General features: G+C 40.4%; 9 protein-coding genes across 26 annotated transcripts; 3 read left to right on the top strand and 6 right to left on the bottom strand.

Moving 5' to 3' along the window:
* Nucleotides 1-39,230: 39,230 nt before the first annotated feature.
* Nucleotides 39,231-62,899, bottom strand: TMEM45A (transmembrane protein 45A). Of its 2 annotated transcripts, none has more exons than XM_085072010.1 (6): nt 62,701-62,899; nt 48,517-48,726; nt 46,454-46,666; nt 45,784-45,968; nt 43,528-43,673; nt 39,231-42,518 (listed from the first exon to the last, which is right to left on the bottom strand). In XM_085072010.1, exons 2-6 carry the CDS (start codon nt 48,704-48,706, stop codon nt 42,425-42,427), a joined length of 828 nt encoding a protein of 275 aa, XP_084928136.1. In that variant the 5' UTR covers nt 48,707-48,726; nt 62,701-62,899; the 3' UTR covers nt 39,231-42,424. The 2 variants fall into 2 exon arrangements, with proteins under 2 accessions (XP_084928136.1, XP_084928128.1); XM_085072002.1 differs by lacking the exon at nt 62,701-62,899 and adding an exon at nt 58,770-58,951.
* Nucleotides 62,900-71,472: 8,573 nt separating this feature from the next.
* On the bottom strand, nt 71,473-81,947 carry LNP1 (leukemia NUP98 fusion partner 1). Its single transcript, XM_085058430.1, has 3 exons — nt 81,667-81,947; nt 75,149-75,394; nt 71,473-73,100 (listed from the first exon to the last, which is right to left on the bottom strand). The coding sequence occupies exons 1-3, from the start codon at nt 81,814-81,816 to the stop codon at nt 72,900-72,902; spliced, it is 597 nt and encodes a 198-aa protein (XP_084914556.1). The 5' UTR covers nt 81,817-81,947; the 3' UTR covers nt 71,473-72,899.
* A 3,790-nt stretch (nt 81,948-85,737) lies between these two features.
* Nucleotides 85,738-110,073, top strand: TOMM70 (translocase of outer mitochondrial membrane 70). The gene is made up of 12 exons (XM_085071968.1): nt 85,738-86,025; nt 94,389-94,562; nt 95,661-95,787; nt 98,269-98,378; nt 99,703-99,851; nt 100,978-101,185; nt 101,762-101,896; nt 103,059-103,166; nt 104,238-104,354; nt 105,156-105,253; nt 105,782-105,904; nt 106,435-110,073. Exons 1-12 carry the CDS (start codon nt 85,777-85,779, stop codon nt 106,586-106,588), a joined length of 1,752 nt encoding a protein of 583 aa, XP_084928094.1. The 5' UTR covers nt 85,738-85,776; the 3' UTR covers nt 106,589-110,073.
* An 875-nt stretch (nt 110,074-110,948) lies between these two features.
* On the bottom strand, nt 110,949-121,858 carry NIT2 (nitrilase family member 2). Of its 2 annotated transcripts, none has more exons than XM_085071982.1 (10): nt 121,693-121,858; nt 119,592-119,710; nt 117,105-117,225; nt 116,896-116,984; nt 115,501-115,594; nt 114,454-114,528; nt 113,905-113,983; nt 113,160-113,258; nt 112,074-112,129; nt 110,949-111,669 (listed from the first exon to the last, which is right to left on the bottom strand). In XM_085071982.1, exons 1-10 carry the CDS (start codon nt 121,718-121,720, stop codon nt 111,581-111,583), a joined length of 849 nt encoding a protein of 282 aa, XP_084928108.1. In that variant the 5' UTR covers nt 121,721-121,858; the 3' UTR covers nt 110,949-111,580. The 2 variants fall into 2 exon arrangements, with proteins under 2 accessions (XP_084928108.1, XP_084928115.1); XM_085071989.1 differs by lacking the exon at nt 121,693-121,858 and adding an exon at nt 119,842-120,683.
* A 2,816-nt stretch (nt 121,859-124,674) lies between these two features.
* Nucleotides 124,675-157,604, bottom strand: TBC1D23 (TBC1 domain family member 23). 8 transcript variants are annotated; one of them, XM_085071913.1, is made up of 21 exons: nt 157,485-157,515; nt 156,934-156,981; nt 151,471-151,597; nt 150,671-150,782; nt 150,342-150,447; nt 148,194-148,422; nt 146,823-146,946; nt 144,519-144,643; nt 144,365-144,408; nt 143,355-143,458; nt 142,455-142,577; nt 141,426-141,518; nt 138,676-138,846; nt 138,417-138,459; nt 137,564-137,670; nt 136,773-136,915; nt 135,294-135,338; nt 132,179-132,267; nt 128,988-129,123; nt 127,622-127,816; nt 124,675-126,480 (listed from the first exon to the last, which is right to left on the bottom strand). In XM_085071913.1, the coding sequence occupies exons 3-21, from the start codon at nt 151,515-151,517 to the stop codon at nt 126,399-126,401; spliced, it is 2,118 nt and encodes a 705-aa protein (XP_084928039.1). In that variant the 5' UTR covers nt 151,518-151,597; nt 156,934-156,981; nt 157,485-157,515; the 3' UTR covers nt 124,675-126,398. The 8 variants fall into 8 exon arrangements, with proteins under 8 accessions (XP_084928039.1, XP_084928029.1, XP_084928063.1 ...); XM_085071903.1 differs by lacking the exon at nt 156,934-156,981 and having other exon boundaries at nt 157,485-157,549; XM_085071937.1 differs by lacking the exon at nt 156,934-156,981 and having other exon boundaries at nt 148,194-148,398; nt 157,485-157,549.
* Nucleotides 157,605-158,775: 1,171 nt separating this feature from the next.
* Nucleotides 158,776-379,018, top strand: CMSS1 (cms1 ribosomal small subunit homolog). Of its 5 annotated transcripts, none has more exons than XM_085071862.1 (10): nt 158,776-158,904; nt 358,988-359,088; nt 363,683-363,754; nt 366,325-366,454; nt 369,189-369,248; nt 369,947-370,049; nt 371,511-371,571; nt 372,412-372,499; nt 374,274-374,362; nt 378,345-379,018. In XM_085071862.1, exons 1-10 carry the CDS (start codon nt 158,802-158,804, stop codon nt 378,426-378,428), a joined length of 891 nt encoding a protein of 296 aa, XP_084927988.1. In that variant the 5' UTR covers nt 158,776-158,801; the 3' UTR covers nt 378,429-379,018. The 5 variants fall into 5 exon arrangements, with proteins under 5 accessions (XP_084927988.1, XP_084927995.1, XP_084928011.1 ...); XM_085071869.1 differs by lacking the exon at nt 158,776-158,904 and adding an exon at nt 272,886-272,961; XM_085071885.1 differs by lacking the exon at nt 158,776-158,904 and adding an exon at nt 272,965-273,012.
* On the bottom strand, nt 160,585-348,394 carry FILIP1L (filamin A interacting protein 1 like). 5 transcript variants are annotated; one of them, XM_085071815.1, is made up of 9 exons: nt 348,166-348,394; nt 306,811-306,956; nt 261,855-261,944; nt 239,285-239,571; nt 236,807-236,980; nt 229,487-229,665; nt 177,615-180,351; nt 164,235-164,419; nt 160,585-162,941 (listed from the first exon to the last, which is right to left on the bottom strand). In XM_085071815.1, exons 4-9 carry the CDS (start codon nt 239,552-239,554, stop codon nt 162,851-162,853), a joined length of 3,636 nt encoding a protein of 1,211 aa, XP_084927941.1. In that variant the 5' UTR covers nt 239,555-239,571; nt 261,855-261,944; nt 306,811-306,956; nt 348,166-348,394; the 3' UTR covers nt 160,585-162,850. The 5 variants fall into 5 exon arrangements, with proteins under 5 accessions (XP_084927941.1, XP_084927964.1, XP_084927956.1 ...); XM_085071838.1 differs by having other exon boundaries at nt 160,585-162,728; nt 348,166-348,393; XM_085071830.1 differs by lacking the exon at nt 261,855-261,944.
* Nucleotides 379,019-379,532: 514 nt separating the features above from the next.
* Nucleotides 379,533-388,459, top strand: LOC146445335 (cell cycle control protein 50C-like). The gene is made up of 7 exons (XM_085071848.1): nt 379,533-379,950; nt 380,739-380,849; nt 381,995-382,096; nt 383,441-383,531; nt 385,056-385,193; nt 386,157-386,366; nt 387,154-388,459. The coding sequence occupies exons 1-7, from the start codon at nt 379,738-379,740 to the stop codon at nt 387,342-387,344; spliced, it is 1,056 nt and encodes a 351-aa protein (XP_084927974.1). The 5' UTR covers nt 379,533-379,737; the 3' UTR covers nt 387,345-388,459.
* Nucleotides 388,460-404,448: 15,989 nt separating this feature from the next.
* Nucleotides 404,449-443,195, bottom strand: DCBLD2 (discoidin, CUB and LCCL domain containing 2). Its single transcript, XM_085071702.1, has 15 exons — nt 442,954-443,195; nt 426,516-426,743; nt 422,898-423,035; nt 421,657-421,708; nt 420,183-420,255; nt 417,793-417,926; nt 417,204-417,244; nt 414,439-414,654; nt 413,431-413,555; nt 409,383-409,530; nt 408,802-408,972; nt 407,789-407,882; nt 407,371-407,420; nt 406,357-406,494; nt 404,449-405,344 (listed from the first exon to the last, which is right to left on the bottom strand). The coding sequence occupies exons 1-15, from the start codon at nt 443,072-443,074 to the stop codon at nt 404,902-404,904; spliced, it is 2,172 nt and encodes a 723-aa protein (XP_084927828.1). The 5' UTR covers nt 443,075-443,195; the 3' UTR covers nt 404,449-404,901.
* Between the last annotated feature and the right edge of the window lie 75,182 nt (nt 443,196-518,377).

Below are 518,377 nucleotides of genomic sequence, written 5' to 3'. Positions count from 1 at the left end.
CTGCAGGAGACATAGCAGTCCCAGAAGGAAGCAGGTGAAGAGAAGGCTTTCTTCCAGTACCCCCCTCCGCAAGCAGCGTTCCCCGGCTGAAGTGAGCCCTTCGCGGCTATCTCGCCCTAAAGCGCGCTTTAGCTCCGGAGAAGCTCTGCTGCTCTCCGGCTGTGCGCAGAAAGCGAGCAAACCAGCGGCTAAGCACACTGCAGCAGGGTTCCTACAGAACTCCTTCCAATTTCACCAGAAATGCTGCTTTTAAGCCACGATGTGCTCAGAATGCTTGTTTCTGCTTCAGCAAGCTCCTGGCAGCATTTGCACTGAGGGGCATAAGGTGCAGCTAAAAGGAACGAAAAGGAGCTTGCCACGACTTCAGATAAGCATATCTGCAGGAGATATAGCAGTCCCAGAAGGAAGCAGGTGAAGAGAAGGCTTTCTTCCAGTACCCCCCTCCGCAAGCAGCGTTCCCCGGCTGAAGTGAGCCCTTCGCGGCTATCTCGCCCTAAAGCGCGCTTTAGCTCCGGAGAAGCTCTGCTGCTCTCCGGCTGTGCGCAGAAAGCGAGCAAACCAGCGGCTAAGCACACTGCAGCAGGGTTCCTACAGAACTCCTTCCAATTTCACCAGAAATGCTGCTTTTAAGCCACGATGTGCTCAGAATGCTTGTTTCTGCTTCAGCAAGCTCCTGGCAGCATTTGCACTGAGGGGCATAAGGTGCAGCTAAAAGGAACGAAAAGGAGCTTGCCACGACTTCAGATAAGCATATCTGCAGGAGATATAGCAGTCCCAGAAGGAAGCAGGTGAAGAGAAGGCTTTCTTCCAGTACCCCCCTCCGCAAGCAGCGTTCCCCGGCTGAAGTGAGCCCTTCGCGGCTATCTCGCCCTAAAGCGCGCTTTAGCTCCGGAGAAGCTCTGCTGCTCTCCGGCTGTGCGCAGAAAGCGAGCAAACCAGCGGCTAAGCACACTGCAGCAGGGTTCCTACAGAACTCCTTCCAATTTCACCAGAAATGCTGCTTTTAAGCCACGATGTGCTCAGAATGCTTGTTTCTGCTTCAGCAAGCTCCTGGCAGCATTTGCACTGAGGGGCATAAGGTGCAGCTAAAAGGAACGAAAAGGAGCTTGCCACGACTTCAGATAAGCATATCTGCAGGAGATATAGCAGTCCCAGAAGGAAGCAGGTGAAGAGAAGGCTTTCTTCCAGTACCCCCCTCCGCAAGCAGCGTTCCCCGGCTGAAGTGAGCCCTTCGCGGCTATCTCGCCCTAAAGCGCGCTTTAGCTCCGGAGAAGCTCTGCTGCTCTCCGGCTGTGCGCAGAAAGCGAGCAAACCAGCGGCTAAGCACACTGCAGCAGGGTTCCTACAGAACTCCTTCCAATTTCACCAGAAATGCTGCTTTTAAGCCACGATGTGCTCAGAATGCTTGTTTCTGCTTCAGCAAGCTCCTGGCAGCATTTGCACTGAGGGGCATAAGGTGCAGCTAAAAGGAACGAAAAGGAGCTTGCCACGACTTCAGATAAGCATATCTGCAGGAGATATAGCAGTCCCAGAAGGAAGCAGGTGAAGAGAAGGCTTTCTTCCAGTACCCCCCTCCGCAAGCAGCGTTCCCCGGCTGAAGTGAGCCCTTCGCGGCTATCTCGCCCTAAAGCGCGCTTTAGCTCCGGAGAAGCTCTGCTGCTCTCCGGCTGTGCGCAGAAAGCGAGCAAACCAGCGGCTAAGCACACTGCAGCAGGGTTCCTACAGAACTCCTTCCAATTTCACCAGAAATGCTGCTTTTAAGCCACGATGTGCTCAGAATGCTTGTTTCTGCTTCAGCAAGCTCCTGGCAGCATTTGCACTGAGGGGCATAAGGTGCAGCTAAAAGGAACGAAAAGGAGCTTGCCACGACTTCAGATAAGCATATCTGCAGGAGATATAGCAGTCCCAGAAGGAAGCAGGTGAAGAGAAGGCTTTCTTCCAGTACCCCCCTCCGCAAGCAGCGTTCCCCGGCTGAAGTGAGCCCTTCGCGGCTATCTCGCCCTAAAGCGCGCTTTAGCTCCGGAGAAGCTCTGCTGCTCTCCGGCTGTGCGCAGAAAGCGAGCAAACCAGCGGCTAAGCACACTGCAGCAGGGTTCCTACAGAACTCCTTCCAATTTCACCAGAAATGCTGCTTTTAAGCCACGATGTGCTCAGAATGCTTGTTTCTGCTTCAGCAAGCTCCTGGCAGCATTTGCACTGAGGGGCATAAGGTGCAGCTAAAAGGAACGAAAAGGAGCTTGCCACGACTTCAGATAAGCATATCTGCAGGAGATATAGCAGTCCCAGAAGGAAGCAGGTGAAGAGAAGGCTTTCTTCCAGTACCCCCCTCCGCAAGCAGCGTTCCCCGGCTGAAGTGAGCCCTTCGCGGCTATCTCGCCCTAAAGCGCGCTTTAGCTCCGGAGAAGCTCTGCTGCTCTCCGGCTGTGCGCAGAAAGCGAGCAAACCAGCGGCTAAGCACACTGCAGCAGGGTTCCTACAGAACTCCTTCCAATTTCACCAGAAATGCTGCTTTTAAGCCACGATGTGCTCAGAATGCTTGTTTCTGCTTCAGCAAGCTCCTGGCAGCATTTGCACTGAGGGGCATAAGGTGCAGCTAAAAGGAACGAAAAGGAGCTTGCCACGACTTCAGATAAGCATATCTGCAGGAGATATAGCAGTCCCAGAAGGAAGCAGGTGAAGAGAAGGCTTTCTTCCAGTACCCCCCTCCGCAAGCAGCGTTCCCCGGCTGAAGTGAGCCCTTCGCGGCTATCTCGCCCTAAAGCGCGCTTTAGCTCCGGAGAAGCTCTGCTGCTCTCCGGCTGTGCGCAGAAAGCGAGCAAACCAGCGGCTAAGCACACTGCAGCAGGGTTCCTACAGAACTCCTTCCAATTTCACCAGAAATGCTGCTTTTAAGCCACGATGTGCTCAGAATGCTTGTTTCTGCTTCAGCAAGCTCCTGGCAGCATTTGCACTGAGGGGCATAAGGTGCAGCTAAAAGGAACGAAAAGGAGCTTGCCACGACTTCAGATAAGCATATCTGCAGGAGATATAGCAGTCCCAGAAGGAAGCAGGTGAAGAGAAGGCTTTCTTCCAGTACCCCCCTCCGCAAGCAGCGTTCCCCGGCTGAAGTGAGCCCTTCGCGGCTATCTCGCCCTAAAGCGCGCTTTAGCTCCGGAGAAGCTCTGCTGCTCTCCGGCTGTGCGCAGAAAGCGAGCAAACCAGCGGCTAAGCACACTGCAGCAGGGTTCCTACAGAACTCCTTCCAATTTCACCAGAAATGCTGCTTTTAAGCCACGATGTGCTCAGAATGCTTGTTTCTGCTTCAGCAAGCTCCTGGCAGCATTTGCACTGAGGGGCATAAGGTGCAGCTAAAAGGAACGAAAAGGAGCTTGCCACGACTTCAGATAAGCATATCTGCAGGAGATATAGCAGTCCCAGAAGGAAGCAGGTGAAGAGAAGGCTTTCTTCCAGTACCCCCCTCCGCAAGCAGCGTTCCCCGGCTGAAGTGAGCCCTTCGCGGCTATCTCGCCCTAAAGCGCGCTTTAGCTCCGGAGAAAAGCGAGCAAACCAGCGGCTAAGCACACTGCAGCAGGGTTCCTACAGAACTCCTTCCAATTTCACCAGAAATGCTGCTTTTAAGCCACGATGTGCTCAGAATGCTTGTTTCTGCTTCAGCAAGCTCCTGGCAGCATTTGCACTGAGGGGCATAAGGTGCAGCTAAAAGGAACGAAAAGGAGCTTGCCACGACTTCAGATAAGCATATCTGCAGGAGATATAGCAGTCCCAGAAGGAAGCAGGTGAAGAGAAGGCTTTCTTCCAGTACCCCCCTCCGCAAGCAGCGTTCCCCGGCTGAAGTGAGCCCTTCGCGGCTATCTCGCCCTAAAGCGCGCTTTAGCTCCGGAGAAGCTCTGCTGCTCTCCGGCTGTGCGCAGAAAGCGAGCAAACCAGCGGCTAAGCACACTGCAGCAGGGTTCCTACAGAACTCCTTCCAATTTCACCAGAAATGCTGCTTTTAAGCCACGATGTGCTCAGAATGCTTGTTTCTGCTTCAGCAAGCTCCTGGCAGCATTTGCACTGAGGGGCATAAGGTGCAGCTAAAAGGAACGAAAAGGAGCTTGCCACGACTTCAGATAAGCATATCTGCAGGAGATATAGCAGTCCCAGAAGGAAGCAGGTGAAGAGAAGGCTTTCTTCCAGTACCCCCCTCCGCAAGCAGCGTTCCCCGGCTGAAGTGAGCCCTTCGCGGCTATCTCGCCCTAAAGCGCGCTTTAGCTCCGGAGAAGCTCTGCTGCTCTCCGGCTGTGCGCAGAAAGCGAGCAAACCAGCGGCTAAGCACACTGCAGCAGGGTTCCTACAGAACTCCTTCCAATTTCACCAGAAATGCTGCTTTTAAGCCACGATGTGCTCAGAATGCTTGTTTCTGCTTCAGCAAGCTCCTGGCAGCATTTGCACTGAGGGGCATAAGGTGCAGCTAAAAGGAACGAAAAGGAGCTTGCCACGACTTCAGATAAGCATATCTGCAGGAGATATAGCAGTCCCAGAAGGAAGCAGGTGAAGAGAAGGCTTTCTTCCAGTACCCCCCTCCGCAAGCAGCGTTCCCCGGCTGAAGTGAGCCCTTCGCGGCTATCTCGCCCTAAAGCGCGCTTTAGCTCCGGAGAAGCTCTGCTGCTCTCCGGCTGTGCGCAGAAAGCGAGCAAACCAGCGGCTAAGCACACTGCAGCAGGGTTCCTACAGAACTCCTTCCAATTTCACCAGAAATGCTGCTTTTAAGCCACGATGTGCTCAGAATGCTTGTTTCTGCTTCAGCAAGCTCCTGGCAGCATTTGCACTGAGGGGCATAAGGTGCAGCTAAAAGGAACGAAAAGGAGCTTGCCACGACTTCAGATAAGCATATCTGCAGGAGATATAGCAGTCCCAGAAGGAAGCAGGTGAAGAGAAGGCTTTCTTCCAGTACCCCCCTCCGCAAGCAGCGTTCCCCGGCTGAAGTGAGCCCTTCGCGGCTATCTCGCCCTAAAGCGCGCTTTAGCTCCGGAGAAGCTCTGCTGCTCTCCGGCTGTGCGCAGAAAGCGAGCAAACCAGCGGCTAAGCACACTGCAGCAGGGTTCCTACAGAACTCCTTCCAATTTCACCAGAAATGCTGCTTTTAAGCCACGATGTGCTCAGAATGCTTGTTTCTGCTTCAGCAAGCTCCTGGCAGCATTTGCACTGAGGGGCATAAGGTGCAGCTAAAAGGAACGAAAAGGAGCTTGCCACGACTTCAGATAAGCATATCTGCAGGAGATATAGCAGTCCCAGAAGGAAGCAGGTGAAGAGAAGGCTTTCTTCCAGTACCCCCCTCCGCAAGCAGCGTTCCCCGGCTGAAGTGAGCCCTTCGCGGCTATCTCGCCCTAAAGCGCGCTTTAGCTCCGGAGAAGCTCTGCTGCTCTCCGGCTGTGCGCAGAAAGCGAGCAAACCAGCGGCTAAGCACACTGCAGCAGGGTTCCTACAGAACTCCTTCCAATTTCACCAGAAATGCTGCTTTTAAGCCACGATGTGCTCAGAATGCTTGTTTCTGCTTCAGCAAGCTCCTGGCAGCATTTGCACTGAGGGGCATAAGGTGCAGCTAAAAGGAACGAAAAGGAGCTTGCCACGACTTCAGATAAGCATATCTGCAGGAGATATAGCAGTCCCAGAAGGAAGCAGGTGAAGAGAAGGCTTTCTTCCAGTACCCCCCTCCGCAAGCAGCGTTCCCCGGCTGAAGTGAGCCCTTCGCGGCTATCTCGCCCTAAAGCGCGCTTTAGCTCCGGAGAAGCTCTGCTGCTCTCCGGCTGTGCGCAGAAAGCGAGCAAACCAGCGGCTAAGCACACTGCAGCAGGGTTCCTACAGAACTCCTTCCAATTTCACCAGAAATGCTGCTTTTAAGCCACGATGTGCTCAGAATGCTTGTTTCTGCTTCAGCAAGCTCCTGGCAGCATTTGCACTGAGGGGCATAAGGTGCAGCTAAAAGGAACGAAAAGGAGCTTGCCACGACTTCAGATAAGCATATCTGCAGGAGATATAGCAGTCCCAGAAGGAAGCAGGTGAAGAGAAGGCTTTCTTCCAGTACCCCCCTCCGCAAGCAGCGTTCCCCGGCTGAAGTGAGCCCTTCGCGGCTATCTCGCCCTAAAGCGCGCTTTAGCTCCGGAGAAGCTCTGCTGCTCTCCGGCTGTGCGCAGAAAGCGAGCAAACCAGCGGCTAAGCACACTGCAGCAGGGTTCCTACAGAACTCCTTCCAATTTCACCAGAAATGCTGCTTTTAAGCCACGATGTGCTCAGAATGCTTGTTTCTGCTTCAGCAAGCTCCTGGCAGCATTTGCACTGAGGGGCATAAGGTGCAGCTAAAAGGAACGAAAAGGAGCTTGCCACGACTTCAGATAAGCATATCTGCAGGAGATATAGCAGTCCCAGAAGGAAGCAGGTGAAGAGAAGGCTTTCTTCCAGTACCCCCCTCCGCAAGCAGCGTTCCCCGGCTGAAGTGAGCCCTTCGCGGCTATCTCGCCCTAAAGCGCGCTTTAGCTCCGGAGAAGCTCTGCTGCTCTCCGGCTGTGCGCAGAAAGCGAGCAAACCAGCGGCTAAGCACACTGCAGCAGGGTTCCTACAGAACTCCTTCCAATTTCACCAGAAATGCTGCTTTTAAGCCACGATGTGCTCAGAATGCTTGTTTCTGCTTCAGCAAGCTCCTGGCAGCATTTGCACTGAGGGGCATAAGGTGCAGCTAAAAGGAACGAAAAGGAGCTTGCCACGACTTCAGATAAGCATATCTGCAGGAGATATAGCAGTCCCAGAAGGAAGCAGGTGAAGAGAAGGCTTTCTTCCAGTACCCCCCTCCGCAAGCAGCGTTCCCCGGCTGAAGTGAGCCCTTCGCGGCTATCTCGCCCTAAAGCGCGCTTTAGCTCCGGAGAAGCTCTGCTGCTCTCCGGCTGTGCGCAGAAAGCGAGCAAACCAGCGGCTAAGCACACTGCAGCAGGGTTCCTACAGAACTCCTTCCAATTTCACCAGAAATGCTGCTTTTAAGCCACGATGTGCTCAGAATGCTTGTTTCTGCTTCAGCAAGCTCCTGGCAGCATTTGCACTGAGGGGCATAAGGTGCAGCTAAAAGGAACGAAAAGGAGCTTGCCACGACTTCAGATAAGCATATCTGCAGGAGATATAGCAGTCCCAGAAGGAAGCAGGTGAAGAGAAGGCTTTCTTCCAGTACCCCCCTCCGCAAGCAGCGTTCCCCGGCTGAAGTGAGCCCTTCGCGGCTATCTCGCCCTAAAGCGCGCTTTAGCTCCGGAGAAGCTCTGCTGCTCTCCGGCTGTGCGCAGAAAGCGAGCAAACCAGCGGCTAAGCACACTGCAGCAGGGTTCCTACAGAACTCCTTCCAATTTCACCAGAAATGCTGCTTTTAAGCCACGATGTGATCAGAATGCTTGTTTCTGCTTCAGCAAGCTCCTGGCAGCATTTGCACTGAGGGGCATAAGGTGCAGCTAAAAGGAACGAAAAGGAGCTTGCCACGACTTCAGATAAGCATATCTGCAGGAGATATAGCAGTCCCAGAAGGAAGCAGGTGAAGAGAAGGCTTTCTTCCAGTACCCCCCTCCGCAAGCAGCGTTCCCCGGCTGAAGTGAGCCCTTCGCGGCTATCTCGCCCTAAAGCGCGCTTTAGCTCCGGAGAAGCTCTGCTGCTCTCCGGCTGTGCGCAGAAAGCGAGCAAACCAGCGGCTAAGCACACTGCAGCAGGGTTCCTACAGAACTCCTTCCAATTTCACCAGAAATGCTGCTTTTAAGCCACGATGTGCTCAGAATGCTTGTTTCTGCTTCAGCAAGCTCCTGGCAGCATTTGCACTGAGGGGCATAAGGTGCAGCTAAAAGGAACGAAAAGGAGCTTGCCACGACTTCAGATAAGCATATCTGCAGGAGATATAGCAGTCCCAGAAGGAAGCAGGTGAAGAGAAGGCTTTCTTCCAGTACCCCCCTCCGCAAGCAGCGTTCCCCGGCTGAAGTGAGCCCTTCGCGGCTATCTCGCCCTAAAGCGCGCTTTAGCTCCGGAGAAGCTCTGCTGCTCTCCGGCTGTGCGCAGAAAGCGAGCAAACCAGCGGCTAAGCACACTGCAGCAGGGTTCCTACAGAACTCCTTCCAATTTCACCAGAAATGCTGCTTTTAAGCCACGATGTGCTCAGAATGCTTGTTTCTGCTTCAGCAAGCTCCTGGCAGCATTTGCACTGAGGGGCATAAGGTGCAGCTAAAAGGAACGAAAAGGAGCTTGCCACGACTTCAGATAAGCATATCTGCAGGAGATATAGCAGTCCCAGAAGGAAGCAGGTGAAGAGAAGGCTTTCTTCCAGTACCCCCCTCCGCAAGCAGCGTTCCCCGGCTGAAGTGAGCCCTTCGCGGCTATCTCGCCCTAAAGCGCGCTTTAGCTCCGGAGAAGCTCTGCTGCTCTCCGGCTGTGCGCAGAAAGCGAGCAAACCAGCGGCTAAGCACACTGCAGCAGGGTTCCTACAGAACTCCTTCCAATTTCACCAGAAATGCTGCTTTTAAGCCACGATGTGCTCAGAATGCTTGTTTCTGCTTCAGCAAGCTCCTGGCAGCATTTGCACTGAGGGGCATAAGGTGCAGCTAAAAGGAACGAAAAGGAGCTTGCCACGACTTCAGATAAGCATATCTGCAGGAGATATAGCAGTCCCAGAAGGAAGCAGGTGAAGAGAAGGCTTTCTTCCAGTACCCCCCTCCGCAAGCAGCGTTCCCCGGCTGAAGTGAGCCCTTCGCGGCTATCTCGCCCTAAAGCGCGCTTTAGCTCCGGAGAAGCTCTGCTGCTCTCCGGCTGTGCGCAGAAAGCGAGCAAACCAGCGGCTAAGCACACTGCAGCAGGGTTCCTACAGAACTCCTTCCAATTTCACCAGAAATGCTGCTTTTAAGCCACGATGTGCTCAGAATGCTTGTTTCTGCTTCAGCAAGCTCCTGGCAGCATTTGCACTGAGGGGCATAAGGTGCAGCTAAAAGGAACGAAAAGGAGCTTGCCACGACTTCAGATAAGCATATCTGCAGGAGATATAGCAGTCCCAGAAGGAAGCAGGTGAAGAGAAGGCTTTCTTCCAGTACCCCCCTCCGCAAGCAGCGTTCCCCGGCTGAAGTGAGCCCTTCGCGGCTATCTCGCCCTAAAGCGCGCTTTAGCTCCGGAGAAGCTCTGCTGCTCTCCGGCTGTGCGCAGAAAGCGAGCAAACCAGCGGCTAAGCACACTGCAGCAGGGTTCCTACAGAACTCCTTCCAATTTCACCAGAAATGCTGCTTTTAAGCCACGATGTGCTCAGAATGCTTGTTTCTGCTTCAGCAAGCTCCTGGCAGCATTTGCACTCAGGGGCATAAGGTGCAGCTAAAAGGAACGAAAAGGAGCTTGCCACGACTTCAGATAAGCATATCTGCAGGAGATATAGCAGTCCCAGAAGGAAGCAGGTGAAGAGAAGGCTTTCTTCCAGTACCCCCCTCCGCAAGCAGCGTTCCCCGGCTGAAGTGAGCCCTTCGCGGCTATCTCGCCCTAAAGCGCGCTTTAGCTCCGGAGAAGCTCTGCTGCTCTCCGGCTGTGCGCAGAAAGCGAGCAAACCAGCGGCTAAGCACACTGCAGCAGGGTTCCTACAGAACTCCTTCCAATTTCACCAGAAATGCTGCTTTTAAGCCACGATGTGCTCAGAATGCTTGTTTCTGCTTCAGCAAGCTCCTGGCAGCATTTGCACTGAGGGGCATAAGGTGCAGCTAAAAGGAACGAAAAGGAGCTTGCCACGACTTCAGATAAGCATATCTGCAGGAGATATAGCAGTCCCAGAAGGAAGCAGGTGAAGAGAAGGCTTTCTTCCAGTACCCCCCTCCGCAAGCAGCGTTCCCCGGCTGAAGTGAGCCCTTCGCGGCTATCTCGCCCTAAAGCGCGCTTTAGCTCCGGAGAAGCTCTGCTGCTCTCCGGCTGTGCGCAGAAAGCGAGCAAACCAGCGGCTAAGCACACTGCAGCAGGGTTCCTACAGAACTCCTTCCAATTTCACCAGAAATGCTGCTTTTAAGCCACGATGTGCTCAGAATGCTTGTTTCTGCTTCAGCAAGCTCCTGGCAGCATTTGCACTGAGGGGCATAAGGTGCAGCTAAAAGGAACGAAAAGGAGCTTGCCACGACTTCAGATAAGCATATCTGCAGGAGATATAGCAGTCCCAGAAGGAAGCAGGTGAAGAGAAGGCTTTCTTCCAGTACCCCCCTCCGCAAGCAGCGTTCCCCGGCTGAAGTGAGCCCTTCGCGGCTATCTCGCCCTAAAGCGCGCTTTAGCTCCGGAGAAGCTCTGCTGCTCTCCGGCTGTGCGCAGAAAGCGAGCAAACCAGCGGCTAAGCACACTGCAGCAGGGTTCCTACAGAACTCCTTCCAATTTCACCAGAAATGCTGCTTTTAAGCCACGATGTGCTCAGAATGCTTGTTTCTGCTTCAGCAAGCTCCTGGCAGCATTTGCACTGAGGGGCATAAGGTGCAGCTAAAAGGAACGAAAAGGAGCTTGCCACGACTTCAGATAAGCATATCTGCAGGAGATATAGCAGTCCCAGAAGGAAGCAGGTGAAGAGAAGGCTTTCTTCCAGTACCCCCCTCCGCAAGCAGCGTTCCCCGGCTGAAGTGAGCCCTTCGCGGCTATCTCGCCCTAAAGCGCGCTTTAGCTCCGGAGAAGCTCTGCTGCTCTCCGGCTGTGCGCAGAAAGCGAGCAAACCAGCGGCTAAGCACACTGCAGCAGGGTTCCTACAGAACTCCTTCCAATTTCACCAGAAATGCTGCTTTTAAGCCACGATGTGATCAGAATGCTTGTTTCTGCTTCAGCAAGCTCCTGGCAGCATTTGCACTGAGGGGCATAAGGTGCAGCTAAAAGGAACGAAAAGGAGCTTGCCACGACTTCAGATAAGCATATCTGCAGGAGATATAGCAGTCCCAGAAGGAAGCAGGTGAAGAGAAGGCTTTCTTCCAGTACCCCCCTCCGCAAGCAGCGTTCCCCGGCTGAAGTGAGCCCTTCGCGGCTATCTCGCCCTAAAGCGCGCTTTAGCTCCGGAGAAGCTCTGCTGCTCTCCGGCTGTGCGCAGAAAGCGAGCAAACCAGCGGCTAAGCACACTGCAGCAGGGTTCCTACAGAACTCCTTCCAATTTCACCAGAAATGCTGCTTTTAAGCCACGATGTGCTCAGAATGCTTGTTTCTGCTTCAGCAAGCTCCTGGCAGCATTTGCACTGAGGGGCATAAGGTGCAGCTAAAAGGAACGAAAAGGAGCTTGCCACGACTTCAGATAAGCATATCTGCAGGAGATATAGCAGTCCCAGAAGGAAGCAGGTGAAGAGAAGGCTTTCTTCCAGTACCCCCCTCCGCAAGCAGCGTTCCCCGGCTGAAGTGAGCCCTTCGCGGCTATCTCGCCCTAAAGCGCGCTTTAGCTCCGGAGAAGCTCTGCTGCTCTCCGGCTGTGCGCAGAAAGCGAGCAAACCAGCGGCTAAGCACACTGCAGCAGGGTTCCTACAGAACTCCTTCCAATTTCACCAGAAATGCTGCTTTTAAGCCACGATGTGCTCAGAATGCTTGTTTCTGCTTCAGCAAGCTCCTGGCAGCATTTGCACTGAGGGGCATAAGGTGCAGCTAAAAGGAACGAAAAGGAGCTTGCCACGACTTCAGATAAGCATATCTGCAGGAGATATAGCAGTCCCAGAAGGAAGCAGGTGAAGAGAAGGCTTTCTTCCAGTACCCCCCTCCGCAAGCAGCGTTCCCCGGCTGAAGTGAGCCCTTCGCGGCTATCTCGCCCTAAAGCGCGCTTTAGCTCCGGAGAAGCTCTGCTGCTCTCCGGCTGTGCGCAGAAAGCGAGCAAACCAGCGGCTAAGCACACTGCAGCAGGGTTCCTACAGAACTCCTTCCAATTTCACCAGAAATGCTGCTTTTAAGCCACGATGTGCTCAGAATGCTTGTTTCTGCTTCAGCAAGCTCCTGGCAGCATTTGCACTGAGGGGCATAAGGTGCAGCTAAAAGGAACGAAAAGGAGCTTGCCACGACTTCAGATAAGCATATCTGCAGGAGATATAGCAGTCCCAGAAGGAAGCAGGTGAAGAGAAGGCTTTCTTCCAGTACCCCCCTCCGCAAGCAGCGTTCCCCGGCTGAAGTGAGCCCTTCGCGGCTATCTCGCCCTAAAGCGCGCTTTAGCTCCGGAGAAGCTCTGCTGCTCTCCGGCTGTGCGCAGAAAGCGAGCAAACCAGCGGCTAAGCACACTGCAGCAGGGTTCCTACAGAACTCCTTCCAATTTCACCAGAAATGCTGCTTTTAAGCCACGATGTGCTCAGAATGCTTGTTTCTGCTTCAGCAAGCTCCTGGCAGCATTTGCACTGAGGGGCATAAGGTGCAGCTAAAAGGAACGAAAAGGAGCTTGCCACGACTTCAGATAAGCATATCTGCAGGAGATATAGCAGTCCCAGAAGGAAGCAGGTGAAGAGAAGGCTTTCTTCCAGTACCCCCCTCCGCAAGCAGCGTTCCCCGGCTGAAGTGAGCCCTTCGCGGCTATCTCGCCCTAAAGCGCGCTTTAGCTCCGGAGAAGCTCTGCTGCTCTCCGGCTGTGCGCAGAAAGCGAGCAAACCAGCGGCTAAGCACACTGCAGCAGGGTTCCTACAGAACTCCTTCCAATTTCACCAGAAATGCTGCTTTTAAGCCACGATGTGCTCAGAATGCTTGTTTCTGCTTCAGCAAGCTCCTGGCAGCATTTGCACTGAGGGGCATAAGGTGCAGCTAAAAGGAACGAAAAGGAGCTTGCCACGACTTCAGATAAGCATATCTGCAGGAGATATAGCAGTCCCAGAAGGAAGCAGGTGAAGAGAAGGCTTTCTTCCAGTACCCCCCTCCGCAAGCAGCGTTCCCCGGCTGAAGTGAGCCCTTCGCGGCTATCTCGCCCTAAAGCGCGCTTTAGCTCCGGAGAAGCTCTGCTGCTCTCCGGCTGTGCGCAGAAAGCGAGCAAACCAGCGGCTAAGCACACTGCAGCAGGGTTCCTACAGAACTCCTTCCAATTTCACCAGAAATGCTGCTTTTAAGCCACGATGTGCTCAGAATGCTTGTTTCTGCTTCAGCAAGCTCCTGGCAGCATTTGCACTGAGGGGCATAAGGTGCAGCTAAAAGGAACGAAAAGGAGCTTGCCACGACTTCAGATAAGCATATCTGCAGGAGATATAGCAGTCCCAGAAGGAAGCAGGTGAAGAGAAGGCTTTCTTCCAGTACCCCCCTCCGCAAGCAGCGTTCCCCGGCTGAAGTGAGCCCTTCGCGGCTATCTCGCCCTAAAGCGCGCTTTAGCTCCGGAGAAGCTCTGCTGCTCTCCGGCTGTGCGCAGAAAGCGAGCAAACCAGCGGCTAAGCACACTGCAGCAGGGTTCCTACAGAACTCCTTCCAATTTCACCAGAAATGCTGCTTTTAAGCCACGATGTGCTCAGAATGCTTGTTTCTGCTTCAGCAAGCTCCTGGCAGCATTTGCACTGAGGGGCATAAGGTGCAGCTAAAAGGAACGAAAAGGAGCTTGCCACGACTTCAGATAAGCATATCTGCAGGAGATATAGCAGTCCCAGAAGGAAGCAGGTGAAGAGAAGGCTTTCTTCCAGTACCCCCCTCCGCAAGCAGCGTTCCCCGGCTGAAGTGAGCCCTTCGCGGCTATCTCGCCCTAAAGCGCGCTTTAGCTCCGGAGAAGCTCTGCTGCTCTCCGGCTGTGCGCAGAAAGCGAGCAAACCAGCGGCTAAGCACACTGCAGCAGGGTTCCTACAGAACTCCTTCCAATTTCACCAGAAATGCTGCTTTTAAGCCACGATGTGCTCAGAATGCTTGTTTCTGCTTCAGCAAGCTCCTGGCAGCATTTGCACTGAGGGGCATAAGGTGCAGCTAAAAGGAACGAAAAGGAGCTTGCCACGACTTCAGATAAGCATATCTGCAGGAGATATAGCAGTCCCAGAAGGAAGCAGGTGAAGAGAAGGCTTTCTTCCAGTACCCCCCTCCGCAAGCAGCGTTCCCCGGCTGAAGTGAGCCCTTCGCGGCTATCTCGCCCTAAAGCGCGCTTTAGCTCCGGAGAAGCTCTGCTGCTCTCCGGCTGTGCGCAGAAAGCGAGCAAACCAGCGGCTAAGCACACTGCAGCAGGGTTCCTACAGAACTCCTTCCAATTTCACCAGAAATGCTGCTTTTAAGCCACGATGTGCTCAGAATGCTTGTTTCTGCTTCAGCAAGCTCCTGGCAGCATTTGCACTGAGGGGCATAAGGTGCAGCTAAAAGGAACGAAAAGGAGCTTGCCACGACTTCAGATAAGCATATCTGCAGGAGATATAGCAGTCCCAGAAGGAAGCAGGTGAAGAGAAGGCTTTCTTCCAGTACCCCCCTCCGCAAGCAGCGTTCCCCGGCTGAAGTGAGCCCTTCGCGGCTATCTCGCCCTAAAGCGCGCTTTAGCTCCGGAGAAGCTCTGCTGCTCTCCGGCTGTGCGCAGAAAGCGAGCAAACCAGCGGCTAAGCACACTGCAGCAGGGTTCCTACAGAACTCCTTCCAATTTCACCAGAAATGCTGCTTTTAAGCCACGATGTGCTCAGAATGCTTGTTTCTGCTTCAGCAAGCTCCTGGCAGCATTTGCACTGAGGGGCATAAGGTGCAGCTAAAAGGAACGAAAAGGAGCTTGCCACGACTTCAGATAAGCATATCTGCAGGAGATATAGCAGTCCCAGAAGGAAGCAGGTGAAGAGAAGGCTTTCTTCCAGTACCCCCCTCCGCAAGCAGCGTTCCCCGGCTGAAGTGAGCCCTTCGCGGCTATCTCGCCCTAAAGCGCGCTTTAGCTCCGGAGAAGCTCTGCTGCTCTCCGGCTGTGCGCAGAAAGCGAGCAAACCAGCGGCTAAGCACACTGCAGCAGGGTTCCTACAGAACTCCTTCCAATTTCACCAAATGCTGCTTTTAAGCCACGATGTGCTCAGAATGCTTGTTTCTGCTTCAGCAAGCTCCTGGCAGCATTTGCACTGAGGGGCATAAGGTGCAGCTAAAAGGAACGAAAAGGAGCTTGCCACGACTTCAGATAAGCATATCTGCAGGAGATATAGCAGTCCCAGAAGGAAGCAGGTGAAGAGAAGGCTTTCTTCCAGTACCCCCCTCCGCAAGCAGCGTTCCCCGGCTGAAGTGAGCCCTTCGCGGCTATCTCGCCCTAAAGCGCGCTTTAGCTCCGGAGAAGCTCTGCTGCTCTCCGGCTGTGCGCAGAAAGCGAGCAAACCAGCGGCTAAGCACACTGCAGCAGGGTTCCTACAGAACTCCTTCCAATTTCACCAGAAATGCTGCTTTTAAGCCACGATGTGCTCAGAATGCTTGTTTCTGCTTCAGCAAGCTCCTGGCAGCATTTGCACTGAGGGGCATAAGGTGCAGCTAAAAGGAACGAAAAGGAGCTTGCCACGACTTCAGATAAGCATATCTGCAGGAGATATAGCAGTCCCAGAAGGAAGCAGGTGAAGAGAAGGCTTTCTTCCAGTACCCCCCTCCGCAAGCAGCGTTCCCCGGCTGAAGTGAGCCCTTCGCGGCTATCTCGCCCTAAAGCGCGCTTTAGCTCCGGAGAAGCTCTGCTGCTCTCCGGCTGTGCGCAGAAAGCGAGCAAACCAGCGGCTAAGCACACTGCAGCAGGGTTCCTACAGAACTCCTTCCAATTCCACCAGAAATGCTGCTTTTAAGCCACAATGTGATCAGAATGCTTGTTTCTGCTTCAGCAAGCTCCTGGCAGCATTTGCACTGAGGGGCATAAGGTGCAGCTAAAAGGAACGAAAAGGAGCTTGCCACGACTTCAGATAAGCATATCTGCAGGAGATATAGCAGTCCCAGAAGGAAGCAGGTGAAGAGAAGGCTTTCTTCCAGTACCCCCCTCCGCAAGCAGCGTTCCCCGGCTGAAGTGAGCCCTTCGCGGCTATCTCGCCCTAAAGCGCGCTTTAGCTCCGGAGAAGCTCTGCTGCTCTCCGGCTGTGCGCAGAAAGCGAGCAAACCAGCGGCTAAGCACACTGCAGCAGGGTTCCTACAGAACTCCTTCCAATTTCACCAGAAATGCTGCTTTTAAGCCACGATGTGCTCAGAATGCTTGTTTCTGCTTCAGCAAGCTCCTGGCAGCATTTGCACTGAGGGGCATAAGGTGCAGCTAAAAGGAACGAAAAGGAGCTTGCCACGACTTCAGATAAGCATATCTGCAGGAGATATAGCAGTCCCAGAAGGAAGCAGGTGAAGAGAAGGCTTTCTTCCAGTACCCCCCTCCGCAAGCAGCGTTCCCCGGCTGAAGTGAGCCCTTCGCGGCTATCTCGCCCTAAAGCGCGCTTTAGCTCCGGAGAAGCTCTGCTGCTCTCCGGCTGTGCGCAGAAAGCGAGCAAACCAGCGGCTAAGCACACTGCAGCAGGGTTCCTACAGAACTCCTTCCAATTTCACCAGAAATGCTGCTTTTAAGCCACGATGTGCTCAGAATGCTTGTTTCTGCTTCAGCAAGCTCCTGGCAGCATTTGCACTGAGGGGCATAAGGTGCAACTAAAAGGAACGAAAAGGAGCTTGCCACGACTTCAGATAAGCATATCTGCAGGAGATATAGCAGTCCCAGAAGGAAGCAGGTGAAGAGAAGGCTTTCTTCCAGTACCCCCCTCCGCAAGCAGCGTTCCCCGGCTGAAGTGAGCCCTTCGCGGCTATCTCGCCCTAAAGCGCGCTTTAGCTCCGGAGAAGCTCTGCTGCTCTCCGGCTGTGCGCAGAAAGCGAGCAAACCAGCGGCTAAGCACACTGCAGCAGGGTTCCTACAGAACTCCTTCCAATTTCACCAGAAATGCTGCTTTTAAGCCACGATGTGCTCAGAATGCTTGTTTCTGCTTCAGCAAGCTCCTGGCAGCATTTGCACTGAGGGGCATAAGGTGCAGCTAAAAGGAACGAAAAGGAGCTTGCCACGACTTCAGATAAGCATATCTGCAGGAGATATAGCAGTCCCAGAAGGAAGCAGGTGAAGAGAAGGCTTTCTTCCAGTACCCCCCTCCGCAAGCAGCGTTCCCCGGCTGAAGTGAGCCCTTCGCGGCTATCTCGCCCTAAAGCGCGCTTTAGCTCCGGAGAAGCTCTGCTGCTCTCCGGCTGTGCGCAGAAAGCGAGCAAACCAGCGGCTAAACACACTGCAGCAGGGTTCCTACAGAACTCCTTCCAATTTCACCAGAAATGCTGCTTTTAAGCCACGATGTGCTCAGAATGCTTGTTTCTGCTTCAGCAAGCTCCTGGCAGCATTTGCACTGAGGGGCATAAGGTGCAGCTAAAAGGAACGAAAAGGAGCTTGCCACGACTTCAGATAAGCATATCTGCAGGAGATATAGCAGTCCCAGAAGGAAGCAGGTGAAGAGAAGGCTTTCTTCCAGTACCCCCCTCCGCAAGCAGCGTTCCCCGGCTGAAGTGAGCCCTTCGCGGCTATCTCGCCCTAAAGCGCGCTTTAGCTCCGGAGAAGCTCTGCTGCTCTCCGGCTGTGCGCAGAAAGCGAGCAAACCAGCGGCTAAGCACACTGCAGCAGGGTTCCTACAGAACTCCTTCCAATTTCACCAGAAATGCTGCTTTTAAGCCACGATGTGCTCAGAATGCTTGTTTCTGCTTCAGCAAGCTCCTGGCAGCATTTGCACTGAGGGGCATAAGGTGCAGCTAAAAGGAACGAAAAGGAGCTTGCCACGACTTCAGATAAGCATATCTGCAGGAGATATAGCAGTCCCAGAAGGAAGCAGGTGAAGAGAAGGCTTTCTTCCAGTACCCCCCTCCGCAAGCAGCGTTCCCCGGCTGAAGTGAGCCCTTCGCGGCTATCTCGCCCTAAAGCGCGCTTAGCTCCGGAGAAGCTCTGCTGCTCTCCGGCTGTGCGCAGAAAGCGAGCAAACCAGCGGCTAAGCACACTGCAGCAGGGTTCCTACAGAACTCCTTCCAATTTCACCAGAAATGCTGCTTTTAAGCCACGATGTGCTCAGAATGCTTGTTTCTGCTTCAGCAAGCTCCTGGCAGCATTTGCACTGAGGGGCATAAGGTGCAGCTAAAAGGAACGAAAAGGAGCTTGCCACGACTTCAGATAAGCATATCTGCAGGAGATATAGCAGTCCCAGAAGGAAGCAGGTGAAGAGAAGGCTTTCTTCCAGTACCCCCCTCCGCAAGCAGCGTTCCCCGGCTGAAGTGAGCCCTTCGCGGCTATCTCGCCCTAAAGCGCGCTTTAGCTCCGGAGAAGCTCTGCTGCTCTCCGGCTGTGCGCAGAAAGCGAGCAAACCAGCGGCTAAGCACACTGCAGCAGGGTTCCTACAGAACTCCTTCCAATTTCACCAGAAATGCTGCTTTTAAGCCACGATGTGCTCAGAATGCTTGTTTCTGCTTCAGCAAGCTCCTGGCAGCATTTGCACTGAGGGGCATAAGGTGCAGCTAAAAGGAACGAAAAGGAGCTTGCCACGACTTCAGATAAGCATATCTGCAGGAGATATAGCAGTCCCAGAAGGAAGCAGGTGAAGAGAAGGCTTTCTTCCAGTACCCCCCTCCGCAAGCAGCGTTCCCCGGCTGAAGTGAGCCCTTCGCGGCTATCTCGCCCTAAAGCGCGCTTTAGCTCCGGAGAAGCTCTGCTGCTCTCCGGCTGTGCGCAGAAAGCGAGCAAACCAGCGGCTAAGCACACTGCAGCAGGGTTCCTACAGAACTCCTTCCAATTTCACCAGAAATGCTGCTTTTAAGCCACGATGTGCTCAGAATGCTTGTTTCTGCTTCAGCAAGCTCCTGGCAGCATTTGCACTGAGGGGCATAAGGTGCAGCTAAAAGGAACGAAAAGGAGCTTGCCACGACTTCAGATAAGCATATCTGCAGGAGATATAGCAGTCCCAGAAGGAAGCAGGTGAAGAGAAGGCTTTCTTCCAGTACCCCCCTCCGCAAGCAGCGTTCCCCGGCTGAAGTGAGCCCTTCGCGGCTATCTCGCCCTAAAGCGCGCTTTAGCTCCGGAGAAGCTCTGCTGCTCTCCGGCTGTGCGCAGAAAGCGAGCAAACCAGCGGCTAAGCACACTGCAGCAGGGTTCCTACAGAACTCCTTCCAATTTCACCAGAAATGCTGCTTTTAAGCCACGATGTGCTCAGAATGCTTGTTTCTGCTTCAGCAAGCTCCTGGCAGCATTTGCACTGAGGGGCATAAGGTGCAGCTAAAAGGAACGAAAAGGAGCTTGCCACGACTTCAGATAAGCATATCTGCAGGAGATATAGCAGTCCCAGAAGGAAGCAGGTGAAGAGAAGGCTTTCTTCCAGTACCCCCCTCCGCAAGCAGCGTTCCCCGGCTGAAGTGAGCCCTTCGCGGCTATCTCGCCCTAGCGCGCTTTAGCTCCGGAGAAGCTCTGCTGCTCTCCGGCTGTGCGCAGAAAGCGAGCAAACCAGCGGCTAAGCACACTGCAGCAGGGTTCCTACAGAACTCCTTCCAATTTCACCAGAAATGCTGCTTTTAAGCCACGATGTGCTCAGAATGCTTGTTTCTGCTTCAGCAAGCTCCTGGCAGCATTTGCACTGAGGGGCATAAGGTGCAGCTAAAAGGAACGAAAAGGAGCTTGCCACGACTTCAGATAAGCATATCTGCAGGAGATATAGCAGTCCCAGAAGGAAGCAGGTGAAGAGAAGGCTTTCTTCCAGTACCCCCCTCCGCAAGCAGCGTTCCCCGGCTGAAGTGAGCCCTTCGCGGCTATCTCGCCCTAAAGCGCGCTTTAGCTCCGGAGAAGCTCTGCTGCTCTCCGGCTGTGCGCAGAAAGCGAGCAAACCAGCGGCTAAGCACACTGCAGCAGGGTTCCTACAGAACTCCTTCCAATTTCACCAGAAATGCTGCTTTTAAGCCACGATGTGCTCAGAATGCTTGTTTCTGCTTCAGCAAGCTCCTGGCAGCATTTGCACTGAGGGGCATAAGGTGCAGCTAAAAGGAACGAAAAGGAGCTTGCCACGACTTCAGATAAGCATATCTGCAGGAGATATAGCAGTCCCAGAAGGAAGCAGGTGAAGAGAAGGCTTTCTTCCAGTACCCCCCTCCGCAAGCAGCGTTCCCCGGCTGAAGTGAGCCCTTCGCGGCTATCTCGCCCTAAAGCGCGCTTTAGCTCCGGAGAAGCTCTGCTGCTCTCCGGCTGTGCGCAGAAAGCGAGCAAACCAGCGGCTAAGCACACTGCAGCAGGGTTCCTACAGAACTCCTTCCAATTTCACCAGAAATGCTGCTTTTAAGCCACGATGTGCTCAGAATGCTTGTTTCTGCTTCAGCAAGCTCCTGGCAGCATTTGCACTGAGGGGCATAAGGTGCAGCTAAAAGGAACGAAAAGGAGCTTGCCACGACTTCAGATAAGCATATCTGCAGGAGATATAGCAGTCCCAGAAGGAAGCAGGTGAAGAGAAGGCTTTCTTCCAGTACCCCCCTCCGCAAGCAGCGTTCCCCGGCTGAAGTGAGCCCTTCGCGGCTATCTCGCCCTAAAGCGCGCTTTAGCTCCGGAGAAGCTCTGCTGCTCTCCGGCTGTGCGCAGAAAGCGAGCAAACCAGCGGCTAAGCACACTGCAGCAGGGTTCCTACAGAACTCCTTCCAATTTCACCAGAAATGCTGCTTTTAAGCCACGATGTGCTCAGAATGCTTGTTTCTGCTTCAGCAAGCTCCTGGCAGCATTTGCACTGAGGGGCATAAGGTGCAGCTAAAAGGAACGAAAAGGAGCTTGCCACGACTTCAGATAAGCATATCTGCAGGAGATATAGCAGTCCCAGAAGGAAGCAGGTGAAGAGAAGGCTTTCTTCCAGTACCCCCCTCCGCAAGCAGCGTTCCCCGGCTGAAGTGAGCCCTTCGCGGCTATCTCGCCCTAAAGCGCGCTTTAGCTCCGGAGAAGCTCTGCTGCTCTCCGGCTGTGCGCAGAAAGCGAGCAAACCAGCGGCTAAGCACACTGCACAGCAGGTTCCTACAGAACTCCTTCCAATTTCACCAGAAATGCTGCTTTTAAGCCACGATGTGCTCAGAATGCTTGTTTCTGCTTCAGCAAGCTCCTGGCAGCATTTGCACTGAGGGGCATAAGGTGCAGCTAAAAGGAACGAAAAGGAGCTTGCCACGACTTCAGATAAGCATATCTGCAGGAGATATAGCAGTCCCAGAAGGAAGCAGGTGAAGAGAAGGCTTTCTTCCAGTACCCCCCTCCGCAAGCAGCGTTCCCCGGCTGAAGTGAGCCCTTCGCGGCTATCTCGCCCTAAAGCGCGCTTTAGCTCCGGAGAAGCTCTGCTGCTCTCCGGCTGTGCGCAGAAAGCGAGCAAACCAGCGGCTAAGCACACTGCAGCAGGGTTCCTACAGAACTCCTTCCAATTTCACCAGAAATGCTGCTTTTAAGCCACGATGTGCTCAGAATGCTTGTTTCTGCTTCAGCAAGCTCCTGGCAGCATTTGCACTGAGGGGCATAAGGTGCAGCTAAAAGGAACGAAAAGGAGCTTGCCACGACTTCAGATAAGCATATCTGCAGGAGATATAGCAGTCCCAGAAGGAAGCAGGTGAAGAGAAGGCTTTCTTCCAGTACCCCCCTCCGCAAGCAGCGTTCCCCGGCTGAAGTGAGCCCTTCGCGGCTATCTCGCCCTAAAGCGCGCTTTAGCTCCGGAGAAGCTCTGCTGCTCTCCGGCTGTGCGCAGAAAGCGAGCAAACCAGCGGCTAAGCACACTGCAGCAGGGTTCCTACAGAACTCCTTCCAATTTCACCAGAAATGCTGCTTTTAAGCCACGATGTGCTCAGAATGCTTGTTTCTGCTTCAGCAAGCTCCTGGCAGCATTTGCACTGAGGGGCATAAGGTGCAGCTAAAAGGAACGAAAAGGAGCTTGCCACGACTTCAGATAAGCATATCTGCAGGAGATATAGCAGTCCCAGAAGGAAGCAGGTGAAGAGAAGGCTTTCTTCCAGTACCCCCCTCCGCAAGCAGCGTTCCCCGGCTGAAGTGAGCCCTTCGCGGCTATCTCGCCCTAAAGCGCGCTTTAGCTCCGGAGAAGCTCTGCTGCTCTCCGGCTGTGCGCAGAAAGCGAGCAAACCAGCGGCTAAGCACACTGCAGCAGGGTTCCTACAGAACTCCTTCCAATTTCACCAGAAATGCTGCTTTTAAGCCACGATGTGCTCAGAATGCTTGTTTCTGCTTCAGCAAGCCCCTGGCAGCATTTGCACTGAGGGGCATAAGGTGCAGCTAAAAGGAACGAAAAGGAGCTTGCCACGACTTCAGATAAGCATATCTGCAGGAGATATAGCAGTCCCAGAAGGAAGCAGGTGAAGAGAAGGCTTTCTTCCAGTACCCCCCTCCGCAAGCAGCGTTCCCCGGCTGAAGTGAGCCCTTCGCGGCTATCTCGCCCTAAAGCGCGCTTTAGCTCCGGAGAAGCTCTGCTGCTCTCCGGCTGTGCGCAGAAAGCGAGCAAACCAGCGGCTAAGCACACTGCAGCAGGGTTCCTACAGAACTCCTTCCAATTTCACCAGAAATGCTGCTTTTAAGCCACGATGTGCTCAGAATGCTTGTTTCTGCTTCAGCAAGCTCCTGGCAGCATTTGCACTGAGGGGCATAAGGTGCAGCTAAAAGGAACGAAAAGGAGCTTGCCACGACTTCAGATAAGCATATCTGCAGGAGATATAGCAGTCCCAGAAGGAAGCAGGTGAAGAGAAGGCTTTCTTCCAGTACCCCCCTCCGCAAGCAGCGTTCCCCGGCTGAAGTGAGCCCTTCGCGGCTATCTCGCCCTAAAGCGCGCTTTAGCTCCGGAGAAGCTCTGCTGCTCTCCGGCTGTGCGCAGAAAGCGAGCAAACCAGCGGCTAAGCACACTGCAGCAGGGTTCCTACAGAACTCCTTCCAATTTCACCAGAAATGCTGCTTTTAAGCCACGATGTGCCCAGAATGCTTGTTTCTGCTTCAGCAAGCTCCTGGCAGCATTTGCACTGAGGGGCATAAGGTGCAGCTAAAAGGAACGAAAAGGAGCTTGCCACGACTTCAGATAAGCATATCTGCAGGAGATATAGCAGTCCCAGAAGGAAGCAGGTGAAGAGAAGGCTTTCTTCCAGTACCCCCCTCCGCAAGCAGCGTTCCCCGGCTGAAGTGAGCCCTTCGCGGCTATCTCGCCCTAAAGCGCGCTTTAGCTCCGGAGAAGCTCTGCTGCTCTCCGGCTGTGCGCAGAAAGCGAGCAAACCAGCGGCTAAGCACACTGCAGCAGGGTTCCTACAGAACTCCTTCCAATTTCACCAGAAATGCTGCTTTTAAGCCACGATGTGCTCAGAATGCTTGTTTCTGCTTCAGCAAGCTCCTGGCAGCATTTGCACTGAGGGGCATAAGGTGCAGCTAAAAGGAACGAAAAGGAGCTTGCCACGACTTCAGATAAGCATATCTGCAGGAGATATAGCAGTCCCAGAAGGAAGCAGGTGAAGAGAAGGCTTTCTTCCAGTACCCCCCTCCGCAAGCAGCGTTCCCCGGCTGAAGTGAGCCCTTCGCGGCTATCTCGCCCTAAAGCGCGCTTTAGCTCCGGAGAAGCTCTGCTGCTCTCCGGCTGTGCGCAGAAAGCGAGCAAACCAGCGGCTAAGCACACTGCAGCAGGGTTCCTACAGAACTCCTTCCAATTTCACCAGAAATGCTGCTTTTAAGCCACGATGTGCTCAGAATGCTTGTTTCTGCTTCAGCAAGCTCCTGGCAGCATTTGCACTGAGGGGCATAAGGTGCAGCTAAAAGGAACGAAAAGGAGCTTGCCACGACTTCAGATAAGCATATCTGCAGGAGATATAGCAGTCCCAGAAGGAAGCAGGTGAAGAGAAGGCTTTCTTCCAGTACCCCCCTCCGCAAGCAGCGTTCCCCGGCTGAAGTGAGCCCTTCGCGGCTATCTCGCCCTAAAGCGCGCTTTAGCTCCGGAGAAGCTCTGCTGCTCTCCGGCTGTGCGCAGAAAGCGAGCAAACCAGCGGCTAAGCACACTGCAGCAGGGTTCCTACAGAACTCCTTCCAATTTCACCAGAAATGCTGCTTTTAAGCCACGATGTGCTCAGAATGCTTGTTTCTGCTTCAGCAAGCTCCTGGCAGCATTTGCACTGAGGGGCATAAGGTGCAGCTAAAAGGAACGAAAAGGAGCTTGCCACGACTTCAGATAAGCATATCTGCAGGAGATATAGCAGTCCCAGAAGGAAGCAGGTGAAGAGAAGGCTTTCTTCCAGTACCCCCCTCCGCAAGCAGCGTTCCCCGGCTGAAGTGAGCCCTTCGCGGCTATCTCGCCCTAAAGCGCGCTTTAGCTCCGGAGAAGCTCTGCTGCTCTCCGGCTGTGCGCAGAAAGCGAGCAAACCAGCGGCTAAGCACACTGCAGCAGGGTTCCTACAGAACTCCTTCCAATTTCACCAGAAATGCTGCTTTTAAGCCACGATGTGCTCAGAATGCTTGTTTCTGCTTCAGCAAGCTCCTGGCAGCATTTGCACTGAGGGGCATAAGGTGCAGCTAAAAGGAACGAAAAGGAGCTTGCCACGACTTCAGATAAGCATATCTGCAGGAGATATAGCAGTCCCAGAAGGAAGCAGGTGAAGAGAAGGCTTTCTTCCAGTACCCCCCTCCGCAAGCAGCGTTCCCCGGCTGAAGTGAGCCCTTCGCGGCTATCTCGCCCTAAAGCGCGCTTTAGCTCCGGAGAAGCTCTGCTGCTCTCCGGCTGTGCGCAGAAAGCGAGCAAACCAGCGGCTAAGCACACTGCAGCAGGGTTCCTACAGAACTCCTTCCAATTTCACCAGAAATGCTGCTTTTAAGCCACGATGTGCTCAGAATGCTTGTTTCTGCTTCAGCAAGCTCCTGGCAGCATTTGCACTGAGGGGCATAAGGTGCAGCTAAAAGGAACGAAAAGGAGCTTGCCACGACTTCAGATAAGCATATCTGCAGGAGATATAGCAGTCCCAGAAGGAAGCAGGTGAAGAGAAGGCTTTCTTCCAGTACCCCCCTCCGCAAGCAGCGTTCCCCGGCTGAAGTGAGCCCTTCGCGGCTATCTCGCCCTAAAGCGCGCTTTAGCTCCGGAGAAGCTCTGCTGCTCTCCGGCTGTGCGCAGAAAGCGAGCAAACCAGCGGCTAAGCACACTGCAGCAGGGTTCCTACAGAACTCCTTCCAATTTCACCAGAAATGCTGCTTTAAGCCACGATGTGCTCAGAATGCTTGTTTCTGCTTCAGCAAGCTCCTGGCAGCATTTGCACTGAGGGGCATAAGGTGCAGCTAAAAGGAACGAAAAGGAGCTTGCCACGACTTCAGATAAGCATATCTGCAGGAGATATAGCAGTCCCAGAAGGAAGCAGGTGAAGAGAAGGCTTTCTTCCAGTACCCCCTCCGCAAGCAGCGTTCCCCGGCTGAAGTGAGCCCTTCGCGGCTATCTCGCCCTAAAGCGCGCTTTAGCTCCGGAGAAGCTCTGCTGCTCTCCGGCTGTGCGCAGAAAGCGAGCAAACCAGCGGCTAAGCACACTGCAGCAGGGTTCCTACAGAACTCCTTCCAATTTCACCAGAAATGCTGCTTTTAAGCCACGATGTGCTCAGAATGCTTGTTTCTGCTTCAGCAAGCTCCTGGCAGCATTTGCACTGAGGGGCATAAGGTGCAGCTAAAAGGAACGAAAAGGAGCTTGCCACGACTTCAGATAAGCATATCTGCAGGAGATATAGCAGTCCCAGAAGGAAGCAGGTGAAGAGAAGGCTTTCTTCCAGTACCCCCTCCGCAAGCAGCGTTCCCCGGCTGAAGTGAGCCCTTCGCGGCTATCTCGCCCTAAAGCGCGCTTTAGCTCCGGAGAAGCTCTGCTGCTCTCCGGCTGTGCGCAGAAAGCGAGCAAACCAGCGGCTAAGCACACTGCAGCAGGGTTCCTACAGAACTCCTTCCAATTTCACCAGAAATGCTGCTTTTAAGCCACGATGTGCTCAGAATGCTTGTTTCTGCTTCAGCAAGCTCCTGGCAGCATTTGCACTGAGGGGCATAAGGTGCAGCTAAAAGGAACGAAAAGGAGCTTGCCACGACTTCAGATAAGCATATCTGCAGGAGATATAGCAGTCCCAGAAGGAAGCAGGTGAAGAGAAGGCTTTCTTCCAGTACCCCCCTCCGCAAGCAGCGTTCCCCGGCTGAAGTGAGCCCTTCGCGGCTATCTCGCCCTAAAGCGCGCTTTAGCTCCGGAGAAGCTCTGCTGCTCTCCGGCTGTGCGCAGAAAGCGAGCAAACCAGCGGCTAAGCACACTGCAGCAGGGTTCCTACAGAACTCCTTCCAATTTCACCAGAAATGCTGCTTTTAAGCCACGATGTGCTCAGAATGCTTGTTTCTGCTTCAGCAAGCTCCTGGCAGCATTTGCACTGAGGGGCATAAGGTGCAGCTAAAAGGAACGAAAAGGAGCTTGCCACGACTTCAGATAAGCATATCTGCAGGAGATATAGCAGTCCCAGAAGGAAGCAGGTGAAGAGAAGGCTTTCTTCCAGTACCCCCCTCCGCAAGCAGCGTTCCCCGGCTGAAGTGAGCCCTTCGCGGCTATCTCGCCCTAAAGCGCGCTTTAGCTCCGGAGAAGCTCTGCTGCTCTCCGGCTGTGCGCAGAAAGCGAGCAAACCAGCGGCTAAGCACACTGCAGCAGGGTTCCTACAGAACTCCTTCCAATTTCACCAGAAATGCTGCTTTTAAGCCACGATGTGCTCAGAATGCTTGTTTCTGCTTCAGCAAGCTCCTGGCAGCATTTGCACTGAGGGGCATAAGGTGCAGCTAAAAGGAACGAAAAGGAGCTTGCCACGACTTCAGATAAGCATATCTGCAGGAGATATAGCAGTCCCAGAAGGAAGCAGGTGAAGAGAAGGCTTTCTTCCAGTACCCCCCTCCGCAAGCAGCGTTCCCCGGCTGAAGTGAGCCCTTCGCGGCTATCTCGCCCTAAAGCGCGCTTTAGCTCCGGAGAAGCTCTGCTGCTCTCCGGCTGTGCGCAGAAAGCGAGCAAACCAGCGGCTAAGCACACTGCAGCAGGGTTCCTACAGAACTCCTTCCAATTTCACCAGAAATGCTGCTTTTAAGCCACGATGTGCTCAGAATGCTTGTTTCTGCTTCAGCAAGCTCCTGGCAGCATTTGCACTGAGGGGCATAAGGTGCAGCTAAAAGGAACGAAAAGGAGCTTGCCACGACTTCAGATAAGCATATCTGCAGGAGATATAGCAGTCCCAGAAGGAAGCAGGTGAAGAGAAGGCTTTCTTCCAGTACCCCCCTCCGCAAGCAGCGTTCCCCGGCTGAAGTGAGCCCTTCGCGGCTATCTCGCCCTAAAGCGCGCTTTAGCTCCGGAGAAGCTCTGCTGCTCTCCGGCTGTGCGCAGAAAGCGAGCAAACCAGCGGCTAAGCACACTGCAGCAGGGTTCCTACAGAACTCCTTCCAATTTCACCAGAAATGCTGCTTTTAAGCCACGATGTGCTCAGAATGCTTGTTTCTGCTTCAGCAAGCTCCTGGCAGCATTTGCACTGAGGGGCATAAGGTGCAGCTAAAAGGAACGAAAAGGAGCTTGCCACGACTTCAGATAAGCATATCTGCAGGAGATATAGCAGTCCCAGAAGGAAGCAGGTGAAGAGAAGGCTTTCTTCCAGTACCCCCCTCCGCAAGCAGCGTTCCCCGGCTGAAGTGAGCCCTTCGCGGCTATCTCGCCCTAAAGCGCGCTTTAGCTCCGGAGAAGCTCTGCTGCTCTCCGGCTGTGCGCAGAAAGCGAGCAAACCAGCGGCTAAGCACACTGCAGCAGGGTTCCTACAGAACTCCTTCCAATTTCACCAGAAATGCTGCTTTTAAGCCACGATGTGCTCAGAATGCTTGTTTCTGCTTCAGCAAGCTCCTGGCAGCATTTGCACTGAGGGGCATAAGGTGCAGCTAAAAGGAACGAAAAGGAGCTTGCCACGACTTCAGATAAGCATATCTGCAGGAGATATAGCAGTCCCAGGGCTAAGCACACTGCAGCAGGGTTCCTACAGAACTCCTTCCAATTTCACCAGAAATGCTGCTTTTAAGCCACGATGTGCTCAGAATGCTTGTTTCTGCTTCAGCAAGCTCCTGGCAGCATTTGCACTGAGGGGCATAAGGTGCAGCTAAAAGGAACGAAAAGGAGCTTGCCACGACTTCAGATAAGCATATCTGCAGGAGATATAGCAGTCCCAGAAGGAAGCAGGTGAAGAGAAGGCTTTCTTCCAGTACCCCCCTCCGCAAGCAGCGTTCCCCGGCTGAAGTGAGCCCTTCGCGGCTATCTCGCCCTAAAGCGCGCTTTAGCTCCGGAGAAGCTCTGCTGCTCTCCGGCTGTGCGCAGAAAGCGAGCAAACCAGCGGCTAAGCACACTGCAGCAGGGTTCCTACAGAACTCCTTCCAATTTCACCAGAAATGCTGCTTTTAAGCCACGATGTGCTCAGAATGCTTGTTTCTGCTTCAGCAAGCTCCTGGCAGCATTTGCACTGAGGGGCATAAGGTGCAGCTAAAAGGAACGAAAAGGAGCTTGCCACGACTTCAGATAAGCATATCTGCAGGAGATATAGCAGTCCCAGAAGGAAGCAGGTGAAGAGAAGGCTTTCTTCCAGTACCCCCCTCCGCAAGCAGCGTTCCCCGGCTGAAGTGAGCCCTTCGCGGCTATCTCGCCCTAAAGCGCGCTTTAGCTCCGGAGAAGCTCTGCTGCTCTCCGGCTGTGCGCAGAAAGCGAGCAAACCAGCGGCTAAGCACACTGCAGCAGGGTTCCTACAGAACTCCTTCCAATTTCACCAGAAATGCTGCTTTTAAGCCACGATGTGCTCAGAATGCTTGTTTCTGCTTCAGCAAGCTCCTGGCAGCATTTGCACTGAGGGGCATAAGGTGCAGCTAAAAGGAACGAAAAGGAGCTTGCCACGACTTCAGATAAGCATATCTGCAGGAGATATAGCAGTCCCAGAAGGAAGCAGGTGAAGAGAAGGCTTTCTTCCAGTACCCCCCTCCGCAAGCAGCGTTCCCCGGCTGAAGTGAGCCCTTCGCGGCTATCTCGCCCTAAAGCGCGCTTTAGCTCCGGAGAAGCTCTGCTGCTCTCCGGCTGTGCGCAGAAAGCGAGCAAACCAGCGGCTAAGCACACTGCAGCAGGGTTCCTACAGAACTCCTTCCAATTTCACCAGAAATGCTGCTTTTAAGCCACGATGTGCTCAGAATGCTTGTTTCTGCTTCAGCAAGCTCCTGGCAGCATTTGCACTGAGGGGCATAAGGTGCAGCTAAAAGGAACGAAAAGGAGCTTGCCACGACTTCAGATAAGCATATCTGCAGGAGATATAGCAGTCCCAGAAGGAAGCAGGTGAAGAGAAGGCTTTCTTCCAGTACCCCCCTCCGCAAGCAGCGTTCCCCGGCTGAAGTGAGCCCTTCGCGGCTATCTCGCCCTAAAGCGCGCTTTAGCTCCGGAGAAGCTCTGCTGCTCTCCGGCTGTGCGCAGAAAGCGAGCAAACCAGCGGCTAAGCACACTGCAGCAGGGTTCCTACAGAACTCCTTCCAATTTCACCAGAAATGCTGCTTTTAAGCCACGATGTGCTCAGAATGCTTGTTTCTGCTTCAGCAAGCTCCTGGCAGCATTTGCACTGAGGGGCATAAGGTGCAGCTAAAAGGAACGAAAAGGAGCTTGCCACGACTTCAGATAAGCATATCTGCAGGAGATATAGCAGTCCCAGAAGGAAGCAGGTGAAGAGAAGGCTTTCTTCCAGTACCCCCCTCCGCAAGCAGCGTTCCCCGGCTGAAGTGAGCCCTTCGCGGCTATCTCGCCCTAAAGCGCGCTTTAGCTCCGGAGAAGCTCTGCTGCTCTCCGGCTGTGCGCAGAAAGCGAGCAAACCAGCGGCTAAGCACACTGCAGCAGGGTTCCTACAGAACTCGTTCCAATTTCACCAGAAATGCTGCTTTTCAGCCACGATGTGCTCAGAATGCTTGTTTCGGCTTCAGCAAGCTCCTGGCAGCATTTGCACTGATTGGCATAAGGTGCAGCTACAAGGAACGAAAAGGAGCTTGCCACGACTTCAGATAAGCATATCTGCAGGAGATATAGCAGTCCCAGAAGGAAGCAGGTGAAGAGAAGGCTTTCTTCCAGTACCCCCCTCCGCAAGCAGCGTTCCCCGGCTGAAGTGAGCCCCCTGCAGGCCTGCTGCTCAGCTAGCATGTTCCTTGTCTGTACCAATGTCCCTGGCATGGAGTTTGCACTCATTCCTCTTGGACACTGTGAGGTTTCTGTTGGAATGATCTTCAGGTTTCTCAAGTCCTTCTGCATCGAAGCTCTGCCATGAGCTCTCAGCAGTGTCTGCCCCACTCCAGGTTCAGTAGTGTGGGCACACTGGCTCAGAGGAAATGCTGTGACATGACTCAGGTCTTTAATGAAGACTCTGAATGATTCTGCCCTATTATTAACCAGCAAGTTGCTCTACTTTTACAATATTCTGATCAAGTCACTGATTGCTGCCCTTTGAGCTTAGACGTTGAGTTAATTTTCATGCACCCAACCCATATGTCTTCACCTATCAAACAAGAATGCTGAGGTCTCTAAAATCAAAGTGTATATCATCTTGTTGCTCTTCTGTTGTCTGCATACAGTTATTTCATATGGCAGTCTTTTTTTTCTTTCTAGTTATTCAAGCCTTGATCTGAAAGTGGTTTAGGCTGGTTTATATAGTTACACTACTTGGTTTCAGACTTAAAAAAGAGAGTCCATCTGAAATAATATTTTCCCACTGATGCAAATCTGAAAATATTACAAATATTCTAACTTCATAAGAATCATTCCAGATTAAAACAAAATAAAAACAAAAAATTCAAACTAAAACATAACAAAAAAACCCAGAGCAAACCACAAGTAAGAACAAAACCAGACCCTTTGTTGTGGCTTGTGAAAGAAAATAACTGTGATGTAATGTACTAAAGCAGCAAATAATGAGCCAAGTGGAAATATTGCATAATTTTTGGAACAAAAGTAATTGGGTTACAGAAGTTGTTGACCCCATATGCCATGCTCTCTTTTCCTAGCAATAAACCGGATCACCTCCTCCATACTCCCAACACCTGACTGCACTCTCTTCCAGCGTCCTCAATGCCTTTAGCACTATGATCCCATGCTCTTTATGCCCCATCATGTCTCAGCCCCTCTCACCTCTTAGATCCATCTTTATATTCTCAGTACATAAAATATACATCTTCATTTTGTTAGCTGGAGAAGAGGAGAGAAATGCCATGGGTGGTTTATGCATCATAGTGAATCGACTGGATTGACTGGCCCTGTGGCCTCCACCTCCTCACTGATGGCATTAGTCTCCTTTCCTTTTCCTCTTTGAGATATATATATATATATATAGTATATCTTTATGTACCCAGCTAGTGATATGTGCAAAACTCATAAAATTTTGAGACTTTTATGATCTGTAACCATCTAGTAGATTTAGTCAAAACTGGTCAGCAAGTTAAAGAAGGTGCCAAGAAGGTGGAATAATAGACAGCTGAACAGTGTAAACATCCCTCAGGAACAAAGAGTAAAATTCAGGGTTTGCAATTTCAATAATGTTTGTTATGATTTCAAGTTAATTATGTCTGTCCAAACATTCTAACCTCATGTATTTTAATCACCATAGCTATTAAAATCTATTATTTAAGTCAATTCACAGCAAATCAAATACAGAATACTAGAGCAGTGAAGAAAGGAAGTTACAGAATCATCATAATGCTTTGTTTCCAGTGCTAAAATCCCAGCCATGATTATTTTACTTAAGCCAACTTCTCTGAAACATTTTTCCCAAATGTTCCAATCAATCATGAACTCATTCAATCTATCACTGTCTGCTGGATGTGCTACCCATCCTGTCATAAGGGAAATTACATGAACAACCTGAATTTCCATCTACCTAGCAGTGCTCCCCAAGCTTATTTTCCTGGATGAGCTGCCGATATTTTGACGTCCTTCCAACCAAACATGTCACATCATTTGACAAAAGCACAGCTGGCACATGGCAGTGAATCTGTGTGTCACACTGGCCCCATTGTGGGTTGTTGTCCTAGGAAGAAATGAGCTGGGGATTTTACCAGTTCTGGAGATCCTGCAGCTTGGTGAGCTGGCAGCCTCCCAGCACAGGGCAGTGCAGAGATGCCATGTTGTGGCAGAGGGGACTGAAATGGGAGTCAACCAGGACAGTGCTGTTCCAGCTGTAGGAAATTTGACTCACCAGTGGCAGCAGGAGCTGAAGGCAAGCATTGTTGTGCAGACTGCTGAGGTGGATGGTGTCCTCAAACCCAGGGCAAATCCGGACACAGCAGCACTGGTCATTGAGCTCTGAATCAGATTTTCAAGTCACTGTGGTCTTCAAACAGGGGAATTCAAACAAAGGCCAAACTGGCTACAAACAGGACACAGATTGTTGAAGGATATAATGTCTTCCACAGATATGTCATTCCTTTGAGGTGGGTGAAAAATACAGCTGCACCAAGCAAGAAGAGCCACAGCACCGCCTGTGGATCTGACCCTGCTGAGCAGCTCATAGCAGTGGGAGAGGTCAGGAATCTTCCAAAATGGAATGGTTGCTAGAAATGATGCCAGCTGCCCATGCTGCCTGGCTTGTCCTGACCTAAATGACAAAGAGATCCCACCCATTCCTCTGAGCACATGCAGGTTCTGTCCTGAGAGCTGCCACTGTTGAGAGAGAAGCATGGAGATTCCATGGGTTCTGTAGAGCCTGTGCAAGTAAAGAATATATATATACACATATGTATCTATATATTCATTAATGGGTATGTAAAACAATATGTCCATTTAATTTGATGAAGGAAAGAAACAAGCAAGATATATTTGAAGCCTCAGCTAAAAATACATGTGACCTATAATCTCACCCATATATTCAGTCACTTGCCGCTAAACCAGTGCCATGAATGTGGGGTCAAAGCTTCCAAACACGAATTTGTGTTCCTGAAACAATGTAGGTGGGAACAGTTTTGTGCAGATGCTGAATGAGCAGGAGTGTGGCCCTCCAGGCTACCAAAAGTTCAAGCTGTTGTGCCCATGAAAAACCCAAATTACTTCTGCAGGAATTCACGGGACCAAAAAGGCAAAACAGAGCCACAGATTCCCAGTGCTGAGGGCCTGGAACAATAACAAGCACGTAGATAGCCACACATCCAAGAATCAGATAAAGATGCTCTGAGTTAGGACAGGCATTATAGGATAAAACAGAAAAAACCCATGCCCCAACCTCAGCCATAACCTCCATACCCACCTCAGGACAGGTAACGATTTTTATTCTGTCTTTTGGCAGAAGTAGTGGGTTTTGTTCAAAATAGGCATTGAACTGATTGCCACAGCTGCAGGAAACAATAAGGCATGGTCTAAGCAATAGCACAGAAATTTCAGGTCAGAAATGTCTGCATATATTATGGTATTTCCTGTGAACAGCAAGCTCTGAAAATGTTAAGGTTTTTTTAAAAAGGAGACTGGCAAATCTTGAATGGCTAAAGGGTATTCTGCAGAAGAAATTGCAGCTGGGAAGGAGTTGGTGGACCTCAGTCTTAGAAATGTGAATCCAAGATCTGGAGGATCTCCACAGACCAAGGTTTCCTCACAGTCCATCTCACCAGGTCCCTAAGTGAAGGATGGAGGTGGAATCCTTTCCAATAAAATTGATAGTGGAAATAGCACACCTATACACTGGATGTAGTGTATGGCTTCAAATAATGCAGAAAACTGGAGTTGAGGACTGCCCTTTGCTCTGACATTTTAATGCCTGTGTTTTGAGACACTGACAAACCGAGTAAAGCCAGAACATCCAAAAGTAAACAGCACTGCCAGGAACACGTGTCATTGTATATTTCTAATGTTCACACTGAACTAAAAAGGTTGCTTAACTTCTTACTCTTTAATAGGATTCATATAACTGGAAGATTATTGCAAACTGTAAGGGCTGTGCCACGTGGCAGGGGTAATTCTGTTCCTGGCACTCTTTGCTGAGCTTTTGCTCATGTTTTTGCTATTTAGCAGTTGTGTTTCAGGCTGTCTCAGCTCCACTGCAGCCAGATGTCTCTGATGATAGCAGAATAACATCTAAGTGCCTAGCCATCAGCTTTTCAAAACACATCATCTTTCCATTGGAAATCTTACAGAAAGGAGCAGAAACCTCCTCCAGCAACTGAGATTTGTGTGGCCCAGTTAAGCAGCTGTGGAGAACATCTGTATCTGTGGGAGCTGGGTGATCACACAGCTGTTGGTCCCCTGCCCAGCAGCACTGTCTCACCAGCCAGGCACACCATGTGGCTCATGGGGCCATGTGGCAGAGGAGTGACCCTGGGGCTCAGCCCCCTGCTTTTGGGAGCCTGGGAACCCACAGAACACTGGGGAACCTGCAGCACAGCTCTGAGCATCTGCCTTGCTTGGTGAGCACTAACCCAAAGCAGCCAGGCCAGGCAGACTGCTGGGTCATCTGGCACAAAGGATCCCAAAACCAGGGAGGAGCAGGGCTGCCCTGCAAATGCCTGGGCCTGGGGCTGCCTGACAAGGAGCAGGGGCTGGGACAGCCTCAGGTGGGAGCAGTGCTGCAGCTGTTTCTGCAGCTGGCTGGGGCAATGTTGGTCACAGGCTGCAAAGGGGCGCAAGGAAAGGGAAAGGTGAAAAGGGAGTCTGGGCTGGCACTCCTTTGAAAGCAGCAAAACAGAAAAGCAGGCAGCTGCGGGGTAAAAAGTTCAGCATTTACCCCTGGAGGTGCAGACAGAGCTGCCATGTAGCCCATGAAGTAAAGGGAAGCGACAACAAAGGGCATCAGCCTTACCTTTGAGCTCCCCAAAAGAGTTCCTCTGTAACAACGTGACTCGTTGACCTGTTAATGCTGGGGAAAAGTGTAACTTTTCTTAGCCTGCTGTTCAAGGTCTCATGAAGCTTTTTTTTTTTTTCAGAGGGAAATCTGTGTCTTTCACAAGTGCAAATTCCTGAGCTGACTAATGCAGTCACGCCTGCTACACATGCAGTAACTCATCAGGCTCCAGTACTTGTGGCATTGGCTTTAAATCGTGGGGTTCTTCTGGTTTTATTTTAAGATTCAGGCAACATCTTCTTTGTCTTTTAAGTTTTGCAGACATGAATCACCTCAAGAACCCCACTGATTTTTTACCATATATATTTCTAAACTACAGCTATGTGGCTCTTGCATAATGCCATGACACCGTGACCTGCTGAGGGTGCATTAATCAAGCATCATGGCAACTGTTGATTCTAATACTTGTGGTTGAAGTCTGAATAAAGAAGAAACTGTTTATTCTACTACAGTACAGGAAGCAATTCATCAGGTATTTGCCATCCCTGAAGTGGCTGCAGTTTAAATGCATTTCTCAGCAGCTCTTTTGCCTGCAGCTGTGCAGATGTCAGGCAAAGCAGAGGTATCCCCATGCTGCACTGAGATTTAACTCCATCTCATCTGGGCTTAGCTCCATCAAGCCAAACAAAGCTCTGAACAGATACTCATATTAGCAAAGGTAGATTGTTACTAACATATGTTAAATAACTGCTGTTTACTTTTGTGTCCTTTCTTGGGCTCGGGTCTGTTCAATCCCTACAATTGTCTGATAAATCTCTTGAAGTAAATGTAACCTAACGAAACTTCATATAAAATTTTCTTCAGGCGTCTTGGTCTTAAATCATGTCTGACTCTCTACTGGACAAGCCAGGACATTTTATTCTTTCAATGAATTTTGAATATAGGTCTGTGCATAACCTTGTGTCACATCAATAGAGTGAGTATTTTGCTGAGAGAAAACACTGACCATATTTCTGCTCCAAGCTTGCACACGGAAATGTTTTACAAGAGTACATTGACCTCATTTTTGGACATAGAAAATGCAAATCTCTGATATGCTTTCAATAAATTTTTCTGCAATGCAAGTTGCAATGAAAACATGAACAGGTTCTATATAGTATGTTTTGCTTTTATGCATGTGAACATATAGACATATGCAAAGTAAATATTTTCTCTTTAAAGTACAATTTACAAGACTACCTAGAGGTTTGTTTTTGTCTTTTGAAAAATAAATCAAATTTCTACCAGAAGAGTGAGAAAATTTCAAGACATTTTTCAAAGTTTTATCAAAGGAGTCATGAGCAGTGTACCCATGTTACAATGAAAACACTCCAGAGATTGCTTGTCATCCTATTTTGTTTTACAGCAGCATGCAAAGCTTGGAGTTCTTCTTTAAATATTGTAAGAAGAAAAAGTTTTCCACCTGAGAAGCATGCAGCACAAATGTAGCAGTCATTGTCAGCAGTCATTTTTAAATATTTAAGGAAAGAAAAAAGAACCCAAAGAGTTCAAATGGGGTAGAATAATTTCTTGCCTGCTTTGAACCTGAGGAGCTGCCAAATACTCAGTGCCCAAAGGGTCACAGTCAGTACACAGCAGGTAACTCCAACCAAAACTCTGTCCCAGGGGAGTGAAGGCATGTTGTAGTGCAGGCTGTCTGCAATGCCATAAAATGGTTATTGTACATCCATGGATATGCCATTAACTATTTGCCTACTGATAAAACTTTAACTTTTTCTGTTCCACCTAGGAAAATAGAGTTTTGGTACACATGTATTTATTACCTCTTGGGAACTGACTCTGGTCCTCAAAATAGACCTGCACGTACCCTGGGGAGGAGTGCTGGCTGGCACAGGGTGAAAGTCAACACAGTCAAAGTGAAAAAGAAAATAGGTTTATTTTAGGAATTAGTTGGAATAAACATGTCTTTTTTGTCATCAGCATTCAGTGGAATAATTCCCTGTATGTGAGTAGGGACAGTACCTTCTTTTTACATGGTGTTTCTCACTAGTGAAGAAAGGAGATTTATTTGGCTTTTTTAATTACGAAAGCAATTCAGTTTAAAAAACAGGACTCAACAAGCTGATGTGATATGCCAAGGATGTACAGAAATAATGCAGTCCAAAAAAAGGGTTCTGCTCTCTTGGGATGTGGCCCAATGGTCTAGCCATTAGATACTACTGATACTGCTACTACGACAGACTGCAATTCCTTTAACACCTTACAGATTGTCATGATGTTTTTTCCTCTTATCAAGAATAAAGATGAGTAAGATAAGATACGTGTTTTATCTTCTTGGTGGCAATCTGCAAGGTATTTGTAATAATACTCATACTTGTATTCAAAATATTGATACAAAAAAAAAAAAAAATTAATATTACTTTTATAAATAGGAGCACCAAAATTGTTAATGTGCTTCTTCAGATAGCCAAATGTCTTAATAGTCTGCTCACAGAGGTTTTAGTTAAAACCAGGCTGTGCCACCTCACCAGTGACAGGTATTGGTACAAATATTCCCTCTAGGTGGGACTGGGCTGCAGGGGCTGTGGCACCCACGGGCCACCTGAGCCTTTTCATTCCAAATAGCTGATCACAGATATTTTTAAATTACAAAATAGGAAAGAAATCGTAATTCATTCTCATGGTTTGAATTATGGGCTGTTTCCATTGCCCTTCCTGTTCAATGGAAATAGCATCCCTCCTTCTCTCCATTACATAGCTAACATCATCATGGATGTCGTGGACCAGCATGTTGAGTTTAGGTGTGTGAAATATCATGAGTCCAAAACTTTGGGTTGCAAGCCCAGCTTTATGAATGAAAGACAGTTTGTCAACTCAGAAGTTGAAGTAGGATTGTGAGCAAAAGAGATTGTGAATTTCTAACCGTACATGAACATTTTATATAAAACAGAGAGGAAAAAAATTACTAAGGCACAAGATGGCAAAACCAACACAAATCAATTATCACCTCTTAAAAGATAGTACACTTTTATTTTTGAAAATATTAAACCATGTTTATATGATAGAATAATCAAACTGAAAGGAAACAACACTTGCAAATTTGTATCTGTGATGCAGCTGCAGGGAGATAATATCACTCTTGAGTGACTGGGTATGTTTCTTCTGCTTTCCTTAATTCCTTTTAAGCCTTGATTAGAGCCAGATGTTTTTTATTTGCTTTCTTTTTTTGTTTTCAAGTGTGCACAAAGTGTGATGCCAGCAGTAAACACCATCTTTGACATTTTTTTTATATATCAACTGCATCTGTCTGAGTCAGAGTCACAAACCAGTAAAATTCCAGCAAAGCAGTGCAAGTTTTCACTCCTACTGTCGTTCCCACTGGAAGCAGGAGATTGGCATTGCTGTTTCCTGCTGCACAGGAGTCATAAAAGTCCCACCATGTGTCTGAAAACCTTGCCCCTGCTAAATAACACTGGAGACAGGCTGGAATTCTATACACTTTGAACACAGCTGCCCCTCCCATGCTCTTAGGAGTGCTGGGAGTGATTTCTTATTGCTTAACTGCTAATCAGTTGTATGGATCTGCAGCCTGTTTTCCATTTCTTCTTTCTCCTCCTCAGGGAGGCAGTGGCTGGTAACTACAGCATGTAGACAAAACTATTTCTGCTCCAGTTTCATGCCCTCACTCTGACACTGACCTCTTAGGTGCCATCTCTTGGCAGTGTTTTGTCAGTAAATGGCAGAGGTCTATATGTGAGAGCTTGCTTTCCAAACCAAATTGCAAAGTTGTATTGCTGTTGTAATTATAATTGTGGTTTTCATCTACATTATTTAGTGTATTTTCATTGTAAATGTATCAAATATACAAATCCATGAACTGCAACAGTTGCCTTGCAAAGAGATGTCCAAATTGGTGTCCAAAAAGTCATCTGTGGAGAAGTTATGCCTTATTTGACAAATATTAGGTATTTTACTCCCACATACTTTGAGTAAGCACATATTGTACCTAGAATAGATTTTAAGGACAAATTTTCCAGCAGCTTTCCAGTTGTCTTTGTCCCTTTTAACAGATGTGCTGTTTGCTCCTTAGTCCTTGGGAGTCAGGCTTCCTTCCACAGCTGCACATGCTGAAGGGCTTTTTGGATAAAAAACTATTCTGTTTTCTTCCACCAACTTCTGTAACAGTAATTCCTACCCAACTGCTGTAGTTTGGAGGAACTGAAACATTTGGGGTATTGAGGGCATTAAGGTACCTGATACACTGAAGCTCTTTAGTGGAGGATTCAAATCCTTTGCTGTCATATTTGCTCTTAGTTTGTGCTGTGTTTAGCTACAAGGGAAAAGAGTATTTATTTACAGAATATAGAACAAATATCACAGTTTCTAATGACAAGCTAGTACTGACCTTTCTTGAATTCAAATGCAACTTGTTCAAATGTCTGGATGTGTTACGAGAGTAACCTGTTTATCCCACCCCATCCTGTCCCATAAATGGTTATATTTTTTCCCCTGAAAACATGACAGACATCTTACATGAATAAATCAATTTTATTTAAATAAAATTACAGGTATATTTCATCTAGTAAAAACTACCATATAGTTTTTCAAAGGCACCAATATTTAAAAATAATTTAAATTTTCTTGAGAGCAGCTTCCTTTTTCTGAGTGGTGTTTGTAAACCTGTTGGACTTCCCTCCTCTCATTCATCTCAGGCAATACCTGTTGCTCATGAAATCACGAAGGCTGTACCTTTTTCATTGTAATAGGTGCCCTACTGTTCCTAGGCATCTCTTTTGAACACAGATTGAGAGGGGTCAGGTGTTCATGTAGCAAAACCCCACTCTGGAATAGAGTGTTTCTTTCCCTTGTGGCACCATAAATAGGTCAAGCACAAACCCCCACTATGACACTTGTGTTGCTGTAAGAATTAAAAATTAAATTCAAGAGACAATTCTTTCTTTGAGACGTCAGGATCTGTTTCTCCTTACATTTGTCCAAGCTTGCTAATGCAATGCCACCTTTTCTAATGTGAGGAGAGAGCTTTTTGCACAAAGCCTGCTCTCCAGTTCTGTGTCCCAGTCTGCATCAGCCTCCAGTTTGGGCTTCTTTAGACAGGTCTTTGCTAATCATGGTTGCACTGAAACCAGCAGATGTGTGTGATGGGCTTATTCATCCAGTTCTGCCATCATTTCCAGGTGATTCACAGCAGGGACACAGAGGGAGGTACAGCTACCTCTCAGCAGGTCGAGTCCTGCTCAGGTTTTCTCCAAAGAAAACATGCAGCCCTACAGCCACTGCTGGATGTGGGAAAGGACAGAGCCAGAGTCACCAGGGAGAGGGGGGCACGGGAGGAATTGTGTCAGGCAGCCACTCTCAGGCCAATGAGCTCAAGTACTGACACTTTTTGCTTCTGTAAAAGCAGAGAGTTTTTTTGAAAGGAGATTTTGCTAAGCACCTTCCACATGCACAGCTCACCCATGAGGTTCACTTCATCACCTGATTTTGGCTTACTGCGACAGATTTTGTAATAATCCCCAAGTTCTCTTTGATGCATAACCATCATCTTCTCTGTCCAGCACTGCAGAAGCTTTGTACCCCAACTATTCTGACAGAAAAAAAATCTGTCCTTTAAAAAAATCCCCACAATTTAGAGACAACAGTGGTGTGGTAAAATGAAGGTAAGATTGTAACAGGGATACATTTGGCAAATCCCTGCTGCAATTAACTGGCAAGCTCCTCAGGGAAGCCATGGATCTTCCTTCTACAGAAAATCTGATTTTAATGGAACCAGAGTAATTAAACTCAAGACCTAGATTTGCAGAGTGGAGTAAATACAATTATTTCAGAGTTTGTAGTGAGACCACTGTAAAGCTGAGACACAGAGCTACAAATATACCATACCAATACCTATCCTGCAAGAATGTCCTGAGACAGGCTTTACTAAAGCTTGCCAAAATCTCCAAGACCCTTCAGGAAAACACGTTATAAAAAAAGCCAGCAATTGCTAAGAAAAGTGGTGATCTTTGGCTAGCAATGTGCTATTTCCTATTTGACATTTGTAAATGTAGAAATGTATGTGAGCCAACTACTCTTGCTTTCCCAAGAAGATTCATCTGTATCATCCGACACATGGTTACAGGTGTTACTTCACAATACTTGGCAAATATCTAAAACAATTTTAAAAATTAACACCTGATGTTTTCTAAGAAGACATATGAAAGCTCAGCAAGCTTATTGTGCTTTTCATCCTGGCTTAGGTTATCCCTTTAATTTAGAGATACAGCACCTTAATATTTGCACAGTATTAAATGCATTTATCAAGAAATGCAGTGCAGAAATTTGCATTGTTCCTGCCTGTGAGAAGCAAAGAACTTTTCTGACTATATCCTTCAGAATAAACAACATTTCTGATTTTGGAAAGGCACTGCCAAACCTGACACACTAAAATTCAGCATTAACAGCATGTGCAGCTAAGGAAGATGCTCTTTGGAAAAGGGGAGATGAAAGGTAGATCTTAAAAGTGAAGTGAATGTTTATGTTGCATTGAAGGGAAAGTAGTTTTAGGACAAACCTTTAAGAGTTTTTTGGGTCTTGGGATCCCTTTGGGGTACAAACTTTTTTATTACCTAGCTTTTTTAAGCAATCTGTTTATGCCGTTAGTCTTGGACACTGTGCTTTTCACTAGATAAGTTTGGATGGAGAAAATAAATTCAATTTAAAGCAGTATTATTTTTTTAATTCCCTCACTGGTGTTGGTAGCTGAGTATGGAGCTACCATGAAGGCAACATCTGTCCTCCCACTGGTCACTGTGCAGCACTGTGCAGGCTGCCTGGTGACCGAAGGGGTGACACAGGGAAAGGGATGCAAAACCATCTCATCCTGCCCACAGAGCAGAATTACCCACTCCTGACTCAGGTCATGTGTCTGCTAGGAATCCTACAGAAAACCACCAAATTCCACCAAAGCAAAGAAAATAGCTTTAGGAAAGAAAGGTTTTGCAGTTTGGTGCTGCCTGACTGGACACCCACCAGCCTTTCTGGAACATAATTTGTTCCAGGCACTAAGGGAAGGCAGAGACACTTCCACTGCCTTGCAAAGTGAAAGGATAGCAAAGAGACAGGACTGTGTAGGTGTGAGAATGAGCAACTGCACTGGCTTTTCATCATCATACACCTCTTTGGTGCTCCTGCCAGGCTTAGTGGAGTCTCTGGGGGTGAATACACTGCACGCTCTAAAGCAGAGACACAAAGCTATTATACAAGACAGCTGCAGGACTGTGGCTTCTCTATCTTGTTCTGCTCTTTTCCAGGTCTGCACAGTTGTTTATCCACAAGTACTTGCAGAGCAATCAACACACATATTTAGACACCCTGATTATGGAAACTTTATGTCCAGCAGTGGCTGAAAAACATTTTGCTTAGCTTTTCATAAGGCAAACATACAGACTTCATTGTGCCACCTCATCCACTCCAAGTCTGTCTAATACTAGTCTGATTTTCTCTGAAGCATGTGATAAGCAAGGTACAAGTGCAACCACCATGAATCAATATCAAGCTTACCCTCCACAAAAAAGTATAACTGTGCAGGTGTAGACATCATAGGGGAATGATATTTGCAAAGCAAGTTGTAGTAAAGAATTAATAAGATGGCAAAAAAATGTACAAATGAGGTATCAATTAGCCTAATGGTTGGAGTGGGAAAACTGGTCAAGTCGTACTCATACTAAATTTCTTCTTCTGACTCATGGTCTCGTTCAGCTGTTTTCAGTAAACCCATTTCCATGGGCTGGGACTGTTTAACCTTCGACCTCACTGCCCTGGAAACAACAAAAAAGAAGTTGTCAAGAGTAACTCAAAGGCTCACCTGACCATTTTTCACATGGTGAAAACCTGTTTAATGCTTGTGCCTCATCAGTGAGCTGGGGTGACTCATTCTAGGATTCTGTGGTTAGCAAGTGCTGCCTTTAACTGATAGCTCCTGACTGTACAGCTTGTAAGTTCTTGTTCCTAGGGATATATCACAGAGCACTTTAACCAAACCTCAGTGTACCCTCCAAAAGGTCAGTGCTGTGCAGGCACAAGGCCCATCACTGTTCACTTGGGAAGAGACTATAAAGCTGTGAGAAAGAGAGAGTCATGATTAAATTGACTTGATTAAATGGGGCTGTTAGGATGGTAGGAGTAAAGCAAGGGGTGAGAAGCATTTTTAGGACCCTGCAGGCAAAGTCCTGGTAAGGTCCCATGGGCAGAAGGGGATCACACATTCTGGTGACCTGATGGCAGAGGCATTTTTACAGCCAAATTAACACTTTGGTTGGAATTTTGTCAGATTTAGCACTGGGCAGCGAAAACAAGGCCTAAGTTCAGACATTCGGGGATGAAAGTGGATACTGAAAAAGAAATCAAGTCTGATCACAGGAAATTTCTAGCAAGGAATTCTGTGTAATAATCTCTAAAGTCATGAAGCCTGCTCACTAAGCCACTTAAAATTAGCAGACATGAGGAATGGGAGAAAAGATGCCGCAGGAAAAAAGTCTCTACTACTTCTGACTTTAAATGCACTTACAAATGTGGAAGACTATTAGAGCTCATTTTATGTGAGAAGAATTTTGCTATCAGAGCTGTATTTATGAATGCTTCCCCCTTTCTACTGAAGCAATGTCATGTGCTTTTCATTGATTACTACTAACTATTTTTATTTTACCTTGTAAGACAATTAATTACTTCATAGAAACATTTTCATTTGTCAGTGAAACTTTTCTAAAATAAAGCTCCTGCTAGACTAATAGACAAGTCACCAAAGTTTTAGTGTTATAAGTAACTTACCAGCTGACAATTGTGTAATTCACTGCAAGTATAAGAAAAGCAAAGGCATAATGCCAGCAATAGCACATGGTCAGGAACATCATGTTAGTGTGATCTGTCTGATTCCACTCTGGGCTCCCATTTGGAGGATAAAGCACAAAGCCAATCTGTAGAAAAATAAAAGATATTTAGTACATGCGTCCTCTGCCATACTGTGTTTTATGCTACTCATCAAAAGGCAGTCATTTGATTTTCTTATGGTGTTGCTACTTGTTGTGTTTATTATTAAAAACAATTTTGTAGTCTCTCTCAGACATGATGGATCACTTTACACAGCTCTGTGCAGAAATGCCTTTGAAGATGCAGAGCCAGCCCCAGAGCCCCACTGCTCTTGCTCAGAAAATTAAGGAGCCTGCCCAACAATCCAGCCCTGCAACAATCACAGTTATGCTCTGTGAGGGGAGGGGCTGGTGCTCAGCCCTGTGTGCTCTGAACTGACATCACCTCACGGATCAGAAAACCTGCCAGCCCATTTGCACTGCCCTGCACTCCCAGCAGCATCTGGGAATGTGTTATGTGGCTGAGAAGGTGAATATTCAATGGATAAATAAAGGGGAGCCACAAGTTTACTTCTTCTGGACCATCCAGGGAAAAGGTCAGGTTTTGAAATGGCATAAAAATGGAGCTTCCTCATCCAAGACTGTAAGCTGGTGAGAAGTACATAGCTGATTTGGTTTTTCAGAGCAGGGAAAAATCAAATTCATATTTGTGCATACGATGGGAAAACTGTTAATCCTGTGGCTACATGAGTTTGCATAACAAACACCAACCCCGTGTACTGCTTAATACTCTTCGAAGTCATCACTCAGCAGTTTAGCTGAGAATTTAGGAACTGGGAAAAGGAGAGGAAGAAGGAGGGGAGTGCATTTTGCATTTCCATGCAGAGAATTCAATGAATGAGGGTGCTGATGATGCAGAAAGAAAGTCCCTTTACCTTTTACAAATTTCCTGTTCTGCAGCCAGTGTGTGGTTTTCAGTCACACAGATGGTTGAAGTCTGATGTGGGTGTGAAAAAAGGCACACTTAAACTTCTTCTATTTTTAGTATTTCAATTTTTTACTTTGAAACAAAACCCACATTGTCTCTAGAGCTAAAGAAATAATCTGTTTTAAAATTAGACTAGGCAGACAACAATGAATAAGTGGTTGCATCAATTCCTCCCATGTAAAGCTTCTTAAATCACAAAATGGAAGTTTACAAACAAGAAAGTAAAGCAGCAAGTGCTGCAGCACCACATTCTTGAATTCACTTATAGAAAAATACAGCCAATTCTGAGGTCTGCCTTCATGCCAGAGCAAGCATTTAAATATTTGATTTGGTGTTGAGTGTCCAGCTCTCCTAAGAAACAGCAAACATTTTTATTCATCGTGTCTGGCCAGCATACAAAAAAGGGAAGCCAGTCTAGACATGCCGGAAAGAAAAATCAGTGGAGTGACCTCAATTCTCCACTATAAGATGAAACACACATCAGCACCAGTGCTCCTATTCCTGTTACAAACTCACAGCAACTCCGTAAACCTCTCCCTCGTTCTGACAGCAGAGAAAGGGTGGCTATCAAATATCTGTTATTGGATAGACTCACAGGTAAGTGAGGGCATGGAAGCTACATTTGAAGAGTCCCTTTGGGAGCCACATCCCCAAAATATCAAAGTTTTGGCTGTTCTTTTTTCTGCTCAGTTCCCAGAGCACTAGAAGAGTAGGAGGCTTTACATCACTCAGTCTCCTAATGCAAATCTGCAGCTTAAATACCTTTGAGCCTGGCAATGACAATGCTCTGCCTCACCTGTCCTCTGCTACACTGGGCATCTACTCACTGCTCCAGCAGCTGACAGTGGAGACTCTGTGAAGAACAATATATGTTTCCATGCTCTAAAATCACTGCCATTTGGCTGGTGAATTTGGAACAGGTTGCTACAGGGATCAGAGAGAATGGTCAATGACTGTAGTAATGGAGAGCTCAAGAAAAACACCTTCCTTTTTTAATTGACTCAGATAAAAGACACTAGAAGTAAAATGGCTGCTGCTTCTTCTGCATATGAGAAATGGATATGAGAAATACTTCTATCGCTTCAAAGGAACATTAACAGTGCATTATTTTCTGTAAGTCTTTTGAGGTCAGAGTTTAAAAGGCATACCTATCACCTGTGAAACATCTGCAAAGGGTTAAATGACTAATTTTGGTGAAGAAAGAATTCCTAAGGCAGAAAAGGCACCTACCTGCCAGAACCAGCTGCCTTGTAAAATGCAGAGGCTTGTACGGAGCATCTCTAGCACAATACTGCCACGGAAAAAAACTTCCAGAAAAATGCAGGCAGCAGCTCCAAAGATAGCAAAGAGCAGCAACTGATGAACATGAACATCCAGCATTGCTCTCCCATGAAGATGGTAGCAGAAGAGAAAACCTGGAATAAATTGTGATTATCAGTTTAAGATCTTCTCTTCCCTTGCAATTTCCCTGCATCTGCTTTTAGAAAACAGTGAAACATTTCTGGCATTTCTCTTCATGCCAGTATCACCCTCACTCACGCTGGCTTTAGCTGAATAGCTGTGTACCATGTCAGTACCTCCACCAAACACATGCCTGAGCTACTGAGCACTTACCCAAAACAGGCTTTTGCTGCTATTTTCATAACATTTCTGTTACTGTCTGAGCCAGGTAGGAAAACACAGATCCACCTCTGCAATGCATGGTCATGACCTGGGCTGCAGACAAAGCCTCAGCAGCTTAAAGAGGGCCAAGACTGACCCTTTTCTGATTTCCTTGAAGAGTTTCAGGGAGTGGAACACCCACCTCCCATAGGGTCATTCTCTGAGGCTGATTTGAGATTCCCAGACCAAAGACCAATACCCAGCTGATGCTCATGTCTGCAGGGAGAGGTAAACTGACCTTCAATAAAGACTGCTAAGGAAAGCATCATCCTGTCCATGGCTGCTGGCAGTGCATTGGTCCCATATGCCACGATGTCCACCAGCCCTGAAATGCCATAGAAGAGGTACATGGTGGCATGTTGCCAATTCATCAAGTGATCCCAGTGCTTCTTCTCATAGTTGTACAGCTTCAGATGAGGTCCATCGGGAACAAACTGCTCAGCCACCATTCCTGTGCACAAAACAAGGAGAATAACCATTTGTTCTGATGCTTAAGGTGTAAACTGATGACAGTCCTTTATACAAACAATATAGGCAGCAATATATCCCCATGCAGCATTATGCCAGTAAATCTGAGGTTTTAGCATCACATAATCTGGAGAGTGGAAAGCCAGAGGAAATCAGGCTTTAGCTCCACTCCTGATGGAACTATTTGCATCTTGCAGTTTCCAGCAGTGAGAATAAAAACAGCTATTCTGTGCTGGTTTTTCTTCTTTTAAACAATTGCTATTGTAGTAGTCCTCTGACCAAATTTTTCAGCTGCTTTTCCCAATGGTTCAAACATGAGCATAATACATGCTAAAGTCTCCAAAAGAAAGATTTGCCATTTCACTGCCACATGTAGGATGACAGAGTTCAGACTCTTAATTCAAGTGGGATTTTTCCTCTAAAGCCATAAAAGGAAACCCATCCACCATGCAGAGTTAATAAAGATCCCATAGGAATGTCCACTGAGTTTGTATTTGATCACTGCTCCACTCTCTCCCTTACCTTGGCCCCTCAGTGTCTGACTGACTGAGGTACTCCAGCAAGGGAAAACTGTTTTTAAATGCTTTGTATGATCAGTGAAGTTTGGGAAGAGTTAAGAAGTTATTATGCTTTTAAAATATTAGAGCTAATTACATTGCTCATAAAGCATAGGCCAGCATCCTGCTGTAAAAGTAGATATGCTGCAGAACAAATGTAGTGTTTTTCCAACTTTATTTCAACTTTTCCTAACATGGAAACAGCAGGTTTTACTCCTGCTGCCTCTACTGTCTGTCTTAGCCAAGTGTTCTTGTCCATACTTTTGATTGGAATATAAATTACCATATGTTAAAATAATATCTTTGTGTTTCAAAGTGAAAATTAAAACACTAAATTCATATTTTAGCTGCCAAACTACATCTAGACACAGACTGGGAGATTTGTAAGAAAGATGTCCACACTCACACCTCAAAATGAATGCTATTATTTGGATTTTTATCATTTTTAAGTCATATAAAAATGTATACTGTAGACACAACATCCCTTCAGTGCTGATGTGTCTTAACAGAGGGGAAGAAAAAGCAAGAACAAGACTTTGTCACAGTCTGCACCTTGATTAGAAACCAGGCAACTCTGAGCATCTAAAGAAGAGGAGACAGATAGAATCTAAAAGTGTAAGAATGCTTAAAATTTAGATATTTTTCAACTGCTGGAATGCAAACAAGAACTAGGCACCTCCAGTGAGCTGCACAGCTCTCAAAACCACCCCTGTGGGTTTGTACCCAGCCCTGGACACAACAGAGGAATAAACAGCTCCCCCACACCCCATCACCACAGTCCTGCAGCAATAAGATTTCAGGAGTTCAGCCTTTCTTTGTGAATATTTTCTCTTTTGACTGACATCAATCAAAAAACGGTCTCCATCATTAACATATTTTGTCAGTAAATCAGTGGAGGCTGCTGACATCTGGGATGGTTGGACTCAAAATAGAAAATCCCCACCTTCCCAGCCTGGTGCTCCCAGTGTGTACATGAGAGCTCCTTGCCTAAGTATCTTATCTCCCTCCCTGATGAGCAATACATGAACACTGAGATGTGGTCAGGAGTGGTCAAGTGGTCAAGAGTGGTCAGGAGACCTCAAAAAATCTCCAGAAGAGAGCTAGGGATGGAAACCATGTTACAGCCACAGCTGTGTCATTAACAGCAGCGCCCCACCACTTCTCACTGGTTAAAGGGCAAAATAGCAAAACACAAGGAAATCCATTTTATCAGAGAACAAAATTTAAAGAAAAAAGTGTTAGAAGGTACAGTCTGCCCTTCATCCACCCCACTTACCAATGAGGGCAAAGACAGCTTTGATGATGCCCTCCACAAACTCCAGGCGCTGGAATCCTGCCCTGGAGCCAAGGTAGCAAGCGTTCTTGTTCTTCCTGCAGGCATACTTCAGTGGATACTTCACTGACCACCACAAGCCAAAGAGAAGGAAAAAGCTCCCAGGGAGGGCATGCCCTTTGAAATTGCCCATGGTTTTCTGCTAGGCAATACCTGAAGGAGAAACAAATACAGACTGGTTATGGGAATAGTGGGAGAATTCTGTGGGTTATAATTTTAAAGTATCTCCTGGCATAGATCAAAAGGGTGTCACAAATTAGGTACTCACATTTTATTTAAAAATAAATTTGGATATTTGTCTTCCCAGGCTGTTCAAAACACCCAGCCAGTCTCCCCAGTTTCATAGCTTTGCAGAAGCACAATCAGAGACCCAACTGCAGAGCAGCTGATCTGAAATGCAGAGCTGGCAGTTGGCAAGGTAAGAGAAGGAAAAGCCATAGCACTCTATGTCTTGCTGTAGAAGTTGTGCTAGCACAAGAGAGAACATGAATATTCACTCTTTGGTGCTTTCACCTTTAGTGAGGGTTTTATATTCTTTTCCTCTACAAAGGGAAACCAATACAACACCTGACTGAAGGAAAAATGAATTGCATACATACTGGATGGGCTACTATTCACTTGTAAATTGTATTTTATGTTTAAATCCAGATGTCCTGTTATGATTTACAAACATCAAGTAATTCTCATTATTTGATGGGTGAATTATGCACATATTATTGATACATATTATCAAGTACATCACATGCACTGTGTGACAAGGTTATTAGTTGGTCAGGATTATACAGTCATTTAAAAGAAGTGCCATTCAAAAACCTAGTAATTCTGGTCATCATCCCAACATTTAGGATAGCTGACTTTGAGCCAGTGGCTTCTTCATTAACATGACAGTTCTAATATTGAATTGCAATTTGCCTTTAAGATATTATAAACTGAATTGTTGTGCATCCTGGCCCAAAGGTATGCAAAGTCTCTGCACAGGCAGCAATCAAGAATAACCACTTTAGAAGAACTGGCAGTCTGTACTTTCTGTTACTGCTGTTGACTTAGAAGTTCAATTGCCACACTGCACTGGAGGCATCTGGCTGTGAATGGAACATGGAGCTCTGGTATATTTTTCTTTTTCAAGAGTATTTCCTATGGTCAGCTCTGCATAAGAAGTTTCAAACTGTGGCTTCTGGGCTGTGGAGTACTTGCAGCTGGTTCACGTAAGGCTGTCTAGTCACGTAGTGTGAGACCTTTCCTATTTCTGGAGGCTAAACTCCACTGAAAGGTTTTTCTTTTAAGAAGAGAAACTTTTCCACATGCACAGGTCCAGGAGTTCTTATAAGACTGTTCCAACTGCATGAGGAAAGGTGACCTCTGTAGCTACAAAGGAGAAAAAAGAAAATACGACTTTTCATTCATGGCTCTGATTTAAACAGGATCCTGCCTGTCCCTTCCTCTTCCAGAGCTGAACTGTCCCACTGTAAGGGCTGCTGAGTGGGAGAGGCGAGCTCTGAAAGCTTTTCCTGGATAATACACTGCTCAGCTAATTTCCAGTGAAGCACAAGAACAGAGAAATGTGATGCTGGTTGCCCAAGCAAGCCCATTTCTGGATGTGTCCCTGCAGGTGTTGCCAGGTCTGGCACCTGTGTGTGGAATTTGGGAAGGAGAGAGTGTGGAGATGAGTGCACTGAGCTCAGGGGAGCAGCACCTGCCAGTCCTGGGGCAGCAAAAGGGGGCATGAGGGATGTGGTTATGAACAAAATATAAAGGAGTCCCACTTGGGATTTCCCCTGTGAGAGGACGGGCTCCTGCTGCTGAGGGTTCAAGGGTTGGGAGAGCCTTTCTCTGCCTCCTCTGCCTCCCCCATCACCCTTAGAGTTCAGCTGGGTTGACATCTGTGTGTTTTATTTGCAGGTGGGGGAAGCACTGCTCACTCTGCAGCAAACCACAGCACATTGGGACTCTCAGTGCTGAGGCTGGGGGGCTCAGCCCCGTAGGTTGGACCCAGCCCATGATATCTCACCAAAGAGATTCTTCATTTTGGGACATCTTTAGTTCAAAGAGTTTGACTGGCCTGCACATCAGTGCCAGTACTCACTGCACAGCTGTTTGCCTCAATAAAAGGCAGTACTAAGAGCTTTAGACAGTTGTCTAATCTTTGTTTTAACCTTTAAAATAGTTCTTTTGCTTTTCAGACCTTAATTTCTGGGCTTTTTTAAACATGCTGACCTGAAAGGCATTGCTGTCTTTTCAGACATTGGTTTTTTCCATTCTTGGAATGAAAGGAAGAGGGGAGGAGTGGGGAGTGGCCTTTCCTCACCATGTCTGATCTCACTGAACACTTGTTCATTGGAAAGACCTTATTCATTATTCATTATTATTCACCACAGATACAAAGCAGTCCAAATGGAACAATTTACCCTGTACTGCACATCAAAGCAAAACATGGGATTAGAAAGGTAAATTAAACCTATGAAAAACCTTCCCTTAGGAGAGCACAGCTGTGGTAGGAGTAAAATGAAGGACTGTGTTGACATCATTTGTAGTGCATGGTACACAAACTTCAAAAGTAATTCTTAATCTGTAAATTCACACCTGGGTTACCTAGAGCTCTAATCACTGGAGGATTTTTCTGCACTATATCTGGGCAAACTCCATCAATAAACTCTGTTCTAAACTATTTTTTGCCTTTCAAAACAAGCAAAACAAAGAAAAGACTGATATAGCAGCTACTGTTGCACATCCAATATAAACAAAATAGAACCAGAAAAACTGTGTGTTTGCTAAAAGAAATACAATCATGTATTATTAGCTTTAGAGAGTGTAAACTTCAGATTGAGTTCATCCAAAGGTGTTGGGGATTATTTGTAGGATTTCTCTAGAAAGACATGTGTCAGATCTGCCAGCCAGCTGTTGTGGCAGCCCTTTGGAATGCTGCATCTCAACACAGTTGGTTCCAGAAAGGAGTTACACCACTTACACTTTAAAATTTTAGTAAACTTGAAAACATCATGACAGAGCCTGCCTTGAACAGATTAAACTTCCCAGTTCATGAGCTTTCTCCTTTCAGGCCTGAGAGTTCATTTTGGTGAGTCTAAAAGTCACTGCCAACACCCACAGTTCTGATGTGACTGAGAAGTTTTGTCTGCAAATAAACTGGGGGCTATTGCACAATTTGGGGGCTTAGTCTGAAACTGAGGATATGGTGAGGCTAAGCAGAGACTCCTCAGTAGGAATGTCAGTGAGGGGTCAGGAGATGGACCTGGGAGAAGGGAAGCAGGGGTGCAATGGGAGGTGAAAGGAGAGGAGCACAGTATATCAGGCTGCTGCCTTTCCCTGTGGCACTTTGGCATCCCCTGTGCAGCCTGGGACAAAACAGCTCCTGCCAGCTCTTCTGCACAGCTCGAGAGCCAGACAGTTTGGGTACAGCAGGTGCTATTTATTGGATAAAGATGGCATCAGCATGCTATGACAGTACTTGATAAATCTGAGGGCTTATTTTTACAGAGCCTTATCAATCTGTATCTGCAACATCAGACTGATGTTGTAAGATGTGCACATCCAAGACCCTCTTTTTTACACTCCATGATTTCAGGGCCAATGGTGCTGGCAGAGCCACAGCCACATTCTCAGCAACAAACCTTCCTTGCTGCCCACAGCCTTCCCTAGACTGGCCATCAGAAGAAATTTCTTCACTGAAAGAATTGTCAAGCCCTGGAGCAGGCTGCCCAGGGAAGTGGCTGGATCATCATCTCTGGAGGTATTCAAAAGATGTGGAAATGTAGCACATGGGATGTGTTTCAATGGCTACCTGTGAATGTGAGATGCTTTCCTTTTCATGTGAGAATTCCAAGCATAGTTTTTCCTGCAATGACCACAGAAAGCACTGCCTGATTAAGGTTTTTCCAGCACTTAGAAAGCTGCATGGTACTGCAAAAGTGTTTTGCACCCAAACTTTGCCAAACCAACATAGGCTGTTCACAGCTGCCAAAAAATTCCTTATGTAGCTGTAATGCTTTGTGTACCTGGGCTGTTCCTCCCTCAGTTCAGGCTGCATCTCACTCCTTGGAGGCAGAAGGGAATATGAGATTCCACTGACAAAGGAAATTTCCAGGTGAGCACTCAAGAAAAGGTGTGCATTTTTGTGGGTGTTAAAAGCTACCTTTTTACCCTGAAAATTATCTCACACCATCAGAAGTGTGAAAGGCAGGCAAGAAATAGACCCAGATGGTTGATTTAAACATCTTCCAACATTTTTGGGAGGGATGCTTCATAATATTTACCAGTTTGATTTCTGATCTCCACTTTTGAGGGGACTAAGGCAAGACTTGCAAGTGGTATGGATAAACCATGTATACCACCTTCTGGTTGCTCAGAAGGCTTCTCAATTGCTTCTGGAAGAGCTAGATTAGTTTCTCTTTAATCCCCTTCTCCCTTTAAAGGACAGGCAGGGGTTTAGGCAGCACAACCTGTGCAGGACAGGGAATGAGCAGTAGCTGAGCCAGAGCCTGCCCTGCAGTAGGGAGTTTCCTTTCCCTGCACATTCTCCTGCCACAGCAGTATGCCCTGCAATTTCCTGTGTTTATCAAGCCCTGGGGGATGCTACAGAGGACAGTCCACCAGAAATGTGGATTTCTTTTCCAGAAAAGACAAGTTTTTATAAAGCCACAAACTCACTCTGCTGCAATGCTTTCATTTCTGGTACACAACCATATGACAAAAAAAGTTAAGCCCAAAGATTGTACATGAGCAATTTTTTCTTCCATATGCTAGATTAGAAAACACTGGTGTGGAGTTTATAATATTTGATGGGAAATGTTTATTTATCTGTAACAGCTGCAGGAATGGATTGTGATATCAGTGAGAATGATGCAGACAGATAAGAGGAGGAAATAACAATTGTAGGCATTTTCTAATCAGTGCACAAGCTGTGATCATAGAGCTTTTACAAAAAATGGAAACTAGCAAAGCTGAAATGCAAGACAAAGAAAATCACAGACAAGTTTAATTCAGTACCAAAATTTCCTACTTGCAGCTAAAGATCTATTCAGGAGGCAAGAACCTTTTGTCCTGCAGCCATTATGTTGTAAACACCACAGACAGCCAGGCTGATCTGAAAAACTGTCTGCTCCAAGTACTTTGTTCACTAAAAGCAGTCCTGATTTCATGTCATGACTGAAAGCATTTCAGCAGTTACAGCTCCATGTTTCCAGATGAGATCACTGCTCTGGTGTTCAGGAAGTACTCAGCTGGCACCTATAGCTGCTTTAGAATTACACTGGAACTAAGTGCTGTGTGTATTAATGAAAGCAGGACACAAGAATACTCAAAATGCTAAAAAGTGACAGAACAGCCTTGGGATCTTTGGCTTAGGGGTGTGGGAGATAAAGATTTTCAGGTTAAAAAAAAATAGGCATCTCTGAAATCTGTAGGAGAAGAATTCAAGCCTTGAGAGAATCTTCAGGCCTAGAAAACAGGGACAAAAACCAAAAATCCCAGAGGCAATGACCAGAAATCAATCTGCTGGCCCTAGAAAGGAGAGACTCTGGGACACAATGTCTCACAGTGCTGAATTTGGGCCCATAACTTACACCACTCTAGTTTTTTTCCAGTGCTTTGTATCTGTCAGATCCTTGTCCTTGTCAGCCCTCTGAGTGCTCCACACTGTGTTCTTCATCTCTTGTGACCCTCAGTTTTCTGGCTCTTTCCCTGTTCTCTGTGCATTTGCTGCCTCTTTCTACTCCCATAGATGAGCAGCCTATCTCCAGGGGTTATCCAGGGACAGCAAGCACTACATAATAATCTTACCATTGGCTCTTGATATCTGAGCAGCTGCTAGTCTGGGGATATGACATTTTTGAACTTCAGGAGTGCCAAATTGGAGCCTTTTTCAGAGCAACACAAGTTCAAAAACTTACACACACAAAAAATAAACTTTGTAAGTGCATGGGACACATAAGAGCCATTTTTTCCTATGAAAGATTCATCATTCCTTTACTGGCCATAAACCCTGGTGTTTCCTAGCACTGCCTGAAATAAAGGATGAAATAGCAGGGATATGTGAGTAAACTATTGCAGATATAACAGTGCTACCTCTGGTGGGACCATGTTTGGCTCCAGTCACCACAGCCACTTCCCTGCCCACAGTGGGGTGCCTCCTGTGGGGTGACCCTCCATCTGTATCCCATGCAGAGCAGTTTCCTTCCCCACAGAGGGTCACAGCAGACTGCTGCCCTCCAGCTGAGGTGCTGCTGCTGCTGCTGCAGGGCTCCTCCCAGCCTGGCAGAGCAAGTTTTTGATTGTGTGTGGCTGTGGCAGAGCACTGCCAGGCAGAGGGTGTGGGGAAGGACATGCTGTGACATCCCAGTGCTGTGCTGTGCTGTGCTGTGCTGTGGGAGCTTTTCACTAACATCTGAGACCATCTCTCCTTTCCAGTCCACCCAGAGCTGGGCTTAGCTGGAGCTCTTAGTGCAAGCTGTGCCAGCTAAGGAAATTCCTTAGTTTTAAATTAAAAGTTTTAAATTTAAAAGTCAATTCCTTTTACCACAGAATCACAAAATCATGAAATCACAGCATGGTTAGTGGCGAAAGGGGCCTCTGTCAGTTTTCTAGTCCAACCCCCTGTTACAGCAGGTTTATCTAGGGCAGGTTGCACAGGATCACATCCAGACAGTTCTTGAGTATTTCCAGTGAGGAAGGCTCCACAACCTCTCTGGGCAGCCTGTTCCAGTGCTCAGTCACCTGCACAGGAAAGATTTTCCTCATATTCAGATGGAACCTCCTGTGTTTCAGTTTGTGCCCTTTGTCTCTTGTCCTGTCACTGAAGACCACTGTAAAGAGTCTGTCACCTCCTCTTGATGCTGCCCCTTGAAATGTTTGTATGCATTGATGAGGTTCCCTCTCTGTTGTCTCCTCTCCAGGCAAAACAGGTCCCTCAGCTGTTCCTCAGAAGACAGATGTTCCAGTCTCCTAACATTCCTTGTAGCCTTCTGCTGGACCCTTTTCAGTAATTCCTTGTCTTGCTTGAACTCAGGAGCCCAGAACTGGATGCAGCAGCCCAGGTGTGACCTCACCAGGGCAGAGTGGTGGGGGAGGATTACCTATCATCTTTGAAACTTCAGAGTCACTTCAGGGAACAACCTCTGCAGGACCCAGCTATTCCTGAAGTTCCATGGTCCAGCAGAGGTCACAGTGCCATTAGGAAGATTGCTCCTTTGATCTGCCACAAAAACAGGTTCTGTAGGTTGTAATCCCTGGCTCCTCTTTGTCTTTCCAGTTGTGTTCACTTCCATATTTCTCTGCTTCCTAGGAGAGGAAAGGCATCCTAGGCTAGGAAAATGTCAAGAGAGCAAAAGTTTGATGTATCAACTGATGATTTAGAGGTCAGAGCCCTGCTCTGGAGAGGAAATGAAATAAAATATGGTATGGTGTCTGTTGGCATTTTTTTTCATAGACCTCCTCTTACAGCATCTTGAAATACAGTTGGGGTTTCAGTAGAATGATCTCCTAAAGCATGCCAAGCTGATAGGACCACTAGACTACGGAAAATATTTCTAATAAATCCTAAGGACCACTTAGGCTATAAAAGATCCAGCCGCTGTTTGTTGTTAAGTGATTCATAACTTTATGATAGAATTATAGAAGAGTTTGGGTTGGAAGAAACCCCTCTGAGCAACCTATGCCAGTGTCTCACCATCCTCATCATAAAAAATTTCTTTCATATCTAATCTAAATAGACCATATTTTATTTTAAAACCATTACTCCTTGTCCTATTCACAGCAAGCCTTGCTAAAAAATCTGTCCCCATCTTCAGCCACCCCATCTATCTGTGCAGTACAGGTAGGGAGTGTGAGCCCTCACTGGAAACAAAGTGATTCAAAATAAATGTTTAAATCTTTTGGATTTGGAGATTGTAACCAATTATACAAGTGCTTGGGGCTTACAGCATTGTCCTGTGATAAGAAAAAAATATATTAAAAGCTTTCTTATCATTAATTTCCACAAAGCTGTGCAACAGAGCAGGTGGGGTTTGCACCTAGAGCTTTGCCTTGACTAACTTGCCATTTTACCTTGAAGTTTTCTCTGCAGTCTTGTCAGTCAATCTCAGGGTACCAGTTATTACTGCTTCTCCCAGGGGGGCCAAATGCACTGCCTCTAGCAACTACAGCTTGGGGGAAACACAGTGAACAGCAGAAAGCTGTGTGGATCAGAACCAAAAAGAGAAACACTAATGAATAAATGGGGGCATTGGCAAGGCAGTCTGTAACACTGATGCAGGCTGGGAGAAATGGCTGGATGACTTAGCTCAGTTAGAAAAAACAAAATGCTTGAGAGAAACAGGTAGAGTTCCATTTTACAGGACCACCCCATATCCATTACATTGGCATCAACTTGTGCTAATACAACATTAGCAGAAACTGAAGAGTCCCCCATGAGACAAGGCTGCAGCAGCAGCTTCAGTTCCTGCCATGCCTCTAACACAATTAACAGAGGGAACAGATTCAGCAAGGGACTGTATCCTCTTCCAAAAGCACTGGCATTACAGATGCTACACAATTTGTCTTAGAAATGTCCCAAGTGCAAGGTCATGTGGGGCAAGAGTTTTAGGAGTGTTGCTTATGTAGCATTAAAGTGTTATAGCAGGCCCTGATCTAGGCATAAATTGAGATAAGGGATTAAATCTCCTTTTTATCTTCTGAAGCAAAAAGCAGTGCCAGGAGCCACAGTCTGGCTCATGCTGCACGATGGGACAGAAATGCCCCAGTAGAGAGACACTCACTCCACTAAGGCACTTTACTCCACTCAGACATTTCAAAACTAATGCTGAATTATTAATTCCTGGGTTTAGGAGCTTGTCTTGCTTGAACCTTGGAAGAGACCATCGAAATTACTACTCCTGCCAACTGCAAGTGAGCATGAGTGTGTTTGGTCACATGTAAGAAATGGAGTAGGAGCCAGTTGACAAGAGCTCCAACACTGAGAAATTCTGGTTTGTGTACCTCTTCAGACTGGAAACAAGGAGCCCATTTTTGTGCTGCTGCACTGGCCATTTGCAGTACTGACTAAAATGATCTTTCCTGGCAGATTTGTGTGCAAGAAGAGAGTAAACAGCAGTTTGCCTAAACACAGGCATAATTATTCCAGCCACTCCTCAAGGTTCATTTGAGTTTTCTTCTCCAGCAGTTATTTCTACCCACAGTCTCCACAACTGAGAGAAAACTGTTTGTTTTGCCCAGCTTCATTTGTAAGGAGAAAAGTACAGAGAATGCCACATAAGCAACCCTGAAAAGCAGCAAAAGACATTTGACCAAACTTCTGAAAGGTAACTCCAGAGTCAATGATGAATTTGCATCTAAAATGGATATTGAAAACATTCCTTTTACAAAGTACTTACAGTGACTTACAGTACAACTTATGCCATGATTAAAAGAGTTCCACAGAAACAGCAATATAAGGTGATGCAATCAAAGTTATACATACTGGAGAAATCCTCACTTCTAAGTATGCAAGTGCATAGTAATCATCAAACACTCAGTTTAAAAATGAAAAAGCAGAAATATTTTGGTCTCAAGTACTCCAGTTCCTAAACTCTTCAGAAAGCCCTTTATCAAAAAGATAATGAATTTTTGATACCATTTCTAGTTTTAGGTGTTGTTAGGAGAGTAGAGTATGACTTATTGCTGGAAATTGGAACAACACGGAACATATGCAGGGATGGAAAGTGTTTTTCTGAGAGTTATTATGTTTTGAAATAAAATAAGGAGGCCAAGATAATTTTAGGGTTTCTCTCATATAGTAAGAAGTCATGGCTACATTTAAATTCTTTTACTTTTGCCTGGAAATTCAAGTTTGAATGTACATCTCCATTTGAGACATCCGAGAGGGAGGGAAAGGAAAAAAATCATGTAGTAAACTTAAAACTTAGCCAAACACTTAATCTCCCTTTTGTTCAGAGATCCAGAACCTCGGCTGCAAAACCTCTCGCACAGGGGGTAAAATGCTCCGGATGCCCGCAAGGGCCACGCTCGCGTTTGAACACCAGCAGCCTCAGGGAGCTGCTGATTCAAAAGTCCCGTCCGCGCTTGTTACCTCAGAAGCGCCCCGCGGACCGAGCCCAGGCAAACATGGAGTGTGTGTCCTTTCCCCGGGAATATCCCACCTCCCCCGTCCTGCCTCACCCGGCCCTTGCTAGGGCTCCGGGCTCTCTTACCTGTGCCGCGCCGCTCCCTCGCAGCCCCTCTCCCCCTTCCTTCCCTCCTGCCCCTGCTCCGGGGGTCTCGCCGCGGCGCCGAGCCCTCCAGCTGTGCCCGCCGGGATGCGCCCGGCCGCTCCAGATGTTGGCGGCGCGGCAGGCCAGATGTTCCCCTGGCGGCCTCGCGGGGGGCGGGCGTTCTTCTCCCCGCCTGGCCGGGAAGGACCCGGAGCAGAGGCAAAGGAAAGGGGCTCGGGGAGAGCGAGGCTTCCGTGGGAGAAGAGGCTGCCCGCCCCCTGTGCTGCCCCGCTTTCCAGGAAAAGCGGCCGGGAGCGGGCAGGGCTGGCGGCCGGGGACAGCCGCTCCCGGTAGCACAGGCAGGCGGGGAAAAGTAGAAAAAGTAGAGAGACTTTCAGAGGTACAAACCTTCCTTTGATCGCTGCATATAACAGACCTTTTTTTAGTTTTACCCACAGGCACACACGGACACCCGTGGTTTTCTCCACGAAAATGAGCGCCCGCGGCTGTCCTTCCTGCAATTTCGCAGGAATGTATGGCACAGCCCTGAATCCAAAAGAAGAATGTCTAAAAATAAAATGTAAAGAACGAAACCACGGTTTTATTTGCAGATGTCATTCTGTAGTAAACAGTGTCAGTGACATTACTGGATCCCTCACAGGGCATCTTACACTGCAGCACCTCTGGTATGACAGCCAGGGGAGAGCACCAGTGAAAGCCTCAGAACTCTTCTTGTGGAAAAAGCCTCCTTTGAGCTGATAATCCTGGTTTGAAGCCCTGTTTAAACTGCACCAGAAGCCTCCCTGACCCTTTCCACCATCCAGGTCTTGTGTTGCCAGCTTCCCCTGTGGCTGCTGGAATAGCCAAGCCGAGGTACAGCTCTCCCACCAGCTCGTCACAACTTAGACTGAACTATGAGCCACCCCGCTCAAGTCCCCTAATCTAAAATTTCTGCTTTTCATGATCCAAAAGCTTTTTCCTTGGGAAATTTGTGGATGGAATTAACTCCATGTAAAGATCCAAATGTTTTCACTCTCACTTATCTTCTCAGACAGCTCCATCCTTGCCTGCACTTTAGCATAGAGTGACACTTTCACTCTCAGCTAAATAGTACTGCAGCAAATTCCCCTCAGCATCTGGCAGGCAGATGCCTTTGCAGGTTGGATGATGTCATGACTACAGAGCAAAGGGCAATAATATTTTCCAGAAGGACCACCTCTCTGTAAACAGTGCTCCAGAAATCCAGCCTCTATGAAAGCTGCTTCTCTTTCCTGGTCTGAGTGATTTCTTTTGCATTTTTTTCAGACAGCAGAATGCATCTCACATCACAGCATTAATCCCTACCTAATGGATATCCTTCTCTGGCAGGAGAAGTGACATCTATGCCTTGATCCAAATAATTCATGAGCACATTACAGACCAATTAGAGCTCTAGATGTTTTAGGATTATAGTAACATCTGCCTTGTGGCCCAGAAGGCAAGATAGCACCTGGGGGCAGATGAACTAGTTTCAGCCTGGGCACATGGGGAAACAGTACTTTACAAATCCATTACTTGTTTCTGGGTGAAAACTGAAGTGAAATGTTGATCTACTCCCCTGGACATTTCAAGTGCAAGGTTTGCTGTTTGTAGGTATCTTCATAGCACCACATCCAACTTATGGCTGAGGGAGTGAGGAGCCTCCCACTACAGGTGAAGAGCAGGTTCAGGACCATGGGATGAAGGTGAATGGCCACAAGTCTCTGGGACCTGAAGAGATGCATCCCAGGGTCCTGAGAGGGCTGGCTGATGTTGTCACCAAGCCACTCTCCCTCATGTTTGAAAAGTTCTTGGTGGTCATGCAAAGTCCCCAGTGACTGGAAAAAAGGAAAACTTTGCTCCCAATTTTAAAAAGGGGACGTAGGAAGATCTGAGGAGCTCTTTACTCAGAATTCTTTACTGTGAGGATGCTGAGGCCCTGGCACTGGTTGCCTGGAGAAGATGTGGATATCCCATCCCTGAGAGTGTTCAAGGCCAGGCTGGATGGGGCTCTGAGCAACCTGGTCTAGAGAAGGTGTTCCTGCCCATGGCAAGGGATGACTTGTAAGGTTCCTTCCAACCTAAACCATTCCATGATTTTATGAAGTGTATCATAGAAATGTGGCTGACACTGATAAAATAATAGCTCTCTGGATGGAGTGCCCAGAAAGTTAAACAAATAATTTTGGCCTTGCAAAGGTCATGCAACAATTGAATAAAGAGCAAATACATGCATTGGCTACGACTTGAGGAAAAACAAACATTGACATTCTGGTTTTCATACAACTTGTAATACCAAAATAAATAAAAAGTGGATTTGAATACAAAGAGACATCTTATGAAAGTCCATTTTTTGGAGTGTCTTTATGGATATTTGCTCTTGGATGGATTTTGGAGGTACAAGTTTAAATCCGTGCAGTCTAAAAATGCTTCTAGTAATCCTATCATCGGGAAGGGGGGAAAGTAGTTACATTATACATGAAACTTTAATTTTTTTAACAGTAAGTATTAACTGTGTTTATGTTGTCTGCTTTTTGATTTTTTTATGTGTAGCCTGTAAGACCTTTGCAAGAAACTTTCAGAAGGAGTACTTTTTCCAAGCTTATATCCTGTCCATGCAATTTGTCAAGCTGATTTCTAGCATATAAAAATGCACCTTCCTTTATGGAAGTCTGTCATCTAGAAGAACAAGTAAAAACAATCAAGGAGATAAAAAAAGTCAGGAGACAGCTCAGCTTAATGCTATCCACATGAACAGAGGAACTGCAGTGACTGCAGGAGCATTTCCTGAAACAGTCTATAATTCACAGGTAATTGGCTATGTTTCAAGTTGATCAGAGTCCTTTGAACTAGTCTAACAATTTGGCATGGAGAATCTAATGTAATAAAGCCAGAAACACCAGGAGTAGGAATGGTAAGAACTTTCTCCCCAGACTTTTTTATCCCTGTATTACAATGAAGAGCAGACAAATATGGGAAAAGCAGAAGCACCAGGGGAAAGTAGTTTGCAGATCCCAAATGTTTTTCTTCTCAGAGTTACAGTACTTGAAGTAAATATGTCTTGGCACTGAGAGCTGTGCAGGTGAGGCTGTCTGCAGTACTGTGCTGCTTTTGTGCACATGTTAAATCATGACACAAATGTAATAAAAGATTGATCCCTGTTCCCACATCCCAAAAAGCAAGAATCTTTGCTTTTTCTTGTCTCATCATGTATCAGCTGAATGAGAGCAAAAATTATTTTAAAGCTGCAGATATCGACACAGAGCTCTAAAAATAATCTCTGAGAATGTGCAATGGCATTTCTTTTTACTATATTTCAGTTTGTGATGCAAGTTTCATATTAGAAAGTGAGAGATTATTCATGCTGAGGAAAATGACCTGCACTAACCTGGCATTTTTTGATGAAGGACAGTCAGCAACAGAATAGTCAAACAAGTTTATAAGGTGTGACTTCTAAACAACATCAGGCAGTGGAGAGCTCGTGTGGTGTGACTCGGGGTCAAATATCAAGCCAAGTCCTCTTTTACCAGTAGTTCCAGAAACTGGGACATGGCAAAAAATGAGGCAGAGCACTGTGGGAAAACAGGGAATAATCTGCTAGCAGAGGAAACAAATGGCAGCTGAAAGAACTAGAAACTCCCTGCTTCCATCAAGTTCCTTAGTCACTTCTAGGTGACAAATCTGCATGTCTGACTTATGGTTTCTTGTTTTTAGACACCTGGCAGGATAAATTTAGGTTATAGATTTATAGAAGCACCAAGCACTCAGAAGAGCAAATGAAGTCTGATGGATCAGTTAGTTAAATCATAAAGTATTCTGAACAAATGCCAGAGCCAATGGAGTATTAAAAAAAAAAAAAAGCAACAGATCATAATAAAAAGTTCCCAGTTCCCTGTAAATAGTAGCTTCTCACCTTTAAGGCATACTGTGATGATAGTCAGAGGCTGAAGGGAAGCCACCTCAGAAAAATTCATGAAGAAGCTGGGATCTCCAAATTCAGCAGTGTCTGGATTAGGTGGTGATAAACGGAGCTCCTGGTCACACACTCAGTCCAGGAACTGCAGAGACCAACTTCATTCCCAGACACTGTCCTGCATTTACACTAAATGAGGCACAAGCCCTGTGGGAAAACTAGTATGCAGCCAAACAATTAAATCATGTCACATAATACACATTGTGTGGGGGAAGGGAAGAGGAGGCTGAACTCTCCTTCCAAAGTCAGCCTGTGGTCTGGATTTGTCCTGCTTTTGAGAGTTTCACTTTGTAAACCTAAGGGTGTTCTTTTCATATTTTTTTAATGTTGCAATTTTATCTTCCTCATTGTTTTGTTAATTTTTGTTCTCTCAGTCTCTCTGGCTCGCTGCAGTTCTGCACATACTTCGGGTGAGTCAGGAGAGTTAGCTGGGGGAAGACAGCAGGGTGAACAACTCTCTGGACAGAGACCCGAGGCAGAAAGGACAGGATGGGAAAATGGGCCAGTTAAGCAATGATATGAAAAACATCAGCTGTAGCCCAAACTAGGGATAAAAAGGAAAAAATGTTTTTTCAGAAGAGGGAAAGTGAGAGCAGGAGCACAGCTGTGGAAGGATGTGATGAGGAGGTTGGAAATCCAGTGTCCCTGCATAGGCATTGCCTCCTGTGACCCTTTGCCCCTGGCTCTTCTGCAGCACAGCAGGTAAATGTCCTCCTGCTTGCCATGCAGAGCAGGGACACGTGGTGGTTCACGTACTATTGGTCTTCATCCTGTGGGACACCAGGGCTATAAAATCTCTGGTGCACAAAAGCTCCCCCAATACATACATCTGTCACACACATGAAAGAGAAAGAGCAGTAATGAGGAATCCAAGTCACAAAAGTCTCTGTGACCAGGTGCAACATTCCCAGGAGATAAACACTTTCCCCTCAGTCACTGTCCTCCCAGCCAGCCCCTCACAGACATGGCCATGTGTCCCATTTCACTGGGAAATGGATCCTTTGGTCTCCTGCCCGGCTGCCAGTTAGCAAAACTTTGTCCTCCCAAAACACTTAAATGTACAGAGCCCCTACCTCAGGTCTTTGCCATCAACCCAAAACACATTTTACAGTCCATCTCTCTCCCAAAGGCTGCTCTGGGACCTCTCCACCACACTCCTCCCCAGGGATGCACTAATCAGACAGGCCCATGGAAAATCCAGCCTGAGCTCCTCGTCCCTGGTGTCACCAACCCTGCTGCTAGGCTAGGCACCAAGTCACAGCTGCAGAGGTGCTTCAGTGCTCGTTCACTTGGCTCCTCCTCTCCTTTGCTTTAATCCAGAAGTGCAAATGGCACTGCCAGGGTAGCCACTTCCACAGTGCTGATTCCCACTTGTTCCTGCCTTTTCACAAGGTTTCCCACAGCATGGGAATGTCCATCTGGCCACGGGTTACAATATATTGACACAGACCCCTTATCATCACAGCACACTTGAATGTGGGTTCGAGCTCACAGGACAATGTTGGATACCAATGAGGTCACAGGCAGTCAGCTAAGCAGCTCTGCAGGAAAAGGCAATTGTAGGGAAGCTGGGGAATGATGGGGAGAAGGCTGTTGCTGAGCAGGAAAGCTGAGGGAAAGCAGAGAAACTCAGGGTTAGCTTGAAAAGTAATAGTTTGTGGCCTGGCAGGGGGAGTGGTGGACAGAAACCCACAGCAGAGTACAGCACAGCTCTCCTAGGAGATACAGATGTACAAACATCTAACTGTCAGCACGTCTCTCTGTGGGTATACATATATGCATGTATGTATGTATGTATAGTGCATGTGTTATATAAATATACCTGAAATGTTACTTTGTACCCTGGTGAACAGGCATAACAAAAATGAAATGACCAACTAATTTAGTAAGCCATTGATTAGTGTAAAAAGGAAAGAAGGTCAATTCTGATTCTGTGTTGCCTGCTGAAGTTCCCAGCCAAATTATCCTCTTTGAATCACTATCAGCTTTGTTCTCACTTTCCTGTGACTTACTTTGTTTGTTTTATGAAATACAGTTGGTTTACCTCCTTTTTGTTTCTGAGCAAATATATGCATTTACTTGACAGGGCATGTGAACTGATGCTGCCAAAGTGTCCATTTGTGCTTCACTTCACAACCCTGCAACTTGCATACTTGTATGTGCTTGGACAATGAAACTCAGTATGGCTTTAAGTGTCCAGATTTCCTCTGCTTCTGTGAGAGGCCAAGGACTGTGTCGCTGTTGAGCAGCTAGCAGAGTAATGAATGCATCGGTTCTCGGTGGCAAGAAGGAATGACCTTTATTGTTTTGATTTCATCACATTTATAGAGTTCTCAAAAGTCACCCAGATTGGTCAGTCAGAAGCCTTCCCCCAGGCCTGATTGGCCAGGCCTGCACTGCCCAAGTTCTGGGACACTGTTCCAAAACATCCAAACTTTATCTTTATTTACAAAAACACAAGAAAACTTCCCATGGGAAAAACTGTGCTAGCCACAGCACTGTAACTCATGTTACTTGTGCAAAGAAGCTGAGTGGTTTAAGATTCCTGCTGCTCCCCAAGTGTTTATTTCTGTCTCGCTGTCAGACTACCCTCACAACAAAGCTGCCCAGCAGGAGAGGTTGCTGCCCTGCCTTTCACAATCAGAGTTTTCAGCCCAGCAAAGCAGCACAAACCTCCCCACACTCCAGACCCTGCACTGGACCAGCCAAAATTGGAGTGGACATGCCACTCATCTCACTTATCTGGTGTAGAGGAGAGGTTGCACTTGATGAACAGAGATGTTTTGAAATGTATTTTAAAATATGGCTAATTTTCAACTATGGTGCATATGGAAAGGGCTTGTGCTGCTTATAAGAATAAAAAGGCTGTCACTTTTTCTCACTAAGAAACTTTTGTCAGAATAAACCTGGGGCAAGAAATATATTATCTTTCCTGTAGTAAGGACAAGCAGAGAGCTTCCCAAAATATTTTCTGAATTTAACATTGAAAATATGGACAGCGAGAATGAGTGCTGGGGGCAGCAAATCCTTTAGTGATGATGTTGTGATTATAGGAAGAGCCTGAGGAAGGTTTCAGAGAGGTGTGGGCAGACAAACCACCTTGGTTTCTGGGTGCAGAGTGGAACGCTGAGCCCCAGGGTTGCCCCAGAGGTAAAGAGAAGCTGGGCTGGTGAGCTGTCTGTGATGTTGGTCACCTGCTGACCCCAAGGAAAGCAGCAGCCTCCATCCCTGTGCAGGGATTGGTGCTCATCCCTCCCTCCAGCCTGGGCATTCCATGTGCGTGGGGCTGGGGCATCCAGGGCTGCACCAGCAGCTCCCCAGCCAGCTAAAGGAGGGGAATTTGGGCTGTGCCCTGGAAATGGAGGGCAGACGAATTGCACAGTTTGGGAAACACCTGCAGCAATGAGCTGCCAACAAGTGATTCAGCAAAATGGGATCTCCAGAGCTGGATCAGGGTTTTCTGCTGCCCATGGGGTAAATACTGCAGTGGCTAATACCAGACTATACTCTGCCATGGGTTTCAGTGTATATTGATCTCCTTTATATAAAAAAAATGTCTTATATGAACAACACAGGGCAAAATTTGACCATATGGACCTGTGCTCTTGATGATGGTTGTCTTCTGCTAGCACCGTAACTATTTTAATCTCTAACTCGTGCTTGCAGTGGACTGCAATGCATGTTCTCACTTGGTAGGGACAGACTCCCTCTGCTGGAAAATGGCTATAAAGATTACCCGGTTGTTTAATGATGGTGAGTGAAAGAACTTGTAAACAATGTATTTTGACTTCTTCATCACAGATGACAAGAACCTGCCACTGATTTTACAGAAGCACCAGGACATGACATGTGGGACAAGTTGATTTCTTTAGCAGCCACTTTTGAATATACTGTTAAAAGCAAGTGGGAAAGATTGCAAACAGGATTTTAATTCAATAATTCCTGTTATTTCCCAGGATTTTTGAGAGCTGGAGCTGATATATCCCATTCAGAAATGAAGATCCCAAATCCAAAAATATTTACTGAATCGTTGATCATAAGGAAACGAGGTTTACTATTTTAATATGAAGTCCTCTTATCATCAGAATAACTTCAACAGGATCCTGGTCACACACAGGTTTTTTTTCCCTTGAAGAATGTGTTATCCAGTGCTTTTTATTTTTGCTTATTTGACACCAGACCAAAGAGTCCTGAGACAAGATTTGTGTTTTAAAGTACAGCCAGAATAGCAGTTATGCCTGTTTCTCTCACTCCACTCCAGCCCACCAATGGGTCTCAGGTGCCACATAGAGGAAGAACCTCCAAAGGCAGGAGTACTTGGTGCTTGGTGCCTTTCCTGAGGTTATCAGTGTAGGCAACAACTATACCATAAAATTTATCTCTATCATCACAGAATCCCAGAGTGGTTTGGGTTGGAAGGGACCTTAAAAGATTGTCTGGTTCCAAACACTCTGCCATGACCAAGGAAATTTCCAGTAGACCTGGTTACTCAGGGCCTCATCCAGCCTGGCCTTGAACACTTCCAGGGATGGGGAGTCCACAACCTCCATGCCCTTGTGAAAAGTTGCTATCCAGATTTCTTGTAGGTGTCCTTCAGGTACTGGTAGGGGCTCTAAAGTCTCCCTGGAGCCTTCTCTGCTCCAGGCTGAACAGTCCCAAGACTCTCAGCCTGTCATCATAGGAGAGGTTCTCCAGCCCTGCAATCAATTTAGTGGCTCACCACTGGACTCATTCCAACAGGTAAACCTCTTTCTCATCTTGGGGGCCCCAGAGCTGGGCACAGTACATCAATCAGCTGGGAGTTAGGAGAACAGGTTGTTTCCTGTTGAAATGCCAGCTCTGAACTGCAGACATTGAAACACCCAGCTGCTTGCAGCTCCTTTAGAGCACTGTGCTCCCCTTTTCCACTAATGCAGTTGTTAAAGGAATGACACACTCTGGCTGCAGCTTCAGTGAGGCTCACCATCTTCACCATTGGTCTTTCCATCAGTACAAAACTTTGTTAAAAATGGTTAAAGATAATACTGAGGGCTCTCCTGGTAGCATCTGGTAATATATAATTACTGCAGCAGCTTCAACACAGAGGTGTGTCACCTTGCAGTCACCAGCATTTAGGGTTTAGTCCAGATCTGTCCTTCCTCTACTCTCTATATTGCAAGTAACAGAAAATAAGGCTGAGAGTTTGCCATTATCCCTCTTTGTGAAGGCTGTGCATGCAGTGAAGTTCTGTGCTCCTGCTAGTCCCCAAGTCACCATGAGAAATGGCACATGTATCCAAATCTTCTTGCTTCAACTGATAAGAAATTTTTATCAGTTTTAAGCATTCTCAGCTCAGAATTTTTTTTTGATTAGGTAATCACATTGCAGTGAGTACTCTGAGTGAGTGATGGACACTATGGTTGATGCTTATTGAACAGTTGAGAGCCATATTGTCCTAATGTGAGAATCCTTTTGATCCATGCAAAAGGCATTGAAGGAATGGAAGATCTGTTGTCTGACGTGGCTTCATCTGCAACTGTGGGTATGTAGAACTTGGCACAACGGAGAAGGAATTCATGAATATATATATCACATATATCCCAAATGCTGGGCTAAATTGTGATTGCCACTCCTGCACAGGTGAGAAGAGCACAAAGTGACTTTGCTCTCCCTGAGGACCTTTTATTCCTGCTGGGACCACTAATGCAAAGAAATGCCCTAATCATTCCTCTCTAACAGGCATAAACTGGTGCTAATCTAAAATCACTGTAGCTGCTTTCTAAGAGACAAATTTCTCTGAATAGGAGTCCTGAGGGAATAGACCCACTGTATTGAAAATGCATACGAGAAACATTTAGAATGTATTTTCTGTAAATAGGAAGAGCAGTATACCAACTGAGAGCCATTGCATAACGGTCCAGGAAGGGTTGCTTTGCAAAGGACCAAACCTTAGCATTCATCTCATATAATGGGATATGGCTGCAGGAAACCATGTCCATGGCAAACTTTAGAGCAAAAAAAGAGTTCTATTTTGATACTTCATTATCAGGAATGGGACTAATTCTCCAGTCTGAGGACTCTCTGTAGGGGCCTTAATGGCTTTTTGATGAAAATTCATTACAACTGTCACAAGTTGGTTGGTCGTCTCAATACATCAAAACTCTACCGGTTTAGAAATTGTATGAACTGAAGCATTTTGACAAACATATAAGAAGGACAAAAATGCATCCTGTATGACAGAACATTGTTGCTCCTTTTATCACTTCTTTCTTTTATTTTATGCCTGACCTCAGGGACAAGACACATCTGAGAGAAGTAACCTTTTTCCAAAGAACTGCAGGTGCTGAGCTGGGATTCAGAGAGATCCTCCTAACAGGAGGAATAGCATCTGTCAAGCCAATCTGAAATAACAGTGAAAATGAAAATCAATGTGCTATGAGCAATGTTTTCTATGATGAGTGGGTTTATTTTCACATTTGTTCTCACACAGTTACCTAAAGCTCTGGCACAACAACTGCAAGCAGTGTATTCTTTATGACGTTTGTTTTATTTCAGTATTCAATTCTCTCATTGAATGACTAGATTTTGGCTGTAATATCCCTCTGGAAATATTTCAAGACCTGTTTGTTTACAACAGTTTTGGCAGAAGGCTGCGGTAAGCTCAAAGTCCCGTGATTATGATTCATTGCTGTGTGAATAATTTCGGTTATCAGGCTTGATTATCTCTATGTGGGTTTATACTATTCACATGTACACTGAATGCATTCAGAGCCAGGGCTGTGCTTACCCAAATACCAGGTTTCTGTGCTAAAGAACAAAAAACCGTAGATGAATATTTCAAATTTTTTGTATTTAATTTTTTGGTTTCATTTTTAATGGGAATTATATTCTTCTTCAGTTATACATTGTGGGGTTTTTCAGAGTTTTTTTAATGCCTTTAAATATTTCCTATTTTTCCCCAGAAAGATGTGTGAGCATGTACACAAATACAGCTGTTATATCTTTTTACCTATGTGGGGTGTGGCATTTAATACACCAATATATGATAAGTTAACAAGCACTCAAAATTTAATTCATCCTCCCAACCATGCTGCAATTAAACCATACTGAGAAGCAAGCATAAATATTTTGCTTTGGGAATGCCCACGTGACAGATGAGATAACCTCAACTGATGTTCTCTGCCCTCTCAGAAAACACTGGGGTATAACTCTTGAAAGGCTTGTATGTATCCACATCTTCCCTTCGCACAGGAGCACCTCCTAGTTAGCCTGAAGTGCTGGAAGAATCCACAGGGATGAGCATTTTATCAGACCGTGTCTTTCCACTTGTGATACACAGCAAGTTTAATATATCCTTCATGGGTCCCTTAATCCCACCAGTTTTCCTGCTTGCTCCCCTTTCTGTTCCATGTTTTCAGTATTTTTTATTAATGAGCATTTTGGTTTTCATCCCTTTGTCTTCACTTTCCACAGAAGCCTGACCTCCTTCATGTCCAAGGTTTGGACTCTGATACAATTTGCAGCCATCCCACTCTTGGAAAAGGCAGAAAGAGTACACAGTGTTTGCCCAGGAATGGGTTTGTGCAGAAACTGCCTGCAGCCAGCCCTATTGCTCTGGGAATTCAGGACGGGAATCAAGGCAGGGATCATTATGTATATCAGTCCCTACTGAATTAGTGACCTACTGTGACAATGAAAACCCCTGGAGTCTTTCTGACTACTTGTATATTCCACATCCAGTGGAAACAGAAATATCAGACATGCTGTTGCAATCAGATTCCTCTTTGGATTCTTACCTTCCTTTGTCCAGTTTGTTATGGAATACTTGTTAATTCCTGCGGAGAATGATTTCATTCTGTCAAGCAAGCTTCAGTCTTTCTAAGTATTACTGTTGCCTCAGACTGCATGGGACTGAGCTGGAAAGGGCTGTTGGTCTAATCAGGCATGATTCAAAGGAACAGAGAACACTTTTGAGTAAACAGAGGACATTATGGGAAAGCTTCTGTTTCCAGAATCACACCATGGGGCTGATGGGTCAATTCAAAAGCACATAAACCATTACAGACTCTTCCATCAGAAAGATGGGATTTGGTGGAACACAGGGGAGCTGATTGCAGGCAGAGCTGCCTGGCTGCCCTGGTGGCAGTGAGGCTTCTCTGTGCTCTTAGGGAGATGGTAACCAGCAAGTCAGAGCCAGCCACACATGACTCTCCTATTTTAGCTCTGTTTGGTGTTTTCTTTCCATCAGGTGTGGTGTGCAGCCAGCACGTTGGTCTGATGAACACAAGAGAATGCTGCTGGGGCCTGTTGAGTTACCCTGTCTGTAAAACAGGGGGAGGCAGCTGATGGCTGAAATCCAGGCAAAGCTGATGCAGCCACAGCATTCAGCTCTCACAAGATGTGAGGACAGGCTGCTGCCTGAAAGGATGTATGGGAGAGGTTTCATGTGAGCAGCTCAGACACTGCTGGCCATGTTCTTTTCTATCCAGGTCTATTGTAATGCAGTCTTCAATTTAGGGCTGTAAAGGAAAAGTCATCTGTATGTAGGTTTTGGCTGACAGAAGAACTTTGTAAAGGAACAATATTTTTCCATTATTAGATTTATTAGTTTATAATAAGAAGCAATTTTACAAGCATTGGTAAAGGTTCAATTGCTTTCTTATACATCCCGCAAAACCCTAGGGAAAAAAAAAAAACAATGAACAAAAAACAACCAACCAAACAAATAAAAACAAACAACAACAACAACAAACCCACAGTCCTTTAATGGAGGTAAGTGTTACAAAGTTTTAAGAATGCCCTAAGCTTTTAAAGGGCTGAATATTCAAAAGTAAGGCTCTAAGGTAAATTAGTAAGATCTTTGTTAATTACAGAAAATCACAGGAAGAATATCCATCCGACCTTGACTTTTGCTCATGACTTCATTAGTCTTCGCTCTTCTCTAACTGTATTAGCCAAATCAGGCTTTTTCCATATTAGGCCTGGGGAGATTATTCCCAAAGAAAGTAGGGCTCTATCTGCAGAGAGCACTGGCATGTTGAAGAAAGGGGGGCATAGGGGGATTGTGGGAATGTGTTTGTGTTTGTGAGCATGGGGGGATGAGATTTACACCTGTGCTCAGGAGATACTCTGCCAGAGGAACAGAGTTTTCCTAAGTCCTGCTTACCATAGACAGCCAGTTCCCATTCCCTTGGTTTGGCCCAAGTTCTGGAAAAGGGAAAAGGAAAAAGGAAATGGGGTTGCAATGCCTTAGCAACCAGTTGAAGAGATTATATGGAAGTAAGAGAGACAGAATATCCCTGGTTTTAATGGAGAATTTTCAGCAAAGCTCAAATTTTGATGAAGCAAAGGTAGAGATGCAGCAAAACAGGTTGGTAGCTACCATAAAAGCTACCAACTATAGGACTGTAGTAGTAAATAAAGGCAGGACTATAAAGTAGTAAATGGAGAGGGGGAAGGCCACAAAAGAAGCAAGGTGACAAGGGTAAAGCCGAGAGAAAGAACTAGCTGTGTGACTGGGGAAATGGGACTGAGGACATGGGAAAGAGTTGGGAGATGCCAAAGAAACAAGAGTCATACTGCAAAGTCATAGGAAAAGTGAGACATTGGGGTGGCATAGAACATAACATGGGCTTCTCTTCTCTCCTCTTACATAAATTTGGAGCTGAAAGATTGTCAAAGCAAAATATACCTGTTTTCAAGACAAATCTAAGTGAATGTCAGGGTCAGGAAGCAGTTGGCTGTTTATGTGTACTTTTTTCTTCCCAAACCTACCAATAACCCTATTTTCAATTTTAAAAGAAATCTAAAGCTTTGGATGACTTTGCACAGCTCTGTAATACAGAGATGATGGTCTCTTAAATGAACACATCCACCACTGTCCTGCTGCAATGCTAAATTTGCCTGAAACCCACTTATGGTGGTTAATTTCTAACTTGGATCTTGCTACCTATACACTCCTATGACAAAGGTCACTTTACTAATGACAAAAGTAAAGAAAGGAAGGTAGTAACATGGTGCCAGTGCTGCAGTTGAATTTTACTTTTATTTTACAGCTTAGGGGTTATTCTAGCTAATAGGCCTCTTCTAGTCAAAACAAGAACAAGAATGCTCCCTCTGCTCTTCAGGGGGAGCGTTGAGATTGATTATCTCAATGCATTCTAGCTGCCTGTGAATACATAACCTTTCTGAATGCTTGCTTGTGATGGCAACTGTTCATTGTGTTTTGCAGGTACTTCTGAACCTTCAGTGTCTTCACGCTCTCTCCTTGGCTCTGATTTCTCTCCCATTTTCTTATGAGACTTGCTTTTTCTCAAATGCAATTTTTCTCTTTCTCGTCTTTCCTTTGCACCTTCAGGTTGCTAAAAGGCAGGGAAAAAATAGCAGGGAATTAAATGTGACTCCTACAAGAACAAAAAAAAAAAAAAAAAGAAAAAAAAAGCAGCTCATTATTTTATTTCCTTACATAGCAAAATATTCCAGCAACTTGACTCACCAAGATCAGCATTACCATGATGGGCTCAAATTCAAGGCCCACACCAGTCACCCTAATGCTCAGCAAGAAGCAACACACATGCTTTGATTTTACTCTGTATATGATAGGATGGTCACAGGTCCAGTGGACTTGAAGAGCAGAGCAGACAGAAGGGAGAAAGGGAGGGGGTTTGAGATTTCAGCCCAGACTCCATGTTTCTGTCCTTTCATGTGATCCATCTTTACGTGCCTGAAGGCTCTTCAGAGCTAGCAGCAAAGACCTTGCTGAAAACAAGGTCATGAAGGGTTCTCAAAGACACATAAGAGAAAAGCAATGTGCAGGGAAGGAGATGAATTACCCTTCCCACAGTGTTCACCTGTCTGATCATGGTGGTTTGAATGGCACACACAGAGCTCTGAATGCAAAAAATTGGTCCATTTGGAGACACAGTTTTAAGCCCAAATTTCCTTTCAGATATCTGACCTATTGCTCAGTTCTTTGAGATTCTCAAGTCCTTCACATCTCCCAAACTGCAATGGTGGCTGAGGGAATGACAACAACTTGGTCTGCTTGAAAAACAGATTAAAATACAGCCCAGCACACCTCACTGCTGATTACAGAGGGGCACTGGAATCTGGCTTTGAACTGGAACTGGAGCCATATTTAATACAGTATTCACTGTAACTAATCATGTAGCAACTACACACTCACAGACTTTCTAGCCACACACATTTTTGGGAAATTATAAATGATAAACCAGACGACCACTGGTGAATGTTGGCACATGAGGCAATGTAAATTTCCAAATTAAATCAACTGAATAGTTCTTAAAGATGGAAAAGAAGATTGGAGAATGCACTTGAAATTTTGACAATGGTGTAAAAGTACTGTCATAACCACAATTCTGCATATTCTTAGAGGTCTGGTCATGCAAGGACTATAATTATGGGACTGATCATGTAATTATGCTGCTTATTGAAAAGGGATTTTTTTCCCCTCTTTTGCTGTTCAGAAGGTCTGCAAAGTTAGCTGAAAATTACTTTTCCATACAAACTGCCAGGGTCAAGAAACTGAAAAAAAGGTACTTCTTTCTGTGGCTATTTGATGCTAATGTCAAGTGTTATTCAAGCACAGCTTTTTGAATGGAGTCAAAATTTGATAGTGATCTTCTGATACTTAAAAGTGAGTTAGGATTTATTACCCTTTCTTCCATTGTATGACACAGCAGATGCTATGTATCATAATAAAAAATATATATTAAAGTGTCATAGACAAAAGATTGCTATTGGCTACTTCATCAACACACACCGGACGAAAAAATGCTCATGGCTCAGGACAGAATGATGGAGAGAAGGATGACATGAGGAGAGAATCCCCTGCTGCCTGCAAGCCCTTTCAGTGAAAATATGTTCAGCCACTTATAGCAATAGCTGTTGTTGCAGCTGTGTGGTGACACTGCAGAAAGCAGATGGATGGAGTCCTGAGGGGTAAAAGAGAAGCTTCTCAAACACTGCAGTGTCTGGCAGTATTACAGATAACACCATATAGGTTAAGTCAGGACAGCAGCAGTGACAAAGTTAGCTGGGTCTTGCAGCAAAAGTGAAGCAAACCTGGGTTTGTATTGTTGTGTTTTGTTGTCACAGACATAGAAACCTCTAAAAACATTGCCACATGAGCCAGAGTGGTGTCTCATTTTGAGGATAAATAAGCCTAGACAGTAATACCACAACAAGAATCCTCACATTAATGATACAACTTTAACCTTGTTTGTGCCACTGTAGTAATTTGAGAGCACATAATATGAAAAATTGTAATTGGAGCTTATTTCTGCACTTTCCTCAATAAAATCACAGTAATTACACAAAGGATAAAGCTGACTTTTTGGTTGGTTGGGCTTTTTTCTTCTGAAGTGATTTTAAGATGATTGTTACCTACCAAAGAAACTGAGCGTTTGCTTTTGAGATGCAACTGCCTTTCAAAGGACTCTGCAAATTCCTGAATGGAGTTTGACCTTGTCTCTGGGCATGAGCTGTCTGCTGAAGGTGTTCTGCTTGCCTTCCTGTGGCAGTGGCATTTGACATCTTGGTCTTCTTGAAATTCCCTGGAGCCCCTAAGGTGGCCTGAAGATGAGCCTTTGGCAGCAGCATGAAGTCGTGTTGTATGGAGGGAGGAAAGCTTGGCCTGAAAAACAAAAGGTCTTTGTTGAGTATTGAATATTAAAGCAGAGTACACAAGGCACATTTTCTTCTGCCACAGGCATTCTCCAAACAGTGGTGCAAAGTGAAGGACACTGCCCAGAATTGTGTGTCTTTCTTTTTATGTGCAGGAGAATCACACTGCCAAGAACTTGCTTTCTGAAGGCTGCAGTGGCAGAATTTCGTATTATTCCTGGGCTTGAGGATTTAAGTTTTGGAACACAAATGAACATTTCAAATGTAAAGTGCACTGGGTCCTCTTATTGTTCACTGACACTAAAAGTGACTGGGACTCTTCATAACCTCAAAAACTCAGGCCTTGCACATGGCTGCAGTTTCTAGGCAGGACTCAAAAAGCATTACCCAGCCTTTTGTGGCCAGATGAGTAAGATAAGAGGTTTGACTTAGAGTATGATAAGACTTAGAGTTTGACTATGAGTAAGATAAGAGGTGCTCCAGGTCTTATCAGATGTTTGAGTTTAGAGTGTGTCAGCAACCATTTCTCATGCAGTTCTGTCAAATTTTCAGCACGGCCTACATACGGACAAGATGCTTTATTGCCCAACTTTGAATTTTCTGCTGGTTTCTTGGGCACATTTGTCCTGAACTAATGAAGAAGCATTTTCAGGGTACTGAGGAACACACCCCTACCAGAGAAGTGGTAGGAAATAGACTTCTACAATTACATTTGCAGGACTGAAGTGGGGAAAAAGTAGATAGTTGTTTCATTTCTGTGTGATTCAATTTTCTCAGGCCTGGCATGCAGATAAAAGCTATTGATCTGCATCAGCTGTGTTTAATTGAATGTCTGTAGAGGAGATTAAACTGATACAGAAGTGCTGTGTCCCGTGGATTCATGTATTGGTGGTTTTAGAAACTGACAGAGCTGTAGAAGAGATGGGTGAGAAGGACACCACATAGAGCCGGGGATACCCCAAACCCTGCCAGCTGTTGGTACTTTTTCAGGGTGAGTAGGTGAACGCTAGTAAGATGCAGATGGTGAAAATTGTGAGAGATGGGAGACACTGAAAATTACACCCCTGCAGGTGTCAGATTAGGGCACTCCAGGCACCCAGCTGCTGCATACGTGTGTGAATGCATATGTTTTGGACATTATGAGGAATTTCTTCATAGAAAGGATGATTAGACATTGCAATGGACTGCCCAAGGAAATGGTGGAGTCACGGTCCCTGGAGGCATTTAAGGAAAGACTGAGTGTGGCACTCAGTGCCATGGTCTAGTTGACATGGTGGTGGTTTGGTCAAATGGACTTGATGATCTCAGGGGTCTTTTCTAACCTAATTGATCCTGTGATTCTCTGTTTTGTATAATCCTGGTGCTAAGCCTTCAGCTACTAAGTAACTCTGAAAAGTTCTGCTGGCTTAAAGGGAGTTGTGATTGTTTATAACAAATGAAGGTTTATCCTACAGGTTCTGAAATGCTTTCTAAGAAAACCCAGTGGAACGCCCAACACTTAGAGTTGGGTTTGTGGTGTGTGTATTGGCTGTTTTGTTATTTTAACAAACAGAGGGAAACTAAACCAACTTGGTATCGTGTTCACACGAATCTACAAACCTTGGACTGCAAGAGACCTGAAACATGTCCTGCACACAATTTCATTCACTCTGGCCCAGATGCTACTGGAAATGTAGCGACAGAGACCTATGCAGCCTTTCTCTGAATAGTGAGGCTGTGCATTCAAATGATTGTGGCTATATCACATTGAAAATCTCAATGAGAGACGCTAACAATAAATCTCATACCTGAAAGAAGTACCCGATATTGAAGAGTTTACAAAACATTCGGTACTGGTTCCATTTTTTTTTCCCAAACATAAGCTTACTATGTCCAGTATTACGGACTGCCTCTGAGAGTAGTGTTAATGATTTCTACCCTATTATTTTTACTTCGGTTTCAAACCAGTCAATACAGCTGCAAGTTCTGTAAGGTCATATTGTATTGTTACTTTAGAAAGCATCAAAGCAATTGCATTGTGCTCGAGGGACAGAAGCACACATGCCATGCCAGGCTCAACAAGCTAAATGTCTTCTCTGTCATTTTAATGGCATCAACATATATTCTTTCCTGGAAATAAAAATTGTCTCATGGTAAAAATCACTGGTATCTGTTCCTAGAGGGTTTGGCAGAAAAAACACACCACAAACACAAGAGGACAGCTGAAATGGGGAATTGTATTCTATCAAACCTGTTTTGCAATGTCTGTAAATGTTTTATTTTACTAAGACATTGCTTTTTAATTTCCCTTCACAGATAGAATCACAGTTAAGCCCTTAACTAAAAGACTGCAGTTCACCTATGGATTTGGCAGTAGTGGTCTAGAAAAGGGACAGACTCTGAAATGCCCATTTGCCTCAGTGGGCTAAGGGTAAAGCTACACAGACAGGTCTATGCAATCATGTTAACTGTGACTGTGCCTTCTCTCACAGTGCCTTTGCATGATACACACCACCAGAGCTGGGACTGGAGAAAAGGCATGGGAAGGAAGAATGTTAGATGCTCCACTATCAAAATAGGGATTTTTCACCAGTGCTGGGAAAGCCAGAAGCACCAAGGGATCTCAGGGACTGTTTCTCATTCCCCTTAGTACTCCTTTTTTCTGCATTGGGTAAAGGTCAGTCATGCTTAGTATATCCCTTTACAAAACAGCTAATCTTCTGCTAATTTCCCAGCTCAAATACACAAAAGTACACAAACAAAAATACTTCACACAACAAATATTGATGTCACTATAATTTGCCTTATCCCTGTCTCAGTTTCTGTTGTAGACAAGTTAATTGCTAACATCTTTTGGGGTTGATCTGAGAGCTTGCACAGCTGTCAGTAAGAAAATCAATCTTCAGTGTGTCAGCACAAGTGTTCATTGTTTGCTGAAGTTTACACAATGACCCGAGTATTTTAGGGATATTTAGGAACATCTGACATTCAGATGCTCTCCCATGGCTTCATTTCATTCTGAGAAGCTTATAGACAAGCATGTATTTCTTTAAAATGTTTTGGTCTGGGCTCCAGTTGATCTGTAGTAACAATATTGTGGAAGATGTTCAGTCTAAGTTTAGTTTAAATTAAATGTCAATAGCTTGAACAGCATTCAGTTGTTCCTCTCCCACTCTCAGCTGCTCTCAGCAATTTTCTCCTGTGAGTAACAATGTCTATTTGAAGGTGGATACATGTATAGGGTCATAAAACTCTTATCAGTTCTCCTTTGCTGCCAAACAAAATGTCTGGGAGGTAAGAACTGTTCTGAACCAAAATTATGTCAGATAACTAGATTGTGTCAAGGAAAGTCGTAGCTGGAGGCTTCAGAAAGGGTATCAAAGTTAATCTGTCTAAAGTTTGCCAGGGGAACGAGTTAAATAAAGGAGATGGAAACAGAGGACTTAATTCTCCCCAGGCAGTTTTCACATTCAATGTTGGCCCACAGCAACATATAAAACTCTGATGCTTTTCAGGAGAATGGAGTTACATATTTTAGCCTGACTTGTGAGTGACCCAGTGAAGGATGAATGTAATTTTGCATTCCCCTCTGCAAAATGTGAATGACAATAGCAAAGCTCCTCTCATGCAAAGCTCCTCTTATGCAAAGCTCCTCTCAGAAGTGTTTGTGAGATATACCAAGATATTGGGAAAACAAATAATGAAAAGTGTTAGTTTGGGACTTATTCTGCAAAGCTTTATCCATTTGGGATGTGGGCTGCACCATGATAGGATACCATGGGAGTTTACTACAGCACAGGAAAAACTACAGAGAGCAACACACCAGTTTGGAGCTGAAAGTGATTTTCCATCAGAACCACCTTTTGTGCAACACTGAGAGCACTTTGCTGTGTAGCACTAAAAGGCTAGGGGTGCAGAAGCAGTTCATGTGGGCAGGACTGCCCTATTGCTGAGGGCCTGTGTACCAGCCTTGGATACCAGCCTTGGGTATGGGACCAAGTGAGCTGGCAGTGCTGTTCTGGCAGTACCACTGTACCTGCACAAAGAGCTTTTGCCAACACCTGTGTCAGAACTTGCTGACTTGATTTTCATCTAGACGGTGGAGTTATCTCAATTTACAGTGTTGAGAGAGAAGAAAGGGTACACTGTGATTTACAGGAGAGATGCAGTCTAATCTCAGTTATTACTCCTTCTGATAATTAGCACTGCTCTGATGAAATGAAGACAATATTTAAATAACAGTACAAGTGTTTCGAATTTTACAGTAATTATAATTTGTAATAATGAATCTTATAGTAGTTATAATTTGTAGTAACTGTAAAACCCACACATCCAGGTGCAATAGCAAGTTATTGCTCTCAGTGAGGAGATACTCTTTCTGAAGGTATTTCTAAGGCATCAGTAGTGCCAATCTGTTTAACTTTGGTTAAAAACAACATGTACTAGTGCTCTTTACTACCAACTAGTCAACTTCCAAATCAAAAGATCGTCTCAAAATGTATCCCCAAATCATAAAATCCCCAAACAAATCTTCCTGTCTCATTCCTTTGGTCAACTTTTGGCACTGAGACATAAAGCATTTAAAATTTACATCTTCTATATAAAACTAGTGGAGCAAGATAAATTCATGTGAAGCATTAATGTAAAGGCCAGATAAATTTAAGTGTACACAATATCTTTAGCTTGTTAAACAGTAACATCGAAAAATCAGTATTTATGTCAGCTAACTTAATCTAAATTCTAGGTAGAGATTCAGGAATGCAAGTATAGCAAAGTATTTGAACAGCTATTAGCTAAATATTTAAATAACTAGTGAACAAATTGAATATAAAGACATGCTTTGAATGAAATATCTGTGCAATCACAAATACAAATGTACAAGATGATGCGTTCAGAACCTTAATGAATGGAAAGTGATTTAAAATACATTCTTACACTCCAGTTTTTATTGAGGCCTAAAGAAATCACATATGCATGATCTCTCAGTGAAAACAATAAAATACAGTAAAGATAATTAACCTCTTTCCCCGCCCATTAATAAATGTTATATATTCAGCATTCTGATGGAATATAGCAGCAAAGCTCTAGCTCAGAGTCTCTCTTGCAATCTGTGGCTGAGGTGAAATATATCAGTAAACAACAAACACGGCTGATCAAACCAGAAGTTATGAGTGAATGTTACCTCTCCAGCCTATCCACGAATTCAAAGAGGGAAGAAGTGGTTTTGGACTCTTGTTTTTCTTAGCCAATTTTTTTGGAAATGAAAAATCCCACAGCATAGAACATGTCAGCTGCAGTGGAGAAGAACTTGCAAGGTGGAAACATAGGATGGCACAAAAAAAAGTTTGGAAAATACTAGCTGTTTCTCCCCAATATATTAGCATTTGCTTCCTTGCAGCCATAATGATCTAAGGATATAAGTAAAAATGGTTTATAAGGAAACATAGTATCTTTGTTATGACAGCTGATGTAGTTGGAAAAAAAAAAAAAAAGATACAGGTTTGGACCTAAATGTCTTTTTAAAAGCTGAAATTAAAGCAACAATCTTTTAATAAAGTGAAGCCTGTGAATAGCTGTTTTCAGTTCAACCTAATTTCGATAATCACTTAGACAGTTGTGAGCTGCCTTCTGCACGTGAACATGCCCCTTTCGCAACCATTTTGTTAGCTTAAGAATAAAGAACGTACCTCTACCTTAAAATCTTACTTCATAGTTTCATAAGCTTTGGCATGTGTTGTATCATTGTTTTCAGAGTCAGATGTTTTAAACCAGGAGGGACTGCATCCTCTAGCTTAAAATAGAAGTTACACCTGAAAACAGGTAAGTCCCAAGGGGTAAAGGGTAAAACTACCTGGAGACAGAATAGTTGCAGAATTAGGTCCAAATCCTTTTAATATATATGGAGTTATACAGTTTTTCACATGAGAACAGACTCATTACAGACAGTCTTTATGTATGCCAGTTGCAAAATGTTTTGATCTCTGCCAGGTCGTGCTGAACAGCCAGAACAACATTGCAATACATAGTTAGGCAGCTATAACACACTTCTCCTTATATTTCTGGTCCTATCCTCACTTATCTTGAAGTTTGCCAGTTTTCCTGTATTCCAAGACCCCAGAGGCCTGACCCTTGCAGACAGCTAAGTTCAAAAAGCAACTAGCTGCTGCCAGCAGGAGCTGAACTTACTTGGCAAGGTGTCCCATACTCATCCTCCTACATCTCTAGGGCTGTGCCTCTGGGGATGGAACTTATATTGATACACAAACCACGTCACACACCGAGAAAGCTGCACACAGCTCTTACCGGGAGGGATGCTCTCCTTTCACTACAGAGTCGTGTATGACGTTTCTTGTGGCTTCTGCCCTCCTTTTCTTTCTCATCGATCAAGTTGTGGCCCCAGAAGCTGCTCATCCATTTTGCAAAGAAAATATCATCATCCTCATCATATTCCATGTACAGATGCTCCAAACTTGGGGGAGTCTCCCAGCCAGACAATGAAAAGCAAGGTCAAATTCCACCACCAGGCCAGTAGCTTCACACTGTTCTGCCAACAAGAGGAAGCAGAGACACAGTTTCAACCACTCTTTCTGCACTCCCTCCCCAAACTCTGTCCCACTGCAGCCCTGGGCACTGTCTAAACATAAAGTCAACCCTTTCTCATCTCTTTTCAGCAAGGTTTCGTTTAACCTTTCCATTGCAGTGATGTCCAATATGACACTGCCGCAGGGGGCGGGTGGCAGGGCTGTGGCTGCTCCCTGTGTTGCTGCTGAGTGCCCCAGCTGTCAATACCAATGCAGAATTGCCCACAGTAACATGCCTGCGGGGGGCAGACCCAAAGTAGGCTTGTGATTTTTGAGAAGCAGAATTGACATATCGATGTTGGTCAGAAACTGGCACAGCTGCTTGCAGAGACCTAGCTGGCTCTGTGGGAGGGAGCACAAATGGCTCACTCTCCCCCTGTTGCTCTCTCTTCTGACTTCTCTTGCCTCTGCTCTTCCTTCAGTATTTAGGAAACGTGGCCTGTCTAGGTAGGAGCCCTCCCTGAAGCAACTGCTCGTTCATTTTTGGGTTATGACAGGCAGTGTAAGCTTGCAGCTGCTGCTTTTCACCTGAGTAATCTCATCTGCCATATCAGGGTTATGGGAGGCCCTGCCTCACTTGAATGCATTCAGGGTAGAAATGTGCTGGTTCTTCCTCACCAGCATCAGGTGTAAAGCCATCTATGCCCTCCCTATACCACAGAACACAACTGGGCCAGGGATTGATTTCTGGCCCTCAGACCAAGACTGACCACACATATACTTCATGGTGCTTGTGATGTGGGTCTCCTCCAGACTCCATGTACTGCACTGTGGCTGTAATACTTTGTTGTCATTTTTGTGTTTCCTTGATGTCAAAATATCTGATATAACAAAAAAAGTTGTTGTAGCCTATAAAACTGTAGTTTGTAGGGTAAGAAACTGGAAGATGTGTTACATGGTTTGGGACCTGGCAGGAAGACAAGGGGAGCTCTAAGACTTTGGACCCTGTTGGGATGGTGCTGGAAAACTGCACAGGAGGAAGAACCCAAATCTAACCTTTTATTGGATGCACTCCTTGGTGTGTGCTAAGTGTTGTCCTGGTGCCCAGGCATTGCTGTGGAAATGCTGGTTGGTCTTGGCCAGAAATACGCCAAAAAGCTTACTGGTAATTTAGCACTAGAAAGAATCAGTAGTCCAGCATTAAACCTTCCCTTTTCCCCAGCCTGTTTAGAACTATAGATGTAGTTGCAAAACTCCAATTTCATCCATGTGGGTGCAGGTGTGAGGTTTCAGTACAACATAGGACTGTTCATTCTGATCAATATGGGTTAAGGGAACAATAGCCAGTGGTCATGGACAGCTGTTTGCCCAAGTTTTACCCTGTCCAGGGCAGGCAAGAATATGATTAGCAGAGGGACCTGAGTACAGGGGTGTGCAGATGGCATCACCTCACATGTTTTATATGAGAGCTTGGAGACACAACCAAGCCTGCAGCAGCCTGGATAGGAGCAAGAGGAATACCTAAAAAAGGGCACAGTAAAAACACACCTGAAGCAATAAAAAGGGGACATGTAGGCTGATTCTCTAGGTGGGGAAGGACACTCCTGGCCATATTCAAACAGCCTGGATGTGCTTTACATCCAGGAGGCCACCCATCTGTACAGGCAAGGCACATCTGAAGGCCTACAGAGAGCATCACGTGGGTGGAATTGAGGCTGTCCCAGCAGGAAGCTGTTGACCTGCCGGAGACATATTTTCTATTGTGTGGTTCAAGTTTCTTCTTTACTGATGTGCAAGACAGAACTGCAGGCTGATGTGGAATACAGAATGCTTGTGCCCTGCTGAGACAGTGACAGGGAGAACTGGGACAGAGGTTGTCCTACAGCTTTGTCAAAATATGCTGACATAGATAGTAATAATCCATAAATTAAAGGACATTTCTGAAGTTGTTTACTACCAGGCATGCAGATATACTAACTGAGAGTAGGGAAAATTTTAGTAGCAGGGCAAATTTTAGTTGGGATCCTGAAGTATTTGCTTTGCTATCTTATTGCTGTTTTATTTGCCATCCTTTTTTCTTCTGTGTAATGTGTGTCTCCTCGCATTACTCTCCCACCTACAATGCAATTTCCATGCATGAGATGACTGGAGTTATCTGATTGTAAAAACATATCAAAGACAACTCTTCCTCATCTTCAGCCAAGTGCTCCAGGGAAATAAGTGGAGACAGAAACATAAGCTTCCTCTGCCTACAGGTGAGGATGCTAACTAGGCATAGACGCACACATAAACAAAATTCCAGTATTGTATATTAAAATATTTTTATGACAGATTCAATTAGTAACTGAGAAAAAAAAATGAAAGCTGTAATTTGTAACAAGGACTGCTTCAAAACACTTCAGTACAAAGTCCTAGAAAGTCTGAATCAGCCACATTAGCTGAAGCTTCACAGAATCACAGAATGGGCAGGTTGGAAGGGACCACAGTGGATCATCTGGTCCAACCTCCCTGCTCAAGCAGGGTCATCCCAGGACACATGGCACAGGATTGTGTCCAAATGGGTATGGAATATCTCCAATGAGGGAGACACCACAGCCTCCCTGGGCAGCCTGTTCCAGTGCTCAGTCACCTGCACAGGAAAGAAGTTCCTCATGTTGAGGAGGAACTTCTGTGCATCAGTTCCTGCCCGCTGCTTCTTGTCCCATTGCTTGGCACCACCGAGAATGCCTGGATGCATCTTCCTGGAACCTGGAACCCCTTCTTTAGGTACTTGTAGACATTGACGAGGGCCTCTCTCAGCCGCCTCTTCTCGAGGCTGAACAGGCAGAGCTACCTCAGCCTTTCCTCCTGAGAGACGCTCCTGGCCCCTAATCACCTTCGCTGCCCTCTGCTTGTCCCACTCCAGCAGCTCCATGTCTCCCTGGTCTCCCTGGTACTGAGGAGCCCAAAACTGGACGCAGTTTGGAGTGCGCATCTGGAGTGTGAGCGGCTCAGAACTGCTTCCGCACGGATCACTGCGGCCCCTGGGTCACTCCAGAGCCGTTTGACTGGGAGCTCCCGCCAGCTGAGCCCAGCCCATCCCCGAGCCGCCCTGTCCCTCAGCCGCTCTGTCTGTCCCTCAGCCGCTCTGTCTGTCCCTCAGCCGCTCTGTCTGTCCCTCAGCCGCTCTGTCTGTCCCTCAGCCGCTCTGTCTGTCCCTCAGCCGCCCTGTCTGTCCCTGAGCCACCCTGTGTGTCCCTCAGCCGCCCTGTGTGTCCCTCAGCCGCCCTGTCTGCCCCTCAGCCGCCCTGTCTTTCCCTCAGCCACCCTGCCTATCCCTCAGCCGCCCTGTCCCTCAGCCGCCCTGTCTGCCCCTCAGCTGCCCTGTCCCTGAGTCGCCCTGTCTGTCCCTGAGTCGCCCTGTCTGCCCCTCAGCCGCCCTGTCTGCCCCTCAGCCGCCCTGTCTGTCCCTCAGCCGCCCTGCCTGCCCCTCAGCCGCCCTGTCTGCTCCTCAGCCGCCCTGTCTGTCCCTCAGCCGCCCTGTCCCTCAGCCGCCCTGCCTGCCCCTCAGCCGCCCTGTCCCTCAGCCGCCCTGCCTGCCCCTCAGCCGCCCTGTCCCTCAGCCGCCCTGTGTGTCCCTCAGCCGCCCTGTCCCTCAGCCGCCCTGTGTGTCCCTCAGCCGCCCTGTGTGTCCCTCAGCCGCCCCGTCTGTCCCTCAGCCGCCCTGTCTGCCCCTCAGCCGCCGCGTCCCCGCTCCCGGCGCGCCCCGCCCGGGCTCCCTCGCAGGGCTGCGGTTGCCCTCCGGGCGGGCAGGGGGCGCTGCGGGCGGGCGGAAGCGGCGGTTCTCCCCGCGCCCTCCCGGCGCGCCCCGCGTGTCCGCTGACCCTCCCTCCTCCTGCTGCTCCCGGGCGTCATGGCCGCCTCGAAGCCCGTGGAGGCGCCGGGCGGCGGCGGCACGGCGGGGCTGTCCCGCTGGCAGCTGGCGCTGGTGCTGGGCGCGCCCATCCTGCTGGGCGCCGGCGCGATCTACCTGTGGGGGCGGCGGGCGGCGCGACGCGGCAAGGGTGCGAGCGAGCGGAAGACCCCCGAGGGGCGGGCGAGCCCCGGGCCCGGCGGCGATGGCAGCTCCGGGCAGCCCGACGGGCCCGGACACGAGGAGATGGTGAGCGGGGAGCGGCGCAGCCTGCAGCGGCGGCAGGGCCGGGCTCACGGGGGCCGGGCCGGGGTCCCGCTGCCGGCGGAGCGGCGTGGCGATGCCCGGGCTGCGGTGTGCGGAGGCAGGGCCCGGCAGGCCGCTGGCCGGGCCGGAGAGCGGCTGTCACCGTGCCGGTGCCGAGCGCGGAGCAGGCTTGGGATGGGATGGAGCTCGGGCGGCATCCTGATCGCGCTCTGCGTGACAGTGCCGGCAGGTCACAGAGTCACACACTGGGCAGGGGGAAGGGACCACAGTGGGTCATCTGGTCCAGTCTCCCGGGTCGGATAGGGTACATTGCACAGGATTGTGTCCAGACGGGTCTGGAATATCTCCGGGGAGGGAAACTCCACAAGCTCTCTGAGCAGCCTGTTCCAGTGCTCGGTCACCTCCACAGTAAAGAGGTTCTTCCTCATACTCAGGTGGAACTTCTGTGCATCAGTTGCTGCTCACTGCCTCTTGTCCCATTTCTTGGCATCACTGAGCAGAGCCTGGCTTCATCCTCCTCACACCTTCCCACCAGATACTGATAGATATTGACGAGGTCCCATCTCAGCAATATCTTCTCAAGACTGACCAGGCCATGCTCCTTTAGGCTTTCCTCTTAAGAGAGATCCTCCAGTCCCTTAATCACCTTTGTCACCTTTGTCTGGACTTGCTCCTGGAGCTTCGTGTCTCTCTGTGGTCAGTCTGTGTGCCCCCAGTGCTCTTAGCCAGGCAGTCATGGTCACAGTTCTGCCTTTGCCACTCAGTGATCAGGAGTAGTTTGTTCTGAGTGTGTTTGTTCCAGTCCTGGCACTGGTACATGGAACAGGCATTGCTGAATGCATCTTCTCATCAAGTGGCTGAGCATGGATCTGTGCTGCTAAACAGGGAACATACCTCTGCCTCTGAGGTCTGGAATAGCCATGAGTTTCCTCCAGGAATAGTGTTTAGAACAGGAAACCTGTGATCTGTTGTGTGTGAGATGCTGGATACAGCAGAGTGGAAAGAAAACACAATCAAGATTGTTTTAAAATGGAGTATGTTCTGTGAAAATACAGAAGCCACACAGTTTATGCAGCAGAGACTTTAAGTGTAGAATTTGCCTAATTAGGCATGCTCTCAAAACTTGCACTTATCCTGTTGTAAATTAACATTCTGAGAATTTTCAGGTAAAATGGTCTGTGCAAAAACTGAAGGGCAACATGGGAGATTGGAGTCCAGATCAGATCCATGGTTTTCTCATATATCTGTATTTAGAAAAATGCCTCTAAGATGCACTTTTGGCACATCTGCAGTCACAGATGCACCTTGCCAGTCATGCTGTATTACTGAGGTGAGATTGCAGTTGACACAAATGTTTGAAGTGATGGATTTGACAAACTGGTTGGCTTTGATAAGAATATCCCATACTGCATTTTCTTCTTCCATCCTTGTGTATGACCCAAAATGCTTTAAACTATCAGGCAGTTTAAACTGCCCATCTGAAATGACTGGGAGAGAAAGAAATCACCTTCAGGAGGCTAGAAAAAGTCAGTTTTACCCTTGATGGTTTGCGGGAAGAAGATTGACTCGATTGGGCGGGCAGTGGCAGGAACACGTGGGAGTGGTGAGGAAGGTGGCAACTTGCCCAGCCAGTGAATCATAGGTACCCTCGGGCATTCCTGGAAGCACAGGAAGCTGTAAAACGTGTGCTGAACCTTGAAACAGCTGCTTGAATGCAGTGATTTGTTCCTTCCTGGGCACCAAACAGTACTGAGCAGGTCCTGTACAGAGGACAAATTCAGGCTTTGTTTACCGTGGTAACTTTGGCTCGTGGCTGCAAGCAGCACCTGGCATGTGCTGCTCACATGCAGCACACTTGGGAGTGTGCTTGCTGCATGTGAGCTCTGGTTTGCAGGCTGCTCGTGACCTTTGTCTTGCTGCAGTGACTTCCCTGTTAGTGTGTTCACTCTGGCTTTCTTGACTGTGTTTCGGAATTCCAGTAATATCCAGGGGTTTGAAGTGTTCTGCAGTTGTTGGGAGGAAGCACTTAAAACATTTAAAACACTTCTGTAGCATTTGTTTTAAAATATTGTGTGTTGCGCCACACATTGAATTACCGGAAGACTCTGTGCATTTAAGAATAAGTTGGGTGATATGACCTGATCCAAAGTTTCTTGAAGATTGTACAAGAAATCTCCTTTCCTTACACTCTAAAGAAGTGAGATATTGCGTAGGAACGCTGTAGAAGAAGTTATCACATTTGACTGATTACATGAGATAATTGTCTAGCTGGTCAAAATATAGTTGCAGCAGAAAAATAAATGTGGCTGCAAGTTCCCTTGGCTGCTATATGTGTGTGTGGAGATTGTCTTTCTGTATTTCATATCCAAAGCAATGATGCCATGTAGATTGTGTTTCCTCTCATATTTTATTAGCTATGGATATTATTGATAAGATGCATGATTGAAAATACAGCCACTGCAGGTGCTTCAGTTGTAAAACTGCCTGCCTTGTATTAGTCTGCCTTTCTAATGTAATGGGGTATTTTTTGAAACTCAATTGAATTTCACATACAAATCTTCACAGTGAATAAAAGCCAGTAATTCATTTCACAGTTTAAATACAAGAGGAAAATCTTTTGGAAGACACGTAGGTCAATAATGTATTCACTACCAACAGCTGTGTCAGCTGACTATTCTTTTACTTATAAATGTAACTTAGGACTCATACTTTTCTGTGCTTTTCATTAAATCAGCCCCTGTATCCATTTGATGTTCTGGTCAGTGTCTCTTAAGACATGACCTTGAATTTTTTTTCTTTTTTCTTTAAAACTATGTGAGGTCCACTATCTTTCCTGTTCTTTATTCAGACTTGTTACTATTTTGCATGCAGTTCAAGCTTTTCTTTTACCTGCTGCACAGGCCTCACATTTTTTCCCAGGCTGTGTCTGCACCAGAGGATTCTCCTGGCATCGATGCAGTGGCCAAGTGTGTGATCTGTGACTGATGTGTTGGCAGAAGCCCTTAGCACAGGTGCTAAATTGGGAAAAGCTGAACTACTTTTGAGATTCCTTCTCCTGAAAACACAGCTCCTCAACAGTACAGTAAACTGGTATTATTGGAGTTAAATGATGATGATAAAGCTTCATCTATGGATGACTCAAAGGTCGTAAAGTCAAATTGCATCTGTTAATGACAGTTGTGGTTGTTTCTTATAATTAAGATGGAATGTGTTTTACTTAGTAACAGTTGCTTTTTACATGCTCTCCTAGTTTGTAGGGAATATTGTGTAACTTAAACATGGAGTGCTTTGCATGTCCTGCTTATTTGGTGCCCGACTGATTAATTTTTTTTTTTTTTTACTTATTCCATGATAACTTCTTAGCAAGTTTTGGACCCTCTTCATCTGGCAGGAGTGAGTACTGGTTAGTCAGTGAGATAATGTGTTGGTTGCTTCAGTATTTTTTTCCCCTGAAGTTGGAATTAATTCCTTTTGCAGCTCTGTGATAACCCAAATCTCACCCCTCAACTCTTTCAGCAGGTTCCCAGGATAGCCCTGTGTTTGGTGTGAGAGGAGGTCAGCTGGGTGGCCTTGTGTGTTGCAGATGGAGCCATTTGGGTCCACAGCAGTTCCCTGTCACTGCACACTTTCCAGTGAGCTGGGGACAGTCCTTGAGTGCAGTGAGGGGTGAACGTGACAAACTCCTCGGCCTTTGTGGTGCCACATACTGGGATCAGCAGCCAACTAGCGTGGCTGCTTTCCAGTATCTCTTTTAGCAGCAATGCTGAATGTTGCCTCTCACTGCTGTGACATTAGATCAGGGTATGAACGAAGTAAACCCCTTTGCCTAGATACACTCATGGTGGTACTTACTCTGAATTGATCGAAGCAAAGTAACTAAAAAGTAATTTTTATTGTACTGTGCACCTATTGCTTAATAAATCTCACTCTCAACCTCCTGTAAGTCTTTTGTTTCATGCCAGCTGTAGTGGACAGGTGTAGAAAACTCTTAAATGTGTGTTCAATAGCAGTAGAACAATTGTTAGACTCTTGGCAGCTCATGTGCAGCTCCCTTATTCATGGAAGGTGTGGATGGCAAATTCATTTAACAGGAAGGTGAGTGACTGAGAACATTGTGAAATTGTCCTGTAAACTTCAGCTTCATTATTTCTGAGTATAATACGTCCTTATATGTTCTTTGAATTTACTTCTAAAGCTCATGAAAACATATTTTTTCTCATAGTGGTTTTAATGCTAAGGAGACTTTTAAAACCATTTATATTCAGTTAATGCCTTTGTTTGAAATAAGACTTGAAATGAACCTTAGCTAAAAAAAGAAATAGAGGAAAGATAGGTATTCAAAAAAGAACAGGATTTTTTTTTCTTGGCACCTCATCTCCTTAAGAGGGTTCTCTTACTTGGAAAGATGAAAAACAGGTTTAGAGCAAGGCTTTATTTTTTTGCAAGTTGAATTAAGATGGCTGAAACAGTAGTCCCCCTCCATGTCATCTGTCAGACAAGGGCTCATGCAAATCCTTTTCAACCAAAAGATAATGCTGAAACTCTCTGCTCGTGCTTCTGTTGTGAATCACTCTCATCATTGGCTGGCAGGAAATTTCTTGTTCTGCTTTGAATAACAGTCTCCCTTAAATATATAAAGTTCTGAACTGCTAGTTTAACAATATTACCATTGCTATGAGTTACTAAGCATTATTATTCTTACAGCTGGCAGTCTGTTGCTGTCAGGTTACTGTTTGCACAGTTTCTGAACATTTTGTGAGGAAAGCACATTTGCTGAGGCTAAAGTAGAAATTAAGAAAACTTTGTCAGTGTTGTCTAGTCTTTAGACAATTAGCACTCTGCTCATTCAGGTACCTGGAGAACTGAATATCACAAGTGTCCTTTGGCTTAAGCTCTGTTCTAAGGCTTGTTAATGAACAGTTGCTGAAAGGAGTTCTAAGTACTGAGATACTATTTTCTGTGTAGCTGCAAATAACTTATGAGTTATTTGTTTTGTTGAGCTATTATGAACTTACATTCATTTTATAGAGCTGGTTTGGTTGTTGCACAGTTTCTTTGACCAGAAGATAACAAACTGGAGAGTTTTCCTTGCTCTATATGGACCTTCATCTTGGGGATAAAAAATGTCCAGTGTGCCACATAGGATGGCAGTCGGTCAGGTGAGGAGGAGCAATGAAATTCAAAAATAATGTCTAGAATTATCACTTTGGCAAGAAAATGGAAGAAGTGAGGTTTTTTGATTACTTATGAGGTACATGAAGTTTGTTTGCATAATCAGTTTCTTATGTACATATCTTGTGTATGTGCATTGTAGCAATTGAGAAGGAATTTTTTTAAATGCGCTTAAAAATTTTGTCAGGATTGAATTTAAGGCTTGACAAACCTCAAAAACTGACCTTATGTCAAGAATTAATTTTCATATTCTTATTTGTGCTATCATGAATAGGAGTTGCAGCATATAATATGATGTGAGTTCTTTAATTCTTTTTTTTTTTTTTTTAATAAAAAGCCACCAAAAAACCTCCAAACCAGCAATAGCAGAAAAACTCCCCCAAAAACATACGCTGGATTTGGTGGTGTTTTGGGCACATACTGAGGGCTACAGCAGAGTAGTTTGTCTAAAGGTGCAGAGATAAAACATCTCAGAGCAAGCAGTCTAGTGTAAGGCTGCATAAACAAACAAAGAAGTTGATTTCTTCCTTGCCTGGGGCACTACTGCTGACTTTATTCCATGAGAGCATGTTGTGCTCTAAGCCCTGACTCCTTACCTCCACATTTCTTGCCTCATGCCGTGAGTGCAGCAGGGGGTAACCGTGGAGTCAGCAAATGTTCCGTGATTCATTTCCGTAGGATTGGTTGTGTGGTCTATGATGCTGCAACTGTTACTAAAAGTTTACTGAGATAACAGAGTTGCTAATTTCAATAACTTTGCCATACTGACCATAGTCTCTGAAGTTGTTGATCCCTGTTGTGTGCACTTTGTGGGCTTGTCTGAAGGCTTGATGCTTCCCAAAAACCGGCAGAGCTCCAGTGACAGCCCCAGACCTACATGTCTTGTTTCCAGTTACAATTCCCACACCTGGCACTGGAGCTGCCCTTGCACTTGGGTGTTATGCAGCAGTTCCCATCTGTAGCTTGTGTCTTCACTCAAGGGCTGTGGGGCAGGGCTCTCAGAGTGCATGGGATGCAGCACACGGACTGCTCAGCCTGGGCACATGCTGGGGTAGGAGATCCCTGGGCTGAAGCAATTGGCAGTGATCACAAAGTAATAATCTAGTTGCAGTTAGGCTTAATCTCTGCAGCATTAAATAATTTTCACACTTGGAACACATGAACGAATGGTCCATATCGTGTGTTTTTCTTTTTCGACCCAAGTTAATAGGAACAGCACTGAATTCTGTAAGATTATTACACAAAGGCATTTCTAATGGTGTTTGCTCTAGAAGTGCACAAGGAAAAATTCAAGCTGACTTGCATGCATTTAGGTTTGCAGCATATGCCTCACCCTTCCACTTGTTAAAAGAAAAGCATTGTTATATTTGGAGCTAAATTTAGGACCTACTTGAAATAAATTTAACCTTTTTAGACTTTTGTTAAACTTTAAAGAAACAGCTTATTAGATACACAGTTGCTTGGCTCTCAGTGAAAATATTTGCACTCTAATTCTGGCTTATGTATCTATAGAGTTACACACAGTGTATGTGGTGAAGTTAATAATCTTTTATCAAATTAAATTTAAAGCGTTACAGTAGAAAAATCCAAAAGCCTTGCAGATTGCCATGTTCTGTGAACAATAAAGATGGTGCAGATTGATTTCATGTGAGTCCAGTGATTAATGACTTGTGTGAGAAGAGCTTTTCTGGCAGTAGGGATATTTAAGAAATTCTCTCCCTTATATGGTTTCACTTGTAAGTCTCCCCTCAGGAGAGTGCCTCTAAGATACTTTTGTTCTATTTGGATGCCTGCTTTTATGTAGCAACTGAGGCTAGTGCCCATTATCTGATTCTCTCCTGCCAGGATTGGATCCTGGCCTTAAAAGATAGGTTGTAGAGCAATTCCTGTCTTCCCCTCAGGTTTTCAGTTTTAAAGTAAATCACTTAGATGCAAAAAATTATCAGGTTGGTATGAAATGAGCAGATGAAATGCAAAGTTGCTTTCAAATTTGTATTATGGCTGTCTGGTTGTAGTTTGGCCCTGGGAGTGGGGAGAGGAGGCAGAAGTATGGTCAAAGAGCAGCAGTGACAATTCCCAAGAAATCCTAAATGGTCAGAAGTGCAGGTGAGATGTAGTGAATCCTGCAGCTGTTGTTTAAGGCATTCCTGCCCCCAGTCTGTAGTTTTTCCCAGCTCAGAAAGGTTGGTAGAATGGCATGCATGCTCATGCATCTGTTCATTTGGGTCTGGCAGCTTAGCCAGAACTGCCCCAAAATGTTGGTCCTTGAAGCAAGGCTGTGAAAGAGGAGCAGAAGTTGAGAAGATCAGTGTTCATATATAAAATAAAGATCTTTTGCAGCTCTTTATTTCTTGACTGCGTCATACCCCTTTGATAAAGAGAGCATTTTTACATTTGATCTCTTACAAACCACAAGATTTGACAAGTGATGTGCATAGCTAGGGGTTGCAGGTAGCAATGTTAGTTTCTGCAGAAATACAGGTCATCAACATGTGGTGCAGAACATAAAGATGGATTTAGCAGGATCTCGGGCCAGTCAGCCAAGTTTCCCATCCACTGCTGAGATGGTGATAGTCCAGCACTTGTCATTGCATGAAGCAGAGTGTGTGAATCTGTAGAGAAGTCAGCTTTAAAGTTGATTTGTCTAGTGTATGAAAGTCAATCCAGTTTTATTTTCCTTATAGGTTTTATTTGTCTTGCTTGGTAGGTCTTGCCACAAGATGTTTTCTATGTTTAATTCCTAGTCTGATGAGTCACCTCTGGTCTTACAGGCTATATGTATTTCAGAAGGAAACTCTTCTGTTTGAATTGCTTTGAGGGCTTTGTTGTCTTTGCACATTTAGCCTTTGGAGCAACTTGCCTCATTGGTTCTTCTGATCACCAGCCACAGAAAAGATAACAATCTGTTTAGCTTTCCAAACAGAACTCACTGCATTGTTTATTACCATTGTAGTGAATCTTGTGAAAAGGTTGTCTCCTGTATGATACACTTGCCAAAAATAAAAATGGTTGTGTGTTTCCAGGAAATGAAATCAGTCAGATTTTTCAGAAGTCTGGGCTACAGTTTACAACTTTGATTCATTTTTATATCTTTGAAGATGAGCCTTAAAGTGCATAGCTTGTGTGCTGTGATGCCTTTTTAATTTGAACTGACCTATCACTTTCTTTTTCAGAGCCCTCTTGGTAGAGCCCAAGCAGCCAAGAACAAAGGAAACAAATACTTTAAAGCAGGAAAATATGAGCTAGCTATTCAGTGTTACACTGAGGCTATCAGCCTGTGCCCTCCTGAGAAAAACCTTGATCTTTCTACCTTCTATCAAAATAGAGCTGCTGCCTATGAACAACTGGTAAGAAATTAAAGATAATTATGTCTTTATTATAAAAAGGAGCATTATCGATGTTGTATTTTGTCATTTTCATCCACTGAAAGATCCCAGGTGATAGCATCTTCTGCCTTCACAGCAAGATGCTCTTGCAGCTTTTTTCAGCTCATCATACTTTTCTGCATATAAATAAAATAATTTTCTGTCAACTACTCTCAGTCTATCTTATGTATTTCTTATGCATCCTGTTCTTCTAAAACAAAGTTTTAATTTATATTCTCTGGAACAATTTTCGTGTATATAATTTAATTTTCCTTTTCTCTACTAGAGTGTGTTTCTGAAAGAAAGGTGAAAGGCCAAATATTTTGGAAGGGTGCTACTTCAAAATTTAAACAAAAAAATCACACAAATCCTAGTAAAGGCCAAGACCTAAATTTTGCACATGGAGAAGTAACATTTACTTGACAGCTGAGTATACTTGGTGTTATTTTAGAAGTCAACCAGTGTTGCTTATTATGGTATCTTAGATTTGCTTTTGAGGTCAAGTTGGTGAGCTGTATAAAGGAGTGGAAAAGTTGGCTTTGTACAGTCTGAAGTATCAAGTGAGAGACTGTGATTAGTTTTATAACACAAATTCATGCAGTAATGAATCCCAAATGTATGTGGTTCGTCTGTTGGAAAAGCTTGTTTTGATAAACTGAAATAACTTTTTTTTTTTAATAAAAAAGGTTGAGCACTTTGATAAACTTGTTTGCTTTCATTATATTTCCATCCTTTTTCTTCTGGTTGTTTTTCTGTTTGGGTCTGTCTGTCCCAATGTTACCTCCTGCAAGCATCTTTGAATGAACTCATTATATTCTCCCATGGGCTTTGTACACTGTCTGGTTTAATATTTCTGTAGGAATTCCATTTCTGTTCTGTGCCTTTTCAGGTGCAGGTGGTTTGCAGTGGTGCCCAGGCAGTTTCTCCCTGGGTAAACTTGCAGAAGTAGAGGCAAGCAGGGAGAACAAGCAGCGAGAACAAGCAGCCACTGTTGGGTGTGTGTGACCCCAGAGCTGGCTGTGGGAAGCCAACACAGGCAGCTGAGTGGAGTCTCTCTCACTGTATTTTTTCTGCCCACAGCAAAAATGGACAGAAGTGGCACAAGATTGCACAAAGGCTGTTGAGCTCAACCCTAAATATGTCAAAGCTCTCTTCAGACGTGCAAAGGCCCACGAGAAGCTAGACAATAAGAAGGAATGTTTAGAAGGTGAGTGGCTCATTCTGTGTATATTTAAAAGTGGAATTAGCTCTGCTGCTTTGGAGATGGCAACTGCTGGAATTGTTTTGGTTTTACTTCTGTAGCTACAGTAATACAGAATTATTTATTTAAAACCATTCATAGCTTCTGCAAATACATTTCTTCCCTTGTCAGAAAAAAACCTTTTCACATTTCTCAAGCTCTCATCTGCTTACATCTGAAATAACTGCTGAGAAATCGATGTTACTGTAGCAATTCAAGGTAATTTTTTTCCAGGAAACTCCTTCACTTTAGAAAAGAATTCATCTAACATGCTAAGGGGATAACCCAGACAACAGTCATTCTGTTTCCATGCAGTAAACAGACTTTCTTCTCTGTTTTAGAGACATTGTACTACTATAGAAATGAGGGTGTTTTTGGAGGTAGAGATACATGGTCAGAAATAAGAGTATTACAGTAATTTAAATTCATTGGACAGGTATTAGGGGGAAAACAGCTTCAGTAGCATTTTATTCTGGTGCATAGATGGAAATCACAACAGACTGATTTTTTTTTTTAATATCAATACTATGTATTTGGCAGAAATTACTGTGTCAAATCCTTCTAAGTGCTATTCCTAAAGAGAATACAGTTTGAACTCTCAGGAAAATGTAGCTGAGAAGCCATGGAAATTAGGAACAGCAAGTCAGATGTTTTGTCTCAGGGCACTTTTGAACTACAGTACACTGCTTGGAAATATCCATCTAAATTTCATCAAGTGAAATCATTCCTGCTGATGTAAAGTTAAAAGACAAATGAAATTTTCAGCTGTGCTCATTATGAAACAAGGACAGAAAATAAGGCAGTGCTTTGGCTGGCAAATCTAACTGTTAAATTAGTTTCATTATGTGTAATGGCTAAGAATTAGGTCTGTCAAATTAGAAGGTAAATTAGATGTGGAAATTTTATCTATCTGTTTATCTGCTGGCAGAATGCCTTTATGCCCTTTTGAGTCTATAGTGACTGGAAAAAGGACAACTTAGTTCATTTAGTGCACTCCTTTGCAACCTCTGTGCATCAGCAGCACTTCCAGAGTGCTGGAATAAAATCTAAGCCTTATGTAGCTGCCAGGTGATAAAAGCCCCAAGAAAGATCAAGTGTCTCTGTGACAGTAGGACAGTTTTAAATGTAACTTCTTTTTAGTGTTGATAGCAGCAATGTTAGTGACAGTTATTTTCAGCCTTGATTTGTATTTGATTTTTAGCTTGTGGTTTTTTCAGATCTGAAGCTTTCTTGCTTTTTTTGCACTACACTGTTTTTCTGTAACTCTGCTTTTACCTGCCAACCACATATGGCCAGTAAAATCCCAGGAAGTTGGGTATGCCCATGTAGTGGAGGAAATCAAAACCAAACAAACCTCAAAACCCTTGCCACTACCAGCAGAAAACCTTTCCAGTGATCCCTAGTGGTATAGTTTGGGAAGATGTTGCTGCTGCACCCGAGCCTGGAGTGCGCCAGTGGTTGGGCAGAGCATGCTGGGGTTGTATAACACTCTCTTTCTGGGGGTAACATGTTTTCCCATGGACTCTCACATGTGCTTCCTGACTATGCCAGAGTTGCAGGGAGTTTCTGTATAAATGATGGCTTAATAGTCCCTCTAGCAGTGTAGAATTACAGAAACTATACTAAAGCTCATGGGTAAGACATTTACTTTTCATGTATATTCAGACAATACACTGAATTTCAAGTCCAAACTCTGTTCATCTTCACTGATGTTTAAATGAAAGCTAAACAGAAAAAAACCCGTGGCAGCATTGCATTAAGTGGAGGATCCAGAACAGTGTGTGGTAAGAGTGCATTTCACACTGTGAAGCTTCACTCAGGCAGCAATGGGTTAACACTTGCAGAGGGTTCTCTGTGTGAATGAAAGCCATGTGATAGGGGCTGGCACTTTAAATAGGCCAGCAAGGTATTTCTCCTTGCTCCCTTCCAAAGTCACAGAGGTGAGCAGAAAAATTTGAGATAGAATATAGGAAGTTTTCTTAAACTGAGGGGTAAGTGTGATGTGATGGGACTGGATGTGAATTTTAGAAGTAGAAAATAAAGATCAGTACCAGAAGAAAAGATGTGTTAGCACTTTCAATGCAAACATAGTATGAGCATAATTACTCTTCTCTAAGTTTCAAAATGGTGGAAGTCCCTGGTGTAGGTATACATTTTCACTGTTCATCTAAGTGTGTTTGTCTCTAGATAAAAACATGAAGAGAAAAATAAAAGGAATTTCTTTTCATTCACTGTCGTGAAGTCTTTTTATCCTAGGAAGATTGTTTTGAACACAAATTTGTGTCTTGAAAAATATAGTAAATACAGCAAACTGGAAGCAGAGGATTTTGCCTGAGAACAGGACATGTATTAGCTTGGCAGTGCCTCATTGTACTCAGTGGGACATTTTAGTGCACTCCAGTGACTATTAGAATTTCTTTAATCTCACTTTTGTGCATTGTTTCCTAGATGTCACTGCAGTCTGCATTTTAGAAGCCTTCCAAAACCAGCAAAGTATGTTACTAGCTGATAAAGTTCTTAAACTCCTTGGAAAAGAAAAGGCCAAAGAGAAGTACAAGGTAGGACTTGTGCTATTGCTGAGTAATTTTTATTTCACCTGACTTGTTGTTGAAATGTTTGTTGTTGGCATTCTGTCAGTTGAAAAAAAAAAGTCACTGTCTTCATCTGCTGAAGTGTAAGAAGTGACATGAACTGGTTTCTACAAAGCTGCCATTGTACCAATATTATTTTCCTTGGGACCTCTCCAAAGTTTTTGGAACCTCATCAGGGCAGAGAGATCTACTTCTAGCGCTTGTTTCCCTTTAATAATGCAATTCATTGTGACATTCAGGAGACACCTGAATGTCACCTGTGTCATGCTGTGCTGCCCTTCAGGGCTTTTCTGAACTTGCAGCCTCATGGAAACTGGGTGTGTTGGAACAGACGTCTATGCATGAATGTTTGCAAACTGTGGAAGAGACAACTGTGGAAGCATAGGGGTAGCCAGCAGCAGTCATTTTGAGTGGCTGTAGGTTTACAGAAAGGTTGGGACAGGTATCAACATGTTCTTGCTTGTTATTAAAGTGTTCTGCTTGGTTTTTTGATGGTGGTTGAAGTACTGAAATCCATGTTGGTTTTGAGATGCTGAGGTTCTTTCCTATAGAAATTCATGTAAATGTGTGGTGTCAAGGTAACAAATTGTGTTATGAGTGTGGTGGAGGTAGCATCACAAAATACGTGTGCTTCAGAGGAGTGCATTCAGTGTTTTCTTGCAGGAGAGATTGAGTTGTAATTCTTGTGTGCAGTTTATTTTGAGCAAGAAATATTTTTTGACTGTAGAAAAGATTCGGTACCTGAGGTGTTGCTTCTGGGACTTCAGGTAAAGTGTTTTGTATCTGGGCCAAGTTCCACACAGAGCTAGGATACTGCCTCATTAGTCTCCATTGTAACAGTAACAGCAGCTTCTCTTGGACAAGTTAGAGAAAAGAGAAAACTGCTGTTCAGAATCTGCTTAAATTAGGCTCATGCTTAAACCACCAGCTTGCATTTTCAGCCAATTTATGTGCACACCCAGTGCTTAGTACATCTCCCCAGTGTCTCATGATATCCTAAGACTCCTCATTTCTAGCCGAATATGTGGAAAGATGCTATCTCCCTTCTCCCCTGAATATCTTCACTTTGTTTTCACTGGTGATGGGTATTGCACTGTGATCTGAAGTGTAAAGAAACCCCAGATATCAAACTGGCAAATCCAAAATGTCAGTCTGTCAGATGAGATAGTGAAAGTCATACATTGGTTCTTCCATCAGTTTTTTTGTTAATAATCAATGTTTGTTATCCATTTTCACCTTTACCATCTGATCTTACCACCTACTGACTTGGAATTCCCTTTCTCTGTTTCAGAATCGGGAACCTCTGATGCCCTCACCACAGTTCATTAAATCCTACTTCAGTTCTTTCACAGATGATATCATTTCCCAGCCTTTGCTTAAGGGTGAGAAATCAGATGAAGATAAGGATAAGGAGGGTGAGGCTTCCGAAGTAAAAGAAAAGTGAGTGTACAGTACAGTTGGGAATTGTTTGATATTGGAATCAGTGTAACATGCTGCTGTTTGTATAGTACCTGGCCTGGAGAATCCTTTGGTGTAAATGATATTGTAAGTGAAACCTTGGTGGAAGATGACTGGCTAGTTCCAAATTTGCACTAAACAGAGGAAGGACAATGAGATTGGGAAAATATGCCTAGTATTTACTACAGTATCACAGTAAATCTTAGGAGATGGCAGTACTGGAGAGGGCTTACTGATGCTTCTGGGGAAAGGAATATTTTATACTGAAGGAGTGTTTCCAATGAAGAGAGAAAGTTAGCCTTTAGACTGGAAGGGAGAGGATGAGCTAGGAAAAAGGTATTTTTAAATTAAAATACACATTTACAGCAACTGAGGCTGAAAGAGTGTTTTATCTTTCTGGAATCAAATTGCCTATAAATGAGAGGTTTATTCTGGCAGACAAAAACTTGGGTTTGTGGTTTTGGTTTTTTTTTCTGGAGCTTGAGCACCACATAATGGTTCTTTATACCATTAAAAGTGGTATAAATGGTTCTTTAACTTACTATGTTGCTTTCCAGATTATTTTTGAAAGGTAGTAGTGCTGCCCTTTGGAAACCATTGCAAACAGCATTATGATTTTTTTTTTAAGAGAGAATGTCTTGATCTACAGGATCAATGTCTTGATTCACTGGATCCAGGACAGAGCTGAGAACAAGGCAGTGCTGTAATTTTTTGATATTAAGTCCTTTTTTCCACATACAAGCTGCACATTGCTAGGTTTAATACTTCATTTTCCTGTCCTTGAATTCCACCCTCTTGTTTTAAAGCAGACATTATTGCTGTTCTTCCTGTGGAAAAAAATAACTTCAAGGGACAAATGAAGCTCACATTCAAAAGCTTTAAAACATTTTTCTTTTTTATTTCCAATGTAATTTAGCCAGGTTTTGTGCAAATTGTTTTCCATCTATGATTGCTCCATCCAGGAAAGGACGTCCCAATGGAACTATGCTTGTGTTGTAATAGTATAGTACCAGTTAGTATTTGTAATGATTTGATGAAAAATCTGAATGGAAATTGCAGTGTTCAGTGAATGCATGTGTATATACAACTGTTCTTACATCATTTACAGCTCTGGCTATTTGAGAGCAAAACAATATATGGAAGAAGAAAACTATGACAAAATTATCAGTGAAAGCACAAAAGAAATTGAAGCAAAGGGAAAATACATGGCAGAAGCTTTGCTTCTGCGAGCTACTTTCTACTTACTTATTGGCAATGCAAGTGCTGCCAAACCAGACCTAGATCAGGTCATCAGCATGGAAGATGCAAATGTGAAGGTAAGAATCTGTCACAGCTGGATTGTAGTTGGGATTGAAAAGTTAGATGATAAACTTGCAATATACTTTAAGAAGTTGTTTTTCCAAATTTTCAGATGTTTTAATGGGACTGTTCTGGTTTATTTACTGTTTTGTTCCTGACAAATCTTTTTTTTTCAAGGGATTGATGCTGCACTGAGTAGTGCAAACTAAAGGTGATAAGTAGTAGAAACAAAAGAACAAGGGAAGTTGAATGAATTGGAGCCTTATCCACTCTGGATAAATTAAAAACATTAATTGCACTTGCATATTCAGCTGCTTCAAAAAGCTTCATTGATGTATTTGTAAGCATAGGAATTGAAAAGGATTTTTGAGGGGGGTTGAAAATCCAGAGATGGAAGCATAGGCTGACATTTTTGAAACTAGGTCAGGGAGTCACTTTATTTAGGATCAATATGAAACTTACTCCAGCTTAGAACAATTGAAACATGTCAGTGGGAGAAATCAGTCAGATGAAAAAATAACTGTGATTGTAATGAAGCCTTAAATGTGGAGAAACACTGGAGTGGCTGATGATTCTGTGACCATCTTTTGCAGCTGCGAGCCAACGCTCTGATCAAGCGGGGCAGTATGTACATGCAGCAGCAGCAGCCTGTGCTGTCCACTCAGGACTTCAACATGGCTGCTGACATTGATCCCCAGAATGCTGATGTTTACCACCATCGAGGACAAGTAAGAAACCACAGAGATTTGGTCCCAACACTTGGCTGTTTCAGTATGTACTAGAAGGAAAAACAGTGTCTTTGGAGACACTTGATACTGTTTGTGGCAGAAAAACCTGAACTCCTAATTAGGAACTTTTGCAGAATAAACACAGTCTGCTTTGGAGGTTCAGGTCAGGCAGAAGCAGTTTATTTCTGTAGCTACAGAAAAGCCTTCTGTCAGTATGAACTCTGACTTGCAACTCCTGGGGCTTATGTACATTTACAGCAGATAAAAGCTGTTCTGTGAGGGGCCTGGATGGCAGAGCAGCATCTGCACAGCAGGAAGCTTTGTTACAGCAGAGGTAATGTGTCCCTGATAACACCTACAGCACTGTGGCCTGGACTTGAATCTGTTCAGCTCATCCCTCTCTGCCTTGTGATGCTGCTGTGCCCTTGACTAATTTCTAGACTTGGAGAGGTCTGCAGCCACAGACCTGTAATATGAATGGTGCTGGAAGTAAAAAAGGAACACTAGCGTATGCAGATAGGCTAAGTTGTATTTGTAAGGAAGAATTCCATGGATCAAGGATCTTACCCCTTGAATTTATTAGACCTCTTTAGTGCTCAGAAATTAAAATGGTGCTATGTGTTGACTGAAGGGAATGAAAGTTTTCTTCAGATGGAAAATTAGTGTTTTAAAGTAGCTTAACAGTAAAATAAAAGAATGATGAAGTGAACTCTGCTCCTTTGGAGGAGTGAGAATGTCAAAACAAAAGCAAAAAACCCCAGCCAAAAAAAAAGGTTGAAATGCAAGCAGGAAAAGCTGAAATGTTTCAATGTCCAAATAGTCCACAGACCCTGACTACAGAGAGGCAGAACAACTTGAGAAAATATGGCATCATTTTGGAGACTGGACATAATGCTGAAGCAGTGATGGCAGCAGTCTAAAATGCAAGCATTCTCAGCCCCTACACAGGGTCATTGCCTTCTGGTGTAGGTAGCCAAAGTTTCACTGGTGGCTTTGGTAATACATTGTGACAATGATTTTTAGTTATGGGTTTTGTAGGTTTCTAGACAGTTCTAAAAGTGAGTTGGAGATGATATGAGTAACTGATGCTAATTGAATTATCACATAAGTGTCTGAAGCACAGATGAAATAGAGAAATAGGATTTTCTTTCATTCTGGCTAGCTGAAAATCCTGCTTGACCAAATTGAGGAGGCTGTGGAAGACTTTGATGAATGTATCCGATTGCGACCCAATTCTGCCTTGGCGCAAGCACAGAAATGTTTCGCTCTGGTAGGTAATGTGCTGGGGTTTATCTGGGTGCTTTTTCTTTAAACAGTTCTGGAAAACAACGTGTTTCTCTGGTTTATTCCAATTTAACAGGAAAGTAGGGCAACAAACATCTCTGTCTTTTAATAATAAGGTAAAGAAAAAATGCAACAGTTCTTCAGTTGGAGTATGGATTTGCTGCTCTCCTTTTGAAACATTCATTGTTCAAACAGTAGAATATTTTTTCTGTTTTGGGGAGAGGAATAAAAATATTGATTCTAATTGGAGCACATAAAATTGATTTTAATAAAGCTTTATTATTGTGGAAACAGTCATCATCAAGAAATTGGAAACAAACTATTTCAAGCTAGTACAATGACTCAGTGTGCAAGAATCTTCTCAGGACAGCTTTGCATGGTGCGAACAAGGAGGAATGCCAAGTTTGGAATTTCTAAGCATTTGAAATAGAGGGAGGCTATCACAATTATGAGGCCTTATGACTTCCTTCTTTCACCTGTTTGCCTCTCCAAGTCCAGAGACTCGGACATGTGGTAGGTTCCCAAAACTAGATTTGGTAGGATGTACAGGCATGTCACCTTCTGGAACTTAGCACAAAATCATAGAATGGCCTGAGTTGGAAGGGATCTTGAGGATCATCTAGTTCCAACTTCCCTGTCATGAACAGGGACATCTTCCACTAGATCAGGTTGCTCAGAGCCCCATCCAACCTGGCCATGAACACTGCCATGTATGAGGCATCCACAGCTTCTCTGGGCACTGTTCCAATGTCTCACCACCTTTACAATAAAGAATTTTTTCATAATGTCTAATCTAAACCTGCTGCCTTTCAATTTGAATCCAGTCCCCCTTGTCCTGTCCCTCTCTGTCTTTACTATAGGCTCCCTTCAGGTATGTGAAGGCCACAATTAGGTCGTCTTCAGGCTGAACAATTCCAATTCTCTCAGCTTATGTAAAATAACTTTGAATTACTATGATGCAGGGAACTCCTGAGGAGGTGCATAGAGGCCTGATCAGCCTTTTCTTAGTCTGGTGATGGTGTAATTTTTTTTCTTTTCTTTTTCTTCCTTGGAATAGTATCGCCAAGCTTATACAGGAAGTAATGCTTTGACTGTGCAAGCAGCCATGAAAGGCTTTGAAGATGTCATTAAAAAATTTCCAAAGTGTGCTGAGGGCTATGCACTCTATGCTCAGGTATGCAAGAAAATGCTGTGTTCTCTAGTACTTTTGAATAATGTGACATTTCTTCAAATAATGATAACACATGCTGCCTTAAGTAAGCTACCTGCATTTATGGTTATGGATATTCTGGGGCAGAGGAAGTACAGGAGGAGTTGGTGGAGCAGGATATAAGTAATGAGGGTTGAGGGTGGTTATTAGGAGACAGAGGTCATTTCTGCATGATTCCCCCCTTCCTGCGTGTGTGAGGCATCTCACTTGATGAATGTCAGGGATTCTCTGGGTCATTTGAGAGTCAGATGTGTGGAATTAGGGTGACATTTTTGTTCTGCTGCCAGTGGCATGTAGTGGTTTAGAGCAGCTGTCCGGAGTACGCTTGTAACAGAGACTGTAATTTCTTCCCTAAGAAAACATACTGCTGGTTTTAGTAGGAAGCATGAGACATTCTGATTTTAAGTAGGTAGGCAGTATAGATGCATTTCCTTTTGAAATAAGTATATTTGAAAAAGGAAAAGTTGAAGCTTGCAGGTACAGCCTTTGAGAATGATTTTTTATTTATAGCACACAGCATGTTGCTTGTGGATCTCCCATTACAGGTGATAGTGTGGTCAGTAATTTGTGCACTTCAAGCACAGAAGTTTTCCAAAAAGCCTCAGTTTTGAGACTTAGCTCTGGTAACTGATGTGCCTGGCCTGCTCTACCATAAATGAACTACATCCAATCTCACATTGTCAATACAGTTTTAATTAGAATTAGCCAAGTGCAGAGTGCACGCTGTGGTTGCTTATTGACTAACAGGTTTCTCTTTTGATTCAGGCACTAACTGATCAACAGCAGTTTGGCAAGGCTGATGAAATGTATGATAAATGCATTGACCTTGAGCCAGACAATGCCACTACATATGTTCATAAAGGGTATGTATTGAGTTTGCAGTCCTTTTGCTCGAGAGCAGTCGGTGTATTTAGATTAATAACGCTGAATCGAATGTATATGTTTAGAAGTTTAGCCAGGAAAAATAGCTTCGTGAAAGCATCTTAGTGCTCTTAAATGAATTTCTGTATTTTCTTTTGACTGAACTGTAAGTTAGTTTCAGGAAAGTTTCATCAGTGTTCATTGCTAATTGACTATCTACTTGAAATATATCTGACTTTTCCTTTAGCCCTATTAGTTTCAGCTTTGTGTTGAAGTTTTTTCTTTCATAAAAAAACAACATGTACCAAGTCCTCTTGGGAAAAATTTGCCTTTCTTTAGAGTCATTAAAGCAGTAACCTGGCTTATTGAAAGTGACTTTCACATAGGTGTTTTTAAAAGCCATGAAGTTACTAAGTTATTGTCTACCTGCATTAAAAATACATTATACATTTGGAATGGTTTTGCTTATCATGATGAGGATTTTGGGAGGAGTATGTGAAGTCTTGTTTGAAATTTTCTTTCTCTTGTAGTTTACTTCAGCTCCAGTGGAAGCAAGATTTAGATAAAGGATTAGAACTCATAAGCAAGGCCATTGAAATTGATAACAAATGTGATTTTGCATATGAGACCATGGGAACGATTGAAGTGCAAAGGTAATGCTGAATTGCAGTGTTAAGAGTTCTTAGTTAATTCTGAAGTTACAGTAGTTCTTTAAATTTCCTCATAGATTATAAGTCTTGAGATCTTCTCCCTGGTGTTCTGCAAGGCCAGCTCTTACCCAAGGTCCTGATTTCTGTTCTGTAACTCTTAGGTAAAGCCCTCCATTCTCTGTGGCATAATTCTGATTTATAATCTGACAGCTTCTCATCACCAATTTCATACTTAATGGACAACATGCAGATGAGTCTGTGTATGTTTAAATACGTCCCTTCTGCATTTAAACTGACTTCCTTAATCATTACCTGGCTTTGTGTGTATCTAATGTTGTCCTTAGACTCCGTGGGCTCTTTATACTGAGGATCCTGTGCTGCTTTCTCCTGCAGCCAACAGGACTCCAGTTCCTCCCAAAGTCCTTCTAAGTTGTTAATGGTGGAGAGTGTAAGTCCTGAAAGGAAAAAGATGTTTTAGAGATGACAGGATTGCTTTGGCAGTTTTAACTGGGCTAAATTTTTGTTTATTTCAGAGGTAACCTGGATAAAGCCATTGAAATGTTCAACAAAGCTATCAACCTGGCCAAATCAGAAATGGAAATGGCCCACCTCTACTCACTCTGTGATGCTGCCTATGCCCAGACAGAAGTTGCAAAGAAGTATGGATTGAAACCACCAACACTGTAAAGAAACAAGGAGGAAATGACCTTCCAAAGTGAAGTTGCCCACTTCAGCCAGCCCTAAAGACGCTGTTGCAGACCATGCTGAATGGTGGAACTTAGTTTTTTCCCGTTCGTGGTGTTGTCATTTGCTACATCTGTTAAATGTTTAGGTGTTGTGGGAATGGTTGTTCAAGGAAGTATGCAGTGCTGCATCTTGTTCCTTCTGCAGCAAAAACCTTAGAGTGTGTTAAGGGAAATAAAGTTGCAGGGGAACCAAAGGAACATATTTTGGCCATGCAAATAAAAACTTCACACTGGTTCATTTTGGGTGATTATGTTGTGGGCGATTTTTGCTTTATCAAATAATATTACAGCATGTGGGGTTTTTTCCTGTTGATTTTAAAGGTAATACTAGTCAGTGCTGTAAAATAGGTTTCTTTTTTATATCCAGTTAATCCTTGAGGGTTGATTTTAATTTTGCAAAAATTAATTTTCAAACTTTAATAATAGAGGGTTTTTTAAAGTCAGTAGATGTGGAGAGGATCCCTGTAAATATATGCAAGCATGCACAATCTTCCCTTAAATCCCCTTCCACCCTCTGCATAACTTACTTAGAAATAGTCCTATGGCAGCTATTAGGGAATTAATTTGATAGTCCTTATTCTCACCCCAGAAAGCCCTAGAGTATTGCATAGGAGAGCTAGGGAAAAGGTTGGCTGGGGAAGGAGGTCAGGTAACACTGCTTCAGTGTAGAATTTACTGGAAGAAAGTTTGTATTCCTGTGTAGCAGTCCTTACTTGAATGTCACAGGAAATTGTTCTGGAGGGTTCAGAGGGACTTTCAAGAACAGAAATCACTGCTGGGAGTCAAGCTCTGAAAGGTAAGGTCATGCTTGCATATAATCTGTAATCTCTGATGCTTTTGCATATATGTAGCAGCTGATAGACTATCTAAATTCTCTTCAGTCCCCAGAGACTGCTGTTTTATGATCTCCTTTTAAGAGCCCCTTGGCAGGATTAAGTGAGATAAGGAACAAAGCATAGGCTAAAACTTACAATAATGGATTTGAAGTCTGCACTCATTTCCTTGTTCTGTAGACCCTGTCTTGTCCAAGATCATAAAACTGCAGAAAGGAAGCAATTGTGCTGCGAACAGCAGATGGGCAAATTATGAAATAGTTTTCCTCTCATTAGGAATTTCACAGAGGACCCTCTTGCTTTGGGTTGATTATTCTGTTGTGGAAGTCAATCCATCTTGCCTTTCCCTGGATTTATGTGGCTGGACAAACCTCATGCAAATGATGTAGCTTAATTTATGACACACTAGTTTTGGACTTCTTTCCATCCTGAAATCATAGATTTGTTCGTGGTGAATTGTCTAATGTATTTAATCTTTTAAAGAAATGAATGATGCTGTAGTCAAACTGTCTTGTTCTGTAGTTGTGCCACCATACAGCAGCAGCTTGCATTTTCAACTTGACCTTCCTTTCTCCCAGCAACTACAGCTGAGTATTCAAACGGTGGAGAGTAGACATAAAGATTTAATCATTATTTTAGTAGCTCACTAGGTGATCTGAAATCGTAGCACTGGTGTAGAATTGAAGATATGGGAAGGTACTGGCAGCTTCTAGGGGCACTGAACGTAACAAGTGTCAAATGTCTTCTCCAACTTCCAATCTCTGCGTCAATTACCTGAGAACAAAAATACGCCAGACTGACAAGTCCTGTTCTCCGAGGAGTTTTTATTCGCATGGCCTTATTTACATTGGCATTTTCTCCTCATCACCACATCTGTACTCCATTCCTTACCCCACCCAATCAATTAAGGGAAAAAAGCATGTGCTGTCAATTACTAGCATTCCAAATCATCACAGACTTTTGCCTGTTCTTGAACTAGTTTGAAACTGCACTGAAAGGATGCATTGTCTGTAATTTTTTTGTAAATGACATATCACCTGTAAACTGAAAAAATAAATACTACCTTCAAGTATCTCTCTCTGACATGCATAAGAACAGGTTTGGATGAAAGCGTTCTCTGCAGTGGTGAGCTCTGTGCTTAAGTTGTTCCAAATCTAGGAAGAACTGGTAATTGACTGACTCCTCGTCACCTTCTCTCACTTCAACAAAGTGATGTGGAATCAACAAATCTAATCTCTGCTTGCTTCCATCACCCACAGAGGTATGATCCTGAGAGCTGAAGATTACAGGGGAAAGGAAGTCGAGCCAGAAAGGCTGGGAAGCTGAGTAGCTGAGACCCTATTAATGTGTGTATGCAGGTGCATCCCAAAATGGCTGATACCGTTGAGGTTTTATTTTCAGCCAGGTGTGCATGTAAACTTCGAAATGAAACAAGTATTACTGCTATTAAAAAGAAAAAAAGGGTGAAATTATGTAGGAAGTTAGTACTGAAGACTTGGATAAACCCAGCATATCCTAGAGGGATACTCTGGGAAGTTGCTTCTACATACAATTGTCTAGCAACTCAATTCTCATCATATATGATCCCTGTTGTTCACAGGGACAATGCTCTCAGGCACATGGTGTGATTCTTGGGATGTCCTGCACAGGACCAGGAGTTGGACTCTGATCCTAATGGGTCCCTTCCAACTCAGCATATTCCGTGATTCTAAGCTGTAACTTGAATTACCAGGATCTTACTGGAGATTGAAAGGGAAGAGAGAACTAACACTGAAGAGCTGTACTGTAAATTACTCTAAAACCTAATCAAGAGCAGTTTCTATGCAGCTTTAACCAGCCTAGTGGTCCTAACACTGCCCACTTTTCTGCCATTTCTTTAAATTCTTGCAGGCTGAAATTCTGGAACTTTTCAGAGTTGTTAGTGGTTCGTTTCCTATACTCACAGAATACTGGTGCGTATGTGTCATATGGATCCTTAAAAGTGCCTGTTTTCTACCAACACAAAGGTTGAGTATTGGCTCCTTCAAGAATAATGGCTAAGAACTGACTCTACTTTTTTCAGTGAAACCCTCACATGCTCACAGTCCCATTTGTATCACTTTTGAGCACACTGGAGACCCTACTAAATACTCAAACAAGGTGCTTCAAAATTGTCCTGATGGACTGAAGAGAACTGAGCTCATGTCAGCTCTCCAGCTGAGTTCACCAAAGTAGCTTCTAACACATTTTCGTCCATCCTCTCCATTTGGGATTCCAGGGGAGGAGAGTCCAGACCACAGATTGTGTTACCTGTTGCAGACTGCACTTTGCATTTCTCAGATTTAAGTAGTCAGCCCAGGAGAGTCCTGCACTACTTTAATCCTCCAAAGGTAGTATTTAGTTACTGCTGCATGTTAAACTAGGAGGGAGGAGAGAGGGAAAGAGATGAAATAGTTATTATGATTTAGAAGTTGGAGCCCAGCAATGGCCATCATGGATATGGGTTGTGGAGTATGTGGGAAGCACTAATCTAATGCGGGAAACTCGACTCAAATGAGATATTGTTAATTTTTTAATATTTATTTTTCAACAAATAAACCTTCATTTCACCTTGTGCTCTGTGGCTTGTTCTTAAGAGTTCCAGTGCAGTATGTACACTAAAATGTAGTGAAAAGTGAAGACAAAAAATACCTGCTGGTGCAGATAATGCTACCAAAGGGAATGGTGGGACCTGGCTTTTGAGGGAAAGGATGCATCAGGGCATGGCTGAGTGTTAATTTTTGTTTATAAAATACACCAAGCTCATTGTAAAGAAGCCAAAATAATGTTAAAAAAACCACCCAACCAACAAAAAAACCCCAAAACCCAAAAAACACACCAAACCAAAAACCTGTGGGAAGAGGAGGATTGCTGGACATGAACAAAAGGTATGATGGTTTTGGGGGAAAACTTCTCCCTCTCATTTTTGTATTTTGAAATCTCCTTTAGCCTTACTGTTGTTTCATGCTGCTGGAAAACTTAAAAGTTTAGTGAAGGCTGGTGAGTTGCTTCTTTTTTCCTCCCAAGGAATAAAAAGCATAATTTGTACATTCTTTTTACATTAAAAGATGTCTTCCTTCTAAAAAGGAAAATAAACCTAAATTACAACATGCTTGTCTGGTTTTCAGTATTTTAAAGCCATCTTTCACAATCAGTTTTTTAGTCTCCAGCAAAAGCAGCACGGTGAGGAATTCGGTTTTCTTTGCAGTGGACAGGAGATGCCCAGGGTAGCAATAATGCATTTAAACATTGAGCAGACTTCTGGGAGACTGTGGGCAGAAGGACTTAGCAGTGCAGCAAGTTTTCCAACCTGAGTGCCCTCAGCCTTTTCCAGGCAGCAGAATTAACACCCACTCAGACATTTCATGAAGCAGTAAGGAGAGCACAAGTGTGGCAACATGAACTATTGTAACAACACAGTAACCCACATCACTTCAGCAACACACAGGATTTGCCATAAGGAGAATTTAATACACATATTCCAGGCAAAAACTGTTACAGATTCTTCTATAGTAGCAGCTCTGTCTGGCAGCTTCTTGTGTTGTCCCAAGTAGCACAGAGCAGAATTTGGCCCATTTTGCTCAGTGTGTTAAATTTTAAGTTTTCCAAGTTAGAAGTAGGGCATTCAAGGACCTTAGTTAAGGCATGTACATCTAAAAAGGACAGAGTGGAAAGAATCATGCTTCCAGATTTTCTGATAATTCACTGAAAAATTTGTAATACCAAAGCTGACTTGAGAGGCAGTTTCAGAGAACAAGATTTCCATTTCTGTGTTCTACAAAAAAGCCCTCGAAAGGTAACTAAAACATGATGCATAAAAATCAATGTTAATTACTGCTGTGTTGAACTGATTTAATCTCCATCTTTATCCTAGCTGTAAAATACTATGAAATACTTAAGTATGAGAGGAGATATAAAAATTCTATTTGAATCATTTTAGAATTGCACCACCAAGTTTTTTGTTATGTGGTGAGTTCTTAACTGGCACATTTGGCAGTAAATTGTGGAGCAACTATTAAGGAAATCATTCCAAAGATGAAGGCAACAGCCATGGTGGCAGCTGAACCTTCCTTCACCCAGCTTCACTTTTTCATCTCTACACCATAGAGATCACAACGCTTCTGGCTTAAAATAGGAATTTGTTGACGTATTTCTGCAAGTTTCTTTAGATCTGCAGGGGAGAAGAAAAGAGTTATGAGAACAGCAGCCAAAAAAGAAAAGCTCTGAGGTAAGACAAGGAAAATAGGAAGCAGCTTTGATGGAGAATGGGCTCACAGGGCACTGCAGGTGAGCAGCCAGGCTGAAGGAAGCCTCAACTCTGCTCTGTGCTAAGGTGGCACCTTCTTCCTAAGTGAACTAGAAGGATACAGCTATAGAGTACAGCATATAGAACAGTATAGCCAAGTGCTGCTTGCTCTTGCTTTAACCAAGCAAAGGTGGACAAGGCAGAGGAACATTGCATCATCTGTAGTTGCTGTGTAAGGCCGTAGAGTTAAAAAACTGTCTCTCCTTAGTGTCATGACCTGTACTGAAGAAAAAAAAGTGGGGAAAAAGCCAGAACAACTTTTCCCTTACCTATATCTGTGTACACAACTGTTTCCTCAGCCCCAGCTTTGGCTATGACTTCACCCCTGCAAAATTAAGCACATTTGTTCACAGGATTAACACACTGGTCTCAAGGCATCAGTCCAGTTGCTGCTGTTTGTACAAAAAGGAGTTTCTACCCTTGATGCCTACAGCTGTAAAGACATGGCTGTCCTAAAAATAGCACCATAATCCATAACTCTGGCATGACAGAAATGGCTTCCAGACTTTATATATGGCACATTTTATATGTGACATATACATACTTAATATAAGTGTCTTTCAAAGATCAAGAACCATGGTAAAAGCCACTTTGAGAACCAGTCCCTGTGAGTATGCAACATACCTCAAGAGGAATGGGGCAACAATATTGCTGAAGACAAACACTTTCTGCTTTGAAGATCCTACTGGCTTTCAACAGGAGTGTACTTTTACATGAATTACTGAACAGGTTTATCATGTCTCCTGCAAAGTGTTCTGTCACTGCTTTCAACACATAAAGTTAAAAGCTCAAGATATATTACTCTGCAGTTATCTGGAGGAGAACTATCAGTAGACTTATCTGCAAGTAGAACAACTGCCTGAAGATTTGGTCAGTTTTACCTCCTGTGCAACTGCATGACTTCTGCTCGAGTCAGAATCTCTCTTCTCTAGCTGAAGACATTCTTCTTGTTCTTTCTTATGTCAAAGCTGTGTTGCTCTTTGAGGAAATGAGATAGTTCTTTGTAAGCTGTTTAAGATGGTTTGGTTCTACACAGAATTACCATACGCATAGCATATAATGGACTGAACTTCAGGGACAAGCTGACAAGTCAGCAGTTCAACTAATGATAAATCCTAGTACTAAATAGCATCTTTACTACCAAAATGAACACATACTCAAACTAGTTCTATTTTATTTCTTGCTTTTCAGATTGCTTTAAATGATGATTTTGAGAATGTAGGCTCAAGTCTCATGACCTTTTCACCAAGAATGTGCACTTTTAAGAGTAGATGGAAATATAGGACTGAAGTGCAACTGTCAAGTAAAATATTTTTTAAATCAAAAAAGGTGGTTTTTTATTTTATTGAACTCACCATGGATTTACTACAGTGCTGTGTCCCCAGGCAACATAGGATGCTTTTTCATCTCTAGCAGGAGATACAGTAGCTACGTAGAGTTGATTATCAACAGCTCTGTGTTCACAGAAAGATGAAGGAACGGAGTGAAAAAGTGTGAAAATCTGTTTTTTATAATACTATTTAATTAAGAAGAGAAAGAATCCACTCTGAGGAATAAGCTATATATCCTCTAAATGACTAGCCAAAACTGTGAATGATACAAAGATCAGAGAAAGCAGAGCCTGGAAAGAAAAGTATCTAGCACCTAGCTCCAGAGTTAGTGCATAAAATATCATGTAATTCACATGTTCATTCAATATGTAGCAAAATTGATTGAAGCTGACCAAATGAATAAATAATACTGCACTCAGAAACCTCAGTCCTATTTCTACCTGCAATTAGAGCACTTCCCAAATGGTTACTGGCTCTTCTCTCAAGGAGTTGTGTGTGAAGGGTGCTTATAGAGCCATGGAAAAAAGGTCCTTGAATGGGCATAACAGGGGCTGGCAGGAATAAAGGCTGAGAATTTCTGGCTTTTCTCCTTAACAGTAAAATCATTTTGGTGTCCCATGCAAAGCTTGGGGGATGGTACAGCTCCAAAGGCAGAGTGTCCCTGCAGCACCACTTCTGATGCACAGTGTCATTTGGAACACAAGAAAGCTCAGTTCCATGCACCCAAACTCCTCTGGAGCAGGAGGATAAGCTGCTGCTGTGATCTTACCGTCCCCTTTGTAAGAGTTCCCAATGAGCTGGTCCTGTGGTCATGTTAAAAGCCCCTGGATATATCAGCAGCTGGCAACCTTTGTTAAGATACAATTAAAAACATCATTAAAAACATCATTAGGGGGAAGATGGTTTACCCTAGAGTGGCTCTTCACATTGAAATCCAAGGTGAGGTTTCTTCCAATACTTCCCAGCCTCTGCCCAAAATGGAGCCAAACAGAGCTTGTCCATGCATAACAGGTTACATCAGCCAAGAGCTGTGATACATTACCTGATGTGGGGATATCCCCAGCTCCATCACTCCACCACCAAATGTGGATCAGGAAGTGATGGTTACTTTACTCCATGAGAGGAGTCACTCATTTAGGTAAGCGTCTTGGCCACAGGATGCATTTTGAGTTAAAATAAACAAATAATTAAAATAATAAAATAATTAAAAATAAAGTAAGAATGCCTGATCACACAGATCACCCAGCATGTACCACCCAGAAACAGCCCTGTCTGGGCCTGGCCTTAGGGCTGCCCATGCCCCATGAGGTGACCTCACCTTTCTGGCCGTAGATTTGAGCCATCTCAGCAAATCTCATGTCGTAGCAGATGCCCAGGCCCACTTTGCAGTATGCTGTTCTCAAAACACAAGACAGCAGTCACATCACTATCACAAGTACACAAAAGCAATCACAAGACTCCTGTAGCCATCCTGCCAACTGTTATTTTACATAGCTCACAGCAACTAGAGGAACTATATTTAAATGTGTCTCCAGTAAGTACTGGCTATTGGTGGAGGAGAATTCATGCTTCATGATGAGAGACAGACTGTGAGATGCAGTCTTATCTACCCTTTAAAAACAACCATTTCCACAAAATCATGTTGTATCAGGTCTTTGTTTAACACATTCCTCTCTCATTTAGCTGCAATTTTTTCAATTATTTCCTTTAAAAAAAAGAAAGCACTACCTACTTTTCATGGAGTAAAAACACAGTCATGTACTTTCTTAGAGCATGCACATTGCAAGGATGAGAAAGTGACTGCGGCAGACAAGACTCTTTGGAGAGCTCAGTAAACAGACTGTATAAGTTTTGGAATAATGTGGGGTGGGAAGGAGTATTTTGCTTTTTTATCTGATGTGGTTGATTCAAGAAGGCTGGAATGGGATTTCTGATTTAGTGAATTGTCTCCATTATTATATCAACCTCACATGAAGCAATGTACCACTGTAGCTGTTACATATATTCTTTTCTAAGCCATGTTTTATAAGAACCATTTTCAAGCTGTAACTGCTACAAAAAATAGAGTCACTTCTAGCAAGTCAATAGAACCATTATTTAATTAAGGCAAGTGGGATGGTATGTGTTTCAACCCTTTCTACTCCACCGTCCTTTTGCAACCACATTGCCTTTTTAAAAGTTTCCCAAGTGACCCAAACACTTGAAACAAACTTAAACTGTATTTGCCATGGTTATCAAATGCCCAATATGAATCTGATAGTCTAAAAATCCACTGCTGGGAAGGAGGAGGGGGAAGAGAATTCCAGAATGACTGTAGTGTTCCTGTAGTAGAGCTCCTTAAAGAGAGGGCTTGTCTTATACTCACGCGTGTCAAACATGGAGAAACTATTCCCTGGACTCAGGGTTTCAGACTCTTTGAACTGGATCTTCCCAGGAACATTAATGTCAAACAAATGAACCTGCAATTATACTGTGATTAATAACAATTAATAACAATTTCTCTGCTTGGTATTTGAGCCTCTTTAGGCATGTGTTTTCTACTATTATCTAAACTACTCTTTTGTCAGGATCCAAAGTAAACATTGCTTAAGACTGCTAGATCCCCCGAAGATGATTTAAAGCATTTTTCTTCTTTACAGAAATATATGTGTTTGAAGTTGAAAAATACGAGCAAAACAGTGAGATGTCTTGATCTAATGATTTGTTTCTAACATTTGAGTCCCATTCCTGCAAAACTTTTCCATAAAGCCATAAAGTTCCCATGACTTCAGCTATGCAGATGCTTCTGAGGGCCTGCAGCAGCCTTTATCCCTCCCTTGCAATGGAAGGCGTTGTCCTGACTGGAGCTTCCTAACAACAGAGCTGGTTTTATTTTATTATTCACTCATCCTTAACATAGCACAAGCCTGTTCTACATTCTACAGAACAACCCAGCCCGGGTTTGCAGGCTGGTGTGCTATGACAGCTGCAAGGCAACACAGAACTGCAGAAGGTGATCTAGTAAGAGCAGCTAATGCAGAATCAGCAAACAGAATAAATGAATACCTGCACCACTGAGGTATTTTGCACCACCTCCTTTGTTCCAAGTAACCTTGCATTCCCTTTTTGGCTTATCCTTGACAGAAATAAGCAGCTGTTCACCCATGGAGTGATCCCTGTGTTCACAGTGCTTTTATCAGAAACTACCTCTGGAGTTACAAATAGGAGGCAGTTTTCCAGAAAGCACAATGTTCAGGTGGAAGATGACAGTAAGCAAACATCTACTACAAACAGCAGTGACAGCTCAGCTGTAGGACTGGGACTTTGCATGTCTGCACTAATCCCATACATAGCACAGAGCATGTAAAGAACAGTATTTATTATAACAGAAGGCATAAATCCATTGGGAAGCTGAGGGAAAATCCTGATCCCACTCAAGTGGCACTGTGCTTTAGACTTCGGCCAAGGTATAGACATATCTGAGTGGGATCAGGTTTTATTCTTTATCATGGTTTTCCCAGCATATGAGGAAAGCCTATTATACCTCTGAGTATTTTGTCATCCTTACCCAGAACAAATTTATGACCACCTTTTGAAGGCATCAAACACCTTTTGGTGTTTACATGTCCCAAATAAAAGTTACATGAAATTTCATGGGTGATGGTACACAACTTACTGTTAATGCAACATTCTACTAACTTGTATCACCTTTAAGTACAGATGAAATAATTTGTGCAACACTGCTGAGAAAACTTTTCACAACAATATTCTGCCATCTTACCTTCCTGTGTTTTGCCAACATAGCACCATCAGGCCCAAAGACAGTACATGTATTATAGAGCTTTCCACCATCCTCCTCTGGAATGGATCCTTTGTAAAGGAGAGAACAGATATTTCCCCCACTGTATTATTTATGTAATTGTGATCCAATGGCAGTAATAGACATTGCCCATTTTCCCCCCAGTGTGATGGTCACTAAGAGTAAACTACCTCCAATGAGATATACACTGCACTCCTTTGCAACTTCTGACAGCTTTTGTGTTGATTCCCCAGGGATCTTCTCTGCATACTCCTTAAAGTACTGGGTTCCATATGGAGAATTAAAGCATTCCTAGAATTAGATGGAGAAAAAAAAAAAAAAAAAGCTAAAATTCAGTAACACCATCAGGTACAAGGAGATGTACCTGACTTTTCAAACTCCTCCATAACAATGTTCTCAACCAACCTTTAGTTACATTTTAGTTTATAGGAGCTCAGTAACAAAATCAGAGAATGTCAGGAAGGCCAAGGAGACTTGAACACTGGTTGAAAATACAAAAGGTGTGTTTGTGCAATGCATGCCAAACAGAACATGAGCTAGGACTATCATGCAAGCTGTGAGGCTAGCACATTCATTGCCCTGGGCTTAGCAATAGCACAAGGGATGCTAACTTCATAACGAGGACCCAAGTTCCACCCAGCCCATTTGACAAGTTACATGCTCAGCAGATCCTCTCAAAACTGCAAAATGCTCATGCTCATCCACAGCCCACGATTTCTTAATTTTTAAAAGGATATTTGCAAAAGCATGCATTTCTCAAAATTACTTGTTGTTTTGCTAAAACAATCCTTTAAACACTATTTCCTTACAACTGAATGGGGTCTGTCATCTTATGCCCTAGTTAAAGATTTGCTATCCCTCAGAATCAGGCATGTAATCTTCACAGAGTCAGATTAGCAGAGAGTTTAGATGCCTAAACTAAGTGGCCCAGCGGTATTTGAGATGCCCAAGATATCGGGAATTCTCACTGTGCATTACACTTGCCAGCTCTGTGAGGACGTGAGACACCCCACCCAACACTTCTTTCTCCCCTGAAGGAGCACAGCTGGAGGCCTCAGATAGGCTATCAATCTGTGGCAGTAATTTCTCTGCCCTAAGAAAGGGACTCCCAGCCCAGACATCTGCCCCCATTGTTCCCTCTGCTCATCAGATGTGACAAACACACCCCCACCCCCGCAAAGAAAAAGGGAGAAAAAAAAAACAATCAAGCTGTGACTAGCACAATAAACATTTCTGCTTTATCTGCTCAAACTTCTTACAACTGAGGTAGGCTCTACCAAACTGCAAAAAATGAACCCAAGCTGGAAGGATATTTTTTCCCATATGCAGGCACTAGGCCAGCAAGTTACCAGCTAACCCACAGTACAATCTGAAGATGGAAGCAGCAGGAAGGGAAGTCTTTGCAGGCTGTCAAAATGAGCTTCCCAGGCTCTTGACATCTGGGCTGAACTTCAAAGAAGTGAAAGCAAAGCCAGCTGCCTCTACCTTCATATATTCAGTGTGAGTTACTTTTCTTTACATAAAGTTATTAAAACAAACAACAAACCCCAAAGAAACAAAACAGAGGGAAAAGAGTCTTTCATGCCCATGTCCTAATGCCAACACAAAATGTATCTCCCAAAAGTCTGTGAAATACCTTGCCCATGTTTGACAACTTGCATTCTAAATGAAAAATTATTGTTGGCAAAGTGAGTACCTCAACTAAGTAAGTTTGGAAGATCCAATGTTTGTGCACATGATGAAACCAGCAAAGAATAGATAGTCTTTACATAGGAGGCCCAGGGAGAACACTGAATGGTCACATTTGCAACACAAGAACCATGTAAGCACAGAGGAGCTGGGAAGGTTGCTCAATGCTTCCCCCATGACAACAGGAGAGAAAACATTCTATGTGTAAAACTGAGACCCAAAGTTCACCCAGAGATGAACTTTGCACTCCTGAGTCAGATGCTGCAGGGTACAGGAGTAACACAAGCACCCCCTGCAAGAGAGGAAAAAAGCTCAAAGCTGCACTGGGAAGGCTACCCTGTTGGCCAGCACATCCATCTGGGAGAAAATTCAGCAAAGTAATCATGGCTGAAGTTCAAAAATTAAATCAGAAGTGATAGACAATTTTAAGTGGCTGTTTATGTTTCCCCACATGGAAATCACATAAGAAATGTGTCTTAATAATAATTTAGCCACAAATGACCTGCTGGAAATATGTCTTAAGTCTATTTTGTTTCTCATGTATCTGGAATGCTTACATCAATCTAGAGAATTATTGTGTAACTGCCTTTCATGTTCACGTCAACATTCTTTAGCTGAAAATTGTCCTTTTCTACACTTCTTCCACAATGATTCAAACTAGAGTGTCACCTACAGGAACTCAGAATGTATCAATGATGAAACTGCCTAGGATTTAAAACAGAAAAACTTTACCAGAATCTTAAACTACTAAAAAGGTCAGCCTATCTTTTGCTTCCCTTTTTGTTCGCCCACCTCTTAGTGAGCTGCCAGATACAACCCCTGGGATTTTTAAATTTTTATTTTGAAGCTTCCTACAGCATCTAAGCTATCCAGGGAGAAAGAGGAATATGTAATGCATTGATAACACTAGAAAGATGTTATGAAGGGTTTGAGGCATAAGTGCTAAGTAGACCATGATCTTTACTCACAGGTAGAGCCACAAGTTTTGCTCCTTTTGCTGATGCTTCTCTCACCAGTCCACAGGCTCGTTGGAGATTATCTGATTTAACAGCAGATACATGAAGCTGGATAAGAGCAAGGCGGAAAGCTGATGGCAGAAAAGAAAATAATTATTCAGCAGAATTCTCCCAGGAAACTCTTCCAAATTTGAATTCAGCAATGAGCATTTAAGAAAACAAATGAGTTAATACACAAACATATACACAAGCCACTACCAACTCATTTTGTGGTGTATGACTCTGGAAACAGTCTCTCAAAACAGGGAGAGCACCAAAGCCCAGGACTGCTAGTGGGAACCATGCATGGCCATCGCCCAGCTCAGGGCAAAGATCACAGAGCTCATGTGCCAGCAACACCCAGCCCACGTTCATGGGGAAAGGGCCATGGTACAGAAAAGGACAGCACAGTTCTCCTGCCCCTCCTTCCCAGGCTGCTGCACACTGTGGAGTCCATCTTCTTGTTGCATATGTCATCTGCTGAGCGCTGCATGTCCTGCAATGTCACTAGCACACTAAAGGACTGGATAAACACAAAAGCACCAAATAAAGGAACTGTTTGCTTTTATCCCTCAATAGTCTGGGATATGGCTATAAAAACCAAGAAAGGTCAACATCTGTCCTGATAATTTCTTAGCAATCTGTTTTCTGGCCAAGTTGCAAGTGTTATCAACAGTTTCCACACCTGCTGAGCAGGATATACATTTGCAGGCTCTCCAAGTACCCAAGTTTTGGACTTCCTTCCATGAATTTCCAAGTACCCCAGGTTGTAGGAAAACACATCCTGATCAGGTAGAACTGTACTTTAACACAAACAAACAAACAAGCCAACAAACAAACCCTCTCTGGCTTTATAAAGAAAAGTATCCCAGGTTCATAGGACCTCTCCTGTCTGGGAAACTCCCCCATCATACAGTCAAAGATCACAACAGGAAAAAGACAAAGCAGGAAACAACACGGTCCCAATGGTCAGGGAAACTGGAAGAGCTGATTCAAGTGAAGATGAGATTGGGTCAGGAGCAGTCGAGATACATCTTTTTTCCTACTTAATTCTCACTTCAGCAGCTAAGCAGCTGATTTATAGACGTTAAGCAAATGGTTAACGGTTCCCTTTGCCACTCTTTATGTGAGAGACTTTTACTGTTGAGTCTGTTGAGCAAACAAAGCTTATCTGGTATTCTGAACACATGTAAGCATAGTTTCCAGATCCATTGAGATAACCATACTAGGGATCTGCCTGAAACGTGCCAGTATTTGTGGAATGTGTTTTAGTTCAGAGAAGCTGGGCACTTAAAGATTTACGTTTCAGCCTAAAAGAAAAAAAAAAACCAAAGAAAAAAAAAGCAAAAAAAAAGCACACCATCTACTAGGAAAAAATCCCATAGTGTTTAAAACACTAGGAAAATTAACTAATTATGTAATTAATTAATCTCATTTTCTCTATTCCTCAGGTTTGGAGTTTGTTAAGGTGCAAAATCAAAGCTCAATCACAATAGTGCAGATGTACTTGTGCCACAGTTTCATTTACAAACATTCAGATGTAGAAGCAACAGGAATGCAGACAAATGTGCACCAGTGCTGTAGAGAAAGATCTCTGCTCCCAGCCACGATCAGCTGCCTCAAAAATTTCTTCTAAAGCGATTTCCAGGATAACCCTAAAGCAATGCAGGCCACAGCCAGCTAAAGCGCATCGCAGTGAAATATTGGTTCACATTTGTACCACCACAATACAAAGCATGCTTGGGGTTTTTGGTTTGTTTTTAAGCGCAGAAGCGAAGCACGCCCGGTTTGTTGGCATTTCCTGCCGAGCAGGGCAAGCGCTTTCTTTTCTGCAAGTTTCTTTCCTGCAGGGCGAGCGCTCTATCCCGGGCTGTGTCCAACGGAGAGCCATGGCAGCTCCCTGCGCTACTGCACACTCCCCGCAGGCTCTGCCAGCGCCCAGCACCGAGCCTTTCCCGGCCACAGCAGCGCGGGGCACTGCGGGGACACCCGGAGCAGCCCTGCGGAGCCCCTGCCGGCCGGGAGGGAGGGACGCCGGGCCCGCGGGAGAGAGGGACAGGGAGCTCCCACTCACACGCCATGGCTCCGCCGGCCGCCCGCATTCCCGGCACCGCCCGGGCCCGCAGGGGCTGCCGGGACCCGCAGTGCCGGCGCCGGGCCCGGGCTTTATTTAAATCAGGTTTGAGCGGCTTTTAACCAGCCGTTCCGCGGGGCAGCGAGCAGGGATGAGGCAGCCCGCCCTGCGCGGCTGGCGGGGAGCTGGCAGCTCCCGCGGCCCCCATCGGCGCCGCAGAAACAGCGCAGATCCCAGAGCTCCGGGAGCTCGCAGAGCCGCTGTGCCCAGAGCCCCTTTTTCCTGCCCTCCGCAGAGGTGCTGGGCTGACAGCCTCTTGGCCCTGCCCTAACAACAACTCCTGGCGGCCTTATGTCTGCTAAGGGCTCCTCCCAGGGGAGCTGTACCAGTTTACAAGTAACTCATTCACCTGGGACACCCCCTCTGTCTTTACAAGAACTGCATCTCCTAAGGTACCAACATCTCCACAGGAGCAGTGTCCGATTCTGGGCTCTCGTAGCAAGACAAGAAGCTACTGGAGAGAGTTTGGTGGAGGCCACAAAGATGATTTTGGGTCTGGAGCATCTCTGTGATGAGGAGACACTGCAGGAGCTGGGCCTGTTTAGTCCAGAGAAGGGAAGCCTGAGAGGGGATCTCCTTAGTGCATGTAAACATCTCAAGGACATTTGGCAAGTGGATGGTGCCAGACTCTATTCAGTGCTGCCCAGTGACAGGACAAGGAGCTATGGCCACAAACTCAAACACGAGGAGTTCCACCTCAACATGAGGAGGAACTTCCTTACACTGAGGATGGCAGAGCACTGGAACAGGCTGCCCAGGGAGGTCATGGAGTCTACCTCTCTGGAGACATTCCAAACCCACCTGGACACCTTCCTGTGTCACCTGCTCTAGGTGACCCTGCCTTGGCAAGGAACTTGGACTAGATGAGCTCCAGAGGTCCTGTCCAACACTGACAATTCTGTGAAACCAACACACTAAGTACCATGCTGCTCTTGGCTTTAAACACCAACTGCTCCCCTTTACTCAGCATAGAACATTGCTGTCTCATGTACTTATTTTCCAACCTTGGGCTTTTTATTTAGAAGCATGTTTGTAGAACTGCATATTCATGCTGTGTAGAGGCAGCATTTCTCACACAAGATTATATCTGCAAGCTGAAAGCACAGGATGGCAGAATGGGCAAAGATAAAATGGGTAACCCAGGGTGATCAATCTTTTACACACCTTCCCCTTCAGGAAACATGCTGAGAGAGAAAGGATGGGAAGTGAATAACCACAGTAAAATGCACAACCACTACTGCTTGCAGCAATTGCAAACCTTCCTTCAACCAGAGAACTGTCCAACCCGACCCTTGGAGCAGTAAAGGGCACCACTCATCCCGAACTGACCAAGCCAAAGGATGGCAGAATGTACAGTGCAGCAACTCTTTGGCAGGCCCCCCTCCTTTTTACACACACTCATGGTGGTAGAAAAAAGCATATAACATTTTTGAAAATATTTTTCCCCAAACATCACACTTCACAGGGCCCCGGGTGCAAAGAACAACTGTCTCCCAACATCACACAAAATAAGAATAAAAAATGAAACTAGTATCATCCCTTCAAGGTGCAAAGCACAGGCCAAAAATCTAGTTTGCCATGGGTCAGAGAGATAAAATGTATTTTTCAAGTCTCAAAACTATCTGAAATCACTAAGTATACCCAGTAAGACAAGTTACATAGTATCACCCCATTTCCTTCCCAAAAGGGAAACTTTTCAGACATTCAGTAGACTATGCCTCTTTTCAAAAAAGGAATTTGACAGTATCTGAAGTTTTGAAACTACAGCTGACATGTAGTTGGAAGGAAAAGATACAATCACAGGTGAGACCTATGTATAAGGGCTAACAGGGAAAGGCAATTAAAAAAATTGCAGCTCTGCAGGTAACAGTGTTTTTGGTGGACAATACATGTAAAGTTCTTTGCAAATTCTTATACCAATCAGAATCTAAAAGAATTTGTGAGACAAGTGAAGAGCCATCAGTGAGCACAGAAGCAAAGGTAAGAGCTTTCAATTGGCAGGGAAGTTTGCTCTGAGACTTTCTTTCCCACTCCAGTCCTCATTTCTATCACTCCTGCATCACAATAACTGTCACCTTACAAGGTGACAACAATATATACAGTGGTGCATGCAGAATAAAACAAGAGCCTACAAACCTCTGGCAAATAATTAAAAAAAAAATCCTTGAAGCTGAAAGAGACAGGAAGTAGCATATCAATTATTTTGACTTTTCAAAAAAATGTCACTCTGGTAGTGTAATTGGAATATCTACTTAATAATACAAGTTGTGTAACAAAAATACTAACTACAAATATGTATACTATAAGGCAAAAGTAGTCCTTAAACTGCGGGTAGAGATGCACCAGCACCATTGAAATTATTCATACTTTGGGCTGAGCTTTTTAAGATAAGAGGTCTGTTGTCATACATTGCCTTAAAATTTACAATTTTACAAATTTACAAATAATTAACCTCTTGGCTTGGATTATATGTTTCTACACAGAAGAGATCTAAGAACTGACTTCCTGTTGCTTTACTTGCTGTAGATCTCAAAGTTCTGCTCTATTTGCTGTCCTCACAGTGAAGCAAACACATTAGCCATGCTCCATATTTAATACACAAATACACCTGTTTAACAACTGAGTGTCATTTTCACTTTTTCGCCTGCTGACTAGGAGAAATGTGTTGTATCATTCTGTCAACACTTTTGTAATAAAAATATGATGCTGAGAAGTCTGGAATTTATGTAGAAACCTTTCCTGTAACTTGATTGTTAATTCATTTTGACCTTTCTGTAAATGCTTACTATGGCTCACCCAAAAGTACTTAATAAAATTAACTTAAATTCTGAAATACTTACATTAACAAGTCACTGGCAGTAGCTCCCTATGGTCCATTATCAGCTTCTTCCACTCCAAATTCACCTCCATTTACAAAACACCTTTAGGAAAAACTTTTAATTGATTCTGTGAATTTACACAGTATGCAACTAAATGCCTTCTGACAGAACAGGTTATGTTCAAATTGTACTGGTTTATTTACAACTGTAGTTTATAAACAGTAGCACAAACATCTTTACATGAAAAAATCTCATTGAAGTAGGCACAGAGTCAGAGACTCTTGAGGATATTTTCAGAAGGGATTAGGAAGAGGAAAATGTAATACAACAGCCGCTGGGCAAAACTATAAATACATGAGCATTGGCCCAGGTGCAATTTCATGCAAGTATCTTCAACAGCTCAAGTTCTATTGGTGTTTACTCAGATACTAAGAAGAAAAAAAAATTAATTAGTTCCAGAATTAAGGTGCCCTAGCTTGATTCCTAGTAAAATAACTTAGAATAAATGTTTTTTATAAAGGTCAGTTTAACTTATTTTACCTTCTCATGAAGTACCAAATCATAGACTTTGATTCAAATACTCAGAAGACTTCATGCAGCAAAGTTAATCCCCATTACCTTTATTTCAGAGTTTTTGATGATTTCCCATCAGTCTACAAAGATGCTCTGCCTTGTCCATAAGAACATTCCTGTACTGAGCTTTGAATAAGAGAACTGTTTTTGAACACGTGGAAAGCTTATGATGAACAATCATGCAGTTGCCATCTCTCAAATACTTACTAATTTAGAAGTTGTTACCCAAAATAATATAAACAAATGCTTGAATCAATGAGGGCAACTGGTTAAGAATACATTTATCACAGGTATACAGCACTGGAATCTCTTTCCTTTTTTTTGTGTGCACGCATCTTCTGGCTGAACACACCTTTGGTCAGCATGTCCTCACTTTGGTGCTGAACTGAAGGGTTTTAAACATCTAAATGTCTTAGATATTTTGTTTCTGGGGAGCAAGGCAACTTGTTTTCAACTGTAATATTCTGCCATGAAACATTAATTTCAATGCCCACACTCATCTTTACAAGGGAAACAGCCTCAACCTATGAAATGTAAAATTTTGCATAATTAAAAAAAAATCACCCCATAGTAAAAACTATAGTTAATTTCAGTATTTAAAAATAACCGTTACCATCAATTTCAGTTATTTAACCTAGTAGCTGGTAAGAATTAAAAAAAACCCTTAATTTTAAAAACTGCTTGTATTTTTTCCCATGTATCTGCAGCCCAAACTGGACTTAACCGCTTTAACGAGAAAACAGTATTTTTAATATTTGTATCTGCTCTTCTCATAAACCTAAATTTTGGATCAGTCTTTGATACTACCCAGTAGGCAAAATCAAATTTCTAGACTGTAGGCAATGGAGACATTTTATTTGCAAAGGATAGTAATTTAAAAACCATTCTGTTTTCAACTGCTTCTCTATCTCACAGTGCTTCATTCTTTTAACAAACAATGTGAACCCAGCTGTATCTGCTCTTGCAAAGATGCAGATCACTCCCATTAAGGCTGCATTAAAATGAAACAAACTGACCTTTATAATAAACACTTCTCCAAAACAAAAAAAAGTTATAAAAGAACCAAAAAAAAAATCCTGTTCAGAAATGGATAATAATTTACCCTATCTTAAGCCTGCTACTCAGGCACTCCCATCAGCAAACAGAAAAATTCTCTTAAGTTAGTATTCAGTTGGGAAACAGTCAGCTTGTGTCCACATACAGTATCTTGGTTTCTTCTTCTTTATAAACTGGTCTCTACAAAGTCTTTAGTTATTAACTCTCCAAGGCATCCAATACTTTCATGATCTGTTGTTTTATGGCTTTGGTAGCATCACCTGCATTTGGAATCAAATACCTTAAAAAAAATTAGAGAAAACCATCATTAATTCACTACAAAATTTTTGAGTGTAAATTCCATAATTCTTTTGATTCTTTCTCTGTCTAGGAGGAAGGGAAGAGTGGAATATATTAAAATGAAAAAATACTACAAAAATAACATTTAATTCCTGATTATACTATGAAACACTTTCTGTTGAGGAATACTTTGTAGGCCATCTTGGAAAGGAAAATTGACAATTGGATAGGTCAGGCAGTTCAAGATCTCTACAGATAGCACTGTCTGACTGAAGCACAGCAGTCCCTGCTTGGTTTTCATTTTGTGGTTTGTTTTTTAATTCCTACAGATAGCTCTAGATCAATCTACTCCAGTCTACAAGGTGGTGATGAAGTACCTCAACAAGCAGCAAAGTTCTCTGCAAAATTTTAATTTATCTTTCTTGATGTACAACAAACCTAAGGAGCCAACAGGCAGAGAACAACATCCCTAATTCGGCAGGAAACTCATCTCCCCTCTCTTGTGAAAACAAGAGTGCCTGCTGAACACAGTTCTCTCAAAGGAAGAGGAAACATCCAGCTGATATCAGCAAACTTCTTAAAACAGTGCCAAGAAACAGCAGGTCACACCAGTGGAAAAAAGCTGATATACCACTGCATCTGACCCCTTCTCCTGTCTTAAGCATGCAAATGCTGAGCATGGCAGCACCTAACTTCCAGGAATCAGGTTTCAGTGAATCAGAGTTTTGAATTTAGCCTTCTGGACTCCTTGTACAATGCACAGAAAGAGTCAGATGTCCAAAAAAAAAAGTTGATACCACAGAAGAATGACCATACTCTTAAATCCCACTCTTCACAAATCTGTATTTTAGCTGCAGGTAGCTGTCTACTTCACTTTCATTTAAGACATATTACTGAAAGAAAATACTTGCATACATCCTATCCCCAACAACTATAGTTGCAGTTCCTCTCTTCTGGGTCTTGTAAACACTCCTCATCTCACCAGCAGATCTTTTTTTCTAGTTCACATCTGAATTATGTATTCCCGAACAAAAATTATCATTTTTGAACTCAATTCTGGGAATCACAGAAAACTTCTGATTTCCAGTTGACAGCATCCCAGATATCACTACACTTACACCTCTGCTACTGAAATGCCTTACCTTTCAACTGCCAGAATTTCTATGCCTGAAGTATTGCTATTTCCATACTTAAAGGTGATCAGCTCTGGGTGTTTCTTCTTGGATGTGATTTTGACTACAGAGTTGAGTGCCTGTCGAGACTGTATGTAAGCCAGTCCTTTCCGTGATGGAATCTCCCTCAAACAGTACATATGAGTTGCTGTTACTAGGAGATGACTTGAAGGAAAAGAAAAACACAAATTAACTTTGTTAATGAACTAAATATCAGCTATTTCTAGAGTTAAATCGTATGAATAAATTACATGGAGAGAGCTAGATAATAGCTACCAAATATAAGAAACAGTTTTAGTACTTTCATAATATCTAATTAAGAAAGTTCTACCAAATACTTCACATTTTCCTTGAGTCCTGTAGCATAGCCACTTCTGAAAACAAGCATGACATCCCCCCCAGCATACAAACTCAGAGTGGGCAGTTCACATGGTCACCTCAAAGCAACAGCCTTTGCTCTATCAGCAAAGATCACAGCCACCAGTAACACCTCAGACCATGAGAAGTGCCTCCAGCCTCTCTCTCCCCCCTTCAATCACACCCCAATCCCATCCCTCCACCTGTAGAGGGGCAACTCTACACACGGGGCATCACAATAAGTTAGAAGGATGTGATGGCACTCCATGACTGTCAAGCCCTGTGCCAGCACCAACACTGACTCACTAATCTGCCCTCTCAGTGCAGGACAAACCTTTGCCTACTTCACGGAAGGAATGCACATTCAACTAGCAGTGGGAACATACTGGCTGAGTTTCAGTTCAGTTTGAGAAATCATACTATGACTGATTACATAAAATCATACATTGTAAATGATAAATCTAATGGGAAAATAGTAAAAAAGACAAGAACAGACCATGATGCATGAGAAATCCAATCACAGGTTTCTGTTGTCTATATTCAAAAGGCTGTGTGCTCTTTGGGGAAGTCAAAATACAGCAAGCATCATGTTCTGCTCTTGCAGGATTAGCAAGGCCACTGAATCTTGGGGGCAAGATGGGTGTGAAGTACAAGACACAGAGACAGGTAAATAAGAAAAAATGGAGCAACAGATACTTGGGTCTACCTGGTCTTGCAAATAAACCTATGCATAATGAAAATAGTTTTTTTACTATCTTGTTCTTCAAAGCAAAACTTCACACCAGGTTTTACATGTAATTACCATTCTATGACAAACACAAGAATGCAATTACAGTAACATTTTGTTCTTTGTTCTAGGTTGTTTCTCACTTTCATTTCCTAGTTTAATATAAAAGATAAGTTAAGCGACCAACACTTTTTTTAAAAAATGTATTATCAAGACAGACATTTTCATTAAACTTAGGATTAATTTCAGTACCTGGGAAACATATGTCCATTTTCTTTTACTTCATTACACGGAAAGTTATACTTCACGTCAGGTTTATTTATCCATGTTTGGATGTTGACGACCTCTTTTCTATCATCATCCGACATGGAGGAGCTATCAATTTCATCTGTTTTGAAGGGAGGGGATAAAAACGTTAAAAAAGAAAAAAGAGAAAGTATTTTCACACATCATCAGAAAACTTTTCAATTTGCTAAAACCCACTGTAGCTACACTGTTTCAAAGCAAGGTCTGCCCAACCACACAGAATTATGAGAGGGAAGAAAGAAAAAGGCAGGTATATCTGATCTTTCTCTCTTAATTTTCTCTCTGCAAACAACTATTTTGAGCTCAGGGGATATCTTAGGCTGGTCCAATTTGTCCATTCAGTAAAGTTTCACAGATTTCTTTCATTTCATTTGTCCAGACTTTCCTTGAAGCGATATAAATCTTTTGCATCTAAAACACCAATATCTTTTAGCAAGGAATACCAAAACCAAGCCAACTCCAGTCCATAAGAGTCTCTTCTCATGGCTTCTAGTTTCTTTTACAAGAAGAAATGAACACCTGTTGATCCCTTTCAAGACCAGGCATTATTTTTGTTGATCACATTTCCTTCCTTAAAATGCCTATTTCACATAATAAAACTGCTAATATTCACCTGTGCCTATTGTGAAAGTCCTTTCACAGCTCTTCTCAGCCTTCTTACTCCTCTCTTAACCTTATCCTGTTCAAACATTGTTTATGACTTCAAGGGCAGAAGACACACAATATTCAATATGTGGGTGAACTATAGATTTGCGAGCATTTGATTTGTTTCTCTGACTGCTAGTGAGTACTTACTTATTACAAACCCATTGCTCCTGGACATAGACAAATCCTTCTACCAGTTTGGATCTGAAACTAGAAGTGGTTGGGCTTTTTTCACGTCTTTCTTGCCTTACATTAATTCATACTGAATTTCATGTGCCATTTTACTGCCCAGTCATTCGGACTAGCAAAAGACTCAAGACTGCCTTGAATAACCTTGGATTGTTAGTAAAAATTGTCTTTGGCATCACATGCTTTTCTAAGGACATTTAAGAACATATTCAAATCCAAAATTTTCAGCACAGAGCTCTGTGAAATACCCAAAACTCCTGCAAGTGTTATCACTTAGCTGCAAAATACTGCATTTATGTCTAAATATGGTGTTAATGTTTACACAGTAATTTTGGTGCTACATTAGAAGAATTTAAGCAATTTAGTTATCTAAAACAATGAACTATATTAACTTCACACAAATTGCTCCCAGAAGTAACTCAGGACAGCTCTTTAAAGAGCCTTTTTCAAAGCCAGTTTCCTACATTTTGTTAAACTGTTTATCTCAATGCAATTCAGAATTTGAAACACACTTTTGAAAAGGTTTTCACTGAAAAAATACATTATATGAAATTGAAGGAAATGGAACAATAATCTACCCTCATGTCAGAGAATCACAGAATGGCTGAGGACAGAAAGGGTGTCTGGAGGTCACCTGGTCCAACGCCCCCCTGCTCAAGCAGATCCACGTAGAGCAGGCTGCACTTATTACAGCTAACTGCAGTTATTTATTACAGAAAAATCCCAAACACTAAAACTTCACAAAAACAATTGTACAGAAATGTGGCTAGCACAGGTCTTTCTCGTGAGAACATTGCGCTGTGTTTTATAAACAAAGATAAAGTTTGGATGTTTTTATACAGTGTCTCGAGACTTGGACAGTTCAGACCTGGCCAATTAGGCCTAGGGGGAGGTTTCTGGCTGACCAATCTGGGTGACCTCTGAAAAGTCTATATATATATGGAAATCAAAATAATAAACTCTCTTTCTTGCCACACTGAGAACTGGGGTCATTTTCTCTGCTAGCGGCTCAACAGCGACACAGAAACAGGTTCACTTTTGCATTCTTCTGTATCAAGATAATATATGTTTCACTTCATATGTGTTGGCTTTGCTTACTCAAATTGCACTGATTCTGCTTACCTACCAAGGTTAATAGTGCTTTTAAAAACAAATATGAATAGAACTTAGCACACAACTATTCATGTTGTTTTGTTTTGGAACCAAGACATGTTCTAGACAATCTGTCTTTGAGGAGCTGGTTTTCTGAAATGACACAGACTTTGCCAAACACTATTATGGATGCTCAAAGAACTGTGCAAACTTAATTACATGGTATTTGGAGAAATATCTTGTTAGCATCAAAGCTTCCTCCTGATAATTTCACTTTGCTCCTTTACAATTTTTATAGCAGATGATGGTCAACTGTTTGTCACGAATCTTATTTAAACCTGTGACTCTCATTAATCTTCCTAAATTGCTTCTTTTGCATGTCAAAGATTCTTTGACTAGTTACTCGTTTCTCCCACAGAAGCCAAATATGTATTTTGGCCACAGGAGAGTTGTTTGTGAGATGGTGCCTGGGCATGGGCTAAAACTACCAGACCAAAACCAGGGCAGCAGTAGGTCTGCATCATTCTAATGTTAGAACTGGTCTCAAAAAAAACTCCCAACAAACCTTTATGAAATGTGTGGTGTTCCGGTTTTGCCTGTAGTTTTTCAGCTAGATAGAAAAATTAAATAAAAATTGCATGTTTTTTCCAACAGCCTTCTGCATACATATCAAGAGATGAATCAATTATTAACAGATTCAGTGTTGAAAAGCAAAGTCTAAAACACTGGAGAGGTGTGCACACATTAGCTGCTTAAAGTCTAGCTCCAACTATATTTCAGAAATTCAGATCATTATACTAACTGACAATACAGACATTTAAACTGATACATCAGCCATGAGTCCTTTATGTTTTGCTTACTGTCGTGAGTAATAAAGGCACAATTGCCAGTTTACATGTACAAGATCAGTGTAGAAAAGGATTTTTAATACATAAATAACAAGTGAAGACAAAAGAGCCACTAAACCCATTTATTACCATTTTTTCCTGTTGGCTGGTGCCTACCAAAAATTATTTTTTATTTAGTCTGCTACTATGTATTTGAAGAGGGTTGGTCCTAGGCACCACCATAACGCACATGATCAACAGTAATAGTTAGACAAATATCATATTGCAAGGCAAAGATGTAAGATCCACTCTTATGATTTAGTCCAACTTAATAATTTTGTCTAAATAAGCTAATCTAGGTAAGAGGAAAATCTTCTACTGTACCAGTATCGTACTCTTCTTCATCTCCGATGCTGAATACTGGCTTCACACCACGGTAGGGTTTTCCTACTCTGTCACTGCTGCTGACATGTCTGTTGGCAATGAAAAGGGCAGGAGAGGAAGAGGGATGGGAGAAGAAAAGAAACTTTCAAACTGATGGTCTGAGTTCTGCAGTAATGTATTAGCAAAATGCAAACACAGCTGTGCAACAGAGAAGGACAAGAGAGTTTCATGAAGCTGCCTGCAAGGAAGATGTGAGTGACCGATCAAGCAACTTGGTTAGTGAAAACACATAGTTCAGTTACTTTGGGAGGCTGACTGTTGTAACAAAGAAAGTGAAAAGAAATGCTATTTTGTTTTAAAAAACCCTCAACTTCTGCTCGCCATCTCAAATGGCAACATACATCAGAGACCTGAAAACTGACAACATGCTGAGTTTCTTGCATGAAAATAAAACATATCTGGACAGTCAGGGAAACTTCACAGAGATGCCAAATTTAGATGAAGAAAAAACCAAAGACTATTAACTAACATGTCTGGCAGTTATTTCTTTCTGGTTAATTCTTCAAAAGATAACAAAATGCCTTAGGAACTACAAAATGGGGTTGTAACAAACCATCCACTGTAGTGTAAACCATGACTTCCTGTTCATTGCTTCCAGCTCAAGTAAATTCTTGAAATATTTGGTCAAACAATTCCTACTGCTACAATCCCAGCACCATTGTGATATTGATGTAAAAAAACACATTTAAGTTGTTTCTACAGATCATATTAAATGACACAAACACACACAACTGAGCTGTAATATGTGACAGTAAGATTGCAAATCCTGAGATATTTTAAAGCTCCAGCTCAGAATACTGTGATTACATGGTCATAGCTGAATTAAAATCTCTTGCCTTCAACTGTTGAGAATACTTGAAAAATATGAGAAAAACCTAGAATTTCAGAAAGCCATAAAACAGACAATTTCTGAAAAAAATGAACAAGTCATGATTTTAGCCTTTAGAACTGGCAACACTTAGTAATTAAAAAAAACTCCAAAACAAAACTGAAGTTTGGCTTTTTCCTCCAGCTCAATAACCTCCTTCCCCACACTGTGCATTTATCTTTCCTACCAACTCTAAGCCTTGGTTCCCATTTTACATATATTGACAAACTCCAGTCTACATGCTACTGTAGAACCAAGCTGGACAGAGAACAGCATTAGTAACAAGTAAATTAATGCTACGAGTTATGAATGCCTGAAAGTAGAATTGGAAGTTAGGAAAGAAAACATTTTCTATGGGTAAAATTACTAATATGAACAAAATAAGGAAAAGTTAAAAAACCCAACCAAACAGAAATGCAGTCTACAATGGCACAAAAATAAACATACAATTACATGCTCATTAGTGTTTAAGACAATAAGCATCAATGACACTGACAATTCAAGAGGGCAGTGCTTCTATAGGGAGGCTTTTGTAAATATGCTTTAGTAATACATAACCAATTGAGTAAGAAGCAGCACATTCAAATAATGTCAAATTGAATTATACAGAGAGGATCTAAGAGCAGATCTCACTGGTGTTTATCAATTGAGGTTAGTCAAGACAAGAGAGTAAACAAGAAAGTAAAAAGCTACTTTATAAAAGCCTGGTAATATCTTAAACTACAAACTGATTCCCTTTGACCTGTTTACACAGAAGGCCATCATAACATGGTTACAAATTGAATGCAATGTCCTTTGGTGGCAGACCTGCCAAATGCAATATCCTGGTAATAAACACAAAGTAGATCTAATTGAATGGATGCAGATAAAATGCCACTCTAGGTTTCTAAGAACTGTAATTTTAAGAGAATACTCTAGGGATACATAGCATGAGCTAATTTATTATGGCATCTACCCAATGAAGGAAGATATGCAATAGTAGTGAAAGGAATAAGCAAAATATCAATATATCAAAACTTCTTGGTTAAAATACAGACTCATGCATCTCTGAGTTATCAAAGAGTCACCATATATTTAATTTGGTATTTTAACAATTTCTTACCATATTCTAGAAACAGATCAACAATATGTGGGGTTACAATCCCCATGATCTTTAGTAATTCTAAATTAACAAAACATTTTATGTGCTATTGGGCAATTCCCATTGTTCTTCTTTTATAGAACACTAGTTAACATTACTACTGATTTTGCTCACACAAACAACACTTTTTTGTGATGCTTTTGGGTGAATCTCAATTCAAATTATGTGCAAACTACTTGAAAGAAAAATTAGACAAAAATAGTTGAAAAACCGTTTTTAAAATTTTCAAAAATTCATCCAGCATTAATCTTCATGCTTTTCAGTGTACAAGGATCAAAAACTACAGAACTCCTAAACCAAAGTTCCAAAGTGATTATGCATGAGCTGCTCTTTAATTACTGCAAGTAATTTAATATAAACTCAATCCACAATTTTTATTTCTGAAATAATTATAAGACAATGTATGTGACACAAATTTGAAGGGCCTCCACATTTGCATGAAGTGCAGTAGTTAGGTGAACAAGATGAGGTAGAATTTCAAAGCATATTTACATATTATTATTTTTCTTTTCCCAGTAATGAGCATGTCTGCCTCTATCAGCATGTTCTATCACCATGTGATAAGAAGCATAAAAATTTGAGAATTCCAGACAGAATTTCCATATGGGTTCCCTGTCATATCTAAGTTCTGATGATGTTTTATGAACAGTTTACTTTCCATACTTGTAATCTCTTGTTAAAATCTTAAGCCAAAATTTGTTCAGTAATTGCTCTTGGTGTTTTCTACTATTACAGGTTACTAATAAAATGTATACAGGAAATGACAAGTAAAAAAAAAAAAAATCCATAAAAAGCAATAGTAAGGAAGAGAATAGAAAAAGCAGAAACTAAGAGAAGAAAGTACTGCCAATACACTCTTTTTTCTTCCTTTAGTCTCTTGATCAGTGCTTGTAAAAAGCAATAGTTTTAATATATTCAAAAAAATTAAATTAATATCAAAATATGCAAGCAATCTTGTCAGTGTAACCAATGCTTACAAACATTGTGATGCCATGCTAAATACAAGAAAGGTGGTTTTAGTCAGACTGCTTAATTATCAAGCTTACCGCTCCAGGCTTGCTCTGTCTGGCCAGGAAAGATTGAAAGGTATTCTACAGTACATTGGGGCAGAGGACAGAACAAAAGAATTAAAAAAATGTAAAGGAAAAACCTAGATAAATAGCTGAAATTCTCTATATTGGCAATGTATCTTCTTCAAGGATGCTTGGAAATGAAAACAAGGCTTCATTAAAGCTGGACATGAGGTAAAGAAATATTTGCAAAAAAATCTACTAAGAGATTAATTTCCCATGCTACTGATGGCTTACATGTAAGCATTACTTGATTTCACAGAAGTGCTTGGGTTGGAAGGGATCCTAAAACCATTTTGCTCCCCCCCCTGCCATGCACAGGGACACCTCACACCAGAAGATATTGCCTAAAGCTCCATCCAGCCTGGCCTTGAGCACTGCCAGGGATGGGGAATCCACAGCTTCCCTGGGCAACCTGTGCCAGTGTCTCACTACCCTCACAGTAAAGAATTTCTTCCTAATATCTAACCTAAATCTACCCTCTCTCAGTTTAAATTTTCCCATTCATTCAGTTTAATTCTTCACACAGCAAAAGCTACTCTTAAACGCTATTTAAGAATTTTCTGCCTCTGTAAAATAAAAGTAATAATACTAATTTAAAAAAACATTTTCCAACACAAAAAGAAGGAATGATCAGATACAAGACTATCAAAAACTACTCTTCATATGGCAGATATTTTAAACCCTGCTATCAAACAAATGCTAGGTCTCTGAGATTCTTGAATACCAATGTCTTGGTATTCAACATATAACTTCAAAGGCTGGAATTCAAAAAATTAAAACAGGCTTTTCATTTAAAGCTCTTACAGATGAAAGACATTATTCTTGTAATTAGTTAAGTATTTGGAATGATGACTTCCAAATTTGAAAGTGTTCTTCAATGTACTTGCATATTCTTGTTCCTAGCTGTACTTGAAGACACAAAGACCAAATGGGTGAATTCTGGGTTTGAAAAGCAGCTTTACATCGGGACTTGAAAAAAATCAAGATCTTTAAAAGAGTTAAACTCAATTTGACAAGACGTAGCAGTAAAAAAAACCTAAACAGAACAAAACCAACCAACCAAAAAATACCCATCCAGAATCCTGGTGTCATTAATCCATTTCATTAGAGTCAGGATGGGGAGGAACTGAAATAAAAGTGAAATCATTGTTCACTTTTAGACTGAACACAAAACTGACACATTATAAGAAGTCAAATTAACCACGCAGTGATAAATTCTAGATAAATGTTCCAAGCAACAGAAACCCACACTGGCCTTGCAATACTAATGCAGCACAGTAGGCTCACTGGGCCATGGTAAAATTGTGAGGAGGGTAGGGGCAAAAAACTTAAAAACTGAATATGGAAGACAACTTTTTCCTAATCAGCCCAGTTTTCACACTTATGGAATAGTCACATGAAATAGGAAGTCATTGCTCCCAGCTAATGAACAGTGAGATACAAGTGACCCACCTGTCCACTGGAGTAGATGTATTTTCAATAAAACTGATAACTTTCTCTTTCACATTCACAGATTTAGTCTTCAAAGCAACCGTCATTTTATTCACTAGGGACTTCACTCCTTTTCCATCACCTGAACCGTTAGGAGAATCACCCTGTAAAAGTAACTCCTCTCAGGATGAATCATATAAAAATACATTATTTAATCTCAATGAATTTAGTAGGAAACAGACTACAAAATAGTAGTTTATTTTTTGGTACTCAGTAGAACGTTAATTACAGATTTGAGTATTTCTTTAGAGTTCTATCAAATAATAGTAACGATATGTGACTGAGGAAAATATGATCCCATAAAGCAAGCTCGACAAATTATAATTCTGAGCACTCTGCTATGAACACCTAGACCAAGCAATCCTATTAATGATCCATTGCATCCAAATTAAAAGCCAAATCCTACACATAATATATCAGCTATAAAAAAGATACAGTTTTGAGCTTTGCCATGAAATTGCATGCTACTTTATAATAATTTATTCCCAGAGTGCGTAAGAGCCAGGAAAAGAGTTATCTACTACATGTATTCTGCTGGTGAATGACTACAACAAGTTCTTATCTGTAAGCTCTTCCCCTCAAGAGAATAAAAATATTTAGGTCACCTCAGACTAGACAGTGACCACACAAGTGAAAACAGTCATGACTTGCAGTAATCCATTTTACAGAACAGAATGAAGAATATGAAGAAAAAAATCAGTACACCTAGGGCTCCCATCCCACTGTAACACTTGTGCTTAAAATTCACTTACATCAACAGAGCTTATGCTATTTCTTGAGCCTGAGGTACTAGCAATCCAGTGGCCATATCCATTTTCTGGTCCTTCCACATTGATATCTGCTAAGTGCTGCTGGAGGGCTGTTAAAAGGCCAATAAAAACCACTCAGAAATATTGTATGTTCCCGAGACTAATCAGTAACAATTTTTTCCTCACGATTTAATAAAACAGATAAATTCAGATATCACTATAATAATCCCTGTTTTTTCTTTCAGTAGTACAAAGGCATTAAGAGAATCTAATTATCTAATGCCTATTTATCTACCTAATAATTATTTTAGTAAAGTTAAAATATAGCAGCAACTAAAAATAAATCACTGCTTTGATCTTGAAGACAGCTTTTACAACACTGCATATATTGATTAATAATGCCCCTACACAGACATTGCAGCACAGATCTCTCCGCTCTTGTAGAGCCTGATTGTTTCCAGCAACATCAACTGCAGAATTGCTGATTTAAGAAATCATAACAGCAGTTAACACTAATTATGAAGTTGCATCTTCATATGAATCTGCAATCTATAGGGGCTAAAACATCAAGGATGGTAAGTTGGAAGAAAGAGGGAAATTCCTCAATTCCTGTAATAATTTTTCTCTCAGAAATTTTGGTAAGATGTAAGAGTTAACCACAAATGTGCAAGTACAGTGTTTATTTACACAAAACAAAAATCTGACAAATGAGACCCAGTTGCTATTCATTTAGATGGTTTTTAGCAAAAGCCTCATAAAAATACCAACAGTGTAAAGATTTCAAGATTTTTCAAGCCAAAGTTCATTATTAATAATAAAGCCTCATAAAGCTTTATTACTGAACTAATGAACTTACCCATAAAGCCTCCTTTGGCAATGCTTACATACTCCTTATTTTTCTGCAAAAGAAAAGACAATTCTGATCAGAGGAAAAACTTGTGGAATAAGTTTGGCGAGTATGGTAATGAAACATGGGTTAGGTTGTTTACTAAAACCTGTAAACTCAAGTAATGTAAAACACAGCTAAGATTTTAAAGGGAAAATATTTTACCATTTATGTATGGTTTTAGCATTTTACCATCAATGACAAATAACCCATGGCAATTTAATTGTACCTGTAAGAAATGTGCTAACACCATGTTCATATACATATCTTCTTCTTCCCTGCCACTTCCCATGAAGCAGAGATGCTCCCCACCAGCTATGGAGCCAGACTCAATAGATTGTTTTTGTGCTTCTAACAGGGATTTTACAGACTGTGCAAATTCTGATGGGTTTTGAAGCATCTGTGGAATGAACAAACAAAAAACGCTGTTTGACACCAACATATTGTAACATGAGTTGCGGAATGAGACAAACTTTGAGAATGGTTATAATTTGTTGGGCACAAACAAGGCAACATCAGCACTGTACAAGTCACACACACACACAGAACCTGAGACCTTATGTTACATAAAGAATACCGTGAATGGTCCTTTACTTCCTCACCCCACTTGCTCTTCTCAGGAAAGAAACATTTGTTAGTTTATTTTTGAAGGCATCAAATAATAGTGGAACAAGTCTTTGCAACTTTCATATTCCATTAATTTGGTAATACAGCAGTGGGACTGGTTTCCATATTTACATATGCTTGGGCACAACACATTCAAACCTTAGAGATTTGAAACCCTTTAAATTATCTAGAATTTCTAGTGCCAGTAAGGCCTTCCTCTCATTGTCTCCCCACTAAGCTTTTTCTTATTTACTTATCAAGATTTGGGAAAAGAAATTACAATTGAGGGTACAAGGAGGTATCTGTGATTCTTTGTACTCTCAAGAAATTAAGGCTGTGATCTCTTGAAGGCCCACTATGCATGCCAAAACATGAGTTCTATATGAAAGACTTGGAGAAACAAGCACTTTCTCAATACAGCTGAAATTTTAACCTGTCTTTTTGAGGAAGGTACTCATTAAAACTAAAAAGGAAATTTTGACCTGTACCTGGACTGGGGGGCAGAAGGGATTCTCACTATCTAGCCTTTTCAGTGGATTAAATGATGAAGGACAAAGTCACAAGTACACAACCTAGCCATCAGTAAGTAAGGCTGAATTTTAACTGTGGTTTTCCTAGAGATAAAGGCTGCTGCTTTATTACACAGGCCCTAAATCTCACTACTTCCTCTATCTAAAAATGATTTGGATTCCAAAGTGCTTTATTTGCCCATTGCTTCCCCATACAATAATTTTTGTGTACTTTGCACATACAAGAATATAAAATGCACTGAAATTCCATTAATGACTTTTCATCACGAAGATTTTTCCCTATAATATTTTCCTAACATTAAACTTAAAAACAAGGATGAACCTGGTGACATTCATCCACCCTGGTTCATGAAGGACCCTAATCACACTAACTGACACATCCTGAAGAAGTTAATTCCAATATACAACTTAAATACAAGTGAACTAATCGCATCTATTTTAAGACTTGTTTTCATGGACTTCTTTTTCATATACTATCAGCTTTTTGCACTACTTAATGATTTATAATGCTTCATTGAATATGACATTCAATTAAGACTAGCAGAACACCTATACAGGACAGGGAAAGATTTTTCCTAAATGATTTTTGATCTAGGTTAAAACCCACACTATATCAAAGAATGACAAAGACCTTGTCATTGAGTCCAACCACAAACCTCACACTGTCACCTCTCCTCTAGTAAGGCACGTCCCCAAGTGCCACGTCTATAAGTAATAAATACCTACAAGTAATAAATACCTCCAGGAATGGTGACTCAACCCCTTCCCTGGGCAGCCTGTTCCAATGCTTGACAACCCTTCCTGGGAAGAATTTTTTCCTAATATCCAATCTAAACCTCCCCTGGTGCAACATGAAGCCACTTCCTCTTTTCCTACTGCTTTTTACTTGGGAGAAGAGACTAACACCCGTCTTGCTACAACCTCCTTCAGATAGTAATAGAAAGCACTAAGGTTGTCCCTCAGCCTCCTTTTCTCTCCTATGTAATTATATTCATGTGTAGAATAATGAATAATGTGTCATGTTAATTAGAGAGGTAAAGATATTAGATGCAGGACTGAACTTAAGTAAAGAATAAAGGTTTTTATGGTGTATATACATATAAATAATTCCATACAGCTTCCATAGAGTGCTTAAAGTTAATAGTTGAGGGCTAATCTAGAAGTGATAAATACACTGCTGAAATAGAAGAAGATTTTGGGGAAAAAAGGACCGAGAAGAATACAAAGGAATGTTAAACTAGAAATTCATAATCAAATAGAATGTACAAAATGTTGTGCAAAAAAAAAAAAAGAGTGCAGTAACTTCGGGACTGAGGTTTTTCATCCACAGCACACCTCAGTCCCAAAGTTATTGTGCTCTTTCATATTAGTACAATATGCAAGAATTTTAAACAAGCAACCAAGTCCATTTCAAGACATATGCTCCTTACAAGCAGATTGTACTTAGATTGGCTAAGGCAAAAAAAAGAGCCAAAAAAACCCATGCTCCTTTTTAAAATTAATTACACCTTTCATTGGAAACTGGGGTGCTAAAAATAGACTTCTCCTCCAAGCAACGTATAATCTTTAGTCTGTATGGGTTTCTAATCTTAACCTAAGAACAGGAAGTCTGGAATCCCAAATTCTAACATCATTAAGGACTAAACTTCTTGGTAAAATGATGGCTCTACCATGTCCTTTAGAGAAGCCAACTTTTGAAACCTTACCCTCACATAGGTAGACACTGAAGTCCACAGACTAGAGCCTAAACTAAGGATACTTTATTTTTCCAGGCAGACATTTCTCTCCCCCTCTATCTCACTTAGGATTCAAACACCAGTAAAGAAACACAAAGCATACAAACCAAATCTGAGTCTAAATGAAATGCTGTTGATAAATGCCCAGCATTGTATTGCTCTGCAGGACGACAATCCACCACAAAGAATCTTACTCCTTCCTGAAAGAGAAATTTTTGCATTTTAAAATTGCATAATCATCGACAGAATTCAATTACGTTCTAATACTAACTCCAGGACTAAAGGAACTGCTCAAAGGGGCTTATTAAATGAGTTATTAAAATATCTTACTTTATTTGATTAGTCTGAACTTTGGCTACAGTTACCAGACACCAATAGCATTCCAGAAGCAGCTTTCCACGAACACATCAGCTTGTGTGTGGGAAAGGATCAGCCAAGTGCAATTATATAATTTCTACTGAGAGGAAACATAGTGGGTATGAGACAATCTAAGAGTCCACTACTAATGAGCAGAGCACATAAGGATAGATTTATATCCCACCAACTTAAACAGGATATAAACAGATGCTTAACTTTTTTTGGTCAAGGAAAAAAAAGAAGCTATGCATGACAAAACTGGAAACTGCTACAAAAAGTCAGCAGTCAGTAAGAAACCCTGTAATCTAACTACGTTATGATCATATACATGTCTTGATACTTCTAGTGAAGTTCCTGCATCTATGTCTGCAATTAATTACTACTGAAATAGGTTTAATCAATTTTCTTTTTTTGATTTAAACCTTTCATTGACAAAAGACAGATATTCCTTAAGAGCATTCTTCTCAAAGGTACTGAGTAGTGGATTTTAAACTTTCCTCTGTTGTAGCTACATGTGGAAAGGAATTCAAATTAGTGAAATACTACTTTAAGCTCACACTCCTTAAATTCAAATCAGCTGTCTTAAGCTCCCCTATGCTCCTTCCTACAGCACAAATGCACTGAAGACAGAAGATCATTTACAAGGCAGAAAACTTCAAGACAAAAATATTTTCCTGAAATAGCAAGTAATCATTTGTGCTGTTATAATTTAAAAATATTGGTTAGTGGTTAATTCTTTTCTATAAAATTGTTGGGGAAGGTTAATTCAGTATACTGACTCCTTGTTGCTGATTTGCTTGCAGAATCTCAGACACAGAAACTGCTAGACAGAGAGCCTGGCTCAAGTCTGTGTCATCATCTTTGAGGCCCAGCAAGCTGCTGCCAAAAAGACTGTGGTTGTCCTAATAAGGCAAGGAAAAAAAAGATTAAATGAAGCCACTGTCCTTAGATGTAGAAGTTTAAAATAAAACTATATCCACTAAATCACAAATATTAACTTCCACACATGCATATTCTGTCCACATAGTAATGAAACTTTTGATCAACTGAAATTCTTTCTGAAAATCATGGCAAGGTCTGCACTTCCATTACAAACATTATTCACCACCTTGACCATGCCAACAAGATGCAGTGCCTGTGGTATTTATTTTTTGGTTGTTTATTTTAGTTTTTCCCCCCAAAAAAACCTCCCCTACCTGTCTACACACATCAGAGAAAGTACATACAAGCCAAAGGCAATAGATATCAAATACTTTTATTTCATTCACTCATTAAGTCAGATATCATGAGTAAGAAAGAGCTGCAAAAACAGTGCAGGTGATAACAGATTTATCTCTAGGAAGTGACTTTTTCCCCTTTCCTATTGCAAGTACAGCTAGGACTGCTGTGCAGTGTACTACAATGCAATTGTGTCAATATGAAGTTTAGCTTCATCAGTTCTTACAAGAACATCATTTGGAAAATGAGGTTATCAGTCTTGAGGCGAGAATATCGCAGAGAAGCTCCTCTCTAATGTGTTTCACTTAATTTTGTTATTTTTCAAAGATCCTAACAGTAAAGTATCACTAGAGGAACAACATGAAAAAATTATTTTAAAAAAATTGCAATGAAATATTCAAAGTCAGCAGGAGCTTAAACACTCACCAAATAGAAGACAATTTCAAAATTACTGTTATTACCTTTCTGAAAGAAGCTGGAGTTTTGCTACAGTAATATTGTGCCAAAGAGAAGAGATCTTCTATATCTTCTAAATCAAGATTGGCTGGTGATGTTTCTAAGAATTCTGAGACAGACAAACAACATGAATGCAACACTATTTCAGACATGGAAATTAAACATAAATATTTTTAAATCATGAAAGAGCTTACTTTTTATAAGGCATAACAATCTATTGTATTGATTACACATGAATATTGATCCACTCTCCAGATGAAAAGACAAGATACAGGAAATACTCCTTATCTATAGAAAACTTATGCTTTTTGCTAGAAGTTCAAACCTTCTATGCAAATTATTTTGTACCACATTCTTACTTCTGTACAGTTTTAGCTTTTCAGGTCTAATTCTAAGTCAGCTACTTTTTCTAAAGAGTTCTAACCAAGAGAATACTTTAAAATGAGTAGTTGATCAGTAGCACTGTTCTATGTCCAGGAAAATACCAGGGTGTAGCTCTGCAGTATATGGCAAAGACACAAAATTCCAATTCCAAGCACTCTCATTTTTAACTACTAGGAAATAGTTAATTACACTATATTATATATATAAAAAAAAATAAAAAGGCAAGAGTTATTTAAACCTTCCATTGAAATTTAATGCATTTTCTATAAAAACAATGAATTAGGCTCAAATCAAGTGCATATAAGATAATCCAGAAAATGCAACAAGTCCAGCAGATTTAAAGAAGAATTTGAAAGCTGCTGCTTTGGGCTTAGAAACATGATTGTTTCAAGTACTTCAAACTGAAGTATAAAACTAGGTGTGGGTGTACTAAAAGGAAACAGGGAAAGAAGGTCAAGGGCAGAGCAGCAAAAGCACAGTGAGAGAGGAGTTAGTGGGTGAAGGGATACATTAATGAGAAAAATTACATGGAAATAAACAGTCTAGCTCTTTATCAATTAAAATAAGAATAAATGGTGATTACAGTATATGGTAAGTATTTCACTAGCAGCTATGTAAGAGAAGTACTTACTTATCATTTCTTCTTTATCTGATTCTTGTGCTAAGATAACGTCTCTGAAAACAGTAAAGTCACAGGCATAGATTAAGTCAGTAAAACCAAATTAAATAAACCTGGATTAAAACAGTGTCAGCAAAGAATCCCAAAGAATTAACTATACACTTACTTTGCATTGACAAGGATGATCAACATTAAGAAATAAATAAAGAATGGATCTGCTTGTTGTAGATATCCATCCCATATTGCCTGAGTGACTTCAGCTGAACAGTAGTAAGAGAAGAGGCTTCCAAGCTAAAAATTTGGAAAATAATGTGAGAAAAGGCAATTACTAGGAACAATCTTACCAGGATTACGTTTTTAACACAGATACAAGACACCTAAAAGAAAATAAAACCAACTAAATTATGATAAAACCTACATCTGCACAGTGTATTGAAGGATGGTTCTAACCCTAAACCAATTTTTATGGAAACAGTGCAGAACACTACAGATTATCTGTGAATAAATATGCCTTCTGTGAAGGCAAAATTAGCTGTACACTGCCAGCCTTGCAAATTCAACCACAGATAACAGACTCAAGCTGGAATGCTGTTTAGCTCACAGACACTGCTAAACACTACTTATACCAACAAGACAATCGTAAGAGAATATATTTTCTCAAATAGCATAGCAATTAGGGCTTTGAAAGGATCCTGCAAACATAATTATTTTTATTTTCCACAGTAGAATTGGGCTAATTGAACATGGCTGCAGATTAGTTTGACAACATCACTTACTTAACATTACATTATGATGCCTTATGACTGAGTAATTAAACATTTGAAAGCATCAGAAAATTTTCATTACCATTTAAGAAACTCTTTGCCTGTTCCCATGCTCCCACTTGAAAATACATCCTCTCTGATATGCAAAGTTCCAAGAAGATAAAAGGTAGGAAATTCTTCCATATATGCCAGATAACACTCACAATCACACCTAACTCAAATGCACACCACTTGACTGCACTGAGGTCTTACTGAACTTGCTGATGCACACTAATTCTGTATCAACACAGCTACAGCTTTCAAAAGCCTGGCATCTGTTTTTAAACACTATCATGGAATATTTAAACACTTCCTAGTATAGTTTTATAGCAAAAAATTAAAAGATCAATTCAATTCTAACTCAAATACAACTGAAGACAAAACATCCATGAACAAGATGACAGCGGCAGGTCTGCATATGTTGCTCATATATTTCCATGTATTAGTAGTAATACCTCTATATAGACAAAAGATTTTTTCACAGATGAAACATGGAATTTTACTGTAATCTCATGATATAAAATGAGGTTTAAGATCTTTTCCTAAAATTGTATACCAGGAAGCATGGCATTGAGGACTGGCAGCTATACCAGCTCACTTCACTATCACCTTTCAGAGAGAAGATTCTTTTTCTAATTAGTCATCAGAATTCTAATAAAAAAATTCAAAGAACTTTGTATTTACTAAGGAAAATTCTATTAAGAAATTGAGATTGAATGGCAAAAAAAAGACAAATTCTCTTTTGAAGGCTCATGACTGGCAAAAGGCAGATTTTGAGAATAAGAAAATTCTTCCTAGACACAAAACTACTGTGCGCTAAACAAAACTGCTGCCAGTTTTTTATACTAAAACTGGTAGCAGCCATAAAAAAAACCAAAAACAAATTCACACCTCACAGACCTTAATAATTCTTTTCAGTCTTCTTTAACTGAAAATAAACAAAGTTGAAAAAAATTTTACATAGCAAATGAGTATGCAAGAAGAACCTAGAGGAGTTCATGGGTCAAAGTCTTCTTTATTAAATGCCAGATTTTGTCTGTGCAAGCACAGTATCATGATTTTATATTGCATATACTAAGTAGCATTGAAACAGGAGAATTTTATTGTAGTCCTGCTACACAAACTCTATAAAAAAAAAGACTGAGGTAAGCATCTTACTAACTACCCCCAATTTGAGGCAGTTTTGAAGAGGAAATGACTAATGCTTTAAAAGCTGTAAAATATACGTGCCTAAATTCTAAAAGACATAAATGTATCTCCTAGCATGGAGATTTTTAAAACAATTCATATTTCAGCTTTAAAAGACCTGATAGACTGATGTTTATCCATATGTACAACATACAGTTGCCCACTATCAAAACTAACATTAGGGCTTCTTGCTTCTTGAGTATGTCAGCTGCTCTCATTCTTTCTTACTCCAAGAAGCTCCTACCATCAGTGGCTCAACAATTACTCAACCAGTACAATAAAAATGTGACACTATCAAGACCTCATACCTTATGTAAAACAGCTGAAGACAAAAAGCCCACACTATATTAAAACATGCAATTTATTTCAATATATGCAGTTCTAACCGCTTGTACTACTCTTCCATAAACTGGCAACATGTACTTAAAGCTTAACAAAAATTTATTTTTCATTATGTTTCCCTACTTTCACTTTATTACCCAGTTGAGTGCATATGAATCTGGAGTCATCTTCTTGGTATCAAGAAAGGAGCAGAGTTCAGGCTCGTGGTACTGAAGCAGAAGTCTAAATAGATGAAATGGCCTTCCCTTCATAAAACAATCCCTAGAAAGTAGCAATGAAAATAATAATAAACTCCCCTGTAGTATTGCAGTTTTCAGACTTACAGTAGCAGTTCTTTACTATCTGTGATTATGTAATTTCCTGTACATTGCTCTTCTAATTCACAGGGACTGATCATGACATCAGCTTGCCTCAAGAGTCAAAAGACCAAACAACCACAATCAAACCAACAAAAAACCCCAAAACACCGAAACTCCCACAAAATTAACAAGGCAGGAGAAAGAATGAAATACTGGCAATACCTGATGGATTATATAATACAGAAGTATTTAAAACAGATTTCAATCTCAAAATAAGGCAAGCATGGTACCAATGGAGCAGAGATTTGCTGATCTACAATAAATTGCCTATGTCTTTCATTCTCCCATTGAAGACAAAAAAACCCAGGAAACAGTGAAACACCACCTACAGAGCAGCTCAAATACCAGATACTCTGCAAGCCTTCTACAGCTGAAAGCACATGAGTTATGTGACCATAATGCCACCATTCCCAAACAGTTCACAGAGCCCAAGAGTGTTTCAGACCAGAAAGGGACACAAGCTGAGTCAAGTGACAGGACTGCTAAATGCTTCCTGCCACAACAGCAAATGTGCACTTTTCATATTTTGGGCACACATCCATCAGCCAGGCTGGAATCTCCTCTCCAGGCAATCAGACAGATCTTTAATTACAGACTATCCCAACTAGCTGAAGTGTCATGGTGCTCCAAAATACATAAAAACTTATCTTAGTGAGAGCACCTACATAACAGCATGAAAAGCTCAAATTTAGTATTTTTCATTAAAAATATCTAGCAATTAAAAAAAAAATTCAGTCCCTATTCAATAGAACATAGGGAAAATATCAACTCCTTCTAAAGAGATTTTGAGACTTAATTAGTGCTTACAAATTACTGTTTCTGAAGGGGTAGAAGTATTTTAGATACCAAAAATGCTAGGAAAGGAAACAAATTCACATAACCTATGTGAATTCATTCATAAACAAATGTTTTGATATTGCATGAAAGGACAGCTCTTTAAAAGGCAGATTGAGTCTAGATCAGTCACATGCTAACTTTTTGCATCTCCTGGATTTCAAACCAACAAGTATTGAAATTTATTATCATATGAAAGAATCTGACAACACTGCTACAAACAGTGCTACTCTAGCCAAAACCAACATGCAGATCTTTCAGAGAATACTTGTAATGCTAATAAAAATAGTACATATGGAGAAGAAAGAGTTGTACCTTGGAATGAATTTATTCATGATAGCATAGAAGCAGTTGTACAAATCACTGCGGGGCAAATGAAGGTGCACCAGGGGTTTGAGCAGATGTATCCAGCCGAGGCAAGAACTGTATTTAACATTGCGTGATTTACAATAAAAAGTAATAACAGACTCAATATCCAAAATTAATACTGACTTCTCTTCTTCTGGCACCGACAACTGGTCTGAAATAGGCACAGTGATATAAACTGTATTAAAGGTTTTCAAAGGAATGGAGTGAGATTATTTCATAGCACAATTGCACCAAATAGGGTTTGATCAGGGGAAAAAAACCAACAAAAACAGATAAAAAACTGGCAATGTGGATTAAATTCTTACAGAAAGGCATTCAAAAAGGCATCAAAATACAAGTGATTTTATAACACCAGTAAGACAAGGCATTTAAACACCATTTAAAAACCGCAACAACAGGATGAAAGGAGTTTGGGAATTCCAGGATCTATATGAAAGAAGGAGCAAGATTCTTTTAATGCAAAGAATGTTCCTCTTCTATTCCTATTTCATGCACTCAGCACACAACTTAGGCTCAATTCTGCAACAAATTAATTTGAATTTCAACACAGATCAACCCACAATGCATACCTTCAATTCCTCAGAAGCTCACTGACATGTAAATTTATACAAATTAGAAGTTTGAGATCAGCTAGACTTTACAGACTTAAACTTTTGCACTAATTTATAAATCCCATTTTTTTATGCCCAGGATGAGGGAAAGAGATATGTACACACTACATTAACACAGCAGCATTAAATTTCTACCAAAAATCTTTCCCCCTCAGTTACAAGAAGCCCATGAGTCTCATTACTGTTAATATTTTTATTATGAAAGTTCCTAATACTTTCCCATCAAAGCCAGTCAATATTTGTCATTGCTTTTCTCTACCTCTCAGAAAAATGAAACAGTACATATAACTCACAAGCTATCTGAAGATTTACTTTAAATTTGGAGACTACTTCCTTTGCTAAAACATTGAAATAGAGACCTTTAATCCAACACAAAATTGAAGTCTCTGTAAAACTTTCCTTCTGAAGTGACTTTACATTTGTTCCCTTTATCAGTTTAATGTCGTTCCATATCACAAAATATTAGCCAATAAATACAAACAGAGAACTATCAAGACACTGAAGTGCTTAATTTTGTATGTTATGAATTTAATCGGGACATTCTGCATGTTCCTGAAGAGACACTGTGATTAAATGAAGCAGTGGAAATTCCACCCTCCTCTCTTTCCTTTACAGGACAGAGAGTAGGAAAGTAAGTCCTACTAGATTTTAGGGCTAGAAAGTGTAGAACTGCATTTCAGAAATGGTAGGTATGTACACATGCAGCAACTCCATTCTGTGCCTTAACTTTCAATTGTGCAAGAATAAACAAAGTGTGATGGGTAAGAAAATAGAAAATTCGCTTATCAAAGTTGTGAGAAATATCCTAATTTATGAGTCAGCATTGATTTCATCAGCTGATCACTGATATCAATGTTGTTGCATCACATCAGGGATGTGACCAGTTTTATGATGAGCTGCCAAACAGATCCTGTGGCAGCTCCTAACAAACATACTGGAGTATTATTTCCTATGTCTTGGCAGCATTTTGCTTGCACAAACACAGCCTCTCATTTTCGCTGAAAATGCTGCTGAAAAATATCTTTCTTTAAAATAGTTTTTGAAGTCCAAAACATTTAATATATTTTTTCCCTTAAATGTTACATGCATTTTTGTGCTAGACCAGGTTTTCAGATTAAGAACCAGGCCTTTCACAATTAAAAACTTGAAGGACATTATACAAAGAACGTCGGCTTTAAAAGATAGAGCTTGGAAAACAATTACAATTTTTTCAACTCACAAAGCTTTCTCACTATGCAAACTATAATTTACAAGCTAATACTTTAAACTTCCAAGATGTCACCCACCCCAGGGTCTGAGTACAGGTAAGATACTATTGTTTCCTTAAAATTTCTGACTGATTTTTATCTGCTGTCTCATCTTCCTCCTCAAAGCTTCTTCCAAGATGTAAACATCATTCAGACCACTTAATTGAAATAAACTCCTAAGATAACTGAGAATACAGAAGTTTTCAAACTGATGATCTAAAAGTAACAGGACTTACCAATGAGCTCTTGGCAATCCTTATGAATTAGACTCTGCTCAGGTAGGTCTAAAGAGCCATCCCAGGATGCTAGGCTGTCCCCCTTTCCTACAACATTAAGTGCAATCTGAAAACAAAAATAAAAAGTCCTCTAAAGATTTTAGTGTATTTTTGTAGCTGCCCCATTACTGAACTCAGTAATTTAAAATAAAGAGAACTATTTAATACACAATCAACATGCATTCCTGTACTACATCTCTTCTGCAGAGATGCCTGGCAATTAAACCTTTTACCTCAAACCAAACACAACTTCAAGCATTTCCTGCTTCTTGATTTAAGCTCATATTTACCTTCCAGACTTTGGCCCTTAGATCAGCAGGTAATTGCCTTCCTTGAATGATGTTTCTCACAGTTTCAAGATCACAACCTCCTTCTTCTAGAGCGTCTGCAAGATCTTTTATCCTAAAATAATGAAAAATAATTAAAAAAATCAATTATACTATTTTTCAATGTTTTGTAGACTGAAGGCTACTGTCAGGCAAATCCCACACATATGGCAAAGGTATAAGACAATGCAGAAATTACTAAAAATAAATACCTGCAAAATGTTATTTATTCCTCTACTTTAAGACTGCTTGTTCAACTCATAATTCCATTCAATTTACATACAAGAAAATGTAAGTTTACTTTTTAAAGTGACAAGGTTGCAAAATTTATCATAAAAATGCAAATTTAGTTGCAGTTTACAACTTTCAGCAACTTTCAATTTCAGCAAGTTTTCACACACACACAAAGCAAACATTACACCTAAATTAGACAGTGGAGTTATTTTAAATAAAACATTAGCTGTCCTAGAAAACAGAAAACTTATTTCAAAGGTTTAGAACAGTCAGCTTTTAACCTTACTTTTCCCTCAAATGGGAAAAGACCTTTTAGTCAAACTCAGTTTTATTTAACAATTTAGTTCCAGTATTCTAAGTGTGGACATATTCACAAGACTGAATTAAAACATATAAAAATGTTAATAATAGTATAGAGAATAGCAAAATACACAAATTGACAAGACAATCAGTAATGACAGTTGCTGTAGTAAGACAGCAAAAGTTCACAAGCATTATAGGTAAGAAGATACGCATTCAGGAATGATTACTTTACAATCTCTCTGATAGCTTCTGCAGACTGTTTCAATGGTTCCATGCTGTCAGTAATGAGAGAACCACATCTGGTGATTTCAGGATTTCAATATCATGTAGCAGAGCAGTGGCAAAAGAGGTTCACTGGAAAAATAGCAATGGCAGTGACACACAGGTCCTGAAAGGCAAAACTTCTCTCTTACTATATCCTCTTAATTCTTTTCTACTTGCTCTGACATCTGCCTTAAGAAAGGCTTTGCTTCATTTACCTGGTGAGTTAAACACACATCCAGGGCCTTTAGAGCCAGAGCAAAACAAAGAACGTGATTGTTTCTCCAGGGCAGATATTTAAGTGGGAAGATGCATTCCGGGCGAATAGCACATCTATATATACACATGGAGTAACAGATGTTAAAGTGTTATCAGTGTAATTCTCAATTACTCCATGACTGCTATGTAATCAAGTCAAACAGTCACAGAAAAAGAATGCCAGCTGTTGAATTCTGGTCTGCTTTAACTTCCAAACTAACTCCTTGATATAAAGGGTCGTAAGTTTGGTTTCCTGAAAACTTTAGACACACATTACTGATTTTCTAAATAACATCCTTTTGGATAAGTAGATTAAAATCTCAGACCTGGAAGAATGTATGCAGACATTTTGCCAGCTTTACTCAAGACTTCTCAAAGTATTTACAGATCTGAAGAGTAAGCATTTTCCTTGCATTGTACCAGCCAGTTTCTTTGTCACTACTTTTTGGGTGTCATTTTAAATCATATTTCAAATATACACAGGGGCACAAGTCTGTTTTCTTCAAGTCGTTTTGCAAATTTGGATGAAAGAAAGCACAGATTACAAAGAGACTGATTTGCCTTATTTTCTCACATTTTAGTACTCTAAAAAAAGAAAAAAAGTCCCTAAGTCCATGTTTTACAGGGCTACAGCTTGCACAGGTTGCCAATCCCTTTCCTGAGACAGAAATGGAGGGGAAGCAGAATATGGAAATACACTTGCACTTCCATTACCTATCCTGTTGTTCAACAGTGTACGTAATGGTCAATGCCTGAAAAGTTAAACAAATGGATCAGTTAGCCCTGAATAAAAAATCAAGTATTTCCAGGACATTTACACAAAGAGACCTCCTAGCCCTCAGCAGAACTGCATGAACTCTAGGATGCTCTAGCTTCAAGAGAAGCTGACATCAAACATCAGCTGGAGAGAATGAGGTGCTCTTGGACATATTGCATGTTTCTGTGAACACTGTGTATGAAAAACAGACTAGAGAGCAACAGCCAGGCCTTGAATTACAGCACACCAAATACAAACAGTTGCTACAACCATTTCCAAGTATTGAACAGGTATGTGGAAATGAATGCAACAGCTGTGTGCACATTCCATTTCAAGTAGAAAGGTCTTAAATTGCAATACTTAAACTCTGTTTCTATGTCACACAAAGAAAATCGTTTGAGAATAAAAAAGTAATTTTTACTTGAAACAAATGTGAAACAACACTTAAAACCACATCTACACTCAGAATCACCTATCAAAGAATGTTTCACGAACCTACAAATACTAATTCTACCAGTTACTCATGCCCAGCATTCAAAAAGCTGTGCATGGGTTAACATCAGCTGCAACATGTTATCTGCAAATGTGTGCTTCTGCTGCTTGGTAATATATTATCATTTGCAAAAACTTCTTCCAAGTGCTGTCATCCTCACTTTGTACACTGTAAAGATGAGAGGCAAATGCCAGTTTTACTACTTCACCTTACAAAGCAAGACACTGACATGCCCATCTGCCACATGAAGAGATGTGATGCATTACCAACATGGAGTTAAATGAAATAACAGCAGGAGGGGAAAAATGCATTGTTCTGCTGTGATTCAATTAGGTGCTCATTTCCTCCATCAACTGCAAGATTGCTCATGGGCTCTAAGTAAGGACTTTTCAAAGATTAAGTAAATTCTTTTCTAATAAACATTCTGTTCAGGCTAACTTGCAAAGTACAAAACATGAAAGTAATTTCAACACTTTAACACATGTCCACTTGCTATGTTTTACCTTATTTCAGTCAGTGCTGCTCTATAAATACTGCAGTAAACTGCCAGCAATCTGGATCCTTGTCTTTCATGAGTGAAGATCAGCTAGAAAGTCTTCTGTTCACACGGACAATTATTACACTTGAAAAGAAAGCAGCACTTCTCCCTATGGGCAAAGTCCTCCAGACCTGAACATCTGTACTTTCTGCTCTGCCATGGCTTCACTGCCTGTTTTTAGATGCTACTCAAAATTTTGGTTAGATGTGCAGAATTCCAGCCTCTACCTGAGCCATTGCCTGAAAAGTAAATTCCCACATGATACACTGTTCAAAATGTCATAATACAAAATGTTACCATTAGTGCATCTGGAGTAAACTTCCACACTTACAGAAGGATCTCTTAAATGGATGCCAGTCTGGTGACATATTCTAATCAATAGGCAACTACTTTCACGGATATTAAACAGGACTTTTTATAACTTAAGATGCGAAAGCTGGAGGCAAGAAAAATTGATCAACTGTTGGGAATTCAGCTTAAGCCATTTTTTCTAAGTATTATTTATATATGACTGAGGTACTTGGTAATAATCACTTATAAATACTGGTGAAGGGATTAAAAGTGTGGGGATATGAACAGCAGAGTAAAGATAACAGTAAGTGATCAATAAACTACATAAAGTATTAAGCATTCTACAATCAATTTCATACTTTCAAAGAATCTATTTACTATAGTTCCTAGTTTTAATTCAGGATTTTCCTGACTACCAGGAAAATGCCTCAACAAGAGCTATATTGAATTGAAATTAATGAGTGTTTGTTCTCTATTGAAAACAAACAAACAAAAATCAATCCCTCACATGTACTTCAAAATATCCATTGTATCCAGAACATCACTGAACATTCTTTTTTTTCTCCAATGGAATTTTGGAGAAAAACAATTCCCTGACATTTTAACCTCTATTTTTTCCTCAAATGTGTTAATTTCATGCTTAACTGGAAAGGATTTTTCTGTTCATGGGCTTTCAGAAGAAATACTATGACTCCAAGTACTAATTAGCCAGATTGTGAGAATGGGAAAGATACACAGAAACTAGATTTGTCACCCTGTTGTCTTAGGCAGTTGGAGTGCATTTTGGGACCCATAAGATGCATTATTCAAATGCAAAGTTAAATTCATGGGAGCAATTCCATCTGTGGCTACAGTTATATTTAGTTAGTTCAGGTCCTGACTTTCCAAGTACAGATCTTAAAAATTACTACTCGATCAAGTTTCCCAAAGCTTGAGTATTAAATGAACACCTGCAAAAGGTTTTTAGAAATTAATTCATAACCACTAATCTGTTTGATCAACTGAACAAGAGAAATAAGGTCCAAATCACTGATTTCCTGGATAAATGAGGTGAGAAAAATCTGTAATTTCCAATTACAAACATTTTAAATAATAACAGGCCATCTTATTTGTGTCTAGACATTTTACTGACTAGATGTATTGCATTGACTGAAATGATGATTAAAATAAACAAGTAAGCAGACAAAAAAAAAAAGATATGAAGATTTCACAGCAATCTGAAAACAGCCTGCCTTCTTTGTGTTACAGAGCATTCTTAGCTTTGGACAGACATGTCTTCCAGAAAAAAATAATGCTGGCAATTTCTCAGATTAGTTTTTGAATGTATGCCAAATAGCTAAAAAGAAACATTTAGCAAACAAGAGCTGATTTTGCTCATTTTTAAATCAAAAGTGCTAACAACTTCCTGTATTTACTGAAGAAAAAAAATTACAATCTCATCTTTCTCCATACATAAGTCTGGGGCAGTGATGATGCTGTTTTTGGTTTGTTTTTTTTTAATATTATTTTATTGGCAGTGGCAAACATCCCTGCTTTTTGTTAAGCAAAACACCAAGCAGTCAGTACAGATGATCAGGGGTTTAACTCATAATTAGTTTGGGACACTTCCAGGGAAAACAAACAGGGAATTTTATGTTAGTGAGCATATCTAGATTCTACACACTCAAGGTGCTGCAACACTCTCTGAACACAAGACTACATCTGCCTTTTAATCCTCCTAAGGAAGTGAAGAGAGGATATGGAATCAGCACTACCAATTTTGCTTCCAGTAGAACTCAGGTGTACGCATGTGTTAAGTTAATGTTTGGGGATTTTTTTAATATAAAATCCTAGATACTTCAACATTTGATAAGGTAGTAATTTACATCAAAAAGCTCTTTCAAAAGATATAAACTATACTTAGAATAACAACAACTGTTCAGAGCATTGAAATATGAATACAACAGTTTAAATCAATAAACGAAAAAGAAAACACTCCACTGAAACTGGCTTTTAAACAAAAAACAAAAAGCCACGTGAAGTTTCTAAGCAAGGAATAAGGAATGCAACTTTGTCATTCCCAGCATAGAGCTCTAATAACAGGATGCACTGTCACATATTAATGTAGCACTTCAGCACAAACTTCTTGAATTGCTCCCATAAAGACTTAAAAAATCTGTTTTAACAAATGTCTTCAAGTTTGCCTTTTCTAGTACCACAAGCATATTAAATTTACTTTAGTTTTGAAGCTGCCAGTCAGAATAACAAAAATGTAGGCTGTGCCTTGAAATATGTCTGGAAACACACTCACCCTCATCCTTAAGAGAAATTCTAGAGAAGTTTGTTATGATCTGGGAGACAGCAGTATTCTTCCAACATGAGTAATGGAAGCAGTTTGAAGTACTTTTTTCAGAGATATTTGAACATGGTTCTTATTCAATGTCCAGGGTTATATTTCAAAGTGTCAAGACTGCACCACCTGTGAGTCCATCCCTAGCTTTGTAATTATATGGCCCAGCAGTCAGGTCTGTATTTAGAAATAATGCTTATGCAACACTGTACTTACAGAAAGAGCTTCATAAATTTTGAGGCTGTAACTAAAAGCAAAAAAAACAAGGATAAAAAGACATCAACTAATTTTCATTTTCTAGTTAATGATACTAAGTTGTTTCAACCAAGAGCTGTTTTTGTAGAACCAACCTAGACAAAAAAGGGGTTCCACCTACACCTGTATGTGTGTTCTGCTTTCTTTACAGTGAGATAACTAAGCACAAAGAAGGCTAGCCTCAGGAAACTTTGAAACTGCCACATCAAATAAAGCCTAAAAGCAAAAACATCAGATTGGAAATGACCATAAAAAGCAGGTCTGTAAAGTAATTGCTTGAAAAGCATATACATGGAAAGGACAAAGAGCAATGGTGTGGCACAGAGCCACAGAAAGAAATCACATGCAATGCAGAAGCTCAAAGACAAAACCAAAGTGAAGATGCAAATGAATGGAGATATTGGGTGCAGTAAGAATAGCTGCAGTGTTTAAACACAATGTTTACTTAAGCCTCAGCAATCTTGAGTGAAGACGCATGCATCAAATACTAAAATCACATCACTGTTACCATCAAAATGATCCTATACACGCTCCAGAAATAGACTCTATTCTTGTCCTAGAGGTTCAATACAAAATCTATCATAAGTAAGAGCTGTGCTAAAGAAGGGTGGTGAGCAAAATCATTCCGAAAACAAGGTGGGACCTACTGCTGTCACCTGTTCCAGAGAGCAGGCACACAGCGAAAGGGAAAGCTGAACTGAACAAAGCAACCCCACTCCAGGCAGGTCCTGGAGCAGCTCCTACCGCATAGTAAAGCTGTCATTCCAAACTGGAGCGGCCGCCCGGCTGCAGGCTGGGCAGGGCCCTCGCTGAGTGCCTGCCCGTGTTTTGCCGTGTTTTCCCCTCCTCTCCGGGCTCACGGAGCTGCCGAGCGCCAGCGGCGTTTGCTGGGATTCCTCGGGGATCCCACAGCCACCCGCACACGCCCCGAGCGCTGCGGCTCCGGGGGGACAGCGGCGCCGGGCGGGCCGCTCCAGCCTCTCTCCCCTCGTCCCGCTCGTCCCCGCCCGGAGGGGAGGAGGGCAGCGTTTCGGAGAGCACCCACAGCCCCTAACTCACCAGCTGCCCGGCGGCGGCGGCGCCTCTTCCCCTTCCGCCATAGCTGTTGACGTGCCCGCTCGCCCGGCCGTAAAGCGCGCTCGGGAGGTGTTTCCCTTCCCGACAGCTCCTCCCGGCCGTTCGCTTCCCGGCTGCGGTCCCGCCTGCCGCCGGCGCGCGGGCCGCAAAGCGCGGAAGCCTGGCGCGGGGGAGGCGGGGCGGCGGCGGGGGAGGGACGGCGACAGGGACAGCCCGGGATAGCCGGGAACATCCTGGGAACATCCTGGGGACAGCCCGGGACAGCCAGGGGACAGCCGGGAACAGCCCGGGGATAGCCCGGGACAGCCGCTGAGGGAGCGGCGGCGCAGCGCGCCTGGAGCAGGGCAGGGGAGCGTTCTGCCGGAGATCTGAATGTTTTGGGTTTTCATAAAGCAGAGCCGCTTTGCCAGATGTAAGTTTGGTTATTAAGTGACTTCCCCCACAGTGTTTAATGTGCCACAGGCTGTACTCGGGGAAAAGTCACAAGTTTGACCAAGAATTCTTGGTTTCCAAGGGCTAAAAATCTCTCGGTGACATCCATTAGCCACCCTGGGCAGAACAACACCAATGCTCCCTGTCACCTGTCACGCACGTTCCTTACCCACCTGCTCCCTCAGAGGGGGAAATTAACAGTATCCGTCAATGGAAGTTCAGAGAAATCACTGGAGCGGGTTATACACGGAATAGCAGTGCCGCCTTATGAGAAATTCCAGTCCTTACACTGGTGTGTCTCACTTGCACAGCTTGGCTCGGGATGCTTGGAGCGGTTCGGCTCCTGTGGGAGAGATACAGGACAGGCACATTTATCCTATGGGCTCCCAAAGCGCCGGGAGCATCCATCCCAAGGGAACACACACTCTCTGCAGGCACCAATCTTCCTCAGAAAAGATTACATGAATAACCTCAATGTATAAAGTAGGTATTTTACAGTATAAAACCGGGCTTTTTGAGGCAGTTAAACGGATGCTGTGAAGGAGGGGGTAATACTTTTAATTCCTTTCCTCTTTCTCCCACTTCTGTATTTTCCACTAAAAAAAAAAAAAAAAAAAAAAAAAAAAAAAAAAAAAAAAAAAAATCCCTAGCATGCATTTAAACTCGTGCTTTTATTCCAGGAGGCTGCTCTGCAGGATGCAGTGTAAGCTGCGGCACCAGACGTGCCCCAAGCACCGCTGTCCCCCCTGGCACCGCTGTCCCCCGGGCACCGCTGTCCCCCCGGCACCGCTGTCCCCTCCCGGCACCGCTGTCCCTTCCCGCCCGGCAGGAGCGCACGGAGCCCGGCCCGCCCCGCGGGCACTGCGCATGCGCGGCGGTGGCGGTGGCGGCATGGGGGACACGCTGGAGGAGCCGTGGTGGGACAGCGACACCGGGACCGAGACCGAGACCGCGGCGGGCGGCACGCCAGGTACTGCTCTCCTGGAGCTCGCTCCTCACGCTGGGCTTAAAGCAGCTTTCTTGAGAGCCAGCCCCCACCCTCCTCTCCGGCCCTCCTTCCTTTTCCTTGCGCTTTGGGCTTTTTTTCCACTTCCCCCCTCCGCCTTTCCCTTCTCCGCTTTTAATTCACTTCTTCAGGTTTTCCACTCTAACTCGCCTGTTTTCCTGTGCCTGCTTCTCCCTGCTTGCTACCGACGGCGGGGTTGCTTGCAAGCAGAATCTCTGAGCCCTGGGATAGGCGATGGAGCGGCAAACGAAAATACCACTGCTTGGGTAACGACAGGAACCCACTTAGCAAAAATACTCTTAAGCAAAGCTGAAAAAGCGGGACGAGGGAATGGGAAAACCTCTCGCTTTGAATTCAGAGCTCAGCTCTCTCTTGCATTCATTTACCTTCCAAACCATATTTTCTTCCCAACGGAGTTTACTGGATGAAAGGCTTTTGCATAATGTAAGATTCTTGTGTGTCCCTTCAACTCAGAGTGTTCTGATTGTGTTTGCCATTACCGACGTGAACTTACTTATAGTTCTGTAAGGCCTTGGAAACAGTAAATCCACAGTAGAGGCTTTGGAGGGAAAATCTCTGTGGTACTTTAAAAGCATCACCCATGTGCTCCCTGGGGTGTGTCGCATCACCCTTGCCTTGTGTTACTGTAAATGGGCAGGAGCTAAATAGCTCTTCTCCAGCCATTGCACTCTGGTGTATAATGCTGTGAGTGATTTGTCTTTTTTTCCCTGATGATTACGATACCTGGCTCATACACCTGTATTTTTTCAATGTGTCTCGAAACCATAGGCTGTAAAATGTTTTATCTGTAATGTTTAGATTTAGTGTGAAAGTTTAGGTAGGTCTAGGCAATTAAAATGACTTTAGATTTTATAGTGCTTTATTTTATTGATTGTTTTTTAAATTTCTTTTTTTAGTACAATATTGGTAAGTTGGGAGTTATCTGCCTCTCTGCAAAGACTCCAGTTCTTTTAGTGTCTGGTTAATTGCTGCTTATTTCCTGTGAGAAGATACTTGGAGAAGAGTTGGAGAGGAAGCAATATAAAAATTGTATGTACATAATAAAGAGGGGTCACAAGACCTAATAAGGCTTCTGAGCATTTAATTTTTATTTTTAGTCTCATGTACGTTCCTTAAGCTGTCCCAGTTCCCATGGTAAATGGGAACTCTTCATTAGGAATTTTTCTTAGAGCCTACCTGCACATTGTGCCAACCACAGGCTTTATTTGGGGTGCGTGGTTAGCTGACTATTACAATGTTGGCAGCTTTCCTTTAGAAATTGGATACAGAGCAGGGCTTTGATTATGAACTTTTGACATGATGGGTGAACCATCTGACTTTGAGGTGAGACTGTGAATGACAACTTTTCCAGTTACAAAAAACTCCTTTGGGTTTCTGCAATTGTATTTTTGAGCTACTAAAATAATTCATGTGGAAAATAACCTCTCAAAGTGTCTAACCTGATCCTGTATACTTCCCTCCAAGAACATTAATTGAGTGTGTTGTGAGTAGTGATTGCAGGTGAGTGTTGTGCAAACCAGGAACTCTGCTGTCTGTAGCCCACCTTTGTAAACTTGCTTCTTTTTATGGAGCAGGTTCTTTTTATGGAGCCTGTTGTTGGATTAAGTTGACACAAGCTATCAGTAAACATAAAGCATCTCTTACTTTTATTTTGTGTAGCTATTTTTCATGTAAAACAGGTAAAATCAAAGGTTAATTTTTACAGCATCTTATGGATGCTGTAAAACGCTTTAAAATCAGTTGGCATAAAAGAGGAAATCAGGGTTCACAATGTATGGTGTAGGAAGCAATACAAGAAAATAATTGCACATTAATGAGCACCTTTGACGGACTTGGTCAATTTTATTTCTGTGAAACGTCAAGTTTCATTAAAAAAATACTATCCAAGCTCATCTGCTGGCCTATTTTAAAATAGCATCTCTGCCATAACTGTAGGTGCAAAGCAGAATTCAAAATGTACTTTTAAAATACTGATCTTTTGCCACATTCTTTAAAATTATATCTAGGATAAGTTCTGACCTACAGAATATTCATCATAACTCAGCTCTCAAAAGTGTTCTAGATTTTAGCAACTTGTAGTTAAAAAAGGCTATTTTTAAAATGAGTCTGAACATCATTCATACACTCCACCTAAAGAGTAGGAAAACACAATATATATAAATATATATCCTAGTGTATGGATATATAAAGAATTCTAAATTTGCTTTTGGCCACATCATTGGAAGTAATTTTAGAGTCCATATTAAAGATTAAAGGTAGTTACTCTCACCTTGAGACATGAATGTTTATCCTTTTGCAGGTAATTTATAGATGTAAAAAAAGCCCACGAAACCCAAGGGAAAAAATGCTAAAGGGATTACCCATCTTTTTACCTTGTCACATGACACAAACTAAAGAATCTTGCCCAATAACTTCTTCAGCAAACCTTTAACTTTGAGATGAGATTTGTGGAGGGAGTGGTTAGGGATTATTCTCTGTTTAGCAGCGTAGTTTAGTGTTACACATGTACCACATCATGTAACTGCAGGGCTTCCTTACCTCCCTTTTGCCAGATTGTGTCACAACTTTGTCGAGTCTTTCATGTTATTTTTATATTGCATTCAGAATTACAAGGGGAAGGATAAGGAATTCGGAGTTTATTTCATACCGGTGAAGGACACCAACTTTTCCCTCTTCTCTCCATGAGCAGAAAAGAGCAATTCTCACAGTGCCTTAAATGTCCCGATCTTGCCTGTAACCAGTGTGCCACATCTCTCAATTAGTTTGAGGGAGAGGGACTTCTATTTTTCAGAAATTCTTCCAGTTTCCTCCTTCTATATTACCACTCCTTGTCTTTCATTCTCCATGCTTTCTTTATCACCCTTGATCCCGTAGGAGTGTAGCATCTCCATTAGTGAATTTTAGATCCTTAAGTAGGGGGTCTCTGTGGGCTGTGCCCTCATAGATAGAAATTAATTGTGTCATTGCAAGACAGGAGCAAAACACTTGTATGTTAGCAGCACAAAAGATGAGAAGTATAACGTGGGACCATGGAGGATAATTTGGCAGTACTTGTGAGGTCCTTTGTGGGCTTTAAGGCAAAGGATGCTATCGCAGAAATTGATTTCTTTTGCCAGAGGTTCTTTTTTCTTTCTGTAGACTGAAGAGTGCCAGTTAACATCAATTTGTAATGTGTGATTTGCAGCTATTGAGAAGCAGATTCATCATTGCAGTGCATTCAGTGGGAACACTGTTGCTTGATAAGAGATGAGATCTGTTGGTCTACTGTGTGTTAAGAGGTTTGTACCTTTTTTTTTGCTCATCAATGAGTTGCTGTTCCTTGTGGTGGAAGTTGGTCAATATTTGAAGATCTTTCTGATAATTGTGCCAAGTTGACAGCTGCTTTTTGAAATCTGTGTTTCTTCACATCTATATACATTCTGCAAGCTGCAGTGGTCTGCTTCTGTGAGCTGTGCTTGGATCAGAGCATACATGATCTGGAGTCTCAGAACTTGATAGCTGCAGATTTAGTGAATAAAATTGGAAGCCTTTTCTTTTTTGATAGAAAAGTCATTCTTTAATGTCTGCATATTAACACAGGCATGTCTTGTAGGACACAGCTCAAGTAATTTTTCAGTAGACTGATCTTTTTAAACTTTTTAAAGTACTTCTAGAAAATTTCTTGTGAAGCTGTTGAGGAAGGCATAGGTTTCTTGTGGGTTTGCAAAAACAGTCACAGAGAAGTGCTAATGTGTTGTACTGTCTCAGTGGTTAAGTTAAACTTTTAGCTGTGAAATAAAAGGGAAAAATCGGGTAACTGAATGCATCAGAATCTCTCCTTGCTTCAGCAAAAGGATTGCAGCTCTGGCTATGGCTCTGTGATCACGACCAGTTTTTCTTTATTTAGGAATTAGGATTTGGCAGTTCTTAAAGAAACGCCTATGTGTAAGGAGTTTTTCCACATATTATCAGTTGAGCCATTTAGACTGTTGGAATGCACTCTGTTAGGGGAAGAAGAATGAGGGAGACATTAATACCAGAGAAATAAATTAATTTTTATGTTTTAAAACAGTAACTTGTGTTAGTTGGTATTACAGGATTCTTGGGCGGGGGGAGGTCCTTGCAGTAGTAGTAGTATTTTGTTAGTATTTCTTAACATTCTGTAGAACAGTGAGAAAGTTTCTTGCACATCAACAATTGCTATTTTTCAGAAAATTGGAAACAACAAGCATGGACTCTCTTCTAATGTTTTTGTTTGTATGTTTTTTGTTTGGGGTTTTCTCGTGTGTATGTTGGCTGAAAGGAAACTTTGAATTTTAAGTCTTTTGAAGAAGTTATGCTTTAAGAAAAGCAAAAAGGCAAATTCTCTCATGGATGAACTAGAACTTCTTGTGCAAAAAGTTTAGTTAAAAAAACCTTCACTAGGAGCTATCAATACAGTTACATGTTTTGTGTGACTGTGAGCAGTTCAAAGGAAGGGCAAAATTGTAGAGGAATGCACGAATAAAACTGCACTTCTTAAGTGCAGTAAGCCACAACTTACTGTTAAGCCTGATAATAACTTTGATGATTTCTAAAATACTGTTTAAATGAACTGAAATCTAAATGCTGTAGTCCAAATTGTAAAAGTTTATATTGCAGATGCGAACAATATCCATCTTGATTCTTGCATTTGTTTTCCTGATACAACATCTCCCTGAATTTGAGTGGAGATAATCACACTAGTTAACTCCTTGAGGAGGGAGTTGCTTATCTTCACATCATGCTTTTAAAGTGATGCTTGGCACAGCAAGGAGCTCTGCATTTCTCTAAGTTCAATACATGATACAATAGCAGATTTCTCCATGCCTCTCTTCATTCCATCTTTACTGTTGAACTTACGATATCCATACTGAGACACTTGAATAAACCAACTTGGAAAACATGACAACTTCTGCAACATGTGATTGACCACATTTTTATAAATCTACTGAGACAAGCTTACTATTGTTATTTGTAGAACATGTCAAAACTGAATTTATAGTAGAAACTTATTTGTGTCTTGTGCTCTTATACTGTGAGTGCCAAAATCTGGAATGGCACCAGAAAAAATGGGGCAGAGCATGGTCCCTGCAGACATGCAGTTAACTTTAGCTCCTAAGAATTTGGCTGTCTGCTGATGTCCTGTGATTGGTGACCATTGATGTGCTGACCATGTGGATAGTTTCCAATTTTTCCCCAGTGGAAACAGCTGCTGCTGAGATTCAGATTGCTTAAATCCATTTCAATGTCATAGATAATGGAAAATTATTTACCTTCTCCCTCCACCTTGAAGGCAGGCTTTAGACACAGTCCTTACAATGCGTATCTTTCCAGAAGGGCTGTCTTGGAGTGGTTTGTTGAGATGTTCAGCAGGAATTTTGACAGGTGCTTTGGTTGTACTTGCAGGCTTTGGTTTGGGGATCCGAGTTGGAACTGAACGACGGAACGCGTTGGTAATCTGGAAATAAACCGAGAAAACAAGTCAGACATTAGGGAGGAGAAACAAATGAGGTTTTTAGCTCGCTAGTGCCTTTTCCACTTTGTAAATCTGAACATACTGCTCTTAGAACTGTTTGTCTGAACTTCCTTTATGTCGTTGGTAATGAGACAGAAGCTTTGTGTTTAACTTACCTAATTGATTGGTGAATATCAAAAAATCTGAATGGATTGAAACCCTGAGTATAAATGAGGGGCTTCCTGTCTGTCAGCTGACTAAGTATCAGCCCTAGGAGCTGAGTGAGTGATGCAGTGTAAAGTCTTCAACTGTGTGACTGTGTGAATAATCTGAGAACTTCCACATGCAGAAGCATATCTTGATTCAGTCCTGAGCAGCAGGCAATACCCAGCTCATATTTTACTATGACAGATAATTCCTTGACAGTGACCAGTGTACACAAAGTTAATGTATTGTGAGAAAATTCTCCCTTTAGTATCCGTCATAGTCATATTTAATTGCAAAGAAGTAACTACACAAAAATAATAAGAAAAGTTAATATGTGCACTGAAAAGGTGTGAAGAACTGAAAAGTCAAGAAGCTTGTATGAAAGCTGCCATTATCTGAAACCAGGATTAAACATGCACTATTCATCAGAAAACTTTTTTGCATCACAAGCCTTTTTATATACCTTTTTCAGTCAAGCACAGAGTAAAAGAACTTGATTTTTAAAAAAACATGTAAAATGGAAATGGTATTCAAATGAGGACAGTAGAAAACAATGTTGGAACTCTGGTGACTTCAGTATGAATAAGAATGAGCTAGATCAAAATGAGTTTTGAGAAACAACTTCCTATTGGCTATAATGATCTGTCTGGGCTGATTAAAAAAAATAAAAATAATCACAAATCAAAAGCTTGCCATTTACCTGCAAGTAATTGTGTATGACTGAGGTTTCTCAAAAGGGTAAAGATGAGCCAACATCAGATCATTGCATGTGCGCAGTATGGAGGAATTTGGGGAAAGTTTGCATGCCACAGATGGGCTTAATAGATCATGAGTAGGGGAAAAAAATCAACTTGGGCTTAATTGAACTTTGATAACAAAAAGATAAAATAGTAATGATCTTCCAGAACAGTGTGGTATGTTTCTAAGTGTTCTGAAGGAGGTGATTTTTAAAACTGCAGAATTCTTGTTAGTTATGTGCAATCCACCACTGAAATTGTTGGTGATGAGAGAGGGGTGTGATGCTGCTTTAAAGTAAAGCTTCACAGAAGATTCATAAGTGTAACTGCTGAACTGATCAAAGTGTAGAAATGTCAGTTAAGAAGGAACGTGTTTGCCTTCATGCTTAATTTTGTGATGGGAAAACATCCACATTTCTTGTCAGGGATAAAACTCAGGTGTCTTAGTCAGATATTGTTATATAGGTACATGCTATTGGATTGTTTGGTTATGAGGCCCATGTGGGAGGGAAAGACCTAGGTAAGTTTTTTACCTAGTTTTTTTACCTAAGTTTTTTACTGTTACTGTTACTGTTACTGTTAACAGTAACATCTTACTGTTATAGATGTGACCATGTTATATTGGGATGTTTAAAAAAACCTTGATTGTGGTCATTAACAGAAGAATCTTGTTAGAGCAGATTTTGTGAATGCTGTGGAAAAATAGGGAAAATTCTCAAGGTTAGTAAGTGGCAGTGGATAGGTAGCAGAGCAGTGAGCTAGTTTTTAATAGTATAGAGGAGATAGCATCTGAGCCTCACAGACATCTCTGAAACTCAACATATTCATAAACTGTATGGGAAGACAGTACTGAAATAATAGTATTTGTGCATGGGATAACAGGGAGAGTATTAGAAGCAAGAGCTGATAGTAATTATGTTATTGAGTAAAAATGTGTGTCAGTTCAATGGTAACAATTGAAAAATAGTACATGTAGGGAAAACTGGTTCATATACAATAGTGACATATATTGTCACTCAGAACACAGATCTTGGAGTCACTGTAAATTTGTCCTCATTGCTCAGCAACTGGCAGTTGTCAGAAAGGTAACAGGCAGGTTAGTAATTACTAGGAAAAATGTAGAAGAAAACAAATCCCATAATTTCTTAGTGTGTGAATCCAAACAGTACCTAGATTGTGAATGTTTTGCAGGGTTTTGTCCAAACAGCTCAATAAAGGGTACGCCAAAATGCTGAAAAAGTGGCAAAGACTGTCAATTATGAAATGTGTTCTGAGTGAAGATTAATAAAATACACTAAATCTTTTTAAGTTTGGAAAATATATCGTGGTGAGAAGAATGACAGCAGAAATGTAATATTATGGTGAACAGGGCAATTCTCTAGCACGCTTGAGAGGGCATACACTGAAGGTGGGTTAAAGGTGTGCAAGAAGAGTTTTCCCTTGTTCAGTGAGTTATGAGACTCATTGGGACAGACAGTTTTTGAGGTGATGACATAAATTGGTTTGGAGACAATTTGTACAGATTTAGGGCATCCATCAAGGACTGCTAAACACAAAGATGTGATGGAGATGGCTATTCTGTGGATAGCCATAAGTTGCAGGCTGCCAGAGGCTGGCTGGGTTTTCTACTCCAATGTGCCTGATACTTAACATTCAGAGGCATTTACCACTGGTCACTGCTAAAGAGGAGATACGTAGTTTGAACCTCTAGAGCTTCTCACATGTTTTTATTTTTAAAATCAGCATATTTAAATTTGTAGCGCTTTTTTCTCCCTTCTTTTTAATGCATTGAGAAAGGAGTTTGTGTTTGGCTTTGAAAGTGAGTAAGGAAAAAGGAGTTGTGTTTTTCTTTCCCTCTGTTCCTTCAAGATTTTACCTCTAGGTGGCAGCGAAGTGTTCCTTATGCACTGCACCCCCAGTATTTTCACTTAAGCCCGACTGAAACTCTTTGTTAAATGCTGAATAAAAAAAATTAACATGCATTTTCACGGTAGTCTGGAATTTTAGCATTCATATTGTTAGTAGGAAAAGAAAAAAAATAATCCCCCTTTTCCCCCAAACCAAAAAGCATTTTGCTTCAATTACTAAAGGCACTGTGTTCAGAAAGGAATTGATGTTAATTGATGATAATTGTTGTTACTGCTGTATGGCTTTCTGTGAGTACTGAGTTGGAAGAGTTTGCCTCTGACCATGTGGTATGGCCTGGTAGATGAGGCATAGTTTTGAGAATAAAATGTTTGGGTGAGCTATTACTGGCAGTGCTGCTGTCTGATATAAATATAGAGATGATAGAAAATGTTTCTGTTTCTCAGCTATAAAAAGAATTAGATTAGCCATCATTTGCTAAGTACATTGAGGTGAATAGATAAAGATATTTATGTAAAGTCTTGCGTGCTAAAGTGAGACTGTACCTCTAGGAGTTGTGTTTGGTTGTTTGGTTTGGGGTATTTTTGAGAAGTTTTCCAGTTCAGAGGTTCCTTAGGTTACAGAGTGGTTGGAGTGTTGTCTGGAGTTGATTGACCAGTTGTGTAAGTACTTCATTAGGGTATTTGTAGGCCCAGATTTTTACAGGTTTTGTGCATCTGACTGGTATTCAGGCTCTAAGGTTTTATTGAATCAATGAGAAGTTAGGTGTTGAAATACCCCTGTGCTCTGGCCTATAGTTTGCACTACTGTCTAGTTCATTAAAACCACCACTGACAATATGGCCTTCATCAGATTTCATGTCAAGCAGATTTTGTTTTGTGATTCAAAATGATGTATTTTGCAATTCTGAATGACAGTATTGAATATGTCTAAAGTATTATCATTTAATGCCTAGAGCTGCATTATAACTGATAAACTTGTCAAGGTTTGATCTGCTTACAGAGTTTGTATTGCTCTCTTTTGGTTGTATTGTACTTGATTGTACTTGAATACTTGAATTGCTCTAACTTTTGGCATAGGCTCAAACTTAAGGATAACAGCTGTATTATGGGGCTTTTTTCCTATACAGATAGACTATACCAGTGGTAAATTTCTGTGCCAGGACAGCTGAACTTGCACTTCAGTGATTGTACTGATCTGACTTCTGTTGAAGGCAAGGATCTAACAAACTGCCCATCTAGTTCTCTTCCTCCTCATACAGCACTAAAAAATTGGTTTCTTTCTCATTATTCCTGATACAAATTCTAGAGAGGAAAGACTGAATAACTTAATTTTAAGGAAAGCACTTATTGACACTGAAGTTTTTGAATTCAATTACATGTTTAGCTAGATCAAGGTCTGAACTTTGTTTTCTAAAACTTGTACTTGACAAATTATGAATCTCAGACAAGAGTTGTAAATAGAACATTTTGGGTCCATTGACTGGATCAGTGCTTAAACTGTTGTAAGATGTACCTATAAAGAAGAAATGGCATTATGTGGGAGTTGTCTGGAAAGCACTTGTAAGTAACCATAATTCTGCATTGGTTTTGTTGTTATGTGCACTGAGAATCCTTGTGCAACACTCCTAGGTCCTTCCCTACTACTTAGCATAGACGCATGTGAGCAGATACATTGGCTATAGCAGGCTTGTATCTTGGGATGTTTATTTTGGTTTTTACACAGATCTCAGTGACTGAAGAAACTCTTATATGCAGATTTTAGTGGCCTTTTTCAATTTGATTTTAAACTCTCGTTGTATGGGAAATCTATGTGCACATCATGAATTACTTCAGTTCTCTTCAAATTTATGCATCCTTTCTACCAGTTCATTTTCTCCTTCAAGGTGAATGCTTTTAGTCTCCCTCATTCTTTTTTGGACTCTAATTTGTATTCTGAATTTGCTGGCTTTTTGTTTATCATTGCTGTTTAATTATGGCTCCTTGAGTTCCCATCTGTAGGCCACTTTTTATAGCTGCTATCTTTCCAAGTGATAGAAGAGGAAAAAATATATTTTTATTTTTCAAAAAACAAGCAGAGCTGCCTTTCCTGTTCCAGAGATCCCTTGTGAGTTCCCATTAATGCTCTTGAAACACCTCCAGAAACAAAATACTGCCCAGGAGTGACCTATCTGAGTAGTTATGCAGTTTTCCTTTACTTAATGTGTCTAAGTAAGCATCAGCAAATAATTACTGCAATAACAATGACAACTAACCCCAAAAACATTAACTGGCCACATATTTTAAATTAGAAGATTACGTGGTACTTCTGTCTGTAAGTGTAACAGCACTAGATGGGTTCAAGGCATTAGACTTGGAAAATAGCAAAGTTTTTGTCAGTGATGCTTAGTTGGAGAAATAAACAGTTAAAGTCAAGGCAAGCAATGATCTAAGAATCAAGAAAGCTGCATTTTAATTTCATTTTTAAATTGACTTCTGAAGTAGACATCAAGTACCTGTAATAGGAATTGGCAGAAGAAAGGCTGCTAGAGTGAGAGCTCTACAAGGGACTACAAGGGGACTACATTTGTTTTCTCATAGTGAATGACAGCAGGTACTTCAGGGTTGGGGACAAACACTGCACAGGTGACAATTGTGAAAATTCACATTAATGTGAAATTTCACATTAATGTGAAAATGGCCCTTCAAATTTCAGGAAGTCAATGGAGAGAGCATGCTCTGAAATATCAGGATATATATCCATATATCCCCCAAGGGCACAGAACGGTTTATTTATATGGGCCAGATTTTAACACAAACCAATGCTTGCTTTCTGGGGAGTGGGCTAAGGCAAGTGTGTGTGGGAGTGTAAAGGAGAGAAAATATTTCTGTGCTGTTGAAGTAGTTCTGCTTTTGGTCCTAACCCTTTCTTTTTCCTTCTGAAAGTCTGATGTGTGCTTTGCTTCCTGATTGAACTTAATTCATTTAAATGGGGGGGGTATGCAGTGCTTGTGCTATAAGTTTTCATATTTGTCTTTCTACAGCCATTGTAGAATCTGATTTAGGAGAAATAACTTTAGATAAGGTTCTTTCTCATTGCTTAAATTTTTCGTTTAAGAATTTTGAGTAACAGAGTATCATTTCCAGCTTTAGTGAAAGTGGCCAGGGGATGGTGCTGAAGATCCTTTACAGAGAAGTCCATGTCTGTATGTGCACAAGTGAGCCTCTTGCCAGACTTGAGTTTGTTCCTGGGTGATTGAATGCAGTGAGAATGAAAGCCAGGTCTGCAAGTGATAAACTTGAATATTCCCTTTGGTCTCCAAGACAGCTTTGGCTGAAATTTCTGGTTAGGCATCCTCAACTGCACAGAACATTCAGATACTTCCTTTCCTTTACTTTTCTTTCACTAGGTCTTGGCATTTGTCATCTATGAATCCAAAGTGAGAAGTCTCAGTTGCTCTGAATTTCCTTTTATGCAACACATTTGTGTGTGTGACAATACTGAAATGTGTGAGCAGGAGCAGTGTAATCCTTGCTGTGACTTACACTGGTAGGACTTAAGCCAGGCTGTTGTCTGGCTTGGCTCACTGCATTGTCACACCACTATAAACAGCTCGGCAGAGGGAAAATGACTCTACAATAATCTGTAGAATTGCAGTACTTGAGCTAGTAAGGGGAGAGCAATTGGATTTGTTTAATCTGGAGAAAACAAAACTGAGATGTGATAATTGTCTTCTAATATGTGAAAGTCTGTTGCAGAGAAAATAATTTTCAGAGTCCAGTGGGGAAATAGAAAAGAGAATACTGGAGTACAATTTCAGCAACGTAAATTTAGTTTAGAAATCAGCAAGATTCTTAATGACAAGGATATTTCAGTCCTGTTGCAGATTCCTGGGTAACTGTGAAGTTGTCATTGCAGAAGTTTTTTAGAACCATATGAACCAGGTTTTTGTTTGGAAGGTTTAAAGTCAAGTTATAGTAAGGCAACAGGCTCAAAAATGTCCTGAGATCCTTTTTAATCTCTGTTTTCTGCATATTCTACTCTTCTGCTGATATTTGCTCTATTCTATTACAGCCCTCTTGATTGCGATAATATGGCATACTTGACAGAAAAATCTGTATTAATATTAGAACTTATTTCCATATATGTGGCACAATTTGCACTAATGCACTTAAATGTGTGACTGTGGTCTTATTTCCTGAATGCTGAGTTTAAATACACTTTCTGGTGGTGGGGAAAAGAAGGGTTGGAGACAGAAGTTGTATTTGCAGTTTCTAAAATTCTGTTATGTGCCTTGCTTTCCTTGAGACATGTCTTCACTGGGAAATGTGATAACCTTTTAAATTTTGGATAATATAAAGCCTCATTTCTAATAGAAAATTGAGTTTATGTTGTGGGTCTACTCCCATAGGACAAGGTTACCTGGGGCTGGTTGGTCAGCATCATCATGCAGCTGGGATGAACAGTTTTTGCTGTTAATATTCCCTTTGCCCCTTGAAAGTCAAAGGGGTCTTAGGCACCTTGTTAAGGCCCTTGGGGTTCCCTAGGAACAGAAGTGTGTGACCTTTTTTAAGTATTACACACACTGCAGAAACAGTTGTGTCCTGCAGAGGGGATTGTCAGCACTTACATGTTTCTGCAGGCGCTGAAGTGTCAGAGGTATTAGAATACAATTCTCTGGGTGAGACCAGCAGATCACAAAGCTGCACTGCCATTTGTTGAGCAAAATTCTTGGCAGGGGAAAATCATTCTGTACGGATTGGGGGCAGGTAGGGATATTTGTGTTGGAGTATTTTTAAGTTTTTAAAGGTGTTTGAAACTGCACTTATACCCACACATGCCTTTTAACATGAAAACATCATTATCAATATTGTCTGTCCAAAAGCTTTGAGTATATTTTCCCCATGTTAGTAAATTTATATGTTGAAAAAGTTTACAGGGGTAACCATGTTGGACCCAAATGTGTTCTGCATGGAGAAGGAAAATGACCCTGTGCTTTTACCAACATGGCTTTTTTTTCTGTCTGTGAGCAGGCTGTTTCCCTCTGGCAAGGCCACATTAAAAGGTGTGTTAATCAGAGTCCTATTTAAAATAAATGTATTTTTTTCCATAATATATATAAAATCATAATTAAAATTAAAAACTCTACCTTTTACCAGCTAAGACTGATGTTTCTTCAGGATAAAACGTGACCTATAGTGGCTTGAGTATGAGACAATCACAAATAAGAAAATAAAGATACTAGTCACGTTCAAAACTGCCTTGCTCAGATTTTGCACAAGTCAATTAACTTCTCTCCCATGAGAGATGCAGAATGATGTTAACAGGACTGATGAATGTTTGTTGTATATTTGAAGTGCTTTGTGATTTATTTGCATGCTAGATTGTATCTCTTCAGACGATAGTAGTAGCATCAAAGGTGATGGGACCAGGGCTTTGGCAGTGATTGCACTATAAAATGCTCCTTTTCCTTTTTGCATGTCCATTCAGTTATGCTGATGTAGCTCTTTTATAAAGTTGTGCTGTGAAATGGATCCTGTTTTGTTGAGGTTGGTTGGTTTTTGGTTTTGGGGTTTTTTTTGATGAGGATTTCTGGTGTATGGCCTTTTGCTTGTGGTTTTGCTTTTGTTTTTTTAAATCCAGGTTAGTTTCTTGATCTGGTTCACAGTGCTGCCTTCTGGAACAGTAGTGACAGCACAACTGAAAGGGCAGTATTTTATAATATGGCTTGTGGTAGGGGCAAAAAAGGGGAGGGAGCTTCTTTGGCCCATCCCTGTTTGAAGACCCTGTGATGTCAGATCATGGCATGGCAGATGATGAGACAATGATTAAAAGAAGTCTTTCCACTTGTACTCAAAATGTGTTTCTCAAGAATGCTTTGCTTTGTGGTCAGAAGAGAATCATATTGGGTTGGCAGCTCTGATATTTGAGGCTTTCTGGGTGCCCACAGTATGGTGGGTCATTGGCTAATGTGCTAGCTACAGCACAGAGAGAATTCAGCTTCATCTTGGGGCCTCTGGCTGCAGATCTGTGAAAACACTTCACACTGCTTAAATTTTTATGGTTTGTCTTTTTTTTTTTTTTTAGCCGTTTCCCACTTACAGTACTTGGTGTTAATTTTAAAACATTTTTATACACCCACTTGTGCTGTACTTGAACCATAAGATCTTTTTCTCTTCTGTTTCTTGGTAACATAATGTTTTGGTAGTCTTTGCTTAAGCCTGGAGATTAGGCAGTTGTCAGTTTTTGTTTTGCCTGTCTCAATATCTGTTTCCTAGGGACAAAGTCATCCTGCAGATGGTTACTGCATTTCCATCACCTAACCCTGCAGCATCCATTGAATCTTATTCAGAAACTAGAGCTGTAAAATTCTATTTCTGATTACTTTGTCCCTAGTGTGGGGAGCATGCCTTCCTAAGCCTTGCATGAAATGCTTACATACAGAACTTTTTCTTATTACAGCCTTACATTCTGTCCCCAGACACCTCATTGGCTACAGTGCTTTGGATCAGGAAGATTAGCGGTCTGCTCCTGTAATTTTGTCAGTTCTATTTCTTAATTAGTGATTTACAAGAGTTCTTTAAATAACTTGAAATGCTACCTTATAGTTGATGGATGGGCACTTTGCTCTCTGATTATCATTATCGCTTTGTATTCTCTTCTTTTTGCTTTTCCTTCTTTTCCCTCCCTCTTCTCATCTATCCTCCCTCTATGGACAAAAATTGCAAGTATTTCTTCTGAGATATTTAATCACATAAAAAGAATGGCTTAAAAATGCTGAGCGCCAAAGTGTTGGTGCTGCCCTTGTTTGTGTCCGTTTGATCATCCACTGAAATAAAACCAAAAAGGTGAAGCAAAGTGGGCTGGTACCTGCTGTCATTTTTTAATCAGTTAATTCTCCCTTTCTTTTCCTGGGAACTAAACATCAAAGGGAAAGGGTAGATTTTTAGACCTTAGAGGAGATGCTTGCCAAGAGTTTTGGAAAAGAGAAGGATTGATATTATGATCTGCTGAAAACTGTTTTTACGCTCTCTTTCACAGTTTAATCCCTCTGATATATGCTTCTTACTATGTGACCTTATTTCCCTGTAACATTTAAATGAATTATTACATATCTGTCAGACTTTAGGCTTTTGAGCAACTGCTGAAAGCAAAAGTGTCTCAGCCTCCAAATTAACAGCAATACTTACCACTTACAGAGTAGTTGAAATTCCTAGAAAAACTGCCTTACTTGTCGAATTGTGCTTGATGATATTTTTGTTCAGAGTGCTTGAATCAATGTGCAGATAAGTTATTTAAATTTCTCCTTGCTCTGCTGTTTTCTCGTCTGCCAAGGCAGCAGGTGGATATTCCCACTCAGCAAAATGGAAATACTCTGAAATATGGAGTGGTGATCTGAACAACTTGAGGTTAATTTGTAAATCGATCATTTGATTCCTTAAGCTGTGCTTTCTATTTGCTGTTTTATGATAAAATTACAGCTAACTTCTTTCTGTTTAAACACTTATGTTTCAGCTCTCAGCAAATACATCCAGGTGTTTGTTTTCTCTGCTTTGAAATTGATCTTGGGAATTCGAACAGAACAAACCTGTTCTATTGTGCAAATGTTATTTTCAGGGAAAAATAATTATTTGATCTTTCATCTGTCGAAATGCCTGACAAAAATTTTGCTGCAAAGTCAGTTAAATCTGCAACAGAGGTTGTTTCATCCGTAGCGGAATGTAAGCGTCCCTTAATCAAGGTGTGTTTTTAGGAAATGTAGCAATTTTATTTCCAGGCAGTGCTGATGCTTTTACTTAGGAGTTAATGGTCATGAGTGGCTGCTTCCTTTGTCTTTTGTTAATTAGAGGGTTACTGCAAAATCATTATGAGTTTAAGACAGGGACAGAAGTACTGGTGTGAACTCTCCTCTGTTTTGTATTCAAGTCTTAGCTTTAAAGACTGAACGTCCTTATTCATAATAGCTTGGTAATTGTCCAAAGGACTATGTGGGCTTATTGCTATGTCCTGATTTGTGCTTTTCTTTTATAAGATATTGTAATAAATGGCTGGGTGGTTAATGATCAACACATTTTTGTGTATTTTTGAAAGTAGATATGATTTTTTTTCTACAAGTTTTTTAAGTCCAACTGAAGAAAATATTGGTGCCTCTGGAGGACAAGCACTAATCCTGTAATTTTTGGAGAATTTGGTGTGTGTTAGTATGCTGGCAAGTGGGTACTTCAGACACAGTTACTCAGTACCATTCTTGTAATGTATTCCTGCAGAGATCTAAGGTGTAGGTCAGCAGGATATGCAGTATCCCAAAAACTGAAGTGCAGAGAATGTATTTTGAATGTACAGATTTTTGGTTTTGACTGACCCCTGAAATTAAGCATGTGCAGCCTGAATGTAATTAGGTAACTTGTTTGTATAATTATCATGCTCTAAAACTTACATAATCTCATTGTACCTGAAGGCTGGCTGCTGTCTTCATCAGTAACTTTTGCTGAAGTTGGTGTGAGTCAAAATTTGCTTTGCAGAATAAGACCATATATTCCTTCTGACCCAGAGCTCTTGTGCAGCCATGGAGATAGAGTGAGACAAAACAAGGAAGAAGGACCTTTTATGAAGCCTATGAAGCCTAGTAACTTCAGGTTGTATATCCTGGAGTTGTGCAGGTCCACATTTTCTCTTTTTGTCATTGCCACTGCTCAACTGTAATACATATGTTAATATCAATTTCTATCATGTATCTTATTTAATTTTTTTTTCTTCCCATTGTTTACTGAGAAAAAGTGTATATGGGCAGTGGACTTTGCATTTCAGTAGAAACTGTTCTAAAAGCAGTTATTAGCTATAATTATAAACATTTTGTTTCCTGTCAATCAAAAGGACTTAAAATGATAGAAGTCCCCTTATTGTGTGAGATCATGGGCCAAAGTTCTTTGCTGAATCCGTTGCTAAGTTATACCACAGAAATATTTTTTTTTACTCTAAGAAATATAGGCAGAATAAAGATAAGGGTTTAGTGAATAGGGACTTTATGCTTACATGCAAACTTCCTTGTTGATAAAGAGGTTGCAGGTGTTATTTTTTTTTTTAAATAATACTTTCCCCCAAAAGCATCAAATACATAGGCATTTAACTTTTTAGAATCAGAACAACTGTTACAATTTAGATTTGGAGTGACAGCTTTTGCAAAAAAGAGAAGTTTGAAAGTGCATTCCAGATCTTCTGGACTGATTTACATTGTATGTGAAACTGCTCCATCACTAGCAATATTTTCTGGGAAATTAAAATTGACTGCTTGGCACATGTGTAAAGAACAGAATTGGTTACATTTATGTCCTTTTCCTCAGCACAAATACTGTAATTGTCATTGAAATACCTTAACCTGCTTTGTCCATTCTGTATGACACTCCTACTTATCCCAGATCAAGAGGCCTTCATGTTTGGAGACTTGGTCTAGTATTGCTTATTAATGCTTTTGTCAAGCTTTCTCTGCCTGTGGAGTGAAAAACATGAAGGTATGCCATAGTTGGGTAATCTTGATTCTTTTTTCAGTGTGCCTGCCTGTATGATGTATACTGTTTGTCAAACTGATGTCTAGGAGCTTAGATGAAATTTGAATATTATATGTAAATCTATTCTCCTGAATAATTGTTTGGAAATATAAATGCTGTTGTTTATTGTTTTACAGTGTACTTAAAAGATTACAGTTTTTCTGTTGTATTGGAAAAAACCCCTTCTATGGGGAGAATTACTTTGTGATACAAGCTTCTGGACTTGGTTTACTTACAAGCAAAGTTTGTAGGAAGGTTTAAAAAGTTTTAACCAAACAGTGTTATACCATACATAATATTTTGTATGTTTGTGTGCAATGTACTGATAATTACCTGAAATGAGAGGGCCAGAAGGAGTTGGGAAATAGCAGGGAAGATAATGAATCAAATCTTATCTGAAGTTAGCAGGCAGTATTATGGCTTAATTCAAATTCTACCATACATGCAGAAAAATACAAACCACACATGACAAACAAAAAAATATTCAGCAAGCAATGATGAAAATAATCAATTATTTACTGGTTTTTTTGTAATGTTAAAATATTTTACCAAGGCAAGTTGCAGTCAAAAGTAATGTGAGTTATTTTGAAAATGGCAATACATAAAGATGCATTTATTCAAGTGCAAGACTAAATATTTTACATAACTGTAATTCAATAAGAAGGTATACAGTAAGTGCACACTTGATAACACTAAGCAGGCAAAACTTAACGTTAGTTCCATATGCTGTTGTATAGTTCATGCACAGATCTTTCCCAAAGTAAAGAGGCCGTTCCAAATAATTCTTGCTGGGATGAAAAACAGGATGGGTTGCTGGTAAGGGTGTCAGCATGTATGGGGGGGTCAGTTATAGACATTACTTACTGTAATTTGTGATTGCCGTGGAAGAGGAGTGGCTGTTGGGGTGATAGTGATACTGCTGGTGATTTTATTGGTGGGCTTAGTGGGGAGGCCATTAGCTAGTGCTGGAGTTCTGTTGTCTTGCACTGCATTACAAGGGCTGATGGGCTTGGAATTGGTGAGAGCTTGGACGTAAGGACTTCCTAAGTGGATGTGGATTTTGTTATCCTCAGTAGTTATTACACTTGATCCTGTACTGTTAGATCTCTGAAACTGCCATGATGACTGCCTGTCTGGGGATACTCTAAAAACAGCATGCTTGGCTCCCATTTCCAAAGGCTCCGAGGAGAGTGTTTGTTCCTGAGAATTTGAGCCAGGTAAAGCCAAAGGGGACATTGTTCTTTCAGGAGTTATAGAACCACAGGATTCAGGAGTTTGAGATCTTGCAAAAGTAGTCATAGTAATAGGAGAAATTACATGCTCCGGGGTTATGTAACCTTCTCCCACTTTTGATTTTACAGGTGTTAATGAGGCATTTTGAATAATGGTAATTCTTTGCTTTGGAGTGCCACAGTTGGGTATAACTGCTGTGCTTGTGTAGGAGTGAGGGCTTTCAGCAGTAGGACTGGTTATTTCAAGGGTTGCTGTGTTCTGTCCATGGTCTGGAGTTACTTTTATGTGAAGAGGTTGGCCAGGTGTATGGCTTAGCACTAGATCTCCAGTCTGTGCACAGTTTCCATTTTGCTTTATGTGTACCTTTCCATTTTGAGGATGGCTCTCTTTGGACTTCATCCAAGGGATCCATAGCTTTTTGTTTGCAGCATTTGTGGTGGATGAGTTGCTTTTGAAAGACGCTGATTGTTCCTCCTCATTATCACTGTCTTCATAGACACGCCCATTTATGACCGTTCTCTCTAAAGGCATGAGGGTTTTGTAATCGGGTGGTTCATTGTCTGCTGGATCTGTCTGGATTTCTTTAGAAAAAACTTGCACATCCGAAATTTTCTTCCCATTGAGACTGGGCCTGATGTTCTTGCTGAAGGATCTGTACCTCTCCAATTCTTTCGTGAGGCTTTCCATTTCTCTTGCTAACTCTTGGTTTTTGTTCTCTTGCTGGAGGAGTTTCCTCTGTAAGACTGTGTGATCACCTCGCAGGTGACAGATTAGGTCTTCTGTTGCCATGTATTCATGAACTTTCTCTTTCAGTGCATCTACTTCTCTGGAAAGATGACTTGATTTAGCTTCCTCTTCTTTGAGTTTCATAAAAAGGCGCTGCTCCTGATTGGATTCTGCCTTTTCTGTTAATTTATACCTCGCCAATTCCATTTTCACAGCCTCCAGCTCCTCTGATAGGAGCTTGGCTCTGTCCCGTTCACTGACATATTTTCGTTCTAGAGACTCAAATTCATCTTCAGTTTTCATAAGATCATCTTCTACAGACTTCATTTCTTTGAGCTTCTGCTTAAGCCTCTCAACTTCTTGAGAAAGTTCTTTGATTATGTTGTTTTCCTGCTGCAAGGAGGTGCTAGATTTAGTACCCTCCTTACGTTTATTTTTAAGAAACTCTTTTTCAACATCTTCAAGTGACTGAAGTCTTTTACTTAGAATATTCACTTTGGAAACAAGATCACTTCCTTTCTCCTCTTCAGCTTTGAGTTTGTTTTTCAGTTCATCTCTTTCTTTTGTAACACTGGACATTTTTTCCTCTGCATCAGATTTTGATTTCAGTGCTTTTTTACTTTCCTCAATCAGCTTTTCTGTAACTGACATCACTTTATTTTGTTCCACCTGAAGCTGAGAAGTTGCAGCTTGCAGCTTTTCTTCTGTTTGCTTTATTTTTTCACCCATAGTTTTTCTTTCATCCACAAGCATCACTGTTAGACTCTTCAGCTTTGTTAAATCTTCTCTAAGTGTAAACTCAGTTTTTTCTAACTTGCTTTCGATTGCTTCAAGCTCACCGACTCTAGCTTTTAAGCCATCCAGTTCATGGGACAACTGCTTTGTTAACATTTTTTCTCTTTCTAAGTTGCATTTCAGGGAATAACAGTCCTGTTTACTCTTGTTGAAAGCATCCTCTAGTTTCTCCAGCTCCATAATTCTTTTATTAAGTTTATCAACTTCTCCTTTAAGGTTCTTGCTCTGTGATGCTTCTTTTTCTAACCTTCTATTAAGTTCCCTACACTGATCTTCCATTTTTATGAGCTCTTCATCTTTTCCTTCCATCTCCAGCAGTCGTTTCCGTAGTTCTTCTACTTCATTGATAAGTGTGGCATTTCCACACTCTCCCTTATTTATCTTATCCCTCAGGTCTTGCAGCTCTTCTTCTGCTTTTCGTAAAGATTTGTTGGTCTCTTCCAGCTCATCGATTTGTCGGCTGAGAGCAGTTAATTTTAGCCGGAGCTGGCGATTCTGACTGTCTTCATTGGTTAGTTTGGCCATCATTGCTTCTTGGTCTTGGGAAATCTTACTGCTCTGGGCATGAAGTTCAGCCTCCAGCCTGCTGGATCTCTGTTTCTCTTCTTGAATTTTTGCTTCAGCAAAAGTCAGCTTCTCGTGTGCTTGTTCTGTAGAAGTGGTTAATTCTTGAATTTTTTCACTTTGTTGATTCAACTGCTCAGTGAGTTTTTGCTGCTCATCCACGACCATTAAAGCAAAGGATTTCAGTTTAGTCAATTCTTCTTTTAGTTTAGCTATTTTCTTGTTGTTTTCCTTTTCTTTTTTTGCCTGATATACTGTCTCTTGTTCAAGAAGCTTTTTCAATCTGTGGGAGGAAATAATATTGTATTTTGTAGCCATTTTAGTGGGCATTTAAAAACACACTTGAAATATTACAACATTTCTGTCAGATGTCCATGAACATCCACTTGAAACTACAAGCAGACCTCTCCTTGCAGCATCATTTGGAAGTGCCCTCTGGCCTTACTTTCTGTTCAGAAGTTCTTTTGTAATGAACACTTCAGTATGATCATTTAGACTTATCACCTTCATTAACTGTGCATCTTTGGTTACATTTTCAACTTTTGACAGGAATCACTGTAACAAAACTATTTTGGTATTCTGCACTATAACTGCACTTCTCTCAGCTGTTTGCTGAGGCTAGGTATGTGCATTTGAGCTTTGTTTAGTTTTTTGTGTGAATTGTGCCTTTTTTTTTTTAAGAAATGTGATTATTACAGTGCTTGCGAAATTAAGTCAGTGCAGCCCTCAAGGGCAGATATCATTTACAGCATCATAAACCTCCTACCATTGTTACTTATAAACCATCCTGATATTTACCATCAAACTGTAAGGATGTTTGAGTAAGTGAGAGAAATGCAGCCACACCGGGCAGTTAGTCAGGCTGCCTAATGTGAATTCCTAAGCAGCATTTTAGAGCAAAATTAGGTAAATTGGTTCTCAGTGAAAGCACAGACCTTGTGACTGGGCATCAAACACACACACAAAAAATGCAGCCAGCAGATAAACAGGCATTCAGGTTGTGCCTTTTGAACTTAACAAAGTCCAAATGTCTTCATGTGTGTTAGGCCTGGATTTGCAGATATGATCAGTGCAACCCTGCTTTTACATGATTCTTGTAGGTTTCCATGATGATTTTCCAAAGTTAATTTTACAAGTTTATGGTAATCCTCAGTCTTTATTGGGATGCAACATACTTAATTTGCAAGAGACTTGGGATAAGGTTCTGCGTTTGTTTATGTAAGAGCTTAAGAGTACCAAATACCTCAACTTCCTAGGTTTTTTTGTAGACTTTTCTTTGTCAAGGAGATGCTTGTGGAGTTGGTCTAAAGTATGATTAGGTTTGGCCACCACATATGCCTACTTTAAATTTGATTTTTTTCCTACAGCCAATGTAAGTATATTCTGGTATTAAACAAAAATCTGAAAAGTGTAGGTTGAAGTAATAAATTATTAGAATTTGTATGTTGTTCTTATGTATGATACAGACTCAGTTGTGTAGATCATGTGAAAGAAATTACTTGTGTTATCAAGACTGTACTTGTACAAAATGACTATTTAAGCACCCATTAAACTTTATCTTTTTCCTCCTCTGAAATATGATGACAACTGTCTAGAAATTCCTGCAATCCTGAAACATAGGATTCCTGTTCCACATTTGTCTGTGGTCACAATTGTGATGCCCTTGTCCAAGAGATGAGTCTTTACAGCTTCCCACTGACAAGTTCCTATTGCAGCCTTCCTTTTAGTTCAGGAAGAGCTTAGATAACAGCCTCCTTTGCACAGCTTTTAATTAGCTGTTGACTGACTGAAGGCATATATTCCTGGGCAATAGGCTGCCTCAGCAGCATCCCCTTTGGAAGCAATGTGGTTTCCTGCACAAAGTCCTTGCCATTCTACAACTGTCCATCAGCCTTGTCTGATTTAATGGTGATGTTGCATAGAAATCCATGACAATAAAATTTCTTATAACATCTTCATAATCCCTCCTGTTTCTATTTTAGTGTCTAAGTTGCACTATGTTGAATGTAATGAAATGCTTTGTATGAAAAATTAACAGAATGGGAAGTAGCCATAAACATCAGTGTCTTGAAGCAGTAACAAATTCTTTACAACAGTCAATTAACATAATGGGGAAAACAGATAGTAAAATGTAGAAATGGAGAGGGAGAGGTTTGTGAAATGAGTTTGAAGGAATGCTGCTCGTTGACAACAAATGAATGCGGAGAGGCCTGCACCATCTTAAAGGCAGCTTTTTACTGTGTTCATGGTATATCAATTTTTGTCCACTTTTCAGTGCTACTTTCAGTTCGAATTCTTTTTAATGTAAAAATCTTTTTTGCCTCCCCACCCTTGTCTCCAAATGCTTTAGTAGTGAAGTTCAATTGATGATTTACCGTTGCCATAGCTATAAAACCATAACAGAAGCACAACTAACAATTTCAATTGGAATGAACTCAGGTTTTGTGTGTGCATGAAGTTAAGACATATTAATATGGTTACTTGGACTTACTAGCATTTGATTTATTGTAGCTTACTTCACTGTAATTTCTTTTTGTAAGGCAAATTTAGCTGTGGTCATTAATACCTTAGGTAGTCAGTGTTTGACCCAACACTTCCATATTAACTAGTTGATATCTCTCTGGCCAAATGAAACTCTAATGCTCCAGCAACTCATGCCCCTTAAATTGCTTTGGAAAGAAGCTCTTAGGCCAAATAGTAATGAACAATTATAATCTGCATAGAGATGCAGTGTAAATTCTTTATGATGCAAGAAAGAAAAGTGTGCACAAACAATAAATAAAATAAGTTGACAATCAAGTCAAGTCTGATCAAGTCTGTGTTGCATGGGCTATTTGAACGAAAGTCCCTAAATTAGTGGTACCTGGATAATTGTGTAAGGATTTTCAAGAGAGTCTGTTTCTTTGGTCATGCCAAATGACTTTGGATATTTAAAAATGATTTCTTCATTCAAAAGACAAAATGCAGTTTTAAGATTCAAACAGACTCACAAGCAAATATTTGTAGTGACTGAGATTTATTTAGTTTTAAAAAAATACTTCTATAAAACCACTTGAATGAAGTTAAAAGCCTAGTGCAGCAATTGTGAGTTAAAGGATTTCAATGTGTTTCCAGAAACAAAAAAGGGATGTATTAAGCATAGTATATTTTTGATACTGTGTCATTAAGTTTTTCCACTTTCTTTTGATAACTGTATGCTTAGTCATATATTCCTATATAGAAAATACCCTCAATAGTGCTGAATAGATAGTGATTTGTTAAAGATAAAGATTGATATTGTAAGAAGTCAGCTATTTGCAAAGATTTTTCCTTGGCTGCTGACTTTGTCTTTTGTGGTTCAGTAGGTCACAGTGACTGTGTCTGCATATATCCACTTAAGAATGGAAGAGGACCCTAAAATGTTTGAGGGTTTTGGTGTTATTTATTTGTTTGCTTGTGTTCTTACATTAATTGCGTCATTTTGGTCAGGGCTTTTTTTGGGAACCCAACTTCTGCTGGTTAATGTATGGTTATATATATTATCTGAATTAAGAAATCAACTGCTTAATTGAAGAAGTGCTTTAACTGATAATAGCACTTAGTGACTTTGGTGACAGGGTAAAAATATTTTGTGTTAACTTCATCCAAAATACTGTCTTCCTGAAGAACAGTATCCAGAGTATTTGAGAGAGCAGTTTTACTGAAGATATGCAAAGGTCAAAAAAGTTGGCTTAAATAAATAATAAATTTTTAAAAAGAACAGGCACTCCCCTAGCCAATAAAATATTTTTATCATTTTCTTTGCCAGCTGAATTTCATGATCATGTAATTTTGTGTTAGGCAAAGGTAGGTATATAATTTAGACAAAGCTTTCACATAACTCTAAGCAGTTGACTTTACAGGACTACAACCCTTTCTGAATTAAGGCCAGCAAAAACAGACATTGGAAATTGTTTTTATGAACATGACTGATAGGTAGTTAAACAGAGTCAGGGCAGTGTCTTATTACTTATTCTTCAGAGCTTCTGTTACAAATTATTGCTTTATTGTGGCTTAATATGGTACTTATTTACAATACCAGTTAACTGCTCCTTTATTTCCTGGAAGAAATTGTATTTCTCAGCTCTCCTCTGTCCACTGTAGTTGTTTCCCTTGGTATGCAGGCTACACTAAAATCTAGTGCATTCAGTTGTGTTGTCTTGTTTTCCTCTTTTTTTCCAAGTGCATATAGCTTCAGCTACACTACATTATATTTGGCAACATAATGACTGTATTCTCTACAAGATGTAGAGACTCCCATAACAGTGCTGGTGTCACGTCACAACATTTTGTCTTTAAGTGGGATTTTCCATTTTCCTGGGGTGACCTGTATTTCATGGATTTTGTTTAATTTATGTTCTTAACAGAACAGAAAGGGGCGACTTTTCTTATGACTTTCACAGAAACCAAAGAAAGTATGGGAGGCCTGAGATTGCAACACTTTTGGTTTTTAACTTTTTTTCGTTTGTTCTGGAATGAATTGCTATTCTTTGAATAATAAAAATTAAAATGGTGGTTTTTTGTTTGTTTGTTTGTTTAAGCAATGTTGGTACTGGTAACTTTAGAAAGGCTGTCTTCTAAGGATGCAAGGGAAACAGATGATAATTTGTAAAGCTCAGCTTTGTCTTTCCTCTCACTGAAGTGTTGTGGAGTTTTAAATGTACGTATTGTCAATATCTGTATCAGACTATTCTGCAGAAATGGCTGTGATTTTTAATTTCTGAGATTTTTTTTTTTTCTAAATCATGAAGATGCATATTTTTAACTAGCTCATGCTCTTCACCCTTCTCTAGATGAAAGATGTGGCTTCCGAGAGGTTCTACAGGTTATTACATGCGGGAGACTTGCTTCTAAAGGTTTTGGACATATGCTTGAATTTCCCCTGGTACAAAGCAAATAAAAGCTCTAAGCTGAAAGCTTTTAAATGTGGATGAAGTCATGCCTCTTCCTTTGAGGCACTCTTCCCAGCTAGCAATAAGACATGGTCTGGCCTTTAATAAGGGAAGAAATATGCTTCATCATTTCTGGTAAATCTTACAAGTTGTTGTAATTTCTTGACACCAGTGCAGTTAAATATTTATTTTTGTAATAAAGCCAGTCTGTTCACAGTTCATTGAAACAAAATTTGGGTTTGTTGAAGTGTTTCTGGTCTTGATGCACCTATGGTTTTTTTTTTTTATTTTGTATTTTCCTTTGCCTACAGTTCTATTTATTGATGTGCAGTTTTTATGAAGACATATGTTACAGCATTTTTATGGCTCTCTATTATCTTTATTAATGCTTCTTTTTCCCCTGTCATAAAGAAAGTCAAAAGCCTTTGAAATTACAGCAGCAACAACATACCATAGCTGTTGTGTAATCTGCTGGCTTTATCTGAATCAGTCAGCACTTCCCAACAGAATGTGAATACTTACTTTAAAATTTGTTTTCCATTACATTAATTTACATCTGTAAATTTCAAAGAATTGGTTTATGCTAGGATTGCAACCTACACAAAGGGTGTCTCAACTGCAAGAGACTGTGTAAGGCAAATTTCCCAATAAGGAAATTTATTTTATAAAATGAGAACTTTTAATGAGGGAGGTGTGAATTCTTCTTCTTACTCCATAGACTATCACAAAGTAATTATCGTTTTATCTGATGCTTAAAATGCTGACTTGCTTTACAACTCTTAATAAAAGTCATAGAAGATGAATGGTATTGCCAGTTCTGGGTTAACTGGCAAAATTTCACATGGATAACCAGATATATTTAGCTGTGATGCTGAGTAAACATAGGCAGATAGTACATGCTTTTAAAAATTAATTATTCTGGAACACTAATATTGTTTGTGACCATGATTTCACAACTACTAAGCTGCTGAAAATTCTTACTGGTGATATAGGGATATTTGCACTCATAAATGTTATGAAATCCTGGGTAAACTTGGTGACATAAATGATGTGAGAAACTTTTAGCAAATTTATATTGGTTAATTTAAGATTTAAGACTGGATTAACTTCCAGTTTGAGTAATTTTACTTCAGCACTAAAAATTCAGTTTTGTTTTATTACAGAACCTCAGTTAAAAAAAAAATTCTATCTTGAATTACATTCTTTCCGTATCTAGATGTTCTTGGAAATCACCTATCAAAACATCAGTCTTGTGTAAAAGGCATTAATGCTTTCTGTGGCAGTAAGGATTTGAATGTCAGTGTGATAATTATTAATTCTGATGTTCATTTCTAATCTTCTAATGGCAGCCATCTGCAGTGTCTGAGATTATGATAGGAAGGTAGGAGTGGGATTTTTAGGTAGGAGTGAAAAAAGATGCTGTCCTATTAAATTGCTTGCAGGTTTTTGCTTTGTTTTGTTTTTTCCTTGACTGCTTATCCTGAAAACAATCTAAATTAACACTAACCTAACAAGACCACAATATTAATAAGCTTTAGTTGAAGTTAGCCTTAAAAACTCTGGGTCCCAGCACTCAGTTTATTAGAAAACATGGTACAGTGAATTGTGAGTTGGACTCTGATGTGTCACTGGTTTTGAGATGCACTCTGCTTTCTTCTTCCCTCTTTCTAGAACTAACAGCTATTTCAGGTATTCTTTGAATTCAGTATCTATTACTGGTGGCATTTCAATGCCATATGATTGTGCATGTAGCATGACTTAATCCTCTTCTGTTCTGATCTAAATACCTCACTAAGGTAACAAGCTCAAGGGAATAGCACTTTTGTTTTGTTACTTAGAAATTCAGGGTTTCTTTTTTTATATTATTATAGTACATATTCACCACCTTCCCCTTCCTCCCCCATCTCTCTCCATGTCTCCCACCACACTGCCTGCAAAGTCAGAAATAAAGCCAGTAATTTCAGATGCAACTCCAGAATTTGGAACTCTTCAAATTTACGTCAGCCAGCAAATTATAGTTTTGCAGATGGAAAGCTTTCAGAAGGAAATGGAAAGATGAACCACAAGAGATGTGGTATAGGGGTCAGAGCAACAAGACTGAGGCAGAACTTTTCAGTTACTAATCCAGGTCCTGCTTCTGTCTTGTCTTCATCCTTAACAAGTGAAATTTTGTGCCCGATCCTCAGATTTATTAAAATGGAAAAGCAGTGTTAACTTACTGTAACAGATTTTGAGAATTGTTATTAACCCAAATAGGTTTTAAGAACAGTAATTACACAAAATAAACCTAGACAACTACTGCTTTTTATAATTTGTGATTTTTAAACAAGTGTCATTTTGCATTTGATTATTTGATATTTGATGTTACATCATAACAAGTTCAACTGATGGGAGAAATTTCTTGTCTTTATGAACCTAAGTTTGAAGTGTATACTTTAGGCATTATGCCTGCTAGAACATTACTTCTTGACCACAGTTACTGAGCAGTTTTTAAAATCACCAATGTTATGACACTCAACACTGCAGAAGTAAACAAGACAGGGCTTAATCCACCCCTTACCCTGTGGGCAGGTGGATGGGTTTGCATTTTCTGTTTGGAATGTCAGTACTAGGAATCGATACCATTGCAGCCTCCTGCCAGGATTTACCAAGTGAAAAACTGTTACAGGAGTTAGCTCCTGAAAACTGTCTTTTGGAGCCTTGCCTGTCTTCACCCCATTCCCCATGGAAAGATTAGGCACAAACAGGGGAGTGCAGCTTTCCCAAGTTCTGGGTATTTCTGCTCAGGCTGCTACTAGCACTGATGAGCATAGCCATGTGTGTTTGGTTTGTGTAAGGCAAATACTACTGTGCTATCACTGCCATGCTGTGTTTACTATTGATGGAAGAGTAATATTTGGAGGTCTGAGTTTTTGTCTTGGCTATCTGCTCTGCATCCTTCAGTTGACTGAGGAGTTTGCAGAAGTTCTGATTCTCTGAACAAGTCAGTTGCTTCAGCTTGGTGTAAGTTTGTAACCCCTAAGTCATAGTTTTACACTTCAATTTAATGATATTGTTTTATATTAAGAAAACAGTCTGAGTTTTCTTTAAGTCATTTCTATAGATAAATCCTGTGGGGCTTTTTGTTCTCTATGTAACATCAGAGTGTGTAGGTTCAAGGTGGACCTCTTTTATGGACTTTTTTTTGGGGGGGGAGGGCAGTTGGGCAAATAAGTGCTGTTGTGGTATCTGATTCACCTGAGGCAACTCTGGTGATGCTGTCTTGACCAGAATTGGGCATAATTGTGCAAGGATCCAATTTATATAAACTTTTTTAAACTTCAATTAGTTAATATTTTTGGTATGACAGAAAATGGCACTCAGCCAACAATAACACATCATGTTACTCAAAGGAGACTGGTTAGTCGTAAATGTCATTTTCCCATAACATTTACAGGAACTGGATGTTCTCTAAAACAATTTTAACCCACATTTTATATAAAAATAAATGTCTGGAGCTGCATTTTCATCCATAGGCAGAGTAGGCATTGTGCCTATCTCTTATGCTAACCATGGCCTTATATTATCAGTCATCACCAGTGGTAGAATTTAGAACTTTCCATACTGCCATGCACACTTTGTCTTTTGAACTGAAGGCATCCTACTCATGCTGCCAGCCCTGGATAAGCTGCTCAGTCATACAATGGCCACTTGCTTCTAGACAGGTGGAACTTGTCTGCAAATGTAATTATGCACCCTTCAGGCTCAGTGCACAAGACAAGTATTTTTGTGCTGAAATTGTGATTAAAACCACATAGATTAAACAGGGTAAGTTAAATAAAGGTACTTTAGTACTGAATGGGACTGTCAGGGAAGACTGAGAGTTTGACATTTTTTGGAGGAATGGGGCTGGTTATAAACAACTAGATAAACATTCCTCAGAAATTATATAGGTGGTGTCACTGCTTTGCAGGAGGATTCAAATTCCATGACTTCTTGAGTGTCCTGTTCTGTTCATACCCATAAAATCTTTATTATATACATACATCCTAAGACAAAAGTAAGCTCTTTTTCTGGTATGCTCATTTCCTGAAGTAGCTCTGTTTCTGTGTTTAATACACTCTGAGAGTTTGAAACTGGGCTTGGATGGCATCCCATTCCTTCTATTTTGTCAGAAAACATAAATTTTAATTGTTACTGCAAATTTAGCATGAAGTATTTAAGTTTTCCTTGATGCTAGTTTGCAAGAAGCAGTGCAGCTGGGGCTTTTATCAGGTTTACTAATATAGTTGCAACTTTACTGGTAGCCAAGACTATAAATAATAACGTTAAGAGAAATATCAAACAGAAGTTTCATTTTGAAGCTAAATATGCATCTTCTCCCCATAGACCTGATAATACGAGGGTGTCCATTTTCTCTCAGATAGGCTTGGCCAGCACTTCATGTTGGAGGCATCAGGTGAGAGAGATGGTAGCAATGCATTGCAGCAGGGCTAACTAGCTAAAGCTGGCTTTGAAGCTACAAGGGATGAAGAATCCCACTAGTTTCCTGGTTTGCACTATGTGACCTTCAGAAATTGAACTGGAACGATTTCTGATGCATTACAAATTGCTTCTGGATACAGTTCTAGGTATCGAACCTCTATAGCTCTGGTGACTTTGCAACCTGGGAGATAATTAATATTCTTGCTATCTGTTCTAAACCTGCTCAATGTTTGGAAGTTGTATTTTCTCTTCTCCCAGTAGCCTTCTGGCCACATAGACCTGTGAGCACTTGGTGAATTATCTAAAGGTGCAAAGTTTATTGTTTATTGTTTGCATGTATTGTCTAAAGCATGTTAATCCTCATGTTAATGCTCTTGTTCAGCATTTAAGTTTACATGGTTTATCCAAACGGATTCTCTTCAAAAAAAGGGGACAAACACATTGTTTTAGACTACAGGACAGGAAGCTATATTGGAGACCTAAAGATGATAGTTTGAGAATTTTTAAAATGTTTATATTTTTAACCAAGGTTTACTTCACAGATTTAATTCACATAGTTAATAGTAAATGATATCTTAAGTAGTTTCTTCACCTGTGATGAACTGTTTAACTGAAGAACATATTTTACTCTCAGATCTGTTGACTATGATGTGTTGAAGTAAGATTTTTCCATTTTTGTGCAGCCTTGGGAGTTCACTGTGTTAAAGATCAAATACCCTGCTTAAGAGTAAAATAAATTGGATCTTTTAGTCGTATGTCCACTTGTAGTGCCAATAGCACTGTTTGGGTGGTTGTGGTGTTTTGGTTTTTCTAGCTACTTGCATATGTGTTCAGCAGCTGGAGTAACTTGCTTGCTTTGTAAAATAAATGTTTCTCTATTTCCTAGGGAAAAAACCCCTTAATTGTTGGGATGAAAAAGTGGATTTAACTAGTTCTAGCATTTCAGTGACCAATGATTTCTTAAACGCTTATAAAATTGGTCTGAGCAGTCTTCCTAGAGCCAAGAGAGATACTTACTTTTTCCATCTTTAGTTGTTTTCCAGTGTTCTTTGCCTTTCAAAAACTGTCATAGGAAAAGGCTTTTTTAGGAAAGGGGAGGGTCACGTGCATGTATGCTTCCCTTGTCCCTTCATATGAAGACTTTGTGTTCCTTGTTCTTTAAGGAACTGTGAATTCAGTTGAACATTCTGTGCCTTGTTAGTGTACCCCAAATTGATTTATAACTCAGTATAATTATGTGACATTTGGCTACATGCCTTACTTGATCTCTTTTCTTGCCTCTTGGCTGATGGTCTGCGGTATTCAGGTTATATTTTCTTGTTTCAGATGTCACAAAAAATGAAGGAGCTGTAGCATGCTTTCATGTACAGTATGTTTCTGATGTAATACATTTTAGCTTTTATCCCTAATTTATAACATGGTTTGAAATGCTGGAAATAAGAGTTATCTCTAGACAGAACTTGCAAGTTGTTTAGTTAACTGCTTTAATCTAGATATATGAGAGTTATAGAATGTTACTAATGTGAGTTTTCTGATTTCTCCCACCCAATTAATCCGGATTGAAATAGGGAAATTTTGCTATTTACAGAGATGACAGTAATCCTATAGAGCTCTAAGTAGTGGCCGGGAGCAAAGCAGGGGCAGGTAGACCCTTTCCAAAGTGGCTGCTCTTTTGTATACCAGGTTACATTTTCCTCCCTCCTCCTTTATATGGGTTAGCAAAGTGTGTAAGAGTGAACATTCCTGTCAGCAGACAGCAGCTGCTTTCCCAAAAGGGAACCAACGTGTGCATCTCCCAGTGCAAGCCTAAGCATTCTCCACCAGCTGGTGTCGTCCCTGCACCACCCTCGTCGGCAGCTATTTGTCATCTGGAGCTGGCCTGGAGTGAAGCTGTACTAGCTGACTTTGCTCTAGAGGCTTTTTGTCCCCAAACTCTGCTTGCTCATATGCATACAAATGAACATGCCCATTTATATATTAGATATGTCTTTAGAAACACAGATTAGAGGTTTAAGGGCTGCCAAGGTTCATGGTGGCCTTTTCATTGAAGGCAATTCAGTATTTAGTTTGGGAATTATAATGGGCTGCTAGTTAAAAGATTTTTCTCTTTATATGAAAGAGTATTGAGTAGTATTTTGCAAGTTAAGAAAAACGTTTCAGCTTTAAGCATTAACACCTGAGCACTGCATTTTTTTTTCACACCTTCCTACATCCAAGTTAGTGTGCTCAACACTGGATTTCAGGTATCTAGGTTAGGGATTGGCTGTCCCAAATGTGGAGCTGTTACACCCTCAGGTTCAAGTGACCAATATAAATCATTCTCCTTTTTTTAGGTATGGATGTGTAACAGAATGGCTCTACTGAGGTGTAGAATGTGCTTGACCAGTGGGTAGCATTTTGAAGTTGAAAACAAAAACAACTTGTCTTCTTCTGAGAAACTTCTTTATAACCTCTTTCTCTTAGCTAAGTAGAATAGAATCATGTTTGGCAATGTGATGGGTGATGTTAGTTTCAGGTAGGCCAAACTTACATGTCATAAAATTTCCTAATTTTTTTCATAATGAGACTTCATGACTCAATGCTGTGTAAATTGTACAAAAAAATATTAAATCCATATTAAGTTGACAGAATTCAGTCAGCTGAAACTTAACTCTTAGATAGTTTTGTCCATGTGATAAAATCCAATGTGTAATTAAAATGTGAGTTTTATGAGTGCATTACTTTCTATTTTTAAGCAGCCAGTTTTGTGTGGTTTTTTATGGTAGTAGCATCATGCTGATTCACTTCAGTTTCAAGAATTTTTCCTCATTCTCTTACTCTGTCATTGCGATAGTTGCTATGCAAACACTAGATAAGCTTTGTGTCTCTAATAAAAAAAGACAAAGTTTAAAATAACCGGTCTGCAATGAATTTGAAAGAAAATGCTTTGAATATGAGGTTTAAGGCAGATTTTAAGAACTCTATCCATCATTTAAGTGCAATTGTTATGTTCCTTCCCAGGCCTTTGGAAATCGGAAATCTACAAAGTATAATGAAGTTTGACGCATTGTTTCGCATGCCTGAAATGTATGCAAGATGAGTGTTTTTCTTGTCAAAAGTGGTTTTTTTTCCCATCCACATTTTCAGTCATGTTCACTAGAGCTCTGTGTACCCTACCTGACATACATCTGTAAAGGTTTGGGAAGTCTGGGCATGAGCAGTTACGTGGCTGTGGGCTCTGGTTTCTCAGCTAATGTGGGCATGCAGTGTGAAGCAAAACGGCTTGAGTTCTGCTCGAGCAGCCACTCTGGTGGTCACCTGCCCAGCCTGAGGCTGAAGTCAAGCAGTTGTGTTACCTCATCATCATACGTATGATGAGCTGCAGCAGAAGGGTGACTTCTGCAACAGGGAGAAAGGACATGTGTTATCAGCTTGAATGGCCAAGGTTATAGGACTTTTAAGTTGTGCTGAAATGTTGCCTAGCAAGGTTAGGTTGAACTTTCACCCCCAATATTTCCATATTGCTATTAAAGGAGGGTTTTACAATGATTTTGCTGGGTGTTCAGCCAGCATTTATTGTCTGCCTGAGCATTAACCTCTTCATAGTCACGTCAGCTCTGGTGAGGAATAATTGCTTTGGGAAATGTTTTTTGTACTGTTTTTAAGTGATGGCTACAGACTGCCTCAGAAGATCTTCAGGTACATTACAGAAATTGTGAACACTTGAGAGAAGTCAGCTCTAACTGCCTGAGAGTGCTCCATTTGGTGCTGCATATAGGTGTGAGTGCAGTTACTGAACTTCAGGAACAACATGGGGCACTGGACATAGAGTCAAAGTGATTTTTGTCTTGCCGACAGGAAACACAGCAAACTTCAAAATCAGCATAATGTACTGAGAGCTGTTAAGAGTCAAAATGTCCATCACTCCACTAAAATCACAAGACTGGGCACTATATTTAGAATTTTTCAGCAGTGATTTTTTGCCTTCTTGGAGCCGAGTAGTACAGTTTAGTGAATGGTTGAACTACCCAAGCTTTCAACTACATCAGAAAGCTCAACCTAGAACTTAAGAGTGGCACGGCAGAATCCATTCAATATGAATGAAAAACCCTAAGCAATTAAAAATTATTGATAAGACAGTTCCTAAGTTCAAATCAACTTGGTGATAAGATAAAGTATTGAGGGAAACTCTTAATGAGACAGGACTTTACACAACTACAGTTGTATTCAATAGTTTTTAAAGATATGTCTTCCTACATTGTAAACGCCTTAGGATTCTCTGACTTAGATATTTTAATTGTTTTTTTAATGAACTGTATTCAGGTAGTACCACACCCAGGATTTGAGAACACCTGCTTGTAGGAATGGTCCTGAGGAGCAGTGGTTGCTCGCTTGCCCATGCCAAACTACGCGTGGTAAAGAATTTTTCCTGAAGAAAAGTCAGTCTTTTAAGATCTGCCACAGAGGGGAAACTCATCGGGAGTAAAACCAGGCTTTTTTAAAAAATCCTCTGACAAGGGTAAATTTGGTAATTCATCATAGTATGAGGTAAATAGTATGAAAATGTTGTTACTCAGCACAAATCAAGAAATAATTTGATTTTACTAATACTGATGGGGAATAGACACTAAGTTTAAATTAGATCCCTTGTCTTCTGGATCAAATCCCTAAAAATTCTGCTCTCAGCAGATGTTTGTCAGTGGAGGAAAAGGAAGTGACGGGAAAGGAACAAAGGGTCAATGCAGTTTGATAGGAAGTTGACTTTCATTTCTGGAGGATATATTTGTTCTTAAAATGTTTTCACATTGGATATTGTGAAAAATAACTATAAAAAGATTTAGATGAAGAAATACAATTGTTTAAGACTGAGTTATGTGATGATTATTTTCTTTCACTGTCTCCTTTTAATTAACAGAACCTAACATTTTAATCACTTAAAATTAGGAAAACCGACCTATTAATACCCAATACATGTAAAGAAATCTGATATAACAAAGGTGTGTAATACAGAGGTGGTGTGGAATAGGAAAACAGCATTTAGTCATTATACCTCTGTCTAATTGTTTTGGAGTTTCACCAGTATAAATGACAGCAAAATTGGTCCTGTAAGTATTAGGTGAAGAATGTTTTTCCTTTTAATTTAAGGAGAACAGACTATGGGAAGTAGAGTTCTACTTCCCATAGTCTGTTTTCCTTAAATTAAAAGGAAAAAGGCTTTTGATAGATGCTGTTATTTGTATTAGGCTTACAGTATTCACAGTACGGATGGTATTTTAGAAACTGCTAAAGCAGTAATTAATCATAAAAGTTACCCTTTGTTGGATTTGGAGCAGCTGAAATTGTCTCTTATCTTAGGGAGCCTTTTTTCTTTTTCTAGTTAGTGCTTTTATCAAATTTATGTATTTATTGCATGTGTAGCATTTCTGTTAATATTTTTTCTTTGTCATATTGTAGTCTTTCACCTTCTTCAGTTTATCCTTTCTACTCAGACACTTTTTGAGGACTGTTACTCAACTTTGGTTCCTAACACATCTGTTCATAACATAGCTAAGTTTTCTACTTTATAACTCCACACTGGATATTTACAAAACTGAGTAATCATTCCAGAACTGCCAGGACACAGGATGCAATTCCGCAGATATGACAGAATAGCAAGCAGAAGACTTTGTCAGGGGCTCAGAATACTGATCAGGGCTATTGTTTTTCTACTATGAAATTACATTTGTTCTGGTTGCTAGTATTCTTTTCATTCTATACATACTATACAGTGCCCTCTTCCCTGATTCTCTCATCAACAGAGGTATAAACTCTGCTTGTTACAAAAAGGATTGTGTTGGAAGCATGGATGTGACTTTTATGTAATTGCCAAGGTTAATAATACATAAATACCTGAATTATCTCTGAAATGAAAGGTCTCTCTATATTTACATTTTTAGGAGCGTGTTGAAAACAACTGCTTCATATTTTCTCATTTAAAGCCAAAAAAAGTCATGAAAAAGTTCACACATGATATTTTGGCTCAGCCTCTAAATCCATGTATGCATACTACAACGTTTGTATCAGCTTTGATTTTTCCTAAATATATACTTGAACAGGGATTTTGCAGGATTTAAAACATTACTAAAGGGAAAAAGAATCTTTACTTCTGTCCTAAAATTTCATGCTGATTTAATTTTGTGTTAAGGAAAAGGAAGACATAACACAAAAACATGTTTTACGTTCAAGAAGAGTTTAAGTTTAAAGGTCTTAAGGTTTAACGTTTCTGACATTTTAAATTACACACAGGACTCTGAAGAGCAGTGCTCAGTAGTTCCAAATTGCAAGTAGGACAGTACAATTGACTTAATTGCAGTTGTTCTTTTAAAGAAGGATTTAACAGGGTTTGGCCCTTAATTAACGGAGAGGACAGTGTAATTTTGCATACTATGCAGGTGTGAGTTATAAACACATTGAAATCTAATCTTTAAAGGTGTTTTGCACCTCGTCAGAACTGTTTTTCATTCCCTGTTTTCTGGAGTTGGTAACTGCAATACTGTTGAGCATCTTGCAGAATAAGCCTTGAAGAGAGCAGTATGTTTTCTGATTCTCACAGTCATCATGTGTTTGACCAGGATTTAAAGGTTTTTTCATCAAAATCTGACAGTTCTGCCCTCTTGTGATTTGACACTTGCGTGCAAGACACAGAAGAGGGAAGCAGTGTGTAGGAGTTGAAAAGTTTGTTAGTAATTAAACTAGTTGCAATTCTTTCTTTTAGACAGAGCATAAACTTACTGCAAAGTAATATTTGTGGCAATTTATACATCGCTCTGTAAAGTACAGTAGAAGTTCTTCAAAAGTATAGTAAGTGCTTAGAGGCATGTGTGCATACATGTCTACTAATATATAGCATATGCATGTAAATGCAGCAGAAAGAGAGGCAGTAGCTGTATCTAATATATTACAATACTGTTGGACTCCTTCCACAGCTTTAAATGCAGTCATGATTTTATCCGACCATTTGGAAAGTGTGTGTAATTCATAACTCTCTCCTTCTTTAACGTTACGTTAATTCCTCATCTGTTGGCTCTGTAGAAATTGTTTTAAAGATAGTTTTTAACGCTTGAAATAGTCGCCCCGTATATTATTAACCAGACATCTTCTAGATCTCCTGATGCTGTTTTGGGGTATTTCATTGTTTCTCAATCCTCACCCCTCTCTTTTTTTGGAAGTGACTTTTTTAAGCAAAGGTATCTCCCTAGGAAAAAGCCAGAAGCGCCAGCGCTAGCCAGCAGAAGCTCGCTTCCCACCCTGTGCCTTACCTTGCGCTGGGCTCTGGCAGTCGCGGCGGAGCTGGTGCAGCGGGGCGCGGGCGCTGCGCGGTGCCATCGGCGCTGCTCCGAGCGTTCCAGCGCTCTTCCCGCAGAACAATGCGGGATGGGCGCACGGCGCGCCCGAGCCTAGGCGGCATTACGTCAGCGCATTGCCATATAAGGCGCGGTGCAGCCCCGCCGCGCTGCCCGGGGCTCTCCGCCGGCGGCCGCAGCCTGGGCGAGCGGGGCGTTGGGCGAGCTGGGCTCTGCCCTGGGCGAGCTGGGTTCTGGGCAAGCTGGGCTCTGGGCAGCTCTGCTCTGGGCAAGCTTGGCTTTGGACAAGCTCGGCTGTGGGCAGCTCCGCTCTGGGCGAGCTGGGCTCTGGGCAGCTCCGCTCTGGGCTTTGGGCAAGCTCCGCTCTGGGCAAGCTCGGCTCTACTAGGCAGTTCCTCTCTGGGCTCTGGGCAAGCTGGGCTCTGGGCAAGCTGGGCTCTGGGCAGCTCTGCTCTGGGCTTTGGACAAGCCCGGCTCTGGGCAAGCTGGGCTCTGGGCAGCTCTGCTCTGGGCTTTGGACAAGCCCGGCTCTGGGCAAGCTGGGCTCTGGGCAGCTCTGCTCTGGGCTTTGGACAAGCTCTGCTCTGGGCTTTGGACAAGCGCGGCTCCGGGCAGCTCGGCCCTGGGCTCTGGGCAAGCTGGGCTCTGCGAGCTCCGCTCTGGCGAGCTCGGCCCGCCCGGGCTGCTGTGTCGGGCTGAGCGCAGCGCTGTGTGAAACGCTGCACTTGTCCACCAGCTCAGGGTCGAGAAGAATGTGCGGAAGGTTTGGGTTAGGGCAGTTCCTCTCCAGCGCTGATAATAAAGTCGTTAGGAGTTGTTACTGATTAGGTACAATGTTTGCCACTTGGTCCTGCAGCCTAGAGTTTGAAAAGGGAAAAACTAAATTCCAAGTCATCTTCTTTAATTAGTTGTTCTAAGGGAGCTTTCTTTTTTTTTCTTTTTTTCTTTTTTTTTTTTTTTTAATATAACAAAAAATGTGACTTTAACTGAACTCCTCTGAGGGCGATATGAACTTTGAGCCTTCCTTTTTTCGTTCTGTAAAGAGTCGGGGTCCTTGGAGGATAGTATTTTATTTCCTGATGATGTAACTACAAAACAATTATCTTAAGTGATGATGGGAAGGCCAGATGAAATCTGATTTTTTTTTTCTCTTCAGTGTTTTTTCTACAAACCCCTTTCCCTTCTCATATGTTTGTGTTTCAGCTAACACAATTAAGCAGTCCAACCAACTATTTTTAGTAAGAAGGTCTTGAAGAAACGAGTCGTTTGTTTTAATATTTAGGAAAGAGGCAGAAAGCCAAAAAGTAGGATTTAGATGGAAGAACTTAAAATGTATCTCTTGTATTCCCCATCCTTTAGTGTACACCCTGAATAAACACTGAGAACAGAAGAAAGAAATACTGGAAATAGGCACAGAATTTGTTATTGAAAATCCACTAAGGGTTAACGGGAGTCAGTGAAATAAACTCCTTTTATGTTGATGGGTAAATTAGACCATTGAAAGGAGTTCTACCCTATTAAAGTGTGGAGTGTTAAAGTAGGTGCACCCACAGTTCATTTATTTTCAGCATTTGAATTTTGTTCTCTATCTCTGTGACTTAAGCTGTTCTCTGTCTGCTTTTGGTGTGTTTTGTCATATTGAGCATAATGCTAACATAAGGCAATTTACTTATTTTGGGGTGTTGTCTGTAAGTATGAAGACAAATGGTGATTAAAATGTTTGCAATTTATTTACAAGACAGGCATCTTTTAGCTACCTTGCATATATTTACCCTGAGTGTAGCCTGAAAAAGGTATTTATTCTTTAGCTGGAAAATTCCTGGCAAGCCCTTGCATTGTTGCTGAGTAGACTTCCTCAGAATTATGTTGCTTATTTGTATGGGTGATCCTGCTGTGTCCTCTTTGTAAGTTTCTGAGAAAGTCAAGATTTGGGTACTTGATCAGAAAACTTCCAAATCAGTTTAACACTTCCCAAATGGTTTTGGAGATAGAAAACATCTTACTTGAATGTACCGAGGGACAGACCAGGATAATATTTTATTTGCTATTCTAGGGAGATTTAATAACCAAATCCAAACAAAAACAAAATAGCCTGTACTTTAGCTAAAATTGACCTATTCTGTTCCTTGGCTAATGTTTTTGGAAGCTAACATTTTGTCTAGTTTTTCTCAAAAGTATTATGCCAATATGGATCATTTGAAATACAGGCTCATCCAGGTGACCTTGGTATGGGGAACATCTTCAGCTACAAACTCATCCTTTCTGCTGGGATTCTGTTTAAAAAGACAGGACAACTGCAGGTGCAAGGTACTGCCTTAGAGCAGGCAGTGGAGGTACTGCTGCATCCTGTTCTGATTTGCAGGGGGTCAAGTTAGTTATTCAATGGAACACAGGCAGGAGTTAAATGTGAATGCATTATTTTTTACATATGTATGTGTGTATGCAAGCATATAAATCTTTAGGGGTGAGAACTACTGTTTCTGTCCTGGGTTTGGTTTTTTTCCTTCCCTTCCCTTTGCAATTGTTTTGGTTTTCTGCATCTTTGCCTTTACCTGCACATACCCTGTTTCTGTAGTCTATATGAAAATTGTCTGCATTTTTGTTCTCCCACATGAAACAGTTGGTTTAGGCCATAAGCAGCTTTGAAGAAGAGGACTTCTCAAAAGCTGGTAAAAAAAATCAAAAATCCAAAATCCTCACAGTCTAGTTTTGCTCTGGAGTTGCAAGGAGCACAGCTCAGATAGTTCTGGTGATAAGTTTATTTGTAGTCTGGAAGCAGGGAATAGGGGTTGCAAGTCCTTCTGTTTATAGGTCTGTGTTTACATCTGGGGATGGCCAAAATATGAACTCCTAGTTTCTTAATTAATTCTCCTCTGCAGATGCAAAAGTGCACATCTGTGACCTTCTGCAAACTAGCTTTATCAAAGAGCATCAGCTGAGTGTATAATGACTTCACTTCCTTCTCTTTTATTGTCATGACTTAAAGGACAGAGTACAGTAACTATATTATTAAAAATTCCAAGTTCTGGATTACTATACTATAACATGAAAAGCTTATTTTTATCTGAGGCAATGAACTGAGCTGCAGTGAAGCCTTCCTTCACGGTTTTTTTACACTTTTTTTCAGTATCTGTAGGTGGAATCCTGGCATTGCTGAACTACACTAAAGAGAAAAAAAAGCCTTTGGGCAGGGAGCTATGCCTGTCTCATTCTCCATTCCTCCCTGAAAATGAATTCTGTTTCCTTAGTTACTACACATAGTTTTGCACAGAATTGGTGCATTTGCAAGTATTGTGACAGCAAAAGGAACTGTGGATTTGTAGAAGTTGAAGACCAAAAGCAAATCTTACTAAATCATTTGGTGCATCTCCTGTCAAAGCAGGGCTTCTCTGTGCAGCAGCTTGCTGTGCCTTTTGTCTAGTCCTGCTTATTGTTTTGTGTTGTTATTTCTGCCCACATTCTCTCAGGATTTTACTTTAAAAAATGGAAGCTGGAAAGACGGAAGATTATATGAGGCAAGGAGAAGATGGGACAAATAAACTAAAAGACTTTGAGGCAGTTGTTTAGACTTCATCTTAAACTATCTGAATTCCTCCCATTGCTTCCATCGTTACACTACTTCTCTTTCCTTTTTCTTCCCATGGCATTTCATAGCAGCAGTTCCAGTGTCCTTAAACCCATAACCTATCTATTGCAGCATTTGACCCCTTCCTTTGGCCATTTTGTATCTAAGATAAATAAAGGAAATTAGAACTTGGGCCTCAGTTCAACAAAGCACTTAAAACATAGCACTGTGTATTTTTGTTGAAAAAGGAAAGGACTTCAGCAAAAGTCTGATTTTAATGATATATTGAAATGCTTGGCTGAATCAGGCTCTTGGTCACACTTACTTTATGTAGATATTGTTGAAGCTTGGGCTTTTGGAATTCCCTCGGGGTTTAAATCTTTAGATTACTTTCATATTCCAAAAATAAATATCTACTGAAGTACAAATATTGTCAAAGATTTTATTAGTATTTTACATTACTTAAAACTGTTTGCTATTTTGGAGGTGGTCTGTTTAAGTTTTGCATGTATTACCTGGAGAACTGAAATATATGCAGGACTGACGAGTTGAGTTTTATTGTCTTGCACAAATGGGACCTGATATTTAATGTTTTAATAACTCGTGTGACTTCAAGGATTTTACTCCACTGTGTGCTCAGCCTTGTTTCAGAAATCTGTGTGTTTTGACATTACTTAATGGAAGAAGACTCAGTCTAATTATTTCTTAGATTAATAGCATCCTTCAAAAAATTTTTAATTTATCTTTATTATTTCTCCTAGCATTGTGTTTGATGATCTCTTAGATTTCATCAGTAAAATGTTTTAGTGTTTTATATCCTAATGTATAGATTAATTACTGAATATTCTAAAGAGAAATATGGAGGTTATGACTTATTTACAGTCTGAAACGTACTGACAATTGATAAATGCATGTGGAAGGCAAGGGGCAGAAGCAGGGGAAAGTTCTAAAGATAACATTCTTCAGATTCATGTGTCTTTTACTATGGACCATGGGCGGAAAGAGATTCATATCTTCATTACTCTGTGGTTTTAATTTTTTTTGGCAGCAGAAAGAAATATTTTTTCAAACTCTCCTATTGTTTGCAGATTCCATTATTCTCCCTTTTTTGGCAGATACAAATAAAATTCATAGCCAAATATTAAGGATAATTTGATCCCTTTATGTTGGGCGCTGCATTGGGAAGTTGATGACTGCACCTCTCAGCGACTAATGGCTTCTAAGGAGAGCTTGCAAGTGCTTCAGGTCTGCTTGTGAGATGGTTTCCTTTTGTATATGGGACCAAGGTAATTTTTTATGAAAAAGACATTTTTTTTACATGGCAGAATTTACCATGAACAAAGATGAACTAAATTTGTGTGCCTTCCCCTACTCCATATAAACCATATATAGGCAAGTAATCTTCATAATGAAATGAGATAACGTGCTTTAGTTCATGAAAGCTCTGTACAAGAGTGTATTTTAAGAAGAAGTTTGGGATTGGAGGTTTGTTTTGTTTGTGATGGTTCTGCAGTGAGATTTTTTTATAAGCCCACCCCCACCCACAAGTATGCCTGTCTAGTTGGGCTATTTCTGGAGGCACGACAGCCATTTCAGTATTAATGCCATAGCAAAAGTGAGTTGTGATCCTGTGAAGACTTAGTACCTTGGAAGGTAATAAGTTTCATGTCTGTGAAGTTGCTTGAAAGGAGAACACATTTTAGATGTCTCTCATTAGTCATTAGACTGCAGAAAAAAAATGTGACACTACTTACTACTTTTCTTCATCCATTTCCTTTGAAATTCAGTCACAGCAAGATTCTTTTTGTAGAACTTCAGGGAACTTGTGTGGCTGAAACATTTTGAGCTTCAAGTCTGACTCCACATGAATCCCTGTTTCCTTTTTATGTATTAATCTAAGCTGTTATTTCAGTCATTTTATTCAAAGTGATCAACTCCCTTTCAGAGCAGTGTAATTCTTATTTGAATAAAAACTGCACAGGTTTGTTGCCTCAGCTTTTCACACTGCCATGGATTGAACATGGTGCCAGTGGAGGATGTTCCTTTCAAGATTTGATGATATGAGATGAAAAAGTAGATTAAGTTATTGCAGACTCTTTCAGCTCCTCCATATCATTCACCATCTCCTCCCTTATGCTTTTCCCTTCACATGTGTTGTTTCTGCACTAGTTGCTGGGTGATGCTGTTCCACCAATGGCTTGGAGAGCAAAGCTCAGCACACAGGGAGAGGGGATTTGGCATTCAGTGCATTTCTTTCAGGTTGCCTCCTGAGCCCACTGGCTACTTTGAGAGTGCAAGCTTGTCAGGCACATGCTTAGGTGAATGCAGACTTGAGTGCAGCACAGGAATTGGAAGGAGGCTCACTGGTGCCACTGACAACTATGCAAAGAGTACAAAGTTGCCGTGCTCTTTTTTGGTGCTTAAGCAGAGAGAATCCAGAATTAAAATGTATCATGAAGCCTACACTTCATTGTTATAATTCTGTTGAGCAGGCCTCCTACTGATTAACCCAGTGAAAATAGAGCTGTTAAAGAGCTTATCTGAAAGGGAGTAAGGTTGTAGAAGAATGTGTATGGATGCTAAGGAAGGCAAAATTTGCAAGGAGAGAAAATATTTTTTGTTGGGCTGCCTGCAACAGCAGAGTAAAATACAAACATGCTCTTGGGCCCAGAGGCCCTTCTTTGGGTCTGTAGATGCTGCATTTATATTACAAAATCTGTGTAATAACAGACATGTTCTCTGCCTTGATAAATCCTCCCCTTAGGATTCCTGGTACGAAATGTATTCAAAAAGGCTTTTCTTATTCTCTGTAATTTCAGTAGCTATATGTTAGTCCCTATTTAAAGCACAGTACTTCAAGTTATTGGTGATTTTGGTACCTGTTCAAGGAATATGTGTTGAAATAATGCAGAGGCAAATGTGTCCTATACAGGCTGTTTTCGATTATGGATTCCTAGGGATGTAATGTAACTCGTAAAACTTTGATCCCTTTGGGATTCAGAATTGCTGAGCTATCTGATAGATTCATAGTTCAGAAATGTGACTTAGTTGTGCGGTTCAGTTCTCTGGTCTGGAAAAGTATTTACAGAATTTCTTGATCTCCTAGGGTATAGTCACATGTAGCTCTTTGTGTTAGTCTTGCCCACAGCAGGTACTGTTCAAGGAGTCTCTTGGGCTTGGGGAAATGTATTTAGCAGACTCAGACACTCCACAGCTCCAGAGTTTGCAACAAAAATTTTACAAAACCCTTGAGTGAGGAAGGGGAACAAATACAAAAGGGTATTAATTTGGCTTTTTTACGGCAGCTGGCATGAGACATATCAGCCTTAAGAACCATTACTTTCAACTCAGCACTATTTGAAGTTGTGTCATTATCTGGGAGCACTTTTATTGATCTCATGTCTCCAGGTGTTATGTCAACAGGATGGACTATTACTAAGAAAGTCTTTTAGGAGATGAACTAAATGCTTGAATGGCCTACAGCTTGCTTCATGCTTAAAAACTGAACTAAAGCACCAAAAAAAAAGTTGTTTAAGGAAATTTTCTTCCAGGACCTGCAGGAAAGGCAAAATTTTCTTTTAGGCCCTAAAATCCTATGCTCTTTAAACAGTCTTCCCTGCAACCTTTCCCACTGCTTTATAGTCTGCTTTATTTTGTGGAGTTTTTAAGTTGTTGAATACTTTAATCTGTTTTGTTAAGTTACCTTATTTTCAGTTGTAAGGATCAAGCTTCTGTACCTTTTAACATAGTTTGCTCTGGCTAACTTGATTCAAAGTGTTTTGACAGAGCATAATTTCTGGCTTCTATTTGCTCTGGCCAGTGAACCCAGGAGCTTCTAATATGAAGATTAATATTAATTAGATGAAAGATAGTTACAGTCCATACAAATTGCATTTATAAAGTGTATGATCAGGGTGAACTGTGTAGAATTGATTAAAGAGAGCAATGTATTGAGTTCTTTCTTGTAGTGATAGAATTTCATATAAGTGAAATCTGAAGTGGCATATTCTGCTATGAAATTTCACAGAACATTCGATAATTGCTAATAATTTATCTTGTAAGCAGAATGAACTATTACTGAGGAAAAAAATAAGCTAATTTCTTAAATGGATTCAACAAAAGAACACAGACCTTAGTACTTTTAGGTGACTCTACAGAACAAAAATTTAAGCACTATAAATTTGTTGATCTTTGGGTTGTTTACCCCCCTGCCCTCTCTCCAATAAATACAGAACTAAATGTATAGGTAAATATTTGTGCATAACTCAAGCCAGTAGCAAGGACAGAGGGAGAAAAGTGATTCTACTTGTTGTGATGCAGTACTTATGATAATACTTATGATAATCCTTTTTTTGTTTAACTTTTAAAATTATATATAAAGAAATGTCTTGATTCCATGTATAATATACAGAGGCCTAGAACTAGAAAGCTGCAAAAGAACAAGTATATTTTTGAATTCCTAATGTATGTTGTATTGGTTAAATGAGATCCAGTTGTGCATGACTTCTTAGTTTGATTCAAGTTTAGGACACATGAAGTTTGTTATTTTCTATTTTACTCTATTTTTCTGATTTTAATTGTTTTTATTTCAGATTTCCATAGTAGATGGGCAGAGGCTATTCTCATATAAAACAATTCAGTCCTTGATTTTGCTGCTGTGTAAAGAGGAGCACTTTGAATCCAACACTGCCAAAATAGGAGGAGTTATTTTGCTAGAAGCCTAAGATGTGTCCAGAGTTACATAAGGTTATACAGAGCTTGACAAGAATAAACACTTTGAGAGCTATAAAATTCCTTTGACCTTGGGGCTTGGGAACCTAAGTGGAGCCTTAACTTTTTGCTATCTGTGTGTATGTAAATCAAAGCAAGTCATGCCTGAAAGATGTTGCCAAGTATACTTTTCTCAGTGGTCAGCGTGGTGGATGGTTGCAGTTCTTGGAGCACTTGCGGTAGGCATAGGTATCCCTGGAGCTGAAACACACATAGCTCAGAGGCTTATGGATACCCTCATGGGTGGCTTTGATCCTGGAGAGCAGGGTCTGAGTTGGAGGGAATTCTGAAGTGCCTCCAGGTCTTTTGGGAATCGCTCTGCAAAGTTTATATAGGCAGTTTTACACAAAGGAGTTCTGGGTGTGTCTGAACTTCAATGAATGATAATTACAATGCATTTTGACTTCGTTCAGCTAGTTAATCTTTAGAACAAGTGACTGAGGGCTGGTTGTGATACCTTAGCTTTAAATGCTCTACTGGTCTGTGTTCCACATGTGTTGATGTCATAGAATTTGGGTCATTTAGCCAAACTTGGACTCGTTACTTTTGCTTCAATATTGTGGCAAATGCTTTCTTGGAAGCATTTTCTCAATTTTAGGTACTTATCAAAAGCAACAAAGCTGCCAGTTTTTGGTAGTGGATTCCTACAGGCTTCAGGGGATAGCATTAATATAAGTAATACCAAAAGAAATGGGAAATCATGTTTGTGGATCCTTTTGCAAGTATAATAATTTGTTTCTTTTCGTAACTGCAGTATAATAGACCAAATCACCTTGTGAAGTTGTTTGTTTGGGATTTTTTTTCTTTAACTACTGCACCAGCTATTCACAAGTTTTTTATCTTCTCTTTTTTGGCTATTCTGTGCTTCTCTGCTTTTTATGTGCATCTAGAAGCCAAAAGCCATAAAAGAGGCTAACATTTGTCAGGTGAGGTTCCAGTTTGTCATGTTGGAATAAGAAAATCCATTAGTGGATTATTGGAAGGTGGAGGGAGGACAATGTGAAGATGCCAATCTCCAATGGAGTGACTGGGAAGGAATGGTTAGAGGTATTTTTAGCATTTGTACTGGAATACAGGCAGGCTTATTGATTGCACTTTTGTTCCCTGAGGGAGGTCAATGGGAAAGGGAAGAGGTCCAGAATCAGGAAGTAATCCGCACAGAATCTCAAATGCATGCTTTTCACTTTGACATTAATCTGAGTTTAGAAAGGGAAATGCCTGGGTGTTGCACTTCTGTGTGGACTTGTCTTAGAAATCTTGTGTTTCAAATAGGGGCCAACTTGTTACTGTCAATTGCATGGCATTGAGGACAGTGAAAATGGTCACATCTGTCATAATGAAGAAAAATGTTACATTGTTTTCTAGTAGGGCTTTAGGTTTGATTTTTTTATCTGTCTTCATTCTTCTTACCCTGACATCTCTCTCACTATTCGTGTAATTTAAGTGAGAGTGATTTTACTTAGCTGATAATAGAACCTTATTGTTTTGTTGTGTCACTTTTCTGGTGAATATTTGGATATTTTACATTCACTAAACTTTTTTTCTCTTTTAAAAAACACTTCATTGACCTGAACTATGAAAGCTGCTATATGTAAAACCCTAACAGGTGATAGTCCTTTTAAAAGTGTATGTTTGTAAGCATGGCTTTATGACATTACTGTTTCTACTTTGGGTTATTACTGTTTATTACTGTTATACTGTTATTACTGTTATTACTGTTTCTAATTTGATGAACAGTGAATGTACTGGGAATGCGTTCATGTGCCACATTTGAATGCAAATCCTAAATTAAACACCTTCATAATTCCTAAGTAATGGGTATATTGATACAAGTATTTCTTGTATCAACACATATAATTTCTTTCTTGAGAGTTGCACAGATCTCTTATGTGTTCTTTTGGCTGCTATCTTTTGCGCATACGCATTTCTTAAAGTTACTTAAAGAAAACTTTTTTTTTTTTAAATTCGTAGATGCAGTTTGGGAGAAGGTTTTATTCCATTTTTTGAGAACCTGTTAAATTCGAATGAATTCACATTGTTCTGTGTGGCTTTTTGCATGACTAGTTTAGAAGAAAATTATGATTCTGTTCTTGGTGTCAGAAAGTTTGCAAGTGCTACAGAGCAAGCAAACCATAAAGGGACACAGAGCTCTCAAGCAGCTGAGTGGTTCAGACTGAAAAGTGTTTAGACTTCTGAATTCTGTGGTTCACAGTGAGCATGCTCAGATGTTTTGTTACTTCCAAAGTAATATTACATCATCTTATTTGCAAAGTCACTATGCTATAGCTGTCTTTACATCCAACAGAGTTCTCAAGTGGGATATCAAATACATGCATTACATAATCAGAACAAAGCCTTTACTGGTTGATTGTACCCTTAGGGTGGGATGCTGAATGGTAGTTGCATATGGAAGATATAATCTTGCAGAATTAACCATTTCCTAACCATCCTATCAACGACTATAATGTGAAATAATAGCCTGGGGATAGGATTCACTTGGGAAGGGTGTAGCTAAAGAAAATAAGATTTTAAATTGGTTTAAAGAGTTCATCATCTTTCTGTAAATGCACTTAAATATACGGAAACAAATAGCAAGAACCAGAAGAGTTTAATGGATATATTTATAGACAGATTTGCTGAACTTCCATGTGGTGTAATTCCTGCTGTTAATGAATTCAAAGGAGGTAGACCAATTTCCACTGAGTCTGTGGTTTTAATTTATTGGAAAATGATCCAAATAATAATTTTTTGTTGTTGTTATGGAATATTAAATTTATCTTTCTAAGCTAATTGAAGCACTTTTTAGAGTTATTCACTTGTAAAGGACCATATGTGCAAATTATGTGTCTGGTGATTTTAATTGGTCCAGTTCAGAACTGATCTGGTTTTCAATAAGACCTTTTTTTGTGAAAGGTGTAATATGGAGCTTATAGTTCTCAAGCTACATGACAGTGATACCAAAGTTTGGTCATTTATTGATTGTCATGTTATTTTTTCTGATCTCTGTCTAGTCTTAATGAAGCTGGATTTCATAAATATCTTTAAATAAATAAAATAAAGAGGTAAGTCCTTACTCTGTGGGAAATGAGATCACATTAAAAAAAAAAAACAAAAATCAAAACCAAACCAAACTCCCACATTAAAAAAATCTTAGCTTTATGTTGTGATGATCTACATGTGATTTCCTGTGTTGTCATAATGCAGTTTTTACATAGTGACTTTGCTTTTGAGATATATTTGTTGAAGAGTGGGAACTTGTTGACAACTTTTTTTTGTTATTGTGCCTGTCTCAAAATATCCTTAGAAATAATACATTTGATTTGGTCATTTCATAGAATCACCCAGTTCTTCACCAGATCAGTTCCAAATGGACAGTGCTCCCATAAAAATCTTGAAACAAAATACTGATTTTGGAAGTGTTGGCCTCAGAATACTTGCCTTGATCCTTCAAGGATCACTGGGACAGAAGTGTGTAGTACTGAAAATCCTCAAGTGAAAAGCAAGGCATGTTGGCTTATTAGCCAGCAGAGGCTTATTTAGAACTTCATTGTATTTTTATCCAGGGCACAGCAGACAGTGTGGTTTTTTGTTTGGTTTTTTTTGTTTGTTGTTGTTGTTGTTTGTTTGTTTTTGGAAATGCATACCCAGGATAGAGCATAGATGAGCACTCAGTAGGCTTAATAAAGTTAATATTCAAATTTTTGATGACTGCACATTCCAGGTGTTATCCATTGAATGGGCAATAGGTGATGTTTAGCATCCTACCAGCTTGCTTTACTTTTTACTTATTAGCAGTTCTGTTTAGAAAAGTGGAGAGGGGAGGGTTGGATGGGGGATCAGCTTGTGTGACATTTTCTCCCTGATAGTTATTCGTGTAGGCAACTTTCTGTTTCAGTCTCCCAGTGATATTTATACCAGCTGTGGAGCAGACGCTGGGACAAAGGCTAGTTAATTTGGAGAGCTAAATATACATGTGACTGATGTGTTAAGGAAAACACCACCATAAACACCCTCCAGGTTTTGGTAGAGAAGCATCGGCCTATAGGATTTATCTCTTTTGACAGTGGAGCATGTGACATGAACTTTCTGTTTTGTTTTTTTTTCTGCCTTTCATAATTAATCCTTAATACTACTCAGAGATGTAAGGAAAAGCGTAATTTTACATGAATTGTAGTCAGTTTCATAGGACACCTTGGAAGTAGCAAACCTACTAGCTGAGCAAACCTATCAACCCCTGTGTAGCGGATAGGTAAGACCTTATAAATCAAGGGCCTTGTCTCCCTTGTAAAACTCCTGCTCACTCCTGTCACTTTGGCTAACTAGAAAAGCATCCTGGGAATGACTCCACTAAACTAGAGGTGAAAAACAAGGTACAGAATTGTGAAACAATTATTAGAACTAATTAGTGCTACATGAATGCTAGGGGGAACTGCTGTCACTCATCCATTGCAACTGCTGCCCGTTACGTTACACCCCTGGGATGACAATTATGTTTAAAAAACAAATAAAAATAACCACACATGTCCAGGAAGAGTCACTCAATAACAAAACAGTGTAAATAAAGTAAGACGTGCTGGATAGTTTCCATTCTCTGCATAAACCCATGTCTTTAAGTAACTAACAGTGGCCTTGTGAAATTAAGAAAATATCAGGTTTCAGGCTGTGCATCCCTATTGCTTTCATTATGCTCTTGAGGATTTAAGTGGAGGCAAAGGTAATTCTTTAGTCTCTGATTATGCAATTTGAGTAATTTCCTGACATTGAATGTATGGTTCCCTTTTTTTCCTTTGAAAACCTCTGTCTGCATCTCCTCACATTAAAAACAAACCAACAATCAAAAAACCCTAACCAAACAAGAAAAAAACCAACCCCAAAACCTGAAATCAGCCAACTAAAGAAATTAAAAACAAAACCTGAAAAGGAAAAGATCTGGTATTTCCACATGGTGATTGTGATGCTGATAATCAGTGCAAGAGCATCAGAGAAGAAAATGGGGAAGTTTTATTTGAATTAAGTTTACTTTAGTAACAATTTTTATTCCACGAAACTTCTCTTGAAGCTGACCAACATATCTACTTCTGTGCTGTTTGTGATTGAGTGACTCCTTTTGGAAATGCTGGGTTATCTTAAACCTGTTTAAAAAATGTATTTCTCAATGGACTAATTACGTCTGTTTGTTGGTACCAAGGTAACTGCTCACTTCTGGTTTTGCAGATGGCATCCATTTTTCCCCCTCTGTTCCTCTTTTACTCTTTTAATTTTCCCCGTACCTTTCTGAAAAATTATCTGCATGATTTTAGCTTTTCATGGTCTTCTGTTGACAACAAAAACAAGGGCATGTGTTGTGTTACTGATGTTCTTTGAGGTCCACTGCTCTGGCACTGTGAAGTGTGTGCCCAAGCTGACCCTGGGAAGCAGGAGTTGTGGGGAGAGCGACTGCAACCCACTGGTAAACTGAGCAGTGAGTTTACAAGAAAAGAATGTTGGATCACCAGTGTTGATGCTTGGGTAAGCGATTCACAAAGGAATCTTCCATCTGGAAACTGAAAGGAGAAAAAGTTTATTTAAGGTGGCCTCTAAAAAAAAAAAAAGGGTAAAAAATTGCTTCTCCAGTACATGGCTGCAGCTATATATTTTGCAGCATGAGTCATGGATGGCTTTATAGTTCTACATCCCGTTGCATAAGAGGAATAAACTTTGGAGAAGAGGAAGTTAAGAGAAAACAGAAGTGTGAACAACTGCTAATGGTGCTCTCTCTGGCTCCATTTAGTCTGCCATTTCATCATACTTGAAGGGGGTAATTCAGAGATTCCTTTCTTGGCATATAAGTGGCAACATATGTTTGAAACAGTGAGTGGAAAATGTAGGGAAAAGAAATGACAGGCATATGGCAATAGGAAGGCAAGGAAAAATTTGTTGCCCTAACGTTAGCCACATAATTGGTACACTTAACTTCTGAGGGACTGATTTATTTAAAGACAAAATGTATGCTCCATTTATTCAGGTTTTCTCTATGTGGCCTACATAGAGAAATGGCCTACATTTCTCTATGGTGCCTTCATAATGTCTCTGCTCTCTGAGGGAGTAGAAGGTGATAGGAGAGGTTCAGAGCCTCAGCCAAGGAATAGAGGGGGAAATCTGGATGCAAACAGACAAACAAACCTTCATGCATATTCTCATTTTAAAAGAGGAAGAATTGAAAACCTCCTTCATTTTAGTACTGAGTTTTGCGCATTTTTATTTTTTTTACCGTGTTGAGTTAGCAAGGACGTTTATGGCTTAATGCAACATAAAATTTACTGCTTAATGAATAGAATAGCTGTCCTGGAAACAGGCATCATCCAAAATAGTTTTTCCAGTGTGAAGTACATGCAGAGGTAACCTGCTGACTTTACTCAAAGAAGGGTTTCTACCCACGCATACAACTGTGCACAATTGTAAGCAAAACGCAGTATCTCAAGCTGTATGTGGTGTGGAGAGAATGTGGGTAGTTCTTTCTGTTTCCTCACTTAATTTTGTGCCCTGAATTGAATGATTCATTTCAAGGGAGAGTGTTGTTGGGAAGAGCAAGGTCAAACCTGGTCCTGTAGAGCTTCTGAAGACAGGCAAAATGCTTGTTTAGGAACACACTTTGGCCTGAAGCTTAAAGCTCTACAATCCAAATAATATACGCTCAAAAATGCTTAGGAGGAGATCAGTCTGTTTTCTTTCTATTGAAAAATGATTAATCAAAACCCTTGGGGAATGTCTCCCACCACATTTGCCTTCAGAAATGTGGCCTCTTTTCTGGCAAGTGGTGAGGCCCTTGGAGAACTGTAACTTGGCAACTACTGGTCATGTTATGGCCCTTATTCCATGGGGATCTTAGTCCTTGCATGGAAAAGGAAAATTGACTAAACGACATTTTAATTTTGTTCACTCCTCCTTCTGACCTCTTCTGGCTCTGGGATTTTATGGAGTAGTGGTTTAATTTTGAGATGCTAAGTCTTATGTGAGATTATAAATACTGGTGATTTGATTGCATTATGCCAGCAAATGTAGCTTATTCTGGGGAGGTGAAGGACAGATGCCTTACCAATCTTACTTAAATTCAGAAAGTATGCTTTTGTTAAACTTCTAAAAATAGATAAAAAGCCAGCCCTAGCTTTTATGAAAAACAAAACCAAAACAATAAAAACAGCCTCCATAATTAGTATTCTGTGTTAACAACTAACACTCTGAAAGCTTGAGAAATCTGAGCTAGTATCTCTACCAGAGTAAATGACATCACAAATACTGTGAATACAGAAAAATGAATGAAAACAAATGTTTTGGAAGGAAACTTATTTATGTTATTCTGGTTGTCACCCATGTTAGCAAAAAGCCAGGAAAATGCATCTGGAATTTGTAGAAATCTTTGGACTTACTTAGATGTTTTTTTCTTCCTATTTATGTGGAAAGGAGAACTTTTACAACAAAAAATTATTAATGTGCTACTTGTTTTGGAGGAAAGAGGAGGCTTTTAAAAGAAGTTTCATGAAAATTATTAAATATTCTCTATTTTGTAGCTTCTGTCTGTTTTATTTTATTTACATGTAAATGCATGCAATTGCCCCATAATTTGTTTGGGTTATTTTGTTTGATTGGTTTTTTATTTTAGTAAGTTGACTTTGGTGGAATCACTTCCATGCAAGCAGAATCCTGTAAGTGTGTGGATTACAGTAATGCAGGTCAGAATGGACAAGGACATGTATTCTTTCTATGAGGCCCTGCCTCCTAACCATGAATCAGTTTGAAGAGCACATTTACAGAGGTTTGGTCCTTCTGCTGTTCCGGTCATGTTTTTGGTTTCTGAACAAATCATGGTTAAGTAGAGAACTACATGTTGTATCATAAACATTTCAGCTGATGGGAGTTTTTCCTTGGATTGAGCATCACACCAGCATAAAATGCTGTGAGGACTTCTCATGTTTGAGGTAGAGCCTTTTGCTTCAGCACATTGGCTAAAACATGCAAACTATTATCCACTGTCAGGTGTCAGAAGGCAATCAGTGCATGGCTCTTACGTCATTGTCCTCCACCATCATGTAACTGAAGTCTCAAGATGTGGCATCTTGTGTGGTGTGGGGAATTTCCAAATGGTTTGTACAGCTTTTTAAAGCAACAGGGTTGTAGCCTGTCAGTGTGCCGTGAGGGGCAACCATCCATCAGAAGGGCAAATTTCAAAGGGAGGTGTATGGGCTGCTTGCTGGGTGTGGAACACATGTACACTAGTAGTTATTTCTTGTGGAATGCTAACAGAGAATTCATCCTTCTTTCCTTTCGTTTTCTTGAGTTGAAGAGTAGTTCTACTGCTCCGTTTTACTTCAGTCCCCATATAATAAGTACTGAATGAGAGCCAGCCTCGGCTGTCATCCCTCCCTGACTGAAGGTTGAAATCTGTGCTTTTGTGCTATTTATCTTTAGATAAGATTCACCAGGGTCTAACCTTTTCTTGATAAAATGATATATCCTTCCCTAGATTAGCTGAGCTTTAGGAACCTGTTCTTACCAAGAGTACTAGCAATTAGTTGCCCTGTAAAAAGTCACTCTTGTTTTTCATGAGCTGTTAGCTTCTAAAAGTACAGCTCTGGATATTTGAGAAAAGCTTTCTGCAGATGTGTAGCTCTGACTTCCACATGTCTGACCTGTGGTGGTGCACAGCAATGGGTATGAACTGTTTTGAGCATAGTTGCAAATTGAGTTGGATTTGGATATCACAGTCATGGTTGGGTTCAATCTGCCTTTTCTAATTGCTGAGATCAGATGTTCTCTCAGCTGCAACTTCTGATAGGAGTTGATTTGAAGTTCTTCAAAATTCTTTAAATCCTTTTGTCCAGTGTCTTTGGAGTTGTTTTTTCAGGCTCAAATATAAGCTGTATTGGTTTACTGTACTGGGATGAGTTTCTTCTATGGGTCTTAGGGATCAGTATTCTTGTTTACTTCCCCATCCTGTCTGGATTGCTGATGCTGTTGTAGTTTGTTTTCCCTGTTGAAATTTTGCCTAGAGATGATTAAGAATTGCATACTCTGGAGAGCTCTCTGAATAAACTGAAGAGAAAACAAATCTAATGCCTTGGGGGTTTATTGCAAATTATAATTTGAAGTTTGTAAATATTGTAAGAGGAGGATGCAACATGAGTAGAGTAGAGACTCTATGTAAATATTTGGGTTTTAAAGTCTAGAATGTCTTCTGATGTTGTTTTATATCATTTCCTTTTAGGCAGAATGTTTGTATGTTTTTAAAAGATGTAAAATCCTAGGATGTTAGCTAATTAGTGTGGAGAAATTAAAGTGTGAAAAAATATCTTACCTGTATACTAATGAAATAAATATTTCAACTCTGTAAATAGATTACAGTAATTGAAACCTAAATGCAGTTGAGATTATGGTCACCAGGACAGGAATTTTACATTTTTGATTGATTCCTGTCCATTTGGGAATAGGCATTACAAACTCCTTTCTCTTTGCTTCCTTTCAGGAATCCAAAATATCATAATTTTTTTTGGTATTGATTTTCACCAACAACAGGCAAAGAACAACAGGTTCCAACAACAGCCATTGCTATTTCATAGTGACTCGGGAGAATAAAAAGATGGTGTAAGTCATATTAGAACACTTATTCTAGCTGGGTATCAGGACTCTTGGCATAGGATCCCTAAAAAAGGTGTAGGAGGCAAACTGTACAGTCAGCACGGATGGAATAATTAGTTCTATAATAATGTCTCATTTTGATTTCTAATCAGAGATACATTTGATTTCAAAATAATGTTTTTCTCTTTTTTTTCATGCATGCAGATGAATCCTCAGAAACAAGTATTAACTGTTTCAGTGCCTTTGTTTTGTATCTAAAGGCTTGTCAGAATTTCCTACATTTCTGGGCTTAGGAATTTCTGGTTGAAGTGTCATAATCTAATCATCAATAAAAGAAACAAGCTTTTTGATATATTTTCAGTTTTGGAGTTACCCTGTTTTTATGTTGCTAGAGGCTCCCTTTCTCCATTATGTGAGGTAAACTAAAGAACAATTCCTGAATGGTCTTCACTCTCCATTCATGATGCTTTGTGTGTGCTGCATTTCATTGTGTCCTCTCTTAATATATGAAACAAGAAATCGTGCAGAGAGAGTAGATTAATGAATAAATGGGTATGGAAATTTCACTGACTATGGATGGAATGCAATAAAGGACATCAGATGTGCAACAATGTAAAATAAAATGTATCTCAATATACATATGTATAAAAATATGAGCATGTATATAAGTTCATGTATGTGTATATATATGGATTTATGTTCATCTAATGCATTAATGTCAAATTCCCAGAAATGCAGTGACGAGAGAGAACAGTTTTAGCTCATGTCAGGACAATGTGCTTTGGTAATTTCTCCATCCCTGGAGAGCTTATTAAACACTAAACAAAATGTCTCAGAATATGACTGATTGAGTGTTTTAAATTATGCCCTTTCGTTTGGCTCTTGGCCAGCTGCTCATTGCATAGGGCTGTGTTGAACAAAACCTGTAATTTACACTGACAGTATCATGCAGCTCACGCTGCAAGCTTCTCAACTCGGAACTTTGGTAAAGTGAACATTCAAACAAACCTTAGGTTCTTAATGTAAACACATTTTGTAACTCTAAACTTGGCCAAACAGTTAAGAATCAAATAGGGGTTGTATTTTTTCCCCTTCCCATGAAAATGTCATTATATATTTTTCCTTTCCTTTGCTGATAAATAGGGATATCTCTACATGAATAATGAGAAAAGACAGTAACAATTAAAGAACTTTTCTTCTTTCTCACATTTCTTTTTTTTAACTATGTGGGTTTACACCAATTCCCTGTTTTATTTTTTACTACCAAGTGTATCCTAGTGAGGACTGACACAAATTCCACCATACATGGCCTATCTGCTTATCACATTCCACTTGGTCCAAATGCAGCATGCAAGATATAATTTAGTGAACTTCTATGAAATGTTGCATTTTCAGATATTTCTGTAATTTTGCTGTTTGCCTTTTTTTTTTTTCTTTTCAATTTGATGGATTAATTTTTTTTCAAAAAAGTTTTTCCTTAAGAACTGAAATGTGACATCTAAATGTGTAGGCAGAAGTAGAACGGTTGGAAATCTGAATGGGCAGATGCTGAAGATGTAAAACAGATCAGCTGGGTCAGAGCCCAGTGGTCAATACCTGCACTTGAGGGAGAGGTACAAGAAACTGTGCTGTAGGTGATTGTGTTATAAATAAGGAGCCCAGTGCAGACTGATCCTGCAAATTGCCTGACCAAAGAGAGCTTATGGAAAGGAGTAGTGACCTAGCTGAGTTATCTACAAGTTATCACTTCTGAAGTGGGATTTTAGTCTGTAAATAAAGATGCCTTTTTTCAGTCACTTGAGTGGAACTGTCATGAGTGTATTTCCATGGACAACACTGGAATCATGGGTACCAGCTCCAAAATGGAGGCATCTGAACCAAGTCCCCCACTTTAGATCTATAAGCTGAATCTTGCCTTTAATGCCAAACATGGAACAGTTTATCTTTTGTTTCTGAACATAATTTAGAGCTGTATTCAAAGGGGGGGGGGGTGCAGGAGCACGAGTAGTAGAAGGACAGAATTTGCTGCATGTTAGACTTACTAAAAGGTAATAGTAATATATGTGTCATAAGATCATCTGGACATCTTGTGTGAGAATGGAGAAACAGAAACATAATCTGAATAGAAATCAAAGGTTGGGATTCTTTTTGAGCTGCAACCAAAACTGCATGTTTTGCCACAATGACTGCAAAAATATGTATTCTTTATAGAGCTGATGACAAGAACAGAAAAGGAAATTAAATTGAATGATTTTAATACTAAGGACCGAAGTATCTGAGAACAGATGGATCAAATGGAATAAACATATGAAAAAAAAAAAGAAACCAATGCACAAAACTTGCATATGAATTTCTGTTTAGTATATGCTTTATGAAGTATTTAGAAATTCCTCTAACATGTAGTTGTTTGTACTCTCTTGTTTTATGTATTTGTTCTGAATGCAATGACAGTGAGTAAGGCTTGGCACCTGGAATGACTTACAGCATCATCATTCCATTTTATGCAGGAAAGTGAGGAATTTGTGTCAAATAAGGAAGGACTTCTTAAGTGTTACACAGCAAATCATCAGCTTTTGCTTTCCCACTGCAATTATAACAGCTGAACAAACAAAATAACATAAGAAGTTTCTTAAATAATTAAGGTAGAGGTCTGGATGCTACAAGGAAGTGGAATGGTGTTTAAATAGTTCAGGATGGATTTTTGCTGCATTCCTGTGCTTAGTGTCATCTTGTGTTGGGATCCAAGTATATTCTTATATCCTAATTCTGAAGATATTTCAGTGTCTTAAATATTCATCGTATACATTTTGTCTTATTGCTCTTTTATTTGTGGGCATTCATTTGAGGAGGACTTGTGGTATGGTCTCTCCTGCATTTTTTGAGATAAATGTAATTGATGATATTTTTAGTATTTTTCTTTTAAAAACAAACAGCCTATCCCTTTCTTCTTGGAGGTAGGAGAGCCCTGCTTTATTGGGAATAATTTTTAAAAGCCTAACTGTTCCCATGAGCTCAGCATCTTTATTCCTCTCACCATTATTTTTATGAACTGCTGCATGCCTTATTTCATTGGGAAGTCTGGCTGTGGCTCTCTAGGAGGATGGAGGCTGCATGCCTGAGCTCTTTTGAAACTATAAACCCACATGCTAGTACTTATTTCTTTAAAATTTCACTAAATCATTCATTATAGATATTTTCAAGAGACTTATGCATGGGTTCCTATGATCTAATTCTTTGATTTTTAGAAAGAAAAGAAGGAAAAAGTGAAGGTTACGGTATTCTACAGCGATCCAAATATTCAGCTTTTGCAATGGCAAATCAAACTTCTGATATTACTTCTTCATTTGGGTGCAGTAAGGATAGGAAGCTGTAATAACAGCATTATTTGCTGTGGAGAAAAGCTGGTTCTTTGTATAGTGCAACAAAATGAGTTATGGAAGTTTGTTTTGTGAGCAGATTTTTTTCATTGCCCAATAATGTGCAAGCCACCAAACTTTCCACCCTGTTAGAGGAACACAAAGTTTTTCTGTAATGTACTCATGCTTTATTTCCTGGACACTGAAGGGTACCTGTTTTCAAGAGCCCAGTAGGCATTTAATAATTCAGAAGCCTTTGCTTCTTTCTTGCATTTTAATTGAAATTATCTTAGGGATGAAAAACTGGGATGATGATGGATAGGCACACAGCCTAAGAAACTCAATTAAAAATTGGCCTTTGTAAATATCTGTTACAAACCACTGTAAGTAAATAGTCATTGTAAGTAAATCTCCGTTCTGGGAGAAGGGTAAATGAAACTGCTCTAAGTTCAGTTAGTCTTGCTTTGGTTTAGATACCAGGATTAACAGGATAAAACAGCAAAGCATTACTTGAGGACAGGTGGGGAAGGAGAGCAGACCTGGCACCTCATTTTGCTTTCCTCTCAACTGGCTGGAGTTTTTTGTATTCACCAGATATATTCCAGTTCTCTTCTTTACTGTAGTTTCTTCTCTTGTTAAAAACTAGTACTGCCTCCCATTCCCCTGTCTGCTTCAAGGACCCACCATGTAATGGTTCATGAGTTTCTCATGCAAGTTCTTTCAGAATACTTAAATACCATTTAGTCTTGGTAAAGTGCTAGTAAGCTTGTTGCTTTGTGTTGTACTAATTCAATTTAAAGCTTTTTCTACTAGCAGTTTGGCTTCAGATGGCTTCACAGACTCTTTCTCCATAAAGAGACTAATGTGAAAACCTCCTTGACTTCCAAAACACTGGAAACCAATACTGTCAGTCAGGGACAAATACAAATAAAAAAGAGGTTGTGACAAAAGAACCTAATTAATTTTATACCTCATTGTTCAGAGGAGAAGGATCTCTAGATTCTGATTTCAGCCATTGTCATTATTTTGGATTGATGATCAATAGTCTAGCATTTCTATGATTATCTGTTTATACTGTTGTACTTCAACTCTCAGAAAGTCTGGATATGCTTTTACACAGTTAATTACATTTCTTTTGATTTGCTCCATTTTTTGCTGTCTCTTTTTTTGTTGCAGCTGTACAGCTCCTACATCAGCATAATCTGTTCTGTGATTCTTATTTTAAAACTTTATCACAAGTATTTCCTATCAAAGAGTATCAAATCTTTCATAATAAATAATATTTTTCTGGATATTCTTCTCACATGGTATAGAAGCATAAAATCACATTCTATCCATGGCCACATTTACAACTGGACAGACTAATTTTTATGTTGGATTCTTGAAATTGTATAGGAGTCCTTGCACCCTTGCTCTTTGGTTGTTTGTTTTGTAATTAGGTTTTGGTTGGTTTTGTTGGGGTTTTTTTGGGGTTTTTGTTTGTTTGTTTGTTTGTTTGTTTGTTTGTTTTATTCTCCTTGTTTGAAATGCTTGTTGGTTAGATAGAGCTTTTCTATTTCCTGTCAAACTTCATTAGCCACTTAAATACTTTATTTCCAAGAACACAGAGTTTTAATGGTTGCATCCCATCTGTTGTGTCGTCCTGAACTGTGCTTGCATTAGCACCTGCCAACTTTCTGTTAAGTTTAAATAGTCTTCATCTTAATTTTAAGCTTAGATACCAGTAGCCTATTTTTGTTTTATTTAAGGTGAAGTTGTGTATCCTATTCCAAATGTCTTTCCACAGTCTAATAAAACTGAACTCTTTCTGCATCATTTTCTCAACTACTTTATGAAATATGACTTTAAAGCCAGAACCTGTGCTTTGGTACTAGAACTATTTCAGAGATGTAGCCATGGAGACAGTCTTGTTGTCAGGTAGCTAGAAAGATAATTTTGTTCTCCAAGCACTTTGAAAATTCTTTTCTATGTTGTTATTTTTATCATGAACAGCTCCTTCTCAGTTTTCTCCAAAAATGCTCTAGATGTCTGCTGTGTATCATAAAACCACCTGTCTTTGCATCTAGTGATCAGAATACCCAAGGGCAAGGTTGTGTGTACTGTTTTGAGACTCAGATCTTTGCATACCTAAGCGTTAAACTACACGCTTTAATGATATGCTGGCAGTGAAATCTGATATTATAAGGAATTAGCTGAATTTTAAGATTGGTTGCAGGCAAGAAATTTAGACCAAACTAATCTTAAAATTTGATAATACTTATAAGCATATGTGGAAAACATGCTGATATATCATTCATGTAAAATAAATGTTTTATGGTATGCAACTAGTAAAACATATGTTTGGAACACCATTTCCTTCTTTGTATTGGAATGCCTGCTTTTCTTGCTTTGCATCCGAAGTTAATACAGAGCTAAAGAAGATGGGAATTCACAGAGATCAGGATCTTGAATGTGTAAGATATATTCCTTTGATAAAAATGTTGAGTTACATACTGTGCTATTCCAAGAAATGATGCATTCCAAAGTGGTATTATAAACCTCCTCACCCTCTGATAAACTGAGGGCTTAGGAAGCTAAATCAGCTCAGCACCTGTGCCCTTCTGTAGGTTTAGTACTGTATATTTCAATCATCCTTTATTTCTAGGCCAAATGCTACACTCAGGGAGACCAAAAGCACATGCAGATGATCACAGGAGTTTTCATTGTCTTTCCATGAGAATTGAACTGTGTAAACTCAGAGTTTACTCACAGCTTCTCCAGTCAGAGCTACAGTGTTGGCTCTACATTGTGTTCAGAGACCATGAGAAAACTGGGTTCTGAACCAAAGACGACCTATATTGGGTTGATGTTTCAAAAAGAGTTGTGGATGACTAGCGATTAATAACATGGACTTATGGATCTAGTGCTCTATTTCAGTGATAAGCTTTGATAAGCTTTGATAAGCATGTTTACAAGGTCCTTGGAGTTTTAATAGAGTGGTTTTCATTAGCTTTATTTATAAACTATAGTTTTTATTGGCTGTACTTAAATCTAGCCTGTAAGGATGCTGGAGGTTTATAGCAAACTTAGAGATATAAAAAGTTAAGTAACTTTATCCAGTGAGTGGGTTTATCCAAATATGTCGTCAAACATCTCAATTTCCCTTTTAGAAAGCCAGTTAGGGACAGACTGACTCATTCTCCTGTCTGACAGAACACAAAGACATCCAGAGTTTAGCTGGCAAGACTATTTAAAAAAAGGGAGAATTTTAGGATTTCAGGAAGTGGGTCTTGCTTCTCAGTTCCTCAGTTGGATGCAAGATGAAATTTTGAAATGAGAAACATGTGAAATCCTGTCTAAACATTTAATAAATGATGTCCCAATTTCCTGATGACTTCAACGCAAAGTGTAGGATCTGAACATTCCTAAAAGTAATCTTAATAGTCGTAAATTTGTACATCAGAATAAAGTTTACAGTGCTCTGAATTTCCTGATAACCCTGATGTTTTTAGCAAACAAATCAGAGTGAAGGGAGAGGAGGGTGCGTGGTCTGCATTTCTGCTAGGTTTTATTTCCTTTTCCACAAGGCTGTCTGGTTTTGTTCAGGCTGTGAGGAGGAAGGAGACTGGCATTGTGTGTAAAGAAGTGCAAGTGAGATGGTAACAATGATGGTTTACTGAAATGGAAGGATAGTTCAAGAAAAACAAGGTTTTTTACCTGTTAGAACCTGATAATGTTTGTGGGCCATGTGTCTTTCCCCAGTGACTTGAAGATGCTGTGAAACAAAGTGCTGAGGCTAAGGAATTTCCCAGTAGCATATAGAAGCCAAGACCTTGAGTGCTTTTAAAAGTGAAGAGCCCTATTTTAAGTTGAAGATTTTTAATCAGCTCTTGTAATTTCAAGCAAAATGTGTGACTTGCTAGGTATTGGCAAGGAAGTAAATAAGGCAAAGAGCAGCTTTGGTGATGTGCTTTTGCAGTGCCTTAACTTGGATGCTGTCTCTGCTGGAGATGCTCAGTGGATCTTGGTCAGAGAATGAGAGCAGACCTGTGCAAGGTATATCTCATCAATCTCCTGTACACATTTGAAAACAGCCATGTTGCTGGATTCAGTGAGTTTCTCTTCTCCAACACAGAGTCCAGGAGAAGGTAACTGATGCTAGGCCAAATCTGGCAGACATAAATCAGTTAACTGAGTATTTTTAGTGTTACTGTCCCTTTTGGACTTCTAATCTCCTGTTTTGGGGAGGGGGAAGGAATAAAACTTTTCTATTGCAAAATACTTCTCCTCACATCTTTCAGTGGTCATCACAACTATTGGGTTTGTTTTTTTTATCTGCTTATGGGCTGTTGTTGATGATCAACTTATGGTTTGAGAGTCTTTATTGCTGGAGCCTTCCCTTGTCAGAATGTCTGTACAAGTTCTAGCTTTTACCAGTCATGTTTCCCAGCATAAATTTTTCTGTGGGATCATGAAGGGACTGGTTAATTCTCTGCCTGCTCAGTCTTTGGAGTTCCTTCAAATGGTGCCTCACAGGGACCACTGTGTCGGATTTTGTCCCTAGGGCTAAATTGAGAGCTACCACAGCAGGGGAGTGGGCAGTTCTCCGTTCAGAATCGTCCTTGCTGCAGTCCACTCAGACTCTTCTCCTAGGAGCTTTGTCTGCTATGGATCTCTCTGTTACAAAAATGGGTGCCTTAGGGTTCTTTTTCAGTATTAGCCAAGTATTTAGTATCTTTCAGTAGAGGAAGGAATTACTGTAGTAAGCTGTTAATGAATTACTGAATGAATAGAAAAGTATTATTTTGTTTATGACAATGCAACTTTTACAGAACATTTCTGGAGGGATTACGGCCTTTCTGTATTTTGGATATTTGAAATGAGAAGCAAAATTGTCAACACTGTGTTTGGGGAACAACCCTGTGTTGGATGGGAGAGACTAGATGGTCCAGTAGTTTCTGTTGTGTCTACTTCTGATGCTACTCTGAGCCATCCACCCAACCTGTGCCCCATCATTTCACACACACATACACAGGTCTGAATCACAAATTTTAAAAAACAGAGGTCATGTGTCCTTTCTAACTTTTAGATAATTTCTGTGGCTTGTTTCCAATCTTCTATGTAGAAAGATCAAATATTGATCTTGATCTTCAGACTCTAAATAGGTTGTGTTACCTTGTCGCTATGTGGGGTGTTTTTCTGAAAGGCTCTCATATGTGTTTATCAGGCTCAAGAAACAAAGTAATGTATTTATGTGAAAATCAAAATTACCATGTGAGAAGATTTTGGTGCTTATTTTTGATAATTTTTTCAAATAATCTCTGTTCTTAACTGATTTAGTGCTCCTGATCTTTTTATATATTCTCTGTTTAAAATTACTGTCGCGGCACAAAGACTGAGGCTAAGACATTTTTCTTAAATTGCTTCTGTCTCCCATGCATGGTTCTTTCATATGTGTATATAATACTCAGAGGTTTTCTAGCTGGGCATAAATGCATTGAAGCTCACAGCATGCCATGGGAAACTTGGTTGAGTTTAGATCACAAGTCTTGGTAACTGATGTGTGACCTGCATTCTAAGTTCTCATGGCCATTTTCTCCTGCCTGTTTTTAAGATATGAAACTAATTATAGCACTTGTAAGTCATTTACATTTTTCTGCCACGAGAAAGATCTTAACTTTATTGAGATTTCTCCTCCTCCACATTCAAATGGGAGTACATCTTTTCCCATAGCAATGGGTTGTTTTGGAAAATTATGATACTGTCAAGTTTTCTATCTTGGAGAACGATTTAGGGATTTTTCTGTCTGTCTGATGTTGTGTGTTTGCTTTTCAAAGTTACTGTTACAAAATCCTGTGCCAATTTCTCCCTCTCTCACAGCCCCACCCTGCAATGAATCAGAAGTGCACCCTGTCTTTTTTTGGTCACAGGTCTTGGTACAGTCATCTGCTTCTATTGTTGCTTATGATTAGACTTGTTATGCTGTGCCACACATGGAGTGGTGCACTCAGTCTTATTTGGAAATGTAAATTGGTGACTAGAACGAGTGCCCCATTACTGAGGGCAGTGCCTCCCCATGAGCATATTTGGCCAGTGCTTCATCGCCCATGCTGGTCACTGGTTAGGTGTTGATTTACAAGAGCCATAAATATGCTGAGACTTGCCAGCTTAAAAAGATCATCTTTCCCTTTGAGTTCTGACTAGGATAAAAAGTGCTGACCAGGGCTAACACCAAGGGTGGCTTTCCACAGTCGTCCTTTTCAGGAGAATTTATGTCCTTTTGCAGGGAGGGCAATGAGCATCTCTTTCCCCATGCATGATGGAGAGAGGGTAGCAGTGTAGGAGAAAGTCCTTTGGCTGAAGTTATTCGTTGTGCCCTCCCCACCTTCCAAGTGTGCAGTGATAGTATTGGTTGCTAATAGTGATAGTGTGCCTGAAACAGTGAGCAGACATGTTACTTGCCCAGCATTAAAAAAAACCAACCCTAAATATGAGTCTCATTTGTCTGTGTCATTCCACCAATGTCATTGGAGTTGCATGAGAAATGTTTATCATCTACATCTCACATCTCCTTGATAATGACAGTAGGTAGAATAATTTTGAATTGCACCATGGATCTAAAGAGAATTTCTCAGTGGCATTAATGATGAGTTGAAAGCCCTGTTTGTATTTATTCTTGAATTTTTGCATTGAAAAAACATAATGTGACCTTGTTTAACAGTTTTAGGATCTTAACCATGAATTCTGTTTATTTTCTTTAAGATAGAAGTGTTTTTATGTTCCGTCATGCACAGACTGTTGTAAGCATCTTCAAATCCTTGAATTGTGACAAAGATTTGATTTCACAACATCTGTTGAAAGTTATGTAGTGCAACAGCACATAGTTTCCCTCATACAAGCATGAGGTAATTAATCTGTGTACATCACTTCCTTGAGTCTCTCTTTGTGCCTCAGTGGTGTTACTAGTGGGACTGTCCCACTGGAGTGTAATGTAGAATAAGAATGCTAATGTTGTGCTTGTGGTGGGTCTTTCTTATTCACCTACAGAGCACAAGATACCCATGAAAAAGGTCAAATGTACACAGATCTGGCACCCATTTCACAACTTGCAAGACATAGTCTCCAGCATATGTAATACATATAACTCATTGCCAGAAAGCTAAAAGGAAATGATTGCATTTGAGTACAATGCAATCTACAACAATAGTTCAGTGTGCATGAAATTAAAAACCGCTGGTAACACGTGTAGAATAAATAAGTTGACAGTGTTTATTTTTACTGCAGCTCTCTGTAGAGATAAGGTCCTGCTTCTTAAAATATTTAATTGGCTTCATTAAGAAAAATAGCAAATATAAATTATGCCCACTCCTACAGGATATTGAATTTTCCAGAGCTGGACATGCAAAATATCATAATACCAATGTGTAAATGTGTTTGAATTAAAGTATAGCAATGTTACGCTAGCAACATACCAACACACTTTTAGCTAAGATGGTTCCTTCTTTCCCTGATGCCCTGTCCCAAATTTCAAGCACCATTTACTTAACTACTGTGTGTAGCAATTACTTTTATCTGACACTTTAAAATAAACCCAAAACATTTTACCTAGTGCTCTCAGTTTAATGAAATCACCTTTCTTACCTACTCAAGCCCTGAGCAGTCTTGTAATGTGATTTAATTTTGGTACAGTTTTAGGGTGATGTATATGCATAATAACCATGTAATAACATTGAGTTAGAGGGTAAGAGTGTACTGTGAAAATACACGAGAGAAAAAACATAGCCTTAATTCAGTATTGGGTGTGCATCCAGGGAAGATACAGAGAAGCCTGAAATAGCTAATGTAGAAATGATCAAGAAGTATTTTTGAAGTGAGAGCCTGGAAAAGGATTTAGTTATCTGGAAGTACAGAAAAACTTGTTTGGCTTATTTGTGTGTGTGTTTGTTTTGTTCATTCTTTTGTTTTGTTTTTTAATATTTATTTTTCTTGGAGGTACTATGAGGAAGAATTTGTGAGACTTAAATGTAAAAGGGCTCAGGTAAAAATGAGTCTAGGCTGAGTGACAAGCAATGTGACTTTTTTAACCTCAGTTTTAAGAATGGAGGTATTGAAGAATTATAAGGATTAAGCCAAGGGCAGAGGGATAAAAGACTGAGTTCTCTTCTGTTCTCATGGAGCTGGGAGTGATGAGGAGTTGCTCATATGGTGAGATTTGTTGTTTTGGTAATGGCTGGAGTACACTCAAATCACTATCATAGAGATGATGCCTGACTTTGAGTTTCTGTGAGGAGAAGCACAGAGAGTAAGAAGTTTCCATCTCAGAGTACCCTGTGGAACACTCAGAGAAATGAGACCGATCTGGAGTCACAGAAACTGTGTGGGTAGGATGGCAAGGAAGGTGCTGAAAGATCTCTTTTTCTCCACAGAGCTCTTTCATGTATTCTAGGGGTTTGTCAGGCTTGTGGCTTGTTTGTGGCTCCATGCTTTAAAAGTGTGACTGAAGATTATTAAATACAATCACAGTAGCATAGTTTTATTCTTTGTTTACTGGAAAATGTCTGTTGTGAGGAATGAGACTGTTCAGTCTGAAGATTTGTCTTTGTCTCTGAACTACAAGTGGTTCACTATGGAGGATTAGTTTTTGGTTGGCAACAAGAAAAATGCTTAAAATGCTCAAAGGTTTAACATTGAATGCTAGTCTGGTTCTCCTATCTAGGAAGCTTTCACTAGTGCTGTCATAAGCCTTAACTCCCAAATCTGGCAATGTACAATTGCTGGGGACAGTCTTGTTGCCTCAGTGTGAAGTCAAAGCAATTCTTGACTTCAAATGGTGAAGGTGAAGAGCTTTCTTGAGTCATCAAAGACTGTTACATTTTGCACAATCCAAACATTAACTCGTCCAATGAGACATGTCATCAGTGAAGGGCATAAGGCAGCAGAAAGGCCCTAGAGATGAAGGGTTGTCTTGTTTATGTAAAACGTGATCATCTGATAAATCCATCACTAAAAATTTTATTTAAGAATTCTTCAGTTCTGTTCTTCCTGAGCATATAGGCAAGAGAGAGGAAGTGCTTATTTTCTGCCTGATATGAAAATATATCCAGAACACTTTGTAAGACTTGGGTCTGACTAATTGTTTCTTTATTCTTGCCATAAGAAGTAGTTTTCAGAACATCAACATCACTGTCACTTAACATCCAAGTTTTTTTGCTTTTGATCATACAATCACATATTATTCATGTACCTTCTTTGGCTTGTGTACATTCTGTACCTTCTAAAGATATCTTTAGTATATACTGGAGTTTTGCTCTTTGATAAAAGTGAGGCATTTCTTTGACTAATTGAAAGTCGGGGATTTTGCTTTGAATCTGAAATACTGTTTGGAATGCTATATATCTACCCCATAGAAGAGGACATTGCCTCTGGCTGAAAATAAAGTACGTTCATTGGTGAATACTTACTTTTTTTTTTTTTAACTTGTATTGGGTGTAAGCAAAAATTCATGGCATTGTGTTATGTGTGAAACTTTTTATAGAGTTCTATTAATTCTTAATCCAAATGCAAAATTTGCATCCTGAGAAAATGTAAATTGGACTAAGGCTTTTGAAGTGGAAGAAGAGGTCACTTTGCCATGTGAGGCAGGCTCATGTAGGAAGAGCTGTGTCCTAATTTGCTGAGTGTTTTTTTGGTTGCAGGTTTTTTGTTGGGTTTTTCTTTTTCTTTTTCTTTTTTTTTTTTTTTTTTTATGGCAGGCAACTGCATGGAGATCTTGATGGTGACATTACTTGGCAAACAATTTGGAATCAGCTCAGCAAGTGACATCACACCCCCTTAAGGTTTTCCACATAAAATATGTCCTCCAAAGAAAAAACCCCAAAAATTGAGACTTAATCTGAAATCTATTATTATATCTTCTAAGGTCCCTTTAAGCACCTCAGTATTCACCCTCTTCCCACCATTTTCCGGGCAGCTTGACTAAATGCAGCAGACAATAGTGGTAAATGCTTTACAGTCTTCTTGAGAATGGGAACCAGAGGTGGGGCAGAGGAGGAGGGATATGGAGGAGGGGCAGCAGAGAGGGTTTTAATCCCATGTCTATATGGTTTAAAAAAATACATGTAGATTACTACTCCAATGCTTAGTCTTTTCTTCTGTGCAGCTTTTCATGCAGTGTGCAAGCACGTATATGGTGTAGCATTTTGCCACTCTTAGCAAGTGACTAAGTCTAGCTCTGCCTCTAAGAGATGAGTATCTCAGATTTTGAGAAGAAGAGGGACACAAAAACTCCTCTTGATCTCAGAGTTTGGTTCCTGATTGATGGTGATTCCCAAGAACAGTTGTGTGCTTTTCTGTGTTTGCCTATGCTTGCCTGCACTGTACAAGCTTTTCTGAGAAGCAAACATTTCCTTCCGCAGCCTCTGTCGCTGTGAGCCACAAGCACGGCTGTGTGCTCGCTGTGTGCTGCCTTTGATAGACGTGCAGGAGAGAGGTGCAGCACACAGGGTGAGCACTGCCAAAATACGTAGCACATGATGTTACACAGGCGAAGCAAAGGAAGAATTATCTATGCATAATGTGAGTTTAGAATAGGCTTGACGTTCTCACACCCAAACATTTCCATCTGTTCCTAAGCGAAAGGAAACTGAGACAATATTCTCATATCTTCTGGGCTAGCTATACAGGGAATAGGAAATGTTCTTAGATATTTTTTTTTCCTTAGATGGGTTCGGTTTTATTGCAGATTCAGAGAAGTCACAGTATAAAGTGGCTCTTTTAAAAGACAATAAATGACATTAAATTATTCTCAATTCTTCTGAGAATTGGTATTGAAACTGTAACACTGTGCTTGAACAAGCTGTGGAACTTTTAGGTTACTCTTAAAAAATAAAGCTGGATTTATGGGTTTTGTGCCAACCCTGATATGAGAACTTTGTCATTCTTACTTTCCAAGCTTTCTGGAAATTATCCTTTGCCTTTGCTTTCTCTCCCCATATTTCTGTGTTTTGCCCAAACATCTACTTTTCCTCATGTCTTTTTCTTCTGCCATGAAAGGCTGCATGCCTGATGACATAGTTTGTTCCTTACATACTGTAGTGTGTACCAACCATCTAAAATGCACTGAAAGGTTTGCCTGGTTCCTGTTGGTTATAACTTCATACATCTGCATATCTCCCTGTGTACTTTGTAGTATAACATCCTTGGCATCCTGTAACAGTGCTGAAGAATCTGCCAACCATTTGACCTACCTCAGTGACTGATGAAGATGTAGACATTACTGTTAGTTAGAAGTCATTAGTTATGTTTTCACAGCTGAACTGTCAAAATACAATTCCACAAACATTTCTAATTTTTAGTGGATGCAAAATAAAAAGCAGACAGATCTTAGGTGTATTGTTAAATTGTACATACTTCTTGATACTATGGTAAGCGGTAACCTTACCTTTCGCATTCTTGTTCCAGCAAGTTTGTAAACTCATCGCTTTTTTCCATATATTTGCTGTGCTTCCTCTTTTCTTCCTCTAGTTCATACAGTGTCTGTCTGTGTGATTTTTCTACCATTAGAAGTTGTTCCAGCATTCTTCTGTGAACTTCTTTCTGTTTCTCTACAAGTTTATCAAGCTGCAAAAAAAAGCAAAACTTCCTGAAGTATTTTGAAACTATTGCTTTCTTAGGTTTTTATTAATAAGAGAATTTTAAGAGCGGCTTAGTAATATAATAATAATAGCCTAGTAGCCAGGTCTGCTGGTATCGGTTTGGAAAGGGTTTTTTAATTCTGTCAGTCTAATTCCAACAAATTTGAAAAATAAGGTACTGTTTTTCAGGACCCTCAGTCACCTTCCTTTCCTTCTCCTGCCATGACTGATCCTCAACAGCTACTAATTAACATTTACTGTTCCCAGGGTTGTGCTTTTCTCATTGATCATTGTGGTAGAGAACCAGATGTCTTGGCAGAAGCAGCATCATCCAGTGCTTCACACAGTGGATGACTGACTTTTGATTGAATAGAAATAGCTGCCTCACTTGTAGCTGCAGAGGAAAAAGAGCATTAAATTGTTTTTATAAGGTAGAGGTAGGTCAAAAAGCAGTTTTCTGGTTTCACACTAAATGCACTGTAGTGCCAAGAGTGCAAAACAATCCTGTCTCTTGTGCTTACTTCTGAGCATGGCTCTGGGTTTCTGGAAAAAGTAAGTGCTAAATTTTTTAATAGTTAAAAGCATTTCTTTTTAATGGTGACATTTCCTGTTATGTTCCTCAAATTGCATGTGTTGTTGAGGTTTTTGTCTTTCAGATGGCACCTTTATAGCACACTTAGAGCATAGAATTCTCTTCCTCAACGATTTCTGCTTAACATCTAATCATAGAATCATTAAGGTTGGAAAAGACCTCCGAGATCATTGAACCAAAGTTTTGACCAAACACCACCATGCCAACTAAACCATAGTGCTAAGTGGCATGCCCAGTCATTTCTTGAACACGTTCAGGGATGGTGACTCCACCACCTCCCTGGGCAGCCCATTCCAATGCCTGATCACCCTTTCAGTGAAAAATTTTCCATTTTTCTAAATATTATTATATAGTGATATTGTAATTTAAATAATCTATTTTAGGTTTTGGCAATCATTTTTAGTTTTTTTTAAACCACAGAGGTTGGCGTAACTGTTCACTAGACTTACGCTGTTAAACAAAATAACCTCCATGAACTTAGATAAAGCTGTGATTTTGAGGATTCTGTTAAAATTTTGAGTTCAGTATGTGATGGAGTTATACAAGTGTGCATATTAAACCATGAGTGGTTTTCCTCCTTAGGCATTGCTGATCCACCTGAGATTTCAGGGAGGATCACTGGAGGCCATCAAAAGATCTGGGAAGAGCCTGTATTTGTGAGCAACTTGGTTCTCTGTTTGTTCCCCTTCAGAGACTGCCTCCTTCATCAGGTCAACATAGGAATCCTCGTGTCCTTTTTGAAAAAGAGAAATTTTGAGCTCACAGCCCAGTGCCTCCTTTTAACCGCAGTCTATTCTAGTAGGTCAATCTGATTGTAGTGTTTCACTCTATTAATAGGAAAGAATTCACAAATGGGCAGTGTGGGAAGCAAAGCTGGTTCTGGTTCTCTGATGTTTCCCCCACAAGGAATTCTATGTGCCACAAGAAACACTGGGGTTTTAGATTCTTAGGGCCACTGCTTATTTTGGACAATTTAATTCCAGGGAGTATGATTAATTATCTTTTCCTTGTGTTTATTCACAGTGTGGCCAATAGAAATGATGACAGGGAGAGCTGGAATGCCTAAACATGAGTTTCTTGAATAAGTGAGGATATCATCAATTTTTGCATAGGTTTCCAAGTCTTCCCCTGCTTATCTCCGCTTCTCTTAAAGCTATATATATTTTCTTATGTTTCTCCAAAATAATTGTTAACTTTTTGTTGACTCTGCTATGAATGAAGACAAAGGAGCTATCATCAAGTCTTTGAAGATGGTTTGAGTCCAAAATATTAAAAAAAAAAAAGTGGGCCATTTTTCACATTTCCTGTACTTTCTACTTCTGACATTAGAGAGTATCTTTTCTGTTGTAACACAGCTGAGCTTGTTTCATGCATGATCAAGAAATGCGAAGAAACCTGTGATTATTTCTTTTGGTTCTGTTTTGTGGTGCTCTTATAGCAAATCATTACAGTTTTTTTTTAATTTTGTTCTCTGCTAATTTGTATGCTTTACACCAGCAAGGTGACTGCTTTCTGGAATCATGATCCTGAAGCAGGACCTCTCCTGGAAAAATATTTCTTACCTAAACCCTTGCGTATGCAATCTCTCTTAGTAAGCAAGAGTCGCCTTATACAGTAATCTTTTGGCTGTGCTTTCTATATCTTTTAAAGCACTTGAAAACTGGATTGCCTTAAAAGGTCAGGTTGAAGAAAACTGTCCTTTTTAATTTCTTCACACTCTCCCTTATTTTACCAGAAGTGGAAATCAAAAAAATGGAAAGATTTTGTTCAGCTTCTAACTTAGCAGAAAGATGTTTAATCAACCTTCCCCTCGCCCCTCTATCCAAGATTTTGGAGGCATTTCTGGAGCATCTGTTGCAGCTGCATGAAGTGCCATCACCTGTTTCTGATCCTTGTCATTTTAAAGATCATGCTGTCTGGTGAATATACACTGTTCTCAGAAAGCAACCTGTCTTCTGATTTTTGACAAAGCTCTGATGCAGTGCTGCTTAAAACTATGGCTCTGTCTTGCTTAAGTTGATATGCAGTGAGCATCAGCCTTACATGAGTGCCTGCTGGTCTCAGCCCTCAGTGTGAGGTCAGGTGGGAAGGAGGCAAAGGTGTGAAAATCCAGTTTCTTTTGGCAGGCAGTCTGCATGGATGGGGTTAAGAAAGTAAAGGTATGCATTTATGTGGATTGCATGACCACTTTGAAAGTATACGTAACAATCTGAGGGGATGTGTAAATTGCTGTCATAAGACAGCGCTGACATTTCTGGCTACAAGCTGATCATAAATTAAATGATCCTAGTTCCGAACATGTAAGTGCTTGATTGAGATGAGGGTTAGTCATCAGCCAAGCAACATTAACCAAGTATAAAATAGTCCTGCTTCTGCAGTGTTTGGTGTAAAGGATGTGGGACCTGCCAGCAGGGTTTTATAGGTTCTGTATACTTTGTTTGCTCTAGAGTATTTGTTGAATGACTATAAGAGGTTAGTTCAAGCAGTAATCCAAGCAGCATGTATGCCAGGAAAAAAGGTAGTAATTCCAGGGTTTTGTTTTGCAGCTCTCCATGTCTTTCACTTCACAGTAGTGTTTTTGACATTGTTGAGATTACAAGTTTGGATTACAAACTGGTGTTTGAGATGGGTGAGGTGCGTATTCAAGGCAGGGAGGTGTAACAAAGAATTTTAAATGGGAAAAAGAGCAGTAGTGTCCTGGGGAGACCTGCCCACATGAAAGGGTAAGAGAAAAGTAAATAAGATGCTGCATTAAAACAGTTCGCATGTTGTAGTTTTCTTCTGTTGCTTGGACTAGAAGATTAATTTATTGTTATGCTATCAAATCAGTTCTACTGTGAGCATTTGGCTGCTGTGGCTGAGAGCGAGGTGGAGAGTGTGAGCTCAGGAGGGAAGGAAAGAAGTGCTGGGACTGTCTCCTGGTGGAGCTGGGTCATAGAGAAGAGAATTGGAGAGACAGCACATCCCGCATCACAATTAATGCCCACACTTGAGATCTGCATATGAGGTGTGCAACAGGAATGGATATTTGGCCTTGTGACACTAGTGTGTCCCTGTGCAGCACATCTGTCCCTCCCTGCAGGACCATGCAAAACAGGGTCTGGTCCTGGGTTGCTGCACTTCTGTGTGGTTTGTTGGGAAAATGACATGTCCCTCTGCAAGACAAGGGCACCTCCCTGGGGAGCAAATGTGACTCTTGCATCTCCCCGGTGAGATCCTGTGCCTGACTCCCACGTATCCAGCAGAGAGAGAAGAGGTGTGAACCCCTGCTAGTGTGAAATCCTCACACAGAAGCGTCTCCAACAGCCCAGGGTCCCTCAGATTACTGTGGCCAAATGCTAGATCTGCCCATGCAGAAATATCCATTTATATGTATGCACACAAGTTTACTCAGCCTACACAGTTCTTAGTTAAAAACCACAGAGGACTAATAAGCAGCAGTATAAACATCTTCTGTTGAAAATTAAAATGATAAAATCTTAATTAAGTGATTTGTTGTTTTGTTCTTGCTAACCATATGGGCTTTTTGCTAGAACTAATACTTGAACATGCTGTACAATACAATGGAAAATAAGAGGCATAGCTTTACGTAACTGTGAACAGTTCAACAAACTAAAAATTCACACAAATTTAATAGCTTAACTACATTTTGCCAGTAACTCTTTACTGAAGTCAAACTAGAATGGTGTATCTCATATTCATTACATTGAAACTGAACTCTTCATCTGTTTCTAGACTACTTTGTATTTGGTGGTGTGCCAGAATAAAGTCCAGGGTAGTTACATTTTTTTATCCAAAGTTCAGCGTAATATTATTCCTGTTAATAATATCCTCGTGGTCCTTGTTTATAAATGTATAATCCTGAGTTTAGGATTACCAGAGATTATGGGAGCACTTCTGTTGCCTTTTTCAACGCTAGCTGAGCCAAATTTCCGTGCAGATATGTTGGTGGTCTTCCCCTGAATGCCACGTTGTCAGCGCTGTTGTTTCAGTCTCTTCCTGTGACTGACTTATTGGTGCCCTACAGCTGTGGTCCTTGGAAAGTTTTGACCAACACTTACAAGATGTTGTGAGAACACAATTAGATACACTTTGTTAAAAGACCGATGAGAATGCATCTTTCTGAACCAGGTTGATTGGCAATGGGATTTTAAAAATGGATTAAATTTTTAATTATCCTTCATGGATGCAAAATAAGGGCTTTCTTCTCATTTCACAACTTTTAGAGGAGTTCTTAAAGCGGTAGGAGGTTCATCCTATTTTGAACAGTGAGGCACATGGTTTTTTAAATTTTTGGCTGCATTATGGGGAGACTTAGAAACCAGAATCTGCTTTCTGATACCATGAAGGGAGAAGAAGAAGACACCACAAATTCTGCAGTATCTTCATCTTTATCTCTCTTTTCCTACATCACCATCTCAGATGTTTTTTTGATTCCTTTAAAAAACCATTATTTACTTTTTAATCAGGGAAAGTTATATTATTATTATGCAGTTACTGGAATGTTGAATCATTTTCATTTTCTGTTCAAGAGAATTGACAATTGATCTGAAGATAGTTATTCGTGAAAAAAATCTGACTCATTCTAAATTTATATACCATGCAGAACTGGAAAACCTTTTCAGGCCCTTGAGTCAGAAACAAAAACAAAATAAAAGTCTAATTTCTTTTATGCCCCTCAAATGTGAGGAATAAGAGTAAGCTTATCTGACATTTTTTGGGTTGCAGAAAGAAGTAGCTGTAGAACAGATTTGACTGAAAAAACCTTCTGTTTTCAAAAAAAAATTTTTTTAATCTCTTCATGTCCAAGGCAGAAACAGTTTTGGTCTGTCACACTTCTCATAGGTTTTGCAAAGGAAGATGTATTAATGCTGTTTTCTAATTTGCTGCATTTCTTCATCTAGGAATCCTGTTTCCAATGAGTAAAGTTGTCCAGTCACCAAATTTTCCCACTACATTCTTAATCAAATTTGCCAAGAAACTTACAGTTTAGAATAGGTAAGAGAGTTGTGAGAGAACCTTAAAGGACTGGGAATTTTACAGTTGCCTTCTGAAATTCATTGTAATCTCATTTGCGTTTTGGGAAGATTCTCTGTGTTCATAGCTACAAGGCAAAACTGTCAAGGGTGAGATGTACATGCAAATACAAAGGTACATTGTCCTGGTAGCCAAGGGGGAATTAAATGGTCTGTTCCCAGGTTTTATGTTGGTTCCAGCTCTTCTTTGGTCTTTATATGTGTTTTAAAAGTACAAAAAAAACCCCAAACCAACCAACAAAAAAACCCACCAAAAAAAAAAAAAAAAACCAACTAAATGGATCTCTGTCCTAGTTCAGGAGGATTTTGATGAAATTGTGGAATGTCTGCCAAGTACAGCATCCTTTGGTTTACCAAGACCAAGAAGTGGCAGTGGTCCTTCTACCCTTTCTGTTGCTCTCAGGATGCTTACCTTTGCCTTTTAAAATTGCCAGTGGTGCTAGAAATTATTTCTCTGCCATTAAGTGTAAGAAGGAAAAAGTGTGTATAAACTTATGTAAAGTAACAGACTGAGCTTACGTTTTCAAACTGTTTGGGACTTCTCAAATCATTTCCATTTGTGCTCAAAGTTTCTGTGACATAATACCACAGTGTTCTAAAATAAATTAACCTTCACAGAGGAACTTTATCTGTTTCGGATTACATAGAGAGATTTTAACCTTTGAGCTTCTGAAATGAGAGTTGACCTTTTGCCTGACATAATTTTGTCTGGAATGATCTCTGTGTCCTTAGATACATTTCGATTCAGAAAACTTGGAAAACACTTGGTAGGAGAATTTTATTCATAATTTCTGCTTTTATTTTGTGATGTTTATCTATCCGGAACAGCATATTAAAAAACGTTTATCTGAATTGGAGACAAATACCTGGGATAAAAAACCACATTGTCATATGAAGATGTTTTAATATCCAGTAATTTGCATTGCGAGGCAGAAATTAATCAGATGGCATTGTTCAGAAAGTATGGCAGCTGCTGCTGCAGTGTAATTAAAGGTTACTTAGGTATAACGTGAGAATATTAGATTTCTGCCTGGATGAAGTTTCTAATGCCAGTTCCTTATAAGTAACTATACAGACCAAGCAGGTATCCCCATGACTGCCCCCGAATTAATGGGAGCAGAGATGTGCAGAGGTGGACAGCTGTGCCACTGCAGCTGGATGAGCCCTTGCCATTGGTAAGATGGGCCTCCATGAGCCAAGTGGGGACTGGGGAGGCTTCTTCTTGCATGGGCTGTGATATGAATAACAGAAAGGGAAGAAGAAGGTGGTTTGAATTAGACAAAATCATGCCTGTCAATGTGTGAAGCCCCTAGTCTGCAGTATAAGTGAGGATCATTAGATTCAGGCCCCAGCTGGACCGTGGACTTTGTTCTGCTCTCACTTACACTCATGTTCCATTCCAGATTTAGAGCTCGTTTGCCTTCTTCCCCAGAAGTGGATTGAGATTTTGTGTTGAATTTGGTGTGAGCTATGGTTAAATATCGATTATTTGTTCTTACCTCTCCCATAGGCTTTTCATAGATATCTTCTTGCCATTGCTCAGCCTTTGTTTGAATAGCATCTCGCTGGAGTGCCTCTAACACCTTCTTGGGAGTAACAAAGCCGTATTGTGCTTCAAGCAAAGCTAAGTCAATTTTTTCAGCCTTAAGTACTCCTATAACTTCATCTTGAGCCTGCAGAAAGACAAAGTAAGGCTTTATCTTGTATATCTGCATTTACAGGTTAGCTCTCTGCTTTGGATTCTAAGAAAACTGGAAAACTTTTAAAATAACACTGTGTATGTAAAGTATTCCAAAATAGTCAGTAATGTGAAGACAATGGATAAGCATGAGGGAAGTATTGGTTTTTGTGTTTTATTAGTTCAACATAAACTCCAAGATCTTCAGACCTTCATCAAAGCTTGAGTACTTCTTTAATGATTGGATCACATTGCTGTTTCTGGACCAATGTGTAGTATTCACAAAACAAAATTTCAGGGCAAAATTTGACTTGTGGTATTAGAAATTGACTTAAAATTGTTAGTGTAGGGTAGTAGGATGTTTCTTGAAGCCTGAAAGTGTTGTACATTCTGTCTGTTTTGGGTGCAGATGGCTTCTGTAGTTTAAACCCACTAAAAATGTGTCCATCTCTGGGATTTCTTCCTCCCTGCTCTGCATCCTCTGGTGGTGGAGATTGCTCTCTGCCTCCACTGCAGTGAACATAACTACATGAACTGTCTCAAACATCCATTGTCTGCAATGATCTCTGTTAAAAATAAGTATGTGCTAATCCTAGAAGGATAGAATAGGAAGGAAGAAAATCAGAAAGAAGAATCTGTCAGGGGAGGGTAACACTTTCAGTCTGACTCCTTTTGGCTGGAAGACTTCTGTATGTATCCCTGCTCATTTATGATTGTTTAAACAAATTTTAAAATATGAAATAGTCTACTTCTAATACTTGGCATTGCAGAAAAAAAAAATAGAAGAGTCATCTTTGTGCATCTTGAATGTTCTAGAATTTGGAAAGAAATGACATCTAAATTAGAAACTTAGTTATGGTTGGATTGACAGCTGATCTTCAGTAATTTGATTCGGCATTACAGGAGGTGAAAAATAAGGAATAAAAAAAGATTTTTCATCTTTTTCATTCATAATGCTACTTCCTTTGGAATTTCAGACATGATTTAAAATGTTCACGTCAGGCTCATGGTTTTCCAGTTTCTCATTTCACTCTATTCCAGTTTTAAATCTTAATAATTGAAGTGTGTGTGTATATATATACACACACATACATATTTATATGATGCAAGTGTAATGAAGAGTGTGTGCATAACATAAAAAAATATATAAATATGTATTTTAAGACCTCTCTTTTATTGAGAGGAAAAGAGAACTGTTTTGGAAGAGTGTGTGACATCTGAATTTTAACCTAAATTAAGAAAGGCCAAGTGGGCAGGAGAGAAATGTTTTGCAAACCTGTAAAGTGTTCTGTTTGTATGATGAAACAATCTGTGTAAGTTTGCCTTGGATCTACTGTCAAAGATTGGTGCAGCTATTAAATATTCATATGACATGTGTATTCTGTTGAGCATGTCTGTGTTATTGTATAAACATATACACATATATTAAGAACAGAACTACCCAGGTACTGTGTAGGGTAATAAACTCTGAAACTATGTGCTACACCCATTAGCCCACTTTGGCCAGTTTGCTTTTTCCTCTGCCTGTGAGCAGTTTTAAAGTTGCTGCTTCTGTGCAATAAGCCTGCCACAGAAATATTTTCCTGCTCACTGGAAATCTGGTTCCCACTTCCTGAAATTACATTTGACCAGGTTAGGCATCATTTAACACTTGACAGATGGTTCCTTTTCTAGGTAGAAAAATGTTCGCTCTTCAAAATCCAGTAATTTGTGGGCTAAGTGGCATGTAACACTTTTGCTTCATATTATGGGAAATAAAATGGTTATTTAGATTTTTCTAGCAAAAGGTGTTAGAATACTGTTGAGTGAGTTACTTCTTGTGGACTGGCACATAGTGTTTCATAGGGAGTAAAGCTCATGACTTCACAGGAGGGAGGATAGGAAATAATTAAGTAGAAGATCTTAAAGGTCTGTAATATATTCTCCGTATCAGCTTTACAGGGACAAATACTTTGTATTCAAAATAATTAGAATGGAGCAGCCCAACAAGGAAGTTTTGTGAGTTCTCTGCTTTGAGAGTTATTTATGGAATAAAGATCACGTTTCCTGTCTGATAGGTATACTTGTCGCTGTTGAGCAGCTAGCAGAGTAATGAATGCATCGGTTCTCAGTGGCAAGAAGGTATACTAGCTATAATTTTGGGGTGGTTTTGTACTTTGCAGTTCATATTTGTCCTGTATCAGACTAGTAAGATGTTTGCTTAACATAAAAGCAGTACATGTTTGTAGTGAACGGAGAGCTTGGGGGTGGGGGGTGGACTATCTTTTAATATGGAATACAAAATAAGACAATACATTACCTGTAATTCACCCTCGAGGACACTAAGAAGAAATAGCAAGTCATCACGAGAGAGATCCTCCCGTTTCTTGACAGAACTCTTTTGTTTTTTCTCTGCCTTTGGGCTTCTCAGGGTGTTACTGGCTTGGGCTGCATCGTCCTTCTCTTTCTGCTGTGTTTGTGTATTTCCTCTCCCATTGTAACCAACCTCTTCTTTGTGGTGGTCTTTCAGCCTCGGCTGGCTTAGCTTTGGTCTGGTTGGGCTTTCGGTGCTGTTACTTCTGGAATGCATGGTTTATATCTCTGAAGCTGAAGGAAATTGGGGGAGAAAAGTAATTGTTTTAGCTAACAGAGACTATAAAACTATTAGTATAATGGATGGTGGGTAATTTTCCCTCCCACACAAGGCTGTTTGTCATTTGACAAATGCTGACAACCTCGTGTAAACCAGCAGGACTGGGCTGTGCTCCTTACTGAATGTGAAGTGAGTCTTTAATGGTCTTAGGCCATTGTAACAATTCCCTCCCTGACATTTTGAAGGCAGCATCTTTAGCAGCAGTGCTGGGTGCATCACTGCAAACCTTGTTTCCCATTTGAGAGACAGGGCCTACCTCACCTTTCGGGTGGATACTCATTATGATGAGGCAAATTTAGATTCAGAAGCTTTTCACTAGGAAGATATTTCTGTTCCACTTTAATCATGTCCCAGCCCTTCCTGTGTTCTTGGTTTTTTGTCTTTCCAAGGGTGAGCACAAAAGCAGTCCTCAAGTAGTGTGAGCTGTGCAGTGGCATTATCCATGTTTGGCAAAATGTAGGGACTAACAAGCACATCCAGACTCCCAGGAGTGAGCAGCACTGTGAATGCTCCCTCCCCAACACTGCCAAAACCAAACTACCTTGTGGACCATGACTTGTCCACCTCTTGAAACCGTGCTGTATAAAACCTTCCTACTTTAGTGCTGGAGTCCAGCACTCTAGAGGTGTTAGTACCTGGTAAAAGGGAGACTTATCCCAACTAGGCCCCTTTGAAGTGCCACTGTTAAGGAAACATGCTCTAATGCCTTTGCAGATAAATGACTAACACTGTGTAAATATTGATTAACCTCAGGAACTCGTGTTTTGGTTATCGCCATGCAGATTAAGGAATGAATGGATTTTAGTCCACCTCTGCTGGAAAATTGTGCTCATGGATGCCATTTAGCAAACAATAGCCCAATCATGTGATTCAAAGGTAAAATTCAACGTGTTCCAAATACAAATAAGGCACAATTTTTCTTATTAAACTGCCAAGCTAATTGCTGAAAAGTTCAGAAAATCGTTATGGTCAACAACAGGCACTAGACGATTTCTTGGCTGCTTTTTGGCCTTACAATTCTGCAGCTGATAAATTCTTTCAGAGCCTCCTCCCCCACTCCCACCAGATTCTGACTTTAAATCTTAAACTCTGTTACTACACTCCTCAACTGTGGTAACTTTCCACTGAATGCTAAGAATGCTTCCTTTTGTTGTTTTTCTGCAAGAACAGAGGAAGTGGAAGTAGCTTTTGGTTTGTAATGGATGATGGCTGAGAGTGGGGTAAATTAGTCAAAAACATTACAAAAAAGGCAAGTGACATTTTCTAGAATGCTGAAGTCTCTTCTAGTCTGATTTGAAGCACTCATGATAGCTTGTATTTAATGAGAAAAACTTGTTTCTCCAGGTCTCAAAAAACTAAGGTGTGTCAGATTTGCATGGCAGTGTGCACTGGGAACTGTTTTGTGAAGCATCAACAGTGTCAGGTTAGGATGGTGCATGTAGGAAACCAAGAGTTGTTCATAGCAGGTGGGCAGCGATGTTAGCTGGTGATGATCAGTTTAAATTGGTGTTCAGCTTGGTCATTTAGTCAAATGTAGATTCTCTTTATTCACTGTGGTCTGCTTATTAGGATACTCACCTTTTGCACCTTGCTTACAGATTATTATTAGTTGGGAGGAAGGCTGTTGGTTTCCTGTGAGTGTAAGTGGCTGAATGCCTACTTGGCTTTTGTGTGCAGTTGAAGGCTTGTAAGATCAAATGCAGGAGTTGTGAGCTAAATCAGGGAACCTGAATGTACTCTGAGCTTGTCTATGGGCTTTGACACCACAAGCACAGGACTCTGTGAAGTGCATAAATAGTCCAAGAAATCCTTGTTTTCCTCCTCATGCATGCCAGTCACAGCAGTGTCCTTCACTGACATCACGCTATGTCAAACTTGATGACAGCAAATGTCAATATGACATTTCTTGTGGAAAGAAAGAGAAACCAGCATATAAGGAAGAGTTTCATACCTTTTCAAGCTTTTGCAATGGGGTGTACCTGGGAATCCTGAACTTGGAAAAACAGTCCAAGAAGGACATCCTCCCCTGCATTTACTCTAGCACTCTATACATGCTGTTGGCTTCAAGGCCACATGCCACTCAATTTTCATATCTGCAGAGAGTTTCCTGTGACACTCTTGTCATGCCTACTTCCTAAACAGGTAGATCAGTCCTTTTTGCACTGACAAAAGGCACGTGGTCCCTACGAAGGCCAGCTGACTTGCCAGACAGGCTGTGTTCCTATGGAGATGGCCATCTTTGCAGCCTCCCAGAGTGGAGTTTTCTCCTTTTCTTGTTGAGAGTTCTTATGTACACTTTACCTGTATTCTATTCTGACATTCCTGAATGCCAGTGCCTACTGTCAAATCTGCTAATGCAAATATTTATCAAATTAAGCAATTAATGCGAACTATTAGAGGTAGAAGTGACACACTAGATGTACACTTTTTTAATGGTTCTTGAATGTAGCTGATGAGAGGCACAAGCACTCTGGTATTAGTAGCCTACTTTATTAACATATACTTTCTCAGTTGATTTATTTAAACTTTCTTACTGCCTGTACACTGATAGGCATTATTATTTGTAGTCTTGGCTGTCTACAGAAGGATGTTAGTGCTAATGTGGTTTTCAGAGAGGTAGGTATGAGTTACAGAAGGGCAATTTAAAGTCTCGAATGCATAGTGTAACTGCTGGTGTAGCAAGCAAAGTGGGACCTCAGAAAGGAACAGAAACAAACATCTACCTATCCTGAAACACCTTACCACCTTCAAACTGTCAGACTCCCTAGATGTGCCACCATCTCAGAGACTCACCTTCAAAGTGCACCTGACATCTTGGACAGAACGTTAGCTACTCTCATGCCCTTGCACCATGTCAGAAAACAGAAAAAATGCCCATTCTATTCCAGAGGTGCTGGTTTTCTGCAATGCTATCAGACCCTGGAATGACTATAATGAGACTTTCAAGACAAGTAGCGTCATTTGAAATTTTCCACCTGTGTGTTTTGGTACATTGGGTTATTTGCTGTTTTGAGCAACTCTTTCCAAGTTCTTGATGGTTAATGAAGAGCAGTGTTTTATTTTGTTGGGATTTTTTCCACAAAGTAAAAATGTGAATAGACCCAAAATTTAGTTGTTCATACACCTGAAACCGTGAGCCCAGGTAATCAAGGTTAGACTAATGAGCATGAAATTTGCCTTTTTGCATATCTGTCTCAACCTGTTTTCACTTACATCCTGTAATGACAGGGTTTGTGCACAAGAAAGCTGTCTCATGAAAGAGAGGTAAGGAAGAAGTGTTTCTTTTTGTAACAGAGTTTGTAGTTCACAGAGGCTCTATGATTTCTCCTGGAGGAGTGACTCTTGCATCTTGTGACAATTTTCTTTATAGAAGCTAATTTAAGCACTCTTTCTCTGTACCCCCAAGAAGGATGACAATATAAAATACCTTAGATAAATAGTAAACAATTACTGCTAAAAACAATTTGATTGTTTGTGCACCTTGCACTTGTGATCTTTCATCTTGTTTTGGATCAATTACTAAACAGCAGGGATTGTAGCTATGTAAACAAGGATACTTGCCAGCATTCTCATATGATGCATTACATATCATTGCTTGCATCAAAAATGAAAGAAGATTGAAAGAGAGCATCCAGATAATGAAATTATGTCTCCTGAAATCATAGACCACTACACTGTGGGTACTTAATGGAGATTAGTTTTCCATAATGGTGCTAATGGAATAGCACAAGACCTGTGTTCTGCACTATTGTGCTTTCCTTCATATTATGAGATGCCTGTTTTACAGAAGGCTTTGCACTGGTATCTTGCTAGAAGTCACAATGTGAAGGTTCCCAAGCTCATCAGATTCTGTGCAGTTTGGTAGGCTGGGTCCAGATTAAGAGGAGTGAGATTGGGTTACACTGAGACACTGTGGTAAATCAAATAATTGCAAGTAACATACTCAGCAAAGTTTGAATCTGTTCTTGGTATTCATGTTCTTATTCTTTTTATAGCTTGTTTTCTGTTCTGTTTTTTAAAGAGCTTTCTTATCCCTGAACTGTGTGCTGTCCTTCTGTACATAAAGGAGGTATTTTCCTCTTCTTGGTGATGAACAAGTAATCTGAAGAGTCAAAATATACTTTCCTTAAGAGCCAGATGAATAAATGTTTCTGTGATGTTAACTTGGTCTCCGCCTTCTCAATCATATTCTGAAAGAGATGAAACTGCATTTGTTTTTTTGGCAGCAGTGAATAAGCAGGTGGTTCAGAAATCCCTGCACTTTTGTGGGAAGCACTGAAATATCCTTCAGAGATGGCTTCATCTTAGAGTTTTAAGAGACATTTTGCCATTTGTTTCCCCCTTTATAGTTATGCTTTTAGTCAGTGATTGATTTATGAGCTAACAAAACCCTTCACAGGACCATGTATTCCCTTAATCCCAGTGTAACGACCCTGGATTGTTAAGAATTTGCTGCTTCTTCCTAAAATCCGTGACTAAGCAAGGAATTATGTCTCTCTGATTTTTAGCATCCCATAAAGGGCAGTGCTTTTGATTTGCTGAAATTGATAGGACTCCTACCAACAGATTGACTTTTAAAATGAGTTGATATCTGGTTGCTTGGCATACCAATGTAATGGGAGAGTGCAAAGCACATGATCTCTTTTGGAAAGAGGTCTGTAATCCTCTGCCCATCACTATGGCTGTGGAATTGGGGCAAGAAAAAAAGGGGTCCCACCTTAGTTGCTACAGGTCTACAGGCTATTTTTTTTCCATCCTTATGTAGCAAAAGCTACTTTGAAGCATCATTCTCAGCTTAGTGCCACATATAGATGGCTAGGGAGAAATTAAGCTCCTGTCCCTGTTCTCCTGGTGTTGCTGTGTGCTGGGTAGTGTCCAGACATGGGAAAGTGCTTTTGGCTAGGCCACATCACATCCTCCTGCAGGTTTGTCTTGTTCTTATTCTGTAGTCCTGGTGTGGCCTTTAGGCCAGCAAATGCACTTGCTGAACTGGGGTAGAACAGGAAAAAGTCTTTAATAATTAGAATGCCTGGATCTGGCCATTTCACAGCATCACTGAGCATTTCCTGGAACTGGTGCCTTCTGACAGAATGTGCTTAGGACTTTCATTCTTCCCCTAACTGGAAATACTTTGCTTTGTGGTAGATTTGCCCCACTTACAAAGATAACAGCCCTTCTTTTTAGGTAGACTGCTTTAGTGTTTTCCTGAAACACTGCTTGCAGTGGCTTCTATACAGAGGCATGTTCTGTTCAGAGGGATGGTGTGTGCCATGACCACCTACCTCATTTGAGCTTTGCTCTCATCCTCAGGAGGCTTTGCGCTGTTTGGGTGCATAGGCTAGTCAGTAAGGGAAAAGAGACTCCTTTAACAGGTTTTTCAGTCAGGGGATGTGGGATAAGTAAGTGTTTCCATCCTGGCAGGGAAATGGCAGATGAAGCCATTTTTATGGGAAGACTGATGCAAGAGTGCTTACCTGTGTATCCTGATGCATGTGTTGGCATGCAGAGTTGCAGGGAGTCAAGCAGCAGAAAGAATATAAATTAGCAGTCTGTTTCCCCTCTCACAGGATCTTGTCAAATTTTGGTCTTTGAAGCCTTTGGGGATCCTGCAAGAACAGCAATTACTCAAATGGGAGGAAAGTCTGGATTCAGCCAAGGACGTTGACACTCCCAGACAGGAAAAGTGAATGGGTGAGAGCTGGACGTCATTTCTGTGCTGGTTGTGGTTTATGTTCATCTGACCACAAGCCAGATTCCTCATCCCTTGGCTACAGGGAGCCTCTTCTGAGACAGTGAGATGCCTTTTGAACTGTGTTAGAGTTGTCATGGTACTCTGCTCTCAGTAAAGGTACTGTGAAATTTCCACCATCTGTTGCCTCCTCCTCCCCCTTCCAATGCTGTAGTGTTCAGCAGGATATGTAGTGAGTGTGGTGGCTAAGATCTTCCCAGGCCCATTTTGGATATGTGCAGGATTACAGTCACCTTTAGAAGGCTTAGTCTGTGTGGGAGATTTTGACCAGGTCCTTTTGAAGAATATACCTGTGTCACTTGTCTGTCATTTCATTATTGGTGTGTGAATTTGTGGTTCAGTCTTCATTCTTGTAATGTCTCAAACTACAGATTTATAGATACAGATAGAGATATACAGACACACACCCCCCATTGGATTGTGTGCCAGGAGAAAGGTAGAGAAAATAACCTCTGCCATGTGATTAGTTGTTGGTTTTGTGGCTTTGAGCACAAGTTTTGCCCGTTCTGTAGATTCAGTGATCTCAGCCCATGTCCTGCTAAGTCTTCGGTGGTGTTTGCCCACATATTTAGCGGTTCAAATCACACACGTTTACAGTGCACAGCATGAAAGCATAAGCTGCTCACCTTGAACAAATTTGAAAATTTCACATTAGGAATATGTGGTTAGGAATGTATACTCCTGTTCAGAGATATCAGTTTTTATTTTAAGTAGGATTCTTCAGATCATCACCTCTTTGTGATAGTCCATGAGAAAATCAAGACTTTGGGCTTCTTGGTGCATCATATAACATTTCTTTGGCAAAACTGGGTATCTCTTTCGAAATCTGAAATGAATGCTTGGATTCCACAAAGCTTCCAGCTCAGAAATCAGTACTTTGAGACATGGACTGATTTTTTTCCTTCCCTATGGTAATAATTTGAAACAACTTCTGCTAAACCCTTCTTTCCTCTCCTCCGCAGGAATTCAGCTCTCCTAGTCTGTGGTCCACGCTTGTGCCAAGTTGATGGTAGTCTTGGAAGATGACAGTATATTTATCACATTAGAAGTGTACAGTTTCTATAGCAAATAGGTTAGACACAGTGGACTTGCTCGAGGTGATTTGTCTTCGCAGTGAGGAGCTGCCCCTGCCACGAGCCCACAGTGTGAGGCTGAGGCTTTCGTTGCAGTGGGAGAAGAACTCTGAAGTTGCAGGTGCACTGTAGCTTCAATGTGCTGCTGCAGGGTGACAGCACTGGTATAATCCTGTGTTTTCATGGGTTCAGAAGGTTGAGGAGGAATCAAAAGTAAAATACCCAGGGTGTCTTTAGCTTTCTACTGCTGGGAATAGAGCGTTGAGGGGAATTTTACACAATTAGCTGAATTGCCTCTGAGATTAACAGGGGGATTTTTTTTTCTGCATGCTTCCTTGGGTTTAGGTTTGTTTATCTTTCTTTCTAAAAGTAAAATGTTTCATACTTATTTTGTAATTAGAAACCAAAACCTGGATCATTTATAAGGATTACTGCAAGAGAGGTTTTTGGTGCACGTGAAGAAAAGTTGCTGTAACATCAGGTAGATCTAATAGTTTGAAAAGGTAAACTCTGCAGTGCCATATTATCTGCTTCTCTTACTGAAAAAAAAAGGTGAATCTTGCACTTTCTGTATGACAGATTTTTATTGGTAAATTGAAATAAAACTCAGCTGCTCCAATTGCAGTTGTATGAATTCACTTTCCAAATATAAAATGTTCTCTTTTTATGAGCATAAGAAATAGTTAACATTCTTTAATACAGTGTTTGTAGTTTAAAATTTATTAATATTTAATTTACCATTGAATTTAATAATTATTACTATTATAAACATGGTTTAATATTTATTGTTCAGATGCTGTAATTTTGGCTCCAATGTGTAATTACTCTGTAATTACAGTATTATCTGAAGTAAAACCATGAAATAGTGCTACCTGAAACAAAAATGTTCCTATCTTAGTAACTGTGTCTAAAGTCATCCTTTTTTCCTGAATATCTTCAAACTACCCAGATGTGGACATTTAAGTAGCTGGATAATTCAGTGTTTCAGTTGATAATTTCAGTTTTTCCTTACTGTGTTTATCTCTCAACTCTCTGTAGGCATCAGTTTTCCTGAAATCTCTAGAGGTGCTGTACCTTTTCTCCTCTCTCTGCCCTGTTTGGAATTGGCCTTGGTTCAGGCTGGGACCGCTGGTTAGACATTGGACAAAATGTGCAGCCTCCTTGCTGCAGAGAAACAAGCTCAGGCTATCCTTGGGAAGAACACTCTGGGAACTTTGGTTGGCCCTTCCCAGATTCATCTGTCATGGAGACATTCATGAAACTGAAGGGTAGGATATGCAGACTTGTGAAACAAATAGGTTTTTGCATGTGTAAAATGTTACTGTAAATCCCAGAGGCAGTAACTAAAATGAGGTATTTTAGGACTTGAGAAGGGGCTCTCCATCTGTTTGGTTTCAATCTTGCATATTGTTATTTTACAAAAGGAAAAAACCCAAACAAAAAATTTCTAAGTTTTGGGTTTCAGGATAAGCCAGAATTTTCTGTGTGGCAGGTCATACACCTCCTGTCTACTTAATGGTGAAGGTGTTGTGTTTTGTTTTGTTTTGTTTTGTTTTGTTTTGAGTGGTTTGTTTGAGGTATTTTTGTTCATTTGTTTGTTTGCAACATTACTGAGGGTTTTTACTGGCTTTTATGTATTACAGGTTATCAGTCTGATCTAGTTCATATATTCATTTCTCATCTCACTCTTTCCCTTGACATCCATGTGCCTCCCAGGTCAATAGGTATGCTTCTGGCTTTTGCTTTCTCCCTCTCTTCTGGAAACTTAGTAAATGAATTTGTGGGTTCATGGTGTGAACCTGTGTGAAGGTATTGTCTCAGCAATGGCATTAGTTTTGTGTAAGTTCTGGCAGAGTTTAAAAATGAGGGAAAGTTTCTCAGTGCACAAGGCTCTCTTAAATGTTCCATGTGCTTGCATAGGCACAAATGGACCCTTTCTTCCCTGGGTTCAACCTGATTTTGATAAATGGGAACTTACAAAAGCAACTGTTTCTGTCTTCCTGACAATATGGGTTAGGTTATTGCCCATACTTCTTTTGCTGTCCTCACCAGACCTGATGCAGCCAAAATGCCATCCTTGTCTGGTAATTCTAGAAATATTTCAAGGTGAGTTTTGTGATAGCAGGTTTAAAAGAAAAAATTCTCATTTTTGTAGTATTCTCTCTCACTTGCAAAACTTCTTGTCACTGCAAAAATGGGAATATTTAATGTTCTATTTTAGTTATTTAAGTAGAATTTAACCACTGTAAATTGAATATTTTTCTTCCTGTGTTTTTAGCAGCATGACAGATCTCCTCATTTTAGAAATATTCTGAAAATAATAAGATACAAAACCTGAATATAACTAAGATAAGCCTGTCAGAATAAAAGGCAAAAGAAGTTTAGTCATCCCAGTGCCATTTTTACATCTCTTCAGTGATTAACTTTCCCTACACAGACACAGTTGCACATACCAGCACCATTTCAGTGGCCACCATATATACTGTAATAAGGTCCTGCCTTTCTGATGGAAGGTAAATTTTCTCTGATAAAGTGCTTGTGACAGTCATCTTCTGTGCCCTTCAACATTCTGGTAATGCATCCATCTCCATTTCCAATTTACTCATGGTTTTTTTGTCTGCTTGGTGTTTGCATGGAGTGCCCTACATCCATGAGTCGTGCAGAGGACACAGTGAGGACTACAGAATAAAAAAGTACACCTTCAAAGTGTGTATATATTAGTTTTCTTCAAGGATATTTTTGACAAGAGTAGATTTGTTGAGACATTTGTGTGGGAGTGTTCACCTCAGTGTTGCTTTTCTTCACACATGAAAATAAACCACAGACTTTTAAATATCCTGAGAAAAGTTTCTTCAAAGACAGATCAAAGGTCTTTACTAATGTCTGAGGAAGCTGCGTGGCTGCCTCTCTTGTGAACTCATGTCTATGGAGAGCTGGCTAGGACAATCAAGATCATTATTCCATTGATTTGATCATTTGCAGCCTGCTCTGAGAGGAGATGCCTTGTTTGGAGAAGGAGGAGGTGGGGGAATCCACAGATGCCCCTAATTTTACCAAGAAAGTAATGAATAAAATAGCTTTTAAACCAACTCTTATTTTTCCCCACTATCCTCTGTGGGATTCTCTGCTTCAAATTATTTTCTTAAACAGTGCATGTACAAGAGTTTTGTATGAGAGTGAGTCAATTGACTTTTTACTTTTATAAATTTTATCTTCTTTTATAGCTATTAAGTTCAGTGAAATGTCCAGGTATGGCTTTCACATTACAGAAATTTTATATTTTTGTTTGTTTCCTTGTTTTTTGTTTCAATTTTGTTTGGTTTGGGCATCATTTTTTTTTTGCTTGCTTGGTTTTGGTTTGATGTGTCCAAAACTCTCTTTCTATCTCCTTTTACATCAAAGCAACACAGAAAACATACGAGCTAAGCTTTGAAAGTCTATGAACTTCTCCATTAGCTGGAATTCCCCACCTTTAGGCAGCTTTCAGGAAAATAAATTAATTTTTATTCTTTAAGGCCTGGATTTTCTTTCTTATCTGTTTATGTCTGTTTGCTTCCTGGACTGCATCTTTTATCATTCATACCAATTCTCTGATAGCAGAGAGCTCTCAATTCTTAGAAGCTGCTGAGAATAGTGATTATTTTTTGAAGCATTTTCCTGGTTTTGTCATGCAGGCACAAAGCATCTGTGGGTGCTTAGCAGGACTTCAGGCTTGTATCTAAACCTAGGTTTTCCAAGTTGGTGGGCTTGGTTTTTTTGTTAGTTGTTGTTTTAAGCCAAACATTTTTAATACCATCACCATCAATGACTATATTCTTCTCCTATCTACAAATTGGACAATAATCTTTTGTTGCCTTATCTGATCATAAATGAAATAATTAAATTTTATTTTTTGTAGATGCTAGGGTTTTCTTTTAGCTGTGGACTAGATTTTCCTTGTATATCCTAAAATTTTGGGTTTTCATTGCATTCTGTGATTTGGTACTTTGGAGAAATACTGTGGTTTTCTTTGGAGTCTGTAATACAAAACCAGTGTGATGCTGTTTTATTTTCTCCTTCCTTGCTTTTCTCATTCATGACAATACCTCAGTATGTAACAGCAGGCTAACATCTTTTTAAAGGCTGACTGAGATAATCCGTAGTTGTGCAAAAAATTGGCTCTGGCATTTTCTTCTCCCAGCTGCAGCTACAAAACAGCACATGCATGGCCTTGGAAGATTCCTCAACTCATTCCCCATTCTCACATCCTCCATATTTAATATTCAAGAGAAAAATTTGAATAAATGCCCAAAATATTTTTCCCAGGAGTTTAATGAAAAGAATATCTCTCTCAGAACTCCAATCCTCTCACCTTTCTATGCAAATTAGACATTATTGTGTATGGAACAGAGATTTTAGGTTTGGTGTTTTGATGAGGGGAAGGTATGAATGGCAGGAGTTCCCTCCTCACCTCTGAGCCAGGACTGCTGACTGGCACCACCTTTTATCCTGCTTATCCAACTCCACATACGCTTCCATAGGGCTCTTGCTGTGATGTGTGGGGACAAATTGCAGGATTTTGGTAAGAGCTCTTGCTGTGATGTGTGGGGACAAATTGCAGGATTTTGGTAAGAGCACCCTAGGGGTGCTCTCAAAGTTCTCCTAAGAAATTTTGAAAACATTTATTTCTAGGCTTTGGTGGAAGTGGAAATCGGTGTTGTGCTGGTCTTTTGGATCAAAGTCTCTCTTTGTGACAGGAATGTTCATTTTTGCTTTTTGTTGTTTTGGAATATTTTTCATTGGTTTTCTTTGTCTTCTTTTATTCTTTTGTTTTGTTCTTATTAAACTCTAGTTCTATTATCTAGTGCATGTTCACCTCCACACAAATGAACACACAGGAAATGTGAGCTACCTTGTAGATTCCCAAGTCAGCTTTGTAGTTAGTTTTTTCATTTTTGAACACTTTTTTCATTAAAATTGATTATTGCCTTAAATAAGTGAAAATAAAATTACAGTGGTGGCTTGTATTTTTTCATATTGTTCATATTAATTAGTGTCTGTGGCTATATGTGTCTGCCAGGAAAATGTGAAAAGCACAGAATTTTAGAAGTAACTGTACACAGTGAAATTAATTTTTGTATATTTTTACATTACAGGTTTTACTAGCCATGACATTCCTTATTATTTTTTATAACACCTTACAGTATTCCCATAGGAATATGCCCTGCTCTGATGACACAACTTTGGAAAACGCAATAAAAATGCACTGGAAACCCCAGCTTTCTAGTAGGAAGTTTCTTGTAAGCAGTGAAGTTAAAATGCCTCCTCCCAGTAAAAAGGAAGTAGGACAGGTCAGCAAGCCAGGTAAATGTCCCTCCTCTCTGTCACAAGCTATGCTTTCTTCTCATTTTCCCCTGTGTTGGAAGTTTGGTCTTGAGGCCATCGTCTGGATTTTGGTGTAAGGCAGGTGGAGAAAACCCACATATTCCTTTCACTGCTGCATAAGGACCCCACAATTTTGCCACACGAGGTTCACATATAAAGGCAAAAGTTGTTGATTTGTGGCTGCAGCTGTGACTTTATCCTGGTTTTGATGATACTGTAGGGAAGGGCAAGGCGTGCTCGAGAGGTGGCGTAGAGCACATGCTGTTTGTTCCTGTCTTTGTTTTTCCATTTGTTCAAATAAAATATGGCTCTGGCCAGGTGCTAGTCCAGTGGCTAGTGAAAGTGGAGGACATGGATTTTGCAGATGTAAATTAGAGCATCTATGAATATTTTCAAGAGATTGACATTCAGAGAGGTCCCAAGGGAATAGCAGGGTCTGTATGCCTTCTTCCCCATCCCCACCCCTCTAAAGGCCTCTTTGAAAAGCCCACTTGAAACAGCTGTTTATCCTTTTGGAAGAATGGTACTTAAAATGAAAGCAGAATCTTTGTATTGCCCAGCTTAACTGCTTGGCACCAGTTGTCCTCCATTTTGGTGCAGCTTTGTTACATGTGTGTTGGTGCTGGAGACTTGCAGAAAGCTTGTCCACCTGCCTCTGATGTGCAGTGACAAGCAGTGTGGGACTAGGCAGAAGCAAGGTGGAACCTGAGGGACACAGCAGGGACCCTTCTGCTGCCTGTGTTCAGCCCTGCAAGTATGAGAGCATCTGGGTAGGAGCTGTTCCCTGAGCAGCAGTTATCATAAATGGGCTGATCTGCCAGGACAGCCCCATTGGAGTTGCTTTCTTGGTCTTGGTGGCAATTATGTTACATTGCTACTGGTGTTTTCCTGGCAGCTGAGGACAAATCTACAGTTTTTTAGGCGTGTTGAGGAGGGCATGAGCAGGTGACTCTAAATGTTTGCATTTAACGTGGAAGTCCTTCTCAATGATGCAATGAATCTTACCCTGCAGGCACAGACAGCTTCCTTAGCCTGCTGCTTAGCAAGACTTCACTGAAATTATTTTATCAGAAGCTAATATTTAGCTCCTGAGAGCCCCATGCCTCTTCTGCACATAAATAATGCTAATTTGTTATACATTAAACCAGCGGGTTAGTGCTGCTTCTGACAGTACCGGTGCACCTCATCATCTGAACGTACAGACATCTCTCCTATAGATATAGTATATACATATATGGGAAAGACACTGCCTGGTCAAAATTCTGACGTGTACGTTTGTTTTTGAACATTTGCTTAGCATGAAAAAAAAAGATAAATTCCAAAATGGACACTTCTTCCCCCTTTTGATTACTGGGTGGTTGTAAAGGAGTCATTTTAAGGCACAGCAGGGGTGCATATGTAGTGATCATATGTTCCCATGCATTAACAGTATTTACATTCTTTCTCTAAGAGGATAGTTTTTCTTAGTACTTGTTCAAATCAATCATTCACTCTGTTTGAGTGAATAAGTATTTAAAAAGTGTTAACAGTAGAATGGATTTACCTTAAGATGACACACAGCCTTGAATAGCTAGCTGTTCCTGTATGTGCAAGCAGTTCTATTTGAGGAATAATCACAGATCCTGATACTTCTCTGACACCAAAATTTAAGTTAAATTTCTAGAGGTAAAATAAAGATAAGGCTTTTAAATGAAAGGCCCAAGAATCTGTCCTATATCACTTAATGCCAAATACTCAGCAAACATCAGGGTGCCCATGGTGGGATTCTGCAAGCTTCGTTTGAGCTGATAGGCCCATTACAGTCTGTGGGGCTGCATGTGCAAGATTGGATTACAGGGTTAAGGACTGTATTTTGTGACTCTTATTGCTCATATAACTCTGAGTACATGTATTTTCCTTTAAGTATAGTCTGGACAGTCTCAAAATGTAGCATTTTAAAGGTCTCTTGTTAACGCAAGCATATTTATTAATTAAGGAAACAAATGTAGAGACAGCAAGATGTTTAATTTGGGGTTTAGTAACTTTCTTGCCATATAGCCTTAGAAAGGAAGAAAGCGAGGGAAAAAAACCAATGTATACACACACACACACACACACACACAAAGCCCCCCCCCATGAACCAAAAAAACCCCCACCAAAGAACCAACACCAAAAAAAAGCCCTAACAACTACCAAACCATAGGATTTACTGGGATAAGAGAAGGGAAGATATATTCATAATTGAGAAGTAAAACTGACTGTCCAGTTTTGTTTTTAGGGTTAGAATTGAGGGATAAAATATAGAAGAAATGCATATGTGTGATAAATATGATGTAGATTGTGGCTTTTAACACCAGCCTTAATAATGTCAGAAATACCATTCATCACAAACTATGTAGGTTTATCCTCAGAGCATTTACGTAGTGAGATTGTTTATGTCATGGTTTGTGATTCATGCATATTAGAGCTGCACAGCTGAAATGTTCCCATCTCTTTAACATTAGTGATTTCTTTAAAATGTATGTGGTGACAGGCAAAGGCTTCAACAGTTAATGGTAGTGCTTCTTGTTTCAGGAAATAGAATTGGAATAAGTTGCTCTACTAAAAGTTAAATAAAATCCATTCTTTTTTGGATAAAATGAAAGTAGCCTTTTGCAAATGTACATTCTAGATTTAGTTTTGCTTTATTTGAACATGATATATACAATTTCTTAATGTATATAATGTAATTCACAGCAGTGATCATTCAGAAACCTGATCATCTTTACCTTACTGCATCTGCATTGTGCCTTTCAAAATGAAGTTGTTGCTAAGGGGATGTTGCAATGCACTGCATTTCTTTAGAATCTGAATGATGAAGAAGCCTTACAGCAATTTTTTGTTCTTGTGGTGTTCTTCAAATGTCTGTTAAGCCTATGTTATCCCAGTTGATATCTTTATGTTCTGTGATCAACAGAATTTGTCAGAGGTGTGGGGCTTTAAGAATCTAGACTAGATACAATTCAGTTTAGCAAGCAGAACTTGATCCTAAATGATTACTATTGTTCAGGGCCTGTAAAAATAATTTGGAGGCTTAGTCAGTACTACAGTCATAAATGTAGTGAGCAAGCTTTGAAAAAAGTATTAAGACCAGCATCACATGAAGTTATACAGGCCACCTGTGCAAGACGTAACCCTGTGGAGATGAAAGGCTGCCTTCCCAAAGGGCTTGTAGGACACTTGTAAGGCACAGTTTTGTCGAATTCGCAGCTGCATGGTTAGGCATGGGCTCTGGTCATCTGCTCCCTGGCCTGGCAGGTCCAGCAAAGGCAGCATTTGGCCACTGTCCAGCTGCTGGAGCAGTGTGTTTGCCAGTGCTGCCCTGAGGGGTGCCATGTGTCTCTGCCATGCTCCCTGCCCTGGCTGCCTCCGGGTTTGCTGCTGTGCCCTGGAGCACAGAGCACCTCTGCAACTGCTGACCTTAGCACTGGGGACAGCAGGCTGGCCTGGGAGGATGAAGGAGCAGAAGGGAGGGAGAAAAGAAACCCTTGATGAAACATGTATGGCAGTTTTAGGGAAGTATCATCCAATGTTGGAGTGTCGTCTTTGTGTTAGGGAAGCTGTGCATGCAAAGTGAACTGGACAGATTATCTGGAAGGCTGTGAATAATTCTGTGCCCTATTGTGGGACTCAAATAAGGCTGTTGTTTATTTACATATATAAAATTGCCTGTCTCTAAAAAAGTCTACTCATACATGTATGCAAACTCACTTCACTGTGAAGGAGAATTGTAAGGGCTGAGACCATGACACCTTGTAAAAAAAGGCTGACTCTGTGTCCAGAATCAGATCTCTTAATATAAATGTGCAGGAAGGTTTTCACACTAGCTTTGCATATGTACGTGACTTGCCTGGCTGTAGGCAGTGAGGAGGGATGGAGCTGGTGTTCAGAGGGCACTTTCACAATTCCAAGGGTGGATTCCCAATCTGGAGAAGCCCTGCTTTCTCCATGAGGTGTAGCAGCAGATTGGTTGGTTAACTACATAAGCTCTGAGATATTAAAGCCTCCTTCCTTCCCTGTTCTGCACTCTTCCTTCTCAAAGAAATCAGTTTCTCTTCTCAAAAATCTTGAGCTTCTTTTTCAGTGCAACATACAAGAGTTTGTTTTGCTGAAGAATTAGAGTCAGAATTGCAGCAGGAAAATTATGAAAATAGATAGCTTATCAGCCTGTACTTCTGTTTCTGGGAGAAAGTCCTGAGGCAGTTATTAGCAACTGATTCTCAATAAAGAGGGTTTGTAGGGGATCCCTTGTCATTCTGGGAGTACTTCAGCTTAGTCCTTAGAACTGCTCAGGAACCAGAGGGCTTTAACACAGCAGGTAAGCTAAACCAGAAGGCATCATTTTGCCTTTGTACAAACGTATTTTGGATATTGGATGCAGTTGATTCCCTGTCTTTGTAAAATGTAGAGTAGAACCAGAGTACCTGTGCTCATCTCCTAGGACAAGCAGACCAAGACTACTCAAATGGGAAACAAAATGTGTAAGAGGCATGTGATTTAGGACTCAGATATCCTGAGCAGTACACATGAAGTAAATGGAAATAGATATTTGCTCATAGCATGGTGATGGTGGACACTCAGTGGATCAGTTTGCCACAGAATTGAAACAAAGTGAAGTACTTTGTTGTACAGTAGGTAGCCAAACCCCTGAGGTGAGTGCCACAAAGTGTAGCTGAGGCCAGAGGTGTCAATGCATTCAGTGAGGAGATTCACACAGGAGCAGTTTGGTTGTGGTAGTTTAGCAGGATGTTCTGAATGCAGCTAAAATCCTTAAGTGAGAGCTGAGGGCATGCTTAGGAGAGGGATCACTCCCATTGCTGTCTTTGTGAAACATCTGCTTTTGGCCACTGTCAGAAAGGTTTTTGAACTAGATCAGCCCCTGGCTTTCCTGATGCATTTTTCCAGTAGCACAAGTGAGAGTCTAGACTATTAGTTCTCCAGTACCTGTTAAATCTAGGTAGTGAAATACATTTTGTAGCAATCCACTAATTATTTACAGTAGGGAGTCAGGCTAACTTTGCCCATGCAATACTTTATACATCAGAAGTTAACTGCTGTCATGAGTCGTTATTTCCATTGAGAATAGTGATTCATCTTTCCATGAGTAGTCAACAGAGCTCTCAGTGGGAATGAAATTTTAGCTCATGTCACCATTCTGTAGGAGAAAATACATATGGGAACAGGACATTGTCTTTGGATACATGTGTTTTCTGTTGAACTGGATTGTCTAAGAACTTTTTTTCCAAGCGTTTTGAGCAAATTTAATATTTATTTGTCTACAGTTAGCTTCAGAATGGTAGTTATGGAGGAAAAGGTTTGCTCTTATGGAAATAGGTACACTTCAGTATAGCCTCTCAAATGTGCTCAGTCCTGATTAGGAAAACCAACTTTTACCTGCTGTAACTTCTTCTGGGGATGGTATCAATATTTTACCTGGTGTGCATTTCTGCTGTATTCCTTTTATCTGTCTGGTGGAAATTTGCCTTACTTTTCTTTATTTGCTCATCAGAAGGGTCTATTAGTGATGTTACTTACATTGGAAAGGCTTCTTGGGCAAGAGCTAACCGTACCAGATATGCCTTCTACACTACTGTAACTGTGAAAATTTGGAAAGAACCATCATTTGGAGAACACAACTCCAGGATCTATAAATCCAGCATAAGTTACTTTACATTTTCGTTGTGTCCTTGTGTTGAATTTTTTGTTTTCATTTTTGCTTCAGCTGTCTTTTTAATACTCAGTATACATAGTAGGGGAGTTGGAATGGAATTTGGAAAAATCTGAAGTTCAAATGTCAGTTTTACAAAGAGAATAAATATGCTACTGAACAACACCTGTATAAAGTTGAGGATAACAGTGTATGTATTTTCAAGTATTGTATTTCTTGTGAAGAGATGTCTATGAAGATTAAATCAAAGGACAGCTTTTTGAGAGGGCTTTGAAACTGTGCACCATGACAGGATACAGGACTTTCATCTATTTAGTTTTAAGAACTAAATTTTGGTACGGAATTCCCAAATTCTAATCTTTAGGAGTCTTTAGGGTGTTGACATCCTTAAAATGATTTTCATAATACAAACCCAATGCAGGAGAATCACTTTTCCAAGTGCAGGGTCCTAAGCTTTGTGCAACCATAGAAGTGATGACAGTGAGGGTATCACTTAGAGAATGCTATCAATCATTTTTTTCCTTTGGTGCTTCCTGCAGCACACTATGGTTTAGGCAATGATTGTGGTAAGAGGCTTTTAAATTATTCTAAGGATCAAGTTGATTTGACATGTTTTTTAACCAAGTGTTTATTAGTTGAAATAATCTTGGGTGTTTCTTGGCGTAGTTTATGTTTGAGTGGGAACTTGAATCATTGTCAGAAGTCTGTGTATATTTGAGCATGTTAAGCTGAAGTTACCAAATGGAACCGTGGGAGGCTTTTGGCTTGTGTTTATGGAGTATAAACCAAAGCTCCTATGATGCTGCCTGAAGAGCCACAAAAATGTTCACTGGAGTCAGAGATGCAAGAAAAAAATGTATTCCATATAGCCTGTCTACTTGCCAGTATTAGCTTTTTCCTTGGGTTACTTTCTACTATTTTGTTCCATCTAGTTTAAGGTATCACAAGGGACGAGACTTCCTCTTCTTTACTGTGGAAATTATTTTGCAGTCCTCATAAGGCTTCATGATTTTTTTTTCCTTATTTATATTTCCTGGTTCTTATATTTCCAGAGCAGAACCTGCATCAAAATTGTCAGGGGTTGCTTTCCTGTTAGGTTTGGCAAAATCATTCAGGCTTCCTACTTGCTCCTGTCTGCTTTTGTTCAACTGTGTGAAGCAGTGAACATTCACGTGCCTGAAACAAGAAGTGTTTTGGGATAGGTGATACTTTGCTGAAGGCTGCCGTGAACATTTTATGTCTCTCAGACTGGCTTTTCACATAAAGTCTTCCTAACCAGTTTCCCTTGTTCTCCTCTCTTCCACCCCTCTGCCTTGTAACATTAAGGAACTTGTGCATAAGCCTCACAATAGGCTTATAGAAAGGCCAATTATAGGCCCTTAAAGCTAGACTAAGATGAAGTCAATGATTCATCAGTAAGCAAAAGCTAAAATTAATCACGTAACCTGCCTGTAAGATTGGGCAGTTTTTCCCCATTTCATCAAAGATAATTTGTCCCTAAAGAATATGTTACTTGTATTTGGACAGTTAGGTGCACAAGACAAGCTAATTTGAGTTGTTGCATGAATCTTCAGGAACGTGTGAGCTTTTGCAATTTTTTCAAACCCCAAAACATTTCTGGTTTATTATAATTTAATTGGTTCCTTCTATTTTATCTTTTAATAATGTATAACAAAAGTAAATATATATTTACTCTAATAATCATAACTAAATTCATCAGGAACTGTCGAGATAGGACAAGGAACATTCATTGGAATGTTATTTGCTTCATGAGCATTTGTTCATGTGATTCATGAGCCAGAAGAAGTGATTGCTTACTTCTGCGTTCAGTCTTTGTTTTTTGTTTGGTTTGCTGAGCTAATTTCTAGTGTATTGATTTGCTTCTCAGTTTTAGCTGGAGCTACTGTACACAATAAGGTGCACAGTGGCAGCTGCTTCTTGAAAAGTTGCCATTTGGAAGGAAGCACAGAGGCTGTCCTGCAGACCTGCACGCACATGTATGACACACATCACACGTGGATACGCCCTGCGTGCCTCAGGTGGGAACAGAAGCTGCCAAAGGCATACAGAGACTTTTGTAACACAGAATCAGTTTTGTGAAAGATTTGGTTCTACATCATTTTTCCCCCCCGAGTTGAGTTTGTAAATGCTTTCTGAGATCTGTTATGCATTCTGAAGTGTTACACATTCTGATAACAGATGAGCTAAGTTGCTTGCTGCCAAAACCCTGCAAAGTGTGAGCAGTATGGAGCCTGGGGAAGAATGCTGGTCTTTTAAAACTATGCCAACCTTAATGTTGTAACTAAATTATGGTTTAAATCACAAAGTCATCCCAGTGTTCTTGGAAGAAGATGCAAGCTAGGATCACTGTACATAAAGGGGAACGATGCGTGCAAGACCTGTGAACACATAGTGAAAAAGGTAAAAAAGAAGCTGTGGATATCACGTCTTATCAGGACATTTGTGCTGCATGATCACAGTCTCTCACCAGTCTCATAGCTGAGCATTTTTAAAAGGTACTCTGCACTCCTAGTTGCTGTTCTCTTCGAGCCTTTTCTGGTGCCTGAATTGCAGAGACTGTGGTTGGCTTACAGCTGTTCTTGTCTCCTCCACGGCCCTTACACAATGCGTGGAAAAGCAGCAAAGCAAAGAAACTTGAGTTTGGTGATGTGGTAAGTTTGTATCATCTAAAAGCTGCTCAAATGGAAACCCTGGCCAGTGCAGTTCCCTAAACTGATAGGAAGTAAATTTCCACCAGGAGTGAAACTGAAAAATCATTAAACACATTAACTTGTATACAAGTAAAGCTTGTATGCCAGGTACCACTAGCCTGCATCATTGTGGCTCTGGCTGCCCTCCCACAGCCAGTATAACATGGGTGCAGATTTTGGCTTGTTTAATGGAAATACGGGCATGATTGATACAGATCAAATTTTCCTGACTGAAAGATTCATTCCTACACTGAGCTCATGCTAGTGATTGTGTGAATGCTGCTTCATAAATGAATTTAAAAGATTTCTGACAGTCTGCCTGGCCTGAGACAGCTAGTTTTAAAACATCAGGAAATTCTGTGAGGGTATTGGGGATGGAAGTTTGTTGTGTCACCTTGTAACTAAATTATGTGCAAATTCAGAGTACTCTTTGCTGCTTACACAATTTTAGTGCAGCTTTATTGGTCCTACTGAGCAAATGGACAGTTTTATTTGCTGAGAGTCAGCCGAGTGTGTCTCTGTGGGAGAATGCTGACAAACCAAACTATTTTAAACCTGGGTATCTCTCTCTGCTGTTTTTCAAGCACAATGTGTCTCTTTCTTCTGCACATACCATGTTTTTTTGCCTTCCCATCCCTGTTTTTGCCTGGCTGCCACAAAGCTGGTAACACTTCTCAAGTTCACATCGCATGCCCTCTTTGTGATCTTGCTCATTTCTGCTCACCTGAAAAGCTCAGTCTTTTACTTCCCTCCCTGAAGCCCCTTGAGACTGTTCAGCACCCTGAAAACTCATTATTCTTCAAGTGTTCCTGCAAGACTGCAATGTCTGTTTTGGTGAGGCAGTTAAGGAGTTAAAGGCTTGGGGAGTTTCAAAGAAATGCTGGACAGCTGCTGTAAAGTATCCCTACAAATTCTAGCTGACCTCATTCTTGTCAGACAACAGTGATAATATCCAAAAACTGGCGCAAGACAGGAAGTGTTTCAGGAAGGTATGTGTTTCATGCAAAGACACCAGAAATGTGCTTTCCCCAAGGCCCACTAACTGTAAGATCCATATTAATTTAAATGAAATAGTGAATATCCAGAATATGTTTACAGAAACATCATTTCAATCCAGAAAAAACATTGTTTGTTGCTCTGGTGTACAAATGGCAAAAGCAGTTGAGGTAACCACTGTACATATTTAGTTTTGTTGGCTATGTAAACCTCCTTTTTAAATATACGGAGACTTCACATAATTTTTTATGGTTTTGCTCACTATTTTAAGGGATATCTTTGACTTGGAAAAGTGGTAAAGGAGGAATACAAATCTAATTACAATAAATTTTCCCATTCACTTTATACTCAAAGATTGATTTGATATCTAATGAGCTTTTCACTAATTTAGTCAACTGAGTTCCTCAGTAAGCAGAACAAAGTCCCATTTTTCCCCTAATGCATTTTCTGACTTAGAATTTAAAAGAATTGGATTTTGAATGATTTAATATTTTTAATTAGCCAATCCACCAAGTTGTCTGCAAAAAGTATCCTGTATGTACAGGTTCCTATTATTTTCATTGTACTGAAAAATTCAGACATGAGAAATATCCTTGTATTTTGTTTATATTTTTCAGTAGCACCCACATTAAAGCATGCAAATAAGAATAATTCCTACCAGTTCAGAGCTCTTCCACTGGTAGTCAGGGATATTTTCCCGAAATTTCCTCTTAGTTGTCTCCAGGATTGTGCCTCTTATAGCATGAATCTGCAGTAAAATTCAAAAGTGAATGATTATTTTTTTAAACAAGCATAAGTAAACATTGCATGAAAGACTTCTTTAGATTGCAGAGGTCCTTATTTCAGCATTAGCTTGATAAATTTTTATAAAATAATTTTTAGGAGTTAGACAAGATCCAGTAAAGATTCTACCATTTAAAAAGTTGCACATAAGTAATATAATTAACTGTAATGAAGATGCCTGTAGGAATATCTAGATGCCTGTAGAACATCTAGAAGATGCCTGTAAGAATATTAAAACAAAGCACTACTATTTAGCCTCTCATCTTTGTTTCATTAAAAAACTTCATTCTTCTGTACTACTTCTCTATATTCTTCTATAGTTTAATAAATATTCGTTTACATATTTAAATATTAATTTACAATGTTTGGTAGGGAGTGAGCAAATTCTAGCTATTTATCCAGCTATTAGTAATTTAATTTTTGAAAATTCACCTGTTTGTGAAGCTGTGTCACTGATCTTGAAGGGCCCTTTGAAAAGTGTAGCCCACAGCCAGAGATCATGGGGACATTGAATGGTATAATAGCAAAGGTTGGGCTCTTTTGTAGAAATGTGACCAAAGAGCTCAGGTGAAGTGCATGAGGAGATAAAGACGGGCTACTGGAGGGAAGAGCTGAGTGCAGCTGAACTCATCCCTGCCACATGCTGAGGAATGAAACAAGCATGACTTGTGTTTTTAGAAGATGATCCAAGGATGTAACAGAAAAGGAAGAGAAGGAAAATGGGATTATTTGGATGCAGGAAGGCCTTTTTTTGTTATTTGCTGGTAGCAACTCATTTAATACACAGTTGTTTCAAACTGATTTATATTTTATATTTGTCTGCTGTTTCTGGAAGTTGTTGCCAAGAGTGAAAAACCATAAAATATATTTCTAGTATTAAACCATCTATTACTGATGGGTAATGACAGAGTAGAGGGAGAAGGCACCAGTTAGTCTGGGTTAGCTCATGTGCTCTGGATAGCTCTTTCTTGAACCCTTGCTAGGCTATGCTGATTTCCCACCGGTTTTTGGATGTGCTGAATTGTCTCCATGTCAATGTCAGGTAATCTCAAGCATTCCCACGATAATCTTCCTCAAACTTATTCAGGTGATGTCCCTTTTGATCACTTTTCTAGTGGCTATTTTAATAAGATAACAAATACCAGAATGGCTGCAAAAACACCTCTTAACAAAAGAAGCACGTTTGAGTTTTTAAAACTACAGATGCCCTCTGTTGTCACTTACATTTTACTTATCTTTACTTTTAAATGCTACAGGCAGAAAGTTTTGGATAAGTGTTGGCTTTCTTGTTTAAGTTTGAATTTTTGATAGTGAAAGAGGGAATTCATTCTCTAAACTCAAAAGGGCTAACCTTTGGAGAAACTTTTTGTAATTACAGAACAGTTACAGATTCAGACACAGGAGGGAGATAAAAACAGAATCCAATTTTACTAATTGTTGGTTAAAACAAAAAAAAAGAAAAAGTGAGATGCAGTGCAAATATTCACCTTAAAAAAAATGCCTAGCAATGCAAAATATGAGAAATTACATCAGTCCATCAGTCTGTCTCCTTGGCTTTTCAAGGAGATTTACCAAAAAGAACTTCATTAACTTTTCTTGTAACAGTGATGTAAAAAATGTGTTATTTAAGGGTTTTTTTTGTTTGTTTTTCTTCAAAGTATATTGGGTTGGTTTTGACCAATAAATGTAGTAGATTTTGTTTCTGTTCTGTTCATCATTCCTGCCAGTTCTGTGGCTATTCCTTTTTGATTTCCTATTCTGATCTTCCTCTTACATCTTTAGATATCCAGCTGAAGCATTTACCTCCTCATCAAATGTATAGAAGAATTTGGCACTTGACTTGGTATTCTGAAAGAAACTAAAAGCAGGCTGTTGTGATTCTCCCCATCAAAGGCTCTTCCATGGTGCACATGGAACATCAAGGAATACAATGTTTTACTGCTTAGAAAGCTCTGTTTGAAAATCTGTGGGTTTGTTAGTGAAAAGAGTAGGATTTCTGAATTGATTTGGTGGATTTTTTAAAATCCAAGGAACTGTATAATACAGTTTACAGAGATTTTTGTTCAATTCATGTTTTAACCTTTTTGCCACTGAGCTTTTTAAGGTGGATAATTGAGATAAGGCCTGGCATGGATGAGTCAAAGGTGTCAGTTTTATGTGTAGTTACCTGTGAAATGTAGAAATGCTCAAAATCACAACACGCTGCTCTCTCTTGCATACCTGGAATGACACCTACACATGCATTAATAACCAAGAGGAAACATTAAAGTATTTATAGGGTGCATGAAAGTCCTAATAGTGACAAGGGTATGTAGAGTTTCCAAAGAGCAAGGCTGTAGTTTAGCGTGGTTAGACATGCCTTCCTTGAGCAAATGGGATAAAATACCTAAGTCTCTCTAGCGTTGTCACCTCTCTCCACACTTACAGCCTGTTTATGTGCTCTTTGAGTAGCAGTTGTACAAACTTTCTTGACCAGCATTTTCTTACAGAATTCTTACAATCACTGCAAGAAAACCATTTGCATTGCACCTGTGGCAGTTTGGTACTTGTTTGTGCACTGCTTTGACTCTCTACCCTTCTTTCAGAGGGTACCATCTGATTCTTCTGAGCCTGTTTCTGCTCTGCTAAGGGAGGTGGTGATGCTGCCCTGTTTTGGTAAAGCATCCTTCTGATTGAGAGGTGAAAGACCAGATAGAGCCTTCTTTTCACTCATCCCAAGAGAACTTGAATACAAACTGCATGAAGGCTTGCAGTCTCTGAAGGAGATTTAAGGAAATCCTGCTGGGATTTGATTCTGTGTCTGAGTCATTTGAGCTTGTTTTTTGACCCATTAATAAACCCTTGTCACACTACTGCTGTTGCCTTTTGTTATAGTCATTACATTCCTCTGGAGTCTCTGTAGCCATTGTCTGTTTTGTTTCTTGGGTTTTGTTTTTCTTCAGTAGAGATAGATTTTTAAGTTGGCAAAAGGCATCAAATTCAGTTCCCACCCCCAGAAAACTCTGTGCGTTTGCATGGGGTATATAATAGCCATGCAAGCTCCACTGCATGTTCCCCTTGGGAAAATGCAGCTTCCTGTCTCACTTCAGTAGGTGTGCAGCCTTAATGGGCTGTGAGTGTTCCTCCTCCTTGCCTTTCTGCAGCCCTGACTGGCAAAGGAAGCAGTGCCACAGAGGAAGGTATAGGAAAGGCCTCAAGGGACCCACATATGAGCTGTGGGATATTCAACACTGAGGAAAGCTCTTCTCACCCTTTCATGTATGCTTAGAGGCACACACAGAATCACCCCATGGGACAGATGCCTTATGTATTTGAAAGAGTCTCTGTGAGCTTTGGCTTTCTGCTGAGAGTGTGTGGGCCATTTGGAACAGACAGCTTTCTCAGAGGGGACAAAGGTCAGTTTAAAATTTTTCGGTTTACTATGTAATGCAAGCTGTTGGCAGATTTGGAAGATACCCTTGAAATCTTTGTCAAGGAAGAGGCCTTTTGTTTCCAAGAGAAAGTTTTGCATGCAGAGTGGGAAGAGGAATATTTGCTAGATATGTCTGAAATGTGTTTATTTTGAAAGCCACCATTAGATTAGGTGTAAACTGTGAGCCTGGTTTGTATTCCTCAGGGCAGGGGAAGATGGAATCTGTTGTTTATCTGTGTTGCAGGTTTTCCCCAGGGTGCTCATAGACACTCCAGAATATTCATTAAGCTGTTGGCTTTGTTTCTCTAAATCTTTTATTTGGTTTTAAGTCTTAAAAAAGCCAAGCTAGATACCCTCACTCCTCCCACAATACGCCCAAGTTGTGAAACTGTCCCTAACACTTTTGCTGAATGAAGCACAAACACCTACTGTTTTCTGGCAAACCCTGTTTATCAATGTAGACACTCTTTTAAGAGCTGTTTCACTGTTGCCTGCATAGTCTTTACCTGACCTTCAAAAAGACTGATGACACAGGGAATAGTTGTAAGGCAGATTACTGCCTATTTCAGACTTGGGTTTATCAGTGTTTTCCAGCACATGACAATGAACAAGTACCAGGGGCAAAATTTTTTTTTGCTTCTCTCAAGTCACTGTTGGCTTTAAAGCAAGAAGCCAGGAAAGGGACATGCCATTTACATAAGAAAACCTTCAAAAACCATTTCAGAAAACCTTCAAAACATCTTGTTTTAAATTTTAATTAAGATATTCAGGCCTCCTGTCATGGTATGATGGAGAAGCTTTCCAAACGGGTGCATTTTCTTTGTTATCTTGCATTCCACTAATACCGTGATATATTGTGCTACCATTTTAGCTACATAGTTAGTCATATTTTGTACACTACTTTTAATATTGCAAAAAGAATGCCATTAATAATGAGTAGGAACAAAATGGTTAGCTGCTTTTCACTGAGGTGACACATTTCAGCTGTATCAGCTCAGCTCTTGTAGAGGATCAAAGACAAAGGTGGTTTCAATTTCTAGAGTTTTGCTTTAAGATGGAAAGTAGACCTGCAACCCTGTGGTTCAAAGTCCTGAAGCTAAGAAATGAATTTGACAGTTTGTTGCTTAGATAAAATAAGAGGAAAGTGCGGGAAAAGGGAGTGTTCAATGGGAAAGAAGCATCAAGAAAATAGGCAGCTTACTTAGGAAGACTTAAAAGCAGACATTTAAGCACACATTTTCTGTGGGTGCTCTTCTGGGAATTGCTGACTGAAATGGCTTTTGTGGACTTAAGTTTTAACAGCTGCTGCTACCACCTGCACACCTTTGCATGTTTTGGGTGATAATTTAGTTTGTTTCAAGAAACTTATAATTTCATTCTGCTTTTGTAGTAACCTATGGGGTTTTTTATTTGCTTCAGAGTGAGTGGAAGTGACCTGCTCTTCCTTCAAGTGACCATTACTTTTTCAAGATGTTTAAGGTGAATTAGCCATAAAAATAATGGAGATTATAGCCACCTATATTGAAGTGACTGCAATCAATTCAGACTAATAATTTTTTAAAGTAATTCTGAAAAGTAATTCTGAAATTTTCCATTTTTGTCTTGCTCCGGTGATTCCTCTTATCCTTTTTATATTTAGTGGTGTAACCAAGATACCTGCCTGAATCATGAATCTTACCTAACAGTACACTTTGTACTCATTGTACAATTAGTTCACAACTGTACACTATAAAAGATGTTTAAAAACATCTAGACTAACATGGAAATTACGTAACTGTGGTGAAAACTTCAAAAGAAAGCTTGGGGGTTCCCCCCCCACTCTTTGCTTTGTTTAGGTACATGTTTGGGCTGGTTTTTTATCCGTGCACTCTTGCAAATCCTTCGTATTTGTACTTTTAAGTAACTGGTTCATCAGGAACTTCTAATGAAGTATGTAATCTCACAGTGGGAAGATATCTTTTTTGGTTTTTCTTTTTCCTAGTTTCCATGTTCTTTTAGGGTGTGGTTCAAACGAAAACGAAATTTAGGTTGGTCTTTCCTTTTTTGATCTGTGAAAGTGTTTGTTCTGTTAGCATTGCTCTGCTCCCTGTAAATCAGACATTCTTCTCGGGCTGCGTCAGGTTACTGATGACATGATTAATGCAGGAAGGGTAGAGAAGGATGACGTAGTGGCTCATGCAAAGTTTACCTGAGAATTATCTGTAGCTCTCTACTGTTTAGTGTCTGTGTGAGTCATGGCCTGAAGCTCTGCCATTCCCTGTTCTTCAGCTGGGCAAGATCACACTTACCTCATCCTATGTATGCATTTCTCCCTTTTCTGCCAGATCTGATTAGAAGCACTTTGTTTTAAACTCTGTTTATGAAACATTGAATACACTTTTTGCAGATTGCTGACCATAAGGCTAAAAAAAAAGTGCCATTAGATATCTGTGATCCAGACAGCTTTAGAAACTTTCTCTGTCCTTACATGAATTCTGATTTTTATCAACTGAAGTCTTTTTCACATTCATGGGTTTAACATTGATAGTGTTATGACATTAGGTGAGCTTTGCAATAGGACCGTGAGTCAGTTGCAGTCTGTCAGTAAAGTCTCCTGTTTCTTCTTGTGTATTTCTACAGATAAAAGCTTACAAAATACAAACAGCAAGTTTGTTCTGCTGTTTCCTGCTTTTGCAACTTGCTTGGGCTGCAGGTGCAAGAGTTCCCATCAAATTTGGTTCACTTATTGATTGACTCCTTAATGAAGCATTTGGGAAATTTATCTTACTGACATGAAAACGAGGGCATGTTCTCTGATACACTTTGAAGACTTGGTCATTCCCTTATTGAGGGCTGGCTCAATGTACCTGCATACAATATTTGTTCTGCTGTTTGTGTATGTGTGTCCTTTAACTTTCACATGTTTTCAAATCTCTTAGAAGACCAGAATGAAGTCAGTGTAGAATTTCCAAGTAATGCTGATTATTTATTTAAGATTCCTTTGTTTTCTCTGTAAAACTGTCACAGAGTCTTTGGTATCCTTCAGGACCTCAGCTTTCCTCAGCTGAAACTGTCGCCTTTTCTTGGTGTAAGCTGCTGTCTGAATTATCTTGTGCAAAATGTGCTTAATGTTTAACTGTACAAGAGTATGCTGAAAGCAAACTATCGTTTTCCAGCCAGCTCGTATCTCACAACCTGCCAAAGCCTATATCAGGAACACAATATGTGGGAAAAAATTCAAAAATGATAGAAAAATGTCTTGTGGGAAACCTAAAATGCCTCGAGACTCATTCTGTTAATAAAGAATGTTTTTACAAGCACAGCATTATCCCCTTTACTTTTTGACATTTTCAAAAATGAACGCTTGAGAGCATAACATTTGTGTAGAATGTAAACAACCTTGGTAAGTGGAGAAGTGACATTTCTTGGAAATAACATTGCCTTAAGAGAAAAGAATGGTTAAAGTGAATAATTAGCCAGAAAAAAGTAACAAACAACCCAACTGAGTTCTAAAAGGCTCAACTACTTCTAATAAAGGCTATACTGATGTCTTCGATAAAATTTTACGTGCACTTTGATTATATTTTGCAAACATATCTTAAAGGAAGACAAACATCCCGTGATCTGTTAATCTCAAAAGGTGCACCAGACGAGTAAATTCTCATTGTAAACACATCATTAAAATATCTCAAAGTTCTCTAATGCAGTGTGAACACATTTTACATACATTGCAGTGTGTGCTAATGGAGTTAACGATTATAATTACACAGATGTCTGAATGGGGATGGCAAAAGTTCTTGTTCAGCTTAATGTTGTCTGTATTTAATTTTGCTGCTTTTAAAGGAAATGTTTACATAAAAGAGTAACATAGATTTTATTCAGTGAGTCAGTGTTTAGGCAAAAAATAAGCATATTGTTTGACACGTGCCTTAATGTAAGCTGTGTTTCTAGAATCTGTCTTTCAGTTTGAGCAGGGAAATTGTATTTCTAGCTTTTGTTTTCTTCAGGTGAAATAGCCAGTGCCTTGGCTGTAGAACTGATACTTTGCTTTCTGTCTAAACCCCTCTTCTTTCACATTTTCAGCTAGAAAATGAATCAAACAAGGCTTAAAAATGGAGGGTTTTTGTTGGTTTTTTTTTTTTCAAAATTGAAGGGCATTGAATGAAGTAGAAGTGTAAAAAGTAACTTCTGTAAAGCTTGTACCTTCAGTTGTGCAGCTTTTTGAGGCAGGGCATCACCACCCTCCAGTTCATCAGGTTGTGGTTGCCTCTTGCTGCACAAAGCAGCAAACAGCCCTGCAGAGAGGGAGAGAGCTCTGTCTGGCTCCTTGGCTCAGGCAAGCCCACAAAGGCAGAGGAAGCTCTGATTGACGAAGGACCCAAGAGGCAGGAAACAGATGTTGGCAGCAGTGTCCTGGCTCAGGTAGCCAGATAACAAGTGTACCAAGCCAAAATAACTAAGTGGGTTAAATGGCCATAGCTGCAGCTCGGTCTTATTTATTGGGCTACTTAAATCTAGTTTTACCTAAGGAGTAATGTGTCTTTTGCACATACTTTTCTTTGCTTGACATTTGTGGTGTGTTGTTGAGCTTCAGAGAGCTTGTCTGGTAACACTGAGGTCACCCATCACATGTTTCTGTGTGCAGTTTAGGTGCATTTCTCAAATGCTTGCTAGGGGCATCTTGGTATTCTGGTAGTTTTTATCTTCTCTGTGGCTAAAGACCACCATGCACAGGGGGATGCAAAAGGACAACATTAGAGTCTTACATATGCAGAAAAAGTCCTTTGAAGTCTCCAAAACAATGAAGATTTAGTATTTTATTTTTGCCGTGTATGCCTTTTTTCCTGTGGCATTTGCTAGTACATTAGTTGTACCAGGACCATAGGAAGCCTGCAGCAAACTGTTTCAGTTGAATGTTGGCACCTTATTTTCCAGGGAGACTACACAGAAATGCATTTTCAAATCTGCTTTCAGATATTTGATGTTCCTGGTATCCATTCATCAGTTAAACAGTCTCATGTTACAAGATTCCAGAAGGATATGGGGAACCTCAGGGTTAAAAAAATAAAATAAATTAAAAAACTACAAAACCACAGCAAAACAAAACAACAAACAAACAAACAATAACCAACAAACCAAAAACCCCCAAATAAACAAAACTAACAAAAACGCCACCCCTGAGTAGTGCAAGTGGGATGGAAGGAAATTATGATCTCAGGGGGTAAGCATGATGCTTAAAGGCTGTGCCATGAAGGCACTGTGTCAAAGAGAGGTGGTTCATGCTTGTGATGCAGTGGAACAGCAGTGCAGAGGTCTGTGCCTGGAGCCTTTCTTATGGCTCCTCTGGCTTTTGAGAAGGGCCCAGGCAGCGCCTCTGTGATGGGATTTCTTGCATTTCTTTTGAGGCTTTGCCTCTGTCAGGTGTTTCTCAGAAGCAGAGCCTTTGCTCCTGGTTTGTTGGTGGCCTGGCTGTAGCTGAAATCCCTTTCAGGGTTGTTGCTGCCTGGCTCCTGGCTCGCTGTGGGAGCCCTTAGTCTGACCTCCAGTGGGTGGGTAGCGACAGGGCAATTCAAAGGGTTTCTCAGTGCCCTCTTGCTCTGTGGTTTAATGACATGAGAAAAGTGCATCACGTTACTGTCAGATCTTCCTTAATTCCTGCTCTAATTTCCTCTTGGGATTTGGTGAGTTTGTCTTGTTTTTAGATAGCCCTGATTTTCCCTCATCTCCCATGATTGCTGCCGCCACCATTTTTCCATTTGAGAAGGTGTTTCCAGAGATAACCTCTTAAGCTTCCTGAGTGCAACCCTGTGACATTCTTAATTTGTACGTGTTATTTTCTGCCACATCTCTAGCATTGGAAATTTCCATTTCCCAAATCTCTTTAGGAGAGGTAGGAAAAAACTTGCTTTGTGCGGGTGATGAGGCATAGGAGGTGTATTTGTCTTTTAGATCTTTATAACAAATATTTTGCATTTCTGAATTTACTAAACCCCCCTTGTAGGTAAATATTGGAATTTGCTGACTGAGAATCTGTTTTAATATCATACAAAGTTTTTTCTCTTGTAGTAATTGTCCTAAGTGCATGAAAAAGATAACAAGAAGTCTCAAAACTTAACACTGCTATAGTATTTAAAAGCTGGTTCAAGAGATCAAGGGAGTTTGTTTTCTTTGTTAAATGCCACTTAGTAAAAATGGAATAAATGTATGTAAAAGTACTGGATCTGATACTTCTCTCATTGACCTGTTATTCTAGGGAAGAAGGACTTTTATCTGTTTTTCAGACAGTCATTCCCAGTGTTGGGGATGGACCAGATGAGAAACAGATTTTGATGATAATAGGTTTCAGCGAATTTCATTCAAATGGCTTCCCAGGTAGGAGAGAGAGATCTTGGTGTGAGTTTGTGGACCTACATGCATTTTTTCAAATCCCCATAAGGCACAAATTCATGGGAAGCCAAACCACATTGGTTCCACTGTTTGTAGAGCTGTTTGCTCTTTTCTGTGGTGGTTTTTTAAAATCAAATTATGTCTGCCTTTGCTAAACTTCTGTTGTGTTGCTAGCTTTATTGTGTATGTTCCAGTTGCTAAAATACAAGAAGCCACAAAGGGCACCAGTGTAATAAACAAGAACAAATAAGGACAGTCTGAAGTGCTGTTACTTGCAGATAGTTGACTTAAAATCTGAAATAAAAAATGTTTCTGTTTTTGGCATTTATTTTAGTTACAACTTTCTTGCACCACTATGAACTTCTTTTCTTCCTCTGGAATAAATACAAGAGGAGTACTGCTCACTTGCAACTATTTAAGAAATGCAAGCAATGAAAGTAAAAATTACTTTCAATCTGAGAATTAGTTTTTATCTAAAAGTAATTATTTTACATTCTAAATGTTAGATCTGTTTTCAGTTCTGTATGCATGTTATGCAAAATTTTGAAAACATCACCTTCTGATGAAAGTTCAACTTTCTGATTTTTCCTATTTTCTCATTTCTGATTACCATTTAATATAATGAAATTATTACCATGATGCTTGTGCTTACTTTAGCTATAGTTATTTATAAATAGCAAGGATTTGGCTTGGAAAGCTATGATTATAAAAGCAATTTGGCATGGTAGATATCCTTCAAAATCCTCCTATGTATGTGTAAGTGACAACAGTATGAGATTACATTCAGTTTAAATTTGAGTCCTTATTTAAAAGTTACTGAATTTCTGCAGTCCAGCCTCCACTTTGAAACCTTGAAAATTACCTATTTGAAGTTTGTGTCTGTATGATCCTTACTACAGAATTGCTGCAATTTTCTTTAGAGACTCATCACTTCAGGCAAACTCTTTCCATATTCCCTTGTCATGCTGCTTCAAGATAGGTTTTCCTCTGGTAAAATGGTTTCCTTTATTACTTATTTGTTTATATTAGTAGTGGTTTCCCTTGTACGGTTAATTACTGTTTGAAAGAAATTGCAATTTCCTGTTCTGGTGTAACTTGTTTACTTTAGATTTGTTTGGGAATTCTTTCTATTTTGAAGGTGTAATGCTCCAAGGGATGATTTTTAATCTCTTACCGTCTCCTCTCTCTTTTCTTCTAATTTTAGGTAAGAATGACTTTTGCAGTGGTTTTATGATTTTGAAGAATTTCTACTTTGGTAAAGTATTAATCTCTCTATCTTTCTTACAAAAATGGTATTCTTTATCTCTGTGTTTAAGGGAGGAGGGGGAATTCTTGGCCAAAGCTGGTGCTGTGCCCTTTTAAATACTCTGGTACGGTTGCTGGAAGAGAGTTTGAAAATTTCAAGTAGATGTTTGGGTTTATCTTAATAATTTTCTATATGGTAGCAAAAATGGTAGCAAAAAATGTACAAGCAGGTTATCAACTGTCACCTGCAGTAGTTTGGAGAAGTTTGAAATATATTTCCCTTTAATGAAACAGTGTGTTGCTTCAGATTTCTTGTGGAATACCTGAATGCTCAAAGGCCTTGCCCAGGTATATAATGAAGCTTATCTAGTGGAAGTTCTTCATCTGTCTATACCCAAGAAGAATTTAAAACTAGATAGTAAAAAGTAGCTCAGCTAAACACACACTGTAAATTAAATGACAATTCAACAGGGTAATTAACACAAGTTGCAATACCAGGATTTCAGAGTTGTTTCTTCTTTTTCAAAATAAAAAAGCCTGGTGTGTCTTTACAGGGTAATAATGATGTGGGGGCTGTACTGAACTGTGTTTTTCCCTGCACAGCCATAGCTAACTCTAGATTTGGAAGCTTCCTGTTAAAAGGCTGCAATCTCAAGGGAAAAGATCTTTCATTTAGCAAGCCTAGAGACAACTTCTGATTATAGGAGAATCGGTTTATTGTGGAAAGTAATGCAACTATAAATATGACTTCCTGTGCAGTAGGCATGTTTGCCAGTTTCTGGAAGCTTGAAAAAGGAGATCTTGTCTGGTTACAATTCACAATCAACCTATGGAAAGGAATTGGGAACAGCAGTCCGTTTCTTTTATCAGGGACACTCTTGGTTCAAACTACTACAGTTCTGCTTTTTTGTTCTTTTTCCTATACGTATACAGTTTTAATTAATCAGTGAGAGGCCCAGCATGAGGTAATGCTGGAAATCAACAGTTTGAATCCTGTGATTCTTAATAGAGAATTAATGGAAACAGAGGTATTGCTATCTCCTTGGTCAGAGAAGTATGTCGTTTGGACAGTATCTAAAGGCAGGCTCTGGGCTGCTGTGTGCTTAATATTCCTTTGGGGTTTGTCTGCTTTTAGAAGACCAAAACTAAAACAAGAAATAATGTAGTTCATACTGGGAAATAATCCTGATCTTTAAAATTCTCTAGCATATGTATTGTCACAACTTAGTCAGAAGAACCCTCTGATCCTTTGTGTAATGTAAGGCAAAAATCTCTTGCTTATTATTCAAACAGATTTTACGTGGGTTTCAGCCTCTAATAAAATTATTGCAAGCTGCGTTAATTTTAATTTTTCTCAAGTCTTAAATGTTCTCCTTCCTTGCCATTCTGTCTGAAGGGCCATTAGAGATGTTCTTGAAAATGAAAAGTTAGAGATGCTGTTTCTAGAGACAAAGCTTGTAGTTTCCCAGAAGTGGGTGCACAGTGTTTGTCCTCATCTTTACGGCTTCCCATGAAACTGGATTCCAGCTGCAATGAGGAAGAGGTGGGAAGCAGTATGACAAGGAGAGTAGGGTAGAGAGGCATAAAGAATGAGGAAAAGGTGTGAGAAAGCTGGCATCAATCACTGCTTCAGAGAGAAAGAAAACATTGATCTAGGATCTAAAAGGTGGGATTCCTGTACTTGTTCTCTATAAACTGGCCTTGGCCATGTTCTTATTTTTAGAGTAACTAGGCCTAGAAGATATTCAGGCCTTTAGATAGTGGATCTCAATTGGTGGGAGAAACCTAAGAGGCAAAAGGGAGAAAGCACTTGTGTTCCATGTTGTGCACACACTCTTGCTTATGTACTTTCCCTCACTCACAGTTTTCCTTTCCTGGTAATCTCTTTTGTTGGTTAAAGAATTATCGTATTTGAGAGTTTGAGGCTGAGCAAAGCTTTAATTACTCTTCTGTGCAACTGCTATGCAGTGTTATGTACTCCACAAAGGACCAGAAACCTGGACATTGTGCCCCTGCTCTGGGCCACATCAGCATGCAGTGCATGTATATTTACTGCACACACAGCACCAGCCTGGGCCGTATGGATAGCCTTGCTACAGTGCAATTTTCTTTTTTCTCTTCTGTGCTTTGTTTTCCGAATGGACAGTAGCTTGGGGGCAGGGAGGAAAGAACAATGCACTGTGAAAAAAACTAGATTTCACTTCCTTGAGATCAGGTATTGTACTGGTTTTATAGAGATAATTTTTCATTCAATTAAGAAAATAATTAATAGACCTGTATTTGAGTACAGATAGAAATACTACTTTCTTTCGTCTGAGTTCTGTCCTTTTACTTAAAGAAGCTATGTTCATACGAACAAGCTATCTCCTCTGAAGGTTTTCCATATCACAAAGCTCATAGTCTAGGGAAGAAATGAAGTATGCAGTTCAGATTATTCATTTTGAAATATAAATTTAACTAAAAAAAAAAAAAAGTATAGATGTAGATTACATCACTTGTTCTGCAGTACTTACATTTTCTACAAGGATACCGGTTTACTGCCAAAATATGACTCAAAAGATCAATAGCAAACAATCTGTACAAGTTTACACAAGAGAACTGAAGTACTTCATTCCATAAGCATTGTGTTTTAAAAGCACACATTTCAAAAATAGATACTTCTTTGGGAAGGGTGCTTTCTTAATTCTCACTCTTGCTTTCAGAAGTATGTCCAAATAGTTACCGGGTTGTTTTTTTTTTCTTTCTGAGAAATCTGTTCCTGCACACTGAGGATGTAAGGGAATTGGAATGGCTATGGCTCTGAATGCTTGCAGTTAGCAGAGGTCAGTCATAATATTTCTGGCCACAAAGACAGTCTTAAATTTTAAAAAAATTTACAAGTTTGATGCATATTTATTGTAATGTGGAATTGAAATGGAGGTTTGAGAGGTACATTCCTATTTAAGGATATGCTGATTGTGGTGGCTGTGGTTGAGGGAGACTCATTTGTCATGTCTTTTTAAATATTGCTGTGCAGTGCATTTAATGTTTAATGTGCTTAGATTCCTTTTAAACCCCCTGGATTTTGTAATCTAAAAATCTGTATATTAAGAAGTGATTGATACTTAATGTCTGTGCTTGGTTAACATTCTACAGAAAAAAATTACTTGCACAATGTAATACTGTACTAACAGACATATCTCTCTTTTTTGTATAGTATTTTTTTTTTGAGTGTCAAACATTTTGCTTCTCAGTCATTGTCTTCAGAGTTCTTCTAATCATCTGTATGTTGGTCCATTTACCAAGACAAACATCAGAAGGGAAAAGGAAGGAGAGCTGCCAACTCTCCCCTGTTTCTTAATCTGAGATTAAAAAGTTGCACATAAATTTCTCAAGCTCTAGGAGGAAAAATGTGCAGTTTAGGAATGAATCCTGTCCCTTTTTGTTCAGCTCATGCTTTTTATTAAACTCTTTGGCTCTTGATTTGACATTATCTACCCAGTAACTGATAGTCAAAGTCTCCACAGCATTTCCAACAATACCAAAGGCATCCTGACCATCTACAGATAGTAATGTTTGATTGCACTGGGGTTTTTTTTATGCTGCAAATGTTTGAGTATGCTATAGCTTTTAGATTTGAGAAAAGGCACACATTCTAGAAAAACAACTGAAAAAAGTAAAAATTGGAAAATTTGGTGTAGGTGGGACAGAAGGGCAACTGAGGTAGTCAGGGCTTTCAGCTCTGGGTGTATTGCTGAATGTTCCTTAATTTTGGCACTTATCTGTTGAGATTGTGAGAACAACCTTCATTATTCTTAGCAGTTAGCCCACCACAAAGGTTTGTTCTCCTTTTATAGGGGACTTGTCAAAATACTATGACAACTAGGCTGATTTTAGACAAACAGATCCTGGCTTTAAAAAGACAGTAAGTCTGCAAGTCAAACATGGAGGGCAGCCATTGGCACTGGAAGAAGTAAGAAACCACAGATTGTTTTCTCGTTGGATGAAGAGCTTGAAGCAACGTAAAGTTAATTGAAGAATTCCTTGAAAGTGAAGTCAGCCTAAAATAAAAGCTAGGGGTCTATAATTTACTAAACGTGAAAGCTTTGTGAGTAGTAGTGAACATAAAAGTTTGAAAAAAACATATTTTAGTAAACATATCTGGCTTGTGTTATGGACTGTCCTGTTTTAATTATTCATCCAAATAATGTAGATTTGCAGTATGATCTCTAATTAGGCACGGTTTGATTTATTGAGCTGGCCCTACATAAACCATGATGTCATGCTGTACTGCTCAAAATTACAGCTCTGCTCTTGCAGTTTAAAGACGATTATTTTTAACTTTGGAATGCTTCAGTTTTGTGCATCTTGGCTTTTAGCTTTGTGAACTTAAGATGTGCTCTGCTCCTCTCCTCCTCCCTCCCACCAGATCAAAGCAATCTGTTGTAATGTAACCAGAACAAAACCCATTGAAATGGACTTCTGAACGCTCTCAGCTTTAATTTTTGTTGGTAAATAAGAAGAAAGGCAAGACTCTTCATGCTTGCTGTCAGGGGGGGGTTGAGAAATAGGTGCAATAGGTATTGAACTATGTTGTGCCAGGTGTCCAGATGCTGATGCCATTCCAGAGCAAGAATGCTTCGATTTTGTCTCCAAAAGGTCTTACGTTTTCTTTTGATGCCGTAATTGAAGAAAAAGAAAAAGAAAAAAAGTAGAGGGATAAAAAGCAAGGGAAAGAACCCAACCACACACAAAACAAAAAACCAAAGAGAGAGAGAGAGGTGCAGGATCCGCACTGCCTGTTACTGCAGGTAATAATTATTTCCTAGGAATGGGAACTCTCACGCACATGAGTTTTTACTCGTATGTGTTGCATTTTCTGCTTGTTTCCCGTTTGAATGGGAAAATTTGCCTTTCCTTAAACCCAGGTCTGTTCCAAATGCAAAAGGAAGGCTTTGCACAGGAAGGTTTCCACATTTCTGTACAGAGGAAGTCTCACTTCTGCAGCAATGAGCAGCATCCCTTTCTTCCAGCGTTCCTGATCTGGACTTGTGGACAAAGGGACAACACACACCAGAGTGTGGGGGAAGGGAGAACTGAAAGCTGGATCTGAGTATAATCTCTCCTGCCAACCTCACTGAGCACGTTAAGAAGAGACCCAGCATTTCAGGGCTGTGGGAGTCTTTCTGTGGAGGTGTCAACACTAGGCTAGGAGCCTGCAGCCTGACAGCGAACTGGGGAGGGAACACAAATAAAGGCATGGAGGCGTCACAGTTATACTGGAGGCACTTAATTACCTATAGATATCAAAATGTGCGGTTTGTGTTCAGAAGGCAGTAGCTGTGCCAAAGAAAGGCAGACTCCATTTTCTAACAAAGCAATTTCTGACTGGGGGGGAAGGTGAAAATGTCTTCCTGTGGATTTTAGTGGGAGGACTCCGTGAGCTGCTCTTGTTAGTGATTGCAGTGTTTCAGGCTCATGCAGGTTGAGAACAATGCATGTTGAGTCATTGCAAAGCTGTACTTCTCATGAGGAGCCTTGATTATATAGCAGCTGACTGAGTTTCTATGCTATAAATTGATTACAGCTTAAAAGACTCATAAAAAGTCATGGGATTTCTTAGGTTTTTTTATAAGGATATTCTCAAATGAGTATCACATTTTTAATATAATCAGTTGTTGACTAATATATTGGTTTTAGATGTGCTCTTAGTTGTCCTATAACTGTATTCAGTTTAGGTAATGAGGCTTGGAGACAGTGTTGCTTCAGGGGAAAAGGAGTTCATACCCTTTCAGTGCCTTGGTGCCAGTGAATGTAAATGGATGGAAAGTATGTGTGAGTTTGCTAACGAATTGTATGTATAGTGGAAATACTGGATGTTTGAGTTCATTTGCTCTTTTTTGACCTGGTAAAGTTGCCAACTGAAACTAAATTTAACCATCTAGAATAAGGTGAAGGCATTAATTCTTTGAACATTCGAGTCTCTGGTTTGCAGTCAGTAACATGGGCCTGTAATGTCTCGGTTGTAACATATTATCAGTAAAAACAGCCAGCTTTCGCTTTTGAGCTGATCAACTGTCTTGTTGAACTGTCTTATTGATGAAATAAGTGTTAGGTTTCAGGTAATTCCATTGTGAGATGCTCATGTTTTGTCTTGTATTAATATATGCTTGGGGTTTTTTTTTAATATCAATTACAAATCTGAATATAATCTCTTTTCCAGGATGGTAATTAGCACAGTTGAAGTCAATCTTGCTCAGAGATCTGAGTGAGGTGACTGTCATCCACGGTGTCTGTCTGGGCACACACATACACAGGCATTGGTTTTGTCCTCACTTTCTTTAGTGGATCTGGCAATACACTTGGTACAGAAACAAACAGTCAGACCTTGAGCAACTTATGACTGACAGCCGTTTAATTCTTTTCTGTGTATTAAATGACTGATGTAGATTTAATTATTTTTTTCTGGCAGCTCTTCTCCTGACACTTACTTGCTGAAACTGGTCTTGGAACTTAGAGGAGCAGCTTGCCTCTGAGAGTATTAACAGCTTCTCCATCATTTTGTCTTGTCATTAAAACTGGACATTCACCCACAAGCTGTCTCACAGCTCTGTAGTTAAGGACTGAAAATACTCTGTGAGTATCTTTAGCCTGCAATATATGCTGAAATGATCCTAATGGTCAAAAAGTTGAGAGTGGTGATGACTGTCATAAGAAACGAACAGGGAGGTGGGACATGAACATGCATGCTGTGATACCTCTGGAATTGCCAGGAGGTTACCAGATGGAAAGTTAATGATGCTTTGCTGTTACAATACTTCAGTAGCTGCCCTTTCCTTTTGCTTTTCAATGTAAAGCTGTTTAGTGTCACGTTAAAAAAGTCTCTTAAAGAACACATGCCTAAAATTATTTTATTGTTACTGGTACCAAAACCAGCTGGGATCACGGCATACAAAAGTACAGAGAGATGGAGGTGATCAAATGTGGTACTCAGGGAGTCTCATGAATGTGAAGTCTTTTGAATGATACAGGGAGGAGCACATTTGGCAGCTGCATAATTTGAACAAGTCCTTGGGCATTGATTAATGGTGTGCTGGTCACATACCAGAACTTCCCACATCTCTTGCAATATTCTGCCCTCTCATTTCCACTTTTTCAGCTGCAATTGTTCTCTGGCCTGTTTTCGACAGAACAAGCAGGCTCAGAACAACCAAAAAAAACTGAGGGAGCTCATCTGTGCTTGTCTGTCTTGGGTGGAAGTGGTTAGGGAATGATCATGCAAGCAGCTAGGCTAGTTTGAGGAGTGTTGACCTGCCCTTTGGCTGTGTGTAGGAAAAGGGAGACCTCTGAGAAGAGGTGACTCCTGGCACAGGATGCATGCTCACAACCAGTGATGTCTCTGCCCTGCATCTGAGGATTACACAGACAGGTACACAGATTATCATCTGACTGCTTTGTCATGGGTTGCTAACTTGAATTAGTTAGTAGAGAAGCTGTGATGCCACAGGTCACAGGGTAGGCTCTAGGAAAGCTAAGCAGCCTTAGTGGCTGTACACTAAAAGGCAGACTGCTGCACTTTTTGGCAGAGGTTAAAAACAGCACAGCTTTGCTTTTGGAGTTTTGTGAGACCAGTTCTGACTGGCACAGTGGAAGGTGCGCTTTTTCTCAAATGCAGCTTTTGCCCAAGTAAAACTTTTTCATTATTGATTATATCTGGACTTCAGGAGGCAGTGCTAAGATGATTCACATTCATTAATTAAACTTCCAGCACCATCCTGGGAGGCAGGTTTAGAGAGGAGGAAATGGAGATGAGTAACCTAAAGGTGCAAAGGGAATCTGCTTCAAAGCTGAAATTAAACTTTGGCTCCAGGCATCGTGCCTCTGGAAATTCTTACACTACTTGAGTTCATGTCAACACTGTCCAATTACAGCACTGTAATTTAGAGTAATGTATAAATCTGTATCTACAGTGGATAAGATTTGCATAAACCACAACTATTAACAATAAAAGGACTTCTATTAAATAATTAAGTAATAAAAAGATCATACCATCAGTAGCATGGATAGCCTGGCTAAGAAAGGCTGCCACTTCTTTATATCTGGTTTCTGCTGAGCATTGGAAAGTAGATATATTGTCAGACCAGTGGCCACCTAGTCCTGTATCTCATCTCTATCTGTAACAGTTAGCCAGAGAAAGATTACAGAAACAAGACAAGTCTACAGTTATGCTCTTTTTTTTTGTCACGTCTTGCTGGTTTTGACAAATCTGCTCAAATTCTATTCTGAAATCTATTTCCAGCTTTGAATTTTGGAAATCGTGCTTCATTGTGGTAACATACCCATAGTAATCTGTCTTTTCTTGTGAACTGTGTGACTAAGCACACCCAAGCCTCCCTCAAACACGTTTTGTAATCACCATCTGCTAATGGTGTGTTGTGATATATACTTGCATTTGTGAAGTTTCTTTTACAGCAGAATAAATTCATCTGTCCACCATAGCCTAGAAGACTCAAGAAATGTGGTGAGTCTAGTTACAGTGTTTGTTGTTTCATCCATTTTATAGAACAATTAGTGGTTATGGAAACTGCCAAAAGACCCTTCCTTGTAGGAATTTGAAGGGAGATAAGGAAGGCCCTTATTATAAAATGTGGAGGAAGTCACTGTGTTTTGTGTTTTGTTCCCTGAGCTCTGTAGTTGCCTCCTTTCCATGAGTGGGCCTGTCATTTGTGTTAGCATCATGATATGCTTGCACTGAATGGCTTTTGTATTATCACAGGCCACTCAGTCCACTTAGTAATCTTTGAGAAAAGCCTTTTATGGCTTTGTTTTTAGTCCTTGTGTGAGCATTGTTCTTTTAAAACAACAATATCATAAAATGGTTTTATTAAAAATTGCAGAAGTAGGTAATTGATTAAAAATATTTTTCTAAGATTTAAAAGAAAAGTTGTGATTTTTTTTTAGTACTTACACGTGGTTCTGTATTACTGTAAGGAACAAGGGAGATCAGGAAAACAAATTTCCCCTGGCTTTCATTGCAGGCACATGGGTCAAAGACCCGGCATGTTGTTCTCGGAAGAAACCGTTTCATTTTTCCTAATGTGGACATGCAGTACTAAAGCTTGCTGGTTTATGACTGAGCAGTACTAAAATGCTGTTTATTGTCAGTCTCTTCACATCTGAATCATGTTATTTAATCCAGATTTTCTTTGAAACCAGTCAGATGTGCAGTATGCATGAATGCTTGGAGAAGCCATGGGTGTTAGGCACACTCTGATGCTTTTAATTATTTAGGTTAATCATGAATTTCACACGTGGAGAGAAAATGCATATTTCTGTTCTCTGTTTCAGTTAACATATTGAATGGAAGGTACAGCTGATTTTTTGTAAGAAAAAATAATTCTGTGGAAAATAGTAGGTTTTTGGTTTGCTTATGCTATGTGTTTGGAAACTAAGGTTGAGCTGGTTTTATGCATCCCCTTTGTAATCTATGAATGTATTTCTTTGTTTGCTTGGACAAGCATTTCACTAGGAAACAGTGGCATTTGGTTTCTTTGTTCCTTCATCCAAATTTTACCGAGGAGGAGAAGAAAAAAAAAAAACTTTCTGGGTTCTAGATAGTGATACCCTCTCTTCCTGGAAATAAACGTATCCTAATTTTTCATCTGGAAATAAACACTTACTTATCTTCATTTCTCATGTGCAAATCAAAGGCAAGAGCTTCTCATTCCATCTGTCAAATCAAGGGTTAGTATGTGCTTTGTTGCATCCTGACCTGACACACATTGTTTTTATTTTCCTTTTACCCTTTAATTTATAAAAGTGACTGAAACCTGCAGAAAACACCTTGGTATGTGGAAATTTAACTTTTAGCTATAGGAATTAAATCTGGCACTAGATACTGCCTCTTTCCAAGAATCTTGTCATTCCTGCAGTTTGCAAAGCCTTTATATCATCCTGTATGGATGAGCTTCTGATTTATTTTTCTTCTTTATAGACATAGTATTAATCAAGTATAAGTAATGAAAAATCAAAGAGCTATATCAGAGAAATGGGAGTTTAATTTCTGTTTGGAACATATGCCTAGTCATGACTGTCAAGGTTCTTTTTTCTGCTCTTCTGGGGCTTTTTTTAAACCCATGGCTAGAACATCCCATATGTTGTAATACTTTCCATTTGCAGAGCCCTCTGTTTGATGATTGCAAGCTGCTCTGTAAACATTTTTTGGTCTGACAGTCATTTTTCAGAGTCTGGAGCCCTCTCCATTTTTGGTGGGAATGTGACTAAGTGATTTGTTCAGGGTCATGCAGGGTATTAGCTGGAGCGTTGTAGTAACATGGATTTGTAAATTTTTTGCCTTCCTGATGTCTTTATTGTATTGTTCTCTACATTACATAGTGTAGTGCAACATACCTGGAAAATAACTAGAAAAATGTTTTGGACTGAAAATACAAAGTCTGGCGAAGACTAACTTGGGAGAGTTTGGAATAAGTAATCATTACTTCCTTACACATTTTTAAAATTATGATCACTAAGGATAATATCTACACTGGACTACACTAACAGTCTTATGAAGATACTTCCTTTTAGATTATTTTAGATGATACACAGATGCTATATATTGCTTATGTGTAAACTTGAGTTTTGGATAATTATTAAAATTCCAGAATAGAAAGTGTTAAGACATTTTGATCTGCGTGGTCTTTCTCTCTTTGTGTTTGGTGGTTTGGGGTGGTTTCTTGTGCATGGGGTTTTTTGGTGATTTGGGGGGTTTTTTGTGTTCCCATCTCTTCCCTGCTGGATATAAGTGCAATAACAGCTGTTAAGTGTAAGCAAATATTGCATACAACAAAGGTGATAAGAAGAGGGGATTTTCAGCAGCTGAACACATAAGATCATTTCAGTTCTAGGTGTATAAGGAAGGGTAAAAATTTTGGTCTCCCCAATAAAGAGGAGCATTTAATAACGACAGGATTTCTTCCTTTTTTCCTCTTTAATTCTGGTAGCTTCTGTGGACTATTATTTCTGTTGCTGTTTCAATATTTGTGTTTATGAAAAAATATCATCACTTCAAATAATATTTTTGTCGAGATTATGGTATTCCTTATATATTAAATAACTTGAGAATTTCAGGAAATTCAGTCATGTAATTACAAGGTGTTTGCACATTGCTTTTTGTGGGTAGCATAACTCCTTAAAAAGGAGTTCCTCAAGAGTGTTGAGAATATTTTACAAGGATGAGTTAAGTGAAACATTTGTTCAGTTACCACTGGTATTCAGTAAGGAAGAGAGCAGATGTGATAGTGGTTTGGGAGGCAGTTGAGGTAACATCTAAGAACATCTGGTGGATGTTTCCCTAGCAGCTGAAGGAGCTACACAGATGCTAAATATTTTTCCCCCGTATTCTTATAATGTTTGGATGTTTGTGACTAGAAAGGACACTCATCTCCCCCAGTACAGGCTTAGATTTGCATCAGTGAAAGTTTGCCTATGAAGCTGAAGAGAATGATATGGAGAACTTGAAAATGCTTTACTTAAAATAGCATCCATGTAATAAGAAAGCTTTTGGGCATTTCTCACCTGCATCCACTGATAATGTATGTAAGGGAGTCTGTACTAGCTTGTATTAAAACTGTCTGTATTTCACCCTACGTCACAGGCATTAGTTTGCCAATCTACATCTATCTCTGAGCCATTAATATATGTAGAAACATTTTCAACTTGGCTGTTACCTGTTCTCAGAAAGTTTGAGCTGTTTTTTTCACAGATGTTCTCTACATGAAAATCAGAAGGTTTTGGGGTTTTCTTTGCACATAACAATGGGATTTACCAGCTGTTAGATTAATTGCTTAGGCTGAAAAGGTAAAAACCAAATAATTTTACTGTCTTCTTTTGAGAACTCAACTTCATTAAGGTTATGATAAGAGCTGGGAATGTTACAAAACATTGATTTTTTTTTTTCAGTAGCATCTTATCACAAGTGTTTATTGAAACCTTCTCGGTTAGCTGTCCCACCTGTACAAGTCACATTAACTCGTTCCATCAAATCAACAGACTGAGAACAGATGTTCCTATGAGTTTCAAAAGCAGCTGCAAAGCTGTATGGAGTCCCAGCTGCACAGTCACATACCTAATCAGAGCTAATTTACTATTGTGTGCACACTTTCCATTCAGAGTGCCATGTTGCTGGGCAGGAGCAGTGATCATCTTCAAAGTGTTTAATTTGATGCGATCTTTCTGGCTTAAATTGGCCATTTAGGTTGTTCAGTGTCTAATGAAACCTGTAAAAAGACTGCTGTGGGCTGTCCTGTGGTTACAGCAGCTAGTAGAGCTCTTTCCCAAATATCCTGTCTCTTTTGCTTGGCCTGGGTGAACACTGCTTGGTGGTGCTAAACATGGGTGGGATGGAATGGGATGCCCTCTGTCATGACCATGAAGAATTACCAGAGACCATAATAATGTTGTCATCTGAGAAATCTTGTTTAGAGTTTTTCCAAGAATGCATAATTTGAAGCTTGTGTTATCATGTCCCTTGGTTATTCCACTTAGCAATTGGAAGATAGGCATGTAAATTTATTTTCAGTAGGATTGGCCTTCATGAGCCACAAATGTGCCACTTCATAGATGTAGCTTAACATGATGATTTGCAATTGGCTGATTGCAAATGCTGGCTTCAGGCTCCAGAAGGTGCTTACAGCACTATCTGTTCCTGAGCAGGGTGGAGTTTCCTGCTAGCTTAGTGCCAGCTGAGTGGAAGGAGAAGTTTCTCTTCTATTTATTAAATGATATTTTAGATAAACTGGAGTAATTCTCAGATGTGTTAATTTTTATTCTTGCTATAAAGATCAATCTAATTCTTCTTGTGGGACTAAGGCAATTCAAAATTCCAAGTTCTTTGTCATGTGTTTTGAACTCAGCATAGCCGAGAAATTTGAGCTACCATGTTCTTTCTCCACTGGCCCCAAATGGGGGGAGAATAGGGAAGCAAAGCCCTTACTCTTGGTGGTTACAATCTAGAAAGGGTTACTCTACCCTCTGCAATAATTATGTCTCATGAATGTATTCTTTGGTGCTTTTGTTTTCTTTCTACTCTCTGCTGGCTTACATTTTTCTTCTTTGTCTTTTCTGGCTGCTAATTGCAGTATGCTTTAGAAACTGTTATATGGGGAGTTGCTAATTAATAGGAAGAACCTAAACTTTGATATATTTTGGTGAGTCTCACTTGCTAGCAACTTTAATCACATAACCAATTTTGGGAAAGAGGGAAGCAACGCCCTCCCCCATGAATTCTTAATTACAATAAAACAGTTGCTGCATTATTAGGAATGTAACCTAATGGGCACACAGTTAAATATTTACTTGAGAGTTTATTTAGTGTAGCTTGCTTTCTTTTCAAGCTACAGATTTCTACATTGTGTCCTTTATTCAACTGTTTGGTCTTCCAAAACTCATAATCTCTGTATCTGTGATGTTAAAGAAACCAGAGTGTGAGGTCAAAATTTCCATTACATAGCCAGAGAGGAATTTCAAGGAACAATGCCAAAATAACTTAAAAAAACAAATTTACAGGAAAGATGACTCATCAATCAACAATTGCTGCTTTAGAAAATAGAATTAGTTATATATGTTTCGGGTACAGAGATGGACAAAATGCACCCTGGCAGGCAGGGTTAGATCAGGGTGATTTGTTTGTTTGGTTCCAGATGTTTTTACCTTGACCTATGCCTCTTCCACCCCAAAGGAGGACCTTAAGTAGCACAGAGCTTCACATTGCTGGAATCATTGCCTCTCAGAACTGCAACTATCTAGCAAAAAGGAAAAGATTTTCTGGTTTCTTTTTGCTTGCACTGATTAGCTAAGCAGCTGAAGGACAAGAGGAATAGTCTCTCCCTGTGCTTAACTGCTCTTGAAACTTAACATGAGGCCACCTGAGAGATCAAAATATAGCCTTTTATATTTGATGAAGGTGACAGACTTCTGCTTCAGTATGCAGTAATGTGAATGTGAAAAAGATGGGATAAAAAGCAGCTTCCCCTCTTCTACAACACTGTAAAAATAGCGCTTAGGAGTGAAAACCGTTCTGAGAGGAAATGTGTTGAGCTGTGGCAGCGTCTCTGGGGGAGCATGGCAGGCCTGCTGCTTGTGGCTTTTTGTGTCATGCCAGCCCTTCAGTGGGAAAGGCTCTGTGCCTTGAGCCTTTGCTGCTGTGTCAACTTTATATGTGAAGGAACTAATGAGTACTGTAACTTTCAGGAGATGGCACTGGAGGTGAATCTGCCATATCCTATGGTTCTTTCTGCAACCCTGTTTGCTTTCTCGTCCAAACAGGGAAGAGGGAAGGAAATGGTGTCACTACTCACTGTCCTTCTCACAGAGGGTAGGTTGGATGTTTCTCCCTGACAGGATACGTAATGATTCCATAAAGCTTTCCTGCTCATGAGACACTTCATCAGAGTAGCATACCAACTAGAGGTGTGACTTCTGACTTCACTGCTTTTTGGCTTTAAAATTAATTTAGTCAATACTGTAATTATTTGTAAGCATGAGGCACACTTTTGTACCCTGCAGTATATATGTTGTTTTTACAGATTTTCCTTTGCAATCACATTCTTTCCCGGAATAATAGTGTGGCAGCCTTGATAGTACATGCCTTTTGAAAAGGGATGTGATCTGCAAACCAGCCCTGTGTGTTATATGTGTTTTACTGCATTTAAGTTTGATGCTTCCCTGTATTAGAGTTCTGAAGATGTTAGCATATTTAGAGCTGACTTCACTTACTGAAGCAGATCATGTTTCCAAGTGTGCAGACTGTTTCTTCTGGAGCTTAAACCTGTCAGAGAACCATAGGGACATCCTCTCTCTTAGTATGGATGGGTGGAGTGTTACAGGTTAAGGGTTGCACTTCTGACATTCAGTACATTTGAAATTGTGAGAAACAGCTGAAACTCTTGTGGGTAGAGGACAGAGTCACTGACATGTTCCCTGTTTCTCCCCACTGATGCCAGATGTATTTACAGCACAGCACTGCAGAGCTCAGTGAGGCAGATCTGTGCCATGTGCTGATGCTGGAGCCTCTTCTCCAGGACACAGTTCAGTGCATGTTAGCAAACAGCACAGCGTAGTTAATGGGATTGGGGCCAACAGTGATATGGTTGCAGAGTCCTTTTGAGGGTTAAATGGGATTGCTGCAGAAATCGATGCATTCCTTCACCCCAATCCCTTTTTCCTTAGGTTTTCTTCACAGTTTGGATTTCTGGATATTTGTTTTTAACATGTTAGTGCAGAGAATTGGATCACAGGTGACATGTCTGAGTGATGGCCACAATACTTGCAGGTTTCAGAACACAATTGCCATCTCTTGGCTTAGCCTAATCCTCAAGGGTGATAAGTAAACAGACCAAAAGAGTTTCTCCCAGTTTTCCTCAAGAAGTATTCCCTTTTATCCTTAGAGGCTGGAGAGCCTAGCAACTATCTCTGTGTTTTATTTTCCTTAAGATGCTGTGATACCATGGTGATGAGTTATTAATAAACCTCCAGGCAGATGGAGAGAGCTTTTAACTGAGAATAACCATATATGAACAAATGTCATGATTTGGTCTGTTGGGCAGAGCAGCTGAGCATTTAGTGCAAAAATACAACTTAATCTGCAAATAAATCAGAGCAGTCTTTTTGCTTAAATGTCAAAGTTACACCATGTTTATCGAAGAGCAAGTATTTGTAAAGCACTGCATGCATTATTTTAAATATATGAACATAATGAATTAGAGCAGAGATTTCTTTTTTCAGATTTGTTGCATTTCTGAACATATTACAAACTGTTATAAGTCCAGTAACAGTTTCCTGTACAGCACAATGCTCTGCTTCAGTGGCACTGACTCAAAATTCTGTAAGTCTTTATACTAATGTGCAGTAATCTCTGTAACAGTGACACTAATCCCCTCTTCAAATATGGAACTTGAGTTAAAAAATCTGTGAAATGTAAGCTTTAAAGCAGCTTTGGGGAATTAGTAATTTATAAACCCTCCATCTGTCATCCATACCAATAGAAATGTCTTTATAATAACAGAGCAACAGGGTACTCACATTTAGGAAAAGCAGTGAAGCCTTGAGGATTTTGGTTTTTTTGTTTCTTTGTTAATGTGGAAACGGCATTAATTGCTTAAAAGGAGCAGCAAGAGATTGGTTACAAGTGGTGTTAAATTGTTAAATTGCCATACCCAAGCCAAGCATCCCGAACCTCTTGTGCAGTTTTACTGTGCTGCAGTCAGTCTACATTGTGCTTAAGCTGCTGTTAAAGGTTTGGGGTAATAATGTCTTACATGACAGCATTGCAGGCTTCCCGAAGTTCTCACTTATCAGCTGCTCAGATGCTAAAGGGAATAAAAGCAGCCATCTCCACAAATGTTGAAAGCTGGACAGAACATTTCTTTTTAATATTTCACTTAACAATTTCAGATTATTGTATTTATTGGGAGAACAGGCCCTTAAAAGTCTCCATCTGCCTTGACTTGCAAAAAGTTTGTTTCCTCTTCTGTGGCCTTGAGCAGGAATAGAACTGTGGCAGTGAAAAGTCCCAAGTAAACAGGTAAGACACACCATTATGTGCATTTGTAATGTCTGTAGCACTCAGTGATTTAGTGCTGTGTCCCTTTACACTTTACACGTTGTGAGAGACATTGTCTGTGGCCAGTATTCTATTTTAGTGTGGTACAGCCCTATTTGGAAGCCTGTGGTGGTATGTGTTTATTGGGTGGACAGCATTTAGGTCATATTAGTCTTACTATCAATCCCATTGAAATTTCATGGAATTAAATGTGTAACTCACGTGAGAAATTCTGAAAATGTTATCCATGATAACCATGTTTCTCTGCTTTCCTCTTTTCTCTCCACTATGATAATCTATGTTGGTTAAATGGAATTCGTATTCTGAAATTTGCGTTAAAAATACTACAGAGAGAGACCTAAGCACATTGAAGAGCTGAGAGCAAAATGTACATGACCTCTCAACTGAGGTATTTGTAAAATATAGGTGAAGTGTCAAGAACTGCTGTGACTTTTTATTCCATATGGGGATATAAGGGATTTTGTGAAGCATTCCAGCAGAGTGAGACAACCAACAATCTTTCTGCTGTGTGCGTGAGGTACTTTATTATTTTTTTTCCATGTCAGAAATGCTTCTTCTGAGTAAAAATCCTTCTTTTTTGTTGCTTTGGGGTGGCTTTTGTGTTTGTTGTTGGGTTTGGGTTTTTGTTTGGTTTTTTTTTTTAGCAAATGAAGCAAAACAAGGTGTCCCATCTGTAAAATGCACTGTTATTCTCTAAAGAAAACTTTTTAGTAGAAAGATACTGGAAAAGGGACAGCCTTGATGAAGCAATTGTCAGGGAAGCTAGGGGAGAACGTACAGTGCATGAAGACTCATTGATTTTCTTTGTAGCAACCATGCTCTTTTGCTTTTGAGGTTTCATGAACTCGCAGGATAAGACACTTCTTACTTCATAAGCCCATCTCCCTTTACCTATGCAAAGAGTTTTGTCTAGATTTAAACTCAGCTGTAGACTTGCTGCGTTTGTCTCTGGCTGCATTGTGGTAAAAAAAAATGGGAACAAACCATTACAACATGTATTCCGTTGTCACTATGTCAGGCTGGAGTTCTCGGAGGTGTTGGGCTGGGCGCTGTCCAGTGTGCCAGGCATCCTGGGGAGCTGTGTTTTGTTGAACTCCTCTGTCCCTGCTTTATTGTAAAGAACCACACTGGCATGTTGTTTGATCATAGAAGAAGGGAACACATTTCTCTCAGCAGCCAGCTAAGTGTAAGTTTGAGGGTCTACAGTGCAGTACTGGGCTGTGCAAATAAGCTCAGAGAGATGACGAGGAGTACAGGACATGACAGTGAGACACAGACACATGCAGTGGAACTTAAAGGAGTAGTAAGAGATAAAACAGATGCGGGTTAGAGTTGGGGCAGTGGTGTTTCCTGGGGATTCAGGCATAGTATTTTTCATCTCCTAAAGTAAACTACTTTAGGAGGAGCCATAAACCTCAAACCAAGGAATGGTTTGAGGAGGTCAGGCATCGTATGTGAGAATCAAAGAGCTCACTAGTGAGTACTCCTCAGTGTGTAGCTGAGGAGTTCTTCCCATCATATCTTAACAATGTGAATTTGGTGTACAGGTGGAGGCTGGAAAAACAGTTTGTGATAAGCTTTGCAAAAATTTTTATTACAACTCATTATTTCTCCAGTTTACAAATTGCTTCACCATATTTGGGTCCTAGATACTTACTGCCTGATAAGGAGAAATTGTTGCTATTTACAATTTGGAGTTTTATTATACACACTGCTGTGGTGTCTTAAGTGCTTCTGTAAGGAGGAATTCAATATGGAAGATAATAGAAACTGTAAAATTAATTAATGAGGGAATTGCAATAGGGATGGCAGTGTTGAAAGCCATTGATGGTGTGGTAGAAAGTGGTTTACTAAAGGTATCCTGTAGAACAGGCAGTAATGCTAATGAAGTCTCAGTGCTAGTGCAAATGCACAAATGAATTTTTGAGGTAACCAAGGAAGCAGTGCATTCATTAGTTTGATAAAAACATTAGTTTTATTAAAGGTGTGGTTTGAGGTATGTTCGGCTGATGTTAATTGCATGTATTATGGGGCGAGTATGATTTTGTGTCATAGCCATCTCCTCTATTTCTTACTGTGAAGTTTGTAAAAGCTGCAAGATTGCTTTCTCCCAGGGCTGTTGGTTTCTTTTACAAAGAGCAGAAGCTGAACTACCTTGATCTTTTACATTCTACTGGCAGCCAGCAAATTCCAAATTCAAACCTTTCTTTAATTTTCACCACTATGACATAAACGGACATTGCACATAAAAGGCTGAGCCATTGCATATGGATTATGGCATAAAGAGTATTACAGTAACAGAAATGCCCTAGTAATAAATTTATGTGAATGGTAACCATGTGTCTCTGGATGCCTCCTGTTTTTCATTCAAGTTAAACATTACTCTATCAATACTTGCCAGATATCTTGCACTCTCATGTCTCTGCAATATTTTTAAGCCTTTTGATGCCTTTCAGTTTTTGAAGTTATCGTATTATTTTTAAGATCCTTAAATTAGGTCATAACAAAAATATTTCTATTTATCTAATCCATTTCCCTGTCTTCAGACTGCTTGGTGTACTGGAGCATGTAATAAAGTAGAGAGATTTAAATGGCTTCCTTCAGTATGAGGAGAAAATACTCTGAAAATCACAAGTTTCCTTTAAAAAATAAAGCTTTTTCAACAGACTGCAGTATGAAGGGAGTGGCTGTGAATGATTAAACTTCCTTGCAGGGGGTAGGATTTGTAGGATACAGAGCTAGCCAGTCACTATATCCAATTTTTGAGAAAAAAAAGGGGGGGGGTGGGGCCGAAGGATTTCTATAGCTGGTGACTACTGTGTGTCAAAAGTGAAGTGTTGGGTCTTATATCAGTTTTCCAGATGCTTTGATTCGAATCAGGTGTGAATCCAGTAGCCCTCCAGTTGTCACTGCGCACAGAAAGAATGGAGGAGTTGTGCAGCTTTTCTTTTTAATCACACCAGTTATCATCTCTTGTTAATCTTGTGCCCTGCTGACCAAACATGAGCACATTTCCCATAGTGCTTGTGACTGTTCTCTTGTATGTGGTAAGGAGCCTGCTTAGGTGAGTGAGAGCAAACAGTAATTCCTCATCTCTTTTGCTCTAAGCTGCAGTCACACTGAGGGCAGATGATAGTCACAGCTTGGAATCCTGGAACAAGCTTTTCAGGCACTGCTTTTGTCCTGGAGTACTGTCCATCTAATACCACCCATGCCCTGACTGTTTAGCTTTTGCTACCAGTTAGGTTGTTCTGCCTTCACTTTCAAGTTGCATTTATTCAACACAATGGGTAGAGTTCCTGAGTAAAGATCTCATTAGGAGGCAGTGAACCCATGAAGCATTTTGTCTGGATCCTGCTTATTTTGAGATAAGCAGTGCTGTTCTCAAACAAGGCCTGACTGTACTCGACATCTATTAAAAGCACCCACTAGTTTAAAAACAAAAAAGCTCTTCTGGAATCACGTAGTCTTTTGAAATGTCTCAAAACTATTCAAATGCTGGCAGCCAGCATAAAGCCTTTGCCTGATCCTAATCTCCAGAATGCAACAGGCATCATTGCCTGGCTATTTTCAGCCAATTCTGTGTACTGCACATCTAAAACTAGAACAAAACTGTCACTGCTCTGCTTTACTTTCCAACTCCAACTGCTGCAACAACCCTGTTCTCCTATTTTTTTTTCCCTCTTCAGATATTTAGAACAAAATCAGGCACTTCAACCCAAGGTATTTTTTTTAAGGTTGCAGTGTTCTTTGGGCTGGAGAAGCATGATGTATCTGTTGGTAAGCATTTGATTCCTACATTTCCTGATCTTTTAATCAAATAAGGAGCTGTTTTAATAAGACATATATTCATATTCATAATTCCCATATACCCATCAAGTTTTCAGAACAAATCTGAATATGTTCTGGAAACTTTTGTGATATTTAATCCCAGAGTTGGTGATCTCCCTTGGGCAATATAGCTTTGCATTGTCACTTGTCTCTGTCTTCCTTCAGCTGGGCTCCTCAGTCCCAGATTTATGTTTTCTGCTTTGCTTTTCTTACTGCTTCACACTCTAAACTTTGCCAGTTTTTACTTTTATTTGCACTTTCATTGCTTGCTGATGAGTTGTCACTGGTAGCTGTTGCTTGTCCTGTGGTTCTCACCCCCAAGGAGCAAGCTGACTACCCCGACACTGCTGGTGGACTATAGAACTATAGATTTTTCTCTCGCTCTGAAAAAACGAAACAAAACCCCAAAACCTAAAAAGTAACTAAGCTCTCTACAACTTCTTTCTAGATAGAAGCAAAGGTCACAATAGTTGGGCTGTCATTTCTGCCAGAAGCAGAATGCCTAGTCCTTTCATTTTGTGTCATTTGTTCTGGCACATAATAGGTGAAGGAATGAACCTCTTTACTATGTGGGTGGAATAAAAGGAGAAAAGTCTACTGTAATTTCTTTATTATTAAGGAGAAATTGGTAAAGGTGCAGTAGTCTACTATGCAGTAGGAGAAAACAGAATGGCATGTGTTTGGAACTGCCCTTCTTGATGATCTTGATCTCGATCTGTCCTGCCATCGATGTTTGGATCGATCCATCAATGTCTGGCAAAAATTGGGAGGGACGAAGAGAGCAGGGTATTTGCTGGACAGGATTCTGAAAAGCTGAATTTGATGATTTGAGCAATATATTGAGACAAAATCAGTTGACCTCTCCACATCATCTTCCATAAATTCAGCCCTTGCATTTCTCTAAAATAATTATTTTGTTGAATTTAGGTGTGGATCTCCTTTTTTCATATAAACCCAGAGAATAAAGACATTCTGGGGTTGACATTCATCCACCTGGTTCAGATTAGACTTATTACATCACTAAAATAGGATTTTATAACTTTCCTACTATAACTGCATTTGAGTGCTTTTAAAAGCATTTTTTTAAAATTGGACATGATAATATTTGAGGCAGTATTTTGGCTAATTGTTTAAATCTGCATTTAGACAATTGTTAAAAGGAATGCCATTTTTGTTATGTAATATTATAAACCACACATGCCCTATAGTCTCTTCTCTAATTAAGAAACAATTAAAATTACAAAAAGTCTACTTCTTGACACCGAGTTTTAATGACTTTATGCTTTAGTTGCATTATAGAAGCTCAGGGGAACACTAATGAGACATTTTGATCCCTTTAAAAACTTCTATGAATGCTGATGTAGGAGCTGAAAATAAATATTCTCTCAGTCTAAATGATTATAGAGTTAAACTACATGGGGTGCTCCTGACTTCAGCTGCCACATTTATAACATTCTACAATGTGTAGTTGTCACAAGGTAGAACAGCACAAAATTTGACTGACACTTTTTCAGACCCCATAACAGAAAATAATAATATGTCTGGCTTATGTAATTGAATAGATCTCTAAAGTATTCATGTTTGGAGAATGAATTCCTATGCAGACCAAGCTTTTACACTGGGAAATAAGACTCACCAATATATTTCATATTTGCCTGTGCACCACAGTATTCACAGCACGTTTTTTAATTCACTTCAGTTCAACATTTTAATTATATGTTAAAACACAAATACCTGCAGGCCCAAATAATGCTCTTCATGGACTGCTGATTTTTTTCCTTTTTAAGTGATGGAAACTGCCTGGAGTCCTGAGACAATGGAAGGTTTCAAGGCTTCATGTACAAAGTCATGGAAGAAATATTGGAGTGTGCCCTCAGGCTGATTATTTCATTCCCTCCCTTTCTCACTCACACAACACACGTGTCTCAGACCATGGTCTGAGTGTCTATTGAAGTATTGCTTGCACTGCTAATATAGGTTTTTGCCTTTTTGTTAAGGTGCATAGATTGTACAGAAGTTGGGGGTGAAATTAAGGTCCTGGTTCAGCCTTCTACCAGCTCTGTGACACTGCCCATATGTTGTTGTGACTCTTTGTTCCATCAGTTTTGTCTTGCAGTAGCTCTGAGAATGTCTGTGTAATGGCTTAGAGGATGGGTGCAATGTTCATTAAAATAGTCTTCATGCCCAAAAGCCACAGGCAGCCTGACTGATCAATTCTCTCTGAGCTTCCATTACACAAATTGTATCTCTGTCATGTGGGGATCTTTAGTTCTCCTGTCTACATCTAATACTCTTTTCTCCTGAAATCTTCAACTGGATTTGATCTTCTCAGTCTTGAGGTAGACTGGCTTTACCTAAACTACAAGCACAGCAAAAATCGGTACTGGCTGACCACATTGTTTTTGTTTGTAGAGCAGATGGGATGTAAACTCTGTTTTATACATGGGCATCCTTCACCAAGATGCAGAGGTTCACATACTCAATACCTGACTTTATTAAAGCACTTGAAAATGGTAAGACATTATTCAGGGGCTTCATAGAAATATGGCTTTTTATGGCCTTGTTTGAGTTAATATCCATCCTGAATGTGTTGAAGTAGCTACTGTTGTGTAAGGATTTGGTCTTGTACTTGAGCTGAAGGTGTACAAACTCCAGTGAGTGGCTTTTCATGCCCCCAAACCCACAGTGTTAGGCATCATGTAGTTGTTTGGAGGACTGAGTGAATAGAAAGAAGAGATGACTTCAAGACTCAAGTTCTTTGATCCAGAATTTGTTTTAGTACTAATTTGACTTCAAATCATGATCCTGTTTAATTGTTTGGGTGGATATAATTTTTTACCCTAGAAGAAATAGAGGTTGCAGTAACTATGACAAGGATTTTAGGTTGGAGGCCTGAGTTCTAATTTGTTTCTTACTGACAAATGAGAAAATCAGTGAATGATTTTGTAGCTCAGCTTGTTTTCAGCAACTCCAGAATCCTTTGCAGCCAAAACAGCTGTTGTCAAACTTCAAGGACCAAATCCAAGAGATGTAATTTTCACATTCTTCTTCTTAATAAACTTCAGCAGTTTATTAGCTTATATACCAACCTTACTAACAAGGTTGGTATATAAGCTAGTAAACTGCTCTGTATTCAGTAGTCACAGCTGGGCTGCTCCCATACCTGACCCTCACAGAGCTACTGCAGTGTGTCTAGACATGTCTTTGGATCTACATGCAATGGGAGCTCTGCATTCTCCTCCCTTACGCTTGCAACATCTTCAGCTTTTTCCTCCCTTCCAACTTCCCTGATTGCATTCAGACAAGGACAAAATTCTGTCATTTAATCCTGCATGCTTTCTCAGTATTGGCTGCCAGATACATAGCGTGTGCTTCCTGTTCATTTGTTGTCTTAGACACTGATTTTGCCTGTTTTAAAGGACTTTAAGGTTTGGCAAGGCTAATATTATAGTGACAGTTGAATTCTTTCACCAAGTTCTTCCTCTTAGCTTGACTGCTTTTCTGTTCCAGGGGAGAGCAATAACCAATTTTCCTTTTTTGCTTTCACTGCTCAGCTTGATGCTAATCTGCTGGCATTTCTTTCTCTGATCTGTTATTGTCTGCCCAGCCTCAGTCTTGCTTCCTTTATTCTGACAGCTGCTCCAGACTAGCCTTCTTTTATGTCCTTCACATATTTGTTTGTGTGTCATCCTTGTTGCTGCCTTTGATGTTTGTCATGACCTTACTGAGATCTCTGCTTGAAGGAACTTGCCTTTATAGTGGCCCAGAAGGCACTGAAGAACTAAGTGAAGGGGAGGAATCATCTGGAGCCAACGAGTTCATGGGCTTGTTATCAGTAAATAGTTGTGCTTCTTCCCTTTTCCACTGTATAGGATAGCATGCAACTTCTTATGTTTTTCATCTTACACCTTGTACACTCTGCATCTGCGCTGACAAGAGTGACCAGGTGCCAAAATGGACTGGGACTTGTAATTGAATGTTTTCTTTGGTTTAAGCAGCTGGTGGGGTTTTTTTCCCCATAATGTTACAAACTTACAAACATACTTGAGCTGCCTTTCACTCTCCCTTTATAAGATATATTCCCCCCCCCCCCCCAAATATGAGGTATTAGATTTTAAAATACTGCATTTTTAGACCAATTGTGGTGATTTCATCCTGGAATTATAGGGGGCTTCCAAAATTATATTTTATTCAATGAGGTTAGAATAAGCATCTCTTCACTGTGGTATTGTAAAGAACTGATAGGCAGACTTCTACATGCAATTCAGCATTTCGAAATTATATTGTATAGAATTTAGAGTATTTGGTCAAGAAATGGGATGATGAATAAACTGGTGGAGTAGCTGTATAGCCAGCTGCTTTGAAGTAGTGCTCAGTCATTTAATTTCCCATGAATTTTTAATAATAAATCCACCCTGTTTATTGTATTAAATTCCAGATGGTGCGAATTCATAGACCTCTGTGGTCTGTCAGTGACAGAAGGATTTTGAGACATGAAACTGTTTACTTTCTGCACTTTCATTTGCTTTGCACTTTGCTCCTTCTAATAATTAAATTATAATGTCTGAGATTGAGACTGGAAGCAGTTCTTTGTCATCTGCTTCTCACCAGCACAGTTAAAGTTTCTCAAAAGAGAAGACGTAAGATTTGAATACCCTAAACTATCCAAATTAGTGTACTTTTTCTTGGTGATAAATAGAGCCCTGGAAGGTATCAGTTAATTCAGTCTTAAAACTTTAAGAGGTAATTTTGACAGGGTTCTGTAAATGTAGAAAGTTCAGCAGAGTAACCAGAGAAAGGTTCCTAATGAAATCCTGGCTTTAGTGGTGAAAACGTCTGTCTAGTTTTAATAAAAGCTTGATTACACTGCATTCATGAGGATTTCTGCAAGTCTGCCCTGATGACATATAAACTTTAAATTAGGCATAGTCAATAAAAGGCCACCTAATATGGCTTCATATTTTGAGAGGTTTCCCCATAATTGCCCCAGCTAGTTAGTCTGTTTTCTAACCATTTTGGAATCTGCATGTGCTGAAAGAAATCGTCCTGGGAAAGATGGAGCTGGTACAGCTTGTAATGATGTGAAGTGACCTGACAAGAGACCTCCCCCCTGCAGCCTCCTTATTTAGTGACCTTCCACGAGTGATGAGACAGCAGCAGCCTTCTCCCAGCAGCTGTTTTCTAAATTTGGTCTGACAAATGGTATCGTAAAGGTGGCAGGTGAAGTTAAGAGATCTGATCTTAACATACTGATTTAACAGCCACCAAAAGGTACAAAAGAATATAAGGAAAAATAATCAAGTGCTGTCTCTTTATCATTGTATCAGTTTCCTTTGCATGGTCCCTTGTGAAAGCCTTTACTGATGGCTTTGAGCTATGTATCATTATAATACCTCCAGTAAGCATTACATAATAGGAAAAATATGCTACATTGAGCAATGAAACTGGTGTTAGCCAGTCCTGTGGCCCATATCAAAATGCTCTCACTAGTATTCCCTGTAACAGCACTTCCTCAGATGTAATGGACTACAGCATATCATCAAGTAAGAGTTCATACATCTGCTTTAATGTTTTTTGCATATCCCTGTTACAAGTAATGGCTGTGACTACTCAAGGGAAAAAGAATCCATTTTTCCTCTCCAAAATAGTTCAGACAATTTGCAAGCATATCCTCTGCCATTGCTGTGTTTGCATGGCTAAACAGGCAAACACTCTGTGTGTTGGTTCTCTCAGGCATTGAGAAAGGAAAGAAAGCACAGAGATGATAAAACCACAAGAATTAACTAGAATAACTGGGTAGACAGTAGCACTTACTTGATTTTTACTGTTGGTTCTCTTACTGACAGTTCAGTAGATTACAAGTTGTCTCCTATTAATGGTGTGGGTTTTAAGAAGAAATTTGCAGATTAAGTGCATCTGAGGGGCTCTGACTAGAATGGGAAATCCTTATTTCAGAAGTACTTCAGATGTTAGAAGCTTTGAAAAGGGTCTTCTCTCTTTATTGTAGAGTGATATCAGTATATATATATGGGCTGGAAATAAAAAGATGTCATTGGAATCAGACCTACTGACTTGATATGTCAGATCTTCAGTCTAGGATAAGTCATGAATTCAGGTGCTTACCTCAAATGGAGCTCTTGTACTCAACTTCTGTCTTAAAATTATTCTAAACTATTTGAATTCTCCTTAAGTTAGAACATTGTACTGTTTAAGGTGCTAACTGAGAAAAAAAGTCCCTTAGCAAGGATCTTCATTTGGATGGTTATTTCCTGTGTTCGCCTACCAGAATTGAAGCATAGAAGTTACTTTCTGCATGGAATTGAAATGTTGCAAGCTCTTCAGAGGTTACAGGTTTTCAGTTGTCATTTTGAAGACTCTCATGACAGATACTGGTAGGTAGGATATATGTAGGTTTAGAGTTCTTTTGTCATAAAGCTTCAGTATAGAAAGTACACTGTAAAACTAATATATTCCAAATATGTTGAGTTACAAAAGGCACATGCCTCTGAGTATGAATGAGAGTTTTAGCCAAATGCAACATAGAGTATTAATGTAATGGATGCTTAGATTTGTCACATTAATGACACAATGAATTCTAGCACACAGGCATTGCAAAGGGGAAGGTGGCTGGTGGCAATGGAATGGACAGATGGACTTTGAAAAGTTTGCAGTGAGAACTGGAGAGGACCATTTTTGGTCATGGTTTTTTTTTTCATTTAAATTTTAGATAAGTATTTTAGAGACTAAATTGGCACCACAAAATAAGTTATGAAGGCTCATAACTTATGGAGGATGGAGAAAGGCATTATTCTGTAGCCACAAACAGGGTCTATCTGGCACTTGGGACCTGAAGAAAAGTTCAAAGTTGTGCCTGTAGCCATGCATGGTGTTTGCATACAGTGTGGGAATGACTTGTTTCAGCTGGCTGAGAAGCTCAGCATCTGCGAGTGCTCATGGGTTATCATTTCCTTCTAAGCAAGAGTAGGCACCCATCCTCATGTTCAGGGCTTGCTCTGCTCCTGCCAGGCAAAGGGGTGGGAAGGGCAGCCCATGGGCCATGTGTGCATCCCAGCAGTGGCTGCTGTAAACAATTATGTCTGCTTCTGCCTGCACATGGGTAAGCAGGACATAGCAGGAACCCAGCTACAATCTTGTTTACCCAGCCAGCATGTCTCAAGATATAAATATTTTTATTCTTTTTTTTCTGGAAATTTGTCAAGTGTATTTTGGGTTCAGTGGGAAATTTATAGTGTGATGTTTGGTAGCAGTTGTATGTTATGAGGATGGTGCCATGAGAAACAGGATGCCCAGGTCCTACCGTGTTTAAATGATCTTTCTAGGTTTTACTGCCACACTCAACACCATGGTATGCAAGTGCTTCCCAAGCCCTCTGAGCTGCAGAGGCAAGGGCTGGAGAGGCACTCTGTGTTATGTTTCTTAGGGATGGAAGTTAGAGGCCTATTGCTCTATACCTTGGAAGAGATTTTCCTGGTACAGCAGGTTATTTTGTTGCCTGGGCTCTGAGGTAGAATTCTTCAACCACCTTAAAAGTTGTTGGCAAAGTGACCTTGAAGAAAATTGCATCAGCTACTGTACTGGGGGATGACACAGTAATAATGTGTTGAACTAAACTTCAAATCCTAAGGCAGGATAGGGTGGTGGCTGTGTAAGAAGTGAGTTAACCAACCAGTGTTGTTAAGTGCCTTTGTCCAGGGCATACTGAGGGGCCAGACAAGATCTTCTGGGTGCTGCTTAGCTAAGCACAGTTCAAATTCAAACAGGCCTTGTCCCAGAGGGCTTATGGACAGTATCAGTGGAAGGAAAAATGTGGAGAATGCAAAAGTAAAAGCAACTGTGCTACATGTGTGAAATCAGATTAGTGTTATGACTTTCGTTCTGTTAGTGAAGAAATAGCATGCAAGAAGGAAAGGCTGTTTTAGTGAAGAGGAGGAAAACCAGAAAGAATGAAGGCAGAGCAGAAAAGAGCAGAGCATAAGGTTAATGGGCCCAAGAATAAAATAATGAAAGAGGGTGCAGGGGTTAGAGGAGGCAGAGAAACACCATGTTTAAGTAAGGCATAAGAGTAAATCTAATGTTTGTACTACACTTTATATTTTGAAGAGTGCATCCTGACCTGCACTCCTACAATAGCTTCCTCTAAAATGTTGTGTTGGAAAGGATGGATACTGAACTAGCCAAAGGACAAGCGGAACCTGCTGAAAGTACTTGTGCCCGTTTGATGAAAACTTGAGCTTTGGCATGTCTAGTCACTGAATGGATCTAGAAGCAGCTTTCCTTTTTCTTTCCAATCTCAAATGCTTCACAGTCAGAATTCCTATGCTGCAATCACACTGTTATAAGAAAGCTGCAGACCTCACCTGTTGCTCCTGTGTTGGCTGCAAGAGGAATTGGACCTTTCTGCAGACACCAGTTTCACTGAGACTAGAAATCAGCTACTGTCCTACAGCCTGTCCCAGGTCTAGCCCCCCTCACCCCTGGCTTTGGAGTCCACCCCTTCGCAGCTTTCTGTCTCTTCTGGGTTAACTTCATCTTCCCATAGGATGACTCCCAAATTCTCCAGGTCCCTGTGTGCCTCCAAACAAGCCCCAGTCCAGGCCTGCATCCCTTCCCAACTTATCCCAACCTAAGATACATCCCAAGAACGGGCTTTAGAGCTTTTTGTCTCTGCTAAATGATTTCCTTCACTGGTCAAAAAAGTCAAAACCTGAGGGCCAGAAAAGCAGCACTTGATGTGCACTTTTGATTCAAAAATAGTTGACTGTTTTTCTGTGTGTTACTGGCACTGTTGCCTCCTACATAGGATGCTCAGAGTTCCTCCACTGTACATGGGCAGCTTTGAAGGTGTGCCCATAACTATTTGTGAGGAATAGAGAAGGTAAGCTGTAAAAATCTGATGGCCAGTAATACAGTAATATGGATGATGGTGGGTGAATCTCAGGAAGAAATTAAAGGCTATTTTTATCTTTTTTTTTGTCCTGGTTCCCCCCTTCCTTTTTTTTGGCACCCAGAATTTATAAAATTAACCAAATTAGAGTGTTCTGGTTTTGGTTTTGTTTTTTTTGTTTGGTTGGTTTTTTTGTTTGGTTGGTTTTTTGTTTTGTATGTATGTCAGTTGTGCTTCTTCGTTAATATACTGGAAAGAGCATCTGCACAGCCTATATCCTGTTGTCCCACAGCTCTATGTCATTTGGATAACACCACCACAACAGGCCATTTCAGCCTCCCAACAGTTGTCCTTGCCAGTCTGTTGCACAAAATGGTGTTTTTCACCCTTCATCAGAGAAGGAGACGTGCGTGCTGCGCTACAGTAAATAATAAGACATAGTTTGTTTTTTTAACCTTTGTCTAGCTGTATTTCAAAACTCACAATTTATCTAGTAACTTCATCAGGAGGCTGGGATGTTTCTAAGGCAGTGTAAGCAGAGATACCACATAGCTGAGTTGGTTGGGAGAGCATGACTAATGAATATGAGAAGATCCACCATGGCTGTGGGTTTAACTCCCAGATTTCCAATGGGAACTTTGTGAACTGAAAGCTGCCATGAGCTTCCAAGCTGTGTCCTTGCCCTTGGTGTGCTGGGACCCCTCTGACTCAGGGCTCAGCACACACCCCACTATGTCCTATTCCAGCCAGCTCCTGGTTTTCCTCCCTCAGCCATGTGCCTGCCTCAGCTCAGGTGGTTCTGTCCTGCAGTGACAGACACAGCAGAGAGCTGCAGTGCAGGTCTGTAACTGGGGATATCTGTTAAATCTTTGCAAAGGAACAAACTGCACATTTAAAGTATAAAAGTGAGCATTACAATAGGTGCTATGACAGAATGCATTTTTACTTTTGCTTTTATTAGCTCCCCATTTGATTTAGTAATGTTTCCTTTCTGCTTTTATTTTGGTGGTTCTTTTTTTACCTTGTTTATTCAAGAGTACTACATGCTATGAATATATAAATTCAGGCTGCAAAGCTGAATATGTACACATATTAGCAATGGGAGAGTTGGGGTTTTTGAGGCGGATGTGTGTGTTGGGTTTAAAGTATCCAGTCTTCTGGTCTTGTAGACATTTGGGATGGGATTCTTTCTTCCTCTGTGCATATTCTGTTCAGCGAGTTGACAGTCTGATACTGATTAGGGCTTTTGGAGGCAACAGGAGTACAGCTGATAAGAAAATAATGAGTTGGTGTGTATTTGTGTGCCATGCTATTCCCTACTGAATTGTCTGACTACCAAATACATTAAGGAGTTAACAACTGAGAGAGGTTTTCCTGGAGGGGTGCTGATGGAGCCTGGTGGTTTTGCAGCTGAAGAGCAGGGGTTTAGAACCAGCTGTGCCAGCATAAGAAGTTTCTCTATTCTGCCTATTGTCATTAATTAGTTATGCTAAGGTGATACTCGGCAAAAGGCAGCTAGCAGTGAGCCCAGTATGGTCTTTACATGGTTCGTGTCAGAGTAAAGAGGAGGAAAGGTGATTTTCCAGTTTGTGCTGCATGTTCCATGGGCCCTTTCAGTGCAGCAAACAATGCCATGGTCATAGTTAACTGTCAGTAATTTACCACATTTGGATTCCCAAAACAAAATGTAATGTTTAGTTCAGCTTTGAATGGCAAACACTTCCTTATGGGGCTTAATTGCTTTGTTTACATGCAGCTAGTTACTTATCATGTGGCAAGAACAATAGGCTGAGTGCCTCACTTGAACCATGATCAGAATGAGATAAAACATGAAGACAGTGAGGCTCTATTTCTTAAACAGACCACAGGTCAGATGCAGCCTCCTTGGCTGCTGTCTTGTATGCTGCCTGGCATACTGTTTGTCTCTACAGCAGCTGTGTGACTTTGCCATATGTCCTCGCTGTCTGATCTTCAGCTGAAAACAAGTGATATTTCTTGGGCCTCTCTATTTTCACATGGACTAGGCACCTTCCTGAGAGCTGTGTGACTCACAGACCATTCCTGGCACAGTGCATGCAGTGAACATCAGACCATCACACGAGGCTTTGACCTCACGTTACCCCACAGCTTAACCTGGACCATGCCCAGTTTGCAACAGAGGCAGCTGGGTTTTCTTCTCCCTATAAGGAGGCAGGGCAGGTCCTTGGGGAAGCATGAGCCTTGATTTCTCAACCAGCCGCACCTTGTGGGATGAGGAGCAAAATGGAGTTGACTTCAGTTAAGCCAGATCTCTGCCCGTCAGTCATGCCTGCTGCTGACAGGAGACCTTTTAACAAAGGTGCTGCAACCCTGCCAGAACACTTTTCTTGTTGTCATGCAGTCCTCCAACCACAGGCAGTACCCCGTGATGCAGCGTGACAGGAGTGCGTGACCCAACACGTGCTTTCCCTGCCCAGAATTTGAGAAGTTCATTGTCAGGTCTGCCAGACTAATAGAGACAAAAGAAATTTTTTGCTTGGGACTGCAGCTTCCACCCTTATGGAGTCCCTTGAGTCTTGGGGGAGCGTGGAGCTCACGCCAGGTCTCCCTGCATAACTTAGTTTTCCTGAGCTCTGAGCATAGAGGACATTCCAGAGATTCTTATCTGTTTGCTTCTGGTGGGTTTTTCCCTTATAACATCTGGATTAAAAGTCAGAAATTTTGCTGAGAAAGATTCCTGATTTGTTCCTCAGGTAGTTTCTGTTGGCAGAAGGAATTCCACATTACATCTTCTTGTACCAAAGGTGCAAGATAGATGTTCTCCATTAATTTGCCTGAAGTTAAGTAAGCTTCAGCCTTATGAATAGCAGACACAGGGATACCAGCTGTGTGAGCCTTGGTGCCATCCCTGCAAACTGGAGAACAAGTTGCTAACATTTCTTAGTTTGTAAAGCTGTGTGCAACTGGGAATGAGAGGCCATTGAAGATACGTGCAGAAAGTTTAAGTGCTGGAGAGCACCTGTAAACAAAAAATCTTCTTTATCTTACTTTTTCCATGAGTGAATTATTAACTGGCACAGTTGTTTGCTCAAGTCTTAGGTACAGTTTACAGTTGTCACTTGCACTTGAAGGGGTGTAAATGGATGCTGATATCCTTTATGGCAGTCTATCTCCACAGCTGTTACTCTTCCCTCTGTAGGCAATCTCTTGCTTGGAGACATGATGCAAGGCAGAAATATTTCCTATTTGTGTGTGTTTGTGGTACAGAGGAACCAAATCATGCAAATAACTCAACAAGACCACAATGACAGTGGTATTTTAGAGAATACTACAAGTTATCATTACTTTCCCAAGCCTTTAGACTATGAAAATAAACTTTTTTAAAAGTCTACTGAAGATTTAAGTACTAAGAGCCCATTCCCTTCCACGACCATCTAAATGTATGATGATAAATATGTGAACTGCTTCTAGAGCTGGAAGCCTCCTCAATAAGACTACCACTTGTTTTGAGCTTATACAAGCATTTATAGCTACCATGTAAATTGAAAGTTTAGCATGTCTGCTCTTGCCTTGTCATTCTTCTGCTTGTGTAACACAGAGCCCAGTAGTAATCACAAAAAGAAGAAAACCTTCAGAAATATGTCTTTGAGGAGGAAAATTCCCCACAAGGATCAGTTATATTCCTCAGAATAATTCAGCATCTAAGTCGGGGGTTCCCAGAGGAAACCTGGAAAGCTGCTAAGTATGTGACTCTCAGACAAATTTTCAAATTGTGACTGTTCTGCACTGTCATGACAATTATTTTTTAATTTTTTTTTTGTCATGCAGCCCCTAGCCTGATGTCCCTCCCATTAAGTTGCTCTCCATGAACAAAACTCTGGGAACTCCTGAGTTCATCATCCAAGAAAACCTTTATTTTGGAAGACAGACTAAAAAGATAATCTATTTTGTCAAGTGTTTCCAAACCTCTATAAACATACAGGCTCCTCATCTGGATGATCTCATGCATGTATTCATCAAAGTTCTTACTTAGCTTTGAGACAACATTTTCAGCAAAACAGCAATATATGGAATATATAGAAAGGTTTTGGGTGAGATCCAGTACAAGCATGTCATGGTGAAATCATTCTTAAAAATATTTAACAGCTACCTGGTGTCTGATCCAGAGAACTGGTCACAACTACACCTTCCTTTAGACACTTAAGTGAATGGCACATGTGAGCCTTGGATGTTATGTGAATATAGGGCAAGGAGGACGTGGATCATAATTTGTCTCTCAAGTTGTCAAGCACGTTCCTCCTCCATTTTTTGACAGTGGATTGTTGATAGAGTAATAGCTGCTGAAGAAGTATGAGCTCATCAGCAGTCCTTACCAAAGAAACCTTGTCTGGAAACTCTTACCTCTCACTGGAAGTAGAGAAAAGGAAACCTGGAACTCTCTGGCTTAAGAAAAACCATTTGGTACTATAGAAGTTAAGTGAAGATTGGCTAACCTGCTGGAGCATCACAGGCTGGAAACCTGAATGTTCTGGCAGATGCCGTCATTTTGGCAGCGGAGCAGGTGGCAGTCCTGCAAAGTCCTCATGGTCTTTATCACGTAGTGATAGGAAGTGGCGTTGCTGCTCTGGATGTAAACATCCTAAAAAAGAAGTGATTAGTCAGTGACTCCACAGAAATAAATGCTTGGACACAGTTGATAGCATGAGTCTTGGAGTGGAAGGTCACAATATGAGTGCTTTGGAAGGAGTATTGGTGTTCCCAGTGATAGATGTAATACCTACCAATGATTATGTCTTATAAAACAAAAAACCCCAACACGAACCCAGCAGTCTTACAGGGTCGTTGCTTTTCAGCTTTCAAAACTCTTCTGGAGAGTTTTTGCCAATGGGTGGTCTGAAACCCAGACTGGTTAAATATCTGCTCTGCCTCCTGTCACCTTGGAAACAGGGAATGCCTACTGTGAAAATGATCTGAAGGATCCAGGATGGAAGTTCATATGTTCATGTACACAGAGTTTTTCCCCTTTCTTTGTTGCTCAGAACAATAATATGAGAGCACAGCAAGGTCTGCATTTCCAGCTATGTGCACAGTGTAACAAGTACATTGGGGTGGCTTACGGCAGGCAACACTTCATGGTAAATGCTGCATTGGAGCTAGGAGTGCCCATGTCTCTACTGCTGAAAGTAGGGAAAAACTTACTTTTACTCTTCATGATGCAGAGCATGCACTTAAGCAGTTTAGCTCCTTATTTACTGTAGCCAGTTTATTGTGGGCCATGGTAACTATCTATGTTATATGTCTGCTCTTGCTTGCATCTCTGGGAGATAATGAGATTGTGTAGTGGTTATTTTGACAGCAGAGGGTTTTTTCCCAAATTCCTTTGCTTCTGTTCTGTTCTTTGTGCAGCCCACTGAAATAATCTCTTTCTGTACTGCGGAGTCATAGAGCCCTTTCAAGGAATTTTTCTTTTTTGTTGGCAGCATCCATAGAAAATTCTACCTTGCAGTTTTGTTCCCTCAAAACATCAGTCTACATCCACCCATTTAAGTCATCTTACTTTTGTCCCTAATCTATCTTAATGTCTCCAGGCAACCAAGAAACTGGCTTTTCATCTGTCTTGAACTCTTGAGAATTGCTCAACAGTTGCACAAAACTGTTTTTCCTCCTTCTGCTGTGAAGATAGTACCAAATTAGGAGTGTAAAATGGGCCAGGCTTTTCCCTTTTGCCTGGGGCTGTGAGCTCATGGCCTAAAGATGGAGAGATGTTCCTTGCTGTGCTTGACATGGAGGCCTGAAAGTCCTTTACTCCTTTAGGCATTTTAGGGTTCTCAGTGTCTTACAGGGCCTTTTTGCCAGCTTTCCACACGCTTAACTGTGTGTGGCCATGTAAATATTATGTGGTGTGCACAGCCAAAGGATAGAGTACCCCTAGAAGAGTGGAAAGAAATGGAGCTAACACATTATTCCTGATTTTCTTGCTCCTTTGTCAGATGCCATTATGGATTTAACAGTTTGTGATAACTAAAATGTTGCCCTTCTACTCCTGTTTTTTCACTGAATGTTTCAAGAGGGCTGCCAGGATTACCACCTTGGGTTTGTGTGGGGGTTATAGTCTCAACACTTGTGATTACAGTAAAGTAGGATCTAACTTCAAGTCACGGCTTGATGTCCTCTTATCCTGGAAATTAAGTTATGCTGATTTAAATGTCTGCATCCGTTTTCTTTCTAAGGTGCACAGCTTGGTTTTAAAGAGAAATGCTTGCCATTTTGGGACAGACTGTGTGCTAGGTTTAAGTTCACTTAGCAAAGCTTTTTTATTGGAGTGGCTCATATAACTTGTTAACATGCAAGAAATTATTAAGCTTTCACTTCCTCCACTCCCATTTCCTGTTTGGATGTTGAAAGGAAGCCCTGATTGCTAATTTGTGATTAGCCAGCAACCCAGAGTGAACTTAATCCTGTGGGTTTGTGTGGTGCTTGCCTGTGCAGATATGCCTCGCTCAAGAGTGGGTCTGCTGCAGCTCTCATGTTTCATGGGGAGAGCTGTAAACAGTCTGCTCTTCTTTCCGTGAATTCATGGGCTGCCTTCTGAGAGCAGAGGTGATGCCTGGTCTGCCAGAGCTTGGGAGGCCACGCTAAAGCGTTGGATGCTGCAGGAGAGAAGGGAGACATGAGGGTATTTTCCGGTCTTGCTTGCCCAGGAGGTGGCACTGTGCAATAGTGGGATTTTTACCTGCAGCGTTTGTCGTGTGACCCTGCTGTGATTGTTTGAGACATGACAGATGAGTGAAGTTCCTTTGTAAAAAGAGAGTGCCTTGTACTTTTTTTAGGATGCCTCAGCTCTCTCCTATGTGAAATGCATTGTACTATCTGCTTTGCACTCGTGTGTCAGGGAACTGACCTTTGTACACCTCCTTGTGCAGTCAGGATCAGAACTGGGTTTGTGGGTGAAATTGTTCTAGCCATGAAAAAATGGTGATGTCTTTGGAGCACCCTTACTTCCAAGGCTTTTGTGCAAGTCCCTTGATATTTCCCATACCTGCTGACAAAGTAGCCAAAAGAGAGGTATATACATGTAGTATGTACTAGAAAATCAGAAAGTTTTGAGGAGTCTCTGTGGGATCTCTCTGTCCTGCATGCAGTGTGCTATGCTCCTGTTAGAGTACCGGTTGCTCTGGGTTAGTGCTTGTATGTAAAACACACAGAGCTTTTTCAAGGGATCTCTGTCCCCACCTGCAAGTGCCTGACCTGACTTGTGCTGCCAAATACAACACAGCTCAGATAAATCGAGAAAATCTTCCAGGTCTTCTGTTTTTATAATGGTGATAACCTGGGACTATTTTCATTTCTCTCCCCAGTAACAGCCTGAGATTAGGAGCACATACAGATCTGTGGGTAATTCTGATCTTGGAATGGATATACTACTTTACCAAATCTTAGGCAAGCTTATTAACCTTCTTATTTTAATTCTCAGAAAGGTCAAAAGGGGTAATGCTTTCTTAACACAAGAAATACAAGAAATATTTGTAACACAATGTAACAGATATGTTCACAATATACCTTAGAGCTAGAAATGTTATGTGAGTGCTAAATACTTTTGTTATTATTAATCGAATCTTAAGTGGCATATACATCTGTAACAAAGGCCTCTTAGCAAACACGTCCTTTGAAATAGCCTGACCCTTTCCACTTTTTCAGAGACATTAATAGTTTCCTGGCTCAGTGTTTTAGGAAATGTCATCATAGTCTGGAGGAACCAATAAAAACATAAGTCACCTATTTTGTCTGATCATTTTATGCCAGGATATTTGAGGCTGGAAGCTGTGGGGTAGGAGGGGACTGCTTCGTTTTTGTGGGTGGACGATGTAATGGTTTTAGTACTGCTTTGGTATAACTTTACATATTAGGACTTTAGAACTGTGTGAAAAGTAGTATTTTTTGCATTCATAGACAGAGGCTCTAGGTAGTTTCTGTAACTATTTTTTCTGTAACTATTTTTCTGAAACTAGTTTTTCACCTTGCTATGCCATTTATTGCTTCAGTGCCTGATGTAAGGGATGTTGTCTTTGAGGAAGAGTATTCTGTTGGTTTTAGACTTACATTGTCCTTTAATAGAGAGGTAAGAGCTCTTAAGAAATGGCAGTGCCTTAAAATGAATGATGGTAGCTGATTATGGCAGTATGATTGGTGGGACAATAGCTTATTTGGTATGGTGGAAGCAGACCATTTTCTACAAGCAGAAAACACTATATGAAATCTCAGTACAAAGCATCATTACATGACATTGTGAAAAGCAAACGATGAGTGTCTGCAACAGACATCCAGTGACACTTTGTTCTCCATTATAAATGCCACCATTTACAGTGGGCCAAACCCTGCCATCCTTCCATGGTTTTGATTCTCTCCTTTCTGAGGCAAAGACTCCAGCAAGTGTGTTAGTCCTGACTATGATCTCTTGGTTGTGGAGAGCAGACATGCATGGCAGTTTTTCCCCTACTGTGCTGCTGTCTGCTGCAAGCTTCACAGAGCCCCTCAGAGGTGGGGACGTCTCTGTTACTGTTAATTTACACTTGGTTGCATGGAGCTGGGAAAGGCTGTTCTGACCCCATTTATCCTCTGCCTCTTTCCAGAGCATCCTCCAGAGAGAATAAAAGTTTTTTCCCGTTTTTGGGAAATCATGCTCTGTGTTTTCTCTTCTGTATTCCATCAGCATTGGAGACCAGTGTAATGTTTGTCAGCAGTCTAGAGAAACTGAAGCATAACACTTACTTCATCCTGCGTAGCTATCTGTACAGAAATGAGTTGCAGCACCAAAAGAGACAGCCACCACCACTGCAAACTGCACCATAAAGCATTATTTGGACTCTGACCCTCACCTGCCCCCCCGAAGTAGAAAAATCAAACAAGATTTTTTTTTCAGCTTCTGCTGTAGCCTCAAATGGAGCAATGTACAGCTGTCAGTGGCTCACTAAGAGTTCAAACCATGTTTAAGCTGCATTTCAGCATCTGCAAGTCCCCATTTAGAAATGCTTGAGGATTTCAGAACGATGCAAAAGGAGGGCATGGGTACCAAGATACCCCAATTAGAGTCCAGTCCAAAGGGGAAATTGCTGCTGATCTACTGCATTTGTGTTTTATGAATTTAACAAGGTATTGTGTCAAGACTTATACAAGAAGCCAACAAATGAACCCCACAAAGGAACCCCACAAATAACCCTTTTGTTGACTCTGATCTCCCTCTCCATCTTTCAATTTAATGTGCTGAATGCTGATTCTTACTCTTTTTTCTACCCAAGCTGAGTGTGTATCAGCCCTGTGGCAGAAGGACTGTGTCCTGTTGCCTTCCACTCATGACAGCCACTAGGAAATGTTTCCACACCAGAGGCGTCCCCTTTGTACCTGTCAGTATGGCTTATCCTCTTTCATGTGTGTTTTAGCAGGTCAGGCCTAGACTTGTTACTGTGAACTGTGCCATGAGATACCCCTTTCAAATTCCTTCTTAAACTGGAGCTGGATCTGTGTTTGGAGGTGTCCCTGGGGTGTCAGTATCCCCGAGCATGTGGTGATACCAGGGTTGTTGCTCAGTCCCAAAGCACAGTGTGCAGTCAACAGCTAAACTGAGGCAATTTCTTTCCCAACTAACACCACTGGAGACCTGAATAAACGTGTCTTAAGCAGGATGTGTAGGTGAAGGGGTGAGTACCACATTGTTATTGTTGTTGCTTGTTCCCATGACACATTTAGAAAAAAGTGCCCATGTCAGATGCTCCTACCAACTATTCAGGGGCTTCTGAGTAGACAAGTCTCTCCTTCCAGCTGCTGTCTTCCATGCTTGGATTTCATCTCAGTCATCAGGGGGTGTAGGCCCTGAGGGGAGAAGTGTAGCTTTTTCTCTCATCCCTGTTGCTTGGGTTGTCAGGGTTTAGGGAAGGGAGAGCTCTTCTCAGTTATGTCCTTAGTTCAGTCATTTGCAAATGGGAGCTTTTTAGTTTTTATTGGTGTGTGGTTCAACTGTCATGAGCTGTGCATGTACTTATTCTAAAATAAATACCTCTCTCATCTAGCAGAGGAATTGTGACATCAGGAAGAACCAGATTTAAAAACAAGGTGACCATTTTAAGCCTCAGTTTGCACCCCACTCCCCTCAGGGTTTTGTGATGATGGCTGGAATTTCTTCATTGACTGTAGGGTGTTTTTCAATAAACAGTGAAATTCTCCCAAACCAGCAACTATCCAATTCTGCCCAAAGAGATTTCATTAAAGTGAAACTGTAGAGAAGATGAAGGCAAACTATTTCTTACATTGTCATCTTACTCCTGTGTCCTACCATACAACTTGGCCATAGCAGTCATGTGAAAATGCATGACCTGCTCTGTAAAGCTGAATACCCTGTGGTCTTTGTGTTTACAGCAGATACAGGGAAAAGGTTTTGTCTTCAGGCATGTCTGTGCAGGGCCTAGAACACTTTTGGCTCTACATAAGAAATAATAATAAAGGCCAAAACCTCGTTGCCAGCTAGTGAAATGAAAATGCTGTACTTCACAGTTATGTCATTGGAGAATTATATTTCATTAGAGCTGATATTAAAAACCCTGATGTCAGTTGTGAAATGTGGCTGACTTCAAATTTGCAAAACACATAGGAAATTTTTTCGTAATGTGTTGTCACATTAGAAGTCTGGCAGTCTTTTAGGTTCAGTCATAAAACTTTGAGCTCTCAGAAGGGGAAAACCCCAAGGCTATTTCCCCCAGGCTTTAAAAGCTTTGCTTTTACTAGCAAATGCCATTTTTATAAAGTATATGCAAGTAATGTTCTGGATGCTTCAAACAGCAGCAGCTGTGAGGACTTTCAGGTTGGAGAGCTGGATTAAGAAGTCATGAGAAGTAAGTTATTCTAGATGTTCAAATGGCAACTCTTAGAAAGTCAGTGAACATGGTAGAGAATAGCAGTCCAAATGGTTACTGGTTATTAGATGCAAAACCTCTCCTGTTGTTTTGCCATTTTCCCTTCCCGTTTGGTGGCTCCCAGGCTTGTGTAACAGGGACGGACTGTGTGCACAGCAGTTGAGTTGAGTTGGCTCCAGCAGGTCACTGATCTGCAGAACAGTTTCCATGTTAATCTTGTTTTCACGAATTTATGGTGTACTTGTAAATCAGACTTTTGCCTTAGTCACGGTAAAGATATGAGGGGTATATGGTTATATATATTAGCTCCTATTTTTGCTTGCTGTACAATATGTGAACATCCAGTGCAGTATGTAAGATTAGATCTGTCACTGTTATATTTTATTGCAGGAGATGGTGAATGATACTTGATTCTAGGCAGGATTGTCTGGTTTGGGTTTTTGCTCAGATGTGGAGAACTTGTGAACATACATACGTTATCATTTGCTAATAGAAAAATATATTGTGGTTAAACAAGCAAATCCAAACTGTTTGTGGCTTGAAAATATGATAATGACTAGATGTGTGTCCTTTTCTGCTTGGATACATCCAACTCCACACTGTTTTCCATATTGAACACTACACTGGGCAGCAGCCATTGTCTGAAACATCCACTCAGAAGCTGCATTGGTGCTGTACCATCAAATAAGACTCACAGTGGCAGAGCTCGCATTTGGGGCCTTTCTCTCTACTCTGATTATAATCTCCTTTCTCCTCATTGATTTTTCCCCAGATTTTAAGGAGTTTACAATTTTCAGGACTTCACTCTCTCTTTTGAAATCTGCTAGCAGTGATAAGGGACAATATCTAATAGACAGCTGTAAAACATCCCATGCAAGATTTTCTGTAGGAAGGAGTCTCAAGTCAACTTGGTACAACCCTTCTTACAGGTCTGTCCAACTGTGTATAGCATTTCTTAAAAATTCACTGCAGTTAATGGCTTTAAAGTGGTGAATCTTAGTAATGTAAAAGCTGTTCAGTGGACAGACAGGGCTGAAATGCCAGTTAATCCCTGGCTGGGCAGATGCAGCTGTTCCTTTTTGAATTTGTCAGCCAACTTGTGTGAGCAGGTCATTGTTTCTTTGGTGAGACAAAGGAGTGGGATGCTTGTGTGTAAGGGTTAGATCAGCCTGTGGGATCAGGGTCTGGTTAAAGGAGTTTGTTTTTATCAGCACATTCTGAGGCAAGTGGAAACTGGATGGTTTGGATTAGAAGTCCCTAAAGTGTGCATCTGTTCAGCTTGTTAGCTTCATGCACTTGGGGACTGTAAAATCAGTGACAAAGGCACCTTTTTTTTTTTTTTTGGTGAAAATAGTAAAGGCATTAAGGCATTTAAACACTTTCTGGAAACAGAAAACATTCCCATCTTTTATGGACATGTGGTCAGCCGGCTCTTGCTTGTTCCCTTATAAGCAATATTAACGGGAAGAAGTTGCTACTATTTCAGGTCAGTGTGTGTGTTTTCTTTTACAGTTGCCATGGCACTGGGAAGACAGATATGTTCTGTAGTTGTTTGTCTTGTTGTAAGATGTGAATTTTATTTTGAGCACTGTATTTGCAGCATAATAGCATGTGCAATAATTTTCCATACCTCACCAAAGTTGCCCCTGTTGGAGTTCCTGCACTCTATTTTCTCTCATTTGTCATATAGTCTGTTTTACCTGCTCACCTTTGTGTGCTCTAGAGTCAGTAGCTCCCACATACAGCCTTCAAATTTTGGGCATTCTATTGCCTAGTGGATACTTAAGGTTGGAGACATTATGTCATGGTTACAATCTTACAAAAACACAAACCAGAGAGACTAATCTAGTAGTTTTTTATACAGCTCAGTAAACTTGGCTGACCTACAGCTTATCTCCTGAGGAGGCGCCCAATATTGATTTAAAGACTTCAGGTGATGGAGAATCTAACCAAGATTAACTGTAAGTTATAGCTACTAACTTTTACTGAACTCTGTCAGTGTTTAAAAATGTAATTTTACTTAAAATAAAGTGCAGCAAAACAACAGCAGCAGCAGCCACAGCCAAAATCTATCCTCTCTCCTTTGTTTTCCTCATGTTTACTCTTTTTTTAGTGAGATTTTCATCACACTGGTTGGAATCAAATCTCACAATGCTCCAGCTTTTACTTTTTGCTATTGCAGAAATAATTTTGGGGACGTCTGAAAGTTTTTCAAAGTAAATTTCACAATTTGGAGTGTGTTGGCATAACTAGAAATGAGTCAAGCCCAAGACACACACTGGCGTTGAGCCTCAGTTTTTCCCTGCTCCAGGTTCCTGTTACTTTGATGACACCTGTCGATGGTTCACTGAGAGTCAGCTTTACAGGTTGGCATGGATGAGTCTGATTGTCACACAGGAAACTGGAGTGAGTTGTCTGGAAGTGTCACAAGGCTCCCTTACTGTTACCCCTACACGTGGCTTCCAGGTGCAATACACTATTGAAGAAACCAAGAATTTTTATGTTGCTCTGTTATGGTTAGCCAGACCAAGTAAAGCGAACCTGTTTTGTCTTTGCATCTCTTTGGCCTTGCCTATTTTGTTTGTTTTATTTGTTTGGGTGGGTGGGGGCTGTCTAGGGTTTTTTGTTTGTTTTCTAAAATAGCTGAAAATATGGATCAGCTTTAGAGGTAATAGGGAAGTAGCCCATAGCTACCGAAACAAACTTGAGTGACTCTGAGTCATGAGAGTGGTAGACCTGTTCATCAAGTTTGTTAGCAGCGCATGTAAGAAAAATGCAAAAGCATTTTCTGCTGTTGCAGAGTGCTGGGTTTGAGAATAACAAAAATTCAACCCTTTCAGTTACAGCAGTGACACAGCCAGAAGCTGGATTTGGGGCAGCAGCACTTGTATATCCTTTTCACAGGGTATCTAAAATTTAATCAGGGGAGAGGGATATACAAAACACCCAGCTGTCTGTTTAGTTAAATTTGTTCCTTGTTGGACAGTGTTTAGGGTCTTCTGAATTAAAAATAATTAAAAATTATATTTCTGCTTTCTGCTGTTTCCTTAACCTTGCTAAACTGAAGTCATCCCTTAGTAGATACATGGGCGAATAAATGCTTTGCCAATCAAAGCTATTTACAGAAGAGGGAGCTCGTGTTTTCCATCACACCTGTTTTCAGCAGTGTGCCCTCATGGGTTTTTTTCTTTTAAGGTTTCATGAAATGAACAGAAGTGACTGTTTTTTCCTATATGTGTATGCAAGAATTATTAAATTTCTAAACTTGTGACAGTGGTTTTCTGACCATCAATATGATCAACTCTCTTTCAACCTAGTAGAAACTTGATTGAGAGTAGGAATTGACACAAACTCATGTTACAGGGGAGGCAGATGGGTTGGTATCCTTCTTTTGGATGAGCTGTTTCTCATCCCAGATGTAATCTGAAGAGTTTTGCCATTGTTTTATTCTTATGTCATATGCAGTTTATAAGCCAATTTTTGTACCCGAGAAGAACATGTGGTCTTGAACCATTTTAAGTTTTCCAGGATTTGGGGTTTATTACTGCTATGAAATGCTTTCACAACAGCCTTCCCTCAGTTGGTTTTCTGTATTTATTTTATGCTTATTATTTTGAAATTGTTGTGCATCACTGCCATTTCCTGGAGGTTATGAAATGACCTTTCAATTAACCAGTATGCTGGTTTTGTTGAGAGGGATCCTTCTTAATTGTTTTTCTTTTCTTTTCTTGGCATATGCATCTTCTTTCCATGATACATATTAAGTGGTATAAAAACCAAGAACTCAACTTCTTCAAGGGATATGTCACAAACAGACTCCAAGTGTAAATCAATGCAATTATGTGCTGGCAGTTAGGAGGTTAAATAAGTTTCCAATTTAAGAAACAAGGCGGGAAGGTTGTCTGAAGACACTTGGGGCTGTGTCTTTCCAGGAGCCACAGGTCAGCAGGGCACCCACTGGACATGGGATAACCAGGTACCACACAGTTCCTGGGCCCTGAGGGGCTCACACAGTTCATTGCTGCTGCTGCTGCTTTTTGCTGCATATGACTCAGTATCCCTGGATTCCCAAAACTTGCCTTCCCAGCTGTACCTTAAACAAAACACCTTGCTTGATCCTAATGCTACAGATGGCATTTGTGATGTAACTTTTTAGCAGAATCTGTAGTCAATGGTGGAAGCCAAAGGAGCATCAGAGTGAAAAATGTTTTGGCTCCTTAACTTAATGCTAACATCAGCTCAGCTGAGCTCCCAGATTCCCATTTGGCAAAAGACAGATTACATAAGCAGCAGTAATTTTCCCCATGCTTGGAAAGAATTAGTCAAAATGCTTAGCAACTCCCCACAAGTGCACCAGGCTGCTGCCTGCAGTTCTCAGTCAGAAAGCAAAAATACCTTTTGGTAGGACCATGGTCAGCCTGACAAGCTCTGCCTTTGTGGGCCAGAGAGGTCTGTCTGCTGTGCTGACCACTCCTCCTCTTCTCCCAAGGGGATGTGCTGCACTAGCTGGAAGTATCCCATGTGGCAAAGCCAGCCTGGGAGCTCTGGGGTGGGCCAGCCTGAAGGTACCCATGGTTAGGGTGAATGTTCAATGAGCTTTATGGAGTTCTTTACCTGATAGTAAATTAGAACTTAAAAAAAATCACAGACAAATGCTCAATGCATCTCCTTCTAAACAGAGGGAGACTGGCATTTGGAAAAATTCACCTTTACATTTGGCTGGAATTTATTTTTATTTTCATGCTCTGTGTGAGGATTGTTTGGTCTGATCTCAATACCTCTGTTTGTGCTTCTAATACAGATGCCTTTCATTCTTCCTCTAAATTATACCAAATGCTCAGTAGGAAGAGCAGATGTTCACCAATTACAGAAAAATTAATTGCAAAGGAAAAGAAATTTGGGGGCAGGACAGGGCATTTTAGTTGCCAGGTCACTCTTGCACAGGACAATCTGCTACATTTTGTGAGCACAGACAAAGGCAGATAGGGGATCCCAACTGATACCCTGCCCTGGGCTCCTCCTTGGCCATCACTGGGGCCATCAGCCCACCAAAGTCCCACCTTCATAGGCCCAGAGGAGTACAGGGGGACAATGACAGGCAGAAAACTATCTAAAGACACAAAGGAAGGGACACCAGGTCCTGAGTCCTTTCCAGGACTGTCCGAGGAGAGCCTCAGCCCCAGGGTCCAGATCTGAAACCCATCAAGATGAGTCAAAGCCAGAGCACTTTTTGGACATATCTAGATATGTGAGACAGTCTGTGCCAGCAGCTGGAGTGGGCTCATTTGTCCAGGTGCCAGCAGCTGGAAGCACTGGGATCTAGAAGCAGTTACTGGGCAGACTCCATGAGCCCAGCAGCTGGAGGAATCTGTATTGCCCATGTGTGTGGACGTGTGTGTGTGTCTATAAATATACACATACGTGCATAATAAGGACATGTATACATATAAAACAGACATATTCTGACTAGCAGACCTCTTCCTGTTCAGGAAGCCACCTAAAATTAAGTAGATCAGGAACATGCAAACCGAAATTTTTTGGAAACTGGTAACCACATGTGTTTTTAGACTTTGTACAGTACCAGGTGAGCAGCAGGAGCTTGAGCAGTATGGATAGGCAGTGAAGGAAGTGATATGACCAAACTGACTTCTTTGAGCATAGACAAACAGTGGCATCACTTGGGCTTCCTGGAAGCCTTTTCATTCCCCTGTGAAAGGATGGCCTTTACTAGCCTTTTCATGCCCCTATGCCTTAGGATTTTGACTGTTCCTCATAATGCTGTAATCAGTGCCCAAAATACTTGGTTAAGAGGATTAGTAACACTATATCACAACTTTCATCTCTTGATGTACATCATAATAAAATTCGTTGCAAAAGATGCAAATAAAATGACTGTAAATTCCAAAGATAGTTTAAAAAAGTGGTGCTTATTATGCAGCTGGATGCCATCAACTCTTTCCTTGATCATTATTCCATTTGGCTTGTTAGAATTTGCCTAGTGGCAAGTTTTCACTCACCACTACTCTTGTAAAACCATCTGGTAATCACAGTTACTTCCCTCTGAATTTTAAAATCTTGCTCATTTGGATGACCCATATATCATGCATTTTAAAAGTTAAAAATAAAAGCAGCTCCTTGCCCCAAAACAATTTCTAGCTTGACCTTTCCTCCATTTGAAAAACTTGTGGCAGTTCAATTGGGAAAAAGATGGAAAAAACAGACTTGTGTGGAGAAAATAAAACTTAATTACTCAGGTATCACCAAAGGGGAAATCTTAAGAGGCAGATACTATCTAAACTGCGATTTGAACAAGCTATCAGAGGCAGAAGATGGATCAGTTTTAGTGCAAATAAATGGCCAAGGCTAAAGTTTTATGTCTTCAGCAGAAGACAACAGCCTGAAGAACTCAATGGAGGAGGTAATACGGAAGAAGAATGGCTTTCATCGTTACTTTAGGAGAAGGAAGCAGTAAATCTGCAGCATTGATTTTAGTGCCATGTGAGGTGAATTCACCCATGCTTGCTTGCTGAGATCACATGAGATGATTAAGTCTGTTTTATGGTAACACACGTTTTTGAGGGCTTTGTGTAAACTCCTGTGTAAGAATCCTTTAATGCATGTCTGTCTGTTTAATACTATCCTATCAGGTGCTGAAGTTAAATTTGGCTTCTACTTTTGAAGGGTTTTGATGATGGATTGCCTGGAATCTGTGAGCTATGACCTCTGGAAAAGTGTTATTTTGAAACCTCTTTTTACGTTGGTACTAAAAACATTAAATTTGATAACTGAAGCAACATTTGTTTTTATTCTAGCAATGGAAGCTGTTTAGAGCATTGTTTAAATGGCAGTTAAGAAACCCCTTGGGGAGGAGCCCTTCAATAGCTTGTTTAAAGGGTTAACTCCTTGTAATGTTAGTCAGCTCTCATTGAACTCTGATAATTGTGTGAGTTTTGGATTAGCAAGACCCCAGCTGCTCCCAACACCTTCTGGTGGGTCAAATGGTTGTGGAAGGTGTAAGTGCAGAGCAAGGACTCATCCAATGACAGTGCCCACTGCTCCTTACAACCTGCAATGCTTCTTACAGAAACCTGGCCTCTAGGGTTCTTTCAAAGGATAATACAGCATGTGTGAGCTTTAGCTTAATTTTACATATGGTTATTTTTGGTTATTCTTGATTCATGTTTTAGTCTCCTCTGGTCATCTTTTCCCAGCTTGCCTGCATGATTACGAATTGACTTGAAATATTTCTGCACTTCTGTCACCACTGTCTAGTATCAAAATTAAACCATGCAGTACATCTGATTGGGGCAAGCTGTCTTTTGGTTTTTTTCCTATTCTACCTGAAGTGTTTTGCCTTCAGTGTGTTAAAATATGAGAAATGATAAACCCAGCAGTGGTGAGTTGGTTTTTCTGCAGTGTTAGTCAACAACTGATGTTAGTTGTCTCTCCATGAAACAGAGAGAGCTTGACTGACTTTGAAATAAATTTCCCAGTTTTCAGGGCCAATAACAAAATCAAGGGATTCTGTTTTCTGCTGGAAAAGCCATAAAAAGAAACATCTGAATTAAACAGCTAAATTAAATATTAGCATATTTTGGAAGCAAGTAACTATTCAAAATATGCAATAAAATCTGCAGTTAAGGTTACAGGACTATCTAACTTTCATTTATATTTTGCAGCTGCATATAAGGACTGTTGAGCCGTGTGCAAAAATTTAGTAATTTACTTAATTTCCTGTTTGAATTTCTTGTTTTGGTTGTTTTGATTGTTTTGATTTTGGGGGAGGTTTTGGGTCTGTTTTTTAAAAAAAAGCTTGTTAAGTACCAGTATTTACTCTGAGGAGTTAAAACATAATGTTCAAGTTATACATGAAGATCTAAAATGCTACTTTATGTTTATTGGGGGAAAGACTGACTTAGCTATTTAGAGGAAAAACTACTCAACTGACCACAGAATTTGTGAATTCACTTTATTTGAGAGAAGTGTGCTATACGTGATGAATTTTGTATGTGGCATGTTCTTTTGTGATGCTAAGATCTGCTTGTAAAATACCAAGAGAGCAGGAAGGTGAAATACTTTGTAAGAAATACCAAAGGATGTGAAATTTTAATTTTGGAAGGAAGTTTTCATCATTAGGTGTTGCTGTTGAGCAGCTAGTGGAGTAATGAAGGTACTAGTTTTCAGTGGCAAGAAGGAATGATCTTTATTGTTTTGATTTCATCACATATATAGAGTTCTCAAAAGTCACCCAGATTGGTCAGTCAGAAGCCTTCCCCCAGGCCTGATTGGCCAGGCCTGCACTGTCCAAGTTCTGGGACACTGTTCTAACAACATCCAAACTTTATCTTTATTTATAAAACACAAGAAAATTTCTCATGGGAAAAACCTGTGCTAACCACAATTAGGTGCTTGTGCAAATGTAGCAAAAAGCTTTACGTTAGTATATACATTGAGGAAGTCTGATATCAGATTCCTTCTGTGGTTTTTTCACAGAGAAATGTCTGTAACTAGAAAGTAAGTTTTGAATTCTACAAAATCAGGAGGAAGTTTGCCATTGAATTCCATGTGACTAAGATTTGGCTTATGGTGTTTATGGCAGTCAAACTGGATTCCTTTCTTAGTCACGCTGGTGAAGCTTAAAGCCGTTTGCTGGTCACTGGTTGTAATCCACAGTGCTGGGTTACTGTACAGAAAAACCCTCCAAACAGATGTAGCTTTTAATAAAGAAAGCTTTGGAAAGATTGGCTGTGCTGGGGGCAAGTCTCAGGCCATCTCATCAGACAAAGAAAAGCGAAGCATTCCTTAACACAGCACAGAGATAGAGAACTTCAATGATCAAAAGCAGCTTTTTACCAGGAATTGCTTCAGCAGAAGTACAAAAATGTGCTTCAAGTTTGTCTGCTTTCCGGTTTTTTTGTGGATCAGCAGTGAAGTGCTAGTTCAGATGTTTCTAGGAAGGCCCAGCTTTATTTCAGATGTTTGTTGTGAGTCTATGCTGTCTATTTGGACAGGTCTCTGTGGGCAGAAGTAGGTGGAGCTTCTGTCATTGTGGAAGTGCTCCCAGTGGGTCCAACACAAAAGCCCTTTCCAACCTAGATGATTCCATGATTCTATGATATTTTGTCAGTGTGATAGCCAAAGCAGGCAAGTGGTTAATAGTTCATCCCTTCCACTTTTGGCATTAACTAAGAGAATGGAATCAATAGACACATTAATTATTCTGTTACATTCTTTCCAAAAGAAAAATTCCCAAATTACAGTAATTTCATGGAAGTATTGCAGCAATGCTTTTTAATCAGAAATCTTAATGGCGAGAGGATGAAAATTACTATCCGTATTGGAAATGCATAACAGACCACCAAACATCAAGAAATATCCATAATAGGAATTTTGTTTTATAGTCTTTCTAGTTTGAAGCCAAGATACCTAACAATCCTGTTACGCAACATACTTACGCACTTTGCTAAGTTTTGATCATCAGACTCCCCATGGAGTTTGAAAGAAAGGAAATAAAAAGCCCCTGACACTAGTTTTGTTGACCCTCTTCCAACCTGCTAACAGTTCTTGTGATATTTTTATTGTTTAGGGAAAAAATTATAAAAATTGTCTTGCAAGAGCATGGGATCCCAGCTATTCTGCAAAAGATAAAAATTCTAAATATTTTATAGGATGTGAATTGCCAAGGCTAGAGGCTGTGAAATTTGCACTCTAGTTTTTGAAACACAGCTTCAGATAGTTGCCAGTGAAATACTTCAAGAAATGTGCTCTACCTAGAATTGTAAATGACTCTCACAAGGCTTTAAATAACCTGTGTCATAGAGTCACTGTGGCTGCATGTGAGAATACTTCATAATGCTGTGCTCGATCTACTACATGACTGGCAGAGCTTCAGAAATGCTATGCTTTGGAAAATCACATTAAATATTTTCCCATGCTTCAGTTGACTCTTAAAAGTCTTTGCTTCTAAAACACAAAAGAAATTATGAGTCACTGCAAGAACATGTAATGGATGTAACTGCTGTATTACTTCATTTTTCAGATTTATTGTATTTAGCCAAAAGCATATGTATTGGTGCTGTTTGAAGACTTTGGTCAGGATTTCGTTGCACTAAGAGGAAAATTCCTGTACAAGTCAAAGGCACAGTAAAGACCCCCAATAGGCTAGCTGAGCTAATAAGGTTGAAGTGTGAGAGAGTTGTGAATGATCAGAATCAGCTAAAGGATGGGAAAAGTTGTTGGCAGATGCAGGGTGAGAAACTAAGGAGAAAACAAGAACCAGTTTTATTCTAGATTATACAGCAATGCAGTGGTGCAATTACAGATGGTAGACCTTCCTTTACCACCTTTATGGGTGTTCCTCCCATGTCTTCATCCTTCCTAACAGGATGGATGGCAATTTACTTCCTTTACAATATCACTGTTTTCTGGAGCCTTTCAAATGGATGAACCAATTAACACGTTACAGTAGGAAAAAGTTTGTGAAATACCACATAATTTGGGTTTTTGAAACATAAACGAGACACTTGCCTGCCTAAATCTGAATGCACTTGCCTGCCTGCATGACCTAGAAGTCCTGACATGGTGATGTAAGATGTTTCCATCCTACTAGTTAATTTTTTTTAGGTAGGTGCTGCTTCCTCAGAAAGGCAATTAATTGGGTTTGTGTGACAAGCAGTTCAGACCTGTGTACTGTCTTAGACATAATGAGCTGAGTCACTTTGTCACCTCTGAATGAAAGATAGAAAAACCCACCACATGATCCTATAGGCTTTTGTCCCCCAATTCCTTTTTGCTCATGGCTGAGGTCGTGGATCTCTACAGCTGCTGCTCAGGAGTGATCAGAGGGTGTTACTGTGAGCCAGCTGTGAGGAGCTGTTCTTTACATGTAAAGTCAAGTCAGTCTGCAAACTTGGCCATCTTTTTTTACTGCAATGGCATCTTAAGGAGCTGGAGTTCAAAGGCAAGTTAAAAGTAGAGTGAAACAGCCTTGTTACAAGTAAATGGTAGCTATACACAAAATTGGTATAGACTATGTGAGTAAATTTTGCCTCATTTGTAGTTTAAATGAAAGAAATATTCAAGTGAGATTTGGCCTCAAAATTAAGCAGTTAAAACCCATCGAACTATACATCCTTGTCTCTTTTAAGACAAACATTTTCCTGTGTTTTTATTTAGAATGTTTTAAACTAAATTTCAGTGGGATTTTAATTTGTTTTGGATTAAATCTTTCCGATTGAGGGACTGTCTTACCCTTCTGAATTAAACATTGCATAAGGAAACTGATTTGCTCAGGGCTTATGCACTGAGTAATAGCTGTACTGTTGCTTTGTTCCTACATAATTATAATAATTTCTTTGCCAGTGGCTATATAAAAGTTTAGTCCATTCATTTAGATTTTTTCTCTGAGATGTCTCTCATTCCTACATACTGCATAATTTGTAACTCCACATTCCTCACCACCATGCCAATAAAAGAAGTGTCATTTCTGATATGGGATTAAACTGTTGCTTCCAAATGGTTTTATATAGACCCCCACATATATCAAGGCAGTGGAAGGAATTCTTTAGACAATCAAGGGTAGCATCTTACAAATTTCCTTTTAGTTTAAAGATGTGTGCTCCCTTTACAGCAGTTCTTCTACTGGACTGTTCAAACATAGCCATAAACTGGGGGGAGCTATTGAACCGCTCACTATCCATGGTGAAGTTATAAAAAATATCCAAACCTGCAAATTATTTGTAGGAAAAGCTACAGGTCAGAGTGTAATCTGCCAGATTATACTTAGGTACTTGGGAGTGTTGTAAACACATTGTGCTGGGTTGGGGTTAAGGGTCACCCAAGAAGGAAAGCTGCTGGAGTTCTATCCCTTAGTGTCCCTGTGCATGGAGAACCCTGCTGGCACTCTTGATCCCTGACAGAATAAGATCAATACATTATTGGCTATGTAAGATCAGCTCATCACAGGAATTTGTCCTCATAGGCTGACTAATCTTTTAAATTTGGTAAGTCAAACAAATGCAACTCTAAACCGTGTTTGGAAGGGAAAAAGCATATTTTGTGTACAGTACATCCTAGAAAACACAGAAGAGGCTAATCGCTCCATTTTCTATGCATACCTGGGGATAACAGTGTTTCCTTAGTCTCAAGCATTAACTGTGTTCAGTAGTGCTTGGTGATTAACTTCTGTGGCAAAAAGACAGTAGAGGGGCCTTTGGATCCCTACCTGAAAATGCGTAATTTTGAGCTACTTTGCATCTGGAGGAAAGAAAGTTCCAAATTTTGAGGTCAACCATATTAACAAACCTCTGCAGATATATTTTTAGTTCACTGAATGAAAGTCAGATTTGGCTGGTGAAGAATGTGTTGCCTTCTGCTGAGTGTGTTAGCTGATACTTTATTACAGAATGAAGTGTTTTCTTTCCCATTTTTCTTTCAACTGGCAAAGTGTAAAACTTCCAGTTTGTGCTTGGCCTCAGAGAAGACTTTCCCCTGCTTTCTCCTCAAATTTCTGTGTGCAGATTGTCAGTAGCTTTTATGCTATTGTGGAAAAGTCACTGTTATTGTGAAGAAATGGAAAAATTGCTAATTCTTGTATAGATTCAAAGTAGCAGATGTTTCCTATTGTCTTCTCAAGAATGAAATTTAATTGCTGCATGCTACTAGACTTTAGGATTGTCAAGGGAACATTATCTCACTATAAAAATAATTAAAACCTTCTTTCAGGATAATGCACGTGTGGCTAATATAAATGTTGGCCACAGGCGTTGCATCTGGGGATTTTATGATTTAAGGTACTTTTTGAGTGCCATGTTGTGATCTCATGTCTGAGGGTACAAGTCCATTGACTTCAGTTGAAATTGTTCTGTTCTCATCTGTGAGATCACAGTTCCTAAAACCTAACTCCTAATACTTTTATCATGTTCTATGCCTGTCTCTTGGGGCATGGGAACATGTAAATGGAGCAACTTTTGAGTACGTTGAGTTTTCACAGTGGTGCTTTGAGCTAGGTTTATTTCAGTTATATGTGGAATTATAGGGGGCCAGAGCAGTGAGTTGGCCTTGGAATGCCCTGGAGTGTGTGTCTGTTCTCTTGCAGAACCTATGTAAATGTTTACATTTGTTTAATGTGTGGGCTCAAAGCTGAGAGGTACTCTGTGCTCTGGTGGTGTACCTGTCAGTTGAGATTTTCGTGTCCTGTCAGCTTGTGGATAGAATTCTGGATTTTTTTTGAATCAGGTGTTTCCAGCACAAGGATATCAGTGTAATACAGCTTGGCTACATCAAGAGAATTTTTTAAATTAGCTGGGTGTGAGACTTTGGCTGCGTTAGATGGAATTGACCAAAAGCTGTTTTTCTTCATCCCTCTATGGTCCTAAAATACATGTTTTTTTGGTACTGGAAAAAACTGGTGTCTATTGTGAAAGAATGAGTAGTGGCATGTCCAGTTTTCTAGAGTTGTGATTGATAAGTACATGCAGCTCTTTGAGTTGCTGACATTATATAAGCACTGAGTATTGTACTTTTAAAATTATTTCTTCCGTAGTTGTTAATTGCCTCTAAGGGAAGAAAACACAAGAATTTTGAGCTCAGAGGATTGAGTGTTCAGTGTTCCTCAACTGCTCGGAACAAATTGCAACATTCTGGGGTGGGGGGGGGGAGGGGGGAGAGAAATATATATGGGAGATCACTGTAAACCTGTTTAACCCAAGCAAAAGTCTGTTACTTGAACTAATTGCTCTGTGATGTTCTCCTGGTTCAGTGTCATTGTTCTGGTGTAACTTATCTCAAGGCCAGTTTGGTGGCAGGAGACCAATGGACCAATACAGGGTTTATATTGTTTGCAGTCCACTCCTCATCAGCTTGCCAGGGAGAATATGAATTGAGAACAGTGCCAGCTGCCTTTGACCATGGATCCTAATGCTGCAGCTCAGGCAGCTGAGGTGCCTGTGATTTAAGGCCTAGAGATACTTTGAATTCATCACAGTAGGAAAAAAGTGATCAGATTTGAATAAAAGAATGTGCGTGCTGCAGTGATAGGCATGAAATTATGGGTCCATCATATGCATCTTCTGCTTTTTTTCTGTATCATTGATGTTTCTCAAACCGTTTATTTCCCAGTTAGTTTCCCCTGAGTGTCTGCAGCATGTTAGAACAGAAAGATAATCTTCAGTATTAGAGAATGTTTAAATGCATACTTTATAGAACAGATTTCTTTAATCTGTTAAGGGGGAAACTCAGGGATGAGGCTCATCTGAATGGGACAGACCTTAAAGTGGACAAAAGCTGAAATGTTTTGACAGCTCACACAGCTTTCTCTCAGCAGAGCATGCAAGTAGGACAGGGAGTATTTTCAGAAGTACTCATCAGGAGCTTGATTCTCTGCCCACTGAAATGTGTTGTTTGTTTTGGAGGTTTTTGTTGTTGCTTTTTTTCTATTGACTTCTCTGGGAGTGGATCTGAACCAAACAAATTCTTACTTTCATAATGTAATGGTGATGTTTCTTGAAGAACACTGGATCGCTGCATCTCTAGTTATCTCTGTACCTTCACAGGTGTGTTTGCACTACAAGCATGGATTTTCTTGTGGCCTGTTCCTCCTGTGCTCCTCATTGGATCAAAGTACTGCTTTAACCCCAGCATGATTTGTATGTGGCATTTGTCTTTTGAATTTCTCTGAATAATAAGTGGTTTTAATTCCTGCTAAATGTTGTTTACTTCCTGCCTATGAATGGTAAAACCTCAATGTCTGTTTCTCATATACTGTTTCAGGAACCTCATGCAATCCTAAATGGAATGCCCTAGGGAACAGCAGATGAGGTCAGCCCTGCTGCTTACTTATCTTGGGATTCAGCCCTTCCGCCCTTGTTCTTCAATAGTAACATTCTTGGTTCAAAGCCACTATTGAAAGGTGAAGATCCCATGGAGAACCTGTATAGTTCACCTGGAGCTGATGGTGGTGCTGTGGGAAGGCTTTATTTCAGAGGGGCAGCCATTGTCCTCAGGGGCTTTTGGGAACTTGTTGCACTCGGAAGTAAGGGTGAAGAATTTTTTCCTTTGATGAGGACCAGATGGAATTTCAAATATATTCACCTCTCTCGGGTTATATATTAACCTGTATCTCTGTCCTTGATAGATAGGATCTTGGCAGAGCTGAAGGGTAAGACATGCATGGTAAGGCTTTGAAGAGCATAATGGCTGAGCAAGCCCTGAGAGGGGAGGGCACTCAGCCACTCTTTGAAATGATTGCATTGTTTCTGTGCAAGATCTTGCTTTTTCTGATCAGTAACTTTTGAAAATTTTTCTCATGTGGTGACTTCATTGTTCTCTATTTATTGTACATCTTAAGCGTATTTTAAAACGACTTGAGCTGATGCCAGCATCAACATGTCTGAGCAGTTTTGATGCAGCTTAGGTAGCTTTAGGCCTGAGGTCGTATGAAAAACGTTGCTTTAGGGACTAAAGTCTTAAATTCTATACCTGCAGGAGTTTCCATAGAGATTTCAAAAGAACCAAGCAAGTAATTCTCTAGAATTGACTGCAATAGCTTTTGTTATCTGCTTTATAAACTTTGGAATTAAATATAGTGAGTTTTTTGGAACAAGTATATTGGGGATGGGTTAGGGGGATGAACTTGGCATGGAAGTAAAACATTTTGCAGGATATTGATTCAACACAATACTGAATAACAGACTGCTTAAATTACATCATCACTAGGAGAATGTGTTCTGACTCCATTTGCAATTAAAAATACTAATGGTAATAAAAACCCCACAGTCTATTTTTCCAGCTAATCCCCATGTTTGTGCTCCTCTGTTTTTTCTCTTGAATACTTTTCTAATGGCTGTTGGCAAATTTAAGATACCAGTTGGAAGGAAGCAACTGACTTTGTTTTAGAAGTGATCCTGTGCAGTATCTTGTCTGCAGATAACTGACTCCCTCCATAATGGCAGAGCTATTTGTTTGTTGGCACATCCATTAGGAACAGTTGTGCCTCCAAAAGCTTTGCTCTTTATTGAGTTTTTGAAAGACCTGCTCCCAGTCTAGAGGAGTGAGAAGCAGCCTTGCTTGGAACAGACTCATCCACAGTTTCCTCCAACCAGCCAGCTATAACTGCCATGGGTACCTCTCAAGGTGTCTGGCCATCCTGGGTGGGGAATTGTTTCCCTGTGCCATGTTGGCTGCACACATTTCTGTGCCAGACTGCCCAGGGCCTCACCTCGCTCTGGACCTGAATTTCAAAGAAGTATAAAAATCAGGAAATGTAATGTGCCACGTAAAACCACTTCTGGATAGAGCAAATATCTACCTTCATGTTCTTGCACAGTGTTCAGCATAGCCCAGTTCCCAGTGGAATGTTTTCATCATCCACATGTTGCTATTGCTTTGGCTTTTTAATGTCTTGTGCAGGGGTGTAAGGCAGAGGTGGCGATGTTGGGTTTGGATTGACTGTGGTAATGAAAAGCATGTCCTGAACACTTCTTTTACAGTGTCACTGTTGTGTTGTGGTTGGCTGCCAACAAGTTTGCTCAACGCAGTCAGGTGAGGTGTAAATGACATCAGCTCCTTTGGTGTTTTCCCCTGAAGGGAAGGGCTGAGCTGTTCAGGCAGTCTCAGCTGTGACACCCCTAGCTGCACATTAACTCTGGTCTGGCACCATTTGGAGGATGTTGATGGAATGCTGTTGGGATCATTGTGTAATGTAGGTAGGAATGATAATCCCTCTCAGTCCAAAAAGTGCAAGTGCAATTGAGTCCACTCGTTAAGCCAAAATCCATTGCTCTCTGTGCTGATTCACAGTGGGAGCTGACATGAAATATCAAGGAGAGATTAGCGTGCACAGCGTGCTGTGGTTGAGAGCTTGTGCCACTTGGTCAGACCACGGCATGAGACTGTGGTGAGTGTTGAGTTGCTAATGTCTCCTCAGGTTACTTGACGTGGGTTTGTGTGCAAACAGAGCAAGGTGGCTGATTGGCAGGCTGGCTTCAGAGCCAGGGGTTTTAGAGCACTGCTGAAGAGTGGGCCTGAAATATCACCACTTGCAGTACCTCACTAACAGCAGCAACTCCTCTGAAGCCTTACTGAGGAGGGAGAACTGGTCTAGATTTAACTTGATGTTTTCAAATTATTTTGCTGCTTTTTTCTTTCATAGAGATTCCCATGTACTGGTGAGCGAACAAGGCTCTCCTTTGCTAAGAGAAGTTTAAGTGTTTTGTTGAGCTTCCCACTCAGGAGTTTCATGTTGCTATGCAGAAGTCCATGCATGGAGGGGTTTTTTTTGAAAAAGATATTTCAGCCTTGTATTTCTCTATGTCAAACACCTGTCTTTTCAAAATCTGGGTATCACTGGGAAGAGGTGTTCTCCCATTCTTTTCACACATGTGTCTTTCTAGCCCACTTTTTCTCACATCAGGGACGTACCTTGCTCAGGAGTTCTCTGTAGCCCATGTTCACCAACAGTATCATGACCCAGCCCTGGCAGAGCATTTTTGCTGAAATGGTTTTGCCATTGCATGTTGTGGAAGAGGCTCACTGTGCCTGTGTTGGTGGTGGTAGGCATGCCTGAAATTTAGCATCACAGAATATTCTGAGTTGGAAGGGATCTACAGGGATCATCGAGTCCAGCTCTTCAGTGAATAGCCCATCGAACACACAACCTGGGTGTTCTTAGCACCATGCTCTGACCAGCTGAGCTTATCTGTGAGAACTGGCAAGAAATGCACGTTCACCTCAAATTCCTAAAAGGAGAAGTGGCTGTTGACTTGGGGAGTACGAAAGCAACAGAAAACCAGGGCAGATTACAAGTTTCACAGATGTGTAGGAGCTGTTGTATTTTGGTCCCTTCTCTAGACCTCAGGCGCCAGATCTTTGTCTCTGTTGCAGATCCCAGCCAGAGATGAAGGCAAGCAAATCAAACTGCTTAAGTAACCAGATCAAAACAATGTAGTAGACTACACTGAAGGATCTGTTCCTAAACCTTTTCCTTGTGATGGAGTATTTGTGGAGGGAAGGATGCAATTGTGCTGGTGCATTATTGTTGAATATGTGAACTCCCCCTCCCAGTTGCTGGCTCTCAAATACCTTGTTATTGCCAATGCACTGACCTCTCCTATGCTGATTGCGCAAGACCAGGTTGAAGGTCTGTCGTGTCATCACCTGGGAAACTAGAAAATAATTGGAATAAATCCCATTGAAGTATTTATAGATAGTGATTGAGTCACAGGGGCTTGGAGTAGATAAAGATACATCTAGTCCAATCATAAAGCTTTTTAAAAATAATTTTTAAAACAGGGATGTAAGAATTCTATCAATGTTGGTAATTTCTACTTATGAAAAATAATATTCAGAGTTTCATGGGGGGGTAAAAAGGAAGCTACCTGTGGGGTGGAGAGGAGATGGTGGTATTAGGTAGCAAGATTTGGTGCAGTTGGGGTAGGTGGACGGAGCTATAGGGAGCTCACAGCTCTCCTGCCAGACTGCGTTCAGTTTCTGGGAGGATGAATGTTCAAGAGAAGATACGTCAAAGCTCAGCTCTCACTCACTGGTGAGAGCCTCTGGGCAGTACAGCCATGTGTCTGAATCTCCTGTCCTCCATAGTGTGCTGCTTGAATTGTTACTGCTGCTGCTGTGGTGGGCAGTGTGTGTGGGATGTGCCTGCCCAGGTCTGAGCTCCTTAAGAGTTTGCATGTCTGGTCTGGAGCAACTGTTTTGGCCTGGAAATTCATGGGTCCTTTTGTACTGAGGCTACATCCTCACACAGCAAACTGTGGTGGGAAAGAGTTTCCCTTTGTATTATTATGCCAGCAGGGAAGTTTTATGTCACATGATAACGTTTCTACAAGCATAGTCTTCCTGCTGTGGATTTTGCTGGCCAAAAAATCACTGCCTGCTTCCTACAATTGCTTGCAGATCTCCCAGGTTAGTGGCTTGCTCTTTCTCTGTGACTGCCTTGGATCATCACGAGCAGGATTAGTGCTAAATAGCCTGAATTAAGAGCCATTGCTGGGCTGGTTTGTGCAGCTGAACTGGGCACAGGCAGCTAAAGGGGAAGGACTTGAATAGAGGTGACGATGGGCTCAGTCTTCCCCTTTCCCCTCTTACTTAAGTGGTCACAGCCAGTGCTGACTGGGGATGTGTGATCAAAAAATTCACAATAGACATCTGTGCTGTGATACATAGACCTTGAAAAAGTAAACTTGGTCACCCCAAGAGAGATATGTTGGCTCTGTCCTGGTGCTTATTTCAGAGTGGATGCTGTTCTGTATTTGAATGTACATGCATGCAAAATGTTTGAAAAGAGGCTTAGAAGCAAATAGGGTCCCTTACCACACCCTGTCACTGGCCTTTTTTCTGTTTAATTTGGAAAATACAAAATGTGCTTTCATAAAGATCCTTGCTGTGCTAGCAAATGTGTGTAACCCACCAGTTTGCTCCCTCCTGATCCAATGCTGGGAAAGTTTTTTTAGAAGAAAGAATGGAATAAATCATTCAAATGACTATGTTTTGCAGTGCCTGCCTACCCAGATGAGTAGTTTTCTGAGCACTGGGGTTGAATATGCCTACTTTTTAATAAATTTGTGTCCAGTGGTTGACTGTGAGTCTCAGTGGAAACTTTTCCCATGGCTGAGGAATTTGCTGGGATGCTCCCCTCTCTCTGTGATCACACATGCCAGCCTCGCCTTTCACAAAGATAATTATAGAATTGCCTTCCTGCCTGTTTTCACAAAACTTGTAAGAACTTGCAGGAATTTGCTTTCTCCAGCTTTTTGTCAAACCTTGGCTCAATGGCTGTATGCCAACACAAAAATTCTGGGATCAACACACAGACACAGACATACACACAGAGATATTGTGGTTGCCATATATAAATCTCATTTCCCTGAGAAGAAAAGAAAAAGGGGTGTGCAGTGGGAGCCGCATTGTGGGCTCTGTGTGGGACAAGGAGTCACCAAGAGTGTCCTGAGAAACAGAGATCTTGCATGTAATAAGCAGGGGGTAGGAGGAATACAGCAGCTTCCCTTTTCCCTGTCTGCTTGGGCTTCCCTGCCTATGTGCCACCAACACTATAGGGGATGCTTGGTGGCTTTCTTTTTCTTTTGAGGTGTAGCTCAAGTTTAGCACAGTGGGTATTTGGAGAAACAACCTTACAAGTAGTTAGGAACAGGGAGGATTTGCCCTATTTAACCACAAAGAGTTTTCAGAAATAAGAGAAATGTAGTGATATTTCTAGTGACCCTAGGAGAAACGCTGTTAAACTGCAAGCATGAAAACATGTGATTTTAGATGAATGAAGGCTATTCAAAAGTATGTTTCCCACTCTGGTGGTAATTCACTCTGTGCAAATAATGAGCATTTACATGTAACATGTCCGAAGTGTGGGAAAAGCATAGTTCAGTCTTGCATATTCAACATGTGAAAAATCAGTAGATGTAGAAACACATACCATAAATAAGCAGAAAAACCACACATGGGCTTGCAGATGTTTTACCACATCAGTGAGATTTGCATACTGTTCCTGGTGTTGCCATTTAACTTGGCATGTGATTTGGGAAAAATCATATTAGTGTTCTGTGCTCTGGCATATCTGTTTTCACCAGGGACTATTGCTGCCCTCTGAAATCTCACTCTACTTGTAGAGAAGTGGGCTTTTTTTTTTTTTTTCTGATAAGCTTTGTAGTATTTTTTCCAGTGTAAATACAGAAGGTGCTGGGAAAAGGACTGTAATTTGTAGTTTCACAACATAGTTTGAGCATCCTGGGTTTTAGTAGATTCTCAACCTCAGACTTAAACCCAAAATGAAGAACTAAGGGTGTAGTGTTTAGGTTTAGCTCATAGTATAGGATGAGCTGGAGCACCAAACAAGCTTTTCAGATATAGAGGTAAACCTGAGAAAGTAGAAGAGTTCAGGCATGGAAGTGCAATGGTGTTTCCCAGAAACAGCCTGACTCTCAGCACAATGGCTCATGTCATGCTGTTAAGAAAAAGCATCTCAGGGTCTGAAATGGAGCTCAAGTCTACAGGAATGCCTTAGATGGTTTTCACCTTGAGTATGGGATCTGCTTTCATGGTGATATTCAGGGGTATGGCAGCTGTAGAATGAGAGGTTTATGGGTGTGTGATAATTTACTCTGTTTACTGATAGACTCACCTCCCTTTGTGCAAATGAACTTTAAAGGGAGACCATATAATCCAGTTAGCAATTGCCTTAGCTGAGAGAAGTGATAATGTTCTTTCCTATATCTTCAGCTGCTTGACAGTTATTGTGAGAAATTCCACTTCGGAGGCTAAAACTTCCCTGCATATACCAGCATTTATTTATTTTTAGCTTTTCTGAGAATAGAAGGTTTCAGCCACACTTCAGTAATGAGAGAAGAATGAAATGAGGTTTTCTTTGTCCCCAGAAATGTTGGTTTTAAACATCCTTTCAGCTGCGTGGATGAAATTGTAAAATTGGGATGTGACAGTGATGCTCCAGAATTCTCCAGGGGCGTTTGAGCTTGACTTCATGGGCTCATGGAGTTTTTTGTGGCTGATACAGAGCCGATGAAGCAGACTTTTCCAGTTTGTTTTTTCTGAACCACACAACTAAGGAAAGATTTACTGCAGAAGCATCTGCAGCTAATTTAGCAGAACAGTCCAGTGAAGGATATTGCTGCAAATTGCTACGGAGACCTGGCATGGTTGGTGGTGAGGCCAGAGAAGAATCTTTTGCATGGCTGTGCAAGGCAGAAGGTGCCTCAGTCTCTTGTGCTCTTGCTTGAACTGAGACAGCATTTTTCTAGAGTCATCCAGTGGTCTGAAATTGCAGATAATTTATCAACAGTGAGGTCTTGTTTCTCCTTCCACTTTTCCTTGGTTACCCTCAGGAAGTTTTTTGATCAAGGAAAGATAATTAGTGGAGGAGAGTGTTTTGCCAACCACATTTAATGGTGGCATGACAGCCAGGTCCTCAGCGTGTTCCTCGGGTGCTGCAGGGTCCAAGTGGGTTGGACCAAACCAAAATGGTTTTCTGGTAAAATTCCTGTCCAAACTGCTGAGGAGAGCAGAGTGCAGAGAGTTCCTGGTGTCCGAAGAGAAGTGCGAGGGTTGGTTTTTGTTTTAATTTTGTTGTTAAGCTCTTTTCCAAGAAAAGACCTGGCTGCCATTGCTGCTCTGATTTTTCTTCTTGTCTCATTTCTTCCCTTCTGCTGGCCCATGTTTGAGTGATGGGATACGACCCCTCTTGCATTATTCCTGTCTCATTTTGCAGTCCTAAGTTCCTCATATGTCCCTCTATTTCCTTCCTTATTTTTTGTTATGATGTTTAAAAAAAACCCAAAAGTCTTTGATGGCACCACATGGGCTGAAAAATGTCTGGAGGATCATGTCATTCAGTCTACACAATGCTTGGATCTCAGCCGTTCTCTGAGTTCATTGCTTACATGACCTCTAAATATTTATTTTTGAAATGGGTTTATAAATTGCTATGATTGATTAAAAGACTCCTGAAAAATGTGGCTTCTTCTAAACACATGCAGAATAGTAGTTGGTTTTAATAAAATAAGACAACAAAAAAGCAAACAACTTCTTTAATTTCATGTGAAGTATCAGATCAGTGCAAAACTATATGTTGTTTATTCTTTAAATTTTGTGGGTAGAAGCTGAACAACCAAATGTATTCAGAATGACTATAACCTTGGCAGCAACTCTGAACTCATATATCAACATTTCTAATGTGAGAGATGTGACCATAATCTTCTTTCAACAGCCACACTTTGGGGGGTTTATTTTCGTTTGGTTTTTAGTGTATTCCCCTTGTGCTTTTACTTGGACAAATACTGTGTCTTACATGATTAAAATCAAACTCCATTACTAGTGTATATTTAAATTGCTTTGTCATGTATAAACAGGCAAACTGAATCCAATTCTACATTTGTATGTGAGACATCAGATTCCTGAGACCCCTGGTTAATTGGAAATCAGTTAATGGGAATGAATTGTTGCTTTGTGATGAAGGCTTAGTGAAACTATCTTAATAGATGGTTGACTGTAAGGGTCAAACCCAGATATGAGTGTGGGGAAACCTGTAGGCTAAAGCTAATCTGATGAGATATAAATACTCACTCAGCCTTCCTTTGCTGCAATGATAAACAGTCAAAACACCTTCATATGTACTTGCCAGGTAAATATATGAGAGGAGGTTTGCCTTGTGGAATTTTAGAATGGATGTATTATACATTTCAATTTTCTGCTAGGAAATCTATTTTTGCAAGTACTTCATACCAGAATTTATGCTACAAAACTTACCAGTCTGCTCCAAGAGGCATAAAGAGCCATGTCAAAGACAGATTTATGACAGATTTTTATTTGCCATGGCTGAAGTTATGTGGCAAGTATGGCAATGTAAAAAGCACAATACTTGAGGTAAATGGCTCAATCTGCTAATCTTGCTTTCTGAGCAGTACCTGAGAGCACAGATGACTTGATTTGCCAAAAACAAGCTTTAGGAAAAGTAAATTTGACATCTTGTCTTGACGGTGTAAGTGGGTGAGGGTAATACTATTCAGCCATAGTGTTTCATTATAATTACCAATTTAAAAAAACAAAATAACACTTGAGTACATGTTATTACACTAACATGATCCAAACCCAGCTTTCATTGGAGAGTCCAACTGCAGAAAATGAGCATGATTTTTGAAGTTAATACTCCCTTACTACACAGTGCCTCCACACACAACAGCAATAATATCTGTGTAATGGGGCATTTCTGTTCCTTTAATGACCACTTACTGCACTCTTGCTGGTCATTAGCCCTATGGGTTAATGACACAAATGTGGATTTATTAGTGCTGTAAACCTGTGGGAAACAGTGAGTCAAATTAGTGTCTTTTTCATAACAACAACTGCTGTGCTTTTATTAGACCTGAGCATGGTATGTCACTTTCTACAGTAAAAATGACTGCTTGTGAACCATTTCAGTTGCTTGAATGATCTTTCATCACTTGGCTGTAACATTTTGAATTGTAGAAAATTTTCCCACTTGCTAGCAAAGTCTCAGTTCCTGATTTAGGGGATCAAAAACTGTTTGGAAATCACTTTTTACCCTAGAGTGAAATGTTTTAATTTAAAAATAGTGCTTTCTCACCTGTAATGTTGACACAGTAGAGACCCTTGAGTTCCTTGAGAGGATAAGATATGCAAGATGTGTGTGTCTTAATGGGACTGTTCATAAACTAACTCACTGCTGGCCTGCAGCCTGAAATGCAAAACTGATCAAAGAAACAAGTTTCTGATGCAAAAATCGGTACAGTACTTATTGCTCTTGGATTTTAAGGAGTAAATGTACCTGTCAGGCCATGTTTTTGTATTTTACCAGTCTGTGCCATGTCTATATAACCATGAGAACATCTCTGAGATGATTAGAGACTTCAAAAGTTCTGTAAGTCAGTAAAAATCCATCTCTTCCCTTTTTTTGGTGTAATTTGCCATCCAGTTGATTATGGTCACTTCTAAGAAGGGCTGCTGAATACGTATCTTACTTGCTACCCCCTATGAACCAGTTCTTAAGTTCAAGGTTAAAAGCTCTTTCTCAATTTGGTTGTTTTTCAGTAGAAATGAACTTTTTTATTTACAACATTAACAACTGTGTATCTCTTGGCTGTAATGTTCCACAACTGATGAAAAGGAGCACAGAAATAGTCAAACCTTAAAACCAAGAACAGGAAGGACCTCTAAGAGATACATTTTAAGAAATTGTTGAGTACAGTAATTTCATTTAGTGTCCATTCCTGTGCTCTGAGAGGTGTGCTGCCCTTTCTTCCACTGGCTGCAAAATCTGGGCATGTCCTTCTGTTGGTCTGATGAAGACAGTTCCTGCATAACCCATCCCAAAAAAACCTCCAGTGGATGGGCTGTTGGGGCCAGGTCCTTGTGTAGTAAAAATGGTATTATTGTCTTGTAAGCAGAAGGTAAAGAAAGGAGTCTGTTGCTCCTGGGCATGCAGAGCCATGGAGTGCTATATGAATCCCAGGCAGTTGCTTTGCTAGCACATAGGGAAAAGGAGAGGGGAAGGATTCTGAATCCTTAAGAAATATTTCTTCTTGATAGAGTCAGAAATTCTCTCTGTTTCCTTGGGCTGAGCTGGAGACAGCTGCTATTCCTCCAGACACTGAGGAAGCTGGGCGTCAGCACTGTCTGCTTCAGATAAGATTAATAATGTATGGATTCATGGGGAATGGAGGCTGATCTGTTGGGATGTACTCCTAGTGAGGAGGAGCAGCTGCCTGCTTTGGGTCTCCTGGGAGGAGCAAGAGGAACCATCTGAGACACTTGGGCTTGACTCCTGTTCGTTCTGCAGGCGAGTTGCTCACACCTTGTCACAGACTGTGTTGGATGCAGCACAGATCTGTGGACGTGTGATCATGTCCAACTCCTGGCTCTGTACACTTCAAAACTCTCTTAGGAAAATGACCCCACAACTGAACATAAGAATACAGCAGAAGGAACTTTGTTTCAGACTTGTATATAGCAGGCTACAAGTGAGCTTAGTGAAATACATGCTGACCCAAGTCTTGACTGACAAACCAGAACAGTGGCAGTTCTTTTAATTAAAATCCTCTGCAGTCACTTCTGCTTCCCAGTTTCAACTTGGAAGCTGAGAATTGTTTAGTCTCTTGAATGCTTTCTATGTTGTTCACAGGTTGCAGGCTTTTTGACCTATCTCTTTCACATGTCTTTTATCAGCCAGAGTATTTTTCAGAGCCATGGAGCAATAAGACTTTGTAGGCTTAGGCTTTTTCAGGCTCATTTCAGAGGTTCTGTCTGGGACCAGTGCACCATGTTATCTACCTTTCCACATCCTTGGATGCAATTGAAAGATATGGCATGAGTGAAGAATGGAAAATTAGGAGGGGAATTCTAAATCCTTGGAGTCCGCAGCATGTGAAGGCTAGTACTTTCACACATTCCTGGTGAAAACTTAACCTGAGGCAGGGAGAGCAATAGCAGCTGTTTCCTGCTGGCTTGAACACGGTGTAAGTGGTGGAGTACCCAGTGGGTGTTAAATACATCACTCAAGCTCTTCTGAAACCTGAACTAAATACTCGGTCTCCCAGTGTGGGGAAAAAAAAAAAAAGAAAATGACTGAGGCTTTCAAATCTGTGCAGAGACTGCCTCTCCAAATAAAAAAGTCAACTTTTGTGCCCTATTCTGTGGTAATAATTTGATGCTTTTTCCTTTTTGAGGTTTTCAGTCCAAGCTCTTCAAGCACTGGATTTCCTAAACAATTACTGCTAGGCATCAATGACTGGTTTCCAGCCTGGAATAATTTCTCTGGAACATGCTCCAGAGAATGCCATTGCCTTTACCTAATTGTGTGATTATTTACTGTAACAAATTTTTACTGTAATAGTTGGGGTAATGACAACTGTAAAATAGAATATCTCTGGTACTGATGGGTTAGCAGTAGTAAACAGAAAACAGTGATTGCTAAGCTAGATGCCTTGCTAGATATGTGAGGTCTGTACCTCGCCTGTTGTCAAACGAAATCTATTACCATTCTCTTAAATCACATTTATTTCATTGCTTCTACACCGAGGTGAGACATGCTTTTATCCTGCTCAGAACAGTTTCACCCTGGAAGACTAATCTAATTCATATTTTATTTTAATTGGGTTGGATTTTGTCAGCTTTATGGATGCACTGGGGTAAAGGACATGTGAATTTGCTTCTCTTTTTTGCCCCTAGCCTCTTCAGTGCCTGTCTTCTCAAAAGATTTAGGTAACAACAGTGAACAGCTGGCAGAGTTGGGCTGCATTTGGCCTGGTGGTGTAGCAAGGAGGACTTGGTACCTCTTCATAGGGGTAGGAGCTGCCAGGAGCAAGTGTGTGTCCACATCTGTATGGCAGTGCCTCTAGCAGGGACCAAGGAACTGTACCTGTCCAGACACTGAGCAGGGGGTGCAGCAGCTCACCCTGTTGAGAAGGGGAGAGGGTTGGGTTTTGCAGAAAACAAAGCATTTTCCAAATGACAGCAAGGAGAAGTGTTCTGGCTCAGAACTAGAGCTCTTGTCCTCATTCCCTTTCATGCCACCACTGCCACTGGCTTCAGTGGTGTGTGCTGGCTGCCCTTCTCTTGGGTTTAGCCCTTTCTTCTTGAATACTGTCTTCAGGGTTGGCTTTTTTTCCTGGTCCTCTCACACTATCTAGATCTTTCTCTGGTTTTTACATCCCTCTTGGAGGAGGATTTGGTATCTACTACTGCTGCTAGGTAAGGACAGTGTACAGCCACCTCTGCAGGTCACATGTAACTGATAGTGGGGACTGCAGTGTCTCAGTAGAAACAGGGAGAGTAGTGGGCAGTTTAACATTTTCATTTCCATACAGTAGCAAAACACTGGTGAATTCATCATGCAGAGAAGAATGCTCAGGAAAATTTATGTGGTTTCTGACTTTAAAGATATAAATAACATAATCTATGGGTCTTACGATGTATTAGCTCAAAACGTGCTTATTTTGGGATCTGGTTCTTCATTTGCCATGTATTTCTATGCATGTTTTGTCAGTCTCTAAGCATGACTCCCTTAAGCCTGGATTATACAGAAAATGTAGACGTTGCACCATGTGTTGAACCCTGAACATCCTGCTTTTATCTTGTCATGTTATCTCGTATTATTATGCTAGTTCACTGCTGGGTTTTTAAACCAAATGCTACTGTGGCTCATCTTTATTATAACAGAGACTTATTTTAAATTAAAATGCTTTATCAATACAAAAAACCCTTCTTTTGTAATTAGGAATGTCTTTGTGCTTTTAATTAATACAAGTATTGAAGATGTATTTGGTTTCTGATGCTATATTTGGCATTCTACAGCCACATGATTTTAGTGATATATAGTTAAAATGTCTTTTGAAAGCCTCTATAATAAAAATAGAAATTAGATTACCTCTGAGACTTTAAAGAACTGTTGAAGAATTTATTAGAGCAATGTTAAAATATGCTGTAAAACGAGTCATGTTAGTCTGCAAATTGATCTGGGATATCTGGGGATTCAGAGTGCTGTACTACTTGGATTAATTAAAATGTAGTCAGCTGAAACCTTCACTATAATCAAAATTGTTCCCCAGGGTTATACCTTCATTACAGTCCTGGTGTAGTCTTCCAGTCCTGACCATTGCTGAGCTAAGTAATAGTTCAGTTCAAAAAAAACCAAAACCAAAATGATAAAATTACCATGACAATACTTAGGTGTATTGTTTGGGGTTTTTTACTGCTATGCTGACCTCTGCTTGGTATCGTTAATTCTATATAGCCATCCTTTCTGCTCCCAGAGACAAGCAGTGAGAGACACAGTGTCTCTGATGTGAGGGTTATGCTGTTTTCCATATTGCAAGACTTGGTATATTTTACAATTTCTGTAACTTTGGCTAAGGCGCTGATCTCCCTCTTCCTATATCATCCCTGTTGTGCTGTGGGTAGTATTCGGCTACACAGGGGTTTCCTTATCAGCAGTCCTGCAGTAAATCAGCAAGGAGGAGACTGCATTTCCCACCAGGGCCTTGAAGGAAGAATTCACATCATGTGAATTCGTACAGGATACCAGAAGACATCTGCCTTATGAGGCTGTCTCCAGAGTTCAGACTTCAGGACCTAGATAAAGCACTGCTTCTGTCTCTCCCACACTGTGTATATTCTGACCCTGGCTTTGCAGAGTCTGTCAGCAGTTTGGCCTTGAGCTGGATGTGGTAGTGAAACCCTCTGGATAAAGCTAACCCTTATCATTCTCTTGTGTCATGTCAGGGCACTCTTCCTGCTGAATAGCAAATAGAAGCTGCTGAATAGCAAAGACATGACAAAGAAGCCTTTGATTGTGGCTGTCAATACTGGAACCTGGAGATTGTAACTCAGATGCATCCTACTGAGTTGTATCTCTTACAGAGGGAGCCCCAAGTTTGTTCTTCATATTGATTATCTGAATGCAACTGGTTTGGATTCTCAAAAATACTTTTTAAAACACTCATGCTTTTTCAAGGGTTAAAGAAAGGGATTTCATGTCCTTTCTGTCAGAATATAATAAACAACTATTATATTCTCCTATAGCACTTCCAGAATCCCATTGAACTTTACATGTTACTTAGGCTCCAGCACACCCTGTTAAGGGATATATCTACATCTTTTTGGGGTTTTTTCTGCAGTAAGACAAACTGAGATGGAAGAAGTGCTAGTGGCTTGCTAAAGGCTAAGCAGTCCCTCTCAGATGAGTCCCTCTCAATGCATACTCCCAAGCTCTTTAGTGTAACAAAGGACATACAGGCACCAGATAAATCCATCCAAATAAATCCTCTAGAATTCCCTCCTCTGACCATGTGCACTGGGCATTTACACACAGGAAACACAGCATATCAACTTATCTATGTAGTACATCATCAGCAATTGTATAATATTAACTGCTCAGTACATACCATGGCTTTGCACTTTTAAACCTAGAAATGTCTTCAGTGTTCCTGTGACATGTCATGTCTCTATTTACGTGACATGTTGTAGGAAAGGACAGCAGAGAAGAGTGTAGCTGTGCCTTCTGCAGTGATCACTCTGTACCCTGCACTGTTTGATGAAGCCTAGCATTTCTTCCTTTTTTTTCCATGTCAAGGAGCAAACTTGATGGGAAACCCACCTGGTACATTTATGAGAGGGCAGTCTGAAATGGAGGAATATCTACACTCCCAAAGAGATTTGTGAGATTCTTTGCCCACGTAAGGAGACAATTTCTGGGAAGACTCCATAAACCTATAATTAGACTACATGCTGTCCACCTCAGACAGCTGGAAACATGATGAAAGTTTGTGTGAGAGGGAACAAAGTCTCTGTTTTTCCCCCTTCAAGAGCCTCAAGTTGCAAAAAAGGTCATTTAGTTTCAACATCTTGGTGTCTGCTTGTCTGTGTTGAGAAACTCCATCACAGCCATTGTCTCACCTTCTGAGTGGGTTGGTGCTGGTGAGAGGGTGAATGTGCAGGGGGAATGTGCAGCCTGTTGCCTTGGCTGAGTGAGAGGAACTGCACAGTGACAGCAGGTGCTCAAGCACACAGCCCTCACACATCATCTCAACCCTTTATTTTTCTCATCTACTGACAGCCTCATCCTGTACAGTCTCACTTTCTTCCCAAGTGGGACTTCCTTGCCTTCCCCCTCTGTTAGGCAGGTGTTGTGAGAGGGGACATACATCAGCTTGTAGTGGGTGACATCTCTAACCGTTGTGTTAGCAGAACAAAATGCAGTGACAGGAAGAGTGACTGCTGCTCATTTGCTGTTCAAACTGAGTGTTCTTAAAGACAGACAGGATGATGTAAAATGCCTATTTTTACTATACTTCGCACATGATTTTTAAATTGTTTCTTTAGGGAGAGTATCTAAATTATTTGACATACATTCAGAGATTTTTTTTTTCTTTTGTTCCTACATTCTTATATTCACCTGCAATATTATAAGTGGTTAAGAAAATTGCATGAGAACTATGCTAAAATACAGCCATGTTGTAAATACTGAATTTTTTTTTGTAGTGTTATTTGTGTGCTCGGGATTGGACAGTGTTCACTGTTGAAGTGAATGCTTGCCAGTGAGATTGTTGTACTAAAAAGCTGGTTATGAGTGAAAAGTGGGAAAGTTCACCCCCAAGGATTTCTTCTAACAGAGCTATGTTTAATTTTATGTAAAATTGTAATTTGCAGTTTTGCAGCTGTCTATATGCACGTGCATTCTCTGGTGTTTGAGATGGAAGAACTCAAGTGTTGTTGGATTACTTTCTGTGGCATTTTAGCATCAGTTGTGGTCACTGTGAATTTGCTACGACTGAAGGAATTTAGGCTTGTGCAATCAAAGATAAGAAATTTCTATTAGTTTTGTATAATCCCAGTTTTAAGTGTTTCTTCCTGAATGGCTTAATGCCACATTGTGTAGGTGGGATTTGCATTGGGAATTGTTTTAAAGTTGACAGCCTCCATCTTCTCACGTGAATGGGTTGTGCATCCATGCTGAATAATCACCAGAGTAAGGACTGAGACCCAGAAAGTTGTACTGAGTGGGACCACAAAGATGTCTGGGTGAGAAGTAGGGCACAGGTGTAGCAGACTGAGGTCTGCCTGCAGTTTTCCTGAATTTAGAGCTGGCACGTGCAGCTGCCAAGCAGTGTGGTATTGCAAGCCCAAACAGTACCTCAGTGTTCCAGTGGATTTCCTGGTCTGTGCCTTACTGTGCCTAGTTGTGAGCATGAAGCTTTGCTGTGCTTAGAGGAGACAAGAGTCAATTTGCCACAGTTAAAAATAATATTCTGTAATGCAAAATGTGCAAGCCAGTGTTGGAGGTGTTTCTGTCAGTCCCAACACTTGTATCAGACTGAAAGAAAATGCATATGAGTCTAATCCTCACCTCAGGGTATAGTCTTTCCTGCAACAAGATACTTACTACTCTACCACTGGTGCATGGAGAGCAAAATGCAGCAGGGCACCCTATGGACAAGTTGTATTGTTGGGTTTTTCCATCCTGTTTTTGAGAGATGGATATCTGAAATCAGGTCAGACAAAGGTTGGGGCTATGTGGCTAGTTGTGAGTATGAACTTTGATTTCTTTCCCTGTCCTTGTTACAAGGAAGTCTCAGGGGAAAGTAGTGTTTAGCAGAGTTACTATAATTATGTAATTAACTGTTTGCTTCATTATAGCTTTGTGCTTTTTCTGTGTCTATAAGTATCTCTCTTTCCTGTACAGCATCTATTGGCATATAATCTTCCATCCCTTCCTGGAAAGTATATTCCGAAGTTGTGGCAATAGTCACTACAAGTTTTGAAAGAAAATTTCTGAAAATTTCAGTGCAGGATTTAAGGTAGAGCTCCTTCAGCAGCTGTAGTAATCTGTTTCATACCAAATGCTGTGTTCCTCCCCTATGCAGGTAGACACACAGAGCTGTACCCAAGTACTCACAGACTGACTCCAGGTGCCACCTTTATCTTTCTAACACTCTTCCAATCCCCTTTTGGGTGTCCCTGCCTGGATGCTAGCTGCAGCACCAGCTATGCATTGATGCTGGTGGATGGAGGTGAGTCTTGGGTCCTGCAGGTTGACTGCAGAGCTGTGTAGCATTGGTGCTGTGGCATCTGCCACCTCTTGCTAAAGGTCCTTGTTTCAGTATCAGCTGAGGTATGCTTTGACTCTCCCCAAAATCCCAGCTTGTTTTTGTGGCTTCAGCTTGGCAGGGAGGGAGGAAAATCCCAGGGTTGTTTGTTGTTTGGTTGCACCAGAAGAAAGCCCCAAGGCAGAGCATAAATAGAGTGAGTAGAGTAGGGAATCTGACTGCTGCTGGGACTTATCCCCCTGACGCTGTTTGGATTTACCCATCTGGCTCTGGCCCTGAGGGGGACAGTGCCAAAGCAAGGAGTGTGTGAATGTCCCCTTGGAGCTTAGCCTGGCCAGCTGGCAACATACATCATCAGCCAAGCTTTCCCTTCCTCCTCCTCCTCCACAGCCTTGGACATGTCATTCAATATATATGGCCATGCCTCCCACCACAAGGGAGGAAGGTGGGTTTCAGCCCCATCAGCCCCCCCAATAGAAAAGAAAGGTTTCAGTCTTTCTTACATGCAAGGAGAAAAAAATACATCCCCTCATTTTTATTTATTTATTTTAAATTTTTTTTTCACTTCCCTGATGCTCTCCTATAGGGTGGACATATTGTGCCCATTGGAGATCCCACCTTAGCAAGACCAAGCTAGCTCATGATGCTGACATTTTGCAATGGAGTTTTATGAGGAGAGACTAGGAAGAGGAAGATCCTACCAAGTAGGATTGGCCCCAGAAATATGTTAGAAGCAGATTGAGGTTTGTCTGCCTTAGAATATGAGGCCTGTTCATTCAGATGTGCTTCTTTCTAGCTTCTTCTGGTAATGCTATTCTCATATTCATCATCATACTGCCATTTTCCAAAGCTGTCATCTTTTCATCTCTTTGTCAACAAACCTCCCACCAGTTTGGGTGACAGACACATTTTAGGCTCAGCTCCTGTGGGGAAGGTGTGATGACCTTCCCTTCAACACAAGCCCATCCCTGTCTGCCACTGGGATACAGCAGGGCTCCTGTCTGTCTGCCAGGGGTCTTTGTGAATGCTGCATTAGTAGGCTCAGACACATCACTACTGCTTTTTTTTTAAGCCAGCCCTACAGCCCTGATGTCTTTAATACTGATGGGGGAGTAAGTAATATTTTCCCACATGCAAATGAAGAATGTGTCACAAAAACTGAGTTGATTCATTAAGCAATCAATGACTTTAGGCAAAGCCTGAACATTTAAAATTTATAAAGACGTATTTTTCCCCTTTTCTATCATTTTGTAACAATTGTTTATAAAAGATTGTTCAAATCCTAGACTGCAGTAGATGCTCTTATGCTGTAAAGCCTTTTACTTGCTGATGAATTTGATAAATGGATTTGCAATACTTCAGTAACCTCTTTTAACAGCCTCTTCAAGTTCTAGCTATAAAAACCTTCTGGAGGAATCTGAATTACCACATGCAACACAGCCCAAGTTAGTTCCATGGCATGATACCATAATTTGTTAAAGAGTCTTAGGACTGCTAGGAAGGTATTTTGTGTGAAAAAGATGGTGTTTATTACATCCTTCAAATAAACGTAACACTCAAGACTCTAAGCATAAATTACTGAGCAAAATCAAAAACAAAGAATGATGAGATGATCTTACACATAGTTGAGAGTAACCAAAATCAGAAGTTTCTTCAGCAGCTAAAACTTTTGCCAACTTATAATATTTCACAGCCTGATGCATGGTATTGTTTAACCAGCAGCTATATTAAGAAAATACAACCTGAAATAAGTATAGGAATTCGCCCAGTCACCTTAGCTGAACTCCCAGTGACTTGGTGACCTCTCTTGTTCTTTGCTTAGTTTCAATCCAGAATCCATCTGCATTTCTTCAGTTGCTTCTGCAAAGACTTTTATGCAGTGATCATATTGTGAAGAATTTTTTGGTGCTGTCCCATCAGTATTTGATCCTTTGGATCAAGTGGACCTTTCTACCCAAATTTTTCAGGGTACCATTCCTGTGTGTGCGCTGTGGTCATGCTGCATTAGAAAGTGTGTGTGTGTGCCAATGCAAAATCCATGGCTCCAGAGTGTCTTTACATGACAACATTCTCCTCATGTCAGACCCACACTGCAGTATCATGATGCCCATGTGACCTGAAGTGTGTTAGGATCTCCTTACAGACAGGTATGCAATGATGTATTCTGTCCAGGTTTTTTTTCCTGAAGAATCACAACAGTTTAAAATGGTGCTGAGGAAAATTGTTGAGCCATATGTGTTTTTAAAAGGAGAAGCAATGCTGAGCCAGTGTATAGCATACAGTGGAAAGGAAACCAAATACAATATGATCTGTAATACTGCCTGCACTCTGGAGCTGAGCAACTTATTTGGAACTATAAAGGGATTTGAGCACGTTAATTTATTAACTATTATTTTTTTACTTATATCTGTGCTATTTGCAGCAAGCTCTGTATTGCAAACTTGATGCCATGCTCGCTCATATTGTACAAAATAACGTGGCTACAACATCACTCAGCACATGTAAATGCATGCCTGTATATGTAATGAGTGTGCATATGGCCACACATTTGGGTTTCTCATTTTCAGAATGATACAGTCTACAGGCATGGCTGTGTGATTTTTACAATCCTTTAAACAGGTAAAAATCAGATAGTGTATTTTCTATTGCACGTGCTGATACCCTTTTAGTTTGCCATTTCCTATAGACAGTGATAATGAGAATTTATATTTTTACATGAAGATTTTCATAATCCAAAAATACACTTAATGCTGACATGCAGAACTGGTATAGCAGAAAAAGCATATCTGATCCAAGTCATAAATTGCTCTGCAATTAAAATGACAATACAAAAATGAAGCAACCTTACCTTAGCTCAGGAAAGTCTTTTTGCTCTATCCCAAGCAGTTTCCTCTCCTTATTCAACTGAATAGGGAAAATCCACTTAAAGGAAGAAAGATAAATACTAGAAGAGTTAGGTATTTAAAGAGTTCTCATCTGAGCTGCTGATCCACTTGTTTTTAGCAAATTGCAAAAAACCTCGATCCAGCAGTAGCTCAGAGCGACTTTGCTATCCTCGTGTGTTCTGTGGGCTGAGAATCTGCAAGAATAAACCTGAGACGGTGCTGCAAGAGAGAGACAGCGGGGGGGACCTTGGCACGGAGTTGGACCAAACTCTAAATATAGCCCAACCCACTTTCTGTGCAATTCTCTTCATACTCTGAAGGCAGATGACCTTGTCGGAAAACTGACCTCCCGGTATGTCCCTCTCTTAGCAGAGAGGATCTAAGGGAACGGGACTGCAGCATAAAGGGACAGAAAAGCAATCAACCACCTCCTTGCAGCAAATGAATTTAGGTATGAGCTCTTCTTTTCCTGGTAGTTGGAACTGATTGACTCGTAATGTGCTTTATTTGATCATTTAAACAGATGAGCTGCATGTCAGTTCACAAAAGGCCTGTACAGATGAGAGATTGCTTTGTAATTTTTAGTCTTAAATAGAGAGCACTGACATAGATGACAAGCCCGATACCTTTCCTCCTCTCAGAAATCTTAATGCATCAGAGTGTGCAGTATTTCTCTAAATGCTTCTGACTATAAAAAAATTATCCTTCCTTTCATTTGCTCTTATAATAAATCAGTTTTTGGAAAAGTGAGTTAAATCCACAAATGTATATTCTAGTACCGCATCCACTTGAGATGCTAGGATAGCTTGAAAGGGGACTAAAAACTGCAATATCAGAGACCAAACTGCAGAGAAGTGTACATTATATATGCAGAGGAGGAAGCAAAGAATAAGAGGCATAGAAACATAACCCTTGTGTCTTAGATAGGGAACTGGTTTTCAACAGATGTTTTATAATCCGGGGAATTTGCCACTCTAACTCTGTGTGGCAACATGTCAGGGTATTTTGTTCTTAGCCTGAAGGAGAGTTTAATTTGATATGAGTCAACCTGATACTCTCAAATGGGGACCTGATACTTCTATGTCATATGAAGGCTTCTAAATAAAAAAAGTTGCAGAAATCGGAGCAGCTCAAAATGTCAACTATCATGTTGTGTGTAAAGATGGTAGGAGAGTTGGGATAAAAGACTGTTTGCAGGATTGTTCTTCAGTGTGGTATATTCTTTGGTGGTGACATCTATCCGAGTGAATGCTACATTATATTCATGTGTACAGTTTCCCATATTCAGAGAAAACCTGAGAAAAATCAGGACTGTGATAGCTGCATACTGCAGATGTGTAGCTGCAAAATATTCGTGAGCCAAAAAGGTGGGAATGGTACCAGTAGTCAGTAAAGTAGCACTGTGTGTCTGTGAACAATAATTTGTGCTGTTAAGTTTTTGTGAAGTGTGCTATATATCATTTTTAATTGCAGCCTACTATTTTTGGCAAGTTCCACTGTGCAGTTTTATCATGATCTATAGACTTGAAGTACACAGGATCAGCCAGACTCTCTGTGTTACCCTCACAGCAAGAACTACAGCTGTGAGCCACAGCTGCTTCCCAGTATGGAGAACAGTAAAAATACATGAATCACTGGCAGTATTAAGGGAGACATCACATCTGGGACCATGCTACATTCCTGGCTAAAACTTGCTCATAGTCAGACCTAGGCTAGACCCCACCCATTAAGTAGTTTTATGGATTTATCCAAGTTAATCTTTCCTCCCAGTTTACCTATTTCTTTCCCATTAACAAGGATAAATGTTTGTCAAAAGTTAATATGATAACAAATTAAGAATGCTGGTGTTTGATTTTGAAGACAGGACCTGAAAAAGGAATGAGTCCACCTCCAGGTAAGTGTATCTTGAATAACACATTAGCACTGTGTAAGTAGTGAAATTCTGAATGTACAGGTCACCAACATCATTAAACATGGATAACATTGTGCTCTCTGTGCTCCACGGTGCTACCCTCATGAGAGCCAGACCAACCCTACCAATTCCATTTCCACAGTGTCACTTGCAATTCTGTCCCTCTCTCTAGTGCTAGGATATTGAAATCACCACAGATCCCTTTGTTCAGACCGTGAAGGTGATGAGGATAAAGGAGGGAATATGTACTCCATACACTCATGCTCCTGCATGAGGAGTGTACTTTTCACCCTCTTTTTCACCAGCTTTCACCCACTGCAACAAACAGCAGCTTCCATACATGATAGATGGATAGTTCTTTAAAAAAGAAGGAATCACAGTGCTTGGAGGTTCTTAAAGCACAGGAATAGTCATACTTCGCCAGGAGCTGTGACATGCACTTCTTCCATAGGAATATTGTGGAGAAGGAGACATTTGCTCATACAAATAATACACTGGTTGGCTTTGGGCAGGGAGTTAATCTTTGGGGAGGCTTTTCTAGAGTGGTGCTGTTCATGTGTACAGGGCTCTAAATGTTGCATGACCAACCCCGGTGATGCAAACTTCCTGAAAGAAGGGGAAAAGGCTTTAAGAGTGGTTGTATGTGTTCGTCAGGATGGATGGAAAAGTGTTTTGTCTGACAGCTGCATACACTCAAGTATTCTTTAGGATGACTTCTGTGTAATTTTTCTGTCTGCACCATGAAGAGGAAAATGTAGTAGAGAGTCAGGCCCTAGTTTGTGCCTAGCTTTTCCTGAGCTCTTAACTTGTGTTTTCCTCACGATGTAGAAAGGCCTTTCCACTTATGTGTTGACAATTTTTCTCTTTAACTGCCCAGCTTTCTTTGGTAGCATTTCCTCTGGAAATGAGTTGGGTCTGACTTTTCCAGAGCCCAGGCTGTTTCCTCTCCCAAATGCCTGTGTTGAGGTTGAGACTTACTTCAAGCCAGGCCTGTGGGATTCTCCCTCAACGCACTTACACATTCTGTAACTAGTATGTGTGAACTGATTCTTCTTTTGATTAACCCCAAATTCCTAGACATTTGTAGCTGTTTAAATATCCCATGGAGCATTTACAAGGTGAGATTGGGAACCACAATGGCTCAGACAGTTTCCAGTGTGGTCAGCTGTATCCTGGCTTGCCCTGTTCCTCTGCTTTTCAGGGTTGGATAGCATTCTCTTACGAGCATAAGCTGTTGCACAGCATTGCTGGCACCCTTTTGAGTGGTTTCTAAACTGACTGAATGGTGTGCAATGTGTGGTATCTATCAGGAAGAGAAGCTCTTTTTACAAGGTTAACATTTATAATGTTCATCTAGTAGATTTGAAAATAGCCAAAATCTTGTGCTACTTAAACAAAACAATCTCCCACTTCCCCATCTCTCTAGAAATATGCTTTTAAATTTAATTTGGAGTTACAAGAAGATCATTGGAATTTTCAGCATAAAGGATAGTTTTTGAGACAACAAAAGAGAAAGAGTGGACTGAAGTGATTTGTGGGTGTTATCTCAGCCTTCACTCATGATACCATCGGTGAAGGGTACAAACAACAGAACTGATTTGTACCTTGTGCTGGAATGTTCTTGTATGTTTAGCCTCTGGTTGCTCTTTTTTATCAAGCCCATTATGAAGAAATTAAATTGGAATGGCAAGCAGTAAAAGGACCTGTCATGTTCCTATCATGTCAAATCTTTGTGTTTGTCCTTGGCTTACCACGGGTTTTAAAACTCCAGTGACTAAACGAATGCTGAGTTCTCCCTGCTCACCCTGGTGATGCTGTTCCTCATTGTCCAAGGCAGCAGTAGGATGTCAAATTCAACCCTTACCTAGCAGGTGAAAAAGTTACTTTTGTTAAAAGTAGGGGTGGCCTACCACTCCTTACCTCTGATCAGTCATGTTCTGTGGCTTTTCTACCATCTTTCTGTCTTACAGGCAAAATATAAAAATTAAAAAGTCAAATTAAGAATAGGGCAAGGTTGTAGCTATACTACAAGCTGAGCCTAACTTTGATCATATAAAGTTTATTCTTCTGTGCTTACATAGGTACAGCAGAGGATTTCCTCTGGTCTTATTCTCTGATGTGCCCTTTATTTTGTCTTTTAATCCACTCCCAGTCAGCAAGTCATGTCAAAAATTAGTTTGGAAGTACCTGTTTTGAATATTAAAGGAAAATTGTTTTAAAAAAGGAAGATGTAATTCTTAGAAACGTATTGTGGGAGATCGTTTACATCACAGATAGTTATGTCTGTGAGCTAAAAAAATTTTATCAAATCAGAGTACAGTGGAAATTAATAGTATTCCATTAAGACCTGTTCTTTTTTGCTTGAATGGTGAGTGATTTTAATTTGAATTTTCCATTGGGGTAAGGAAGAGGAACCTAAACTGAATATCTTGTCACAAGCTTTATCAGGCAGAAACAGTTGGTTTTGCTAAATGTGCCTTTTGAACTGCCCCAGGAAGGGGTTTGCATTTTAAGAAGAATGTTATCTTTTTCTTTGTAGTACAAGCTTTTTCAGTACCTACAAGTTATTCCAGGGAATGCCTACAGATTGGCTTGGCACAGGCTTAGGCTGGATGGAGTGTGAAGAAGTTTATGTGGTCTGAATGTTACCATTTGGTTCTTTGATATGATTGCATCTGTTTCCACTGAGTCACACATTGTCCACCCTCAGGTGTGCCTCACATGCACTTCGTTCGATTCCAGTGTCCATTTTGCAGAAGCTAAACTGCAAAAATGGTATAAAAGTTTTCCATTAAGCTGTGATATTACATCTTTTGATACAATTAAAAACTTTTTTTTCATTTATGTGTATGTGTTCTTGTATTGATTTCTAAAACTTGGCTTACTCTACTGTTTTAAATTATTTAGCTAATCCTTATTCATGGATATAAAATATTTTGTTATTGGTTTGTTTTTTTCTATAATCTGTCATCTAGATTTCTCAGTCGTGCCACTCACTGCACTTGATGCATGCCTGTGATGAGGAGAATTACTTATTTTTCTGGGGTTGCCAGGGGACCCTTTCTAATTTAGCCAGAGCAATTTGAGAAAAGAAAAGGATGCTGACACTGTCATAGCTATTTTTGATGCAATGGTTACGTGGTGATCTTCCCCAAGGGCAGATTACTTTTGTGTCTAACATTTTTATCTGATTTACTAGAAAATTCTGAAGTATTGTCATGGTAAATAGCCAGCAACTGGTCTGAAGAACCATATTAATAATAAAATGTGCATTCTTAGCAATTCCATGGTCTGGAAGTCCCCAAAAGAGCTTCATAACTATTGCTTGGCCAGTTGGCTTTACAACATTGGGCTCCAGGGTAGCTGAGCTATTATTAGGTTTCTCAGCAGGAAAAAATCAAAGCTGTCCACTGCCTACAGAAAGGGAATTTAGCGAGGATTGACCTGGTAGACATGAAAGAGATCCTCCTTTTAGGGTTAGCTGTGCTGGTGACTAACAGCTGAGTAATTTGGGATTTGTGCAGGAGGTGGTTTGGGCTGCTGTGAACCACTGAATTCTGTACCTCCTTCTCCCACTGCTATGCAGAACCTTTCCCTTTTGTCAGGGAATTATGTTAATCCTTTTTTCTTAGTTAACCAGCCCACCAGGCAGGCCTGTTGCATTTCAAAGAGCTCATTTGTGGTTTGGATACTAGTGGGCAGTGTGGCAGGACCTGCCTGGCCCTGTGTTTTCTGCTGCCTTGAGGAGTGATACCGTAGGGGTGTGATAAACACTGTCATTGCCACTTTTAGCCCAGCTACTGTGGTCAGCTCAGCTCTACTGGCAACAGTATGAGCAGGGACCTGGGAGCCAATTTTGCTGACAGCTGTTTCATTCCTACAGAATTTTAATTCACCTTGCACTGTGTGTGGGACCTGCAGGAGAGATGCAGTGAGAAAAGTTCTAAGTAGTGCATTGACCTTGAGATTACTTAATCTGATTCACTGAAGACTGAGGCCAGTTTTTAATAGCAAAACTGAGAATAATAAGGAAGTCTCAGGTTTTTTTTTCCTCTGACCTCATCGATGCCTCTCTTCTCCCTTCCCCCTAAGAAAAATGGCAATTAGGAAAAGTCTCAAGGTGTGCCCAACACACTTGGCATTTTAATTGGCATCAAATATTTTTCAGTGCACTGAATTTAGAGGTGGGAGCCCCGAGAAATATCATCCCCCAGATTAATGTACACAGATCAGTACAATTTAATCAACCAGTAAGTAAAAATATCACTTGCAAAGCAGCCTGAAATTAATCCATCATAGCACACCCAAACTGAGTGAGCTATGCCCACCTACAGAATGATGACAAGCACATCATTTCCTGTTACATAAAAAAACTACCTAGTGGAAATTATTCTCTCTCTTATCTTTGTGTATGTATGCATAACAACATATTTCTGTTCCAAGCTTTCTTTTTATTTACATATTGGTTGTTCCTACATTAGGAAGAGTTCTAAGAACCTTGCCTCCTTTCTCTCTCAAAAAGCTTGTTTTGTTTTCTTCCTATTCTCATCTTGTAACAAGCTTACCATGGCTGCCATAGTTTCTGTGAGCTGCCTTTATTTTAGTCCTAGGCTGGCTTGAACCACAAGTTGCATTTCCTGAAGAATTTTAAGACTATTTTGAGTCGTAACTCCTTATTTATTTTGGGGCATTTGGAGGTGTCCTGCCTAGAAGAGTTTCACTTCTTCAGTCAGCCTTGCTTCTTACAGGAATTAATTATTATGTTGTGGTCACTATAACTCCTATGTTAATAATTTCAGAGCAGAAGAGCAGCATGTGAAGGTCAGAAGTCTCAGTACTGGTAAATCAGCCAAGCATATGCAATTTTGTATGTACTAGCTACTTTGTATGAACAAAATTGCATTCACATCAAAGCAGATGTCATTGCATCCTATATCATTAAGGTCTTGCTTGCCTTTAAAAACATTATAGTAAATAATGAAAAAGGTATTTATTCTTTGTGAATATATTCATTAATAAAGGAGATTATTAAATTACCAAAATACCTCCGTACTTTTTTATTTGAATATGTATAAACAGGCAGATGTGTATGTATTAATGTGTGTTTCTATGTATATAATTAGTATACATACTGATATACTTAGACATACATGCATATGTTAATATTAAATTTGAAAGAAATTAGAAACCAGAGCAGTGGATGATTTTAAACAGTGATTGATATAAATGAGAAAGTCTTTGTGTATGTGTGTGTGTGTGTGTGTGTGTGTGTGTGTGTGTGTGTGTGTGTGTTAAGCAGAAATGGCTTTTTCCATTTTTGCGTGGTTCAAAATAAGATCAAATATAAATACATAATAACTGGGAAGCCTGTTAGTATGTGCCATGCTGGTGATGTAATACCAAAGCAAAACACATGGAGAGTTGTGGAATTCCCATTTATTTTTCTATATTGAGAGCATTTTGTGACTGTTCTGATGCCTTTGATGACCTTGTGGTTGCGTAAATGCCGCAGGTCTGAGGAAAGCAGATGCAGAGAATTGCTGTGCTCAACAGCATCACCCTCCAAGCAGTGTGTCCTGTCAGCACCTGCCTGCCTGCTCCCTTGCACCTCAGACCAGATGAAAGTCAACTTTGTATAAATCAATTAGGTTCTGCATTTGCACCAGCTTATTATTAAGCAAGGATTTGTGAATTCTCCTGCTCTGGCAGAGAGGAGTGTCCTGGGAAGCTCAGCACCTCAAAGCAGAGCAAACAGTGCTGGTCTGTTACAGACATGTTTGTGATCTGTGAGCTTCTGCATTTATTTGCATCAAGTTATGTTTTATGTTGTGAATAATCCCGCTGACATCAAGGTAACTCCTTGCAGAGAAAGGTACATGGTTTAATGTGAGCGTGGTTGGCAGAGTCTGGCCTCTGGTACTTTGATGCCTACAACAAAATGCTCCTGTCATCACAGGAGCTGACATGGTGTCACAAACAATTACAGCTTGGGATGTGCTGCTGTCCTGACTGGGACATGGGTGATTGTTTCTGGAATAAAGTTCTCCAGTTGTATGAAATAAAGATGCTCAGGTGCTGCAGAAAGATGCTCAGATTTGAACTGTTTTCAGTGATGTTTGTTGAGTCTGAGTCTGTGCCCTCTTCCCTCACTTCTTGCTGAGAGCAGAGGACATTGCACCATGAAGTGCTGTCCAAAACTCAAATGAGCAGTGAACAGGTGGTACATTGTCAAGCTATTTCAGATCATGGAAACCATTTGTCCAGTTTTAGATTGCTATTGCTAGCAGTGTGTCTTTTAGTTGTGTGAAAGAGAAGAGGTTATTTAAAACTTGCACGACTCCTGTTTGCCTTTCAGAGCATGCCAAGTGGGATTTCAGAAGGAATGCTTGCAGATTGCAGGAAGCTTCCCCTCAATCTATTTGATACAATTCTCATTTATTTTCAATGTGAAACATTGGAAAGAGCTCACACAGCAATTCAGTTCAGTGAGACATGCACAAAGTCATTTTGGGGTGGTGTTTGGGGCTCAAGCACAGTGAGCAAGAGGGATGAAGAGGCAATCCTGATTTCTTTGATGTACTTCATTTGTATCATCTTTCCAGCCTGCTTCAGTGGAGTGTGTCCAAGACCCCAAGGGTGTGGAGCTGGAGTGTGTTAAAGCTGGTCACTCTTTCAGTATCTTTGGAGTCAGGGCAAATGAGACAGAAGTCAATGATGGGTCCTTAAATACAGAAGCTGCCCTACCAAAATGTAGCACAATGAATTTTCCAGATAAAGGGTGATACACAGTGAAACAATCCCATGGTAATGGCCAGTGGTAACAGTGGATTACCAAGACACCTTTTAAACTTTCAGGAGTATGCTGAGTAATGTGATTTTTCAGCCTTGAACGAAGCATTATATGTGAGATTCCAAAGTGGCTGGAGGACTTAAGTGCTCAGTGACTTTGGAGAGGAATATGCTGTGCAGGGACAGACATATGGTAGAGGAGCACTTGGACATCCTCAGGAGAACAAAAAGATATTTGGTCTGTAATGAAAGGAAAGATTTGTCTCACAAACTTTGAGCTTTCTGTGTTGCCCCATTCACCTGCTGCTGTGTGCTGGGCTGTACAGGAATATATGTGTACATATTATACATGTACATATTATATGGGCACATAATTTCTACATGGGCTCTGGCACTCGTGTGGCCACAGTCCATTCAGCTCCCATTTGAGGCTGTGCCTGCAGAGAGAATGAGGCAGATAGGCTAGCTGAGCTGTAGTGTTCTTGTTGCACACATCCCTGCACTTGCTCTAGAGCTGGACAGCGAGGGCTTTTCTTGGTGGATTCCTATTTTAAGATTTCAGAATCTGTCTTCATCCTATTTTGAGATGCAAACAAGTGCTGTCATTTCTTCCATGACATTTATTTTGGTCTTAATTAAGTTCATTAACATATTTATCTAGCTTCTTCACTTAGGAGTGTCTTAGTTGTACTGAACAGAAAACAAATTGTCTTCTCAGTTGCTGCTCTCTTTCTAAAGCTATTGTGGTTTGCCAAGAATCTAATCTATATCAAGTAAGATTTCATGACAAATGGCATCCAACCTGCTAAAACATTCACTGATTTTCTTTATTATCTTTCAACTTCCTAAACTTTCTTGAACTTTTAAGAGCTGTCAGAACCCATCTTTAGGGTGCTGACTGTTACACAGGCTTTTCAAGGGGGGAGAAAGGAGTGACGATTTTCAAAGCCACTGCCTCATTGCCATATAATATATAATGTTGCATCAGTGGATTAATAGAGATTCTCCCCCCACTGTTTATCCCTTTACTTAACTCTCACTTAAACTCTTTTGCATATCTTTCACGTATCCTTTCACTTACTTTTTTTCAGTAGGTACCTATTTCAGCATGGAATTTGTAAATACCAGCTATAGCTGGTTTTCTCTCTCTCATATTCTCTGGCCATCAGTTTACTCTGCTTACAGCTAGTGATTCAATAGATACAGTTATGTCATCTATACTTGGGGTGATGCTTAAGAAATCCTTCTGTTTCTCTCTTTTCAAAATAAATAACTTTGAAGCTGTAAATTAACAACTTTGGAATACAGGATATTACATTAATGTCTGAATACCTGTTGGGCAGAAATATTCCAATTACAGAAGTTGAATTAATTCAGTTTGATGGATGATAATGCTTCTGGCAATGATCAGGGAATTAACTCAGTCCCCAACAGAAATGTCTGTGTTTGAATACATCTAAAGCACTATTATAAGACTATTAAAGGGAGCTGTTGCTCTGCATTTATTTTTTCCCTAAAGTCTCTCTGTAGGTAAGAGAGATGAAGAAGAGGATGGGTCGAGACATCTGAATTTAAATAGTTGTCTTTCAAAACATAAGCCTATTTCAGTCCTGTGCAAATTCTGCTCAAACTTTGGGAGCGGTGCCTTTGTCTAATAATTACTGAAGTAAAACACACAGTTAAAATGTACTTGCAGGAAATGTGTGCATATATTTTCATAATATAAATCTATATTTTTATAGTAATTATACCTATCTTGTAATTTTTCCTCTGTAATGTGTGTCAGTAAGGCATTTTGGAGCTTGGGATGGGGGTTTTGTGCATTTTTGTATGTGTTTGCTTGGATTTTTTTTGTCCTTCATCTGCAAGACTTGTTTTAGTAAGAGGAGATGACTTTCTTTTGAAAGAAGTATCAGCAAACTTAACAATAGAATGTATTTGTTAGAGCTGTATTTATTGCCAGTTATGAGATTGTATTATGGTGACAACCTTTCAGCTGGAGATTTTATCCCTATATTTGAATGCAAAAATGGATAGATGGATTTGAAAAAAATTAACAAGAACTTTTCTTTTTTTCTGATTAGGTCCTTCAGATGACGAAGCTATTGAAAAAGCAAGTGATAACAGGACAGCAACACGTCAAGACTCAGATTCCAAAGCTGCTGTGAAAAAGAAAAGAAAGCGGGTTTGTAAATTAAGCAATTGTTTAGAACACAAAAATGATAATGCATAGGGAAACATCCTTTTGTTCAGTAAAGGGACAGTTTTCTTCAGTCTATCTGATCTGTTCATGTAACAAATTTCCTTTTTAATTACGTTGCCTTATTTGGATGTGATCACATTCAAGAACATTTCAGTAATAACTTCACACTTGTTTTGTGTGAGTTGAGATTTGCCAGTCACTACAAAGAGACTGTCCAGTGGTACAAGCCTGGATGGTGCTTCTGAGTATCCTCACCTGCAATCTTTGCCCTTTCCCTGCACACACAACGTCTGGAAAGCTGTATTTATATGTTGTACAGATTCTCTACCCAAGCATGTCCCCAGTGCAAGATCCAAATGAAAAAGAATTTAGGTCCACATGGATTGATGTTTTCTTACCCTTGCGCTGCTAAAAGCTTAATTTAATGCCAGCATGAGCTGTGATGTTCAGCGTTACCTGGAGTGTGCCAAGGAACAGGCAGCATCACCCCAGTTTGAGGAAAAAAGTCATCTAGAGGTCAGCTGATTTTAAGAAGTTTCTTGTTTGAAGGTAAATCTGTTCTACCTTCCTCATACCACCCAGGAGAATCGACTGAGTGGCTGTCAGAGCTAAAATTACATTGGAAGCTATCTCTCCTTGAGGTTATGGATATTAATTTTGACCCCTAGGTCAATAGTAAATTCACTCTGTAATGCCTAGGCAATTGCCCAAGTGAAAGCCATTTGCAGGGATGTTCTTTTTTTGTAACAGGGAAGTGTAAACAACATGGCAGCAATTACTGTTCTTTTGGGTGCCTTTCCAAAGAGACCAAAGGTGAAGTGATCCAAATATCTGAATTAGATCAGTGTTTTGATTAGGAAAGAGAACGAAGCAATACAGGAGACAGCTGAGCTGCCTTTATCTGTGCTATACTGGGGGTCAGATGCTGAGGAGTGAGAATTCTTATGGAGCCACTTTTAATCACCATTTTCACTTAGGCATTTAGAAGTAGGTCAAGACACTTTGTTTGGAAGGGTTGCTTGACCCTTTTTAACATAACATTAGAAAGGACAGCCAACACAAGTTACTTGCCAAAGTGGCCTGGGACTGCTCAACTGTAGCAGAACACTTGCCACTGGTCTTTCTGTCATATAAAGAATATCAGCCTGCATGTTGGAATCAGGTAATTTGATGTTTAGACATGAAACTGCAAGAGGGAAATGCTTTATGGGAGCATAAAGTCATGGATGGGTTATTGTACATCTTTTAGACATACAGAATCAGGGGTATTTATGGAAAGCTGGTGGTTTTGTACTTCTGGTGCAAATAACATAACCCATTTTACTCGTCCCTGCCTTATTCAAAGGCTGGAAGCTGTTCTGCAGTGGACTTGGCACCTTAAAGCCAATCACGAGACAACCAGAGTTAGGAGCATCTATGTTCCTAGTCTGCAGGCTGTCCTCAGGCTTACAGTGAAATGAATAATCTGTCTCCAATCTGAATGACGCAGTGGTGTGTTTACTTTGTCACAAACTCCAAAACTCAGAGTGTGTGGCTGACCTGGAATGTAAACTTTCACACACATGCAAGACTGTTTTCACTCCACATTTGAATTTCCCATAACTTTGGCAACATGTAGAGAAAAAAAGCATGTTAGAAATATAATACAGGAAATATTTTATGTTCTGTGTATGATTAACAAACAAGGAATTTATGACTTTTTAGTTCATAAATCAGTGGTCTCGGCACAAATTTCCTGTTTTCTGCATTTTAAGAATTTCCATGTAAAAATAGCATAAAAACACAGAGCACAAGGGAGCCATGTCAAAAAACAGTTGGTTGTCTGCTTTGTGTCTTGTAAAAGAAAAGCATGCAAATGACCTTTTCTTAAGGGTGGCATGCTGAAGAGCTGTTGCATGAGTAGGTAGGCAACCAATGCTTGGATAAGGGTCAGAAGTTCAGGCTAGATCAGATGCTGAAATATTTTAGACCGCAGATCATCAAAGACGTGTAAGTTTACAGCCCTTCACCACCATGAAGTTTCTCTTTTTTATGTAATTATTTTTAATGTCTGAATAAAGTGGATTTGCTATTGCTGGGCTAATAATATACTATGCCTAAATATGTATATCTGTAGTGTAAAGGAGGTAATTTGGAGTCTTAACATGCTTCTCTAAGGAAGCAAGGCTTTGACTACAAGCCTGCTCTGTACTTGTTTCTGTGGCTGTTGAAAGAAAGAGTTACATACTCCCTTCAAAAAAGTAGCTATGGCAGTTGGTGATACTTTCAAACATTTGAATGAAGGATTGGCAGTGAGAAGTTTTTTCTTTTAGAGAATTTTTTTCAGCTGTGTGGCACATTTCATTCTTTTCTCATACAGATACCAGTTGGGAGTGTTTGCAGAGTTACATAAAGCAGTTCACGATGTATAAGAAGGGAGAAATGGGCCCAAAGTGAATGAATGACATTTTTCAATATGCTGGAGGAGTGGTAGCACCACTGGGATAGGGAACCACCAAATTCTGCTGGAGAACAGATATCAGATTGTCCTTTTTCTGACTTTTTGATTGCTTGTAGGTATCCCCTGACTGAAGCAATCCAAAGGCTTGTTCTCTGCATAAAATATGATGTTGAACTTAAAATTTATGAATAAAACACCTGGCAAATGGCCTTTAAGTATCTATGGACAGCTGGGATGTGTGAGAGTAGAGCAGAGGGTAGCTCTGTTTCAGTCTCAGTGTCTGGGAATGCTAATGGTAGGGATAGGAATGAAGAAACGTATGGTGGTCTTTTAAAAACATTTGAATCAGAGTCAGGACAGAGTTTTTTAAAATAGAAACAAAACAAAAGTAAAACCAAACAACTTACATTAACTCTGGAACAATTTTGTTAATTGAAGTGAGTTTCCATTTGCAGTCATTCCTTCATTTCTGTTTATACCTGAGAAAATCAAAGGGACAGATCTCTGTTATTGAGGCAAGGTATGATCCTTGTCACAACTTCTCATGGGTTTTGATGCAGGCTGTTACATTCCAGCCCTAGCTGTGGAGTGCTTTTCTGGCTCCAGCAAATCCCCAGCCAGATCTTCTCTGGTAGTTCCTAAGTTTAATTTCAATCCTCAACCAGTTTCAGAGCCACTGCTATACAATGCTGCTGCCTTTGCAAGGACAGTGACTGTGGCTGCATCACAGCACAGAAAGCAAGAGGTCAGTTATTTGTGTGGAGCATGGTGGTTAACTGTTTTTATAGCTAATTTAGCCAGGGGAGTGGGGAGAAAAAGAGAAATGTAGGCATAATATGAACAATTAAACTTAAAAAAAATGCTTCTCATAAGGCTGTGAGAGCAGGCTTGGAAAGGCAGGAATGTGCTGGGTTGGGTCATTCATAATCAGTTGCCATGAAGTGTCCTCCTGTTAAGGTGGAAAGGCCCAGATACTCTGAATTTCTGTTAGCTTTCCTTTGGCCCTCTTGGCCTGACTGAAGTTACCTTCCCAGGGGAGCAAAGGAGCAGCTTCTCTGGCTTTCAGCTGGGCTCCCTTTCCTGCTGATACTTTTCTTTCAGGCTTTCCCCTGGGAGTAGGGCTGGATTTGCTATTCCTGAGCTTTTTAATGCTCCATGTGATGAGTCTTCTCTGCATTTTCTCACAAGAGCAGAGTTTTCCAGCCAAATGCATCATAGTAGCATGAAGCTTTTTCCTGCAACTCAGCCTATTTTCCCATTACTCTTCAAGTCACTTATTAAGCTCCAAAGCCTGTCTATGTAGATAAATTTGCATTTCCATGAGGTGGAAGGCCCTAAGAAGGCAAAAGAAAAGAGAATTGCTATGTTCAAAACAAGGGAACTCTGTGCCTTGCTTCCTCTGTTTTGGACAATTTTAGGTGGCTAAGGACAAATCCTACCCCTGGATTATGTGAACAGGGACTCTGGTACAAATGGACTAATTCAGCCTGTTCACTCAGGCACAAAACAGGGTTTATGACAGCAGCACATACTGGATTGTTCTGAAATGCACCATGTATTTTTCTTGTGTGTATTTGACCCTGCCTGCTATGAGGAGACAAAGCAAGAAGGGGGTAGGACAAATTTGAAACATGTTTTCCTAAATTTTGCATTACAAGTGTAGAAGGAAATCCAGAGCATGATTGTTTCCAATTAATCTTGCCCAGTTCCATGCTATTTTTTACCATCTGGATGCTCACCTTAGACCCAGTTATTTTAGAACACTACTGGCAAAGTTTAGAAAAACTATCACACACAATAACAGAGATTTAAAAAATAAAAGTAGTGGTAGATTTTGTTCGTCTTTTCCTCCTGATGTTTTTACCTAAAGTATCAAAACCTGTTTTTCACCATTATGACTACACTCTGAATGTTTCAATTTTCTGTTCTTTTATTCCTCTCTTGGTTGCAACAAGTGTCTCAATTCCAAAATTACTTCATGTACATACAACTGTAAGAATTTGATTCCTTCTACAGGTGGGGAAAATCAGTTTTATTTGTTTTTTCCTAATCCAGCATTATAGTTTCTGTATCTTCTCTTACCTCACTTTGGTGAATTTTTTTCTTATTTCTTCTTTTTTTAAATGTGTTTTGCAGCCTACAGAGTGTTTTCTGAGTCAGCCTGAAAAAAAGCAAGAGAATGCTGTAAAGGCAAAGAAGAGGAAGAAGGTATGAATGTCCTGGAGTGTGTTTGGGGACTGGGCAGTGTGTTTATATGCTACTACAAGATGCAGAATAGGGACAACCCTGTGATGATGGGAAGTAACATGGTCATCATGTTGCAGCCTCTTTTAGAGAAGAATAGAAATATCTAATTCTTAAACCTCACTTGAGATACCTATTCCCAGCCTGAGCTGTGGCATTGTGTCTGTATTGCACTCAGGGGTATTATATGGCCACACCCCACTTGTAGGTGTTGCGCACCAGGGAAGGGTGACTGCACCTAAGAAAGGTGGAATTTCAGGTGCTGCAGAATCTGACCCATTCCTGCACTGTGGTCAGGATCCAGCTGCTCTTATGTCTTTTGAGCCAAGGACTGTCCTTGCTCACTCTTCTCCTCACAGCATAAGTATATAAATAAATACTCTGTATTGTCCCTCTGGCTGTGCTCCATCCTCACCCACAACAACAAACACACTCTGCAGTCTAGATGGAGATTATATGGCACCAGGCGAGTTAATTGTCTTTCAGGGCAGACTGTAAATAGTTGGCTCCCTCACAAGGTTGAGGGGTGGCCTTTTTATGTTATGTTAGCCCTCTTAATCATCTGGGGAATGGGAAGCAGGAAGAGTGGGATTTTGCTGTGGATGCAGCTCTGGCAGAGTAAGTACAGTAGTGACTCCACTGGAGCCAGAGCGAAGGCATCCCATGGCAGAGGCTGCTGAAGCAACCCAGCACAAAGACCCTGTTCTCAGGCAGACAGCAGCTGCTTAGTTACACCTTTGCTTTCAGTGCCCCACCAAGCTGACATACACAGCCTGTCAAAAAATCCCATTAGGAAACATTTATTAGGTTGATCTGTGGCTTCCAAACAAAGTGCTGTCTCCAAACGTAAGGAAAAGGGGGGAAAGCCCTTTTGCTTTTAAGCATCTGGAATGAATTGGAAGAAAAATAATAAAACTTCCTACATGGGGAACTTTTCCCCACAGCTCTCCATCAAGGAAGAGAGTTTGCTCAAGTGTCCTTGCTCGTGCTCCTGAGGAATTTCTCATTACATCAGGCTTCTCCCCTCCAGGGGGCCATAATTTTCCTGAAGGAGCCAAGTGGCCCAACGAGTGATGTAATGGTCCTGTGGAACAGCATCTTACGCTGAATTACCAAGTAAAATGAGCCTGATAATTCTATCTTGCTGTCTGCTAAATCAGAGGTTCCCAAATGTGGGTCACTTCAGAGGCAGACTGTGGGGCAGGGGCTGGGGAAAAGCATTTGTGGTTTTTGGAAGAACAATGGAGAGGTTTGATTGTGGGCCTCATGCAGGGCAAGAGGGAGAGACAGAGTGGTGGGGGAATGGGAGAGAGAAGGGAGTGGGTGCTGAGATGGAGTGAGGGAAAGAATGGATGGAAGAAGGTCTGTCCCTGACATTAAAATTCATGCCATACCTCTCTTCAAAATTTCTCTTGATCTTTGCTGTCCTGGACCTTAGTCTGCCAAACTGAAGGTACCCACTGTCCCTTCAAAGCTGCCAAAAATGTTTCCAGGCCCACCTGATCTCTTTGAAGTCCTGCTTTGCCTTAAAAACACTGACCCTATTGCTCCATCCTAACCACACCCTTCACTTCTAGATTTATGCTGCCATGTGTCCCCTTGATGACAAGTTCAGTTTAGCTAACACAGCTGAGAGACCTTAAGCTGGCCTTCCAAAAACTAAACACATCTCAGCAAGAACAAGAGAGGCATCACATTCTTGTCATTCTCTCCAGACTCCCTCTGTCCTTGAAAATCTGCTGTTTTCTTAAATGCTGGCAGATCATTCAGATAACGGGAACTTTGGGCTGTTCTACCCACCTGTGCCATTTAATTATGGGAAAAAATACAGCAACCTGTTCACTTCAGTGAGATTTCAGACCTGTTGCTTGGCAACATTCCTAAGGTGTAAAACATGATCATTATTAACTCATTTTCAGTCTCTAAAAATTAGGAGTTTGTTTTAAAAATTAGACAGTGTGGGAGAACAAAGCAGCTGTGAGCTCTTGCTGCCTAACCTGTGGTTTTGTTATTTAAATTTATTTTCATCATCCTGGCATAGTATTCTGGAATATTGCTAATCATCTTACCTTCCAAATATAGATAGATAATTACCCTGTTTTAATCAAATATATAACCAAGTCATATATTATCCCTTGATTCCTTTGTTACACCTTAAGAATAACAAATTAAACAAATTATGAAAAAACCCTAAGGTTTCAAACTGATACTAAAGTGTAGCAATAGCAAAACTCCAAAAACAGCTTTCAGTTATGTTTTTTTTACAGCAGCATTTCAGGTGAGTGCACAAGATTTTTCATGTTCAGACTCACAGACCTGTCTTGTCAAAGTATCTCAACTTGCATCCAAAGTCTGCATTCCCACTAAAGACAAGGGGAATCTTGTCCCACTGTAAGGTGTTTTTCCATTTAAGTTCTAATTAAACTAATATAACTGTACAAGGATATGGAGGAACATTTATTTACTGTGTTGTTAGCTAGCCAAAAAGCTGTCTAGAAGTACCATGCTTAATCCATTTTACTTGGTTTCTTTAGAAGAAGATTTCTGATGTTCTGCAAAAATCTCCTCCAAAACCTGGTGTCCCTGCAGATCTACAAAATCTGCTTACTCAGCATTTTGGGGAAAACCGTTCCGTGATTGAATTAGAGGAATTAAAGCTGTCAGGTAAATTATCCTATAGTTAATATATAAATAATATTTATTTCAGTGTACTATTGACTTCTTTTTCTGCAGAAGAAAGAAGATTTTTGAGACAGGTCTTGAGTTGCACTTTTTAATGAAAATGTTTTCCTATATTTCTTTTTACTGTATATCAGTTTGCTTTTTAAGTTGAAATGTTAGTTTCTTTGGAATAAATGTGAGATTTCTTTGAGTTATGGAAATGAAACTGTTTAAATGAAATGTTTAAAATGAAATTGTTTAAATGTCTCTTTTTATTGTAAAGTATTAATTTCTGGAGCTTACTTTTCTGATAGAAATTGTGTGATTCCTAATAGTAGCTTCCAAGATGGTTTCAGAGATGTATTTTGTTACTGGGATTATCTGAGTCAATCCAGGTGCTGGATAGGGGGCTGACAGAAATGGACAAAGAAATAATAAGGTGTCATTCTCAAATGGGTATGAGATGTTGAATGCAATGGTTTTTCAGGGAGTGGCATGAATTGAGATGGTAATTTTGGTCCATGCATGAAGTGTACAAGTTTTAATTGAGGACTCTGTTCCCTGTATCCTGCCTCCAGTTTAAAGCCAGATAGGAAGGCAAAAAGCAGGACAGAGCAGCATTAGCTTTTGTCAGTTGGAGGTAGCACTGGAGGTGATGGCAACATTGAACTTCTCTGCCTTTTACTGTGCAGACAGAGACACTGTCCTTTATTTGTTGGTAGTGCTCATGAGAGCAGCAGCCTGGTAACCAACCTGCACTCACCCTTGGGACTTCTTGAACTGTCAGTGACCTGTGCCCAGTGTAGAAGCCTTTTGGTCAGCAGTGCTTTTTCCTTTTTAATGCATTAGCCTGTCTCTCTAGGTAAATTTGCTTTTCTTAACCCCCATGATTCTAGGTGGACCCTTCTTTATTTCTGTGGGGCACGTTTAGCTTCGTGACTGAATCAAGAAAACCTGGAGAAATCCCATATAAATTGCTTTGAAAAGCTTGTGTTAAGTGTTTTTTGGCATATATGGTTTTTAGCAAATAATAAATTGCTTTGGTTTCTTTCTTATTAAAAGAGCCCTTTGGGCTACTGAAGTGACCCATTTCCATATGTGTTGGATATTTTTTCCTTAATTTTTTTATGGGAGTTGAAGGCTTAGAGTGCCAAGGAGTTTATGAACTTGTGCAGCTGTCAAGTCATTCACGTCAAAGCACTGGGTAAATAACAAGCAACTACTTTGGAATTGTGTGTTCCTGTTCACTGACAAAGTGCAGAAGGTCAGGGTTGGTCAGAAAGCCAGCACAGTCTCTTGCTGCAGTCTGGAGATATGTCTTTCTTCCCCCCTTTTTGAAACTTCCATTTAAAACTGTTGTAGATCTTGCAGTGTTGCTGGGCTCTTGGTGAGGAGTCAGTGGCTGAAGCTGTGTCCATCAGAAATCACCTCTTGAATTGTCAGTCATTAACAAGACCATGTATGCAGAGGATCAGCCCCTGCCCTTCCCAACCAGCATCGAGTGCATCTTTTAAACATGATTTTTAGAGTAAATCAGCTGCTGATCCTTCAGTTGTACATATTAGTTTCTTTTGAAGCTCAAGTGCCAGTAAATGTCAGTCTCTGGGTTTAATAGGGATCAGTGCAAAATAAAAGTTTTTAGCAAGACAACACCCATTAAATGTAAGATACAGTAATGGAGAGTAAAAGAAAGTGCACAGACAGGACTTCAGCCAGGCATTAGCCACAAACCTGGTTTGTCACACTGTCTGTTCCAATGAAGACCATGGATTGATGCTCTCAGCATTAGCACAGTGCACCATGCATGTGAACATGAGTAACATCTTTGAAGAAACCTCCTTAGTTTAGTTAAAATCTATCAGCAAACATCCATGGACACCCTGAGGGGCTGTGCTTCATGCGAGACAATGACCAATATGTAAGGCTTTAAAGACACAATTGTTAATGCTCTGCAGAAATATATTGTTCCATCAGGCTAAGAGCCCTTAACAACTGGCAAGTTTTCAGACCATCTACTTTTAATCATCTTTTTAGGAACTTAGACTTTATGTATAGACATGAGAAAGGACCTTCCAAAGAACCTGTTAGGATTTTCAGTGCCATTATATGCAGTTAAATGGCATGTCTGCCACAGAGTGCTTTTAAAAGACTTCCTAGTTAACATAGTGACCAGGGAAAAGGAAGTCACCAGGAAATGAAGGAGGAGAAAGGCACTAAAATGTAGTGTAGGTGTTGCCATTAGGGTCAGTACAGTTAGGGAGATTACTACAATATGAAAGACCAGAAAGTTAACAAACTTACTGACAAGTATGTTAGTGGTAGTTTCTTGCATTTGCACAGTATGAATTATTTGGGGGATGTGCAAACATATTTCATCATAGGTACATTGGAGGAACAGTTCAGCAGTGTAAGGCTTTTGGCTGACACTTGATTCATTGTGGCAAAGACATAAGAAAACTTTTTTTAAAGCATGTGATCAACCTGTGCAGCCCTGTATTAAAGGTTTCAGGGTGGGAGAAAACAAAGGCATTGTAATTCAGAGATGATACCTTTGTTGATTTAACCCATATAAAGTTTCTTCTACATTAATTTTTGTTTCAAATATGGTAATTTATTGATGATGGATTTTATGAAGTTGGGATTTCCTCAATATGAAAGTGGTTATGCTGCAAACATATATTTTCTTTTTGCTGTTAAAAAACATGAACATACATATTTTTTTCTTTTATGATTTCAGATGCCTGTTTTTTGCCAGCCAATGATCTCACCCACAGTTTTTCTTCATACCTGAAGGAAAGTGAGTTAAAATGTTGGTCTGGGTGAGATGAAAGCTGTATGAAAAATATTATTAAGACAATATTATTACATTTTTATATGTAGCTCTGAATATTGTTTATTATGAAATATTAATCACTTTAAGGCTTTTTTAAATTTTGTTTTATGACAGGTCTTGTTTTTCTGTCTTTTTTTTTACTCTATCACTTTTTTTTTTGGTATCAAAATGTTCTAGGCTTTCTTTTAATTGCAAGGGATTATTTGTCAGTAATTTACTATGGTTTCATAAGTAAGTGTATGTATTATCTTACAATAAAAGTCCTGCAGCTGTCTGCTAACATGAACCAAGAGAATTTTTATTCTCTTGTATATTTATATAGAACTTCTGGTCTGTAAATTTTTCTTTCCAGTTGATTTTCTCTGATATAAATTGCCATATGTGGCAAAGGAAGACAATGGGCTCATCACCTTAAAACTGTTATTAAGGCTTATCTGGTTTGCTCAGTTATGTGATATTTCTGTATTTTATTTATTTTGGGCATTTCATTTTCCAGTTTCTCAGGCATGACTAAATGCAAGAGTGTTGCCAAATTTCCAGACCTCATAGGAGTCAGCATGTGTGTTCTTGCTGCTGGCTACCATTCATCATGTACTCTAGTAATTTAAAATTGTGGCATGTAGTACTTTCTCTGTGTGTGTACAAGGGCTTTTCCATTGCAGTCTGCCCTAAGTGGGCAAAGCTCCGGAGAAACCACAAGGAGAAGAAGTCGGTGGTGATGTTGGTTCTGTGCAGTTCTGCCCTTCGCTCCTTGGAACTCATCAAGTATGTCAATAGCAAATGTTGTGTTGAGGTTGGCAGTTGGTCAGGAGTTTTGTCTTGGAACCACAGGCAAAAAGGCAAAACTGGGACACTGTCCTCTGCTAGCCAGCAAATTCACTGACTCAAACTGATGCAATATCCCTTCCTCCTTTAAACTCTGGGACTGTGGTGGTTGGTTTTGGACTAAAGTAATGCTCCCTACTTCAGTTGCCTGGGAAGTGCTGCTTTTGTTAAAAACCAAAAATAAAGTGTAACCAATTTGGGGGAAACATGAAATATGTTATATTTGAGAACAGAGTAAGCCCATAAAGCATCATGATCCACCACTAGAAATCATGACTTTGCACCAAAGCCAACAAGGACAATGGCATTTCAGGGCCTCAAGTGCTGTGTGTGTCTGGCCTGAGTACTCCCAGGTCTGTCAGTGCTCTCAGCTGGCTCAGACTGGCAAAACTGCTGGGCAGAGATAACAATTTTCAGTGTGCCCTGTCCCCGTTTTTTCCCCTTCTCTATTCCACTGCCTTCTCGTGCCAGAAGTTTTGATGACTTTGATGAATTAATGTATACCTCGCAAAATGTCATGGTTGTCTTCTGTATCTTGACCCCACTTGCTGTGATTATCTGTCAGTACAAAATGGGATGGGGAGTTGGCGAGTTTGATCCCACGACACAGATATAAACATAGATAAGGCAGATAACTGTCAGTAGTGCTTAGTCCCTGCATCCAGAGACTAGCACCTGAGACTTGGGTGGTTTAGATGTATATAAACATTTAGCTCTGCAAATTAAAAATTTGGTGCACTGCACGAAGCATGCAAAGAAAGCTGTCTTAAATAACATTCAGAAAATACTGAGTATGTTGATTCCTGTTTGATGAGTACAGAACATAGAGTTTTTGCTGTGTGCCAAAATGGGGTGTCAGAAGAGCAGGTCAGGGTTTCTGATAAATGAGTTTTGGTTAACTGGAGTTTTGGCCATCTCTGCAGTGAAGACCATGGCAGCCTAGGTTTTCCCAGCAGCCTTGCTGCAGGAAGACTTCAAAATGTAGATTGGTCCATACACAGATCCTTCCTTTTGTGCAGACACACACACACAAACATTCATTCACGTCTGTACCTCAGTGACTGAATTCTTTTTTAGTTAGGATTTGGTGATGAACCAGTTTTGAACTAAGGTAGCTGTGAAGCCACAGATCATAATATTAAATAGTATCTGAAAAGCTATCTAAACAATATTGCCCCCTACTGATTTCTTCCATTGTGTCTGTCTGGTTGTTTGTTGATCAGTGTTGATAAGTAGCAAACAAGAATGTACATAGTGTTCAGAATACAAGCAGGGTTCACTGGGGGACTGTGTGTCTCAAGCATATTGAGAAATGCCAGTTAGTTTTTCTTTCCTTGTGTGTGGTCTTAAGCCCAACCCTGATTCTTGCATTTCATTGTTCATTTTTTTTTTTATTGCTAGGTCAATGACAGCCTTTAAAGGAGATTGCAGAGTCCTCAAGTTGTTTGCAAAGCACATAAAGGTAGGGAATTTTAATAGACCAAGTAAACAGCTAAATAGTGTCATACCATTTTCTTTTTAAATCCTTTGTCTGTAATGCCTTTCCTAGAGTGTTCATAGGAAGTTCTTTCCTTTAGATAGTCCTTCCTTTGATAACCCATTGGTGCAGTGTGAGGAGTTCTGCTGAACACCTTCTCCAGTAGCTCTGGTGCACCCTGTGTAGAATGTGGATGCTTGTGCACATGCTGAGTTTTATTGTTCCATGTTCCCACTAAATGCTCATTCAAATGCCAGAAGGCTCACACACACAGGGCTGTGGAAGCAAACTCTACCAGCACCCACATTTGGATTCTGGCAATTCAATGCCTGGGTCCCCAGTATCCATACCTGTAAAAAAGCACAAACCAGGGGGGTGTTGGAAGTAATGAGTGGACACTTGGCCAGTGATATAAATGCTGTCAAGCACATAAATGTCATTTACTTTATTTCACCTTTTTCCAGTATCTTCATCTTGAAGGACTTCAAAGTTAATTCAAGTTTTTCAGTTTTCCAGGGAATTTGTTTAAATGCTGAAGGAATCTTACTGTTCTCACCTCCAAAAATAGTTGGTGCAGTAGCAGATTTTCAAAGTTAAAAAAGATTGAACTTCTAGAGAAGTGTGATGCCCAGCTGGCTTATTACATTTCTTAAACTTTCTTCCAGATATAATCATCTGACAGTTTGAAAGACAAATATCATTTGTTACTTGATGGTGTTCTAGAAAGAAATATGATGAGATCTTGAATTTATTTCCAACTCCTTGAGAAGAAATTTTAAAACAATTGTGGATTTACTGTGTTTTTTCTTTTTCTCTTCAAATTAGATAAAGGAACAGATGAATATGTTGGAGAAAGGTGTGTTCCACATTGGTGTTGGAACTCCTGGGAGAGTAAAAGCACTAGTGGAGCAAGGTAGGTGAACAAGGAAGGTCTCTTCCTTAGGTATCTTATATTTGGTCTCATGAGACGTGAAACTTCAACTGTGGGTTTTTTTCAGGTTGACATGAATATGTAGATTTGGGTACCAAACTGTACGGTTCTGTTTCTCTACTTGTGCTATGCCAGTCAAAACAAAAACAAAAGGTCAAGGTTCTAGTACTTTGTTTTATGATCCCTTTAAGCTGGCATAAGTCAGTATTAGCAGAGAAAGGCAGAGTAATACTTCCACACCTGCCAGTCAGTGCTTGCTTATTCCCCCTTCCTGCTCCCTGTGCAAGCCCAAGTGTCTGTTTGGCAGCTCAGTGAACTGACCCCAATTAAAACAAAACCAGTGTGCACACAAAATCAGGTAATGAGCAGGCAGAGGTGGGAGACTTCCTCTTTTGGCAGGGATACTGATTTATGCTCACTTGAAAGTGATTGCAAAACCATAATGTGAGATTTAAAGCTGCAGGAAACCAAACACTGCAAGTGGATCAAAAGGAAATAGTGGCAGAAGTCACTGTATCATATGTCACTCTGAGCTCAGTGTAAACCTCTAAGAGGGATGGATGAAAGCTCTACTTGCTGATTTGATCTTATTTCTCATTAGCTTATAATAAAATTAATTATACTATATAAATCTCCTTTTCTATTCCCAAATTTTGAGTACTTTTACTTAGTAGACAGTTATGTACACAAAGAAAAAGAAACAACAAAATGATAAGACAATAAGGCTATTCTTTCCATTCCTCTTATGCAAGACACTGTCTTGCTCTGACTGTGGATTGGGACTCTACTGCTCCTTCTGAAAGAGTGCAGGAGTAACATACAATGTTGCTTCCACCAAAAGTGAATTGTTAGTGCTCAGCACATCAGCACATTGCCATGACAGTGGTGAGGCACTGGAGCAGGTTGCCCAGAGAAGTTGTGGATGCCCAATCTCTGGAAGTGTTAAAGGCCAGGCTGGATGGAGCTTGGAGAAATATGGGCTAGTGGAGAGTGTCCCTGCCCATGGCAGGAAGTTTGGAACTAGGTGATCTTTAGGGTCCCTTCCAAACGAACCCATTCTGATTCTCTGCTAGGTGGAGGCAGCTTATGGCATGGACACAAGGGGTGTCATTTTATCCCAAGCTCTAGTTCTTTTTGACAGTTTAGTGTTGCAGTGCCAGGTTGCTTAGAGAAGGGAGAGGAATCAAAACTGATGGGAAAAAAAAGGTGGGCATCTCGTAGAAGACCAGGGAAAAAATACAAGAACTGCTGAAAAGCAAGTTCAGAAAGGACCTTTTTCTTCACCACCATTTATGTGAAGGATAAAGGAATTCTTCAGCAGCACCACTGACCTGACTTATATTCACATAGCGCCCAGTCCTGTAAATTGCTGAGCACAGTCTGTTCCTGTTAACATCAATTTTCGGGTTAGGGTCCTTGTAACTTACCAGTGACATCAGCTGTGGAAATTCAACTCCTGTGGTTTCATCAAGAGGAAGCTTGAGGAATTACTTGCTGGCAGGATGTTAAGCTCTTGACAAGTCTGGCATCAGTAGTTGTTCTTCTTTTGTGTTTATCTTCCAAAAAGGCATAGGATTATGTGGCTAAGGGAGTTTGCAGTGTCAGGGCATTAGTTTTCCAACCAGCAAATGTAGTACTTAAGTGTTCAAAGATTAGTTTCCTTGGAAACAGACAGACAAAGATGTAGAAGCCAAAAATCATTTTGATAAGCACATGTCGTATTATCTTGGTAGTGAAATTTATGTTGCCTTTTTAGATGTCCTGTGCTTGAACTCCACAAAATATATGATTTTGGATTGGAACTGGAGAGATCAGAAACTAAGGAGAATGATGGACATCCCTGAGGTATTGTATAAGCACTTGTATATATTACATTCTGTGTATTCATTACTTTTGTTTCTAGTTCTCAGATCTTGGTTGGTAAAGTTTTCTTTCTGTAAAGCTGTCTTCAGTGGTTTAGAAACACAAGTCAACCTTCACTGATAAGCCTGTACTCTCAGGTCTCAAAACTACCTCCTGAAAAAGAATTTTTCCTTTATTGTTGCAAGCCACAGCTGTGACTTCTGTGGTTGTGCTGTGAATTTCCCATTTATGCTCAATGGATGTTCTACCTTTCCCCAGGAAGTTTCCTCAGTAGGAGGACTTTGTACAGAGTCCTGGACATTGACAAATTAGAGACATGGGCATCAGCAACCATGTGAAATTTAACAAACGGAAGTACAGAGTTCTGCACCTTCAGTGGGGCAGCCCTGGATGTATGGGCAGACTAGGGAATGAGAGGCTGGACAGCAGGGCCATGGAAAGGGACCTGGGGGTCCTAGGTGATGGAAAGTTGAACCTGAGTCAGCAGTGCCCTGGCAGCCAGGAGGGACATTTGTGTCCTGGGGGGCATCAGGCACAGCATTGCCAGCTGGGCAAGGGAGGGAATTGTCCTACTCTGCTCTGCAATGCTCTGCTCTGCTCTGCTCTGCTCTGCGGTGGCCTCACCTCCAGTGCTGGGGGCAGTTTGGGGTGCCACAATACAAGATTGAGAAGGGCCTTGAGGAGGCTGTGTGAGCAGTGGCTGAGGTCACTTGGTCTATTCAGCTGGAGAAGAGGAAACTGAGGGGAGACCTCATTGCAGTTACAGCTTCCTTGTGAGGGGAAGAGGAGGGGCAGACACTGATCTCTGCTCTGTGGTGACAGTGACAGGACCCGAGGGAATGGCCTGCAGTTGTGTCAGGGGAGGTTTAGATTGGACATTAGAAAAAGGTTCTTCACCCAGAGGGTTGTTGGGCACTGGCAGAGGCTCCCCAGAGAAGTGGGCACAGCACCAAGCCTGACAGAGCTCAAGTGTTTGGACAACACTTTAAGGCACATGGTGTGACTCTTGGGGTGTCCTGTGCAGAGCCAGGATTTGGCTTTGATGATCCTTGTGGGACCCTTCCAACTCAGCATATTCTGTGGTTCTGTGAAAAGTTTCCTTTAAAAACTAAACAAAACTATGGACAAACATCTATGTTTCTCCACCTGAGAGTAAAATAACATCACATGAGTAAATCTACAGATAGTTCTCTTAGATTTTTTTTCTTTCCTTTTTTTTTTTTCTTTTTTTGTTTTTTTTTTTTTGACAGGAGGTAGGATACGAAGTATTTAGATCTATCCACCATTTGTCCACTCCTTCTAAGATAATTCCCAATCCTTTTCAGTTCTGTAATCCATATTTTATGTTTATTGCTGTGACAAGGTATGTTTACAATACCCGTGGGGTATCACCTGTCATCTAGCCAGATGAAGAGGTGGATTCCTCCATTAGTGGTTGTTAGAAAGTTCCCAATTCCTTGCACAGTGTCCTCAGGTTTTGTACATTTAGAGCAGGCCCATATGCAGACTCTCCAGGGAAGAGGACTTTTTTCCCTATAGGCATTAAGCTGTTTGTCTAAGTATTTGAATGTGCTGTATTTTACAGCCCCACATACACAAAACAAAAAAAATACGTTGCAGAAATGAAGTAGTAAAAAAAACCTGCCTTTGCTTTTTTGGAGGCAAGGAGGCTCCCTCTTGTGGTAAATACATGAGGCTTTCTTTGTGTGGTGCTTGCACTTACCTGTAAGCTTTTTAAAGAACAGAAAACATGAAATCACAGACAGTACAGTACAAAATCACAGGCAGTACAAAAGGTGCTGATGGCAGTGGGATGGATTTTTTAAGTCATCTGACTCTTAAATCATCATCCACCTCAAAAAAATGAAGATTATGTCGCCAGTATTTCCTTTTGGGCTATTGCAAACCTGAACTACACCTTTTAGGTCACTGTAGGAAGCATCATAGCAGTTCCATGTGTCTGTCTAGGAATATAGGCCAAAAATTGTCATTCCAAGTCTATTTTATTCAGGCAAAATCCTAAGGCTGTTTAGTATAGAAAGATAAAGCTTAGTTCAAGTTAAGTCCAGGTAAGTAAGAACATTACACCATCATATAATGGTAGGATAAGCAATACATATTTATGTGTGACTACAGAATAGTGAATATGTAATTACAGAAAAGTCTTCAAACTGCTCTTGACTCAAGTAACACATCATAAAGAAAGATTTTTGATCTCTTGAGCTAGGTAAGTGGAGTATCTTGCAGGTGTTTCTCCCATTGCAGACATCAGACAGATTCCTGAAAGCTATGTATAAGGAATGTCAACAGCAAAAGATACCCAAATAATGTTTTGGTGATAAGGCATCTTAACACCACATATAAACCAATGGGATGTTCTAGCAACTTGTGGACTTCAAATATGGGATGCAGTTTAGTCAGCTTTTCTAATTGTATAAGAAATGTCAAATACATGCTATGAATAGTCACAAGTTTTCTCAGAGAGAGGAAATACAGTACCAAACAAAATTTAGGGCTGTTTGATGTACTAATTTCTTTCACCTGTGTTACTTTTGGAGTCAAAGTTGTATGCTTAAAATGAGAAGCTCAGCATACTGGCCTATGTTGAGTGCAAACCTCAATTGTCAATAATTTCTTTGCAAATTTAAGGTACAGCATTGCTAAATTTCATAGTATTTACACCCAAAGACAAGAACAGCTGGAAGAACATGTCCATTCTACTTGTTGTACTAGTCACCCAATGTTCAGTGGAGAATTATGTACAAAGTGGTATATTCTGAAAAATATATGAATTTAAAAACACATGGATCTTCCCAATTGACAGTTCTGTATCTCATGGATGGTGCCCTGATCCACTGCTCTGTCAGCTGCCTCAGCATCTCATTAGTTAATGCTGCTGGATTTTTTTAGTCTCTGTCTCCCATTTCATTCAACCCAAATAATGGAAAAAGAAGGAGACAAAAAGAAAGCTCCAAAAGAAACCACTGGAGGGATGAATGAGTTTATTAGACTATGTCTTGGCACACTGGATGGAGTTATACTACATCACAAAGGTCTAAATAAAAATGGGTTGTATACTTTCTGACCTGACCAAAGGACAAGCTTCCTGCTTTGAAATCTTTTGGTACAGAGGTCAATGGCAATACAGAGCTTTCTCAACTCCTCAAACAATACACACACCAAACCTTTGGTAAATTTGAAAATATGGAAAGTTCAAGTTTCAGACTTCATGAAAATGAAAAGGTCTGTGAGAAACAGACTTGTGATAGAAAGACAACTGTTTTCACCTTCATGTAGCACATCCTATATGGAATTGAGGCTGGTCAGGCTTTCTTATATCATCTATGCCTCTGCAAAGTGGAGACATGGAAGGATATAATCCTGAGAAAAAACCTGCAAATAAGTTATTTGTAAGTGGTAAGAAGGAGCTATAAGGAAACTCTGGGCTAACCATGATGATAAAGAATCTTTGTTCCCTCTGAAACATGTAGTCAATATTTACTCTGTAATACATTTATCTTTAGATAAGCCATAAGCTGCAGCCAGAGTGTCATAAACCAAAGGACTTTGTATGCAGCACAGGCAGCCCTGACCTTCACGCTCACTTTCATTCAGGTGGCTCAGACACAGACAGAGCTGTGCCTGTTGCACTGCCCTTGATCTGCGTGATACCACTTGTTACTCTGGAAAGTCCTGTAGGGATTTTGTAGCCCAGGATGGACCTTGTGCTGTGGCATGTTTTATCAGCCCTTTGCTGATGACAGCCTTTCTGTAGCCATGTTGAATGGGACTTCAGGGCTGCAGGGCAGATGCTGGGTATTTTTAAAAATGGAAACATTCTAGAGGACCTTGTACAGGAATCTCTTCTTTAATTTCTAGTCCTGTGGTAAGGTGCCTGAGCAAATAAATGATGGTATCATTATCAGTAACTTTTTATGCTTTCTTTGATTTTTGTTTTCTTCAGATAAAGAAAGAAACAATTGACCTACTGGAGAAGAGTATTATAAAGCTGTGCAGAGATGGATCTGTGAAGCTGGGACTCTTTTAATAAGTTTACCAACAAAGAAGTAATTTGAAACTGCATGTTACTATTATCTTGTCTGCAACTGAACTTTGACTTTTCAGAGGTCTCTCAGCACAGAATGCACATGGCAACTTCTTCTGTTTTCTTTTAATAAAAAACCAAAAGTTTTGTTTGTAGTTCTAGTATTATTTTTATTGCAGGAACAATGTCATACTGAAATTAAGAGTTACATTGCTTTCACCTACTAGATTTACTACTGTGTGTCACTAGTAAGACTTTGAAGATGAGCAAACATGGGTGTGAAAGTCTTTGCACAACTCACTTTTCTGTTCCCTCCCTGTGCTCTCCCAAAGGATACATGTATTTCTCTCACAAGAGTGGGAATCTAGTTCTTGCCCTTGGGGTCTTTGAAAACGTTGTGTGAATTTCAGTAATATGTCAAAAAGGTATTTTTCACCCATCTGTTCCAGAACTGGCCAAGTGCTATTTTCTGCTCTTGCATTATAAATTATCTGTCTGTCATATTGAGATTTTATTTTGGTTAAACTGTTGAAGTGTGCAAAAAGTATTCTTGTGTTTGTCCATTTAAATTAAAAGGAGGTGTTCTCTTTGTGGATTTTGTCATTGTGGATAGCAGGGAATGGATGGATTCTTTTTCAGAGAACAAGGTGAATAGAGATGAGGAAATCATCAGTATCTTGGGAAGCCATTGACCCAAACTGGACATTTTAAGAATTAGTTGTTCTTCTGTGATGAAAAACACATAACCTGTTCCCAGCCTTTAATTGATTCCCAGTCAATAGCAATGAATGTATTGGGTTAAGAAAATCTATTTGGTTTTCCAAAGCAATGTTTTCTGTCCAGTGCGGTCCCAGCACCTCCAGTCCTTCCCAATGGAATCCAGTGCAGTTGGAGTAGAACTCCTTTCATTGTATGCCATACTTGTTATCCAGGCAGCTGTGGAAGTGAAGGGAGGAGAAATAATGCATCTGGAATTACACAGATATTCCACTACAGCTGACAGTATCCCTGCAAACGAATAAGACATAAAGCCTACTGAATTGTGGGGCAGGAAAAATATATCTAGGCTTTTCCAGGAGGAGTGAACTGGACACCCTGATCAAAGTACACAATCCTTTGATTGGTACAAGCTGATCATGGAGATCCAGGCACAAATACAGAAAACAAGGAAGAGAGAGGTCTAGTTAATAAGTAATTCCTCACCATAATGCAGGTTTGAACAAACAATACAGTCTCCCAACAATAAAGAGAGTATCTCAGCTGAAACACTCTCCAGCACAAGGATATTATTCCTTTCCTCACCAAGAGGAAAATGAAAAACAAGACAAGTTCTCTTCCCCAAGAAGGAGAAGCACATCCTTCCAGGTGTCCTGATAACAGTGCATTCAAACAGCAGAGGCTGCCAGCTTGGAAGCCCCAGCTCACCATTGCATCTGTGCTCTCCAGCTTCTTCCTGACAGGGGCATTCTGCCTCACTGTGGGAATCTGCCTTGTCCTGTCTGCAAACAGCGTCAGAGAAATCCAGGTTGGTTTGGGGGTGTTCATTGATATTCTGTAAAGACGAAATGAGGCTAAGTTTGAAGGGAAAAACTTTTGAGATGTTGCTTCTGAATAAAGATTGTAGCAATGGTTTCATGCCTTGGACATGTGTCCAACAGCTGGTATTCCTGTGAAAACCATCAATAAAAACAGAGCACTGGGTGGTAATATCTTAAATATGGGTAGTAATTACTGCCACTGGCTGGTAATACCAAAATGTTGTCATTATTTTCTGAGATTTTGAAGGGAAATAAGCAAAGTTCTCTGGGAGTGTTTGGCGCTAGAAGAACATACATGTTTGCTGAGGCAAAATCTTGAAATACAGGGAGCCCTAATGTTTCAATCCCTCCTGCAGACAAGGTTATTCAGAGCTGTGGTGTTGGAATAGACTCCTGTTTGGAGCCAGCACTCAGCATTACACCCAGGCTGTTCAGCAGGGGTGGGCTGTGGTGCATGTGGGGATTTGTCAAGCATTGCCTGGTCAGCCAGTCCAAGGTGCACGAGTGTTCTTCACTCAGCACTCCTTTGCCGAGGAGCAGATGCAAAAGTTCTGCAACAGTCATCAAAAGGCTCTAAACCAGCTTTAAACTCGGGATAAATGTTGTGGTTGTTCATTGAGGCCAAGTCCTGACTCTCTGCCTCTTCATTTTTAACAATGTTTTTGGCAGTCCAGAGTCATTTAGAAAAGAACTGCTCTGAGAAGTCTTGGAGCTAAAACACTCACCTTTTTTTATGAGCATGTCCTTTATTACAATGTATTTTCTTCTCTGACAGATAGATTATTCAGATAAATGCTCAGATTGTTCAAAGCTCCGTGAAAATTCCTCTAATTGGAATAAGGAATGCCACTGTTCTGTTAATTTCACGCTAAAGGAAGATATATTGGTAAGTAGGTGCAAGAAACCATCTCACATTACTGAGTACTACCTGTTACTTATATCCCTATATGATAAAAGACACGAATTCTGTTCTGTAGAGCTCCTGACTAAATTTGCTTTGTACTTTTTCAAAACGTGTAATGCTCAAAATTTTATGCTTTTGCCTTTGCTGTTCATTTTGGTACCTATAACCCAGACCATGCTACTTCTGTCCTTGGTTGGGAGATTTCCAAGGACAAGATGGGGGTGGAGGAAATGGTGTTTGTGGAGGGGCTTTCTCTCTGTATCTCTCTCTCTGAGTCAGTGGCAAACCCTTGCCCTTGGCCTGGGGTTGGTTGTTGCTGCCCTGCTAAGCTCTCAAGTGAGAAGGAAATCTGAAGCTCTGACCACTTTACATAAGTAAAGTCATTTTTACAAGGGTTGTGCTGCTAATCCCCAAGGTCCTTGAAATAATTCAAGTCTAGCAGTGTGATTCTGAAGTTTCTTTTGGAAAAAGTATCCTTCATTTCCTGTCCTAAACTACCAGGTCATGTTGTTGAGACTGTTAAAAATGCTTCATGTTCTGCCAAAGAGATTTTAAACTTAGTACTGAATAAATGATCCCTTAAAATTACAGTGCAATTTAAAGTCACTTTAGGATTCTTCAGTATTGAGGAGGCTGTTAAAATACTTTGCAATTCTTCAGATTACAGTGATGGTTGAGATGAGAAATTAATTTAACTGAGTAACGGGGTTTTTATAGTTGAGTAATTATCTTTCATGCTTGATTTGCCTGCCTAGCATTCTCTTTTTAATGTGAAGGTTTAATGCACCTTCCTTTATGGAAAATTAGTGTCTGTCTTTACAAAATGATTCACAGTCATTGCAAGTTCATAGCCAGCCATGCCATCTTGAGTAAAATATATATCAGGCATTTTATTTTAGGTTTTGTTTGGTGATTTAAATTGTGTTTAATTTTGTGCCAAAATATAAAAACTTACAGTTAGGGTAAAGATTAGATTCTAGCCTGTGTCTGCTGAATTGATTAGAATGTAGTTACCGACATTTTAAAATGAATTGAGTACTCTCTTCCCCTCTTTTTTAGCAAGTAATAGGATTTCTCATTGCCTTCATGAACTCTCCTTATTGAAGGGATTTATCCTTGAATTTTAGGGTGATGTTTTTATGTACTATGGTCTGCAAAACTTCTATCAAAACCATCGTCGATACATGATGTCAAGAAGTGACGCACAACTGTTGGGCAGAAATGTAAATGTAAGTTTTCTTTTTATGTTGTGAGATCAGCAGCATTTCCAGCAGGTGTGCCTTTGACCATATGGAGAGCTAACGAGGCAGAACCATAAGTGTGTTTAGGTGGCTCTAGGGAATAATAAAGTACTGATTTTCAGTGTTTGGTCCTGGCTTTTATACTTGTTAGGGCCATTATGTCAAATAAGTTAATAAGAGATGGAGGTTGTGGGGGACAAATAAAAGATGTCAGTCCAGTGTTGCAGTTCTCAAACCTGCACCTTGTAGTGCTAATTAAAAATACATTGTCTTTTTCAGATAAATATACAGAAAGTTTTTCCTTCTCATGTTTTCAGTCTTCTTAGCCTGAAGGTTTTTAAGCTGTGCTTTCATTATAGGGCTAGGGAATTAAGTTATTCTAAGTCTTTCGTTTTGCCATCTGGCTTTGGAAGGGGATGAGGAGCAGGAAAAGGTTTGTTCTGAAATAAGTGATCATGTAGCATTCTAAGTATGCAATTTAGAGGTCTAAAGCAGGAGGTAGACAGCATCACCTGCAGCAGACCTGCATAAGGAAATTGGAGAATGCAATCATAGCATTCAGGTTTTTTTACTTAAAAATCTAAAGCATATTTTCTTTGGCTTAAAAGTAGCATTTCTTAATATACACATAGTCCATGTGTCCTTTCAGTACATATGATGGTTGTGCCATAATAATCTGTTGTTTCTATAAAATGCTTCTTACAACTCTCCAGGTGTCCTGTCAGCTTGTTTGCATCCAGATGCAGCTGCCTTTGGCTTTTGTGCCAATCAGATACACAGCTCATTGGAGCTACTTGAAAATGTTTCTGTGTTTCAACCTGAAGATTTATAGTTTCTTATAAACTGGGATAGGAAAGATGTGATAAAGTTGAGGTGGACTTTTGCTTTTCTTTCTGTATCTTCATACACCAAAATATGCCCATGTTGAACTGAAGTTATGTGGCCAGCTACATCTGCTGTTCTCCAGCACTAATGCAGCCCAGGTCAGAATTAAAAAGAAAGAAAAAGAAGATGTTCTAGGGTAAGACAAGGCTTCACTGGAACATTTTCAGCTGTAGCCATTTTACAATAGCAGGTCCCCAAACTTGTTTTTGCAGTCTGGAACCTGCAGGTTGGCAGCAGAATTTGGTGAAGACCTTAAGTTTCCATACCTAGATATGGGAGATGTTCCTGCACTACAGACCCATTCATTTGGACGTTTCTCTAACGTGACCAAAAGGTACTGGAGACTTAATTGTTCAGTGGCTTTTCAGAAGAAGGCATGTGAGGACACCAGCAAATTAAAACCAAACCCTAGGTGTGTTGCTGATTGTTGTGTGGCCTTGAATGCAGATCCAGAGGAGCTACTGCGCGCCCTTCAGCACCTACGGGAACGGAACCCCGATGGCGCCGTGTGGGGCTATTGCCAACAGCATGTTCAATGGTACGTGGCACCTTCCCCAGCCTCCTCACTGACTCCCTCTTGAAACTAGTCCCTTACCCCAGCCCAGGGAGACCTGCTATTGCAGGGTCTCTTCTTTCCCACAATAAAGGTTTTTGTTTGGTGGTGCTGCTCTGGTGAACGTGGGTTTCTGCTTCCTACTCTTTAGTAACTTGGCCCTTGTTTGGAAACTTAGGGAGAGTTTTCATTTTCTAAGGCTCTCTTCCATGTGAGTACACAGCAGGAGTGAGGGATTTAGGCCCTCTTGGAATAAGGAATGAGGATACAACAGATTTAGTGCACTTCCTTGCTAAAAAGTACTTTCTTGTGCAGTGATGGGAGAGCCTGGATTCTACCTTCCCACAGTCATGTGCTTAGAAGGAAAGATTCTCCATGTTCTCCACATTGGTTTGGGCCTCTGGATCAACGTGGTTTCGACTTTGTTCTTAGAATGCTAGAAGCATACATAGTCTTAATTTGATCCCAGGTTCTTTGTAGTAACCCAGTGGGCATAATCTGCTTATGAGTACTCTGGGGAGACTTCAGAATGTATTTCTTTGGAGGGAAAAGCAACAAAAAACCTGTCGAGACTTTCCTCCCCTAGCCCATCATTTTTGTCTTCCAATTTCTGCCCCTCCCCACTCCCACCCTTTCTTTAACCTGTTCCATGCAGCAGATTTTGGCAAGGCAGCAGTTTCCAAGCAGCTGAGCCAACCACACCAGGGGACTTGTGAAGGCCAGCTTGATTTTCATCTGCCTGTGCATCTACCTGCTGCCCTGGAAGTGAGATTGACTGTGTTGGGCTCAGACCTAGGCCAGCAGAGTTCAGAGCATTGCAGCTCCTGTTAATGAACTGTAACTGGTGACAAATAGCTGGGGATGTGGACCACAGAATGATCACTTCCTCAGAAGAGTGTCTAAGCTCTGAGGTGCTGTGTGAACACAGGTTTTGTAGCAGGAGGGAAAAAATAAGTATGTTTTCATTGGTGCTCATGCAGCTGAGTTGTGCTGTTCATGTCTCCTAAAAGGCAACCCCTTCCCCTCTGTATCATCTGGGTATCCCTGCCCATCATCCCTTTGGCTTCCTAATTTTCTCAAAAGGATGTGGATTCTCTGGATTGTGCTTTTACCTCTAGCCTAGTCCGTGAAAACACATCATGTATAGCAAAGTTTTAGGACAACTGTCATAGAAATTCTAAGGAAAACTAACTAGCTAGAGAGCTGAAAAAGTGATTTGCAAAGAAGTAAGTCCCACAGGAGCTGATGGACATGAGGAATGTGCACAATGTACACGGGGATCGGTAGGAAATGTTCAGTTTTAAAACTTCAGAAGTTCTAAGACTCTGGTACCTTAATTCTTCTTGGGAAATGTGCAGTGCTCCATACACATGATGAAACATTTCCCAGGACATTTTGATTTTCTATTCACTTGAAAGATGCTTCAATGTGACATTTTTTTGTTAATCATGCTGGCAATGAGAATGACTGTCTTTTACTCACAGATGTTGTTTATTGTTTTCCCTGCAGATACTATTGATCTTTTTTACAATCGTAATTCATCTGTGATTCGAGTGCCACTGCTGAAGACTGGAAACAGTTGGTGGACAGATAAAAATGTCAAATTTCGCAATCCTGAATCACACAATCTCTCCTCTGCATTTGCAGGTAAGAATAGTTCTGCTGGTGTTCCTTGTTTTTCAATGACTTCCCTATCTCCCCCTTCATGTGTCTCCCATTCTGAGAAAAATCTCCTTTGGGATCAATACCTCCCAAAGCAGGTTGAAGAAGCAGCTTTAGAGGGTGACTGAGAGCAGAAGACACGTTTAGCCAAAATATCACCTTTTTAACTTTTTTAATCAGTGACCATAGAAATTGGGAGAATATGGTTTGGAAGACTGAAGTTAGCCCACATCAACACCTTTCTTTATAGTTTCTGGTCATGCTTAATCTGTCGAGAGAAAGCAAGGATGCAGTTGCTTTTTTTTTCCTGTTGAAAATATCTGTGAAGGCCAATTAGCATGTTCCATCTTTCCTTCATGCCTTTGCAGATTCTCGGGCAGTTGTGAGACACGAGAGGCTGCCTTTGTCACTAGTTCTTTCAGACCTGTTTCCTAAGGCTCTTTCCTACTTATGGTTGATCTCTATCGAAGTGGAAATAAAAGCTGCCTATTCTGAGTGCAATATGCAAGAGTTAATTGTCTAAGTAGTTTTCATGGGACAGATTCTAAGTGTCACAGACAGTGCTATTAGACTGCAAAAAGGTGCCTTTCTGGTTCTACAGGAATATATTAATGTGTAAAAATGAAGGCAAACTCCTCATTATTGAGAAAATGTTGCTTGCTGAAGAGGCAAGAATGCAGAATAAATGGTATTTCCACTTGTGCAAGTCACTTTGTTTTTCCTGTGCTTGAAGATTCTAACGTGTAGCAGCCCCTGGGTACTGTTAAACCATTTATGTTTGAGGTGAGTGGACATGCTTGGAGATGCTGTTATCTGGCAGATACAATTTTGGACAGTGTCTTGTGTCTCTTCCATATCTCATACTTTGTGTTGGTAGCGTGAGGCCCAGAATTTCAGCAACCACTGCTTTTACTGACTTTCTTCCCTGCTTTGTCTCTTTGTCACAAGGGACAGCAAGACCTCCCTACTGGCAGAAACCAGTGTATCTGCTAGATGAGAGAGACAAGAGGAACAATGGTTATGTGAACGATGACTTCATCATCTGGATGCGAGTGTCGGCCTTTGCCACCTTCCGCAATCTGTACCGCCGCCTCAGGCGGACATGGCTCTTTGCAGATGGGCTGCCAGCAGGGAATTACACCTTCCGCATTTCCTACAGTATCCTTTCAGATTCCCCCAGCCTGTTGGCGTTACAGTGAGAGGGAAGTGAAGAGGTTTTGTATGGTGAACTGGCAAAGAAACGGTGCGGAACACGCCAGTGTCAGCAGAGCCCTCAGACAGGTCTGGGCTGTGGCTGACTGACAGGAGCTGTTGTGCTGGAGCAGCTGCCTCCTCACACCCAGCAGGGACAACTCTGCTGACTGAAGCTCTCCTATTGTCAGCAGCAGTTCTGTCAACATGACCATAAACTTCTCTTCTTTCTCCACTGATAGAGCTGTGCTTTTAAATGTTGTTTCATGGCTCTGTTCTGAACGTTTCCATGGGAGAGATGAAAGGTAAACTCATAGAACATTCTGGGTGCAACATATTGGGTAGAGGTGAGCCCTTATCCTCACAGGGACTATGTGGAGTATCATGAAAAGCTTCCCAAAAGGCTCATTTTCAACTGAGCTTTCATAGCAAATTAATGCAGTAGCAGTTCTATAAATTATGAATCTGAGATTTACAATGTTGAAAAAAAGAAAGTATTTCCATGTGCACACAAAGACTGTATCTAAAATAACTAGGTTTCTTACCACCAGCTGCTTACCACCACCCAAAAACCAGCTGGGTTTTTGGATCCAGAATAGCAGAGACATCACCGATCAGTTAAAGGAGTTTTGGCAGCAAATGCAGACCTCAAAACTTTTTATGCCTTGGAAAGCTTTTTGAGCATTTAACCACTACTTTCTCCTCTGGAAATAATGTACTCTTTGTTAGTGAAATCTTAACATCCTTCTCTCAGATTTCCCTGTTGCCAGATTCAAGGGGAGGAAGCACGTGATCCTTTCAACCGTGGTGTGGAGCGGTGGGAGTAACCCATTCCTGGGAATTGCCTACGTGGTTTCTGGCACTGCAGCAACCCTGACAGGCTTTGTCATAACTGGCATCCACTTAAAGCTCAGGAAAAAGAAAACATACTTTCAGAAGCAATAAGGTTCACCTGGCTTTCTGAACAAAGACAAAAGTGTGCAGTGAACAAAGAAGGTGCAGCACAGATCTCTCACTGTTTCCCCTCAGCTCTGGACCATTTTCAGTATCAGGTTTGGTGAATATAAGCAAACTGAGGGGCAGGGCTATTCCATCATCTCAAACCAAACTTAGCTGAGGTCCCATTCCTATTAATGTGCATGTGAGCCTAAACTTGTTTCCTAGGAAGCTTTTGGCGAGATCAGCTTCAAACAGCAGATGGCACAGTGGATTAGAATTGCAATGGCAAAGAAATTATATGGTACCAATGTCTGACCAGAAGTCAGGGTTCATATTAATGTCTTACTCAGCCTGTAATTCAGACAACATTTCTCTTGACTGAAATGGAGCTTTGGATGGGTAAAAAGTGAGGTCTTGATCCAACAAAAAGCATGAGCAGGTAGAACTGATTGCTAAAATCTGCTTGTGGGCCATGTACATGTGCTGCATGGCTTGGCTTGGGTTTTGTGTACTTTTTTCATCTCTGCTGAAAAAGCAACCAATTTACATCAGTGTATTCACTCCAGTTCAATCACACCTGCTTTGTGATTGAATGCAGGGCATTTATTAGGAGTTTGGAGTTGTTTTAGACCAAATTTTCTGGTTTTATGTAGAGAGATAAAAGAGGGAAGAGAGCTGGAGGGCATCCAATCACTGATTTACATTTTTAAAAATTAATAGAAATCTTAAATTAAAAGCTCCTTTTATGAAAAATATTTTAGCAGAAACATCTACCTAATATAACTATGAGGCCAAAATTGCACTCCTACTTACCCCACCCTTCCATGTGAAAGTTCACAAATTCTTACATGACATAGAATGGTAACTTACTGTCAATAGAAAACAAAGCACCAGAAAATGTGTCAACTTAATTTAAAGCAAACACTGCAGCTCATGAATAGGTTCACCAATTTTCATGTTCAAAATTTTACACATTCAGGAGTTAGTGTTAGGTATCACAAAATGAAGGAACAGCACTGAAGAATTTAGGTCAAGCATACCTCAGTAGATGTGAATTTTTAAAAATGGTTTTTCTGTTGTAAAAGTGCAAGTGGAATAAAATACTTTAATTCCTTTGATAAGTATGTTGTGTGCCTTTCCTCTCTCTCTCTCCTAAAAACCTTCTCACTAGAACAAGAGAGAGCTCACAGACTGGAGCAGGAGAAGGAGCTGTGTCACAGGGAGGCTGCATGCCACTGTCAAAGCATCCACATCTGATTTTGAGTGTCTGGGGCTGTGGTGACCTCTGGCAGATGAGCCCTGGTGAAGGTGTTGGCAGCCACAGAAGGTGCTCTTTCCTTGAAGCTCTGCTTCATATCTGCTCCCTGAGCAACAGGAGAGGAGCTGCTCTGTTACCAGCCCAGCCTGGGAGGGCAGTCCTGCTCCACTGATGCTTTGTGCTGACCTGGGAAAGATGCCTCTCCCCTCTGCTCTTCCTGCTCGGGGACAGTCACCTCCATCCTGAAGCTGCACAAACAGGGCTCCTGGATTTCAGCCTTTGCACCTGGATCTGTCAGGAGCTGTGGAAGAACCCCACCCCTCACTGGGCAGGACAAGACAGAGCATGAAGCAATGCATTCAACAAAGCTTAAGCTCAAACTCATTAATCTAAATCACTTAACAGTGAAGTATGCTCCTGAACCTTTTGTTCTTTTGAAAATATAATCCCATGCAGCTCTCTGGAAAGCCCTGATGGGATTTCCTGACAAAACTGAACTTATGTTTTCTGGTTCCTAACAAACCACAGGAGCTTCTTTCTTTTTCTCTCTCTCTCTTTTCTTTTATTTTTTTTTTTTTTTTTAATCTTCTGAGAAACTGACCTTCAAGAAATGAAAGGGGTGGTTAAGTCATGATGCAATTGTCACTGATTTTATTTCTTCATCAAGTACCTGGTAAAAAAAGAAAGGAGACTGTACAATGAGGTATGTATTTCAGTGAGTCAGTGTCTACCAGGAGAAAAAACTTACCTGAGAAATACAGCCTAGCAAACAGTGTTTGCCCATTACCTCCCAGAGGTTTGTGTAAGAACCTCTTCTCCTGAAAGGTACATTGTGTTCAAACCCCTCCACAGGGAAGACCTATCCTCAAACAAGTCTTCCTGTTTTTCCAGAAGCTATCCCAGTTTTCATTTATAAACCTAAAATCTCATTTTTCATCTTACCACAGCTTTAAACATGCCACATTTTTCTTGTACCCTCTGAACAGTGTCCTTGGAAGATGCTGCCTGCACTAGAGCAATGGGAATGGCAGCTTTGATTAATTATTCCCAGCAGATGGAATCTGCCTTGCTCAAAAGGGTGGAAAACAAGTATTAGCAAGCTCCTTACTCTGCCTTTTGTGCCAGTGCTGCAGCCACACTGTGGGTCTGCCCCCTGTGCCAGAGCTTGCACAATTGCACCTTGTCAGGAAAGATTTGCAGCTGTGTTCCTCAGTGCCCACACTGGGCACCCTTCTCTAGCTAGATGAAATATTTGTTGAATATTTTTGTGCTGCTGCTGCCTTATTCCCCCTAGTGTTGGGGCTGGAACAGAAGTGAGAGCTTGTGCTGGAGGATTGACCTAACCTAATAGAAGGATGGTAAAAGCATCATCAATTGTTCCTCCTTGTGCCATATCCCAGGGGATTATCCTCTTTGGTCAGCTGCTGATAGCAGCAGGAGGCACAAGTCCAGGCAAATATCCAGTGGGATTTTGAATTCATTTATTCTGGCTATTCGATCATTAGGTCAGTTGGATCAGGGAAAGCAACACTGAGGTTTGGAGGGAAGAGGTTTGAAGCAACCAGAGATGTTGCACTTTTCCTTTCGCAATTGAGGTGCAAATTGCTTTCAAAACACCTGGAGAGTTACAAGCAGTGCTGTGTCTTTGGCACAGAGCTGCTTTGGCCTTGTGCATTGGATTTTATGAATTGAGATTATGTGTCTTGAGTAAAGAGGAAAATTTTTTTAAAGTGCCTTAGTAAAACTTTTCAAAATAGAATTCTAATTAGCTTATTTATCAAACATACTTTCACCAATAGCAGGTGGGCTCTTTTCTCAGAGAGATTAATTTATATTACTTGACAATTCAATGCAAAGATGTCTGGGTTTAAGATTAGTGAATGACATTAAGAGCTGTACCTGAAAAGGTTTAAGTCAACTTTGCCATTTCCTTTACTCTCAACAAAAGAAAGATGCAGGTCAGAAATGAGGTCTAGGTTTGGTAAACTGAAATTAATGATGTCATAGATGCTTAAAGTATTAGAAAGTGCATTTTTTTTCTTGTCCCCATATTTTTTTCTAGAATAGATAAATAAAGGAGGACATTATTTATTCATTTTTTGGGGGGGGGGGGAGTGGATATTTAGTTAATGGAAAACTGGACAAAGGATTCCTGTTAACATGTAATCTAAATTTATATGGTAAAGGTGGTCTAAAATAGATGAGTCAAATGGGATAGATATTTCTGGGATTTGTTTAGGATTTTGAAGAGGGCAGTTGGAAATCAAAGCATCTTCTAGAGTTCTTTAGTTCAGTTTTTAACAGTGGCAAAAACATCTGAAAGGGACAAGATCCCACTGTTATGAAAAACTTACCTGCACTTTAAATCTCATTTCTATATTACAGGGAGGTATAGGAGACAGTTAAATTTTAATGTCAAAAACTGTTGCAGTGGTTTTGGTTGCCAGTTCCTTTCAGAATTGAGTTTCATTAATGGATATAACTCTGTATCTAGCAAGAGAGACTTGGAAATGAATCAGGTATTACAGGATAGTTCAGTAGCACTTCAGTTAGAGAATTTTTCCAAGTCTTTTTTAGGCTTCACAGTCTCATTAATATATGTCCAGTATTTGTCTGCCACAGTTGTTTTTTCTCTTTCTAACCACAGACATTTGCTTTCATCTAAAAATAAAGGGGTGAGTCCTTCATGTGAAACAAATTAGCATGATCACAGACCTATAGAATCTGGAAAAATTAGTTACATGCTGCATCTATGTCATATTAACAGTTGTGTGGCATGGAGATTATTAATGTCAATGTTTGGATGGTGTATTTTAGTGAAGCACTGTAGTGCTTTCCTCTGAGAAATGAAACTCATACAAGAATGAAGTCAAAGATGCAGTTCAGGGAAGGGAGGGCTTTGTAAGCCTTGATAACATAAAGAGAGGTTGCATAGCATATGGATTTGAGTTTAGATCTAACACAGGAGAGAACATTTGCTTGTCACATCATAAGAAGGTGCTGTCATCCTCACTGGGAACAGTAGGGTTTAGAACAGCTGATTTGGGAAAATCCTGTAACCACAGAATGAGGGGAACAGCAGAAGGGGAAGAAGTACTTTTCCTGCTCTTGGGTGTGGAGGCAGAGAAATTTGGCTGAGCTGCTCAAGATGATGTTGTATCCTGACACATGCTCTGGAAAGCCTATATGATTTTGGGCAGCAGCCAAGTTAAGTAGAAAAGTTTCTCAGTTTTCAGTGCAGTCTGAACTAGAGTGCATAGTTTTTGAGCTAAGGTGTTTTGACTGGGTTCTCTGTAATTGCATTATTCCCTACAATTCCAAGAATAATTTTGTAATGAGCTGGGAGTGCCTTGGGCAGCTGTCTTCAATTTGGTGGTCTCTTGTTTCCAAAAGAGGGATTGTGGAGCCTTTTTTGTTCACTTTTGGTCCTGCTTTTCCCTCAGGTTATGGAAGCCAGGCAGGGGAAGAGTGGGGCTTGTTTTGTTTTTGCTCACAGTCATGAATGCATAAAAACGGTTTTCTCCCTTTTCCCATGTAGCTGCCTAGGAGAGGAAAAGGGCTGTAGGGCTGATTCTGGTCCATGGCAAGTAGAGTCAGTATTTAGGTGACATCAAATAGGTAAAGATACCAAAATAGCTCATACCCTGGAAAGCTTGTAATTCAGAAAGCTCTAACTGAAATATCTGCATATTTACTGACTATGTACTGTGTACTCTGTGATTGAAAACATACAGCAAGATGAAAAAAGGCAATTTGGTTATACTCCTACACAATTGCAGCTATTGTCACTTTGCATTAAAGTGCCTAAAATGATCCCTTTCACACAGAAACAATTAAAAAGCTTGGGGGAAAAAAATGAGGTTTCCTACTGTGTCAAACCCAGCTACCCAAAGTTATTTGCTTTTTTCCCTATGACAATTCCTGTCTGTAACGAAAACTTGCATTACCAGTTATAATACTGAAGGACTCAGGGTGTAAGATCAGGTTAAAAGTTCTTGAGATTTCCCAGATAACTTATATGCATCCCTGGGCTATCTCTGGATTGTATAATCAGTGACAATGAACCTGAAAACACTGGATAACGAAATGTGTCCAAAAAAAATTGGAATGGTTAAAAGAAAGGAAAGAAGTAGTACCTGTCCTTAGCTCCAGCTGTCATAACCAGTTAATGTGTGGTGACTGTGGGGAGCCACTGTGCTGCCTCTGGGGTGACATGTGGCACTTCGGGGGCAGTGCAGGGAGAGGCTTCACACCAGCCCGGGCAATTGTAACATCTGCAGTTAATAACGCTGCTCCCCACGCTGGGTGTGCCGGGCAATCTGTCACGGTGGCAGGGGACAGCAGGGCTGTGTCCCCAGTGCTGGGCGGAAGGAGGGAGTCAAGGAAACGCTCCGAGGAAATGCACTGGTGCTGCTTCATCCTGGTGGGTGGCAGGGTGTGCAGTTCCAAGTTGTGCAATTCGATGACAGTCCCTGCACTGGGCTGGCTTTTGCTGGCCTGCGTGGTGCCATCCCAGTGTGGCACAGCCAGAAATCGGGATCAAAGTCACTAAAACTAATAAAAGAACTATCAGCGAGTCATCATCCACACCTCACACCAGTGCTTCTTGTCAGATTTCTGCGTTTGAAGCTTCTTGTTGGCATGAGAGCCAGCAATGATCATGGAAAGCCCCCGAGCTTTCCTCATGCACTGTCATTTCTGGCTGTGCAGTTCATAACAAAAATTGATCCTGAATGAAGCTGATGAGCTAAGAAGAAAAGCTATGGATAAGATTTTTATCTCTGCATGGTTTTGTTACTGATAAAATGAATTAAACACAAGAACTGCCTAACATATGTCTAAACTGTAATTGTGCCAATGGGTCTTAGGCTGTAGCTTGAGGAATTTATCATTCAGATTGCTAAGTTTGTAACTTCACCTCAGGCAACCAGTGGAAAGCCAAGTCTTAACTAAAAAAGGTCAAGAGTTGCTTTTCAAAGGGAGGTAAGAAATTGAGAAAGCAGAGCACAAGCCTGTTGGGCATTTTCATATTTCTTTGCTTTTGGGGGGTTTTGATTGAAATGGAATGTCTCACACAGTGTCAGTAAATAGGCTAAGTTTTGTAATTTGGGATTTGCCTTGAAACTTACTTGTTCTGTCAGCAGTTCCCATATCAACCTAATAGGTGATAGTGATTATGTCATAGAAATAAATGAAGTATGAATGTGTCAGGTGTAATTTTAAGTGTTCTCAGCTGTTGAAAGATTATTTTCCATAATTACCTTAATTTGATAATGCTGAGCTCTGGGGCAAAATAGGTTATTTTCCTACGGAGGAGTGGTATGATTTCAAAGCTTCATGATCATACCAGAGTTAATTGAGTTGTCCCTATTTTGGATCCTGGGCTTTACCTCTCTTGCAAAAAGTGGAGCAGTAGGTCCTAGGGAAGGTTTGTATGGAGATCACCTGAGCTGTGGGTTTGTAACACTGAATTTGTAACTCTCTTGGTCACTAATGATTTTATAAAACTCCAGACATCATCAGCATGTTGGCAAGTTTTCATGGAATATGCTGAGTTGAATCCATCAGGATCATTGAGTCCAACTCCTGGCCTTGCACATCCCCAGGAGTCACACCATGTGCCTGTGAGAATTGTCCAAAGGCTTCTTGAACTCAGCCAGCCTTGGTGCTGTGACCACTGCCCTGGGGAGCCTTTTCCAGTGCCTGACCACCTTCTGGGGGACAAACCTTTTCCTGATATCCAAACTAAACCTCCTCTGCCTCACCTTCATGCTGTTTCCCTGAGTCCTGTCACAACTACCTGGCACTGTGCTTCCCCTCACGAGGATTCCTCAGCCAAACATTCTCAAAACACATTTGGGGGGGATTCAGGCAGGGAGAGCTTGATTTCCTGAGAAAATGATGGAAAAGGAAAGTCTTGTGTATCCAAGTCTTCAGCATATTTGTTCTTCAGACTCTTCATGCCAAGAGTCAAACCAGCTGCTCACCTACAAGCAGGAGGGCTTGGTTGATGTCCAAGCTTACACCTCTTGAGAACAGACATAGCAGTGGGGAAGAAACTGGGATCTTCTCAGCTCCCCCCTGCAAGGAAGGTAGATTTGGACACAATTCATTTTTTTACTAGAACAGAATCAGGGAAATTGGTTTTGGTTTTGCTTCTTTTAAGCATAAAAAGAGTTAAGCTTCCAACTCGGTTCATACATAATATATGTGATCCTTACTGGTCAATAAAGTGCCTGTAAGGAAAATGCTGGAATGATCCTGACATTTTCCAGCCATTAGCACTTTCCTTCTCTAGTAGGAAGAGTAGAAGTCTGTGGTGTGTTTCTTTTTGAGGCCTTTTGAACACAGTTTTTATCTGAAAATAGTTATGTTAGTAAACAGATGTGCAATAATTTCTTGTCATAATATGTAATATAAATTCCTATTTTGTATAAATAATTATATTCTGAGTTGAAGAATACCACACTTACTTGATATGAAAGCAAAAACTTTATTTTCCTTTTTTAAGCTGCAATAACCCACATTCAGAATTCAGGCAATTTTTTACTCAATAGGGTTTTTTATAAGTATTTGCCATTGCATATTCAGATTATACAGTCAAGGTCTTACTTTGCTAATCAACCTCCAAGTAGCTCCACTTGTTTCTATGGAATTGTCAATGCTATGAAGAAATAAACTTTGGTGCAGTTGAAGTAGAGAAAAGCTGATTAGGACTGTGGTATTTTTATATAATTGGTTGTATAGAAAAAATAGGACTTCACATGCTGGTTTTTCTCAAGTTACATGAGAGTAAGAATTTGGTTTAATTTTGCAAAACTTAGTAATGCTATCTTGAATTGGAACTACATACAGCATCTAACTACATATAATGAATTATATGTAGTTATTTTTACTGTATACTTGTAAACAAGTATTGTGTATACATTCTTTGTGCATGTTTTTGTAGATAGAGGATCAGTTAATGAAAAATAACTTCCTTTTAAATGTTAAATTTCTGTTTGGTCTATACACAGCTTCATGGTTTGGAGACATGCAAACCATCTGAAGTTAAGTCTGAAGACACACAAAAAGGAATGCCAGGTAAGGATATTTTTTAAGCACAAGAATGAGGATCTGAAAATATTTTGAACTGCAGAACTCGAAAATAGTGAATTTGTCAAATGTATCTTACCATGCAAAATTAAAGGGAAAAAAAACTTGTTGAAACAATGTAAAATTGTATGTACAGCTCCTCAGAACTGTTAAGTGTCAGTCTGCTGGCTCTGAGATGTTCTGTGTCCAAGATCCTGAAAAAATGTGATGCTTCATAACTAGTTATTTAAAAACCCTAAACCCTGAATTATAATACTGTTCCCACAGGAAAACAGCTTTCTTGTACCCCTCTCTGCTTGTACCACCAAAGCAATTCATCACTAGAGAGAGTTTTTAAACTGTCCCATTTATGAAGGAGGATTCAGCTGGGATGCAGTGGATCATCTTGGGACTCATTCTTGCAGGCAGCTGTATTAGTGCTGGATATCACTATCATGTGAGTTTAAAATCTGATACACATGCAAAGAAATTAAAACTTCTGAAATAATCAGTAACCATTTCAGTCTTTTGATGCTGACAAATTTAGAATCTGCCACTGTTTGGAGTGGAAATGCTGCTAGTGGAGGTCTAGTTTCATGAGAGACATTTGGTTTAAAAATCAGCTTTCATTTTTGTTTGTTTGCTTTATGCAGAGAGTACTTTGTGATTACGCTTTCATCTTCCCCTACTGTGTTAGGAGAAAGGCTATAAAATATTCATAGAAGAATAGACTGTTTGTATTTTGCTGAGAAAACATAATTGCAATACCATTGGTTATAATCTGCTCTTAGAAACTGTAATTTTCTTAGGATGTTGGGTCTTTCTCCTTCACATCAAAGAACTGAATTTGATCCCATTTATTTTGAGAAACAAAGGTACCTGTCAAAGTTACACTGCATGTGGTTTGCTGTCATTCCGCAAAAGCTGGGCTGGAAGACAGCTCTGAAAATTCGGGAAGCCCATGGTAGTGAGGAGTGTTTTCCATGTGTGGTGTTACCAGGTGCCCCATGGTGTGTTCCAGCTGTGTAAGAGGTGCTTATAAACACCTTCAGGAATGGAAAATAATGAATTTGTGGCCACCAAGGCTAAGAGTAGAAGAATTGATGTAAGGTAGGTATAAAAGAAGTTGTGATAACAAAAACCAAGCAGGGCTTAGCAAGCTCTCACATACCAAACAAACATAATCCCTTTTGGAAGTGACAGCAGAACTTCCCTGGGCCCTACTGTGTGTTCAGCCCCTGCTGAACACTGCCTGGGCAGGATCTCAAACCTCATCATTCCAGCACAGTGCTGGACCTTGCCCCATCCAAGTCTATCTGCAAGTTGTCCTTCATCAACCTAGTTGCAAAATGGGACAAAACATTGTGTTGGGGATCCGACTGCTGCTGGGAGAAAAATGTTCTTCTCAGAAGTGTCACTTGAAGCCTCAGAAACTCCAGATGTGAGAGCTGGGGAGGGGAATCCTGCTTTTTGCATGCTTGTCAGTTCTGGAAAGCTCCTCTTCACTAGTGATTAATGAACTATTATTGGTGTTTGAATCTCCAAAATGATTTTGTTTTGATTAATTTAGGCTAGAGAGATTTATTTTGTAGATAGGTTGGGGCACTGTGTATTGTTTGTGGTGAGTGCTTATTTAGGTGGTGCAGATTGTGCCAGATATGACTCAAGGCAGGATGCTGAGTAGTTTTTTGAGGATGTCTCACAAGGGTTTTTTGCCTCCTTGTCTGAAGGAAGATGACCTTCCAGGATTGCAGCTAAAATGTTGCTATGTGGCCTGAGAACCATGAACCCTGTTCTGTCACTTTTTTACACTAATGAGGTTTTGGACCAGTGTGAGGCTTTGTTGGTGCAGGAAGCTGCAGCTGGAAAATCTCCTATAGTTATGAAACATTTGAGTTTTACTCAAAAATGCAAGTTTTTGCTCCCAGTCAATCAGACATTTTGAATAGAAGGATGCATTGGACAAAGTTACTTTACAATACAGATGGCTTAGGAACTTTGGGATTTTTTTCTCTGTTTTGTTTTTTTGTTCCAAAATTGTCACTGTAAAACCTGAAGAAAAAAGCAGAGGCTTGCTTATAGTATTTTGTCTCAGCATCTGGAGAATGTTCAGATTTTCTAATTTTCGTTTTGCAAATGCAATCCTGAATTCCAAGTATATTCCATCATAGGTGTTTTACACAAGTGAGTTTACACTTTTGTCTGTATTTTACAGTGTTGTTTTTTCTGATACCAAATATTTTGTGTTCACAGAAGGAGCTAAAACCAAATCTTGGATCTCAGCAAGATTCCTGTGGATCAGGAGTTTTTGCTGCTGTGCCATGAGATTGAACATCACATTCCAGTTCAGGACAAGTGCTGTTTCCATGTCTGGATGTGCTGCTGTTCAAGGTACTGTTACCAACTAGACTGCAGTGAATGTAAATTATACATTCCTGTTTCAGTTCTCATGCGAATTCTGGAGCTTTGTGAGGGGATCTTCTGTGGGGTGGAGTTTTGAGATAGATTTCCCTGGACCTCAACTTACAGTGAGCCCCTAAAGGAGTGAAAGATTTCTCTATTTTCAAAAGAAAATAGAACAACATAAAGAGGAGAGAATCACAGTTAAGGCAAAACAAATAGAGCCATCATAAACCCCACATGTTCCCGTGGTGTTGGTGTCAGCTCTGTCCTAGCATGAATAGTAGAATTTGAAGCATCAGTAATTGTAAAAGACCTTTGTTCTTTTTTCTGGTCACTTTCTTTCTAACGTATTTTCAGCAACAGTCCACACTGGTTTCAAAGTCTTTTACTTGTACCAAGTTTTCCAGTGATGTTTGTCCAATGTTCATCTTACCCTTAAATTGAGTTTACTGTGGTAGAGCAGAGGTGACTCTCAGAGTAAGGTTGTTTTCTGTCCCTTTGAAGTGTGAAGGAGTACAAAATATCACTGGCTTTTTTGGTTTATTTGCATTAGGCTCTTAATTACTTTTTTTAGTGCCTCTTAGAGGCATGTGCACAATTTGTGTGCCTTTTGATCCTAAACTACAAAAGGCACATTTAAAATCCCCTCTGCTCTGTCTTCTTTGTAGCCATTCCTCAGTTGCTCTTAGTAATTGCTATGGAGATTTCTTTTTGTCTCTTCAGTTCATGAAATGCAAAGCAGAGAGCTTTTCATTACTTTGGCGGCTAATGAATGTTACTTAACTGTTGACACAAGGTTTACCTTTCAAACTATTCCATCCAAGTCGATACTACAAACCTTCACAGAAAACAGGACTACAGAATTTCGCAGTCCCTGGGAGGTCAGGGGGTACAACAAACTTCCAAAACTATTAGTATGGACATATGTGTCATGACATTGTCCCACTGCACTTCTCTCCTGCCTGCCTCCACCTGCTTTCCTTCCTTGAGCAGCTTCAGGGGAAGCCTTGGCAGAGGCTGCACTTCTGTGCTTTGCTGGCACTGATGGTGATTAAGTTTTTACAAATCCTCTCTATTATCATTTCTTGAAGGAATTGAGGTTTTCCCTATTGTCCATGAGCCAAACTTGAAAAAGCACAGCCTTCAGGCTGTTTTTTATTAGAAAACCCCAAAAGCAGATGGCCAGGTGAAGGAAACCCATCTGAGAGCTTCCCACTGCAGAGCAGCAGAGAGAACTCCTCTATGAACCTTCCCTTCTGCTCTGGCTGGCCAGCTATTTTAGAGAACATGCACAAGACAAAGACAGAAGCTTGTATTTCACTTCCTGTAGATTAGTTGGCTGCCGTGCAGCCAGCTGAGCTCTTCTGAGATGGGGATGTGTTTTAGTAAATTATTTTTCCTCTCCTGTGCAAGCACTAGGCATTTTTGGTAATCAGAGAGCTGGCATAACTCCTCGCTGTAGGCAAAATAAAAAGTGCATGTATTTCTTTGTGGCCAGGCTTCAGTGAAGTGAGGGATAGGAAGAGTGTAAAGAGGTTACAGATGCACATGAGAGGATTTAGAATTCCTTCAACGTGTGAAAAATCACTCCCATCTTAGCTATTTTAGGTAAGTGTATCAGTTATGCTGAAGGATGAACACCACCATATCCTGCCCTACCCAAAGGAGAAACTGTTCAATATTTCTGCATGTCTCCTTATCAGAAACAAGATTCTAATCCTGGATATCCTTTTAGTGGAGAGGCAGCTGCTCACCTGAATTGCAGGTGACTTTATTGGATAACCCAGTCCCTTCCTATCCCACATTCACAGCTGGGTAGTTGTGTGATTTTGATGGAGGAAAAAGAAAAAAAATCACAATTACTGAAGGTACAGCAGTACACACTGTATCTTTGAATCTACTTTTGAGAGGTTATAAAGGAAATCTATAGAAGAGCCTGAGACAGACCTATTTCTGTGACTTCTGAAAGAGTATTTTAATCACCCATGCCTTTGTATCAGCTGGTTTAGATAGGGATCAGATGTCTGATATATACAGCATGTATTCTTTTTTTTTAACTAATAAAACTCAACTTCTTTTTGCCTTGTTTCAGAAAGACTCATGCTATGAAAGTCCAGAATGAAGGGGCTTTCCTGAGCAGAATGGATTCTGGCCACTCAGCCTGTTGGTGCCAAAAGCTGGTTTTGGAGAGTTAAAACCTTATGAAGCCGCAGCATGTTCAGGAGCAAGGCAAGTGATCTGCAGACACTTAGAAAATAATGTAAGACTTTATAATCTATAAATAATTTTATGTATTGTGGCATTGTATTAATGTGCAACCTGACCTGCAGACTTTCACTTTCCCCCTCAGCTGCATCCTGACCAGTTTGGACTCTGTCTTGCACCAAGACACATACAAAGGTAAAAAAGCTAAACAAATCATAACATTACTCGAGTGTGGTTTTAGGGAGACTGTGCTGTAATTTGATCACACAGTTGTGGGTGTGCTCACTCTAGTTCAGGTCAGCTTGCAGACAGGACACTAAAAGCTGTTCTAGTCTGCTGTTTAAACAGGAATGCTAGTAGGAGCATTGGATTTCATCCAATTCATGTGCAGGACTGTCATTACAAGTGCAGAAAAACTGTTTCCTTTCCTTTTGCAAGGCAGCAGACAGCCTTGGTATGAACTTCTGGCTATGCTGAAAACTAACACCAGTTTCAAGTTTTATATCCCTTTTTTAGATCAGAATTTGTCTGCTGATCATGTGGTTTTGTAAAAGTGATAGTTGTGCATCACACCAAGTTGAGCCACAGTGCAACTGATTACTTTATCAACAATGCTTTGAAGACTGACCTAAGGAACAGACAACTCATAAAGCTGACTGACACTGGACTATCATGTGCAGTTAAATTCCTTAGTGCTCATCTCCCCATAGGTCAACATCACCTGTTTTAATTATTTGCATGTCTTTTGACATTTTAAGAGACACCTGAAGTGCCTGGTAGAGCTACAGGAGTTTCTTCCAGCTTGCAATGAGACACTGTGAACTCACACCACCTTTCACTCATAAAAGAAGAGTAATTATGACTGAGTTCTTTACATGGGGCACTGCAGTGCTGGAATTCATATGGAGAAGGGAGAAAAAGCACAAGCAGCATCAGCTTTTCTCAGTAACTGGAAATAGCCATGGTCTGGCTGAAGGCAGAACCAGCAGGACTTGACCCCGTGCAACTTACAGACAACCCTGGCATTCCCAGACTACAGATGAATTAGATGTAAGGTAGGTGTTCACTGCAAACATACTGGGTAATATGTATGTACAATTTATTTAAAATACTTTTTAACATACAAAACCCCCTCACTATTTATACAGTCTAAGTCCTAGCAACATATACAAATACTGAGCAACTACAATACATGCTGAGGTAAGAACATACATTCGGGGAGAATACTCAAGCCAAACAAGATTGAAATACATTTTATATACATATGTCTTCACATATAAGAGAGACCCATGAAATGTACCTTTGCTTTATTGTACACAGGCAAATTCTAATCTTAGTGTGTCATGCAGTTAAACCCAACTGTTACATATTCAAATGTATCTCAGCCCTAGCAGATAATATGTTCAAAGTCTGAAGCAGGGAATAAAGCCAGGGACCAAATTCCTTCAGAAAAGGGGATTAACTTTTAAAAATTTAATTTCTGTAACAATTTCTGTAACAGCTCATGCCTCTCACATAGTGAAGTTGCATTATGTTTGCTTAAAAAATAACCCACTGTAGAGAAACTATTTAATTCTTACACCACCTTAACCTCCAGCTATCCATAGTTCTACCATTGCTGGTCTGCAGTAAAAATTAAATCCAGGTGTTATTTATACTGACTTGAACACACCCATTTATTTTTATGGTGGATTAATTTTTCTAAGCTTAAACTAGTACAGGTTGAGAATGGAGAGGATTCTAAACTTGCCTGAAGTTGTATTGTCACATCTTAGTGGAAACTAATAATTTCCCACCCCTTTCAAATAAAATCAGCTCAGATAATTTCAGTCACAGTTGCTGCTGATAGCTAAGAACACTTACCTGTTCAAGCAAAACTACAAAGATTGCAGACTATTTTTGTCAGGCAGAAAAAGTTGCAGTAACATCAGAAGTACAATTATAGACAAGAATTTGCGATTCACAAATGTTTCTTATTTACCATCCTTACATTCACATTTAGGCTTAAGACACCCAACTCTAAAACAAGTAATTAAAAAACAGTCATTCTCAATGAATGAGACTAAATAATCAAAAATTGTAGGACTGGGCTTTAAGGTAGCACAGAGTATGTTCAGCATCTTTGTTGGGGACAGGGACAGTGGGACTGAGCACACCCTCAGCAAGATTGCCCACAACACCAAGCTGTGGGGTTCAGTCAACATGCTGGAGGGAAGGGATGTCATCCAGGGGGACCTGGACAGGCCTGAGAGCAGCCCTGCAGAGTGATACACACTCAAAATGAGCCAGCAATGTGCTCTCACAGCCCAGAAAGCCAATGGAATCCTGGGCTGCAGCAAAAAGAGCATAGCCAGCAGGGTAAGGGAGGGGATTCTCCTCTGCTCTGGTGAGACCCCAGCTGGAGTGCTGCATCCAGAGATGGTGCCCTCAACATAGGAAGGACATGGAACTGCTGGAGCAAGTCCAAAGGGGGCCACGAGGTTAGTAAGAGGAGTGGAGCACCTTCCCCATGGAGACAGGCTGAGAAGGTTGGGACTGTTCAGCCTGGAGAAGAGGAGGTTTTGTGGAAACCTCGTTGTAATCTCACAGTGTCTGAAGGAGCCCACAAGGAACCTGGAGAGGGACTCCTTGTCAGGAACTGTACTAATAGGACAAGGGGTAATGAGCACAAACTGAAAGAGGAGAAGCTTTGGTTACATATTAGAAGAAATTCTTTACTGTGAGGGTGGTGAGACAACTGGAACAGGTTGTTCAAAGAAGTTGTGGATGCCCCATCCCTGGAAGTGTTCAGGGCCAGGCTGGATGGAGCTCTGAGCAACCTGGTCTAGTGGAAGGTGTCCCTGCCCATGGTAGGGGATTGGAACTAAATGATCTTTAAGGTCCATTCCAACCCCAGCCCTTCTATGATTCGATGTAATACTATATGTTAGATGCTGAACAGGCCACAAGTAAATTTCGACTCCAGAGTTTATATACAGCCCCTCTGCAAATAGATTTTCAAGTGTTAAGTGAGGATCCTGTATTGGTATTAAGGCATGGTGGCAGCCCCTTGAACAGCTCTGCAGTTTCCATTTAGAAGTTCTCCACAGCATTTAAGGACCTGGGCAGTAAACACAGCTTTGAATTACATCACAAAAACAAACAGTAACCCCTGAAGTCCATAAAAACTGGGCTACTGCTTAGGTAGGGGATCTCACATGTACAAATTAATTCAGCATCCTTCCAACAGTGCTGTTAAAATAAAAATACAGCATTTTTATAGTGGGCTTTTTTTCCTACTACTTAGGTAAGAAAGCTGTGCTTTTTTTTTTCTAACAAGATAAAAAAAAGGCAAATATGACATTCAGACTGTTTCCATTTTGTGATTACCTAGCTAAAATGAGTATACCCCAATAAATGATGGACTGCAATATTTTCATAGTACAGAACACTGAGACATTCAAAGGATACAAATTCTAATAAATACATCTGAAATGGACACTCTTTGGAATAGTACTCGTTCTTTTGCAAAGGTTTTGGAATCTTGCATGCTTCTAATGAGAAAAACTATTAAAAAAGCCCTAAGGCTAAAGTTTGTCAGTTGTGCTAAAACGTACCATATGTGCTAAATGCATGTCTAACACAAACTGTGCACCATTAGAATATTTGTGTGCTTCCTTAAGCACTCACAAAAGTATGTACAGACCTTTCTTTGTATAAGCTCACACCTGAACACACAACAATGGACACTGGGGGAGGGCAGGGCAGGGCAGGGCCTTTCTCAATTCAAGTCACTTCCACCATCTGGATGCTTCTTGCACTGCCCATCAGGGAAGGCTGACTTGGAGGCAGATGCTATTCAGAGTGGGATAGAGAAAAATGTAAAAGCAGTTGCCAGGCAGTTGCAAGTTTGCTTGTGCTAATCTGTGCCTCTTGGATCCCTAGGAAGGAACAAGACTGAGTGGCTTAAGAAGAGGCAGAAAAGAGATTGTACAGACAGCAGCTTCTGGGTTTGGAAGGCTAACCAAAAAAGCAGGAACCTTCTGAGGAACACACAGCTGACAATTCCTAATTCTGTTAACAAAAGCTGAAATAATGTAATTCAGAATCAAAACTATTTTATGCCATGAAGCTGAAGGGATTTTTGCCATCAGTCCTGATAGTAGCTTGTTAAATAAAATTGTGCAGACATTTTATACAGCAAGTGGAATTTTAGAAGATGTAGTGCTTACACAGAAAGTTAAGAGTTTTGGGTTTTGGTGTGGGGGTTTTCTTCCCCAAGAAATAGTACCATTAGGAAGAAATTACTGGCTTTTGTACTTAAACTGTTTCTCCCAATTTATCATTCACATCTATGAATTACTGAAGCTAATCACGAAGAGTTCTTCTCTCATGTCTAACGGACAATTGTACAGTAGTAATAAAAATGTCCATGGTTTTGCAGGAGACAAGCTGTTAATTGTACACACAGTTTAAGGAAAGGCAGAATTGCTGTTTTCCCAGACCTCCAATACCACATCTTTTGGTTCAACACTGTATTATTTAAGACTAACAATATCAAAACAATGGAATTTAAAAAATGAAATGGTGAGCTTTGTGGAACTGGCTTTTAGAAACAAGCCATCCCTCTACCTTTCTCAAGAGCTAACTTTGTTCATCCTTACTCCCAGAGGGATGGGCCACACTCTGTGGCACCTGATACACCAGCTGGTCAGCACTGCCCGGCCCCGGCTGCCCCTTTGGTATATCGTACAGTGCCTGTGCTGAGGATGCACTGTCTGTCCTGGATAACACTTTATTGCACGTTCCAACCAGTGGAGGAGCTTGATTCCCTGCAGCTTTGAAGGTGGAGATGGAAGGAGCGCCCAGAGGCGTGCTGGGATGGCTGGACATGTCCATGATGATCGGAGTCGCGTACTCGGGTCCAGTTACGGGCAGGGGCTCGGCGTAGGCGTGGTAAACCTCTTGGATGGGGGAGTTGTAAGGGTCCAGGTCAGCGTAATTGGCTTCTTTTCCTTCCTCTGGTTTGAAGGTTGACCTCTGGTGAAGTGTGCCCACAATTCCCCCGACCAGGGGCTGAGCATATTCTGTGTTGCAAGCCCCAACAAAACAAAATATAAACACACTGAATGGATTTTTGTACAGAGATATTACATTAAATACAACCTGTCAGTAATCTCACAGAGATCATTATCCTACATCAAACCTACATCCACCAGTGCGAATCACTTTGGAAAAGGATTCCTTTCCACCCAATAGGTAAAGCCATTGGGATAGCCAAAACATCCCCACTTCTCAGGTTTATACTTCTTCCCCAGTGAGCTGCAATTTCCCATGCTGCAAATCTGCCTGAAAACAAAGCTTATTGAAATGTTCTTCTCTTTAAATTAGATTTAAATAAGTTATCCTATCTGGCTTTGGATGAAAAGTGGTCCTTGGGGTGGAGGGTTTGTCCTCTGCATGTAGTCAGATGAGATGTTTTACCTCAAGAGATAATCTCAGTTACAAAAGTTGGAGGTGAAAAACCTGACTAGCTGGGTAAAAAGCAGCCAAAAGGAGAAAAGTAATTCCGCTTGCAGTGAAGCTGTAGTTCCTGCACATCTGCCCAATTCTGCCATCACAGACAAGCACAGAACCGAAGGCACAGTCAGTCATCCTCCTCTCATGCCTGGGTCACCAGGCTAAGGGCATGTGCCACTAGCCATAATTCCTCCTTTTCCAGATCACAAGTATGATTTAACCCCTACACTGAGGGTAGAGAATCAAGCACCACATTTCAGATTTGTGCATAAAAATACTGTGATGAAATTATATCCAGTGTGTGAAAATATTACCAAAAGAATTCTTTTATCTTTTATGAGGTTTAAGAGCAAATGCAAGTAAAGCAACTTTCACTTACTGCATTAACTTGGGCAATTGTCTATCTGCAGCACATCAAATGATATGATACTCAGAGAACAGACCTGAAAAGCTCACCCACAGAACTATTCATTTCTCCCCTGTTCCCCCCCCAAAACCAGTAAATAACTAAATGTAGCCAGATTCCTGGCATTTTTGGCATTATATATGTATGTATATAAAACATGGCCCACAAAGTACCTGCAGACTCTGTTTGCAACATTGCTGGGACTTCTCTGGGTCTCAGGTGACTGAGTTCACTGCTGCTGTAGCGTACAGGAGTTTCCTCATGTTCTACTGATTTGGTTGGGAGAAACTGCTTCATTCCTTTCCACCATCCTTCACATGGATTAAAAAAAAACCCAACAAACAAACCACCCAAGATTGTATAAATACTGTGTTTTAAGCTACTAAAATATTTTTCAGCGCAGCTTGTATTTTGTTGTAGCAGGTAAATAACTCAATCATCACTATTTTGAGTAATACTCTAAGACAACAGAGGTGTGACCTATCAGAAACAGACATGTAAGAAACCAAACTGAGGTCATTAAAAGGTTTCTTGTCTAAAGGGTAAGGCATGCTTCAGACTGCCAGTGAGCAGACACACAGATGTGCAAGTTTTCACCAGGAGGCCAGAGGAGGAAGCACAGTCCTAGAGCAGTACAGACCCAGCTGCTGCAGCTGCCCTTTGCACTGGGCACAGCCAGTTTCAGGACAATTGCAAAGGGCTGCTTGGTGCAATTGTCTGATCTTAAGTTTGTGAGGCACAGGACAGCAGGATAGAAAAGATACTTAAATTCCAGATGCTTACTAGGGCAATGAAGACAAATTTTTGACAGAACTTAGACACCAAAATTAAAGATTTTTTCCAGGACAAAAGAAGTACCAAAGCAATGGTTATGGAATGTATAACGACATCCCTTATAAATCATTTCTTTCCCCTCATGTTGTATAACTAAGAGGTTTTATAGTTTGTTCACTAAAAAAAACCCTGAAGCTGTCAGTTCTAACAGGAGATGTGACTTTTTCTATTTCTGAAAAAAATCAGAGAAAGAAGCAGTGCAGTTAAGTTTGTCCAGAAAATAAATTCAGTGATCAGCATGCCTCCCTTGGCATTAGAGAAGCTTCTGCTAGTGGAAACTGTGTTACTGCAAGCTGAAATACACATCAAACAAAAACCACGGAGTGAATGGTTTCACAAAACCATTTTGTTACCTGCACGATCCCAGTAAGGTAGATCATATGTGCCCTCAGCCTTTTTCTTGCTGTGAAAAAAAAAGGAAAAAAGGGGTATATTAGCTAGCATACATATCAAAAAATTGATTAATTAATGCTAAGCAACTATCACCTTGCAATAACTGGTCCTCAAATTAAATGTATAAGCCCCAGTAACCTGGCTTGCCATCACCAGTCTGCTGTTACTGGAGAAACCAGTTTTTAGTCAAAGCACTCCTAACGAAAACTGTTACAAAATGTTGTTTGGTAGTCAATACTAGTCAATATTTTCTCAGAAAGAATGCAATGCTTTCCACAAGTGCAGACCACAGAGTTCCCCCAGCAATACATGCAGCATTTCATTCCCACACACCAGGCTAACATTCATTTAAAGCACTTTCATCCGTCTGTTCATTACCGGTTTCTCCAATGCCACGCACAAACTAAGATAAGAATCAGAGTAGTGAAGACCATCACCAGCACTGGAACCAGAACTGCTGCCAATGCCACATCTGAAAGCCATTAAATTAAGTGGTGTCAGACAGAAAGAGCTTCTCATAAATCAGTTTGTGATTTGAAAATTACTTGGGTAAAGCACACAGTTTTCACATTTAGTGTCTATCACACAGATGCCCTAGCTAAGCTACTCTGCTATGCTCCCACAGTGCAAATTTCAATTAACATCTGGCTCTTTTACATGCATGCACAGCTGGTGGTTTTGCAGCTTATTTTGCAGGTTTTTCATCATAATCAACCAGTTGGCTTTAATATATGATTTTTCTGTCTCAACAATGTATTTTATTATTTATGCAGAAAACCCATTAGTGCAAACACTTAAGTTTTTACTCCTTTAAGAAGTAAATTCCATAGTACCTAACAGTTAATCCCAATCAGCCTGTGCTGGGTCAGTGTGTGATCCTGACCTTGCTCCCTTTTCTGACCATTTTCTTCAATCAACAAAATTATTATGCCAGGTGATGTTTTTCAAATTTCATGCCAACAAGACCACTCCAGAAAAGATTTGCTATGTCAAAGGTGTTTTGTTCTAAGAAATTATTAAATAAAGCAGTTACGCCTGATTAATTCAGAAGGGAAGTCCAAGTTGCAACTTCTCCTTCTTACAAAATTTCTCCAGTGATTAAAAGCTGACCTCAGTTTGAACAAGTTTTGGAAGATGGAACTATATATAGTATTTCCATTTTTATTTTATATATATTACTTGGCAGATTGGTTTTGTTTCTGCATGCAGTATGCAACTGTACATTTTTTATCACACATGTATTTAATAACTGGCAAATATTAGAAATAAAATACTGACAATTTGCTGTAATATTTTAAGTTTTGAGACAATTTCAACTCAGAAAGCACATTCAATATGTGCCAAAGCACTATAAGGAGTTCCCAGCCCTTCTAGTGTTTATCTGTGGATACCTTTGGTTACACTTGGGGTCACTGTAGTGTTTTTTATTTCAGGTGTGAAAGTTGTTTTATCTGTCTGCAGCGAAGTCTTCACAGAATGAATCACGTCATCCACAAAGTCAGCATTCTTCTCTTCATTCTTGTTCTGAGGTGGTGGTGGCAAGGTGATTTTAGGAGCACGACCTGCAGAAGAAGAGAATTTCTAAGATAAGTCCTTGGAAATGCTAGTTTTCCATGCCTCCTTTTCAGGAGTAGACAGCTGGAACCATTTGCTATAAAGCTTTTGTTCATGTTATATAAGGAGGAAACCCTCCATGAATCAATGACATGGAAAGCAAGTGATTGGCGTCTTTTGACACACTTGTTTTGCAGATTATCTTGTGTACACCTGAATTCAGTATTTTCCTGGTTAAGTGTAATAACTTTTGGAGAAACTCAGAAGTACCAGTTAAAGAAGGATTATGCAGCCAAAAAGTACTTCAGTCTCATTGAAAATATACCCATGATATAACTTTTAACCTCAATAATTTCACTTACAACCTTAACAGTTTCACTTCTTGTCTTGCACAGTTGAAAGTTTTCAGTTGTCTTACCTATACTAAACTGACATCCTAGCAACTCTACTTTCATTGCAATTTTCTGGTGCCATTTTAAGGGGTTAATCCTAAAAAAGCGAGCAATAATAGGTGGAATGAAATTATTGCGAACTTCCTGGTACAATTCAGTATTCCCTTGAAATATCTAGAAAAGAAGAAAAAAAAGAAGAGAAAAACATTATATCCTACAAATACAACAGAAATTGAGTTGAAATTAACTACTACCAATTTTCATGTTTTATTTAGGAAGAATAAGCAGTGCAGGATCCTATTCACCCCAGAACGGCGCTGCTGCCTGCGTGTCTCCACTCCCTTGGCCCCTTTACATTTGTAACTAAATAATATAAAGAAAGGTGTGTGCACATGTGTGCACACAGCTGTATCATTGAGAGTAAAGGTACCCTGTAATATGCTACTGATGCTCCCAGGGCAATGCCTGCTGTTGCACACATCTCACATGTTTATGGCACTGAGTAATTCTTACTTGGTCCTTTTTGGTATTTTGCGCTTACTCTCCAAATATGCGTGGACAGCATGGAGTTGTGATATTGTGCAAGCAGGAATTAAGAACTCTGCCTCCACAGAGCTCAGCAGTTCAGCAGCCTGGGTGAGGATGGTATTCATGAGAAAGCATTGGGAAGCACCCTCAAGTGTGTAACTACACTGTCCTCTCGTGGCTGCTGCCTACAAGTGCTGAGCCACAAAATAAAAGAATTCGGGTTCAGAATGTGAAAGCTCTCCTCAGTCTCACACTGAGCTGTGAGGTTCTGCAAGAGAAGGGCAAAGACTTTGTGTGAAGGATGAGCTCCAGCTGGTCCTTCACTGCCATCCTTGCACACAAGAACTCACTACAATACAGAATGAGTCTGGTGGAAGTTTAAAAGCAGTGAGCAGAGTCACTGCCAGATGCAATGTAGGCACACTGACAACTTTACAGCCAATCATGGGTTTTTCACCCCCTGAGCTGTTTACAACAGTACAGCGCCTTGGCCCAGTACTCCAAGCCTCCCTCTTCAGTAGGAGGACTGGTTTGCACCATGTCTTTTGGTAGGATGTGAGCTGTGTCTCCACATTAGTGCACAGCAGTGGGGCTCTGGCTCTGCACATGCAGCTCTGTGGTGCTGCTGCACCTCTGAGGTGACAGTAGATTAATTCCTTGGTTTGCAAGTACTGATAAAGATACTGCAAATCACGTTGGACATAGTGCAGAACAGAATCATGGCACTTGCCTGGAAAAAGATCAATATTCCAAGGAGTTTTGTGCTCACTCACAGTCTTTGGTAACCAATAAAACACCCTGCCATTCTCAAGGACAAGCTCTGCACTGTGTAATAGCTGATGTGTCTGCATAGCATGGAGCAGTCAAGAGCTATTAGCACATTTCTGATCAATGCAAATCACTGCTATTTCAACCTTGATACACAAGAGACTCCTCTTAAAGACTTAAACTCCTCAGTTTAAGTTTTTTGTAACCAAATGACTAGAATATCCCTAGAAGTTTGAAATAAAACAGTTATTCTAGGAAACTATCCATTCAAAAGCCAAAAAAAGTCCCCACTCTGAATTTAAGCTTATTGTTCTTAAATATACTTAGTAGCAACAAATTTAAGACAGAGTAAATGCAGGGCCAAGCCTATGGTGTTATTTTGGAAATAAATTAGTAACACGAAGTAGTTGTAGTCCACAGTAGACTGGGCTCCAATTTACAGCCACTTTTCCCTTACTCTATATGTATTTTCTTCTTAAGATGACAGACCTGTAGCTACAGATCTCATGAAAGAATTATTTGTTTTGGTAAGGATGCAAGTGAGAAGGAAAATACAGAGAAGACTTCCCAAGGGGATGCACCCAGCCCAAACTGCTGTACTGTATCCTTGCTTGTGCTGTGCCTGCCAGAGCCCAGTACCAAAATAAGGCACATCTGGCTGCCCAAGCAACACATGCAGAAGTTACAGATTAGGGATACAGATGCAGAAGTTACAGATTAGGGACACAGATGCCCAACTCTAAAAGTTAAGTCTCATGTTGGATTTCTGAGGCTGAAGTTTCTGAGCATGTAACAGCAAGGGCAAAAAGGATCAATAACAACTACCCCCCTTCAAAAAAGACTAACAGTAAAGATCTTTACTCCAGGCTTTTATCAGTCAAGCTTTTGATGTCCAGTGTTACTAATTAACTTTACCTACAGATCCATATTTTTTGTTACACTCGTTTTTACCTTAAAAAATAATTTGCTTCTGAGCTCAATATAGCATGGTTTTTTCATGAGAAATTCATATTCTTTTTATTATCAAATTCTTTCAATTTCCCTCTGTGCTGTCAAACAAAGCTTTTCCAACACTGCAGCTCTGATTTGTCTTTTTCCCCACAATTCAAGCATTTCTCTCTTTTTATCATATATGAAAAATTAAGAAAATCTTTTCTTGAGTACTGCCAGATCTCCAAAAGGTATTTGCAACGAGGACTACAGGAATACCTTGGAAAAGCTTCCAGTCTCCTGAACAACGTCAGGAATTTCAAGTATGTTTCAAAAAAAACAGGGAATAGAACCTCCTGGCTGGTCTGGAGTGCAAATATGGATGGCTCAAAGGGAGAAGCCTGCAAGCAGATGCATCCAAAAGCAATCTGTATCAAGTGAGGTGATGGCAGATAGAGAGAAAATCTGCTATTTTGAATCAAACTGAACCATTTTTCCTGTCATTTAACTACAGCTGCCACTTCCTGGGTGCACATGACTTTTCATGCACTGCCCCTTAATGACACAGAGAGTGCAAAGAAAGATCTCTTGCCTGTGTTTTCAAGCTCCACAATTTGTTTCATTTCATGAGCATGCAAGAGGAACAATATGGTCAAATTCAAGGAAATAGCTGCAAAAGCTTTCTAAGAAAAGTATCAAACTAACACTGAAGCCTAAAACCAGGAGGTGCTCTAACTGAGATTTTATTTTATGGCCAGAAGAGGGCACTCAAAACTAGCAAAATATCTGGGATTTTTTTCTTGTTTCATTTGTCTTGAATACTTCCCACCAACAGTCACTTTATTTCACATGTAGGCTCAGACCTGACCTTACTTTGTCCTCCTCTCTCTCAAGGAAGTTTCCTACTGTAATTAAGTTCAGTGTTCAAAAATCTCTTAATTTAACAAACCTCAGCCTTTTACTTCAACAGGATGCTACATCCTACCTTGAAACATTCTTAACCCAGAGTAAAGAGAAGACCAAGGACAGCCAAAGAGTGACCATGCTTAAAACCTATTCCTAAAAAAACTACCAGACTACTGGTTACAGCTACATGTATGTAATACCACAGGCGTACAGAACTAAGGTGAATTACATCCAAGGATTTTAAGAAAAAATTTCCAGTCATGTTGCTAAGAATCCTATAATTTCTTTAAGAAAATCTGATCTGTACCACTGGGAAGATATGAACTTTCTCATTTTTACCTCCTATTAAATACTGCAGGGCTGCAAATACAGGGAAAGTAAGATTATCTTGCTACTTAACATTAGGGATTTTTCTGTGTGGCAAAATGTTTGCAATCTGGACATACCCCCTTCTGCAAGGGCTGTTCTTTTCTTAGGAAACTTAACAGTTTTGTTAATTTGTTAATTAACAATTACGTAATTGTTAATTAAGATTGACAGAAACATTATAAAACATGAAAAATTATACAACCCATAACATTTATTCTGTAAGTACAAGAGGATAAGAAAGTAAAGATTAATTTTGAATCATATAACCTATTTTAAAAGAAATATAATTATTTGTGAAATGATGCAGCACCAGACAGCCTTTCACTAGCAACAGAAGTTTCTTGTACAGAATATTCCCACCCCAAATAGTAACAAAAATAATATCTGAATTTTAGAACTGTTCCTTACATATTTGCATATTATCATATTTTCTTCCACATTTATGCTGTTTATGATTCAAAATAACAACGAAAAGGAAAGTTATTTAATGATTCCTCACCATACCAAAAAGAGTTGTATTTACAATTGTGCAATCTCCATAGAATATACCTAGAAAGCATGTGGTCTTTTTACCTTATCTTTATCCATGCCAGGTTCTCTGTACACTGTCCACTTCTGTGCATCATCACTGTATAAAATTCTGTAGGCTGAGACGTAATAGTAGTGCTCTGCTAAAGTTGATCCAGTAGTTATAATACCTGTGAAAATTGAGGTGCCCAGTTAAGAAAAAAAACTGGTACCACTTTGTAAAAATGAACAAATCAGTTTTTGAATCCAGAGTTGCGTAGCTGAGAGTCTTCACTGGTCCAGTTAGTTTCAAGAAGTTTATCCAAAGTGCCAGGGCCTGAAACTTCCGGAGTGACTGAAACTTAGAAATTATTTCACTCACTTTGTATTTTAATTTTCATGATATAACCTTGCTAAGCCCTTTTCCCCCATTTCTTGATGGAAACAGCCCGTTCACTTGACCACAGCCCACTCCTGTCTCCAGCTGCAGACGCAGCTCTGCAGAGCAACTCACACAGGAAAGCTGGTTTGGAAAAGCTTATTAGCACAGGAATTAGAGGAGTTATGTGAAATCCAAATAGTCCCCAGGGAGGTAATAACAAAGGCCACTGGCAAACCCAAGCTGCTTAATGACAGGAAGCCAAGCTGCTGATAGCAAAGTGTGCAGCTGAGGTTACAGAGACCAACTCAGGCATTTCAGCAAGAGACAAACCCAAACTGATGAGCAGGTGATATTTCACAATAGCCTGCATCACAGGTACCAGTGGGCTGAGCTCACTGGATTTTCACCTACACCTCCAAGGAGACAATTAGCAGGAAAAGGGAAGCATCATGGATCCAATAAAACTACAGGAAACATTTCCACAAATTCTGATGGAAGAGATGTCTTCTACTATGAAACTACACCTCTTCAGCTCCAGACTCCTCAATGTATTAACTAGGACATGAAACTAAATTAAGTGTAATGGTAATGAAGTATCACTTGAGCTTTATCTAAGGCCCAGCACTGGAAAAAATGATGTCCATAACCAAACCTTTTGAATGCTGCTGAGAAGCCACATGAGATTCACTTACCTGTTATTTTCTTTTCTTTATTCAAGTCAATCTGCAACCACTGATGTTCATCACTGATAAAAGCAGCCCAAGGAGGTCCAACCCTTTTCAGTCTAGCATTTTCAGGTTTCCAAATGTTTACTTGTCCTGTTTGGTTAGGCCACTCAAGAATGGATGATGATGTGATGTGGGAATCAGGAATCACCCCAGATTCCATCCCCAGTGTCCCATAGCAACCTGAACAATAGAAAAGGTGAGGACTGAAAATGAAAACTGAAATTAAGCTGCTTGGATTTTGAGACTTTACATGCAAATATTAAACTGCCATCTAAATTTATTCTGTAACAACAAAACAAAAACAAAACACACTGTCTACTGCTTTCTAAGAGGGATGCTGGAACTAAATTAGTCATGAGAATGCCATGATTTATGCCTGTTCCAAGAGTAAATGTGGTCATTCTCTCAGTCACCCCTCACACAAAGCACTCAGTGAAAAGCACTGGCAAACTTTCATGGTTAAAGAACATCCACGGTTGATGCAGGAATGGGAAACAGACTACAGGTTCATTTGTTCCTTTTGTGTGTCTATATAACTTCCTGGGTTTTTAAACAAGCCCCAGTATCACAACATTAATTTGAACAAAACCAAAGTATGTAGGAAGTCATGTCACAATCCTGGCCTTGAGCTCAAACACATCTTTGAAATTAGTTGCAATTTTTCTGGTCACCATTCTTATTAAATGTTTCTTCTCACGTTGCATTCTGTTGGTGGCTAAAAAGCATCTCCTAAATTCAGGGCTTGCTCTGTAACACCAACAGTTTCCCCCTCTCACATGCACAGTCCCCAGAAATATCAGCAATCTTTGCCTTCAGTCAGGCAGGCTGAACAACCCAGCCTAGTTTCCCATCTCCTGTGAACTCCCCCCTCTCCCTGCAGCCCCTCTCTGCACCAAGGTGGGCACTCAAACCTCAAGGCAGAGCCCACGTGTGACTGGATCCCAGAGAAAGCCTTGCCCATGCCCTGTGAGACATAAACTAATGGCATTCATGGTTTATTGTCTCTGCTGGATGTGCTTCACCTGCCACAGCACAAGATCACTTCACTAAGGGAATCCCTTCCCTCACCTGTCATTTTCCATCTAACATGCTGCCACTTGGAAGCAGAAAGGCCTCAGTCTCTACATACCTGATTCATTCCACTTTTTTGCTCTGTGATGTTTCAGGTAATTTCTATTAAGCCTCAAAGTCAGGCAGTTCTTCCTCTACACATAGTCTCATCTTCCCCTTCACTGACCACACCTCTAGCATGAATTACACACTCCTCTATTTCACACCAAGTCATGAAAACAACTGCCAACAGCAGAACACACTAGGACCTTCACCACAGTCTGATAAACCTCATTTGAGCATACTACAGGAGTTTTCTTTTTCCCTCACCTAACTCCTGGGCCACCCCACTACAGACATTTTAATCTAGACCTGCATCTCGTCTCTAGCTTATTCAATAATTTCTCACATGTGTCACCGAAATCCACAGACTCAGATCAGCATTTTCTCCTATCACTTCCAATTTCCAGGCCATTTAATTACTTTCATACACACCATCAGATCACATTCTGAAATACAGAAAAAGCCCAGCAAACCCTGCCTGGATCACTGTGTTTAATATTCTTTATGCATAAGGGCACCAGACATGTAATTCCTTCTTTCAGCTCTTGCAGAGGTCTGGGAGATAAATCATTTTAATATTATGTGCATTATATTTTCTAATTTTTGCTTGTTTACACATTCCCATCAACAAACACTCCTGCCCAGATTCCTGTCTTTATATCCCCACTCACTGTCCCTTTTATTTATGTATTAGGAAAAGTATTTGTTTACTTTTGAGCACTATGTGCATGATTTCTCCCCCTTTCTTTTTTTAACTTTATACTTATGAAAAACAGATGTGATGGCTTTATGGCTTTTACATTGTTATTAAAACAGTTAAGGACACTAAGGAAAGGCCACTGTCTTCACAGTGTTTCCAACATCCACCCAAAGATGGCATTTAAAGTGACTTACAGAAAAACTAGCTTCCACTTAGAAAACTACAGCTAATTTATTTGGAAAACAGGTAAGATGGGAAGTAAAAACTTCACTAAAGCTTCAAAAAGGGTCAACACTTGCTACACCAATCATCAACCTGGTAGACATGGACAAAACAAGTCATAGCAGCCAAGAAAGGACACAGCTAAGACACAGAGCAAGGCCCACCATGCCCTTCCAGAGCAAGGGAGAAAGTCATTTATCACACAGCATTCAGCTGCACAAAAATGGGAGATGAAAAAGCAAAAGGGGGTGGACAAAGGTGAGGAATCATTTTGAGATTTCTTCTAGCTTTTTCAACAGACAACCAGCAAAGTGTCAGGAGTAAACCTGGAAGAAAACTAGAATACACAGTTTTTACAAATAAAGAGCAGCTCTCAAGTGTCCAGCTCTGCTTTAGCAGTGTGTTTGAAGTATGAGAGTCAAGGCACTTTAAACTAGACTGCAATAGGGAACTTAACCTGAAAGAATCTCTTTCTGTAGATAAGCAAGGCCTACTTTAAACATCACTGCATCTATAAATTAACCATCAAATTGAGACAGTAAAACTGTTACAAAATATACATTATTGAGGTATGCATTAAAACAAAGTCTCACACACGAGAACAAAAATTAAGAAATCAAATGCCTGCACACTTATTTCTATTCACAAAGATTGCATGAAAGTATTAACATGTAACACATGTGATAACACTTACCACTCGTCTTAAAGGTGAAGAGACTTGTAGATAAGGGTCCCCTGCAGAGAACAAGAGATGATGTTTTGTAGTACCCAGGGAAGAAAATTGAAACAAACTGACTTCAATTTATTTTTCTTGTGTGACTGCTTGCCATTGAAACCCATGCACGTATGTCTGAAGGGGCACTTAATGAGTAACACATCCTGTCACCAAATTGCAGTGCTTTCAGTACAAACACCTTTTCAACTGAAATCTAGTCTGGAGATGCTGGGTTAGAGACTTTCAAACAAACATCTACCCAGCCAAATGCAAGACTGCATTAAAATGCTTTCCTTTCAAATTAAGCTAATCATAATAACACAAATCAATCTCCTGTGATTGCTTTTATTCCTGGGACTTGAGATACAGTGACAAGCTACACTCTTTTCCCCACAACAGAAAAGCTGACGTTAAATTACTATTTTTCCACAGACTAGTCGGAATTTATGGCCAAGAAGAAAACCTGCCCAGGGCACACATAGCTCCACTAGCTGAAATTAATCCTGCAATGAGACACTACCAAGATCTAAGGTGCTGAAGATAAGAAAATTAAAGGAAGTGCACTTACACTTTTGAGGTGACATTGTTGGCCAAGGAGCCTTCATAGTAAGGAATGCCCTTGCTGATTACAACATTAATTTGACCACCCAGAGTATTTGACACGACGCCTGCATGAACACCAGCCATACAAAGTGATGATGACTTGAAGAAGGGAGGGAAAGAAAAATTTAACACTACTAAGTGAATAAATTAAACACCACACTGTGTACTGTAAATGCTACACTGTCCAGTTACAGTCTTTGTTATTATTACATTAAATACTATTCTTAGCTAGCTTACCTTGGTTACTCAGAAACCATTCATCTTTATTTATTACTGAGTTTATAAAATCACAGAAAGAAGGCCATGCATTTCCCTGTGTCCTTGCCAGATGTATTTGGAATGTAACTGTTGTAATTAAATAACCTCAAACTAAGGTGAAGCAGACTGAAAAAAAAGACAGCCAAGCTCAGCCTATGATAAGTTCTGTTAGACAACAGAAGCTGAAGATATAAATACATAGAAAACCTTTTAATAGAAAGTACATTGAAAACATGTTTATTTTCTCACAATTAAGGAGTGAAGCACTGCAGATTTTGTAGCTTTTAGACAAGGGCTTGTCTTTTTTATCTTAACTCATGGTTAAACCGTCCAGCAGTCTGAGCCATATGAAGCCACAGTAATACATGAATACAACTCATCCTAAACAAGTCTATTACTTATGTTGTACAAGACAAGTCAATTACCTATGTTGTACAAGACAATGGAGATCAGTAATAAAAATTGTTTTTTGCAGGGTATCATGTTCTTGCCTCCTCTCTCTGAATGACAGGATCTACTAACAAATGTCACAGTGACACTGCCCTGGCTTGCAGGCTACCTGTGCCACAGTGAGAAGGACTCATCACACCAAGTCCTTCAGGCACTGCACAGAGTAAGCTCATATCCAACAGCTCTGGGATCAAGACTGCTCTGCTTTCCCTTAAGGTAAGAGCATGGGATTCTGCAGGAGATGCAGCTCTCTCCTCCCTGCTCACCAGAAGATGTCAGCAGTGAGAGCTCCAAGCTCTCAAGGACTGTGGACATTAGGGTCACACAGAAAAAAAATCAAGATTTTGGATGTCTCTTAAAGCAGCAACCAGTTCCTGTACATTTGAAAGAGATGCATGAGAAACCTCTACCTGAAACTTGGTCTAATGTCCTGGACAATTTCATTTCTTTCCACACAGCCTGATTTCTGGGAAATTCTTTGCCTTTTTTGACTGATAAAGTATACAAAAAGAAAGTCATAGGGCATTTATTTCCTTAAGTTTCCTTCTCATCCATAGAAACCAATTATTGCAGATTTTGGCAAAAATACTCCAAACAAGCAGAACTCCTACAGATGCTGCAAATATGTGAGACAGAGACTCAATCTCATCTTGTTACTAGCTAGAAAAATTACCTTGCAGCCATTTAGTGAGGAATCACTGTAGACCAGCACACAGAGCACATATCACATTATGGAGGTATTTTTACATGGGGGTGATTGTTTAAGCAAGTAGCCTAGGATTTACAAATATTTGAGAAAAAAAAAACCAGACAGGCACACCTTAGAGTCATATTTAATGCTAAAATATTTGGTTATTAACATTTTTACATTGTCTATACTATGTGCTAGATCTAAGGGCTTATCAAAAAAGTATTCTAATATAAAAAACTCAGAGATTTCATGTAATTTTCAGTTGATTACTAGCAAAATTATAATCACTTAAAAACAGACAAAGCAAACCTCCTGCCATCCTATGGCCAGTTCATTAATTGACCTGCAAAGGCTTACATTAGAAAGTTTTTGCAGTATTTTAAGAAAATAGTACATTATTAAAGATGTTATTACCAATTACCAATTTACCAATATTACCAATTTATAAAACTACTGTCACAGTATTAACTTTGTTTTGTAAATTATTTTATAGCTGCTGAGCATGTACAGTCTTTAATCTCTCAAGTTTAACAAAAATTAAGATAACCACTGAGACACTGCTAAGAGAGGCATTACAGTGTCAAAACCAAGAGCACATCATTAAAAGAACTGTTTTTTTCTTTATAAATCTCAACTTCCCAACCTGAGAAAACCAACAAAAAAAAACAGGAAGTAGGAAAAAAACCCCAACTTTTTGATTGATCCACCCTTCTCTGCAGGCCTTACAAAAATATTTAAGACTCCACTACACTACACCACTTCTTAGAGATGGCAACCTCTGAAGCACTTGTCATTTAGCACCAGTGCTAAAAAAATTAGTACCATGTTATTCACTTTTAGGAGGTACAAATCCCAGCATCCAGGAAGCATAATCAATGCCAACAAGCATAACTGGCTTGTATTATACATCATGTGTTTTGCCAAAATTCACTTGAGCCCATGGTATTTTTACTTACATCTCTGTATCCATGAGGAATAGTGCCTGAAATATCAGCAAAGGGAATCACACATCCAGCTGGACAATACTTACTGGAAGAGAACAAAGTATCAAGTCAGGATATGCATGCACCTACAACTCTTTTAATGTTATAAAATAGTTATTATGTTTGTGATTTACAACACTCTGCTATTCATATATCACTATATAATGGTATCTCCTAATGAAAGACCTATAAGATCAGATAAAAAAGTACTCACAGTTAGAGCCCTATTTTGGAACTTGGGAAAATGAAGGAGAAATGCAAAGGTTGCACTTTGAAATGTTTCATGTACACAACAGAACAGACATTTGAAAAAGTTTTTAAAAGTCTCCACTGAAAGTACAGTTCCAGTCTCAATACGATGAACTAATAAAGCCAGCATTTTATAATATAAATACCATGTGGCTCCTGTAAATTCAAAGCCATATAAGTAACAATTTTAATTAATTTTATTTTATAAATAGAGACCTAAAATAAAGATGATTTGCAAAACACCTGAAAGTAATGCTATTTTGTAACAGCTTTTGGCAATGCTTTGATCATAAAAAACTGGCCCAGCTACCACTAGCTCATGAAAAGCAAGAGGTAAGACACCAGCACCTCTGGAGCAAGCCTGTGTTTGTGTTCTAGGGCCATTTCATACTGCACACATGAAAATTATTACATCTTCAAGAGCTAAAAGTTAATTGGTACAAACTCATTAACATTTTCAGCACAGCTCATCAACAGCTGAAGCAATGTTGTAGGCTCCATGAAAACAGTGGGATTCAGAGACTTTGTCACATGCTGAGTAAGGCCAGAACCTACAGTTAGAGCCCTCCTTTGGAACTTGGGAAAATGAAGGAGAAATGCAAAGGTTGCATTTTGAAATGTTTCATGATGCCAGGGCTTAAGTTCAAAAGGTAAGCTCAGACACTTCACAACAGTCAGAAGCTTTAAACATTGTCTTTGCTTTAGATGGAAATGGAGACAGAGAAAACAGGGAAATTACACCTTTCCCCCATCAGAAGGTACAGCATTCTGGGTCTCCACAGAACCTCATCAATGAGCACTAAAATGTGAAATGGGTTTGCAATTTTTAACACATTTCATCATTTAGTGCTCCTTGGGTAACTGCAATATGAATTTCAGTAATTAAGTTGTATGGAGTATGTTTATAAAAGCAATATTCTTTCTATGGAAATGAGATATTAGCTCCTATGTGTTAGTGCAAATTAACGAGGTTCTACTGTATTCTGCATGTAAATAACACAAATGGGAGAGACAGGAGGAGGAAGGAGGAGTGCAAATGTCAAAATTCTTCAGCTCTAACCCTAATTAATTTATGTCTCAAGTTCTCTGGGTGGGCAATTTTCAAGCTGCATCAGATATAAGTAACAAAGCGAAGCAGAAACACTAAAATTACTTCATTAAAGAGACTGGGAGGGAAACAGGTAAAAATCAGTCTTACTTGAATTCTGGTTCGGAAAAGTGACTTGCATTGTCTAAACAGGTAATTAAGTCTGGAAAGAAAAAATGTTAGGTCAAGAGGATGATAAAGACAACAAGTTTGAGTATGCTTTTTAAAGTGCACAAAAACATACATTTGAGCCTCTGAGGCTTAACCAAAAGTCTCAGAATGAATAAAAACCACATTCCTACTAAATTTTCTTGCAACAGATTTTGTATTACAGTAGAACCTTGCTAATTTGTCTGAGTGACTGGGAAATCTAATGAGAATACGAAAAAAGATAAGGAGACATACTACAAAAATTCATTTTCTTCATTTTAATTTATAGCTAAACTTCAGAGATAAATCAGAGACAGAAACATATGCTCTGTTCACAAAATTAAATTAATAAGCTAAAGAGGCCTATTTTTTCAACATTTAATGGTTCTGCAGGGCTGAACCCAAGCACCACAGACAACAAATGTCAGAGGGCCATGTTATTGGCATCCATGACTGATATCACAAATTTCATGTCTGTGTCTGCTCTGTATCAATACACACAGTCCAAAATACAGAGAGGAAAGCATCAAAACCCCTACAAAATTAAAAATTGAAATTCTTCATCTGCTCTTTTTAGAGTAACTTCCAGATAGGGTTTTTGCCTTCCGAAGCAGTTGCTGGTGCTCCTCCATTTCCTTGCAGACCATGTGTATCACTCACCTTTACAATGAGTGGGAGGAGATGCAAAAAAAAAAAATTTAAAAAAAAATAGAGCAACCTCTTTCAGAGCCTTAAAGTATCCAAAACCATAGAAAAAAACCCAAGACAAAAAACCAGTCAGCAGATGATGTAATTAAAGAGCTGAGGGAGTACAGGGTACTGCTACTGAAATAAAAATTTCCACTAGGTTAGTCTGTATAAAATGTATACAGCTTGATAAGAAAACTTGTTAGCTATCTGCCACCTTGACTATTGCCTGAAAAAATGCATTTTGTCCTGAATCAGAAGCAGTTCTTTAATTTATAACAGAGGATGGACATTCTTCCTCTGCTATTCAAGGTAAGCGTTGATATAATTTCAAAACTATAGCAACTTTTAGGTAACTGGCAGTCCAATTTCCTACACAGAAGTATCATGAAAAGTGTACTAAAATTCAGGAAATTAATTTGTGAGAATGCGAGAGTAAATTAATTAGTTCTGTGGTTTTACTAGACAGCTCTGGTTTTGCCAGCAAAGAAAAAATACCAAGTAGTTATAAATACCTGATTTGTCAGTGGTTGAATAAGCGGCAAGAAAGCCACGTCCTGAAGTGTGAATTCCACTCATGAACTGCACTGTGACTTCATTACTTTTTGAAATAATTAAACCATCCATTTGAAAGCCAAACCCACAGTATTTTCCTGTGGACAGAAGGAAGAGAACAAATATTGACCCAAACCAACACATGTAATAAGCATTTTATTCAATTTCCAGCCTATAATTTAATTTGCAGTGTAGAGTCACATTACTTTTAGTGTATATCCAAAAGCAAATATATGAGGCATGATACTAAATAATGTGGTTGTGTCCATTTAAAACAAATGGCAGACTGTGAGTTCCACATTCATTTTGTCACTGTCAACAGGTGAAAGGCTCTCATGCCCCTAACACTTGCAAATAAATGTGAGCTTATCCCATTCACCTCTAGCCATGCATAACCTTCACAGTCAGTGCTTCAAAGAACATGAGGAATCTCTCAAGGAAAAGGATCAAGTTAGGACAATGAGAAGCATTTACAGAAGCAAATGAGAAAAAAGCCCTCCTTTTCCCTCAGCTGCTGGAGCACTTCTTCCTCATAGACTCTTTCATGGTTTCTGTCAAGTACTTTCCTTAATTCTGGACAACAGCAGGCACAACTCACTGCATGTCAGCAGTATCGTATCATATCATATCATATCATATCATATCATATCATATCAATCATATCATATCATATCATATCATATCATCATCACCATTTAGATACATTACCAGTTCACTTTCTATTTTGTCACACCTAAAAAATGTAAACGGGTTCTGTACCTGGGTACTTCTCTTGCCATATGAAATTAACCCAATTTAAATTGCTGGAGTCTGGACAGTATTTCCCTTGACAGTCTTGACTATCTTTCCCCTACAGTATTTCCCCTACAAAGTTCTAGGATTGCTACCAGGTCACATTAACGGATAAATGCCTGTTAAACAGACCCCAGTAAATATTGAATTCTCCAGTCCTATTCACTAGAAACTTCAGTAAATATACTGACCAGGAAATTAATTTAAGAAAAAAAAATCTTCTGTTCTACAGGCTACCTTGATAATTTGATATTGTAAAAACCGTCTATAACCCTATTTAAGATTCTGCAGTGGATAATCAAAAGTGGGTAATCACCAGGAGTAAATGACACTGCCTGTGTTTCACCTCATCATTCCATTTGCTCTCCTCATAATGAGTATGTAATCATATCATAAAGTAGCAAAAAAAGAGGCAGGACTCCTTTCTCAAATAAAGGCAAATTACACAAGAGGAAGTGGAGTAACACTGGCCTGCAGGAATAGTTCTTATCAAATATAATAAAGAACAAATATAATATACACGCCAATTTCCTTTAAAAAGTGAACTACACTCCCAAACAATAATAAAATTAATTTTTTAAAAAATTAGAAGTTAAAATACAAATTCCTGGCAGTATTCAGAGCTTTCTAAATGTTGCCTATTCAGGTATTTTTTAACAAAGCAAGAGCATCTTCTAATAAAAACCAGAAAATAGATTTTACAATACTAAACATGCTATTTATATTGTACCAACATAACCTTTTATTTTCCCTTTCCTAAGTTTTGTTTTCAGCCACTGGATCTTGTTACGTGACTGACCATCATAAGACTCCTCTCAAAACACCATTTATCCCCTTCTTCAGGCAAATACACAGTGCAAGCCATTTAAATCTAGCTTGGATAAACTCTCCAGTGCTGCCTGCACCATGGACATATGGCCCTTGACACACTGCAGAATGGTGCACCTTATGATTCATGGCAAGACATACTTTTGAGACTATAAATCAGTTTTCTAGCTCTTCCCTGGCCTCCTGCCCATTTTTATCCATTTTTCAAAAAGCAAGTACTAGGAATGGACAAAGGATGACTGCAGTAACACCTCTGCCAATGGTATGTGCAGAACATGCAATATTGCTATTTTGTCTGTACTTCTGCATTGAAGGACCCCAAGTGCTTTTGTACAGTGTGACAGCAGGAGAGGGAATTTCCATGTCTTAAATAAGTACATCTGACTGCAGATGCACAGTAATCAGACTGTAATGAAATCTAATAAAAACCTCCTCTAGATCTTACTATTACTAGAGTCTTAAACTTAACACTGAGCATTTGAATGTTCTTTTGATTTCTTGATAAATACTCAACAGGCTTGGAATAAGCACTGGCCCTTAAAAGCTTCATTAGAAACCCCCTCTGTTTATCAATGAACCCCCTAACAATTTATTTTTTAATCGAACCAGCCAAATTTTAAGTCATTTTGGGTTAAAAAAGGTACAACTGAATTTCAGATTTTATGTGAAACAAGTATTTTAGTGTTAGACCATGTTAGTAGTCCTAAATGAAAAAACTTAGGATAAATCCAGATTTCTTCCAAGAAAATTCAAGTCACTGTTTAATCTCTCCAGTGTCTGCTGCTTTCAACATGAAAAAACACCAAAGCCTGAATCATCTGTATTTGCCACTGTTAACATCACCATTTGTCCTTTGATTTCATTTATTAAGAGCAGGACAACACACACATTTGCTCAACACACTGTGCTGCTGCACCAGCAGGCAACAGCAGAAAAGCAAGAGAAACAAATGAAGCAGGAATTTACTCGAACCCATTAAGTCCTTGTAAAAGTGAGTAATAGACTTATCAGAACTTGACGTTCCTTGCCATTTAAGGCATTCAGTGTTTCCTATTTTAGACCAAGTCTGGCTCAACAGCTCCAAGCACATACTTATTTTCACACACACTTACCTAGGTAACAGCTGGAAAAGAGTTGGTTAATAAAGCTAACATTCCACTAGCCTCTTTGGAAAAAGAGTCAATTTAGCTGGATCAGCATTTAAGTTGCTCAAAAACAGTCTCAGTGAAGTAAATCTCTCTCTCTCTCTCTCTCTCTCTCTCTCTCTCTCTCTCCAAATTAAAGCTTTAGGAAAGAAAACAAAGTTAATCTGCATAATAACTAATTTTAGAGAAGGAAGAATGACCATTTGAGTTTTATGCAAAGTAACCACAAGTCTTAACACCCTACATACACCTTGATGTAAATGATAACAGCACACTGGTATTTGAAAAAAAACCACTGACTTCTAGTCATTAAATTCTCCTGAAGAGAACAAAAATTAAACTAAGAACAGTAGCAGAAGATGGAGGATATCTGAACTATACAGCTTTTGAAGCCTGACATCCCTTAACACCACCAAGATGAACAGCTCACATCACAATGAATCCATATAAAAAGGCATTTCATATATACATATATATTCATATATATGTATATATATATATACATATATATATACACATATATATATATTCATATATACATATATCTATTCCTTTTTTTTTTTTTTAATGAAGATGGTTCTAGTTTTACAATTCCCTCTCCACTGCTTACAAGAACTTTGCAAGCTACTGGGAAATGTCTGAGAAAAAACCACACTGCAGTGGAGCTTCCTTTGAGACTCTCAAGAATCAAAGTATTAAAGGATCTGTGTTGCATTTGGCATCTAGTTGTCACAAAGTAACAGAAGTACCAACAGCATATCCAAGTTCTACACAAGACAACAGTTCTCCAACAGCGGTAACAAAAGCTCCTACCGATCTCTGTCCTGTTGGGACCAATGCCATTATGAACCCTCAGGTAGCTGGAATGACAGGAATCTGAGTCATCAATATCAAAATCCCCAAACTTGAGCTGAACTCGCTGGCCAGGCTTCACACGGATTTCCCACTCACAAACGGTGCTGTTGGGCGAGGTCCTGGGGTAGTTTATGGAGGCCAGGGTGCCACTCTCAGGGCCCAGCACGGTGTGTCCACACCCATCACCTGCAAGAGAGCAACAACAAATCAGCTCCACCTTCATCTTCAGAGCATCAGTCACACCACACCAACCATGCTGCTAGAAAACTCCAAGCGAATGAAACAGCAATGGTGAGAAAACACCATTCAGCTAATGTTGCCTTTTGCTTAGCTAATCATCACAGGTGACCAGGGAGCTGCTGAAACTTCCTCAATGAGATGGATATTCATCCATAATGACTTCAAAAATGGCATGGACAGTACAGAAAGAGTATTTCTGCTAATTCATATCTCCTCAACACCTCAGTACAGAAGGAAACAGGTGCTGAAAAGGACAGAGAAACTTGACAGTAAAACAAGAGCACATTGGTTTTTGTTACTGTACTCACAACACAATGAAAAAGATGTAGAAAGCCAATGGACAGCAAATATTCTAAATACAGCTCTGACCATTACCAAACTGCTAATATGTTGTTTTCTAATGTACTGCTATTGCAACTCTACAATTCACTCTTATTTGAAAAGTTCACTATTTCTGAATTTGCACAGCAAATTAAATTATAACTCCAACCTGGAGCCCTCTACCTAACATTTGAGTATTAATTTTAAACAGCAATAACAGTACTAAACCTAATTTGTTTAACAAATGGAAAAAAATAGCACTAATTGTGTATTCTCAATATCAAATTATAAAGAACAAACTGATAAATTTACTAAACAGCTAGGCATGCATTTCCCCCAGTATGTAGCACAAAAAGTGTAAGAATTTCTGTGCTGATTTAGAAATGTGAATGTTCTCAGAGTAACATTCACAATGATCAACATTATTTGTATTGACAGAAGTTTGCACTGACAGCTAAAAGCGTTTCATATTACACAGCAATATGTGTAGTTCTTCTACTAAATATGAAAAGGTAAGCTAAGCTTCAGGTAAAAAAAATTGTACATATAGTCAAGAATTTTAACTAAATTTCAAAATTCTTCAATGTATTACACGTAAGACTGAGTGGAAAAGTAAGTCCAGTGCACTGAAGTGACATGGAAAAAATAAACTGTGATTAATTTAACTAGGTCTGATTAATCTGTTTCCAAACACACCTAATTTCTGCTAACAAAAACTATTCTCCTTATAATCTGAGCACATTGAAAGATAGCTGCATGTTCTAAAAGCTAATGTGCTGCTGGTATACACAGAGTCATAAACAGATGCAGATGCAAACTTCAGCCTTTTGTCCTGCTAGCAGTCTGGAATGAAAATGTGCATCCTTGGAAAAGTTAACTGTAACTTCTGTTTAGCAAAATCAAAATTTCTATTTCTAAAGCTGTTGTTCAGCTGTGCTTTTACAAATGCAATTTCTCTATCCCATGGCAAATATTATTTCCATTTGGGATACAGCTGATAAATTACTTTTCTAAGTTATGGTTGATCTAACATGAGACACCATTGCCCAACGTCACAGAGAGGTAACTTAAACTTCATGTTTTATGTATCATTATAATCCTGGTTTATTTCAAAAAGCATGTAGTAAACCTAAGAAAAGTGAAAGCTTTATCATGCAGAACCTGTACGGCCTTGGTTTATTAGTTACTGAACATCCAAATGTCAGATTCCTTATGAGTCTTAATACGTTAACACTTAACAATAAAGGATTTCTTTTCCAGTAAAATGGCTTTTCACAAGCAAGTACTCACACACATTACAAAATGCATGGAATTTATTATATTAACAAGAACAAAACCAACAAATATATTCATGGTGATATTTGGGGTTAGCATTTCAGAACTCTTTATATTGCAGATATAACAATAATACTCAACACAAGCAGCAGTCAGTTTTAGGTTATGTCCTAAACAAAAACACTGAGCCATGGACAAGTTCTGTGGTTTCCCTATCCCATGATGGGGTAAGCAACTGCTTATTCATTCACAGATTGAAAATACTCTGCAGATACACTGACACAGTGGACTTTTGAACATTAAATCACAGTAGCTTTCACCTGCATGCGCAGATACACTGTTCTGAGTGTCTTTTAAGGAAAATAAAAATACTTGCATGAACTAGAATGCTCAGAAATTAATTCTTCCTCATTTCAATAGACCTGTTATTGCAATGCAGTAACCACACAAATACTACTACTTAAAATCAGGAATACCAATAAGGCACATGTTCTGTATCTTTGATTCTTCCCCATATTTTTGCATCTTAAGCCTATGCTGCTGGAAATCAAAGACAAAGGAGAGTTTGGGTCTCTTCTTTGACCCAAAATGTATTTAAACTGTAAATTTCTCCAGCTAAAAGTAGAAAAAAAATCATGCTTAACATTCATTTAAACAATTCTCTCCACTAGCTTGCTGTTCAGCTGTCTCAAGTATGAAACAATACCTGTACTATGTTTGCATGATGAACAGGACACAGCTTCCTGGTGAGAAAATCATAATGAGAAAGGACATTTTAGATCTTTTTATTGTATTTCACTTAGGTTAGTGATAACAGAAATGCCAGACACTTCATGCCTGAAGAATTTGAAGATTACCACGGCATATACAGTCTGCCAAGGGCAGCAGCATCACTCATGAGCTATTTGGAAAATTTAAAAAATCACACTTCCAGTGAAACTTGCAGAACAATGAAACCACATTTTGCTGTACTGGTACTATAAATGGGTAGCTCTTGAGCCTCTCCACGTAATGTGGTGCTTCATCATTTCTGCCATACTTATTTAAACAGCACTGATGAGCTCCAGAGACACGAACACACATCCAGCATCAGGGGAGCAATCCGCAATACGCAGCAATTTCTCCAAGAAAAAGTACAGTTCTTTGCACTACAGCAGCATATATAGGAGAGTAGTTACTTCATTCATTTGGAAGTCATTAAGTGCCACAGAATCTTTTGCTTCTGTTAATCTGTGCACATGAGAGCAGAATATCTGAGGATGCACAGAAGAGAGACATCAATTCCCTAATCAATTATTCCTGGCTGGGCTGACAACCTCTGTTGTCAGTACACAGCTGAACAAGCCTCCTGCTTTTTTTCAGCCTCCTGTCACACCACAGACCTCCTGCACTTGCAGGACAGATAAAGCCCTTTGTAGAAGCAGCAGATCACTCGTGTGCACACACATCACACCTGACACTTGGAGGGCCTGCAGATCTGCATCCAGTTTCACATGTCCAGAGGACCAAGGTCATGGCAAAGAGGAGAAGCTCAGCTCTCCACCAAAACTTGTGTTAGAAACATGGGCACCTCTCAAGCAGCTGGCAGAGGAAGGCAGACTGCTGTCATCAGGAGAACTATCCATCTCTTCTGCAGGCACCTCTGCATCCAGAGGATGAAATGTCCTGACAGATTCCATATGAGTCCCAGGCCACAGCACACTGATTTCTGATGCAATCACGCAGATGATTGAAAACAATTTCTTAAAACCAATTTCTTTACACCAACAAAATACAGGACTCAGACCTACACAAATCCACAGGATTTTGGTAACTGAAGAAAATGTGGAATTTAATAAGTTGAAAGAATACTGAATGTGCAGGAGTGGGTGCTAAGTACTCTATTAATACCCACAAAAAAAAAAAAAAAAGATAAATTATACTTTGTAGTTGTGGAAGTCAATTAATCAGAACTGTTCCCCCTGAGACCAGTTGCTGTTAGTGACTGCTGTTCTCACTATCAAAACATGTTAAAAAATAGTTTTTTAGACCAGTGAATACTTTCCTATTCCTTACTTGGAGACGAGTAAATGATAAAGACATTAGACAGTTCAATATTATAATTCATAAAGCATAACTGATGCATATCAAAACACCAATCTTCTCAACTTTAACACGTGGCATTGCCTTTTGAACAGACTCAATTTAACCAGTGGGTTTCAGGAGAAGATTTTACATATACAAGCTATGATTTTCTGTATGTCTGTGACTACGTATTGGATGTAATTAAAACTTCTTTAACTAAGCAAAGGTAGAGTCAAATCCATTAGAGTTATGCAAGCAAAAAAGGGTGTTTTAAAGCATTAATTTTAACTTCAAATACACAACTCTTTCTGATTCAATGCACTACTATAGTTTCTCCTCTTCTGTTTAGCTCCTGTGCTCTGTATTTCCCTACTTTTTATCAGCACACCACTAAAAGATGCTGCATCTGCTTTTTGCGTTTCTCTGTGAGGGCAAGGAAGTTTGCACAAAGAACAAAAGAGTTCCATGAATAAGAAACGCTGAGGAATTAAGACCACAGAGACATCAAATTCTAAATAGCTTTTTCGAGTATTTTCAAATGCCTTTATTTGTGTCCTCCAAACTCACTGCTGTTTCCACCAAATTCCACAGTGATGTTCTTCAGGAAGGAATCTGTTCCTCTGTCAGAATTAATTTTCTTAACAAGCCAACAAGCACACAGTCCACTTTGATCTTTATGCCATTTATTTGCCTCAGTAACACACTGGTTTGGGCATTTCATCCCACTACAGATGTTTCACAACATAAAATATCCCACACTGCCACAAGCGAGGCCACAGCTCAATAAACACTTGAAGGCACTTTAAATTAGCACAGCCACAGACAAAAGCAGGCCTTGTCTGCCTCTCACTTTTGGCCACATGTTCTCCCTGGTACTGGAGGCAAAAACTCATGCAGCCACATGGCCAACCAGAGCAGGGATTTGGTATAGAAATGGCTGTTAGCTTTAACCTAGAGCAATCCCATAATTTATTTCAGTGTGCATATGCAGCAGCACCTCCCTTGACAGAGGGATAAGACAGTGTGAGAATAGGGAAACACCAGCAAGTGCTTCTTTCACCAGCACTGCCAACCTGTGTTTGCATTTTAAAGAACCTTGAATGCCAGCCAGAGAGGTACAAGCCATCCAAGCCCTGGGAAGAGCAGTCACACAAGAGTGGTGCACTGGCTTGAGGAGCCAAGCTGGCTGCAGAGAGTTTCCCAACCCAGTGCCACCACACCGTGCTGGGTTTCACCAGCCCACCTCTCCCAGGCAGCTCTCGGTGCCACTGCCAAAGGACAGGAAAGGGACAGAGGGCAGGGGGGATTAAGGCTGCCTCAGCCTGGATTGAATCATCTGGTGCAGGGCCTCCTTAGAGAGTTAATGAAATTATGGGTTGAGGTTTAACAAAGACAGGAACAGGACAAAAGCATGACAAGCATCTTGCTTTTCAAAATGCTGGCAGCTCAGTGGGATGACAGGAGACAGAGGCTCATTCCTGTTCTTACAGCAAAAGTACAAAATTTAAGATACCATTACAACAAAATTTAATTGTTTTCATTTACAACACTGGCCACATGCTGGGCTAGTGATAATTAGCACTTTATTATTTTAATCTGTACATGCAGCTTTACAATCACCATCTCTGGAACTCCAGCCTTAGCTTTCAGCCGCTAAATTTTACACAAAAAAGTAGTACTTAGGAATCCTAACTCTAGCATCAACAATATGGTAACATTTTAAAATAAATTATCTAAAATCATTAAATTGTCAGAGCAGGTAGGATGTGTGCTTCCTCTGCTATTGTGTACTAACTGAACTGACTACTCCAAAATAACAGAAAAAAGATCAGTTGTGTAAGACTGTGCTGCAGAGCTTTTACTTACTGATGTCAGGGAAACTATATAAGACCCCAGGGACAGCAATGACTTGCTTAAATAGTATGCTGGCAAAAGGAGCCCATGGAGACAGGCTAGGCATGGTGAAAAGTGATTTACATGAGGACTTTGTGAGAGCACTCAATGGTACATAAAGCAGAAGCCCTTCTGATCTGCTGCCCAGGCTGAGTCACAGTGACAGCTCATGCTGGATGTCTTTCTTTGGCTGGCACATGCAGCTTGTCCACTTCCCAAGACATAGCATTTACTTTGCAATCTCCACCAACACTTTCTTAAAAATAAACACTGTTGTGCTTCAGTGCTTTAAGTGCTACACAGCAGAAACACAGATGATGAGTAAATGAAAAATAACACACAGATGGTCATGCAAAACACTATGAAACAAGCAACAGTCATGGTGAGGATGAGCTTCAAACCTCCTGAAAGCTCTTCAAACTCCTCACCACACCAGGACCACGTGAAATTTCACAAGCCTTACATATGTCAACTAAGAGGTAAGAAGTGCTCCCATCATACCAATAATTCACCTGCTAAATTAACACTACACTCAACATTTTCTCCCTTCCATTTCCAGTTCATAAATGAGACTGCACAGCCTAAACTGGAGATCCATGGTGGCAGCACCATCTAGCCTTTCCTGAGCAGCTGCTCCTTCCCTGCCCCACCTGCTGCCAGTGCTCACTGTGCCCCTGTGGAACTGCAGCACAGTTCTGTGCCAGGTTCCCATTCCACTGCCTTCTGCTGGGTGAGGGATGGGGATGGAGCCTGAGCAGTGCAGAGGGACAGGGAGCAAGGCAAGGACAGGGAGGAGAAGCAGCAGCCACAGATAAGAATAATTTCAGGTACCATGCAATCAACAGAAACTGGTAGGGAGGAAGATGATGGTTTGGGAACCTGAATGAAAAAAAAAGTGTGGATGCTTTCAAAAAGAAAACCTCAAAACACAGTTGTCATTATTTGCACCCCACAGCTGCACCAAGAACAGAGATTTTCAATATCAGTTTCTTACCCTCTCTAAAGTTTGTCACCCAACTGATGAAACAGTGCCACTCCACACCTCTGCACCAGCAGTTCCTTCTCCCAGTGTAGGTGACATACAGCATCATCTTGATTTCTAACACTCATTTTCTAATCTAATTTCAAAATTACAATTGAGACTGTTTGAAGTTTTCCCATTTTAAACAATTTCGCTTCATTCTAGCACCACAAAATTTAATACATATGTTTTAAAAGGAACTTCATTCCCACTTTTGTCCTGTAGATGTTCCCTTAAAATGAAGGTATTCTCCCCCTTTTGACCCCCTGTGAATACAATCAGTAAAATAAACCTTACGCATTACTGAATAACAAGATGATTAACTAGGAAGATGACAGTAAATTTAAACATTTGAGTCACCATTGTTTAAGTGCCAAAATTATCACAAAAAGTATAGCAAGACCATGTAGGAAGTCAGTGTATGAAGCTTCATAAAAAACTCTCTATGAACTTTAAAACTGCCCTTCAGCTTTGCTGTACCTTCTTTGTAGCAAGAAGGAAATGATGCCTTGCGTAGGAGGACTGGAGAACTTGAAAACATCTCTTCAAAAATGAAGATAGGAAGTCAGGCAAATGCTTTGTTTGACATTTTCAAATATACTTGGGAAAAAGACAAAAACTGATCATCACTAGACTTGGCACACAAGTGTTCAAAAGCATTCAATTTAATGCATTCCTCTTTCCACCCTTGTAATAATGAGATGTATTTTGACACCTGCACACAATTGCATAAAAATAGAATTTAAAAGATAACGTACTTTAGGGTTTCTTGGTTTATCACAAAACTCACAGATCTGCAAAAGAAAAATTAAGGACCAGTGGTTTCTTTCCACCACACTGAACGAGCCAAATGTCTTTCTCTGGATCTTCACCTGCCTCATTCCCATGGGGTTTCTCTACACAAATACCCACCACGTTTCCATCCAAGTAGCTGTACAAGTTGCTAGTCTTGCCAAGTCTAATTGAAGCACTTTATACATCCTATTTTTTCCTTTTTTAATTTTATATTGGGGTGAAACTAAAGAGAACTGTGGCACAGCTGCTAAAACAGTTCAGTGTTATCATCAGACATCCAAAGCTGCAACTGGGCACTGAAACAGCTACTATTTCTACTCCAAGAAATTGCAATTAAGAGACCTGAAGAGATTTCCTCTTCACAGTTAAGCAACATTTGAGGTCTTATGACTGCCCAATCTAAGTCTAGGAAAATCACAAATAGATCATTGAATAGGAGGAGAAAATGGTACTTATGGATGAAAAATAATTATCCTTTTGCAAATCTGGAATAATTTTACAGAACATTTATATACAAACCTTGATTAAATGCCAGGTCACGGATAGACAGTATTAGTGTGATGTGACTGACAGCATCATTGTGGGAAGCTTTTACACCATCATCATTTTTAGAAACTGTAACAGAAGAATTTTCAGAAGGATGGCAAGCTTTTCAAGTCCCTTTTCTACCTGTAACAATATTCATCAAAGATGTATCAAATTGTTACCTCTGACAGCACTTCAAGAACCAAGAAAATCACCGTATTTTTTTTTTCAGAAATGGTTTTATCAGAAAAACCACTGTGGGGAAAAAATTTAAAAAGAGAATCCATGTGACCTTGTGTACAATCCATCAAATTCCAGCAAGACTAACAATCCAAAGATAAGCAGCTTGTAAGGACTGTCATTTGATGGATAATATTCCAATCCTAGATGACAAAGCCTCTTTCTTGAGCTAAAAGTGAATTTGGAAAACTTCAAAAATCTGGGAGAAAAATATATTGGGAAGATTAACTAGTGAAGAGATAAAGTGCAAAGGGGAGTGTTCAATAAAGTATATAGATGATCTAACCATTGATTTTATTTTCACTTTTCAATACATAAATGATGCGTGATCTCTGGAATGTGGTTAATAAAGAAGTCTCCTGTGATTAGCTGAACTGAGTTTTCAAGTCATGAAGAATGTTAAAATGCAATACGCTTATTTAAAACTTTTCCTGAACAATGAAAAATGTTAACAAAATCAAAGGTATACATACAGAACAAAGAAAAAAAAACTTAAACAGCTGTTAGTTTTTTCTTTAATACTACAGGTAACAAAAACACTGTAATACAGTATTGCCAATGAAAGACAAACCCTGGCATAAAGAAAATGCTAGAGCAATATTTTCTTTAAAAAAAAGAAATCTTGAAAACGACAAAAATAAAAAAGCTCCTGATTATCGCTCTCAAAAAGAAAAAAGGAAGTTTGAACCTGTCTGATGCTAATTTATATGTCATTTTACAGAATGATGGATTCATAGTGCACTGAAGACTGGAAGGGCCTTTTTAAGTATGATTTCTTGTACACCTCAACTACTTACAATTGCTTAATCACTATTCTAACTATGGGGAATTTAAGATGTTGCATTAAATTTCTTTCCAGAAACTTTTCAGACATGAGCAAAGATATCTTGAGAAAGAGACTTCTTAACTATTTCTAAAGCTAGCATGCTCTAAACACCTGGAGAAAAAACCAAATAGAACACAAAACCAAACCCCCATCCCCCACTGCATCTGTTTCTAAGACATTCCTGAAAACACACCTACTGGCATTGCCAAGAATGACACAGCTGAGTTCACAAACTCGGTCCAGCTTCCACAACAACATTTACTAATGTGATAGCTATGTATGCTATGGCAGCCTTGGTGCTGAACTGGGACCTTCCTAACTGTGACATCCCTCAGAAACAAGAGGCATGGAATTTCTACCAACAGGACAGAAGTTAGTATTTTTCCGTAAGATGCTGAGAACGGAGGTTCTTAAGATCAGCTGTCAAATAGCTGTAGGAAAATAATGATTACGTGAGTCACAAAGCACAACACCTCTTGCACAGAGAGAAGTGAACAAAACAAAACATTCTCCTCCTGTCAGCAAACACTGAAAGCAAGCACGCCTGACACGTACATATTCAATCCATATTTACACACATTCTGCTTCCAGGAATCCTTTTTCTTCAAACGAATGTACTTTTTTAGAAACAATTGTCAATCGCTGATAAGAATCCTTGCACTTCTAATGGTTCATGGACTTGTATTTTTCACTGCTACCGCAAACCTATTCCAATTGTCTACAATTCGCTACAGAGGTCAACTCAAATCACAGTCTCACTGCCAACTTGCAACAAAATATTCACAAGTATGAGTTGTAACTTACTGCTTGATTTTCAGGATGCAACTCATCTCACTGAAATCAAAGAGTGCACCAACCATTGAGCTTCATGAGCTTCAAACCACCAGCTGTGCTGGTCTAAACCTTACAGACTGCTAACTCATTGAAAATTACTTTTATTTTGGTATTTGCAGAAAAAAAATAGAACCTAAAGAGAAGTGACAACTGTAAACACAGAGATTTTGTAAAAACTGCCAACAGGAAGCACCCAAATGCCATAAGCAGTACCAAGTGACTGTGATACAATTTCACAACCCAACTGATTGAAATACTGAGACACTTCATACTTGTTTAGCTATCTGCTTTAATTTCATTTTTGAAGAGTTTAGCAGCCATAAAGAAATGTTATCCTCTTACAACTCTTCACCAAGTGAAAATAAGTGGTCATACAGGGAAATATTAGAAATTAAATGCCCGAAAAGAAAGCACAGGTTAAAAGTTTCTTACCCATCCAAGGGCCGGTGTTTGGGATTTTGGAGATTTTTTTCAGGCACTAGACCAAAAATGCATCAACATATTCAAAATGTGCCATTTTCAAAATCAGTGTTATTCTGTGGTCCCAATGTCAAGTCACTGTCAGATTTTCAAGTATAATTTTTGTTTCAAATAACATGAAGTGTTCAGCTATAAAGCAACAAGCTCAAATAGAGTGTGATTAGCACAGCTCAAGCTGTTTGCCTCCAGTAATGGATGGCAAAGGATGCAGCTTAGCAAAATCTGATATTTCATAGTCTTGTTGCATTGATGAACAAGCTTCACATGTAACAACCCACCACTCTGTATAAAAAAACCAGCATGGAAAATTTTATAGATCCTATCTTAATGCAAGCTACCACATGGCCTTCTACATTAATATTACTCCTCCCTCTCCACCTCCCCCAACTTCAGTTCAGTAACAAATCCACACTCTATGCTTGGACAATAGTTTCAACTATACTATTTTAAATAAAAGTACCATGGATATTCCATGCTATTTTAGAGAAATTAATCTAAAGCAACTCAATCAGAAAATGCAGGAGGAAAAGGAAATACTTTGACTACAAAACAAATTCCAGGTAATCCTGAGTGCTTTCCCCAAAGCACAGGGTGCAGTTACAAAAGTGGGGGTGACAAGCAATGGCTGTTTTAAAAACCTTTCAAAATATGGATAAAATAACCAATACAGAAACAATTCACAACACACTGAGCAGCAATTCCAACAAGGATTGCATTTGAACTGATGACTATCTGAGCCATGAAAGCTGATGCATTCAAGGCAGCCCTTAACCAGCTGATGACTGAAACTACACAGAGCAGCAGTGATCGCATTAAAAACCTAATGCATCAGTTCCCAGAGCATAAAGCAGGCTGGCAGAATTGCAGAAAAAGGAGAGGGATTACTTTTCTCTTACATGAATAACATCAGAAAACATTCCTAAAAATCTTGGAAGGTGAATATCTCCATTCAGTAGCAGGAAAATTATTTTCCTGATGGCTGCACTAACATGCTAGAAGGTCACTGGCTTGAGATGCACACAGTAACAGCATACAAGCTTCTGAAAGAACATCTACATTACCTTTTTAACACTAGCTCAGATGCTTGATTTTTATAGCCACAGACACACATATATATAAAACCAACATGCATTGTACTTCTTAAATCCAAAATGCAGTACATTCTTATCAGTATGAGAGCTCCAAAGAGTATTTACAAAAAAGGGTGATTCCTGCATTCTTTACAGGAATGGACCAGGCTAGCACAACTTCAACAGGCTCCCAGATGAGCTGGGCTGAACCAAGCCAGTACTGTGAAGCACCCTACCAGAAAGGATGCTCTGAAGAACACATGTATGTACTTTTCTCCCACCAGATCCACTTACCCACTTCAAATAAGGCTCATCAACTGATGGAGGAAAAATAACGTTGCTGAGATTCTTGTTTTCAAAAGCCAAGAATATTCACTGGTTTTAGGTCTATACTTCCAATACCAGGTCGCTTCCCCTCAGGAACACCACTCCTCCACAAAATTCTTTAGGGTACTGATCCTCCTCACTAAATCTATTTTCAAAGTGCAATGCTGGAAAGTTAAAAAGAGCATCAGAAAACCTGAATAACCCTGCCCTAAGTTTAAGCCCTGGACTTGAAAAATTCTTCCATAGTTCTCAACTAGTTCTCAATAGGGATTTGCCTCAGTGCTTCTGCCTAAATGGTACCAATCCCTGAATCCTCAAGCTACACAACTACATCTTCAAAACACTCTGCATTCTTCAGTAAAACTGTGCCATTAAAAAAGCAAAACAGTTCATCAGAGCACTGCCCTCCTCATCATAAAACACTTAATCTGATGTTAATTTGAGGGACAGTAAATCTCTCATGCAAAGATCTGAGGGTCTTTTAAACCAAAATAATTCCTTATGGGTTTGGCTGTGACTCCCTTCCTCCCAGATGAGTCCAGCCACCGACAACAGATACAAAGGGCACTGAGACACCACCCAATCTAATTTAGCAAGCACAGAAAATGGCACTTGTGTGCAGGTCAGCACATGGCAATTGCTCATGTGACAGACGTTGTGGTACTGCTTTCTATTCACATGCCTGGAGCTCGCTGCTGCAGGAAAAAGATACATCCACAATGGGCTACCCTGGCAGCTGGAACCCCTGTCAGTCCCCTGTTCTAGGAGGAAATCATCCCTTGCAGGACCCTGAGGGAGAAGCTACAGTCTCCATCCCTCTTGCGCAGCTGATGGATATGTAGCTAGAGCCATCTTCTCTTTGCCTGATTGCTTCTCCCCAAACTACTGCTGACAGATCAGCACATGCCCGCCTCTGGACTGGCCACAGCCAGTGCCTCACTGCCCACTGCCCTGCAGGGCGGGCAGACAGAGGTGACAATGCTGCCAGGAATGCTGCACAGAGGAGACACACAGTAAACTGAAGGGAAAAAGGAACACACAAATCATCCACAAATACTGTGGCTGAGTCCCAAAACACAAGGCCACGAAGGACCCTCTCCTCAGGCTCAATGTGCACAGAGCCATCAGTTCTTTCACTTGGCTTTTCAGATGATGATAACTCAGTACCAGACACTCAAAAATTATTTTTCTCTGCTATGCCGAAGCAAACATTTTAAAGCCACAGTGGTGAACCTCTTTTTTGCACTTTCAACTAGGTTTGAGCATAAAACATCCTGATGGGCTGGTATTTGTTTGGAACAAAATGTAGGAATTACATTCAAAAACAAGCATCCTATACTAATTTTTTAAAATAAAAGATTGCAAATAAATCTGCTTCAAGTCACTGGAGAATCAGCTTCAGAATAAAAGGTTACTTTTCACTTTAGGCCCTTTTTTCCAGTTTTACAGGTACATTAGTATCCACTAGGAATCCCAACAGATGGCCACCAAACTACATGTGTGATAACAAAGCTCTTGTTCTACAGACCCTACAAACTTCATACCTTCAGAATTACTGACACATTATTCAACTTCTACTTTGATGAAAGCTAAGCAACCATTCCTCCTGTAGCTGTGTTTTTCTAAATTAAAAAAAGAGGTTAAATTTAGCTAAAATAAACAATTGACATAAAATAAACAATTTTATGTCAATACCTAAACATCTGCTAAGAGCACTATTTCTCAAAATGCAAGACATAAAGAGCAGGAAGCTTGCATGGTACTGGCTTGACTTCATTCACACCTGCTTAATTGCATGAAAAACAAAAAAAAAAAAACCAACAAAAAAACTTCAAGTATTTTTCAAATATCAATTTCCTTGCAACCAGGAGCTCGAATCACCACAGAACTGTTTCAAAAATCACAAGAGCTGACTTGCGCAGCCATCGACTGGAGAGTCCCCAAGGCATCAGATCATAAAATGCAGCACAAGGCACTTCTGAAGGTGTTTGAGCTAATAAAAAATGCTCATAATTTTCCAAGACAGCAACACACTCAAGTTCAAGTCCTTGGCCAAGGAATTCTGAATTACATATGTTGAATGATTTTATATATGATTGAAAAAAACCCCCACTTGAATCCTGCAAGGTAATACAGTGGGCTACTAAGTGAAAAACATATTCACCACAGCAATACCTACATTTTCTCATTTCTCAGTTTGCTGCTCTCTGGAAGGAGAGGAGAACAACATTTGACACAATATTAAAAACAAGCTTCACATTGACCAAAATAATGTTATTTTTAAATAGGTTCGTACCAGGAAGGTGCTCTACAGAAAAGCACGTGAGAAATGAAAACACTATCTTCAGAAAAAGATGTAAACACTATGTGGTATGTGAGGCTTAGAGCCACTGAACAGTAGAAAAGAAAATGAATAATGGTTTATTGACAGAGGATCAGCCTCTCTACCATTGAATGAGGCTAGGTTCCTACATAGTATCACTCACTGTATTTTTATAAAAGAGCTTAAAAGCAACTTTACTTGTGGAATTGCCCGAGTCCTTGTTACTTTCACTGTAAATCAAGACATTCTTAGAATCCTGTTTACATATTTAATGCCCCAATTGAGTAATAGCTTTGTGCAGACCCTTCAAGAGCAAAATAGCAGCTTCATTTCTGTATGGGCCTCCTTACCCAAATAAGAATTATGCCACGATTTAGAGATACAGGACATGGGCTCCCCAACCTTCTCTGGAATAAGATAAATGAAAATATTTTGGCAAGGAAACAGTCCCTCACTAGCAGAACTCTTCTTAGAAGCTCTATCAGTTTCTCATACTGAAGCATTGTATTCGATACCACCAGTGTCCCTCACCTCAAAACAAGCTGTGCTTTTTGTTAGCAAATAAAATGAAGCTTGTCAATAAAGAGATTCCCCTCCAGCTGAAAAGTGAGATTTCCGAGCAAACTCTAAGCATTAACTAGAGAAACACTGCAAGATGAAATTCTGGGTAGGAGCTCTTCAGCAATTTCCCAAAGCATAGAAAGACAAAGTTTCACACATACCTAAAAAGCCTGCTGTCCTTGCAGCACCACTTCTTGCTGCATGGTCCCACCCCACTAACACACCCCTGGCTACTCAGTGAGCCAATTCGACTCTATCATCTGGAGGTAAATGATGACTCTTCCCTACCCCCACAGTTATTTCAGTTTTCTCCTGGAATAACAAACTCACTCTGCTCACCAAAAGGTCAGACAAGTGTCAGGTCAGCATGATGCTCCTACAGCATGAACTAACACCTTGCTGCTGCTGCCTGCCTCACCCAGCAGCAACCTTCAAAAGGCTGAATGGTAAAATAGCCCAATTTCCTCTCAAAAGCAAATGGGTCTTCTCCTCCTCCATTATAAATTAAAACAAAACCAGTATGTCAAATGCTTACTAGCAATAGTTCTGTATGTGTATAGGAACACAATTAAATGCAATTTGCTGAAAATAAGAAGAAAAGGTAAGTCCCCAAACTAGCTTGCTCTATGGACACGTCTCTAAACTTTTCCCATTCAATTAATTAATTAGCTGAATATTTCATTTATATGCAAAAACAGTGGAGTGCACATATTTCCTGTTCCCTTTGTGAATTTAAATACAGCATTTCTGAAATTCAACCGTATCTCCATCCCTGAGATGGAAAGAAAGAGAAAGTTATGTGACAACTTGGAACAGTTTCTGAGGAGATCAGTTTCTGAAACGATGCAAGACCAGCACAAGAAACAAGTGGAATTGAAAACCACGAAATTAATCTTCCCAACCCCTGTATTCACAGAAGTGAGATTCAAGATGCTGTCAAAACACTCGCACCACTTTGTCCCGAGCGCATGATCAAAGTGACAGTCACAGCGGCACCCTCTGATCTTCTGCCATGAAGTGACCAAACTGTGCCTCGTCATTTTCACACTGCCAAAGCCTAATCGCTAACTCCACCCGAAGAGGAGAAATTCCGTCCATTTCTCTAAACAAAAAAAAAAACAGAAACAAACCCAAGAAAACAACAACGCCTGTCCTGTCTGTCACACATCCCGAACTCTCACCCCTGTATGCACTTCTGCATACTCTTGGGCGAGTATAAGTTTATTTCCGCAGCAAGCAGAATGTCCCCTTACCCTCTCCCGGCTCTCAGCGAACACTCCCCAGCCTGCAGCAGGGGTGACCCGCGGGTGGGTCACGCCAAGCCCCGCACTGTGCCCCGAGCAGCTCTCCAGCCCCGCTCCGGGTGAAACCCTCCGCCGCCAGCTCCCGTGCGAGCGCGGCACCGGGCAGCCAAACAGCTTTCTTGGTTGGTTTTGGGTTTTTTCTCCCCAAAACAGGGCTCTTCTCTCGCCCTTTGTTGGCCGGGGCGGGGGCAGGCTCCGCTGAGGGGCTCCCCCTCCCAGCGGCAGAGCCCCGCAGGGCTGGAATCCCTGTCCCGGCCGCCGGGGCTGCGGGGCTCTCCCGCCGCCGCTCTCACCCACCTTTCTGCGCCTCGGCGCCTCGCAGCAGCAGCAGCAGCAGCAGCAGCAGGAGGTGGCCGGGGCGGAGCAGCGAGGCCGCCCGCCGTGTCCCCGCGGGGAGCGGCCGCCCCGGGCTCACCATGCCCCGCGGCGTGGCCGGCGCGCCCGGCGCTCGCAGGGCATCGCGGGCTGCGGGGCGGCCGCGCCGGGCCGCGTCTGAGCGCTGCGCGCCCGCCAGCCCGCCCGTGCCCCGCGCTCGCCCAAGCGCTTCCGGGGGCGCGGCGGGGCCGCCCCGCTTCCTGCCGCCCCTCGGCGGGCACGGCCGGCCCCAGGCGCCGCCGAGCCCCGGGCAGCGGTGCGGCCCCGCCGAGCCTGGGGCCCCTCGGCTCCCCGCTCCGAGCCGCGCCCTCCGGGCGGCCTGCGCGGGGCTCACGGCCCCGAACCCAGTCCCGGGAGGCAGGCAGCCCCTCAGTTCCCGCTCCGCTCCGCCTCCGCCCTCCTCGGCTAGCTGCCTGCGAATATTTCACTTTTTTGCGCTCCCCCCCACCCTCCGAGTAGAGATTGAGGCAAAATTTCAGGGAAAAACCCCAACAAAAAGCCTTGGAAGCACGAGTACTGCTGTTGTTACTAGAAGCCAATAATGTGGTGTCGTTAGAGCTGCACACGCAGATATGAGTTCAGCTCTGGACGTGCGAGGCTGTGAGCTCCCAGGGCACTGCAGCTTCAGTCCTTGTGCTCAGCTTCGGAACGTGCAAAGTGTGATCAGAGAGCTTGCCCTAAAGGCTGCACTGACCCGTGGGAAAGAAATACTTAAAAAAAAAAAAAAAAGATAGTCTCAAGTTTTAAAATCACAAGAAGATAGCAGAATAGCACACTGACAGAGAGTTACAGTAGCTGTAACTGTAGTGGATTCATTCCTCTTTTGTCAAAAAAGCATATTTAGAGGGGGGGGAAAGGGACCCTAACCACTGGTAGGATCAAAGAATCATGTTTCTAGTACCATCATTATGGAAAGGAACATTTTGTGACATGTTTTTCACTGGTAGATGAAAAGAATAATTTTCGGATGCTGATAAAACATCATGTCTATGCTTCCACAGCTGCAGTCACAGCCCAGATTGCTCCCAGTGAGGTTTGAGGGCCAAGAGGAAGGGTGGGAGCCACACCTACACAGAGATCATTTCGCATTTCTCTCAGCTTCATGACTGAAACCTACTCAGCACTCCACTGACCATGCTGTCTCACTGCAAAGCAGAAGGGATTTGGGACTCCACAGCTTCCATGGATCAAACTATCAGCCAGCATAGGCCTCATGGTTCATCCTTTCTGCTCTGGAAAGGCTGTTGCAAGTGAACCCCTGGTGGCATCCAGATCCAGCCGTTGCACTGTAACAAGTATCTTAAAGAAGAAATTGTTCTCCACTTCTCCCAAGCAGCTCTTTGAAACAAATAGTGCTTCCTGGCCAGGAGTGTCCAGTGCTGGCCCCACCAAAATGGCAGGAAAACCATCTTGGGAGTCAGTCTTCCCCAACCCACAGAGTTGCTTGAATAAGTATTTAGATTATGTTTAGATTGTTGTTTTAACCTTACTGTTCCTTGTTAAGATGCTGAAAACTGAACTATGTCTGAGTCTATGCTTACAGCTTATTAAGGGCCTTGTATAAGGGCTATTATAGCCTGTTCACAAAGAAACATGCAGGGCATTACCTCTCCTTCCTTGAACATATCATCCATACCACTTGTGCCAAATCAGAGAAGATCCCAGATTAGATTTGGTTGCTCAGACTAAAGATAGCAAAATTTTGTTGCATAATTTATTGATCCCATACTTGTGCTACAGCTCCTAGGAGGTGGCTTCTCATAGAATTAGGGAATGATAAACATGAGGGTTTTAGAACATTTCATATTTTTCCCCTTTTGAAACCTTTTAATGACACGGGAAGACACCCCAATAAAAAAAAATCAATGGAAGGATATCACAGATGACTCTGTTTTAAGTCATCTTGTAAAATGTAATAGTCACCAAGACATCCCACAACACATAATGGAAGATGAATCAAAAATAATTTATATACATTCCTTTGTCTTCCATTCACCAGACACAGTTCGTGCCATAGGTCACGTGAAGCAGTTATATCACTACAATAACATCCTTTCTGTACTACAGAGGCCACATTCCTAAGATCACCAATCATTAGTGGTATTTGTTGTGTACTGGAAAAATCACTCCTTGAATAGTTTGTGGCTTAGTAGTGCCATGCATTAAGAGGAGCATCTGAACATCCTACATGTAATTCAGTAATAGTTTCTGGTGGACCTGACTGAGGCTTCCTCCTGTGGTGTGTTCTGTCGTCAAAGTATTTTGTTAATTTGATTTGGCTATTATAAATTATTTTATTTGGGCATGTAAAAAAGGAGTATCTGAATCTGTGAAAGGGTTGATTTCCAAATGGGGTGTGAAATCTTGCAGAGGTCAAATTTGCCTAATCTATCTTCGAAGTTTATCCCGAAGCCACATTCCCTGACCACAAATGTTTTTGTGGACCCTAGCTTGAATATATTGCAAAGGGAGCACCACCATCCCGACAGCAGCAATGACAAACTGTTAAAGGTTATATACCTTAAAAGACTCAAAGATTTATAGAAGCTACAGAGCCAAGGGATTAGCAATGCAACTGATTGAAAGGCTTGTCTTAATACATGGTTTTCATGCAATAGGACAATCTGAAGAATTAGATAAATCCAGATGGTCACCATGGCTTTCAGAACCTTTCTTTGGGAAGATTCCATCACAAAATGAGTTTAGGTACACCAGCTGCAGAGTACTGCATATTTTGGCCTGTGAGAGTTCCCAGGCAGCTCCTCTGTGGCAAAAAATTGTAAGAAAGACTTCATTTTAGTTAGTGAATTAGAACTGTCCCTGTCATCAAATCAAAACAGATACAAAATTAAAATGCTGTGGGAAGCAAACACAAATATAATGACAGATGATACCAACCTCATAAGGCAAATTGCCAACACCTCTTACAAAATCAGCACAAATACTGTTTTTTCAATATGGTAAAACAGAAGACCAAACCAGCTCCTTAGTGCTGATAGAAGAATGTTTAGCCAACTAAGCATTTCTGTAATGTTTCCTTCCCATTGTGAGTAACTTCTAGAGGTAACTGAAACTATCATCTCCATCTGGTTCTCTCATTTCCCTCGAGAAGCTTCTGAGCACTGGGCTTCTTTCCCACCATAGCTCTCTAGATTTTACATTCTTTTGTTGCATTTCGAAAGCTGAATTCAGCTGGAGGGCAGGGCTGCTATTCAGAGAGAGCTCCACAAGAGCCATTCCAAGGTCTTGCATCCGGGAAGGAATAGTCCCATGCAACAGTGCAGGCTGGGAGCTGTTTGGAAGCACGAAAGGACCTGCATGTCCTTTTGAATGTGTTTGAATGTGTGTCAGCACTGTGCCCTTGCAGCAAAAGGGGCCAGCAGTGTCTTCAGCTGCATTAACGAGAGGGCCAGGGAAATGATCATTCATAACACTTCATCTCAGTCCCGTCACTAGTTTGGGGCTCCCTCCAGTGCAAGAACAATACTGACACATGGAGCAGAGTCAATCCAAAGGCCTCCAAAGCAGTCAGGGGCTGGAGAACATGAGGCACGTGAAGAGGCTGATGGAGCTGGATATTTTCAGCTAGGAGAAGAGAATGCTAAAAGGAGACCTTGTTGCTGCTTACAGCTGTAGGACAGGAGTGGAAAATGGAACCAGCCTCTTCTCAGAGGTACACCATGATGGAACAAGAGCCCACAGACACAAGTTTAACACACTAGATTCCATATTCTAAATAAAAGGGGAAAATAAAGCAATAAGGATGGTGAAACACCAGACTATGTTGCTCAAAGAAGTTGCAGAGTCTCCATATTTAGACATGTTCAGGACTCCCTTGGCTCTGATCAATCTGATCTGATGAGACTTTTTGAGCAAGGAGTTGAACTAGATAACCCCTGAAGGTACCTCCTGACCTGAGTTACGACTGTAGAATTCTAAGGCAGCAGGTATTGTACTATGGATGAAAGTCCTGTAGTTCCAGGTGATGTTCTAGAACCTAACTTTTGTTGCTCTTAGCTACTCTTTTTCATCTCATTTGGGATTTCTAGTTTCTGTCACAGCTTTCAGTAAAAATCCTTCTATTCCTCTCTTTGCTCTCACTTTTTCTTTGCACCAGTTTTTATTGCCTATTATGCTGATTTTTTTTAAGAGTAACAACAAAGTTTTAGTTGCAGAATGGGTTTAAATTCTTCCTTTTAGAAAGGAAAATGGGTATTGATTATATATTACTCACATCAATGGACATAATTAGTCTCATCTGCAGAAACACATTTATAAAACCGCCATCATATATTTACCTAAGTTTAATTATTAATTCACTTCATATAGGAGCCTTATGACTGTACATAAAACACATTTATTTGACACTCTAGAGTTATTTGGTTGCTGAGTGGTTTGTGTTTTTAAAAGAGAATAAACCCTTAACATTTAGCTCTGGGTTATTGTGGTAAGAAACATCTGTTAATTTTACTGTGCCTAAAGTCATTATCAGGGGAAAATGGTAGCATAAATTCCAAGAACAATTTTTCTTAACATTTTTACTGCACTGTATATATGAAACAATTCAGGGATGCTGGCAATAAAAATAAGCTGTTTTTTGCTTATTTAAACAGGGTAAATAGAGAAGGAAAATATTGGGGAGAATCTCCTACTGTTTTCTACTCTTGAACAAGTTCATGTTTATTGGATCAATGCCCAGTACTACTAAGATCCTTCAAGTAAAAACAGTTAGAAAAACATTTAAGATGAATTGTATCTTGTAACTGTGGGTTTTGTACACTTAAATAAAAGCAGTATTTTGAAGCATTGAGCAATATAAATTCCCAGGTTTCAGTGAATCCTATGGCTTAGTGAAAGCTGAAGGAGGAGCCTATGATTACTGTACGATTAATTAAGCACTTAAGCACAAGCAAAATTTTAATTGTGGCTTTAGCTTCTGTGGGAATTAAGAGCATGCTTAAGTCTGTATCCATTTTCTGAATCAGGACCTGTGGGTCTTCTGCTTCAGTTATTTCCATACATTCATCTCTATTTTATGGTTAAGATACTGTTCTGCACAATCTCTTCAATATATTGCAGTTTTGTCAGAATTTTAGGGGTTTTTTTTTAGCTTTTCTTCTTTAATGAAAAACTCAGTTTGAAACAATCTTTCATGACTTGCACTTGCTGCAAATTCTGTATCTTGCCTATATTGTTCTAATTCTCTGCCTGCATTCTCATTTGTTCTTCCCTCTTAAATAATTTAGTCACTGTACCAGGGTTAATCATGATTTGGTTTATACTGATTTCTGCTTCCAATCTCATTGACCAGTGGCAGCTAGAAAAATTGTAGATGTCTGGCTTCTCAAATGCTGCAGCTATTTACTGATATATTTACATGCTTGAGGAGAACAGATGACATTTATGACTAGGAAAATAATTAAGAGCACCCTTTCTTTTGTCCTTACGATGGTGAAAGGGAGGAATTACTGGGTGGCTTTTTTCAGGCTTTGTATCCAGTCTAAAGAAAATACTATGTTCATACATCAATGTCAGAGAACAATGTAATGTTTAGCTGTAATATATTTGTGCCTAATGCTGCCTACAGGGGAGCCTCAGATGTAAACAGAACCTTGAGGTGAGACTGTAATGTTACAACCTGAGATATGTGAAGACAATATCTGCAAGCTAAGATCCAAAAGGGAGAACTTAAAGCAAATTTTCTGTTTCAGAAATTGATGCAGGTGAGATTGGTAATTTCCTTTGCAAATAAATTCAAATTCATTTATTTCAAGAGTTTGTACTCTGCCTGTTCTTAAAATTGTGACTCGGGGTATGAACATGTTGACATTAGCTCTTTCTCTTCCAGATAAAGAAACTGAAGAGCAGCTTGATTTTTGGTGGGTTTTTTTGTCTGATTAATTGTAGTCCCAACAAAGCAAACTGAGCTGAGCTGAGCTGCAACAATATCAGTACAGTGATAAGTAAAACAAATTGTAGTGAAAAGAGGAGAATCAAATGTGAAAATATATTCTAGAAGCACCAGATTAATGATGAAAAGCTGAAAATCTTTTGTACAGATCTAAAAGTAATGTGCAGCTGTTGGACAGCCCTAGCTGGTACTGATGAAATTCGGAGCTAGAACTCCAGGCAAAAATTACTCAACTCCAAGAAAATCGGTGTACCATTTAACTGAAATAGCAATGAATTATAATTTTAAATAGAGGAAAGCCCGAAAAGATTAAAAGCTTTAAAGGAAATATTGCACTTTACTAATAAAGACATACATGAACATTAGAACATAGGATCAAATTGAAAGAAGAAATAGGGTTGTTTTATGTGAAATCCAAGCTTTGAGCACAGGGCAAATGCTTCTCCCTGGAGAACAGCTTTGCCAGTTACTAAAAAACCCACAAACTTGGGATTTTTTCTGTTCTTGCCAGCACTTGGATGCTGGTAAGCGATGACCATGCAAGAATTTCAAGAATCAAAATCCAAATTAAAAAATTAAATAAGAGATAGAGGTAGAGGTAGAGGTAGAGGTAGAGATAGAGATAGAGATAGAGATAGAGATAGAGATAGAGACAGAGATGTTACAAAAGGGTAATTTTCCAGCCCTTATGATTCTTAAAATAATTTTAAAAGATTCCCAAATCAACCAGAAAGTTTCATAAAAATAAAAGATAGAAGAAAGACTCCCTGGCCACACATATTTTTAAAATATCATTGTCTTTTCAGACCTATTGTTTTGGTTTTTTTTAAATTTGTGGCTCACAGTTCTCAGTTCCCTCATCCCTTTGCATTTTTAGACAAAAGGGGCAAATGACACACACTCCTCTTGAAGTGCAACACCACAGCTTCTGTGCCAACACATGCCCTGAAGTGTCCTTTGGGCAAGACTTCATGAGAAAGATGTGAGCTGCTGGATGAGATTGCAACCTCATAGTGTCCATCTCTCCTGTGAATGAGATAGGAGGAATACAAATGTTAGTGAAAATTAATTTGGAGAGACTCATGAAGAACTTGGACATCCAGTTACAGCAGATGAGTAGGAAAAGGTTCACTAAATCATATCTCTTGGGCAAAATTAAAGGGAAAGAATTACCATATTGAATATCAGAAGGTTGGAGCAGTAACTCACAGGCTTTCTGAGACAAGGCACAGCAACACAGATGTGCAGTGTTTTCCTGGGAAGTCCTGGACTGAGTGTGTATGTGCAATAATTCTGTTAAGTGATAGAGGAGGTCTGGCAACCTAACCTGCTCTAGCAAAAATGAAAAGTTAGGAAATCCTTGTCAAAAAGGTTGAGTAGATGTTGAACCTATGCTTTTCAGTGTATTTCTAAATGGTAGGAATGAAAGCCTGCAGCTGTTTTTGTGCTGAGAATGAAAAGAGAGTCTTTACAGATATAAATATAAATAAATATATAAAGACATAAAATAAATACATAAATATAATATATAAATACATTTCAAGCAGAATGCCTCAGTAAAATGTTGCAGATCAAGGAGACTCTTTTCATTGGGTTGGTGACCTTTAAGTACATGATTATATCTCAATGTAAGCTAAAATCTCCATTTGGAGTCCAGTTCAGACCAAGAGGGTATCAAAAATGGAGATGGCTTTGGTGGTAAGTTATATACTGAGATATGATGTCCAGTCTCTTAAACAACTTTACAGCAATGGGAGAAGGGATGTGAACTAAAAGAAGCACTTCTTTCAGCATGATGATGAAAACCTTCTGCAGCCTCTCATGCAAATTATAACAACAAAGAAACGATCAGCAACATTGATGTTTTTCTTTTGTCACCTCCAGTATCCTTAGGCAGCAATAGCACCTTCATTTTTATGTCAGAGAGCAGAGTATTCTCTAGGGTGTATTTTATGTTTCAGGAATCATTTATGTTGAATCTGCTGTAATAAAGGCCAGGTGATCAACCCTGTTATGCAAATGGATGCATGGAGAGAGCAAGGAAGTCAGCAACTTGAAGTGGCAGAAGGAACAAATGCTGCTCTGTTCATGGGGCTGCTTTGCTTTATCCCTTGACCTTTCAATAGATTTCTTGCCTGCAAATTCTTATTCAGGGGGAAGGGTGCAGTCAGCTGGAAGGTGATGGATTCTGTTAGAAACCACTGCATTTCACAACTGAGACTCAGCTTACACAGGGAAAGATACACAGGATATTAAAGGTGTTCAGTAACTAAAAGCCTTGTTACTTTTGGGCTTTTAATGCATATAAACTCTCAGTAGTTTAAGAGAACACGTTGCAATGGATTGGTTGTTAAGACAAAGACTTATTTTAATGACATGCAAGTAAATAGGGTATCTATGCTTTGAGAAATACAATCTATCTGTAATTGACAGGAAATATACTTAATACAGGCTATATGTCTTTGTCATTTTGCTTTTGTCTATGTAGAGATGTGAATGAAATATTGAATTAAATATTAGTCATACCCTTCAAAAACAGACAGTGACTGTAGACCTCCAGAGCTGAATCCATTCTGTTCAGCATAAGCTAAATAACCAAGCTCCCAGGAACCTGTGGGACAAGAACAGTTGTAAAGTAAGAGGTTTTCCTGAGCAGCAGACTCATGTCAATATAATTGTGTCATTCTAACTGAAGTAGCTTACCTTCAAACATTTTGTGCTGTAAAACTGATAATATAATGCTTCTGATATTTAAAGGTTATAAATAGAAAAAAATTATTTTATAAAATCTCTTTCCAAGAGTTAATCCTGGGTGTTCATAGAGATTCACTTGGGAGCGAGGCCCTGAGCCTTAGGGAGAGCTGTAAGACCTGAGAGCATTGTGAATATTTGTATCTTGCATCCACTGGAATAGATTAAGTTTTGTCTGTATGGGGTTACTGCATGCATTTTTTATTTGCTTTCTTCTTTTTGGCTAGGATGGAGAAAGAATTCTGGGGAAAAACAAACAAAACCAAACACCCCACATGTGAATTTATAATTGTATATACATACAATAATTGATAATTGTATATGCATACCTATAAAAATTATTACATTAGTAAATGAAATAAAATTAATAACTCCATTGCATTTTCAGAAGGTAGGGAGATAATAATTCTATTTCTATCTGTGAGAGTAGCATATTCAAAATCTTTTTCCCAGGACAACAAATAAGGTAGGCTTACAGCCTCCATTTTGTAATGCATAAACTTTGGTTCTGAGTACTTCCTTAGCTTTGGGAAACTTCACACCTGACTCAAAATTCGTGGCAAAATGTTTCTGACATTTATATCAATGCTTTTGATTGTCTTTTGCCAACTGTAGTCCTACTTCAGTGGATTAATTTCTGAAGTTTAGCCCATGTGGAAGGAAAATGCTTATGTATGCCATATTACTCCTTCTTTTGCTAACATTTCCTATTTTTCCTAGGGCTACTTACTCAGATTTTTTTTAAGAACATTTTCCTTCTCACTCTGTATTGAGCTTGAAGTTTGTGGTTTCCATTTCAGACTTAAAGAGGGATTTGCATGCCTGAGACATTCTTTTTTTTGCATCTCATTGGCTTGATGAAAAGACATTACCTCTCCCTACAGTCCTTGCCTGCAGGCCTCCTGAGAGAAAAAATGCAAGCTATAATGACAGCACCCCACAAGTGGCTCAACCTGGAAACCCTCACAGGAAAGATTACCCTTGCAGTGAGCCGATATTTTGCCTAGTCTGACAGGTCAGGTTTTGGCCCTGTTCTTCTAATATAAAGCCCCTCCCAGAAGAACTGAATCAAATTATCTCAGATTAATCACTATCATGTTTATGTATAAAACAGACTTATTGACCTTTTGGTAAGTGACCTGCTAACAAAAGCAAGGTCTCAAAAGATTTACCCCTTCATGCTCAGCGTGGGGCAACAAGCCAGTATAACATCTGCTCAGTGTGCATTGCAAAGCAAATGCACAATGCTGACACCATTAATCAGCTTGTCCAAGTGAATAAAATTTCAAAAGCTGATGTAAGAAAGCTTGGCTTCAAAAGCAAACATTTCATGTGGATCTGCATGGGTTCATGTAATGATGGATTAGTTAACCCTGAGAGATGAAGAATGACTCCAGCCCTATGTTTGAGGGGGGAATGCATGTAAATCTGACAATGTACAAAGAAAGACTGTGAAGAAATTACAGATAGGGGAAGTAATTTTACAAAAATTGATCACCTGCCATTGTGCCTCAAAAGTCAGTGTGTGATATTAAACACAATGAATCAAAACCACCTTGTTTTGAGTCCTACCCACAGGCTGCAAGATGTGATTAAACATAGTTTTTTTCATTCACAGAACAGTTAAAATGCAAGTAGTATTTTTTCTTCCTTTCCTTCCTTTGCTGAGCCACAGAGAGGAACTGTACCTCCAACAGAAAAATTACCTGGAATTAATTTCAGTGGAATAGATCAAAGCAGTGCAGCAGCAGTTTAAATCTGAGGTTAAATTATGAGTGAAAATTGAGGAAAAATCTGTAAAGAGAGCTGATACTTCCTTATTTAACGAGGAGTAGAACATCTGTCAGGGAAAGAGAAGGTAGGGAACACAGACACATGGAAGCTACACATGGAAGCTACAGATGGAAAAACTCTCCTCTAGCCAGCTAAAAAATGGAGGCCCTATTCTATTGCTTTGTCAAATCTGCTTTTTAGAGTCCAAAGCTTTTCTGCTTCCAAGATTCCCTTTGGAAGATGTCTCCAGACTGTAGTGTATTTTGGTCTCAGTGTAATTTTTCCTGATATCCTTTTTTTTAACCTGAATTTATTCCCGTAATTACTAGCACACTCCTTTGGAGTACAATAAAAATTCACCTCCCTCAGTAACCTTCACTGCCTTTCTTTTAAGACCTGATTCTATTATGACTTCTCAGAATATCATGCCCTAAACTTGATCCATTGGAAATTATCAGGATTATTCAAGGGGAAAGGCTCTAGCCTTAAAGAATAAAGTGGACATCACTGGAATAGGTAAAATGTGTCTTTAAAAAATCTGACACAAGTGTTTTTTCATTGTAGAGAAAAGACTACCTATCGAATGCATCAGTCTCTTAATCACCATAAGTCAGGGACTGTGTAAATAGAGTTGCCATCACATGAACTGAAAGATGTGCTGTTCTAATATAATAAATACCTTATTTTTCTGTCGCATTGTTTTTAATTTAGCTTGGGGAAGGAAAGAGCTTGAGAATTTACTGGAATATGCTATTGAGTAAGGACTCTGTCTTTGCTCCAGCTGGCTAAAGAACAACAGTAGCATAAAATAATTTTGGGAGTGATGATTATGAGTTACATCAGATCAATATAAATTAAATTATTGTAAATAATCAAAAAGAAGTGTTGGAAAAAAGGAAGAAATTTTATAAAAGAAAGAAAACCATTTGGGGAAGTAGAGTGGACAGAATAATTCAAAGTCCTGAATGTTGAGAAAGTCTGGGAGGATTTGTAAGTAGGAGATGCAACAACCCTCTGTAACCCAAAGAGGAGGGATCTTACTGTAACTGGATGAGCAGCTAAAAAAAACATTAGAAATAAAAAAAAACTTAAGGAAAAGAACTGCCTTGGAGATGAGGAAAAAATAGCACCAAAGTATGAGCTGTCAAAAGCCAAAAGGGGGAGGCATTAATTGTTTAAAAAATGGATCCCTCTGCAATGTTAGCAAATCAGAAATGAATGATTATTTGCCAAAGAAAACTGAAGAAAATGGAGGCTATTTTTTCAGTCTTGTATAAGAAACAAACTTTGCTATTTAACAATATGCACTTATAGACTTAGTATAGTATACAAGGCTTTAGAATGTGTTGCAAAGGAAAATACTCTACAAGGCATAAAGGCAGTAAAAACCAGGACAAAACAGAGTCTGGGTTTATGAAAGGTAACAGATTCTGCTGGCATTGTTTTTGACAGCAATCAGCTTTTTTAGGGAAAGAAAATACAGTGAATTTATCATGACTTCTGTAAAGTATTCTCATATAGTTCATAAATTAAAGTGGAAAAGGTATGAAATAGCAGAGGAATTGCCTGACTGTGTGCATACAAATGAGTGCAATATATTGCAAGAGGATTTGGCAAGGAGAGCTAGGGAAAGAGAGAACAAGGATTTATCACTGAGGGTTCAGGGAAGATTACAGAGACATCCTCCAGAACTGTTTATGGAACTCAGTATTATAAAATATTCTCATAGATAGCCTTGGCACAAAGAATAGGAGCACATTAATGAAATATGCTGATGACACAGTGGAAGGCATTTTCAGTATAGTGACAAAATATTGTATAAGGCAGGGGAACAGATTATCACATGAGAGAGATCAGTTTGAGTCAGGAGTAATAGAAATGTAATGAACTACAATAAAAAGGACTAGTAGGAATTACTCATTTAAGTTGACTGTTTATCATTTGAAGGAGTTCAGGGACGATGACCTGCATGTGAGGTTGATGGCCTAACTATGAGATATGACTGACATGAAGACATGAAAAAGACAAATCTATTTCTCAGTTGGGAGACAAGATATTTTAACATAGATAAGGATATATTAAATTAATTTTGCATTAAATAATGAAACATACCCTGGAATGGGTCACCAGTATTAAAAAAATGAATTTGATCTGGATTGGGTGCACAGAGAAGCATGAGAGATGGGATTCTCAGCTGCTCAGGAGACTGGATTCTATCTTCATGAAGAGCCTGTCTGGCTAAGGTGCCTAAATGAGTGATGTTGTTCAAATGAGCAATTATGTAAGCTCATAGATAAGAGGAATTTGTTCTTCACTACACAAGATGATATTGGCAAAATGAGAGGTAAAGCAAGATTTCTAAAGAGCAGAGCAGGTAGTTACCAAACCAGACCTCTGACATAAGAGGTGCAAGAAGACTAATTATGTTTTTAAAGGATAGCCAACACTTTGTGAGCACATTTTTATTAAATGATTGTTTGCCATAACAGGAGATTGTACTTTGTGGACCTCAAGGATTTTATACAGAATCTCAAGACCTTCCCACCCCCAACCCCCCCACTTTTGTCCAAAGGAAAACAAAAAAAGCAAAGAGGAAAAACGACATTGAAAATTGCCACGGACTGAGGAATCTACAGACAGTAGATTCCCCAGTTAAGACAGACAGTTCGAAAAATTGATCGTTTGAAAAATTCCCTATTACCTCCAAAAGCTTTAGGTAGTTCTCAGCTTCCCCTCAGGCTCTAGTGAATTCGCTACTTGTTCTTTGACTCCTCAATACCTCTGTGCATCGTAGAACTCCTACTTGTTTTTATAGAGCTCATCTAGGTTGAGCTTTTCCTGGTGAGGCTCAAACAGTTCTTGGACTAGGCTGTGTTTAGGTACAATCTTGAAAGAGTTTGGAAATTCTGCAACATCCTCTGCCGACACCTGATTGTGGTCTGCTGACAAAATCAGATGCACCCTTGGCTTTTGCCTTCCCCAAACAATATGCCCCCATTTTAGCTTTCTTAACCTGACTCTATTAACTTTGACAACTGCCAGGGGTGCCCCAAACACACACTAACCCACACATGGCAGGACAACAACAGCCTCCAGTGGAGCTGTGCTAGCCTGGAATGTCATCAGTCAAATCTGGGACTCATAAAATCACAGTTAGAAGATTAAGGCAGAGACATATCCACAGATTCCACACATCACAAACCAGCTCTTAGAAAAGCTCCACCAGAGATGGGGAAAGTAATTCTAAGCCATGCCCTTGGAAACTGCAGTGGCAAGCTCACTGAACTGGAGTGCTGGTGATTAACACTGCTCAATTAACAGTGATTACTTCCACTCTGTTGGCTTCATCTTCCCCTCCTTAGGCTCCACAGGCTCTGCACAGGTGTCCTGCTGGGATGCTGTGGCTGCAGTTTCTGAAGTCTGTTTCCAAGCTGAGGCAGCACAACATAAAGGTAGCCAACAAACAGATGTCAAAACTAAAATGAAACAAGAAAGGAATGGTCTGGGCCTCTGTTATAACCACAAAATATTATCAGGTGGGAGTGTGAAATAATCTTAGACCTGTTAAAGGGGAGTTGCAGATTAAAATTTAAAATAATTCTATTAAAGAAGTTGGATTTAAATTGAACATAAGATCTGATTAAATTCTTAAATCCAAAGTAACTGGTTGACTGGTTAGGTAATTATGTACACAAAAAGCAAATACTGTCTTTAATTTTAAATATACCAAATCAGAAATAATTAAGGCTTGCCTTATTTTGTGTCTTAGATGAAGTGTTACAATACTTCCCCATGTGAACTGTTTAGTGCAACTTAAGTGCTTTTGTGGCTATATAAGAGAATTCTTCAGACAATGGAGTCACATCTAGGAATATAAAACAACACATCCATAATTTTTATTTTGTGTATTACTTTAAAAAAAACCCTGTGCAAACCATCTCTTTTCTTTTTTTTTTTTTTCCCAGCATAGGCTGTCCTACTTCCAGGATTCTGAAATATGACCTATGTCCCCAAATTTCTTTTATGTTACTCATATTGGTACCCATGATTAGTTAAAAATCATCACATTTGATATGTACCTAAGAACTCAGTATGAAACATTCTGGAATAGCCTTTTACAAATCTCACAACTGTTTCATTTATATATTTTAGAGTAAGAGTATCTAAAAATTTATTTTGAGCATTAACTCAAAGAGTCCAAAGCAGTTTTTCAGTTTCATACTCATTGTAATTTTTTTTCATATTCAGCTATTGGCAACTACATTTGCATGACAAATTTCTGTAATGGTAGGAGGGGCAGCCTGGGCTTATGCAGTTAATATGACTAGAAGCCAGAGTTAGAGAATTACTCTGCAGTGAGATGGTAACTTGTGCCATTTCTAAAGAGAATTTTTCCTTTCCTTGCATCCCTTCCAGATGATCAGAGCTCATTCTTCTCACAGCTAGCATTGAAAGCATAGTTCAGAACACTGATGATACTTGGATGGCTCTGTTAAATGTATTTTAATACTCATACAGACTAGAAAGTTGCCCACTTTATAAACTACCACCTCCCATTCTCTTTGTTGGGTTATTTTTTTCTTTTCAGGGTGGGGGGGGTGGTGGTGTTTGTTGGTTTGTTTGTTTTTTATTTTAATCACAGCTGTTGCAACTACTGCTGTGATTTACACCTTCTGGTGCAGTTTCCTGTTCTGAAGTCTGTGCTCATTTATGAAATGTCTGCAAAATGCCCACCACTGAGACTTCCCTGACAACTTCCAAATTCCTTCTCATTCCCTGTCATAAAGTAACCAGTAAGTAGAAAGAGTAAAGACCACAATTCTTCAGCAAATTCCATTGCTATGGAATCACGGTATACACAAGGCCCTGATAATATCTGAGTATTTTGTACATAATTTTGTTCCTAGACAACTGCACACAGGGTCAGATGCCTTGGGAGTTTAGATCATTTTGTTTCCTATGCATTATCTAAGTGAGGAATTGCATGTAGGCAGTGCCTCCCATGTTATCAGGAAACATCTTGAAATTTGACCTATATTTGAGAATGAACTTCTCTGCCCTGAATTTCTGATGTAAAAGTCTTGCCTGATCACAATATTTCTCACCAGACTTTATTATTTGATCTACCATTTATCAGCTTTCTAGATGCTGAATTAGTTATTAATTACACACTTTCACACCACTGTAATCTCCACTCTTATGCATTCAAATGTATTTAACTATCTGGATTACTGTTCTGAAACAAATTAATGAAACTCTCCTTAACAGTGGTCTCAAAGACAGACTGAGGCCTGATTCACTTCATGTACATTAAAAAAAAATCTCCACCAAAGCTGCTGGAGATCCATAGATATCACAAGCTGGTCCTTCATACCCTTTCTGTCTAGGGAGTACCCAGCAGCATTGGAACGGAGCAGTGTTGCTGTAGCTACAATAAGCTACAAAGAAGGTGACTTTTTTCTAGACCAGCTGGTAGAATTAACAAAACCCAAACTGGCTTGCATATGATATGCATATCCTTTTCTCTGGATAGTCTGATGGAGGGCATGACTTTCTAAAAACTATGTCTAATACTTAAGGGCAGCTCCTGAGCAATGTTTTTTCCTGGAACCAGCCCCCACTGTTCATTTGATTGTTTAGTAAGCATTTCTAGACTGGTGAGAAGGGATTTTTGTCTCCAATTGAATATGCACTGCACTTGTTCAAACATTCCCAATCCCTGGTGCATCCTCTTACCTTTTCTTTACATTCTGCTTTACAGAAGTAGATGTTGTGTTCTATTATCTGATAATCCTCTTTCAAAACAAACCCCAATAAAAATATTAGTGGTTATTTCCCAAGGGCTAAGGGGAAACCTGAAAAAATTCCTCAGCATTTCTTGTCTGAGAAAGTACTTTGGGGTACCCATGGGTTGGATCCTGAGGAACCCCACAACATGTGGTGTGCTTCTAGAGAAAGTATGACCAGATCTGCATATAATTTCTCAAAATCCCAGGCATTTTTTCAAAACACCTAGTTTATAATTTCATCAATCCAAATTGTCACATATAAATTAATAGAAAATGTTTGGTTCTGAGAAAGCAGAGTGTGCTCTGTGTTTATCAGGAACAGGCTGGAATTGTGGAATGTTTATTGCTCTGAGTAAGAACCCTGGAATGAAAAGCTGAATCCTTCCTCAAAAGCCTGCTTGCTTGCTTTCCTTTTGTTTTTTGGCTCAAGAAGGATATTGACACGATTTGCTGAGCATTCCACAGAATTGCTGAGCCCTGCATTGCTATGAAAAAATTCCCTCATCACAGAAAAATACATTTCTTCAGTTAGAAGGATACACTAAAAGGACCAGCACACAGTTTACAGAAATACTGTGTTATAAACAGGTTGTAAAATATTTGAATCTGTAATTTTGAGAATATGGTTTCGTGATTTTTGATGAAAGATTAATAGGAAAAATTCTTAGGATATAAGAGCTGGATCAGATAATCAGAACATTTACATTTGGGAAATCTGTGGTCCTGTGTAGCAATTTAATTGGTTTTCCCAGACTAACTCACAGCAGAAATGATCAGCCTAAAGGAGATGTCTGCAGCATTTGTTCCAAACAATCCACTCCCTTACAGAAAAGTAGAGTCCTCAGAAACTTGCCTGTTTACCACAGATCATTTTCAGCTAGAATCAATCTTCCTGGCGCTTTGTAGGCTGAGATTGCAATCTTGCTGGAAAGCTATCAGGAAGCCACGGAAATGATAAAATCTCTGGAAGGAAAGATGTATCCCAGAGTGGATGGTAAAAAGACTTCGTTCCCTGTGACCACTCCACCTATTTCAGGACTTGACTCAAAGATTTCTCCTGTTTCACAGCTTGACTTTCTGCTGGTCTGTTGGCCAAGGGCCAGCATTCCAATTAGGCACGAGCTGGAAGATGGCCCACAGGTCAGTGCCTTTCCCTGGATACCAAAGGCAGCACTAAGATAAAATCTTAACTGAGTTCTGGCCAAGATCACACTGCAAACATTATTTACTCGTTCCTCATCTTTCATGATGGTGCAGCTGGGTTTGTACATCTGAAAACTGGGAGATAGTAATATGTGAAGCTTGTGTGAACTTCTTCATATAGAAAACAACAGGAAGAAACTCTATGAACACAAGCAGCAAAAAAACCTGAAAGCACTCTCTTTGCAAAAGGTAGCTTAGTGGACGGAGTTCATGTGAGTGAAAAAATTTATCATCTTTTCAGCACATTTTTGGAAGCATTGTAAACAACTCATTCACACAACTGCCATTTGAAGTAAGAAAATAGAATTTTTCTCATATTACAAATGGCAATATTAGAAAAAATAATTTGAAGCCACAGAAAACAGTGATAAAGCTGGGACTGAATAATCAAAATATTAAGTAATCGGCCCTTGTACGCAGCTTAAAGTCACATTTTCATTGAACTGGGCCATGCAGACATTCACAAAAACTCAATGAACTGACCACCTTTGTAAAACAATAAAACTACATGATCCCCACCTTGTAGATGGGGAATTGAAATGCAAAAACATTTTGTCACACAGGAAAAGGCAGGAACTGAACCAGATGTTCGAAAGTCTGGCCCAGTGCCTTAAGCACAAAATAATGCTTTTAACCCATAAAAGTGCTCAGACAAAACTGCTCTTTTTCACCTTTTATGATCTGATTTAGTAAAGAAAATAGAGAAAGATCAATAAGTATGCTGTTAACTCAAAGCCAACTTGATGATAAGAGAACATGCTTTGATGACTGTGGAATGTTATTTCACTTTTTCCTAAATTGGGGGGGGGAAGTGTCTATTTGTGTGGAGATGATTTCCAGACTTGCATCCTTTCCCTCTGCAAACTCCTTTTTTCCTCTGATATATCTTTTCCAAAATTACTCAGGGTCAACCCATATGGATGATACTGGATAAACTGCCTAAGCTGCTTTCCAAACACCGCAAATTTCTGTGAAAACTTGGTAGGGCAACTACATAGACCCATTATCTACACTTCCCAGTGCTGCACTGGGAAAATGTGTTTCAAAAGCATTGTTTCTCCAGAATGTGTAACTAAATTTGACTAGGGCAGTTGTGCAGAGAAATGCTGTTGTGCTGTTACCTCCTCACCCCTCTGGATGCTGCATGCTTGATGTCTTGGCCCTGATAATTATCCTCAGTGCCAATGGGAGCAGAAATGTGCTGAGTAAACGATTTTTCCTGTTACCTGGGTTTCCTACTGTGCTGGGAGTTCTTTGCTTTAATTTCATTAACTGCCTTAAAGCCCAGCCATGTGCAAAATGTCATCATTTTTTCAGCAAAATCTCCATTAAGGCAAAAGGCACTGTTTAATAGCCTAGTTAGTGTGGTGAAGTGAACAAAGAGCTGCATGACAGGTTCTTCATGCTAGTGATGCCAGTTCAAATCTATTTAACTACTGTAAATTGATTTGAAGGCAGCACCAGATGTGCCACTAGACTTCCATTTATTCCTCACCAAAAGTTAATTAAATGCATATTGTCTGGAAACTGTCCCAGGGCAGCAGATGTGATATGTTTACCGAGGCTTTGACAAAAGACCAATCCTTGAAGCTTCAGATAGGAGTTAAGGGTGCTCAGCATCTCCCAGGAGACACAGCATAATGGCAGGTCACAGTGTAAGTGGAATCTGCTCTATGTAATATGACTTGATTCAAGAAGTCTTTTGAGTAATTCTGCAAGTGGAAGACTAAAATCATATCAGATATTTAAACAATAATAATCCTTTCCTACAGAACCCAGATGAAACTACTTTCCTTTAATAATCAACATCATAATTCTTCAGTCCTATTTTATTTTGCAATGTTCATTTCCTGTGGCTGTTTTCTAAGATTTCAACATTTACAGGAAACGTAACTCTGTAACACACCCCAGTTGGAGAGAGTTTCCAGTGCTCACAGAAAGGTACTGAAAGGTACAAAAGTTCAAACATACTCAGCTGCAGATGAGCTCACCCTCACCAGTTCTCCGCAGCTGATTATAATAAAAACATCACCTCCCATGTGACCAACTCTTGCCATTGAAAAGTAATAATGTCATCTCCAGTGGGATTCTGGATGACATACAGCTAGTATTAAAATACAGATATTTCTCCAGATTTCTCTGCAGCCTGTAGTTTCCTTTAGTGGAACAACTGTGTGATCGGGCAAAATTGAAAGGGGGTAAAGGAGTAAACACACTGTTAATATTAAAGGGAAAAAAGAAAAGATGACCACCCTAGTAAAACAGATTGTAGCTTGGCAGTTGGGGTAAAAATGTGGGGCAGCACTGATAGTGAGAGTTGATATTTGTTCTTATTTATTATATAGGAAGTTATATGGCTTTGAATTCTAATAAAAGCTACTATTAGCATTTATTCCTTCAAGCTAAAGATGTTATTGTCAAGCCTGATCAAACAGTCTTTGGAAATATTAGCTTTATGAGGCATTTGATCAAGTCATCAGAACATTTAGACTAATGTAATACAAGAAATTTGCCTTTCTGTGCAAGAATGCTATCTCCAAGAAATATCACAGACTTCTCCGAAATACTACTGTGCCTGGTGACCTCAAGGAAGAGCAGAGGCATTCCTGTGAAAAGAATAAAGACCAAAATACTTGCTGAGTAGATGTTCTTGCCCATTACAGATTACTTGCCTAGCATTTAATTTGCGGCAGTCTTCCGTTCTAGAAAAAAAAGAACCTTTATATTATACATATCTGTCATGAAAAAGAAAATGAAATACTGTTACTCTCAGACAGAAGAATTCAGAAATCTTAAGGAACATCAGATAAGAATTACAATATACCCCAGAATTTGCTTGAGACAACCAAAGCCAGGGGGAGGCTATGCAGTCCAGACACTCCTCTCAGCTAGATTCCATCACCAGGCAGGGGGATGTGTTGTAATAAAAAATGTAATATCATCCCTCATGGTTTTAAGAAGCTATTTCCCATCTCTCTGGGAAGGCAGTAACATAAAGCTAAGAAAGGAATCTCCTCAGAAACCTCCCATCCAAACTAGAAAGTCTGGATGCAATAAACATGGTCAGTAACTATTCATATTGAGTCAGACACTTTTTGTACACAGACAACATATTTTAAAAAAGGATACTGTATTATTTTAACGGAGCAAGAGGAATTGCTAGCATTGCAGACTAACCAGTGCACTGGAAATTGCTCAGTAGGTATTGCTTTATCTTCAAAAAACCAAAAGAGACCTTAGAATGTGTATTAGCTGCTGATGGTTTCATTAACTTCCTTAAAGTTATAGTTCTTCCCAGCTCTTTATTATTTCTCTGAGAAAAAATCACTGGACTAAGTGGGCCTAAGATGATGCATAACAGCTCAAAATATGAGAAGATATGGGACATTTGAAAAGAAATCATCAAGGTTCCTGCTGCCAGATTATCAGTGCTGAGGCAACACTTGGGATGCTTGAGAGATCATGAAAAAGGAGGAGCTAAAGGCAAAGTCCTGGTCTATTGAGAATCCCTTACAGGAACTCAAGGAGAACTTGTAAGGTTAAGCAGAACTTTTTATTAAAAATCAATACCCAGAGTCCTCTGTAAGTCCGTATCCATACAAAAAGTAGCTCACAGAAATTGTTACACCACAATTTAGGTAACACCACAAGTTCTCTGAATTTTGGATGGCAAAAAATGGCCACACATAATTCACCTTCTCTTCAAAAGTGACACAAGTTTGGTTTTCTGTTTTACCCCATGGCTAATGAGACATGATCCATGTCAACTGTCTGTCACTGCAGTGCCCCGGGCTCACCAATGTTCAGTAAGCAAATAGGCATTTGCCTAGGGAGAAAGCAAGGCTCAAACAGCATTTATGTGAATGAAGTGTTTCTGTAGAGACTAGAAGCTGCAGGAGGAGTCAGATGAGCTTGACAATGGACATGGCTTTTCTGAAGTTAAGTAAGAGACGTTTTGTAGTATGGACTTGGAATCTGAATTAAAGATACTTAATATGTGCTGTTCCCAACAACTGCTAAACTATTCTTGAAAGGCTGGATACCAATGGACACCAATGTTACTGCTCTGAGAAAAGTGTCTGTAAACACTACCTGTGTACTAACACATGGCACAGGCAAACATTGCAATACAAATTCTAGTAGAGACAAACCGCGAATTCCCTGTGGGAGCTGAGGGTGACCAGACTCAGTGCATTGTACAGTGAGAGCCTGCAGAGAAGCAGGAGCAGATGTGGAACATGCTGTAGACATGCAACAGTAAGACAGAAGTACAAGTGCAAGCAGACAGAGCTACAGGCTCTTGGCTCTTCTTGTTGAATGAACACAAGAACAATCCAATGCCCCATCAGAAGGGCTTCCCCTACATGTCCTACTACCAACTCATTTTTTTCAAAAAGCAACCGAAATTCTCTTGTGAACCAAAAGAGATTTAGGGTTTGATAATTTCTTGCCAAGTTGGCAATATTGTGCTTCATATCCTTGTGTAGATGTTGAAAACAGAAACCCAAACTACAGAAGGTAAAGCTGAAGTAAATGTGTAATAAAACTTGCAGTTTTCTGTGTCCCATTCTAACCTGGCTGTCACTCATCTCGTATAGAGTTAGGTGCCCTAATTCATACAAAGCTTTGTCGAAGTCTTATTTGTTGCCAGCAACTTGCCCACTACAGCTAACAGGAGAGCATTTGACAAACCTAAAGTTTGGGTGGTTAGAAATCATCCTGCAATTTCATCTTAAATATTCGTGGTTAAACAGCTTTAGTAAAATAACTCAATAATTCCCTAACAATATCTACACTGTTATCTATACCCAGCCATAGTGCACACATGCAACTCAAAACCTGCATTTCCTAGAAGGTGTTGACGGCAGTTTTGAATTTCTATATATATAGTATAAAGAGTGGGAATAGACTTTTTTTCAAGTCACAGAACACTCAATTTGACAGAAAAAAATCTTTTCATTAAAGCAGCCTGACTTGGAAAAATTCTTGACACTCACTTTGAAAAAAGCAAACCATGACCTTAGACAAGTAGGACTCACATAAGCAGGGAGATGGAAGTACTACCTAGGCAATATTCAAATAAAAACTTTAATGTTTCTTTTGCATAATTTTCCTGCGGATTTTGAGCTGCTGTGAGGTGGGTGAGTTAGGACACAGCAAAGTCCAGCTGTTCTCCAGTGCTGGGGAGCAGGTGAAGCCAAGCATAAGAAGGGCAGTAGGGCAGAGGCTGTGTCTGTGTCTGAGGCTGTGCTACCAAACCATGCAGGGCCAGCCAGGCATGGCAGCCAGGGACAGGCCAGAGCCCAGATCACATGTGGGGATGAGGTAGACCTAAGGAACACAAACAAGAATTAAGGCAAAAGCTGAAATAATGAAGGGTTAAGAGAAATCAATTGCATCTTATGAATTAGGCAGGAAGAAAGCTGTCCTTGTCAATCCCTAGGTAGAAAGGAAGAATCAGGAATCAATCCTGAGATTATCAGCTGTGAAGTGGAGTGCAGAATCTGCAGCTTCTCCCCTTACCAGGATTCTCTCTATCTACCTGAATGGGTCAGATTTGTCTAAGTTAAGATAAAATATGTTTTAGGACAAAGACCCTGTTTTCCTATCAGCTTTTCAAGGGTGGTGCAGTTCTGTGATTCCCATCTTGGAAAGCAACATTAAGTGAAGAGCAAACTGCAGAAGAACACAGCTTGTTCATCTGTCAGCCTGCTAGGCTCACCTGTAATTTAGCTTCTGTGTTTTCTGTGTCTGTGAGAAATGTTAGAGGATCTCTCAGGTCAAAGGTATTTTGGAAGGAAGAAAACAGGCACACAGCAGCTTTGTGAGTATGTTGATCATTAGAGATTTCTGCCAGTGATAAAAGATATGCTTAAACATTCAGTAAGGAGATCAGGTATTCCTCTTGAAAAAAAAACGCAGTGAGGAAACTTCCATTGACTTAACCGCTATGTGAAGAGAGGAAAAAAGGTGGAGCAACTTTTGTGACAATAGCTGGGTTCGTGCTGTCCTCTACTGGTCAAGAACACAAGTTACGGTGCTTGTAAGCAGTGCTTGAATAGTGTGGGATATTTTAATAAACCTTAAAATAAACGAAAGGTGTAATAGCTGTACAAACGAATATATTGTCAGTATTAAAATTAAACACTTCTGTGTGGTGTCTAAAAACATGATTTTGTCTTCAGACTGCAGTTGCTTCAAGTAAATCCATCAGTTTAATGTAAATATTCTGTCATTACTGTGTATGCAGAAAAATACTTCCCATTGCTTTCCCATTCTCCTTCTTCTTTTTCTTTTTAAAAATCCAGCTACAAACCACAAGTAAAAGACGGAAAACCTAGTATTCTCCTATACAAGCAGATATCCCTTTGTCTTCCAGCTTCTGTCTCAACAGACAACCCGTTGGACCGAATTTATTTAAGCAGAGATGCTTGCAAAGGTATTTTGGAAGGTTGACAGTGATTTTTGATAGGTGTGGGTTGTGTTTTTGTGGTCTCACCCTCGCTGTGCTCACATACCCAAGTGAATAGTGGAGCTCCAATTCTAGTGGTGTTGCTGAGCCCAGCATGGCCACCCAGCTCAGTGCCCATGGAGCAAGGTAACAGCAGTACCACATATTCAAAGAGAATGACAAACGAGTCTCCAAAATACATTAGGAAATGTCCTGTAGTGCCTTGTTGAACTGCAAGAATAAACAGCAGATGAGGAGAAGGGCACAGTACACAGGCAGCATTCATCACAATAGATTGCTCATTGTTTTACCTAAAGTGAGATCCTGAAAGTTTTAACATCCCCCTCTCTCCTGGAAAGCTTGGGTCACAAAGTCTCTTGTGGGTCTATGCACAGACCTGAAGAATTTATAGCTACAGAGGCTCAAGCACAGTGGCCTTGGCAGTCTGATTCCTGAATCTGTGTAATGATTTTAATTCTTTTTTGACTTACATGCTTGATCAGTGACAGGGATACAAGTGCAGTACTTTGTTCTATCTTCCTTTGTGGCAGCACTGTTTCTTCCCATCCTCAGGAAAGATTCATAGTGATTAATAACAGACTCACAGCCTCTTCTGAGGTAATCATGGTATATAGCAGGGCTGACAAGAAATTCCAAGAGTTCAAAAAAGAGTTGCCCCTGCTGTGATGCAGTATAAGACTATCAACTATTTTTTCCTACTTATCTGAAAGTTCCTGAGCTATACCAATACCCAGAAACAGCCCAGAAACAGCTGTAAACTACTACTAGAAAGGGACAATTTTGCCTCAGGGCAATCCAGAGTGAGCATGAGATGACATAACCTGCCTTCACAAATCCTTGAGCTGGTTTTGCTCTAAACAGCTTCCCTTGTCCTTTGGTTCCCTAAGGACAGAAATGGAACTGATGAAAAGGTTATCTTTGTTGTGTTTGCTTTCTGAGAAAAAAAAAATCCATTAGAGGTTATCAGAGAAGTAATTTTATTTTTAGAAGGCTCTTGTTCCCATGAAACTCAAGAGAATTTTTATCTTTGACTTGAAGGGGAAAAAATTACTGCCCTTGGGGAATGACTTCTTACATTACCAAAAAAGAAATGTAATTAGGAAAACTTGTAGAAAACTCCAGGCATTTGCTCTCAAAGAAATTTATAGAGAGAGAGGAGTGTTCATGTTAATTCTGAGACATTATTTTGCCATGCTCTTAGTTTTATAAGGTACTGATTTACTGTTTCTTCCAGAATCTACTAAAATTAATGGGGATGACAACTTTTTAATTAGCACCACATTAGAAGAGCAAGAATTTTATAGAGGAAAAGAGAGAACATGATTTCATGAATTTATTTAATTTTTTTTGCAATAAGTGAAAGTAGCTTCCAACACACACAAAACTAAGTAAATATAAAAATCCCATCCAACAAAGCTCTGCACAGCTTACATCTGGAAAAGTATTTGCACATCTACTGGAGATAGTATATTTGTCCTTGCATAGCATTTCTGATATTGAAAAAGCCTTCGCATATTTTTCCTTTTGCTATTAAGTGACAAAAAATTATTGTCTGTTAGCCCAGGGTTCGTAAAAGCTATGACAAGTTACACTAAAACTAAAACTCATTGCTTAAAGCAAAAACACAGTTAAAAGTGACAGTACCAGCTTCAAAAGTATGTTTTCTAACAACAGTTGAATAAAAAAGGAACATATCACTAGAAGATAATTTTCCTATATTGGCATTTTTGCTGCTCTGTAAACCTAATTTCAGAGACTTTCCATCTCCATGACAGATGACTAGTCTGCAGGTGGTTAGTTCTGTGATGGAGAGAAGTGACTGGTTACAGTTAAGGTTACAAGTATAACCTTTATATATAAAGGCATTATATATAAATGTCTGGCATTAGGTTGATGCTCTGGAGTGGAAGGGATGAGTTGTATGGCTACAGACAGGGATAGGGTTAAGGAAAGGAAGAGCTGGACAAATAATTTACTGCAGGATCTTATCAGTGTGGTGTATCTAGGATGAGGGCTGGTGGTGGCAAAGATTTATAGCTTCTGGCTAGTTGTGATAGGAACAGGATGCCAACAGTTTCAGGACTAGTTCTCTGAACAATGAATAATGTGTAATTCATCCTCTGACAGAAAACAGTGACTGGGTTAAGGATGTTAGAGGATTCACTGTCGGGAATGCTCTTATGTGCCTTAGGATCACAGGTCTGGTAAAAGATAGTTAAGGTCTTGGTTTTGCATTAGGTCTTTCAGAAGCTGAGAAAAAAGAGCAATCCTTGATATCAGAGAAGCCAGTCATGGCTTCTATGTTCTATGGGGTATGAACTCCATAGAACATACTGGTACTGTATTTAAAGAATCATCCTGATCATGAATGTTATGGTCCAGGAAAGGGGAGGCTACAAGAGCAAGTTAATAGGTGGACCTACAAAGTTTTGTGGGAATTGCATGTGTGCTGTTATTTGTAGTGAGTTGTGTGGCTCTCTCCAAATTTAAGTTTTAGGGTGTCTGACTTGGTGGGGTTTTATTTTGTTTATTGGTTAACATTGTGTTTAAGGTAAAGAAAGCTCTATGTAGATAATTTTCTTGCAGGATCCTGACAAGTCATGGCTGATCCTTCCTGTGAATAGTGAATGGCAGGAAACATTGAACAGGTTTTGGATATGGGAACCAATAGGACTGGATTTGACACCAGGGATCTGTGAAACAAAATTAAAATATTAGTGTGGTTTCAAATATTGGTGTGGTTTCATGCAGGGCATTGAGGCCTAGAACAAGGAGTTGTTCTAACACAGGGGATTATTTTTTTGGACTTGAAATTGAGACAATGTTTAAACTGCAGTTCAGGAAAGCAGAGGCTGCAGAGCTCAGCTTATCATTGGAGACCTGTTCTCTAGGGCAGGATGAAAGCTCAGTTAGAAAGGGTGTGTGCTTTCTGCGTGGGCGAGTAAGGCTTTTATTGAGAGAGGAGCAATGGTTGGTGCTGTGTTTTTGGTAAATGAAGTCTGAGAAACCTGTTCTGTGTCTGGGCTCTGTGAGACCAATAATTCCTGTTTCACTGTTGATCTAAGTCATGAAGAGCAGGTATGTAATCTGTGAAAGAAGCTGGGGCATGGATAAGACTCTGAACAAGATTTTAAATTGGGATTTGCTTTAGGTCTTTGATAATTGCTCCATGTTCAACACAAGTTTTGATAATGCTGAGATAAAGGCTGACATCAAGAAAGGTGAATTATTATTCATTTCACCATCGCTGGAAAGGAAGATCTGGAGAAATGTGTTGTTGTCAGTTCTGTTGGGATAGGATAGGATTGGATTTGGGGATGGACATTGGATTTATGCCTTCTGGCTATTTTTGGAGAGGGGCAAGTGTTAACAGGGGTCTGATGAAGGCTAAGATGATTCCTTTATGGATTATATTGAGACTGGATAGAATTGTTTGCTGTAAAGAAAAACAAGCAAGCAAGAAATCACAGTTTTGAGCTGTTTGTGAGGCTGGTAAATACCATTGTAATTGTTTCATCCCATTCATGCATGTTTCATTTGAATTTTTAAAAGTATTATGTTCTTTCTTTTTTATTTTATTTGAAATTTATATATATGTTGAAATGTCAAATAAGTTTTATAAACTAAACACTAAATTAAATACTGATAGCTGGGACAAAACAAATGCTTTCATTAATGCTCATTTTTTAATTCCTGTGTCAGGTTTTCCAAAATAGATTTTTCTCCCCAGCTTTTCCATTTGGCCAACTAGAAAAAAACCTCTTTCATAGTGCTAAATTACTTTGCTGTACCAGACTTAACTTCGGGTATGGAGACAGATACAGATACAAAAACTAAAGGGGTAAATAGAAACATTGATAGTATTAGTGAAAAAGTAAACACTCCAGGGGTAAATAGAAACATTGATAGTATTAGTGAAAAAGTAAACACTCCAGGTGCTTGCCATATCACTGTAGCACAGCACAGGAGAGCCCAGGAAGCATGTTAATGGGATTCTCTGCTTAAGTTTCTACTGTTCACCTTTGTTGCTTTCCTTGTTTTGCAGATGAATGCAAAGTTTCAACATTCAGAATAGTCCTCCTGGCAAATGTTATGAATATTAAATATTCATGTATGAAATCTGTTCAGATCCAACCTTGGAATCATTTTGAGTTTGTTTATGACCAATTAAAATGCCATATAAATTTCAGATTCTGCCATCTGAGTAGGCTGAATGCAGAGAATGAAGGACAATATCCTGTACTTCTAATTTAATTTTCCCATCAGTGTTTGTTTGAACTCTATCTGTGGGTCAGGACAGTGGATGTCTGTGCAAATATTTTCTGCTTATGCCAGCCAGGACTGTGTGCATAATTCCAGTTAAAATTTCAGCAATAGTTTGTAGTGAGTTAAACTGTCTTTTCCCACACAGAAAATAACACTTTCAGATTGAGAACTTTATTAATGAGATATATGTGTCACTTGCCTGTGGCAGAGCTTTGGGTTTATGCAGACTGGACCTCCCTCTGGCTCCAGATCTCGACTGGAGCTTGAGGAATCTTATAATCTTCAGAAAATGAAATTTTATTGAACTTGGAACAGTCCCACGAGCATCAGAGATTTGCTGTGCACACAGAGAAAACAGAAGATCGGTAATTGGCAGAAGAATGCAGTGAGTCAACCTGCAGAAAGAAGGTAAAATGTGGAAGGAGACAGCAGCAGGTAGAGGACGCAGTTCCCCTTTGGGTCAGCTGGATGTGTTTTTCCATCCACTTTTAAGTTTTATCTCTCAGTCCAAGTATGATCAGCCTTACTTATGAGTGACAGGGAGGCAGTAAGAGGTGGAAAAGGCACTTCCATGCTTCTCAGCCTGGAAAAACAAAGTGGGAATGTCTGCCAAAGAAATCTGGACACTTTGGATTTTCTTGAAAGATCCAAACATTGTTATTTCCTCTGATTTTGTATGCAGTATCTGAAAGAGAGTTACTTGTAAGTGTTCCCATGATGTTTGCATACCCAAAGAGGAATGAGACATTTTCAATGGCATTTATTTTAGATTGATGGAAAGAACAAAGAGCCAGGCAGCTTCCAAGAGGGTGTTTCCTTAGTGTGACCCTGAGCATAGTTTGAGAACAGTCTGGCTGCTCCCTCTGAGCACAGACACAGCTCCTGGAAAACGAAGAATTGCCTGCTATCAGCACTAGACAGACATGGCAAGATCAAACAGCAAAATTCAGATATTAACTGGGAAATGTCCTCAAAACAGGGAATGTTGGAGTCAGGATTTTGGTTTGGATCACTGAGAGAGGCCCATTGGACAGACAGGCCTGTTTGCAAAGCTGGATGCACAGTCAGATTGCACTCTAGAGATACTCAGAAATGGGCAGTGGATTAGTACCAAGTGGGTTTATATTTTTACTACCAGTACTGCATACAGAATAAATGTCAAATAAATTCAGATAACCCCCATTACAAAAGAGAACACAAATTCATTTCCCCCACTGTGTGTCTCACATCAAGAGCACCTTGAGCACTGATCACTTCAAACCCGAGCTGCAGCTGTTTGGAAACAGTTTCAGGCCCAGTTTGCTCAGCCTGTATTTGACATCACCTTGTTTTCTTGCATAACAGTCCATACTACTTTAGATAAATGCTCCATCCAATCCCCTTCTGAAATTATATAACTCTTTTGGTTCCCTAATAAATTACGCAGGAACTAACAGAAATGTAATAAATCTGTTGTTAAGTCTCCACCTATCGAAACAGTAACATCCAGAGCAACCAGAAGACTTACACAGTCCTCCCAGATGTGGGCTTGGTATGAAAACCATGATAGTTTTAATTTTATCCATGACAGAGCAGAACACGAATAAAATGTATCAAGTGTAAAAGAAACACAGAACTATTTAAACTGGTTTTTTTATGAAGTTCGTTCATGGCTAAAATCCTGTTGCCAAACAATCCAGATTCTTTCAGACCATTTCTACAACATCACTCTACTGGGCCTTTTGTGATGATTCCACTCTTCCCATGTTGAGGGCTGGGACTAGATGATCTTTAAACTCCCTTCCAATATTTGACATTCTGCAATTCTGCCATTCGATGCTGTTGAGCTATGGATTCACAGTCATGATTTTCTTTAGAATGGAAACTGGAAAGTGATGGAATGAAGAGGAAAAAGGAAACAATACCACCTCAGAAGGCAAGACAGGAAATCTGAAGTTGGTTTTGGAAAAGAAAATAAAAAAAATTCCCAGAATTTAAACATTACATTTTGGCAGTATCAAAAGAAAATTATCTTGACTGGAGACTTGTAGGTGTTTGGCTCTGTTTGCATTCTTTAACTTCTACATAAAGTTGAAGTCTAGGAATAATGAATCCTGGAAGACTGAGTTTTCAAATTGTAAGAAGGAGCCTTGAAGCTGTCCAGATTCTGGAAAAGAATTGCCCAAGCCATTACTTGCTGCACCTTTAACATTCTTGTCAGAATGCTTGCTATTCAGATAGTGCTCCAAAGCTGTAACTCAGGAAATGAGGGCTCCCAGGGAGTTTTTCTCACTGAATAAATCCAGCTAAAATCCAGGTTTAGCACCAGAATAGGCTTCTATTAGAAGGGTGTTAGTGTAATGATGGATCCCTCTGAGATACATTAGGATGACAGCAACGATGATAAGAGATCTCCACTGTCAGTTTTCCTCTGCCTCTGTTCAGTGACTCTCAGAAAAACAACATGAAAGCTGACAATCACATTCCATGAACATTACTTATGGTACATTTTGGTGACTTCAGCTGCAAACATTTCCTCCCATTTTTCTCATTGTTGTAATCACAGCATGACTGAATATCTGTAAATATTCACTATCACAATTGATTTTGCCTATCTGTTTTATACGAGCCAGCCTATCTGCTTCTAATTTCATTTTGCTTTCAAAACAAGTTTATATAACAGGCTAAGATGGATTTTTGTAGTTTCCAACAACTCCAGACAACCAATCTAGACTTCTATGGATCACAATAACTTGTAGATGTAATGGGATAATATCTCTGAATGAACCTTTGTCATGACAGCATTGTGGCAGGCCAAACTGCGTAGATGGAGGGGCTTCAGAAAATACTTGGCAGAAAAAACAGTATACTGGAGACTTACAACTGTTTAGTTTAGCATAATAGGACAGAAGTCCAAATGAAAAAGGGGTGGCATTAATACTTTTGGAATTGGGAGTCCTGACTTCAGCTCATTTAATTTGTCAGCATTTCTGATTCTTTAACTGCAAGCTCTACAGAATGGCAGATACTCCTTTAAAATGCATTAAAAAGTATTAAAATGTGGTGGAATGGCACCACATTTTCTGAGGGGTATATTTCTGCCAAAAGCAGGGAAAGGAAACCATGTCATTTATACCAGCTGTCACCTTTCTAAAGCTACCAAATTCTCTTTTCAGCTACAAAAGTAACTCTATTTTCTTCTCATCCCTTCAAGCATTTGAAATGTTAAGAGCCAGTGTAGTAGTCTTTTATTTCTCTTGCTGTCCTTTCTAGCTTTTGTACTTTCCTTATTACTCTCCATGTCTCTTAACACACTCTTTTCTGTACCACTTTCCCAGCTACTGAATGCAGAACTTTGCAAGAAATCCTTAAAGCAATCATCCTGGGTAAACTGAATTACAGATTTAAAAGAAAAACTAAGTCATATTTCAAGAGCTCTTTATCTCTACGATCTTCGGAAGCATTTCAGGACAGTGTCCAAAAATGTAATGCAATTAAGATACTGTGTTCTGGAATTGGCACAGCTGAGACTAATCCTCTTCAATGCTCTCACTCAATGATAAATATTTCTAATGGCTGTGTTTGTTGCAAACTTGGGGCTCCTTCTATCTGGATGTGAATTCCTATCAGACAGTTTAAAGATTAAGATTAACCTTCAAGCAATCAAAGCATTGACTCTTTTTGATTGTAAAGAACAAACTTCCCCAGACATGAGTATATATATGGCTCTTGGCTAGTTCTTAGATATGTTTCACATTTTACAAATGCAGAAAGGAAGACAGAGAAATTTGGGCAAGGTTCACAGTCAGTAAGGACCTGCAGTGATCACAACTCTGGGAGAGCCTTGCTCCTCACTCACATATTGCCCTTGGACTGGGTGGACTGAAGCTGTTTGCATGTTCTTGTTTTGGTCTGAAACAAAAAGACATGAAGAGACCAACTATGGGGAGCAAGAGCTTGTAGGAAATGGCATGTTTTTATTCACTGCACCAATATTCTGCAATTAAAAATGTTGATAGTTTATGTACCTATCTTTTCAAACATAAATTAAATACACCAGTTGTGCCTGGAACTAGATTACACAACTGAAACATACAAGTTATTTTCCTTAAATAAACCAAGCTTATTTTCCCCACTTTTTCTTTAATTTTTTTATATGGTCCTATACCTGTAAAAAAATTACATGATGAATGGAAGCCTCTCCAGGGTGTTCTGCTGCAATGAATGCATCTGCCATTTGGCAATGGAAGAAGAAACAGCTCATTGTTTCCTCACAAACCAGATGCAAAAGCATTTGATATTGAAACTGCAAATAGAGTTGGGACAAGATGGATTTTTTTAGAGGTAGTGCTTTTCTCCTTTGGGGCAAGATTTTTTATTAAATTTTGAAATTTAAACTGAACATAAAAGCCTGTGGAGTACAGACACCAATACTGAGGCCGTCATTAAATGAATCTCATTAGAATTAAGGAGACATTCCCTGCAATGCAAGTCCTGGGAATAACATCTTACCACTTTGGTCTGAAGAACAGACCTGTTTACATAAGTGAGTTGATCAGAGACAGTTTCTGGCCAAACAAATGCTCAATAAGATTAATGGTGAACACATGCTGTATTTTGTTACCTAAAACAACACCCAAATTCTCAACTGAAATCTAGGTTATGCAATGACATAGAATGTTGGTTAGGGGTATTTCCTGGTTTTGAAGTGTTAATGCACTGTGTTCAGTTTTGCTGCTTTTTGGAGAATGCAGCTGGGTTTTCTGTAGAAAAATTTCACTCAATCACTAGGGAAAGGATGAATTTTCCCTCCTGCTGTAGGACAAAGAAATGTGGACCTGAGATGTGCCCCAAATGTGTATGCAGAGAACACATAACTTTTTCATCCATGAGGACAATGACAAGATTCCTAGGAAGAGCAGCTCCTCCCTCAATTCAATCTGTTCTGCAGTTGTTAGGATGCCAATAAAGCTTATGGCAGAGTAAGAGGTTTGATATTACCCTGGATCACCAGAAATCACAGTAATGTGTTGCTGGTTCTGTCAGCTCTAGGCAGTTAAGTATGACTCCAGTCTGCTGAACTGGTCAACAGCCTGGAGGCCTTTTTAGAGCTCCCAGTTCTTCTGAATAATTAAATAGCACTGATGCAGAAACAGTCCATGATACTCAAAAGGTCAGGTATGTTTATCTATGTATTAAAGGGAAACTCATGCCATTAAATCAAGGAAGCTACAGAAAGCTACAGCTGGAGCTAGCCATTAAAATGCAACTAGACCACAGATGGATGTCCTGGCAGACAACAAGTTGAACATGAACTAGTGATGTGCTTTTGCAGCAAAGGCAGCCAACACCTTCTGTGGCTGTGTAAAGGCGGAGCATGGCCAGTAAGTCAAGGAAGGTGATTCTTCCCCTCCTCTCAGACTGGTGAGGCCACATCTGCAGTGCTGGGCCAGAGCTGGGCTCCTCACTACAAGAGGGATGTGAGCATACTTCAGCCAGTCCAGGGAAGCATGACAAAAATGACAAATGGATTGGAGCATCTGACAGAGTAGGAGAGGCTGAGGACTTGGATTGTTTGGCCTTGGTAAAAGGAGAATTAGAGGGAATTCTTAGTAACATGGATACAGTGTTAGTAACCCAATACAGTGGATGTAAAGAAAATAGAACCAGACTCTTCTCAGTGGTATCCAGTGGAAGGACAAGAGGCAATGAGCACAAACTGAAATACTAGAAATTTCATTTAAAAATCGGAAACCATATTTTCTAAAAAAATTGAAGGATGATACAGGATTGTCACAGGTTGCCCAGTGAGGTTGTGAGTCTCTGTACTTGAAGATATTCAAACCCAGTTGAATATAGTCCTGATCAACCTATTCTAGCTGAGCCTGCTTTGATCAAGTGGCTTAGACTAAACAATCTCTAGAGGTTTCTTCTCACCCTAACCATTGTGTGGTTCTGCAATTGCAGGCTTAGCCATGCAAGTGAGTGTGATACACTGGAGACTCACTGTCCACATCACATCTGTATTCAATACAGATACTAGATTAAAAATCTCATCCTAGGTGGGCATTCAAACTCTATGGAAGTGCATATCACCTAGAAATTTACTCCTCAGTGTGTCTCTTGCAGCTACTTTATACCTTCCAGTCCTTGTGTCCTATCTGTCAGTAGGAGAATCATAGAAACACAAGACCAAGAGTTAGAAGAGGTTCTGGTGTATGTATCCATGTAACACAAACTGCAGCAGACTGTCCTGCCTGGCATGAAAATGATCAAACATATCATCATTGCTGGACCTGCAGACCAAAGTCGCATTTTCTATTTGGCACTTCAAAAATTCTGCCTGCCCTGGTTCTGTCCATGACTGCATTGCCTGTTTCAGGTTATAGAGCTGCTGGCTTTTGTGTCACCTTTCTATTATGTGGTGCTTCTCTTCCATCAATACTGAAGTAATTCTAGCCCTTGGTCCATACCAGGGACTTCAAACAAGCTTGTCATGAACCAGTTGGCGGCCATCTGCTTTTTATAGAGGGAAAACCAAAGTCAAAATATAATCTATGGCCTCCAAATCATGACTAAAAGTGTTTCTAGGAGCAACAGCTGAAGGTCACCCCCACAGGTTACAGCTCTGTGCAAAAAAGCAAACAGTGGGATTTGGGATGACAAAGCCTAGGCCTGCCTTTGTTAGAGCAGCATGGGAAATGTATGGCACAGTGAAAAAAGAACCCAGGACTCCCAGTTCCTGGATCTGATCTCCACTTGATATTTGCTTCAACAATATGTCCATTCCTTGCCAACTAAGTTCTAAATGATTAATTTTGTTACTGCATAGTCATATTTTGTGGGTAGCCACTAGTCAGTTTGAGTTATTCACTTCTACAAAATACTTCCTCTAGAAGGCACTGTAAACAGAATTAATTTTTAAATAGTTTGAGTTGTTTGAAAGCCATGAGCAATAGTTATTAATGTTGGCACAGAAGAGATCACATGCTGATGATTCAAGGGATAGAAACTGGAACATTTTGGACAGAACTGATGTTTTTATATTCACTTGCCCTACATCCAGACACTCTGGTGGTATAAGTGTTAATTATATCCAAGACAGCAAGCTGGGGAAGTTACAGGTACTAATATGTGTGGTAAAATAAATCTTTAGATGAAGCAAGTCTCATATATTCAAGAAATTTAGTTTCCATTTCTTGGTTACAACATGCAATTTTGTCATGCATGTCTTCTGCAAGACAGAGGAGGAAGGAGTTTGTCTCATTGAAGGCAATGGAAAGTATGCTTGATATAGCATGCACAAATATGGACATGAAGCTGTGGGGCTGCACTGCTAACAGCCCTTACAGATGCAAAGAAGCATGCACCCAGATTCCCAAACAACCTACAGGGATGTTTTCACTTGGAATTTTTTGCACTGAAGCTCATTCTTGTGACAAAAAATGGGCACTCCCTAGCCAGTTGGCTCAACAAGCCAAGAAATCTCGCCACTTGGTGATTGCAGTCTAGTTATGCAAGCACAACTGTACATTGTTCTGCTTCCCTAAAAAAATAAATAAATAAATAAAAACCTCCAAGGCTAGCCCCTGTTTGGATAGAACTTGTAATTTTTTTCCACATGTCTAGACTGGTTTACTGCTTTTTAGTGTGACTTCTTGTCATGGTATCACAGCCAGTATGTACTTTTTGACTGCTGCTGACCAAGGCAGACTCTAAGTAGTCTTCAAAAGCAAAAGAATTTGCCAGTAACTGAGTCAGTTTAAGGAGCCTGCCAGGAATTTGCAGCGTGCCATACAATACATTTTTGAGTCACCATCTGAAAACAGTCGTGATGAATAAGTGCTTGACAAGAAAATTATTTCTGAAATTCCCAGCTGGTCTTATGCCAGGGTTCTGTCATTCTCCCTTTGTCTGCAAAGTCAAGGTACTTGAACTGATCTTGGTATAGATGGCTATTCAAAATGTCATGTTCAATAGGGAGCATGAACTGGGGCTGCACAGGGGCCTTGACAATGCCACCATTTGTGGAGAAGCATAGGAGTTTGATGCAACAAGACACACATACACATTGCAGGGGACTGTAAAAGCAACGAGGAGCTGCCTGGATGTACAGAGCCGTAGGGTAATGCCCATCTCTCTCCCATTGCAGTCTGACCAAGAACAACTGCCTGTGGAAAGCACGTGTGAATCCTGAGGGAAATAGAAGTTATTGGTGTTTAACTCACCACTAGGTGTCACGACTTCTTCATTTTTAACCAGAATGCTGAGTTTTTGTATGCCTAGAGGAAAGAAAAAAAGTTCAAGGTGAAGGCAGCAAGCCAGTCTATTAGCCAAACACTTAGGCTAGCTCCAGTCTAATTTTCTTTAATAAAGTGAGGTTGGTAAATAGCACATTCAAAGGAGGGAAAAAAAAAAAAAAAAAAAAAAAAAAAAAAAAAAAGAGAAATCATTTCCATCCCTTTTGCAGATTACTGCTATCTCAGAAACACTAAACCATACTGAAACACTAAAAATGTCATGAGTACAGGTGGCTGTACAGTTCAGCATGCTCATTACACCATGGAGTTCTTCTTACATTTCTTTCCATTACCCTGCCAGAAATCAGCCCCAGATGCAGTAGAACTACAGGTACATGAAAGTGAAAAAGGTTTCCCCCACAGTTATGACCTGATTCTTCTTTCCAGGGCATCTCAGAACAGCTGATTTTGTTGAAAACAACATGTTGAAAACAAGATCCCTGTTGTTACTGACAAATGCTGTAAATTGTGTGGCTTTGTAGACTGACAAAGACACAGACACAAATCTATGTACATATTTTAATACACATTCACAGGAAAAACATGGGTCAGGAAGTGTTACTGCAACTCCCCCTCCCTTTGCCATGTATTTTTCCTGTGCTGCCATGCTCTCCAGGGAGGTTTCACCATCTCCTGCTTTGCTGGCTTTTCTACTGAAAAAGCTGGTTTTATGTTCTCTATCGAGCTGAGAATTTTATCTCCTTTCTTGCTAGTAGACAAATTGTCATCAGGGTAAGGCTGGAACATACCTAATTTTTAAGTATGTGTACTGGAGGCAAACCAGCAAAGGAGTGAGGAGTTCTCTCTCCCTCTCAAGGTTTCCCCCATGTGGAATCCCCTTCGTGTTGGGATAAAAAACTTAAGGTAAGAGCTGCAGCCTTGTCAGAAGAAGGACAAACAAATGGTCCGTGAATGCTTTTCCCCTTCTCTCTGTATATTACATGTCAAATTAAATGCACAATGGTCCAGGGTGGACATGAACCCACCATCCTGGGAAGAGGCAGGAGACCTGATGCATCAGACTAGATGCTGCTGGGCACTTTTAGGAACTTGGCAAAAAGCTGGGGACTGAAGCAGCTGCCCAGTATGGGCAGATGTTTTTTTCCTCTGACCCCTTGTAGAGTACACATTTACTGGATGATGTACAGCTTGTTCTCTGAGCCAAAGGAAAAATCCAAACATTGCTGGCTGCAGTCAGATTTTATTTGACCTCTTAAGTAGTTTAACATGGTACTGGCCTTCTTTCCCATTTTAGGTCTTTCCCTTCCTAAACAGCATAAGGGATTTAATGATACAGCTTCTCATTGCCCTGAGCTGGATTTGTGATAATTGCCTTTAAGACAAAAGGTCTTTTTTTTCACTTTTTGGGTCATCCTAGAGAAACACAGGGAAACCCAGAAGGGAACCTCACAAGTGAGTTTTCCTCTTCTAGGTGCAAAGGGTGTTTTTATTGTAAGGGGCTATAAGTTTCCATCTTCCTATTCTTTAAGTTAGGAATTTGAGAATCAGCATTTGCATGAGAATTTAAGACTCGACAGTTTCCTGCATCCTTCAAAGTAAAGCCATGTCACTGGGTGGTCTTGGCACTGAGCTCTCATATGGGGCCAGTAAAGGTGACTTTTATAAGTACAGAACCTGAGAGATCTGATTCACATTAAAAATGTGTAATTAATCTACTGCATAAATTAAGATTGATTCATATTCCAAATTCGGTGTTGAAGCAGTACAGAAAGATTTCATCCCTTAGGATTCAGTGGACATTTTAGCTATTTGTTCAAAAGGGACACCATTCCACTTTTTACTTTTCTGTTCAGAATTGTCTCTTCATTTAATATTATTCACTTAATATTCCCTTTGCTATTACAGAAAGTTACATATAATTTTCTTAATATTTTTTCAGTTTATTTGCCTTGGGCATTTGACAATATCGTCTGTCTAACCTGCTTCACTTTTTTTTTTTTTTTTTCTTTTAAGATTGGAAAATGTAATAGTAAAACCACAGAAAAGCAAGGGAATTCAACAGCAGGTGCTGAGACGAAGAATATTTTCCACTCGTTCTCTAAATTAATGGAGTGTATTTCAAACTGCCAGAGTCTTTAATCTATAGATTTAGTTCATTAGTCACCATTCTTAACAAGTATAGGGTAAACTGAACATAATATATCATTTATTTATTTATTTATTTATTGCTTCTGGTAAGAAATGGGAATATAATGCGTCCATTTATTTTCTGACCCCTCATGTTCATCTCCTGAAACAAAGCCCCATGCATCCTAGGTTGAAGAACCTGCTATTTCTATAGCTGTATGCTCCTTCTCTTCCAACTATATTCTCCCTATGCCTTCTCTTTTGCAGATGGGTGCTTCCTGGTTCAGTAAATACTTGTTGACTTACATAAGGACAAATTATTCTGCAGCATTTTTGCCCCACAGGAAATAATGACTGTCTATTACGAAGATAATGGAAACACCCCCAGGATATTCAGATGCTTTGCTTTAGCCAAAATTACATCTGAACATCAAGTACGAGCAGAAGAAATATGTATTTTTTTCAAGAATTTCATATCAACTAGATTAGGTGTTTAGGAGGAAATTCTAGAGATCTCCTAATGTTCCTACCATAGCATTATTAACACTACAAATTGGCTTGATCTCCAATACATAAATCCTACCAATGCCACTTTACAAATTATACTCAAACTGTAGAAGAAGGCTGGGATAGGAATCACCAGAGACATCAGATTAAACTCCTGAACAGCAGATCTTGGAGTGGATGAGTCTTGCCAAATCACAAGCTGTTCTGAGCATATGCAGAAACATGGGTTTAGTGCATGGGAGATCCTTTCTTGGCAAAGCTAGAGGACGTGAGTGCTTAACAGAGTCAGGTTCCACACCTGGACTTGGCATCTAAACTCTATTTCAATCTCACTTCAGAGCTAAAAAAGGACATTATGCACTTCATTTGTACTCTTCTCTTTGTTTCTTTTGGAAAACAGGGAAACTGTTTCGTAGTGCTCCTCTACACCTACTGCCAGAAACCACCTTTGGAAAGGTAGGGATTGTTACCTGCGAGCAGAGAACTCACACATCAGTGAAGGAAGGGGAGCTAGCCTAGGGCCCATGAAGTACTTGTACACTGTGAAAAAGGGGACAATGACAAGGCCCTCAGACTTACATGGATGTGCTCTTTTCTTATTCTCACACAGCACAGCTGGAAGGGTTGAAGAGGAGTAGACAAATACCTAGAGGGCAAATGTAAGGTTTCCTTGTAGCCTTGAAGAGAGACAAGTGCTGATTCTCAATGAGAATTTCGACTCCTTAGGAGCAAATTTGCTTAAAAGTAGGAGATAATCAAGCATATAAACAGAAGTAAAATTATCATACTGCCTACCATATTACTAGTCCTTGAAAGTTACACTTTAAAACAACTGTAGAATATGAGAGGCTGTAGTGTTCTCATTAGACACAGAGGGATCTGGAAACACAGTGAGATCAAATGTCAAAGTGGGAAACATAAGAATATGGCACTGATAAACTGTGAGTTGATCAGCAGTCCATGGAGACTTTGAGTAGGCAGCTGGACTACTCAAGCTGCTCTTCTCTTACAAACTTTATTAAGTGCTGAATGGAGATATGTACATTTCTTCATGAGATGGCTGCAAACTAGGAGATCACTCTGGCTTGTAAAAAATTAATTAATGATATTCACTTGCTGCTGTGTATGTGTTTTTGGCAGATGAACCAGCATATAACCCATGGATATCTTTAATTACAATGCCTCTGAAAAAATGAAAACTACTCAGGATTGAATTGCTACAACACTGTACTCTGCATTCATGGTGAAGTCATAAAATGTTTTTAGGAAGCAGAAGATTGTTGCTAAGAGCTAAAGCCATCAGAAGGGGTGTCTTTCAGGGAGCTAAAATAAACCCACTGAAGTAGTTTGGTGACCCCAGCAGCAGGCAGTCAGAGCTGTGTCTTGGAGGACACACTTAACCCTGGAACATGTCACTCCGTCAGCACAGGCATATGTTTAAAAAAATGCACATCATCAAAGAGGCCGCTGAGATGAAATTGCAGCTATTAGCCAAACACATGCTTCATAAAAAATGCACTCAAGGCACAGAACTCACTCAAACTGAAATAAACCCCAAGTTCTCACTGTTGCTCTATAATGTTCCTTAAATAGCAGCTGAGAAAATTAGTTGCATTCAAATCTTAATGAATGAAATCCAAACTGCTATCTCCAAGCTTTTGACTGAATGCCACTGGTGGGTCATTCACCAATGACACTGTTCAGTTTATTGGCCTTTTTATTCCAGACTTGTGTGCCTAAAGCACTCATTTATGACAACGGCCTGATTTTCACAGCAAGTGTTCCCATATGGTCCTTCTGGAAGAACTGCAGTTTTCAAAGTCTCTAAAACAAGTCTGCTTTTTTGAGTGGTTAAAGATGGCTTTTAGTTGTGTAACTTTCAGGCATCCCATATCAGAGAGTTTAGGCCAAGTGGAGAAAGTTACAGCAGATCTCAGGCAGTTAGTAAGTCCTGCCAAACCCCAGGGGACAGCTTATTCATCAGATTTTATATACTGAAAATTGTGTCTTTTCTGTCTGGGAGTTGCACAGTCAGTCAGAAATCTTGTCAGGCATGAACACTGCAAGCAGCACTGAAAACAATGTAGGGTTTTTTTGTTTGTTTGTTGGTTTGTTTTAAATGGCATGTCTCCAACCAGCTGGACTAAACATCCTGGGCAGCCCTAATATGGACTTGTCTCCCTGATGACCACAGACACTGCTGATACCAAAGCAGAGCATGTTTTGGGCATCAGAGAGAAATAATCTGCTGAATGGTTAACTGCTGACCAGTGCAAGCACTGAGCAACTTGGTCATGATTAACATTTTGCCAGTCAGTGTTAATTGGTAAAGCTTTAGTACTGCTTCATTTTGGGCAATCTTTTCTTTGATTTTATCTCTTGGCTTTCTAGAGCTGTCTTGTCATGTTAATGAAATGCTGTTCAGGGAATATAGGTGGTAGTCACATTATTTGAGATTTTTATGGTAAGTGACATAAATTTCCACCTGTTTGTTTTGTCCTTGACCAGAAGTTTTTCTTTGCACTTTTTCTTCCTTCTTTTGTAAAGGAGGACAAAACAGATGTGCTGGTATGTAATTTTTAAAAATAGTGATTTCATTGACCTTACTAGGACAAAGCTGTCAAGGCAATGGAGTGTCTGATGAGCATCCATTCAGGAGTAGGCAGTAAAGATGGGACTTAGTTTGTTTTCAGACTTTTTTGGGGGAGCCTGCCTTTGTGGGGCTGTAAAAGTTGGTGCATGCTGAGTTTACTGTAGAGGGAATAACTTCTACATGGCCTGAGAGAAACAACATTTTTTAAATACTGTTGGAAAACGCAGTTTTCCAGCAAAACTCATGCTAACTAAATAAGCCTGAGCAAAGCTTTGGTATTGTCAGGCCTCAGTAAAATTCCGACAAGCTGTAGTGGTTTGTTTGCCTGAGAATGTTCTGTGGGAAAAATGCCATGAGAAAGATTAAGAGTCAAGAGTGTTATGAGAAAAGAATAAGGGAGTTAGCAGGAGGATCCCTGGGTGTGTGAGAACAGCCGCAGGTGTGTGTGTGTAAATATAATTAGAAACTTCTGTAACAGTATATAAGTCTCTCGTTTGGTGAAATAAAATGGAGCTTACTTTATATCTCATATTGAGACTGCCTGTGAGTTTCCCTCGCGCCGCATCTCGTTAAAATACCATCTCTAATTCATTGGGCTAGCTAAGGAATACACTCAGAAATGTCACTCTATGGCTGGTGTCACAGTCTGGGATATGAGCTCCTATTACTGCCAGTTTGACACTTATTGGATAAACACCTTAGGTATTTTTGCTCTCATGCCATTCCATCACAGTTAGTACAGGTGAGTACCTATCCATGGATGCTCCTGGGCTGAGCAATAACACTTCCAACAGGGCACCAAAATCCTGGACACCATCTCCCAAGAAAAGCTGAAACCTGGCTAGCTCTGCCTCATGTATTTGACAGATATCATGTGTTCTGTCCTTTAAAATACCATCATACAATTCAATATATGGCTTTGATGTCATTGGGTGAAGCCAAAGGGAAGGGAGGTTTACTCTTTTCACAGAAACACAAGGACTTTGTGATTGCCCTCCCTTATGAAAATGAGGTCAAAGAGATAGAGTGTCAGTGAAGAAGTGCAGAAGCTCTCTTGAATCCACTGGGTGAGCACCCACTGCCAGCGATGATTCAAATCCCAAATATTTCACTATTTTCAGCAGACTGAGATTCCTATAAGCCCCTGACAATACTGTTGTGGATGAATGCCCAGTGTTAAAATCCAGGAAACAGCAGTATGCAAGAAATGAGATGTATGGCAGTGCCTTTCTTATGATTTACCTGCACGATCTTTATGATGATTAGGCAACATTTTCCTGTGGGCCAACTGGGTCATATGAGGTAAATCATGTACTGAGCAGATTTTTTTCACCAGACATTGGCAGCAAGAATTGAATCTGACATCTTTTACTAGACATTAGTCTCTGGTTCTCTGGCTCTGGCTCACAAATGCATCGCCAAGAAGCTTTGCCATTCCTTTATAACTAGTATTATTCAGAGTTATAATTTATTGGAGCTTCTGTGTTCTTCTTGTCTTAACAGGAATAAAATAAAATCCAGAAATGTCCATTTCTGTTTATTACCAAGAATAATATTGTCAATGTAGAGAGGTAGAGAGGACACAATGCCTAGAAATAACAGGAGGAAATTTTAGGAAATTAAATTTATGTGAATAGCTTACACAGGAGTCTTTTTGAAAAGGTCATTTTAAAATGAGGGGTCTCATATGCTTGAAAGGGCAGGAAAAAGTGATGTTATTATGAAAAATCCACTTAATAATAATGAAGCAGCTTTGCTTTTTAAATCTGTGCCTGAATGTGTTCTGTGAGCAGTTAATTCCAATGTTGGATTGTGTACACAGATTGAAAGGTGAGGATTTACTGGAAACATGTTTTTGCAAAAAATTAGTTCAACACTGGCAAAAAAAATATCTCCATACCCTCTCCGTTACCTGGTCCCTCAGTGGAAATAGATTTAAAATCTAAAAAAAATATGTCTTTTATCTAGTTTACTCTTAATGTATTACTCTCATTATGCTTTTGGTGGTACCATTAAAAAATTTTGACATACCTTATTCACCAATATTCCTAGTAGTAGGACTGCTTCTGAGCTCACTTTCTGGCAATCAGGTGCATGATGCTAAAGCAGTTTCCAGTACAAGTTTTGCACATTGCTGTCCATGTGACTTTCTTTTCTTAATAAAACCTCCTTCTAGTCAATCTGGAATTGGTGACCTTTCCAGATTTTGCAGAGGACTGACTAAATGAATGGCATAGACAAATCTCTACTTATATTTGTTCCAGGTCTTTTCAAGTACAATCAGAGGCAATCACTAAAAGGCAGTTCTTTGAATTCAGGTTTGTCTGCATTTCAGTCAAAATGCCTTAATTATTACCAACTCACTCTCTCTCTCCAAGAATGTTTTGAAGGCACAGTTTCCAAAAAGCAAGATGTTGTTGCAAAGAGGAGATGTCCATGTTGCTCTCCACATGTTCTCCAGTACACTGTAGAAAAAAATATGGAGATTTGGAAAAGACACCAGAAAACATTTTAAAGCATCAAGTCATTTCAGCCCGGAAAACATGGCATGGGAAAGCAGCAGTGTTTCCATGGCACACATTTAGTATCAAGCTGGATTTCTTTTTCCATCAGCCACAGCTAGAAGAATAGCTCAGTGCAGTACAGTGTACTTCATCCTGCCCATGGTAAAGGGTAGACTAAGCAACCTTCTGCAGTCCCTTTGAATTTCAATGAGTGTGCAATTGCAAGGATAAAGAATGTCTACACATTGCAATTCAATCTTTTGATTTCAGTACCAGGTTTGCAAATATCACCATATAACTCTAGCAAGTGGGGATCACTCAGTTGCATAGACATTTCTATGTGTATTCCATGATTCCTTAACCAAGTAACATGTTGAAAAGAATTCTGTAAGCTTACACAAAGTAAGATAGACATTGATCAGACTTTGTTATTATTCCAAGGATTTCTGATTAGACTACCAATGAATACTCAAGCCAAATGTTATCTATGTAATTTTTAATTACAAAAAATATCATATGCAAACAACATGGCCAGCAGGCTATTAAAACCAGTTTTTGATAGGCTTAATAAAGGCAAATTAGAAGAACATCAGTGAAGTCATATATCAAGACAAGAATTATACTCAATAAAAGATTGCAGAGTAAGGTCTATAAATCATCGCCTAACATACTTTGTGTGTGCAAATGTGAGGGGGGAAAGAAAGGAACATACAACCCTTTACCAATGTTGCTGGTATTTTTAGTGGGTAGCATGCTTAATACATGCCCTACTTGTTCTACAGCTTCTGAGGAAGAGATTAACAAGTTTGTGTCATGCCTCAATACAAATCTAGAGAAAACTTGCTGATGTTAATTGTGTGTGATGGATTAAATTTGGTGCAAAATCAAACTTTGGCTCAGTATCTGCACTAAAAATATAGCAGTAGAGGGAAAAATAGGACGTTTTTAACAACATCTATTGGACAAGGAGAGGTCTGAAGAGCGCAGAATGGAAAATGGCAAACATCTTTCACAAAAATAAGAATTGTCCCTCCTTCATAGGCCTGGATAGCTTGCATGTGTGGTACAAATATGTGTAATGGAAACCTGGGAAACAAAGAAGGCTTTTCAGGCGGAGGATTCCAGCTGTTCGCAGACTGTGGAAGAGAAAACAGACTTTATTCAATGTCTGCAGATGTTTCCAAACTTTCATCGTTCTAAAATTTAAATTCAGTTACCTAATCAATATTAAAGATCTGAGGGAAAATATGTTGCCCATTGGATACAGTTTAGGTGGTGAGGAAAACAAAGGATTCAAACATTCCCAGGCAGAAAGATCTGGTGGCTCAGAGGCAGCAGCAGATGAAAACAATGACTGGAGACAGCCCGTGTTGGAATGATAAATGAACATTCATTTCTCAGCTGCCCTGATGCAACCTCACTGGCCTTACTGGAGTGTGGTGTAACTCAAGTGTAGTTTACCTACTAGGCCTGATCATCTGTAAATGAGGACAAATTCCAACTTCAGTGGAGCTAGGATGTAACTCTGTACCTACAGGATTCCCAGCTGACAAAATACCATCAGCAAATTTGGCAACTAATTCATGTGCAGCCTGAAATGTGGATTTTCTGGTGTACTCTTAGACAGGCAATAAGTTTGACATTTTAGAGGCAGTAGCTTCACATTTTCATATAGCATCAGCAATACAAATTGTTTTACTGAAGAAGCACACACAGAAGGAGTGAGGCCTCTTTTCTTTTGACAAGTAAAGGTATTTTTGGCTGGTGTGCACAATGCCCCTTTGCCACATATCTGACTTCTGCATTCAATCTTCTGCAATGTCTGAGCTGCAAATCATTATCACTGTTCACCCCAAAAAAATTTGGTTTTGAAGCACTCCATTTCATGGAAACAAATCAAGCAAATCCCTTTACTAAATTATTCCCAAGTGCAGATGGTACTCCAGTATTAAAAGGGGCCTAAATACATCTCACCTCAACCCCAACACACTAGGCTGCATAACGGGATAGAGAAAATTCTTTCCTCTCTGCCATCTCATATGATGACATCAGAACAGAGATAAAGGATGGGAATTGGTGCCCTTAGCAATTTCTGAGATTTTTGGTCACTGCTATTATGGAAACTAAAGAAACTTCAGAATCATCATTTCTGAAAAGAGCCAAGCACCATATGAGTTAAAGTCTATGGATAAGAGCAGTCCAGGTAAATAGATGTTCATTGGAAAGCTAAATGCATATGAGAATGAATCCATTGGTGTAATCTAGATGAGGTGGTTGGGTAAAGCAATACAGGCTCACTTGGTCTATTGCTATACCTGGTCTAATTTAAAAGTTTTTAATTTTCTTCACATGTGTAAGAAAAATGAGTTCAATTCACGCATATCTGCATTCAGGATTCAAATCAATACTATATGGCTGAAGACCAGAATTTGGAAAATATTTGTTAGAAAATAATAGAGAAAAAAATGATAATGCAGAGGGGTGCTGCTGGGGATTCAGGGAAGATTAGATGAGGGGAGAAATCAGAGCATGCTGTTCTGTGTATATGGATAGGCACATAGTTTTATATGCCTGGCTTTTAATGATGGTGTGAAGCATCTTTCTGCCACATCACTGTGTAAGAAGGGAGTGATGTAGGGTAAATTTACATTTATGCTCTGTCCGGGATTCATTTAGAAAAGTCCAGCTGCTAAGCCTGTGAGAAACAGGCTTCAGCTTGGCTAACTACAAATGTGTTAAAACAAGTTCTGTATTATAACTGGACAAACCCAGAAGCTTTAATGTTTTTCAGAGAAGAAATTTTTTCTTCTCTGTGTTTGTACGAAACCTAGCTTGCCCAGAAGTGGCACTTCCTTCTAATAATGAACATGGAAACATGTAACCTGTCTTAACCCAAATCCTGAGTTACACCAGATCAGTCCAAGACCTCTTCCCACAGTCTTGCCTGCATGCATGTGTGTGTTACTCTCTAAAAGTTACAAAGTTACATTCAATTTTGTAATTTTTTAGAGCAATCAATGACAAAACTGTCACAACAAAATCCTTGTCCTGCAGATGTCATAAATGGCTTTGTACTGCATGTGACCCTTTGACTGAATAGCTCTATCCTGCTTCCAAAAACATCTGATGAGTAACTTTCTTTCCTTTTTAGTGGGTTCCTTATTGATCAAGGTAGCCAGAAACTGAAAATCCTGCTGTGGTTAAGGCAGCAACATACTTTACTAATAGTATCCTTCCAGGTCCTAGAAACATGTTGATTTGTTTCTCACCTCAAATGGCCTGTCTTACATCTCATCTTCTGACACATTCTCCAATTCCTATGTATTTTTGGGCAATTGTTTAATATCTTTTTATAGTGTGACTAGCTCAAGACCTTCCCTTCCTCACAAATCCAAATTTTCTTATTGCTTCACAGTCCAGGGTTGGCACAATTATTTCAAATGATCTGCTTTTCAGATGATTCCCACATCATTCCCAGACTGTGAGACAGCCTGTTTATGTGATGGAAAGCACCAGAGGTAACCTTACACTGATAGGCTAATTGTTTTCATGAGAGAAAAAAATTCAAAGTAATTTGACTTTCATACGCTGCATGTTCCCATGCCTCTGTCTGATTGTATCATCCTTGGTTTCCTGTGCTGAGCATCTCTGTCAAGTTCACTTCTTCCCCTTCATCTCTTCACTGTGGTCTACACTCCCCATACAGGACCACCTTACTTTCTGGAAGATCTCTTGCTCTCTAAGCAAGGAGCTAAGCATAAAGCATACTTACAATCTCACTACTCTTGTGGGCAAGATAGCACAACTATAAGGAAGCAGTGAATGCAGTGAATGGAGAGTGAATTGATAAAGACCAAAAAAAAAAAAAAAAAAAAAAAAAAAAAAAGGATAGGGCATTTATTCAGCTAGAAACAAGAAGTCATTACATTATTAGCCAGCCAGCCAGCCAGCCAAAAATCATGTACCTGCCTGTACCCTGATCCCTTTATTGGATATCACAGGTTTCTCTGCCTCACCCTCGGTTTTCAAGACTAAGATCTGTGAGAGAGGGACAATTCCTCTATTTGTGAAAAGCACCTTTTTTACACTGCTGTGATATTTTGCCAAGGACATTGGGCTCTGACACTATTACTCTTTAAGTGAACTGGGAATCTCCCACTGGTGCTCTCTGAAGTTTTTGTTACTGGTATCTGAAGAAAAATAATTCCTAGTTTTCCATTTTGAGGAGCTTGACCCTCGACCGAGAAACACTGTTGCTGACCACTGTTGCCGACCACTGTTGCCGACCACTTTATATGTTTTTCTATGTGGACCCAACCATTGGAAATCTTTCTACGGTTTGCATGTTAGCTCTTATTTTTTCAGCACTCACGTAACTTTAGACCATGCTTTATAAATTACATGAGTGCTGAAAAGGCAGAGGAAACAAAGTCGTCTTGGGACAGGGGGGAAGAACCATTTCAAAAGTCCCAGCCTATCTGCCTTCAGACCTGCGGTGCCCTCTACATTAAGCAGGTGGTAAGGGGAGAGAGAAAAGGAAGAACAAATAGATTTCAGCTCAATCAGTCATGACAGCTGAATATGCACCTGGTTCAGTGAAACTTGAAGTGCATGATTCCATTCCATGTACAATTGGAATTATCAAAAGAGTTAAACCTCCCAAAGTTTGCGTGAACTTGTACTGCAGACAAACACTGCTCAGGTGCTAATCAAAAGAATTGCACCTTGTTGTCATCCACTTTCATAGGAAAATTTTAGTAAATGGGTCTCATTGCTCAGTTTTGATGCCCCTGGGTGAGGCTGGATTTTTGTTTCAAGCCTGAAGCACTATGTAGCCTCAATGCTGTAGTGGCACAGTGAGGGCTATCTGGGGTTCCCCATGCTCTTTATAAGTAATAACCACAAGCTGCCCCACTGAGCCAGTAAGCACTGTGATATTTAAAAGAAACAAAAGGGGGAAAAAGGTCAATAAAATAGTCTGACTTCTTAAATCTCACAAGTAAGCAGTAGGGCTACTACAATTATGCTCCAGTTACTGCAGAGAAAGGATAATATCCATTCCCTCCTAGACTCCTAGAATTAAAATAATAATAATAATAATAATAATAATAATAATAATAATAATAATAATTGTAACTACTGCTACTACCAGTACTACTACTTTTAATTTATGGAAATAATCATAAAAAAATGTTCTTTTAATTCAGCCTAATTGAAGGAAGTGTGATTCTGGAATGGGACTTAACACTTAGTCTGAAGTAGCACACAGTGCTGGGACAATACAGTGGCAACTGTGAGAGCTACAACTCTACTTGAGTGTGTCTGAAGTCATGCTCATAAATCCATAGTAAGACATTAAATAAGTGGTCTGATTTTCAAAAAGGCTTCTGACCTAGCTTCTCCAGCTGACTTCAATAAAATGTGTGTGTGTGTGTGTGTTCAGTACTTCAAAAATGAAGTCACATATTTAGATGCTTAAATCTAAACATCTAAGACTTGAAAATGCTGCCAATAATAATTCTCCTGGCTTCAGCGTAGAGATAACATACCAAGAGGATTTTAAATACAGGTGTTTCTACAGGAGAATAAGCAATGTGAGCAGAGGGACCTGATGTCACTACTGGTTTTTTGGTTCCTTCTGAAACAGTTAGGAAATTGTGGTTTTGAAACATCAGCACAGTCTCCCCTACACCTGAGCAAACAGCCCATAGGAAAGCTATCACAGAGAATTCCCTGACTCCCTGGCTCATCCTTCTGCTTGATGTTTAATTAAACCAGTCTTAATACTTTGCTTGCATTAATAACACGTAACAACAGAAAATGTTTCCTCAAGCTATTTTCTGATCATCTGGAGGAAACTCTCATTAAAAACCCCCCTCACCTATAGATATTCATACTTATTCTTTAGCTTCAATTAAAAGTACCAGGTCTACAATTTTTTAAACAGGACACTCATTTTATTAAAACTTCATGGACTGCAATATACACTTCTTGAGAATGGCTGAATGGTTCTTTTGGAAAATAATTCAGCTGTAAACCTAATCTTTTAGCCACCCTTGTGCTGAGAAACTTAAATTTACTCTGTGACTTTTAGTAGCAGCTATACCGATCTGATTGATATGGAGCTATTCACAACCAGAAGGAAGAATACAGTTTTTAATTGAAGATAAAATAAAAGGATAATAAAATTATCCTTCCATACTAGCTCTATATATGTAAAATAACCTGCTCATTTCTGTGAGTCAGTTGAGCTTCAGCATAATACACAATGGAAAACATTGTGCTTCAGGTTAAAAACCTGCTGTGTTCAAGCTGAAGGCACTTGGCAGAACTTGCCAAACACTGACCAGCTCCCCACCACACTCTCCATGTTTGAAGCCAACTTCAATTAAAAAAAATTCAGCAGGACTGTATAGACCAATCTGGCTTCTGGTTTGGTTGGAATTAGAAAACTTTTTAGTTTTATTCTGGAAAAAAATCTTCCAAGAAAAATAACAAACATTTCTAATTTTATACTGAGAGAATTATTCCACTGGAAAAAATTATGTGAAGCCTAAGCACAGGTATCCAACAACAGCTGTAATCAAGCTTACCACAGAAGGCATTTAAACTAAGAGGCTAGTGTCTGCAAAACTCATGTTTCTTTTATTTCCTCTAGGGAGAATGATGCTGGTGAGAAGCAGGCCAGAATTCTCCTTACTCCCTACTTATTCCACTTTCTTTTTTCATCCTCTTTTCCATGCTATATTTTCAGATCAAATCCACGGACAACACAGAGATGGATGGGTCTGTTGGGGTGTGCAAACACAACTGCCCAGATAAGGCAGTGATCACAGTCAGAATACCATCATAGGGTAAATCTACTCCTTTTACAAATGTACAGGGCACCTCATAGGCAGTGCTACCAGAGAATTTGCCCAAGGCAATATGTAATATCAGTGGCAAACTGGATGTTGGGTGTGAGAACTCCTGCCACTTGGCTTTGTTCTCAAATCATTGGCTGCACAATTTCTCCCAGTGTAAGCAATACATCTTAAGTGAAAAGGAAAACAATGTGTAAAGCAGCCATGAAGGTAATGAGTAATATTAAAAAGGCAGCTATGAAAATACTATTTTTGAAATCAAAGCATCCAAGCGAGAACTGAAAGAATAATCACATTTGTGTTTTTAACATTTTCAGTTGCCAGTGGGGCATTAGTCTTCCTGAGATGTAGCAGCAGGAAGTCTCTAAGTTCTCCATATGGAGCCAAACAGCCAGGCAGTCTGGGATGATCCTTGTGCCAGGGAAAGTAACATCTTCTAGAGCAGACAAATGAATCTTAGAGAAGATCCTTTAGTATCATTCCCAGCAATAATTGCTTTCTGAGTCCTGCAAAATACACACTTTCATGACTTTGGAAAATATTCCTTAAAGTTATTTTTTCTTCACACATTCCTGATCCCAAGTGTTTGGTCCCATGTCTTGTCACATGTTTGTCTGCTTTAAACTTTCAGCATTCAAGACTGACAGTTTTGTTCATTTCAGCATTGGTGTAATTCTAATTACTGGTACTGTGTAAGTAGTGGTGCATACTGACATACCAGCTCAATGGAGCATGTAGGAGAAACAGCCATGATGGAGTGTGAGCACAATTTATTACCCAAAATCACAATACATTAACATGTTGATAATCAGAGTTGTAACTTCTATATTGTAAATATAATTCCACTACCCTCTCAACATTAAGCCTGTAATACATACCACTCCTACAGATGTAAGCTGAATGAAGATTTTCCTCCAAGGAATGCTACTGGTCTAAAGAGATTTTTTGGATGAGACATTCTACCATTAGACTTTTATATAGCACGTCATTAAATTTAACCTACTGTCCCAATTTTAGTGGATTAGCTGTTCAGTAACTTGGAGAAGCAGTTGCAAGTCTTTTCACAAAGAAAAAGAATGAGAAGTCCTATAACATTACAGATTATAGGACATAATTGGCAAAACATTCAAATGTCCTCCTGAAAAAAATCTGAGTGTACAGCTAAGAATTTATAATAAAGGAAGATGTTTGTTTCCCATTTGGGTTTGTGTCTTCTTAGGACTTGTTCTTTTCAAGAATTTTTTGATAATGACTTAAACATTAAACAAACAGAATTTGATTCTGGCACCTTTTGGAAACAGCACTTATAGGTAGATGTGGCAAAAGGGAAAGTACTTCTGAGTTAGGTGACATCAGATCAGAGAAATTCTTCATGCTATACTAAAAATTCTCTACTCTGGCCAACTAGCAAGAATAGGTATTTTGAGAAGTAATTCACAAAGTTATGTGAACTGCAGAAAGAAATGTGTGAATTGAAAAAAATCCAATACGGCATTAAAAAAAATGAAGGTACTTGTCAGGTAATTGCAATAGACCCAGACACAATGTCTCCCAATGTTCTCTTTTTCCAGACAGCATTTAAACACAGTATCAACTCTGCTTCAAATAGTCTCTGAATTGCAGAGAGCTAGAAAGCAAGACTGTGCTGACATGTATCAGTGTGAAGTTGCCCCCTTCTGATGCTCTTATCCAGGCATCTGTTTCTAGTCACTTTTTGATTGTAGGATCCTAGATCAGGTAGAGTTCAACTCAATTTGGTTTGATATAGCTATTCATTTTTCCATATATATAACTAGTCCCAAAATGCAAACTGTCAGGATAGAAATTAATAAATAAAAATTACCTTCTTCAAGATGGAAAAGAAGGCTGCAGCTGTTCACATTACAGTCAATAACAGTTTGTTATAGTAACAACCATTTTGCACTGTATGCTTTGGTTATCCCTATTTTTAAAGGATACATTGGGGACAACTTCTTCTTAGTAGTGAAGAAAGGAGGTATTGGACATTGTCAGTAAGAGATAAGATGTTTAAGGTCTTCACAGGTCCTCCTCTCTTAAGCATTTTGAAACCTTCTCTTGTACTCCACTGGGCATCCAGGCTTCCCATAGTAGTGAAGATTCTGGCTACTTTGCAGCCAGGAGAAAAACCCAAGGCACTCTGAAGCTAACATCTGCCCACTTGGTAGCAGGACAAAAACTGAACAGACCAAATCTTCACTGATTATTTACACAAGAAGATTATGGCTCTGTAAGTAAGCCATAATTGCTAGTATAACAGATTTTGTGTATTATCACTAAGTGTGGAGAGCCTAACAGCCTGCAGAACAGCTACTACATCTCAAATTGGAGCTCAGAAGAGGTTTTCAGCTGCAGAGCGGTAATCGTGTGGGACGTGCTCATGGTGAATAACACAAACAGGTTCCCTAATAATAGGTGCTGCTGCAAATAAGATGTACTCATGTAGGGGGTTCCTAAAAAGTTCATAATCTAGAACTCTGCTCCCTCTGACTCCAGTAGCAGAACAGTGGCTGACTGGAGGGAGAGCAGAGTGCTTCTCCAAAATGCACCCCAAAAAAATTGCCCAGGTCGTTTGGCACTCTCAGACAATAGTGTCAGTGTCCTTACAGGGCCAGCTTGGCTCCCGGCTCTGTGCAAAGGGTTGAGCCCCCAGGTCTGAAATCCTGATCCTGTCTCTGCTGATAGCACTTGGGGCAATCCTTTGCAGGCAGTTTACAGTCAGTATCTCAGTTACTCCACCTGCAAAATGGAGATGAGAGACTCTGACTGTGGAACACTCAGAGATCCTGTGGAACACCTCAGAATAAAAGCCAAATAAGAACCAGATTTTATTACTACAAATAATAATGTCCCCAGTGATGCCATATTACAGAGCCTCTTTCTTTCCAGAATGATACAACTTTATTAGTTCTTTCACTGTTTTCTTTAAGCATACTTTTGGCAAACCTTTCAGGGATTTAAAACTTCCAGGTCCCTTGCTATACTGATAATACAATGCAAAAGCCTGAATAAATAGTTTTCTTTCTATTTCCCCCCACCACTTTGCTAAAAATATGTGGGATTGGGTGATAAAAGAAGATGATATTTGCTATTCCAGAAAGAGAGAGTTTTATCCCTGTGCTACAGCCAGACTGTCCATAACAGTTCATTGCCAGGCAAAAGATGCAATTTTAAGATAATTGTCTGAGCTCACAATGGAAAAGTCTTCAACAGGCAGAAGTGAGAAAACATAATTTGAGAAAGAACAAGCTCATTTCTAAGGACAGAAGAGAGGCTGACCGGGACAGCATGGTTGGGTTTCTGCTTTATTTTAGGGCCTGACCTCTGTTTAAGTATTTGAGGCAACTGTAATGGTAGATGTTCAACATAGCAAAGTGCCAGGTGCTCTAACAAGCACTAAGTTGATAATGTCACAAATAATCACTATCTTTTCAAGTTCAATATCTATCTGTGAAATTCTCATTCTGTGGTTATACAGACTGATGGCTGCACTAATAAATTATGAACAAGGGAGGACTTCTCAGCTTCAAAGAGTCCAGCTGAATGTCGTTTTATGACCCTTACATTGCTTCCATTTATGTCCCTTACATTACATATGCATGTTCTTTTGTCAATAATAGGAAATTGAATCCCTAATACTGATCATACCAGCTTTATCCAAGAAAAGCTGCAATTGGGATTTCAGCTCAGAGGCAGAGGAGAAATGGGATTGCTGTATCAGTTATGCTGAGGTTGTTAAACTTCAGTAAATCAGTATCTTAGTACCTTCCTTATGGTCAATTTTGAGCAATCTCTATACTTTAAAACTGATCACCTCACTCAGCCTCTTTCTCCCTCTCCCTCTGACCCCTCAGATACCTTTTCTTTGAAAAGAGCTATGGGATATACAACATTACCTATTCTTAGGACAGCACAGTCTCTGCATGTTATGTCCCTTGATACTGCATGGAGAAGCACTGTAGGCAACTGGAAGTCTTTTGTTTGAATTTTGTTATCACTTGAAAATAACATGAAGGTGTCTACCTAATCTTAGATATTATTAAACATTCTTGCTGGAAACAGACATCTTTGTGGTTACTAAAAGCACAACTTTCAAATATTTATTTTAAAACAACCCCATGTAAATACAAAAGACAAAATTAGTAAAAAATAAAACAACATGCACTTAGGTGAAAATCTTGCTTTAATAATACTTTTGACTCTAAATAATTTGCTTTTGCAAAAAAAAAATTCTCATGGAAATAAAAGTAACTCCTCAATAAGAATCTAATGAGTATTTTCAGATTATAGTTTCAAAAATAAAATGGATGGAAATTATTATGATGCCTACACCTGCCTCAGAGAGATACCAGATGTAAAGACAGAAGCATCTTTTTAGGATCGTTTTAAAACAGCAGAAAATTTTCCCTTGATGTTTAGCTATTAGGTACAGAAATTACAAAGCCGAAGAAAAAGGTTGTTAGGATAAAGTGGTAAAGTTGAACAGGTGCAGATAAAAGAAAGAGAGAAAAAAAATGGCTGTCAAAAAAAATGTTTGAATGGAATTGGCTACTTTGACATACTTTTAAAGGGAATCCCATTTCAGAATCTGTATTTCCTGAAAATCAGGTTAATTTAGGGTATCTAATGGTACCCTCCCTCCTCCCAAACTGAGAAATACAGCATCAGCAGAGGTTCAGAGTTCTGACACATCTCTATGACACCATGCCTTCAATTTTGTGGGTTTTTATTTTGTGAACAGATTGCAGGCAGAACAAAAAAACCCACAAACCTTCTGTACACTGGGAGGAAGCCATTTTGCTATCACTAAGCACAAAGGACAAGCAGAGAAGCCAGTGCAAACAGGGCAGGACAGAGCCTACAGGCAGGCTAAACTGAAAATTTGTGTTGTTCCTAAGATGTACCCAAATAAAAAAAGAAAATCATTATTGCTTCAGCTTTGGAGATGCACACTGTAATATATTGGAAACACTGACCAATTCATGAGAGTTGCTTTTCTAATAACTGCAAGATGAAAAATCCAACCAACTCTCTATAAAATTATTAAGATCATTCCTTGCTGGAATAGCAAATGCCAAAGAAAAACAGTTAGAAAGGTTAACTTCCAGAAAGACTAGCAAAAAGATATCATATTTAGAAGCTGGTCTCTGTTAAAAAATTGGAAATAAAAGTACTGTTTTGAACTGAGTACAATTTCTTCCCAAGCTTTTGTCAGACAAGACTGACTCGTTGCTGCAGCACAGCTATTATTTAGAGGCTTAGCAAAGGCTGTTTATCTAATAGGTTCTACAGACAAGTTTCCTGATAAACAGGAGCAGGCATGGAAGGGGCTCTAACTGATGGACATTGTGTTCAGTGCCTCGAAGGTCAGACTGTGTGGTAACATCCCTTGGGGCGTGGGCTGAATGCTCATCTGTTTGCAGGAGTGCCTGCATGCCTGCCTGCAGACAACAGAGATGTGGATGGAGATTACTGCCAGAGACTGCCAGAGACTGATAAATTCCCAGTTAACAGAGGGCCCTTGATTCTTCCTGACAGTGAAGGGAGAGCTCTGCTGGCAAGCTGACCTCCCTCTCTGGTGATTCAGACTCACATATTCATACCGGTGGGCAAACCTCCCATGCTTCTGTTTTGAGTTTAGAGACCCATCAGACCGCTTTGAATTGGTGAACTTTTTCTTCCTGCAATTTAAACACATTTGTTTGCTTTTCCCTGAAGGGAGGTTCAATGTGAAATAGAACATGTTCTTTTTCTAGCTAATCAGAAACATATTCCTGGTGGTGTTGAATGAAGAACATACCCAAAAGATAAGCAGGTACAAGTGGTCCTTTTGTGCACAGACACAGAGACACACTCTCAGCTGGCCTCCTCTGGGCTGGAGTCAGATGGAGTGGAGATTAGCAGAAGGAAAGGGAATGAGACCTTGGATAGCTCTTAGTTTATCACGTGGACTCTGAATGGAAGAGCTATATAGTGTGTTTACATTGGGGAATTACCATTTCCTTGTCATCTCCCTCCTCCTTCTCTCCTCTGCCCCCCCACCCCCGAGTTTGATTCTCTTCTCCCTTTCTCTACTTGTTTGCTTCATTCACATGCTTGAAGCATTTCTCATTTGGTCCCATGTCCATCAGATGACCTTTACAACACATGATGTGAGTTAAAAGCTGAATGAAAACCTCTGCATAGTCTGTGCTTTCCTACAGTTGCATGGCATGTAGGTAGCATCTATTAATATTTTAAACATGATGAAAGGACAATTATGCTGGCTTCATTGCATTTAGAGCATTTCACTACATTTATCCTCTGTTTCTGTTTTTCCAATCAGACATATGAACCCAGTGATTTTAACAACCTGTCTTAAAGGATCATTTCTTAGACCCCAGAGTTCACCTACTCAGTGGGGCTATTCCAGAGGGAGACAGTAATCCTGAAGGAGCCCTGATGGGGACAGTGGATGATAAATTTCTACAGCTGTACTGTAATATAAATTCAGAAAAGGAAAGTTAAATGTGCTTCTGTCTTGTTTTTGCAGAGGTGCCTCATCACAGAGCAAGGGGAAAATAATCTAAATTCTTCTTGGCTCCCATACATGTAGGCTTTGAAGGCGATGCTTAGTTCCACATGCCCAGTGATCAAAAAGATGGCAAGACTTCAGAGAAGCAAAAAATGGCTGGGAAGAGCAATTCCCAGTGGAAAATGAAGGCGATAACATATAAACTGCTAAAAGAACGAGAAATATTTAAACACAAAGAGTGAGATGGGTATATTAATGTAATATGCGAAATAGAATTAACAGGAAAAGATAAGATGAAAACGGAGGTCAGTATCAGGGAAAACTTCATGAGAGTGAGCTCTCTTTGTTGTTTAGTAAGTAGAAGGGCAAATGCAAGAGTGGAAGCCCTGGGAGACTTAAAATGAGACAAGGAAAAGCATCACCAGCATGCAGAAGGAAAGATTCTTCCACTGCTGGGAGGTGGAATGAACCATTCATTAGAATGCTCATCTATGATATTTTAATTGGCAAAGTGACAGCAAAAATCAGTGGAAGGAGGAGGTTAATGCTTTATTTTAATAAAAAAGAAAATGGAGTTGGACCAATTAGCCAGGAAAAGACAGTAGGGACCTCCCTGATACAAATGCTGATGAATTCAGTCTATGACAACTCAGTGAAATATCTTCTGTGACTGCATTATTCAGAGCGGAAAATTTACCATTAGAATTTTATTGCTATCCTTTAAAATTTGAGATTTTTAAGCCTTAGTATGCTAGAACTTTCTTCATAAACTATTGACAAAACAGCAGAATTTTATGAGAATCTGAGAATTATTTCAGTTGGAAAGGACCTCTGGAGGTCATCTAGTCCAAGTCCCTACTAAAAGCAGATCTTTCTTTGAAGCTCCAGCAGGTTGCTCAAGATAAAATCAAGCCAAACCTAGAATATTTACAGGGATGAAAATTTTAATATTTCTTTAGGCCTGTTGTTCCAGTGTTTGATCTCCTTTGCTGTGAATTTCTTTTTCTGGAATCAAATCAGATTTTCCCTTGCTACCTCTACTCTCCTGTGCCAGGAAATTGTCTCTTAAAATGACACCATAGCTATAAGACTTATAAAACAACAGTTACAGCACAATAAGGACAGGTGAAGTCACATTTTAAGATTAGCAAGTCTTTACAAGAATTTGAATTCTTCCAAAATGTCTCAGCCATTCTAGAAACATTTTTCTAGAATGAAAACTACTTTCTGTCTAACTGTAGATCTGTAATCATCTCTGACAGGTTAATTACTGGGTTTGGCTGACACCAAGCTCATAGCAGTAATTTAAAACCCTAAGTAATCTTGGGTTTGATTACTTGATCTTTGAACAACACTGATCTAGTAATGAATGCCTAAATATTAAGTGAAAATAAATGTAGAAAAAAATGGTGTATTTAACATTACTGTGAGGGCAGAACAGTGTGGCATGGAGACATTCAGGTAGCAAATGTCATCAATTTGTAAGTTAAACTGATTTATAAAAAAATAAAATGAGACTGAAAGTGGGCCCTAAACAGTGGTAATGATTATGACATTTTCTACTGAGACTAGTCCTATTTCTTGGCAGGTTGGTCTCTGTAAAGTTGGTCTGTGGACAACCAAAACAACAAGAAGCACCCAGACAAATGTCAATATTTGAAGTGAGGGAACAACAGGCATTTTGGATAGCAAGCACATTTTCTTTGGATCACCCACATTTTCAGTTTAATGTTGTTGAAATTTCAACAATGTATATTTTAAGGGAATATGTACGTGTCAGACTAGGAGCACAGGTCTGTCAGAAGGATCATCCAGCAGTTTAGAATAGAGTTACAAGTCTTTTCTACAGCCTAAAATCAGAGGCACCAAATCCAGACTCTTCCTTTTTTTTTTTTCTTTTGGTTAAAGCTTCTTTTGTGGTTGTTCTGCCAACTTTGTATTGAAATACTGTGTTTATTCTTTATAAACTATCTCATGACATTTCTACGTGAGCTGTAATACAAAAGGTTTTGAACACATTGATGTCACCTTGCTCTGGTTAAGGAAACTTCAAATTCTAGATTTGCCTCCAGTACCCATGTCTGTGCCTCAGAACTTTTCAGGGGCATAGCTCATATGCTATTGATAATTTTCTCCACTTTAGTTTGCAGTGGCACAACCCAAGGAGCTAGGGCAGGTAAGAGTCTCAGGGATGTTTACAGGGGTGCTCACATGGAAGAGACATGGGGTAAACATATGGAGATAGTACTGGAAAAGACTTTGTCATTTTAATAAGGAATAAAGGAGTATTCATGCTCATCACTTACTGACTTTCCCCAGTTCAGTGACTGAATTCAGATTCTGTTCTTATCAGTCTGGGGATTTAATAAATCTGACACTGCCTAATGACTCTGCATGTAGTCAAACATAGATCTTGTGCTATATAGAATTCATCATAAAATTTTATACTGGTTATTATTACCATCGTGTCTGTCAGCTTGAACACCTGCTGCTTGGGGAAGCAACTGCCAGTTTTGACATCTGAATGCAATCCGGAAAATTATAACCACGCATCACTCAAAACATCCTTTTCAAAGACCCAGTCCAAGCATCATAATATCCTTGGTTGGTTGCCTGTTAGTATCATTTGTACTAAGATCTTGGAGATAAAAAGAAAAAGTTTCCAGATGTACAGCCATATATGCTAACTCTCAGATCACAAGGAAAACCATTACAACTAAGGGGTGAGGGGGAAAATTCAATTTTTTAAGCTATGAAATTATTATACAGATACAAAAAACATAGTCTTATTTTATAGGGAGTTTGTGCTTTTTTTGGGTAGAACATTGCAGAAAACTATCTTGATTGCCTTTGTATTAAGCATGCAGTTAAAATTTTGAATGACAATTCACAAAACCAATTTTGCAATATTTGCTCAGGTTTGTGTGGGTGGAAAAAAAACAATCAAAAACAACTTTTAGACTTTTTTAAAGTTTTCCTTTTCTTGAAGGCCACATGGAGAGCACACTGCTTTTATTAGACCTTCAGGTCACTACCTAAATAAGTACAATTAAGTGATGTAATCCATCCTGACAGTAAAAGCAAGCACTATGGATTTACTTAGCGAGAGTAACTAAAGAAAGGCTTTAGTACCCACTTTAAACATGGGTTCTCCTCTATCATGTGATCGAGTAAAATAACTTTCTCTTTCCACCCAACACAGCAGAATTTGGCCTACTCTATCTGAATTTTCCTACTCTGAAAAACAACCCTGTGTCCTAATGCCATCCCTGCATTTCTGCTAATTTATTTGATGGAGATAGCTTTGTTCAGATAAGAGGAGTGGGGTTTAGAGGGTTAAAGGTTTTGAGCAACAAGGAAGAACCTTATTTGTAATCATAAAAGTAAAAACCTCATGTTCTTAATCCTGCTTCAGTTGAAGCTTTGAAATATTTCATGCTGGTTTTAAGACTTCGTTGTTACAAGTTGTTGCAGTTCTGCCCAACTTGTTAAATACAGGCTTAACTGCTGCTGAAGTATTTGTAAAATCTTACCTCACAGCAAAATGAACTTGCATGGATGAAGAGCAGGACAAAGGCCATGAGTGATTTAAATTGCAGGTCTCTGGTCCCAAAGTCACTACTAAATAAATAACTTGATGAACATCACAACTACATAGGCTGCTGAAAATTCTTTCTTTTCACCAGCACCTGCAACACAGCAATCTACTAAATGAGGAGTTTGCTTCTCTCCATCCATCTCTTGATAATATATACATTCAAATAAGTCTGAAGCTCATAAGCTTTGGTACTACTGGTGACCACAACCATAAAAGAAGAGGATGCACTGAAGAAAAAGATGGACAAATGAAGGTTTGTCTACTGGATCCCTGGTATGTGTCTGGGAACTCCAATTACACTGGCTTTGAGTTAAATTACCTTAAAGTGAATTGAATCAGCTAAATAGAAACTCAACATTCTAACCTGGGTGACTTGAGTCTTCTGCTTCCTGGGCAAACTGAACATTGATGTCATGCTGCTGAAATTAATGGCCTTAATTATTTGGGGTGGCTGCTGGCCCAGTGATTCAGCTGGATTTCATCTGAAATGTCTGTGAAAATTAAGTTTTCAAAAAGCATTTATTTTAAGATAGACATGATTATGTCACCTAGTAAAACTAAAAAATAGCACCCACACATCTCTGCAAGAAATAACAATGAGATCTTCCTTTCAAGCCATCTCATTGTAAGAAAAACTTCCTGCCAGGAAAGGCAGGAAATATTTGACCAGAAAGACATATCTTATGCTGAAGTCTGTGAGCTTCTTTCCAAGTGGAATTAAGTCCACTGCTCAAACCTTTCAGCTACTCAAGAGTGAATATGTAAGCTAAATCATCAGGACTGAGCAAAGGCAATTTAACATGTACTGTAATAAGTAAAAATCACCAACCACCATGAAAAATTCAATTCAGAAGGTTTTCATTTGATCTATAATGTTTCCCAGCTGCCCAATACATTGAAAACTCTCCAGCATTTCATGGAAGAATGTTTTCTCTTGTCCATATTGAATTAAGTTCTCAACAGTTAAAAAAAATGTCTTTCTGCAAATATTCTGCCTGAAGGATTTTTAAAGGTTTTTCTACACAAGTCATGGATTTCACAGGAGAGCCCATAACAATAATTTTTCACTCTCTCAACACAGAGAATTTTAAATGTTTTATTATTTCACTGAGACTAGGAGGACACAGGTTCAGCAAATTGATTTCATTATATTTTTCAACCATTGCAGAAAAAATTATTAAAAAATCCAGGACAGGTTAAATGTTCATTCTCAAATAGAAGAGAAACAAGATAATAAAATACCTCAGACTAAACATTTACACATTGTCTGCTTGGGCTGGAGTGTACGGACATTTGAGTTCTTTGGATTTCTGGTGGAGTCTTAAGCTACAGCAAAGCATTTGGCTGAACTGCCAACAGCACCAGTTTACCCAGGAGGCTGCAGGCATCCTTCCATCACTTCAGGATTCGGGTTGTCTGAACAAACAGAAAAAATGTGGAAAAGAAGCTGAAGAATGTCAACGCAGCAGAGAATGAAGCTGGCCTTTGTGCTAGCTGGATGCCAACACAGCATATTTCCCATCACACCTACAACTCAGACTGTACAACATGCTTTTTCTCTGAAATACATGTTCATCTGCTAAACAACTTGTCCTGAAACATTTGGATTTGGAGGTTTAAATGGCTATCAGAAAAGTCTAATACATGTCGAATTGCTTCTTCACATTTAGCTGGACTAACAGCAAAATAAGTTTAGCAGCAGGGACTGTCCATCTGAATTTCAGGCTACAAACTAAGCCATCTTTTCTTCATGAGAGCTAAACAATATCAGGGACTTAAAAAGACATAAAGCTCTATTGCCAACTGAAAGTTAGTTCCAGACTTCCTAGCAACATATGCAAAAATCCGGTTCTGGTGTCCTAATGATGGGGGAGAGCAACAAAACTAAAATTCCCTTTTCTGTCTGCAGCCTGGTTGTGTCAAAATTCAACCCTGCATTACCAGTAGCGTTCCCCTCTTCACCCTTCATCTCTGGCCAGCTCTCGAGCTCTTCCTCCAGCTTTCAGAAACAATTCCAGCCCAGGAGACAGCAGAAGGAGAGCTCTAAATTTACTGTAAGAATTGGTGATATCCTCCCTGTAATAGCATGCCTACCAGATTCCCCCCCCAGAAAAGGGGCATGTAGGAACTGGATATTGCTGAGTAGCAGCTCCCCCTGGGGCTGTGCCTTCATTTGGGCTTAGTGCTGTGAGCTGTTCAGGGAAAAAGGCTTGGGATATAGGTCTGCTTCTGTTGCTGAACCAGACCTCAGCTGAGATGGATGTACAGCCCTGGGGTGTCTCATCTCAACATGAAGTCAAGACTTTGCTGTTCATGTCATCATTTAGCTGCCATTACCAGCTTCCTTCACCAGTGTAGGATGTTTCCTGTGTCCATTGGAACAGACCAAGTGGCCAACAGGGCCTGTGAACTGGATGTGTGTACAGGGGCTGGCTCCATAGGCCTCTGCAGCTGGGGCTACTTCGCGTTACCTCAAAAATGCAAAAAGTGAATAAAGAAAAATTGCCAGGAAAACCTTGTAACACAGTTGGGTCTACATTGTCCAAAGCCCAATATTCCCTCACTGAAAGTAACTGAAACCAATGCACATCCACGAGGCAGTTGAGCAAATGGGAGTTTTCATAGGCTGAATAGAGAATTCTTTATGTTGCTCAAGAGGTACTGCAGGGAAATCCCAAGTGGATATAAGAGAATACAGACAAGGCAGAATTTACTGGGAGACACCTTAACTCCAGGGCCTCTTTCAATAATACCTGTAAATTAAACTGTGGGAGGTTGGATACCTCATTTTCCTTTTAGGATCCTAAGGGGTAATATACAAAGCCATCAAGGTACTGTGTGCCCTGGTGTCAATAAGTGTCACATCCCGCTGTGGACAAGGTGTGACAGAGTAAAAGTGCCATCAGATGCAGAGTGCTCCTTGGCTTAAACTCAATAGATCCTCCCCACACTTATTTCTCCTTCTGAGTATCTGATTATTTTGAATATAATCACTCTCACTAGTAAAAATAGTTATAATTTCCTACTAATAGCTGTGGTGTGAAACAAAATCCCAATGTTTCACATTTTGGTCAAACATTTCAATTGCTTTTATCACATGCTGAACGCGCTTGGCAACAAGCTGAAGGTAGACTCAAAAGAACATTCAGCTACTAACCCTCCCCTGAAATTCTTATTTTTAGTGTGAGTTTTAAATATGGTATGTATTGACCAAATTCCTGTTTTGTATTCTTATATTACCCCTGAATTTTCACTTGCATATACTATTACTCCTTCTGTCCTCTCCTAACCTATTTTGAAATGTTATTGTTTGCCATTTTATAGCTGCTGTGTTTCACCTCAAATTGGCTGCATTTCAGTTGTGGTCACTCATTACATCTAGTTTATCAGTCTCTGAAGGATTATGGGAGGAAAAGTGTTAACAGGAATAAAAATTACTATTATTATTTTGGGTGAATAGAACTTTCACCATAAAGACATGCCGTAAAGAAAACTGGGAGAATCAAAAGTTTAATGAAGACTATTCACCATTTCTACCCACATTGAAAAGAATGGAAACATTCATTTTCTGAGGATGTGAGAATGTTTGCTGTGTCGGTACATTAGGCCCAGGAGATGCACAGCTGCAGCTAAGAAAAGTGCTGGTTGCTAAGAAATAACTGGTGTCTTGAAAACCTGACATGTCTGATGAATAAGCCATTAGATTTTTGCTGTGACTGTTTGAGTCTTCAGCAACTCAAATATATTCTATACAGAGCACCTAAAGAACAATGTCAGAGGTTAAAATATAGGAAGAATTAGTCAAATTTAGTGCAGAAAAGCCAAGAAGATTTGGCAAAAGATCCCATACTTTTCACATCCCTCTGCTGCTAAAACATTCAGCCTGTGTTCTGCTTCCTGCAGCTTCCTTCAGACTGCAGCGAAGATTCTCTTTAAAGAGCTGACAATGAAGCTCTAAAAGGAGTTACCTGAAGAAAGTTTAGATGCCAACAAGTTAGCAAATTGGTTGATAAATCCCAAACTACTGCCATTGGACAGCTGATCACCAACAGTAGGAATAGCAATGCCCTTTGCCTCACCAACTAATTTAAATTCCTGTCTGCTTTGGATCATATTTTCCGTTCAGAATCAACCCATGGTCCCAGTCAGCTGTCCAGCTGATACATCCTTTTCCATTCTGTTTGTTGACTGCCCCACCTGGGGGCAGGGGACAGCTGCATTTCACCTCCTTGGCCAGGGAATTTCTTGTTTTCCAGCAGTGCATCCACCAGCACTAGTGAATTTGGCAGCCATCACATGAGTATTTTAGTAGTCTGAAAGCTTGCACTTCATTAGATAAACCTAGGGAAGGCATATGCATTTAGTTGGCCTGGATTTATCACTCATAAAAATCCTTATTAATTATTACATGAGCCTGTGCTAGCATGAATCTTACCCTCCATTATGCATTATATATGGATCCAATCCATTAGAAACAACCCTATCAGTTCTCAGGGTATCAAATTATAATGATCATCTCATTACAAACACACAGCCTGTTTCAGCACTGACCAGTGATTTTGATGCTAATAGCATTTCTTTGCCAACATTTTTCAAACCAAAACTACATAAAAAGCTGACAAACTTTCCTAGACTAAATTTTCCTTATAGGTGTCTGGTATCTTTTGGAAAATAGGAAATAGTAGCTTAGTAAACAGTGCTCTTGTGGATTTGGGAGAGATGATCAAGTTTTACAAGCCAATAAAGAAGTAACAGCAGTCCTAGTATGTTTTACAGGATGTAGCCGAAGGGTTTAAAACAAGCCACATGTAAATGTACAACTTAAAGATCTTTACTTTTGGAGACCTGATGCCTCTCTGGACCTGTCTAAACTTTTTGCCCTGGGGAAAAGGGGAACCTGCATGAGGCTTCTAACACACTTTAAGCTTTCCAGTTCTTTGCAGGGCACCCAAACTCGGGGTGTGTGAGGACACTGATTTTTCTAGTCTAGAGGTTCAGACTAGATTTTTCTAGATTCTGGCAACATTATATTAATGAAAAAGTCTCAAGATTTTTCCTGTTAAAACTATATTACTTCACACTAAATGTTTCCTAAACAGGAAGGGCAATTTTTGTTTAAGAATTAATTTGCTCGTGCCAGCCCCACCATTTCAGTAAGGAAATCCATAAGCTCTTGGTTGTCACAATCTTGAGCTGTTGCTCCTCTATATTGCTCTAATTTCATAGGCAGGGAAATTTGATATCAAAAGAGGAGAGTCATGACAGTGTGAAAAGTCATTTGTGGGGTCAACATAATAACTTTTGAGACCACTGGTAAATAAGACAACTTTTTATTTACATAGTGATGCCAAGTCATGCCTTTAGCTGGCCATATCTAGAACTTAACTCATCCGCCTTCTTTCAAGCCAAGAAGCTGACAAAATGTGAGAATTTTGCACAGAAATGGGACTTACATTAAAGTGCTGTCTATGACTCTGTCCTTCCAGTTAAATCTCTTGAGTTTTGTGAATCGATTTTAACTAAGTTTCAAAGAGAGTTAGGTAAGGAAGTTCCTTCAACTGGTGTCAAGCACTGCTGGGTAAAAGACAGAGTGTGAGAGAATGTGGGCAGCACTCTGCACTTATAAATACAATTTAATTGCAGCAGCCTTGCCAAAGAGTACACACATACTCACTGATAATATATATGCAGCCCCAGACTGGTCACAGCAATGTTGTCTCTTTCCATGGGAAATATCAAAGACAACATGGGCAGAGCAATAACTGAGGTTATTGTGGGGAATTTTACAATATAAAGAATGAACATTCATAGAAATGATGTTCATGAAATATTAATGCTTATATTAATTATGAGGACTTTATTAAGAGAGTAGTTCACAGATTTAAGGTCAGCATGTAAATGTGATCCAGGTTACTTTTCTCCTGCTGATTTCCCTCTTTGATGGTCACTCTGCTTCTTTTTTTGGATTATTAAGGAGGACATTTTGGATCAGAGAAAAAAACATGGAGTTGAGGCACACCAGCCTCTGGCAAAACACCTGTGGCATTTTATCTGATTTTTACTGCTCCTCTTGTAGGTTTTAATACAACAGTGAGGGTTTGGTATTATTTAAATATCATTATTTTTTTGCAAATTTACATGCATCTTTAGGAATAAGACATAAAGCCCCAAACTCTCCCATACTTGTCTTCACAAGAAAGAAACACACTTGTTCAAGGAGAACAAGAATAACAGAGTCTTCGAAGATGTCTGAAAAATTAAAACTCCAATACTTTATGCTCTTTCACAGGACTGTTTGATGGAGAGGTCATAGAACCATTAAGGCTGGGAAAGACCCCTAAGACCATTGAGTTCAACAGAGGTGCTTCCTTTCTTCCTTAAATCATACCATACTTTAGAGAAGTAAAACATTTCAAATGGGATGGGGAAACAAAGTATCAGTTACACTTTCCTCCTGCCTCTCAGACATCCATAAACTGCATTCATGTTCCCAAGGCATCTGGCTTTAAGGGTAGACATATATTTTAAAAGAATTGACCTTAGTGATTTTAAGTGCTGCCAAACATTTCCAAGAAATTGAACAACAGTGGTTTGGTGCAGCAGAGCAGCCTGCGTTTGAGATTGGTCATCGTGTAAAACTCACTTATTTTCTGGACACTGTTAGAGGAACTGCCTCCATTTGGGACAAGATCATTACAAATATTGTGTATCTAGTGGAAATTTTCCTAGGGATTGTTGTTAGAAGTGGTGCAAATGATGAAGGCTAAGAAACACTGAGAAACTGGATTTCCTTTTATCCAGCAGCCAACCTGGTTTTGTAAATTTCTAAAATAAAATGTTCTGCAGACTGCACCGATGTAAGAGGTGTATGAAAAACTGCTACAGGCATTGAGCCTGGCACATATCACTGCTTTTTCTGCTTGAAAGGTATTTGCAGGAAGGATGCCATCTTCCTGAATCTACCCATTACTTACCGAGCCTTGGTTTGTCATTTGTTTGCTTTGCTGTCTGTTGCAAGTATACAACATTTTATTTCTTTGGACAGAGTCTTATGGTCATGGGACAAGCCTAAAACTCAGGTTCTGGTTTCTGGATAAAACTTCTGAATTAATTTCCTGTTAATATTTTTTTTCTTTACAAAATAAGTTCATTTACTAAAATATTCCTGGCAAGTCTGCCCCAAATGGACTAAACGCTTTAATTTTTTTTTTGTGAAAATCAAATAACAATTTCCTTTAAAAATTCCAGAGACTTTTGGAAAAGTATTTTCTGCTCTGACCAGCGGTACTTAAGCTTACAGGTTGTGTCTGTTGCCTTCCTATCTTGCTGCTAAGTTTCATAAACTCTGGTATACCTGGTGTGTTCCCTTGCTCTAAAGTTTTCTGCAAAAGGAAAATCTCAATTAGTCATACAAGGAGCTGAATTGTATTTTTCTAATAGTGGATATGAAAGCTTAAATTCACTGTGGAAATACTAAGCAGGCCATGGAGATTCCTGTTTAAAAATGAAGCACATGAAGAAATTATATTTCATACCCAAGGAGGTCACGGATTGTCTTTTTTTGGAGGTATTTCAAACTGGACCAGATGAGGTCACGAGCAACCTGAAATAATTTTAAAGGTGTCCTGCTCCACAGGTCCCTTCTAACCCCAAATCAGATTTTTCATCTTATTTTTACACATGTACATAAATCTGTGACCTTCAATAGGAAGCAAGACACACTTGCATCAAAATAATACTTCAGGTTATTGAATTATTGAGACCTTTTCCATTTTGTGAGGGAATAACATTTCTTTTTCTTACTATGTTCAGGATGATTTCTGGGGGGAAAAAATGCTGTAGATGCATATATATTCCTTTGCATGCTCAAAGGAAGTGTGCATCAGATTGCCTGTCTGTCCACAACCCACAGAGCAGCTGTGCTCCATTGAGGCAATATGTAAAAAAAGAAACAAAACAACAACAACAACAAAAAAAAACCAACCATGTTTTGACTGTCTTAAGCAGTGTTCAGGGAGAGTGCTTTGGGGATTAGAATTGCTGGCTATGGAATTCTTTATGGGAGAGCAAACCAAGTCTTAAGTTCATATGGCTCAAAAGGCCACTTCTTCAGCAGGATTTTCTTCAAAACCAAACCAAACCAAACCAAAACCAAACTGTCCTTTTGCCTCACATATATTAATGATGACCATCTCAGCTATCCACAGAGGGAAACAAATACTGCTTACTAGTATTTCACATACTTTGTAACACCTGCTGAAAACACTGGCATACATTTATAGTGAATCATAAACACTTTCTTCACCATTTTTGTAAAACAGATTATTTTCTTTGATGTTATTAGCACTTTTGCCATAATATACTTACAATACTTCTCTATTCTTATTTTATGACACATTAAAAATAAACATATAAGCCAGAACTAACAAAAAATCCAATAGAAGTATAAATAAGAATACATTTTTCAGAACCTTCTTCCATTATTTATAGAAAATAACTCTGTATGCATCTGGTCAGGCAAAGAGAGTGTTGGTGGTCCTGGACTCCCCCATCACCTACCTCAAAGTACAAATAATAACAAGAGAAATTGATAAGCACCTATTCACAAAGAAATGGCTCAAACCCAAACAGAGTTGTGGCAGATGGCTTGCACATTTCAGGGGAAGCACAATGTGTGATTTCAATTTGGAAAGTTCTGCATGGGGCTGGATATGTGCTGATGTGTGCAAAGCAGTGAGGAGAAGGAATTCAGACAAAATCACTCTGACTTTTTTGGTGGTTGGTAACGTGTGTGGCATTCAGTAGAACATCAGCAATCATTCCAGGCTACAAAGCTTTCTGATGCCCCCAAGCAGTGCTTTGCTAACCCTGGGAAGGTTTCCTCATACATCTGTTCATGGTTGTCATAGGAATCAGCTCTTTTTGTCATACCTATGGACAGTAATTATTTTCATCCTAGTTTATTTACTGTGTAAGTGGAAAAAGGATCTTTTGTTAGTCATTATTCAGGGCAGCTTTCTAGATTTTTTCCAGACAAGCCCTCTGCCTATCTTGGTATCTGGACATTTTAGTGTTCTTTTAGGTTAAAAGCATTTATATTGTTCATAACTCCAGTATCATTACTGTACAAGTAGTTCTTCATAAGCAGAAAAAAGGACTTCGTTCCAAGGTGAAGAACTAAAATACATACTCTGCAACACACATGAACATGCACACAAACACCTGCCTTTAAATGGAAGGCTTTAAATACTTTTCATGAAGCATTATCAGGATTTGGAACTTCAAGCAAACATTTCTGAAGACAGGCCAGCTTTTAGAATTCTTATTAGACATTCCTCATCAAAAGCTAGGAAATCTGCTTCTATTGTCTTTGCTGCTTTTTCTTCCTCGGCTTTAGTCTATTCTCTTCCACTATTACTTTTTGTGAACTGTGGAATAGACCTGCCTAGATCATGAGATTCATGACATAGGAGAGCCAATATAAGGGAAACATGCTGAGATTTCTCCTGTTTTGCAAGCTTTGTAACAGTCTGCAAATGTTCAGCTACAGTTTCAAACTGACTTTATTTCCTTATTCCTTCTGCCAAGTGTCTCCTGTGGGACTGCACACAATCTTTCATAATAATGGTATGTTTTCCCCTGTGAGCATCTTGTAGTATGCTGGAAGCTGGATATCACGCTCAGAAGTGTTGACAATTAGTCTGTGTGAAGGGGAACATCATGCGAAGAAAATCAGGAGGCAGTAGTCCTGTGAACAACCACTCCTTAACAAAGATTTTCTTTTTGTTTTTGAAAGGAAACAAGTTCTGAAGCAGACCTCATTGGCTCCTATCACTAATTGGATTCAGAATTCCAGGGTGACTTGAGGTGAATTATATAGGCTTTGCCATTTTTAGGATATGGAAGCATTTACACATCAGAATTAGGCAACAGGCATACACATGTAAGCAGAAGCAGACCTTACATGCACTCATCCAGATTATTTAAACCTGTCACCATGTAGGAAAGCTGCAGCCTTTCTTGACCACATTAGAGTTTTGCAGTGTCTGTGGTCAGAAGATAAATGGTCAGAAGACCCCTTCCTTAGTTTGATTTACAGGGACATTTTACACTACTCCAGCACTAAAGTGGGGTTTAAAAGTGATCTATATCTGTGGCTAGCACAGGTTTTTCCCATGAGAATTCTTCTTGTGTTTTATAAATAAAGATAAAGTTTAGATGTTATTGGAACAGTGTCTTAGAACTTGGACAGTGCAGGCCTGGCCAATCAGGCCTGGGGGAAGGCTTCTGACTGACCAATCTGGGTGACTTTTGAGAACTCTATATATGTGATGAAATCAAAACAATAAAGGTAATTCCTTCTTGCCACTGAGAACTGGTGCCTTCATTACTCTGCTAGCTGCTCAACAGCGACATATATCCACTTTAGGACCAGACAAATGTACTGCCAGATTTAAATGCTGATGAAAATGAAGGCATTCATATATGTGCATTCCATTTCCCTAGCAGATACAAAATACTGTTTCCTTTATTTCTTTTATCTCTTATCTTTCTACAAGTGGTACTACACTTCATTATATGTTTTGCATCACTGAATGCAAGAAAATCACCAGCTTTGCTTGATGTGTGAGATGGTGTGATAACAGGAATACAAAGCAACAAAAAAAAAAACATTTTTAAAGACCCCATTTGGATTCAGTGATTCTATTGCCCTTCCAGTCTGACTTAATAATATATATGAAATGTTTAAAATCGTAAGCAGCTCATAAGAGCATTTTTGTAACTTGTGTTCTGAATCATGCCTGGATGCCAGCCAACAGTGCTCTCTCTGCTGCTTCAAGTTGCCTCCCTTTCCCTGCAGCTCCTCAGCACTGACAGAGTGTGGGAGGACAGTTTGAGGCCAGAACCTCTCAGCCCTCTTGCCTCTTCTTTTAGGAAGTGAGGAAACCCTTCTCTGGCTTCACTGGAGGAGCATGGGGAAGAATTGGCCTTGAATCTACACCTGTATATCCCCTGCACGCTGTCTGAGGCAGGAAGCAGAGCTTCCCATCTCAAAGGAGGCTGTTAAATGGAGTCTGGTGTATATCTCAAGGACAAAGAGTAGTATCCCTTGCGGAGAAGGCACAGTGGACACTAATAAGCATTTGTGAATCATTATCAGAATCAGAAATCAATGAGGATCATAGGTCACATGCTATTTAAGAAAGAGCAAAGTTCATTTTTCATTATGGCCCTGTGCTGAACCAGTGGTGGTTCCATACATAGTTCTCAAGTATATCTGGAAAAGATACTGCACATTTCTTAGTTTAAAAAAAAAAAAAAAAAAAGAAGAAGAAGAAAATGGATACAATAAATTACCCACCAAACCATGTGCACAAAGAAAATAAAAAGACTGTTTGAACAGCTGGAATTCAAAACTTGTTATATTCCTGAGTTGTTTATTTTAATAAATGAACAGCTACAATTAAGGTTAGAATGATCATACATGCAGGAAGGGAAACAACCCTGTTATTACAGCTTCCAAGAACTCGTACCCTGTGACAGTGCTAGTAGAGGGCTCTGTGTTATTGGTGGTAACTTTAGATAGACTTAAAAGCGTTTTTAACCACAACCACTTGAAGCACATGAACCGCTGTCCCAGCTAGTGGGGATCAAGTGAGTGCAGGGCTGAGGCTGACACATTTCTGCTTTCATATTCACTACCTTAATACTTTTCTGAAGTTTCAATATTGAAACCAGACAAATGACAGTCTCTGTAGTAGCCGCAAAAGCAGTTGGAACCAACCTAATCAAAGGGTACACACAGGATTTTTTTAATGTTTGCCTCTGCAGTTGTTTCTGGGTAGACAGTACTTTACTTAAACCTAAGGGAGAAAATGTGTCCTGAGTCTCTCAGGTTTTTTACATTATAATTGGCTGCTATGAAAGGTATCCAGGTTTTCACTCCCTCTCCTAAAGGAGAAAAAGCAGGTCACAAGGTAGCATAAACCTTCTAAAATGTCACAATACCTTTCCAATCCACAGTCAGGAGCCCTGACTGTGAGGAGCAGAGATTGTGGATGTGGACTGTTGTACCTGCACAGAGCCCCTGGAGGAGGATGGCAGAAATTCCTTAGGCAGCATCAAGCACAGGGAAAAAACCCCTCTCTTGCAGAAAAGTATCTTCAAGATTCTGATAAGAGTGATGCAGGCATTCAGCAGGGCTGCTCAAAGTACTTTCATCAATAAATACATTTGATCTAATGTAAAGTTGTCTGAGTTCTGATTCCACTTTGCCAATGGGGTTTGTATTTAGCAAGCACAGGGAAGCTCCCCACTTTTTGAAGGAATGCTCCGGAAGTAGTAAACACTTTTATGTGGACCTCATCCAAGAACCACTGAAGTTATTGAGGACAGTATTTCAACCTCAAAGTAATTTTTAAAGGTCAGTGAAATAAAAAGAAAACTATTGATATTTGTGGGCTTCAAATGCACTTGTTTTTCACCCTTGGGAATTTGACTTAGATCAGAACTTTGTAAGTCTGATCTGAGCAACAAGAAATTGTCTTTTTCATAGGTATTTTCCCCCACCCAAAACCACTAAAAACTCTCCCACATTTCAGTACGATTAGCTGTTGCTGTTCAGGTCTGTGGAGAAGGTCCAACCAGAAAAAAAAAAATCCAGGAGAGAAAGCTATACATTTTGCAATCGTATTTCATCATTTATTCTGCAATAGGCATTTTTTTCTAAATGACATTTAATTGCTTTATTGTGAGGAACTCCCTTTAAAGCAATGTTTTCCTAAATAATTCCAGAAGTTTCTACATCTCAGACAAATGACACATCCTGCATCTAGTCTAATGCCAAATAATTCCACTTGAAAACATGTTTTCTCATTTTTTTAGGTGAGTGAAATGAAGATAATCAGACTTGAGAAAAAGTATTACTGTTTCCCAGTTCTTTCAGTCAAACTGATTCTCTATGAGTTTTTTAATGCTCTATCGATGAAGCATAAAACCCATATACTAGGGCAAGAAATGAAGGAGAGGCATTACATGCATATAAGGGCTCAGGAAAGTAGTAAGTAGTCTGGAAGACCCTGTCCCTCCTATTCACTTCCTCCTTTCAACACACATGGAGCAAACTCTTCAAATGAGAGAGAATGGATATGGCAAGTCCAGGAGACACCTTCTATTTCCCACAAAAAGTAGCTGAAGAACATAATGTAATTTTAGGTACTGCACCTGAAAGTTCAGAACTGAAGAAATATTCATGATATACAGCATTTAGTGACAACAGCAGATTCGTTTGTTTTAGCTCTAGTGGCCATTTGTATGGGCTGTGGGCTGTCCTCCTCCAGACAGACAGCAGTCCTAGGAAGCTGGGCCAGTCACCCGAGAATCTTCCTGTGGAACAGATCTCCCCAGAAGTGCTGCTGCAATTCTCATGCAAAACATTCACTATTGCCTGAAGTCCAAGGCTGGCTCCTTTTGGAGCTCATTCTTGTCCTACTGTGCTTCCCTTCACTGCATTTAATTCAAAGTCATTGCCTTCAGTGGAGAGGTGGTTACTGGATCAGAGTAGCTGATGCTCTCAGATGTGATGCAAAGCTCTGGTAAAGCTCTTCTGTGGGCCCTGTGTGCAAGGCAGCAGCTGCCTGCCCTTGCACAAACACTTTTGTAGGTTCAGAGGAGCTGCTTGGAGGCTTTGGGCCATGCCATGGAGCAGTGCCCTGCTCCCCTGTGTGCAGAAGGGCTCCAGCTTTGCAGGGGCTCGAGGCCAAGAGGAAGCAATGCTAACAACTGCTGTAGGGAATCTACATCACTACAGCACACAGTACCTGTACAAGCAGGTTTTCAGAACATCCTCTAAGGCAAAAAGGGTTTCCTGGCATCAGTTTGGATGGGTTTATTTTGAATAGAGTTAGATGCCTTTTTTCCTTTTTTTTTTTTTCCAGTAGATGTGGTAGAAGAAATGGAGCTCTGGAGGCAATGAAACAGACCAAAATTTGTGCCAAGATCAACTGAAAGAATTTTGAAGACTAAAAGGCAATTTCTCCCATTCTCCTTCTATGAAATATTTGTCTATGGAGAGCCAGAGTGGTCTGCTTTGACATTTTTACTTCTGGTTTTAAAATGTCCTTTTTCTATTAGAAAAACCTACCTTATCTGTAAGGAAGCACAAAATACTTATTAAAAAGCAATGATGATGACAAAAAAGTGGATTAAAATGTTTTA

The sequence above is a fragment of the Lichenostomus cassidix genome, chromosome 1, assembly GCF_008360975.1.
Source record: "Lichenostomus cassidix isolate B80296 chromosome 1, HeHo_3.0, whole genome shotgun sequence".
Taxonomy (NCBI): Eukaryota; Metazoa; Chordata; class Aves; order Passeriformes; family Meliphagidae; genus Lichenostomus; species Lichenostomus cassidix.
Note: the sequence above shows the minus strand (reverse complement) of the source record. Positions and strands in the feature narration are given on the sequence as shown.

Excerpts from the sequence above, each read along its gene's own strand:
- CMSS1 (XM_085071862.1), top strand. The coding sequence starts at position 158,802 with ATGCGCGGCGGTGGCGGTGGCGGCATGGGGGACACGCTGGAGGAGCCG. Across the intron at positions 359,089-363,682 it reads TGAAAAAGAAAAGAAAGCGG|CCTACAGAGTGTTTTCTGAG; the intron begins GTTTGTAAATTA and ends TGTGTTTTGCAG. Across the intron at positions 366,455-369,188 it reads AGAGGAATTAAAGCTGTCAG|ATGCCTGTTTTTTGCCAGCC; the intron begins GTAAATTATCCT and ends TTATGATTTCAG.
- FILIP1L (XM_085071815.1), bottom strand. The coding sequence starts at position 239,554 with ATGCATTCCAGAAGTAACAGCACCGAAAGCCCAACCAGACCAAAGCTA. Across the intron at positions 236,981-239,284 it reads TCCTCGAGGGTGAATTACAG|GCTCAAGATGAAGTTATAGG; the intron begins GTAATGTATTGT and ends GTCTTTCTGCAG. Across the intron at positions 162,942-164,234 it reads CTTCAAGGTGGAGGGAGAAG|AGTGCATTCCAACAGTCTAA; the intron begins GTAAATAATTTT and ends TTCCCCTAACAG.
- NIT2 (XM_085071982.1), bottom strand. The coding sequence starts at position 121,720 with ATGCGGGCGGCCGGCGGAGCCATGGCGT. Across the intron at positions 116,985-117,104 it reads CAGTGTATATCTCATTGGAG|GATCCATTCCAGAGGAGGAT; the intron begins GTAGTTTACTCT and ends TCCTTTACAAAG. Across the intron at positions 115,595-116,895 it reads TGTTGGCAAAACACAGGAAG|GTTCATTTGTTTGACATTAA; the intron begins GTAAGATGGCAG and ends GTATAATTGCAG.
- TBC1D23 (XM_085071903.1), bottom strand. The coding sequence starts at position 151,517 with ATGGAACCATTGAAACAGTCTGCAGAAGCTATCAGAGAGATTGTAAA. Across the intron at positions 148,423-150,341 it reads GGATTGCCAAGAGCTCATTG|TTTATATCACTGTGCCTATT; the intron begins GTAAGTCCTGTT and ends CCTTTAATACAG. Across the intron at positions 138,847-141,425 it reads TTCATTTAGACTCAGATTTG|ATGCTTCAAAACCCATCAGA; the intron begins GTTTGTATGCTT and ends TTCATTCCACAG.
- LNP1 (XM_085058430.1), bottom strand. The coding sequence starts at position 81,816 with ATGGAATATGATGAGGATGATGATATTTTCTTTGCAAAATGGATGAGC. Across the intron at positions 75,395-81,666 it reads AAAGGAGAGCATCCCTCCCG|GCCAAGCTTTCCTCCCTCCA; the intron begins GTAAGAGCTGTG and ends TTTGTTTTTCAG. Across the intron at positions 73,101-75,148 it reads GCAAACGCTCAGTTTCTTTG|CAACCTGAAGGTGCAAAGGA; the intron begins GTAGGTAACAAT and ends CCTGCCTTTTAG.
- DCBLD2 (XM_085071702.1), bottom strand. The coding sequence starts at position 443,074 with ATGGTGAGCCCGGGGCGGCCGCTCCCCGCGGGGACACGGCGGGCGGCC. Across the intron at positions 417,245-417,792 it reads AACAATGTCACCTCAAAAGT|GGGACCCTTATCTACAAGTC; the intron begins GTAAGTGCACTT and ends TGTTCTCTGCAG. Across the intron at positions 414,655-417,203 it reads CTTCACCTTTAAGACGAGTG|GTTGCTATGGGACACTGGGG; the intron begins GTAAGTGTTATC and ends TCTATTGTTCAG.
- TOMM70 (XM_085071968.1), top strand. The coding sequence starts at position 85,777 with ATGGCCGCCTCGAAGCCCGTGGAGGCGCCGGGCGGCGGCGGCACGGCG. Across the intron at positions 99,852-100,977 it reads GCTTCCGAAGTAAAAGAAAA|CTCTGGCTATTTGAGAGCAA; the intron begins GTGAGTGTACAG and ends CATCATTTACAG. Across the intron at positions 104,355-105,155 it reads GCTATGCACTCTATGCTCAG|GCACTAACTGATCAACAGCA; the intron begins GTATGCAAGAAA and ends CTTTTGATTCAG.
- TMEM45A (XM_085072010.1), bottom strand. The coding sequence starts at position 48,706 with ATGGGCAATTTCAAAGGGCATGCCCTCCCTGGGAGCTTTTTCCTTCTC. Across the intron at positions 46,667-48,516 it reads AGCTGTCTTTGCCCTCATTG|GAATGGTGGCTGAGCAGTTT; the intron begins GTAAGTGGGGTG and ends TTTTGTGCACAG. Across the intron at positions 45,969-46,453 it reads CTTAGCAGTCTTTATTGAAG|GTTTTCTCTTCTGCTACCAT; the intron begins GTCAGTTTACCT and ends AATTTATTCCAG.
- LOC146445335 (XM_085071848.1), top strand. The coding sequence starts at position 379,738 with ATGAAAAACAAGACAAGTTCTCTTCCCCAAGAAGGAGAAGCACATCCT. Across the intron at positions 382,097-383,440 it reads TGTTGGGCAGAAATGTAAAT|ATCCAGAGGAGCTACTGCGC; the intron begins GTAAGTTTTCTT and ends CCTTGAATGCAG. Across the intron at positions 383,532-385,055 it reads TGCCAACAGCATGTTCAATG|ATACTATTGATCTTTTTTAC; the intron begins GTACGTGGCACC and ends TTTTCCCTGCAG.